We start from the raw sequence: 576,716 nt of genomic DNA, 5'->3' as shown, positions 1-576,716 counted from the left end.
GCAGTTCGGGCTGGACTGTTCCCATTGGGCACAGGGTCAAGACTGATTTGCATATGGCTGGGTCCAAACTGGAATGGCATGGTGAGCAAAAAAATTATGGATTTAGGCCCAGATCTCTGTACTGGGGTGAATGTATGACATTGTTCTGCATTCTGTCCATCAATTGTTCTTTTTGCATTTGTCACCCCGAGTGGGACGGGTATGCTCAGACGTGAGTCCCATGCTCTCCATGCCACTGGAATCAAGCTATCCTGGCTGAAGAGGGGTGAAACCCCGAAACCGGTCCTAGGATGCTTGTTTCCAGTCCAGGGAGGATCTGGCCTGCCAGTTCGGGCTGGACTGTTCCCATTGGGCACAGGGTCAATACTGATTTGCATATTGCTGGGTCCAAACTGGAATGGCCCAGTGAGCAAAAAAATGATGGATTTAGGCCCAGATCGCTGTACTGGGGTGAATGTATGACATTGTTCTGCATTCTGTCCATCAATTGTTCTTTTTGCATTTGTCACCCGAGTGGGACGGGTATGCTCAGACGTGAGTCCCATGCTCTCCATGCCACTGGAATCAAGCTATCCTGGCTGAAGAGGGGTGAAACCCCGTAACCGGTCTTAGGATGCTTGTTTCCAGTCCAGGTAGGACCTGGCCTGGGAGTTCGGGCTGGACTGTTCCCATTGGGCACAGGGTCAAGACTGATTTGCATATGGCTGGGTCCAAACTGGCATGGCATGGTGAGCAAAAACATGATGGATTTAGGCCCAGATCTCTATACTGGGGTAAATGTATGACATTGTTCTGCATTCTGTCCATCAATTGTTCTTTTTGCACCTCCATGACTAACAACAACAAAACGATTCTGTAACATATCTCCCCAACCCCCACCCACGGACGATGAATGTGCAACTCGTGCCAGGACGTACACAGCTTCTCCAAATGCCCAACAGGGGCTTTTAAATTCCTCGGTGCAATGAGTCTCCCTACCGGGCCAGACCAACCACATAACCAGTAATTACCTGCCAAGAAGTGAATGCAGTGTAAATTCAATAGTACCTTGATTCCACCCATAATCGTCCCCCAAAATCCCCCTCCCAGCCTCCCCATCCAGCAGTTCTGCATATCGGCTCAGCTTGCAGTCATGCCCGGAGCCACTTCGCATTCACTGCCTCTCAAGCCAACCCCTCTTGCGCATCACACTCTCCAATAGAAAGTATGAAAAGTGACCAGAAGTTCAGTTATTCCAGCTGTCACCATCCACTGCTGAGACCACATCCAGCAAGGTCTTAGGGACAACATCTGCCATTGGGCCCAGTGTCTGCGGCAGTTCTTCCAGGTCCGGCATCATTGATGCAGCTGGCAATAGCGATTCCCCAATGTCCATCATCCCCAGTTGCATGGTTCCATCCTCAGCCACGGTGACCGTCCGTTCCTAAAGCAGGTCCATGCCCAGTGCCACCACTGGATGTTCTTTTTGCTGCGTCCCTGTGTTTGAGTGAGTGCCCCATCTTCGAATCTGACCGCGCTCTTCACACGGGGGGTGCGTCTCCATGTATCTCCAGTGATTACCACACCTCCTCTGGGATCTCTAAGAAGTGGGCCTTGCCTTGTGCCAGTACTTTCAGTTTTGTCGGGTAGAATAGCATGTATTGGAGTTGTAGGTTCCGCAGCTTTTGCTTAACCCCCAAGAAGGTCTTCCATTGATCTTGCACCTGGTTGGTGTTGTCCGGATATATGGTGACTTTATTGTTCTCATAACTGAGGTCCTGCCATTCCCTGGCTGCACGCAGGTTGCAATCCCTGTCGCAATAATTGAGCACTTTAGCTATGATAGCCTATGGCGATGCACCCGGGGGAGGGGCCGCACCAGGCCCCTATGCGCCCTCTCGATGACAGAGTTCAGACAGTCCCTTGTGCTCTATTGAAAGCCTATCCATTGCTCCAAAAATTGCTCTGCCGCCCCTCCTCTACACACTTCGGGAACCCCAGAACTTGTATATTACTGCACCGGGCATGCCCTTCTGCATCCTCAGCCCAGCACTCAAGGGCCTTTGTGGGTGTGGGCGTCTGGGCCAACTGCTGCTTGAGCGTCACCATCTCAGCCTTCAGGTGCACAATGTTACACTCGGCCACAGACACTTTATCTACAACTTCACACAGATCTGCTCTCAGGAGTTTCACATACATGCATACTGCCTCATTTTGATTTTCCACGGCTTTCCTTGACCCCTGGATAGCAGCCAACAGCTCTGCACAGGAGTTCTCAACTCTGTCATCATCTTCTCCCCCTTCTGCATCACTCATTTGCCTTGTTATGCACTGTAATGGGTGGTGTGGTATATTGTGTTGGCGTCTGCTGCTTGTGCTGTTTTATCTTTGCCCATCGGGCAGGTCCTGTGACGCCTCTGTGCCATGAGAGGCCACGGCAGTCCCGTCCCACGCAGCACCGAGTGATCCCCGGACCAGGCCCACCAGGCACCTCCTAACCTGCCTCTCTCACGGGGCTTATCCTTGCCTGGGTATTTCTTCAGCTCAGTTGTTAGACAGCACAGTACTATGCACCAGTAACCTCCACAGACAGTCTGCTGACAGTGTGGGGCGCGTACTCCATGTTCTTCAGTTGCCCACTCCACTGTCTTGGTTTACCTCCCGGCATCCATGCGCACAGGCCACCATTCTTCCCCTGCAGCTTACTGCTTCCTCATAGCCGGCCCACCTCATCATTTACCTGGCACACTGTGTGCATGATCGGGGGTCACCCCATGAGACTTCCACCAAAGGTGCACCACAATACCTGGGGTTTGCCTGATCCCCTAAAATGTCAGTGTGCCAGGGCTCTCCCTCATGACTATTGGGCCTCCTGAAACTTTATGGCAGGACCCTCTCCAATCCGTGTGGTCTGCAAGTAACTAAGTGGATGGCCATGGGGTACCCTATCGTGGTGTCTGTTTAACAAGAATACTCCCTAGACACCAGCCCATTCCCTTGGTCCAACCACTGCTAGAATTAGATAGGCAATTTGGAACTGGTCATATAGTTGCATCAAATAATAGATTTGCTGCCTTAACAGGCATGGAGGAATGCGATTGACTGCGGGATCCCATATTTATTGGGTCTTAGCCGGTCGTACCTCTTCAGGCTTTAGGGGAGGTAGTCGTGGAGCTCCCAGTGCCGAGTTCGAATAATTTCCTATCCTGGAATATAGCAGGGTTGGCAACTAAGCTTCAGGATCCACGGTGGGTGTCTTATGTTAAGCAATTTATGGTAATTAGCCTCCAGGAAACGTGGTCGGTGGATTGCGACCTGTTCCTGGAGGGCTACAAGGCCTTTTTCGTTCCAGCTAGACCCTCTGTGAGTGGGAGACCAAAGGGCGGACTAGTCACATACATTTCCGTGGCTATTAATTGTAAGCTGCAGGTGATGGCCACAACACATCCAGGAATATTGGCATTATCGGCCCGAAGGGGGGACATCAGTTGGGGAATTGTTAACTTTAACAATTCTTTCTCTTCTACGCATGAGGCTAGTAATATAGTTGCCCTGGGAGTAACCATAAAACAATCCCTAGGCCCAAGTCTTCATAACCTTTTGGTCTCTGGCGATTTTAATATACATCCTTGTGGTGAGCCAACAACTACGTGTATTTCTGAGTTGGGTTGTCCCCGTATGAAGGGTTTTCACTTTGAGCATATCGCTCAAGTTGAGTTGTTGAATACCATGACAAATGAACTAGATTTTGGTGGCTACTATGATCCTAACTGACCCGCGCACCAACTTTACTGTGCCCACTTTCAAAGAACATGGGAGGGGATCTTTTATTGATTTTATTTTAATTTCACCCTCTTTACAATTTTTTATTAACAATTTTAACATTGCAGAAAGTGAATTTAGTGATCATAACCCCTTAACTCTTCACATGACAGGCCCACTCTCAGCAAAATGTAGGGATGCCCCAAGTAAGGGCGTACTGAGATCAACAGATGGGAAGCGCAGATTAAAATGGTCTCAGGTATCCAAAGAAATATTGTATAACAAGGTTAAAATAGTATGTGCTGATGAACTGTCGCTATGTACAATGGAGTGGTCTCTTGCAAAAGTTATCCTTGGTGCATTCGACTCTATTTCACAAAAAGTGGCTGAACTATTATGCGCCACAGCCAGAGGTCAAACCTTGTCTGGTCCTAGATGGTTTGACTCTCATTGCTCTAAAGCAGCCAAGAGGCTGAGGGAAGTCCTGTCATCAAAACCTAGAATTCAATCGGAAGTCTCCAACTGTCGCAGGGAATACAAGGTAGCCCTTGCCAAGAGGAGGGGAGCACTGAAGGAAGAAGCGTGGAAGGAATTGATTGATTCCAGCACCCTCCGAAATAGCTCGAGGTTTTGGAGTGTTGTGAACAGGCCCCTGTTTGACCATGAAGGGGGGGGGCCTTGGCTCAACATCACTGAGGAGGAGTGGGTACTTCATTTTAAAACTATGTTTGATTGCCCGTCTGAACTTAGCTGCAGGAACTCCCAGGATAGGAAGGACCCAGAATTAACATTTGAGAAGGGTGAGATCCTGGAAGGTATCACAGGATTATCTGCTGGCAAAGCGCCTGGTCCTGACGGGATCCCCCAGGCCTATTTAAGTCAGACCCCTCCTTCTGGGCGCCGATACTGGTGGCAGTTTTTAATGCTGCAGCAAAGAATGGCTGTCCCCAGTCTTGGGCAACCTCTACCATAGTTCCTGTTTTTAAAAAGGGCGATAGAAATAGTACCCACTGCTATAGACCAATTTTGCTTATTGACTCAGTGGTTAAAGTGGTGGGACGAGTCCTTTTACAGAGACTTTCAACTTGGGCGGAGGACAATAAGATTTTGTCGGAAGTCCAGTATGGTTTTCGATCGGGTCGTTCCACCGTTGCTCAGTGTCTTAATTTATTTATGATACTGAGTAAATATACTGTTGCTCGTACTGGGACAATTCACCTTGCCTTCATGGACTTGTCATCTGCGTTTGACTGTGTCAACAGGAACAAGATATGGCAGTCCATGAGGATAATGGGAGTGGAGAACAGTATTGTCAATTTTCTGGAGGACCTGCACATGTCAACGAAAGCTAATGTCAGGTTCTCACAGGATCTGCAGGTCACAAGGGATTTTAATATCAAAAAGGGTGTCCGGCAGGGCTGTATTCTGGCCCCTTTTTTATTTAATTTTTATATTAATGAACTGGACAGTGTACTTAGGGCAACGGGAGTTGATTACCCAAGTGTAGGACGGCGAGGGATTCCCGTCCTGTTATATGCGGACGACGCCGTCCTCATATCCAGGACTGAATTGGGTCTGCAATCGCTTTTAACTGCCTTTTCCAGATTCATGACTGACCGGGATTTGGCAATTAACAATTCCAAGTCGTATGTCATGCAAGTGGGGCAACTGGGGAAAAAGAACTTCCAGTTTAGTGTAGGTGATTCCAAGATCCCCCGCACAAATGTATTTTCCTATTTAGGGGTCCTCTTTGATGACCAGCTCAAATGGGGCCCCCTATTACAGAAGAAAAAAGGGGATCTGGCCAGGGTTAATTCAGCAATTTTTAATTTTGCATCCGAAATAGGGAAGAAGCCAACAGGAGCTATGTTGCAAGTGTATCAGGCCAAAAGTCTGGCCATAGCTACTTATGGCAGTGAAATTTGGGGATACACTATTGCAGAAACCTTACAGATAGCGGAGAATGATTTTTTGAAACGCTTACTATGTGTTCCCCGTGGCACATCTAATTTAGCGGTTCACGAGGAACTGGGGGTTCCCTATTTAAGTGATGCACTTGCCCTGCGACCTCTGATTTTCTGGCTCAAATGTTGGTTAAACAAAGATCTTCCTCTCACCCACCTGATCCTAAGACAATGCACGACTCTGGACAACTCGGCTCGTATTTCTTGGCTGAGATATATTTAAAAAAGTCTTGATGAGGGCGGGGGGACTTATTTGCCAACACTAATGTCATTACAAAGAAAGATGTGGAATCAACCAAATTAGCCTTTTTGTCACTGAGGAAAATGGAAAGGGAAGCTAAGAAGGTGCTAAAACCTAGTGTGCGGACATATATAATGCTCAAAACAACCCCCATGACGGAACCCTATCTCATGGGGTCTCTGTCCACACATGAAAAATTTTTGTTAACCAGGTTCCGGTTGAACTTTTTTCATCTTTTGCTCGCCAGACCCAAGGGTTTTAATAGAGGTCAAGATATAGTGCCCTGCGGCTGCGATGGACAATCTCTGCAGGATACGTTGCACTTCCTGTTTTTATGTAAAATATATGAAATTCCGCGTAAACGCTTTCTGGTTCCTATTTTAGAAAGAATGAATTTTAGACAGGCTTGACCGGCCCTGGTGTACCTTCAATTATTGAAAGAGGACTGTATATTTTTTATAGTAGGGTTTTTAAAAGCCACTGTTAAATCTAGGAGTTATATGGTTGTGTAAAGAGTATCTCCTCTTTTTCTATCTATTCATTACATGTAATTTTATTGTTGTATTGGTTGTTATCTTAATTGGTCCACTTTTTGAAACTGTTTTATGTCAATGCAACTTTTATGGTTTAAAAGCAAAAACCGAATAAAGTTTTTCTGACTGACTGACTGAAGTGACTAAGTGTTCCCCTGCTCAAGGCTTTCTTAGTTAGACCGCAGGATGAAGCAGGGTACCTTGCTACGGAGGCATGTCCCTCCAGGGACTGCTACTGCGGGCGCTGGGTGGATCCGGTCACTGAGTGGGCGCACAGGGCCTCCCCAATGACAATGGATCTCATGCTCAACCCCCGCCAGGTACCTGCCAACTCCGGCCAGCTGTCCGCAGGTCCTCCACTACCCCAGTGGGGCCAACCGCGGCTGTCATCCACAGGCACTCTCTTAACTGATTCCAGTTGGTCTCCGACTGACTTCACCCAGCGCAACCGAACCTCCAACGGTGCCTCTCTTGGGTCCCAGGCACGTGACCACAGTCTGCTATGGTCGTCTCAGCAGTACCTGCTGGGACGCAGGTTGCAGACCCCACATCCGCAGGCAGGGCTCCTCATCTTTGACGTCTCCACCATGGCATAGGCCGCAGCCCCAGGCAGTGCCCCAGGGCAGCGTGGCCCTCTCACCCTAACTCACCAGCTCTCAAGTGGTCATCCTGTATATGGGCTCCACAGCCTCCCCCTCGCCCAAGCAGTGTTCTGGTCCAATAAAGCCCCACCGCAGGCCCCACAGACAGGTGCTCGGCCGCCTCCTTCCACGGCCTCCTTACGCTCGGCCAGCTGTCCGCCACCCACCAGCGCGGCCCATGCGTCAGTCGCCGATTCTCTCGCTCCCTGGTGACCGCAGCCTGACTAGGTTGTTGCTGCGCATGCAGCTCTGCTGTCAAACACTGACAGGATGAATTTAAGCTGATCTTAGGATAAGTGATGCACGATGGAGCAGGATTACTGGTCAGGACAGCCTGGAGCTCTGAGGCTCATCTCCTGTCGGACATGTTGCTTGCCACGCTCCCAGATCTACACTATGTTGAATGGGAATCAAGACTGTCAAAAAGACTATGGTTTATTTATCCTTTTCATTTGTATTTTTGGTTTGTTCTTCACAAACATAGGCCAACTGAACCAAAGAAACCTTGAACGGTCAAATGTATACCTTAATTGATTTCAACAAATACTATTTCATTCAGTTAGGGTGAAAAAGCTACATAAATCACTGGTCGTACTCATCACATTCAATAAGGTTGGATTACTTTTAATATACATTCATGATGAAACCATCTTGGTCTTGTGCCCAATATATATTCTATTGCAATGGAGATGTCTGAAGGCAAGATGTTTTCCTCTAATCATTATACCTCTTCTGTTGCTTACATATTAAAATATTAGAAATGCTTCACACGTCACTATGTTGCTATAATACAATATTATTTATTTACCTTAATAAATGAATTTTAGTAATTTTCTCTTTCTAGCCTGTGTCAAGCATTCCTTCTTTAAGACTATTTTTGAGTTAAAAACATATTTCCAGATATTATAGCTGTGATTGAAAACACTTTAAAAAACTCAAAATGCACAGATTTGTTTCTTAAACTGAATATTAAAACCACATGTATTATTATGTAGACTATGATCATAAAATAGCTATTTAAAACATTTAAAGGAAAGAATGTACAAATTATTTCAATGTATAATGAAGTCATCATAGATACCTATCAATCATGAGTCAACATATTTGGTAAAAGGCAGAGTTATACAATCAATACACTCTTCCATACAAAAATGGTTCCTATAGTAATTCAGAGTTCAGCCTCCGCTTGTGCGGGAAACCAGGCTAATTTTGAAATGCAACTTTGGATCAGATGTATCACCTTGCTGGATAGCTACATGTGGTGCATTTACAGTGTCTGCATTGTGACCATTGCGGATCTTTGTGCTTACAATCCAGAACAGTGCAAGGAGACTGTTTACAAGGAGTCGCAGGAACTGATACCTCATTAGTATTCATGAGGAAGGACTTTGTGTCACTTCTCGCAAACAACTGTGAATGCAGGGGATGTATGTCCACAAGGGAGACTAGATATCCAATACCTGCATTTGCCTTTGAAACCTGCTAGCACTGGTACCCCTACCCCTTAAAAATACAAGGATCACAATGCCAATATAAATGATACACTGGTAAAGGGAATTTTGGGAAGCATGCAGTTGACCTGCTCTCATTATGCTGACAGTTGTCCCTCACAACGTTGAACCTATACCAAGTGGAAAGCTTAAAGTTTGTCTATGCTCATCTCAGCAGCGGTAAACTATTGATGCAGACCGCAAGAACGGGTGCTGACCTCTGTTTCAAGGACTCACGATGTTAATAATTCAATCTGCAAATACATTTGTGAATTGAAATGTCATTATTAGATTTCATCTACCAGACAGCCTAAGCTGTTTAGTTGCAAAACACCCTTTGTGGGCTGTCCAAAACATACAGTGGGTTACAGCCCACCCACTGCTTACCATTGGTTTGCTTTATTGACTCTTTCATTTCCTTACTTCTTATTCAATGGCATGCCTTCCACTTCTTCTGTTTGTCTCTCCCTGGAGCCTACCCTATTTACCATCCTTTTGAATGGTTGACCTGTATACTTCCACTGCTCATGTTTACAGAACTACTATGTTTTTCATTTACGTTGAAAACATCAATAGAGTGTGTGTGTTTCTTGGCTCTTGCCCTTATGTGCTGCTCCAGCCCAGCAATCTGTCGCTCTCTCCCTCTTGTGTCTCTCTCGTTCTCTTGTGTGCTTCTCCCCATCCCCAATGTTGCTCATTGGTGCTTTCTTTGAGGGGCCTAACACTCGCCCACTGCACCGTTGTTCCCTTCTACCCATTACTTTGTAATTTATTTCAATTTGTTGCAGAGCCACTCCTTTCTAGGAGAAGGGAAAGGCTTACTTCTGTTTTAGTGCCACGCCTTGTGCACAATTGAAGTCTCCCATGTTTTTTGGAGTAAGGTTCTATGTTTCTCTTCCGGATGCAAAGCTTAGAGTTGTCTTTCTTAAGCCAAAAATAACAGTGGCAGCTGATATCAGGGCAGGGGGGGGGGGTCACAGCATGAGAGCAGCATCAGGATTGGTCTGAGCGCCCTCGATTTGCACTCCCATTGAGACTGGGGGCCTGCTGTCTCCAACCCGGTAACGCAGCTCGGGTTGGACACAGCTTCAGTGCGCATGTGAGTTTGGCCATCCTGAGATGGCTGGCCAAACCCACATGAGCACTGAAAGCAGTACACTTACCACTCCCCCTCAGTGCTTGTCATCCCCTGTCCCCGCCCCAAACTCGCCATACTTAGAAGAAAAATAAAACTATAATAAAACGGGTCTAAAACCCATTTTATTATCATTTTATTTTTCAAGTGAGAGTGCTGGCAAGGGGGGGATGATGCTCCTCAACCATAGTGGAGGAGCCGCTGCTGAAAAAATCATGTACCCCATCCTTCCCTCCAACCTCGACCCATCTCGCAGATACTCATTACATTCTCCGCATGCCACTGACAACTCTCAAGCAAAGCACTACTCTCTCAAGACAAATAACTCTTCAGAACCAAAAACTTCAGAACTGCGGTGAAGTTCAGCTTTTTGTGAAACACTACACTGCACCACTGAGTTTCCCGAAGACAAATAGCATTAAACCTTGTTATGACAGGCTTTACAGTGGGATGGTATTTCTTCTGACAACTACAAGCATCCCTGCATGTCATGTTCTGGGGAGTTGGTGATACAGTCAGCGTGTTGTGATTAACCTATGCTTGTTTAGGGTCGCATGTGGAATCTCTTTGTCTCTGGGTTCCACATGACGGCCATGGTTCAAAGTAAGGTTCCATTCTGGTCAGTTGACTGCTGGCCAGGAAGGGACCGGGATGTTTCAGATGGTAGATCAATAAATACCTTACCTTGGAATGGTATGCTGCTGTCTGCTGAGTTATTTGCAACATTTTATGGCGAAGATTTGGCTAGTCATCACCATCTGAGGAGCCGTCCCAGAGTGAATCCACGTGCGGAGTCAAGAATAATTCAAGCCACTTTCTTTGGTGTTGTAGAGCCATTGGCGCTGTCCCTCCTGTAATTGAAGATGTCGGCTTCATTTCACGTTGACTACAAGCTTATTCACACCTTTTGTGGCAGTTTAGTGTTCCACTGTATCCAGTGCATCCCTGCGGTCCACCTGCATCACACACCAACGTACCACCATCTTGGCCCTACCAGGACAAACGTTTCAGTGAGGTATACACTCCAGCACTCCGCTGACGTAACACGTCAACGTGCCACTATCTTGGGAGTGTCTGACCGAACATCGTTTGTGTCGGAGTGTGGTAACATCATCAATCAGCGTGGTCAAAAGTATCTCACCACATGACAGACCACAGGTGATTTTCTCTCTTGGTGATACGCACACTTTATGCATGTCATTGTTTCTTCGGTGATATGCTCACCCTTTTCCATTCTCACTTTGCCTCGCGGTGATACACAGACCCACGTAAAGGAAAAAAGTAGCAAAAAGAGTTTCTCATGACCCTTCGCATGCTTTTCGCCCGTATTATTTTGAAGTTGCACATCTTTCAGTTGCTCGCACACTGTTTGCATGTCATCCCTTCACAGTGATACGCACACCAATATGGGTTTTCTTTTGTATTGTATTAACAGTGTACTTTTCATGAGTAAGTGACTTATAATCAATACCAATCTCGCCTTATAGGATATCGTTACATTTATCGTTGCTCTTTTTCTGGTTTTTTTTTGGGGGGGGTGTTTGGCGGTGTGCTCACACTTTCCCCTAGTCCCTCAAAGGTAACATTTCTAAACTGGTTTTGGTTAGAGTGACAATGGGTGAAGCTTCAGAAAGCCTGCTTACTGCCAGCGCGTCAGCAGTTAAAGTGGCACACGTGTCTGTAGCACCACCTCCGTTCTTTTACCTCACCCAGGTTCCCCAGTAGTCCCATGGGAGGATTGGATCATAATGTTTGATAATTACTTGGAGGTTTTAGATGGACAGGATTTCCCATCTAGGAAAATAGCGTTGTTGTTAAGTATTTTAGGTAGTGAAGGACCACGAGTTTTTCGCCTCGGGCTACAGATCCAAGTGGTCAACCATTTCTAGATTTTTTGATGAAGCTAAACATAGATTGGAGGTCAGGTTTGCGAAAGAAGAAAATTTAGTCACGACACACTACAAATTTTATACTCAACCACAGAGAGCAGATGAGTCAATTGATGAGTTTGTTTCAAGATTACTTTAGCTGTCCATGAAGCGACTTTTGGCCTTTCATCGGCTGCAAGTGTGTTTCAAAGAATGTTCACTGACGTCTTCAAAGGTCTAGAAAATGTCATATTCTTTCAAAATGACATACTCATTTTTGGCAAATTCGTTCATGAACATAATACTGTATTGAAACTTGCATTGGAAAGTATTGCTGATGTGGGCCTAACCTTGAGAAAAGAAAAGTGTTCCTTTCTGAAAGAAGAAATTGAGTACTTAGGTTACACTTTGTCAGCTGGTGGAGTAAGCCAAAAAAAAAGACCTTTTAGAAGCCATACATTTAGCTCCCACTCCACATGACAAAGATCAACTTAGGTCGTTTATTGGCCTAGTTGAATATTATTTAAAATTTGTACATAACTTTTCAAATAAGACTGAGTCCTCAAGAGTTATACTGAAGAAAGGAAAAAGTTTTTAATGATCTTCAGCACAGGAAATATGTTTTGCAGATACAAAAAAAGAACTTTGTGAGGCGGACATATTGGTACCTTTTGACAGCAAACTCAAATCCATTGTGACTGTTGATGCCAGTGCTAAAGGGTTGGATGCCTTACTTTTCCAAAAACATTGTGATGGTGAAAAAACAGTAGACTTTGCTTCCCGCACGTTGACAGAAACTGAAAGAAATTATTCTGTCATTGAAAGGGACGCTTTGGCTGCTGCTTGGGGTGTCGAATACTTTTGCACGTATTTGTGAGGCACTCGCTTTGTTTTAGGATCTGACCATAAGCCTCTCATCAAAATCCTTCTCCCTGGTAGTGCTGGCAAGGGTTCCGCGAGGCTGGCGAGTATCATTTTGAAACTGAGCATATCTAGGAATGGAAGAATGTGCAGGCAGATTGTCTGTCTCGTCTTTCTCTGAATTGGCAGGTGGTTCAAGGCCCTGCAGTGAATGAACGTGAAAACGAAGATTCAGTTGCGTCTGTGCAGGATGTAGTTGTGGGGTGTGTAGAGGCTATCACAAAGGAGGATTGGTGCCAAGCTATGGATGAAGACCTTACGCTTAACGATGTCATGAGCATGGAGATTTCAGGCAAACAGAGGGAGAGTTGTGTAACCAGTTCACTGCAACTTTTTGCTAAGCTGGTGGATGAGTTGGCTACATGTGGGAGCCATATTATAATGAGGGGTGAGAAGTTTGTGCCGCCTGTGAGTCTGAGGCAAAAGTTGATAGCAATGGCTCATTCAGGACATTTGGGACAAAGTCTGCCCAGGGACGTCTTAAAGCACAATTCTGGTGGCCTGGTATGGATGCTCAGGTAGTGGATTGGCTTGTTACGTGCGTTGTGTGTAAGGAAAGTGATAAACGTCTCCGAGTTGGTGACCAATCCATCATGGGTCACATTAACAACCCAGGTTTACCTTGGCACACTGTTTGCTTGGATTTCATTGGTCCTATGTCTAAGGTACTCAGTGATCTTAAATTCGCTATGGTTTGCGTAGATTCTTATTCCAAGTGGTTGCGTGTAAAATTCATGACTGACATCACTACAAATACCACCATTCGTGCATTGACAAAAGTGTTTCATGGAGAAAGTGCTCCTTCTGTTCTGGTGACGGACAATTGTACACAACTCACCTCCAAGGCCATGGAAGAATTTTTGGTTCATAGGGGTATCAGACATAGGTGTACTTCATTGTACAATACTCAGGGTAATAGCACAGTGGAAAGGGCCAACAGGCTTGTCAACGGGGTCATTCAGATGTCTTGTGTCGCCAATCAGGATGACAAAGTAGCTGTTGAGGAGATGGTTTGAGCATTTTGAACCACTGTACAGGACTCGTTGGGTAAGTCCCCTTTTGAAGTGAAGAGAAGACGTGTCCCTGGTGATATTTTGGTGCTGGCTGGTTGAAGGAGGGCTTCATTAACAATGGAGTAACGGTTGATGAAATTGCCAAGAAAACAAGGATTGTGGCGGGAGATTGTGTGAAAGTCAAGGCAGGAAGAGTATCAGGAGGGCTTACTAAATTCAGGGGTCCTTTCAAAGTTAAGCGATCTTGTGTTTTTTACGTGGTTCTGGAGAATGGAGAACATTGGAACAAGCATAGAGTTGCCTTGTGTCAGAAAGGTGGTGTGTGTTCGTGTGGGTATGAGGAAGCTGTGCATGGTTCCTTGTTTATAAAAGATATAGACTTTGCCAGTAGCCTAGTTCCTTCCTCCCGTCATGACCAGGGTGAAGGGGAACCACCTCTGATGCTGTAGTTCTCCCAAGGGAACGACCAACAATTGCATGGGAGCTAAAGGGAGACAAACCAGTGAACGTAAAACCCCAGTGTATCTTGATGACTAGGTATGGTGACCTCTTGCCTTTCTCAGGTATCCTGTTTCATCATTCTTTCTTTCAGGTTCCTTATAGTATTTTATTCAGTGCCCAGTGTATCTTGATCAATATGTATGGTGACCTCTTGCCCGTCTTATGTATCCTATTCCATTGTTTTTGGTTGTTTCAGGTTCCTTACAATCTTTTATTCCATGCCCAGTTTTCTCTTACCTCTTTCCCTTTTTGTTTATTATAGTTTGTTTTTTGATTGTGAAGAAAAGGAGATGTGTTGTGATTAACCTATGCTTGTTTAGGGTTGCATGTGGAATCCCTTTCTCTCTGGGTTCCACATGACGGCCGAGGTTCAAATTAATGTTCCATTCTGGTCAGTTGACTTCTGGCCAGGAAGTGAATCAGATGGTAAATCAATAAATACCTTACCTTGGAATGGTATGCTGTCTGCTGAGTTATTTGCAACACAACACTAATGGATCTATCTCTCCTTTATTTACACAGTATATTGACAATATGTGTACGGGTCTGCTGGAATCCAGATATTACCCCTGTTCCCCTTCCCCAGACTGCCTGAGATGCCTTTCCATGGCCCCCGCTGCTTTCTCACACCTGACCATTGTCTCTGGTGTCCTATTCCTAACTGATCAGCTCACCATTTACACTTAATGTTTGGCCCTCATGTGTCGGGATGACACTGTGAACTCCTTGATGTACATGTATAAAGTTCTGGGTTTTTTTTAAATTGAAGTAATCATCAGCATCATACTTTTGTCCCGAGAAAGCAGCTTCACGGTACTATGGTTTTTCATAACAATAGGTCCAGAACTTTATTACAACTAACATGTTACTTATTGCAATGAGAAACAAAGAACCCTGCAAAATTATGTACTATGTAAAAGTAGGTTATTAGAGATGAAAGAAATTATGTCATTTGTTGAAGGGATGAGGATACACTTCAAGAAATAATCACAATCCTTGTCAGGGCGAATCACTAAAAACTCACTAACTAAACCTGTGCTTAGCCCTTTGATAGCCTGGCACAAAGGCCTAACTTTGAGGCAATGCGCAAAGTATTTGTGCAGTACTCAAACAGTAATAAAGTGAAAACGCAACACAAGAAGAATCCCATACCAATTTAGACAATAGAGAATATTTTAATAAATAAAATGACACCAACTAGTAGAACCAGAGTTATGAGTTTTGAAAGTTCAAAGTATAAATAGCTCCAAGAGGCGTGAAGTGCAAAATGTGAGCACCTGATCATGCTCGATCAGGACAAGGTCAAAAGTTCAAACAGACTGCATTGGAGCATCAGCTGGGTACGGTATCATGTTGGGCCTACTAGGAGTTGTACCTTATGTCCTTGGTGTTGCAATGCAAGGCTCACCACTGCTCTGTATCAGGGCCTTTGAAACCAATGATCAGGAGCTGCATAATGATGCAATGCGAGGTTCTGCACTGCTCTGATTTGGATCCGGTGAAGCCATCGATCAGCAGCTGTGCAGTGCTGTGATGCAGGGCTCTGTCTCCGAAGAGCCACTAATTAGGAGCTGCATGGTGCTGTGATGCAAGGCTCTGTCTGGGTCACTGTTTCGAATTCTGTGAAGTTGCTGATCAGGAGATGTGCTGTGCAGAGATGAGAGTCCCTACATCACTTGTTCTGGGTTGCTTCGAGATGATACGGAGAACGAATGAGACACTGATGCTGGTCGGAGAGGGGTTCTGTGTACTGAGGTGAGTTTTTTGGTACACCACAATTCACTGAGGTCCTGGTTTCCTGTGCATAGTTCTGTGCATGAGCAGAATCCCCGCAACAGTTAATGCTTGCCTGTGGGTGAAGGACACCCCTTTGTCTAACTCTACTGGTCATGGTCAGTTCTTCCCTTTCCCCTGGTTATGGCTCCAATCTGGCTAGTGTAGCACAGGGCAGGCAGGCCCAGATGTTTTCTGCGTCTGCCAGTGTAAGGGTAGCCTTCTTCTGAAGTCAAAAAGTGATGGATACAAACCCAGGCTACCCTTTGAAGTGTAATCAGGACAGGGGCACAGCTTCTCCCCATCCAGCGTGTGTGGAAGACTCTCACCTCTCCACACCCAGGTCCTTTGTACACTGTCCGAGAGCAATACACATCACACCACAGGAGAGTCAATCAAAGTCAGGTGACTCCGGATACTGGGTGAAAGGCATATTTGACTTAGGCAGTAAAATGCCAATTTTCTAAAAGGCCAATTGATGGACGGAATGCTGAACAATGTCAAACATTCACCCCAGTACAGACATTTGGGACAAATCCATTGTTTTTCTGCTCACCACGCCTGGCATGCATGTGCCATAGCTGCCAAGTGGTCAGATATTATGTTTGAGGCTTTAAGTCTAGTCTTTTAGCAGCACTTTAAATGCTAGGATTTATAGTTAATGTTTACTATTAAACAGTAAAACATAAAGTCCCAGAATGCAATTTGCTGATGGCTGACAAACCAGGACTGTTCGAAAGTAACACTTGAGATGCGTGTTATTTGGATGGTGTGCTTTCTGTGTGCTTTTTCGACTGCATTTTTAGACAAGAACTTTTACTTTAGATTTTCATTTTTTACACAACATTGCAGCTATGTACGTTTGTGCTATCGTAACCTTTCCTTTGAGTGGTTCTCTATAAGGGTACATTCATGACAAAATGGTCCATGCAACTTTGTGTTTTTTTGTGCTCATCCAGCAGAGTACACTTTTTATGTCTCCACTACAGACAGCGTTTTGCTGTCTGTTGTGAAAGACCTCTTGTGAACAATATCATTACTAGCAGTGGTCTTTGAGCTAGCCTGTTTGGCTTTCTTGTTTTATGCTAATGCTGCACAGCATCGGCAATAAGCACTGGAAAAACCAACAGGTCAAAAAAGCTAGGTCTATTGGTTTTGCCAAAGCTTGCTACACGCTGCAAGTAAGGATTGTGCATTTCCAAACCATATAATTTTGCACAGCACAGACTTTACACACCCGGAATCTAATTGTGCATTCGCCTCTATGCTCTCACTTTCGGAAAGGTTACTTTGGATGCTTAAGGTAGGAGGGAACGTATTCCCATTCAGTCACTGGCTCATACCTGAGAGTGTTCGAGGTGCCTGAGCTGTGCTTTTAGAATAGTAGCCATTCTAAAGAGTGTTGGTATTGAGGTATTTGCGGAACATTATGCCAAGAATACGATTCCAGAATTGTCAAGCAGAGTAAAATAGCAATTGCAAATGTATTTCAAAAGGTTACAATTTTAAATTTATTTTAGGTGTTTCTTAATGTGATATATTATTACACAGAATTAAGCATAACCCTACTTGGTTCTAGTTTTCCCTCCTTGTTCTATTTTTATTTTTTTATTACAGTACATCACTGAGTTACCTGAAAAGATTTTGCAGCACATTTCCTGGGCAAATGTATTTTACAGAAATATATTTCCTTACCTTTGCAAGCTGATTAGATAGGTTGAAATGATTACAATGTAATTTGAACAACTCGTTCCCATTCAGTGTTAAATAGCTGCTTGAAAATAAGAGCTTGCAACGCAGCTTCTTGGTTTAACACACTTTAGGCTGCTATGACCTTCTCGAATGCAGGACTGTGAATATTAGCAGCGCTTTTGCTGGCACCCCCCGCCCCGTCGCTTTATTTGCTACCCTCGGAGAGTGGGCGTGAAAAGGGCAGCTGCACTGTATAAACAGACACAGCCCAGGGAAACCCCCCAGGAGGCCTCGTGTCACCGGGGACCTTCAGCTCGCTGACAGCCTGGTAACGCGTGTCTGCCCCGCAGCTTATCTCTGGGAGAGAAATGGCAGCATTGCAAGCCGTTTAAGATGTGATTGATGGGTTCTGTCAGACCTTACCTGTCAGCCTGGAGTACTGACAAGAGCAAGCCACCCTCCTGGGAAGCAGCCACAAACAACCCACAATAGCCCCAACAGCCTGCAGCCCTTTCTGAGAAGGGTATTGAGCTGGGTTCTAGCGCCCTCTGTCTGCGGTCAGCAGCAGTACGCAGTATGCTCTTCGATTCTCTCCTGATTCTTGAAAAACACACATTCTTTAGACACACTGATACCTAGCTATCTGAAAAGTGCCGTATACGGATAAGGAGCGGCGAGCTATGCACTTTAAATGGCTACCGATTTACAAGCTATGCCCAAGTTACAGAAAAGCTGAAATCGGAGCAATGCAATGAATGGACAGTAATGTGTGTGTTCCCTTAAGTGTGCCCTTAGATGCCATCATGATAGCCCCGTGGCTCAATGCAGCATGGGTTTCAGTGACGTGGGTATTACTGCCCAACTAAGCCTTACATTTGTGGTCGCGAAACTAAAGTCCATAGAATTGGATAAAGGAACACCTCTGCTTTGTAGTGCTTCAACACTATAGGAATGTGTGGATAAACTCTATTGTGTTATACTAATACATGTATGCAGCACGGATGTGCCAAATTCCATTCTGTGCTCCGTTACTGGCAGGAAATGCACAGGCAGACACCCACAGGGTCTTATAATTATTTCAAACCCTTACGCCAAGATTTAAAGTTTGGCGGAGGGGCTGCTCCGTCACACGCGCAACGCACAGCCTGTCGGGCTTTTCAGAAGTGCATTATGTTCTAATGCACTTTTAATAAGGCGGACGGGACATCCGTTTATGACGGAGTACCAGTCCGGCAGACTTTAAATCAGGCCCTAAGTGGATGCTTTTTTATTTGTATTTATTTATATAATTGTCAATAGCGCTGTAGAGGCCTTTTGGGCCACGAAGCGCTGCACCTATGATATCTATATTTTACGTATTGAAGGTAGCATTATCTTTCAACATGCAATTCATATATGAGTCACTGTGATTTTAGAAATATATAACTCAAGGGCTAGTTTTATATAGGTCGGCTCGCGACTAGCTTCCAACATCGGCCTGTCCCCAGTGATTCTCGTGAAGTGCCATGCTCCAGAGAAACAATGCTATTCCTGGGGTTATGAAAAGAGGGGGTCTGGAAGAATGAGCCCATATGTGGCGCTGACAATAATCACATTATTCTAGATAAATTGTGATTAACTTTGCTCCAGAGGGTAGGAGGAGGGCAATTTTCCTGCTTCACTGTAAATAATTTGCATTCACACCCAGTTCAGGTAGATGTATCTCTCATGAGTATCCTGAAAACCAGCCAGATGTCCAGCACTCCTAGACAACTACTGGGCGACACTGTGTGCTATATTGCTCAACAGTGATTGGTACGTTTGTAAGGCTAGCATAAACCTAGCATCCAGGTGTTTACAGATTGAGAATGCTATCTTCTTAACAACAGAAAAAAATCAGATTTCCCTCTTCGAAAAATATCACTACATCACTGATGAGTATGATTTGCTAAATAGTTAACAACATAATTCCTGGTGATTGTAAATACGAAGGCTTCGCAAAATTCTTAGTAAAATGGATCAGAATTTTTAAAAGAATGGTAATCCTGTGCATTTCAGTTAAAGTGTTTCAGTGCAGAAAGTATTGTCCTTTCTATTTAAGCAACAAAACTGTTGGAGTTCAAGACCCAGTGTGAGATGTACAAAGCCATTTAGTGGTCGCAAAGCTTGCCGTTCGCTAAATCACAGGTTTGTCGGCTGCTGAATGTCTTTTTATTATGTACTAAACCCACTTTCTAATTCTGTAACTGCTTCCCAGAAAACAGAATGGGTTTATCTCTCTTGATAACTTTATTTCGGTCACAAGACCATAAAAGTACAATAAAATATATACAAGTACAAGAATAAGACCATAAATACAAAGAGAATTTTTAAAAGATTATTAAACAGTAAGTTATCGTGATTATTTAGCAAAGAAAAAGGATAAAAGCTGAAAAAAGCCATTACTTTAAATTAATAAAACTCATCCTTCTCCGCCACATGCCATATAAAAAGCGGGAAACTGCATAAACAATGAGTGGATCAGTATCATAAGTTAAGACTCTACAAGCTTCTACACATTGTCTGAGACCCACATTTTTGCACAGAGGAATAAGCCAACATTTTCGAATCACGCTATATGCTGGACAAAAGAACATAATGTGGGTAATATCTTCATTACAAATTTTGCAAGCTGGACAATTGCCCTCCATCAATTTTTCCCATCTAGATGTAAACGCCCCAATTGGGAGAGAGCCATGTCTCAGCTGAATATATAATTTTCTTGCCAGTGGAGGCTGTACTAAATCCAAGAATACCTCCAACTTAGAATCAGTTTTCACCAATAAGAACTCAGAGGTCAGCCTGCCCAGGGAAGTTGAACAGCATAGTATTTTAGAGTTATAAAATCTAACAGCAGCCAGTATCTCAGACCTTTGAGTCCTCACACAGCTAGTATCCGGAGTATTCCAGAGTTGGGGCAGACCGACTTGATAGAGAAAAGTCTTTATATGGAGTAGCCAAGGTATTTTCTTGTACTTTAACTGCCCCCAGATTGCATTAAATTCCACTCTAAAAAATGCAAGCTCAGGGACAGACCAGAGCCTTCTCCAATAAAGTAATGGTCGTGCAGCTGCCAATTCATTGACGGGTTCCAGATCCATATCCAGGCGCAGTGGTATAAGAGGCGTGCTCTGGGGGAGACCAACCAGACCACGCATAAAGGCTTGTTCTACCTTCCGTAAATTGGATGTATTTGTGTGACCCCCAAGTTCCGCAGCATACAAGGCTGCTGACCTCACCTGTGTTTTATAGATCTCTAATACAGGAGTGACAGGTTTAAATATAGAAGTTCTATGAAATCTACCGATACCCCCCGTTATCTGAGATAGCCTCAGGGAAGATTTTGCTACTTGAGCATCCCATACAAAGTGCTCAGTCAGCGTGACCCCCAGATATATGAAGGTCTTAACTCTTTCTAGGGGAACACCACGTAATGCAGGGTTCGGGCGTGTGTGCCTCGGGGGATTGAAGATCATGAACTTAGTTTTCCTCAGATTGATCTCCAATCCCCTCGAGGCACAAAAAGTCATAAACCCATCCAGGACCCGCTGGATGCCCGATGATGTCCGCGACAACAACAATGTGTCGTCCGCGAACATCAGAGCGGGCACCCGACCAGAGGCCAGATGCGGGGCATCATTATCCCTGAGATTATTTAATTCATCAATCAGTCCATTTACATATAAGCTGAACAGTGTAGGGGCCAGTACACAACCCTGGCGTACCCCCCGAGTTACAGGGAAGCGAGCTGATAGTTCCCCATTCTTCCCACACCTCACCTGCGCAAAGTTCCCTGTATGGAGACGAATCAGCACATCAAGTAGGTAGGTTGGGAGACCGAGTTCTTTCAACACCATCCATAGTTTCTCCCTGGTGACCAGATCAAATGCGGCCCGCAGGTCCACAAAAACAAGGTAGAGGCTGCCACCCTCCACTCTTGCAGTTTTCCAATACAGGACCTGGAGCCAAAAGATCTGGTCCAGGTAGAAATACCCGTTCTAAAACCGGCTTGTAGGGGAGTCAATATTTTGTTCACCTCCATCCAGTCTAATAGTCTGTTCAGTAGAATTCGGCCCAACAGTTTTTGAGTGGTGTCCAGTAAACTGATGAGTCTATAGTTGAATGGGGCTAGTGGGCAGCCCTTCTTAAAAATCGGAACAATCTCGGCTCCAAGCCATGTGTCCGGCAATGCGGAGCCTTGCAGAACCGCGTTAAACAGAACAACCAGGTATGGAGCCCAGATTTTAGGTTGAGAACAGAAAAGGTCCCCCGGGAGCTTATCAAGTCCTGGTGCTTTATTTAGGGGCAGTCCCTCAATTGCGGATTCTACTTCCTTAAAAGAAATTGAATCTGGGTAATTAACCTCGATCCTATCCTGAGGGTCCTGTAAGCTTGTCCCTATCCGAGTGCCCAAAAGTCCCAGCTGACTATATTCGAGGGGGGAGTCTGGGGACGCCGAAGTCCCATGAGATGGTATATTAACCTGTTCCTGGCACACAAATGCCCTCAACTCAGGACTTGAATAAAGTTCTTTAAATGCGCCTCCCACACTAGGGGAGCAATATTTGGGACCCCTTCCTCTCGCTCGCCTCTCAATGTTGAAGTGGCAATGGCCAAAAGGTCTTAGAATCCTTAGAGAGAAGTGCTTGTCTCAGATCATTCCATCTGAATTCCTCCCACTCTCTCTTGGCCCTGGTCAATTCCTTCTTATGCAGCATTCTAGATGCTCTAATTTTAAGGGTATCTTTAGATTTAATTGCTGCAAGCATATCTCTCTTTGCTATTTTACAAGTATGGTCATACCAGGGATGTGTTCTGGGCCTGGACTGCCTAGTCCCGGTAACTGGATAGAATATCTCCCCTAGGCTCGTAGTCAACTTCCTATGTATCTCTGTAGCCTGCCCAAAAGAGACAAGACCCCCCCATTTCACTTATGAGCGGAATGGCAATCTGATAAATTTCTGCAAGACGAGTCGGTGATTCCAAACATGTTGGCCATTTAACCCTTCTCCTATTATTAGATATAATGAAAGGTAGTGCAGCCAGATTTGTGCTTGATTCTGGGTTGGTTAAGCCAAATGCATCAGGCTTAAGCGTCAGGACCAGGGCATTATGGTCGCTATCATGTCTTAATACAACCCAAAAGTCTTTGAGCTTATCCCAGTTCTTAGCTTCCAGTAAAATATAGTCTATAATAGAAGTACTATTAAACCTATTATATGTGGGTAGACCAGAGTTAGCATTATCAGACCTTCCATTGCACGCCCATAAGGACATTGCAAGTGTGAAGGATTTAATTTGCAATACCAGCTTGGTCCAAGCCCTTACTGGGGTAATCGTGGGAGCTGGAATGCACCAAAGCGAGTCGACTTCATCTTGGTTGCCCTGTTCAGGAATGCTCAGAGGTTCATACTGGCAATTGAAATCGCCACCCACAATTATCGTTGTTAAGGGATCCAGTGACTGAATGAAAAGATCAAGTGCGCTAATAGGACTTGATTCCTTTCCATTCGTAGTAGGCCTAGAATAAATATTTATGATGGCCACTCGTGACTTATCAGGTAAGATTAATAGAACACATTGGATGTCTGGGGTGTTTGTTCCGAGCTGAATAGCCCGTATTCCTAAGTGTGTTCCTACCCAAATGGATAGCCCACCCGAAGGGCGGCCCTTGCCCCTGGATACTGCGGGAGTATCAAAGGTCGCAAAACCGTGACATGCACTCCCTTCCAGGGCCCAGGTCTCTTGCATCAAGCAAATATCATAGTTTGCCATAAAAGCGAACCACTCCGGTACAAGTAATTTATTCTTTAGTCCCGCTATGTTCCATGAAAGAATCTTTATACACCCTTCCACCACTTTTTCAGAGCCTTGCTCAGACCCCTGTTCTTTTAGGGGGCCCTGATCTCGGATACCTTCTACTCTCTTATCCACCCTCCTAGTGTCAGTAGGGCAAGGATCATCGCCAGAGGGTAGGGACAGAATATTCTCCACTAATCCAGAACCATCCGTGCGTTCACTATTACTCACTTCTGGGATGGGGATTTCAGTCTGAATCAGTCAGTCAACCTCCTCTAGAACACTAAACCTGTTCCAATGGGCATACGACTGAAAAGGCGGAATAGGGTTTAAGGGGCACTCCACAGGTGACTTCCAATGTCGAGTCCCACTAGGTGGCAAATAGTGGTTCCTATCATATTGGGGCCTCTGAATACAATTCAAATTATAATTGGGGGTAGGGTAAAAATAAGACAGGTGCAGTGGAAATATCTGAGAATTCCGCCAATAAGGGGTTTTACAGATATAGTCCACTGAGGAAGGGTCCCTAAAATTTATTGTTATAACATCTCCTGCCACTGTTTTGGGACTCCTTCCAATCCAATCTATTCTTCTCACCGCCAGAATTTCCCCTGAAATATTAGGAGGGAGAGGTCTGTTTATACTCAACCACTGGATAAATTTATTTTTGAGATCAGTCTCATATTCTTTTTTCCCCTCTCTAAGAGCCGGAACACCTACTAGAACTACCACATAAGATTGGGCTTCTGGGGGCACGTTTATTGAAGGCAACTGACAAGAAACTGCCCTAGACTGAGCAGATCTCGTTGGCAAAAGTGTATCAGTTTTTTGCAAGATTTCATCCTCCTTAGAATGTAGTCTAGAATTATCGACTAGAACCCTTGTAGACTGGGAGGAAAGACCTAGTACATTTGAAGTAGGAGGGGGTGGTGGCACAGAACTTTTAGGCTTGGGGATACTTGTTGTAGTCCCTAAGTTTGTGTTCTGTACTACTGGGATATCGACTATAGCTACCCCCGAACTACCAGATGCAGAGGATGCTATCTTATCATGGGTAATTATGGACTTTGTTGTTCCCACCACCCTATTATTTAAAATGGAAACAATTCTATCTAGTTTTGAAACTAAAGGTTTAATATGGGTGGCAATGGTCTGTTCCAAGCATGCCTGAAGATCAGCCACCATATTGGTGACCCAACATGGCACCCCTAACTGGGGATGCAATGTGCTATCAGATGGGGTCACCAAATTGTGGTTGGCCAGCGTTTTTTTGCCTAGTTTTCTTGTTTTTTTGGGGAGACTATTTTTCCTCAACTTAGGTCCTGACTTCCTAGATTTCACAATTGATGCAGGGGAGGAAGGAGACAGGGTAAGGTGTAGGTCTTCAACATTACTAGGAAACTCCACTAGGGCCTGCCCTAGTTCCTCATCACTTAAAGATTCAGAGGGCATCTGTGAGCATGGCAGCTCAACATAAGTGGGTACAAGGTAAGAGTCGGAGACCGTAGGATCAATGGTAATTACTGAGCAATCCCCTCCATGATCTTGTAAGCATACTGTGGGAGTAAGAGATAGTCTCCTTTCAGTATTTTCGATTGCAGTAGCCACAACTCCGATTGTTTGTTGTAACATTTTGTCAATGGCCGTGAGTGTTGGTAAAGGCTGAGGCAGTGCTGCATGTAATCTAGTATTTGGGCGGGGCACAGCAAGCTTTGATATCTTGCCCGATTTACTCATTTTCTTTTAACAATGGTATATAAAGTACGAATAATCGGGTAAAATAGCGATGTCAGAGGAAGTCCTGGACAGTCAAATGTAACAAAAGGGATAAATAGGACTATAACCGACAAATCATATTGGCAGCAACTTTAAATGTCCCAAACGAAGTACCTCTATGTGATCCGTCCAATCAAGCCCATTCCCAGGGTTTTCTAGAGCATGTTGTTAATGAGGTGGCCCAGCCCGGCCTCCACCGGCCCCGGACGGCCACAGACGGCCCGCCCTTTGCCCGGGCTTAGCCCGGCGCTGTCCCGCGCGCGGACCCGCGAGGCGGTGGCTCTGCTTGGTTTTAAGCGCCTTCGGACTCGAGATTACGTGCGGCGGCTTCCGGGTCTGGCGCTGTGAATGCTGGCCAATTTAGTCCGCCTCCTCACAGCGGTCGTATTTAGGTAACGGTAGCGGCAGCGGGAGGGAGGGAGACAAGCTGCAGGCTGCAGGCGTGGTGCAGGACACAAACAATTCAGGTGAGGGTTGGCCTCTATCCAAAATGAACCTTCGTAGAAAGAACTCGCCCGCTCTGCCAGTGGCTCTGCTTGGTTTTAAGCACCTCCGGGCGCGAGATTACGTGCGGCGGCTTCCGGGTCTGGCGCTGTGAATGCTGGCCAATGTAGTCCGCCTCCTCACAGCGGCCGTATTTAGGTAACGGTAGCAGCAGCGGGAGGGAGACAAGCTGCAGGCGTGGTGCAGGACACAAACAATTCAGGTGAGGGTTGGCCTCTATCCAAAATGAACCTTCGTAGAAAGAACTGCAAAGGTTGCTGAAAACACTAGCGTGGAACACCGCTCTTGCCCCTGAGTTATATTTGAAGCAAACAACTGAAAATGTCATAATAGCGCCAGCGCGAATCACCGCTTCTGCCTCGGAGCTCTTAGTGAAACATATAAACGAAATGTCAGGCCCTCCTCCTCTTTGTGAATATATTTAAAAAAAAGTTTGCGAGTGGGCAGTGGTCCAGGGGATCACTGCTAACTGTTAAACAAACATTAAAAAAAGTTTTATTTTTTTATAATGCAGCATCATTTCCATTACAGGATGCATTTAAAAGTAAAACTATACTTTAAGTAAATGCACTCATAGGCTTGGTTGCCTGCTGATCCCAGCAGCCCACTGTCCCGGTGCTAAGCATCCAATCAGAGTGAGGCGCAATTTGCGACCTACACCATGAATAGTATGAGGTACGTCAAACTGTCACCCACTCCAAATGTTCATTTTGGGAACTGACCTTATAGTACATAAGTTGATTTGCAAAAGGTTGGTGCGCAATCTGCAAATTGATTCTTAGTACATCTGGCCCCTAGTGCTAGGGAGGCCAATCCCACATGAACTTTGATCAGTTATGTTTTAAAAATATATAGATTTCATTGTCAGGGTCTATAGTGTGTGCTGCATTTGCACAAGTAAACTCCTTTTGGGTTGGGTCTGAGACATTGAAGGTTATTTATCAGCTTTTAAAGTGGTTGTGTGAAGATGTTTCTAGAATCAGCATGGGGGTTCTGGCTGCCTTCACTGAGGAGTCACCAACATCTATCACCTTGGCTGAACTCCTTACAACTGGGAATGGTTGTTTACCTGCCTCCTCTGGCGCTGAAGAACATGCATACAAGTGACCTGTAGCATGCTCCCAACGTCAGGAAGGAGGGTGTCCACATGCCTGTTAGCACCCCGGTACCCGAGCGAGCACCGTCAACCTCATGCATCGCATTCATCAGTGCATTCTAAGCTGGCAAAGAGTATATGAACTACATCATGAGCATGGGGCTCCTTCTTGATCTGACATGGAACTGCGGTTGCTTCCTGCTGGGTTGACGTTTGACTTGTATTTTGCTAAAGCCATGTCGACCCACTCTGACTTTGCTGCCTTCTGCCCTTCTATATCAGTCTCACTTGTTCAAATCTCCTTCCCACCCAGAGCTGCAGCTAATGAATGTGCTTGCCTTGAGCTTCTAGCATGAGTCCTGTGCCTCCTCTTCAAACTAAAGCCTCTATTCCGAAGGGCACACTATTCTCTAGCTCTCACTTTTAATTCCCAGCAGTCACGTTTCCCAGAATAAGAATCTATAAAAAGAGATGTTCTAATTGCCTCCCTTTGGGTGATATTGGCTTAGCTGAGTGTATGAACCCTGGCATGACCAAATCTGGCATTAAGAGAGAATTGATATTGTGCCCTTCCTAACGAAGTTCCTTTCTTTGAATGTATAGTCAAAGTTGGCTGTGTTATATTTTTTTCTACAAACTGAGCCGCTGCGAATGGTCCATTTGGCCTTCCCTATAAACTCTTAAGTTTTGAAGTGACCGTGATGATGAGGGTGTCAGAGTATTTCTTTTTGGCCTGCAATAACAATTTGTGAATCCAGCTAAAATCAGGAAAACAGCTAATGTGCCAGAACTCAAATTAAGCACACTTATATGTCAACTTTAGATTTTTTTAATCACAAAATATGTTTCTTTCGTAAATCAACTGTTTATTATGCTTTTTACCATTAATAGTCTCATATAACAGATTTTTTTTTGGTTTTAAATTCCTGATAATTACTCAACTAACCTTGAAACAATTTGTTTGAGCCTCGCCAAGGTTGATAATAAACCTAGAGCTCAGCCTTAGGCCATACCATGAAATTTGTGCATAAGTTTCATAGGGACGAGAGACCAGAAGAAATTCGCTGGAGTTAATTGATTCTGAATTGAAAAGGGGTTGCCTATGGATGGCTAGGCTACTTATTAAAATAGGTATAAGGCAATCCTCCTGGATGAAGTCCAAAACTTATTAGAAGAAGGCCATGGGAGTGCTTCTAAAAGTCAGCCTATCTGCATATGAAGCCTTTACCTGTTAAATGGGCATATAAGGACATAACTGTAGGCGGTGACATCACAAAGGCTACAGAAGTCTTCCAGCTGTACGTATATCTAATAACAAATTGGATAGAGACAAAAGGCAAAGTAGCAAAAGAGAAAAACGTCTTCTGCTCCAAAAAGAAAGGTCCCACATAAAATGTGGGGCTCTAGTCCAGCCTAAAATAGGTCTGCAGAGGCCTGAAGCATGACAGATTTTCAGGATAACTACTATGGAAATGTGTTTCATTTTAATTTAACACATGTAAATGAACCTTATGTGAATGTTCTGAGAATTTGCCATGGATCATGCCCTCCTGCATCTAAGCTACACCCATTCAGGGATCTTAAGAATATGATATGTAAAGCTTCATTTTGTGCATAGAGATACATAATAAAAGGGAGAAACAGGCAAATTCTGAAAAAAATAAACTCCATACTGACAAATTGTATGATATATTCACAGTCACAGCATGGACACAGTTATTATAAGAACATGAGGATAAATGGCTCTTTATTGAAACCATTACCATAGTTTTAATTATTAAATAGAAAATAATAATTCCGTGCGTCGCATGTTGAAAATGTAAGCTACATCTGTATTACACTCCCCATCTATAGTTTGTGTTACGAAGTGTTCAGATGGCATGATGTCGCTTTTTATTGTAGCAGCGTTGGAATATAAGACATTTAGGACATTACAGACACATCCACGGTATTGTCTTTGTTGCACAGCGGTTGTCCTTGCTCTTTGTTTTGTGAGCGGGTGCAGCCATGACTTGGCAGTGACGCTGCGTGCTGCGGCACAGGGATCCTCGCTCAGCGACCTGCGTGTCGGTGCCACTTGAGCCCAGGTGTGCTGGAGAAGAGGAAGGTGCCCCGGGGGAACATCTTAGCGCTGCATGCAGCTAGCACATCACCAGCTGGTGCTCGATAATGTTGATGAGTCTGGCCTCGGAGGAGGCCTCTCATAACCCGCAGCTGGGGACCGGGAAATGACTTTGTGTGGAACTACCAGAGGAATGGACTATCTGTAGGGAGAAAACGGCCCTAATGAGGCTCAGAGCCCAATGACACGGGAGGGTCGGGACAGCAGAGGAGGGACCTGGCCTAGCACGAGACAGCAGCACCTGTACTTTGACAATGGCACGTTTGTTGACGCTCCTAAATAAAATAATACCAGACTGCCTCTAATTTCAGATGAGCAGCGGATTCCTTCAACTTTGAGGAGTAGTTTCATATGCGATATCACAGGAGTGCATTTTATGCCCGAGGACATTTTCCTCATACCCTTTAAATGAAAGCAGATATGTGTCTTCTGAGAACATTCCCCAATTGAAACAGCGGCCCAGACACTTGAAGTTAAAAATTGAAGTTCTATACATCTACGCTTCAAAGTGTAGCCATTGACGCGCAGATTCATAGATATGTGTATGTTTTATTCGCATGTCAAGTCTCTATTCACAGTGTGCATGTTGCAGGCACTGACTTAATGGGCCCGCCTGCAAGTGCCCGAGTAAACTGACCCTCCCCGCGCAGGCGCAGTTTGCGCAGAGATCACAAGTAGAAGCGGTTCCGTGTTAATTACCACCTACTCTTCGCAGGCACCCATTATCAGGCCTGAGGTGGGATTTCAATGGAAAAGCGCGCCATGTTCAGGTAAACTGCCCGTGCCAGACTCCTGTAACATTCTTTGGGTGACGGTTTAACGGAGTTTCACGAATCTCTACTTACTGAAACCTAGAGCCCCGAGAATACCCACCAACGATGATTATACTGCATGACTCGTCATAGATGGCAGCTTTCTTCTTTCCTTCAACCTTTCACCTTTGCACGTGCTGCCTGGGACTGCCTCGTGAATCCCGAGCTCAGTGAGGTGATGATGGCAGTGGGGCTTTGTCCCTATAAAAAAGTGCGAGTCGGACTACAATTAAGAAAACAAATACTGATTTGCGAGAAGGCCGGTTTATCCACGACTTTAAATGTTCGAATAACGCATTGTAATTTGGCAAATCAATAATTGTGACAGCAAATTGTTTTTTTCAATACAGTGCTTTTTTAATAAATCATTTATTTTCACATCAGATTCTTTTCATATTAAATTCATGGTTATCTTTTAAGTACTAATTTGTTTTAGAAAGAAGAACATAGCTTCATTGAACACATTTAACTTCACACGGTGCAAGATCAAAGATGAATGCGCGAAGAAAAACGCTTGGGAATTAAATAGTGAGCAACGTTTTTGTGTTTAAAGCAATTTGGTTTAAGAATAGCATAATTTAATTACCAAAATAATACATTTCAAAGATGGTTCTTGGGCCCCCCCATAGTTAATCGAAAGTGCTTTTTTATAATGGCTCAAGCAAGCAACTGATTTAATTTGTTAGCAAAATATATGTCAGCGCGGCAATAAAACGTCCCCAACATATTGCTGCGTCTAGCACTAACTTGTTTTCATTTCGCCTTCAGCAAGAAGGCACTTTACAAGGCTAGGGAGAGAGGAGCTAAGGATGCTGGTGAAATTACTGGAGAGCAGTGTGAGTTCATAAACTCTGTTTATAGCAGGGCGCTGGAAGGCATGAACTGGCACCATGCCAAGGCCCAATGGGGCACAGTCCCAGACTGTTCATCAAGGGCAAGGAAGAAGTAATAGGACCCAATGGGCGAACATAGGTTGCTGTGTGACTGCTGTGCCAGTCTGCTGGCATCTGCCATTCACAGGGAGGCCTTTCGACTGTGCTCGCTTTGCCTGTTTTGTAGATCACATGGGGTGGGCAGGACCATGTGCAGCTGACCAGCCCCACCCCCCACAGCAGCAAAATGAGAGAAAGCCTCTTTTCTATTTTTACTCTTCTGGATACACCAAAGGATTGTCTTGTGCTAATCTCTTTTCTTGTTTATTCATAGAAGCACATTTATTCAATTCAAAGTATGCTTTATTCGAATATCATTCATAAAAGCAAAAATACAATTACAATAACAATTTCTTACATGATTAAGAATAAGATTAAATTATGATCAGAAGATCAAATACAAAGCATACATGTACAATTTTTGTCTTATATAAGACCCTATAAACGTACTGTTCTTTTGTCGGTAAGTGGTTTGAGTTTTTTTTTTTTAAAAGCACAAGATAAATAGTTGAATAAAAATACTTTAAAACCATAATAGAAATGCAGAAATAGTGACATAGAACATAGGAGAGAATAATCAAAAGACTAGCAGTCTCTCCCTAATCATGAAAATAATCAAACGACTAGCAGTCTCTGTCTAATTGACCACGCCCAGCCTAGATATTTTGCAGTGGCTACTGAAATCCATGGCAGAGCACTGGTACGTATAATACGCAAGGCCACGCTACCACTGGTTGTTCCTAAATTTTTACACATCGGGGACAACCAGTTACGCCTTGGGACCGCGTAACACTTACAGGCAAATAGAAAATGACCAATAGTTTCTTTGCTGAAGCCACAAGCGGGACATCCGTCACAAGAACCCCCTTCCCACTTGGATGTCAAGAATTTGAGGGGAAGTGCGCCTGCTCTCAATTGGAAAAGAAGCTTTCTTTCCATGGGCCTTGTTATAATATCCCAATATGGTTCTAGACAAGGATACATCTTGGCCTCTATGAGGTCTGCAGTCATAGAGCCAGCACTCGAACTATTCCAATGTCTGCGAGCAACCATCTCCCAATAAATATTCTTTAAAGTGCTTTTGGATGGGAAACAGGCTCTCGCCGGATCATCCCAGAGTGAGCACAGACCAAGCTCAGACAGGGATGTACTAAGTGCTTTTAGCCATCCTATTTTATGATAAACATCCGACCTTATAATGTCTAGAAAACCATCTGCATAATGAGAAAGGGCCGGAGTCGTCCATAGCCTGTGCCAGTACAGAATAGGGCGAAGCTGAACCAAGTCTGAGATTGCTTTTCTACCAAAGTCATATTTAAGGGGCAACAATGGAGTACTTTTAGGGACGCCTGTTATAGCCCTTAAAAATTTGTTTTCTGAGGTTTGGAGAGCAGCAATCTTCTCAAAGCCCCAGAGCTCAGCACCGTAAAGAGCGGAGCCTAGAGCCTTTGCTTCATACACCTGTAGAGCGGGTTTTACAGGTTTTGTCAATGATTTTCTATGCTCTGTACAAATAGCACCTGCCAATTGCCTATGTCTAAGCGTAGCAATATCAACATGATGCCGCCAGTTCTTCACGCTAGATACTTGCATGCCCAAATATGTGAAAGTATTCACTACTTCTAGCGGGCGGTCATTTAGAATGATTTTAGATTTGAAGCTACGGTGGGGGTTGAATATCATAAGCTTTGTTTTGGCGGTGTTAACTTCTAATCCATACTCCCCACAAAATTGATCAAAGATAGACAAGGCACACTGCAATCCACTAGGGGTTTTAGATAGGATGAGCGTGTCATCTGCGAACATTAAAATAGGGATTTTAGTCCCAGCTAAAAAAGGAGCATCCACTTGTGCAGAGGTCATGCGAGCAACAACATCGTTTATATATAAAGTAAAAAGGACAGGAGCCATCGAACATCCCTGCCGGACTCCCCTCTCTACAGGGAAGTCTGTGGTTACCGAGCCGAGTCCTCCCCACTGTATTCTGGCATAGCTAGAATCGTGTAGCCTCATTATCAAAGATAATAAATCGCTAGGAAGACCCTGCCTGTTTAGGGCCGTCCAAAGCTTAGATCGGGGGACAAGGTCGAAAGCGGCACGTAAATCGACAAAGGCCGCATACAAGCTTCCTTTGCCCAGCGCCACCGTCTTCCATTGTAACAGGGTGAAACGGAAAACCTGATCCATCGTGCTTGTGGATCGTCGAAAGCCTGCCTGGAATGGTGAAAGAGCATTAGTCTCATCCACCCAATCCAGGAGCCTATTGACGATCACACGTCCCACGACCTTTTGAATGGTATCTATGAGGCTTATTGGCCTGTAATTACCCGGAAGGGATCGATCGCCCTTCTTAAAAATAGGAATGATGACTGCACCCTTCCAAGATTTTGGTATCGCAGCACCCAAGGCAATAGCATTGATGAGAAGATGAATATACTGACACCAGCGATCCTTGTCATTTACAAATAGATCAGCTGGCACACCATCAAGACCAGGGGCACGTCCGCAGGCAACTGTGTTCAAGGCCAACATAATCTCAGCTGCACCAAAAAGATTCACTTTGGGAAGGTCTACACTAAATTCTTGGGCCATGTTATCATTATTTTGAGCAGCATACTGGTTTTTAAAGAATTTTATCCATTCTTCTTCAGGCACATTGTTATGTGGGGACTCGGGTAAGCCAGATTTTCCCCATCTGACAATGTGCCAAAATAACCGGGAATCCCTACTGTCACTGGCTGCCTTTAACTCGATCCAGTGGTGCTCATCCCAAGCTTTTTTAGCCTTACTTATACTAGTTTTATAATTCTTTCTAGCGGCTTGAATTAAAGTAGATTGCCCCCCCTTGATAGCTTCACCTAGGGCTAGTCGTGTTTCCCTACATTGTTCATTATACCACTTGGCAGGCTTAGGGGCTCTATTACCTTTGTTTTTCACAGGTTTAAGGAAATGCTCCTTGATTGCACAAAAGAGAGAATTATGTATTCCTTCAACCTTATCTAAGCCAGTACCAAGTGGATTAAGGTGCTCTATAGCTGATATTGCTGTATCCACCTGACCATTGATCTCAGCAATCGCCTGATGGTTAATTGCTACATTTTCCCACCTTAGTCTCCGCATATCGTTTGTGGGGGCAATCCGTGGAGGAGCAGTCACAGAAGAACATGGAGGTAAGATGGTATAGGACCACCATTTGTGAGTAGTGCACAAGGGATTATGGTCGCTCTTGATCCTTTCTACAACCTCCATGTCACCAATCATAGGCCATAATTTTAAACTACATAACACATAATCAATTCTACTGTTATGTCGACCATTGTCAAATGTACTTGACCCATTCCTGTCGCCACTAGTCCTACCATTTAGGGCTCTTAAGCCCTTTTCATAGCATAAAGTATTTAAGCCAATAACATCAACAGTCCACCGCGGAACCGGTGGAAGCTCTAGTTTAGGAACACCCCATTGTCGATCCTCCTCATCACCGAATAAGTCATCATCGTTAATTAAGGGTTCAAATGTTCTATTAAAATCACCCGCGATGACAATATTGTTGTTTAAGGAACAGGTGTCGAGAAGACTAGTTAAAGCAACTAAGACATCAGACCTCCCCCCCTTGTTGCTCCGGACATAAATGTTATAGATATCCAATCTACCTAATTTTTCTAAATCCAATCTGATTAATTGGATATCTTGATTTTTGGTGTCAACGACTTTAATGACCAGCTTTAAACACTGGCGAACCCATATTGTTAGGCCTCCCATGGGTCTACCCCTAGGGCCTTTTATAGCCGGCATGGAATAATTCAGATATCCCTGAACAAAACAAGGTTGGCATGACCAAGTCTCCTGGAATATGCATAGATCATAGTTATTAATAAAACAGATCCAGTCTACGGATTCCAGTTTGGAAGTCAGCCCGGCAATATTCCAGTACATAAGCTCCCCGTAGTTCCCTGAGAGTTGTTAGGGCAATTAGCTATTGATGGAGTATCGGGGACTTGCTTTGAACAGATATCTGTGGTTATTTCCTTTTGTTGATTTCTTATCTTATTAACAAAAGGAAATGAATCAAACGATGGCTCAACAGGACTCACTAACATAACCTGATTATTATTAAGTCAATCTACATCTTCAAGGTTGGCTAACACCTCAAAACGATTTCTCGTCGAAATCGAAACATTAGATTGAATGCAAGGTGAAGCCCCAAGATTAAAGGTAGAGACTGGCCTGGGTCTAGGAAAAAAATAAGTTAATTCCCAGGTTGTAATAAAAGACCTTGTGTGGTTTGTATGCCAGTTTAAGATGTGATTGACGGCTCTGGGGTCCTTGAAGTTAATCAAGATAATGTCTCCATTTATGTTTTTTGGTATGTTACCCAGCCATGGTAAGCGCCTAACATGTAATATTTCCCCATTGATGTACGAAGGGAGGGGGCGGTTTTGTCCTAACCAATGAATGACCTTATTTTTTAGTTGTGAGTATCCCTCTATAGCATCATCCTTCAAAATGGGGACACCCGCAAGCACCACTACAAGAGGCACAGCTTCTGGTGGAAGATTGATAGAAAGAGATCCATGCATCTTGGCCATAGGAACCAAGCGGCTACTCTTTGTATCGAGCTTTGCAACCTCATGTGATAGAATGTTTCCTCCTCGGCAAGCTATATCCTTTTTTAACTGAATTGACTTAGGAATGTTAGAACTTCCTGCGTGGTTATTCATTGTATTATTAGTACTACAATCTCCCAGTCTAGCTGTCTGATGTAAAGGTAGAGTAGAAGATGATACCGCAGGAACAGTAACAGTGGAGAGCGGCATTACTGGCTTTACAGGATTCATACATAAATCTCCTTTGCTACCCATTAAAGATTCTACTCTCGCCAGCCTTTTTTCAATGCTTTTTAAACTGTCGACAATGGGTAGCATTTGCATTTTAAATAGTTTGTCGATTTTGTCCATTAATTCCGCAATCGTAATGTCGTTTACAGAACAAGATACCGAGGTACCAGGGATGGGTATATCATTGGTGCCATGGATAGGGCCATTGTCAGTGTGAGCCGGAATAGATTTATAGCTGGATTTATTTTTGCTTTTATTTTTATGGGCCTCAAAATCCAGCTTCCTCCTCTTTCTAGGTAATGGACCTGATGGTTTAGGTGCCCCAGGAGAGATAGTATTTTGGGATGAGGTTACCATTACTTGTAATTCATCCAGTACAACTGGTTCAGTAATTACCTCAGTAGGAGAAGATAAAATAGAAGAGGACACATCTTTGGGTAAATCGGCCATAGTTGGATTACCAGGGAGTGTTAAGACATCGTTATTGTCCGAGAGATGTAAAATATCATGGTGAGAAAGAGCACTTATGTCAGGTGGAGTTACTTCATAAAGAGGATTTGAAGTTAAAGACATATTTTTTATATGCTCTAAGGAACTACGCCGCCTCGCCCTTAGTTCAGCAAGGGTAGTTTCTCGGTCTGACCCAGAGTTAACTTTCCGAAAATAACCATCAAGGGTACCCACATTGGAATTGCTGGTCATGATAGTAACAGTAGTATTACACAACCCCTGTAAATCAAATCTAAAAATACTTGGACGCAACAATAAGATAACAGTAAAATACACAAAGCATATACAGAACCACTAATGCCAGTGATAATAGCAGCCGCACAAACGAGCAGTACCACCAAGAGTCAAGGGGGTGAGCCCGGCCCGGCCTCCATCGGCTCCTGAGGGCTACAGAGGGCCCGCCCTTTACCCGGGCTTAGCCCGGCGCCGCCCGCGCGCGGTCCCGCGACGCGGGGAATGACACTGATTTTGAGCGCCTCCGGGCGCTGAGCTGATGACGCTGTGGCCAGTGCAAGCCTGGGGAGTCTGGGCGCTGTAGTCACACTCACCTTCCCTCCGCACTGCGACCGAGAAATCCAAAAAGCGGCGGCGGGAGTGGGGAGGTGCCTGCAGTGGCTGAGTAATGGCGCGGGACAGAATCAGCAGGTATGTCCAGGGGCAGCCTAGGGCAGCAGCAGTGAAACACCCGCTCCGTCGGGAATGACGCTGATTTCATGCGCCTCCCGGCGCTGAGCTGATGACGCTGTGGCCAGTGCAAGCCTGGGGAGTCTGGGCGCTGTAGTCACACTCACCTTCCCTCCGCACTGCGACCGCGAAATCCAAAAAGCGGCGGCGGGAGGGGGGAGGTGCTTGCAGAGGCTGAGTAATGGCGCGGGACAGAATCAGCAGGTATGTCCAGGGGCAGCCTAGGGCAGCAGCAGTGAAAACTTATTGAAGAAGCCTCTTAGAAAATTAGCAACTAAAAGCTCGGCACTGGACAACCATTGACTTTGTTGCAGTCAATGCACTGCAGCCAGCGAGTCCTTTTTAGGTCTGGCTATACATAGCTTTAGATTTTGCACACCTTTGACTATCTGCACAAAGAAAAGGGCAAAAGCTCAGATCTTTCCAGCCATTCACTTATTGATCAGCCTACACTATTTAGTGATTACGTGATTTTATCTGTTAGTCGTAATGGATGGGGAATAGCTCTTTACAGATAGAAGGCTACTTCACTGGAACGTCAGAGGAAGGGGCGGCTCTTTTTCCCACATTCCACTGGCCAGACCATTGAGTGAGAGCACTGCGAATCCCAATGTGTTTGCAGGTGCATAGCTTACTCCAGAGGCACATTCGAGTTGCATGACTATCCAAAGCCAGAGTTCACACTACTTCAGCTATTTACCGTGGCAAGCACCCGTCCAACCATAGGCACGGGATGCTTCTCAAAGCACTTTCCATCCCTAGGAGTTAGGTGCATATGTTGACCAAATTGTCATAAGCAAATACTGAGACGGATGGACACAGACATTGGATAGATGTTGGGCTACAATCGGGCACGTACCCTGGAGATGGAAGAAGTACAATAACAGCACCCATAGACAAAGAATTGGAACCACAGTGGCACAATGAAGAAACATAGACCAAGATCACTATTCTGGTGGGAAAAAGCATGAAACATGTACATTTAATAAATACCAGTTCCACAGGGTACTATAAATAATGTGTACAGTAAATACTGCTGCTTCTGAGTTTCTTTGTGCCCTCTGCAATTAGTATTTACCTCATGCCATAAGAACCAACCATCCAACATCACCTGTGTGAAATACTGAACGTGTGCTGTTTATTGGGTGAAGTAAATACCACACCTGATAAATTGTACACGAGCACAAGACCACAAAGTCAACGTTTCGGTCTTTGGAACTGCCTTCAGTAAGACATTAGTTGCTTGCTAGAGAGCAGAAGCAGCCAGAGAAGCACACAGAAGGCCCCAGGGACATCCCCAATGCACACCAACACCCACTTCCGGGTTGGAGTGTACAAACAGCCATTCTGTTTGGCCAAGTACCTTAAAAATGAACACATGGAATCCAATGATATCCTCTGACATTACACAGCCATGTAAAGCAGAAACCTGCCAACATTTTCCATCATGAACTTCAGCAGGGTCAGGAAGTACAAGTTTATGGATCTTGACATTGAGGTCCTCCCGGTGGAGGTGCTTAGATCATCTAATCGGGCATCTCATGCTGAAGACCGGACTGAAAACCAGAACACCCTTTGGAAGGCGCAAACAGATAAAATACATGCTGAATCCACATAGAGATATGATGTGGGAAGAGGTGTGGCGCCGCGGCCAGGGCGACTGACTCTGGAATCTGGGGATCACAGTTCGATCCCCGGCGCCGGCGGCAGATTAGCCCAGCATCATGTGACTCTGGGGAATCTATGTCGCATTCCCGCTGTCTTTTTCCCCGCAGGGAATCACAACGCGGTCGTTACAACAACCGCGTTGTGATTCCGCATACCATTACTCCGCAAGTCGAAACAATGACTTGCGGAGGGGGGCGCTGGATGTTGGAATAGTATAATTTGCTATTCCAACTCCAGTCTGTGCAGACACTAGGGAAGGTGTTGGATTTTAAATCCAACACCTCCCCCCGACCCCCTCAGTCGTTGTTCCGACTTGCGGAGTAATGGTATGCAGAATCACAACGTGGTCGTTGTAACAACTGCGTTGTGATTCCATGCGGGGAAAAAGTTTTGTGGTAAACGTTGTTTACCGACTCTGGGCAATAGCTTGCTTAATCTTCCCGACCGCCCCCAGCGCCAAGAGACCCTTACGGGTGATTGTTCGCGCTTTACAAATGTGGATTATTATTATTATTATGTTGGGGGAAATCAAAAAGAGGTACATTACCTTGAAAAGCGATGCTCCGTTCCCAATGCCCATTGAGTGGTGTGTGTTGCAAAGAACTCTAGTAGAACTGCTAGCGTTTCCAGGAGCAGTGAATGGCACAGTGGATGCCTAGTTTGGGCTTCAGGGTATCCCTATTGATGCAAATATGTTTTGTATGGTGCCCATATTGAAATTGCATGCAAACAGAATGTCAGTCGGACTCATGTTTAGGGAATCTATCCTTTTAGGTCAACCCTGGTTCTGCATCGCTGCACCCTTTGAGGGCATGGCAGGAAAGTCTAAGTTCCACCTCATGCTGTGTGGCTTGTTGCAGCAAAATATTAATCTGGCCTAGAATGATGCAGTGGCCTGGCAATGCTGCATCTATGGTGGTGTACGACAGAGTACAAGTATGAGCAGCTGTAATCAGCCTGTGAGTGTTTCAGATGTGCATGGCTACTTAGGTAGTTCTGACTCCGCACATGTGTGTGTAATTTTTTGCAGGTCAAAGTATTTTATTTTTGTGCGTTGTTTTGTTCCTATTGTTTTTTAGTGTTCTTTTCCAGGATTTCCTTTGTTCGATGTATTTTAGAGAACACAGACCACCTGCTTTTGACGGGGTAATATTTAGGTATTAGTTAACAGAGACTAATATCTGCATATCTATTTTAATAAGTTCACTGCATCCAAAGCACATGTTTATCTCGATTCTCTTATAATGAAATGCCTTTTGAAGGAAACCGTGTTATTGAGGTTGGTGAGTGTCGTGTCGTCAGGCAGTAAGCACGCAGAGACAGGTATGCGGCTTACAATGCTTCATTGCTCTTCTTTGTTCCTGTGCCCACATGCACATCTGTCCCTGTGCACTCGTGTCTGTAGAATGCCCTCGCCACTCTCTGACCGGAAGTGGTGTCCAGTTGCTGATCCCTCACAACATTCGGGTGCAGGGTCCTAGTGCCCTCTGACCCAGGTCACTACATCGAGTACGGAAACAGCTTGGATAGGACCTGTAACTGAGCTCCATCAAGTAACCTCACTCCCAAAATGAACACTGTTTCTGTGAGGAATCTCTGTCCCACAGGTGGTGACGTGGCTCACCAGCAAGGCATTCCTCAGAGAAATCCATGTGCTATACACGAAATTACTAAGCAAACGACAATCACTTAAGAAATGACATTTCTAAACCCTGCTACATAAAATGCAAAACATCACGAGCAAAATATTACCAAAGCCAAGAAAATTGGACACAAGGATCAATGCAAAAGTCAAGCAGTTTTATAGCATCTAAACCATAACGAGGCGCTATGGCATGACTCCTAATAATATTTCTAAGTAAATGTACAAGCTGACCTCTCAACCACTTTTTAAAAGGCTGTACGTCATGGTAGTCCTTGATGTCATGTGGAAACTAGGTCGAGATGTAAACCAATAGCACATGGAGGCACGGACCTCCCAAAGTACTGCTGTTAAATCGAGGGACCACCAAAGGTTTTGCGTCACTCGGTCTAAGATTTCTTCCCAGTGCATACCACGGAAGAAAAGCTTTACTAGTTCTGAACTAGGAGTTACAGTGGCGGCTGGTTATAACGGGCGAAAGGGGCGTTGCCCTCCCTAGCATCCGAGAGAAAAGAGAGATTAATGTACAACACGAAGCAGCTTTAAATAAAGTGCTCTCTGCTTCGTGTTAACTAACTCTGCAACACAGATTCTGTTGCTTACTTGCTTATTTGCTTTAATAATGAAAATGAAAGTACTGAGGAGCGAGCCGAGAATGACGTCCTCGTCCACATGTGCTGGCTGGGGCGACGGCTTTCGCTCGCCCTTGAGGCACACACGAGGAGAGAGTGATGTAGCATGGTAGGAGTGGCCGGTAGAAGCGGAATGGTTAACCTTTGTATGGGGCGCTTATGCTGTGGCCCAGGCATTTTCAGCAGAGTGCCATTGAAATAAATGGTTAGGGGCAGGGCTAGCCTACATCGAGGAAGCGAAGTGGGTGGCAACAACTGAAGGAATCCCTTCATGTTTGTACTGCCGTTTAACATCCTGATTGGATGTTGGAAGCTGGGGGAGTGGGCTGTGGAGGAGTTCGTCTAGGCAGCTCCGATTTCATTTTCGGGATAATCATTGGCTGCTTTAGCGTCTATAGTCAGTGAACGCAGAGCCAGAGGAAATGGGCATGTCCACGGGACTCGTGCATATTCACCAATCACTGCACGGCTTTATTGTGAAACCGTGCAGTGACTGGTTATCTGAGCCTTTCTCTCTCCCCCTCCCCTGTGCGTGCGTAGGTATACGCCATTACACATGACAACAGGGAGTGTGGAGAGAGAGAGAGCCGAGGGGCCTGAGCTCGCCGTCGTGATGACCCCTTCCCTGATTCAATGCCAGGCCTAGCACACAACCAGGCCTCACACACAACTTCATTAAGTTGCCGTTGGCTGGACAATGTGCGTTGAAGATTCGGATCAGGATCGAGAAACGTGACGTCACGTGAGTAGATGTCGCATCATGTTGGGTCGCTACGGGGCTCTCCATTTTTTTACCCTCCGTGTGTAATAGACCAAACCTTAGATCCGCAATAGTACCAGTCACAATCTCTTTGAAATTAAATCAAAGGCAGTGACTGGTTGTGTACAGTACAACCCGTCACTTCATTTAACATAACTTCAATGAGACTCTCTTTTCGTGGAGCGCTTTACAGGCGCGCCAGTTACCAGGACACACCAGCAGTGACGGGTTGTACTGTACAACCCGTCATCACTGCCTTTGCTGTAACTTCAGAGACTCGTTTTTCTTGGAGCGCTTTACATGAGTACCAGTTACCAGGACATTTTACATTTTCTGGTAACTGGTGCTCATGTAAAGCGATGCAAATTTGCGCCATAATAAAACCGAAAAACTAGTCTCTTTAAAGTTACATCAACGGCAGTGATGACAGATTATACAGTACAACGTGTCACTGCATTTAATTTAACTTAAAAGAGACTCGTTTTTCAGTTCCAATATAGCGTGAACTTGGAGTGTTTTACATGAGCGCCAGTTACCAGGACCTATTATATGTTCTGGTAACTGGTGCTCATGTAAAACACTCCAAGTTTGCGCTATATAAACCTGAAAAACGAGTCTCTGAAGTTACATCAAAGGCAGTGACCGGTTGTTCTATTGCAGACTTAAGGTTTTGGACATATTTGAATCACAGGATGTTGAGCCGACTTGAGGCTCGAACCTGCTTTCTCAGCTCTAAAGTCAGTAGCTCTAGCCTTACTACACAACCTCGCCCACAAGAATGGAAGCATTTGCAATATATCATATGAAAAAAGTCATAGTAGTTGTTTATTTATCTTATGCAATTGATAGCCATTGACAAAGCCAATAGTCCTGTCTTGGTGTATGTAGGTGTAATGTTACTTGTGTTATAGATCTGGACGAATGGACAGAAGCAGCAAAATACCAGTGGGGCACACACTATGCTAAGCACAGAGTTTTAACTTAACTGTCTTAAGCCATGCCCTTCATTACAGCGGCAATGCCCCTATGCTCTCATACCCACTGTTTTTTCATCCCACTTAAAGCCCTGTGTGTCACTGAAAGAAAATGAAAGTGGGCACTCTCAGGGAGGCAGAGAGGGGAACCAATAAAAAAACTAATTTTTCAACATGTAACCAGGTCATTCGGACTCGCTCGCTGTGGTGCACGCAAACACAAATTTTACGCCTCACTGCTTTCAAATTTCACCAGCCGCCACTGATATACACATATTGTCATGATCATACAAAACATTTTAGTGGGTTTATTTTTTAAGAGATGCTATGGCACATAGGCTAGTGCTACTGATTAAAAGGGGGTAACATGATAATGTAGGGGTTAAACCCATCTTGTATGAATTCAGAAACATTTAATAATTTGATTTACAATTTCTAAATACATTAATATATAGTCAAATGTATTTTGCATCCCGTTAAATATATCTTCACATAAGGCCAAAAAACGATGACACCTGTCCTAATACTGGAAATATATATTTCATAAGGAACATATACTTAGCAAAGTTTGTAGCAGAGCAATAGTGTAGAAAAAGTACAAACCACTGATCACAGTAATACCATGTCAGAAACGTGACAATGTGACAAGTGAGAACACTTTTTTTTTCTCTGAAGGGCCTCTATTGGTTGAGCTTTAGAAGATGAGATCATAAAGTAGATACAAACCACAGAATACAACATCAAATGCCACAAACACCAAGCAGTAGTGGCCATTTGTAACCAAGGAAAACCTACTAATTTAATTTTAGAAGACCAAATTATAGAGTAGATACAAACTTGAGCAGTGCAAACTGCTCAAACTCGACTTTGCCCTCACCATGTGTGGCAAGGTCAATGCACTATTTCTAATATATGCCAGTCACCCACTATGGAAGGCCTCGTGAGCCCAGGAGGCAGGGTGCATTATATCAAGGGTGTGGACATATAAGTGCCAGCTTATATGTCTCTATAGTAGCCTTTTCCATTAAAGGCTACAAGTGATCAGCGGTCCAAAGGATAACATGGGCTGGCAACCAGGCACCCCAAGGTTGGCAGCTCCATTATGGTACCACAGAAGTATGTCATGTTAGGTACCAAACAACATGCCTCATCACCCACATGATTACAATGTCAGGGTCTATGTGCCATGCACCCAGGCGGCTACCTTAGAGGTTTTCTCACCTGGTTGCCCCAGCTTTTCCTGTGCTCTGGCTGTCAGCCTGCAGCTACTGCCGCCAAGACATGAATCTGACCCCCTGCCAGGAGGTGTGAACTCTCCCAAGAGTCAGAAAAAATGGTCTGGACGGGACGGTCACACCTCCCTCCCTGACAGGATGGCTAGTGAAGTGGCACATCAAGGCAGTGAGCTTCAAAGCTTACACCGACTGTAATAGGCTGCCTCCCAAAGGAGGGAACAACCCTCTCCCTGTCTTCAGGCACATTTGTATCCAAGCAGGTGGGAAAATTATGTAGTCAGGAGGTGTACACCCCCAAAAGGCTAGCCATACATCTTGGGTGAGCTGCCTTGTCTGTACAGCTAAGGAAGGTTTCTGACATTTTTAAAGACAACTCCAGACTCCTCTGGACTAGTGGAACTAGGGAACTAGTCCTCTGCAGTTTGCAGGTAAAAACAATGTAGCAGAACCAAAGAATAACTGACCATCAGGCCCTTCGAGGGAGCGTTCAAAAGTAGATGGTGCAGTGCCTTGTGGGAAATGTAGTCCTGACCTCCATCAAGTTTCAGGTGGCTACCATTTACCCCAGGACGTTTAGACGTCTAAATAACTTATTGCTGGTGTCAAGGCTTGTTGGTGGCCAGCCCGGCGACCACCACCTTTACTGGATTCTGCAACAACAGGGAACTCCACAACACCATCACACAATGACAGCAGTGGCCATGTTTCAACTTTTTGCACCTGTTTCCTCACCAGCACTGTGTAAGCGATAAAACCAGCTCCCCCGCGGCTCTTGCTTCAGTACCAAGGACAGCCAGGACAACTCTGCACCCGGGCATCTCGAGCCAGATGAAATCGAACTGACTGTAGTGACCTGGTCCTGTCACCCACACCACCGTAACCCTCCTTGAGTTTCACGCAGCTCGACCTGCAAGTGACTGAAAGTCACTAGTGGTTTTTCCCATTGACAACAATGCTAAAGTTTTGTAGTATTGAATTGCAATGATTTATTTTTGCTCCTATAATCCATAACTCTGGTTATGTTTATCCGATTGACTTCATTGTCATGTCCAACTTCATATAAAAATCTGCTTTATATTTATAAATAGGTGTCTGATTTCTTTCGAGTAGTGTCAATTACTTATCGTCTATGTTGGTATTCTGAAATGTTTAACACATGTTTCTCTAGTATAGCCTGACTGCTCTTTGCCACTCTACAAGGAATGAGCTAAGGATTTATTATTGTGAATCTGGGCTATTGTGAGAGTATATATGCATTGTGCAGCCTAATTAGCATCACTACATAATACTATACATTCCTACGCAAACCATAGAGCAGCAAAACACATGCCACAACCATGTGGTGGAAGACATTTGAAAATGAGCAATATACAAATGTCTACCATTTCATAACTTCACTTCCATGGATTGTCCTTGTAGCTAATCATGCCTATTATCACTGGCAAGCTGAATATAGTATATTATAGCTTGTTATAACATCATATCATTTTACAATTGCTACTGGGTTCTATTTTTCAATTAGAGTAACAACATTTTACCAGACTGTCCATTTGTTAATTTCACGTGTGCCCTGATCTCCAGAGAGGCCAACACGGTACAAATTCTTGAAAAATACTGTAGGTGAAAAACCCCAACACATGCAAACATCTATAGAACATTAGCTGAGGTATGCAATTAGGAAGTACAATTGACATGATCCTGTATTCATGCTTATGAAATAGTTTTTTCCAAAATATAAAATGAGAAAGTAAACTTAATTAAATTGACCCGATTTACAAAAATGTTTAGCAATACAAATATTACAGGAATTGAGTGGTATTACTGATCTCATAAAGTGATAGCTTTTATGATATATTTGCAACAAATGAAATTAAAATTCCAGATGCATGCTGCCAAGATCATGGTTAAGCAAAAGTAAATGAGGTTTGCAATCCGCTGCTTGATGACACCCGCTGCTCGATACACGATGAGTTAATGGAGGACTCTTAATTGGGTAAGAGACTGTAACAGTAGATGTTGGAACTTGACTTAGGGCTTTATTACAAGTCTGGTGGTCTACGGACCACCAGACTTGTGGGAGCACAGTGGTGGCCGTATTTCAACCATCAAATAATGACCAGGGAGGTTAGGCCGCCTTGGTACCACCACAGCTGCCAGGGTGGCGGTCTTGAGGCTACAATATGCTTGGCAGTGTCGCTGCAGCCCTGCCGAGCATACTACGAGTTTCCTAACCGCCACACTATTCATGGCAGTGCGACCGCCATCAAAAGTGTGGCTGCGAGGAAACAAAGGGGCCCTACAGCCCCTCCTTGTGCCTCATGTCATGTGGATGCACACAAGGGTGCACTCTGTGTATGCACACCGGTACCTGCACAGAATGGATTGCAGCAGTCCATGACGTGCAGCTTCTACTTTTGACGTTTCCATTGCGGTGCCTATCTCATAGGCACTGCCCTGGGAACGCCAAAGAATCGCCCACCAGACAGGAAAAAGACTCCCGATGTGGCGGGTGGTTTGCACATAGATTTGACAGTGTGGGAGCAGGGCAGTCACGCTCCCGCCCCACCAAACTTATGATGAAGCCCTCAGACTGTACTTTTAAATATCTAGAACTATATTGGTCTCACAAACTGTTTTGGGTTTAACCATTGTGTTCTAAGACATTGGGCCATATGCATACAGCAAAAAAACGATCGCAAAGGGGCCGAGTCTGCGAATCGGCCCCTTTGCGACTGGTATTTTGCCATTTGGGATGCACCAAGCCCAAAGCAAATAACAAAATAGGGAATCACAATTTTTGCGATTACCTATTTTGCAAATGCATTTAGGGAATCGCAATTAGCGATTCCCTAAATGCAATCAGAAAGCATGAAAAAATTGCGAGCATGCATTAAGGAACCGCAATTTACCACCAACTTCAAGTTGGTGGTAAGTTGCAAATCCTTAGAAAAATGCACTTTTTTGCATTTTTCAAAGTGCCATGTGGCGCACACACATGCCCTTAGGGCATGTATGTGCACACTTACATGTTTTGGGGGTTCATCAGGGTGGCCTTTTGGCCCCCTATCACCTTTGAAATTGCATTCGCAATTTGCAATTACCTATTTGGTACTCGCAAATTGCGAATGCCTTCCTATTCATTCCTATAGGCCTTTGGGCCCATAGGAATGAATGAGAAGGCATTCCTTTAACAGCCAATCACAATTTGCGATGTCGCTATTAAGGAATATGTAAGAATCACATTTTTTTTGGTGCAACCTACATACATAGGTAATTGCGACTCCCTAATAGTGATTTGTCAATAATCGGTATTAAGTATTCGCAATTCCTTACTTTGATGCATGTGGCCCTTAATTATTTATTGCATAGGAGGAGAGAATTTGTACTTTAACGCATAAGTGATGAACCTCTGTAGAATGAAAATATATGTAATATTATACCATGATCTAAACCTTGAGAATACATAACATTATTTAAATTTAAATGACTAATGTTAAAATGAAGGTACCAAATAATTTAAAATACTCATGAATTTTTTAATTGAGGTTCTTACAAACCCATTGAATGATTAAATTATAATGCCCCAAAAAATCACTAAAATTAACATTTGCAGGAACTGAAATAACTCATCAAGGAAGCTGTGCTTTCATGTCAATCACAAGTAATAATAAATGAGACTATCATCACGTATTTAAATACATTGGACTGGAGTCTTGAATGCTTTATCAGTCTATATATACACCAATTCAATAATCGTACGGCGTGGGGCAAGAGGCTGATACATTTTGGATGGCATGGCACTATTCATTCTCACAGTTGCTGGTAGCAACACATATTCTTATGTATGTTCCAGGTATCACTCTCCAATGTCAGACTGTTGTAGCAATACTTAGACAGATAGCAATCAATTGTTATTAACAAGGTTTAGATCCTAAAGTGGACTGAGAGTGTAGTGCACTGGCCCTTAAGAGATAACTGTACCTTGTTCCAATAGCAAGGGTGTCCCTATAAAGACAGAGGCATTCACTTTTTTCAAAAGCAAGTGAGACACATAAAAAACATCCACTAAATTACATGTTTAGAGAATACCGGAATGACCTCAGGCAATGAATACAATAAAGCCAACCTGCCCTGGTGAGGCTGTGGTACTCGCTCTCCATCTTTTCCTGTTTTTGTCTATTTCCACCTGCCTTGTCCCCTTAGCTGTGCTCATACCTGCCCACCATTGTCCTAGGTTGCACAACGTGCAATGTTGACAAGTCAGAGACGTCACGCTGATAAGCTGACACGCTGACATTTGGTAGAATTACTTGTTACAGTATTTTGACTGTTTCAAGCACTTTCGTTCATTACAGTGAGAAAAGACAGTGTTGATGGTTTTAAAGGGGTTTGAATTCTCTGCCCTCTACTGCATTTCAAACAACTGCAGGTAACTGATGGAAAGCAGTTGTTTTTTTGGCTGTCGCCAGTAGCTTTGCAATCAACATAGTAGTGCTACTACTTCAGTACTGCTGATCTGGGTTAAGAAACAACATCACTGTGCTCTCCTCTCTCGGGGAGCCTGTGTAGGGGAAGAAAGACATACATCAGGGTGCAGGAGGACAAATCACTTTGAGGCTGCTCTGCATTCTCACTGTACTGGAATTTGGCAATCAATTGTCATGCCATAGTGGAGTTATGTTGTTACATAATTTCTCAAGACGCGGTGGCTGTCCTCAAATTGGACTTTGTGGAAGGGGAAGCATTCAAGCAATTTACAATAATATGTAATTTGATATTTGCCCTTCATATTAAAACACCTCAAATGTGTTTACTATCCATATTACATTAAAGTTGGATGAAAGATCAGAAGGCTATCTGACAACATTTGTTTAGGTTATAGCTTATATTCTTGTGAAACGGAGTAGATTTAAGTTTCTTCTCCATTGGCTTTATAAGGTGCAAGGTGTACCGCATCTGCTTAAAGATACCGAAAAAAATCTCTTCTGGATATTGAGATCCAAAATCATGCAGGCCCACACAACTTTAGTTTTTACCCCACTAGTTGTGAACTGACAAGGTGTGTAAATTGGAGAAACAGAGAAGGGATGTTTATAAAGAACCCCAAAACATGCTGTAAGGATGGAAAGCTAGGGATGTCACCAAAAGCTGACTGGGATAGAACAATTCCTTTTATATCACCTTTGCCAAAATTGATCGGTAATTTTGTAACAAACTTGATTGAACCCATCAGTTACCCAATCTCAGGGTTAGATAAAGTGGTTAATAACACTGTTATGTGTGATGATATAGGGGAACCAAAAGTGAGTACTATCAGAGAGATTCCCTCATATCCCTTACTAGATTTAAATAGGAGTCCAAGACTATTATCTTGCCCTGTATACTTCAACAATGTTACTTAAGCAAAGCACAAGTTCAAATTCTGACACATAATTCAGCCAATGCTGCTCCCTTCTCAATTTCACAGCAAGTAGAATCTTCAATGAACAATCCAAGAGATGCATTTACATCTTGACAACCTGCAGTATAAATTGCAATCCAACACCATTGTCATCATTGTTAGATGTCCTTCTTTCACAGTACACAGCTACTAGCAACAGTGCTAGTCAATAACAATCAACACAATCAAACAGAAGTATTCAAAAACCAAACCATTGCAATGTAAACAGTGGACATTTGTCTGCATGCTCTGACAAGACCTGTGGAGGGTTAAAATACCTGTGAGATAAATATTAAAGATTTCTTTGTTTTCGTCTTGTTCAAAGAATGCTAAATATAAGGCCTCTCAAGTAATGTTTGCTGTAGGTTTAGAAATAAAATACAAAATACATGTACACGGAAGGTTAATAATCTAAATTATTTACTGAATTGTCATGTTTACCTTGTTCCAAATCAAGTTACTCTCAAGTGGAATTACTGCTCACAGGACTTTTCATATTACATGTTTGGGGTCACTAGAATAATCACAATCAAAATAATCTTTGTTACCAGCAACAATCCATTCATGACCATTTCCGAATTGTATTAACAAATGAGCATGTTGATTATTCAGGAAGAAGTAGGCCTTTACCTATGTAAAATTATGAATATGCATTGCATATCTTGCTTAGAGAGCTGGAACATAAACCAGTTTGAATGTATAATGAAGGAGGGATTTCTTGAAATACCAGTGAAAGAAAGTCATATCATTTTGTTCCAAAATACCCGGTTCGAGAGATTCCCAACATTGCAGATTCTGCCCCCATTAACGACAATGGTTCTACCAAAAAATGGAGAGCGTGCCTTCTGGGCCACTTCCTATCCTTATCTGATTGAAGGTGAGTAAGGATATTGAGAAGATTAAATTATCTGGTTGGTCTAAATCTGTACAGCAAAACTATTGATTGAAAAAGCCAAAACAATAATTTTGATTCTGATGAATGCACATTTACATCAAGACATTATACCAATGGTAGTAGAGTTTAGGGAAATGATGAAATAATATCCAGATGCATTTATGTAGGTTCTGCAGATGGAGCCGACACGAAAAACTTCTCGTAGTTCACTAAGAGAAGATTTTCGTGTTGGGGCCGTCGTGTGCATCTCTGCTACACTCTGCACAACCCACATCACCGTCTCTTTTTAAAACCTATCTAGTTAACACCCATGGCTATATATGTCTCAGAAGTATATTTTTAGATCCAAGCTTTGCGTTGTTTTTGTTTTGCAGGTGCATATTGCGCAAACTCGACCTGAAGGTATTTGAGCCCTTCACATGAGCATTAGTTACACTACACAAGGAAACGTTCATGTTTTTAGGGACGGAGAAATTAAGCGACATTACCACGCATTTGTTTAGCATGCAAGTCGTTACAACGACTTGCTCCAGGGGGCGCATTTGTGGAGTGGTGTTGGATTTAAAATTGAGCACCTTTGCTGCTGTAGCGCAGACGAGTTGGAATAGTAAATGATACTGATCCAAAGTCCAGTGCCCCCCTAAGGCAAGTTGTGGTAATGACTTGTGTGCAAAAGTGGCACGTCACAACGAAGCGTTCGTTCTAATGCCGGCATTGAAAAGGTATGCGCGCAGAATGCATGTGCGATTCTGTCATGCAACCACCACAGACATGGTGGTCTGCTGACCCTCGCAGGCCACGTCTGTGATGGCAACCAATCGGAGTGTGCCAGAATTTGCAATTGATCTCATTACTCACTACTATTGATGAGGTAGATCGGATTATAGAACACTCTGAATTGAAGTTTTTATGAACCGATTTATTGGAGTAAAATGGTCAGTTCCTAAAATTCTATATTGGTCGCACAAATACTGGTAATAAATTGCGACAAGTTTTTTTGCAAGCAGTATTTAATACATCAAGCCCATAATGATTTCATGCCAGGGTTAATTTCTGAGCACCACATATATTTGGCATTGATTTGATAGGTGGCCTTTGTTTCTTTGTGAGAGTATCTTGACGTTGGTGCAGATGTTTGGTTGGAAGGAGTGCAGTGCATTTTTCTGAAGTGATGAATACCTAGTACCCTCTTGCTCTACCTAAGGTAAGAGATAAGGAGATGGCACATAAGGGTATGAGAGAAGCGCCGAACCCCTAGTATGAGTTAGAGAGTAGGAGGTTGGAACCTAATGTGCCATTCATGGAAAAGTAGAATTTATCAGTGAAAGGATCTCTTTCGGTGATGGATTTATTTCTGACACGTTTCAATGTCCCAAGGGGATCCTCTTGAAGCAGACAGATCCTGTAATTGAGCAGTTTTTGTCTAGGGTGGAGAATCGGGTCATGGGCTGGTGTAATGCGCAGGCGAAGCGCAATGTCTCGGCTGGTGCCTTTGGCTATCAGGGCCTGGCAGTTGGTTCTTTTATTTGCAATGACTTTGAGGAAACCGGAGCTTTTGCTGTGGAGCAGGATTACCATTAGCAGAATTACCATGTGCCAACTAGTTTAATGAGTGACTGGCACAGGTTTGGCCGACTGCAGAAGGCGGCATTGCTGGTGTGGACTGGCGCAATAATGGTGGTTGTGGCGCTAGGCCATGGGCTACATAGAGATAATTATGCAGGGAGGGTGGGGCACGTTGCTAGGAGAAAACAGGAGCAAAGCCCATTATATAAGGGGGAGGGCTGAGGGCTGAGGAGAGAAAAGGCCATTTCTTCTTCGCCGGTGGCTGTTCTGCCATGCTGTACCCAAGATAAATGTACTTTCCTCTTTATTTTCACGACTCCCTTTTTGGTGGGAGGGATTTTCTTAAAATAAAGACAAGATTAGGATAATATGTAACGCACCCTTATAACAGGACTGCTGAGTGCCGCATGAGTCAGCCCGAAAGGGAAGGCATTTGCAAATCTGTTTTTCACTGTCAAATTTATTTGGCCTCGACTCTCAGCCAAGGCAATTTATAGCTCGTATCTTAATGATTTAAGTGTAAACATAATGAGCAACATGTGCAGAGCACCTGCGACCACTCCTTCGAGATTCAGATTGTCAGGGCCAACAGATGGCATGATGTCATACTATAAAAACTTGCCCGAATAAATCTGCACAACAAACACTGAGCTTGTGTTAACTGCTTAAATATAACACACACTTGTTGAATTGATATGAGTAATTTCTTTTATATTACATTTACACAAGCTATTTCACTACAACACCAGAATTTTATTGTATTATAAGCAACGTATTAAAGGGGCATTGACACGGTCAGAGGACTGTTTTTTTTTATAGCTGAAAGAATGTGTGTGGTGATTGTGAAGTAGTTTGTTCGGAATTCGTTTTACTTATTTAAATGTGTACTTACCTCCGTTCATCCATATTCCGGTGATTACATTTCCCCACCCTGCCCCTCCCCCGCCCGCCTCACTGCCCCACCGTCACTCCCTCCACGGACCGCTACTGGTGGCGGTCTTGAGGCTACAATATGCTTGGCAGTGTCGCTGCGGCCCTGCCAAGCATACTACGAGTTTCCTGACCGCCACACTATTCATGGCAGTGAGACCGCCATCAAAAGTGTGGCTGCGAGGAAAGTAGCAAGATTTACCTACATAACGTTATATTTATTTGTGCATAATGTAATAAGAGTGCACGAAAAGAGACAAGGTTGAAGACTAAAGAGAGCCATTGGTGTGGCAGAAGGGAAAACCAATCAGAAGGGCTGCTTCTGTTTACCTATAATATCATTTCATCTATTTTGGAAAGCTAAATGTGTTGATAGAAGTGTCAAACATTACATCTGCATTAAACAGAGATGCTACAAGACTGAGGGTCCCATGATTAGGTGGCAGGTAACGGGAGTTACAGATTCCGTCCCATATCTGAAGTCCAGTGACCAGCCCTCACAAATTTACAAGTCCAGAATGGGGAATAACACAAAGTACTCACAATTCAAGGGCCCAGATTCTCGTTGCATGAAAGGGAGGGAACAGGAGACTGCCAAATACACATAGAAATAGCTCTCTCCTCCCCTCTCCCTAGCACTTGCGCTGATTTCAGCTGCTGAGCACCATGCACACACCTTAGCGCCCTAGCGCTAGGGTGTGTGCGTGAGTCTAGCATTGGTTTTGTACAAGAAGGATAGTCTTCCTGTACAAAATACTATGCCTATGAAAGTTTAAAATCTATTCCTACTTTGCATGTGGGCTGTACAGTGCAGCACACATGCACACATCTTTGTTAACCACATTTTCCATTCCACTATTGATTGAAAGCCTGTACACATCTCTCATAAAAGGCATGAACTGATTCTTTAAGCTCGTAGGCTGTTCTGACTCTTTGCTGCCAATCATTCTCTTTAGGAGAAACTTAAGTTTCAAGTGATTTATCATATATTGGTATTTCTTTAATACCACTGGACATGGCGCGCCTGGTCTCGGATCTCTCTCTGGTTCTGTTCCAAGTCAATCCAGAGACACCTTACATTCGGCCCATGAATCTCCAGGAACCACAATGTCAAACAAGGTATTCAAATCAACCCACAAAACCTTTGAGATTTCACATATCTTTCTATCTGCCCACAGCACTCCACTGGATTTTCTCTCAATTTTGGAAATTTGTTTGTAAATGACAAAATAGCACATCTTGTCCCAGGCACATGTACTTAACCTTCACCTGGTACTTCTCTCATAGGAAGCATCTGTAATTTCCTACTCCCTACATCAATCACCACTGAAGGTGTCTGCACTCTAACTTTTTTTACTTCCTTCTTCTTTGACTATTTTCCTTCCAATTTCTCTCTTCGATTCCACTTTTTAATCAGTGTAATTAATTCCTTATTCTGCAATTTCTTTTCAGCTGCCCTCATGTTTGCAAAATATTGGTCCTTAAAGTCTAATAGCTAATTCCTCTGTAAAATTTTAGATTTTTGAATGTCAATTTTGTATTTCTGAGCCAATTTGATCAATCTTTCGTGTATCAATCTAGCTCGTCGAGTAATAACTTTACTGAGAAACAATAGTTCCTCTTTCTGGTAAGTATTCAATTGTGATGGACTACAATTTCCCTGAATAATTTCTTCTAATTCTACATTTCAGACTGGAATAGGAACCAGAGCTGAACCTGGTAATGTAACTAAAGCAGGGACTGGATTCGAATTTGGAACTGGAGCTGAAACTGAAACGACTTCTGCACTCTGATTATTCTATGGGGTACTATTTCCTTTAAGCCATTCATCAAATTTTTCAGGAGTAAATCCTGATTGTCATATCTCCATTGGTCAAATCTCTAACATTTCCAGATTGCTCTTTTAACGTGCCAATATCAGGAGCTGTACTTCCCATTGCTACAAACATTTCAGGAAGATAATAACTCATCTCAGGAGTTCCACTCATTCCATGGGGACAAAAAGATGGAAACCTCTGGTTCATTCCATTTGTCTGGTCAGATTGTGTCAGATTCGGAATAGAACTTGTGCTCTTGGTACCAGTAGCAGCACTTTGAGTCGGGACCAGTTCTTGTTGTCAATTCAAGTTGATTACTATGTACAATATTTATTCCAGCAGGTACAGTCAGATTTTGTACAGTATTTACCTGTAACCCAGATTTATAAAGAGGTACAACAGGTCCAATAATAACATGAACAGTCAAGGCCTCTAGAGTATTAGATTCAATTGGGATCACTGGAGCCGCTATTTCTGCTCTCGCTCTTACAGGAGTAACAAGTGTTGACTCTCTTGGCATTTCAGGCATTGCATCAGCATTTGGAGTTTCAGCTGTAATACTACTTGCAAACATCCGCATTCTAAAATTCATTATATGGTGGCGGACAATTCATTAATAAATCATTCAAAAGTTTGTCATCTATGTCACTCTCTTCTCCTTCCTTTCCAGGATCACTCTTTTCTGTCCCTATATGTTTCCTCTTCTCTATACTTTTCCTCTTAAAATCACCGTCCACCAGTAAAATTGTAAAAATTCTAGTTCCCTGTATGACATCTGCTCTCCATGCTTTCTGTTGTGCATCGCATTTAGCTTCTGCATAATTATCTAGTGTTCTCTATATCTTCCCTGGTGTTTTTCTTTCTCCTTTTGATGTCCAATGTGGTACCAAGTATTTAAAGACTCAAATTGAGGAGCTCTAGGAGGTGGACTCATTTAGTAAAATTTCCTCCTCAAGTTCCCATTAATTCATTAATTCTACAGTTTCTACCTATTCAAGCATGCTTGTACGGTGCTGATAACTCAAACTTTTATCTGTTTCTATGATGGTCTTCATCGGTGTGTGTCTTCAGTGTAAAATCTAGTATATATGTTGTGTAATGCTGTTACAATACCATTAGGCAAAAAAAATTCAACAATGCTTCAGTTTTATTTACCTTTATTTAATGAATGAATCTACAGGCTTGTGGTTAACTGTGAGTAAGAGCACTCAAAGAACCTGCTCTGACGACAGAGTGAACCACATCAAGCATGGTCAACTTGAAAATTAAAATAGTGGTATGCTGCTACCCATTCGCAGCAAAACATTTTCCAAAACCTTCTATTGCTGATGGTTTTCCCTTTTTTATCTCTTCAAAAGATTCAAGGGTGCCAAGTAACCCTCAAGCTCCTCCTGATGTAAATTTCACAGAAATTAAACCTAAACCAGAAGCACAATACGTACATAGTAAATGCCCCAGTTAAACATGTACTCATGTAATTTCCAAACAATCTGAAATCCTTGACTGGTATAATGGCATTGTGTAGACCTGGGTGATCTCAGTCACTTCTGTTCTGGCTGTCACCACAGAGAGAAGTGTGCCTTCTCTACTCTTCCCCTGCACTGATCACAGATCCGAGGATTACCCCCTTTTAATTAGTTCAAAAAATTCAAGGATGCCAAATCACGCAAGTTTTGCCTTCTTTTCCAACCGTTTTTGTGGCTTTCACTTGATGCCGGAGAATAGAGGGAAATATCCACCAAAGAAGAAGGGATTGTTTAATTAAGAGAAAGCATCCCTGTTTGGTGGAGAAACTCTGTTTCTGTAGGCACAGCTTCTTCATATGAAGTTCAATATGAAGTCATGAATTCTTGCTAAAAGTTTAAGAAAGCAAAAGATGGCAGAAAATACATATTCATGCAATCATTGGAGACATTTGCTTGTAGACTTTCAAATAGCATAGTGGGGCCTATGCCCTATATATTTATCCAAAAAGAACTATTGATGGACAGAATGCAGAACAATGTCATACATTTACCCCAGTACAGCAATCTGGGCCTAAATCCATCGTTTTTAGCTCACTATGCCATTCCAGTTTGGACCCAGCCATATACAAATCAGTCTTGACCCTGTGCCCAATGGGAACAGTCCAGCCCGAACTGCCAGGCCAGGTCCTCCCTGGACTGGAAACAAGCATCCTAGGGCCGGTTTTGGGGTTTCACCCCTCTTCAGCCAGGATAGCTTGATTCCAGTGGCATGGAGAGCACGGGACTCACGTCTGAGCATACCCGTCCCACTCGGGGTGACAAATGCAAAAAGAACTATTGATGGACAGAATGCAGAACAATGTCATACATTCACCCCAGTACAGAGATCTGGGCCTAAATCCATCCTTTTTTTGCTCACCATGCCATTCCAGTTTAGACCCAGCCATATGCAAATCAGTCTTGACCCTGTGCCCAATGGGAACAGTCCAGCACGAACTGCCATGCCAGATCCTCCCTGGACTGGAAACAAGCATTCAAGGACTGGTTTTGGGGTTTCACCCTCTTCAGCCAGGATAGTTAGATTCCAGTGGCATGGAGAGCACGGGACTCTCATCTGAGCATACCCATCCCACTCGGGGTGACAAATGCAAAAAGAACTATTGATGGACAGAATGCAGAACAATGTCATACATTCACCCCAGTACAGAGATCTGGGCCTAAATCCATCTTTTTTGCTCACCATGCCATTCCAGTTTGGACCCAGCCATATGCAAATCAGTCTTCACCCTGTGCCAATGGGAACAGTCCAGCCCGTACTGTCAGGCCAGGTCCTCCCTGGACTGGAAACAAGCATCCAAGGACCGGTTTCGGCGTTTCACCCCTCTTCAGCCTGGATAGCTTGATTCCAGTGGTATGGAGAGCAGTTCGGGCTGGACTGTTCCCATGAGGCACAGGATCAAGACTGATTTGCATATGGCCAGGTCTAAACTGAGGTGGCATGGTGAGCAAAAGAATGATGGATTTAACCCAGATCTCTTGACTGGGGGTGAATGTTTTGATTTGTTCTGCATTCCGTCCTTCAATTGTGTGTCTTTTGCTTTCTCGCCCTAAGTGCGCCAGGTATGCCCAGACGTGGGTCCTGGGCTCACTGTGCCACTGGAATCAAGCTATCCTGGCTGAAGAGGGGTGAAACCCCAAAACCGGTCCTAGGATGCTTGTTTCTGGTCCAGGGAGGACCTGGCTTGGCAGTTCGGGCTGGACTGTTCTCATGAGGCACAGGGTCAAGACTGATTTGCATATTGGCAGGTCTAAACTGGGGTGGCATGGAGAGAAAAAGAATGATGGATTTAACCCAGATCTCTTGACTGGGGTGAATGTTTTGATTTGTTCTGCATTCCGTCCATCAATTGTGTGTCTTTTGCTTTCTCGCCCTAAGTGTGCCAGGAATGCCCAGACGTGGGTCCTGGGCTCACTGTGCCACTGGAATCAAGCTATCCTGGCTGAAGAGGGGGGAAACCCCGAAACCGGTCCTAGGATGCTTGTTTCCGGTCCAGGGAGGACTTGGCTTGGCAGTTCGGGCTGGACTGTTCTCATGAGGCACAGGGTCAAGACTGATTTGCATATGGCCAGGTCTAAACTGGGGTGGCATGGTGAGCAAAAGAATGATGGATTTAACCCAGGTCCCTTGACTGGGGGTGAATGTTTTGATTTGTTCTGCATTCCGTCCATCAATTGTGTGTCTTTTGCTTTCTTGCCCTAAGTGCGCCAGGTATGCCCAGACGTGGGTCCTGGGCTCACTGTGCCACTGGAATCAAGCTATCCTGGCTGAAGAGGGGTGAAACCCCGAAACCGGTCCTTGGATGCTTGTTTCCGGTCCAGGGAGGCCCAGGCTTGGCAGTTCGGGCTGGACTGTTCTCATGAGGCACAGGGTCAAGACTGATTTGCATATGGCCAGGTCTAAACTGGGGTGGCATGGTGAGCAAAAGAATGATGGATTTAACCCAGATCTCTTGACTGGGGGTGAATATTTTGATTTGTTCTGCGTTCCATCCATCAATTGTGTGTCTGTTGCTTTCTCGCCCTAAGTGCGCCAGGTATGCCCAGACGTGGGTCCTGGGCCCACTGTGCCACTGGAGTCAAGCTATCCTGGCTGATGAGGGGTGAAACCCCGAAACCAGTCCTAGGATGCTTGTTTCCGGTCCAGGGAGAACCTGGCTTGGCAGTTCGGCACTGGACTGTTTCCATGAGGCACAGGGTCAAGACTGATTTGCATATGGCCAGGTCTAAACTTGGGTGGCATGGTGAGCAAAAGAATGATGGATTTAACCCAGATCTCTTGACTGGGGGTGAATGTTTTTATTTGTTCTGCATTCCACCCATCAATTGTGTGTCTTTTGCTATATATTTATCCAACATGGAAGCACTTACTAACGATAGAAAAACATCCTGTTGCATTGATTACATTTGATGCACTATTGTGGATTCTTCTTGGATAAAGATATGTGTAATTTCCCATTTTGGAGAAGATGCTCAATTCACAAAAATTAAACAAATTAATTACAAATAGAATCTAATTACACATAGAAACAGTCATTAATTACATATAGAAAGAAATAATGTACCACAGTTGAAGGACTAATTCTGAAAATTCTTAATCGATCCAAAATTGAGTGCAGTGAAGGCAATACTCTGTATTAAGGGATTTCAATGTCTTTTCTGCTCATTGGCAGGACAATATGAGCATGTCCTTTCTACTTTTCGCCTGCTCTGAGTTCTGAGCCTATGCTTCCTCTTGTAATCACTTCTGAATATTCAAGGGTGCCAAATCAAGTGCATGCAGTGCCATTTTTTCCCTCCATTTCCCAAGAGCAGTAGATATGAGAAAATGCATTCAAAGAGGCCCCACATGGTTTTACACTGCTCTGCAGTACCCATCTTTGAACAGTGTTTCTTCACACATTAAAAAATGTATTCAAAGATGGAGGATTGACGCAGATCTGCGGCAGCCATCTTTTAATGCAAGTTCAAATTTTTGAAGAAAAGCATTGGCTAAGCCAAAAGATCTTATGACACAGACCTAATGGCTTCACCCATGTTTTTTTCTTTTTTAAATGTACTTATCGATCATAGTTCAGATAGAAAATTCCCTTACCACCACCATGTAATGACCAAACTTCCAATGCTGGTTGGAATATCTAACTATTTCCTCTACATTCATTCTAATCTGCAACAAAAGAAAAATGTGGGTCTAATCTTTCACTTTTAATTTTCCCTCTAGTTAGGGCCTTGCTATTGGCACCATTACATCAAAATCTTTGTTCAAAACTGCACAAAGTTAAACACTTTGATTATTTCACTTGCATAAGATCTGCAACTCTGCAGTTAGTAGATAAAAATGAGGTTATATTCAGAATCCCTGTGTTTCATTTTGTCGTGTCCCCTCTCAAGGACGAATATGAAGGCAGATGCACTTCATGCTGATGATCTAGACATACACTTCTCTATTGCTCCTAGTACATTACTGCAGTAGTGTGCAAGCTCAGTGTATACAACAATCCTAAATATAAAAATGAGCCACATTCTAACTAGCCATGTAATCTCCTTGTGCACTCTTGCATGAAACATAATATTTGTTGGGGTAACATACAACTAAGTCAATATATAGAAGTGCTTAACAAGGTTTGCCAATTGCACTATATTATCTACTGTCGGTCGCCAGTAGATAGTTATAGTTAGGACCGTGTTTCCATAGGAAATCTCAAAATTCTATTTTTAATAACTTTGGCGCCGGTTGACGAATCTTCACGAAATTTTCAAAACTAATGGGGCGCTCCGCTCAGCTCCTACCCTGAAAGTCTCGGGGGGATTCGTCAAGCGGGGGCCGAGAAAAAAGGGGGGTGCCAAAATGGGTTTTCCCCATGCATTTTCCCACAGGACCTTTAGTCGAAGGTACAGCCCGAACGGCTGAACAGAATTACTTGAAATTTGGCAGAGAGGTAGTCCTCAGGTCAGGGATGTGCCTTTTGCATATATGGAGTTAATTTGTTCAGTAGTTCCAGAGAAAATTGCATTTAAAAGCACATACATTTCTATAGCCGCGCGCCGTGCGCGCACCGTGCGCGCACCCTGACGTGCGCAAGCGTAATTCTGATTGGTTGTTACATGTCAGTCAACGTTCGAATTGGTCGAAATCAGGAAGTGTCGGCCGCCATTTTGTTTGTTTTCAGTGCGAGAGTGGAAAAGGAAGGTGGCGAACGTGAAAAGGGGGCAGGGTAGAGAGTTCCTGACCCCCTAGCCTTGGACAGGGGGTCCCTGAAGGACCCCGAAGGCAGAAAAAAGCATTGACATTTTTTTTTTTAATCGCGGGGGTGCGCGCACCGTGCGCGCACGGTGAAAAACCATTAAAAAAAAAACAACATTTTTAATACGTAGTTTATTGAAAAATAAATATATATAAAAATAATAATACATACATAACTTAGCATTTAAAAAACCATACAAATTCACTGAAAAAACCATAGGTTTCACACACGTTATAGTTAGGAATTAGCATTTAAAAAACCTTGCAAATTCACTTAAAAAACCATAGGTTTCACACATGTTATAGTTAGGTGGATATTTCACTCGTAAAAAACCAATGAAATTCCCCCGTTATAGTTAGTTGAGATAACTATAACTCGCGCGACCGCCACTCTATCAGAAGGATGATGTCATCAGTGATGTCATGAGTGATGCCACTGACCATGTCATAAATGATGTAATATGTGACGTCATGAGCAGAGGATTGCGGGCGCGCGAGTTATAGTTATCTCAATAACTATAACAGGGGAATTTCATTGTTTTTTTACGAGTGAAATATCCACCTAACTATAACATGTGTGAAACCTATGGTTTTTTAAGTGAATATATAGATGAATACATCTTTGGTCTGCTTTCATCAATTGAGATCCAAATGAATAATTCATGTTTTTACCTTTATGAGACTCATGTGCTGCAGCATGGCTGATAGGGCCAATGCAATTTGTATGATGCATGGCATGCACTTCGATTTGCCAGTATAGATATGGTACTTTACAAAAGCACATGTAACCCCAAAGAAAAACGCAAGGTTTTCTGCACTTTTACTATTGACTTAAAATGGAATACATAAAAATATGGCTTAAAATGGTATAGATAATAATAAACATATATGACTTTTATCCAATGCACTTTAAGTAGGATTTTTTTTATATGAAATTGTCATTGCTCAATCAAAAAATTATGATCACTTTACTGACCATAGAAGGATGGCAGACTGAGTCAACCATCCAAGAATTAAAACCTGCAACATGTAGATCATACACAGATCACATCAGCAAACACTCACCTCTTTGAGCTATCTTGCTGAAATAGATATTAACAAATTATTTTTCAGGTGCAGCCTAGGTCCATAACAGGGCATTTTAAGTGGATCCACTGTAGCAGAGGCTACAAGGAGAGGAGAAAGACGCATCATGATTACAGAACACATGTGGCATGCCTGTTAAACACTCCTCTGTACACGTCAATTGAGAGTCCCAGAACTCCAGATATTAAAACAAAAGGGGAAGACACCTTAAGCAAACTTATTTTTCTAGACATTGTAGTCTACGTTCCTGATTCATGCTTTGCCTCTCTTAATTCCTGATCAGACATGCTCTGAATTGGAAAGGGACCAACATTGTCACTCTCCCTCTAATGCTTTATTGGAAAATCAGTTTACCATTGAATGTAATCAAATCTAAGAACCAATTTGAGACTGAACAATAAATGGAAGTACTTTATTATAACCTGTTTTACCTCACACAAAAAGCACTATCAGATATATGAACAGCAAAAATACCACACAGAAATGCGTCACACTATTCCCCTCATATTGAAATTTCAATCCTCAAAACATTGGGCCTTCTTTTTAGCTCTACGGAGAGTACTCCGTTCTTCAGCGTTGTGGACAACATCACACCTGCCACCCTGAAGGACAACCGTCCGTCAGATTTAGGGATGACCCTCAACACATAATGTTTGGTGGTTTTGACAGCCGCCCACCACACATTTTATATTGTTATGTTATGTTAAGTTAATTTATAGAGCGCACATGCACCGGTTGGTTTCTTGGGACTGGTTTATAGGATCTGCTGAAGCCCTGGTAGTTAATTGTGTGCCCAAATTCAGATGTACGCTTGGGTAAATAGCCATCTCTTAAAGAGCTTTCTAAATCTCAATAGGTCTGTACAAGCTCTGATATCAGGTTGAAGGGAGTTCCAATATCTCTGCGCCAGCACAGCGAACCTGCTGCCACCTTGACGTTTCAATTTGTAAGGGGGTATGGCCAACAGATTCATGTGGGAGGAGCGCAGGTTGCGAGTGGGTACGTGCCTTTGGACGAGGCTGGAGATGAATTTCGGGCTCGTACAATGCAGAGCCTTAAAAATAATGCAGCCGACATCGAATGCCGATCGTTGAGGAATGGGAAGCCAGTGCAGTTCTCTCATAATGGGGGAGACATGCTGCCATCTAGGCTGCTGAAAAATCAATCTTGCTGCCTAGTTCTGTACCAATTGCAGTCTTTTAATAAGGTATGATGGGATGCCAAAATACGTAATCTAAGTGTGATATGTCCAGGACTAGATAAGCCTGTATCAATGCCTCCCTGGTGAGGAGTCTGCTAATCTTCTTTATTTTTCTCAGCTGGAAGAAGCAGGTCTAAGTAACTGACCCAATTTGGGTTTCATGGTCAGGTCTCTGTTAATTATCACCCCAAGGCTCTTGGCCGATGGTGATGGAATAGGGCGGGGAGTCCAACACAACTGGCCAGAAATGGGAACTCCATGGGTTCTGTGGGCCTCCTATCGTGATGAGTTCGGTCTTGTCCGGATTGAGTTTTAGGTGGTTGCTGTTCATCCAATCACGGATGTACAGCATGGTAGCTTGAAACTCAGCCATAGATTCAGGAATGTGATTGATGGTAAACATTAATTGCAGAACGTCGGTATAGTTGTGCGTACACACCTTCCTTTCTTGTAGCGAGCGAATAATGGGTGGATATATAGGTTGAACAGAGGTGACAATGACGAGACCTGGGGTACTCCACAGTTATAGTCATTTTAGGTGCATTGAACAATTGTTTGTCCCAGTGCTATGGGACCTGTGCTCATCCTCCATATGACCAAATAATACTCTTCAAGCTCCCTTTGGCTCATGGTTTTACATGTAAATTGCTATTTCAATAACAGCTAGATATCGTTTTATTCCTGAACGGAATGTGACAAGTGAATGCGAGCATTCACTTGGATAGTGCACCCAATGCATTGAACTGAATTTGGGCACTAATCTTCTAAATCTGGAAGAACCATGGAACTAAATAAAGTATTGTATTGAGGAATTCATATATAACATCAATTGTCCGTTGCTGTGTGAATGAAAGAGGGCAAGAATCATACAATAAAAGGGCTTAGACAGAGTACAATACTTTCCCCTTGCAGCTTAGTTTATTGCAGACCATCATAAGACGTTTTCTTCTATAGATTGCACACTTCAGATCTCTTCTTGAGACATTATTTCATCCAAAATATAGCAACTGCAACTCTGAATAAGACTTTTAGGTACCATATGGGCAAGTTTAAGGTGAATAAGGCATATAATCGCAAGCCAATGAAAGGGTGTTTGAGTGTTTGATGTGTGATATTGCTTGAAACCAGCAATTCTGCTGTGTTTTTCGAAACTTGCAGATTGTGAGGATGACATTGAGGAAGATCACCATAGAGAGCACTGCAGTATTTACTCCTCACATTAGCAAAGACACCTGCTACTATTTTTCTTCCTCTTTTGACTAGGTAAGAGGCTACAGAGACCTCAAATACACAATTATTGAAGGAATATACCTCTAAATTCTTGACTTCTGTCAGTGGACCTATAGATATGCTGAAAAAAAGGGATTATTCTTGGCTGTGAATTGACTAGGTTTCTAAAGGTTACTTCTTGCTCTTGGCACTATTGAGTAGGAGCCAGCTCTCTTTAACCCAAATGGCAATGATGTGCATTGCAAAGACATCTTGAGAATCCGAGACACAGAGAGCCCAATTCTCAAACTGCACTTCATAGAATGTTTTGTCGTACTACAAAGCGTACCACAAAACATACTATAAAAATTCAGTTTTGCCTATACTTATGTTGTTTTGAGTTATCCACCCCTACTGAGGAGTCTACGCACATGAGTATACATTTTAGTAGTAAATATGGGAGGGACACAGGGGAGTTAATGGGAAAAGGAGCAGACTTAATACTGCTGGCACGAAAATACCTTCTATTTAAATCAGTTCAACCTGTGACTTACAAAGATGGTCTCTAACTACGTGCCTTGTTCTTCTTCAGGTCGACTGGATCTTTGCCACCATTTTAGAATGCAGCATAAGCCAACAACATATCAATAAACACAGTTTATTATGTTCAATCAATAATGGGATTTTTTATTTAGTTCTAAAACCTTTATTCACCCATTTTGAGTTTAGTATTTTGCTTACAAATCAAAAATTAAATAAATCAGTTTACAGAAATAGCAAGAAAAATATGGTTAGAGACAATCAAGAAAATTACAGCATGTTGCAGAAAGGAAATATTAGCTACATCCGTATTCTACTCTTGCAGATCCAAACCTACCAGAAGCCAGAAAGAGTCCCTTCAGAACAGAGTGATATTTAATTGAGCATTGAAATACAATCAGATTGTAGTTGAACTATTCATGAAGAGTAGTTCTGGATACTCGTTCGAGTCTCCTCTCTCAAACAACATCAGCAAACAGTTGCAATAACAAATGGTCACAGTTAAGCTCAGAAAGTAGTCACAGTAGCAGCAACAACCATTAAAGAAATTCGAAATCACTATCAGCAGTAGCTCACAGCAAATAAGACAAACGGCTAAGGAAAAGGATGGTCACAAAACAAATAGCCTGGACCAGTCTGGGCAGCTTAAAGAAGTGGTATATAGATTTTGTGTAAATCTACCTAGGAACACATATATTAAGCACAAAAACACATGTATCCATCCATGCCGGTGTTAGGTCATCTCGTTAGGTCAACTCGAACCAGTGGAAAAGTAATGTCCAATGGTCTGCTGCTTCTTTCTCCATTCCCACGGTTAACATACCAGGTTGGGAAGGTATTATCTTCAGAACATCTTCTTAGTTGCTAACATTCATGTGTGTTGGATTTACTCCAAGTTCATATGAGAACCCTGTTATCTAAACTATTACCAATTCAGAACTTCACTGCATGACAATGGACTATTCTAAAGCAGAAACATTTTAGGTGTAACTGAATTAACTCATGAGCTTTGTTTTAATATACTGCTTAGTATTCATTATTGTGTATGGTGTGTGGTAGCTAAAATCTAACCAAATACAATGAGAACATGTAGCTTAGGAAGGAAAGGAATACATTCTTTAAAGTCAGCAATTCTACAAAGATGACGTCTGATGAAGTCGAACGGGAATTATTTATTTAATACAGCACAGTTCAGCATCTGCCAAAGCACTTATTTATTAAGAAGAACGTTAAAGAAAAAGTAAGAGTTAGAGAAATAAATGAGGCCTAGTCTGACTTGACAATGTAATTATGATAGAAATGGGGAAAAAAAGAAACCAGCATGCTACATGTTAATTTGCACGTTTAAGAAAAGGTGTGTTTTCTTTCATTTAATTCCTTAAGCATTTTCATGTTAATATGTTGCACAATTTAAGACATGTATTTTAAGCTAAATTATTCTGGTCTTTCACTAGTAAAGGGTATGGGATTAGGGCAGAGTAAGAAGGCTTTAAGGAGCAATGCCACCCACCCACACAAGAGTAAGCAGATTGCTTTACTCTGGGTGTAGACATATATCTCACACTTTTGTAGAAAGTTTACACTCAGAGTTTGTGTATATCGAAAGTAGTAAACTTGCTATAAAGTGTAAATGTACTCAATCAATCAATTAATCTTTATTTGGTTTCATATATTAAACCATAAAGGCGCAAAATAAAAATATAAATATAATACATGCAATCCACCCAGGGACATACTCGGTTTAACCATAATTTGTGCCAAATGAGATATTTGTGATTACAAAAGCTCCGCAAACACACGGATGGTACCTGATAAACAAATCACTCTAGAGAATACAATAGGACCATGGCGAATGATCAGATTGTTAATTATACAGGTAGGTGGAGCAAAATAAAGTGCACAGTGACAGGGGTTGTATCGGGGGTCAGGCTAGCTAGTCACAGCTCACCATAAGCCTGATCGCGGATTTCAAAAAGTTAGGCACATAAAAGACAGTGTTAACCGTCAACATTTGTAAAAAATATAAATGCAGGCCGTGCTTGCCTAAAATAGGCCTTTTTGTCAAAATAGGAATTCAAAAAGATTTTCTGTGGTGTCATAAAAAGGGCAAAACATCATCAAATGAACCATATCCTGTGGAGATTTTCCATCGCAACTACAGGTCGACAGAATTTGTACCTTGTTCTGACCCCTAGGATGGGAAAGGAGGAGGTGAAAAAGATCGAACCGGAACCTAGTCAGAAGAAAACAGTCAGAGTTTATGAACCCCAGTAAGTATGGCTCCACCATTAGGGTGGTCTTTATCATGATAAAACGGCGTACACTGAGCTTCGCTAGTTCCTTTTCCTCCCTTGCCAAAGAGTGGTACTCAAAGAAGGCTTTCTTGATAAGGGGAAAATCGGTCTTATTTGTCGCGTCGGGGTTAGAAAAGAGATCTCCTCTTCCCAGTGCACTCGATTCATAATTGAGAGCCAGGCAATCTTTAATGATCGCTTTATTTAAGGAGGTCCCCTTCTCAACCCAAATTTTAAGCCAAAGAGACACAGGGCAAAATGCTATCAGGTCAGAAATATAAGATATGCCTAGCTCCTCATGAGCAGTGAAGGAGGGAGTACCCTGAGGGATGGATAAAAGCAATTTGTTTTCCACAATTTGAAGATCATCTATATCGGTTTACCCCCAAATGTTACTGCCGTAGAGGGCCTTTGAGATGCACTTAGCTCTGTAGAGCTTTAAAAGTGCCCCCACTGGTCTTTTCCCCAAACTAGTGGCAAAGTTAAAAATGGCTGCAGTTTCCCGGGTGAGGTCATTTTTCTTGCGGGTGAGTCGGGGCCTCCAATTCATTTTGTCATCTAATAATACCCCCAGATACGAGAACACACTAGACTTTGGAATCGGGGTGAGTCCTACCCTAAAAGTGTATGACCTGCTGGACCAGACCCCATCTTGCATGATATACAACTTGGAGTTATTAACCCTCAAGTCCAGGTCCCCCCTAAACTGGGCAAAGGAGTTTATAAGCGTTTGAGGCCCCGTTCGGTTCTGGCCATCAGGACAGCATCATCAGCATATAACAAGACCGGGAAACCCGCCATCTCGCCCGAGGGAAGTTGGCCTCGGTTTCCAAAAGGGTTTTATCCAAATTAATAATGTAGAGATTAAATAAAAAAGGGGCCAAGATACAACCCTGACGAACTCCACCCCAGACAGGAAACAAGCGTGTTACGCTCAGGCTGGCTGAATATCTCATGGCCATCTCAGTGTCTTGGCGGAGGTCTTACAAAAAGAAGACTGTATCCCTGTCCACCCCCACGGAAACAAGGATCTTCCACAGCTTCACACAATCAAAAGTGGAGAAAGGTGAACGAAGGCCAAAAAGATGGTACCAGAACGGGCTATCGTATACTTATTCAATAAAAAGGTTTAGACTTTGGTCTATAGTGGAGCGGCCAGTACAGAAACCCTATTGGGCATCTGATAGGATGTTATTGTCTAGAGCCCAGGAGGATAACCTGCCCAGCAGGATCCATCGACCACTTTAACCACCGAGTCCAACAGGGATGTAGGCCTGTACAATAAGTACTATCCCTGTTCCCCTTTTTAAAAACCGGGACAATAATGGATGTAGCCCAAGAAGTCGGAGAGCTGGACCTCGCAGCCGCATTTATTACAGAGGTAAGTAAGGGAGCCCAAAACTCTAAATCGTACAGGTAAAGGTCAGGAGGAATGCCATCAGGTCCCGGGGCCTTGCTGCACGTCATACTGACAATTCCTCACATCACTTCTTCCTCAGTAACTGTCAGGACTGTATTTTCTGTTCCCCCCTCTGGCGGTAAAAACTGGGCCGAAGATCCCTCAAACATACCCTCAAAATGGCTAACCCACTTATTCTCCACAATATGTGCATCCAAGACATTTGCAGTCTCTACTCCCAAGAAAGGGCTGTTGATAATGGTCCAAAACTTGGCACTACACTTAATGGTTGAGGCTACCATGAGCCTACCCTAAGCTTCCTCCTTCAGTGCCTCCTTGCGCTTGCTATGAGCTAGCTTATAATCCTTTCTTCGTGATTTAACTAAAGCGCTATCCCTGGGGGTGGCATGCAGCGCTTTCCTGAGCCTCCTAGCTGCCAGCAAGCATTCTTGATTAAACCATCTGGGTGCCCTTACTTGTTGCCTTTTGGGGCGGGAACCGTTAATAGCTCAGTGACAGAAAGAGCAATAGATTTGAAGGTGCAGATGATAGTCTTGTTGTCCTGCTGCGACTCAACGCCCCGACAAATCTGAATCTCGTTCGGGCACTTGTCCAGGAGGATCTCAAGCAAAAAGCTAGGAATAATCTGTGCCCAATTAGGCCTTCTTCCTCCATCTGTAGGCCGTAGTATGCCTCCTCCATCACTCATCCTCTTCAGACCCAATATAGCCCAACTAGCTTTAATACAAAGTAGATTGTGATCGCTGTTGTTAGTGGATATAATAGAAAGGTCAGAAATCAGGTAAAATAAAGTCGAAGACACTAAAATAAAATCAATAATTCTTTAAAGGTGAGGATTAAGTTCCTCAGAACGGGATCCGATTTACCCATAGCTGATTGAAGGTCCAGATCACATACTATGGAATTTAGTTTGTCCCCCTGTCCACTTTGTTTGAAGTGCAAGTCAGCCACGCGAGGACGGGGGAACCCGCAATACTCCCAAAACCCTGCAACCTTCAATACACACAAGGATAGACATTAAAATCACCCAGTAAAACTACGTTACAATTGAAATGAGATGAAACATTAAATTTTGTCAAAAAAGTGCCCAATTGTGTGATGTTACAAACCTCGGGGGAGGGATGATTTGTCATTGTAAAAGTTTAAAAGCAATAAACTGCAAGGCCCTAGGGAAAATAGCAAGGCCTGCAGGCATGGATTGTCAGTGTTCAGGTCCACAATACCACCTCTTATCTTGAGTGAGACAAAAACTTCAAGACCCCCCTTGGGTCATCCAGACCTCGAGGGGTTGGGGGTACGTTGAACGACTTGTACCCTTCCAGAAAAAAAGAACTGTCAATGGCCCAGGTCTCCTGCAGGCAAATGATGTCATACTTCTGAATAAAACAATGCCACTCCGTATCTGTGAACTTACTGGCCAAGCCGGCTATATTCCAAGAAATAAGAATCAATGTCCTTGGTGTGGCTACTGGGATTGTGTTGGACTAGCTGATGCGAGGTGTCCGGTTGTAAGGAAGGGGCCTTGGGGATTATAAACACTGGCCCTTTGAGTCAATCACAATTGTCGAGGAACCCCAGCAGTGCAAATGTGTTAAATAATGGACCAGGTGAAGAAACCTGGAGCCACTCGTGAAGAGCCGGGCTGAATGGTCGCCTGGTGTGCCGAGGATTAAGTTGTGGGGCCAAGGGTGGAGGTCTGTAAAAATACCCCAGGGGTAGGGCCATAAAGGAGGAGACAGGGCCCATGCTGTTACGACGGCTGGCTGCATGAAGAATTCTCTCTGCCAAATGTGGCAGGTTGAAATTGAGAATTACGCAGTCACCGCTGCTACTCTTTTTAAATCCTTCTATCCAGGCCACCCTCCGAACCAACATGATGTTCTTCTCCGCTCTAAAGCCACAGGTTGTATTACTATTAAGCCAATGAAGGACTTATTTTTTAACTGGTGGAAATCCTCAGTAACGCCGGGTACGTTTCTCAGAATAACAACATATGGTGTTGCTTCTGGCGGTAGGTGAATGATTATGTTTGGGCCCTGGAGCAGTGATCCCGGTCCGCTGTTAGCAGGGATGGAGGCTTCCTGCCTCCTAACCCCGTCCTGGGGGTTAAGTCACTTGGACGACTAGCCTCTGGCCTGAAGGAATCTAGAGGACGAGCCCCAACATGCGGTTTATCTGTAGGGAATAGGTGCGTGCCAGTGCGAGGTGAGGGTACAGTTGGTGGAATGATGCTTCTAGGATGCATAATTTGGGCCTTGTAGGCTTCCCCTATTATTGTTGATGAAGTAGGCTGGCTTTGTCCCATGAGGGTGTTACTAGCAAATGGAACACAATCACGAAACCTGGTTGTGAAGTTGGTAGTCTTAATAAATCGGGACCAGTTGGAAAATTCCCTCTCGATAGATAACAGGAGTTGCTTAAAAGGTTCTAGTTTAGAGTCCAAACCATTGAGCAGGGAGCTCACATAGGCTTCCAGCATGACAGCTAGCTTGTCTTTTGATGGGGGTACTGCTCCCTGAGTAATGGAAGTAGAAGTGTCCACTCGAATGCATTTGCCTTGTTCCCGGGGTGGGACACTTACGCTTGACCCCAGGTCCAGTCCCGCCACGGGACTGCCCTTCCTGGGTATCTGCTTGGGTTTCTGCTTGATTGAGGATGGACACCCCACAGCCTGACACAGGCGCTAGGATTGACTGTACCCTGCCTGTCCTCCCCACGGCAGTCTGGAATTCATCTCTCCTGATTTTGCTTGGATCTTGAGCAGGGTGGTGGAGGGGGTATAGGGTAGGGTCACCAGCTCCACCAACTCTGTGGTACACCATGAGAGAACCTGTCCACTTGTAGGGCTAGAGGCATGCGGGTGCAGTTGGTGTACCAGGGAACGTAAAAGCCGTCGTGCCACCAGCTCAATTTCCTTTTCAAGGACCCCCGCTGCTCACTGTAAAAACAGTCCATAGTCGTGATAGCGGGAGCGGCATGGATTACAGCAGCTGTCTTTCATTTCCCCATGAGGTCCCACTATATCAGGGATGCACCACTATAAGGGCCCTCAGGTCAGTGTCCCTGGGCTTATCTGAATGCCCAGATTAAGATAGATTGAGAAGAAAAAAGCAGGGTTAAACAAAGAGGGTTAAACCAGTTTGCGAGGAATATGCGCTGGCGTGCCTGATGTAAAAAAGGGAAGAGTACCAGGGACCTCTTTGATCCTCTACCCCACAAGCTACCCAGGGCTGTCCAAGAACCACACTGAAGGAAGTAACAGTGGTGCCCCTGTGGGCCTTACCTTGTAATGAAGCAGTATGTGAGCTCAGGACCAAATGAAGACCGATCGTAAAAACATCAAGGACCTTTCTTGCTGCTCGCTGCTAGTCTTTACGGCTGCTCCAGGATTTAGGCAGGTAGAGGTGGATGGGGCCCCCAGAAAGCAGATCCAAGGCCCGGCCTTCTTCGGGACCTGACGGGTGCGGGTGGCCCTGCCCTTGGCCCGCGCGCGTCCCGAGCAGCAGGAGCCCAGCTGCACTTAAGTGTGCGAGCACTGTGTGCGTGTCTGCAGGCTCCTCCTGTGGCCCACTGTAGTTCTGGGACACCGAGCCCTCAACGTCAAGAAGACAGACAAGACAGCGGTAGTTATCACACATACTCAAAAGTGTAACTGACCTTTGTGAATGATTTGTGAATCATCACTGTATTCATGGAAATCTAGTCCAGACATCTAAATAAAGAAAGAGCAACGATGTGTGCTATTTTGTGTGCTAAGGATAGAAGGTCTTCAGGGCTTGGTTGCTGCAGGTCATAGAGATGCAGTCTAGGAACTTCAGAATTGCCACATCAAAACCCCAACTGATTCCATGGCATAACTGTGGAGGGCCCACTGATGTAGTGCACAGACAAGGTCTTATAGGAGTGTGTTTCCTTGCAAACACAAACCTGTACAGCTGCTCGGTAAAGAATGCATAAGCAAACCGACAGTGCTGTACATGGAAATGAGAATGCACAGTAGGAGGCTGCATACATGATACAATTACAAACAATCTCTGTACGTGCAGAGCTCCAGCTGGACCCACAGAGACAGTTTGCTGAGTGAACAGGTCCATGTGTTAAATATTGTGAGTTTGAAGGAGGGAAATGTTGCATGTGTTGACTCACTGTTAACATCTGCTTTGAAACATCTTCCTTACATATGTGATCAGGGCCTCAATCTCTCACAACTAAGGCACACGCAGACAATGTATGTTCAAGCGAGAATCATCTTCATTGTTACATCATGCATTGTACCACTTCGAATACCATATGAACAGCATGGCTCCTCCCATGAGAACTTCAAAATGTAGGAATGCCATGCACATCTCATTCTCATCACAGTGTTTTCCAATGATGGCATGACAGAGACAGCAGCAAGATATCCTGCTTCTTGTGCGGCCCTAAACACCTGAATTGTGTGGCTCTGTATGAAGAAAAAACAGCTTCGGATGTAGAAAATATGTTGTGAAGAATTCCCAGTAACATGTCCAGATAGATTTATAGGCCAATGTCTTTGTAAAGTACATTGCACGTATATGACGTTTTGCATAATTTTCTCACCGGGCATATACATCCTACTGAAGCTCACTTTTTCCCTATATGTGTGGTAGCCGAAGAGCTGGACTCATTTTTATGGTTTGGCTGCACAGTTGGTGATAAAGATTAAAAAAAAGGCTCTGTACATATGCAAATTTGTCTCCTCTATCATCTTCCTCTTGCAGCCACATCCTGTGGGTGCTGGTATTACTTGACCTATTTTGAGGTCTTCCGTTTTTGTTGAAGGTGTGCATTTTGTTTCACAGCGTTGGAAATGGCCCTTTTTGCAGGGTTATCCCCAAACTTTTTGCATTCCTCGGCCTTCTTTTGGTTGGCTTTAGGACTCTGGGCACATTACCACTGCTAATCAGAGCTAAAGTGCATGTGCTGTCTCCCTAAAACATGGTATGATTGATTTACACCTGTTTGGCGTATTTGATTTACTTATAAGTCCCTTGTAAAGTGGCATTCAATATACCTTGGACCTGTAAATTAAATGCTACTAGTGGACCTGCAGCACTGTTTGTGCCACCCACAGAAGTAGCCTTTCAAACCTGTCGCAGGCCTGTCACCGCAGGGCCTGTGTGCACAGGTTACTGCCACTTAGACTTGGCATTTAAAACCACTTGTCAAGCCTTCAAAATCTCTTTTATTATACATAAGTCACCCCTAAGGTAGGTCCTATGTGACCCTAGTGGAAGGGTGCAGTATAATTAAAGGCAGAACATGTACTCTTAAGTTTTATGTAACCTGGCAGTGACAAACAGCTAAATGTGTTTCTCACTGCTGTGAGGCCTACTCCTTCCAAAGGTCACGATTGAGAATTCCCTTATATACTTGTAAGTGGTAATTCCTAATCAGAGAGGAGTGGCTTTATTATGTTTGTTATGGTTGGAATAGTAATGATAAATTCTCTTTAATGGTAAATTTGTATTTAGCACTACTACTTTTTGAGAAATGCCACTTTTAGAAAGTAGCCATTATAAACAATGGGGTATTCCCAAATGGTCCCAGGACCTGGGTATCGGTTATTATAAAGAAACAATGGGCCTGGACCAGTTATTCAAAGAAGAGTTAGTTTAGCAGAATTATCAACTTATTTGCACTTACATTAATCAGCTCACAAACGTCTGTAAATCGTGAAAATAATTAAAACAAACAAATGTGCAGAAAAACCACTAGGTATTATTACAATATATTTATTTAGTCATTTATAGGAACAATCACTAGAGGGTCAAGAAGGTAAGAGAATGTTCTAGGAATCGTGTAAGAAAGAGTGCTCAAGTGTATATAAAGGAGTCAAGAGAGCTCAAAGTGTGTAGAAAAGTAAAGGGCATATATTTACAAGACTGTACAGAACTGATATCCAATACACAGTTAGATGCAACCTGGTCACATGCAAATTATTCATTTGAATTATATTTTTTAAAGTTGTAAGGAGAGTTCCCTTAACCCCTTCGCTGCTAGGCCTTTTCCCCTCCTGTGCTAAGCCTTTTTTGGGCTATTTGGGGTAGTGCGCGCTTAGGCCCCTGTAACTTTTTGACCACATTAGGTATCCTCGCCAAATTTGCGTCCTTTTCTTCCAACATCATGGGGATTCTAAAGGTACCCAGGGTTTGTGGATTCTCCTAGAGGGTTCCCAGAAATTAGTCAAAATACAGCAACATTTTGGTTTTTTTGTGAAAAATGGGCTGTAAATGAAAGCTTCTGGGTTTTTCTCTGCAAATGGTATCAAAAAAGGGTTTGTGGGGCTGAAATCACCATTTCTCCAGCTTTTAGGGAATGACAGAATTTTGTCAGAAAACCAACATTTTTTACACAGTTTTGGCATTTTTCTGGGACATACCCTCTTTTTGCTATTTTTTGTGCTTTCAACCTCCTTCCAGTTAATGGTAGAAATGGGTACAGAAACAATAATGGACCCTGGAAAGCTATACATTTTTGAAAAGTAGACAAAATACTGAATTCAGCAAGGGGTCATTTGTGTAGATCCATCAAGGTTTCTTTATAGAAACTAACAGTTAAATATAAGAAAAATTAAAAATTAGTTGAAAAAAGCAGCCTTTTGAGTCAACGTTTTCACCTGTAACTTCTTCTAATTATCACATCTCTTAGAAAGCAATGTACCGTTACATCCACTGGACCTTCCTGGTTGTGGGGATATATAGGACTTGCAGGTTCACCAAGAGGCCAACGAACCCAGAGTAAAAAACTGAGCAGCATTTTGTAATGTTTTTTTTTTTTGTTCCGGGTCTATAGCAATTATTGTGGGAAAATGTATACATGGAAAAATCGGTATGAAAGACACCTATGTATTTCTGAAATGGGAACAAACTACAGAGTTTAGAAACAGTGCATATTTGCACATTTTCGAAATTGGGAATACTCATACTTGCATGACAATTATTGGTCATTTTTCAAAATGACTTTTTTTTTACACAATGTCTTTCATTTGGAAGGGAGAAATGCATCCAAAATCAATAGGTAATAACAGTTGCTTTACAAATCTGAACTACCCTAAGTCTCCCGATAAAAATGGTACCTCACTTGTGTGGGTAGGCATAGTGCCCACGACAGGAAGTGGCTCAAAACCTAAGCTGAACACACCACATTTTCACACTGAAAATGTACACTTTTTTTGCGAAGAGTCTAGCTGTAGTTTTTGAACCCTAGCCCTGCCGGCACCTAGGGAAACCTAGCAAACCTATACATTTTTGAAAACTAGACACCCAGGGGAATCCAGGATGGGGTGACTTGACTGCCTCCCACCATGGTCTATTACCCAGAATCCCTTGTAAACGTAAAAAAATGACCAAAAAAACACATTTTCCCCACATTTCTGGGATGGAAAGTTCTGGAATCTGCGTGGATCCACAAATTTCCACCCACCCCGCGTTCCCCAAAGTCCTACGAGAAAAATGGTACCTCACTTGTGCAGGTCGGCCTAGTGCCCGCGACAGGAAACGGCGCAAAACGCAATGTGGTCACACCTCAATTTTGCAGTGAAAAATGACCCCTTTTTTGCGAAGAGTCTAGCTGTAGTTTTTGAACCCTAGCCCTGCCGGCACTTAGGGAAGCCTAGCAAACCTATACATTTTTGAAAACTAGACACCCAGGGGAATCCAGGATGGGGTGACTTGACTGCCTCCCACCATGGTCTGTTACCCAGAATCCCTTGCAAACGTAAAAAAATGACAAAAAAAACACATTTCCCCCACATTTCTGGGATGGAAAGTTCTGGAATCTGCGTGGATCCACAAATTTCCACCCACCCCACGTTCCCCAAAGTCCTACGAGAAAAATGGTACCTCACTTGTGTGGGTCGGCCTAGTGCCCGCGACAGGAAACGGTGCAAAACGCAAGGTGGTCACACCTCAATTTTGCAGTGAAAAATGACCCCTTTTTGGCAAAGTGACTAGCTGTAGTTTTTGAACCCTAGCCCTGCCGGCACCTAGGGAAACCTAGCAAACCTATACATTTTTTAAAACTAGACACTCAGGGGAATCCAGGATGGGGTGACTTGACTGCCTCCCACCATGGTCTGTTACCCAGAATCCCTTGCAAACGTAAAAAAATGACAAAAAAAACACATTTTCCCCACATTTCTGGGATGGAAAGTTCTGGAATCTGCATGGATCCACAAATTTCCACCCACCCCGCGTTCCCCAAAGTCCTACGAGAAAAATGGTACCTCACTTGTGCGGGTCGGCCTAGTGCCCGCGACAGGAAACGGCGCAAAACGCAACGTGGTCACACCTCAATTTTGCAGTGAAAAATTACCCTTTTTTGGCAAAGTGACTAGCTGTAGTTTTTGAACCCTAGCCCTGCCGGCACTTAGGGAAACCTAGCAAACCTATACATTTTTGAAAACTAGACACCCAGGGATATCCAGGATGGGGTGACTTGACTGCCTCCCACCATGGTCTGTTACCCAGAATCCCTTGCAAACGTAAAAAAATGACAAAAAAAACACATTTTCCCCACATTTCTGGGATGGAAAGTTCTGGAATCTGTGTGGATCCACAAATTTCCACCCACCCCGCGTTCCCCAAAGTCCTACGAGAAAAATGGTACCTCACTTGTGCGGGTCGGCCTAGTGCCCGCGACAGGAAATGGCGCAAAACGCAACGTGGTCACACCTCAATTTTGCAGTGAAAAATGACCCTTTTTTGGCAAAGTGACTAGCTGTAGTTTTTGAACCCTAGCCCTGCCGGCACCTAGGGAAACCTAGCAAACCTATACATTTTTTAAAACTAGACACCCAGGGGAATCAAGGATGGGGTGACTTGACTGCCTCCCACCATGGTCTGTTACCCAGAATCCCTTGCAAACCTAAAAAAATGACAAAAAAAAATCATTTTCCCCACATTTCTGGGATGGAAAGTTCTGGAATCTGCGTGGATCCACAAATTTCCACCCACCCCGCGTTCCCCAAAGTTCTACGAGAAAAATGGTACCTCACTTGTGCGGGTCGGCCTAGTGCCCGCGACAGGAAACGGCGCAAAACGCAACGTGGTCACACCTCAATTTTGCAGTGAAAAATGACCCTTTTTTGGCAAAGTGACTAGCTGTAGTTTTTGAACCCTAGCCCTGCCGGCACTTAGGGAAACCTAGCAAACCTATCCATTTTTAAAAACTAGACACCCGGGGGAATCCAGGATGGGGTGACTTGACTGCCTCCCACCATGGTCTGTTACCCAGAATCCCTTGCAAACGTAAAAAAATGACAAAAAAACACATTTTCCCCACATTTCTGGGATGGAAAGTTCTGGAATCTGCGTGGATCCACAAATTTCCACCCACCCTGCCTTCCCCAAAGTCCTACGAGAAAAATGGTACCTCACTTGTGCGGGTCGGCCTAGAGCCCGCGACAGGAAACGGCGCAAAACGCAACGTGGTCACACCTCAATTTTGCAGTGAAAAATGACCCTTTTTTGGCAAAGTGACTAGCTGTAGTTTTTGAACCCTAGCCCTGCCGGCACCTAGGGAAACCTAGCAAACTTATACATTTTTGAAAACTAGACACCCAGGGGAATCCAGGATGGGGTGACTTGACTACCTCCCACCATGGTCTGTTACCCAGAATCCCTTGCAAACGTAAAAAAAATGACAAAAAAAACACATTTTCCCCACATTTCTGGGATGGAAAGTTCTGGAATCTGCGTGGATCCACAAATTTCCACCCACCCCGCGTTCCCCAAAGTCCTACGAGAAAAATGGTACCTCACTTGTGCAGGTCGGCCTAGTGCCCGCGACAGGAAACGGCGCAAAACGCAACGTGGTCACACCTCAATTTTGCAGTGAAAAATGACCTCTTTTTGGCAAAGTGACTAGCTGCAGTTTTTGAACCCTAGCCCTGCCAGAACCTAGGGAAACCTAGCAAACCTATACAGTTTTGAAAACTAGACACCCAGGGGAATCCAGGATGGGGTGACTTGACTGCCTCCCACCATGGTCTGTTACCCAGAATCCCTTGCAAACGTAAAAAAATGACAAAAAAAACACATTTTCCCCACATTTCTGGGATGGAAAGTTCTGGAATCTGCGTGGATCCACAAATTTCCACCCACCCCGCGTTCCCCAAAGTCCTACGAGAAAAATGGTACCTCACTTGTGCGGGTCGGCCTAGTGCCCGCGACAGGAAACGGCGCAAAACGCAACGTGGTCACACCTCAATTTTGCAGTGAAAAATGACCCTTTTTTGGCAAAGTGACTAGCTGTAGTTTTTTAACCCTAGCCCTGCCCGCACCTAGGGAAACCTAGTAAACCTATACATTTTTGAAAACTAGACACCCAGGGGAATCCAGGATGGGGTGACTTGACTGCCTCCCACCATGGTCTGTTACCCAGAATCCCTTTTAAACGTAAAAAAATGACAAAAAAACCACATTTTCCCCACATTTCTGGGATGGAAAGTTCTGGTATCTGCGTGGATCCACAAATTTCCACCCACCCCGCGTTCCCCAAAGTCATATGAGAAAAATGGTACCTCACTTGTGCGGGTCGGCCTGGTGCCTGCGACAGGAAACGGCGAAAAACGCAAGGTGGTCACACCTCAATTTTGCAGTGAAAAATGACCCTTTTTTGGCTAAGTGACTAGCTGTAGTTTTTTAACTCTAGCCCTGCCGGCACCTACGGAAACCTACCAAACCCAGACATTTCTGAAAACTAGACACCCGGCGGCTTCCAAGGAAGTATGGCTTGCGTGGATCCCCCAACGTTTCCTTACCCAGAATCCCCTGCAAACCTCAGTTTTTGCTAAAAAAATCACTTTTTTCACACATTTTGGGGTGGGAAAGTAGTGGCATCACCGGGCTCACACAAATTTACCACCACCCAGCGTTCCCCCAGGTCTCCCGGTAAAAATGGTGCCTCACTTGTGTGGGAGGCCCAAGTACCCGCGGCAGGCAAGGGCCCAAAACGTAGTGAGGCGACATCAAAATGGCCTATGGCAAAACCACCTGGTTTTGCAAGGGGGGTCACTTTGGTTTTTGGCCCGGTGCTCGGCGGCCATCTAGGGAAACCTACCAAACCCACGCATTTCTGAAAATAGACACCCGGCGGCTTCCAGGGAGGTATGGCTTGCGTGGATCCTCCAACGTTTCCTTACCCAGAATCCCCTGCAAACCTCAATTTTTGCTGAAAAAATCACTTTTTTCACACATTTTGGGGTGGGAAAGTAGTGGCATCACCGGGCTCACACAAATTTACCACCACCCAGCGTTCCCCCAGGTCTCCCGGTAAAAATGGTGCCTCACTTGTGTGGGAGGCCCAAGTACCCGCGGCAGGCAAGGGCCCAAAACGTAGTGAGGCGACATCAAAATGGCCTATGGCAAAACCCCCTGGTTTTGCAAGGGGGGTCACTTTGGTTTTTGGCCCGGTGCTCGGCGGCCATCTAGGGAAACCTACAAAACCCATGCATTTCTGAAAACTAGAAACCCGGTGGCTTCCAGGGAGCTATGGCTTGCGTGGATCCCCCAACGTTTCCTTACCCAGAATCCCCTGCAAACCTCAATTTTAGCTGAAAAAATCACTATTTTCACACATTTTGGGGTGGGAAAGTAGTGGCATCACCGGGCTCATACATATTTACCATCACCCAGCGTTCCCCCAGGTCTCCCGGTAAAAATGGTGCCTCACTTGTGTGGGAGGCCCAAGTACCCGCGGCAGGCAAGGGCCCAAAACGTAGTGAGGCGACATCAAAATGGCCTATCGCAAAACCACCTGGTTTTGCAAGGGGGGTCACTTTGGTTTTTGGCCCGGTGCTCGGCGGCCATCTAGGGAAACCTACCAAACCCACGCATTTCTGAAAACTAGACACCCGGCGGCTTCCAGGGAGGTATGGCTTGCGTGGATCCCCCAACGTTTCCTTACCCAGAATCCCCTGCAAACCTCAATTTTTGCTGAAAAAATCACTTTTTTCACACATTTTGGGGTGGGAAAGTAGTGGTATCACCGGGCTCACACAAATTTACCATCACCCAGCGTTCCCCCAGGTCTCCCGGTAAAAATGGTGCCTCACTTGTGTGGGAGGCCCAAGTACCCGCGGCAGGCAAGGGCCCAAAACGTAGTGAGGCGACATCAAAATGGCCTATCGCAAAACCACCTGGTTTTGCAAGGGGGGTCACTTTGGTTTTTTGGCCCGGTGCTCGGCGGCCATCTAGGGAAACCAACCAAACCCACGCATTTCTGAAAACTAGACACCCGGCGGCTTCCAGGGAGGTATGGCTTGCGTGGATCCCCCAACGTTTCCTTACCCAGAATCCCCTGCAAACCTCAATTTTTGCTCAAAAAATCACTTTTTTCACACATTTTGGGGTGGGAAAGTAGTGGCATCACCGGGCTCACACAAATTTACCACCACCCAGCGTTCCCCCAGGTCTCCCGGTAAAAATGGTGCCTCACTTGTGTGGGAGGCCCAAGTACCCGCGGCAGGCAAGGGCCCAAAACGTAGTGAGGCGACATCAACATTGCCTATCCCAAATGTCCCATCACTACGTTTTGGGACCTTGCCTGCCGCGGGTACTTGGGCAGATTATCTATTGTTCCTACAGCGTGAGAATTTTGGAATAATATAAGAAAATGTGGCAGACATTTTGAGGTTTGCAGGACATTGGGGATAAAAATTTTTTTGTAATTCACAATAGAGACATCACCATGAACTCCCATGGGTTTCCGACAATATCTACAGTTGGTGGGTTATTCTTGCATGGAAAGTGTAACTTGGCAGAGAAACTAAAGACAAAGATTCCTGCACAACCATCTATTCCTCAAACACACACACATACTGGTTGGATTTGGCACGAGGGCGAGTCATGGTTCAGTGTATTAAATTTTATTAACAAGAGATTTCACAAAAATGAAATGCACTGTCAATAATTAAATTCACAAAAAACCAAACCAATGACTCGCAGCTCGTGAGCTGTAAAGCCACGTCAAGGCACCAACCACTTTACAGGCCATTCACACACCTTTCATACGTGATACAAACAAGACCATTCGCACCACTAGGCACAAAAGCAACACATTACAAAATTCCCCAAAAAGGGACAAGGTACACCCTGCTTCAGAAAGACAAATATTACTGCACAGCCATCTAATCCGCAAGCACACACACATACTGGTTGGATTTGGCACGAGGGTGAGTGATGGTTCAGTAGATACAATTGTATTAGCAAGTGATTTCACAGAAATGAAATGCACTGGTAATAATTGAAAGGGCGAGAAACTGAACCATTGACTCACAGCTCGTGAGCTGTAAAGCCACGACAAGGCACCAACCTCTTTACAGGCCATTCATACACCTTTCATACGTGTGAGACATACAAAACCATTCACACCGCCAGCCGCGGGCCCGTCACATAACAAAACTCACACCAGCACACAGCGCCATTCAAGGGCCCATCACTTTCACACGCCCACAATCCAGACACAGCAACTACACAGGCTGATGGATTGCGTGGAGTGGCACTCAGCTAGCAGTGAGTGTAGTGACCAGCAGAAAGTCACTACTCACACACAGCCAGCAGAGCACCAGTCCACACACACCGCTAGCCAAACACCAGTCCACGCACACCGCTAGCCAAGCGCCAGTCCACGGACACCACCAGCCAAGCACCAGTCCGCACACACCACCAGTCCACGCACACCGCCAGCCAAGTACCAGTCCACGCACACCGCCTGCCAAGTACCATTCCACGCACACTGCCAGCCAAGCTCCAGTCCACGCACACCACCAGCCACGCACCAGTCCACGCACACCGCCAGTCCATGCACACCGCCAGCCAAGCACCATTCCACGCACACCACCAACCAAGTGCCAGTCCACACACACCAACAGCCAAGCGCAAGCCTACACACACCGCCATCACATTTAGGATTTTTTTTAGAAAAAAATAAAAACACAAACAAATTGCAAATAGATACAAATCTTCTAACAGAAAATCAGCAACTAAATACATTGCACTAACACCAACCTTGAAACAGAATCAAATTATCCAAAGAATACAGACCAGGCAGTTCACTTTACCACTCAAGAATCCTCCCAAAAATTCTTTCGTGTGTGGTACGCTCTAAAACAAGCAGAGAGACACTGTGCAGGATGAGAAGGACAGTCGGGGCAGTACATACGACTCTCCTTCCGCAAACCTTTTCGCCAACAGACTCTACATCTCCTACTGGGAAAATCTTTTGCGGGTGTGGGAGGAATGTGATCTGGAAAGTGGCGTTCTTTCAATCTAGCAACATCCTCCACCAGTCCAACTCTAGGAACACTTGCCTGTTCCACTACAACAAGGCTGCCTATTACAGACTCCTGAAACTTAGCAAAAGTCATCTTTGACTCAGGGCAAGAATCCTGGAACACAACAAAAGCATTAAACATTGCCATGTGGAAAAGATGGATAGCCAACTTCTTGTACCAAATGTAAGCCTTACGAAGAGCATTGTAAGGTTCCAACCTCTGATCTACTCTGTCAACACCACCCATGTGCCTATTATAGTCTAAAATGCACACAGGTTTGTGCACTTCAGCGACCTGACCCCAAACAGTCACAGGTGCAGTGCTTTCATCATGGATGGTAGTCAGCATGTAGACATCTCTCCTGTCTGTAAACTTCACAGCAAGAAGCTCCTGGCAACGCAACGCACTGCACTGTCCCCGCACAAGCTTTTGACAAACAAGTTCTTTCGGGAAACCTTTACGGTTAGAGCGGATTGTGCCACAAGCAAGAGTGTCCACTTTGGCCAATTCCCTGAACAACCGCACACCATTGTAGAAGTTATCTACATATAAATGGTGGCCTTTGTTAAAAAATCCTCTTCCAAGTTCCCAAACAATTTTCTCAGTCACTCCAAAAGTGGACGGACAACCAGGGAGGTTAAACCTAGATTCCTTACCGGTGAACACCCTGAAATTAGAGACATATCCAGTCCTACTGTCACACAGCATATACAGCTTTATTCCATAGTGTGCCCTCTTACTAGGAATGTATTGCCTAAAAACCAAGCGGCCCTTGAACAACACCAAAGACTCATCCACTGCAATTTGTTTCCCAGGAGCATAGATCTCAGGAAATCGATCAACAAAGTGATCAAGGACAGGCCTAATCTTAAAAAGACGGTCACAGTCAGGGTGATCTCATGGCAACGCTAAACCATTATCAACAAAATGCATCATCCGAAGCAGTAGCAAATACCTGTCACGACTCATGACTGCCGGAAAAATAGACGTTACCATCAAGGGACTGCTAGACCAATATGAAGACATTGATGGCTTCCTTAGCAAGCCCGTCAAAAAAGTTAAACCCAAGAACTTCTTCATCTCTTCAACATTTGTGGGAGTCCACCGGGTAGCTCTAGAGTGTGGCTTAAGACTGGCACAGTTGTCCCTCAAAAACTGTTCGGCATACAAATTAGTCTGCTCAACAATCTCTGCAAAAAACACATCGTCCATAAACAACTGAAAAAAATTGACCGGCAAAAAGTTTTCAGTATTCACTCTAGACCCTGGAACACCAGTTAACTCTGGCAATGCCGGCTGCACCATGCCAGGGGCAACCCAGAGGTCATCACTTTCAAAGGGAAGCCTTGCAGCCCCAGCCTGCAGCCCAGAAGCCTCTTGCCGCACTACACCAACGGGAAGCCTTGCAGCCCCAGCCTGCAACCCAGATGCCTCTTGCCGCACTACACCAATGGGAAGCCTTGCAGCCCCAGGCTGCAGCCCAGATGCCTCTTGCCGCACTATCGGCACATCAGTCTCCTCCTTTAACACAGGCACTTCATCCGCACTAAGAGTATCTTCATCATCCGATGACTCCATACGGAGAGACAACTCACTGCCAGAATCGTCCCCTGCCTCCTCTCCCTCAGATGCAGAGTCAGTCTCTGAACCAATATCAGAGGAAGACTCAAACAGCAAACCAACAACCTGCTGAGCAGTCATCCTGCGGCTAGCCATTATACTTACTACGATAGAAGACTGCACAAACAAGTCAACAACAACCAACAATGTGCAAACCAAGTAAGTAAAGAAATGTGTACCTTTATCACAAAGATCAATACTCAAAAACTATACAATCCAATTACAAGAGACAGCTGCACTCACCAGAAACCAACTCTGCAGTGACACAGCAAAAACCAACGATATCAAACTAGAAAGAAGAAAAAAAAACAAATTACTCACAAGACAACAAAATACACATCGAGCACCAATGCAAAAAGTTTTTGACACTCCAAAAACAAACATACTGCTATTATTACACCATTTGCAAAAAAAATTCATGCAGAGAAATGAAACACATTTACATTGTACAAAAAAGAGTCTCTTACCAAACTACACAAACAGCAGAACCGCCAGAAACAACACGGCTAACTGAAAAGAGCAAAAGCCTTCACCTAGAACAAAAAAGTAAAAAAAAAAAAAACATTACTATTGCGATTCACAAAAAATAAAACAATAAACATTACAACATGCTATATTACTACCCAAATGGTCAATCGGGTTATGTTCCAGGTGGGGCAGAAAACAGCAGGGAAAAAACAGAAGGGAAAAAAAAGGCTACTCTGTCCCGGTGCGGGTGGGCCAAATACATATTATAAAAATTGCCCCCTGGAAGCGACACAAAGGGGTTTTCTGCCCCCCCCTGGGGCCAGAAAAGTCTGTGGAGTAATTATCCCCCAGGGAAGCGACCCTTGCCCAAGGGGTCGCTTCCCATAACAATATTACGAAATTCCCTGGTGTCTAGTGGGCTTTTCTGCCCCCCCTGGGGGCAGAAATGGACCGAAAGTGGACTGATCTGCCCCCAGGGGGGGCAGAAAAGCCTGTGCACAAATTCTCCCCCAGGGAAGCGACCCTTGCCCAAGGGGTCGCTTCCCATAACAAAATGACGAAATTCCCTGGTGTCTAGTGGGCTTTTCTGCCCCCCCAGGGGGCAGAAACGGACCGAAAGTGGACCGATCTGCCCCCAGGGGGGGCAGAAAAGTCTGTGCTCAAATTCTCCCCCAGGGAAGCGACCCTTGCCCAAGGGGTCGCTTCCCATAACGATATTACAAAATTCCCTGGTGTCTAGTAGGCTTTTCTGCCCCCCTGGGGGCAGAAACGGACCGAGAGTGGACCGATCTGCCCCCAGGGGGGGCAGAAAAGTCTGTGCTCAAATTCTCCCCCAGGGAAGCGACCCTTGCCCAAGGGGTCGCTTCCCATAACGATATAACAAAATTCCCTGGTGTCTAGTGGGCTTTTCTGCCCCCCCAGGGGCAGAAACGGACCGAAAGTGGACCGATCTGCCCCCAGGGGGGGGCAGAAAAGTCTGTGCTCAAATTCTCCCCCAGGGAAGCGACCCTTACCCAAGGGGTCGCTTCCCATAACGATATAACAAAATTCCCTGGTGTCTAGTGGGCTTTTCCGAAAGTGGACCGATCTGCCCCCAGGGGGGGCAGAAAAGTCTTCCACAAATTCTCCCCCAGGGAAGCGACCCTTGCCCAAGGGGTCGCTTCCAAAATGGCCAAAAACAACATCCCTGGGGTCTAGTGGGGGCATTCCTGTCCCACGATCGCGACGCTGTGCGCGATCGTGGGACAGGAATGCCCAGCATTGAGACATCAGGGGAGAGGAAATACTCTTTCCTCTCCCCCGATGCCTCAAGGCCCTGGAATTCCGCCCCCCCGCAACACAGCACCAAAACACTTACCCTTCCCGTTGGACGCGCTGGAAGAAATGAATTCCAGCGCGTCCAACGCTTCCTGATGACGCCGGCGCGCGCTGTGCGCGCTGACGTCATCAGGAAGCGTGGGGGGGCTCGGGGGTGGCAGCGGAAACTCTTCCGCTGCCATCCCCCTCTGTGGGGGCACGATCGATGCCCCAGGGGGGGAGCGCCAGCGCTTCCCCCAGGGGCTGTGCTCATGACGGAGCGGTTCCGTCATGAGCACAGCTCAACCGATGCTCATGACGGAACCGTTCCGTCATGAGCATCGAAGGGGTTAAGGCTCTAAACAGGGGTAATGGGGAAGGGGAAATTGGTCCAGGTGCAGTGGGGGATAGCATCGACATTTCGATCCGGCTTATCGGCAACCGATGGACTTTAAAACCTCAGCCATGCGGATCTTCCTCAGGACAAGGGGACAGGTAAAGTGACTGTAATCAATCTTGCAATGCTCTATTGGAGTCCAAAAACTGGTTACACCAATGCCCGTAAAGTGGCAAGGACCAACTAAGGACAAATCTTGTTATTCAGTAGATATAAACCATGACGGTGGTGCCCAGACCATCCATGGAACGTAATATTCAGGCCCGTATGCATGGCAAGAGTTGGCTGAATGAATCAGGCAATCCAGGGCACAGCGTAATTTATACAACTGGAGACGATCTGATCGACGTCCTTACTCCATCACGGGGCTGCTACCGCGATGGAGTAAGGACGTCGATTAGATCGTTACATTACTGTGGCGGCAGTCTTGATTTAGCCCCAGCACCAGAGACCAGAACACCCCTATCCTACTGTTTGCCGGGGCAACAAGATTACAAAGGGCAACACCAACGTAATCTCCGCCCCAGCTGAGCTGAACAACTGATTGGGATTCCAGCCCCACGGCAGGAGTGCCATACCAGAGACTACGCTCCCTGCCACCCTGAAGGTACTTTATGTTAAGAGCGGTCGGCCCACACAGACCAGAGTGGCCTTCATGACTGTGTTGCATTCCTTCTCCCTGCTAGGTGCCCGGGCGAGCCTTGTGTGGCAGCGGGGCCTACTAGTCCTTGTTGATTTGCGACCACAGCTGATTGTGCTGGTCTTTTGTAAGAGCAGACCTAAGCAGTCTTAAGGAATTTGCTGCGCTCCTAGCAGCTGTTTACGTCTCTGCTTTATCGTCGCCGATAACCAGACCAGGGTGATCCCTGTGTCACAGTGCTGCGCCCAACACAGCTGTTTTGCGCATACCTTGTTTGGCTTATTTGGGCAGTTCTATACCGCGCTTCGAAGCTATGGACTATTAGGTGACTACAAAGCAATCCACAGTGGAGCCTTATCTGTCCTAAGAGAAGTGCATCGGCTTCTGGGGCTACAATAGTTAAGGTATCTTTCAAATTACTGTACAATCTTTAATAAGAGCCCAGTTGATTTTCTAAAGCACCGTTATGATGTATGTAAACTCGAATAACTCATGGCCTACTTATTGGATTTCTGTTGTTTTGATTATTCGATTTGTTGGTTTCTCCATATTATAAGCCCTTACAAAAGCGACGCAAAAGTGTTTAGTGCCATTATTTGCTAGAGGCCCTATGGTTCTTCCCGTTGACCTTATGTGTGTCGATGGCTCACCAATGAAGAAGGCCTCCAAGCCACAGTCTTAGCTTCACTTCTTTTGTCAGCAGCATCCTTGGTGCTTGTTTACTCTTACATTCAGCCCAAGAGGTATTCAATGTCATAGTCCTACTTACAACAAACCACTTTTCAAGCAGCAAAATAGTGGGGTCCACTGTCTTCCTATATACAAACTGATCCATTTCATTTGTCCCAGAGGTGTGCCTGCCATGGCAGGACGGCTGATCCAATATGACCTGCCTCTGGCTGTACCTTTATTGATGGATGTGGAGTAAGTAAAATATGTAAGGTAACTGGGTAAGGAAGAGTTGCTGGGGAAAGAATCTGAATCCACAGAGAAATCTGTTTCAGTTTTTATGTACGATATTATGTACTACGTAAGTTTGTGTCTTACCTGAGCCAACAGTTATTCTATCTTAGCAGTTAGCATTTTGGTTTCCTTATTGCTTATTTGTTTGATGGATGTTTATCACTGGCTATATGGCAAAAGTGTGGTTTTACCATGGCTTTATTGCAAAAGCTTGAGTAGGTTTTGACTGTAATCAATTGTTATTTCCATCTGATGCTGTAGAAATCAAAACCTTCTCTGGGGCTTCACTGATACACCTGGTCCTTTTAACCCCTTGTGTGCCACGCCCTTTCCCCGCCCTGTGCCGGCCGTTACATTAGCGGGCGGGGTTTATGACGAGCTGGACTCGTCATGGGCACAGCGCAACCGCAGCCCATGACGAGTCCAGCTCGTCATGGGCACACAAGGGGTTAAACCAACAAAGAAGAGATTGGCACAGAAGCTGTAATATAAAAGACATCTTTTTATTTAACCTCTAAAGAGGGAAAAAATGTGTCACACAGTATTCTCAAGTCACTGTATGAGACATTTTCTAAGGAGTACAGAGAACAGGGGCATTATATACCCACACAGGGGCTGAAAAAAGGCGGTACAAGTACACATGAGAAGAGTTATGCACATAGATGGTCATACAGAAACTGCACAGTCAACAAGTAGGAGGAGTAATAAGTTGCTGACATCAGTTTGAACAGCCTGACAGTTCTATATTAGGAACAGGTGCACTCTACTCGCTAAGCACATCTGAGCATGTGCAAGACTCTGGGAGAGGGAAACAGCAAATGGCCAGCACATAGCTAACTAAAATGGCTGCCAAGACAAAATGGCTTTCAGCTCATGCTAAGAGATTAATGCAATCTTCAACAATGCTTCTCTTTTGAGCAGTCTTGATAATTATAGAGAGTTTAGTTTTCAAACGGATTGATTTAGACCAACAGATAGCAGTTGCTCAAGTTGACTCACCCACACCCAACCATCTTTCATATGGAAAGTTCACACATAATTATTAGCCTTTTTTGCTTAGCCCTATTTTGCCGGCTATAGAACTCTGTGCACTTTACCCCTGCTAAACACAGGTAAAAAGCTTGTGCTGATTCCTTTCAACACGGTAAAACTGGTAAACTCCTGGTTTGCATATTTAACTTTTCTGTAAGTCCCTACTATGTGGTGTCAAGGTGTATATAGGGCCTGAAAGTTAAATGTATGGACTTTAGCACCCATTGTGACAACCACTACAGTGACAATGGACACATAACGGCAGGCCCAGTAGCCTGGCTGTGCATGTTTTAACTGAAACTTCGACCAGTCAAAAACCTAAAGTACGCCTTATTGCCCATAAGGTTGAGTGCATGGCATTTAAAAGAAGGCCATGTAAAAATGTAATGTTAAACATGTCCTTACAGTGGAAAAAACACCCTATAGGCTATTTTCACAGTAACAGGGTTTTATTACTGTTTTAGTACTGCATAAATACTTTTCACATAACCTCTAAGTTAAGCCTGTCTGCTCTGGGCCTTAGCTAAAAGGGGGATGAGCTCAGGTTAATTTAGTGACTTTGAGTTCACCCCGACAAGGACTGTTGGTATTACCATAGGTGGATACCTACTCTCCTCAACTAATAACCAAATTTCTTACATTTAGTATGCCTTTTAGCTAAAGATTGTAGTTATATGTCCTTCTAAAGTTCTTGTGACGTAACAGGGCTGAATCTGAAAGGACATTTCATAAGTATAAAAATGTTAATGCAGAAGTTCGTAAGGTATTAGAATTCCAATATGTGTATTTGCTGCTATGCATGGGAATCATAAAATGTTTGTAATGTTCCTATTTTCGCAGTTTTCAGCAATCATGGAGAAACTAGATTTATCTTGCACAAAAGGGCTTATAATGACACAGGCTGAGGGGGTTATTCTAAAATAAGGAAGGATGTATGTACATGTGTGTCTACCATGATATACGTCTCTATGTTTAGATTTTAGAAATTTGCAGTATCCTGTCAAAGCACAGATAGTGGTTATACCATGATATTACCAAGGTATACTATTTCAAACTATGATTAGTGTTCCAGTAACATGTTATTTAAAGTACTTTGTCATACTAACAATTTATAAATTGTTTATTTGAGATCCAGAATAAATAGTTACCATATACAGACCAAGACTAAAAAGAGTAACCAATTAATTTCATACAGGTTTCATACAATTCCTTGCAATATCATGCAATTTCCTGCAACCCTTCAACATTGAAATAATTTTATACAAGATTATTCAATTATAATTCTGAATTCATCTGTACGAAACGTATAAGAATGGTCTAACTACACTTGCCTAAGCAGGGCCCATATTTTGTTAAATCCCTCCACATCATGTAGCATATATTAATTTTCTTGCCCTTACCTACCTAATTTCCCCCACTTATTCTCCAAAAGAGGGGATTCGTTTTGTTTTCCATCTCTGCAACAACAAAGCTCTGGCCACCAGCATCAAAACACAGAGCAGCTTTTGATATCTGGGGGTTAATGTCAAAGTGAAATCGTAGCCTAAGAGTACCAATGGAGCGCTGGGCACCTGATGTATTGCCACACTTGGTCCAGATATTGAAATATTGCTTTCCAAAAATCACGAATGGCTGCACATTGCCAAATAACATGTGACCAGTTTGCCACTTCTATCGATTCTCGACTGAAACAGCTGCAGAAAGTGACCAATTGATCTCATGGAAAAATGGTGGGGTTCTATATAGAAACCATTTGGTGTAAAACTGCATTCTGCGCCAATTGGCTCCTCTCAACACCGTAAAGTTCAGTTTATTCACTTTCCCCAACTGTTCTCTTGTCAGTGCAATATTTCCCTTTTACTAACAACCTTTTTGAAAAATATAAACCCCTTTGCATGATGCAAGAAGCATTTTCCACGCACCCGGCCACTTTCAAACTGGAGACACAAATAAATTAGTGACCAAGTCTTGACCACTCAATGTTAGACTCATATCCATTGTCTTTAATTTTGAAACTAGAATGCTGAAAGAACACTACAGCCAGTAGTTCTACCCCGTTAGTGCTTGTTTTGCAGGATTTTATTACTAAGTTTCATGGGGGATTTAGTCAACTTTAAAACATCACTTGTGATGTGCTACCTTAAAATCAAGGTCATCAGGTAATGATTAAAAAATCTGAAAAGATCAAAGGGAACACAGCTGGGCAATTTCCATAAGAAGTTTATTGTAAACTGAAGAGAGCCGCTCCAACACCCGAGCAAGGCAACCAGCAACCTCCAACTGCCTTTCCAGCCCAGGCGCAGCTAGGCAACTATCAAACATTCTACATGACACAGAACCATTCCGCTGATAGCTCTAAATGACATCACCACACACCTCCCTTCTTTTAATAAAATGACATTTGTAACATAGATTAAAAACGATAAACAGAACAAAAAGATACAAAATCTACAGCTGAAATGAAAAGACAATAAATATCTCCATTTACACATAACCCTGTAACCAGCTTGGCTTGACATGATCTCTTGAGCTTCTCCTAACACCACCATCCCCTCCTACAACATTTTTATCATTCGATACCTTCCTTTGTGAAAAGCCAGGATCTTTAGCCACTCGAGATGTATTCCACCAATTACCATTGCTCAACATAACCGCATTCCTTCTGACTTCGACAACTTGTTGAGGATCCAAAAACTTTGAAAAACCTTTCCTGACAGACACAGGATTCTTTATTCTTACCCAGTCCCCAATACTAATTTTGTGATCTTCACTCTTGGCCATCAAATCACTCTTCTTTTTACTGATCTCATAAGATTTCCTATTTGCAGAGTCCCAAATACTCCTCATGTCACAACCCTGGTGAAAGGATTTCACCATCCAAAAAGGATAAACTTGTGAAGAAGCTTTTCTTCCTCTCATGAGTTCAAATGGACTGAAATTGGTAGTTACATGAGGAGTAGTGCGGTAAGACCACACAAGATCCATAACTGCCTGAAAAACACACGTATTGGACTTGTAAGCAATTTGAACACATTCCACAATAACCCTATTGAAACTCTCTGTTTTGCCATTGCTCTGTGGATGATAAAGAGGAGTCCTTGTGTGTTTAATACCACAAGAACGCAAAAAGGAATTCATTTCTTGCGAAACAAATTGGACACCATTGTCCGTGAGAATTTCCTCTGGAAAACCCTCTCTAAGAAAAATCTTACTAAGACAACTGATGACACTTTTCGAATTCGGTACACCAATGGATTCAACTTCAACCCATCTAGATAGATGGTCTACAAGAACTAGAAAATACTTTGAATTCGCAGGAAGAACATGAAATGGCCCTAGAAAATCCATTCCTAACTTTTGCCAAGCCCTTACAGGAGGAGATACAGGATGTTCAACAGAACCCTCTAGTACAAGAACCTTGTCACTAGTACTACATCGTGCACATCGTCTAACTAGATCATCTACTTGGATGTCCATTCTGGGCCACCAGAAATCAGATCTAACCTTTCTTTTCGTAATAGTTGAACCTAGATGGCCAGAATGAGCATCCAATATAATTTTTTCTCGATAACAAGTGGGGGGGTACCAATTTGTTACCTCTGACAACCTTACCACTCTCAAGAGAGAGTTCACTGTTTACCTTCCAGAACATTTGAAGGTCTGGAGAAAGACATTTTTCCTTTGGCCAACCTTTTTTTATCAATGAAACCACTTCACTAAGAATGATATCTTTTCCAGTTTCAGTAATCCATTCATCCTCCGCAAAAGAGACAGTCTCACGACTAATGCAAGCCACAAAACATTCTTCTACATCATTCTCCCAATCTTGTTCCTCTATATCTTTGATTGGTAACCTAGAAAGACAGTCCGCTCTGCTATTCTTTCCTCCTGCAATGTACTCCACAGAGAATGAAAATTCTAACAATTTTGTTGCAAACCTTGCCAAACGAGCAGTAGTGCTTTTAGGATTCTTCCCAGACAAGATATCAACTAATGGCCGGTGATCAGTTCTTAAAATAAAAGATCTTCCCCACAAATACGATTTGAATTTCTCGACACTCCAAGTGCAAGCTAATAACTCTTTTTCAATTACGGAATACTTCCGTTCAACTGGACGAAGAGTCCTGGAAGCAAACCCTACTGTGTACTCTCTGCCTCCATCAAATTGCGAAAGTACAGCACCCAAACCGTACTCACAAGCATCAACCGTAACCACAGTCTGTCTGCCTTCTACAAAGGCTTGTAGAGCAGGAGCTTGAATAATGTGATTCTTAATACATTGAAATCCTTTCTCACACTCGTCTGACCAAATGAACGTTGCCCCCTTTTTGAGTAATGCTCTGAAACACTCAGTTGTTTTTGCAAAGTCCTTCATAAATTTTGCATAAAACTCGCAGAGACCTAAAAAGGACATGAGTTGTTCCTTATTCTGTGGAGCCGGTGCCTCTACAATGCTTTTAACCAAACCTGCTCTAGGCTTGATGCCTTGTTCAGAAATTATGTGACCTAAGTATTCAATCTCCCTCACCTTAAAAGAACATTTGCCTTTTTGTAGAGTCACACTTCTACTTTCTAATATTTTAAAAACTCGTTCAAGGACTAAATCATGTTCAGCCTCTTTCTTAGTGAAAATAAGGATGTCATCTTGAAAAACTACAACGTTGGAAATACCTTTGAACATTTCTGTCATGAGTCGCTGAAAAACCGCAGCCGCAGAAGCTAGACCAAAAGGTAGCCTGCAGAATTGGAAAACACCATCAGGGGTGACAAACGCTGTGAGATGTCGGGACTGAGGATGTAGCTCGACCTGATGATAAGCCGCTTTGAGATCAAGTTTAGTGAAAAATGAAGAAGACCCAACTCTAGCAATGAGATCCTCAATACGCGGAAGGGGAAAACCATCAACCCAGATAGCCTCGTTGAGACTTCTCAAGTCCACACACATTCTCAAGTCCCCAGACCTCTTCTTCGCCAAAACAATGGGAGAAAGCCAGAGAGTAGACTCAACTTTCTCAATTATACCCTGTTCACATAAGGTTTGAAGATGTTGAGAAAGCTCACTTCTAATACTTAGTGGGACATTACGTAACTTGTGTTTGACAGGAATTACATTTTCTTTCAGTTTAATAAAATGTTGAAAATCGGTAATTCTTCCTAATCGATTTTCAAAAACTTTACTAAATTTGATATCCAAATTATCATTCGATAGAGTGCTGGAAAGTGAAAGAATGTCATGAGTTGAATGAATTTGATTATGATCCTTCTTTTGTTTATCAATGAAAACAGGAATCTTCGACCCAGGTTTAATCGTTAAACCAATTTCAGCTTGATGAACCAGACCAAGAACATTAATACCTCTCTTGGCCACATAAACTTTGCCTTTGATGCTCTCGCCTAAAACACTAATAGTAGCCCAAAAATATCCCAACAATTCAATGCGACTGCCTTCAAAAGCTATCGTGAAAATATCAGGAGGTAGCAAACTGTTTCTAAACCATAACTTTTGATACTTGTCTTGCGAAACAATTGTGATTCTAGTACCTGTGTCAACTAGCAGTTGAATTTTGTTGTTCTCTATAGTAACATCAACCTCAGGATCAGGGATATGTTGTAACTCTTCCTCATGACAATTCTTTACCACCACAACATATTCTTGATTGATAACATTCTCATCATATATGTCGTCAAACTCATTAATTACACATCTTACATTCCTTCTTCTACCACTCAAACAAACTTTTGCAAAATGCCCCATTTTCCCACATTGCTGGTTGACAGCTGGACAATTTCTAAAAGATGAGACATGCATTGATGAACCACATCTATAACAATACATTCTATAATTCAATTGTCTATTTTGCATAGATGTTCTTCCCCCTCTAAAAGTACCAAATCTTCTTGTATTGTCTTGGGATCTTCTTGTGTTGTCATGAAAAGTATTACCCCTGAAAACATTTTCCTGTGATTTCCCAGGAAATGACTCAGAATATTTTGTTGAACCAGTCACTGAAGTTGATTCAAGATTTTTTGTCGAAACAGCGCCTGAAATTGAGGAATTCGCTAATGCTGATTCGAGCTGTTTTGCGTCATCAATAGAATTTTCTATACTTTTAGCAATGTCGACCGCTTTGTCTAACGTAGGATCTTTACATGTAAGTAGCCTTTCTTGAACTTTTTTGCAGTGACAACGTGCAACTAGTTGATCCCTTATTAATTGAGAAGTAAAGTTCTCAAATTCACACTTGGAGGCTAACACTTTTAATGCTGTGATAAAAGTGTCAATGCTTTCATCGGACTTTTGCACTCTTGTAAAGAATTTATATCTGTGCACCACAATGTTTTTCGTTTTAGTGAAATGCTTATCCAATTGAGCTATTGCTATTTCAAATTCATCCAGATTTTCACCTTCAAGTGGTACATACGGGGGTAGATGATCAAACACGTTCTGTCCCTCGACCCCCAGATGGTAGTACATTAAATTTTTTTTTCTATCTGGTCTGTATCTCTGACCATCTATTGCTCCTAAATACGCTTTAAACGACCTGAACCATAGTTTCCACTCTAAAACTGGATCTCCTGGATCTTGTAAAAAAGGTGCTGGTGGAGTAACACTTTGCATGTTGGCGCTTACTTTTCGTTAAAAGTATTCAGCAATGAGAAACAAAGAAAAAAAAAAAAAGTATATACTAAAGATAAAAATAATTTTAAAAAAATAAGAGAGAAAAGAAGAAAAATAAGATAAGAATAAACCCAAAAGTGAAAATTTTTCACACGACAATAGTTATTTGCAAAATACTACACTGGAAACTGTAGTGTAATATTTGCTTGAGTCACAAGGTGGCAGCATTGATCTGAACTGTAGACTTGAAAAATATACAACTGTGCGTGTCAGTGTTACTTCGAATGCCAACAAGAAGCAAAAACTTTTGACACGCAATTGCTGTGCGTGTCAGCGTTGAACTATTGTTAAAAATACAACACTGTGTTTTTTTCTTGAAAACTGATGCTCCCCAAACGCGACGTTGCGTCGATGTCCCAGCCGTGCAGACTGACGCGTTCCAGGTACAATGTAGCGTCGTGCGTATGCGTTCCAAAAACAAATACAGGAAGTCAAAGCAGGACGTATGACGTGACAATAATAAGTATTCTGTGGCAGTGCGCGCAGAACACCCAGCTCGTGAAGTGAAGCTCGTGAGTAGAAGCGCGAGCAAGGCCAACAGTTTTTAACACGGTGAGACTCTTTTATCTAGTGATTTATGCCCATTTTTAAATCACAGATTTCATCGCTGCCCATTAGTAGTTTATCACAGAAACGGTTACAGTCGTACTTGGTCAAACAGTATATTGCGTGGCAAACGTCAAAGTAGTGGACAGGATGCGGCTCTCTTATATCTCATTAATTGGTAATTGTATGCCTTGATGCTCGGTTAAACGATGCTTTGACGTTCTGCTAAATAAATAGAAAAAGTACTCACAGAAGTTTTGAGGGCTCAGACACGTTGCGAAAAGAAATACCTTGAGTTCCTTTCTTCTTAAAAAAAAAAAAAAACTCGAACCACAGTTTCGCCGGGTCAAATGAAATCCGATCCTCTGTCGCCAGTGAAAAGATCAAAGGGAACACAGCTGGGCAATTTCCATAAGAAGTTTATTGTAAACTGAAGAGAGCCGCTCCAACACCCGAGCAAGGCAACCAGCAACCTCCAACTGCCTTTCCAGCCCAGGCGCAGCTAGGCAACTATCAAACATTCTACATGACACAGAACCATTCCGCTGATAGCTCTAAATGACATCACCACAAAATCCTTCTAACTCACTTTTTGTATGAAATCTAAACATATATTGTGTGAAATAGACAAAATATTATTCCTGTAAATTGTTGAGGGCTATACCACCTTCCTTCACATCTCTATACAAAGTGCTGAGAGCTAATCCAGCAGTTCTATTCTGCCAAATAAAAGAAGGGAACAAAGTTTCTACATTTAAAAAAAAAAAATAGCAATAAGTACTTATGGTATTGCAGCAAAGAGAAAATTAATCAAGGGTAAAAAAAATTTTTTTTAATTAATGCCACCCTACTAAAAGGGTAAGAGGGAGTGAGTTCCATTGTGCAAACAACACTTTAACCTTCAACAAAAATGGCACAATGTTGAGTTCAAACAAATCTTAAATTTTGACTGTGTATCTGATACCCAAATAACGCTTCGGTTGATCATGCCCAAAGGCACTAATATCCAAGAGCAAAACATCACTGTCACTATTACATAAAATAATAACAGTTTTGTATAGCCCCACCCCCCAGCCCCAGAAGCATAGTAAACATCTCAAACACTCTTTCCTGCATGACCTTCCTAATATCTAACAGTAACTTTATATTGTCCGCATAGAGTTTTATTCTGTCCATCTGCGGTACTGGAGGTCAAACCTCAGCATCTTTCAGCACTATAATTGCCAATGCAAAATAATATGGTAACCAGGTGATAGAGCGAAAAAGGGCGCACTGCAATCTAATTACGGGGAAGTAAACAACACATATAGTATATGGGTGGTGCTCCAAGTAAAAGGGGTTGGTTACCAAAAATAACTCTAATATGCCCTCCAGATGGGGAGCAAGCCTTATCAACATACAAATCCGAGCACTCGGGTATTTGCAAACATAGTCACAAGTACAGCAATCTCAAAGTAATAGTCCACTTTAATCCAAGTTTTCAGTTCAGGCTAAATAGATATAGTCCAAGTCTTCACATTAGGCGTGTAGTGACCATCACTGCTAGGTCGTATTCCAGAGAACAAGTACTTCAATACAATTTCCCAAACTGAAGGCAGGTAATGAAATTGACCTGAAGCTAATCAGCCAACACGTGTTTCGTCAATTGGTCATTAACACCTCGACTTCTTCAGGGCTGGTACATTGATGTGGTAGTATGCATCCATATAATCGAAGATGTATTATTGTTTGGCAGGATCATACAGAAATCCAGTATAGGTTAAAACCATGCCAGAGTACTAGATCAAATTTACCGGCAAAGCGTCCCGACTGGGAGAGTACTCCTCATGTGCTGATAGCGTGGGCAAAACATCACTGTCACTATTACATAAAATAACATCAGTTTTTTAATAGCCCCCCGTAGCCCCAGGAAGCATAGTAAACATCTCAAACACTCTTTCCTGCATGGCCTTCCTAATATCCACTCTGGCCCAGGTGGCAACCCACCCTCTTGCGACAAGCTTGCTGCTTTCTCCACTGAGAAAGCTAGACTCATCTCCATTGACCTCGCCTCTAAGAAGGCCCTACTACCTTCCCCCAGGGCAGTATCTCCCCTTGACCTCTCAGAAAAGCGCAGATCTACCAGCCTGATCACCAAGAACAATGCATCATGGGGCACCTTTACCCCATTCAGTGAAAAAGACATCAACAAGATCCTTCAGAATATCAACCCATCCAACCACCTCAGTGAACCATTGCCCCCGGCCAACTTAAAAAAATCAAGAATGTACTCATCCCCTCCTGGACAAGGATTGTAAATGCTTCTCTTTCATAAGGCACGATCCCGGATTGCCTAAAAGCAGCCCAGGTATCTCCTATTCTAAAAAAAAAAAGAACGCACACAAAGCTGATCTCAATACCTTCTGCCCAATCTCCAACATCCCCACCCTAGCGAAACTCATAGAAAAATGCGTACAATCTCCACTTTGTGCTCCCATAGAAAATTACCAACTCCTTGACCAGCATCAATCCGGCTTTCGAAAGGGGCACAGCACTGAATTGGCACTCACTCACGTCATAGACGACATCTTAAAAATGCTTGAACAAAACGAATTCTGCCTCCTGATCCTCCTCGACCTTTCCTCCACATTCGACACGGTTAATCATGACAACCTCCTTGCCATTTTGAAAAAAGGATGGACTTCTCTGGTCAGGTGCTACAATGGTTCTCGTCCTACCTTCACCACAGATCTCAAAGAGTCAAGGCAAATCACTCTCTCTCCTTCAGCCCTCTCCAGTTCTCATGGGGGTTCCCCAAGGGTCCACCCTATCTCCTATTCTCTTCAACCTGTTCTTGGAACCTTTAGCTAACTTATTAAACTCCACTAACATTCTCTTCCATATGTATGCGAACGATACGCAACTCTATTTGAAAATCCCTTCCCCGAAAAACATCATCTCACTCAATACTACCCTAACATCTACCCAAAACTGGTTAACTGAGACCCATCTCCTGCTCAACACCTCCAAAACGGAAGTCCTACTCATCTCCCCTCCCAACCACATCCCCAAGCTAGACATGTGGCTGAGTCACCTCGCTGCCTTCAACTGCACTCCTCTCATCATAGACTCAGCCAAATCGCCAAGTCACCATGGACAAGCACCTAAATATGAAAAATCATATCAGCAAGGTGTGTAAGGGAGCAAACCACTTGATGAGGACACTCATAAATATCAAACCTTTCCTTCCACAAAATGATTTCAAGCAGGTGGTCCAAGCGCTTATCCTGCCGAGGCTGGACTACGGCAGAGCTAACCACTGTAGCCTTCCAAAATACACCCTGGCTCCACTAAGGGCATCACTGAACACAGCGGCTAGACTGGTTACAGGCATCAAACGAAATGACCACATATCCTCAGTCCTAAAATCTCTTAAATGGTTGCCCTATGATGCAGGAATTCAGTTAAAGATTGCTTTTCTGGCGCACAAAGCCCTTCACTTCAATACTCCCAGGTACCTTGCGCAAAAACTTGAGCTATCTTATGGTGCAAGAGCCTCAAGAAGCGCCAATACTTTCCTCTTGAAACCACTCATCCTTAGCAAAAAGAGAACTTGTCAGAGAGCCTTTTCCGGCCCTGCCCCAAAGATATGGAACTCTCTTCCACCGGAAGTACGCAGAATCTCCTCAACGACGGCGTTCAAATTGGAAGCCAAAAGATTCCTTATGAATAAATTCTTACCCTAATTGGGCTAGGCTCATCTGCTCGAAGACACTGTTTTCCTACGTCCATTGTACCATCTTTTATTACTGCTCCTCGTTACCGCTTACTGTGACCCCCTTCATTGCCCGCTCATACCTGTTTTATTGTATTACCTTTCATGTTGCAATTGTCCTGGAATCGTTGATTAATCCGTTTTTTTTGTCTTTTTTACCCCTACTTGATGACATTTGTTTATTTATGTCCTTCCTTCCATTCTATTGTAAAGCGCTCTGATATCCCTCGGGATCTTGTTCGCACTATATAAAACTTTATCAATCAAATAATATCTAACAGTAACTTTATATTTGCCGCATAGAGTTTTATTCGGTCCATCTGCAGTTCAAGAGGTCGAACCTTAGCATATTTCAGTACTGTAATTGCCAATGGTTAGATAAAAAATAGGTGAAAAGAACTGAAGACCGGGGGCAAACCTGCCTAGCTCCTCACAATACTCGCACCTTCCCAGCCTTCGATGCATTAATAGTAATCACTGGGGCAGATTTTCACAGAAGTCATGCAATGCAGCAGCCACAAATGCTGCACTGCATTGTGTGACAAGGAAGGGAGCAGGACAGCACCTTATCTACAGAGATAGCCTCTCTGCTCCCCTCTCCCTAGCGCTGGCATTGATTTCATCTGCCGTGCGCCAGGCACACACCTTTGTGCCGTAGCGCTAAGGTGCGTGCCAGAGTCTAGCATAGGTTTTGTACAGGAAGGGTAGCCTTGCCTAGACAAGTTGAAACACCTTTCTCACTTTGTATAAGTGCTGCACAAATACAAAGTAGGAAAAGAATGGAGAAATGAAACCATTTCTCCTCTTAATGCTTCCTTTCAGATGGCGTTACATGGCACTAAACCACGTCTTCAATTGTTAGTAGATAGGGTTTTGCGTCACAAAGCATGGGTGGTTGCATGCACCGGCCACTTGGCGCCAAGTAACGCAAAACAATGCCTCATGCTGCTTTGTATTACTTGTAGGGTACTTTCCAACACAAAACAAGTTTTGCGCCGAAAAGTAAATTGACAAAAACATTTTGCGCTGTTTAGTGTCACTTTTGCGATGCTTACCCACCACAAAATGTTTGAAGAGCTACCCCTTTGCCTCTGCACTATCATATGTCTTCTGTATCATGCGAGGGTATCTTAAATCTCTCCAATATACTAAAAAGAGTCTCAGAAACACGAGATCAAAAGCTTTCTTAGTGTCCAGTAGAAGGATCACAGCAGGGATTTGATTAACAAATAAACAATCAAGCACTTCTGCTAAATAAAGGGTGTTTGTTCCTAACTGGTGCCCTGCGAAAAAGCCATTCAGATCATGGTGTATCAGTTTAGCAGCTCCCCCATTAAATCTATAATTTAATGATTGACTTGTAATTGGAATTCAGAAATGTTATCAGTTGATAGGAGTTTGGTTCCTCAGCAACCTTCCTTTTTTTTAAAAACGGACCACATTACCTAGATTAAAAGAGGGTGGGATACGGCCTCCAAATTTAGAATTTGCACTTAAAAGCAGATACTCCATTAAACAACTAAACATTCCTTATAAAACTTTGATGAGCCATCGGGGCCACAGACCTTAAGCTCCTCCCCACCTTAACCAACTCTTCCAAAAGTGCAGGCATATCTACTCCCCCTCCCCCAAAGTGTCTCCAGCACCTCCGTATCCACTACCTGGGTGTAGCTGTAGATCTGGTTATACTTTTCAAAAAAGATTTCATTTATCTTTCCCTATTCCTTACTACATAGCACCATTACAGGACATTTTAAAGTGGGAATGGTATTCTTATCAGCTTTTTTTCAGGCATGCTAAGTCATGAATTTCCTGGCTCATAGATCTTCTGCTGATACTCCCTGTTATTTACATAGCACGTAGTATAGTAATAATAACTCTGTGCATGATTAACTTTCTCAAGCCCCTTTCTATTCGCTTCCGTATACTGCCTGGAAAGCTTATCGTGTGCTTCTTTCACACACTTTTTCAGGGCCAAATGTTGCTCTCTCACATTCCTGTTAGCAGCTACATCTTTAGCTATCAACTGCCCCCACAGATAACCTTTTAAAGCATCCCAAACCATGTTTGGTGGAGTGGATCCATGGTTCTTTGACAAAAACTCTTGAATCTCATCCTTACGTACACTAACTCATCCCTCCTCCTGCAGATATTGCTTACTGAAAACCCAACTCTTAATTTGGGGATTTCGCCTCTCACCTAGAATATCCAACTCTAAAGCTGAGCGATCCGAGATTCCATTGGGAACTGTCTGGAGACATTTAAAACCCAGGCTCTTTGAGACGAGAAAGAAATGAATCCAAGAGGCAGTTCTAAATCTGCCCGAGAAAGTATCTCTTTGTCTTGTAGAGCTCCACTACAACCTGAAGCCTTTTGTGACCCTACGATTGTGAGACAAAGTGTGGAATCCTGGGTCTCTGCTTTCTCTCCTGTCCAATTACCCTTTACCGCTTCTACCACTGGGTCTCATGTCTTAGTATACGTGATTATTGGTGGGGACAGTGACAGACAGGAAAAATATTGCGGCTATTGGATCTTATGCATAAGGTTAGTGCAAAACCTGGCTAATTACCCCTTGACAAAAGATGACAGCAATCATCATGGTAGTGGCCTTTACCACCAAATAAGGCCAATTTATATAAAATAAGATCTTATGTTCAGCCATGACATTTGCATTTCTTTTCCACATTCAAATGTATTGATTCCATGGCCAACCTATTCAGGTTGTATTGGACCGAGATACACAATTCACTTCCAAACTCTGGAAAGAAATCTCTAGTCTAGTTTTGACCTGCTCTTCTGTATATCATCCGGAGATCAAAGGTGAGACAAGACGGGTTAACCAGATTCTCAAACAATACATACGCTGATATAGGCATGGCCAATTTGCTAAATTATATAAATTCCATTCTGTGTACGAATATGCATGTAACAGCACAGACCACTTGTCCTCTGGAGCAAGTCCTGTTTATTCCTCCTATGCTGATTATCCAAGAAGTTTGTCGCTGTAAGACATCACAATCCACACCCATGCTGTAACCTCCTAAATAAAACGGATACAAGATCAGTGCAATAAACATGTACACCTTGGAGCTCAACAAAATAACACCAGAAGGGCAAATAAACAGAGACATATTCATATAAAGTGGGTAGTAGGTGATCATGTTTGGTTAGCAGCTCGAAACCTGAGTTTCTTAAAATGCCAAGGCAAATTTTGCTCTACTTACACTGGACCTTAGAAGGTTACACACATCATGAATGCAATAGCCCTGGAATTAGCTTTTCCACTACACTGGAAGATGGAGAGTCATCTATATCGCCTAAATAAAAACAGTGCATTATCTTACTTGGAATTTACTGCAACGTCCTCCACAATGCAGGAACATGAAGTCTCTAGGACTTGCGATTCTTGTTTGATCAAAGCCAGATTACAACACCAAGTCCATTGGAAAAGTTGTGGGCCTGAGAATCGCTCTTGGGAACCAGCATTTAGCATTCACACTCCTCACCTTATTTGTCTTTTCATTGATGCAATCTATTGAAACCTAGCCTTGCTATACACTTCCCAGGAGAAGGGAGGCTCTGATGACAGTTTTTTTTCCTTGTATGATTTGACTGTTTAAGCACCTTTATTTTAGTTTAGTTTCTGTTACCCATACTGGTGCAGGTCAGAGGAGCTTGTCCTGCATGGAGGAGGTTGCTGGACCCCAGTTTGTATTCTTGTTCTATTACCCATTACTATATTTTTAATTGAAGCGCTTTAGCGTGCTCCTCCTGCTTGGTCTCACCCACAGCCATGCCTCCTCACCACGGCCCTCTTGAGGGACTGGGAAGCACTTCAGTGCAGTGTCTCCAATGGTACCCACCCAAAAGCGACTGAGCTGATTTCCTTGTAGGCCCGTAGTGGCCATCTTTGGGAGGTGCCTGGCTCCTACAACTTAAGGCTCTGATGCTGGTTTTACTCATTGTAAGATTTGACGGTTTAAGCACCTTTTGGGATAGTTTAGTTTCTGTTACCAGTACCCGTGCAGCTCAGGGGAGCCTGTGTTGCACGAAGGAGGTTGATGGATCCCAGTTTGTATTCTTGCTCTTCTGCCCATTAATATATTTTGTAATCAAAGTGCCCTAGCGTGCTCCTACTGCTTGGTCCTGCCCCCGGCCATGCTTCCTTGCCACAGCCCTCTTAAGGGACCAGGAAGCACATCTGCACACAGTAGGTGTGCCAAAGGCATACCTGCTACCGGACTATGCCATGCGCCAGGATCCCTGGTCCCCACAGCCCCCATACCTACACCAGGTCTGAATTAATGTCATTTAGAAATAAAGGTAAGTCTCTGCTTTGTACTTTGTAAAATCTTTAACTACCTGACCATAGATATGCTTGACCTAGTTGTAACTTTGCTTTCAAACCCAGCACTCAAGCCAGATATATGAGCAGCATCACTATATGCCCAGCACGCTTAGCACTGAACTTAGTGCACTACAACTCACTTTCCTGCCTGCTCCTAAATACAAGATCTTTAATTAAATATTGTCAGACATTTGCGGACCTTTTGGATCTTGAGAAACCAGATGCCCCCTTTCTCACTGAAACCTGGGAAGACACCACGTCTGACCCCGACTTTAATATAGCCATCCCAGAGGGCTATGATGTGATTAGAGTCGACAGAGAAAATATGCGAGGAGGGATAGCAATTTTTTTATCAGAATCACCTTAAGACCACCTTTAATTCCCTCTCACTTCATAGTTGTGAGGCTCTTGCGTTCAACTTAAAAAGCAATAGCAACACTTTTAACGGCCTCCTGGTCTACCGCCAACATGTCCTAAGGGAACATTTCATTCAATCCCTACTGAACCTCATTGAATCACGCATACTCCTCTCTAATGTCATGTTCTTGGGGTATTTTTATTTTTATTTAGAAGAATCAGAGGATAAGGACACAAAATATTTAATTGACACTTTGATGAACTTTGACATGACACAACTGGTAAAATCATCGACTCACCAGGCAAATCACATGCTAGGTGGTATTTTTACCAATGACCCCAACCTGTTGATCGAGGTCTGCCTTAGACTGACCATAGAGCTATCATTTTCAAACTAAGAATCTCAATAACAAACCTTTCAACTTCCAAAATACCAACAATACTAAAATAGTGGCAGTGTAATAACATTGACAGTATGGAATTAAACAACCTACTGATGAAATCCTATCCCATATTTGGAGATAACGCCAACGTTGATCTAGCGGCAACTAAATTTTTCGGCTGGATTGATATGGCTGTCTCACGGCTTGCACCTCTAAAAACAAGGACTAGTCAAAGATCCCTGCAGTCTGCTCCATGGTATTCCAAAGAACTTATGACGTATAGGCAGAAATGCAGATGCCAGGAACAACTATGGAGATCAAGTTATAGCCCTGATGAAAAAATAAAATACAAATCCCTGATCAAAGTCTATAAAAGACTCATAAATATGGCTAAGACGCTATTTTTCTCAAATAAAGTTAATACTGCAAAGAATTCATCGAAGGAGCTATTCAATACAGTTAATACCCTGTCTAAGATCACTAATAAAAATCCAGTGATGCCAGACCAGTCACTATTTAATAAAATAGCAGACTTCTTTCTGTCTAAAGTTCACAATATATTCCAGGAGTTTACCGCCCTGTTGGGAAAAACTGAGATTTCATCGAGAGATAAGGAAACTACTACCTCTAACAATGAGAAAGGGACAATTAAACAACATATGCTTACCACGTTCTCTCCTCTTACAGAAGATAAAGTGGATAAATTAATAGAAAGCTCCAAATCTGGTGCCCCATCAAATGCCTGCCCTCCGCAGGATTTTTATCCGGTAACTAATACAATTTCGATTCACCTTGCAACACTCCTAAAAAAAAATGTATCTTCTGGAAAGAAACTATACTGCCACTTCTGAAAAAACACTTCACTGAATCCCTTTGAAGTTAAAAACTATAGGCTGATCTTCCGGCTCCCACTCTCGGTCAAGATTCTAGACAAACGCTTGACCTGGAAACCATGGCCTTTCTGGAATCAACTTACATCCTTGATCCTTCACAACATGGGTTTAGATCCAAACATTGTACAGAGTCAGCTCTTATAGAAGAAACAGAAGAAATTGGAGCCATTGTCGACAATGGAGAAAAGGCGGCCTTGGTATTGTTTGAACTGTCGTCTGTGTTCACTACGGATGATCACTCTTTTTTTATCACACTTCCGAACACATAGGCATCAGGGATAGAGTAGTAGATCTGCTTGGCTCCTTTCTATCCAATCGCGAGCAAGTCATCACCTCAGGAAACGTCACTTTTGATCCCTTTACACTTCCTTGCAGGGTCTCTCAGCGATACTTGCTTAGTCCCAATCTAATGTGTATATTTCCCCCCCTCATTGTGCTCATTAGATCACAACTTCTCAGTACTTTCTTATGCAGACGACACCCACATAGAGGTGTCAGTCTCTTCAAACACTGAAAAAGTTGGCAACCTATTTAACACCTGTATGATCAATATTGGTGAGTGGAGGCAGAAAAATATCTTAAAACTTAACTCAGAAAATGGAGGTGTTGTCCCTGTGCTTGGCCCATACAGCACTACACAAGGTTGGCCTTCTCTACTTCCAAAAGATTCTCAAGTGGTATGTTCCCACTCACAATCATCGATCTACCACTGCTAATAAGGTAGTTGCCGCTAGAAACCGGAAAGCCCACTGGGGAGGAAGAAGTTTCTCCCATTCCATCTGTAAATGGTGGAAGGCTCTGCCTGACCATCTCAGTCTAATCTAGTATAATTCAGAAAGTAACTAAAATCTTAGGTTTTTCCCTTGACCACTAATTAGGTCCCAGTCACGTTTTCTACTTCAAATTAGAGTACAGACACTAGCGACGAGACGCCTATTTGTTGGTATTCGCGCACTGTACAAGTATATTAACATAACATATATTAACATAACAAGGAGTTATTTCCAGGAATCAGAAAGGCACTGGTGCCAGGACTTATCCAGTGGTTCTGGTGGGGGCGAGAGGCCGATGATCAATCCCTGTGGAAGGAGCAGCAGTCTCTGCCTTGAAAGCCGAAAAGAGTTGTGGCCAGCATGACATGCAGGATCGTTCTTCATCAGATGCCGTCTTCGCCACCAGCTAAAATGATGTTAATCATAGTGCATATGCACTACATCAGTGTCTCGGCCCTAAGCATTCTCCAGGCAAACACTCCTCAGCAGCCATCTGCTGAAAAGTGCTATTCTTACAAAATGACCACTATGCATGCGCAAGCTCCTAGTGACAATAAATTGGAGTTAACCCCATTTTAATTTGCTTTATACTGTTCTGTCTCATTTCCAGTAAGAAGCACCAGTCTTCAGTGCCTGTACCTTGTTATTTTCTCCATGCCGTAGTTTCTTTAGTCCTCTGTTTTATCCTGCATCTGTTTGATTAATGCGTACTTCCCTTCCTCTTTCTGCCGGACCCTTTCATCATTCAGTTGCTTATCCCTTGCCCTTTACCTTAGTCAAGATTCCAATGCCCACCATTTTGTTGTTTTTCTTTGTCGTTTCTGAACCAGTAGATTCATCATCTCCCCTGTTCAGCCATTTAGACCAACTGATGCTCCATCTTCAATGTGATTACTGACTGATGGTAATTTTATGCCAAAGCTTATTTCTCTAGCAATATGACTATCCTTCAAATGTAGGAGTTGTTCATGTGCTGTTCTAGCTGTTATACAACTATCTTCATCTGAACCTCATTCCTCATTGAGAAAGCAAAATATGACTTAAATGATTCTGCTGAGAAATGTTAATGATGGACCACCACTCGAATTTCACCTTAATGGAAGTTTTACTTTATCGAGCTGAAATAAAATTATTGAACGCTAAACGGAGGATTAAAACACAGCCAGTGCGTTACAGCAGCTTACCCGTCTTCAACTCGGCGCACTTCCACCTCTCGGCGCACCCGCTTCGCGGGTGCCCCTTCGCCTGTGTTGAGGAGGGGAACACACCTGGCATTTGTGAGGAGCACTGAGGCAGTGGGGAGGAGGAGCGGCACCAGGCGTGTGGCTGCAGCGGGGCTGCGAGTGTGCGGGGACTTCAATTACCAGAAGCCCCTGCTAGACCGACGGAGAGCTTCCGGTCCGCTCTCCCTGCTGGCCCGCCCCCCGCCCTCCTGAGGCTTCATAGCATCAGTTTGCAGCCAAGCGTGTGGGACACTTTTATAAATTATTGAACGCTAAACGGAGGATTAAAACACAGCCAGTGCGTTACAGCAGCTTACCCGTCTTCAACTCGGCGCACTTCCACCTCTCGGCGCACCCGCTTCGCGGGTGCCCCTTCGCCTGTGTTGAGGAGGGGAACACACCTGGCATTTGTGAGGAGCACTGAGGCAGTGGGGAGGAGGAGCGGCACCAGGCGTGTGGCTGCAGCGGGGCTGCGAGTGTGCGGGGACTTCAATTACCAGAAGCCCCTGCTAGACCGACGGAGAGCTTCCGGTCCGCTCTCCCTGCTGGCCCGCCCCCCGCCCTCCTGAGGCTTCATAGCATCAGTTTGCAGCCAAGCGTGTGGGACACTTTTATAAATTATTGAACGCTAAACGGAGGATTAAAACACAGCCAGTGCGTTACAGCAGCTTACCCGTCTTCAACTCGGCGCACTTCCACCTCTCGGCGCACCCGCTTCGCGGGTGCCCCTTCGCCTGTGTTGAGGAGGGGAACACACCTGGCATTTGTGAGGAGCACTGAGGCAGTGGGGAGGAGGAGCGGCACCAGGCGTGTGGCTGCAGCGGGGCTGCGAGTGTGCGGGGACTTCAATTACCAGAAGCCCCTGCTAGACCGACGGAGAGCTTCCGGTCCGCTCTCCCTGCTGGCCCGCCCCCGCCCTCCTGAGGCTTCATAACAACATCCTACTCCCGCAGCGCGGGTCTTACACGGTCTCTAAGACGGGCAAAGACAGGGCCGTTTTAGGCCGTTAGAGACCGTGTAAGACCGGACCGGGCCATTCCTCTTGGCTTTTAATTTTTGTGTTACATTAGCTGGCCTTCCTGCACTACTTACATATAATCGTAAAATCCCTCTCACACAATGTTCTCGCGTGAAACTAGGAGTAAGGCTACTAAGATCTCCAAAAAGGCTACAGGCACCCTAGATGATTTTATCACCAGGACCAATCTCTCAATTGATAATGAAATAACCAAACTTCAGCACAAAGTCTCAATAGAACTTGAGAGTGCTAGGAGGCTCTCATCTGAATTTGCACTTGGAAAAAAATCTTCTCTAGGCAGTATTGCAACCTCCAAAACGCCTGATCGCATTACTGGCACAAAACCAATTATAATCTCGGCTGAGGTTCACTCAACAGCAGATGAAACAACTCCTCTTAATTATCAGGAACCTCCTGGGCCTTCTGTTAGAGCCGAAACTAGAAGTCTATCACTGCTGAATTTTCCAAAGGAGAGTGCTGAGGATATCGCAAATGAGGAGCCCTGTCAGCTACTAGCTGAGATAGAGTCTAAAAAAGGCAAGTCATCTGCCAAGGCTGCATCAAAGCACAAAAGAAAACGCAAACACCTAACCGCTTTCGCTAGGAAAAAAGCAAAAGTAGCCCTTAGCCATAATATCACGGGGGGAACTCCAAGTATGCCTATTGCAACAACTGACATTGTACACGATGTAGCCCCAGCAATTGTAGAAAATACTAATGCTATCATAGATGAACAAATCTCTATCAGCATGTCTGATCACTCAGCTAGTGAGGGGCAAAGAGTCTCGTCTGATATGGCAGAACAAGATGGTGGAAGAGAAGAATTTTTAAAAATAGTGTGGGAGACGCTAAAGAGACTACTCAAACCACTAGAAGTCAGGCTTACTGACATTGAGAACCAACTACTTGAAGTTGAGAAAAGTGTTATCACTTTGTCAAGTTTAAGCCTTAACTGTACTGATGTGCCTAGAGCCATCCAACAAACTCCAGTTCCCGCCCCGGCCTTAACAATAAACACATATTCATCGATTGTGCAGCAAAAAAAGGAGGGGATAGTAGGGAATACTAATGTCAAACAACCAATTAGAAGTACTAAAGATAAACCTAATCCAACTCCCTCAACTTCTACTGCTGTAAATGCTACCAGTAAACCTTTACAGAAAAAGCAGGTACATAGTAAGACTTCTCAATTGCCAATTGTTCCCTCTACCCACTCCTCCAACCAGAGCGTATTAGTCCCAAATAAATCTCGATCTAATCCGCCTGCATTTTCCCATATTACTTCTGTAAGCAATCAATCCCTGCCAGATAAATCTTCTATAAATACCACTCATAAGTCAAACCACCAGTCTAGCCATATGTACAGTAACTTTAGAGGAGGGTATATAGATCTGCCCCCAGACGCTAGTCCATTTGTAGTCGTCCTCACAGGGGTACCAGAATTGGATAGCCAATATGAAGAAAATTTCCAATCTTTAAAAAATAAAGTGATTTTTTGGCTAGACAAATATAAACCCATTCCTAACCAGATGAAAAGTAAGATTCTTATGGTTAGGAGGGTACCATGGGTAGGGCCAACGGCCAAATCAACCACGGGTGACTGTATTGTCATATCCTTCGAAGAACCCCAAAGTGCTGAACTAATATGCAATTGGAAATCGTACGGTGTGAATCCTCCCATCGAAGCTAGACCCCTATCATTTTTTTACTCTTTACCTAGACCCATTCATCATGTCCCCAAGTGGAACTATGTCAACCATTATTATGGCAGTGCTCCCAATTTGGCTAGACATGGTGATTATAATATGTGGTCTGGCATTACCACCTCCAATAGATTCAGTTGCCTTGATGCTGTCGATTGACTTGCCACTATGCCTGACTGTATCTCTAATTTATATGACACATTCTGTAGCATGGACAAAGGTAATAACAAACTAAAAAATGTCCTACATTTGCATGATGAAGATCAGACCATTAAGGTTAGGATGCATAGGACGATCTCAAATCCCCAGAACGTGGAATTATCTTACAAAGCCGGAAATGTATGCTATAGTAAAGCTAAGGGTGGTCCGGCTGGGGGATCTAATACCGTAGTGAAAGAAAGAGTCAGGGATGCAGAGAAAGACATGCTAAATCCACAGCTAGGCATTTTATCTAAACAGTGTGTAGTCAATCCCTCCCATGTCACTCAGAGTCTATCACCTCGTCTACTTATTCTATCTTGGAACATCGCAGGTGTTTGTAAGAACTTAAAAGACCCTGACTGGGCAGACTATATTGACATCTGTGATATTTGTCTGCTACAAGAAACTTGGGCGACAGAAGTTCCACATCGGGTAGGATATAAAACTTATGGTATTGAGGCAGTACAGTCCGATCGAGGAAGACCATCGGGGGGCCTATTAATTTGGCTAAAAATCACCTTGGCCATGCAGGTTGATCTTGTTGACACAGGCTCTCCCGATATCTTGGCCCTAAGGGTTACTCCACCCTGTGGAAACAAATGTTACATCATTAATGTTTACAACAGACCGATCGGCCACTCCAAGGTTTCACCAACACTTGAAGCCCTGGATCTCCTCTTGAAAAACGTAGTTGGAGACATCCCGGTTATCTTGGGAGGAGACTTAAATTGTAATTACGAACCTGTTCTGGGCATCTCTGATGTGTTCGAAGATGAGGACCAAGCGTATAATATCCCCCAGCTTGGTACCTCAAAATCTGTTAAATACTCCACATTGGCCAGCCAATTATTAAGACTCACCGCAGACAACGGCCTTAGAGCAGGAAATGGCCGTCTCCCATCGGACTTGCAAAAACAACCAACCTTCTCTAAAGCTAAAAGCAACCTAGATTTTGTACTTGTTTCTCTTAGCATCTGGCATTTTTTGATCGATCTGAAAGTAGTAAGCAGGGGGGAAAGCGATCACTATCCTTTGGAACTTTACATCAATATGAATTTGGTTAGTGATACTACCACAACATTAACTGTAAGCACGTGTGAGGACGTCCATATAAACAACAACAGACGTGCAGTAAGATGGTCACGTGTTCTGGCGGATGGTAAGGCCTTAGCGTTGGTATACTCTCTTTTTGAGCAAACGTTTGCACACACAGTTGACCATGCCTTCTTACCTGAACATTTTGATCATTTTGTTGATCTCCACAAAATCTTCTTTTCAGAACTAAAAACGTATCTATCAGATATGCTGAGAAAAAAACAACAAATTATAAGAGTGGCTAATCACGGAAAGTTATGGTATGACCACTCGTGTAGGATTGCTAAAAGAAACTTATTGCTTGCCATTAAAAACAAGGCAAAAGAAGAAGTTAATCTTGCAAGGGTTGAATACAAACGTATACTTAAAACATCTAAAAGACTATGGGAAGAATCAATTTGGGCTGAAATGTTAGCTGCAGCAAAAATTAATGATAATGTTGGCTTCTGGAGGCTGGTGGCTAATGGGGGGCATGCTGGGAGAGTTGTGAAAGATGTATTCCTGGATGAGATGACCTGGGTAACTCACTTTACAAATCTTTATAAACAATACGATGGCGACAGTAAAGGGAGTTTAAGGTGCCCCCCCTTTATTGATTCTCCCATTATTGAACCCCTCAATTTTACACTGGATGAGACAGTAAGGGCGATCAACGAACTTAAAAACATCAAAGCCCCTGGTCCTGATAAAATACCGGGGGATCTTTACAAACATGAAGTTGACGTCTGGGCCCCATATGTGAACCGCCTTTTTAATGTTTTATCATCAAACTGCAACTTTCCTGATAGTTGGCGTGCAGCGGAGGTTGTGTTAATTTTTAAAAAGGGGGATAGATTGACACCCTCTAACTACAGACCCATTAGTCTGATGGACACGCTCCAAAAATTATATGCTAAACACTTGCTATTCAGGATCAACGACTGGCTGGAAGACTCGAACATAATTTCCAAATTTCAAGCTGGTTTTAGGAGTAGGACCAGCACTATTGACCAAATTTTTCGATTTTGTTGTCTGATTTGGAAGTATGTGCACATTAAAAAAGGTCACCTGTATGTTGCCTTCGTTGACCTGAGGGCTGCATTCGATCTTGTCCCACGCAGTCTACTTTGGAAAACTCTAAGAGAAATGGGTCTACCGGGATGCCTCCTAGCCCAAATAGTTGAGCTGCATGCTGATAACTTTGCAAACATCAGGTGGGGCCCTAATGGCGAGTTGACACGCAATATTCCCATTGAACGCGGGGTTCGCCAGGGATGTGTCCTGGCCCCTACCTTGTTTTCGCTGTTTATTAATGATGCCCCTGCTTATTTGAATGTGTGTGTCAACGATTCGCCGCAGCTCAATGGTGAAAGGGTGCCTGCGTTGCTTTTCGCAGATGATACATTACCTATATCTCAAACAAAAAAGGGCCTCCAGGCACTCCTTAATTCCTTCAGTCGCTATTGTCAGATAAAGGGCCTGGAAATCAATGCTGACAAAACAAAATGCATGTCATTAAATCCCAGTATGCCAGATAGAGGGTCTTTAACCCTGAATAGCCAAAAACTAGATATTGTGGAAAACTTCTCCTATCTGGGTGTTGTGCTCGATTCCAAACTAAGTTGGAAAGCCCAAATCGAGAAAAGCAAGATAACATATGCCCAAAATGCTAAGCCAATTTTATGTAAAATGAATACTAGCACGAGTAAAAGTGTAACCCCGGTTTTAGAACTTTTTAAATTTAAAATACAATCTGCTGTGCTATATGGAGCAGAGATATGGGGCGCATGGGCCAAGAATAGCTTTCAAAATCTGGACAACAAATTCATGCGTGCTTCTGTAAGGGTCCCTAATAGTACACCTCTTTTATCTCTCCAACTGGACCTGAACTTTAAGAGAACAGACCATCTAGCTATCTTAAGACCATTAATATTCTGGGTTAGGCTTTGGTCCACCCCGGAATTGATAGAATATAGAAATGGTCTACATGAACTGATGACTCTTGATTCTTTTAATTCCATCCAATGGCTAGTGCATATTAAAAAATGGTTTACACTCCTGGGCTTATATTTCATGTGGGAGGCTCCCGACAAATTGCCCACCTCTTCTAAACTAATAGTTAAGCGAGCTTTTTGGACCCACATGAACAGAAATTTAGTGGATGGAATTAGTGTAGGCTCCGCAGTCCAGTTCTTTTTGTCAGTTAAGGATGAGTTCCGTTTTGAACCATTCCTGGACGAGATAGAGCCTCCCATTGCAAAAACCCTTTATTTAAAGTTCAGATATGGGATACTTATGCTTAATCACAACACCGAAAGATGGGCACAAAAAAGATTGGGAGAAGTGAATGTTAAAAAGGGGTGTTGCCCTATGTGTTCCAATGTCTGTTCTGAGAATGAGGCTCATATGTTTTTTGTTTGTAGCGCCTACATGAATGCTAGAAAGAAATGGCTAAAACCAATGTGTAACCTTTTGGGAACCAGGTCCTGTGCTATAGCCTTTAGGATCATGAAAAGTAACTCAACCCAGTACATTGTATTTAGCATAAGTAAATTTCTATACTCTGCCTACATAACTCGTAAGAAACAAGGACAGGTACTTTGAGTTGGAAATGTGTATATGTTTACAAATCTCTTACATTTTTAATATTTTTATATATTTTTAAAAATTGAAATGAAATGAATTGTAAAAGGTATTCATTTTTTGTGCACTATTCTCTTAAATTGCTGCTATGTTTACAGTTTGATTTTTTTAATGTATGCGACTTTTATGGCCAAAATGGCCGAAATAAAGTAATAATAATAATAATAATAATAATAAAAATGTTATTACAGCATTAAAAGTACATTTTTGATTACTACGAGCACCCTAAGAAAATAAATCAATGGAAAGCAGGAAGAAGTGGAGAGTGTTCCTGATGTGTGGTGGGTGTTGCAAACAGAACCCTAATGGTTACCGAATATTCAGTATTGCGGGCTTAATGGGGCAGATAGTTAAATGTGTCTAATATGTTGGGTACAAATGTAACTCTAAATAGTGCTACAATAATTCTGCGACCTACCCCACCAATAGTGACCTAGTAACATTTTATTCATTCATTGTTTCTAGAATAATGACTGCAAGGAATTATCGCAACAAAGATTTTCCAACTACTTTGCATGGCGATCTGATTTTTACTGTTGTTCTAAATTCTGTCACAGGATTTTAGTTAATGATCAATGAACTTGTAATAAGTGATGGTTTTCCTATATATTAGAATACAGAAATACTCTCCATTTTCCTGATTGAGAACCAGCTGATTCCCTGTCTACAATGTACCTAACCTCTTGTGGAAACATAGACAATCTACTGTTTCTTGTGTCCTCTGGAAAGACGTTAGCTGTGTAACATGAAAGCTGCCATACCACATCGGTGTCGCCCTGACACCCCACTACCTATGCCTGAAGATGCTTCTCAGCAGGAGTTACTATGTTCAAGATGGATGGTTTACTTCACTTGACTTTCAGCAGTACCGAAAATTGCAGGTTTGTGAATTTTTCATTTGATTTCAGACGTCAGAGGTTAAAGGAACTGTTACAAGTGTATTTTTATCATCCCTGGGATTGAAGGTATCTGATGTTATAGAAAGGGAAATCCCTGGTTAAATAATATAATAACGTTCACCAGGATCTTCCTAGGGTTAATTGTATGATTGGTTAATGAGAGTATTATCAAGCAATATGATTTCCATGCACCAATTTAAGGATTGAAGCCCCCGCCAACCTAATGACCAATTTATTTGCAGCTCCACCCATCATGGCTCCCTTCAACACCCTTATCCAATACAGATTATTCATGTTCATTCAATTTTCTAATTGCTGCAATTTTTCATAGTTTTACAGATAATCGCGAAACTCTACAGAGCAGCGCTTCAAAGTGTTTTCCAGTTTCTGAATGGATTTGTTACATGCATCTCCATTACTATCCGATTTTTCCGTAAGGTTTCACATTTTTGTCTCGCTTACAGGCAGCTTTAAAATCTCAATTGTCAAAGTCCTGGTGTGTACAATAACAATACTTCGAGTGGTTTTGGGGCAATTTGCTGCTTGCCTTCGTTTGTCTTTCTTGTCAATCACATTTATGTGCTTTTTAATTCTATAGCTTCCTTGTGCTTGGCCTTCAACTGGAAATAGCTTCTTTACATTCTTATGATTGGATGACTTGGATAGTTTCACAGTTCCACATCTCTGAGCTACTTATTCCTTTTTCTGTCACTACTCCATGCTTGATCAGCATCAACCAGCTCCTACCCTCACCCTTGTGTGGTCCACTATTTCTCAAATGTCCTCCCTATTATTTTTATTTTTTTTAATGATTATTTCCTATTTTGGAGGGCCCAGCAGCTGCAAACAGCTGCAATCAGCCACCGGGCCACTCTTTTCTAAGAGGACGCTTTCACACTAAGATGGGCATCTGCCATCTTGGAACCTTAAATAATAAAAAAAAAATGGCCCCCATAATGTCCTTATATGAATATGTGAGCACGAATGTTGATGCATTCATGCATTTAATCAATTTTTTGCCAATGCTGTTGAGCACAGGTAATGACAATTCTTTTTCTTTTTACTGATGTATCAGCAAAAACAAATGTCAAAGCTAAAAGGTGAGACCTATTGGCTTTGCCAATACTTGAGCAATGTGTGTAACATTAATCAGTTTCATAAGCACTGCCCTTTTAGAGCCATGTTTACCAGATTTTTCAGAATATTTTCATTAACAACGGTTTCCATCATTGTTCTTGTAAACCTTGAATCGCAGAACTACAACTAGATTCAATAGCTTTGACTGTAAATGCAGTAAAATCCTGAGAAATCAGATTTCTAATATTCGAGAAATAGAAGATATATCTAGGTTTCATAAAGACTTTACAGTCAAAATGCCCAACCTTCTTATGATCTTAAAGTGACATCAAGGACGACAGTTTTGAGGATTGTTAAGACGGTCTTCCATGTGCAATCTTGTATGATCCTGAGTGTGTTTTCACTCGTCTGCGGTGGATAATAAATTGCCCCAAATGGGACAAACTACTCAAGCACCGAAACTGATTGAGGATGAAGCTCTAATTGAGAGAGACAGATTGCCTCAACTGACAAAGATACAACTCGGATTTCTCAGTAAATAAATTATAGTTCTTACATCCGAAGAACTATCCTAGTGAGAATAGACACCTGAATTGCAATATACCATGGCATGATGAGCTATTTTGAATATACACTGCTGGCTAACGACCTTGTGTTGCCTATACATGCATGTTTTAAATTAGAAAATACGTGCAGTGATGTACAGGCAAAACTCAGCCTACCTACTCATATGACAACAAACTGCTTTAAACCAACCCATAGAAACTTTAAAAAACAACTGCCTACCAGAACCTTGAAAGACAATGACAGAAGAGGCAAGGGTTTCTATTTCTGGAAAAAGCAACCCCTAAAATGGTAGCTGCCCAATATAAATTTTAATGGCAACAGATAAATTATAGTAGAGTATAGCTTACTGTTTCAGAGTTAATATGATATATGAAAGGCGCTTTGTCTTCAACAAGTACTCCGTGAGACACAAGATTGTTAAAGTGTTCTGCTGCACCAATACAGGAAGAAAGTCAAAGTTCCCACTAGATCCAGGTCTGAGAACAGCCTCCTTCGACTATAGGTGCTCTTTACAAACACAGAACCAATAACATTTTTCTCTCCTTCACTTTTCACAGAGAAAGAGTAGACAAAAATTCTCGGTTGGAGGAGATACTTTTTTCTGCAAGCCAATGGGCGACCAAAGGAATTATCAAATGCAGGAGGGATTACTGCAATTTAAGCCCTAATCTCAAACCGTATTCAGGATGGTGCAAATCTTGAGACCAGCAAAAAACAACCCCTCTCGAAGTGCAGTTCATCAGCTGCAGTAAGACTGCCGCTGATCACAGAGATCAGCCAAGAACCAGTGAGGTGCTTTCCATATAACATTGACAATCAGACAGGCATACAGTAGAATGTAACAAATGCAAGCCCAAAACAGGAAAACCAGGTGCACAATGACCAGTATCGTATGCCTAAATATATGTACAGCTAAACATCACTACGTAATGCACACTTCGTCTGTGTACTGTAAAGATAAAATCCTCAGCGCTCCTAGTAGAATAGAGATCATTTAGCTTCTGACCAGCATGTTTTAACAGTGAACATCTACCCCCACAGAAGTTCCAAGTGACCTTAGATTTACGACCTGAAGTGAGAGCTGAGAGGACCAGTGCTAGGTGGCTGTTGATTCAGTTTGATGTGTCTTCACCCCAGTCACTCTCAGTTCATTCTGCTGGCTTTTTATACTTGAAAAGGTCAAAAGATAATTCTTTATTATAACATTCCATAAAATTAGAATTCTTTTAGCTTTCCATTGGAAATAAAAACCTTTTGTCAATTTGTGTACAAACCTCTTATGAGGGAAAAACAAACAACTCAAATTGCTTCAATCGAATATTTGAAAAGCCAAACTATAGAAGAAACGCGTTCAAAACTCACCATTTGATTAAGGTGCACTTTTATTGCATAGGTTAAAGATAAAACACTAAAATAATTGTAAAAAAGAACAAGAATATATATGAAAATTTAGGGAATGCCATCTGTGTCCATACTGCATTTTCCCTAAAGCAATCTCTTAATGAATCAAGAACATCGCTGTCATCTTGTCCTTTTAAAAGTCACAATCCCGTAAATTCTTTCTACTTTCCTGCGGAAATCATTGCCAATAAACTTACTTTTCATTTTAATGTGATTCGAGAGCAATGTATGTATACATATATGCTGGAGTACAGGCTCAGTGTATTATGGAATGCATACTGCAGTTGAACGTACAATTTCAGACTAATTTGGCTTCTTCATCTTTCATGGGGTAATAACTGCCATCGAGTATGGTTGTCCAAGGCTGTTCATGTTCAGGAATGGTGAAATAGGTCTCCTAGTTCTCATTTGGATCAAGCTCGAGGTCACCTTCAACTTCACTTGTCATGTTGAGATAAAAGACAGCGTAGACAACCACCAAAATCAACAATAGTGCCAGCAAAGCAAGAGCAACCTCCTGTATAAACGAAAAAAAGCAAATGGAGCCATGTTAAAATTGTATGCACACAGTTTTCTGTAATCTGTGATACTTCGCTGCACATAGGCTGTATATTTTCCAAAATCGTATATATTTCAGAAACAAAATTCGCTGACACTTTCCAAAGTCATAATTGTTCAAGCATGTCACTCCTAGTACAAATAGTACATTAATACCAATTTCTTAATGTGTAGGAGTTTATACACTGGCGAAACATGACAAACATTTTATAGATCATGCATAACTGTTTAGAGCAAAGGCTCTTAATTCTGGGAAGTCAGGCGGTACTTCCCACCTTATAGCACCGTCAAACTACTTAGCAAGAAAACAGATAACGTATGTGAAGTTTCCCTGTGGCGCCTTTACCTAAACCCAAAACCCCAGTGACAGCATTTCATTTTATAGATCATACTGAAATTGCTAATTGTAGGTTACACAATGCCAGAGAGGTCAACGTCTTCAGCATGATTAACAAAGTGAATGCAAAAGAAGCACTTTTAATAAAACATACATATTATGATATCTACAGTTGTCCACGATGGCTAAACAAGTGGTCTACAGCAACTACAATGCATCATATGAGTATAGGTGTTACCCTGAAGTACAGAGAAGAAACATAGAAACTACATTCAAGACAGGTGCAATAAATAACAAGGTTTGGCAAAATCAATATATCACATATTTTCAACCGATTTGATTTGCCAGTGCTGTTTAGGTAACAGGGTGGTGGTAGTCTGGGGGAAAATATACAAGGGCGAGAGTGACAGAATGAGAGGGTTTTTTTAAGGAGGAGAAGCTCACGAGGGAGAGAGACACACTGAGCACAAGGGAAGTTTGCAGAGGAAAGAACAAGAACTTGAAGGGTGAGTACAACATGGAGATTCGGGGTAAGCACTTTCATGCAGTGCTTAACCAAAAAGTAGAAAGTGTTTCCCTACAAGTGAGAAGTAAAACGTTAACAATTCAGCCAAGCAAAAGTATGGCAGGAAACCAAACCTCTCCCCAGAGGCCAATTGGCTGTGTACATTGGGCTCTCAGGGACGAGTCTAGTCCAGCTCTTGAACAGCACTCCTTTATGTTTTTTACTTTTAACTGGTAATGGAATTTTCCGGAATTCCGGTGTGGGATCTGTGCTGTTCTGTCAGCCCCATCAATCCCGTTGATTCTATCTGTTCTCCTTTTCCTTAAATGGCCACAATGATTATTTTTCAGAATAAGATTCTAGAATTTTTGGGGTTTGTTTTTGACCAATCATATAGGAGGCTTTATCTGAAATTCAAAATGGTTGAAAGGAGTTCTACGGGACTGGCCAAACAGATTTGATTTTAATTCAAATCTTGGTCCTTGACCTAGTGGGATGGCCAGGCCATTACATTGTTTATATGCTTAAATTAAATATTAATTATCAGAAACATTAAAAATAAGTAGTACATTAAAGTTTTACACACATCCGTAAAGGATTTGTAGCCTGACCAAGACCGGGCTTCCTGGTTGATACAACTTAGTAAAAGAAAGTCTAAGGTGGCTACCTGCTTTTTTGGCAATGCTAGCTCAGATTTTCCAAATGGGACACAAAAAATCTGATTATTGTCCATACAAAATCTTTTTTCTCAGGCATAGAAAACTGAATTTTACCTATAAAATAGCTATCACTGACTCAATGTTTTCTATCTCACTAGATAGCCGGTGTTGTGTGGAAAATGTGGTTGCTTACTCACATCACAATATGGTTACGATCCAAAGGGCACAAATCAATAGAATTTATCATGTGTGGAGAGAGCTTCGCAAACATGAGCTACCTGTGTTCTGCTAATGACATTAGTAGTGTTCTCACCAGTGACAAAGCATCTGCTTTCACCAGTGCTTAATTTGAGCCGGTGGCTTCCGGTGCTCGACACCAGCACTTAATCATCTACACTGCCGCTTTTAATTTGCACCAGTTAAGGACAACTCATGTTCCCCAGCTCCGAGGTTGGCAGCTCTGGCCATTACGCTCCACACCATCCCCCACACACTTTCATGGTCAGTAGTTCTTACCGCTAACAGGAGAAATTGGCTGGTGCAAGCTGCCGCCTGACAAAAGCCCAGACGCTTATTTTTTTACAAATTAACCACTGGCTATCACCACTGACATCGCTGAAGGCCCTCCACACCCAGACATTCACTGGGATCAATCTTTAGCCATACCCCGCAGACTCTGTTCGCGAAGCATGAGATTCATCTTACTAGATATGCACAAGAGCACTGGCCAGTGCGCTCTGATGGCTGTGGTCATATGGGTCCCTCATACGCCTGTATTTGTGCATGCAAAAAATCTCTATCGTTGTGGATTTTCTGTGTTTGTAAGTGTAATTTATGACTACGTGTAATGAAAGTGAAAAAACGTTGGTGAATGAAGCCCATTGTGTGCATGGCAGTGCTCTCTTGAATTTTTCAAACGTTTTTTCTTGGTCAATAATTACAACATTAGTGAACAGTAAGTAGGGCACTATTGGGCAACATGTTTTGGATGAGTGCACTCATGTAAAGGAGACCAAATTCTCCTCTACCCCCGCCCCCGTCACTTGCTGACGATGAAATGGGAATGGCCAGGAATTCCAACAAACTAGGCAATTAACTCCCAGTTCTGTCTTTGTGTCACACACTTTTCACAGTGAAAGACTAACCTAGCTCAATAGTAGTTTTAAACGTTCTCCTTTTATTGTCACTGAAATGAATGTGCAAGTACAAATAAATCATTGTAATACAATACATACACTCTATGAAAATATTCACGACCTTTGGGAACTCTTATCTTGTGACCAGGAGGCGGTCTGGTGCACTACAAATCGGCTGCAGCAATGCAATCCTGTTGGGGCAAAGTGAAGTGTGATTAAATAGGCCAGTTCGCTTGCCTCGATCCTGAAAACTAGTCGGATTGCCTCTTATGAGAAGTGGACTACTAAAAGCAATATAACATTTCCACTTCTAAACAAGCTAAGCTTAGCACTGTAAGCTGAGATGTCAGAGGTTATCTTGTGATATAAAATATTTGATTAAACTTATAAAAACAACTCTGGCAGAGGACGTAGTCCTACCTTCCTCATCTCAATACAGACGAGTGGACGCCACCATACTTTCACATCAGTCACCAGACCGTCCTGAATACTTACATTCAATGGGATGGTTTGCTGGTCACTGTCAAAAGAGAAAGGGCTGTACTAGAACATCTGCCATAAATGGCAGATGTCCTGTACAGAAAATTTTGTGTGTACTGATGTCTACACGCTCCAAAAATAGGGCTGATGGGGCATCCACAACTTTTTGGAAGATTTCCAGCACCCTCCGAACTCTAAATTATCTACAGACAATCTTAGTTTTTAAAGTTCTCCAAGTGAAATGTATAAATACTTGCAAAACAACAGCTCCTTTGCCCAGTTAAAAGATGCGAGTGATTGCAGAGTTTTGGAGTACGTACACCTTTTGGTCTGCTGGTGACTTCTGAAAATTGCCTTTTATTGTTGTGGTAATTCAAATGAGAAGTAGAAAAATAACCGCCCAATAAATGGATACACATGATTCACTAGACCTTTCTAAAAGGAGAATATTAATTATCATTACCTTTCATTTTTTGTGCAACTTTTGCTTGTTAGGGATTCTAATGTATGAACAATGTGCAGATATATAGGCACATATAGAGGGGCAGAAAACTCGCCTGAACATTACATAGGCATCTGCAAGGTCGATAGGATGACAACATTTCCTAGTCAATAAGGACTAAGCTACGGTATAACAAGTCGAGGGAGTACCTAAAACTCATCAGTTTCATAATGGTAAGAGAATGGGGAAGGAGGGAGTGAGAGGGATGGGTAAACAGGGCAATAGAGGGGGGAGGATGGAACAACAGAAGAATGGAGAATTATTCTTTGGTGGGCAAATTCCCATTGGCAGTCCCTCAACAAAATTACATGAGTACCATAGCAATAACCACATGGTATCCTTGCAGACAACATTCCATGGTGAGACACACGCTGTTGCAGGCTGAAGTACCTCTCCAGCCCGCCGATAATCAACAGGAGTTGCAGAGGTTAGTGGTGGGTGACCCGGTTTAGCAATAGGGATAAACAGCCTGCAGAGGCACCCCTATTAGCAGTAAAATGTGCCACCTCACTGCCCTCTGGGTGGTTCAAGTGCCTCATGCAGGCAAGTCTAGTTTGTGGGAGGTAGGCCACGATCATAACTGAGCCCAGGATATCTCTGTGCAGGATAGAAAATGTTACAAAGTAGGAGAGGGGCACTGGAGAGAGACTAGCTGGGACTACAGACCCCTCACAAGGGCATCAGCTATTGAAAGAGAAGGGGAGGGTACGAAATGTTAGTCCGCCCTCCCGGCATAATAGCCCATGACGTGTCTTTAAGTTCAGAGAGTGGGGCAATAGTAGTGAGGCAATAAGCCAATTAATAGCGTTACCATCAGTCAGTTGGAAAAAGGGAAAATTCTTCTCTGAGTGCTGGAAAGGTTTTGAGGGTGCACTCATCAAACATCTGAGCAACATATTTCACCACCTTTGCATTTCAAGAGTACCAGTAAAAAGGTAACTTGGCTATACATAAGTCCTTCCTACAATGGGTCCCTGTTATGGAGAAGTGGACTGAAGCATAGTAGTTTGTGTGAGGATCACCACGCTGCAGCAGTTACACTGATAATCAGGATCCCAGCTATGAAAAGCAAGTTACTTACCTGTACACTGTGGTTATCCAGTATATATCTTTTATATAATCAAATGCTTGAATCTTCCCTGTGGTCATGGTGGGAGTCCCACGGTAATTATAATGAGCAGTGCTGAACATACACATTAACATCCCTGGGGAAGCAATAACATAGTTAAATAATTCACATTGTTTTAATAGATCCAAACTTCAACCAATCAGAGACCAGACCCTGAAGCACTCTTCCCCTGCAGGGCCACGGTACTTCAGATTTCGAGCACAAGTGTAAAAAGGTAATAGTATCAGATGTATACAGAGTGGTGAAACCAAGGGGAGATGGGAGGGTCGAATGTGAATCTATGAAGGAAATCAGTACTGGAGAAACACTGTGTACAGGTAAGTAATTTGTGTTTTCTCCAGTATTGAATCTTTCATAGATTCACATGCTTAAACCAGACTAGTAAGCAGTACCACAGAAAGGAGAGGCGGTGGGTTTGTTAAATAACCACTCTTCCACAATGAAATAAACATAATATAAACAGTCAACATATATATGCAACAATACATGAAAGAATCTCGGTAAAACCTTGCAACATGCGATATGACAGCAATAATAAGATTTTAGTACCTTACTGGAAGAGGAGTTGTAATACTGCCTGACCAACGGCAGCATCTGCCTTCCATGCCGAGTCCACACAGTAATGCTTGGTGGATATATGGACATTAGTACATGTTGCCGCGCTGCAAATGTCTAGTAGAGACACAGCAGCAAACAAGATCGTAGATGCCAATTCCCTCGTAGAATGTGCCCCAAATTTTGATGGCAGTGGCCTTCCTGCTTTCCCATGGCACAGGGTAATTGCTGACGACACCCACCAAGCTATACTGATCCTTGACAGAGCATAGCCCTTCTTAGGCAGAGCAAAAGATATAAGAAGCTGGCCGGACTTTCCAAAAATCTTCGGTCTGTCTATATATATTTTTAAACATCATCTGACATCCAAAGAGTGTAAGGCTTTTTCTGCCATAGCAAAAGGATTTTTTTTAAAATGCTGACAGCACAACTGGTTCATTCAAATGAAACGAGACCTTCGGAATTAAATTGGGATTAGTTCTCAATATCACTCCAGCATCTTTGAAGTGCAAGAAAAGGTCTGCAACAGTAAAGGCTTGGATTTCACTTATTCATCTTGCAGAAAAGAGGGACAAGGGAAGAGTCAGTTTCCATGATACATATTTAGATTTGACTTATGAATAGGTTCTAATGGGTCTTCATTAGCTGTGCTAGGACTGTATTTCACTGCCAGGATACTGGGGGACAATTGACAGGAGGAAAAAATATAACAGCCCATTCATAAATTCCTTAATTGTTCTACTAGTCCAAAAAGAGACTTCGCATGTCTTTCTCCTAAATCTCGAAATTGCAGCTAAATGCACTTTAAATAAAGTATGTGCTAGACCTGATTTGCCTAGTTGAAGAAGGTAAGGGAGTTACTGTTCCTTAGAAGTTGCAAAGTGATGTAGGTTGCAATTGATACTCCAACAGCAGACTTTTTTCCATTTCACGCTGTGCGATTTACTAGTGGCCATGGCACGTGATTGCTCAAAACTGGTCTAAATTCCTGAGAAATAGTCATTAATCCAAACTCATTGTCCTGAGGTTCCAAGCTGATACGTTGAGAGACTTTATTTGCGGATTGAAAATGTGTCCTTTGTTCAAAGAAATTAGATTCTCCACAGGTTTGAACTGGATGTTTGGGCACAGTGATAGAAGAAGCTCTGTGTACCAATATTGAAGTGGCCACGCTGGGGCTATCAAAATAAGGCTACACGGATTCTGCTAATTTGGAAATGAGAGGGAAGGGTGGAAAGGCATATGCAAACATTTCTGTCCAGGCTATTGTTATGTTAGGAACATTTGTAGTGCGCACAGCTGCCCCAGCTAAGGGGCGTCCTGGCGCATGACAAGGTAAAACACAACTAACACTGAGCATAGAAACAGAGAAAAGGGCGCAGCTAGTAAGAGGGAGAAAAGTAAAACAGGAAGGTTTTTATGGCTTTACGGAACAAAAGAAGGTCTTCCATCGAGCGAATCTCAACCGGAAGAGAGTTCCAAAGCACTGCTGCTTTTACCCGGAAGGACCGGCCACCAGCTCGGCTGAGCTTAAACCTCGGGACCACAGCGAGCGCTTGGCCCAGTGATCTCAAAGAGCGGGTCGGAACATAGCAAGACAAGAGATTCGAGAGGATCTGGGGGGTTGATCCCTTCAAGATCTTAAAAGCCAGACATAAAACTTTAAAATGAATTCTTGTCTTAACCGGCAGCCAATGCAAAGATCGAAGGGTACTAGAAACAGAGCAGGACCCGGGCAAGCCAACTATGGCTCTAGCTGCGGCGTTTTGGACACGTTGAAGGCGGGTGATTTCTGCCTGGTTTGCCCCTACCAGGAGAGAGCTGGCATAATCCAGACGAGATATTACTGTTGCCTGAACCACCAGCTGCCTGGTAGGGGGGTCAAAAAACTTCAGGACAGGTCTTAAGCCCCGAAGGACCCCAAAACAGCAGGCCGCGGTTTTCTTACAAATGCATTCCACCAAGATCTTCTCTGAGGAAATCAATTTGTGCTTGAATTATTAATGGCACCCTGCCACCTCGAATCTCAGAAACCTGCGATGTTTACCATATATGGGGATGTGGAAGTAGGCGTCTAGGAGGTCGAGGGACGTCATGTAATTCCCCTTGTTTATCAGCAGTAAAATCTCCTGTAGAGACAGCATTTGAAAAGGTTGTTTCTTGATGTATTTGTTCAAAAACCCTCAGATCTATAACTTGCCTCCATTTTCTGGACATTTTCTTGATTAGGAAGAAGCTGGAATAACATCCCTTGTTGCGATATAGGAAGGGAACATCCTCGATAGCACTCTTGGAAAGAAGTCAGCGTATTTCCTGCTTCAACAGGGCAACATTTTGATGATTCTTCTTGCAAGGAGGATGACTGGGAGGCATTTGAGCAAAATCTAAGTTGTGACCATGTTGTATTATGTTTAACACCTACTTGTCTGAAGAGATTCTTTTCCAATAATCGTAAAATTTGGAGATGTTCTGGTTTATGAATTGTTGATGAAAGCACAAGGTTGCTGGTGCCCTGACATATCACAGCCTTCTAGTCGCATGCTCGACTTGTCCGCTCGATGGTGGGCGTCGACACATCAGCTGTTGTGAGTAAGAGGAAGCTGAGGAGGCTCTGTACTGCTTTTGAGCAGTGCACTGAGGCCGATATCCCTGCTGCGAATTGGGTTGGTACCTATAAGACTGGTAGGAAGGTCTTGAAGCACATTGGCATAACCCGCCACGAAAGGGCTGAAAACGTCTTTGATGCAACGTCTCTAATGAACGTGCAGTGTCGGTATCCGCTTTTATTGATTGTAAAGCATCATCAACATGCTTGCCAAATAGATTTACACCAGCAAAAGACATTTTTAACATTTTTGACTGAACTTCCAGGTGAAGGATGTCACCTTTAACCATCCATGTTGGCGTAGCACAGCTGCACCCGCCATTTGTGTGAAGGCTGTGGATGATATATCCATGGCCATGTCGATGATTTCGGAAGAAGTTCTGTCACCTTCCTGCAGTATTTCTTTAGCTTCTTTCTTCTTGTCTTCTGGTAAGTAGTCAATGAAAGACGATAAATCCAACCACATCTGCCTATTATATCGCCCTAAAATGGCTAGTGCATTAGAGGCTCTAACAGATGTGGCTGCCATAGCTGAAAACAGTATGCTAATGTTATCTAGTCTTCTGCCCTCCTTGTTCGGTGGTGCTAAACACGGGGCAGAAGGGGTAATGGAGCATCTTTGGACTGCTTGCATGACCACAGAGTCAGTGCGAAGATGTCCTATTAGACAGGTAGGTGAATTTTCAGGTGCTTTATATTTCTTATTCAGCCGAGGAATGACCACTGTGATAGAAGTTGGAGGCTTCATCAGCTTCAAGCCCTCCTCCCAAATATAATCCACAACGGGGATGGATCTAACAGACTTTCTCACTGAATCCTTGAAATCATAAAGGAACAATTCTGTTTGCTTTACTGGCAGGGGCAAGTCAAAGCCCTTGGAAGCATGTTCAACGAGTGAGTTAATGGAAACCTCCTATATCCTACTAGCCGGTGAAGGCAACAGAGATAGAGATTAAGGAGCGATCTAGTTGTCCCATTCTTACCAAGGCCATCTGGATCCTAAAGAAGTTCCCCTTCCTCTGACTGGTTGTCCCATTCACAGTCAAGGTAATCATACCTGATGTTTCTGTCGACACAGTTGCCATCAACTACGGATCCGGCGACAAGCGGTGTTTTGCCAATACCATTCCTTCGGAGGGGTCACAGGCATTGATGATGAAGATGAAGACTTCCTGTGAGAAGAATACGGACTTACCTCCTTTCTGACCGTTTTCACAGACCCAGAGTCCTTTGAAACACACTTTAATTTCTTAGGGTCCTTGGCGTATGATGTAGAGCCCTAATTTTTACGCTGCTGAGGAAAGACTCTGTCCCTCATCATCAGATCCGGAATCAGAGTGGGTCTTTTTCTTCTGGAACCACAGGAGTAGTCTGGACTCCCGATCTTTCAAAGTCTTAGCAGAAAAGGTTCTGCAATGTTTACACTCTTCAGGCTTATGATGTGGATATCAGCGGTATAAACATTCCTTATGGTAATCTTCAGGAAAAAGCCTTGGCTTTCCACAAGACTTACGAGGCCTGAACAGCTTGTTTTTAGATCCCTCTGACATGATGTCAAGGAGAATACGAAAATTGTAGCTCAGAGTTTGTAGGTTTACATGTTTCACTTCTGGAAGGTAAGAGGTCAAAAGGAGACTGAGCACAGGAACTGAGCAGAGCTTAGGGAGACTCCCTCACACACGACATGCGGTTAGAAATCTGAGGTTTGGTAACCCCACATATAGCAAGGATTTTATCTCCTCATCACCTATCTGGATGCCCTGGTGAGAGACGGATTGTTGCGGATAAAGGCTCTAGGGCCAGGAGGAAGAGAAGCGGAGAGAAGGGACAGCCCTGCCGGATGCCTCAGTGTGTCTTTGATGTGTCAGATGAAAGGCCCCTGTAATTGAGTGAGGGGAGTCAGACAGAAGGCGGATATTGCCTATGAATTGGTCACTCAAGCCCATTTTTTACATCACTCAGAACAGATAGGACCACTCTAGATGGTCGAATGCCTTCTCGGTGTCCAAAGACAGGGAAAGGTTATCATGAGTCATCCTTTACTATTCAGAGAATATGCATCAAAGTTCAAAGACAGTCAGAGAAACAGCGGCCCGGCACAAACTCTACCTGTGACTTATGAATTAATTGGAGAATTACCTTACTCAGCCAGGTCATCAGGATTCTGGCGATGATTGTGAAGTCTACATTGAATAACGAGATAAGGCGATAGCTAACACTGTCTAGGGGGTCCTTATTATCATTAGGGAGGATGGTGAAGGTAGCTTTGTAGTAATGGGTTCCAGGAAGCCCGCCTTCGTCATTTCTTGATATGCCCACATGAGAAGAGGGATCAGAAGCGGTTTGCATGTCTTACAAAATTCACTGAGTTAGCCATCCTCTCCAAGTGATTTGCATGTGGGTAACACTGATATGGCCTCAGCCACTTCCTCCTCACTAAATGCCAACTCTAGATATGCCCAGCCTTCCTTTGTAATGGTGAGGAGATTCAGGGGCACCAAGAAGGCATCGATTTGGTCTGGTGTGGCCAGAGACTCTGATGTATAGAGCAAGGAATAGTATAAAGCAAAGTGACCTGTAATATAACATCATTGTGTTAGTAAGTTGCTATGCACATCACTAATGGCTGGGATGGCCAATTGGGATTCCCGCTGGTTTAACTGTGTGCATATGAATCGGCCAACCTTTTCTCCAGCGTCGTATTTGCACCACTGTAGTGCCACAAGGACCTTTTCAGCTGTTTCAGTGAAGAATGTGTTGAGATCTAGCCTAGCCAACCCTAGTTCTTTCTGGAGGTTGGTAGTGGAGGAGAGGACATGCCGGTCATTTAGTTCATGGCCTGCACATCTATCTGTTTTAAATCCGCTTGCGCCTTATGTTTTACTATGGTGGAGTCCCTCATCATAATTTCTTTCAGCGTTCCCTTCCATGCAGCCCACAATGTCCTATGAGAACACGCTCAGCCCTCATTTTCTGTCAGGTAACAACGAGTGTGATGTCAGGAATGCTCTTTCTGCTTGGGCTGTTTATAAGCAAAAGCTTTTATTTACCACATGATCAGCAGTGCTGATGATAGTCCTAAGTCTAGATCCAGATGAAATGGGATGTGGTAGTAGAGACCAGCCTCAAGGATTTCCCAGAGGGTCACGTTGGGCAATAGTCACCCCTCGAGGAGAAATTAGTGGATACAGAACTGGGTACCAAGGGTGCATGAAAGGAAGGAACAATCTCTGTCCATGGGCTGTAAGATATGCCACACAGCTAGTAATGTGTGATCTGCCAGTAGGTTCTGAAAGATAGCAATCCTGTCTATGACCGGGTCGGGAGTCAGGTTCCAGTCCCCACCCAAAAAGAGAGGAGTCAATTAAAATGCAGTGATGCGATCCTACCACAATGGCCTTATTGGATATGCTTAGTTTCGCTAACGCCCATCAGCCCTGGTCATCTGTCCAGGTTTTAAGGATATTACAAGGGAGTCTGTTTCTGATGAGTATGACCACCCTACATTTCTTAGATGAGCCATGGAGAGGGGGATGGTACGCCATTTGTCCCTACCACTCTACTGCTACTTATGACAGTACCCACTCAGTCCCTTTTAAGATTCAGAGACTTCTCTAGGGATAGCTGTGTTCCATAAATGAGTGTGATTTCAACATGTTTCCAGTGCAGATGGGGTAGGATCTTCTTGCGTTTTACATAGTGTAACAGACCACTGATGTTTATGGTTATAATGACAAAGGTTTGGACATCACTGCTGTATGTATTGAAGAGTCTCCAAGGACAGCGCAAATCTCCGAGAGCTTTTTGAGAGCCGGGGGATCAGTAGTCCTCTCTCTAGAGATGGAACTTTATTGTTCCAGAGGGAGTGTGATAGAGGGAAGGTTCCCCTTATGAAAATTAGGGAGAGAGTGCAAATTCTGTTAGGATGGAGGGAGGGTCAACAATCGAGGGAAACAAAAAACACTGAGTTTTGCACTAACTACTGTGCCGGTTGATGTTGACTAACATTCCATGCCCAAGTAGGGCAAAGGAAAATCCTGTGTGAATTGAACCAAGTCTGTTACTTAAGTCACGGCCAGCAGTGGGTAGTGACAGGGTATGGTGAGGGTGCTAGTGATGAAGACTAAAGTCTATCTATGGTATGAGGCATTTAAGTCAATGGCGTGAAGCCAAACTACAGTGGTGGGTCCCAGAAAATCAGCTATATCATGTAAGACCAGATGACCTTGTTTGATGGAGACCATGACCTCATTGGGTATCCGCAAGTCCAGAGAGGTGGGGAGGCATGGTCGGGAAGTATGAAAAGTTGAGGGGGGGCTCAGTGTGATACATCGTAATAAAATAAGAAAATATTATTATATATATATATATGATATGAATCCAAAGGACGGTCCTTCTAGTCCTTCTCTCTCTTTTTCAGTGTTTCTTTCTGTTTAAAGGCCAATCTGGACTGGTCTCTGTCTTTGTAGAGGGCTTCCACCACCTGATGGTGGCCCACTGGGTCAGATTCATGGCAAGCCTGCTACTCGCTGGAATTTTGAGTGATGGTAAGACGGTGTCCAGACAGTGGAAGTTGTACATGTGGAAGAGGATTCTGAAAGTCTAAGGGAGGCAGCTGTATCCATGTTGGATTTGTAATCTCCAGGATCAAAGAAATATTTAGTCTTATCATCAATGGTTATAATCATACTTGAATGAGGTAGCTACCCATACTTTTTTAAAAAACTTTATTTATACTCTTTGTATTCAAAACAGCCAGCCAAGCAGTACATAATAAACATTTTCATCTGTGCAGGTGCAATTCCTGAAATCTAAAGCTCAAACACATTTGAATCAATTTTAAGCATGCAAAATGATGTTGTCATGGCTACATCCCCTCTCTGGACGTATCTCAGGTGTATGTTTGGGCCCCCACTCCAGCTACATGCATCTCTGTTCGTGTTATAGGTGTATTTCCTAGTGAGGTTCCATTGCCTGCGCCTACTATCTTCCATATATACTCTATTCAATTCCTGTTCTATTTTGACCTGTGTGTCCCTCAGCTTCCGCTGTCTTTCACACTAAGTATGCCTGATATGGTCCCCAAATATCTTTTGGTCTACAACGGACTGGGATAAGAGCATTATAATTGTCTGACGGTGTTGAGCAGTAGGCTAGATCTGTGTGCTGTTCCATCAAAGTGGGTAATAGACCAGCATCCAGCGCATTGTAATTCTTCGTTTAGCTAGTAGTAGTAGTAGTAGTAAAGCTTTATTTCGATATAGAAACATATCATAAAAGCAAAACATGACAGCATAAAAACAATGGTCGAAACAAAGCAATTTACAATTCGTATTACCATTAAAAACATTTCATATTTACACGAGATAATCTTAAAATTTATGAAAAATGAAAAAGGGACACTTTACTGTATCGTCAGTTGTTTAGCAGATCTTATGCGCCAAGCCCAGCCTAGGAATTTAGCCAAACAAATGGCAAAAAAGGGTCTTGTATCTGAGAGCAGTATTCTTATAGCTTCCAGATGTGAGCGAGTTCCCAGGCTCCTACAAAGAGGCTTCAACCACCTCCGTCTAGGGGCCATATAGACTCGACACTCAAATAGAAAGTGTGCGACAGATTCGATTTTTAGCTCGCAGAATGGGCAATAGGGTACAGTTTGCAGTGGTGGTTTCCAGGTAGAGGTAAACTGACATAAAGGTAAGACCCCAACCCTGAATTTAAAATATAATGCCCTATCATGTGAACTGTGAATCAAGTCCAAATATGGTTCTCTGGAGGGGATATCTTTAACCATCAAGAAGTTGGCAACAGATCTTGGGTGATTTGATTTACCAAGTCTCTCGTTATCCACCCAAGACCAGTAAGCCTTCTTCAGTTCTTGTTTAGGAGGTGCTGTTTTATTTTCCCACGCAGCTCCCAGACCGAGCTTGTATAATGCCCTCTTGACCTCTCTAAGCCAGGCGATCTTATGCCAGCCAGGTAAGGACAGTACATCTTTTAGGGCGTCTGCATAGCTGTGGAGTTCGGGGACGTTCCAAATTCTAGACCATAGTAGTAAGGGGCGTAATTTAGCTTGCTCGCAGATTGGACGAGTACCTGCGTCCAGCAAGAGGGGGATTGTGGGGGTGCTCTGGGGTAGCCTCATCAGATCTTTGTGAAATTTATTTTCTAGGTGGGCCAAAGTATCCACTCTCTGGGTACCCCAAAGTTCTGCGCCATACAGTGCTGCACTCACAACCCTACCCCTATAAATATCAAGAAGTGCCCCAATAGGTTTTATGGAGGAAGCACGCTGCTCTTTAAGTAAAGCACCAACAACCCTCTTATGGGTTAGAAACACTTTTTGGTGATGGGCCTTCCAGCTCATACTATCACAAAGACGTATGCCTAGATAGTCAAATTCTTTGACCCGTTCTAATGTGACAGAGTCTAGAGTGGGGGGTTTAACAGATTTCTTAGGGGGGTTGAGGACAAGAAATTTAGTCTTGCCAATATTTATGGCCAGTCCCTTGGTGTCACAGAAGGCCTTGAAGCTGGAAAGTAGTAACTGTATGCCTGCAGGTGATTTCGAAATCAGGAGGGTGTCGTCCGCAAACAGGAGCGTCGGGATTTTCCTTCCAGCCAGGGATGGTGCATCTGCAGGATGTTGAAGAAGGTGCTCCACCACTCCATTGACGTAAAGCGAAAACAGAGTGGGGGCAAGCACACACCCCTGGCGGACGCCCCTGTCTACTGGAATACACGGGGTTTTTTCTCCCTGGGCACCCCATCTGATTTGGGCAAAGTTGTTTTCATGGAATTTTATCAGCAAGGCCAACAAATAGGGAGGTAGACCTAACTCGTCAAGGACCTTCCACAATAATGCTCTTGGAACCAGGTCGAAGGCTGTTTTTAAGTCTATGAAGACTAAGTATAAGCTGCCCCCTCCTAGCACCACTACCTTCCAATAGAGCATTAAAAGGCGGAATGTCTGCTCGACGGTGCCTGTCCCTGATCTAAAACCCGCTTGGAAGTCAATTCGTTTAGCTAGTAAAATTCCAATTGCCGCCAATTTGCGGCCTGACTTATGTATTTCCTTATCATACCCAAGCAGCGCAACCAGTGGGGTCTCTGGTACTTGAATACTTAGAATATCTCTCAGCACAGTGAACACTTCCTTCCAGAACACTCCAATACCCAGACACCCCCAAGCCAGGTGAGTGAAGTTCGTGTCACTGGCCCTACATCTCATGCACCTGTCATCTTCACTCAAGCCATATTTGTGCAGTCGGGCCAGGGTGTAGGACACTCTATTGAGGTACTTATAATGTATTAACCTGTGTCTCCTGTTCTGTGATGTTGACCTTGTACCCGCTAAACAGTGGGCCCATTGCGCCCCTGTGATTTCGATGTCTAACTCTTCTTGCCACTCTTGTTGGGTCTTAGTAAGTGCATGAGTGTTGTGCTCTTTTGAGAGTGCGTATAATGCTGTGATACCAAGTAGTGGGGATTTAGCCTGTAGGAGGTATATCAGTGACTAACTCCTTCGGTTCGGTCATATCTTCCCCAAATAGGGCCCGCAGTGATTGCCTTTCCCGATAGTCTTGATAAATGTTGAGCGTGGATACCTGAGGTGCATGTGTTTGTGTTTGTTCCCACGTCTTTACTGCACCATCGAGAAAGAGATCCCCCATGTATTCTATTTTTAACGTGCAAAGTATTTGTGTAACTATCCTGTCCCCGCTCAAAGGAAACCAATCACACCATACGATTGGCAGCTTGGGGGAGTATATGAGTGCGATCTGCTGAGTGTCTGCTATCTGCCTCAGTTGAGTCCTTGTGCACCCGACCGGATCTATTGTTCGGAGTCTGCATTGCTGCTTACTCAGTAGAGATTGTAGTAGTGGGTCAGGGCTAACCTCAACTCTTTCAATGTAAAGTTGTGGGAGGGTATGAGGTCCGTGTATCCAGTAGTGTGCGTGCAACAACTGTGCGGTTCTATAATATGTTTCAAGATCTGGGGCATTCAGGCCTCCTTCAGGTTATGTCTTTGTTTGTGTATCCCATTTGACCCGCGGCTGTGTCCCAGACCAAGTGAGTAGTATTTGGAGAGTTCGGAGTCTCTAGAAGAATGATTTCGGTAATGAAATTGGAATGTTCGCAAAAAGGAACCGCGGGAGAACGATCATTTTCATTAATGCAATGCAGCCTATGAGGGATAGAGGGAGCCTAATCCATTTGTTGATAGATTCTGAAAGACAGTGTATGGCGCGCCCATAATTTTCCAGCATTACTACTTCTGGATCGGTATGTATTTGTACTCTCAAGTAACACACTGGGACTGTGGTCCATTCTATGAGGTATTCAGATGAGATGGGGTCAGTGTCAGGTGTGAGGGGAATTATCGTTGATTTATGCCAGATGATGTGCAGGCCTGAATGTTGGCAGAATCGCTCTACTTCTTGCATCATTGGCTTTAGATTATGCTCTGGGTTGTGTATATACAATAAAGTGTTGTCTGCATATATTGCAAATTATATTGTGGAAACCTTATGCCTCTATGTGCATGATATTCTCGCATGGCGCAAGCCAAGGGGTTCGCAACCAGCACATACAGTAACGGAGAGAGTGGATAGCACTGTCTAATGCCTCTAGTGATTGCTATCGGTTTAGAGAGCAACCCGTTGATGCGCACTCGTGCTGTGGGCTGTGTATACAGGACCTCGACTAACTTTAGGAATACCTCCCCAACTCCAGCCCCCTTTTGGACTGCATATAAGAATTTCCATTCGACTGAGTCGAATGCCTTCTCTGCGTCTATGAAGAGAGCTGCAGCTCGAACACTTGGATCGATATGCGTAATAGTACCAAAGAGGGTGCCCAAGTTGCACATGATGGAGCGTCCAGGAATGTATCCAATTTGCTCCAGTCCCACTAGTCTAGTCAGCAAGGGCGCTATTCTATTCACCAAGATTTTGGCGAATAGTTTGGCATCTGTATTAAGTAAAGATAAGGGTCTGTATGAGGAGCACTGCTCTGGTTGTTTACCTGGTTTTAGTAGCGTAATCAAGGTGGCCTCTCGCATCGAAGGTGGCATTATTCACTCCTGTGCCATTTCTTTGAAGAGGTTCATCAGGTGCGGTGTAAGCCATTCTTGATAAGTTTTATAAAAGGCCATGGCCAGGCCATCCGACCCTGGTGCTGTCGTGTAGATCCTAGGACCCCCCCCCAGGACCTGCATGTTTTGTATGACCTAAACTGAGGGCTTGGTGTGCAGACAGGCTCTGGAGTCAGCCGTTAGACCTGCTAGCTCGTCAGTGGCACTACCACCCCTCTGTACTATACATTGTGGTAGGTAGTTTCTGGGAACCACTGAACATGACCACCCTGATTCCTCAGGTATCGTGGAAACAATACGGCATCTTTTGCTCAATCACTCGGGCTTACTTTTCTCAGAATACATAGAAAGATGACTGGAACCGTTTCAATAATTATTTATTGGTCAAGCATCAGTCTAGCATGAAACATGTTAGCTGCGACAATCAACAGACAGGAGCAGACAAATGTAATTGCTAGTACCAATATCATAAAAAGTAGATCCATTTCTACCATAGTGCTAATAAGATGATAAAAAGCATATTACATAAAACAATAGCAGTGGTGTACTCCTATGATGCGTAGCCTACTTAACCGTGCCTAGCCTAGAGGTGTAGGTGAAGCATGTATGTGCAAGTGCTAGGATATGTCCTAATGGAACCTAATGGAGCCAAATATCCCCGGGAAGTGCTAACCCCTCACCTGATGGTTCTGAATGAAGGACCCAGTCTCTGTGTCGAGGATGGCACCCCGCAAGGGATGTCAGATGTCTGCTTGTTGAAGGATCAGCTGGCAGAGCCTCATCTCAGCTAGGAAGGAATTCTCCTCTGCTTGTCTAAGGGGGAGTGAGGGTCTTTTTATACTAAAGTGGCCACTCTGGGGTTTTTCTAGAATCTATATGTTTTTAAAACATTTGCTAATCCCCTGCTAATCCTTTTCTAAACAAATATGATCATGCAAATCTGGCTGTTGGTCATGGATGAAAAGTGGTGACCCTTGCACAGAATAAATCTACCATGCCTGGGGACATGTTTACGTACGTCAGGTACAGGGATTAAGATATGGTACCAAGAGCCTGATGTCGGAGAGAAAGTAGTAAGCTGCTAGGTAAAAGGTCACTTGTGTAAGACCGTTATGTCGTGTGGATGGGACACGATGTATACAATCGGTTCGTACATGATGGGACTAACCTAAAGGACATGACACCCACTCCTCATAAAAGGTCAACAAGGTCAGCTAGGTAAGGTGCTAAAAAGGCACAACATCCTTTATATTAAAAGCATTCTAAAAAGCACTTAAAGGGTCTTAAAAGCAAAGTCCGTATTGAAAGGCATTCTTCCCTACAAAGCATTCATAAAAGTGTCCTCTATATATTTTGGAACAAACTATATATTGTTCTTGTTTTTCTGAGCACCTTGAAAGTCACTATGTTCAAATAGAGCAGAGAAGAAAAAAAAAGTCAGTTCAACCTTCAATTTGGTACATGTTTAAAAATTGCCCAAACGGTTCCCAACTCAGAAAAGGCCAGATTGTTTAAGAATCCTGTGCTGAAGGCTCAACATCACTGTACATGGCATCCGCAGGAGGCAGTCCCTTCAGTACTTCCAGTATGATATCAAGTGAGCAGAGGTGGTCATCATCCTTGTTTCCCACGGCAGCCGTCAGGGAATAAGTAGATGCTTGTGTGCCTGAGACTGATGCTTGCACATCCGTTGCAGAGCCGTTCTCCGGTCCAACAGGAGCTGAAGCATCCGGTGGAGGCTCTAGGACACCATCACCAACATGGGAATACGCTGTGGACAACTGTGCGCATGGGCCCGTAAAGGCGCCAGGAGCATGTCTATGTCCAGCAGCGCAACCGATGGAAGTGTCAGACAGCGGACCAACCTGCGTCTGAATCCGCAAAAGAGGCAGCAGAAGACTGGTAGGATGCAGTCAAGCCAGGCTAGTCTGAAAGACAGGAACCAATGCTCACTCAGCTATTGAAGGAGAGGTAACCTCATCAAGAACACCAATCGCTCACGACAACATCGCACCAGTAGTGCTGCTGACATCCATTGTAAAGCAATAGAAGTAAAATCAGGATGACCGCTACCAAAAGCAGGACAAAAGGAAGCCTTCCATAAACTCTTCCAAGTACGGAGTGTATAAATGATGGTATCACTCCGAAAATGGTTTGAAAGGTGGTTAACAGACCTGATCCAATGCTCTTAAATAAGTGTACAATACCACTCGTATCAGACATGTTAAAGATATGATGGACCATTTCCCCGAAATGGAGAGGGAAGTTCGTATGGGCCAACGCCTGTATCTCTGCCGAAGACCTTACCACTTGGAGATTAAAAGTCTCTTGGGCTGAAGTTAAGGCCACATTATGCTGAACCAGCATGGCTTTCAGTCTGCTCAGAGAATCAAACCCTATGTTGCATACATTTAGTGAAGGCCACAGTGTTGCCTCCCTAACTGCGCGATCTGAGGGAAACAATACTTGCTTAAAACAAATAACCCTGGAGTTGACGTCACTAGATAAGCAATGCCGGGTGTCATACCACAGCAGCCTTGGTCATGCAGCATCAAATGACTCCCATTTGAAAGTAACTCGAAAACCAGATAAATTGTGGCAGCTGGAGAACTCTTCAGGAAGCAGGACAAGTTCACTATTGAAGCATTACATGCCCCGTGCAGCGATATTTCTTTACACACTAAAGACCCACTTAAGGCATTTTTGCAGTTTGAACCACTCAGAAAAACTTCCTTGTCTTTGTTCCTGCACCTATATGTGTACAGTAACTCCCAGGTTTCTTGTATGTACCCTTCTTCCAACACTTCATACCTGCTTACTGGGTAATATTTCAGGCAGTATTGAACTGGAATGTTGTGATTGGCAGCGTGATATAGCCATGGATTAACCAGTCCGTAGATGGTGATTCTGCTACAGTAAAAGGTAACTTCTCTAGTTTTTCAATGAGCTGCATGGTGTACTTCGCATCTCTACGAGCCATGGTTAATTGTCTTTCAGTCAGATTGTAAGGCGAAAACAGATTTGTGTCTTTAATGTATCGCCATGGAACATGGCCAGAACGTAATGATTGAAGCGTCCAGCTTCGAAGCATAATATCGTGTAGCTGTGATTGCCCATGTTGTAAAACAGACAAATCGTGTTCCATTATATCGATAGCTGAGGGCACAATGTTGCCCAGTGAATATATACGAGACAAAAGTGTGGTCAGGTAGTCTGTTGCACTGTTCTGTTCAGGAAAATCATCTGCAATGGGGCAAGCTCTAAATAATGCCTGAGTTCCCTGAACCTGCCACTCTCTTGTCACCCAGATGGATTTGGTGTCTATGGTGTCTCCCCAGTAGTCGAAACCCTGTATAGACAGTTGGGAGATAAAAGGTCCTGAATATATCAGCTTTGTGTTTGTGAGCATAATTTTCTTCGCCGTTGCATTAGTCTGTACACGTTTATAGTAAAATGATTCTGGGTCGGATGTATTGAACCCTGAAAATTATGCGAACTTCTGTGCAAATGTAACAGAACTACCTTCTGGTGGTGTCGGGCAATGTTTCCATTGATGGTACACATTAGTAGTGCGTGGTACACTTGCTCTATGCAAAAAAGTATGACCATAATGTTGGTAACAAAACATGGTTTTGTAGTCAGTTATACCTTCCTACAATTCCCTGTAAGAACACGCAGCAGATTGAGACTGTAAATGCTATGCTTACAGATTTAGAACAATGTACCAGTCATCAGATAGTGTACTGGGGGTAATGAAATCATTTACATTTTAAACAAATGTGGATTTTTCAAATGTTCAGTGGGGCCATATACATCGTAAGAAACCTTATCCCAAACTATACCATCCGGTATTGAAATTGCCGTAATGTTCACCAGGGACAAGTGTCTTTGTTCACGGTGTGATGACATTTGTGCTTTTAGTACCAAGTTCACAGATTGTACTGCAGAGCATTCTGGGAAATAATGTCCGTTCAGAAGCAGAAAAAAGACAGTCACTGTGCCAATCCAAATAACAGGTATTCTAACCCTACTGCAAACCAAGGGTCATATGTATCAAATACTGTTTTTGCGATTCTCAAATAGCGATTTTTAGAGTATCGCTATTTGAGAATCGCAAAACGGGATGTAATAAAAAATTCGCAAATATTTTGCAATTCATTGGCATTCCTTAATTGCAACTCGCAAATTGCGAATCGCAATTAAGGAATACCTTCCCATTCGGCCCATATGAATGAATGGGAACACAAATTTTGCGATTCCCTATTTTGCGAGGGCCTTTTGGGATGATACATCCCAAAAGGCTTTTTCCTGTTCGCAAATGGACCGATTCTGAGAATCGGCCCGTTTGCGAACGGGAAATGGGCTTCATACATATATATGCCCCCAAATATGCAACCAAGGTGGCACCAAGTAAGTCTTTTTGAGCAAAATATAGAATTGGCGACATTTTTCTTTCTTTGAAATTGGTGGCGTTTGATCAGGTTCACTTGGATCTGCAGAGAAATCATTGACATTGATGAAGTAGACAGACACAGTTCGATCTATCTTTGGTAGCACCGCAGGTTTTGTAGAACTGGCAGATGTGTTGTTTGAAGGCATATTAATGTGGACATCATTGTTGGGCTGAATTGCAACTTGCATTGTTGTTTCTTCTTGATGTTTATAATTTGCAACTGGTGTGATTTGTACTCCATTATTCGTTACTCCTTCACATTGTGTAGGTGAGTCTTGAAAGGTTATTAGTCTTTTCATCTGAACTTCCTGTTTAGTAGCAAGAGCAGGTCTGCGGCTACTCAGGACCCCACGGGGCCTACTGTTGAGGATCGGCCACATGATGCGGTTTGGTCAGATCAATGGAGGCAAATCTTTTTTCTTTTTTGCTGGCAAGAGGCAGAAGAAGTACTGATCTTGTTCCCACTACCGCTAGGACAGGTACCGCTGTTTTGTAAGATGGCCCAAACTCTCTTCTGTCCACGATCTTTTCCCTGACCAGGTACCCAATATGTGGGACTCAGGCAGGTCTTGCCAGAACTGGTTTCACTTACCCAGTGGCGGTGTGTTTGACTTGCATGTTGCTTTGTAGTGCTCAGAATTCATCGAGTTCCTATAAAACAGCAAACGGTCATTCAGTTTAAATTGTTTTGCATCTTTCACTGTGCTGGCACAATCGAGATCAGGTACCCACATTCTTATCCCAAACAGGATTTCATAAGAGGTACGGCCTCCCAAGGACTTTGTTTGCATGTTAAGTGCCCTCTGGACCCCATATAGGTGATTGACCCATGTACCACCCGCGCCTAATACCCTTGCTGTTAAGGATTGCTTTAGGTCCCGGTTTTCCTCTCCACCACCGAAGTTCCCTCAGTATGGTAGGGGAAGAAGTACTGCAAGGCCATGCCCATACCTTCCATGACTTCCTAGTAAGCCCTAGAGCTAAACGCAGGACCACGGACGGAATGTAACGTGCCAATTGCGTCTGTCCCTATGAAAGACTCATAAATCCTTTATAACAGCTTGAGCGTCAGCCGAGCACTGGGGCCAAACCCAGAGGAATCTAGAGCATGAATCCACTGCTACCAAGATTTACTTGTAAGTCCCGTCAGAATTGAAGGGGCCGCAGTGGTCCAAATAGACACATGAAAGAGGTCTGTCTAAAATCAGTAATGGTGTTTGTGGTGGCTTGTGAATGGTGGAACCCTTCATCTGCTGGCAAATATCACACTTCAGGACATACTCCTTTGTTTGTTTTGTCAGCCCCGACCACCAGTAACGCTGTTTCAATAATGAAATTGTTGCAGTGACTCCTGCGTGTGCTGAGCCCAGACCCTCGTGTGCAGCTAGTATTAAACCTAATATGTGATCTTTGTTAAGTATTACTCTGTCTCCCCACTCTTGGAATTTGAGCATACGGTGTGTAATGCGCATCTAACTTGTAGGAGTACTTGAGTGGAAAGCCTTTTGGCAGTACCGGTGAGTCGTTCTTTGTGGTACTGATAGCTACTAGTATATCTCCCTCTATTCTTGTGTACGAACAAGTGATTGCGGCAAGGGCAGCAGTTTGCACAGTCGCCTTAGCAGCTTCATCAGCCAGTGAATTCCCTTCAACGTGTATGCCAACATGCTGATGACTCACGGTGTGAATAACTTGAGCCCGTGGCAGGCATGCTTACAGCTTTGCCACTTGTTCCCATAACAATTTAAGTTTTATCGTGCCACCCGTGGCATCTCCAAATCCATTCTGGTCCCAGTAGTGAAGATATTCATTGCAAGATTGCACACAGTAAAACAAATCGCACACAATCAGTGTGGGGAATTCACGATCCGTATACTGTAGTGCTAGCATCAGGGCTTTTAGTTCTGCCAGCTTCACAGAACAATCTCCTAGAGATTGTGTAGTCGTATTGCTGGGGTGGAATTTAATGTCCCGCATCCGATCTTTCACTATAACGCATGCAGTGCTATACTGCTGTTTACTTCCTATGGCAGGTTGCGCAGAACCATCAGTATAAATGGTGTGTTCATACTGATCAAGAGGAAAGATTTCATTCAGGAGAGGGTATTCTTGTTCGTACTGCAGGAATGCTTTTGTTCTAATTCTTGGATCGTATCTATATTCTACATCTGTTGCAGTAAGAGAATTAGCCCATTGTATCCATCGTGGATGCAATGCCTTTGCATTTCAAATGCTGGCTTTAGTTACCGCTTCTAAAGTAGGTATCGGAGTTACAACAATGATGTGTTTCCCCTGTGCTAGTGCTCTTTCTCTCACTACCAAAGAACAAAAATGTTCAAATCCTTCAACAACAATGATTTTCAAACAGTGTAAATGGTTGACCATTTCTGGACAGTTTAGAAACAAGGACATTGAATCACTTTATTATTCTTTGACTATTTTTTTTGTTTTTCTATCTTTCTTCTGATTATCTTACAGATATCTTTCACCATTGATTATTGGAATCAGTCATATGATATAAGAGGTAAACAGACGGATACTGGTGGTGCATTGTATGTGATTTAAGGTGGATGAGTTTTTGTACATAGCGATTAAGATTTGGTTTTCTTCTTTTTATTGTTGCAGCTATTTTTGGTCCTGAGGAGAACCCCTAAAGGAGAGGGTTCGAAACGCGTCGACCTTGCATTTGTTATACCAAACAAACTTGGTTAAAATAGTGATGGCTTACGTGCACTGTTAATTGGTTGTAGATTTAAAGCATTGTTGATGTGACGTATTAGTGCACTTGAAAGACTTGTTGTCTAAAATCCTTTGTTGTTTGGGTGTTACCCCTGGCTTTCCTAATTGATTGTACAGTTATTTTTTTGCCAGGTTGAGATTTTTGTGTATGGTTGTTATGTAGTGTGGGTGTAAATGTTGTGAATTAGGTATGCTAGTAGTGTTTAGGAATGTTTAAGAGAGTGTGGTTAGTTTGCATTATGGATGATTTGATTGGATGGATTATGAATGTTTTTATTATTATTCTTATTGCTCTATGAAGTGTTGAAATATTTTCAATATATTTTCTATGAATTTAAAAAAAAAAAAAAGAATGTTTAAATAAAGGTAAAATAATCTAAACATGTATAAGGGTGTCATAGATTTTATTTCTGTGCACCTTTAAATTGAATATTTGATATAACATCAGTACTGGCAATTTGCTGTTCTGTTGTATTTGAGGCTCAGCCTTACTGATTGGAGCCAAGACCCATTTTTGTTCCTTGATATTTTTGCAGGGAACCACCTGCGAGGTCTTCTATTGGGTAATAGAAAGTTGACAGTAAGTTTGGTTAATAGGTTGTTAGACGGGATCTGTTAGGAACCGTCGTTCTTTTTGAAAAACTTTCTCTTCTTTTTTCCTTTTTCTAATTCTTTCATTTAATTTTTTGACTTTTTTGCACAAGGATTTGTTGTTTTGAATAATGACAGAGAGATACCTTCGCTTACAGCGAAGAACACATTCAAAGGTTAATAAATGCACCTCCAGTGTTTGCCTCTGCCTCTTTAAGTGCTTCGGCAAAAACTCAGAATGAATCTGATAAACTCATCCGTTTAAGGAAGAAACAAATCTGTACTGATCTTCATGGTCACTTCCTTTTAGAGCATCTTAAAGCTGGCACAATCCCAGGAGGTCTTCAAATACGTAAACATCCTGTCATCTTTATTGACGACCCTGTATATAAGAAAGGCTACAGTTGTATTGAAACGAAATGCAGTAGGGACCTAATGGTCCTGACTGTAGAAACCGCCCATAGAATATCACAAAAGCAATTGGAGGAAATAGTTTTATTCGAGACTGAGATCAAAAATAATCAATTAATATCTGATTCAAAAACTTTATTGGAGAAAGTTGAAAAAGAAATATTGGAATTTAAGGATTTTACTGTAAACCAAAAAGGAAGCAAGTTCAAAAAGGATAAAAAGAATTTTTCACTGGACAACGTATATCCTTTTTTACAGATTGATTTCTATACATGGGCAGATTCCTGCAGGTGTCTCCCTGAATTTCAGGGACGATCTAGGAACAAATTCATCACATTTACGGATACATCATCATCTTCAGGCGGTGAAACTGATAGCAACGAATGTCCTACTATTACTAATAGAAGAGGTAATAATTATCAACAACAGCCCACACCTTTTTTAGGTAGGGGCCAACAGAGACAACAACAATCTGTTCCTTTTTTAGGGAGAGAACAACAGAGGCAAAGAGGACGAAATCAGTTCACCAATCAGCCATGGGAAATGACGACGCGGAGACAGTACTACAAAAACTAAAGCCGTCTCCTATTTTTAATCTGTCTGAACGTTCTCTTACCCAAGCCGAAAAAAGTATTCTGGAAAAAGGGTTGACATTTGTCCCTTAAAGACCTACTGATTTTATCAAACTACAGACAGAGGCAATTGAATTCTGCCGTAAAATCCGTTTAAGAACTTTATTTTCGGAAGATACGAATTTCAACAATTCAGAAGTAACAGGACTTCGAAAAAAATCTTTGTTTTGTCCTCCTTCAAATAAAATACCAAAAGAAGTTTTGACCTTTGAAAAAGTGGTGTTATCTGCTATCTCTGATATGGAGAAAAAGAAAAAGTATGTAAAATACAATACTTCGAAAGAGCAAAAGGAAGCTATCCTATCTTTGAAAAATGATACAACAATTGTGGTTAAACAAGCAGACAAGGGTGGCTCTTTGGTAGTCTAGGGCACCACCAATTATACACAGGAAGTGATGAGACAATTGGAGACACCGAAAGTTACAAAAAGATCGCTCGTAATCCAACAGCTGAGCTTCAGGGCCAACTATTTGAAATCTTAAAAGCTGGGTGCGATTCAAGATTTTTAGGCCCAAAGGAATACCAATTTTTGCAAAACAAACATCCATGAGTACCTGTGTTCTATGTCCTCCCAAAGGTTCATAAAAATGAGACAAATCCACCTGGGAGGCCCATAGTTTCAGGCTGCGACTCCCTGATTGAACCTATTTCAAAATATGTGGACTTTTTTCTAAAACCATTTTTGGATGATGTTCCAGCTCATCTTCAAGACACAACAGTCTTTATCAATAGGCTTTCTTCCATCAATTTTGAAATAAATAAAGACATCATGGTGACACTTGATGTTGTATCTTTGTATACACAGATCCCACAGGATGATGGTATAGCAGTATTGACCCATTTTTTTGGAAACAAGACCTAAACCAGTAAGGGTCCCTACAGATGTCATTGTGCAGCTGGCCAGTTTTGCACTTAAAAAGAATATTTTCATGTTTGGTAATGACTTCTTGTACCAAATTCAAGGAGTCGCAATGAGCTGTCCTTTTGCCCCAGAGCTAGCCGTACTTTTTATGGCAATGTTTGAAGAAAGATTCGTCTATAGCAATAATCCTTTCCAACAGTTCATTTCGGACTGGATGTGTTATATTGACAATGTCTTTTTGGTTTGGTCAGGAACACAAGAACAACTCATCGAATTTCACAATTGGCTTAATGCAAGAACAGAGGACATTAAGTTTAGTCTTAATCATTCAAGCCAGAGAATGACTTTCTTGGACGTAGAAGTGTATCCTTCGGATGGGGAGCTTGTCACAACCTTATTCAAAAAACCATCAGAGAGGAACAAGGCCCTCCTTTATACAAGCAATCATCCTAGAAGCTTGAAGCAAAATTTACCTTTTGAGCAATTTTTTAAAATCCGTCGGAATTGTCACTTTAAAGAGGAGTATTTCCTACATGCCAGCAATTTGTGTGACAAATTGGTTGATTGAGGTTATCCTAAGAAACTGTTAAAGAATGCCATGAGGAGGCCGTGGTGGACACCACGGAAGTCACTTTTACAAAATAAACAACAAACACCAATTGACAAGATGGTATGTGTCTCCACATTCTGCCCCAATTCAAACATTTAAAAAAAAGCAGTTGTTCAAAATTGACATTTGATCAAAAATTTGGATCAATCCTTCGCTAACGGACCTCTTTTCGCTTTTAAGAAAGATAAAAGCATTGCTAATCAGGTGGTTCGAGCCATGTTGCGTAAAGTGATTCAACCAACACTTAGAGACTATGTGGGTTTGGCTCCGGTCAGTGGACATCACAAATGTGGTTCATGCTCCTGTTGTGAGCAGACAATCGAGGGAGCGCTTTTCTCCCATAGTGGTATCCATTGGAAACACAACACTTTTACTAATTGTAAATCTAAATTTGTCGTTTATGGTATACTTTGCCCATGTTCAAAACTATATGTGGGCAAGACTAACCAAGAAGTCCATCAAAGAATCACTCAACATAAATCTAGGATTCGAAAAAATGTGGAAACTGCACCTCTGGTCAACCATTGGAAAGAAAAGGGACATACCGAAAAAGATCTCAAATGGACTGTGATCTCTAAGGTGGTTTCTGATCCAAGGGGTGGCCACCTGGATCAAAAACTAATTCAGCGAGAGGCAATGTTGATTGTCAAATTTAATACTACAACTAATGGACTCAATGAATTTTCTGAATTATATAAATTGTGAGCACTCCTTTTGAGGGTTCATTAAAGGTCAGGATTTATAAGGTCTAGAATCTGATTATTTTTAATAATATTTTTGATAATCTTTTTTGTTTGGGGTACTAAGGTGTTAATATAAGGCTGAGGTGTGGGTTTCAATTGATCTATCCACGATCTAGCTGCGGTATATTAGATGCCTAAACGGTCGCTCTAATGCTGACACTACAATTCCCATGATGACTTGCAAATTCTCCCATGAGGCGGTGGGATTTACCATTTAACCATCGAGTTCTGCCCATAGCGTACGATATCGGTGTTAAGCGTACGTCACGAGCGCAACGCGGAAGTAAAACCGGAGAGCGAAGACTGCTGCTGATTAGGTAAGCAGTGTTTCTAGCTTTTTAAAATCATTGTTGTTGAAGGATTATTGTCCTTCTACAGGGGCACGCTCCAAATATGCGGCCCATATTATACATCTTAATTTGACCGCTTTATCAAAAAAACGCTCATACACAACCTTTTTTGAAGATTCACAGCTCATGAAAAACGTAACACAGAGTGTTTCCCTTGATGGAGGGCAGTGATATATTGACGGGATGTTAAGCTACGCCGAAGGTATTTTTTCGAGTCAGCCATTCAGCGTTTTTTGTTAAATTATAAAATACAGCAAAGCAGTAATGGAGGCATGTTTTTCTTTACAGTTCCTTCATGAAGCCCATTTTGTTACCTACCACATGCAATTTAATTTCTGAGTACCTTCAAACAGTGTAAGTGGTTGACCATTTCTGGACAGTTTAGAAACAATGACATTGAATCACTATTATTCTTTGACTATTTTTTTCGTTTTTCTGTCTGTCTTCTGATTATCTTACAGATATCTTTCCCATTGAATATTGGAATCAGTCATATGATATAAGAGGTAAATAGACGGATACTGGTGGTGCATTGTATGTGATTTAAGGTGGATGAGTTTTTGTACATAGCGATTGAGATTTGGTTTTCTTATTTTTATTGTTGCAGCTATTTTTGGTCCTGAGGAGAACCCCTAAAGGAGAAGGTTCGAAACGCGTCGACCTTACGTTTGTTATACCAAACAAACTTGGTTAAAATAGTGATGGCTTTCGTGCACTGTTAATTGGTTGTAGATTTAAAGCATTGTTGATGTGACGTATTAGTGCACTTGAAAGACTTGTTGTCTAAAATCCTTTGTTGTTTGGGTGTTACCCCAGGCTTTCCTAATTGATTGTACAGTTATTTTTTTGCCAGGTTGAGATTTTTTTTTTGGTTGTTATGTAGTGTGGGTGTAAATGTTGTGAATCAGGTATGCTAGTAGTGTTTAACCCCTTCCCCGCTCATGACGGAGCCGCTCCGTCATGAGCCACGGTTGCCGTGTGCTCATGACGGAACAGTTCCGTCATGTCACGGCCGTTGGCGGCCGCTCCGCCTACGCGGCGCTGTTTCCCCGCCTGTGCGGGGGGACAACGCAAATGGGCGGAGTCATGACGGAACCGTTCCGTCATGAGCACAGCTCAACCGTGGCTCATGACGGAGCGGCTCCGTCATGAGCACAGCGCCACCGCGCTGCCCCCCCGCACCCCCCAGCGCTGCGGCGGAATTCCCGCCGCAGCGAAAGGGTTAAGAATGTTTAAGAGAGTGTGGTTAGTTTGCATTATGGATGATTTTGATTGGATGTATTATGAATGTTTTTTATAATTATTATTGCTCTCAAAAAAACAAAAGAATGTTTAAATAAAGTTAAAATAATCTAAACATGTATAAGGGTGTCATAGATTTTCTTTCTTTCTCTCACTACAGCAGTCTGTACTGCGGTCAGATTTTTTTCTGCCCATGCAAATCGATTTTCAGCATTTGTGTACAAATGGGATTTGTATGCAATAGGAACTGTCTCACCTTCGTTAAACGTGATGTAGGTATACCCTGATAACCCGGGGACGACCTGTATTACCAGGCTGCGGATGTTTACCCGTGTCTGCAAGTGTTTTGTTTATTTATTTATTTACGCAACTTTTATAGCGCGACAAATACCCGAAGGTGTCTCGGCGCTGTGGAGCAACTAAAGTTCATCATCCTACCGTCTTCTCACTGGTTAAACAACCATGTTTTCAAAAGCCTACGGAAACTAATCAGATTCGGAGCGGCTTTAATGGCAATTGGCAAGAGGTTCCAAAGTTTTGGAGTGGCCACGAGAAAGCGCCTGTCACCCCAGGAGACTGATCTTGTACGTGGCACCGGCAAAAGGCTGGTATTGGCCGATCTTAATTGCCTTCTGGGGGTATAGAACTGAAAAGCTTCGATCAGGAATCTGGGTCCAGTGCCATGTATGGCCTTATAAGCAATACAGAGCCAGCGGCTCTCAACTCTCAGCCAATGAAGCTGACGAATACCAAGGGTGGTAGATTTGCGGCGAGGGATGTTGAGGAGAATCCTAGCAGCCGCGTTCTGAATAGATTGCAGCTTCGTTATGACACGCTTCTGAGTATGGAGGAAGAGAGCGTTCCCATAATCTATTTTTGAGAAGACTAAGGTAGAGACCAGAGTCTTCCCAGCTGACGGAGGGAGATATGGTAGCAGCTTCTTAATCTTTTTCAAGATGTAAAATGAAGATGACACAACCTTATTGATATGGAGGTCAAAGACCAGCTTGTTGTCAAAAATCACTCCCAGATTTCTGGCTTTTTCCACTGGGACAGGTGGATGGCCGAGCTTTTCTGGCCACCAACCGAGGGACCATTCAGGGGAAAGTTTTCCAAAGGTCATGATCTCGGTCTTGTCCGAGTTAAGCCTGAGGCAATTCAAGGCCATCCAAGTACTGACCTCGAGCATAGCTTTCTGGAAGTTGGCTGCTACAGTAAGGCCATCCTTATGGATACCCAGCACCAGCTGGGTATCGTCTGCGTACGATGTTAACTGTATCCCATAGGCCTTTATTATCCTCGCTAAGTCCGCTACATAGATGTTGAAAAGCATAGGACTTAGCGAGGAGCCTTGTGGGACTCCACAAGGGAGTGCAGAGATGGGAGAATAAAAGTCTCCGAGCCTTACTGTCTGGGTACGGTTTGCCAAGAAGGATGAAATAAGATCCTTGGCCCGACCATTTATCCCCAGAGCTATGACACGGTCGACAAGAGTGACATGGTCGACCGTGTCAAAGGCTGCTGACAGATCCAAAAGGATAAGAACAGCCGCCCCTCCCTGATCCATGATCGTCCTGATCTCATCAGAGGCCTTTATCAAGGCAGTCTCTGTTCCATGCCCTTTCCTGAACCCAAACTGCGTTTCGTCGAGAAGTTGGTGGGTCTCGACGAACTCTGAGAGCTGCTGATTCATCAGATATTCGCATACTTTGGCAGGAAAGGGCAGGCACGCAATCGGTCTGTAACTTGCGACAGCAGTAGGATCTAAGGAAGGTTTTTTTAAGAGGGGTTTAATAACAGCCTTCTTCCATATACTAGGAAATTGCCTTGTTAGGAATATATTATTGCAGATTTCCATCAAAGGGAGGGAGATCACTTCTGTGAGTTTCTGCATCACGGACGGAGGACAGGGGTCCAAGGGGGAGCCTGATTTAATAGTGGAGATAATTTTAATCACGTCCTGATGTGAAACAGGTGAGAAACAAGGGAAGGAGTCAGGATTAGGGTGCGACAGTACTTCTTTCCTGCTGTCACCTCTATGTTCAGTTCTGATGTCATTTTCAAATGAAGCGTAAATCTCTGCAACCTTAGTGGTAAAAAAGATGGCCAATTCATTGCAGAAAGTCTGTGAGGGCTCCACTCCAGGCCCAATGGAGGGGGTGGACAAGGTGGTGACGACGGAGAAAAGTTCTCTGGCAGAGTTGGCAGCAGTCTCGATTTGTGCTGAGTAAAAAACTGTTTTTCGGGCCAAGATCGCCTTTTTATAAATCATAAGAGCGTCTTTATAAGTTTGTCTAGCTGTGGGACAGTAAGCTTTCCTCCAGCGCCTTTCTAAATTCCTACAATGTTGGCGATGTAGACGGAGATCTTCATTATACCAGGGGGCCGAAGGAGATACTCTATTGGGTTGCGTGAATTTCTCTGGGGCCATTAGATCAGCGGCACTTCGGATCCAGTCCTGAAACTCTGAAGCTGACGGTGACAAGCTATTTCCTCCCTGAGGACAGGAGGAGGCCAAGGAATGCAACATCTGAGGGAGATCTGCAGTTTTCCAGGCCCGGGTACCTATCTTAGTGCGAGGTCTGGGGTGCGGCAAGGCAGAAAATCGTGTGTCTAGTTGAAAAATAATAGCCCTATGATCTGACCATGTAATTGGAATAATGTCTGATACAGTAATGTCAGGATCATTAGTAAATAGCCCGTCAAGGGAGTGTCCAGCTTGGTGTGTGATACCCTTGACTAATTGGTGCAGTCCAAAATTGGAAAAATCAGTCGTGAGTTGGGCGGTGTCTGGGTTGTCCTGATCTTCCAAAAAGAAGTTGAAGTCTCCCAATATAGTAAATTTATCTGAACAGATGACATTGTCACTCAGGTCAGAGAGGGTAGAGAGAAAAGAGTTACGGGGGCCAGGGGGTCGATAGAGTATTATACCCTTTAGTGCCCGCTTGGGATTAATACTGATAGCAAAAACCGCTGATTCACAGTTAACCGAGTTTATAGGATCGAGTGTGGTGCGATATTTATCCTTGTAAATAATTGCAAGGCCCCCACCTCGTCCTATAGGCCTGTCATGTCTGGCGACACTATATCCAGCCGGAGTAGCGTTGCAGAAATCCGGGCCTGACCCGGCATCTGCCCAGGTCTCAGTGACAAATAATAAATCCACGTCATGGGTGACAATAAACTCACTAATGTAAAAACTGTGACATGGGAGCGAGCGCGCATTGATAAGCGCAGCTCGACAACCATGTGGAGTTGTATTCTCTCTGACATATGGTATGCCATGGTTTGGATCCGAGTAGGCTGGTAGACAAGTTAGGGAAAATTGATAGCTACAGCCTGGGCACATAAAAGGGCGAGTGGGTATCGCAGCGGTCAGGACGGCACTCGTACAGGCCTGACATGGCTTACCGGGATTTAGCTCTAGTAGATGCCGGGGAGTGTACAGCAGTCGGGAACCAGGGGTGGTGGCCCTGGGCCGGGTCCGGCCGCGGACGGACGCAGACGGGCTTGGCTTTGGCGCGGCTTCGGCGCGCGCCCGCTGCGCCAGCCCGCTGCGCCGTCTGGCCATGGTTCCAATATATGGGGCGTGAGGAGGGTGGGAGGCCGGCGCGACTGGAGCGCAGCCCCAGCCCACACCCAAGATGGCGCCCGCCGCCGCCTTTCACGCAAACAAGCGGCTAGGCGAGGCAGAAAGAAAGTAGGTCAAGCGTGAAAGGTGTCAGTGTGCCTAACCTCAATTCCCGCTACAGAACAATCTAATTAGAAGCCCCCAAGGATATTTCACAACATAAAAATTCACACATTTAAAATCGATATTTCAGTTTCTAAAAACAAGCAGAAATGATGGCTGAACACAGTTTGCTCGCAGCCCTAGTACTCCCGACTAGGGAGAGCTCTAAAGGCAGCGAGCGACGAGTGCTTCCCAACTAAATAGTCAGGGAGGGCGGGAGGCCGGCGCGACTGGAGCGCAGCCCCAGCCCACACCCAAGATGGCGCCCGCCGCCGCCTTTCACGCAAACAAGCGGCTAGGCGAGGCAGAAAGAAAGTAGGTCAAGCGTGAAAGGTGTCAGTGTGCCTAACCTCAATTCCCGCTACAGAACAATCTAATTCGAAGCCCCCAAGGATATTTCACAACATAAAAATTCACACATTTAAAATCGATATTTCAGTTTCTAAAAACAAGCAGAAATGATGGCTGAACACAGTTTGCTCGCAGCCCTAGTACTCCCGACTAGGGAGAGCTCTAAAGGCAGCGAGCGACGAGTGCTTCCCAACTAAATAGTCAGGGAGGGCGGGAGGCCGGCGCGACTGGAGCGCAGCCCCAGCCCACACCTAAGATGGCGCCCGCCGCCGCCTTTCACGCAAACAAGCGGCTAGGCGAGGCAGAAAGAAAGTAGGTCAAGCGTGAAAGGTGTCAGTGTGCCTAACCTCAATTCCCGCTACAGAACAATCTAATTAGAAGCCCCCAAGGATATTTCACAACATAAAAATTCACACATTTAAAATCGATATTTCAGTTTCTAAAAACAAGCAGAAATGATGGCTGAACACAGTTTGCTCGCAGCCCTAGTACTCCCGACTAGGGAGAGCTCTAAAGGCCTATCATGTCAGCTATCATGTCAGCCTGAACTGAACGTAGAGTGTCTGAATGTTTCTGAGTCCACTTGCTTGCTGTGAAATCAGGTCTGATTAGATCATAGAAAGGTTTTACTCTTTCTGCGTAGTCTGGAATGTATGTTCTGTCAGAATTTAAAAATCCTAAAATGGATTGTAAACCCTTCAGAGTTTTCGGAGGCTGGATTAGCGTGCACTTTTCTAAAACGTTTTCGGGCAGGCTTTTGCCTTCACTCGACAGCTCATATCCCAAAAATAGGACGCTGAGATGGGCAATGTTGATTTTTTTAAATTAAATTTGCAGCCCAAATTGGCAAAACCAACAATTATGTTGTTTACCCTGCACAAGTGGATCAGGTAGTTCATCGTCCGTCAGATAAATATCATCTACATAGGACACTGCCTCTTCATCATAAGTTTGTAATAGCTCTGACACTCTTGCCTGAGAATAACCCGGGACTGTTCTTATAGCCTTGGGGAAGGAGGCAAAACTGAGCTGAGTGCCATAGGCAGACAATCCAGTCAAATATCAGCTTTCAGGAGGTATATTTTGGCAGAAGAATCCATTTGAGATATTTAGTGTTGTTTTGTATTTCTTCTACACAATGTTATTCATCAATGCGGAGCTGTGAGCGTTCTGAACTGCAAATGTTTTTGTGCATGTGTTCAAGTGTCTGTAATCTAAAACCAAACGATATGTTTTGTCAGGTTTCACGATGGGAAACACAGGGTTGTTGATTGACGAGGTGCAAGTTTCAATCACACCTTGGTATTCAAGTTGGTCTAAGATTTCTTTGACCTGTTTGTGAAGCATAGTTGTCTTCGATACATTTTGGTAATGCACAGTCCTGATTTGCAGGAGTTGTTTCCCTTAGGCGTTGGCGTATAGCCACCGCTGCTGCCTCTCCCTTGATGTTGCTCAGCATAATTGCCAAGACTTGGTCAAAATTACCCATCAGTTTCATCCCCAAGTCCAGGGCAGGGCCTGCCCCATACTCATTCTGTATCTGTTTTAATACTTCAGGAATAACTGATATGGTTGGGGTACCATGTATCCTACTGTATACTGCAGTAAAGATTGTTCCTCATGTGGTACAATCATCAATTGGGGGAACCATTCCCATTGGCAAGCAAATTGTTAACATTCTGTGTTTTTCCTGCCGACCCGTACGGGGAAATACTGCTTCCAACTGCGCTATTTTTTAGCAATCCAGCATGGTACTTGATCCCTTCTTGACAGGAACGCACCCATTATTGCCTTTAGTGTTTGTGGACTAATTATTGGTGTGGGCTGGGTCTGTACTAATGTAGGAGGAGCAGCTCTTACAGGTTGTAATGGGAGTGTACGCATGACGAACTGGACTATATGTCTGTATAGCCTGACTACTTTTTTGTAAAGTGTACACACTTCCCCTATTGGGAGAGTGTCTATCTCAGGATGTGGAGTGTAAGCTGTTAAGACTGGCCACGTCGCTCCGGAACTTCAATGTCTTTGTATGGGATGTATTCTTCTGGTGACTCCACTTCAATGTATTCGTGGAATATATGTGTGTGTGGATCTGCAGGTGGGAATAACCTAAAGGACATCACAGTGCTCTGTCATTAGGCATATCTTTTAATGTTGTCGCAATTTCTGTTGGGCGGAGCTGGGCTATGAGCTGCTCTCTAACCGTGTCATCCATCCATTGCATCGCTATATGGGCAAGGTAATCATCATCTGAATCGTCTGCACTGGTTTTGCGCGTGGTGTACAGTTTTACATAATAGTTACTGAATGTCTCTACTATCTTAGGAGCACTACTGACTAAATATCCATGCTCCTTATATATTAGTAGAATGTCGTCTCTTCTATTAAGACATGTCAGTGTTGCTAGTGTGGCGCTGGGCCTATCCCCCTCTGTATATACCCTAGCAGTGGCATATTTTCCTAGGTGTTTAATCTCTGTATTTTGCCAGCTCATGAAATTTGTCTATTTGTTTCCTAATCTGAAGTACGAGGCTTGGTTCTGCCCTCTCCTGGACTTGACTTTCTAGTCCCTTCAGCTCCTTCTCCATTTTGTGCAATTGTGTTCTGATGATCGTAGCACGCCAAAATTGTTATTCCCCCAATATATACCTTGAATGTCTCCCATATGGTGCTCATCTTGGGGACGCTTCCTAGAGTAATGAAAAACTCATCGATTACCTTCGCTAGGTTGTCGCAAAAAACTGGGTCTAGTAATAGTTGGAGTCGCCACATGGTCGCTCTGTGATGCATGTTACTAACTTACATACTCGGCATGACGGGTGAGTGGTTCGAGTACGTGCATGACATGTGTTCATATTCTCAGATGAAGGGCAACAGCTCCCGTGATGCAAACCAATAATCTATTTGAGTATGTGTATCGTATATAGAGGAATAGTGTGTAGATCCTCTGCCTAGGGGTGACCGGTGACGCCAAATATCTGTTAGCCCCTCTGCTTATGCCATTCCAGCTATGGCTCTTGCAGCCATTGAGGATCATCTGGGGGGACCCTTTGACCTGTCCAGTTCTGGGTTCTGTATGCAATTAAAGTCGTCCTCCCCAGAGTAGAGGGCTATGTGAGTGTTTCATGATTTTGCCATGCAGTAAATACCACAGAATTGTGGATCATCATTGTTAGGTCAGTAAATTCCAACCAAGATTATATTGAAGCTGTCTTTATGGCATGTGGCGAACAGGTATCTTCCCCCTGGGCTAATGTCTACCTCCCGCACCTGTAGCGTTCCTACGTACCCAGATCAGTACCCCTCTGGAATGAGTGGTAAACCCTGATGCAATACATATGCCTTTCATTCTTTTCTGTGTTAACAGGCCAGTATTGGGAGCCAGATGGGTCTCCTGCAATATGGCCACATCTACGCGATGTCTTTGTAGATATGCCAGTACCTTACGGATTTTACGATGGCCGTTTATACCCCTCATGTTCCATGTTATGAATTTTAACTGGATGTTAGTGCTGGAAGTTGGTGTCTCGTTAACCTTACCCATATTTGTAACAGTTCACAGTGTGTTCATTGTGTGACAACGTGACTTAGCCTACACAGCTATACACCATTTGACTACAACTGACTTCTAACAGTTTAACTAGAGTTCCCATGTCTCCCCTCCCATGCCACATCCCCAAACATTTGACATGCCTTAACTGAACCATCCCTGTAGCCCGCCTCCCCACTAAACTTTATTATACCCTTCAAGGATGTGTCTTACACATAGAGGCAGTGGTTGCCCAGGCTCCGATACTTCCCTGGATGTCTATTCCTGCCCTGCTTCATAGGTCTGGCATCCGCGGTGTCTATTATTGCAGCCAACTAATGAAGATGACAGTTCTTAGACATTTCAGACTCTTATAGTTTAGTTTAGTAGGCGCTACGATTGAAAGCGAAGGTAAGTGTGCTGCTGGACTTTCACGCTTCTGATTAGGCAATAGTCTAATATATTCCAATTGAGCGACTTTTCGCTTATGTTCGTTATATCCATCTTAAAATCCTCATTTTAGTGTAGTGGTCTGTCAATCCTGTTGCTCTAGACCATTGTGATTGGTGTCCCCATCCTCTTCAGGCCCACGACGTTGCTTGCTGGCCTAATCTTTGCTGTATCTTTTGAATTCTTGTTGCAGGTGTTTGGGGTAAACCTTAGGCTTACCGACAATGGTCATTTTCAATCTTGCAGAATATAACACTGCGTGCACCTGTGGAGTGAGGTCAGGGAAGAGCGACAGTTCAGATCCCTCATACTGGAGCATGCGCAGCTCTTTCGCCCGTCTCAGTGTGGCATCCCTGTCCCTATAATTTAATAATTGTGCTATCAGAGGTCGGGGGGGTGCACCCGGGGGTGGTTTTGGGGCCAGCAAATGGTGTGCATGCTCAACAATAAACACTGATGAGAATGTTTCCTGACCCAACCAAGTCACAAGTAAATAACTCCATATTCCCCATCTCTATAAATTCTGGTAAACCTATGTTGCGCCTTGAGTGAGCTTCCAAGCCCTCAGCTTTGTCACGCAATTATGTTATTAGCTGTCCCCTTCGTTTCTGGGGGGTAATAGTTGAGTATCTTCGGCTTCTGACACCCTAAGCTCTACCATATCTAGTCTTTCTGTATGTTTGTCTATGCGCTTTGACATACGATCCATTCTGTATGAGAGGGAGTCAATTTTACCGCCTATGGTAGCAAGGCTTTGTTGCATTGCTGTCAGGATTTGGCGTATATCCCCTCCTGTTTCGGTAGCCAAGGCCCCCTGTTCTGATGCTATGGAGTCTGTTTCCTCCTCCCTGACCCTTGTTGATTTGCGTTGCTCAAAGTGTAGTGTGGGTTGAGTCCTGTCAACTTTCCCCATGATAAGCTGGCGTGCCGATGTTAATTGTCACCCGCTTGATCTCAGGCAACACCAAGATTATCACACTTCTATTTAAGGCGTCTTGAGTGGTGCTTATGACTAGTAGCTCTCGCCCGGCGATTATTTCTGTGTAGGGCTGGGTTCTGTCTCACGGCGCAGGTTAAGGCCAGTCACAGTGCCCGCTCACTGCACGGCTCCGGGGTTCGCCGTTGCCCCGCGGCGGTTCCGCGCAGTCTGCGTGCCGCGATGAATCTGGTTCGCTCGCCTGCTACTGAGGGGCCGGGTCACTACTGCTGGGCCCCCAGCATCTCGCCAATTTTTAGTTTGCGGTGCCAGGGCAGGGTCACGCACAGCATCCACTCAACGCACATCTCCGGGGTGCGCTAATGCCTTGCAGCGGTGCCGTGCAGTCTCCGTGCCACGTTACCTCTGTCTTGCTCGCCTGCATCAGGGGGCCTGGCCGCAACTCCAAGACCCCAGAGTTGCACCGGCAGCAGGCGCGACCCGGCAGCCCCACCCAGGCGAGTCACGTATTGCCACAGAGATCTCACCTGGGTCTGAGCATGTGGTGTGTGTTCCGCTACAGCTGCATATGGATCAGGGCCCCTTTCAGCAGCCTCTGCACCTCTGCAGTTTGGGTCACCATGCTTCTGGTCTGCTAGGCCGCACTTTTGACTTCAACTGAGCTGGTCAGAGCAAGAGCGTACAGCAGCGAAAAGAACACCTCAGATTTGCTCTACTTGAGCTCCACCTCCTGTGCTGTTTTTCATGCGTTTTCGGGTGGTTATCGGAGCTTTCTTAGGCTGTGACCATCTTGGAATCAAGCAAGCTCCGCCTCACATGTAGCAAGCGATACTTAAGGTCCCAACTTTTAAGCAGAGGTTGAATCGCAAGTATTTTTTTTCCTTTGGCCATCCAATAGTCTGCCGAGTAGGATATACGCTGGCATCCATGGTATGCTGGTGTTATAAGGCACAAACTGTAACAGGGCTGAAGAGTGCACTTGGGTTGTGCAGCATGCACAGACATGAAATGCTCTCTGGAATTCCAATGGCTCACTTCCATGACTCCATAGTTATGAAAATTGCCAAACTATACCCCGTCTTCTAGGTTAGGAACCTTGCACTGTGGAAAGTCAATGTCTCTGCCCTAGTCTGGCATGGCCTCGTATTGGGATTCAATCCAATCCAGTCTCTGATCTACTGAGTGGAGGTGTGTCTGGAAGGTGGAGAACTCATTGATTTCACCTCTGCAATGAGATCTGCCATCTTGCTATCAATGGCAGATAAGATCCTGCCTATGACTGATCTCCTTTAGTAAGGTATCCATGCCCAGGGCTGAGGGGTTTACGGTGTCTGTCTTACGAGTGTGCTTGGGACGAGTCAGTGCCTCAGGGAATAGCAGTTATTGGGCCAATGGTTTACAGACGGCATGAGGAAAAAAGGATGGAATGAGGCCTTACATGGGGCAATGTCTGGGAAGCCACAGAATCCCCACGTGGGCATACAGTGTGAGGCCCTCAGGACACTGCGATGGTCGGTCCTGGTCACTCAGTTGTGCGTCTAGTTGTATGTTTACCCCTCCTCCACAGCTTGAGGGGGGTCATTCTGTATGTACGGGCTGGTGGTAAGCACAGCAGGTACTCACGTGGCCTAGGTCAGTGGTTCTTAACGTGTGGTCTGCAGACCCCTGGGGGTCCGTGCCGCACGTCCGCAATTCTTGAGTGCCTAGCCAAGCGGCCTCTCACCAATGAAGCCATCACGAAGGTATTGGCTGGGTAAAAGAAAGCCCCTACACATTAACATCACACAAGTACTGTGAATCACAGCAGAGGGGTGGCAGGACTAAAATAAATTCAGACTAATCACTATTCAGCTTTGTGTAAGCTGTACAGTGATCGGCCTTGTTCTGTTATCCTTCTCGGCTTGAACCGCAGTGCTCATGTAATTGACTTTTCTGTGAAATGGGCAAATTAAAATAATTTTAGGGGCAGTTCACTCCGAACGTCTGTTCCCTATCCCACATCTGGCCCACATGCAAAAAAGCTGTGCCTCGTATGCATTATTTTGAGGCTGAACATCAAGCACACAGGCAGCTCAGGGCCTGGGCCGGCAGGAAGGCACTTCTCTAATACACTGGAAGCCTGATTCACAAAGGGCCTTCACACTCATGGGAGAAGCCCCACAGTCGTGGGGGAGCCTCTGCACTCGGGCGGTATCTCAACAATGAGAATTTTTATTGGGGAGATTATACCCCAAGTGCGGAGACTCCCCCATGACTGCGGGCCTCTGGCCTGAGTGCGGGGGCCCTTTGTGAATCAGGCCCATGGTGTGCTACAGTAATCCTCTGGCGTCCTCTCACTGTACACATGTAAGTGACTGGATATCAGTGTAAATTGTTGGGGTGCGGCTAAACTATACTGCAACAAAGAAATATTTGTGTTATACAATGCAAACACTTAACTTAGCGGTTTGTGTACTGAACCACTAAAGGTGAGAGAGGAACACCTAAGGTAGTCTGTATCTTCTGTGAAGCATCGTTATGTCCTTGGGTAAATTTTACACTACGTAAAACTGCATAAAATAAAAATTTGGATTCTGCCTGTCACTCAAAGTGTAATCTCATACTCCAAGAATTGAGAACGAAGGAATAACCTTGGATGACAGAAAGAGAATACCAATATGGTGGTTGAATTGCAAAGTGTGACACTGGAAAATCTGGGATAAATCCCTGCTTGGCCAAACTGTGTGATCTTAGGCAAATACTTTATTTCACCGAGCATCCTGTTTTTTGGATTTTCACATAGGAGCGCACCTTCAAATTCTTGAGTTCAGCATTTGCACTTTACAAAAAAAACTGTTGTGGGTTTGATTTAATGACCTGAGATTTAGCTGTGAAATAACAAATTGTTTTGCAATTTGAGTATCTGTTTGCTATGTACTTGTTTGTGTATTTTTTGTGAATGACTCTTAAGTTTCAAATCGTACAAATTGGTTGGGGATCCCCGATGTCCAATAGTGATTCAGTGGGGGGTGTTTGGAAATAAAACGTTCAAGAACCGCTGGTTTTGGCCAAGGAAGGTGGTAAGTTTCTTGGTCTCTTTAGTTTGGCCCAGCTAAGGGCATGCCCCCGCCCCCCAGCATTGTCTTGCAGCCCTTAACAATGAAGGATTCGTGCTGTGGAGGTATGGGCAGAGATTGCAGATCTGGAGGCCAAACTCAAAAAGAACAATTGATGGACAGAATGTTGAACATTGTCAAACCTTCACCTCAGTACAGATATCTGGGCCTAAATGCATTGTTTTTTTGCTCCCCATGCCATTTCAGTTTAAACCCTGCCATATGCAAATCAGTCTTGACCCTATTCCCCTTGGGAACAGTCCAGTCCAAACTGCCAGGCCAGGTCTTCCCTGAACTGGAAATAAGCATCCTGGCACAGGTTTCGGGGTTTCACCCCTCATAAGCTGGGCTAGCTTGACTCCAGTGGCATGGAGAGCACGAGACCCACGTCTGGGTATACCCATCCCACTCGGGGTGACAAATGCAAAAGAGCAATTGATCGACAGAATGTTGAACAATGTCAAACATTTACCTCAGTACAGAGATCTGGGCCTAAATCCATTGTTGTTTTGCTCCCCGTGCCATTCCAGTTTGAACCCAGCTATATGCAATTTAGTCTTGACCCTGTTCCCCATGAAAACAATGCAGCCCGAACTGCCAGGCCAGGTCCTCCCTGAACCGGAAACAAGCATCCTGGGACCGGTTTCAGAGGCCCAATGGACACTCCGTGTCACAGGTGACGGTGAGCAAGGGCAGTCACTTTGATCAGAAGCTCCACAAGGCGGCGGACATTCTACCATGCATCTCTTCTTTGGGATATTGGCACAGTGAAACTTTATAGGAGCCGATATTACCTCAATTTCTCCAAGATTTGTCATAGCATACAACTCATCTATTGGAACATCATGAACTGTATAAACGTCCTCTAATGATTCTTACTCATTATTATTGAGTGATATACTAAACAGGACAAAGTATAGGACAAAGATGTTGTATGCAAGTCACACCTTCTGAAACAAGTGTAAGGAAATGTGTATAAATATACCATCAGCAACATTCATGATTTCTCCATAATTCACTAACAATACTATGTAGGTATTTTCTAAATACACATTATTTCCAGAATATAATCATAATGTTTAGTATTATTCTCACTTAAAGTGTTTGAGATACTCTAGAAAAGGAAATACATACATTAGCAGCCCAATAACAGCCAAAATTAAAATTACTAAAAATACTTTGGAAGCCACGGAAATCTTCTCTTTTCTTGTGGATATTTTCTCTGCCGGTCTGACTTTCAAAAACAGTCTTTCAATAATCAGTTCAAGGAATGAACATTTTTCAACAATAAGCAGTTTACTTATTTTTAGAGAAAGGTATTTCACAATTGAGGATTTCTCTGTGTCTTTTTCACCTTAAGGTAGCGCTTTAAAACATTCAAACGAAAATGAAAACCTTTCAGCTTACAGCACTATTTAAGTCATATTGAATTAAAACTTTAAATATCGGAAACATTAAATTCCATTAACATTATTTTTTCTGCACTTTAAATTAAAAATCCCTCCTTACAGATAAAATAATGTGCAGTCATATGAATTCAAAGTGATATATAGAACTAATTAAAATAAATGTAATTATTTTGAATAACATTTATTTTTACATTATTTTTTAAATTCAAAATAGGTACCTAAAAAATATAAACATGAAATATTAAATACATACTATACTTATATATTTCTAAACAATATTTTATATTTAAATATGTTAAATAAGCTAATTTCAAACTATTTCCTATGGGCTTATATTTAAAGTCCCTGCTACATTATTTTCTACAGGAGGGTGTTGCAGAACCAGCGGTTGGCCTCACGTAGTGATGAACTTACTACTGTTTCCTTTTTTTAGTTGTGGACTAAACTTGGCGTTTGTGAATACTGAAAAGTAGTAAACTTAGCCAAAAGTGTAAACTTACTTAAAAGTGTAACTTACCTTTTTGAATCAGGGCCAATCAGTGTAACTTGTAACATATTGTGTGCGAGCAATAGAAGAGCCTTTAGGAAGAGGAATCAGTTCAGCATGCTATGCAGAATACAAACTGCACATATATGATGGTTGAATCATGTACTTTAATGTGCAAACAGCATATGCTGCACACAAATGTCTTTATATGTCTCTTAAACAAGAGCCATCGAAAAATAGGACCAAATCAGCAGAATTCAATGGCACATATTGTTTGTCAGGTATTGATATGGTTCATAATTCTGTTACTTCCAAACAACAATGATCTTCGTCATCATGGTCTACACCATTCTCTACTTCTGGAAGTGGCAAAAAAGTAGCAGGGTTTAAAATGTCACATCTTCTGATTGACACATTTGGTGCTACAAGAATTACTAACACATATTTAGTTAATCTTTTATTCGTTAGATATTGGGCCCTGCTCTACTGAGTGTGGCACAAAGACAACTAACGTATGACAAAAAAACACTAAATCACTTTGGATAAGGACATAGCAGCAGCAGCAGCAACTGATCTCTGACATCAAGGAAGAGCTAAGGCAATTGTATCTAGGGGGATCCAGAAAAACATGCAACAGGTCTTTTTCAATTTTTGTGCTGTTAAGTGGGCACAGAGAGAGAGGACCCTTCTCTAGAGTGACAATACAAAAAGAACTCCTGATAATCCGACATTCACAGAGTGGGTGTTATACACAATACACGTCTCAGCTCAACAAGACTTCCCTATCCCTGGTCTCTTAATCAGATATATCATTATGTGTCAGTCACTGTAATGGCTGAGAAGTCAGGGAAAATTTGGATTCTACTGATGACAGTAACCCACCACTCCCAAGAATATTCTTACATATCTATGTGTCTGAGGTGGATTAATTCCCAAAATTGCAGAAATGAGTACTTTAGACACCTTCCTCACTCCTTTCATAACCTAATGTCCCAAACAACTACTTTCTGTCAATATTGTATGCTTGTGTCCCTCATCAGCCAAATGATCCAACAATGAAATGGTACTCAATTTACAGGCTTCTCTTGTTTCTGCAGCAACCATAAGATCATCAATATACTGGACCTGGAATGACTCACAGGGTAATCTCAGTGCCCCTGGATCTTTCTTGAGAACTTGTGTGACGTTGGATGATGACTCTGCACACCCCTTGGTAATCTTACCCACACCATTACTTTATTTTTTAATTTGAGAGCAAAAATATACTGGTTATTCTCATGAAAAGGAACAGAAAAGAAATCTGAACAATGATCAATTGCTGTGAACCACTTTCCACATACTGGAATTTGATACAATATAACTGCTGGATTTGAGACTCCTGGACCACATAGGACCACTATATTAATTCCTCTTATCCTCCAATTTTATTGGTTTTGTGTATACTTATTAAAAATGTCAAGAACTATTTTAATTTGGCAATTAGCCTGCTCACCAGTGTAGATCTGTATGCACTGACAGGAAGATCTGCAACTGAGCCAAGATACTCCCTTCATGATGAAGCCGCTGTGTTCCTAGGCATCATAGAAAGACCCTCAGCTGCCATCTGGCACAAGGCATAAACAGAAAGGAGGAGGCCATAAGATGAAGGAGATGTAAGATGAGTTGAACTGGGAGCCATGGGAAAGATACATGCATATGTGCAGTGGTATGTTGAGAGCTCCATTGATGACATCAAAGTGGCTCTGAACTAATAGTAGCTAGTATTAACTTTCTGACTTAATATACCATTGCTTGTCCTGCACTTTCTCCATTCATTTTAGAAAATTCTACCCACAGTGGGTGGAATGTTCTAACAGCACAATATCCCTTGTGCCTTTGGCTATTGCCATTCCTAAACACCCTCTTCCTTGGTAGAACTCAGGTAACAACTGTTTTAGTTCTATTGCAGATATACTATTAAAGTGCAGAAGGAGGAAGCAATAAAGTGTCTGTGATGAGATAATCTGGATCAGAAGAGTTGCTTTCAGATTAACATGAAAGTCAGGGGGTCACTGTAATTATTTAAAGATCAGCTAATATATTACTGAGGTTTGGTGGAAAATGTGGAGGACGAAGGAAGCTGCCTCCATACAATTGCAGCTATAGAAGGCTGACATCTATGGCCAGCAGAAATGTGTTTCCTGCCCAGTCACTTACTTATAAGCCTGGTCGAGCTATCTAGCAAGGTTGCTCTAAAGTCTATAGAAAAAAAAGCAGATCTACTCGCTTTGTCAATGTTATTTTTAGACATGTTGCACATCAGTACAAGCTGCTGTGCAACATGGCTTGAAATCAAGAAAAAAAGCACTATGACGCGGCCAGTGTTGAGTGCGTCATAATGTTTTTTAAAAAAGCCATGTTGCTCAGCAGCCTGCGCTGCTATGCAATATGTCAAGAAAACGTGTGGGTGGGAAGCAACACAAAGGAGAGGAGGGTGGGAGTAGCAACAACAGGAGAGGGGAAAAGCAGCATGAGGGAGGTGCTGAGGAGGAATGGGTGGGATGGGATGGGTAAGAAGAAATAGTACCTCAATCACAGCGCGAGCAGTGAACAGACATCAATTAATTTTAATCAATCTGTGCTTGCTCCATGTTCCACAGAAAGGAACAGAAGGGATGCTTGGCCTACACTGGCCAATTTGGAGGCAGCAAAGAAGAGTGACACTGAAGTGAACAAATGGTAAGCAATGGGCAGGCTCCATGCCCTTAATTGTAAATAGCACATCTAGCAAGCGAGAGCAAATACAGCGCATATACCATTTCAGGCTCGACCTAGAAATACTTACATTGAACTTTTGAGGGTGAATGGGCAAAAACCAAGCTGATTATAAAAGTATAAGTTTAAGGGTCAAGGGGCAGAAGCTAATCTAACCGGGGTCAGGTCAATTTATATTGGATGAAGTTTGGTTATAATGTATGGTTTGAGTTATGCGGCCATCCTGTTCCCTAAAACTTATTCCACAAAGACAAATGTAAAACTGAATGATACCTCCCCAAACTTTCTGTGTCTAGATTTTGTCATCAATATTTGAAGGCCTGGGTACTTTGTCTTCGAAGAGTCACAAGTTATAAATTCGTTGACAATCCTAAAAACGCACTCTGACTCACACAGAATGGAAATTGTGATTTTCAGCAAATGAACATAACATGGTACATTAAATATCGTTCAAACTGAGACAATCTGCTTCAAACAGAAGTTAACTTACACTTTATGGCCTCATTACAATGTCGGCCAAAAAGGCTCCAAACGGCAGTCGGATTCTCTGAAACTGTGTCAGAACTTATGTTTCCGACTGACTCGGAAATATTTCCAACCAACCAATTACGATGGAAAGGTAACCGTTCGGTCATTCCGAATCGGTTCGGACCGGCATTCGGAGACTCCGAGTCCGAGCCAAATCGTACAGCTCTACAGACCGCGTTACTGACCGACCGATTATGATGTTGGATTCAGACAGCCTTTCCGAATCAGTCTGTCCGACACTAAACGGCTGTCCGAAACTGACTTTGGGGGCCAATAGCACACCCCCCTTGATTCTGAGGCCTCCGGTTGGGGGCTGTGGGGGTACCCATGGGACCCCTCTTTCTAACCATGCACAGTATGGCAGGCACCTTGGGGTGCCCGCCAAAGGGTGCACGGTTTTCCGCAACCACCCCTTTTTTCCAATGGAAACCTGTGTTGTCGGTGGGAACACAGGTTCCCATTGAAGTCAATGGGAGACTTTCCAAATGGTGTTCGGAACCATCGTAATCGGTTAGTCCGACTCGCCGAAACCGAGTCGGTCAGAAACATTCTGACAAGGAGTCGATCAGATTGCTTTCTGACCGACATCGTAATGAGGCCCTAAATGTTTATTTTCCTTGAAAATTTAAGACAACATTTTCACTAAAAAGACAATCAATGGAAAAATGTATATACACTCCAATATCTTTCTTTTTCAAGGTTTGAAACGGACTTAATTGCGCAATATCCTTTGTATTAAAAAAAATCAATTGATAGTACATATGTATATTTAATTCCAATTAAGTTCGTTTATTGGGAACCCTTAGAAATACAAAATACTAGAAACACGGTGGATGTCTGTGTTTTACAATAATGTATTTCGTTAAAATAAGAATGTATGAAACAATACGGCTCAATCTTATTTGGCTTTGTTTCCACAAATTACACGTCTTTCAGTCACTTCTTACAGTCTCAAATAGCAGTCTTGAAGAGGATTTTAAAACCGCGTCAGCTTAAACGGTGATGTATTGATTTTGCCGCCATGGTCATTTAGGCAAAGGCTACATTTCAATAGATGCAATTAATGGACTCTTATGCAGCAGAATTGCTATTCTACCACTAAGTACACTGTAATCATGAGCAATAAACTAAAAAAAAAAAAATCACATTTTCCAACATTTGAAATGAAGGCGCATTTAATTTTTCTTTGTTGTGTGCACTTTGACATCTCAAAAGGGCATAGCACCATCAGACAGGTTTCATTTATTTCCTTGAATCAAGCAGCTGTGCTCTCAGACCCATCTGGCAGTAAAGCTACTAATCTTATGAGCATGTAATAAACAACTGACACACAACTGCAAGCCCCATCTGTTCAGGGAAGTGGACAAAAAAATTGTACAGTAGCTATTTGTGCTGACAGTGCAGCTAATGACCCCTGTGCCTCCTCCTGTGATGACAGTGGAATTTTTACACGGCCTTCAGATGGTGGTCCAGTCGTCTGAGTGATATAACAGATTCTTTTTTTGAAGATATCACTACACCATCTTCAGGGAGTGGTGCTAAACACACCATGACGCGGTAATTATTACTTTCCTAAATTAGAACTGCAATAAAGTCTCTCACTGCTAGGCGTTTGTAAAAAAAAAAAAAATGTAAATCAAAAACCACAGGTTTACATCTATGACTCCATTCCTTGGGATTCTAAACGGTTTCCAGGAGTACTTCAGGGAAGCTATGACAGCTAGGACTTACACGTGTAAGCAGTGACAAGCGTGTAGTTGTATATTTGGTACAACGTGTACATTCTAATTAAATGTGCATTTAAACATGCTAACTTACTCTCCACTATTCTCCACTAGGAAAAAGTGTAGTCCTGTGCAAACATTTCTGGTTGTAATGTAGCCCTGTACATTTGCCTACATCCCACAACTTTGGGGCTATTCCTGCCCCATTTTTCCACAGGATTCTGACAGCTGAAAACGCTGATAGTAATTGGGTGTCTATGCGTGGTCACCAAATTTCCACTGCACCCGCCACCCTGTAACGCCTGCACTCCTGTAATATTATGTGGAGGTAAATTGATTTACATGTGCAAACCCCCAGTTGCTGTACTGAAAAAGTGAATTTTTAAGCTGAACTTAAGTATGCAAATGGTTTTGCGAATCAGGCTACACTATCTAATTTGTGAAACCATAGAGGTTCAGTCGATGCAAAGGATTCGACAGAAAGACAGTTTAGACATGCAGGCTACATTTTATTGCTCAGTTCGGTAGAGTGCATCCTAATTTTGAAGTGCCCAGCTTTGAGCAGAAATGGAAGAACCCTTCATTATCTACTATCTCAACATTTCTCCCTACATACATTTGTTGCAGACATATGACTTATGTCCAAGAGGTTAGACAAAATGAAGCATTCTCCCCATCACCTTTTGTGCATTTGGTTTAATGCCCCAAGTGGCCCAGGGTATGCCCAGACGTCAGGGACGGCTGGCAATAGCAGGCACCGGGTGTTTACCTGGTGGGCCGGAGGCTGGTTTTGTCAATGGTGGCCGGTTTTGCAGCAGTGTTGCAATATCGGCCCCAAGTAACAAAAGCGGGAGGGGTGCTTTACTAGCACCCTGCCCTTCCAGGGTTGGTTGAGCAGCAATCTGCCAGGGCTGGTTGCTGTTCCAGGCCAGCCCTGCCCAGACATGCTCAGTGTACCAATGGAACAAACTGCACACGACTGAAGAGTCACAACAGCCATAACATGTCTGGGGTTGCTTGTGTTACTGTTCAGAAAGGACCTGGCTTGGCAGTTCAGGCCTCACTACTCCTATTGAAGCAAGACCAAAGCTGATTTGAATATGGCCAAGTCTAATCTGAGGTGGTATGGTGGGCAAAAAAGGATGGGTTGGTAGAATGCTACCCAAGCGATCGCCAGTGGATAGACAAATTGCAAACATTCACCCCATCATCTGTTGAATGTTTGTTGTTACTACCAAAAGTATCAGTTAAACTTTGACCACATATGACATTGCGCTGTATACATTCCCATTTAATTATGTATTTTAGGTCTCACTACAGACAGCTTCTGAAAGCTCTTATCAATATATCAAAAAGAAGCATAAAGAAGTATACAAAATGAACTTTGGTCAGCCCTCTCAAGCTGTTGGCTTCAATTCTTTTTTTTTTTATGTCTGCCATTTGCTAAATTCACACTGAGTGACTGCAGACTTCTCTCCCACAAGGAGCACACCCACACGCATAGTAGTTTCCATTAGTGTCAGGGACAATATGGCAATGTGTGCTTTTTGAGCCCAAAAATATTTTTGCTTTTGCCAATGTTTTCTTTTTTATACCAAGAGGGCCCAGCAGCACCCTCAACAATGAAGCTAAAAAAACACAACAGAACAAGCTTTGGCAAAGCCAAAAGGCTTGTAGCCAGCACCAGACCAACGGACTTTGCCAAGGCTTATCATGGTTTGCCATTGTTTTGATGGGCTGTCCGTAAAGGCCATGGAATTTTGAGGAAGGTTAGAGTACCCCATTTGTGTTTCGATTAGATTTTGGCAATGGTATCACCTAGTCATTTTGTTCATCTGTAGTAAACATGAAATGCAGCCTGAAATTTTACTTTGCTGGTAGACCAACGTTTTCACTGCCCATCTATGGCTTTACTACTTGCGCGTACAGTCTAAACCTGCTTACGCAGCATGCTCAGCAATGTGGCACTTTTTAAATCATCATTAATATATATCAATAAGTAAAATCACCTATATGCAATTGTTTTATTTAACCATTTGTTTCTCCACATACAGGGCTGGACTTTTGTTTTATTTTTTCGTGCCATGAAATGTAAGCAAATAAGCTTTAACAATTTATTGTACCAATAACAATAAACCATTTGTCTATAGGCAAAAAAGCATTTATCAATAAAATGACATGTCCATGCCTAAGCAAGAAGGCTAGAAAATGCTTTAATACTGCAAACATTTCTATTTCAGTCAAAATGTTATTTGTTATGATTGCCTATCGTAACTATCTACCATACCTAACTTACTAGACCAATCTAGCATACATGCAATGTCTATCTACTATATCTAACCTCCATCTACCATACCTACCTCGGCTACCCACAATACCTACCTACACCATCATCTTTATACTTCGCCTCCTTCACCTAACTTACCTTACCTACATTACCTAACCTACCTTACATTTCATACCAACCATGCTTAGTCAATAATACCTAGCCTACCTACCATACCTAACCTGATATACCTACGTACAATACATACAAAACCTACCTACATACTAATTTAACTACCATCTATACCCACTTACAAAACCTACCATACCTACCAACCATACCTAACCTATTATAACTAATCTACCTACCATACCTAACCTATCATACCCAACAACCATACTTAACCCATCGTACCTAACCTATTATACCACACCTCATATCCATACCTACAATACCCATCAAACATACCTACAATACCTATATACCAACAAATCCCATCAAACCTACCTACAATACGTATATAAATACTATATCTACCCACTTACCACACCTACAATACCTACCAACCATAGCTAACCTAATTTACCTTTTTACATTTACCATCAAACCTACCTACAGTATCTTTTTAACTACCACATCTACCCATTTACCAAACCTACCGTACCAACCAAGTATACCTAACCTAATATAAATAGTCTACATAACAGGCCTAATTTATCATACCTATCTACCATACCTACTTCCCAACTTAACTACATACCTTACCAAGCACATATACCACACCCAACGTATTATATTTGAACTACATACGTAGCAAACCTATCACACCTACCTACCATACCTAATGAACCCACCCCACCTCACCACTTACCTACAATGCTTACCTACCTACTATATCTAAACTCACACTTCGAAATCTACTATACCTACTGATCATGAATAAACTGCTAACAGAGGAAGAGGAAGAGGAACCGAGAACCATCATTGCGCCCTGGACAAAACCGACAAGCAGGAAAAAAGCAGAATAAAATCCATAGAATGTATGTAGGTCTCATAGAAAACTGAGAAAAGTTGGAAGGAGACACAGTGTAGGGCAAGGTAGAGATAGGAGGTAAAGGAAGTTTTCAGATTTTTGGATTCAAGCCTGCTTATGTGCTTCTTGTCTCCAAGGCTCTCTATGGCAGAGAGCAAATAGTTTTGGTGAGGAGAGAGGTTGGCTTTAAAAGATATAGAAGTTTATGTGAACCTAACTCTGGTTGGTGTCGATGGGCAGCCAGGTGAATTGTGGACAATTTTAAGAAGGGCAAGAGAAGACATTTTGGGACTGTGATGAGAGGTGCGTTCCCACAAAAATTTCAGGAGATTACCAGTGATTGGCTGGGAAGGCAGACGTCAGATTTACTCTAAGTTCTGTATGGTTCTGTGCATTTTTCTAAGACAAATACAACACCTATCCATTGTACTGTGAACAAAGTGAGTAGCAATTGATTACATAAATTAAATGCTTCCCTATTAGTTCTTTTTAGAGTAAAATCTGTGATGCCATCCCAGAATACAACAAGCACTGGCAAAGTCAACAGTTCTCACCTTTGAGCCTTGCCATTGTTGTTCAGGAATTACAGGTGCCAAGTCCTACTAAAAAGCTTTAAAAAACAAGATGGAGAGGGGTAAGGGAGCAACAGAGGAACTGAGGTTTGGGGGAAGCAAGTAAATGCTGATGACGAACAGTAGTGATGAGCAACGAAGGACAGGGCAGCAATGGAGAAGGGGTTTTAAAAAAGACAAGTGGGAAAGGTCGACCTAAACAATGGCTGAGCTGGGGTAAGAGAGCAACAATGAGAACAAAGGCGAGCAAGGGTGTGAAGGCGAAAAGCAACACACATGAGAGAGCAAGAAAACACATGAATGAACTCTCATGTTGTTCTAAAAGCAAAAGGAAAAAAAGTAGTTCCTTGAACGCAAGTGGTGGAAAGATGCAAATTATCCAATAAAAAGGATCATCAATACGTTTATGCTCGAAGGGAGGGGGAAAACACAAGTAGAGGAAGGAAAGTCATCAAATAAGAAGCAAGTAATTTAGAATGACCCGAAAGCCAACCAAAGATAAACAAGGGGCTAATCCAAAGCCCACTGTTAGTATTGGTATTGTCCGCAATGCATCTTTCGACACCAGAAAGCTAAAGGTGTCTCTAGATGGGCCCTACAAAATTACCAAGAACTTCAAAATGCTTTAAATTAAATTTGCTCTTTTTGGAAAATATAGAACAAAAACATCATTCAACACGAATGTTTAACCCCTTGGGTGCTAAGGATGTGCTGGAGCCCCCTCAGCACTCATGTTCAGGTGATGAGGATGGCTCCAGCATGTCCTGGAACCCGCCCACGGGGGTAGTGCTGGCGCCAGAGATGCGCTAGAAGCCAATTGCTTTCAGTGCTACGGGGAAGAGGACCTCTTCGCAATAAGTCCTCTCTCCTGGGAGGGATAGGGAGGTAGGAGAGACAACAGGGAAAATGAAAGATTTTCCTTTTCCCATTACTGCTGCCGAATTACTGGTGGGATCGCTCCCCTACACCAGGGATTTTGTATTTATAGATGTTAAGTAAGAATATGTGATGCTACAACGCGATCAAAATGATCGCGGTATGTAACATCGCAGTTTTTACAACGGAAGTCGTTACAACGACTTGCGTTGGAGGGCGCTGGACTTAGGAGTAGTAAGATTTACTATTCCAACACCAGTCTACGTACAGTAGGGAAGGTGTTGGAATACTAAATCTTACTATTCCTTAGGTTATAGCGCCCTCCAGTGCAAATCGATGTAATGCTTGCGTTGTAATGGCAGCGTTCTAAATGCATTGCGGTGTAATCACCGCGATGTAAACGATGTTTCCCTTAAGTAAGCAGTACTGCCCCCATATAACATCTGCTTTCAGCTTCCAGCATATCTGATTTTTTTGTAGGCCTATCTGTACACGGGGTGACGGAAAACCCCTTACCACCAGGGAACGCGTTATTGTGTAGCGAACTGGCGTCTGGCCGGCGTATGTGTGAACTGACATTTGGCTGGCGGCAGGGCTTTAAGTGGGCCAGGTCGCACCGTGTCTGAGCAACGGCAGTTTTTTAAAGGGGGCTTGAAACAGGTCTCTATCTGGCTCTGTTTTGTGCCCTGGCTCAGGCGGTCCGTTTTTTTGGGACTGCAGTGACAGCAGGCACATCCATGTGCGCGTGCTCACACTGCTCACTTCTCACTAGTGGAGAAGTTACGGCATAACGTCATGACAGGTGAGGTTTGTAAGGAAAGGGAAATCCTTTCAAGAGAGTCATTTTCTCTCATTTTGAAACTCAGGAGCAGCAACATTGTCGTGGGGTCACCAGGGCTTTAAGTGGAAACTTTTTCAATATTATATACCAGCCATAGTTGCTGCTTATTTTTCTTATGCAACTAAGAACCATTGACAAAGCCAATAGTCCTTACTTGTTGTAGGTGTAATGTTACTTGCTGTATCATATATCTGGATGCAATGACAGAAACAGTAAAATAACAGTGGGGCGGCACGCTATGCTAAGCACAGAATTTTAGTGTTTTTAAGCCACGCCCCATTAAGAGACCCCCTAGTTTTTTCATCCCACTTAAAGCCCTGGCTGGTGGTATGTGTGGACTGGCTTGAGAGAGTCAATGGGGGTGTGACAGTGGAGTCTGTAAAAGCTACGGCCCCTAGGAAGCTGGCAGCAAGCTGGCAGTAGCGTGGCCGTGCAGTCAGCATGCCAAAGTCACTATGGCCAAATTCTGACATAATCCTATAACACTCTCAGATCTCTACGCAGAAGCCACCATCCAGAATGTTATTGTCATGTCACAAATTGATTAAGCCAATGCTCTCTACTTGGGTCATCCCAAGGGACTGAGTCACAGACTGCCGCTAATCAAAAACCAAACAGCCAAACTGGTCTGGCGTTCCAAGACACTGCCATTCCAAACCTTTGCTGACGAAACTACATTGGCTCCCCGGTAGCTAAGAGAGCCCTTTTTAAAATTGGAAGTATTATTTTCAAAATCCACCACGGCAAATCCCCCCCTACCTTTGCGTCCACCAGGATTCTCCAAGCACAATCTCAGATCAGCACACCACAATCTCTTAGAGGTCCCCAATTTTCACAGGAAGAGAATGGGTGGAACCAGGTTTGCTGTGCTCACTTCTGATGTTTGTAACTCTCTCCCCCTCAACTTAAGAACTGCAACCTCCTACGTGCATTTCAGAACCCTCTTAAAACCTGGCCCTTGAGACAAGCCCATGATTGAAGCCTCTACACTTTTCCTCTTGTGCTCTCAGCCCCATGAAGCATCTTTGGCAAACGTACGCTTTAGAAGCTCCCTGTAACATAACGTCACATAACAAGTGAGGTACTATTTTTATCGGCAGACATGGGAATACAGAATATTAGAAAATGTGTTATTAACAACTGTATTTTTCTGTGTTTGTGCTTTCAAAATGTAAGCCAGGGTGTAAGAAAGAAATCATTTTTAAAAATGCTTTCTGAATCACGTGCTAGTATGGGGACCCACAAAGTCTGAGATGTACAAATAACGACTGCCCTTACACTTCGTATCTGGCTCCTATTTCAGAAATACATCGGTTTCCTTGATAACCATTTTTCATTATTTATATTTTACCATGAGAATTGCTGTATACACGGTACACAATGAAAAACCATTGTAAGGTTCAGTTGTTGGATCTGGGTACCTCAGGTTATTGGAAGACCTACAAACCCTGTATATCCCCACAACCAGAAGAGTCTAGCGGAAATAATGGTATTCTGCTTTTGTAAATTGGCCATTGTCACAAGAAGTTACAAATCAAAACATTGTAACAAATAGACTTTTTTTCTACTCATTTTCCATAACAGCACCAGAGGAGAGCATCTAAAAGACACTGGTCACTAAAAAAGACTGACCTGGTGTAGGTGAAAGAAAATCACAAGAGGAGGGCAGTCAAGTCACTAGAGCCAACGGAGAATACCATTGCAGATGGATTAAATGGGAGATGATGAAAGGCAAAGAACAGCAAATAGTTATAGTCCTCTTAGGAGCAGCATTTGCTACATGCATAATAGGACTAGTCTTGGCTCTGCCTAGGCTAATGATTTATTCTTTAGGACTTTGTAAGTCCTTCACCCCAGCAATGATCAGCAGGATAAAGGAATCTGAGGCAAAACAGGTGAGCATGCACCACCAGAACAAATATCAAGCTAATAATTATTATGCTCAGGTTCAGTCAGACTCATTCAAAAAAGGACAGTTGGATTTGTTGGCTGTGTACTCATATGCCTGCATCATTGATAGAAAGGGTTACATATCCACAGACATTTCTCTCTCTTTTCTTTGATTTGCACCATTTATCTTTCAGTACTGATTTACAGGCAACCAGTGCTTACTTCAAGAGATTTAGTTTAGAAATTTAGAAGTGAAAAGTAGGGAATATAACTTTGACATTTTGCTCCTCCTCCCTTTTGTTTTCCTATAGAGTTCACCAAAGATAAGCACCTAAAGTGTTATATCAGTACACACTACTGTGACCACTTTCACTCCCTTCCTTAAAGATCTTGATGGACAAAAGCTGTTCAACATTAACGCAAAAACATGTCTGACATGTTGCAACTATGAAATGGCTTGTCATTTTGCACCAAGGTTTCAAAAGGTTTACACATTTCCATAGTGACTACAGCATATATAAATATCCAACATTAGAAAAATGTTCACTGTGGGATTGTACAGGAAGTCGAGAGGCGAGAACTTGGGAAGCGGGTAGGGCAATGGAGAACAAGGCTTTGAACCCCTAGGGCTGCACTACTAGCCACATCTCCGATGTACAATGAGAGTTTTCAATTTAAGCCCAGCTGAGCAGAGTGTGCAGACTGGAGGTGGAAACCTATTATGTGCAAGGGCTTCCAGCTCACCATGTAATAGTGGCTCTTCACTGGTTGGCTGTGTGATGCGTGAAGAAACTGTCACACGGCAGCACTGCGTGAGTTGGGAGGCATACATTTATGCGCCATGGTGGGATAACTCAACATCATAGCCTACACTGGCTGAAAACTGTACTTATCAATCCATATCTGTGTAAATCATAACATTCCTGGTCATATGAATCCATTTACATTATTGCACATTCACCCTTCCATGTCTGACAGAATATTTACAAGTCTCAAATCAATACTGCACAGAATGTTAAGCACGTAGAGAAAGATCATTGCCCAATCCCCTCGCAATTGCATTCATTTTTTACAAGCTTGTCATACCATTTGACATGTGACACATAGTAAGTGGCAAAGACAGGAGCTTTGGCTAACAAATGACAATGTGTTCCACTTTAAATAGGGGCACGTGATAACTCTTTCATGCAAAATCTTTCAAAAAAGCGTTAATTTACTACAAACTCATTTGGAAGTAAAATAGCGAAGTGAGCTCTCAATGTCAAGAAGCAATGAGCGGTGCAATTCGACTATGACAGGTACCGCAGCGGCTTTCTGTGGGCCACCATTGTGAAAATTGCTTTGCAGCTTTTCAGTAGCTAAATCAAATAAGCGTATTCCATACTTCTAAAATAGAGCGCAGTTATTTTTGTAAAGATGCTAAACATAAAGAAACAGTTTTGTACACTGTTCAACAAAAACCTACTAGATGTGGAGTAAACAAAGAATTCATTCATTCATATAGGGGTGTGCACTATGAAGGATTTGCTACCATATCCGATAACATCGATAGCTAAAGAAATGTGTAGTTTAACATATGATCCCTAACATTAAAACTATTTGTGTTATGGTCTCCACACACCTGGGAATTCTAAAGTTTGATAATGCTCGCAAAGCATACCCAACATTTGGTTGGTATCAAACACAACATTTATGCAACTTCAATACTTAAAAGGGCCTTAACCTTTTCTCTGCCTCTGTGTAAGCTTTTTTTGAAAAATCAGCTTAAGGTAGTTCAAGCACATGTACTTCTTTGATTTCTTTCTGCGCCGATACAAACCTTGTTTTTTGACAGGTACAGGGCTATGTGCACATCTCATATCAATACCTTGTTCCTGCCTGAAGATTTAATGAAAAATGTGGAGATATTTTCACTTTTAACAAATCTGCTCAATGTTTTGTTGCATTTCTCAAAGGGAAAAACATAAATCCAGGAAAGCTAAGGAAATGTTGCTCTGAATGCCTGGAGTCTGGTAAACCCAAATGTGTGGGTTTTCCTAGGGAATGCCATCTGCACATTCAGCTATGCAATTGTAGCGCATATCACAACATTGGGGCAGAATTACTGTTCAATTTATACCATGTATCAAACTCAGGACAGTATAAAAAGTGTATTTGTTCTGTACAACCTGAGCAATCTATTAGTGCAAGTCAGAACCAAACACGGTAATTCTCTCCAGTCTCTCTCCCTATCCCTGACAAGTCTGAACACCAACTTAGTCCCCCTGGGTCCCCCTGGGTCTCCAGAGCATAGGATCCCAATACATGGGAAAATGGAAATCTGGAAAGCAAGCACAAGCGAAATGCCATGCTAGGCTATTTGATGTTTGGCCATAGATATCACCCTGGGCACAAAAGAAAACCTACTAAAACCATAGTTTTATCATCTACACATCCTAAGGTTTCTGATGCTGGGAGCCCAACTTTCCTTACACCGATGTTATGTTTGGGAGATCGCGCTGAACAAGAAGTGTGACAGATTCTTTTAACCTTTTTTAGAATAATCATGTTTATTCCTTCCAGTCTCCCTATGCAACAAACACATATCCCTGCCAAAGCTTGACCTAGACCTTTGTTCCTCTGGGTCTCCTGAGAAAGGGGGTAACAGACTTGCATCGGTTTTCTATGAATAAAGGGTGTCCACCGAAAATAAACTGGGTGCAGTACATTTGGAAAGCAGCTTCACATGAAATGACAGTTTACAGAGTTTGTTATTGAGTTACAGATATCACCCCTGGCATGTTTAGAAACACAGCACAGCCAAATATTTTAAGCATTTAGATTTCTCTTGGGTGTCAGACCTTCCTCATCCTTATTGGCTAGCCGGGAGATTTCGCAGATGACGTTTCTCTGATTTATTTCTATTTTTCTCCCGAAGCACAGTAGATTAATTCAGCTTTCCTCACACAGGTGCACATCCCTCTCCAAAGGCTTAAACTAAGGGCCTGATGACGAGTATAACGGTATTACTGCTATGGCGGCGGTCCCACGAAGACCTCTAAGTCGGCATTCTCCCGCCCACCGTATTACGATGTCACCGATGGCCCCGCTGCGGTGTTTGAGGTGGTGAATAGTTTTTCATGTGTGTCAATACAGCCAAATACACTGCAACTGCACAAGTGTCAAATATACACATATGCATGACGTGATGAAATACCTGGTACGAGCACTTTTCAATTGCTGGAGTCCGGACCATATGTGCCCAGTCCAGTCAATGGGCGAAAAGTGCGAAACAGAGTCACTTGGATTTCAGCACCGACAGGATCGTTTTCTTTTGGGTAAAGTCACTGCTGTGAAGGGGGGGGGGGTCCTGGAGGAAGTGGTCCACATGAGAGACTGGAGGTAAAATAAGGAAATGGGTGAGTTTACACTCCAAATACTTAGATTCCGTCGACTCGAAGCAGGCGGTCTCACTGCCGCGGCTGCCTTGACGGAACGGCAACTAGTAATCCCGACGGAGGTCCACTTGTTCAAACCATCCTTTGACTGCTGCTTTCCCCCTACTGCCATTGCGGCGGTCTGCGAATGGCTGGCAACGTAGGGGTTACTCCAGCGGACTTTCCTTCAACAGACCACCAACATCGTTATTCGACGGGTGGACTGCCAACTGTCCAGCGGGGAATCTGACGCCATTTCTGCAGCGGTTCTCTTACCGCCAAACTCATAATCAAGCCCTTAATATGTGCTACACAGAATGTTTTGATGGGAGAGATTCAAGGGGGATGACTGCAGTATTTTCCAGCCCAGGGTTAGCCATTACCCAAGGGAACCTACCAAACCCAGACATTTCTGAGAACTAGAGATAGGAAGTCAACTGTGATGTGGCTTGCATAAATCCCAGCATGTTTTATTACAAAGAATCCCCTGAGAATATCAAACTAGTGGTAAACTAGTTGTAAAAATCATCTGTTCAAGATCTGGCAGAAAGTAGGAAGGATTCGTTTTTTATTTGTATGTCAACATTTGTGCCAAACATAATGGAGGGGTAGGAAGCATTTTCATATGCTTATAAATTTGCAGCCATTTGATCAAACTGTGTTAAACTGTGTCAATACAGCAAGTAGCTAGCATTTGATTCCCCTATGCAGGTATACCAGATTTCGTGACAATTAAATGTGGAAGAAGTAAATTTAAAGGGGGGAGGCAAAAATATTTTTGATTTACTAATGAGTTTGGCACCATTTGATTTTAGTACTTTTAGGTCTCCCTAAGCAGCGCGGATGCACTGCATAGGCAAAAAGACCTTTAGCAATCACTTCGGCTTTTCAGGCAAAAACGTGCACACGTTCCATTGCCTTCAATGGCAACGCGTGCACGTCTGGCGATTCACTTGCGGGAGGGAGCGGCGCCATATGGTAGCAATTCTCGCTCCTGGCGCTGCTCGCTCCCGCAAGTAAAACGCTTTCACTTTTGGCGAAACTTTTTTTTTTTACTTTTAGCGCGCGCGCGCTTGTTATATATAGCGTCAACTCAAACTGAAGGTATTGGAGATCTTTATATGTTTGAGGACCAGTTATTACACAATGATACATACATTTTTGTTAGGGGTTTTGTTGTCTTAATTAGGGACGGCACATTCCTGAAGCGATCATGCGATCTCAGTGGTCTGCTCTGCGCACCCGGCCTACATCACTATAAAACCAGGATGCCTGCGGTGTGCGATCTAAACACTGAGACCTAGGACTTTTTGGAAAGGTCACCACAAGATTTCGGAAAGCACTGCACGCATATCAAAAACACATTGTCGCTTTGCAATGGTGTAATTTACAATTGTACACACACACACACACACACAGAGTCAATTTAGTGCATGCTCTTGGCGAGAAAAAAGTCAGGCTAAGTGGCATTCGGCAAGATGGACTCGTAACCTTTTATGTAATTGTTAATTTGAAAACTCAATTAACATGAATAAATAAAACTTTTTATGCAATGCTTCTCACCACATGTCTTCTGTCTCTAAGCGCAAATAACAGCTGTTAGCATTGTCCAATTTATGGTACTTAATTTACCGACCTCAGAAGGATGGAAGGCTTAACGAGCCCTGTATATCAAATACCGTCAGTCATTGATGAGCATTGAAGAAACTCAGAAATACTGTCAGTAGTGAACTTCCTCTCAATCTGGATTGATGGCAGTGTACAATTTACAGTGCGCGCCTCAAGATGATGCTGCACGCATGGCACTAGCAGCAGTGTATGCAGAGGAGCCGAGATACTGCTGCAATCTCATCAGAGTGTATTTGGATGCAGTTAAAATGAGACATTGTTTGGATTCATCTGTGGAGTGGCGGCCCCCAGGCAGTGAACAACTGCTAATATTGGATCCTGATATTTGCTGGCAGGTGTGAGAATTACTCATGAGGACAGTCACTGGAGGGAGTGACGAACAGGAACTGTGGACCGGATGGATGGGAAAGTGGAGACTGTGGAGTGGCAGTGTAGAGGTGGAAAGAGGGTTCAGATGGCATCAGCAATCCGATTCCATCATCTCCACCGCCCTGTTCTGAGCTGGCCCACTTGCGTCTGTGGGAGAAAAGGTCTGCACTCCTCCAGCGGCAGTTCGTTCCTCTGGCTCAGCACAGACACAACGTTGAATGTGGATGTCCATCATTTAAACAGTCATCTTACAACAAATGTCTTTACCGATTCACAGAAGAATAATGTACACAAGTGAATTGAAAATTGTTATCCATGAACCATCTTTTGCGTTTGTAATCATGTTACTGAGTTATTTCAAAAGCAAAACACTTCATTATACCGTGCCTCACCAAGCAGTACACGGATTGCAAAGCTAGTTTTCGATGGAAAGAGTTCCCCCCACAGCCAGCGGCTTATCTTCTTGAGCATCTTGGTCCTAAATTAAGTTATGGTGGTGGAGAGACAGGGATGTGGGAGTCAGAGGAGATGATTAAACAAGCATTGGCAAAGCCAATAGGTTTCAACTTTGGGAGCTTATAAGTGTTTAGCCATGCAACACTTGATGTTATTGCACCAAGGATATTGTGCTGGATAACTAAACACTTATAAGGTCCCAAAGGCAAGACCTATTGGCTATGACAATGCTTGTTAAGTTTGTGAAAAGGGGAGATTCACAAGTGTATGTGTTCATTTGCTAATACACTGTCACTCTGTGACAAATCTGCACAAAATTTGGAAGAAGCTTGTAAGGTTTGTTTTTTGATTGGTATGTCACATTTTGTGCCAATCCATCAAAGGAGGGGGCAAAGTTACAGGCGGAAGTGGGTCAATAAAATGCTCAATTACTTATACCATTAACACGGTTTGATGAATCTACATCAAACGTGGCAGCCAGGTAGCAAGTTATAGCCAGTGCAGGTATTTCAGGTTGTGTGCAGATCCAATGGGGGAGGAGGGGGTGGGGTAGAAAGGGCTTAAGGTATTTTTGAGTTACTTATAACTTTTACACCACCTGCATAAAATATGTCAGAGACTTGGGGGCTGATTTCGATGTCCTGTTGGTCAGACTGCCATCGACAGGCCCTCGGGGGATGTCCGACCAATCGACAGCCCTTCGGTCCAACCGCCAGATTACAATACCGGCAGTTGGACCACAAGCTGATGGAGGGAATACCGCTGACTATGCCAGGATCTAAGATCGTGACGGGGCGGTGGTCGGAATCATAGTCCAGACAAGGGGCGGTGCAGAGGTAGGCACCGCCTTCAGGGTTATGAAACCCCTTTCCAATAGCCCTTTCATCCCGGATGAACAGCTATGATAAGGCTGTCGAAAACTGGTTAGGGGGCCCCACACAGGGCCCTGGTCCCTCATGGGCCAAAGCCAAGTGGTCCTGAAGGCACATTTCGTGCCCCGAACATACCTCTATGCACCATGTGCCATGCTCCACTGAGATGCAGGAGCTGCTCCACACCACAGCGGCTTGTACTGCAGCCCTTTTATTTTAATATTTTATCAGTATTCCATTTTTCTGCAGGCCCATTATGAGGGAGGAGATTTCTGGGGACGAGGGTGAAAGAACAGTGCATTGGCTAATACATTTACCCCAGTTTGATAAATACACACAAAATTTGGCAGACTTTTAATGAGTTTAGCTTACTGTTGATTATGTCACGTTTTGGACTGAGCCATAACGGGTACTTGTACAAAATATCGAGTAAAAAATATTGAGATGCAGAAATATCAAGTTTTTATTATCATAATCCACAAATATCGTGATGGAGAAATATCATTGAGCAGAATATCAATTTTCTATGGTAAGTAATATCTATGTCAAAAATATATGTTGTTAATTTCGTTTACAAAAATATCTATGTTGTTAATATCGATGTTAAAACTATCTGTTAATATCGTTAACAAAAATATAATTTGTATGTATTTTAGTATATGTTGTAATTGTATATGTTACACATTGTATAACCATTGTTAATGTTTTTAATATAGTTTGCACATTTTTTGTTGTTTTTTAATGTCATTGTTTATTGTAATTTTTAGTGATGTAGCAGGTAGTAGGTTTGTAGGGGTATAGGTTGGGAAGTAATTTAATTAGAATTAATGAATAATTAATGAATAAATATTCATTATTTAATTGATAATGATGTAAATTGTGTAATTAATGTATTTTTTAAGTTAGGTTTCAGCTGCAGGTTGCGTGTTCTTTAGGGGTATACGGTGGGAAAGTAAATTATAATGAATAATTAAGTTTTTAATTAATATTTAATTGATCATTAATTATGTAACTTGTGTAATTAATTATTTTTTTAAGTTATACTTTAGCTGTGGGTTGTGTGGTTTATAGGGGGACAGGTTGGGAAGTAAATCAATTTTAAATAATTCATAATTAATTTAATTTATTGTATTGATAACTAATTATGTAACTTGTGTAATGAAAATATTTTGTAAAGTATATGTCAGGTGCACGTTGTTTTTCATTTAGGGTTACAGGGAGGGAAGTTAGTTAAGGAAATACTTTTTGGATACTTTATAACTTTAATATTAATTATTGAATTGATACTTATGATCACCTGAGATGGCATGTGATTAGCTTCTGATAATAGGCCTTAATCTGATACTGGGAAGTAAAAACGAATTATTATGTTCAAGAATGAACGCTTATCAGAAATTGATCAATTGGTGTATGCAAAGGTGTAGGTCCTCTTTACTTGACAGGAGCCAGTTAGTGTCCTGATGCCACAACTTACATTAGGTAGGACCCACATAATGTATCAGAACAAAAGAGCAAAATGAGGACTAGAACACTGTACTGACCATTTGCGAGGAGGTGAAATAAAGTGTTGTCTTTTTATCTGTGGAAGGATTTTCTACCAGCGTTCGCTCACCTCTCCTGATGTTTCATAACTTGGACTTCTTCAGAGTGGCCAATAAGTGGATATCTGATCATGCCTGGATAAGGAGGAGTCTTCAGTAAGATAGAAGTGGTGGGTGGACGTGTATTAAGATCAATAGAAAGAAAAATAAGAAAGATGGAGTGCAAGGAAGAGAGCTACAGGCATACAAAGGGAGTGAAAGGATTAGAGAAGATCAGATAGTGACTGACAGCCTAAAAGAGAAGGAGACAATATTGAGAAGAAATAAGAGAAAGTAGAGATGGTAAGATAAAGTAGGGGGACAAGAATATGCGAGAGGAGTGTGGACAAGCAGAGTGAGACAGAAAGGGGTAAAGCAGTAGCTATCCGGACAAGGGGGTCGAAAGGGAGGTTAAAGAGGTTTAAATCAAGAATATGGAGAGAATGAATAGAGAACGGGGCAAAGTATGAAAGGGACAGGAGATAACAATTTATATTGTCTCTCAGCTTTGAAAAACTGCCAACTTGAAGATATTTTGAACAAAACAAGTCATCTAATCTGAGATTTTGGTGTCAAGAAAGTAAACCTCTCCGTAACTATAAAACAAGTTTGGTTCTGAGGCAATTCTGATGCGAAGGAAAATACAGAATTATTTGGAAACATCTGATTGGTTTGGGGAAAGAAGGGTCTCATTTGAAGATGGAGGTAGAGGTAAATGGTCCCCTCTTAAATACGAATCTTCATATTTTATAGATTGTTTTTATTAACTGTTATTTAGTTTATTTCTTTTTTTCTGGTTTGACAGCACAGCTAGCTTTTGAGACCTACTGTTGATAATTCTTTAAACAAGGATTTAAAAGACAGATTGAGCCGGAGAAACCTATTGCTTTTGTCAATGGTTGTATTTTTCATAAATGGTTTCCATGCATACAGACTTGTGGCAGACATCTGTAAAAACATTTTCTTATTCTTTAAGAAAATCCATTGAAAGAATGCCACTGCAGAGGGGTGTGCTACGGCAGTGTACTTCTTTAAATGGAAATTTCATTGAAAGATATACACACGTGAGCGACCATCTTGGAATGGTCAAAATAATTTAGGATTTTATTCTATTCTTCAGAATTTATATAGCACATGGCTACCCAACGGGCCTCCTAGCACTGGTAATAAACCTCTGCTAACGGTACTTCTTGCATTCCTTGAGATTAGAATAGGTACATTTTCACCCGTTTTCTGAAACTGATTTCTGATTTGTCCAGTCTGATCTGTGTCGGAAGAGCATTCCAGAACATAGGTGCCAGATATGCAAAGGAACTTCCTCCGCATCTTGTTCTCCTGATTCTTGGGGCAAGTAAAGGAGTGGGACCCTCACAGCATAATGATCTTCTCCGCCTATAAGGAGACACCAGGGGTTGAATAAGCTGGGGGACCTTTTTTGTTAATAGTGCAGTGGACCAAACAGAGAAATTTAGATTTTCTTTGGTAAATCACTAATACAGTGGCCTGCTGCTCTCACAGTGCAAGTTGGCTGGTGCTGGCAAGTGGGTAGTGGGGTGGGTAATTTTTAATGAAGAGAGTGAAGGAGGTGGAGAATGAGAAAGTTAGAGAGAAAGAGAGGCATGAAAGATCAAGTCCCTCATATGCACTCAATGTAAGATATTACATGACCACCAGAATAAAACATACAATTCAATCAAAACACATTGGAACAAAAATGCTCTTTATTTACTGCCCCTGTTTGACAACTAGAAGGGTGTGCACCTGTGTAACCCAGCGTTCACCTACTATGGTCATAGATATATTGAATGTTCTGCCACCTGTACTGTATCCGTCCTACCCTAATTGTGATACATTCTGATCTTGTTCGTGTTATGCATAGTCGAGTAATGCTTTCCTTCCCACTTCTATACCGCACCTATCCTAATTGTGAAGCGCTCTGATACTCGCCTGGGACAAGTTCGCTCTATACAAAACTTTATAAATAAATAAAAATAAGGTGGGACAAATACAAAAATAGGAACGAAAGCATTATAATTTTGTATTTTATACAACAGGTATTTGACAAAATACAGATAAAGGTATTTGCATGCAAGACCTAAATGATATACATAGAGAATGCCTTGGCCCCAAACAAGATGCAAATTAAGATGCAGTACATCTATCCACTGAAGACAGTCTGCCTTACATAGTATGATTTTCGGATCCCATGTGTCCAGGGGAACAGGTAATTCTTAAATACCCTTCAGAGATATGAATCAGTACAGGTAGATATTTAGATTGCAGGGATTGCGACCCAAGGTATTGCGGTTACTCATAACCCAGTGTCATCTTCAGGGTAGGTATCATTTTACTCGGGGATGGAGGGAAAACTGTGGGGTAGGACATTTGTGCCGGCACGGTGATCCTACGCAAAAATATGTGGAAAATGTGTTCTTTTCAATAAACTTTGAGGTTTGCAGGGGATTCTGGGTAGGAAAATGTTGGGGGACCAACGCAAGCCATACCTACCTGGACTCCCCCCGGTGTCTAGTTTTCAGAAATGTGTGGGTTTGGTAGGTTTGCCCAGATGGCCGCCGAGCCTGGGGCCAAAACCCCAGATGGCCCCCTTGCAAAACCAGGTCGCTTTGTGATAAATAATTTTGAAGTCTCCACAATACATTTTGGGCCCTTGCCTGTCACAGGTACTTGGGCCCAGTGATCCCACAACTCTCCCAAACAGAACTTTTAGAAAAATTTGATTTTATCAGCTAAATTTGAGGTTTGCAGGGGTTTGCCTGGCCGTAAACTCCGGTCCGCCGAGAGCTGTCTGCTGACAGTTCCTCGGTTTATCACAAAATCCAAAGGAGGTAGAGCCCTCTTTGTCCTGCTCCCGCAACTCTGGAATACTCTACCCGATGACCTTCGTAAGGAATGTGCTCTCCTCCCTTTCAGGAAACGCCTCAAAACGCTCCTGTTCAGGGAGGCGTTAGATTCTATCTAACCTTCTGTAACACATGCTCCTGCGGACGGCAGTGGGTTCTGGGCATCAGCCTCCTCTCTCAAAGCGCTAAGAGACCTGATGGGGATTATGCGCTATAGAAGCAGCAGTTAACATAACATAACATAACATAACATAACATAACATAACATAACATAACATAACATAACATAACATTTATTGGTAAGAAAACACTGGGGGGGTCCACGCAAGCCATACATCACTAGACTCCCCCGGGTGTCTAGTTTTCAGTAATGGGTGGGCTTAGTAGTTTCGCAAGATGGCCGCCGAGCCCAAGGCCAAAAACCAAGGTGACCCCTCCCTTGCAAAACCAGGTTGGTTTGTGATAGCTAATTTGGATGGCTCCTCAATACGTTTTGGGCCGTACTTGGCCCACCCACATGAGTGAGTTATCATTTTTATCGGGAGCCCCTGGGGAAACGCATGGTGGTATGAAATTTTTGTCAGCCCTGTGATCCCGCAACTTTCCTACACAGAAATTGAGAAAAAAGTGATTTTTTTCCTTCTAAATATGAGGTTTGCAGGTAATTCTGAGTAGGAAAACTTTGGGGTGGTCCCCACAAGCAATAACTCCCAGGACTCCAATGGGTGTCTAGTTTTCGTAAGTGTGAGGGTTTGGTAGGTTTCCCTAGATGACCGCTGAGCCCATGGCTAAAAATCCTTGTAAAACCAGGTCGTTTTGTGATAGGTAATTTTAATGTCTCCTCAATACGGTTTGGGCCCTTGCCTGTTGCGGGTACTTGGACCGTCCACTCTAGTGAGGTACCATTTTTATCGTAAGACCTGGGGGAACGCTGGGTGGTAGGAAATTTGTGTCAGCCTAGTGATCCCACACAGAAATTTGAGAAAAATTTGATGTGATAAGCTAAATTTGAGATTTGCAGGGGATTCTGGGTAGGAAACTGTCGGGGGGTCCACGCATGCCATACTTTGCTGGACTCCCCTGGGTGTCTAGTTTTCAGTAAAGTGTGGGCTTAGTAGTTTCCCATGATGGCCGGCGAGCCCGGGGCCAAAAACCAAGGTGACCCCCCCCTTACAAAACCAGGTTGTTTTGTGATAGGTAATTTGGATGTCTCCTCAATATGGGCCCTTGCCTGTCGCGGGTACTTAGCCCATGCACACGAGTGAGGTACTATTTTTATCGGAAGACTTTGAGGAATGCGGGGAGGGTGGAATTTTTTAGATTCAATCCACGCAGCTTCCAGAACTTTCCATCACAGAAATGTGAGGAAAATGTGTGTGTGTTTTTTTTTTTTTTACAAAGTTTGAGGTTTGCGAGGGATTCTGGGTAACAACCTGGTGAGAGCCACAAAAGTCACCCCTCCTGGATTCCTCTGGGTGCCTAGTTTTAAAAAATGTATAGGTTTGCTAGGTTTCCCTAGGTCCCGGCAGAACTAGGGTTCAAAATCCACAGCTAGGCACTTTGCAAAAAAAAAGGGCCAGTTTTCACTGTAAAAATGTGGTGTATCTACGTTGTGTTTTGGGCCGTTTCCTGTTGCTGGCATTAGGCCTACCCACACAGTGAGGTACCATTTTTGTCTGGAGTCTTAGAGCAACTGTTAATACCTATTGAAATTCTACCAATTTCTGCCTTCCTAATGTAAGACAATGTGTAAAAAATAAGTCACTATGAAAAATGTCCTACAATTCACAGGCTTGTATGGGTAACCATAATTTCGGAGATGTGCAAATAGCTACTGTTTCTAAACTCTATGCTTTGTTCCCATTTCGGAAATACATAGGTGTCTTAGATACCTAAGTTTCACACTTTATATTTTACCAAATGAATTGCGATATACCCGGTACACAATAAAAAACCACTGCAAGATGTTGCTCAGTTATTGGTTCTGGGTTCCTCAGGTTCTTGGTGAACCTACAAGTCCTATATATCCCCACAACCAGAAGGGTCCAGCGGACGTAACGGTATATTGCTTTCAAACATCTGTCATACTTAGACTCATTTTCAATTCTTTTGATTTTCAACTGTTAGTTTCTATAAAAAGAAACATTGAAGGAGCTACACAAATGACCCCTTGCTGAATTCAGATTTTTGAATGCTTTTCAGAAATGTATAGCTTTCCGGGATCTATTATTGCTTTCACACCCATTTCTACCACTAACTGGAAGGAGGTTGAAAGCACAAAAAGAAGCAAAAATAGGCTATACCTCAGTAAAATGACAAAACTGTGTAAAAAAAGTTTGGTTTTCTGACAAAAGTCTGCTTGTCAATAAAAGCTGGGAAGATGATGATTTCAGCACCACAAACCCTTTTTTGATGCCATTTACAGGGGAAAAAACAGACAATTTCTTCTGCAGCACTTTTATCCCAACAAAAAAAAATGAAAAAAACTGCTGTATTTTGGCTATTTTCCGGGTCCCTTCCAGGGGAATTCACAAGCCCTGTGTACCTTTAAAATCCCTATGATGTTGGAAGAAAATTGCACACATTTGGCGGGGATACCTTATGTGGACAAAATGTTACAGGGACCTAAGCGCGAACAACCCCAAATAGCCAAAAAAAGGCTTAGCACAGGGGGAAAAGGCCTAGCAATGAAAGGGTTAAATAGTATGATTTTGGGAACTCATGTTTCCAGGGCAACAGGTAATTCTTAAATACCCTTCAGCTATATAAAATCAGTACAGGTAATTATTTAGATTGATGACAATTCGCCCAGGTATTGCAGTTACTCAGCACCCAGTTTAATCTTCATGGTTCAAAAATCAAATGTCTATCTCCTTAAGAATTGTCTTTGTGCTATGAAAGACTTCATGTCATATTGCTCTCTCAAATTCAAATTCTCTGCCTCACAGTAATCTCTCCCGATTCAGTCCTGGCTGCTGCAACTTTGTAAGGTACTGTTAACTCACTGACATCAGTTGAATGCTCTCTTGACTATTACTGTGCTCATCTTTGAACTTTCATGCACATAACTCTGATCATTGTCCATGAAAGTTCTTCTAAACATTTTCTATTGATAGGCATCAAACCATTCCTTCTGCTTTTAGCTTTGTGTTAGCATTCGAAGAATTGCCTTTTCTGGGATTGTCAGTACAAACACCCTGCAAGGCTTTAAAGTCACTCTCAGGGGTCGATTAAAATGCTGTTCGCAAGGGCTCCGAATCAGATTGGGGTTTGCCGAATCCGATTTGGGATTCTTGTTTCGGACCGAATCGTCCACAGTTCCCAATGTCGATTACGATGCCCGGAAACCATTAGGGCTGTCCGTATCGGTTCCGAAAGGCATTCGGACAGGTCGTGTCTTTCGGAGCCAAATCGTACAGCTCTATGGACTCTGTTTCCGAGCGAATGATTATGATGACCAATTCGGACAACTGTTCCGATTTGGTTTGCCCAAAACAAAAAGGCTGTTGAAATCTGTCTTTGGGGGCCCGTAGCAGGCTCCCCTTCACCCGGGGCCTTCCGAATGGTGCCCGTGGGGCTAAACAAAGGACCCCCCTTTCCAGCCATGCACAGTGTGGCAGGCACCAAGGGGTGCATGCGACAGGGTGCACACATTTCCCCAATCACCCCTTTCTTCAATGGGAGCCTGTGTATTCGTTCGGAACACAGGCTCCCATTGAAGTCAATAAGAGTCCGACCGAACCGTATCCGGATGCTCGGTCGGACTACCCCGATCCGAGACATTCGGAAAGCATTCCGGAACCGATTCGTCGGAATGCTTTCCGGACAAAATCGGAATCAGCCCCTAAGCCTTCTATAAGCTATATTCCATTTGACAGATTGCTTCACTTTATGGGTGCTCACCAGCAACCCAAGTCCACAGTGTAAGTCCACTGGTTTCCTTTTGAATATAAAATTAATTTAAAGCTCGGCTAAATCACATTCAAGGTGCTTTTCCCGTCACAACCAGTGAATTTGGAGAAGAAATTAAACATTACCTTTGAATCCAGAAACACTGGCTCAATATCCAGGTTTTCATCCAACTAAATTCTTTTAATCAGGTGATCTCTACTGATGCTAGATGGTTATGAAACTCTTGCGAATCAAAACTCACTCGTCTCTTACACTGCTATCCCTCTGCAAAACGTTAAGAATGCATTTCTCCAAAGAAGAATTTAACAAAACCTTTTTCTTCGCTTTATACTCTATTTTAACACTGAAACACACACTCTCTTTCTATTACAATCTTATATATTTTTGCAAAAATGTCTTTGATATTCAGGTTTTCTACTTCTGGAATTTGTACTAAACATACCTATCCCTCTTTGGGTAAGGGAGGCACTTTATAAATTATTATTTAAATTAAATAGGAGCAGTAACTGGGTGAAGGGAAGCAAGAAAGAAAAAAGAATGTGATAGATAAGAAACACATGAAAATGGTCGGGAGAACTGTGAATATTTTACAAAGTTCTGGATATCGTTCACTATTCACATTTTAGGTTTAATTATAGTTGCTCTTCAATTCCGATTCAGCCAATATCTCTTACATCATTGAAATTACAATGCACTTTGGTTTACAGAAGACCCTGAACATTTCTCCCTGATACTCCACCTCCTCCAAGATAGTGAAATCTCGTGGAGAAAAAACAAATAGGAAAAAAGGAGAAATTACAAGGGGAAACTGGTTGTGAACTTACTGATTCATACTAGAATTACAGATTTCTAAGTAAAGTGCTGAAAAAGTTATAGATACCCTTGGTATTTGCAACACCTGGGACAGATTTACTGGCCACTCGCAATCAGGCCCTATGCTCAATTCAGTTCAATGTATTAATATGTACTTTACGTCATAGCCTCGTGTCCAAAAACAAGTCTTTAAAATACACCACAGTTTCACTTAGACATATAAAGTTAGATTATTAAAAATATCCTTGAACATAAAAATAACACAATTTTCACCTAAATTGACAGAGGATCAAAGGGGCACTTCTATCTGAGAAACATGCATCTTATTAATATACTCAGGAGGGGGAAAGGGTGGTCAATACAGACTCAGACAACACAGTTTTGATGTTAGTCAGATCTCACTCCTGCTCCGTCAGCAAAATACTTACTTTCCAAGCTCTTTAAAAACAAAATTATTACCTTCCTAGATAGCTCTCCTTTCTCTTCTTGTTGGACACAAAGTAAAACCTAAGCATAGTATTTCTCTTCCAAGGATTGGAATCGAGCATAATGTAGAATAAATAGCTTTTTCTTTCTATTTGATATCAAGGCAGAGAAAAAGTAACTGTTTCCTTCACCCTTACGTGGCAGTGGCACCAACCTTGTTAGGGTAGCCTTGCACTCGAAAAACTTTTAGGGCAAGACTTATATGGAGCTCTCAAGACTGTTTGCTATTGCACATACTTCGTAAGTAGATGAAATTTACTATGCTTATCAATTTTTTTATGTTTTCAAGAGAGGTGTTCTATTTCTGCGTCTGATGTAATGTGTCAGTGACCACCTCTTCTATTTGAAGTTTTTGTGTTTGAATTTAATTACTTTTGAAAACGTTTCCACCTCTGACAACCTATAATACGAGCAACATCTGTCAACTCAAGCAAGTATGAATGGAGGTTGTTCGTACACAGACTGAGCAGATATCCTTGTTTAACATCCTTGTTTTTGAGTATCTTCCCAGACTACTGTTCAGAGACGCCAATCATGAATTTCATTGGAGTGTAAACTTACTGTAGTCATTAACAGATGACATGTTCAGAAATGGTAACACCTGCGATAGTATTCCTCTAGCTAAAGTATTAAAAGATTTGCTGAAATCTAGAAAAGTGATACAGAAGGGAGGATTTTTCATAGCTAGATATAGAGGTCAGGTGTCTCAGTATTAAAACTCTGTCAAAATTTGAGATGACTGCCCTAACATTTCCCTGCACTGGGACTACTAAGCTGTTTTACTTGATTCAGGTTTGGATTGTAATAAATGTACATTTATTATAATGTTAATAACAATATCTAGAATTCTGATGGGAGTGCTTGCTTTGGAGATCTTTTTAAATTGGAATAAAGAGGCTGGTTTTCGAGGGCCTGGATATTTCAGACTAGCAAAAACTTAAAAATGATATTTTAATATTAGAATCTGCCATTTTTTAAATTGACATATCCTTCCGGGCAGGACCATATTTGGGCCAGAAACCTTGGTTCTACCAAGTTTGCAGATTGCTTTTAAAGAACAGTAAGGATTACAAATTAAAATAGAAAAGCCTTTCAAGTTCTTCCTTATGGTTAGCTCTGCACACCACAGCTTGCCCACAAGCCACACAAACCTTAACTCACACACTAAATGCAATGCTCATGGCTTCCCACTTGATGTAACAAATGATGCAATTTCACTAGTGACATGGCATATTATCTTACAATTCACATTCTGAATGATGTGACTATGGGTGCAGTATGATTTCTTTGTTTGGGTAATGACGTTGCCCTTAGTATAAATAATGTAAAATCATAAGCATTACATTTGGTGCACAAGCTATGGTTTTTAAGGATGGTGTGTGAGCCATTATTTGAAAAGTTATCCATAGCTAGGGAATTATTTTCAGGGACATTTCCACTTTAATTTGTGACCATAACTATAATTAAACTGACTTTTTAAACATACAGTAATATTTCAAAAGTAGAAGAAATGACAGCTTACCCTTTAAATGTTTGAGTTAATTTTTTATACTATTCTCCCTTTCTCTCTATTGTACCTAACCTGAGCTTGGCCACAAAACCTGCCCATTGACCAGGCTCTGTGACTGACCCCCGCCAGGTTAGACTAGTTTCTTTTTATATGCATGCGTATGTGATGGAGAGTGGGAGTGGGCCTCGAGTACACTTTAGTTGTATAACCAATTCCAGTTAGTAGGTAAAGAGGATTGGACCCATCAAATAAATTCAGAGAATCAATTGGAATATGCAACATCATCATGAGAGTACAGAGAGGGGGTGGGCTATTTCTGAGACGAGTCGGGTGGTGGCCGACATAGTCTTCATGAATTGGCTGGTCAGACCTTTCCGTCAATATAAGAAGGGTGTGGCATTTTATGAGTTTACTGGCAAGGTTACGGTCTCTTCTGAGGAGACCTTACTGACAGGAGGGCCTTCTACTTGGCTGAAATTCTAGGGCTAGTTTTTGTTTAGTCTTTTACTTTCCCTATGATGGAGGGGTACTGATAAAGGAGTTTCTCACCCATATCCTCATCCGTTCTCACCCTATTCAACTTGAGCGGCCATTGATCGGGGTGTCTTCACAATCCAGCCTGCATCTCACCAAGCTACCCTCCAGCTACTCCTTAATTTCTGAGAGATACCACCATATCTCAGAGGACCTGTGGATTGTAAGGAAAGACCCAAGGGGTGAAGAGCTATATAGGATACTGTCCCTAAGCACAGGGCTAGGGGTGCTGTGAAAGGAGGACTTTGCCTCACAAGATATTTGCAAATTTGCTAGCCATTTACTTCCTGAACCATTTCAGTATTCATTCCTGATTTCGGATTTCTGGTTATGGGGACAGTGTCATCTGCCTCTCCAGTTAGAGAGTGATGTTCCTTCTGGCACTCGCTTCCTAGTCACACAATCACTCAATGAGGTTTGAGTAGTGTGCTCAAGACTTTTTATTTGCTTCTGTGGTGTTTTACATTAATGGCTGTGACACAGTTTCTCCTTGCTCCATTTCTTTTCATGCTATATATAAATGGATTAGACTCTGCCCTGACATCTTTGCACACAGATATAACAAGAATAGGAAGGAGACTAGTGCCAGTTTTGTTGTACGCGGATGACGCCGTTCTTTTAGCGTACACCACGGGGGTTGCAAGTCCTAATAGACGGGTTTGTCTCCTTTATGAATGGGTTGGACTTGTCCCCTAATTTTACTAAATCATTTGAGATGGGGATAGGCAATAGAGTGTCCAGATCAATAATGTACAAGGCAGGCTCACATAGACTAGCCAAGGTTCCATCATTTTCTTACCTGGGCATTGTGTTTGATGATAAATTTAATTGAAAAACTCTTAAAGAGGGGAAGTTAAGGAATATGAAAACATCTCTGGGGGCGAATTTCTAATTACACACACAGAATAGGTATATGGTCCCCAGGGGTGATTTTAAAATTGTATCAGTCCTTTTGTACCTTTAGGGTATTGTATGGAGGAGAGGTCTGTGGGTATATGGGGGTTGAAAAAATTTAGATGGTGCAAAACAATTTTTTTAAGTGAATGCTGAGAGTCCCTCAGGGCACTCCGTCCTACACTGTACATGATGAACTAGCCATTAAGTATATATCTGACCTAGTTGCTGTTAATCCCTGTTGTGCTGGGTGAATGTATGGTCTAACGAAGAGGCATCCTTTAATCAGGCTTCAATTCGGGATTGCCTTTCACTTAACAATGCTCTTAAAATTCTGTGGTTAAGGTATATAAAGGAAACTTAAACGGAAATGGGAAGAGATGATATTTTTATAAAATATGATCAACTGAGGAAACAGGAAAAAAATCTGGTATAAGACCTGTTTCTCAAAAGAGCCATGGTAGATGGTGAGAGCATAGAGTTTAGAGGATTCGAAATCTTACCTAAAAGAAATGGGGTTTAAGATGGCACGTGTTGCACTTTTACACTTGAAATTAATGTGAAATGTTCAAACTCTTTATTATTACAAATTTCTTAAGAGCAGTATTTAAATCAAGGAATTCAAGATATGATTGATTTTGAAAGGGACTTCTGCGTCTTTGCACATTTGATTTTAATGAATTTGTAACAATTTTTATTTTTTGCATGTGTATTTTTATGGACCCATTTTAACAGAATTGTACTGAGGCCAAAGACAATCTAAGATTCTGTACACCTGGATGACTTTCTGCTAACAAATGTACTTGATGCTGTTTTAAAATGTGGTTTCTTTTATGGCTGTGATTACTGCCGAATAAAGATTATTATTATTATTACTACTTGGCTGAAATTCTAGGGCTAGTTTTTGTTTACTCTTTTACTTTCCCTGTGATGGACAGGGTACTGAGGAAGGAGTTTCTCATTCTTTGCCTGCTATATGATTCCTTCCATTGCTTCCCCCATTCAACTTGAGCGGCCATTAATTGTGGTGCCATCACAATCTATCCTGCATCTCACCAAGCTACCCTCCAGCTACTCCCTAATTTCTGAGAGATACCACCATATCTCAGAGGTCCTGTGGACTGTAGGGAAAGACCCAAGGGGTGAAGAGCTGTATTGGAGACTGGCCCGAAGCACAGGGCTAGGGGTTCTGAGAAAGGAGAACCTTGCTTCAAAAGATATTTGCCAATTTGTTAGCTGTTTACTTCCTGAACCACTTCCGTATTTATTCCTGATTTGGGATTTCTGGTTATGTGGACAGTGTAATCTGCCTCTCCAGTTAGAGAGAGGTGTTCCTTTTGACCCTAGCTTCCTAGTCACACTATCACTCAATGAGGTTTGAGTAGTGTGCTCAAGTTGTTTTTTTTTTCTTTGCTTCTGTGGTGTTTTACATTAATGGCTGTGACGCAGTTTCTCAGGTTTGCAGCCCAGAGAGAATCTGCATCAATGGTGTTCAGTCCTGGGGGGGGTGCAGGTGTATATCCTTGCTGCACCTTATCCTGATTCACTGGCACTTTTTGCCAAGGACCGTAAATACTTACACAGCTTACTCCACCAACTTCTAGAAGTGCATCAATGGGCCCCACTTTTCAGTTCTACCAGTGTGCATGCAGGTTTGGGATTCAAAACAATCAGAAACTGGGTTTTATTTCTACCTGGCTCCATGCACTGATAAGCAGGAATATATCTAGTTGATGTCATAGAGATTGCAGTACACTCCACCTTGTACATATTAATCCTGCTTTTGCTCCCTGAAGATTGAGTGGTAAATGCTAACTATTCATGAGATACTTCAGGGAGTGGTATTACTTGCAGGTTATTGGGGCTGCTCTTATTTGCCGCATTACAAGTTGCTTATTGTCTTGGGATCAAGAAAGTTTCATCCTGCCCACAGCTGCTGCCCATTCTTTTCATTTGCAGGCATGTCCTTCTGGAGACCTCTAGAGGTACCCGGTTATTCATTATAAAACTTATGAAATTCATTAATGGACTCACAGCCCTACTTTGGCCAACCAATCCCAGGAAGGCCTGGCATAGGGGATCCTGCTATCAAACAGACCACTTACAGCACCAACTGTCTCCATAACATGCCAACCAATCCAGCCTTTTAGATCTGAGTGACACAAACTGCATGTGTTATTGATATTAATGTTCTAATGCCAAATATTAGTAAATAGGCTACAATGGTGCATACATTTATCAGTCTTTATCTATGATGGGAGCAATGAAAAGTTACTAGCGACTATAAATTAGGTACATGTTTTCTTTTAATGGAGGTTTTATGATAAAGCCTACACACATCCTTAGTTCAGATAAAACATTTCTTACATTTACTATTCAGTGAAGTTTCACGTAGTCTCTCCTGCACTCTAGCAGTCTTCAGATGACTATTGCTGCATCTTTTGAAACATGGGGCCTGGGTTCTAATCCTGGTTCTGCACTTAACGAATGATAGCATTAAAAAACAAAAAGAACTAACTGAAAAAAAGTCTGTTAAAAGTAAATTATGATTCTTTATTAGAAAATGTTGTATATCATTAAATAAGGGAAATTTAAAAAAAGAAAACTTAGTCTGCACCCTTCACTAGTTTTAAGTGCAACCGTGTATAAATAGGCCCAGCAGTCTTGGTAGGAGAAGAGTTGGCCCAGTTCTTGTGACTGAAGAATGGACCGATTTGGAGGAAGCAGCAAAAATAAAAGATGAAGGCCTGATGTTAATTTTCGATCTTCAGTGTTATATTCCATATAGGTACCTTATATAGGCGCAGGTAACATCACAAACTTTCACCTATATTCTTCCCTACATTACATACATAACGGTTCTTAGGCACTGACCTTTTACCTAGATACAACACTGCATTCAGAATGCAGGTTTTTCCCTAGTTTGAAACTCATACATTATGCATGAGGCTTCTTGAAAGCACAGCAGGACGAACATCTCCTGTATAATATCTCTGTATAAAGTTCAGGCCCAACGTTATCCCTTAGGCTGACACAGTAACACAGCAAGGTAGGACCCCTGGGGAATCCTGTGGGGTATATACACCATGTCTTGCTTTAGAAAGACAGAGGAGACCGTGACTTCCCGGCTGACACACTGACCAGAGACGCTGAGGTTCCTGCATGCAGACGCTCCAGCTAGGAGTGGTCTAACATCCCTTGAGGGGTGTTCAACTCGAGACCAGGATGGGGTCTCACATTCTCAAATTCTCAGGTAATGGGGTGGACCAGACCTTAGAGGGATTCTTGGCATGACACCTACACAGATTCTAGGGACATTTAAGTACATCTAGTTAGGGAGGCATCGTAGGAGTACACACTTATTGTCATGTATTTTATGTACTTGTATGCAGGATTACTGCAAAATAGAAGAACTCTACCATCCCTTTACTTTGGTAGTACTGCTAATCATATATCTCTGCTACTGTCTAATCGTTGTTGCAGCTCATCTATTCTACACTAGAATAACAACTGTTCAATAAATTCTTATTGAAACGCCCAGTATGTTTATTCTGTGTATCTCTGAGACAAACTAAGTAAGCACGAGTGGTGAGCGAAACGTAGTATATTGTTTCCACGATCCCGGGGGATCAGGGAAGCACTGTGAGCTCGCTGATACAGACAGGCTAACGTATCTGGTGGGGGTGCACGGAATCAGTCCTCCACCAATCTCTCAGTTTATGTTATCCAAACGCGCAGATCCTGTATAGGTAATATAGGAACTACACAACACCAGATGAATTTTCAATGACTGTAGCTTGGCCACTAGGCTACATAGGCTCCTTCAAATAATTGTGCTGGTGTTTTTCACCATACTATCCACCTCCGAACGGTCTGAAAAATGTAAAAATATATAAGCAAAAAAAAAAAAACACCAATTTACTGAAGGAACTTATGTAAGATATGAAACAGCTGAGAAATTAAAAGTGGAAACATATGAAACAGATTAGTTATGCTTACCTAACAAAAGCAAGGATACCTATAAAGCTACTTTATTGGAGTTTATTAAGACATGCTACTGTGTAATCAACAGCAGTATATGTGAATTAACGACTAGGCAGGCACTAATTAAAAAAAATTGCCAATTTATTTATAGGCTTGTCTTTTTTTCCCCGACAGCCTATTCACAAAGATAAGCATACATGTGTATATTTATTCATGAGTACATATAATACTACACCTGGGTGTAACTATACACTTGTGACTCACCATTTAAAGTATAGATGTACACCTAGGTTTTAACTCTACAATGTTTGCTATTTACTCATGTCTGTATATAATAGTATGCCTAGGTATAAATCTACACTTTTCTGCTCAAATTAGGGAATAGGGACTGCTACAGGAGGATTTACAAATGTAAAAACAAGGCTAATAACTTTTCACACGTAGGTGATAATCTCCGCTACAGAGACAGGGAACGCCATATGGGAAAGTATAGGAGAAATTAATAATGCTTGTTAGTTATTAAAAAATATTTCAAATATTTTAATTAAAAATATAAATAAAAAAATTGAACTTTAAAGATTTAATTTCAACCTAGAACCAATAAAATTCTTTTTGCAGCACAATAGCTCATCAAATTAAATGTGCATCTGATACGTGATTCATTCAAATATATCAATTTAATTCCTAAATAATGTTTAAATAACTAAATCACAATTGTAATTATGTTTAACTTTTAGAACAATAAAGTATTTAATAGTCATAGATCATTTTTTGACATTAAAATAAATATATAGGTATATATATTTAAAATAATGTAATTATTTTAATATTCGTTCTTCTGGGGCCGTAGTACTCTTAGGGGGCCATTATGATATCGGGCGGATCGCCACCGCCCGACCATAGGTGGCGATCCGCCCGACATCTTTCCCCACCCGCCCTCCATTTACCCCCCGCCATATTACAATGGCGAGGGTGACAGCGGCGGACAGAAAGACCGTCCGCCGCATTTCCGCTGGCAGGCAATCGTTCCGCTTGCCTGCCGGGCGGAACTCGAGCCTTATATGCCATCCATATCAGGATGCCTGGCGGAGAAGGCCTTTCCATGGTGGCGATGCCGCCATGGAAAGGCATGCGGAAATTACTTTGGGGGCCCGTTGCGGGCCCCTGAGGTGAGTGGGGGGCAGCACTTGCATGCACAAGGTGGCAGGCACCGTGCAGTGCCTGTCACGTTGTGCATGCCAATGCACAACATGCACATTTAACATTGTGGCAGGTGCTGCTTACAGCACCGCCCGCCACAATGTTACATGTGCGAGATGCGACCGCCGCACCTCTGGCGGTTGGTCCTGTTCACCGTTACGGTGGCGGACGGACATCGTAATGGGCCCCATAGTACGGCTCGCGGACCGCCAGAGACCCGGCAGGCCTTCATTGGCGGCTCACGGACCTTGCCTTGCCGTTTCTACGTTTCCAGTAAGTAAACACAGAAGATGGTCACAGGAGCATACATAGTGAATACCTATTCAATAAGTATTCACTACGTATGCTCCTGCAGCCATCTTCTGTGTTTACTGCCGGCCTCTGTGCCCATTACTGTGACGTCACACATGGCACCGGCAGGAAGCTTCCCAAAAGGCCCTTTGAAAGTCAGCTGTAAGTGCTTTCACAGCTGACTTTTATGGTTTAAATCTCTTTATTGATTTCAAGCAAACATTGAACAACAACCACCCTCGATTCTAGAGGCACAATACCATTGAGGCAACTGGGTTGGCAGACGTAGCTAAACTACGGGTGGTAAACATAAACAGAGGACAGAAAATTATAAAAGTAATAATAAAATCATACAAAACCTCAATGCTACCTCCCCCCTCCCTTTCCCTCGTCCGCTACAACTGGTCAAGTGAGGGGCAGCCTCTAAAGGATCAACGCCGCCGCTTGCGGCGATTCCGGGAAGTATCCTTCGGAATCTGGGTGTCTGCTAGGCGTAGTAACCGCAGATAGCGGGGACAGGTCAGCTCACGGAATTCAGACACCAGTAGGGTGAGGAAGGGCCTCCACAACTCTGGGAATTCGGCTCCTCTGCCCGCTAAGGTGAGTGTTAGTTTCTCCATACCCAGCACCCCCCAGAGTCTCTGGAGCCATCCAGAGTGTGTCGGGAGCTGGGCTGAGCGCCAGTGTATCAATATGTTTTGTGTCGCTGCGCCTAAGGCGATGGCCATCAGCCTACCCCTCCGGGATTTGAGTGGGTACGTCAATGGGTTGGGTAAGCCCAAAAGGATGTACGCGGGGAAGCGCGGTAGCTCTGTCTCAAAGTGCAGGTCAATGTCATCCAGAACCTGGGACCAGTATGGTTGTATACAGGCACAGCTCCATAGAACGTGGACTAGGGTGCCCACCTCTCCACAGTTCCTCCAACACAGCGCGCTCCGGCGAGGGTCAAAGCGATGCAAGCGTTCTGGCGTATAATACCAGTAAGTGGCAATTTTGGTTAGAGTCTCCGTGAGACCCATGTGGTAGGCAGAGTGCCGCGCCCTATGGTAGATACCGTCCCATTCCTTGTGGCTTAAGGATCTGCCCAGGTCCCTTTCCCACCGAGCCCGGCCTGCGTTATATGTGTGTGCGGTGGAGTCCAGAAGCATTTTGTAGAGGTCAGAGATTATTTTCTTATTGGACGTACGCGTCATCAGCCATTTTTCATAAGGGGTCAGGAGACGCTGCGCCTGGGGCCTAACCTGTTGGTGGAGTGCCCAGTGTCGGACTTGTAGATAAGGCATGCGCTCTGATTCCGGGAGGCCATAATGCTCCTTGAGTTGCTGGAACGTGATTATGCCTTCAAAATCGAAAAGATAGCCCAGGGACCTACAAGAGGAGGAGCGCCAGGCGCGAAAGGCCTGGGCATCCGCACCAGGGCGGAACTCTGGATTGTCGAATATTGGGGTAAGCGGTGACGGAAAGGAGGTCAGTCGGTGGGCAAGGTTAGTGCGATCCCAGGATTCCAGCACTGTGCCCGTGATGTAGGAGGCATAGAGATTGGGCGGCCTATGCTGCTTGCGGAGGAAGGGGATGCCCTGCAGCGGTCTGGCCGCTACCGCTTGATCTTGAAACAGCCAGTGTTTCTCTGATTCCAATTGGTGCCATTCCACCAAGTATCTAAGCTGAGCAGCATGGTAGTATAGTTGGAGGTCGGGCACCCCCACCTCCCCCCGTTCCGGCGGGAGAGTCGCCACTGCATGTCGGAATCGGGGCTTACGGCCATGCCAGATAAAGCGCGCCAGGTCCGTCTGGGTCTGTTGGAGCCAGCCGGTCGGTGGGCGGAGGGGAAGAGTCTGGAAGAGGTACAATACCTGCGGGAGGACCGTCATCTTGATGGCCGCAATCCTGCCTAGCCAGGAGAGCGTATAAGTTTTCCATCTGCGCAGTTCCGATCGAATACGGGAGCGGAGATCAGAGTAGTTAAGGTCCGCGGTGGCCTGAAGGGTCGGAGCCAGGTGAATGCCTAAATAGGGGATCGAGGCGGCTGCCCAGCTCAGAGTATGCTCTGCCTGAATATGGGCCAGGGTGTGGGAGGAGAGCGAAACGTCAAGTGCCATGGATTTCTCCAAGTTGATTTTGAACCCTGATCCCCGCGCAAAGCCGTACAGTTCGATGAAAAGAGCGCGAAGAGCTGAGATTGGATTGGATAGGGAAAGCAGTATATCATCCGCGTAGAGACTAATGGTATGGGTGTCGCCTCCAAATTTAATCCCGGTGATGAGGGGGTGCCTCCGCACCCTTGAAGCCAGAGGTTCCATATAGAGCGCGAACAGGAGGGGTGACAAGGGGCACCCCTGCCTGGTACCCCTCCCAATGGGGAAGCGGGAGGAGGTATAGCCATTCACCCGGACCGTCGCCATAGGGGAGCGGTAGCAGTTTAAAATCCTGGTGCGTAGCTTCTCCCCAAGCCCGGCGCTCTCCAGAACCATCTCGAGGTATGGCCAGTGCACCCTGTCGAAGGCCTTCTCCGCGTCAATGGCCAAGAGCATGTATTCCCCTTGCGTACGGGACGCCTTCTCGATCAGATGCAGGATGCGCTTAGTGTTGTCGCTTGTCTGCCGTGGGGAATGAAGCCCGCCTGATCCGGTTCAACCAGGTAGGCCATGTGCGGTGCCAGCCGGGCCGCGAGAATGCCAGTGTACAGTTTAATGTCTATGTTCAACAGGGAGATGGGCCTGTAGGCGCTGCAAGCCGTCCGATCCTTCCCAGGTTTGGGGATAACGACTATTGCGGCCTCTAGCATTTCGCTCGGGATGGCTCCCGCTTGGTCGAAGGTGTTGAATAAACTCGTCAGGAGAGGGGCTACTTGATTGCAAAAGGTCTTATAAAAGGCAGCTGTGTAGCCGTCTGGGCCCGGCGATTTACCCAGCTTAAGGCGGGAGATCGCCGAGACAACCTCCTCCACTCGAATATCCTTCTCCAAGAGATCCACCTGCACAGAAGGCAGGGAAGGTATGTGGGCCCCCGCAATATATTCAGCGCAGGCCTGAGTCTCGAGGGGCTCTCCTGAATAGAGGCCCGCGTAGAAGTCGCGGAATGCCTCCGCATTATCGGCGTCGTCAGTTACGGGTTCCCCCCCTAATGTCCGGATCTCGCGGACTCCCTGCCTTTGTCTGGTCTCCCGCAGTTTGTTTGCCAGCAGGCGGCCGCACCTATCCCCTCCCGTGTAGTATGCGTGTCGAAGCCTGATCGCGGCGAACTCAGCCCTGTCCTGATCCAAGGCAGCGAGTTGCTTTCTTTGTATGCAGAGCTGCCGCCAGGCCCGGGAAGCACCGGTCCTCTGATGCATTTGTTCAAGCTCTGAGACGCGCTGGGAAAGTTCCGCCCGCTTGCGGCTGCGCTCGCGGTTCTGGGCAGAGGCGATGGCTATAAATTCCCCCCTCAGGACAGCCTTCAGCGCCAACCACTGTGTCGCTAGAGTCGTATCCGGGTTAGCATTGAGAGTGAGGAAGTTTGAGATGGCTTTCTGGAGCTGTTCAATGGTCGAGGGGTGGTGTAGCAGTGTATCGCGCAGGCGCCAATGTCGGAGAGGTTGCAGGGATGGCGGGAGCTGGAAGGTGGCCAGAACAGGGGAGTGATCGGAGAGGGAGGCCGGTAGGATGTCAGTGCTCAGTGCGTGGGCCTGAAGTGATGAGGAGCTGAGGAAGTAGTCTAAGCGTGCATATGTTTTGTGTGCCCCCGAGTAGAAGGAGTAGCCCCGACTAGATGGATGAAAGTGGCGCCACAGGTCCGACAGTCCCAGATCACGGAGACGAGCGCGCCCGGCCGCCGAGAGGACACCCGCCTGACCAGTTCTCTGACCGGACCGGTCCAATGCGTTGTCAAAGACAATATTAAGATCCCCGCCCAGCAGCAGACAGCGGCCCGAAGCGGCGGCCGCTTCGTCAAGAGCATTGAGGAGGAATGCAATCTGCCCTTCATTAGGTGCATAGATGGAGCCAACATCCAGAGTCACCCCCCCCAGTGAGAATTGATAGGTGAGGAGTCGACCCCTGACCTCCGCCCCCTTGTGTAGGACCCTGCCTGTGAAGGAGCGGGAAACCAAAATGGCCACCCCAGCTGTCTTGGAGTTGGCAGAGGAGAACATCTGTGTTGGGAAGGCTCGGGATTTCAATCTGTGGTGGTCCTTTGCCAGTAGATGAGTTTCCTGTAGAAGGCAGATGTCCGCTTTCGAGTGTTCCAGGTAACTAAGGACTGCCTTTCGTTTGACGGGATTATTCAGCCCCCGCACGTTGAGCGTAAGAACCTTAAGGGGGGTGTGTGGCATCTACGGTCCGGTGAGCAAGGCGGAATCGCTGAAGGGCGCTAACTATCCTAAGCAAGTGTGGGGGGCCACTCAAACCCTCTAAGACCTTGTGCAGCATCTGGAGGGGTGCAACAGGGGAGAGCGGACGAGGGATCCCATATCGAAAGAAAAACCCCAAAACCCCTTGCAGAACAAATATATCAATAATAACAACAAAAACAAAACCCAACAACAAAGTCATCATCTGGTAAGATTGTTCGTCACCTAGGCAGAGCCAGGAGGGCGTCAATGTGGGGACCATAGTGTGACCAAGAGGGGGAGTATCGGTGACCCCCGCAGCCCGCCTCCGGTCGGAGACCCCTGGGTCAAGTGCATGTAGCTACAAGTGGCTAGAGCTCACTCAGCCCCCGCCGGCAGCCCGGCCAGCGCGTCCGTCGCCGAGGCCAGAGCGTCCCGCTGATTCTTAGCTATGTCTGTTTTGTTAGGCTTCCAGCCCCGTCTGCGCCCTCCTTGCCGCCGCCATCCCGACGCCGAGGGCCCCGGCTCCGGGTCCGCAGCTCGACTGACCTCCTCCACGTCCGGTGGCACCAAGTCCAGCACTCCGCAGGCCTCGGAGAGCGAACGTAGCTGGTGAAGTTTGCCATCGAGACGGAAGATGATGCGGAATGGGTGTCCCCACGAGTATGGAATGCCCCGCTGCCGGAGATGATCCGTGACAGGGCGGAACTGCCGTCGGCGTTGCAGAGTGATCAGGGCTAGGTCCTGGTAGAGCACCGGAGAGTGCCCCTTGTAGGAGACGGGGTGGAGGGTCCTTGCTTTCGCGAGGATAGCTTCTTTGGTTCTAAAGTCTTGGACGCACACCAGTATGTCCGCTGGGGGGCTGTTGGGCGCTCGGGGCGGACCGACCCTGTGTGCCCTGTCCAGGACGATCTCCGTATCATCCGGCACTGCCAGGATGTGGCGGAAGAGGCCCACGACGAAGTCATGGAGGTCCGCGTTGTCGTCCGTGGGTTTCACTCCGCGAATTCGGATGTTATGCCTGCGGGACCTATTCTCCAGGTCCTCGAGGTGGGTCTGAACATCAAGCTGCTGGTCTCGCAGGCGGAGGAGTTCTTGTTGGATCGTGCTCATGTCTGACACAGTGGCGTCGCTCCTCTCCTCCAACGCCGCCACTCGCTCCCCCACCTCCTCCACATCCCTGCGAATGTCTTTTATCTCTGCAGTGAGGTCAGCCTTCACTGTCTGTAAATCAGCCCGCAGAGTCTGGAAGAGGGATTCCATGAACGCCTTGGTGACCGGCTCCTCCCCAGCGCCGGGAGAACGCTGCAGGGTCGCCATCTGGGAATCCGCGCTTTGAGTGCTGGGGACAGGCTGAGGGCGCCCAAATATGTCCTTTAGAGGCTTTGATTTCCTCGCCTTGGAGACTGGCATAGCGTAGTGTCCCACAAAGTGACCAGCGCCGAGGGGGCGCGTCGGTGTCGCCGCCGGGGATCAGGGAGCGCAGGGAGGCGGAGACCAGTAACGGCAGGTAGGTTCCCAAACCAGTCGCAGGCTATCTCCCGCTGTCGCCCCTCGGGTCTGGTGGCAGTGTCTCGGAGGGGGCGTCGACCAGGTAGGCACGTCTCCCAGCAAGGGCCACGGGGGGGGGAGGGGAGCCACGTGCGCCCGCAGGCCAGTGCCCGAACGGGGCCCGCTGTCTATGCCACTGGCCAATCCCGGCGGGACCCTCAGCCCCCGGGGCGCACCTCCGCCGTCACCCCCAAAGTTCCAAGTCCGGGCACCCACCGGGCCCCCTGGCTCTCACCTTGCTCCTGCCGTGACGCTCCCGTGACTCACCGCCCTCCGAGCTGCCTCCGCAAGCCCACGCGCACAGGGCGAACAGTCAGGCCTCCACACTCCCCGGGCGTCGCAGCCAGTCTCTCCATGCAGGTCCAGGAAGGGGAACAGATACTCGGGTCCGGATCCCGCAGAGCACCCCAGCCGGTCCCGGTCCGCGTCCAGCCGCCGGCGCTCCAGTCGAAGCTCTCCCCAGCGCCGGGCAGCCCCCAGCACCGGTCCGCCCGTCGACCCCTCGGGACAGAGAGGGGTCCCGCTCCAGCGCCAGCAAGATTCCGGGCACAGGCCTCGGTGAGTCTCAGAAGCCGCTCCACCGTCCAGGGCCACCCCTCCTCGCCATCCGGGCCTCCGCAGTCTCCGACGCTCGGTGGGGGCGGCCCGCGATCAGGCCCCCAGGCAAAGGCCGGGATCGGGGTAGCTGGCCTCGGCAGGCCTCACTCGGGCCTCCGCGTTGGTGAAGCCTCCGCCGGGGACCGACCACCGCAGGCCGCGTCGCCTCTCCGGGCTCCTCCTCCCGCCGTCGCCAACTGTGGTCGCCTCCCGCTCTAGTCGGAGCCAGCGGGCCCCCTGGGCAGCCCCTCGCCGTGATCTGCAGACGGCTACGGGTCTCCCTGAAGCTCTCAGATGCTAGTTTCGGCGGGCGGCGGGCAGGAGCTCCGAATCCTGCGTCCTACCTCGCCGCCATCTTGGCCACGCCCCCACAGCTGACTTTTAAAGGGCCTTTTGGGAAGCTTCCCATTTCCGTGTTGCCGAGGACGTCCTATTAGCCGACAGCCTCTTTTCCACCCGCTATCGCTTCATCTCAATATTCAGCTCCCATCTCTCTCTAGGGTTGCTTCAGCATTTTTTTTAAATAATTTATAATATTCGTCCCGACCAAAATCATGGCGGAGAAGTGGGGAAGTCAATGGTGATTATAATTAGACTTCTGATCCGAATCTCGTTGTTGCACATTTCGGCCTCTCATTGACATCCTTTGGTGTCATTGGTGACTTTGGCGAGGCAAGTAATGTTCCTGTGAGTTGATAAAGAGGGGTATAAACTCTCTTTAGCTAGTATGAGTGATAATACTTGAACTTATACTTAGGCCTGAAAAATCTTTTATGCTTTTCTATGCCAATTCCCTTGTAGTTACATCTGCTTTGGAAATACAGCATTGTCTAAAGTTTTGAAACTGTAGTGATTTTTCTTTTACTCTAGCCCCACCCCTACTGACCCCGCCCCCACCGGCGTGACCCTCTGCCACAAACCACACTGTAAATTTGGCCCCTGGGAGAAAGTTTGTGAGTACCCATGCTCTGGGGTATCATTTTATTTCCCTGTCTACATTGTTTTCGATGGAGTGTGTTGCAGTAGCTATGAGCAACCGTGTGTGGCGCTTGACTTAATCCAAGGCTGGGTTGGAATAGGTTTACAAATATTTTGATATCTTTCGAGCTGCAATAACTTTAGAAGTTTAGTTTGTGAAAAGAAATGGTCTTTCTCTCCTGTAAGTGTGTGTTTGTATTGGCATGTTCCTCCCAAAACCCCTCCTTCAATTTCCTTATGGAGTAAATGGGGAATACTTACCCTTCCCATATGAGAGCAAGTATTCCCCATTTGCTAGCGACTCTCTCTTCTTTCTCCCATATTTACTATTGAACCATAAGCCTACTTGAACTTGACTACCATGAAAGAAATACCTGTGCAGAAACGATTGGAGAGGAGAATGTCTTCGCCTGTGGGTTTGAGAATAGCATTTTGTAGTATGTCAACAGTACTGCTATTATACTACTTTGTGTGTTACAAAATAAGGTTTGTCAATGGGCCCCACAGAGTTTACAAAGAATGTTGACAACAATACTGACAGTCTTTAATTTATAATGAACTAGATTGCTTTCATGCATATTTACTACTCACACTACCGCTGGCCACTGCCCCACCTGTGTTATTTATTGACCTCACTGATTGTCACCATTATCTTTGTAATGTACTGATATCCTCAAAAATCGATAGTCTTTGTAGAAACAAACGACATGATACACTCAAATGAAGCAGCTTTACCAGGAGCCTCGTCTTTGTTATGCTTATATTCAGGGCTTTAAGTGGGATGAAAAACCTGGAGGGTCTCTCAAAGGGGCGTGGCCAATGTAATTAAGGGTGTGGCTTAATAACACAAAAGCTAAAAATCTGTGCTTAGCATAGTGTGCCGCCCGACTTGTATTTTGCCGTTTCTGTCATTGCATCTAGATATATGATACAACAAGTAACATCATACCTACAACAAGTCAGGACTAATGGCTTTGTCAATGTTTGTTATTATGACAATGTCGCTGCTCTTGAGTTTCAAAAAGAGAAGGGAAATCCAGAGAGAAAATGGCTCTCTTTAAAGGATTGCCCTTCCCCTACAACGCTCACCTGGCATGACATCATGCCGTCACTTCTCCACTAGTGAGAAGTGAGCATGCGCACATCGATGTGTCTGCTGTTACTGCAGTCCGGAAAAAAACGTCCCGTCTGTGCCAGGGCACAAAAAAGAGCACGATAGAGACCCGTTTTAAGGCCTCCTTTAAACAAGCATTGGCATAACCAATAGGTCTCGCTTTTGGGACCTTATAAGTATATAGTTATGCAGCACAATATCCTTGGTGCAACAAAATCAACGGTTGTATGGCTAAACACTTATAAGGTCCTAAAGGCGAGACCTATTGGCTATGCAAATGCTTGTTATGATTTACAACAGCAAAGTGAGAGTGTGATTGGTGTAGGGATCACTTTAAAATCAAACGTAAATTGATATAGCTTGAGTGACTGGCAGAACTCCTGAAACAATGTGGCAATTAGTTGGTTGAAATAGGAGGTATGGAAAATGCAAATAATGCAGCTTATTAAACGCTACTTATGCAGTACATTGTCGCATTATTGTCTAGCTATAATGACATTCTAATAAGCTGAACAGAACCCAGTAGATTATAAAATGCATTGGTTAATTAATAAAACACTGGCAATTCAGAAAATACTATTTGCGATCAGTGAATGTTTTTGTTTACTTGAAAACAAAGCAATTTGTTTTGTGACACAAGTCTATGCAACCTCTCAAAATAAATGTCAGTGTTCACACAAGATGTAACCCCAACATTCTGTACATATTTATTATGTGAGTGTATTGTTAGGAATCAATATAAGATTCAATATATTAGGCCTTATATCCAGGCCCCCACTAAGGAGTATATGTTTTAGGAACATGCCCCCACCCCAACAACAATGCAAAAGGGATTTTAGGGTAGGAAAGTATGGGGTCACTCAATGAATTTTGTTGATAAGAAATTACAAATTATTGTGAAATTTTGAAGTGCTCATTACTTTTAATGGTGTTTTGCAATTATGGTTTTCTATCTCAAAATTTATCTGGAAAAAGTAGTAGAAGATTGTGTATTTTAAAGCTCATTGTGCTAAGAACATAAGTGAAAAGAGAATATAATATGAAAGACGGTTCCCCTACAAGTTTCTCTAAATATGTAGCAAATCATTCTAAAGCACTTTAAGCCAAGAACATTGGTGAAAGCTGGAAGAAAAACAAATACAGTTTAAAAAATACCAACAGGCTTACTCGTATATAAAGACGAGCGCAGACACACAAACAAAAATGCATTGAGGCCGTGCAAACGCAGGCACACATATAGGTAACTACACACATATAGAAAAGAAACACACACACACATACATGATTTCAAAGACACTAATATGCATTGATGAGTGCAGCGCGCATACAAATAAACAACGCATTCACTCTGGCAAACACACACAAATGAATAGGCACACACACCACAGACAAATACACACCCTCGTGTGAATAGGCACATAAACCACACACAAACACACACACACACACACACAGACATAAAATACACACATCCTTACAACGACGCTAATATGCATAGATGAGTGCCCACGCAAACACAATGCACGTTAACAAGCATGTCCATGCAGTACAATATGCATGTGCCTCCAATTCTAATTCGTGAATTATTTATTTCCAGCCTGTATTTGATGCTGCTCGTGATATTTGGAACTTCAGAATAATGGAGTTTGCTCTTTTGTGCAACCCCTCTAAGCTTGAACTAATGCTGCTAACAGTTTGAGTTTGGGATTTTCGTAAATGGTTCAAAAGGCCTTCGAGCGATGCATTTTCTCACGCAGGCAAAACATAGGAGCAAAGCCTCGGTGAATTGAGTTCAGAGGTAATGGTCTAGCAGGCGTTGGGCCTATTCAACGTAGATTCTTTACACTGGGAAAATAATTACTGAATAGTGGCAGAGCCAAAAGGAGGGTAACAATTATTTTTTCAACTGGCAACTGACTGAATGGTTTGTCACAGGCTAGGGAGCCTTTCACCTCAAGGTCATCAATTCAAATCAAGCACAAACCGGTAGTTTTCAAAAGCTCCAGCCATCTGATGCCAATTTCGTGTCTTGTGAAGCGAGGGAGTGATATGAATTGCTTTCCGAGGTGGGAACCATGCAGTGTTTGAGCACGAACTCCCGGCACCTTATGGGAATTTCACCGGGGGTAGGGCAGATTTCTGTCAAACATTGATCAAGAAGTAACCGCAAATAAAAAAAGCATTGGCCACGCGGCCGTGAAAGTGACACGGCCGCGCGGCCCGCGAAAGTGATCGCGATCAAAGACAGATGGTGGCTGCGCGCGTGCATGCTCGCGTGAACGCAAGTACTAGGCCACCAAAAGCCTGTGGCAGCACTTTGAAAACCCACACACTGAATTTCTCGCAGAGCAGCGCATGCGCTGGCTCAGCGAGACCTAAAAACTGCTGGTGCTCAGACCCGGTGAGACAGGGCCCACTTAAAGCCTTGCTTATATCCAGTTCCTTCTAAGCAATACTGGATCTCTGTCTTTTCCAAGACAGTTGGCACCACCAAAACAATAAAACCATATCACACCCACTGGCAAATTATATCCGAACAATGCATATGTTTGGTGTGAACTAGGGTAGAATGGTCCCAATATCCATAACTGACCGATTTTAGAGTTACCCTACGTATCTCAACCATAACATCACAATTTAAAGTGTTCCTAGGGAGCTGTTATGGGACCAGGAAGGTTTTAAGTCGCGCTTTACTTAAAAAAGGCACTTTTGTTTCCGCTAATAGCATAGGTGCAGTTAGAGGGATATGCGCGTGATTTGGCAGATGCTTAATCCAGGAGCTGAGCTTTTTCTTTAGAAATTCTGGACAGATTAGTGAAAGGGACGGGGAAAACGTAACGAATGTTATGCAAATGCAGCATTTCCAATTTCACACCCCATAATTATTTTTACTCTCAACTGCACAGAAACTGATAAACGTGATTACACCAAATATTACATTCCATTGCACCTTTATCCTTCATCAACTGTCAACTACCCAAAATTAAACAAAGGAACGGGATGTAGAACTTCTACACAGATAATGAAAGCCACTGCACGTAGGTATGTATATGGTTTTTCTATAGCACAACCGTAGCCAATAGGCAGTGTTCCTAAAACGTCATTATGCCTTTTGGAAGAAGGGCCACATGGAAAGCTACGACAAAAGCATTGCACGTTCCTTGCAAGCTTCAAATTTGCTCTCATCTTCTATATTTATGGATCGCAGGCCCGACATGCTTTAATTCCCTATGCCATATGTCAGAAGTATGCGATGTATGCACTTGATATGCATGTCAGTATGGGCATCATCCTCACACAGTGACTGTTAAAGTTACTAATTTATGAATGCAAAGATTATATAAAATGTACCCAACAGATCCAGCCGTTTCTAGGCTGGCAATGACTTAGAGGCACTCAGAAGATCTAAATGGGCAGGGATCTCAGAAAGCTATGGAAAGTATAAAAGTTGGAATTTGTCACAAATACAATGCCAAATACCAGTCTCAACTTCCAAGAGCACTGAGATAAGTAAGAATAGACATCAGCACCAAGAAACCCCGGATCAGCCTACGTTTTACAAATGCATCTTGTGTTGTCACGGTATGTTAATTATTTGTCTGCAAGAGATAATTCTGAAGTCAAGAAGTCGAACATGCGGCGGGGAAGACTCCCAACAGATGTTTGAGTCCTGCACATATACTGAGATATCATTCCAAATGGCTGCCTCTCAAAAAAAGAAGCCGGGAGTAAAGAAACCATAAATATATTGACAATCACTCCATGATGAACACAAACAGTCATAAAAACAGACTTCAGAAATTTAGAAAAGAACAATTAATGTATTCAGATGAAAAAATGTATCTGTGGGTCTACTGTCACTTGAGCGTGGGAGCGCTGTCAAGGGCCTTTGATGCCATGTGAAATTCTCGTATTAGTCGACACACAATGTTTTTTGTGGAACTTCTTTCTTATGTTATTGTCCCCTCCCCAAAACGTGCTGTGGGGTGCGTGTAATAAACTTCCTTTCGCCTTCAGAACACCCAGGCCCTTGTCTTCAGAGCACTCTTTGCGTCACTTGGTTTTACTTATCACACAAAATAAACCAAGAGTCGAAAAATATTTTAAAATATATTTGTTTACGTTTCTGAAGAATGGTGCCCTGTTATGTATATGAAGGCAGACATCACGTAAGCACACTCACTCCGCTCGAGGTAAAAATCTTCATGACCGTATAACTCCATCCAGTCAAGCTGGCATTATTGTGGCTGGGTGCATATGTTTACAGATAGATGTGTACCACGGACTTCCTTTCCGAAATGTAGGCTATTGTTAAGAAAACTATATCATTTGGGGCCAGCCTTCAGTCTTACAAATAACGAAACCATTTATCGAACCTACATTTAGACTCTAAGTGGCCTTCTTTGTCCAGGTGCATTTCAACGTGTTGTGTTTTCCCTTTAACAGCAAGCACTCTCTACAATGACAATCGCAGCAGTAGTGCCTTGCAATAATTTATAATTATGGGCGAAGGCACCGTGAATGCACACCGGTATGTCGTTCTTTATTTATTCTTGTTGCAGCTGCATCATTTGAGTTAACATCATCTATTAACAGAAACATTATGCGGGTTATTATCTCCCAGAAGTGTTTCAAACGTGAGTCTAAACAGAGGCTCTGGGCTCGAATTTAAAAACGATTTATTCTAGAAGTAGAAAGTATCCTTGTTTATTTCCGAAGGACAACGGATTCGTTTCTACTGGCCAGACCTTGAGGCCGACGTATTTTAGTCAAGCGTGACATCTGTTCCAGCTACCGGGTTTAGCAGTTTGTCTTTTAAAAGTTTCTATCTCTGTCTGGCGACAGTGACCTCCGACCCCGTTTGCTGATCGCATCGCGTACTGCATTCATGATGCAATTCCTATTACCAAGTTGTTCTTTGTTTTGGATTTGTAAAGACATGGCATGAGCTGCTAAAGCATCGTCGTGAAGTACTCCATAGAATTATTAATGGGCAAGTGCCCTTTTTGTGACGCGTTTAAGTGAGGTAATACGGTAATACATTTGCTGCTAAAAGGCATACTATCAAATTACCGCCCTGCGCGATATGCGCGGCATTTGAAAGTCCAGCGATCCTGTGTTTGCTAAACACATTAAATATGCTTGTTATTTTTATGAGTGCAACATATTTGGACTTTGTGCGTTACTTTTCTATTTCAGTTCTCTTTCTTCCCCATGTTCTAGTCGTTGGCATTGCACTGCTGTACTATATAGAATAGTCGTGCTTCTAAATTGGGATGCAGAGTGACTGTAATATCGAGACGCGTGGCACTCGCGACTGGTTTATTCATACTGTATTTTAATTAGACCGAGCACTATGAAAACTAGCCTACTTTTTATTCTAGAACAGCATTTAAGATAAAGTTGCTTTCAGAATTGCTATTTAAAACTTATATTTTAATTTCCCTAGCGAGTGATTTTATCCAGCTTGATAATGTCAGGAAACAACAGAGGGCTAATAAAATACCGAAGAGCACGCGCGGAATCAGTCCCTCCTATTCTTACAGTACATTATTTTTGGTTTTTCGTACTAAACATGTATACATACATATTTTTCATTAGTGCGAAAAATTAAAGCATTATTTCTCTAAACGGCCACCTACTGTAATATCTGCAGCTTGACTGAATAGTAATTAACCTCCTGACATCAGCACAAGGCACTTTTGACAAAGAATGTACCGGTGACCCCCTGGGGTAATAAACTGGAAATTGCAATCACGGTGCCTTCGCCCATAATTATAAATTATTGCAAGGCACTACTGCTGCGATTGTCATTGTAGAGAGTGCTTGCTGTTAAAGGGAAAACACAACACATTGAAATGCACCTGGACAAAGAAGGCCACTTAGAGTCTAAATGTAGGTTCGATAAATGGTTTCGTTATTTGTAAGTCTGAAGGCTGGCCCCAAATGATATATTTTTCTTAACAATAGCCTACATTTCGGAAAGGAAGTCCGTGGTACACATCTATCTGTAAACATATGCACCCAGCCACAATAATGCCAGCTTGACTGGATGGAGTTATACGGTCATGAAGATTTTTACCTCAAGCGGAGTGAGTGTGCTTACGTGATGTCTGCCTTCATATACATAACAGGGCACCATTCTTCAGAAACGTAAAAAAATATATTTTTAAATATTTTTCGACTCTTGGTTTATTTTGTGTGATAAGTAAAACCAAGTGACGCAAAGAGTGCTCTGAAGACAAGGGCCTGGGTGTTCTGAAGGCGAAAGGAAGTTTATTACACGCACTCCACAGCACGTTTTGGGGAGGGGACAATAACATAAGAAAGAAGTTCCACAAAAAACATTGTGTGTCGACTAATACGAGAATTTCACATGGCATCAAAGGCCCTTGACAGCGCTCCCACGCTCAAGTGACAGTAGACTCACAGATACATTTTTTCTTCTGAACCCCCTCCTTTTACTGTGCAAGTTGGGTTCAAAGTAACAGTTTGTTTTTTTCAGCCAGTTTTTTCTTCTTTTTATTGTACTCCCATTAAACAATGAGAAGAAATGCCACCAACTCCCTAGTTTTGTGCTCACATTTTCCTCCAGGTCTTACCTGGAAGAAATTTGTGGGCAAAAGTATGTGGTGGTACTGTACGAAAACAAATTGCAAAAGCAACCTTTTTACTGGCTATGTTTCATGATTTTCCAGAAAAGTTATAATTGCCACATTCACGCACCCGATACTGCACGCCAATGCAATTTTAAATGCAGCTTGCCGATAGCTCGACTCTCCAAGAAACATCTCAATGTGGTATATCAACCATTTCAAAAGATAGTTTCCCTCCCATAGCAAAGCAGCCTCACCTCATGCGTCTCTACTTCAGTTATTTTCCTTGCCACATCTTCCTATTTTGCAACTCTACCTATCCGACTGCCTCGTTTCTGCCTCTGTGGTCATGGCCACTAACCCAGTAGCCTCCAAACATGGAACCCCCTTAGCCCAAACAAAATTCCATTGGCAGCATCCCTTTGCTCACCAACCCCAACCCTCCTCTTCTATACCCGCAGCATGCCCAGAGCCCTCTTATACAACAAGGATACATATCCCATACTATATAGCACAGACTTTCTGTACAGCGAGCTTTTGTTACAAATTCCCCATAAAGAAACTCAAGTCCCTATTTTTGGCCAAGGCTGACTATGTAAGGAAGGAGATACATCAAACAAAAACAGTAGCAACATTTAATTACCAGATCCCTCCCATAACTGAAGGTGAATACTCGTTCTTGGAGGGTGTAAAAAATGTACAGCATAGATTTATTCTTTTAAGATTTCGCACTAACTTAATACTATTGATGTTGGGCTTTCCAGCTAAAAAGTACTCTTTCAGCAACTTGGCACAATGTCCCTGTGATAATTTGTAAATACAATATTATCATCGCCTCTTTTTCTTCTGTCAATATTACAAGGATCAGAGAACTAGATATCTTTTATCTCTTTTAAGGCGGCACAATTTTAAACATTGTCGAATTGCTTTATTTTTTATGAAGAAGCTCTGTAACCCTTATGTCTGTCTCTGCATAGCATCTTTTTTTGTGGGCATGCCTTCGTAGAAGACGTCTTTTATGAGGGAGAAATGTGTACATTTTAAGTTATCCCCTTTTTTGAGTTTTTATTATTAAGTAACTTATAATGGGCTGGGCAAGGTCTGTTGCATGATCAATTAATGCTTTTTACTATATTTTGAAATCGACTGTTTTGGAGCAGTCATGGTTTGTCTCAATTTCTAGCTTGTATTAATTTTACAAAAGGATGTCTAAATTGCCTTTTTAAACTTGTATACTTTTATGATCTACGGCATTCAACTAGATCGAATAAAGTTTATTGAATTGAATTGATACATATACCATACTATATAGCACTGACTTTCTTTACAACTATGTGTGTGCTAAACCTATCAGATGTACTTCTAACCAACGTACCCAATGACTGAGCCAATAGAGGTTGTTGTATTATTCTTGTACATCAGATGGATGTTACGTCTTTGTGTACTAACACTTACTAGGGCATAGTAAATGAAAATGGTACATATAAACAATTAATAGCAGACGTAGAAAAGGAATTATAAAAATAGAGTCATAGAAAAAATCTAGGAATGAAATGACGGATTGAGAGGTTAGGCGAGAAAGAGAAAAGGAAATCTGCTAGTCTTATTATGTGGAATACGTTTATTAAATCAATTATTTTAATTGAATCCGCCAAAGGAATGTGTAGTACAGTGTTGCTATATTGAAAAAAAAGCATGTTGAGCGTTCTCCTTGAGGCTGAATGAAAAGCACACTGCATTAAATATAAGAAACATTTACACGCCTTTGCATTAGGGCTGCGGTCACTTAAGGGTTAATGGAGGTTTTAAATAAAAGCAATCCGTGATGAATATTTTATATTCTGGTGCTCCACTTAGATCTTGAAGTGTCATGTGCAATATCGCTCAGAAATCAATATTCACACGGAGTTCTTCAGGGAAAAGAAAGGAGACATGAATAGAAAGTCAATGTATGCTAGCATCCAAATAGCTGCCTACCTTTATTCCAATCGCAGTTTTCTTGGCTTCTGCTTTTAATCGTGTGGCTCTTAACACAGGCTTGCTTTTCTTGTAATCTTGTTTTCCTAGAAGTGTAAAACAAACATGAATGGAAAATTCAAGCGACGCGTAGGATGTAGCAATTTTTTTCTCGGGAATAGGAGAATTGCTTTAGAAGGTCTCAGAATAAAGCAACATTTTACACATAAGTACATACCCATACCCAGTGAAACCATAGAGGAACTGACTTAAAAGTTTGTGGTTCAAAAAGATATACAGTTATACACAGCAAAAATGTAATATCAAAGTTCTGGATAATGTCTACGCACAGATCACCATTGAGCCCCCAGTCTTCTCTGATGACATCTTCTATAGCAATGAGCTAATATTATATTTCCCGCCCTGTGGAGCAATCAGGGTTTTCCAAAAATAGAAATTCTTTTGACTTTGTAGTATTTTTGGGAGCAGCAAAAACATATTGTGGGGTTTATTATGAGAAAGCGAGTTTGCAGTAATGAAGCTGGAGAGAGACAGGTACGGGCTTAAACTTAAGCATGTTGGCAAAACATGTCAGCAGCATGTCACCCAATGTATCAGTAGCACCTGCAGCGGGTCAGGCACCAGCCGCAGCCAGTGTAGGTAAGAGCGGTGAGGCCGCGTGGGGGGTATTTTGACGAATGATGATGTGGGAAAATTAGCTATTTATATAATTTAACCTCCTCATCGTCCGCTGAAATGCCCCCCCCCGACCCGGCCCCACCGCCCCTTCGCTCTTACCTGCAAGGGCCACAGCTGTCAGGCACTCAGAAGGGGCAGCCGGAGCAGATCAAGAGACGGTGCTCATGGTAGAAGAATGTCACCTGGATGTGGAGAGCTTCTCACAACTGCAGTGGCTCTCAAACGGTTTCTTCAACATGCTGAATGGTCCAATGCATACACTGCTAAAAGTGACGTCACTATTACTGACCTGCCTGATTATGTTGCAGGCTGACCTGCTGCTACCTGCCCGTGCCTAAGTACCTCTGCCTGCTATTGCACAATGCAAGAGATTTAAACACACACTGACTTGGGTTCAGACTCTGCTCTGCAATCCATGCCAAGCAGATCCCTTTTATTATCACGTGCAAGGGCTATGCCCAGCCACGGGGTGCGTTCTGCAACTGTCGGCTGATGCAAGGTGAGCATGGCCCGACATAGCAGGTCTGTTACCATCAGACTCTTTCAGACATGCATGGAAGCAGCAGACATACTGCATTCCGTCCATCATCTATGTGTCTTTTGCTTTCTCGTCCTAAGTGCAACGGGTATGCTCAGACGTAGGTCCTGGTATCACTGTGCCACTGGATTCAAGCTAGCCTGGCTGATGAGGGGTGATGCCCTGAAAACAGTCCCAGGATGCTCGTTTCCGGCCCAGGGAGGACCTGGCTTGGCAGTTCGGGCTGGACTGTTCCCATGAGGCACAGGGTTAAGAAAGGCTGATTTGCATATGATTGGGGTCTAAACTGGGGTGGCATGGTGAGCAGAAGAACCATGGATCTAACCCAGATCTATTGACTGGGGTTTATTGTTGGATTTGCTCTGCATTCTGTCCATCATCTGTGTCTTTTGCTTTCTAGCCCTAATTGCAGCAGTTATGCCCAGACGTGGGTACCGGGATCAATGTGCCACTGGATTTAAGCTAGCCTGGCTGATGAGGGGTGATGCCCCGAAATCGGTCCCAGGATGCTTGTTTCCGTTCCAGGAAGGACCTTCCCATGAGGCACAGGGTTAAGACTGATTTGCATATGGCTGGGTCTAAACTGGGGTGGCATGGTGAGCAAAAGAATGATGGATTTAACCCAGATCTCTTGATTGGCGGTAAATGTTTGATTTGCTCTACATTCTGTCCATCATCTGTTTGTCTTTTGCCCATGAAAATGCAGGCACAAGCAGATTGGCATCTCCAAGGTGGCACTCAATACCAAGATGTGGTGTATGAGCCAGAAAAGTTGCATGGGGAGCCGGTATTGCAAGCTGGGGTTGCAGTATGTGAGCTGGCAGTTGATGGATGTCTTTGTGAATTAGACATTGTGAAATACTAAGCTGCCATTACATAGTGGCAAAAGAGTGAACACTTTTAAACAGAAGAGAATTCATACTCCCTCACACAGGCCTTCTTTCTGGAACATATGCTGCCCCTGAGGTTGACCATGCTGCAGGCAAACATGTGTCATTGCCCCCTGCAGAACAGAAAAGTTCAATTTCTTCATTGATCACCACTGATCAGAACACATCCATGTGAAATTTTCCCCCAAGAGCTGGAGAGTAAGAGGAAATGTAAGAGCCACATGGGGAATCAAAATAATCAATCTTAGTGGCATGCTTCCGTTGGAAGCCAAGGGCAAAGAGAAAGAGGTGAAGCGTATGAAGATCCCAGAGCAAGTCATATACTGGAGTACTAATCTCAAATTTGAATAACTACCATTTTATACTTCAAAGGAAGCATTCTTGACAAAGATCAAGATCTCCCTTGGATCAGGCAAGGAATGCATATGCAGCAGAGCCAGACAGGAATCAGGAAGTGAAGGAAGGAGAATACAAGAAGCCAAGCCTGTTCTCCAAGGTTGAGTAATTTCATTCCATCCTTATCCACCAGGATCCATGTTTTCTGCACTTCTGGAAAACAGCTGAAAACTACCCCACATTGCAATCACCATGATGCCGGACCCATGTCAAGATGTACTTCTCTCCTCCTCTCCCTCCACCTGGTCTCCAACTATACTTCCAGTGCCTCCTCCACCTCACTATTCTCACCTTCATCCATGTCTCATTGTGTTTCCTGCTAGCCACTCTCTCCTTGCTAAAGCATGAATACCTCAATCCTTATGAAGATCCCTTTCACTAAATCAGTTTCTTTGTTTTTTCTTAACTCTCTACTTTCTCTTCCCAACATTGCCCTTCACCTTACACACACTGCATGGACATACTTATTGTGAACCCCTCTCTGGCAAAGCCTGTTGTGTTGCAGCTAGGTCTACGTTTTATCACTTTATCAATCACATACATACATATACATACATAAATCAAATACACCATCCTTCACAAAGCCATCAACTCTGCACAACCTTTTCCAATAGTATGAATTTGTGTAGTAGTCCTGCAGGAACTGATCATCTTCTGTACTGAATGTAAGAAACATAAGAAGAGGTGAAAGAAATACTTGTGTGGGCACATTCCGCCAATAATCACACAAGACAATCACAACACTAAATAGTGGCTAGAAACCAGACAGGGGATGAGGTGAAATCCAATTTTGAAATGATGAGGCAAGGCTGCTGTGGCACTTCCGGTATGGCCGAAGGAGTATAGACGTATCAGAAGACACTTAGTGTGCCAGTGGTTCAGATGACAGTATAAACAGACGAGCAGATATAATGCGGGAACCAATTGTAACAAAAGTAATTACACTGTAAGAACTTAAATTAATCACTGGTGATGTATTTGAATTTACACAGCAACATTTATTGTGACTTATTATCAAGTAGACTAATCGTCACTCTTGGTTTATGTACCTGGAGTTTGCGTAGTTGTTAAGAACGAACATTCTAGATAAAGGTACACAAATTGGAAACAGGAAAAATTAAAGAACATACATCTGACTACGTTTACAAAACAAAATATTGAATGAAAACAATAAATGTGCCAACTAGAAACTTTACTTCAGTTTCCCAGTTGTTTAGACAATTATGGCTGTACTTTTCATTTGTTGCACAGTCCATTGGAGAGGTAGTCCATATAGAGTAGACACACGAGGGAGAATCTTGCCCTCTGAGTCCTAGTGTGTTCCCACAGATTCTTAAGGGTATTTGAAGTTTAGAAGGACTACTCCAGTTAGAAGTGTCGACGCAATTTCGGCCATGTTATTAAAGGCCTCTTCAGGATGATGGCAGAGTGCAAATACTATCATCTGCACTGCAGGGAGAGCAGAAGGGGACCCCTCGGGGCTCTTTGGTGGTCAATCCGCCAGGACTGGCTAATCGCAAACCACGAAGGAATGCCCGGACTGGGGTAACTTAGTTTGTGTCTGTTGTAGTACAGATAGCCACTATAAGGCGTCTGGAGGATATCGGACAGATTGGAGGGTGGACACCATGGTACGGAGTAAAAGAATTGTAAGCAAAGTTGGGAGAATTTCTGATGAGTGTGCCGTAGTGCGGGCGGCATTGAACACTCCAAAGGAGCAGTTAAAATCGCTTACTGGTGCGGCAGAAAAGTCTGGTTTCTAAAAGACGGGCAAGTCGGCAGGAACTTACTAGTATATGCTTTACAGTTTAGATGACAGCATCAGCACGATGGTCCTCCCAGTGACAGCCACGGTAGCTACTAGGGCAGGGAGTCTGGCTGCTAATTGCACCAGACAACATTGAAGAAATCTTTGAAGAGCCAAGGGAAGAACCATGAAACGATATACAGTTGTATGAGCGGAGGGTCCTGTTTCAAAGTATGTTAGCAGAGTGAAATTATGTTAGCAGATATGTTAAATGGAGCACTAACTCAATGGAGGGTCAATAGTTAATTATATTTCTTCTACACTGCAGTGCCAGAAATGTAGAAGTTGAGCTGTCAGGTGCATAGGTGCACCAGATGAGACAAAAGTTAAACTGGTAATAGAATAGATGAAGAATGGGCATAATATAGACTCTTCCTCTGCCAGTAAGTACTGTGTTTACGTAAGGTCTTCCAGGACCGATTTCAGCAAATAGACTACAAAAAAATCACTAAGTGTCAGTCTATATGCAACACCCTACAAGCAGAGCTTTGAGAAATAGTGCACATAGCTCTGATTTTTGAGTGGTGACATTAATATCAATTAGCTCTCATCAACATTCATGTTGAGTGTAGGAGCCAGCTGTACTTCTGCAGTACCCCTAACATTTGCTTTCATGGTATCACACACACAAGCCAAAAATGTTGTCTGCAGTCATGCCTGAAACCGTATTTCCTTGCAGTAGATGTGTCAGACCTATCCCCTCTAACAGTAATGGGCTGCATCATTGTATAGGTCAGGAACAGTGATGATCCAGGGACATGGTAGCAGCCAATCCAGCTTTAAAACTAAAAGTGCACAGCTGAACAATTCCGATTAAAACCTATATTAATCAAGTGTCCCAGTCGCAGTTTGGGGTAAAATTTCCCTTGCAAGGAGAGACAAAATGTAGAAATTAGCTGAACAATAAAATCAATCATTTCGTTCCAGCCAGAGAAGGGTGATCTCTCAGAGCTAGTTGAAAGAAAATCCTATTCAGCTGTCGGAGGATTCAACCACTCTTTTTTGCTCAGTGGAGCCACAGACATCATTCACAATGAGTTGGCAATCATCTTCATAGAACTAGAGAATTCCTTTCTTAAGCTGGAAATCTATGTCTCACTGAATGCTTCACAGCAGCCACTAAAGTGTGCCAAGAACTAAGTGAGAAAACAAGGCATTATGTGTTTTTGGACAGTGGTTCGTAGGAAATATTATTTTATCCTTCCATGCCCACCACACAAGTCTCCAGATATGGGCAAAAAGATTTTTAGTTCTCTTTTCAGGCCGAGAATTCCTCACAGGTCTGAAGCTCCAATATCTCACATATACCAACTCGGGGGATCACAATTTGGATTTTCTTTGAGAATTATCACCTCTTTCCCAAATGAGAATGTCATCATCTATTAGGACGTTATATGCAAACAAGGGGACCCAAATCAGATTGGCCAGGGACCTTTGGGTGTAGCTATTTTATTTGCACAGTGGTCCCTAACAGCAGAAATGGAAGTAGGGATTAATATAGAAATACAATGAGATCTATATACGCTTGTCTATCCGGACAAAGAAACTTTCATATATTTGTCTAGACTGGTAAAACAAAGCAACCAACATTCAAGAGGGGACACGTGTCATGAAAAATAAAAAAGGAGAAAGAAGGCTCAGGCATTTACATGGGCTTGGATTTAAATATGCAGTATTACAAGCAGGTACAGAAAACAATACCGTAGCACATTACAATAAATAATATGTTGTTAGGTGTGCAGAGTCGACGGCGTTTCGATCCCATAGAACTCAGTACCGGGATCATCATCAGGACATAAGAATATATGCCTGAGACTAATGCCTGTTGAACAATCACGCCAGTAGTCCCATATCCTGGATGGGACTGGGAGCAACTGACAAGGCAAGCGCCTGGGCGCATGCTGTAAGAAACCCCTTACGAGGACCTGTGGGTCCTATAAAGATGTATTTTTCAGTATCCGTGATGCAGGAAACAGAAGTAAATAGTAGCGATCCACTTATGAGCTTCGGTGGGCCCTAGAGTGACAGTGTTCGTGGTAAGTTCCCAAGGGTACAGGAACCAAAAACGATCCGCATGGCAGTGCTAAACGATCCGAGACGGGACCTGAATGAGCCCAGCGGTGAGGTGTGTGCACCGGAACATCCGGAGGAGCTCTTTCCAGTTACAGCACCTATCGAACTTTCTGTAACCCAGTCCTGATGATGACCTGAACTGCTTACAGGTTGAAACGCCGTCTACCACTCAGCACATCCTTCATCATTTTTATGGTTCCTTAAATTAGTGGAGTATTTCTTGAATTACCACTATACTATTTTGTAACCATTCTTCAAATCATATTCTTTACGCAATTTTATTACTGTCCCCCAAATTATTTCACGTGTCACTTGTGCCGTTCACCTTTTGCATGAGCACTTATATGCACATGAATGTTTTGGTTACATCAGCATATAATGCAACAGTGCTGATATAATTACTGCTGTTCATATACTGTTTTAATACAGAACGCTCTGCATGGATCATACACATTTTTGTCGTCTCCCTTTCTTTCCTTGCAATTGAAGTTTTACACTTTATGAAATTGCCTACTAAATATGACCTGTTGAGTCATTGTTGATTGCTATACTCGATCTACCCAGGTCTCAACTAGGTCTATGGGTTATCTCCTGTGGGGTTTTCTGTTGTAAATATATGAAGCATGATTGAATATCATGTTTCATGGTAAGCCCTTGTATCCTAACTATACCAGTGGCTGTGGATACAGTAGTTCTTCTCAAACTGATGGCAAACCTCTGCCAACAGCTAGTCTGTATACTGTACTTGCTTTAACTGCACATAGATGAGTAGATAACAGGGCTTTGTAGGCCCCTAGCTCAAACTTCAAAAGGTGACCTTTGGGTTTATTCATCAAAGAGCAAAGTTTCCTATGAGACTTAACATGGGAAATCAAAGTTTTGTGTCTTCTATTTCTTGACTACTGCTTGATGGATGGGTGTGAAACGTTCGGACACACTCAGATTCTATAGAGCACTATTTTCCTTCTAAGCAAATATAGAAATAAGAAATCACCATAATTAATTCATAGTGGTTTCCCAGAAACCCAGCAGGAAGGAGCGGGATCTGGAAGAAAAAAGACATTGATGGTTCATACATATCATCGCATATTCATCCTTTCTCATCAGAGGGATCAAGCAAATGATGCACAGGCAAAAAAGGTATCTGTGAGCCCTTGTGGGTGGTGTCCAGCAACAATCAAATATCACTAAACTCTTCTCAAATTTACAGCCCCAATTAGACTCTTCTATGCTACTCAGAATACCTTTTGCTGCCTCAACCTGGCTACAAACAGATTATAAAGAAGCTTTCTAGACAAGCACAATGGAGTATGCCATCAGGGTCGGAGACTGATCTGGTACTCTTTGGGTAGTTGATTGGGATACTTACAGCGACAAAACCATTAGTTGCAGAGATGTTAATGTAGAAGTACATTATGTTAACCTCTTACAGTACAGTACATTAATAACATTTAGTGTTTATGACGTCTTTCTTCATCAGATGGGTAACTGTCAACCTTACTGTTGGGCGCACATACACTCGTTTTGCCCTTGTCACATTCATCTTAGTAACAAGCGCTACTTTTTTCTGGGCAAGAGTTTCAGGACAAAGACCAGTAAAGAGAAGGAGACAACTACCCTCAAACAACTTTTGCATAAGGCTTAAAGAACTCAATCGAATGAATCAACTGAGAACTTCTCCAAACAGATGAATCAGACAAAACCTTATGTCTGCTACCTAAAGGTAAATGCAGGGATGTGGAGTTTAATAAAATATCTACTTGTGCATGGGACAGGTTGCTTCTTAAATCTGCCTGTCCTATAACAAAATCCACGTGTCCTTTTGGTGCCATGTAGTACAGTGCCAAATTGTGTCAGCAATCTCATTATATAAGAGCACTGGAAATAGCCTCTCTGATTATGCCAAGGCTAATACTATAGTAAGGTCTGAATACTAGCAATTCCCTTATTTTGCCGCCTTTCCACAGATCTGCATGCTGGGTTTGGAGGTAGCGGTAAGCAATAGTTCCAGGGTTGGAATGCCATTTTGAGTCTGTGCAGACCTAGTAACATGCATGTTTTAGGGGGCTTCACCAGCTCTTCTCTAATCTTCTCCCATACTGAGAAAGTTTGGAAATGTACTCCTTAACAAGGGCAGAAGTAACACTTCTTTGAGGGTTGTAAAAAAAATGGTGGATGGAGGGAAAGTGAACTTGTAAACGCTCAAAATATTTCTCATGAGCAAATCTACACATGCATATTAGCTAGTGCTAAAATGGAGTATGCAAATATTTTCCAGGAGTATGATTCCAGGCCTACTTCTGTAAAATTTGTATGACTTCAATAAAACCGTCAATTTGCACTGATGCAAGGGCATATACCATGGATGCACCTTTGTGACGTTCTTTAAGAATTGGGCATCTAATTAGGTCTGGTGCTAGCCAAACTAGTTTGTTTTTATTGAAAGTGTATCTCTTTCTCCATCAGCTGGCATTACTGTGACAGCATACTGCTCTTTCACAAGAAGCATATCAGCACACAAAGTTTTGTTCACTGCCAGGAAAAGCTGTCACAATGTGTGCTTTTTAAGACCCAAAAATATTGTTGAACTTTGTCAATGTTTGTTATAATGGCGAGGGCCTGGCAGCTCCCACAACAATGAAGTTTCACAAAAAACATGTCAAAACAAGACATGCATTCACAAAACCAAAAGGCTGACTACCAACATCAGATTCATGTTCCTCATAATCTTGTTGAAACTGGTAACACTGATTTTCGATTATGAATATTTTTGGGGAAATACTAGCATGTGTCAACACATTTTACACTGATGCTTCAAAGAAATGGTACCTAAAATTTCACAGTAATTTAGCAAAACATTTTTTTCCTAGTTGCATTTGTTTGTGAATATTTAATTTGGAAAGCAAAGACCAATCATTCTTGCTTTCAAGCTGCTGCAAATATTTGCATCTTATCAGAGAGCATTCTGAGAGCATTCTATGTAGCTTCATGTTAAACTTTGCAAACGTGTGTACAAATGTTTATACAGGAACAAATGTCAGCACTGCAGTCCGAGCTTATACATTTTCTTCTAAGCACTCACCCTAATAATAAAGGCTTTGTATTAATGAGCCATAAATACAAGTTCAAATAGCATTACATGGAGACACAAATATTACCTAAGCAGCAGACAATTCCTGTCCCTGATCCATAATGTGTTTCTGTAAACTGGCAGCCAAAGGGATTGCTGCAGGGGGTTGAGCCCATTTGTCCCAAGGACAAAATAAACATAAAAACCTGTTGTCCTTGACCCCAAACAATATGTCCTGGGCCTTGGGCTATAGCAATTCCACACCCCTGTAAATGTAAAACTATTATCAAATGCTATACACATTCCTCCTTTATACCTAGTTAGTCACATATTATTTTGTCCATCGCACCTGTGGTGGACTGGTGAGGAACCCTATAGGAACAGAGAGGGATACCACTAAGGACTGTTTAATGGGTGCTATGCCACAGTTTAGTCATTATCCCCTCTTGAGAGTAAATTTTCAGAATATTTGCATTAGTATGGTTCATAAATGTAAGGTATGCATTCAAATCCATTCTGGAGTTTTGATCCTTGTATTCCACTGCATGGATCTTCTTAGCCAAATCAGCTTTATATCTCTAAATTAGAATGACAGCAGTGGTCTTTCACCTTGCTCACAAGTGACTTGTTTCTGCATTAATTTGTCATGCAAACTCTCATCTTTTCTTAAGTCAACCTTATCCATGGAATCAATTACTGAATCTTTTTGGCTTTGATTATATCCCAACAATTATGCTTAAAAAATAAATCCTTTTGCTGTTTTTCTTTACCTACATAGTGGTTCTCTCTGTTACACAACTCCAGTATTATCAGATGCACAGATACTGTGAGAGGCTGCCCTGGATAGGCTGGAGAACAGCATATCACCAGTCAGACCCCATCCCTCTGACTCTCTGTTGTGTAGACAATCCAAGAGTGGCAGTGGTCCTGGCTAAATAGTGGTTACCATATGCACGTATAGAAAACTACAAGCATCCCCTTAAGCACTACATTAGGTACTGCAAGAAGTCTCAACTCTTAATTAATATTATCGTAGTTTCATTCTGTATGTCTTAATAACCAAAAAGTTCCAATTTTCATGAATCATTTATTTTATTAGTATTTCATTTCCACAGTATGACAAACTATCAGGTGTGTAAGACTTCGTTCCTTGAATTCCATCATTAACAAACAGCTGTACAATACTGGGCTCCCCAGATCCCCAATGCATTTCAGACCTGGGAGGCCCTTCATCAGGGGTAAAAAAGTGTACTAAAATCAGATGAAAACAATGACGCAATTTAACATCTTGTATGTGGTGCATTTCAGCTATAATTTCAATCATAAGTTCAGGTTAGCACATAACAAATTAAAATAATCAAAATCCACACCTTACATCAAAAGCATACGCTTATTTCTTGCATATCAGCACTATTTCTAATCATCAACTTAAATCAATCCAACACAAATCAATATGTACTTAAATCAAGTGCTATCCTGCAACCTATGTGTCCATAAAGGTCGCCTGATATCCAAACTACAGTATGAATATATGCTCATTTTTATATTGGTAACTGCATAATATTCAGTAATGAAGCATTCTTAATACACAGTACTCATTAAACATTGTGTTAGCACCCCGGTCCGTCCTTCCAGACTAACCAAGAGATGGAAACCCAAAGTGGAATCAACCTGGCTTACGAAGCACAGCCACTGATAATCATAACTTGCAAAATAACACTGCGAACAGAAGAGCTGTCACCAGGCAGAGATCAACCAGGTGTTACAAAATGCAAATTGACATTTAGATGAAAAGAAATATGTGACTCACTAAATGCATTAATGACATCATCCTACAGCACTCGATGATGTTAAACGGTAAACATTGTATTCTGTTAACTTAGCCTCTGCGCTCAGCCATTTTTGTCTGCCAGCCCCATTTTGTGTTTCTACGGGGACTTTCTAAGTTAGAAATTGCGTGTTCACTGAAAGCTTGTCCTACTGATGACGTTCACGTGTCAGAGTAAGCTGCCCTGCCGAAGGGCCTATGTGCACAGATGTCTAAACTGTTAGCCCACCAACGCCTGTAACCTCCCTTGCTTATCTATGAGAGTGACGTGGGTAGGGGTTTATCAGGATTATACAGTACAGCATGTAGGGGTTGTGTAAGAGTTATGTAAAAATGCCACAAGAGGGTTATGTAAAGTGTGATGTAACCATGACTAAGGGGTTTTCTAAAGACATCCTATGGTACCCAGGCTGTATAAAAGGCAGACCACAAGCTGTTTGTTGGACTTGGCCCTTTCCCTGGAATTGTTTCGCTTTTTATGGGAAACCACATGTTATGTGAATGCATGTTAAAGGCAAATGTTGAATGCTGTGCAATGATGTACGCAGACTGAGCTTCCCTATTTAAACATTTAACTTTTAAAATGGATGCCATGGCTGTGTGGTTGTGCCACCTGACTGAGCTGGGTTACCAGCCTAGTTGTTATTTCCCAGCAACCCCAGCTTTTGGAGGGTAGCCTGGCACCCAGGATGCTGGACACCTCCCCCGGTGCCAGTTAGAACCAGTTTGGCTAGACGCTTCTAGAAGCTTCTGGCACTGTCTGGTAGGTGGGGTGAGGGGCGTATAAAAAGCGGAGCTGGGCAGCCATGTGTTCAGTCAGAGCGTGGACATGAGAGAGAGGGGACCTGCTGCCAGGGGGTACCGCCACATGGGCCTGTGTGCTGGGCCCCGAGCTTATCTGCACCCCTCTGCTGTCCATAGGGCCAGGTAGAGCCATAGCTAGGGCACCACTGGACCAGGGGAACCTCTATTGGAGTATAGGTGGTTGGAGTAGGAAGGGCACTACACTACTGAGGCTGACTGAGCTGAGGCTCTGCTGTCCCCAAGCTAGCTGAGTAATCCTGCCTGTCTGACCTTGCCCATGGGAGGGGAACCAGGGAGACCAACTCCTGAGTGCCTTGGCTCTGCTAACTAGCGCCTGGAGAAGAGGAGCGCCAACCTTACCACCCAGGAGGGGAGGGGCGGGGACGCTACACCTAAATGACTGAACTCCCTGCCTGCACCCTAGCGCCTCGTGGGACCCTGACTGCATTCCCTGCGGAAGGAGAGCACTATATTCAAGTTGACAGGGGTAGGAGAGCGCTATATTCGGTGGGCGCTATATTTTAATTGACTGTGCTCTGCTGGTGAGTGCTGCAATCCCAGCTGTCTGCTCCCTAGCGCCTGGTGGGCGCTGCATTTAGATTCCCCCGTGCTGTAGCGGTATTTTTGGCATATTGAGACCGCGGGAGGCCACCCCGAGTCTCTGCCGCTGGTGTACTTAATCTTTACAGCGGGTGCCCACCCAGCGTCATTGCGGCGCTGTACGCATTTTTTAAATTAGGCGGATGCCCACCCCACGTATTGCCGTCAAGAAATAAGTCACCGCCGCCGCCCGGGGCCAGGAGAAGAGGAGGGCCGCCACGCTGCCCGCGGCGACCCGGAAGACCTGCAAGCTGCCTGGCGTGGGCGGAGTCAAGGCAGGAAGTGTTAGCGAGCCCGAGCAGGGCTCCCATGTGCGGTGGGAACCCCGTGCTGGAAGGGGAGACGCCGGCGCAGCGACCGTCCGGCGGGAGCCCACCCCGCCGACTGGCACTCAGAGGATGCCAGCAGGAGCCTACTCCGCATTGAGGAAGCCGCGTCTGCAGAGGCGCCAGGCGGGAGCCCACCCCGCGCTGGCGAAGACCCGAGGAGGAGGAAGGGAGCCTACCCCGCCTCCCCCAAGTCGTGGACGTCCCATTAAAGTCCCGGGTCCCAGGAGGGGGCCTGGGTGAAGCTAGGAAGCCGGAGGCAGCGGAAGTGCTGCTGGTCGTCAGCGGGGCTCCCGTGGTGGAGGGAGAACCCCGCGAGCTGTGCTTAAAAGTCCCGGGTATCAGGAGGGGGCCCGGGTGAAGTCCGGCAAGGTGCTGACGTTGGCGGGGCTCCCCGTGAGCAGAGCAGAGCCCCGCGTGAAGCCTGTGCCGCCCAGAGCCTGCCCCAAGAGTCTGGTGAGTGAGGGCCTCAGTGGGGGACTGTTGGTGGAGGAGGGGGGGTTGCGGGGCACAGTGTCGGTGCCCGCGCCCGTAGGGCCTTCCCCAGAGACACTGAGAGTGTCCGTGCTGGCCCGGTTTCTTCAGCTGCCCCGACTGGCAGTGGGCAGCTGCAACGCGCCGCCATAATTGCCCGGAAGCCCCGTGGGGCTCCCCCACGGACAGGACCACAGGGCCACAGGGGCTACACAGCGACGCCGCAGTGGTGGGTCGCTGCAACGATTGAGGCATTTTTGAGCCTCGGGCCCAGAAGAGGGACTACACCGTCCCAGTGTTGTTTTGGGGAGCTCCCACGTGACTGTACTGACTGGCTTGTACACCACTGCCCCGCTGGACAGTGGGCAGTGGCAACGATTGGGGCACACATTGTTTATGATTGCGAGGCCTCATATGATTGACAGCAGACCTCATATGATTGACAGCATAAGGTGGTTGAATGCAAATTTCATGCCGGATATAGCTTCCCTGCTGGTCCTAGGCGTAAGAGGTTTCCTACCTCATGATTTAGGCCTAATACTAATGTCCCGCAATGCTGTTGTTATTCTATGCCTAATGCTTTTATCCTAATGATGATGCCCCTGCTCATGGTTTATGCCTCTCAGGATGCCTCATGTTCCCCCAAGTGCTTACATCATTGGTGTTTTGCATAACCTGTTTATCATGTGAGTATGCCTAAAGTCAGGTGGTAATGCCAATGCTAATGTGCCGGGGTAAGATGATGTTCCAGGTCCCTACCGGATTACGTTGTTATGGATTATGAACGAGAGGCCATATGTTAATGTATTTACATGACTGACACTACTGTGATGAGACTTTATTTGTATGCCTAATGTTTTCCCCCCTAAGGTGGACGCTGCAGAGTTGTTCATAAGGTGATTCCTGCCTGCGGGGGAGCCCTCAAAGAGCTGATCATCCAAACGAAAGTCCTTCGTTCTGTCCAAATAAAAGCTCACAGCTCTTTTTGGGTCCAATCGGTGAAGTCTTTCCTCCTCCTGGGAAGGATGAGGAGGTGGATAAAACACAGGGAGAGTAACGGACTGCCCCAGATGAAAGGGAGTAACTACCTTAGGTAGGAAAGCAGCCCTGGTCCTAAGAACCATCCTTTCAGCATGTAAGGTTAAAAACGGGGGTTTTGAACTAAGAGCTGGAAGCTCACTCACCGTCCTTGCAGAGGTTATGGCTACAAGAAAGACTCAAAGGACAACTATGAAGGGGCTCAAAAGGAGACCCCATCAAAAAAGTCAGGACAAGATTAAGGTCCCACTGCGGCATTACAAAAGGAGTAGGTGGAAACCTGTTAGTAAGGCCTTTGATAAACCTTAGTACAATAGGAGATTTAAATAAAGACAGCTGATATGGGAGACATAGAAAAGCCGATAACGCAGATAAATAGCCCTTGACCGTGGCCACAGCACAGCCCTGCTGAGCGAAGGAAAGAGAAAACTGAAGCACATTAGAAAGATGGGCTTTTAAAGGGTCAATGGATCTCTCTCCACACCATTTAACAAACTTAGACCACCTATATGAGTAAATTAACTTAGTGGAGTGTCGCCTGGCTGATAAAATAACATCCACCACATCAGGCGGGAGAGAGAAGGAACTCAGGTTGCCCCGTTCAATCTCCAGGCATGAAGGTGCAGGCTTTGGAGGTGGGGGTGAAGAACCTGCCCCTCCGATTGCGAGAGGAGGTCTGCCCTGAGAGGGAGACGGAGCGGAGGGTGTGATGAAAGGTGAAGTACATCTGTGTACCACACCCTTCTTGGCCAATCCGGAGCGACCAAAATAACTTGGGCCCGGTCTTGGCAAATTTTCCTCAGAACCCGAGGAATCAAGGGTATGGGAGGAAACGCGTAAAGGAGATGTGAGCTCCAACTCAACTGAAACGCGTCCCCCGACGCCCCCTGCAACGGAAACTGGAGACTGCAGAATGATGGGCAATACGTGTACTTGCGGGTGGCAAATAGGTCTATCTGAGGAGTCCTCCACGTCCGAAAGACGTGACGAACCACCTCCGGATGAAGCCTCCACTCGTCGTCGGCAGAGAACTGCCGACTGAGACTGTTTGCACGTACGTTCAGCACCCCGGCCAGATGATTCGCCATCAAGCAAATTCGATGATCCTGAGCCCAGGACCAGAGCCGTAACGCTTCTCTGCAGAGACGATACGACCCAACGCCTCCCTGCTTGTTGACATACCACATCGCGGTAGTGTTGTCTGTCAGGACTTGAACGGACTGACCGCGAAGGGAAGGGAGAAAGGCCTTGAGCGCCAAACGTATCGCCCACAATTCCAGAAGATTGATATGAGACAATCTTTCCTCTGGAGACCAAAGACCCTTGATCTCCAGATCCCCCAGATGAGCACCCCACCCTAGGGTGGAGGCATCCGTTATCACTGTGGCCACCGATGGAGGAAGATGAAAGGGCTTTCCTTGAGACAGATTGCCCCCCACGCTCCACCAAGACAGACCCGCTGCAGCTTCTCTGGAGATCCTGATCGACTCCCTGAGATCTCCGTTGTGCTGATACCACTGCCTGCGGAGCCACCACTGGAGTGCCCTCATGTGCCAGCGTGCATGGTTGACCAACAGAATGCAGGAGGTGAACAGACCGAGCAGACGAAGGACCTTCAGAACTGGAACAACCGCTCCATTGTGGAATAAAGGGACCATTTCCTGAATGTCGAGAATTCTTTGAGGAGGAGGAAATGCTCGACACACAGTAGTGTTCAGTAATGCCCCTATGAACAGGTTGCGCTGAGAGGGCACCAGGTGAGATTTGGGCACATTGATCGAAAAACCCAAGTCGAATAACAGTTCAGATGTTACATGCAGATGATGTTGCACCATCTCTGGGGACTCTGCTTTCAGAAGCCAGTCGTCCAGGTAGGGGAAAACCGGAATCCCCGAACTCCTGAGATGAGCAGCCACCACTGCCATCACCTTCGTGAAGACTCGAGGTGCGGTAGTAAGACCAAACGGGAGGGCCGCAAACTGGTAGTGTTACGACCCAACCGTAAAACGGAGATACTTCCTGTGAGACTTCAGGATTGGGATGTGAAAATACGCATCCTGCAAGTCGATCGACACCATCCAGTCTCCTTGCTGCAACGCTTGAAGAACCTGTGCAAGGGTCAGCATCTTGAATTTCTCCTGCTTCAGGTAAAAATTCAAGACTCTGAGGTCCAGGATTGGATGCAATCTGCCGTCCTTTTTGGGAATCAGGAAATACCGGGAGTAGCATCCCTGACCCCTTTCCTGCTCTGGAACCACCTCTATCGCACCTTTTTGTAGCAATGCGAGAACCTCCTTTTGCAGAAGAAGCAGATGGTCCTTTGAGCAAAAACCTTGGCAAGGAGGGTAAGGGAGAGGAAACTCCCAAAAGGGAAGGGCGTACCCATTCTCTACGAGGTTTAAAACCCAAAGGTCCGTCGTGACCGATTTCCAACCTCGCAGAAAGTGGGACACCCGAACCCCCACAGGTCTCACATGATCTAGGATGGGGGATCTAGGCCTGCTTCCCTGAAGCTTCATTGGGAGCAGTGGAGGCAGATGATGAAGATGGGTTGTGGCCAGAACCCCTCCGGCCCCTTTGTCTTCCTCTAGATGACCTATAGAGAGGCTGCTGTTGCTGCTAATCCAAAGACTTCGCAGTAACCCTGCTATCTTTAAACCTCTGTAAGGCGGAATCGGCTTTTTCCCCAAACAGCTTTTCTCCATCAAAAGGCAAGTCAACTAACGTGGCCTGAACATCAGCAGAGAAGCCGGAAGAACGAAGCCAAGCTTGCCTCCTAGTGGCTATCGAAGACCCCATAATTCTAGCCACAGAATCATCCGTGTCTAGGCCCGACTGAAGCAGCCTTGCAGCAGCTTGAGTGTCCGTAATAACCTCCATAAAAGAGGCGTCCTCTTCAAGCAGCTTAGGGGCTAACAGCTTCATCGAGTCCATCAGGGCATGAACGTAGCGCCCCAATAAACAAGTGGCATTATTCGATTTAAGAGCCATGCTTCCAGATGAAAAAACCTTTTTGGCTGATTGTTCGATCTTTTTAGAATCCCTATCAGCTGGTGCTTGAGGGAAGGCACCGGAAGACTGCTTCGAGCAGGAAGCTTGTACCACTAAGCTCTCTGGTGAGGGGTGAGAAGAAAGGAAGCTCTGAACCCCGGAGCCACTCTATACCTCCTTGCCACTTGTCTGGATACTGCAGGCGAAGAAAGTGGCTTGCGCCAAACGCCCATCACTGGCTCTAAAATAGCCTCATTAAAGGGCAACAAGGGCTCAACAATTGACGATGGTGAATGTAGGACTTCAGTTAAAAAGTTTGGCTTATACTCTGCAGAGGGCAACTGTAAGTCCAACAACTCTGCAGCCTTTCTGATGACCGAATGATAAGGGGCCAACTCTTGTGGAGGAGAAGACCTAGCAGAAGAATGCTCCCATTCTGGAGTAGTATCAAGTCCACTAGCATCCTGAATACCTTCAAACTCATCAGTTGATTCACCAACCTCACCTTCCTCCCCTTCCTCCCTATATCGCTCCTCCTCCAAAATCCTCTGTGCCTCTCTCCGAGAACGGATCCGAGGACCCGGCATCGGCGACACCGTACGCGGAGTCAGCGGCACCGAACGTGGAGTCGGCGGCACCGGACGCGGTGCAGATGGAGTCGGCATCGGCATCGAGGGAGGCTCCGAAGGCAAACAATCCAGACGAAGCCGGGATGGATCTCCAGACGGCACCGGGAACTGCCATGAAGGAGCCATCGGCAAGAAGGGCATAAAAGGAGCCTGCGCATAATGCTGCGGCACTCCCAAAGTGTATGACATTGGACCCACGGGACCAGAAGGTGCGCCGGATGGGAAGGCAGCCCTTTGAAAAACCCCATACATAGCATTGAGGAAATGCGTTGAATCCGCACCCGGAGTCGGGAATTGGGGGTATGGGTTTGACCCTGGATCCGGTCAAGGAGTATCAGGAACCGGACCCGAAGTGTCCTCCACTGGCGCCGCAGGTTCATCTGGTTTCGGAGAAAGATCCTCCACCTGATCCGGCTCGGCGTCAGAAGCTGGAGACTCCACTGGCGCCGGTGACTGCGCCGGGGACCGCACCGGAGTCAACTTCGGCAAAGGTGTCTTCTCTGGAGACATACAAGAAGGGGAAGGAGAAGGAGAAATAACTTCCTTGCTTCGACGCCGAGGCGACGGAGACCTCGAAGCCTTACTCCTCGACCATCGGCGCCGAGAGCTATGCTTCCTCTTCTTTCTGTGTTTCTTCGACTTCGATCAGTGTGAAGTTGACGACTCCGGCCTCGACTTCTCCTTCCTACCTCTCCTTTCCTTCTTCGCCTTGGCCATGAAGAGTTTCGCCTCCCTCTCCTTCAGGCCCTTGGGGTTCATCTTTCTACAGCAGGAGCAGTCATCCACATCATGGTCTGAAGAAAGGCACCACAAACAATCTTCGTGGGAGTCAGTAATTGACATGTGGCCTCCACATTCCCTACAAAGCTTAAAACCTGACTTTCTTGTCGAAGACATGGCAAATCCAGAAACAGTATCCCACTGCAAGACAACAAAGTAGCAGGAGAGTGCTGGAAAACCGTTACGCGTCGACGACGCGGAAAAAAGGGAACTGACGTCATCACGCCGACGTGGCTCTCTTATGACTCCAGTGACTTCATACGGAGTCGCAGTATTATGACGTCCACGTCGGCGTAGAGAGCTGGGAAAGAAATTCCATGGAATGCTGGCGCAGGGGATATTCACAAGGTGAGGAATCCACTGGCAGATGTATCCATCAGAATATTATGTTCTGAGGTTGCAAAAACTAATCTCTCTGATAACAGGAGATTCTAGTAGCACTAAGACCTAGCTAATGCGAAAACAGGCTAACATATTCGGCGGGGGTGTACAGAGTTAGTCTGCCACCAGACCCACAGTTTATGTTATCTGCAAATGCGTAGGTCCTGCATAAAGGGTACTATTGGAACTACACTACAACAATTTGTGGATGATCTGCTGATAGCAGCCGACACCACTGAACTTTGTATTGAGGCTAACTTTCTCTTATTGACTCACCTTGCGAAATTGGGCCACAAAGTATCGAGAAATAAGTTGCAGTTTTGTCGACCAGAGGTTACCTATTTAGGTCGCCTCTTGTCGAAGGAGGGAAGAACGCTGACCAAAGACAGAATTTAAGCTATCATACACACACCTATTCCTCAGACACAAAAGGACGATAGGGCATTGATTGGCATGGCGTCCTATTGTCGTCATTGGATTCCGAATTTTTCACTCATTATTAAACCTCTCCTTGCCCTTACAACAAAAGATCCCCATTTCCTTTGCCCTGGTCCTTTGAGTGTCAGGGTGCATATCAACAACTTTGAGCAGCGTTGTGCTCTGCACCTGTATTGGGAACACCTGATTACACTAAACCATTTTCTCTTTATGTACACAAACGTAAAGGTTGCGCATTGTCTGTCCTAACACAGCCACACGGGGACAAACAACATCCATGTGCATACTTTTCTGCAGTTCTGGACCCTGTGGCCAGGGCACTCCTTGGTAGTCTGAAAGCTGTGGCATCAACTGCCATTTCTATCAGACAATTAGCAAGCAAGACCAGTACTGGACCACAAACTGCTGGTTTTTGTTCCCCATTCAGTTGATGTATTATTGAATCAAACTAAGACACAACATTTGATGAGTGCTCGTCTTACGGGGTACGAACTCACTTTGTTAGCACCACACATAACTCTTAAACTATGTCTGACCCTAAATCCAGCTACCTTGTTGCCCTTGCCTTCTGAACAGTCTAGTGATACACACGATTTTATTTTCACCACTGAAGAACAAACTAAAGGTCGAGTAGACCTTACCGATACTCCTTTGTCTGATGCCCAGGGTGAATTATAGGTAGATGGGTCCTGCTTTAAGTTGCCTGATGGCACTATGACTGCAGCTTACGCTATCACTACGCTGCACACAATTGTGGCGACGGCTCGAATCCCCTATAAGTCCGCATAGGCCGCCGAACTTATTGCACTCTTGAGAGCTTGTGAGCTTAGTCAAGGACCATCTGTAAATATCTATATAGATAGTCAGTACGCCTTTGAAGTTGCACATAATTTCGGACGCTTGTGGCAGGAAAGGGGGTTCCTGACGTCACACAGAACAAGAAATCAACATGGAGAATTGATTCAGAATGTATTAACTGCATTAACACTACCAAAGCAGGTGGCTATTGTTAAGTGTAGTGCCCACCAGAAAGTGGTAGATGATGTGGGAAGAGGCAATGCTTTCGCAGAGAGTACTGCAAAAGAAACAGCACATAGCCAACAAGAGAAAATGTATGTAATGTACTCCTCTTCAGTAAACATCTATGATGTCAATAATGAAATCAGGGAGATTCAACAGATGGCAACAAAAGAGGAAAAAGAACAATGGGAAAGGACAGGAATATTGGATAGCGAAAATTGTTGGAGAAGAGGGCCAGATGGGCACATGGCCTAGCACATGTTAGTGCAAAAAGTATGGGAGCATCCAGATATAAGGTAAACAGCTGACATCTTGTTAAACACTGTATGATATGTTTGCAACACAATCCGGGGAAGGGAGTGGCTACCCCAAAAGGAGAGTTTTCTCCGCCTAGTGCACCATTCGTAGTCCTGCAGATGGATTTCATAGAACTGGAAAGGTGCAATAACCTTAGGTATGCCTTGGTTATAGTATGTGCCTTTAGTAGGTGGGTGGAGTCGTACCCAACGAAAGATAATACTGCACTCACTACAGCTAAGATCCTTTTGATGGAGTATTTCCCCCGGTTCAGAATTTGTAAAATTTTATGGAGTGATAATGGACCTCATTTTATTGCACACGTTATAAAATTAATATCTAAAAGTCTGGGCGTATACGTCAGAAATGTCATGCTGCCAATCACCCACAATCTGCTGGTTTGGTGGAACGCTATAATGAGATTTTGAAACTTAAACTAGCTAAGGTGCAGGCCTCAACAGGGCTTAAATGGCCTGATGCTTTGCCATTAGCCCTTTTGTCCACACGAGCAGTGGCACATAGGAAGTCCGGCCTTACATTGTATGAAGTGGTATTTGGAAGGCCAATGAATGTATGGGGTCTCCCACGTCCTAAGAAAATGAGAGAACTTGAGTACCCTATTTTGAAAGGTTACATGAAGGAACTTACAGACAATCTCTCTTTGATTCATCAACAGGTGCGAGATTCACTTCCTGACAATTCTGATGGTCCTGGGCATTCATTACAACCCATAACGACTGGGTCCTGACAAAGAATTTCCAGTGCGCGAAGAACTTGGAAGATCGTTGGAAGGGGCCAGAACAAGTCCTCTTGGCGACACGAACAGCAGTCCGAGTTACGAACAGAAGGAATTGGGTCCACGGCTCGCACTGCAAGAAAGTGCCAGCCGATTTGACTCAAATTACAGAATCTGAGAACGCAGGAATTGCACACAATATTCTCAGCAACGAAGAAAAGACGGATCAATATTTTACCACACCTGAAGAATTACTTTTTACTGATCAAACGACAGCTGGAAGAGAGGGGTACAATCTGAGACCTCGTGTCATCCACTGAGCGAATATTTTCAATAGAGGGTGCGGCGAGTCTAGTCCGGTTAGAGGGCCTACTTGGCAGGAGACTCTGTTCTGCAGAAGCGGCCGAACTAGGTTTGGTGCGGTTTGTGGCGTGGATATCCTGAATCCGTGGAAGAACCCACATTTTTGAACTACTAATTGATTTGTGGTAATTCAAGGGTTTTTTGGTACAGAGAACCCCTGACACTATCCGAGTGCTTATTAATTTACTTTGCCCAGGACTGGAAGTAGAGTCAGAACTTTCCACCTCTTGGTCCAGGAACCCGGTCAGAAGCAAGATTGTAATTGTTTGTCTTGGCCGGGAGCTTCAGTTCCCTGACTTTTCCCCGACAGGATTTTATAGGGGACCGAATTGCATCCTTTGAAAGAGGCAGTATATCTAACAATTCGTGAAGCCATAGGGGACAAACTGGTGGACGACTTTTCTTGAGTACTTGTTATATTGATTTCCTTTTTCATTGCTATCATTGAACTACAAGCCTTCAATGAGTTTTTTTTTCAGTTTGAACTTTGTTGAGGTGAACAAGTGTTGTTTGATTTAAATATTTGCTTTTTCTTAGAAAATTCCACATTGACGGATATATGCATTGGACACAAATTATAGACTCTTTTGAAAAAGAACATTTTAAGAGACAATACAATTAAGAAAATTGTTGGGTTTTTGGTTGTTAAATATGGAGAAAGAACATCAAGATATTCAACACCTCACGTCAAGAAAGAAGGAACGAAAACAATTGTCTATTTATTTAGCAGCAAGTTTAATTAGTGTTATAGGAATTTGTGTTATAGCTTGTTTTTTACATGTAAAATATCCTGTGCACAAGTTTGTATCTCAAACACCCACACTGTCCGAACATTACCATTTTACACTGTCACCGTTAGATGAAAGGCATAGACTCTCTTACAAGAATAATTCATTTATTCTAATGTTACATTACACCCACAGCATTACTAATATTTCTAATTGTTGGGTTTGCGGATTGTTACCAGCACACCAGGGTGTGGGGGGAACTCCTCTCATTCCGCTCCAATTCTCTCACAATGGTTCTTGTCGTGCTTGGTTTGCACTTTTGTGGGCTTCACTATTAGGGATGTTTCTAGTGTAAAAAATTGAATAAGTTATCCAAACGATGATGGTTATCCGCAAGGAAAGGGAATGGAATGGGAAATGCTAGAGGTACCTCTGGCACGAGATATGTCTTTGCAAGGACACGGACTAAATTAGAGAAAGTATTCCCCATTTTAACAGTAACAGACACACAAGCTCCCCTATGTGTAAAACGTTTTGGTCCCATTTTTGTAGGTAATATCGATTGTAACACTGTATTGACTATAACAGGTCAGACCCTTAGTAGTTTTCTAGCATCCCATAATACATATTTTATTTGCGGAAATAAGGGTTATTTCTATCGACCTCCAGGATGGTCAGGGCGATGTTATGTACCTTTCCTCCTCCCCTCTGTTTATTTTGCTCCAGCTTCTTATCATAAGACTGGACTATCGTCACTCAATCCTTTATTAGCCCGGACCAAGAGAATGATCAATATTAAAGCAGTGGATCAGACTGATACCTCATTGCAAGAATATGTTGACGTAAATTTGGGTATGTTTTTCTTTGTTGGGCCACCGCTCAACAGTAGGAACATACGAAGACTCACTAGAGTAGTTGAGGCAGTAGTTAATCAGACTATGACAGCTGTAGGTAACATCACTGAGGAACTCCAGGTGGCAAGACTCGTAGTTTTGTAGAACCGTATGGTTCTAGATGTAATTCTTGCAGATCGTGGAGGTGCATGCCGAATTATCGGTGCCAGTTGTTGTGTTTATATACCAGACAACGCGCCTACCATTAATAAAGCCATTTCTAAATTACATAAGATAGCGGCTGAGATACACCAATACACTGGAACATGGACCTGGTCTGGTTGGTTCTGGAACATTGTTATGTCATGGGGATGGAAATTACTTTTAATAGCAGCTTGTATACTAGGCGCTATTCTAGGATGTTGTCTTTGTATTCAATGTATGCCTATTATATGCCCCCTTTGTACTTCTTTATGCATGTCCCGTATCCCTAAGAAAGTGGATATTTGTGATGCTAATAAGCAGCTTATGTTTCAGCAACAAATAGATGAATTTATGAAAATAGATACAGAAAGCTTGACCAATGCAAATAGAGTACCTTCGATTGTTGCAGTATGATGATGATTTTTTCATGTATTCAGTAATTGAAATGTTTTTTGATATATCTAACATATACTCTCGATTGGGCAAAATGTATTTAGCAGAGGCTAAAAGGAGGGACTGTTAAACGGTAAAAATTGTATTCTGTTAACTTAGACTCTGCTCTCAGCCATTTTGCCTGCCAGACCCATTTTGTGTTTCTACGGGGACTTTCTAAGTTAGAAATTGCGTGTTCACTGAAGCTGGTCATACTGATAACGTTCACGTGTCAGAGTAAGCTGCCCTGCCCTGCCGAAGGGCCTAAGTGCACAGATGTCTAAACTGTTAGCCCACCAACACCTGTAACCTCCCTTGCTTATCTATGAAAGTGACGTCGGTAGGGGTTTATCAGGATTGTACAGTACAGCATGTAGGCGTTGTGTAAGGGGGTTGTGTAGGAGCTATGTAAAAATGCCACAAGAGGTTTATGTAAAGTGTGATGTAACCATGACTAAGGGGTTTTCTAATGAACTCCTATGGTACCCAGACTGTATAAAAGGCAGACCACAAGCTGTTCTAGTTTGTTCCCTCTCAGGCACTTGTAGTGTCTGTATGACGGAGCCATCTCATGAGGTATAATACATTTGTGTTTATTACCACTCCAGTGTCGATCCTCATTTATTGAACCCGTAGACAGAAGGGTGTCCCTGCACCGGTGAGACTGATAAGAATCTCATTTCTACAACGAAGGTGGCTCAAGGAGAAGTGTTTGGGGTTGTGCTTATGGAGCCGTCAATACCCGAAGAGGCTCCTTCACAAAGCTGCCGAGTGGGATTCAGAACAACTTCACTGGTCTTTGGAAAATAAGGAGCTGAGAGCGACCCTTGGAATAGTGAAATTTTTCAGATGGCAGAGAAGAAACTCATGTTTCCAACTATCATTAAAGATGAGGCAGAGGCCAGCATATCGCAAGATCTCACAGATGAGTTGCATAAACCAAGCCACAAGGATCCACCCACGGGGTCATTAAGTTACACACTAGTCTACAATTCTGCTGCGCTCCTGAAACCATCACCACCTTTCGATAGTGCCAAAAAGCAAAATGTTGGTGACAGATGGACTGCTTGGATAGTGACATTGATGCTCTTGAAGCGACTGATAACAAAAAGATTATCAAGTATCTCAAAAATCTTGCTGATAATTGTATGGAATAAATTGTTCAAATAATGCTGCAAACCAACAAAGAAATTACATATGGTCAGATTTAAAAAATCCAGTACCAAATGTTGATTACAAAAGATAGATTTTCAGTTAAGAACACCAAAAAGTGAGTGAAACCATTGATGAATTTGTGGAGAGACTCGATATGTTAATCAAAGACTGTAAGTTCAATGAATTTAATGATGAGGAAACTATGCGACTTATTGTTATTGATGGATGCTTGTTAGATTCATTCAGATGATGAATGCTCAGTCTGAAGCGAGTGTTGATGGCTGCCAGAGCTGAGGAGCGTGCTCAAAGACTAGTTACTGACATGGAGGCCATAGGTGCCTACAGTGAATCAGTCAGGAGTATAAAAGGAAAGCAAAAGCAAAAGACTGAAGGACACAAAGTGATGTCTATACGGAAAAAGAAGTTATGTTTATGTTTTAGATGGGGATTTTTTTTATTTTCCACACGAAGGTAAATGTCTAGCAATTGCACAGATATGTAAAGGCTGTGGGAAAGAGAACCATTTTGTAATGGTTTATAAAGCGAAGGAAAAAGTAAGTACGTCATGGGGCATAGACAAAATGGCCGCCAGAACATTCCAGTAACAACGTCCAACGCACACCCGCAAGGCCAAGCGGCGGCATCAACTGAGGCAAATCGACACTGAACAAAGTTGATAGTCATCTAAATCATCGTCAAACAGTTTGTCTGCCTCAATATAGAGTGAAAGTGAGGATGATGTTTGCCCCATGTTTATGTTTACCTCAGAGAAACGGTAGTATGTTGGACTGGCTGTATGGAAGGAAAACTTTCAGTCAAAGAAAAGTCAACATGCCAAATCACCAAAGTCATACAAACTTTGTTCAAAACAGACATTGAAAATAAATGACAGCTTGATACCTTTTATCATAGATGGTGGTGCATCGATAAACATAATGCCTGAAGAGAAACACAATGAATTAACTCCATTGCCCAAACTTAACGCCATCAAAACACTAAAGTGTACACATCTGCTGCATCACCTCCCATAAAAACTCAAGGTTCATTAGTAGTGACACTGAATTACAAGAAAACTAAGGTGCAAGCACCCATTATTGTGCTTCAAGATACAGCAGCAAGTGCTTGTTTGCTCAGTTGCAGTAGCGCTGCTGCTATGGGACTGATTTCTATGAATTACAACATGAATGCTCACAACGAAATAGTAAGTCAATTTACTTAATTGTTTCATGGTTTGGGAAAACTTAAGACTATGAAAGTAAAATTGCAAATTAATGATGCTGTTTGTCCTGTTTTTCAGAGACATAGACGAATTTCTTTTCATTTACAAGAAGCTGTTAAAAAGAAATTGAATTGTTACTTAAGCATGACATTATTGAGCATTCAACTGCTCTGAGACCATGGGTTTTTCCCACAGTGGTAGTACCCAAAAAGGACAGTGAAGGAGCTGTGTTGACAAACGTCAAGCTAGCAAAGCCACTGAGCGAGAACGACATCCAGCTCCACACATCGCTGATCTGATAACCGATAAAATGGTGCAAAGGTCTTCTTTCGCCTTGATATAAATGAAAGTTATCATTTGGAACTCGAATTACAGGTATATTACAACCTTTTCTACACATGTCGGTCTGTTTTGATATGAGACTCAGTTTTAGTGTGTCACTGGCTGTAGAACGTTTCCAAGACATCATTCAATGTGTCATACAGCCTGCTGTGAATGCATTCAATTATAGCAATGACATATTGATTTTCGGAGCAACACAGAACAAACATGATAAAGCTCTCACCCAAGTATGTAATTTACTTACTGATGCAGGCCTGACTTTGAATGCAGACAAGTGTGAGTTGCACTAGACAAAGTTAAAATTCTTTGGTCATATCTTTCTAGATGGAGGTATGACACCTGATCTTGCCAAAGTACAAGCCCTGTCAAATGCTGATCCCCAATAAGATGTTTCTATAATACGTTTGTTTCCTGGCATGGCCAGTTACTGTTCAAGATACTTACAAGACTTTGCTACTGTAAGTGCTCCCTTACGAAAGTTAAACAATGTAAAAGGTTTCATTCAAATGGTCACCAGATGTGAGAGAAGTTTCAAACAAATAAAAAAGCCATTGTAACTGCTGCTCAAATGGCCTACTTTAATCGAAAGCTTCATACAGAGGTTGTTGTTGACGCTAGCCCAGTCAGGTTAGGAGCTATCCTCAGACAGCACAGCGGACACCCCCATGCTAGAAGGCATTTTGTGGCATATGCCATTAGAAGTTTGTCTCAGACAGAACGCCTTTACTCACAGCCTGATAAAGAAAGTTTGCTCGTGGTACCGGCTAGTGAACATTTCCATGAATTTGTGCATTGAAAGACTGTTATGCTGGTAACTGATTATCAAGCTTTACTGACTATCTTTGGCAATCCAAAAGCTAAGCTGCCTCTTTGCACTGAATGGTGAGGACTACAATTACAAGACTATCACTATACCATTGTGCATCATCCAAGGAAGGATCAAAGCCTTGCTGACTACTTTTCCATAGTACCTATACCAGGCCAGGATACTCCATCCAAGACGGCTGAAGCATACATTAATTTCCTAATAAAATCAAATACGCCAGCTGCCATATCGTTAGCAAGATCATCACTGCAACAAGCCATGATAGTGAAACATTGAAGTTTCCACAAATATCACTCAACATATTCTTACCATGTCAGAACTCCCTAAGCATGCATGGGAGAGAATATCCATCAAATTCTTTGGTCCACTCAAAAATGGACATCATCTGATGGCAATTGTGGACGAGTACTTACGTTTTACATTAATAGAGGATCTATTATCCACAACTCATGAGCGAGTCATTGATAGGCTAGATGGCATATCTGCTACATGGAGCGTTCCAGCCATTTTGAAGTCTAATAACGGCCCGTTGTTTAACAGTCAAGAATTCAAGTATTTCCTGGAGCATCTGAACATAAAGCATCAGAAGAGTACACCTTTGTGGCTGCAGGCCAACTGACTCGTTGAGCATTTTATGAACACACTAAAGAAAGCAGTACAGCGTGCAACTCTTGAGAGGCTCAATTTAAAAACTGTATTGAATTCCACCCTACGAGCCTGTACCTCAACACCTACTCGACCTCAGGTGAAAGTACTATGACTTTGATGTTCGGGAGAGTAATGCCAACCAAGTTACCTCAATGGGCCAACAAAAGAAAAGGAAATGAGATTACAACTCAAACAAAGGACTTGTTCAACAAGTAAAAATGAAAATCTATGCAGACAAGAGGCGGCAACAAAGAACATTGTGTTTATGACAGGAGATCTAGAGATTGTCCGACAAATGCAAAGAAGGAAATCTGATGCTCCATATGATGCTGAACCTTTCCACGTTATATCCACCAAGGGACATATGGTGACTGCCCAGCATCCAGGAACGTCTGTTACCAGAGAGTCTTATCACTTTCGGCATGTGATTCATCAGTCTTCTGATTGAGATTGTGAAGGAAAGACTGAACCTGAAAACTCAGTGAATGCTGTTACTTCTTCACTGTCTTCAAAAATATCGGACACTGAAAATGACCGCGCCCAGCTTCCAGTAACCACATCAGGTTAAATGATTGAAGCACCAATGAGGTTGATTGAGAAATGTAGTAATTGGCGGGTACTCAGGCTGGGGAGGATGTTACAGGGTTGACCTTGTTCTAGACATTACTCGAGACGCTGTTCTCATATCACCATGTTTTTTTATATGGGTTTACATCTCTTGGTTAGTTTGGTACTTGTGAAAGACGGACCGGGGTGCTAACACAATGTTTAACTAGTTCCATGTTTTAAGAATGCTTCATTATTGATTATTACACAGTCACCGATATGAAAATGAGCATTTATTTTTACGGCTGTTTGGATATTAGGCGACCTGTATGGACACATACCTTAGGTTGTCGGATAGCACATTATTTAAGTACATTTTGATTTGTGCCGGATTGGTTTAAATTGATGAGTAGAAATAATGCAGATATGCAAGAAATAAGCATATGATTTTGATATAAAGCGTGGATTTTGATTATTTAATTTATGTACTAATGTAAATATAGGATTGAGATTATTGCTGATATGTACCACATACAAGATATTAAATTGTATGATTGTATTCTTCTGATTTTAGTACGCTTTCCCCCCGAATAAAAACCTCCAAGGCCTGAAATAAATTGGGAATCGGGGGAAGCACAGGATTGTAAATCCATTTGTTAATGATGGAACTTAAGGAAGTGGTTACACACCTAGAAGTTTACTGTGGAAACGAAATGCTAATAAAATAAATGATTCATGGAAGTTGGAACTTTTTGGTTATTAAGACATATGGAATGAAACTATATTAATATTGATTAAGCGTGGAGACTTATCACAGTATTTAAAGTAGTGCTTAAGGGGACGTGTGTTGTTTTCGATCTGTGCATATAGTGTTTGACTTTGTATCATCAATAAGTGGAGGGGGACACCTATGAGCACACTAACTAGAAGAATTTTGGTCAACTATTTATAATTTGGAGTACATTGATGAGTGCCCAGGTTTTCTTTTAATTAATAGTGGTTACACCACAGTACTGATGACTGTTCCGATCCACAAAGTCAAAAGTGTGGTCAACACATTTGCTGGTTAGTCACTGCTGACTTTGGCAGATGTTGTGTCCAAATGTGCTCTCTCCATAATCCAGGATGTTGGTGAAGCAGTTATTGAACGCATTTGTTTAAAACAACGAGGCCACCTCAAAACTGTACTTATTGTGCAGCTCAAAAAGACATTGCGTCATTTCCGCCACTTAACAAATGGCACTCTTGCTCACCAGGTAGCTCGGCCCTGGCCAGTGATTAAAAAGAAAGGGAACAGTATGGGAGCTCAGAAACATCGCAGCAATCTTCATTGCCTGCCTGCCTGCCGGGCCCAATGATACTCTTCGTTTTAATGTTTCTGTAGTCATCAACAAATAGTCTCTGGATAAAATCATAGTAGGATTTTTATACCTTTTCTTGGCGTTTTAGGATAGTGTGGCTGACATACAGAGAAGCTTTCAAGACAAGCACATTAGGGTATGCCATCAGGGACCCAGGCTGATCTGGTACTCTTTGGGTAGTGAATTAACATACTTACAGTGACATAAATATGAGTGGCAAAGATGTTAATTGTTGAAGTACATTATGTTAACCTCTTACAATATATTAATAACATATGGAGTTTATGATTTGTTTCTAATTCACAATGCTAAGCTCCCCCCAGGGCATCCATTCTTCTAAAAAAAAAAGTACATTCCTTGGCATGTGAAAAGAATCAGTTGCGACTGCCCAAATATATATGGCATGACCCAGTTTTGATTTGACTAGGATCTCTACTGTTTGAAATTAAGCATTATAACAAATTTGTTATAGTTTTTAACTGCTTAGAATGTTTCAAGTTAGTGCAATAAAAAAGTGTTACCTGCAAATTATGTAGGCATTTATCCAGGCTGTAAGCAACACTCTCAATATTATGGTTGCATATGTCGATGTTTTCCTATCTTTTTCAAACAGACACACGTGGAGAAACAATATTTACTGGCAGAACGGAGGTACGCTAAGGGGCGGGTTATCTTCCCCCCATTTCCAGATCTATCTCCCTTCTCTTTCTCCATCAGATCAGATATTTCGCACATAGCGACTGAAAGACAGTGGGAACTGGGGAAAAGACTGGCAGAGCGAAATAGTTTAGGGGCAAAAGCCCAATTGAGGTTCCCCGCTACACTGCGAATGATGTGGAACAACCACATGTATATGATCCGCTCTATAGAAGAAGTAGACTCCATCGCAAAGATACAGCATGGAAACAGGGTGGGGAAGTAAAGGAAGAATGAAGAGGTTTCTTGAGAGCTTGGTTTCCTGCCTTTGTACTTAGTAGATGTAATGTAACTGTATTACAGCCCGGGGGAGAAGCGCCCGAATAGGCGTAAGCCTATTGGAAGAGAGGGTTCCTCAGGGTGTAGGGAGATTCAGGGGACACGGGGGGTTTCGAAGGGAGGGGTGTGGGAGGGGGGGGAGCACTGGGTGGGGTGCAAAGTGGGAGAAAAATAGCTAAAAAAATATTCCTCATCACATCTGGTAATAAGAGATATCCATTCAGCTCCAGCAAAAGGTCTCCGGGCCGTGGAAGGGTAAAATGAAAGGGGGTCGTAACATTCAGTTTATTTCCTGGAATTTAAATGGCCTGAGATGCCCGAGGAGACAGAGACTGATTTTTAAATATCTAGAGCTGTTACCAGCACGGGTCTGCTTGTTGCAAGAAACCCACTTAAATCAAACAGAGTCACAGACTATCTTCTCTAAAATTCCTTGGATACAATGTTTCTGCCATTCTAAACAATCAATAAATTGCCGTGGGGTTGCAATCCTGGTAAAGAAAGGGGTCCCCTGCATGATCAAATCAGTTCAGACAGATCAAACAGGCAGATGGATCATCGCCCAGTTGGATTTCGAGGGGGAAGAAATGACTTGTTCATCTTTCTACGGCCCCAATGCAGATGACCCAACTTCTTTGGCCAAACTACAAGATAATCTGTTTAGGATGAATCCTCCTCTGGTAATAGGTGGGGATTTTAACATCCGGCTTGATCCTGTAAAGGATAGATCCAATCTGAGTCATGTTAAAGGGAACCCGCGTTCTCGCAGGGTCATGAAAAACTTATTACTAAACATAAATCTGGTAGATCTCTGGAGAGCTAAGATGGGGAGTGCCCAGGGCTTTACTTTTTACTGTAAAAAATATCATCATTCCTCCAGAATAGATTATGTTCTGATCAATAGAGAGATCTTAGATAACGTCCTTAGTATATCTGTACTGCCGTGCCATTTATCTGATCACCCCCCCTTCTGTTTTTATATTCTATTAACAATAACTGTCCACAATCAAGATGGACACTGAACAGAACAATGTTAACAGACTCAGGAATTATCCAGTCAATTAGAGAGTTTTCTCTTGAATTTTTTAACATCAATGTAGGCTCCACTTCAATAGAACTTGTGTGGGACGCCTATAAGGCCAGTTTGAGAGGTTCATTACACAGCTTAATAAGCTTCAAGAACAGAACTAAGGTCTTGGAAATGCAGACCTTGGAGAACAGAATATCTGAACTTGAAGCGGAAAGGAGCCTTATCAATCAGGAGGATATAGGAAAATTGACTTTGATAGGGAAGAGATTGGAGGAGGCCGGGCAGGATCTCAGGACTTTCTTGGATTTGAAATGTAAGGCCCAGTGGCAAGTCCGCAACATGGAAGATTTTGAATATGGGGAAAGAGCTGGGTCCTTACTGGCTTGGAAGACGAGGATAGACCGGGCAAAAATATAAACAAACTTATTATAGATAGTGGTGGGAACAAATCCAGTAAGCCCAAAGAGATGCAGAAATGCCTTCTGTCTCTCTTTTCGAATATGTATAGGGAGAACATAGATCCCTCTCGCAACTTGATATTGTCATGGTTAAGGGATAAGTCTTTGTCTGTTCTCACTGAATCCTCTAGAGATGCCCTAGATGTGCCCATATCTACTGAGGAGATTAGGGACCAAATAAAGAGGTCAAAAAACAAAAAAGCAGCTGGCCTCGATGCCCTCCCCAACGAAGTGTATAAACTGTTACTCAACGAACTTCTACCTATACTCCACACTTTATTTAACTCAGTTTATAGCTCCACTGGGGCAATCCCCAGATCTTGGAAGGAGGCCACGATCGTTTTAATATTGAAGCCAGGCAAGGATTCCCCGATGGCTGACTCCTACCGCCCGAGCTCCCTGCTGAATGCAGACTATAAGATCTTTATGGGCATTCTGGCAGGGAGACTGGCAAAATTGGCACCAAGCCTATTCAATACTGATCAGAAAGGCTTTATGGTAGGGAGAATAATTCAGGAACAAACCCAATTACTGATCGGAAATATCGATTTGGCTGAGACAAGGGTGGACCCCCCGGGCAGTAGTGGCTTTGGATGCCGCCAAGGCCTTTGATCGTGTGTGCTGGAGATAACTTTGGGGGGTCATGGAAGCCATGGGTATTGGCCCTATCTTTGTGCAGACTTTAAAGAATTTTAATATTGGGGCTTCGGCGAAGATCTTATTGAATGGTTCTCTGACCCCATGTTTCGACATCCAGAGAGGGACAAGACAGGGGTGTCCCCTATCCCCCCTTTTATTTAATATATACATTGAACCTCTAGCGCAGACAATCAAATTGGATAACACCATCAGCCCATTTAGTTCACAAAATTATCAGTGCAAAATAGCACTGTACGCTGATGATGTTATAGTTTACACTAGCGACCCAGATTTTATCATTCCACGGCTTGAAGACACGTTGAAGGAGTTTGACTCGATCTCAGGATATCTCGCTAACTCGGCTAAAACCGAAGTTATGTGTTGGAACACAGTTTACAGAGGTGGTCCTACTAGCAAAGAATTCCGGTATTTAGGGGTTAAAATTGTTAAGGACCTGAATAAAATCCCCCTGATAAATCTGGCAAAAATTGAAAAGGAAATTGATTACCTCTTCGCCAGATGGAAAAACCTCCCTTTGACAATCTACAGGAGAGTTAACCTGGTGAAGATGTCCGTCTTGCCTAAGCTGACGTACCTTTTCAATGCAGTTCCCCTAACTTTCCCCCAGAAAAATATTAGTAAGATCCAGGGTAAAATTGGAAGTTTCATATGGGGACAAAAAAACTCAAGGATGTCGTGGAAAAAATTAAGAAGAAAACTCTTTAAAGGTGGGTTGGCTCTCCCAGACATTACCTGGTATCTAATGGCTTTTCAATTTAAGGGCATTAGGATGTTGTTGACCACCCCAGAGGAAACCACGTGGGGTAGGTTACTGGGCAAATTGGCATTAACAGAGGGAGGCAGTGGACGAGGAGGGTTCTTATACAAATTTGGGGCACCCAGATTTTTCAAGCGTGTACGTCTTAAGGTTCTGAAGGCTGCCTTGATGACCTGGTACAAACTGAGATGTATTTGGGGCATAGGTTACTTCTCCGACTTTGCCCCCATTTGGGACTCCCCGGGGGCCCCCTCTTGCCTGCACGACAGCTTTGCGGCCCCGATAAAAAGAGCTGGTTTGTTGAGGTGGTCGGACCTGGTGGATCTAGATGGGGTCCTCCCCTGGGAGGTTTTACAAGCCAAGATCGGCCCCACTTTCTCCAGGTTTAAGTTTCCTCAGTTAAAATCATGGTATGAGGCTGAAGCGAGAGAAATTACAGGGAGTTGGGAACTCGAACAGATACTACAAGATCCACAGCCTAAAAAGAAAGAAATTTCTTTGTGATACACAAGGCTTCTTGAAGTAGAGGACCGCAAGGTTCCTCTTCAAACATCGGTACGGAACTCAACTCCACTTGCCCAAGGTATAGAAGATTTTTTTTTAAGCTTCCTTTAAGTTACTTTATAGATATATCAAGCCCGCTAGCTTAAAGAAGAACCACTTTTTTGTGCTTAATAGGCTATATTATACACCGGACAAAATCGACAAATTTGCTCTGGTACCTGCTCCAACCTGCCCCAGGTGTAAACTAGATAATGCAGACGACATTCATATCTTCATCGAATGTTCAGAGTTAAGCTTTTTTTCGAAAAATGTGGAGGAATCTTTAACAGCTATCTTCGAAATCGACATAGAGATCGATCTCCACCTTGTGATCTTTGGTAAAAATGATCTAGTAAATGGGCCGCTCCAGCAGACCCATAAGGGTTTATTGTTATATCTTATTATTCTGGCCAGGAGGGAGATCTGCATTAGGTGGAAAGATCCGACCCCTCCGGACAGAGAAAGTTGGTTAAAAGCTGCACTGACGATGGCACGGCTAGAGCAAAATGGTAGGGGGGATATGCATGATAACATCTGGCTCCCATTATTAACCTGGGGACGGCGCCTCCGATTGATCATTTGTTGAATTTTGGTGCCTTAAGTGGGTCTAATGATTACACCAGACCTCAAACACGTGGGGAAGGCTATGTCGGCCTAGACAAAAGCAGTTAGCCGAAGGGCGCTCAGGTTTAAAATAGTCGGCTTGTAAAACCTGCTAACGTCTTTGGTGAGATGAGGACAAAGAAAAAAAAGAACGGAGATACGCAGTGCTCTGCCACTAATACGTCAGATTTCACAGCCATACAGTAAGCTCTGAAAGACAGGACGTGATTCCTTGATGTGTGCACCCCTTTTGGAGTCCTTATGGTTGGCTATACTTCTTCCTTCACTATGCATCTGAATTTCAGCACGTACACGAGGCTAGAGCAGGACAGAAAGCGCCCATGCCCAAAATGGACCAAAATCATAGAATTTTTATGTACATGGCTACACTGGACATGCGGGAGCGGAGGACTCCGATATGGTAAAAACATATAGCCCTGATCTAGGGACAATTAATATTCGCACTACGAATAGAAGTGGTTATACTACTCATCTGTTGGGACATATAATATAAAATAGTCACTCAAAACAGTGTTCCGATAGAGTAGATTCGTTTTTTTTTTCCCACAAGATCTTGAAGAAATGCCACTGAACTCTCTTGGGCAAAAAGGCATGAAAAATGATGAGCACATAATGGACTCACTTACAACTTAAGTTCTAGGTGTCCATCTCATCTTTTAACCTCGTCATGGCTAACGGTCATCATTAAAAAGATTTAAATTATCCTTAGACAATTATATCATCACTAAAAAAACACATCCCTAAACTATCACCTCTTTGCCACTCAAGTGGAATAAGAGCAAGCATTGAAGTCCTATATGGACCCGAGTACACAAAAGAGAAGATCTCCATCAAAGCGCCACTGTTAAGGGACCTGTAGGGTACTGCAGTGCCTACCCAATGTGGAGCAGATGATGCAACATGCAACCTCGGTGGGTGAGGGTCTGCACATCCTGAACAGGATACTCCTTGGGGCCTAGATACAAAGATCTAGGTAAGCAATTTCTCACTGTTGATTTTTATATTAAAAAAAAAAATAAACATAACAAATGTCACATTATTTGTTTTATACGTGGTTACATTTTCTCATTTTTGTTACCGTTAGGCTTTGGTGATCCAGCATCAAGTAGTCTTTTTGTTGGGAAAGAGCCAGTGTGTGCTCATTGGTGTATTTACTTTGATGATACTGACATTTTCATTGCTGGGTTATGGCTTTCTTTGATTAAGGAAGCATTTGCGGTTTAAATGCCTTAGCCTTTTATAACCGCTCACTACTATGCATTAATCACCCATGCACATTCATATGTTTAATTGCTTTTTACAGTAACATGTTTTCAGATTTACAGCTTTTATCACAACTTAAGGACATTTTTGTAAATAAGTTTTGCTTAAAGATGCAATGAAAATAATTTATCGTCATCAAAACTATCTACTAGGGAGCACTTTAAAGTTTATGACTTTTAAATTAACCACTTACAAAACAAACTTGATCTCTTTCTTAAAAACCACTCTCTGTTAGGGTACAACATAGCTCTGCAAATGCAGTCTGATCTGGAAGGAGGCCTTAGTTCTAGTAGCCATATTATTGTGGCCTAAGATGTTGTTTCACTGTGGGCTTTTCTTTCTAGGACAGCTGAGTGGCCACACACTGAAAGCTACACAAAGGTTCTCAACTTTACACTGTTAGATTTAAGATGACTCTTTCGCTAGTAAAACAAAACCACACCAATTGTTAATGTTGGTTCTAACAGATGAAACTGCTTCCAACCCTTCCACCTCTGCCCTCTTCAATGGCCATCTTTTTCGGGCAAAAATTGCTTTCTACATTCTTGCTCACCAGCATCTCTTTTTTCATTTTTATTACAATGTCTCAGCCTTTCCTGCTTCTTTCCTGGGGCCGCATTATGTAACGGGCAGTTTGTGCCGGATGCAAACAGGGACAGTGATCCCTATTACAGCTAGTGCGCTGCCCACAGGGCAGCAGCAAACTGGCTCTGCCCTGGAGGCAGTGCATTGGTATAAGACACACCGGCTATTTAAAGCAGCTGCTTTATCGTTCACAGTGCAGACAGTACCCGGCCTACTTTACAAAGGGGGGTCAGCGTTCCCCTACAAACGGGTGCAGTGAGTGACTGCCTCGCCTAGAGGAGGATGCCTGTGGAGGGGGTCTAAGAGATCCCCATTTCCGCCTTCAGAGGGGGCCCTCCAAGGCTCTGTGATTGTGGGCCTACTCTTTGCGGCGCACTGTCAGTGTGTCCTCTGACAGCTTCTTTGCCTGGCACAAGTGTCCATGCGAATGAGGAAATTCATCTTTAAAATAGCCCCGTCACTATACAAGATGGCGCCATCTGTATTATAGAAGGGACTGCCTAAGGCTCTGCGACCTCTTCCGTAATAGCAAAGTGCTTCGGGGCACCGAAAATGAGCGCACATGCCCAGTGTGCCCCCAGGACTTTTCGTGTAATAAATCCCTGTGCACAGCATTAATACTGCTGAATTAGACTGTCAATGGCAAGGCAACTTCAATTAACAACCACATTGAGGTATTTCATTTTTTTTTTACATTCAAATGCATTTTTTTCAACTCTAATGTGAGTGGGTGTTGCACTCCTTACTACCATATTATTAGGGTTTGTAGATTGTGACAATTGCCCATAACGGCATTCTGGTACTAATTCTTGTTTCTCTGGGACAGCCACGTTTTAAGCTTTTCCCTAAACTTAAGGTGAATAGGAATCATCCTAATGCTAGCGGGCACGGTGTTTCTGAGTTTAGCTACCAAAAGGAAAATGAACAGCCACCCACACGATATCAGAGGATGCAGGGGACCAATATACGATTGGCAGATGAGGTATGGCTCAGGTTTCTAGGTAGTAATTTTTTCTGAGCTAGGCCTGAGTTGGCTAAGCTATGATGGGTGATGCAAAGAACTTTAAAGATGGAAAGGATCCGTAAGGGCAACCAGTGCAATTCTTGCACGTGAGCGCTAATGGAGGTGTGGGGAGGAAGGTTCAGGTTGAGATGGACCCCTATATTCTAAACGAGCTGCTGTTGTGAGATAAGTAGGTAGGATCAACTATATACAAAGTGGTGCCATAGACAAGGCAGGATGAAATCAAGGGCTGTACTATGAACAGAGGATGAAAAGTTAAGATTTTCCTTAGCATCTTAAGAATAGGATAAACAAGTAGCAACAACCTGGCTAACTTGGCAGAAAAAGAAAGATTGCTCTCAAATATGAAACTGAAGTTGTGTGTTGTCTCTGTGAAGATAAGGGTGGGCCCTAACTCAGAAGACCATCAAGAGGGATACGAGAAAAAGGGGTTGTTACCTAATATGAGGACCTTAGTCTTGTATCCATTACGTTTAAGGCAATTATGCTTCTTCCAAGAGGCAATGTTGGAGATGTGTTCTCAGGAAGTTTCATGGGTTAAGGCCAATGGCATAATCACGAATCCATAAGAGCGAACAAGAGATGCCAGTTTCCAGTTAAACACCTAAACTGTTGAACATGTATAAGCAGCTTAAGAATGTAAAAAAATGATGATAGCAAAATACAATGCTTTGTTTCGTATGACTTAACTCCAGGAATGTTAACATTTGCGATTTACCTTCTTAAGGCTTTCTGTGGTAAAATGCAGCATACTTTTTTTTACATTCCATTTCCTCCATCACTTTACACATATTGAATGTGATATGTTTTAATTAAATTAACAAATACATTGCATTATGATTACACATGTTGTGTTACAGTGCTTTGCTATTAGGTATCTGAGTTCAGAGCATATTTTTGTTGAAATTGTGCCAAAAAGGTAGGCACAGTGTGTGATGCTCACTCCCAAAGTGGAGCAGAAGTGCAATCTTCCTTCCGACAACTAAAGTAAATAATAAAAATGTAGCCATTCATACCAAAGGACGGCCACTCCTGGATAGTCGGGCCATATGGACCAACCATTTAATCTAAAGTAGTCATTCATACCGAAGGACGGACACTCATCGATAGTCGGGCCATAGTGACCAACCACTTAGTCTGAAGTAGTCATTCATACCGAAGGATGGACACTTCTCGATAGTCGGGCCATAGTGACCAACCACTCAGTCTAAAAGTAGCCATTCATACTGAAGGGCGGCCACTCCTCGATAGTCGGGCCATAGTGACCAATCCCTTAGTCTGAAGAAGCCATTCATACCGAAGGGCGGCCACTCCTCGATAGCCGGGCCATAGTGATCAACACTTAGTCTAAAGTAGCAATTCATACCGAAGGACGGCCCTCCTCGATAGTCCGGCCATAGTGACCAACCACTTAGTCTAAAGTAGCAATTCATACCGAAGGACGGCCCTCCTCGATAGTCCGGCCATAGTGACCAACCACTCAGTCTAAAGTAGCCATTCATACTGAAGGGCGGCCACTCCTCGATAGTTGGGCCATAGTGACCAATCCCTTAGTCTGAAGAAGCTATTCATACCGAAGGGCGGCCACTCCTCGATAGTCCGGCCATAGTGACCAACCACTCAGTCTAAAGTAGCAATTCATACCGAAGGACGGCCCTCCTCGATAGTCCGGCCATAGTGACCAACCCCTTAGTCTACTCCAACTCCTCTATCAACTCGCCCAAATCAACAGACTGGGCAAACCCAAGACATTACCCAGCGTCGCATAAGTCAACACTTGCTGACAGTGAAAGAGGGAGTCTCTTTCAAAACTCTGTACCTCATATTTAAATGCTTTAAAAAAGCTCAGTGCCTAAATAACTACAGAACAACACCAACAAATACACCCATTCCAGGCCCCTGTGCTCTAATCTAACCTGACAGTTTCAATGACAAGCTCATCGCTGTCCCTAAAACAAACTACAAGCCCTGTGGTGATAGGATTCTCAGTTTCTGGACCTAATCTCTCAACATCTACGCAACATCACTACATACAGAAAACAACCAAATACATACTACTTCTGAATCTCTCAGACTTTCCTCTTCAGATCTCCTCAAATTCTGTATTTTCCTTAGCAGAGAGAAGCAATTTAGTTATGGAGTGCATGCTATAGAAATTGTATACATAAATGAATGTATACAAAATGTATCAAATAGGTCTTTGGTACCTCGTGGAGCTCAATGGCTCCTTGCACTAAACTGCAGGATATTCCAGCAAGTGAATTTTGTACATTAGATTTAAAATAGACAACAGAATGTTAGTGTGCAACATCCACATGGACCTCTCTACTGCGCCACCAAAGACACGGCAGTTCACGTTTGTAGTCATTTTACAGAAATGTACTACCTCTCAAAGCAAATATCAAAAATAGGCCTGCATTTTAGCAAAGGTAACGACTGGCTAGTGTGACGTAAATAGATCACAAACAATGCAGATATATTATACAGAAATCAATGTTCTGATAAATTCAAAAGCAGTCTTTTTTCAAACATTCCCTAAGTGCGGATAATTATCTACTGTTTACAGCAAATGCCTCTATTAAGCTACAAAATTGAAATTAATCCCCCTCTACATACACATGTATTAATACATATATTAGAAAACAAGGGCACAGGCTCTTACTCCACAACTTCCAGTATGAAAAAACTCAGAAATTATATCGCGAGGGTGGGAGATAGAACCATTAAATTAATTATGTTACGCATGAAACAAGACTCCAAAGATTATTTTACCAAAGCTACTTACTTAGCACCTTCAAAATATCACCCACAAATGTTTAAAAAAATATACTGCTACTGCTGCTCAGGTGAAAAAGAAAAAATTGCACACAGCTGAATAAGTCAAACACTTGGAAACTGATATTTTCCACAACTATTTCATATTTAAAGCTTTCTAAAGACAGCAACGCTCTCTCTTTTCAGCGTGCATATGCGTTTACCTTTTGTCCCAGCCCCTTCCTATTGAAAGAAAGGCCACAATAAACATGGCGTGGGCATGAAATCAATAATCAATCTTTTTTTAATAAATGTGTGCATCAGGAGAAATCACAGATCCGTCTGCGCGCGCGCACTGTTCGTCATGGCTGTTGGCGGCAGTATTCACCCGTCAGGATAGCACATTTACCTTTTGTCGCTGCTGCTCGCCAGTCTCAGGGTGCACTGGCGCTCTGTTTTTTTTGTTTTAGGTCTCTTCATATTCATGAAGCTCCCGAGTTCCTCTCTCTTCACAATGCGCCCCTCATTATCATCCTGTGGCAGCGCTGCGTCCGTTCTGCATCTCTTGCTTAAAACCGGATGCGCCGCTATTTTCTGAAAGGCGCGTGAGCTTCTTACAGCGACATGAATGCTATCGAGGAGGCGCACGCGGAGGCGCTTCCTGCTCGCGCAGATTGTCAGTGGTCTTCTTACAGATGGATTTCTTTCAAAGCCACGTTTCCACCTGCAAGCGGATTTACTCCTTCCATCAATTCGGAATTTGGATCCGTTACTTGTCATTCTTTAATGATCTTCTACTACAATCCCATTTGTATTCTGAGCAGTTTATCTTGGAAAAACACTCCCGATAATAGAAATATGATATTAACCCCTGCCGGATAATTATAACTCATATCATCACTCCAACAGGCGCTAGACAACGTTAACAAAAATGTGAATGGAAAAATACGCATTTTGTGCTGGAAAAATTAACAAAAATGTTCGAATGTGATTATTAAAAATCGAAGGATGATGATGACTTCACGAAAATCAGACATGTATAATTGTATCACCCCCTACGAATCTTTTAAATGCAAAAATAAAACATCTAGCAAAAAGCATTATACGCGAATAATCGTCGAAATAATCCTATATAAACGTTAAAGGCCGGGAATGTTCTAATGGCAAAGCAAGTTCCTACGGTAGTTCACTCCATGGACTAAATCTCAGTCCACAAAAACCTTAGATGAGAACAGTATATTACAGCAGTGAAAAACGTAGATCAAATGTTCTTCGGTGTAAAAAATAAACAGGCTAATTACCTTAGTTGAGACGAACAATACCTCAGTAAAAGCAAGTATTTGAAACCCTTCACAAGAACGAAAGCAGCTCATACTTCCATAGAACAGCAACAACATGAAATAGTCAAAAGTAAGGAGATCACAACTAAATTAATCAAAGTAAAATGCTACCAGTGAAAGAACACTCCAGATATTATTTTAGCAAAGCTTTACAGGATGATATACAAATGCAGAGTCACTCAGACAAATTGATATATTTATCACTGCCTAAGTGGCACACTCGCGAATTCCAAGCAGCACTATCCAGAGAAGAGACCGGAACAAATATTGTTTTGGCAAATTGAAAATCTGCCAAAGGGCTATGAATAAATATGTTTTTGGGACTTGTGAAATACACTGACTCACATACTGCAGACTTTCAGAGAAAAAAAAGGCCCCGTTTTTTTTTTATTCATGTATAATAGCGCCTGAAATCACTGGGCATTTTTCAATCGCAGGAGACGGATCAGCTTGACACTAATAACACATTTGCAAAGGACACATCATCATTTAACAACATTAAGTGCTCGGGAACAAATGTTTTTTTTTTCTAGGAGACAGAACGAGTTCTAAGCTGAGAGTTGACATATCATTACATTTAATACTAGAAAGATAATCCACCCAGTCACTCAAGGGAGGCAAATTAGCTTTTCAAACAAGCACAAGCCAGCTTCCAGCCAAGCTCGAGAAGGATGCATTAAAGTGAATAAGTTTCTTTTATGCTGCAAGAGTGCTTGAAGTTTAAACAGAAGGTGTATCGTGAGATTATGTCAATATTTACGAACTAAGAAGAAATAAAATCTTGTTGAAGATTAAAACTATTTAGTTTTGATGTGCACTTCTAGTTTATCGAAAATGTATTTTTTCCATTAGACCCCATATTCTCTACAAAAAAAGAATGTAACAATACTATTATTTCCCTGTTTCTTTGGCCTATTCCTCCGGAAGCATTTTCTGTTATGCATTGGCCTCCATTGCCTTCCTTTATGTAAGCTTCTAGCACTAAGAGCAGCAGTCACCAGGGACATAAGGCTGAGGAACTCTGAGAAAAATTAAAAGTGCCCAGGATTAGACAACTGGACAGTGTGCCCTTTTATGCCTCGAACAAGACGATTATTATTAATGTCTGTTTTATTATGTGCTAAAGGCCAACAAACTTAGTCTAGCACCTATCTGCAAACATTCAAAACAAGTAGGTGTACTGCTACTTTAGACACAGTCATGCAGATTCTTGGTCTTGTTCTTATGGCGTTCAGATTGTTTCTAAAGATGTTCAATCTTTTCCTTGTGATGTTCTACTTCTTCTTGCTGATGTTTCCTCAAAAGGCCTTTTTTCCCCTTGAATTATCTTTCCTCTTGGGCAGCTTGTGTTTTTCCAAAAGAGCCACCCGCCTCTCAGCTTGCTCCACCACCACCACCTACTTCCTTTCCAGCAACTTTACCAAGCTCTCCATCTGGTCTGCGTATGACTGACTCTGCATAGTCAAGACAGTGCACAGCACTGTCCTTATAAGATTCCGTGCCGCTGCCATGCTGTCTATGTTTCAGAGACAACTGTCAATGGGGAGACAAGTTTCTAGGAAGAGGCTGGGCTTCTGGAAAGGGTTGGCCTTGTGAAAAAGGAGGGCTGAAAAAGGGAGGGGTTTATGAACAAACAGACAAGTTTCTAGGAAGAGGCTGGGCTTCTGGAAAGGGTTGGCCTTGTGAAAAAGGAGGGCTGAAAAAGGGAGGGGGTTATGAACAAACAGATCTACTATTTTGAAACACCTGTAAGGTGATGTAGGGGAAACTGTAGTGAAAATGCAAATAAAAAGCTAAAAGCAGTGTGCCTTTAATCATTTTATTGATCATTTATGCAAACTGTCAACATGCAAAAACAATTCTTGTTATCCTGAGGACCCGAAGGGCCTGGTATGTAGGAGGCTGATCTTGTTAACAGACTAGCCACAAACTAGAATACATTTGAACTTCGATAATTTAGTCTCTGTGTGAGGTCCTCTGTCAATTTGTGGTATTATACATTTTTCTTGATTTATGCATAGATTAGTAATATAATAAATGTGAGATTTTTGTACAATAGGAAATGTATTGGTATTGTAGCAGTTAATACTTGTGGTGTTAAGATTGTGAATGTACATTCAGTCTATTGTTGTTCTGTACGACTGAGCCATGAGTTAATGTTCCTTTGGGATGCTGCAATATTAGATAACAATTTTATCTTGTTAAATGATTTAAGGCAATGGGTGTATTTGTAAGTTTATTCACATCCCGGATGAAAGTCCTGTTGGTTAGGACAAAGAGGGTTGGCTAGGCTGAGAATTTTTTGGGGGAGAATAAAATTGGATATAACGTGTATATATATTTGCTCCTGTGAATCAATGTACTGAATGGAGAATTAATATATATTTGGGCTCTTAATGTACTATTTCACCAATTGTTACTGTGAACTTTAGGGTGTCTCTATGACTCTTTGAGTGCTCCCCTTGTCAGTGTGCTAACATTTGAAAAGGACTGGGCAGTTTAAAGGTAGGAGGGAATAAAAAAGGTAGACTTACAGGTAAAAAATTAAACAATCACAATTCTGGACTATGCAGAGTAGCTCGCAGTGTGTTACACAAGAATCACATGCAAGACCAAAGATCTACACGGCGGTCAGCAATTGAAACAGACCTGCTCTAGTAAATGTCAAAATGTGTCTAGTGTTGGAGAGAGATTCTGTCAAAAATCGTGCATAAATGGTCAGAAACACTTCAAAAATGATTCCCCACACACTAAACTACTAAAAACAAATCTGTCATATACAATATATATATTTTAAATCTGTGTGCAAATCTCTCACGGCAAACAGTGTTCCCCAAGACTGCCTACTGCTTTGACCATATTAAACTACGACAAATAAAGGTGCTTCGCTTACATGGCGTAAGTAGTTCACAAAGTCTTTAGTCATTATGGGGAGCTCAAATCTGCAGTAAAAAATAAAGTTCTTATAGTGGAATTTTATGGCGTTTTGTAGCTCCACAGAAAGTTGCCTTCCCACCAGCAGATTTAGTCTACAGATGTGAGAGAGGAGTAAGTATTAATTCATTTGCTGTCTTTCAGTCATCAATGAAAATTCAAGTTTCATTATAAACTGCTAATGCAAACTCTTTTCGCATTCTCTTTTAAAAGAGATGAACTCTTTTTTGTGCAATGGCTACAGACAGCTTCATTTTCAGTCGCAAACAACCTCTCATACAATACTCCATAGAGTGGGGCTCTGAGCAGCCTCCAGAACATGACTGGATGACTCATTTGCCCATTAAAATTACAGGAATCTCATTTTTTTTCAATTTTTTGTCATTTGTAACTTAGTAGTCCATGGGACAGTGTGTCCTTCTTCCTCTCGTTCTATGAGCGCACTCTTGCACTATTTCCCTTGTTACGGACCTATTGGTCTCTTTACTTTTCTCCAACGCCAACTCTGCAGGCATTGGCAAACCCAATAGAGATGGCTTCCAATCTTCAGTCTATTTTCTACACTTTCAAAATTGTTGTTATGTAGTATGAAGCAATATTCCGTGACTCAACATGGTGGCCATCTTGTAATCATGTAAACAGAATTTTTTTATACTTTCAAGATGGCCACCACATTGCATCACACAACACTGTCACACAACATCATGGCCACCTTAGCAGTATAGAAAAAAACACTTTCAAGATGGGTAGTCATGACAAATCTGCAGTTAGACAGAGTCTCCACCCAAAAAAGCTCAATTGAAGGTAAGCAACTTGTTCTTTTGATGGATACTTTTAACCAAAAACTTGTCACCGTTTGAACTGATCCCCAAGCAGTAACACCTAAAGGCAGAGGGCTTGGTGAAGGTATGCTTGGATACCCAGAGAGCAGACTGGCAGATGTTCAGTACCAGAACACCCCTCACCATTGCCTTCAAAGCAGCCTAGGTAATGCTGGAATGAGCCCGTAGGCCTTCAGGGGGCTCCTTCGTGGCTAGGGCATAGCACTTTTTTATACAAATAAGGATCCCTCTGGACAGGGTTCACCTTTGTACTGCCTCTCCATTCTTAGCACTTGCAAAGTCCACAAAACGCTAGTTGTTGATTTGATACTCCATACATTTGATCCTTCTTAGTGTTAATGTTACAATGCATCTTGTTTGTACCTTGCTCTTTGGTGGGCCCTCACCAGCAGGACACATACATAGAGAGCAAGAGCTGCGCTGCACTTGCAGCTTTTGGGTTGACAGACAAGGGCAAATGGAGAGATAGAAGAGTTCTGAATTATATAGGACAAGTTTTGAATCACTACCACTAAGGGTGATGTCCCGGGTGACATTAACTAACCCATAAACGTCTCTCCCTGTGCTGACAGAAGAATTGGTTAGATAGAAGAAAGGTACTGGGTTCAAAACTGTTCTGAGCAAGCCCAAAGCCCTGACCCTTTCCCTTGCATGAACATTTGGTGGAACACAGAGTTCATCCTTTGTCTTTAAGCATGCTAGAATCACAGTAGAGTACCTGAGCGAACCTATCAGCCCCACTACACAGGGCATCTGTGCAGCTAAATACCCAGCACTGACCAACGTTACTCTCCTGTCACTGAAACTGACTTGTAGAGATGCCATAGTCTGTTCCTGTTGTGAACAACAATCCATGAACAGTTTTGTTTGTATGGTGGCTGTAGGCTAGAATCGCACAATAAGTTGAAGCTTCATTCATTGATGTCCTCCTGAGGCTAAGCCGGGAGCGACCAACGAATTGCCATTCCTACCTTGCGGTTATTTTAAAATTTCATTGAATTTGCCTGACTCTTTTTAAAATAGTTTTACTTGTGATATTGCGTTTTTGCACATTGCACACGGCATCTAAGCTTCATTCCCGGGGTCCGCAGTAGCAACGCGAGACCTCCATTTTGGGAGGAGGAAGCAAGGTAGCGGACTAGTCTTTCGCTCCAATTCCCTATTTGACCAGAAGCTGGCACGAGCGCGCAGATTGATGTCCTCCATAGGCTAAGCCGGGAGCGTCCAACAAATTTCCAATCTTACCTTGTGGTTATTTTAAAATTTCATTGAATTTGCCTGGCTCTTTTTAAAATTGTTTTACTTGCGATATTGCGTTTTGCACATTGCACACGTCATCTAAGCCTCACTACAGGGTCCGCATAAGCAACGCGAGACTGCCATTTTGGGAGGAGGAAGCAGGGTAGCGGGCTAGTCTTTCGCCCCAATTCCCTATTTAACCAGAAGCTGGTATGTGCGCAGCGGGCGCGCCGCTGGCACGTCGAAGGCGCGCCTAAGGTAAGCCCGTCTGCGCCCGTCCGTGCACGGCCCACACACAGTGCCAGCCCCCCTGTCCATTTGGAAACAGAGGACCCCAGGTGCTATATTTACTCCAGCAGAACACTGCAAAGCTTAAATGTCATCAAGCCTAACCCAATGTGTATATCTATTCAACCTGGCTGGAAATCCCCTTACGTTCACAAAATCTGCCCTGGGCGAAGGACAAACTTACCAGCTTTTATGGCCCAGCTGGAGAAAGACACACATAATACATTTACAAATAGGATAGGATATGTGGTGAAAAATGACTAAGTGTGTACTACTGAATGCAAGAACCTTAGTTAAACACAGTATCAACTGTGCCTCTTTAATTGAGGAAGAAAAAAATCAACATCTCTTTCATTACCGAGTCATGGACGGACGAAGCCTTCAGTCCGGATTTGGTTAAAGCCACACCCCTGGACTATCTTTGCTATACTTTGAATAGGCCGGTTAAGAAAGGGGGTGTCTTAGCAGTAATATATCAAAGCTCATTAAACGTATCCTTTAATTGTTCATCTAATGTTTAATGCGAAGCACTGGATTTCTGTTTTTATCTTTCACCTCACTATTCTTTTAGAGGCACCCTTGTCTATAGGCCATCTGGCCTTAGAAACCGGTTTTTAATACAAGCTGGCAGCTGGTTGAAAAATGAGCTAACTACTGGCTCATACACGATATTAGGAGATTTGAACTTCCATTTAGAAGTGGACAATGATCCAGACACTTCAAGCTTGTTAGACCTAATGAGTAGCGTCGATTTAAAGCAACTTGTCACGGGTGCTACACATAATGCAGGACACACATTGGATGGCATATTTTCCAATAATGGGCAGCTAGTATTCACCGACACTCTACAAGTGGTCTGGTCGGACCACAAGGCGGTGTTATTTAAGCTGACTCTGCCTGACTGAGGTACCAAGAAACCAGTAAAGAAACACATGGTCAGTAGAGCATGTAATAAGGTAAAGGCTGATGAACTACAGGACCTGCTAATTTCCACCTCATCTGTTCCTCCTACTGATCTAGATGAGGCAACATCCGTCTATACTGACTGGCTGGAAGCAGCAAGTAACAAGCTAGCTCCTAAAAAACTCCTTCGTCACAATAGGGAACGACCCTTGTCACCATGGTATACCCAAGAGCTTAGAGATAAAAAAACTGATTTGCAAGCACTTGGAAAGAATTTGGAGGAGGGAGTACAATGAGTGGGAAAAAAATGAATACAAACAAAGCCTAGTACAATATAAGCAGGTACTTAAAAAAACTAAACAAGAGTTTTTAACTAATAAAATCAACTCTGCAAAGAACTCAACCAAAGAATTATTCAAAAAAGTTACTGCCCTTGCACATCCTGCCCCCCTCCCATTACAGCTAGTCAAGAACTGTGTGATAAGATAGCTAATTTTTTCTTCAATAAAGTCGATGCTATTTTTTCTACATTCATAGGCTCAACAACGAAGACACCTCTAGCAGATACGGCAGTTCCTAAGATAGGAAAAAGCACAGTGCCACATTTTTATAATTTTACCCTAGTCTCAGTCTCAGACATTTGTAAACTTCTGATGAAAGCAAAACCAGGGTCACCATTTGATCCGTGCCCTCCCTCTGTATTAAAACTAGCACCTGAACCAGTCACACTAACTTTGATGGCCATAATTAATGCTATGTTTGCGGAAGTGTACTTCCCCAAAGCATGGAAAAGGGCATCCATACTACCTCTGCTAAAAAAACTAATTTAGATCCTAAAGACTCCAATAACTTCAGACCCATATCTAGACTCCCACTCTCTGCTAACATTTCTGAAAAAATAATGAATACCCAACTCAGTCAGTTTTTGGAGGAAGGTCAGGTGCTGGATCCCACCCAGTATGGTTTTCGGGGGGGACACAGCACAGAGTCCGCACTACTTAAATCCACTGAAGAAATCAGGACTACATTGGACCAGGGAGGAAAAGCTGCCATGATTATGCTAGACCTCTCTGCGGACTTTGATACGGTCCATCATGTTTTACTGATAGACCGGCTGCAAGAGATCGGAGTAAAGGGCACCGCCTGGAAATTAGTCAAATCTTTCCTATCCAATAGAGTACAGACAGTCTCCCTTGGAGACTTTACTGCCAAACCCTTCTCACTACCTTGTGGAGTCCCTCAAGGGTCATCCATGAGTCCGACTCTTTTCAATGTTTATGTGTTGCAGTTGGCTCCCCTGATTGAATCCTTCGGGTTCAACTTGACTTCTTACGCTGATGACACCCAAATTGTTGTGTCACTGCTACCAGATGGAGTACAGGAAATGTCATCCTGCTTCCATGACTGCATCACAGCTGTGGGCAACTTGATGGCCCAAAATTGCCTTAAACTTTACTCCAGTAAAACGGAGTTGGTACTATTCGGTAATGATCCAAATTTCTAGACTCCAGCATGGTGGCCGGACTCACTTGGTCCTCTTCCAACTCCTACTAGGAAGGTAAAAAAATTAGGAGTCTATATAGACAACAAACTCAGTTTTAAGGATCAAGTAAATGCAGTGGTCTCAGCTACATCCTACACTCTGAGATCCTGCAAAATATTTTTGCCATTCCTGCCCAATGACAGTCAACAAACAGTCATCACTGCCTTAGCCATGTCCAGACTGGATTATTGTAACAGCTTATATCTAAATATCCAGGAGGGCCTCATGAAGAAACTTCAACTCCTGCAGAACGCTGCGGCAAGACTACTCACTGGCATCCCAAAATATGCTTCAATTTCAGGGGAGATTAAAAGGCTCCACTGGTTGCCCGTCAAAAAGCGTGTTTTGTTTAAAGCTCTGTGTGTGGTCTACAAATCCCTTCAAGGAAATTGTCTCCTTCACTTGAAACAACGCTTCCGCTGGTATGTACCTAGAAGATCATTGCACTCCTCAGAAGTAAAATTAGTCTCAGTACCCTTTATAAAAAAAGCTAACTGGGATGGCAGAAGTTTTTTGGTTGCTGCAGCCAAAGCATGGAATGCCCTTTGCCTCTCAGATGCATGACAAATCTCTTGGACTTTAGGAAGGCCTTGAAAACATGGCTTTTCACTGCCTAATTGACTATCCTCTACTCCATCCGCGTTTAGGCCACTGCAGAACATCAAGTATAGCGCCAGGACACCTTCAGGTAGCAGTCCCGCTCTAGAAATGTCAAGAACATTACCATTCACAGTCTGGGGACTCTGGCATACCAGATCGGATTGGGCACTACCAAGATGCACATGTCTGTTTCATTTTTTAAATCAAAAGAGAGAAAATAGTAATTTTTAAACCATCTTCTGACTGGAACGCATCCTTGAGCGATGCCCTGTTTCATGCCAACAGCATACCATAGGGAGTTAAATCTCGCTGTTGAGATATGCAGTCGCCTGCAAGCCACAAGCCTGAATTCCGTCAAGTTCTACTGAGCAACTGAGACCTTCCTTCCTTCCTTCTGAGATCTGTAAAATAGTCGAGTATTAATGTAGGTAACAGTGACGATTTACAGCGCCTAGAATTGGCAAAAGGTTGGCGTGAAGCACTACATAAAACAAATTAATATTATTAGGTCCGTAGAGCACCAAGAGCCGTATTAAACATTTCAGAACCGTTAGCTTGTATGTTGTGGGTACTTAGTTTTGTTTATTCATTTTCAAAACGTCTTTATTAAATTTCAAGCACGACAACAAATATATATCCACATCCATACCCATCGTGATAAGCTAAAGTAATTGAGTGCGGTATGTGAGTGTAGAGATATAAATGCACCAACGTAACATTAATAAACAATGCATAGTGTGAAAGTGCCATGCATGGATTTCCTAACACGGTAAGAAAGGGAGGTAGAGACAACTAAACAAGTCATCCTTTCTCACAATAATTAGTTGTTTAGTGTAGCATTTATCACATTATCTTCAATCATGTAACCCACGCCTCTAGAATGCTTTATGTTAGGTAAATAAAATAGGAGTGTTGGCTTTCCCTAATCCGTGCACGCATCTTGTAGCCCTAGGTCGCCTTACTCCATACAATCATTAAAACTTAGGTTTCGATGTGTTCACAGTTACCGACTTTGTAATGAAATTGGCAGTTTAAGGTTTCCCTGCCCGCAATGGTTAATCCAGGGCTGCAAGACTGCAATAATGGTGAGGTTTTAATATGAAAAGAGAATTATATTCTTCGTGTGAAATCCAAGTTTCTAAGTGAAACCTCTAGAATACTGTGGCCATGTTTCCTGCTGATTATAATCAGCCGCAGAATGTAGTTATCATAATTACATTCTGTTGCAGATACTAATCAGCAGGAGACACAGCAACATTATTTAATCAGGTGATAAATGGACATGTTTTTCATCCTTGGCTACTGAACTCTTTGTTCCGGTTGCCTAATGTCACTTTCCTAGATGAAAGGCAGGGTGGCAGCGATTGACTGAGTGATGTCAAGCACTAGGAGGCGCTGATGTCAGGCACCTGGAAATCAACCCTCTTCAAAGGGACGCTAACATGGTCTAAGCTGCAATCTTCACCAGTCCTCTCCAATAGAGAAAAATAAGGGATTTTGATAATTTTCCAGTTTCTTTTAGTGGCTTTGACATAAAAATACCAGTCATGCTGTAAAACACTGGACACATGGAACTCTTAGGACCAACCCTGTCAAATGGTGAACAGGAGCGAACATCCTGCCAGGAGGAGCAGGAGAGGGAGGTGGGATGGCAGAGAGGAGAGCGAGAGAGGTGGGGTGGCAGACAGGAGAGTGAGAGAGGTGGTATGGCAGAGAGGAGAGTGAGAGGGGTGGGATGGCAGACAGGAGAGTGAGAGAGGTAGGATGGCAGACAGGAGAGTGAGAGAGGTGGTATGGCAGAGAGGAGAGTGAGAGGGGTGGGATGGCAGAGAGAAGAGTGAGAGGGGTGTAATGGCAGATGGGAGAGTAAGAGAGGTATAATGGCAGAGAGGCGGGATGGCAGACAGGAGAATGAGAAGTGGGATGGCAGAGAAGAACGAGAGAGGTGGGATGGCAGAGAGGAGAGCGAGAGAGGTGGGATAGCACTGAGGAGAGTGAGAGGAGGGATGGCAGAGAGGAGAGATAGAGGTGGAATGGGAGACAGGAGAACGAGAGAGGAGGGATGGCAGACAGGAGAGTGAGAGGTGGTATGGCAGAGAGGAAAGTGAGAGAGGTGGAATGGCAGACAGGAGAGTGAGAGAGGTGGAATGGCAGGCAGGAGAGTGAGAGAGGTGGAATGGCAGACAGGAGAGGGAGAGAGGTGGAATGGCAGGCAGGAGAGTGAGAGAGGTGGGATGGCAGACAAGAGAGAGGTGGGATGGCAGAGAGTGAGAGAGGTGAGATGGCAGACAGGAGAGGGAGTGAGGTGGGATGGCAGAGAAGCGAGCAAGAGAGGTGGGATATCAGAGAGGAGAACAAGAGAGGTGGGATGGCAGAGAGGAGAACGAGAGAGGTGGGATGGCAGGAGAGTTTGAGAGGTGGGATGGCAGACAGGAGAGTGAGAGAGGTGGGATGGCAGATAGGAGAGTGAGTGAGGTGGGATGGCAGAGAAGAGAGCGAGAGAGGTGGGATGGCAGATAGGAGGGTGAGAGAGGTGGGATGGCAGAGAGGAGAGTGGGAGAGGTGGGCTGGCAGAGAGGAGAGCAAGAGAGGTGGGATGGCAGACAGGAGTGTGAGAGAGGTGAGATGGCAGAGAGGAGCGCGAGAGAGGTGGGATGGCAGAGAGGAGCGCGAGAGAGGTGGGATGGCAGACAGAAGAATGAGAGAGGTGGGGTGGCAGAAAGAAGAGTGAGAGAGATGGGATGGCAGACAGGAGTGCGAGAGGTGGGATAGCAGAGAGGAGAGTGAGAGAGGTGGGATGGCACAGGCGAGAACGAGAGAAGTGGGATGACAGAGAGGAGCGTGAGACAGGTGGGATGGCAGACAGGAGAGTGAGAGGGGAGGGATGGCAGACAGGAGAGTGAGAGGTTGGATGGCAGAGAGGAGAGTGAGAGAGATGGGATAGCAAACAGGATAACGAGAGTGGTTGGATGGCAGAGAGGAGAATGAGAGGTGGGATAGCAGAGAGGAGAGCGAGAGAGGTGGGATGGCAGACAGGAGCGCGAGAGAGGTGGGATGGCAGAGAAGAGCGAGAGAGGTGGGATGGCAGAGAGGAAAACGAGAGAGGTGGGATGGCAGAGAGAAGAGCCAGAGAGGTGGGATAGCACAGAGGAGAGTGAGAGAGGAGGGATGGCAGAAAGGAGTGATAGAGAGGTGGAATGGGAGACAGGAGAACGAGAGAGGAGGGATGGCAGACAGGAGAGTGAGAGGTGGTATGACAGAGAGGAGAGTGAGAGAGATGGGATGGCAGAGAGAAGTGAGATAGGTGGGTAGGCAGACAGGAGAGTGAGATAGGTGGAATGGCAGACAGGAGAGAGAGAGGTGGGATGGCAGACAGGAGAGTGAGAGAGATGAGATGGCAGAGAGGAGAGAGGTGGGATGGCAGAGAGGAGAGTGAGAGAGGTGGGATGACAGACAGGAGAGGGAGTGAGATGGGATGGCAGAGAAGAGAGCGAGAGAGGTGGGATAGCGGAGAGGAGAACAAGAGAGTTGGGATGGCAGAGAGGAGAACAAGAGAGGTGGAATGGGAGACAGGAGAACGAGAGAGGAGAGATGGCAGACAGGAGAGTGAGAGGTGAGATTGCAGAGAAGAGAGCAAGAGAGGTGGGATAGCAGAGAGGAGAACAAGAGAGGTGGGATGGCAGAGAGGAGAACGAGAGAGGTGGGATGGCAGGAGAATTTGAGAGGTGGGATGGCAGAGAGGAGAACGAGAGAGGTGGGATGGCAGAGAGGAGAGAGGTGGGATAGCAGAGAGGAGCGCAAGAGAGGTGGGATAGCAGAGAGGAGAACACGAGAGGCGGGATGGCAGAGAGGAGAACGAGAGAGGTGGGATGGCAGAGAGGAGAGCGAGAGAGGTGGGATAGCACCGAGGCGAGTGAGAGAGGAGGGATGGCAGAGAGGAGAGAGAGAGGTGGGATGGCAGACAGGAGAGTGAGAGAGGTGGGATGGCTGACAGGAGAGTGAGAGAGGTGGGATGGCAGACAGGAGAGTGAGAGAGGTGGGATGGCAGACAGGAGAGTGAGAGGGGTGGTATGGCAGACAGGAAAGTGAGAGAGGTGGAATGGCAGAGCAGAGAGTGAGAGAGGTGTGATGCCAGGAAGGTTTGAGAGGTGGGATGGCAGACAGGAGAGTGAGAGGTGGGATGGCAGAGAGGAGAACGAGAGAGGTGGGATGGCAGAGAGGAGAACGAGAGAGGTGGGTAGGCAGCCTGGAGAGTGAGAGAGGTAGAATGGCAGACAGGAGAGAGAGAGAGGTGGGATGGCAGACAGGAGAGTGAGAGAGGTGGGATGCCAAAGAGGAGAGAGATGGGATAGCAAAGAGGAGCGCGAGAGAGGTGGGATAGCAGAGAGGAGAACAAGAGAGGTGGGATGGCAGGAGAGTTTGAGAGGTGGGATGGCAGAGAGGAGAACGAGAGAGGTGGGATGGCAGAGAGGAGAACAAGAGAGGTGGGATGGCAGGAGAGTTTGAGAGGTGGGATGGCAGAGAGGAGAGCGAAAGAGGTGTGATAGCACCGAGGCGAGTGAGAGAGGAGGGATGGCAGAGAGGAGAGAGTGGGTGGGATGGCAGACAGGAGAGTGAGAGAGGTGGGATGGCTGACAGGAGAGTGAGAGAGGTGGGATGGCAGACAGGAGAGTGAGAGGGGTGGGATGGCAGACAGGAGAGTGAGAGTGAGCCAGGTGGAATGGCAGAGAGGAGAGTGAGAGAGGTGGGATGACAGGAAAGTTTGAGAGGTGGGATGGCAGACAGGAGAGTGAGAGGTGGGATGGCAGAGAGGTGAGCGAGAGAGGTGGGATAGCAGAGAGGAGAACAAGAGAGGTTGGATGGCAGAGAGGAGACCGAGAGGTGGCATGGCAGGAGAGTTTGATAGGTGGGATGGCAGACAGGTGAGTGAGTGAGGTGGGATGGCAGAGAAGAGAGCGAGAGAGGTGGGATAGCAGAGAGGAGAACAAGAGAGGTGAGACGGCAGATAGGAGAACGAGAGAGGTGGGATGGCAGGAGAGTTTGAGAGGTGGGATGGCAGACAGGAGAGTGAGAGAGGTGGGATGGCAGACAAGAGAGTGAGAGAGGTGGGATGGCAGAGAGGAGAGGTGAGTTGGCAGAGAGGAGAGAGAGGTGGTATGGCAGAGAGGAGAACGAGAGAGGTGGGATGACCGAGAGGAGGGTGAGAGGTGGGATGGCAGACATGAGCGTGAGAGAGGTGGGATGGCAGAGAGGTGAGCGAGAGAGGCGGGATTGCAAAGAGGAGCGTGAGAGAGGTGGGATGGCAGACAGAAGAATGAGAGAGGTGGGGTGGCAGAAAGGAGAGTGAGAGAGGTGGGATGGCAGACAGTAGTGTGAGAGGTGGGATAGCAGAGAGGAAAGTGAGATAGGTGGGATGGCAGACAGGAGAGTGAGAGAGGATGGATGGCAGACAGGAAAGTGAGAGGTTTATGGCAGAGAGGAGAGTGAGAGAGATGGGATGGCAAACAGGATAACGAGAGAGGTTGGATGGCAGAGAGAAGAACGAGAGAGGAGGGATGGCAGAGAGGAGAGTGAGAGAGGTGGGTTGGCATACAGGAGAGTGAGCGGGGTGGGATGGTAGAGAGGAGAGTGAGGGAGGTGGGATAGAAGGTGAGTTTGAGAGGTGGGATGGCAGATAGGAGAGAGGTGGGATGGCAGATAGGAGAGTGAGAGAGGTGGGATGGCAGACAGGACAGTGAGAGGTGGGATGGCAGAGAAGAGAGCGAGTGAAGTGGGATGGCAGAGAAGAGAGCGAGAGAGTGGTGGGATGGCAGAGAGGAGGGTGAGAGAGGTGGGATAGCAAGAGAGGCTGAGAGGTGAGATGGCAGACAGGAGTTTGAGAGGGGTGAGATGGCAGAGAGAAGAGCGAGAGAGGTGGGATAGCACAGAGGAGAGTGAGAGAGGAGGGATAGCAGGAGAGGCTGAGAGGTGGGATGGCAGACAGGAGTTTGAGAGAGGTGAGATGGCAGACAGGAGAGTGTGAGAAGTGGAAAGGCAGAGAAGAGAGTGAGTGAAGTGGGATGGCAGAATAGAGAGCAAGAGAGACGTGGGATGGCAGAGGAGGGTGCGAGCGGTGGGATGGCAGACAGGAGAACGAGAGAGGTTGGACGGCAGAGAGGAGAACGAGAGAGGTGGGACAACAGGGAGTGAGAAATGGGGGGACCAAGATATGAAAAGAAGCAGTGGGACACAACACCAAAAAACGACTAACACTCAGTGGCGGCTCTTCCGCTGAGGACAGGAGAGGTGGGTTGGGAGACAGGAGAGTGAGAGAGGTGGGATAGCAGAGAGGAGAGTGAGGGAGGTGAGATGGCAGACAAGAGAGTGAGAGAGGTGGGATGGCAGACAGGAGAGTGAGAGAGGTGAGATGGTAGAGGAGAATGAGAGAGGCGGGACGAAGGGGAGTGTGAAAGGCGGGGGGCAAGATATGAAAAGAAGCAGAGGGACACAACAACAAAAAACTACTGAGACTCAGTGGCGGCTCCTCTGCTAAGGTGGAGGAGAGTCACCTCACAGTTTTTTTGCAGTGAAAACAAAATGATGTCAACTCACGTTATTATCATTTTATGTTCTACTTCCGCCCACAGCTTTGTGTGAGGGGGCGGGGCAGGGGAGGAGTGGTAGCACCTCCGATCAGTGCGGCCGCACCTGCTAAGACTAATTGTACCCGCAGCACCAAAACCTAATGAGAACAGTAACTGAATAATGTAACCTACCATGAAATGGCATGGTTTTGTGGGACAGCAAACAACTTCCAGGACTACTTGAATCCACATCAACAAAACCTAATGGAAACAGTAATAGGACAGCGTAGTTTGCCACAAAATACCATGACCTTGTAGGACAGGGCATTCAATCAATAGCAAACCTTAATAAGCATTGGCAAAGCCAATAGGTCTCGCCTATGCAAGAGTTATTGGCTTTGCCTATATGTTTTAGGCATGTTGTACACCAGAATGGGTGTTGCTCAGCATTGCTAAAAGTAAGGGGGGCAAAGGAGAGTGGTGTGGAGTAGAGTGAGTGGCATGGAGTGGCGTTGGGAGTCATGGAGTGATGAAGAGTACAGTTAAGTAGAGTGAAGTGGAGTTGCATAGACTGGAGAGGTATAGTGGTGTGGAGGGAGAAGAGTGTCATAGAGTTGAGTGTGTAGAGTGGAATACAATGTCAGATTGGAGTAGTGTGTTAGAGTGGATGGCACAGAGTGTTGTGAAGTGGTGTAGAGTGGAGTGACATGGAGGGTGCAGCGTAGAGCAGAGTGTTGTAGAGTGGAGTAGATTGTTGTAGAGTGGCGTTGCATAGAGGGGAGTAGTGTAGTGAAGTGGAATGACAGAGTGGTGTAGACTGGAGTAGTGTCAGAGTGGAGTGTCATGGAGTGCAGTGGCGTAGGATGAAGTACTGAAGTGGAGGACAGCGTCACAGAATAGAGTGGAGTAAAGTGGCATGGAGTTGTATAGAGGGAGTTGAGTAGAGCATTGTAGAGTGGAGTGGCATAGAGTGGAGTAGACTGCACTATACTTTAATGAAGCAGAGTGTCAGTGGTGTGTGCAGTACAGTAGTCTAGAGTGAAGTGGCATAAAGTACAGTGGTGCAGAGTAGATTGGCATAGAGTGCAGAGGCTTATAGTGCTTTGGTTTAGAGTAAAGTGATGTAGAGTGCAGTGGTGTAGGTTTGAGTGGTGCAGATTAGAGTAGAGTGGAGTGGCACAGTGTAGACTGCAGCGGTGTGGTGTGCAAAGGAGTAGAGTGGTGCAGGGTGTAGTAGCATCGGGAAGAGAAGAGTGGCCTAGAGTGCAGTGGCATAGAGTAGATTCTTTCAGAGTGGAGTGAAGTGGTGCAGGGTAAAGTGGAGTGGTGCAGGTTAGAGTACGGAGGTGTAGAGTGGCATAGAAGGCAGTGGCATGGAGTGCAGTGGTGCAGAGTAGATTACAGTGGCATAAGGTGTAGTGGCATGGAGTGCATTGGTGTAGAGTTGAGTGCTATGGTGCAGAATAGCGTAGATTTCAGTGGCGGAGCAAATCTCACAGAGGAGAGTATCTTAGAGTGCAGTGTTTTAGAATGCATTGGCAAAGAGTGCAGTAGAGTAGAGTGTTGCAAAGTAGAGTGTTGAAGAGAGCAGAGGTGAACAGTACAATGGTGCAAAGTAGAATAGAGCGGCATAGAGTGCAGTGATGTAGTGCACATTGCTGTAGAGTGGCGTAGCGTGCAGTGGCAAAGAGTGCAGTCTTGCAGAGTAGAGTGTCTTAGAGTGCATTGGTGCAGACTTCAGTGGGGCAGAGTGTTGCAGAGTAGAGTGCTGTAGAGAGCAGTGGCATACAGTACAGTGGTGCAGAGTAGAATAGAGTGGCATAGAGGTAATTGATGTAGAACGCAATGGTGTAAAGTGGCATAGTGTGCAATGGCTTAGAGCACAGCGGTGTAGAGTAGTTGATAGAGTGAAGTTGCATAAAGTGCATATGTTTTGAGTGACGTGGTGTAGACTATATTGGGTAGAGTGCAGTGTCTTAGAATAGAGTGGCGTACAGTGCATGTCATACAGTAGTGTGTGTAGTGTGTGGCAGCATAGGGTAGAGGGGCTTAGAGAGCAGTGGAGTAGAGTACATTGTTTCAGAGTAGAGTGGAGGGGTGCAGAGTGTAGCGGAGTGACCTGGACTTGACTGGTGTAAATCACAGGGGCTTAAACTGTAGTGGTGCATAGTAAAGTAGAGTACATTGGCATACAGTACAGTGGTGCAGAGAACAGTACAGAGGTGCAGAGTCCAGTGGCATAGAGTGCAGTGGTGCACAGTAGATAAGAGTAGCGTAGAGTGCAGTGGCATACAGTAGAGTGGTGAAGTGGCTGGGAGTGCAGTGGCATAGAGTGTAGAGTGGCACATAGTTAAGTGGCGGAGGGTGCAGTGTTGCAGAGTAGAGTACAGTGGTGTAGAGTACAGTGGTGTAGAGTGGTGCAAAGTAAAGAGGTGCAGAGAGCAGTGGCATAGAGTATAGTGGTGCAGAGTATAACACAGCAGTGTTGAGCTTAGTGGCATAGAGTGCAGTGGTATAGAGTGCAATGGGGTAGAGTGCTGCAGAATAGTGTTTAGGGGCATTCAGTGCAATGACAGTGTATATTGGTTTTGAGTAAAGTGGTGCAGAGTGCATTGGCACAGAGTGCAGTAGAGTTGAGAGGAGTGGCATAAAGTGGAATAGTGCAGGTGGAATAAAGTGGCATGGAGTAAATTATTTCAGAGTAGAGTGAAGCAGTGTAAAGTGCGAGTGGCATAGAGTAGAGTGCCGTATAGTGCAGTATCATAGACTGCAGTGGTGCAGAGAAGATTAAAGTGGCTTATAGTGTACTGGCATAGAGTGCAGTAGAGTGGAGCAGTGCAGAGTGGAGTGCTTTGGTTTGCAGTGCAGTGGCATAGAGTAGACTGATGCAGAGTAGAGTGGTTAAGAGTGCAGTGGCGTAGAGTGCATTGGCAGAGTGGCGTAGAGAAGAGTGGTGCAGAGTAGATTGCAGTGTCATAGTGCAGTGGCATAAACAGAGTGGCGTAGAGTTCAGTGGCAGAAAGTGCAGTGTTGCAGAGTAGACGGTTGTAGAGTGCAGTGGTGTATAGCAGAGTGGCGTAGAGTGCAGTGGAGTTGAGTGGTGCAGGCAGAGTAGGTGCAGAGTACAGTTGTGCAAAGTAGAGTGGCGTAGAGAAAGAATAACACAAGGTAGAGGGGATGAAAGGAAGACGAGATCAAAAACTACCCGAAAGACAACAGATGAGGTAGCTATAAATGTGACCTCCTAGTAATGTGTTTATCACTTAATTGTTGAAATTATAACATTGAGGACAACTTATCTGTTTTGCCATGAGACCAAGTAGCCCATATGAAATATGAACCAGAAAGATATTTCAAGGAAACATTAGATCTCCCTATACTATGATATATACACACAGGGATTGTCCCTGGTTTGACTGATGGACATGGATATGGAATATGTCTCTCTACAATGGTTTATAAATGCATTGGATAAATACTAAGTGATGTTTTTAATGTGTGTTTATGAAATTGTTTATATTCCAATTTTCACATTAATGTTTGACAGTACTCTATGAGTTTCCCATACTGTCATATGTTATGACTTTCAATGAAATACGAGTTATTACTGTTGTTAGTCATGTGCCTGGTGTGGTACACTTATGAGGTATTGAAAATAGAATTATACTAAATTGCTATATCAATCATGTATATGAACTTAAATTATTTAATACGTTTTGTTTCAAAATGATTTTAATATTGGTTATTGTTTGTGTTTATAGCCCTGAAGAAGTCCTTAAATAGGACGAAACGCGTTGGCTACTAGGAAGAAAGAAATGATAACTCAAAGAATAAAAGAATAAAGGAATATACAAAATACGATTATTGGATGGAACTGTTCTTTTTATATGTTACTGAGTGCGGATCAAATCTTTCATGTAATTGTTTGTTGTGAAAGTTTCTTTCACTTCCTTAGGAAACTAAGGGGTCTTGTTTCCTTGATCTTCGCACCATAGAACTGATAATGCTCCCGAGACAAAGATAAGTGCTGTACTATATGTTAGACTTCATTGGTAAATCTTTTTGAGTAGAGAGGGGTAATGTAGAGAATGCATGGTGGGATAGCACGCTGCCACCACAGACAACACAACTTCAATTGAAATGAACTCTACATTTGCACAGACATTCAGTTTTACTGATAAAACTATACAGCTCAAAAACGATTATGTGTGAAAATGTCATCACCTAGTGTATTGATTTTTCTGGTATTAAAATATTTGTTTCCACCAACTTCAGAATTACCCCCAGTAGTCAGCAAGATTGTCACATAAATCCTCTCACTTTGAAGTCAAAGAAAGTAAACGAAATATCATGCTCCCTATGAAGACTAAGCCTGACAGTTGATCCCTGTCTTTGAATGCACAGCAAATGTGACAAGATAAGAACATGATTTAAAGGCCTGTTTACAGAAAAGGAGCACTGGAAAGGATATTGTAAATTAGGTTTGGGCAAGAGATGGGACAAACTCAAGATGGACAGCCTAAAATAAACAAAGCCAACAGATAGAAAGCAAGAAAATGTGAGTTACAAACCAAAAAGCTACTGGTAAGCAATGGGCAATATGCATTCACAGGGAAGCCTTCCGAATGCCCTCCAGATGTCGTTAGCAAACCAGACAGCATACCAGACAGCTATGCTGTCTGGTAGGCTTAGACCTAAAAATGATGGGAGCACCAATAGATGAAGACGCGCACTACCTCTGTACTACTTTTTATATGCATTTTTTAAAGTACTGACAGCACTAGGTCTTCCAGCATCTACACCTGTCTGTAGTAATACCTAAGAAGTGTCTAAGTGATGATTGGGGCTTTTTTGGATCACTCAGTGAGTCATACTACAGATTTATCATTTATGACAAAAGGTTACTTACCTATTTGCTTACGGTATTGCTCAACAGGAGCTCTTGCTGTGTACACATCCTTTCTACCCATACTGGCAACTGCGAGGAAATAAAAAGGATTATTAAAGTACAATAACTGCTAAAGACTATGACTTGTGTTCTTTCCATATTCATTTATAGGGAAACACATATGGCCTGCTGCATTCCTGTACTTTCATTCTGGAATACAGAACTAACATTTATTTATTATCTAGGTCATTTTGCTCTGTAGGCTTTCTATATTTTAGATCCCAAGGCTTAATGAAACATGCCTTTCAAGAGTATGTCACACGTCATAGTAAGCACATCAGTAACATAAGTCACTAAAAGCAATGGTGTCTCCTAAAGCAGATGGCTTGCCCTCATCTCCTCTGGGCGTCATAGCACAGCCACTCAGCACCTGCCAATCTCTGGGCCTGAGTTAGAGTTCAGCAGACACGTACTCCGTCACAAATGTGACAGATATCCTGTCCATCTTATTACAAGAGCACTTGTAATAAGACCCTGTGATAAGAGAATCTATCTACCAAACTTTAAATCAGGTCTGCGATCTATTGCAGCCATGCGCTTCAGTTGGGACACAGGAGAAAAGCAAAAGAGTGATGTTGGATTGCTTCTGGTAATTATTTTGGTCTAAATTCTAGTTCAATATTATTTCACACACATTGTCACTTCAGTCAGGTTACAACTCTAAGCAAACTAGCCATGCTCCATTTCTAATTAAAACAATGGCAGTCCAAACTGCTGGGCCATGTCTCCTCTGAACCGGAACACAAGCAACCCCCGACTCCTTGCAGAGGTAAGATATATATATCTTTTCAGGTGTGGTCAAGGAGTTGTTACTCGAATGGGCGAGGAGGCACCTTACATCTTTACAAACGGTTTTTAATAAAACCATTAAAATCAGAGGAGTTTTATCATGCAAATCATGTATTGTAGTTTATATTCTAAGATGGCCGTGTAGAAAAATGTATGTGGCAGCACTACCCTACCAGTTCACAAGAGAATTTTACAACATAGACGGGCTATCCTCAACAAAGATAGTAGTTACCCAATAGCGAGACACTATGAAAAATAGCAGCGTGACCCTACATCCATGGTATATAGCTGCATAGCACAAGTGCCTAAGAAAAGGAGAGGTGGGGATAGAGAGCTAGAGCTGAGGAAACTTGATACTTTTTATATCCTTGAATTAGATGCTATAGAACTGAATGGTTTTAATCTGGACGAGGAATTATACACATGCCTATATTAATTATGAATTGTGAAGATTTGCCGCATAACTTATTATCATCTTAAGAGTTACATATGAAATTTTACAATTTTGTATAGGAGAAATAGATTTTTTTGAATCATGCAACTACAAGTATTCATATGAGCACTAATTGAATAATTAGCACTTTATAGAAAAGGAAGTTTTATAATTCATCTTTATAGAATAGGACATATCAACTAGTTCCTATTGTCTAAGGAGTGTTGGACTCGTTTATTAATATGAAACTGTTTTATAAGGAACGACTATGCACTTTAGTTAGGGAATCAGTATTGCACTTTAAAGATTGGTGGATTGTAGCACTAGTACTTTACAATGATTGAGCACTAGCACTCTAGAGAGAAAAATATTTTTGATGAAAGAGAATTGGATACTTGTAGTAATGGAATATATGAGGCCTGAGGAGTTACAAGAAAGAATTATGGTGGCAAAAGAAGTTTTTCATAAAATGTACGTAATGCACTTTAAATAAAAGATACAATAAGAAATTATGTAAAAATAATTAAAGAAGTGGAAGTAGGTTGGAATTGAATAGGAACTGTCTGTCCTTTTAACTGAAAATGCATTTAGAGAAACTATAAGTAACATGCTTTAAAATGGCCACCATGTTTGCAATGTAAACCTGGATCCTACATTGGTGTGAATGTAATTGTTCTTTGTCAATGTTGATGCCCATGTACTGTTGTTCTTTTGCATTTAAATTGAACTTTATATGTGGCTCAGACATCGCGAAAAAGGCTGTGAGTTAACGGCCGATAGGCGTTGATGTTTGTTTGAAAATAAAAACTTGCCAGATAACTAACCTACGGAGTGCTGATTCCGCTTTCATTCAGAGGGAGAACATTTTTAATATATATACACATACATATATATATATATATATATATACATACATATATATATACATACATACATACATATATACATACATACATGCATATATACATACATACATTTATACATACATACATACATATATACATACATACATATATATACATACATATATATATATACATACATATATATACATATATATACATACATACATATATATATATATATTACCTACTGGCGGTCGCCAGTAGGTAGTTATAGTTAGGACCCTGTTTCCATAGGAAAACCGCAACATTCTATTTGGAATAACTTTGGCGCCGGTCGACGAATCCTCGCGAAATTTTCAAAACTAATGGGGCGCTACGCTCCGCTCCTACCCTGAAAGTCTCTGGGGGATTCGTCAAGCGGGGGCTGAGAAAAAAGGGGGGTCCCAAAACGCGTTTTTCCCATGCATTTTTCCATAGGACCTTTAGACACAGCTACAGCCCGAACGGCTGAACAGAGTTACTTGAAATTTGGCAGAGAGGTAGTCTACAGGTCAAGGAAGTGCCTTTTGTAGGTCTGGTGTAAATCTGTTCAGTAGTTCCTGAGAAAATAGCATTTAAATCAATATATATATCTGTGGCAGCTTACGGTGCGCTTACCGTAAGCTTACCGTACGCGTACGGTGCCGTGCGCGAGCGCAATTCTGATTGGCTGTTAGATCTTAGTAAACATTCGAATCGGTCGAAACCAGGAAGTGGCGGCCGCCATTTTCTCTCTCGCATTCTGAGGGGGGGAGGAAAAACAAAGTTTGATAACATGTAAAGGGGCAGGCTAGACAGATCCTAACCACCTAGCCTTGGTTAAGGTGTCCCAAAAGAACCCCCAAGGCCCCAAATTTTTTTTTTTTTTTTGAAAAAACGCCGATTGCGCTTAAAAATTAATTTAAAAAAAAAACGATCCCAATTACCCCCCCCCGTGAGCAAAAGGTGCCCGCAGGGCACCTTTTGTGCATGTCTTATCAATAATTAGAACATTTAATAGATTACCTTTCACAACGAAGCGCATAATATGTCCTCCGTGTGCGGACGGTGCGCGAAGCGCATCGTGCGTACATGGCCCATCCAGCGTAACGTGGGCACGCGGTGCGCGTAGCGCACCGCGTGCCCACCGTGCGTGCACGGCACTAACTGCGTAAAGTGGGCGCGCGGTGCGCGAAGCGCACCGCGTGCTCACTGTGCGCGCACGGTGCGCGAAGCGCACCGTTCGCGCACGGAACGAACTGCGTTAAGTGGGCGCGCACGCCACGAACGGCGTAAAGTAACTCCGCATTTAAAAAAACGTACAAATTCACTGAAAAAAACATAGGTTTCACACACGTTATAGTTAGGAATTAGCATTTAAAAAACCTTGCAAATTCACTGAAAAAACCATAGGTTTCACACATGTTATAGTTAGCTGGACATTTTACTCATAAAAAACCAATGAAATTCCCCCGTTATAGTTAGTGCTCACGCGACCGCAATCCTCTGCTGATGACATATGTGTCTTTATGAAAAAAAAATATTTGTAATATATGTATAGCTAAAATTTCATGGAAGAAGACATGGGCAAATAAGTGTCTAAATACAGTATTAGCATCAGCAGAGGATTGCGGTCGCGTGAGTTATAGTTGCCTGCACTAACTAGAACGGGGGAATTTCATTGGTTTTTTATGAGTAAAATGTCCAGCTAACTATAACATGTGTGAAACCTATGGTTTTTTCAGTGAATTTGCAAGGTTTTTTAAATGCTAATTCCTAACTATAACGTGTGTGAAACCTATGGTTTTTTCAGTGAATATATATATATATATATATGTATCACTGCGAGTATCCTGGTTTCCCAGAAGAACGGGCCGCACTCTTCACGGGTCACATTTAAGTTTTTTATCTTCCTTATACGTCTAGCATCAAGTAGAATCTTTCGGCATTACAGACGATGAATACGGGAATACATCATCTGTAATGCCGAAAGATTCTACTTGATGCTAGACGTATAAGGAAAATAAAAAAACTTTAAAAACGTAAATGTGACCCGTGAAGAGTGCGGCCCGTTCTTCCGGGAAACCAGGATACTCGCAGTGATTATTAGCAGTTTGGGTTTCAACCGCGGGAGCAACGTACCGCATACGAGCGCCACATATGCTGATGAAAAGTAAAACGCGTGGTGGGATAAATATTTTTTTTTAATTATTTATTTATTAAAGTTTTATATAGCGCGAACATGACCCACGGGGGTATCAGAGTGCTTTACAGTACACTGTTATCACACACTTTTTTTTTTTCATACAATCGGAAATCGCATACAGTACAAAAGAGGTAGACAATGGTGTTTGGATACAATCCGTGGCAAAAGACATCAGAAAGTTAAAGTTTTAGGATGTTAATTTGTTCATTAGAAACATTTTCGCTTCTTTTTTGAAGGCGGCAAAGGAAGAGATTCTGCGTACATCTGGGGGAAGGGTGTTCCAGATCCTCGGTGCGATACCTGAGAAGGCTCTGCACCCAGTTCTCTTTTTGTGGAAGGATTGGGGTTTTAGTAGTAGTGAGCTCGCGTTACGCAAATGTCTGCATCCGCCCGACCGTTCCAGCTTTTGTGCTAAATAGCTGGGGGTGTTGGTATGTAGGGCTTTATGTGTCATGCAGGCGATCTTTAGTTGTATTCTCGCCTCGTAGAGTAGCCAGTTCACAGCCTTCAAGGCCGGGGTGATGTGGTTATTTCTTTTTATTCCGGTGACCAGCCTGGCCGCAGCGTTAAGTGATGCCCTGAGCGGTGCTAGCTTACATTTAGGAAGACCGCATAGAGTCGTGCTTCCATAGTCCAGTCTCGGTAGTACTAGTGCTTGTACCGCCATTTTTAGATCATCCTGTGGGAGGAAGGGCTTAAGATTCCTTAGGATACTCAACTGATAATTGGCTCCCTTGGTGGCATTGTAGATTTGCGCCTGCATTTTTAAATGCTTGTCCAGGGTGACTCCCAGGGATTTTGCAGAGTCAATGATGTGTGGGGTGCAATTGAAGGAAGTTAGATGCTTCAGCCATAAGTCTATCTTGGGTGTTTGATTGGATGGGGAGATGAGGAGGAATTCAGTTTTCTTGGCATTGAGAATGAGGTGGTTGCCATTGAGCCATCTTTGGGTATTATGAAGAATGGCGTTGAGGGAGATGAAGTCATCTGGTGAGGAGACCTTCATATATAGTTGTGTGTTGTCCGCATATGGGTGATATAGAATGTTTGCAGAATTCAGAGCATTGGCGAGGGGCTCCATGAGTAGATTAAAAAGGATTGGCGATAGTGCTGATCCCTGTGGAACTCCTAGGGTGACCATGGATGGTTGAGATAATGACTGCTTCATCTTGATTCTTTGGGTTCTGTTGCTTAGGAAGGAGGTGAACCATTGTAACACTGGACCGGTTAGGCCCATCCTTCGTTCAAGTAGGGACAGTAGATTGCCGTGTTTAACCATGTCGAAAGCGGACGTTAGGTCCAGGAGTATCAATAGGCACGATTCATTATGATCTAACATTTTTAAAATGTCATCCATTATGTGGGTGAGTGCTGATTCGGTACTGTGGCCTTGACGGATGCCGGATTGGTGTTTGTTTAGCAGGTTGAAGTTCTCTATGTGGTTGCAGAGTTGAATCTTCATACACAAATTAAGCGAAGAAATGTCCCCACTTGGTGAGGGGCCGAGAGGAATTCTAGAGGGGAGTGCATCCTCCCGTGTTATAACACCAATTCACCAATAAGTACTCCCCCTGATTGCTTGACCTCTGTTAAGTGGTCAAGCTTATCGGGACAATCCCTGAACTAACAATAGGTGGAAAACCCTAGGTGAAGCAACTAATAGAGCACCACTATTGAGTGGGAAAGGAGGCACGTCCTTTTGTTTTATATTCCCTCACACACCCTAGTGGTGTCATGCTTCATCATTGGGACACCATGACGCCTAGAAGTCAGAGTGGGCTCGACCAGCTTTCAGGGAGCGCTTAGTGAGATGTTTGTTTTGCCAGAGGGATAAAGATTAAAAGTCCGCAGATAGATCCCGGTTTCCCTTTATTCTTGGATCGGTCAGGGATAATAAAAACAAAGAAAATGGGTCGGCAGGGATATTATGGTCCGAGGACCCTATTGCCAACATGTTTCATGTGGACATATACATATATATATATATATATATATACATATATATACACATACATATTTATATACACATATACATATATATATCACCACAACAACTCCATTTACCGGGGGCCCCCGATCCTGCAGGGCGGGCTCTGACGCCAGGAATGGAGATCCTGGTAACCTCGATACTGCCGCCGCACACAAAGAGCCCAACACCGACTTCTTGACAAGCAGACTTTATTGGTCAAAATGCGGAGGAAAAACTAACACACTGATATACCTTACGCGTTTCAGTCAGTAGCCTTGATCACAGGTGAGTGTGTTTAGAATTGTAGTCCAAGTGGTCATGTGGCTTGCTGAGTTAACCACAAGCCCCAGAATGCAGTGTTCTTTTAAATTCATTGCGACATGGCACATTTCTTAGTTCTGCTGTGTAGCGTTTTTTTAGCAATGTCCCAATGTTAAAATTCATGCAATTTCATTTCACATAGTGCAGGTTCCTCCGCATTACCTTAATAATTGCATGTCATGCGGTGCCTTCAGAGAGAGAAACATCCCTCTCTTATCCCTTTCTCAATCAGAAAACTGCCAAATTGCTGCGGAAGTCCTCTATGCTGGCACTTCTGAGAGCGGATCATGCCCACTCAATTAATATCACCACAAGAACTCCATTTACCGGGGGCCCCAGATCCTGAAGGGTGGGCTCTGACGCCAGAAATGGAGATCCTGGTAACCTCGATACTGCCACTGCACACAAAGAGCCCAACACCGACTTCTTGACAAGCAGACTTTATTCGTCAAAATGCGGAGGGAAACCGAACACACTGATATACCTTACGCGTTTCAGCCAATAGCCTTGATCACAGGTGAGTGTGTTTAGAATTGTAGTCCAATACATATATATACATACACACACATATATATATATATAAACACACACATACACATATATATATATACACATACATATATATACACATATACACATACATATAATCTGAATAAATGAATTGTTCCGAACTCACCTGCGTCTTTCATGTTAATGCCAGTGAACAAGAGCATTTCCATTGCTCGAAACGTGTATGGCTTGCTTGAAAAGGCTAGGGGCAAGCAGACACCTTGCTACCCGTGGCATCTTGAGCGGTAACCCCTTCGTGTGTGGTGACTCCATATGGGCAACCTTGGTGATGGATTAAATGCGGCCATTCCGGTCGCGGAGTTGCCCCGCTGCTTTACGAGCGGATCCTGAGTGTTCGCTAACTTGGACACTCGTTGGAACGGAGTGGGCCTGAGCCACGGGCATATATTGGGAAGTGGTTAGCATTGCCATAACAGACCTCTCGCCCAACCGCGATTTATATTTTAATTTGGATGAATGCAGCAGCGCACTTGCTTTAAGGAACTGTTAAGTCTTCCGGCATACCAGGGAACTACTACATCCAGAATGCCGGTCTGAATGACGCCCACATGGGCGGGACTTGCATCTGAATAAATGAATTGTTCTGAACTCACCTGCGTCTTTCATCTTAATGCCAGTGAACAAGAGCATTTCCATTGCTCGAAACGCGTATGGCTTGCTTGAAAAGGCTGGGAGCATGCAGACACCTTGCTACCTGTGGCATCTTGAGCGGTAACCCCTTCGTGTGTGGTGACTCCATATGGGCAACCTTGGTGATGGACACATACATATATATACACATACATACATATACACATACATATACACATGCATACATATACACATACATATATATACACATACATATATATATTACCTACTGGCAGTCGCCAGTAGGTAGTTATAGTTAGGACCTATTTTCTATAGGAAATCCGCAACATTCTATTTGGAATAATGTTGGCGCCGATTGACGAATCTTCGCGAAATTTTCCAAACTTTTTGCCAGCTCCGGTCCGCTCCTATCCTGAAAATTTCATGGTGATTCGTCAAGCGGGGGCCGAGAAAAAAGGGGGGTCCCAAAACGCATTTTCCCCATGCATTTTCCCATAGGACCTGTTGACGTAGCTACAGCCTGAACTGCTGAACGGAATTACACCAAATTTGGCAAAGAGGTAGTCCTCAGTTCAGACTCGTCCCTTTTGCTTAAATGGTGTAAATCCGTTCAGTAGTTCCTGAGAAAATTAGAGTTAAAAATATAGATATATCTGGGCGGAGCCTAACCACACATCTCATCGTGAGATCTGATTGGCTGTCAGTACTTCATCCAAGAAGTGTTGGCAGCCATCTTGGGACCAATATACATGGAAGCACCTCATTAAAAAGCATTGCAGTTAATAGAAGGTTTTAAGACTTTAGTTACATTATAAATCATTTGTTGATGGTACCATACTGATTTTAGGAATTTTGGTGTGTTCTAAGGTGATTTTACCATGTGAAAAAGCCTTCTGCTGTGATATCACGAATCATGTTTGAGAGAAAACTATTTTCTCATGCTTTTCCCACAGAGGTTTGGAAGGCGATCTATAAGCTAAACTGAGAGCATATTTTCTGTAAATTCACATTATCTTTCTCAGTCTTGTGAGAATGAAGTCTGAAATTCTCAGTAAAACATGTACATCCAATAAGGGCAGAGACTGTCAGTTGATTCCTTTGTGTTCTACTGCAGCTTCCCAGAGTGTTCTAAAGAACAACTAGAGCACTAACAGTCCTACTTATGACAAACGTATTGCACACCTGAAGCCATCTTGATTGGAATAAAGTGGTAACTCTTAAAACATTTAATTTAAAAAGGAACAACATGAGGGGGTTCATTTTGCCATAGAAAGTATGATTAGTGCTGCAGAAAGAAAAATTAGGGCACATTTTGCGTGACTTCTCAAATCCTCTTCTATTTCATTAAAATATTCTGACATGCAGACTGAAACATGCACTTTCAATACCAGCAGCAGACTTCCCTGTTGAGCAGTAGCTTTACTAAAGTGATCTAATGAGCAACTAGAGTGCTAACATTCAGAATTTATGGCAAATGTGTGACACATCTGAATGCCTTCTTGATGGAACCAAAATAAAAAACTGAAAGTATTTCCTACTGAGGAGACTGCAGTAAATGAGGAAATTAGGAAACGTCATAACAAAAAAATCTCCCAAGATGGCCACCAGAGACAAAAGAGCCCAAATGTAGCCCAAATATCACCCAGATGTAGCCCAAGTATAGCCCAATGACAGAATGTCCCAGAGTGTTCTTAAGAACAACTAGAGCGCTTACTGTCTTACTTATGATAAATGTATGGCACACCTGAAGCCATCTTGATTGGAATAAACTGGTAACACTTAAAACATTTAATTTAAAAAGGAACACAATGAGGGGGTTCATTTTGCCATAGAAATTATGATTAGTGCTGAAGAAAGAAAAATTAGGGCACATTTTTAGTGACTTCTCAAAACCTCTTCTATTTCATTAAAAAATTATGATATGCAGACTGAAACATGCACTTTTAATACCAGCAGCAGACTTCCGTGGTGAGCAGTAGCTTTACTACAGTGATCTAATGAGCAACTAGAGTGCTAACATTCAGAATTTATGGCAAATGTGTGACATGTCTGAATACCTTCTTGATGGAATCAAAGTAAAAAAACTGAAAGCATTTCCTACTGAGGAGACTGCAGTAAATGAGGAAATTAGGAAACTTCATAACAAATAAATCTCCCAAGATGGCCACCAGAGACAAAAGAGCCCAAATGCAGCACAAATATCACCCAGATGTAGCCCACATGTAGCCCAATGACAGAAGTGTGCAAAACACTTATTTTTTGTGTATTTGCAGTTTTATATAGTGCAGACTTGTCAGGTATTGGAGTGCTTTACATGAGCATTGGTTACGTCACACAAGATCAAATTCGTTTTGGTAGTAGACATGGGGAGATTAAGTGATTAGACCAGAATCACAGAATGTTGAGCTGAAGCAGAAACTCCAACCTGGTTCCCCAGTTGCAAAGTCTGCAGCTCTGGAATTAAAACCACATCCTCTCCCCTAGGTGCAACATTTAATCAAGTGGTCAACTGGATAAAAAACATAAAGATTACAAATAATTTAAAAGTTCTTTGTCGCTATTTGAAAACTCAGAAAATATGTCCTCATTTTTGTTTTTTAGAGCACTAACCATAATTTTGATGCAAATAAGTCCCTCTCATATATGTAATTTCTAAAGGAAATTCTCTAGGTATTACAGTTTTGATTACATCAAGATGACGTCAGGCGTTCCACACTTTTGTAATAAATATATAGAATGTTAGCAATCTAGTTGTTCATTGGGATACTGTTGAGAGGCAGAGGCCAGGGGCACGGACTCTGAAAATTGAAGGCAGGTAGGAGAGTGCAGAGGCAACAATTTGACCACACTGGGCAGGCAGGAATGGCAGTGGCAGCTCAACAGACTATGGAGGGCAGTGGAAAGGGGGCAGGGCCAACAAACCAACAATACAGGACTGGCAAGAGAGGCTGTGGCAATATAATAGACCATTGTGGGCAGAAGAAAGAGGCAGTGGTAGTACAACCATACATGCCAACAGACCCGTTTCTGCCAGGAAACATCCAATGTTTTTAAGCTCAAATGGGCTTTATTTCATCTGTCTCCTGTCTACAATCTCCTCTTTTTCAATGTAACTCAAAGGGGAAAATCAATACCCCAGTTTTTTTTTCAAAATCTCCCTCTTACCAAGTTCAAAATGTTCGCAAGTATGGTACATTGGATCATGGTTGGCAGGAGGAATTGGGCTAGGGACATGGACTTGGATAACAGAGGACAGGAGGGACATGGAGAGGTGCACCAAACTGACCCTACAGGGCAGGCATCAGGGTTTGCAGCAGCACAATACACCACACAGGGCATGTGGGACAGGAGTGCAGCACAACAATCCATAGAAAGCAATAGGGAGGGGACAGGACCATGCACATGGACAACAGAGAACAGAGGGGAAAGAGGCAATGGTAGCTAGCTGACCATAATGGACAGACAGGAGAGTAAGCTGCAGCATAACAGACCATAAAGGGCAGGAGGGACGGATCAGGGGAATTACAATGGAACAGACAAGCCAGGAGGGAGGGAATAGGGGTCTGCACATGGAAACAGAGGGCTGGGGGCAAGGGGGCAGGGCAGGAGCAGCAAGATGACCATGGAGGTCAGGCAGAATGGGAACTAGAAACAAGACACACCATGGAGAGCAACAATGAGACTATGATGGCATACACACAGATCATGGAGGGAAGGTGGGAGTGGGTCAGGGGCAGCTAGCTGACCACACAGGGAAGGTGGGAGGGGCCATGGCAGCACAGAAGACCATGCATGGCAAGCGGGAGGGTTAGTGGCAGCACAATGGCTATGATGGGCAAGAAGGATGGTGCAGGGGCATGCAAAAAGGAACATGAAGGATAGAAGGGAGGGTCAGGACCTGGGCACAGACAGAGTTCAGGGGAAGGGGCCTCACAACAGACCGCACGGGGCAGGCAGGAGGAGCAGTTGCAGCACAACAGACCAGGGAGGGCCGAAGGGTGTGGCAGTAAAATGGACCATGGAGGACAGGAGGAAGGGGATAGGGGCATGGCATGTGGATAGGCAGGGTGGAGTGGCAGGGACAGGTTACAGTCATCTGACAATGCTAGGCAGGTGGGAGGGGAGTGGCAGCTCAACAGAACACTCAAGAGTAGAAAGGAGTGGCAGGTCCATGGAAGATGGTGGGCAAAAAGGATGGAGCAGGGGCATGCACAAAGACATCGGAGGGCAGGGGGAAGGAGAATAGGGGCAGCAAGCTAAGCACAGAGGCTAAGCAGGAGGTCAATGATGGGCCATAGAATTGGGCAATGGAGGGCAGGAGGAGTAAACTGGTACATCATGCTAAATGGAGGGCAGTGGCAATACATCAGACCATGCATGGCAGGAGGGAGGAGGCTAGTCCATGGATTCAGACAACAGAGGATAGGGAGGAGGTGGATGGGGCAGCAAGCTAACTGTTCAGAGAAGGTGGGTATTAGGAACTTTATTGTTTTTAAAATGTGTGTCTGTGCGAACTACTTAAAATATGAACAAGTATGCAGCATAATCTCACTTTTATTCTGGACGCAGAGGACGTTTGTGACTGTGACTCCGGGCTCACTTGGCAGAAACACCCCCTGACCCTCCACCCCCCATCGCAAAATGTAATGCCAGTGAAAAGGGTAGGTGAACGCAGTGTTATATAGAACATAGTCCTGGGAGCACGATTGAAAATGAAAACTAGATATAGTATATGGTATAAACTATACACCAAAAAGTGTGATATAAGATGAACCGGGGTGTGAAATATAATATGCAATACATTGTGCGCAATGACAGATTCATTGGAGAGCGCGAGATAGCACAGGCACTAGCGCATGCTATGCGATATGCGCCTTGGAGTGTAATATGCTCAGGGCAGTGTTGTGTAACCTAACTAGTCTCTAAAGTTGTAATATAAAATATGTGCTGGGGAGTGTAACGTTGCATATGCACTGTGACAAAGATATGGATCCCAGATTGTAATATGTATGGCATAGCGCTGTGCGTTATAACATAGGCATCGAGGAAGGCACGTTAGATGGGGCAATATAACCTGTGCGAAGGCAAGTGTGGCATGACACATTCACGGGGTGGTGTTACAGTGCACCAGGGCTAGAGAGTGTCATAGCATACGCACTAGGTGGTGGAATACAACACAGAGGTGTGTGACACTCGGCGGGCACTGGTGGGTGTAACACAGCATTGGGCTCAGCCAGGAGCATGCTGTGACTCTCAAGTGAGGTTCGTCTCCTTTCCAGAGAGTAAAATAAAAAGTATTACACATCCGGCGGTGGATGTGTGTTTTATTAACCGTGAGGGGGGATTCTTGCATAGTTTGGTCGAATTTTTGTTGAATCCCCTTTGAATGGCTTGGTGTGCGTGTGTATCACATGTGCCCGTCAATAGCTACCCATGTATGTGTAAATAAACGACAAGGATGTCTACTTGGAGAGTACCCACCGGCGGGGGCGCCGGGATTAGGCACGGTAGGGCGTCAGACACGTCAGAGCTTCACTAGCGGTGTAAATACATTCCACGTGGATTCATTGTATGCATAGTCACCTTTTAATGAATATCACGCAAATCGTCATGGTGATAGGTACATACGGTTTGTCCAGCATGTCCTAGGTGTTTCTATAAATATATATTTTTTTAAAACAATAAAAAACAAAGGCAGGCCCCGGGGGTTGGGGTCCCCTGGGCCGATTTAGGCCTTGGGAGGGCCAAATTTATTTTTTTCAACAAAAAAAATGAGGGTGCAGGCCCTGGGGGATGGGGTCCCCAGGGCCAATAAATTAGAAAAAGAAGGGGGGCCACACAGCCCTCCTTCTTAAAAAAATTTAATAAATAAAAGACCGGCATCGCGCCGGAGGCCACGCCCCCTCCTTGCAGCACTCTGCAAACGCACCCCCTGGCCAGTTGTAAGTTGGGGAATTAATTCCCCTTCAATACTGAGGGTCCCTGAGGGCCAACTAGCCCAACAGGTATCTCCAGTATGCGGCAGGGAGCTGCGTTGCAGACAGGTGTTCTGAGGCCATGCCCCTTTTTACACCTCTATGCAACACAGCTCTGTGGCGCTTACTGGAGGTACCTAGTGGGCTAGTTTGACCCTAGGGACCCTTAGGATTCAAGGGAACTTAATCTCTCAACTTAGAACGGCTACAGGGTGCGTTTACACAGTGGTGAAGGGAGGGGACGGGGCCTAAGGTGACGTGTGCAAACACACCCTGTGGCGGGTTTTAAGTTGGGAAAATAATTCCCTTTCAATCCTGAGGGACCTTGGGGGCCAACTAGCCCTCCAGGTGCTTCCAGTAAGCGCCACTGCTCTGCGTTGCAGAAAGGTGGTGCAGACCGTGCTCCTTTTTACACCTCTCTGCAATGGCGCTTACTGGGCGTACTAGTGGGCTATTTTTCCCCTAGGGACCCTCAGGATTCAAGGGGACTTAATCTCTCAACTTAAAAAACGGCCACAGGGTGTGTTTACACAGTGGGGAAGGGAGGGGACAGGCCCTGAGGTGACATGTGCAAACACGCCCTATGGGGCGTTTTAAGTTGGGGAAATAATTCCCCTTCAATCCTGAGGGCCCCTGGGGGCTAACTAGCCCACCAGGTGCTTCCAGTAAGCGCCACTGAGCTGCGTTGCAGAGAGGTGGTCCAGGCCATGCCACTTTTTACACCTCTCTGCAACGCAGCTCTGTGGCACTTACTGGAGGTACCTAGTGGGATAGTTCGACCCTAGGGACCCTCAGGATTCAAATGAACTTAATCTCCCAACTAAAAACGGTCACAGGGCGTGTTTACACAGTGGTGAAGGGTGGGGACGGGGCCAGAGTTAACGTGTGCAAACAAGCCCTGTGGCGTGTTTTAAGTTGGGGAAATAATTCCCCTTCAATCCTGAGGGACCCTAGGGGCCAACTAGCCCACCAGGTGCTTCCAGTAAGCGCCACTGTGCTGCGTTGCAGAGAGGTGGTCTAGGCCGTGCCCCTTTTTACATCTCTCTGCAACGCAGCTCTGTGGCGCTTGCAGGAGGTACCTAGTGGTCTAGTTGGACCCTAGGGACCCTCAGGATTCAAGGGGACTTAATCTCCCAACTTAAAACGGCCACAGGGCGTGTTTACACAGTGGGGAAGGGAGGGGACGGGGCCTGAGGTGACGTGTGCAAACACGCCCAGTGGCGCGTTTTAAGAGGTAGTTTTAATCCCCTGCCCTACTATATACTAGGGGCTTACAGAGGAGGTCATGCTAATCACAGGGGGACCCCAACGCATAGTGTTCCCTAGTGTATGTAGGTGTTTTCACTGTATTCGGAGTGTCTTTTAGCATAGCACTGGCTCTAGGACTGGTTAGTCAGACTCAGTTACCACCAGTATCCGTCTGAAAAAGTTGAGGGTACAGGATGATTTTGCAACAAGGCTTCTTTCTATTCTTCTGTTTGTTCTTTCTGCACGTTATCCTTCTTCCTGCACTTTTCTTCGTCTTTGAGGACTTCTGTTGCTTCTTTCTGCATTTCTTTTTTTTTCTTTCTATGCGTGTATTCTTCTTTCTTCACATGTCCTATCTCTGTAGGCATATTTAGAAATTAGCATTTAAAAAACCTTTGAAATTCACTGAAAAAAACATAGGTTTCTGGCACGTTATAGTTAGGAATTAACAATTAAAAAACCTTAGAAATTCACTGAAAAAACCATAGGTTTCAGGGGCGTTCTAGTTAGCTGGACTTTTCACTCGTACAAAACCATTGAAATTCCCCCGTTACAGTTAGTTCAGCTAACTATAACTCGCGCGCCCGCAATGCACTGCTGATGACGTCACAGATTACATCACTCATGACATGATCAGTGACATCACTGATGACATCAGTGTCCTGGGGGTGGGCACCCCGGGACACTGCAGGAGCCGGCCCTGGGGGCCTATTCAAGGCTCCAGGAGGGGGGCCGCAAGCCCCCCCACTCATTTTCGAAAAGCCCTGGGGCTGCGGGGGGGCCGTGAGCCCCCCTGCATATACTAAGATCGGGCCCCGGGGGGTGGCGGTCCCCGGGGCAGTGCGGGGGGGAATGGGACCTTTTAATTCTGCCCCCGCAATTACCAAAGAAGCACAGGAGCCCCACGCTTCTTTTTTTATTTTCGGCTGAAATTGGCACTGGGTGCGCGAATCTCGACGTTTTTTTTTTTTAAAAGGCTTTCTTTGGCCCTGGGGGTCTAGGGGGTCAGGGTGTTTCTACCCTGCCCCCTTTTTGTGTTTTTCGTGTTTGTTTTTTTAGGTTTCTTGGGGGTCCTTGTGGGACCCCCTGAGCAGGCCTAGGGGGTCAGGGTGTTTCCACCATGCCCCCTTTTTACGTTTTTCGCGTTTGCTTTTTTAGGTTTCTTGTGCCTCGGTTCTACCGAGGCAAAAGATGGCTGCCAACACTTCCTGATTTGGAGTGTGGACAGCCAATTAGAATACAGCTCGTGCTCGGGAGGGTGCGCGGATCCTCCGAGGCCATAGATATATATGTACTTTTACCTCTAATTTTCTCAGTAACTACTGAACGGATTTACACCATTTAAGCAAAAAGCACGCGTCTGAGCTGAGGACTACCTCTTTGCCAAATTTGGTGTAATTCCGTTCAGCAGTTCGGGCTGTAGCTGCGTCAAAATGTCGTATGGGAAAATGCATGGGGAAAACGCGTTTTGGGACTCCCCTTTTTTCTCGGCCCCCGCTTGACGAATCACCGTGAAATTTTCAGGATAGGAGCAAACCGGAGCTGGCCAAAAGTTTGGAAAATTTTGTGCAGATTCGTCAATCGGCGCCAACGTTATTCCAAATAGAATGTTGCGGATTTCCTATGGAAAATAGGTTCTAACTATGGTCAGTGATGTCACTGACCATGTCATGAATGAGGTAATATGTGACATCATCAGCAGTGGATTGCGGGCGCGCGAGATGTAGTTAGTACAACTAACTATATCGGAGGAATTTCAATGGTTTTGTTCGAGTGAAATGTCCAGCTAACTATAAACACCCCTAAAACCTATTGTTTTTTCAGTGAATTTATAAGGTTTTTTAAATGCTAATTCCTAACTATATCAGGCCTGAAACCTATATTTTTTTCAGTGAATATATATATATATAATATATATATATATATTACCTACTGGCGGTCGCCAGTAGGTAGTTATAGTTAGGACCACGTTTCCATAGGAAAACCTCAACATTCTATTTTGAATAACTTTGGCGCCGGTCGACGAATCCTCGCGAATTTCTCAAAATAGGTGGGGCGCTACGCTCCGCTCCTACCCTGAAAGTCTCGGGGGGATCCGTCAAGCGGGGGCTGAGATAAAAGGGGGGTCCCAAAACGCGTTTTTCCCATGCATTTTTCCATAGGACCTTTAGAACGAGCTACAGCCCGAACGGCTGAACAGAATTACTCAAAATTTGGCAGAGAGGTAGTCCCTAGGTCAAGGAAGTGCCTTTTGTAGGTTTGGTGTAAATCTGTTCAGTAGATTCTGAGAAAATAGCCTTTAAATCAATATATATATCTGAGCCCGCTTACGGTACGCTTACCGTACGCTTACGGTAAGCGTACGGTGGCGTGCGCGAGCGCGATTCTGATTGGCTCTTAGATCTTAGTAAACATTTGAATCGGCCGAAACCAGGAAGCGGCGGCCGCCATTTTGTGTATTTCACTCTGAAAAAAAAGAGTGAAAACAAGGAAAGGGGGCAATGAGGAGAGTTACAGACCCCCTAACATTTGTAAGGGGGTCAAAGAAGGACAGAAAAGTACAAAAAAAACATTTATTGATTTTAAAAAAAATCACGGGGTACGCGTACGGTAAGCTTACGGTAAGCGTACGGTAGAAAAAAAAAAAAAAAAAATGAAAATCAGATTTAAGTGTTTAGATATTAGGGGGCTCTAAAAAGAGCCGTTGTGTTTATGAAATGATTTTTTAGTGGTACCTACAAGTAAGTACCGATGCAGAGTCTAAGGTTCAAGAGGAAGACTCTGTTCCCTTCATCATTGAAGTGCACACCATCTCCTCTATAAATGTCTTGCATGTCATAACGCAAGTTGTTGTGGTAAATGGCACCCATACCATAGTCACGGAGGAAAGCAGAAACAGATTTGTTGACGTGCTTTCTTGCTTTGTCATCGCACCGCGTGCCCACCGTGCGTGCACGGCACTAACTGCGTAAAGTGGGCGCGCGGTGCGCGAAGCGCACCGCGTGCTCACTGTGCGCGCACGGTGCGCGAAGCGCACCGTGCGCGCACGGAACGAACTGCGTTAAGTGGGCGCGCACGCCACGAATGGCGTAAAGTAACTTAGCATTTAAAAAACCGTACAAATTCACTGAAAAAACCATAGGTTTCACACATGTTATAGTTAGCGGAAATTTTACTGATAAAAAACCAATGAAATTCCCCCGTTATAGTTAGTGCAGGCAACTATAACTCACACGACCGCAATCTTCTGCTGATGACATATGTGTCTTTATGAAAAAAAAATATTTGTAATATATGTATAGCTAAAAATGTATGGAAGAAGACATGGGCAAATAAGTGTCTAAATACAGTATTAGCATCAGCAGAGGATTGCGGTCGCGTGAGTTATAGTTGCCTGCACTAACTATAACGGGGGAATTTCATTGGTTTTTTATCAGTAAAATTTCCGCTAACTATAACATGTGTGAAACCTATGGTTTTTTCAGTGAATATATATATATATACACACACACACACATATACATGTATTACCTACTAGCGGTCGCCAATAGGTAGTTATAGTTAGGACCTAGTTACTATAGGAAAATAGCAACATTCTATTCGCAATAACTTTGGTGCCGATTGAAGAATCTTCGCGAAATTTTCAAAACTAATTCTTTGTTGAGATCAGCTCCCATGTTGAAAGTTTGGGGGTGATTCGTCAAGGGGGGGGGGCGAGAAAAAAGGGGGGTCCCAAAACGTGTTTTCTCCATGTTAATTTCCATAGGAAACTTTAGACAAGGCTACAGGTTGAACGGAATTACCCCAAATTTGGCAGTGAGAAGGGTATTGGTCTAGAAAGCACGGTTTTGTTTATTTGGTGTAAATTCGTTCAGTAGTTTTTGAGAAATATATCGAAATTTACAGATATCGATATTTGGGAATTCTGCCATCTGATTGGCTGAGGCACTACGAGCACGAGCTTGTTGCTGATTGGCTGCGTGCGGTGCGAGCGATTGCAACTAGGAAGTGTTGGCCGCCATTTTCTGATTCCGCTGAAGCGAGTAAGGTGAAAAAAGAGGGAAAAAAGGGGGGGGAGTGGGAAATAGGAGGGTAGGAGCACTGTAACATCTGTGGGGTGTTTAGGGTGTGCTATAGAGGGGGTGCGAAGTGATGTATTTACCCCTATTGGTGTGTAAGTGGTGGGCTACGGAAATTAAGTGAGGTATTGGGTAGAGTCTGATGCGGGTAAGGTGAGCTGGTGCAGGACTCGGGGATTAAAGCGTGAGCCCAAATTGTGTGTCGTATGCTGTGAAGTCATGTGCCGTGACCGCTGCACTACAGTTGTAGAAGTAGTGTCCGGATGTGTTTGTAACTACTAGGATGGACTACTGACCCGTACTGGTATGAAAGTCCTGGGGTACGGAATATATGCGAGGTATTGTCTAGAGTCTCATTTTGCTAAGCTGAACTGCTGCCGGAGTCGGGGATTAAAGCGTGAGCCCAAACTGTGTGTCATATGCTGTGAAATCATGTGCTCTGGCCGCTGTGCCACATCTGTGTAAGTAGTGTCAGCATGTAGTTATAGGTACTTGGATGAACTTTTGTTTAGAACATTGTTGCTTGTGTATGGTGCTTAGGTGGTGTTGTATAGGGAGTGCGAAGGTAAATCAATATGGTATTTGTAGAGCGCAAACTACTCACCCCTATGGGTGAGTAGAGCTGGGGATCAAAGCGAGAGGTCTGTGATGCAAAGTGAGATGGTCTGGCCGCTGCGCCACAGCTGTGTGGAGAATACATTTTGGCGAGGGTAATGAAGCTGGCGTTATATGGCCCTAAAATAGGGGGCCTAAGTTGTAAGTTATAGGGTGGCTCTAAAAAGAGCCCTTGTGTTCATTAGTTGGAGCTACATATAAGTGCAGATGCACAGCTTCAAGTTATTCAGGAAAACTCGGTTTCCCTGATCTGTGAAGTGTACTCCATCACTTCTGTATATATCCGCCATATCAAAAGGTATGTTGTTGTTGTATATGGACCCCGTTTTGAGGACAAAATTGTTTGGACCATTTCCACTTCTGTCTTTGGCATATATTGGAATATACAGAGACAGTTTGAGGCAAAAGTAACATCAATTGTTCAAAGGTGTCCTTCATAAGCATTTCCAAATCTACCCCAGTCAATGTGCCTAGGTCGTTTCCACCACAGTGCACAATCATGAGGTCAGGGTGTTGGAGATGCAAACAGGTTTTAACCAAAGGCAACAATTGGTGCCACTTCAATCCTCTCTGTCCAAACCATTTAATGTCCACATTTTGTAAACCTAGGTCTAAGTCAATACGTCTCTTTTCTGCATACCTCTTGCACCAGAAAACATAGCTATGCCCTATGATCCGCACTAGCGTTTTGAAGGTATGGCTGGAAGGTATGTAAAGACGTCTGTAGCTCATGCAGTTCCTTCGTAGAATAAGAGATATGTTTAAAGATGGGGAACTAGTTTCTTTTCGTATACACAACGGTACATGACTGGGAGATGAAAAGCATGGTTTTTTAAAAGTAGGGTGCACATTCGTTTTGTGGAAAAGTATGTTTGTGATTGGTTAAGAAAAAGCAGTTTGCACGTACATATTATAGTACATATTATAGGATAAAATTTGCTCAACTCAACCACACCTGCTACTTGCATTTGGAAGGCACTGTTCGAACTTAAAACAATCGTGAACTTTTAACCTGCACGTGCAGTTAAATGTTCGAGAAAATGTTGCAAAAAAATATCGTTTGGTTTAAAAAAATTGATGAACTTTTAACCTCCACGTGTTGTAGAATGTTCTAGAAAGTGTGTTGATAGAATACGTTGCATTTCTGACTTCGATGTGTACTTGAATATTAAAAAAAAATATTTATATGGAAAAGTAGAAAGACAGTAATAGAGAGAATTTTTTAAAGCTAAAAGAATCAAGGAACTATTGTAATTTGTTCTTGATTACCTACTGGCCGTTGCCAGTAGGTAGTTATCACTGTTAACGGTCTGAAAGTGCGGTGTTGCTCAGAGTGGCATGGTGGTGATATGATATGGTGCTACACTCCATGGGTTCATTGCTGTAAAGTGATGTGGTCTGGTGTTTGTAGCATACGTGTGCAAGTAGAGTTAGTAGGCGTTTATAACATACAGGGAGTGGGAAGCGAGCTACTGACCGCTACTGTGAGTTGATAGTATACCGGAAGCGGGAAGCGAAGTAGTTACGCCTACCAGTGTGAAGACTTGGGGATGAAACCGAGCTGATTGCTGTAAAGTGATGGGCTCTGGGCAGTGTAGGATACTAGCCGCTGTAGTAGAAGTGTGTAAGTAGTGTTAGTATGCGTTTATAGTATATAGGGAGTGGGAAGCGAACTACTCATCCCTACTGGTGTGAAGACTCAGGGATTAAACAGTGAGCCTAAATTGTGAGCTCATTGCTGTAAAGTGATGTGCTCTGGGAGCTGTAGCATACTTGTGGAAGAAGTGTTATTTTACGTTTATACAATATAGGGAGTGGGAAGCGAAAGTCTTACCCCTACCGGTGTCAAGACTTGTGGATGAAACTATGAGCTCATTGCTGTAAAGTCATGTGCTCTGTGTAGTATTCCATTGTAAGTCATAGAAGAATGTTAGTATGTAATTCTACTAGAATCTAAGGGGCATATTATCAAGGAACGGCGTTAAAATTATCGCCGCTTTAGCGGCAGAAAACTGCCGCTAAAACTGCGATAATGGGCTGGATAATATGCCGTAGAGAATTCTAATAGAAGCCCATGTTAACACGAGAACATGGGCTTCTATTGGAATTCTCTACAGCATATTATCAAGCCCATTATAGCCATTTTAGTGGCAGTTTCTTGCCGCTAAAGCGGCGATAATTTTAATGCCGTTCCTTGATAATATGGCCCTCAGTATGTAATGTTAGAATGTAGGGTTGTCATGAGGGGAACCTTGCGGAGTCTGTACACGGTGCTGGATTAGACGGTTGCTTTGCTGACTGCTCCTGTTGGTGGTTGTTTCAGGTGTCTTGTTTTATTGTAATAAGTCTACTTATTGGATTCACTGCTGTCTGCCTCTTCACTATATACATTTGGCGACGAGTGGGAGAAGGCAAAAAGAAGGCACCACTCAGCAATATTTCAAAATTGCTTGCGTTGTGCTGAAGACCCGTTTTGTTCGTGCAGCTGTTTCTACTCATGCCAGGGTCGTTGGCTCATTGAACTATGTCATCCAACTTCTGGTAGGATTTATATTTCTAGATTTTGCGCTTCCTCTGCTTCTTCACTACATTCTGGTCGCTGTACTACACATGTGTAAGTAGTGTTAGTATGCGTTTATACTAACAAATGCATCATGGTAGTAGGGAGGGCGACCTCTCAGGCGCAGCTCATACAATGTCCCGGGGTGGGCATTCGCTGGACATTTGTGTTTGCTATTAGAGGGTGGTGCATGGCTTCCACCCTGTGATAGCAAATACTTGTTCGACTACTTGAAGCGAGAGGCGGAAAACCTCGTACCGCTGTAATAGAGGGGATGCGGATGGTAAAAATGGAGAGAAAAGAACAAAAAAAAAAGCGGGGTCTCACCCGTTCTTTTAAATGAGGCCCCTGGTGGGTGGGTAATGTTCCGTGGCCAATCCAATTATTATATTGCGGGGTCTCTGTAGGACTGTGGATCTTAATGTCACATGTAAATTAGGCGCGAAAGGGCACAGAGACGTTTTACAGCCTAGGGGAGCGCCACCTTCCCAGGTATTGTTTACTAATTGTTCGGGGGGTTCGAGGCCAACTGAAGTCCGGGGATCGACACACTCCAGGTCTTTATTTAAATATGCAGGGTGGGCCTCTGCAGTCCCTGAATCCTCGTGGTCCTAGGCAGTGCCTTATTTGTTCTGTAATCACACGGGCAGTACTTATGGTGTTATAAAGTGATACACTCATAGAACTCTTGCAGTTGTACAATTACCCAGGCTTCATTTGTCTAATAGTCAGTTAGATTATGTTTGGTAGGTGCACTCTAATATCAAATAATGTAGTCCTTAAAATCTCCTATAAACAGATGATTTTCACAATAAATAATAGACAAGTGTCGTCAGAAAAAGAAGACCTATACACTCAGTTATTTATTTGAAAAAATAAGTAATCTTTATTAAAACAGAAATAAATAGAAATGTGACTTTAATAGAACAGTATAACAAAAAAAAGTGGGTTGGACTCCAGTGGAAGCAGCGTAGGAAACCTGCAAGACAAAAATGAAACATAAGTATGTGTGCTATGTGGAAGAGGCAAAGAAAGGTAGTTCGAATGAAAGGACCATAGTGAGAATGTAAGGGAGGGGGAGTGGGTAGAAGGGAGAAGGGGAGGAAGAGTCAAAAGAAGAGAGGGAGGAGTAGACAGAGCGTCGGCCTATTGCACCCAGCCCTTAGTTTTTACCCTCCGTCAACCATTTGTCTAGGTCGCTGGGGTCTGCGAGAAAGAGTGTGGTTCAGCAAGTCCTTAAAATTAAATACATGAGGCCTGAGATTATGGGCCATATTATGAAGGAAGGGCGATAACATTATCGCCTCTTTAGCGGCAGGAAACTGCCGCTAAAGTGGCGATAAGGGGTTGATGATATCCCTTGTGAATACCCTTAGAAGCCCAGGTTCTGGTATGAACCTGGGCTTCTATGGGAATGTACAAGGGCATTTGTTTGATAATATAGTTCTACATTATTAGCTACGGGAAAATCGCTTGCATGCACCTGTGCACCCAGGGTGCTGCACCCCAACCCCTTCCCCCGCACTGTGCTCAATTGTAGGTCTTGCACACCGAGGCTTCACTGCTCACCTGCCACCACTGCTGTGTCCTACGACGTGTTGGTGCAAGCTCCTAGTCCGGGGTATGTTTGTACGACAGACCAGGTCTCCGGTCGGGGACAGTGTCTTGATAACACGATGAAAGGTATCAGAATGCCAGGGCATCATTGCGGGGTCAGCTCCCAACCCGCCCTTCTTATGGCAATCAATGAAATGTCTGAAAAGGGAGAAATAATTTAATGGTGGAAACGTCTGGAGGTAAATGAAGGTTTATTTCAAGCTTGATAGAAAATAGGAGTTGAGTGCATCCTTCGTTTTTGAAGTACGATCTACCAACTGTTAGTAGTAATCGTGGTTCAAAGAGGAGTTGGAGTGCACGAGAAAACACAAGGTTAAATAATAATATGTTATGCCAACGTTCACATACAAAGGAACAGAGCGCATGCATCCCAACCCTCCAGCAGAACCGCCCTCAACAGGTGTCTGTAGGGCAGCGCTGCCCATAGGTTCAGCCTACCTTATGGTATAGCAGGTCTTTAAAATGAGACAGAGATGTGACTGAATGAGGTCAAAGATCACATCATAACACATGGCAATATCGCTTATTCGCATGTGCGCAGTCTGACTGATGCATCCCATCTCTCCCGCAGCACCACGCTGAAGAGGTGTCTGTAGGGCAGCGCTGCCCGCTGGCTCAGGCCTACAGTACAGTCCAGCAGGTCTTTAAAATGAGACAGAGATGTGACTGAATGAGGTCAAAGATCACATCGTTTGTTCGGACCCGCGAAGCTAGGCTGAAGCACCCCATCCCTCTTGCCGCAGTGCGCTCAATTGGAGGCCCTGTGCACCCAGGCCGCTCTGCTTACCTGCTGTCATTGTTGTGTGAGCAAACACTACGGGCAGCAGTGCTCACAATTCAGATGGAGTGCGGATTGCAGGAGAGTGTACACCTCATGGATCCCTTTCGTAGACGACGGGCAGTAGGGCTCACAATTTAGAGCCCGTGTTGATTGCCAGGATGGAGTACACCTCAAGGATCCATTTATTTTTTTTATTGCGCATTGTGATATGCGAGGTGGATGCGGCAAATCATTTGAGGTAGTGTGGAAGAAGAGGGACGTGTGGCATTGTGGTTATCCTGTTTATACGTAAACAAAGTGGGCTGGGCTTGTGTACGCCAGGCCAGCATAGGGGTGTGAATAATTATTCCGGGGACTTGGGCGTTGTTCAGTTCCTGCCTGGCCAGGAAGTGTACTTATGTGTGTTTCTTTTGTAGTTTTGACCTTGCAGAGTGTGCAATTTAGATTAGTGTACCATGTGTCGGGAGGGCGGAAACTATCGTTAATGAGATGGCATGTGATCTAGGATGTGCAGTCTGCCCGTGGCTGATGATGCTCCTTAGAGCCAGCAATACCCAGGCCGAAAGGCAGCACAATAATGTGCAGACACACACACCAGGGGCATCGTGTAACACATATTTGTTTTTTGACGGAACGTTTGAGATGCATTGCAATCACACGTGGAAGGCTTATGTACAGAGCATGAATATTGATCAAGATGATCGTTGCATGTGGTGTGTAGTATAAGATATGTGTATACAGTAAAACACTTTTCAAAAAAGCTTTCTAAGCAGAAGAGGTGTCTCTCATCAAACGCTGTAGAGAGAATGAGTAAAATGGGTGGGGTCGTACAATTGTTACAATGGGAAATGTTATGAACCAATCAAATGCTTTTTTTTAAGGTCACATGGCAATCGCGCACCGAGCGCGCAAGGAGGCCGCACCCGACGCGATTTTGACAAAATATATTTATCATAATATACGTTTATTACAGTTAGAAATATATAAATATTTAAAATAATTTCGATTTTTGCGTGCTCTCATATACTGTTTAAAGTTATTTAAATAGACTTTTGAGACAAAAAAAGGGAATGGCGTACCCGGCGCGATACTATACGTCTGTGACGTAGCACAGGGCCTGGCAGCGTGTACTCGTCGAATACGCAACGCGCAGCAGGCGCGACCCCATGCGTACATGACTTAACACGTGGCTTGGTACTGAGTACCCGTCGGATACCAAAGTAGTACCTGGGGTGACTTCATGCGTATATGATGTTACGCGGGACGCGGTGCCACGAACTCGTCGGATATGAAATGCGCATCATTTACGAGTTTAGCAATATGGCGGATAGGATTTGTGTGGTGATGGAGCTTGGTACGCTACCGGTATGGGAGTGCAGTTTTCTCGCCCCCCCCAAAAAAATTTTACATATTTTTAGGGAAAGATATAAAACATTACATGATTTTTAAAGTTAAAAACAAGAAGTATAATGGAGTTCCAAAATATTTAAAAATATAACAGAAATAAATATATGTTTTATAAACATTCAAATATGAAATTAACATTTAAAAAACCTTCGAAATTCACTGAAAAAACCATAGGTTTTACAGACGTTATAGTTAGGAATTAGCATTTAAAAAACCTTAGAAATTCACTAAAACAACCATAGGTTTCAGGGACGTTATAGTTAGTTGAACATTTGACTCATAAAACCAGAGAAATTTGCCTGTTATAGTTAGTTGAGCTAACTATAACTCGCGCTCCCGCAATGCACTGCTGATGATATCACATATTACATCACTCATGACATGGTCAGTGACATCACTGATGACATCTCAAATGACATCACTGATGACATCATCCATGTGACAATCTGATGCACATACTGATGCTCTAATATAAACTTTGATACACCCATTCTAAAATGCTGACTACTATTTTTGAAACCATACACAGAAGAATGCCATATACTACATAGCACTCACTATTTCCTAGGTCTACACACACATCCAGTCACTTATACATGTAGTTACTCATCAATAGAGGACTATAATATGCACTTATACATCTTTACATGCAGTCACACGCTGCCACTCATCCATAGTTACTTACACGCCTAGTCAGTAATGCAAAGAATGAATAACATACCCATTTAATCATGTATACAGTTATACACACCAACTTCGTTATTTTTAGGCATACCACGTCACTTATTTATACAGATACTAACACATATTTACTGTCTTATTCAATCACTGATAGAAGCAGACACTTCTTTATACACCCACTCTTGAAATAACTTAGTCTCACGTATACTGATTTATATACTCCAACACTCACATATAGCGGCTTAAAACATATGTAGTTAGTCACAGATATACCACTGAGACATTTATTCACTCACCAACACACCCATAGACACACCAACTCACCCATACAGCCCTTTCCAGATGCACTTTTTAATCCATACAACCACTGAATCACCCACTCAGACATCTATGCACAGGCTCATACACCCACCCACCCACACAGACACTCAGGGACCCATACAGATACTCAGACAACAAATCAATAACCTATATAGACAATCATGTATGTATTCAGCAACCCATGCAGTTGCTTACAAACCAATGGAGAGACTAATACAGACTTTTACATAGTTTAGTCATTAACCCATGCATTCAGAAAGACATGTTCAATCACTCACTTATACAGTCAGTCACATACATACGAAATAATTCCTTTAGGCACTTGTAAATGCATTCATTCTTCAATACACCTTGGCATATATATATAAAACATATTTACATTTTATAGAAACACACATTCACTGGATGATGTCATGAGTGATGTCATCAGTGATGTCATTTGAGACGTCATCAGTGATGTCATCAGTGATGTCACTGACCATGTCATGAGTGATGTAATATGTGAGATCATCAGCAGTGCATTGCGGGTGCGTGAGTTATAGTTAGCTCAACTAATTAGAACAGGCGAATTTCTCTGGTTTTATATAAGTCAAATGTTCAACGAACTATAACGTCCCTGAAACCTAGGGTTTTTTTAGTGAATATATATATATATATATATATATATATACATATACATATACATATACATATATATATATATATACACACACACACACACATACATAATGAAATGCTATTGGAGATGTTGGAGCACTGCCTTAGGAATAACAACTTCATGTACAATAATCTCCTATACCAACAACAGAGGGGTGTAGCCATGGGGGCCAGTTTCTCCCCTAGTTACGCCTGTCTGCACATGGGGAGTTGGGAGGAACTCGTCCTCAAAAACCTGTTTAGTAAAATCTTTGAGGACAGTGTGGTTGTCTGGCTACTTTATATTGATGACCTTTTAATATTATGGAATGGTACCAGGGAACAGGCTGAGAAATGTGTTGCTGAGATCAATGAAAATGACCTGAACCTCCATTTTATGGCCACTATGAGTCAATCATCTATAACATTTTTAGACACTGAGGTCTATACACACAAAAACAGTATTGAAACTAGATTGTTTAGAAAGAAAACCTCAGGCAATTCGACATTACATGCGAGCAGTGCACACCCGCCACATCTTATCAGTAGCATCCCCTACGGGGAGATGCTATGTCTCAGAAGGATTTGCAGTAATAACACCAATCTGAAACTAGCACAACAATTGAGTAAACAGATTCCGGGAGAGGGGATATTCTGAACACACCATTGATAGCGCCATTATGAAATCCATGAGACACAGTAGAGATGAGCTGCTTGTTTGCAACAAGGCAGTGGAACATAACATAGAACAGCAAGGTGCCATGGATGAAAGGGGAGGGGGCAATACATCCAACCCCTTCAGAATCATCATGGGTTACAGTAGATAACTCTCTAGCCTCCATAGGATCATAAATCTAAACTGGCCCACAGTACTCAGTGACCCTGTTATGGGACCAACGCTTCCGTTGAGGGTGTCCATTACACACAGTAGGGCACCCTCAATGTGGGATTCTCTGGTAAATACAAATCCTGAAATTATTGATAAAACAAACTAATAGTGGGTTCTACAAGTGTAAAACATGCAAGGCCTGCCTACATGGGATAAACACTAAAACATACACAGACCCTTTTAGTTGCAGGGAGCATAAGATTAACAAGCTTTTAACCTGCAAGACTGAATATGCAGTTTATGTTCTTATTGCCCCTGCGGACTCAGGTATGTTGGCAGCACAAAATTAGCTGCACACAAACGCATATTGCAGCACCTCCGTGTAATTTCATATCAGGACAATACTTATCCTGTGGCGAGACATTTTAAGGAGGCACACAAAAGTAACAACAGTGGCCTCAAACACTATGTCATAGATACCATCGCACCAAGTAGAAGGGGTGGAGACAGGGAGTCTAGATTATGGAGACTGGAAACAAGCTATATCCTTCAACTAGGCTCCAAGTCCCCGGGAGGCCTCAATATCACAGAGGACCTTCACACATGATTGGGTAAGGCAATATGTGTTATCTAATCTGTTTGGTAGCATACTGGGTAGCATTTTACCACAGATTTTACCTCTTTCCCCATTAACCATGGCCAGTTACACAGTCTCAAATCAGATTTAACTGTGTCTTTATGGTACTGGTCTTAAATTACTGAAATATAATGAATAGATAAATGTTATAATTAATATATTTTGTACTTATTCATGCATTTATATAGGATATTTATATGCTACTGTATTGATTGCTTTTCATACAACCTATTTATCTATCTATATATTATATATTTATTATGCTAGTACTGTATGCGAAGATTTGCACATTAGGCCATGACTACCATCCTATTTTACCTATGATCTTAGCTTGGCCAATACCAATCAGGAAACATTTGAGATAATTCAGCCACCGTAAAAACCTTTTGAATCAGCCGTAAATAATCTAGTGTATCAGTTTAACTTGTTTCAATTTGGAACTGTCTATGAATAAGTGAAAAACTTTTTTAACAGTCACTATTTGAATTTTTTCATCACTAAATCACTTTTCATTTCTTCATGTATGGGAGACAGCTACTTTTGTTATTTCCTTACAATTCCTGACATCCGTACTCTATCAATTATGTTGATACTAGGTTGAGGGTGCAGGGAATTGACATCAGGCTTATGATAGTTATAGCATTTCGGCTTCCTAAGTCAGCCCTGCATACCTTGCTAGGATCATGTCCATTATGCATTTAAGCATTGACTGAAGCCATATGGGCATTATTTTGCACATTACAATTGACACTGGCATTGTTTGGACATTTTTATATGTAATGCTGCTAAATTCTAAACGGTCGCTTTGGATGTAGAACATGTATTTTATTGTTTCTTTTGAAAATTGACATTTTATATAGCTTACCTAGTATTAGTATCAAATGGTACATGTGATGTCATTACCATGCCTTTTCTGTAATGAAGGATAGTATTTTTTCAGTGTCCTTGAACATGCCTCCCATGTGATCACCGTTATTATACACTGTCACTTTAAATTGCGTTCTCTTGAGTGGTACATTGTCATGTGAGCAAGGCTCGGAGGAGCCGAAACGTTATGGCAGCATACTTGGAATAAACTAATTTGCACAAATCCATGGTCCGTGTCCGTTATTCGTAGAAACGAGGAGGGCTCCTGCGGTCTCGACATGGTGGCAGTGATGATATACATATATATACACACATATACACACATATACATACATACACATATACATATATATATACATAAACATATATATATACACACATATATATACACACACATATATACACACATATATATATATTTACACACACATATATATGTATATATATATATATTACCTACTGGCGGTCGCCAGTAGGTAGTTATAGTTAGGACCACGTTTCCATAGGAAAACCTCAACATTCTATTTTGAATAACTTTGGCGCCGGTCGACGAATCCTCGCGAATTTCTCAAAATAGGTGGGGCGCTACGCTCCGCTCCTACCCTGAAAGTCTCGGGGGGATCCGTCAAGCGGGGGCTGAGATAAAAGGGGGGTCCCAAAACGCGTTTTTCCCATGCATTTTTCCATAGGACCTTTAGAACGAGCTACAGCCCGAACGGCTGAACAGAATTACTCAAAATTTGGCAGAGAGGTAGTCCCTAGGTCAAGGAAGTGCCTTTTGTAGGTTTGGTGTAAATCTGTTCAGTAGATTCTGAGAAAATAGCCTTTAAATCAATATATATATCTGAGCCCGCTTACGGTACGCTTACCGTACGCTTACGGTAAGCGTACGGTGGCGTGCGCGAGCGCGATTCTGATTGGCTCTTAGATCTTAGTAAACATTCGAATCGGCCGAAACCAGGAAGCGGCGGCCGCCATTTTCTGTGTTTCACTCTAAGAAAAAAAAAAGAGTGAAAACAAGAAAAGGGGCAATGAGGAGAGTTACAGACCCCCTTACATTTGTGAGGGGGTCAAAGAAGGACTGTAAAGTACAAAACAAACATTTATTGATTTTTAAAAAAAATCACGGGGTACGCGTACGGTAAGCTTACGGTAAGCGTACGGAAGAAACATGGCGTGCGCGAGCGCGATTCTGATTGGCTCTTAGATCTTAGTAAACATTCGAATCGGCCGAAACCAGGAAGCGGCGGCCGCCATTTTGTGTGTTTCACTCAGAAAAAAAACAGAGAAAACAAGGAAAGGGGGCAATGAGGAGAGTTACAGACCCCCTAACATTTGTAAGGGGGTCAAAGAAGGACAGAAAAGTACAAAAAAAACATTTATTGATTTTAAAAAAAATCACGGGGTACGCGTACCGTAAGCTTACGGTAAGCGTACGGTAAAAAAAATAAAAAAAAATAAATGAAAAGCAGATTTAAGAGTTTGCTCATCATATGTCCTCCATGTGCGCACGGTGCGCGAAGCGCATCGTGCGTTCATGGCCCATCTAGCGTAATGTGGGCACGCGGTGCGCGAAGCGCACCGCGTGCTCACTGTGCGCGCACGGTGCGCGAAGCGCACCGTGCGCGCATGGAACGAATGGAACGAACTGCGTTAAGTGGGCGCGCACGCCACAAATGGCGTAAAGTAACTTAGCATTTAAAAAACCGTACAAATTCACTGAAAAAACCATAGGTTTCACACATGTTATAGTTAGCTGGAAATTTTACTGATAAAAAACCAATGAAATTCCCCCGTTATAGTTACTGTAGGCAACTATAACTCACGCGACCGTAATCCTCTGCTGATGACATATGTGTCTTTATGAAAAAAAAATATTTGTAATATATGTATAGCTAAAATTTAATGGAAGAAGACATGGGCAAATAAGTGTCTAAATACAGTATTAGCATCAGCAGAGGATTACGGTCGCGTGAGTTATAGTTGCCTACAGTAACTATAACGGGGGAATTTCATTGGTTTTTTATCAGTAAAATTTCCAGCTAACTATAACATGTGTGAAACCTATGGTTTTTTCAGTGAATATATATATATATATATATATATACACACACATATATATATTCACTGAAAAAACCATAGGTTTCACACACGTTATAGTTAGGAATTAGCATTTAAAAAACCTTGCTAATTCAATGAAAAAACCATAGGTTTCACACATGTTATAGTTAGCTGGAAATTTTACTGATAAAAAACCAATGAAATTCCCCCGTTATAGTTACTGTAGGCAACTATAACTCACGCGACCGCAATCCTCTGCTGATGCTAATACTGTATTTAGACACTTATTTGCCCATGTCTTCTTCCATTAAATTTTAGCTATACATATTTTACAAAATTTTTTTTTTCATAAAGACACATATGTCATCAGCAGAGGATTACGGTCGCGTGAGTTATAGTTGCCTACAGTAACTATAACGGGGGAATTTCATTGGTTTTTTATCAGTAAAATTTCCAGCTAACTATAACATGTGTGAAACCTATGGTTTTTTCATTGAATTAGCAAGGTTTTTTAAATGCTAATTCCTAACTATAACGTGTGTGAAACCTATGGTTTTTTCAGTGAATTTGTACGGTTTTTTAAATGCTAAGTTACTTTACGCCATTCGTGGCGTGCACGCCCACTTAACGCAGTTCGTTCCGTGCGCGCACAGTGCGCTTCGCGCACCGTGCGCGCACAGTGAGCACGCGGTGCGCTTCGCGCACCGCGCGCCCACTTTACGCAGTTAGTGCCGTACACGCAAGGTGGGCACGCAGTGCGCTACGCGCACCGCGTGCCCACGTTACGCACCGTGCGCACATGGAGGACATATTATGCGAACATGGAGGACATATTATGCGCTTCCTTGTGATAGGTAATCTGTTAAATTTAATTTGTAAGTGATGACAATAATATGCCATGCACAGAGAGTGTTTTTTTTTTTTTATTAAAATTTTTAGCGTAAGCGCACCGTACGCGTACGGTAAGCGTAATCGGTGAAATTTTCAAAAAATAAAAATTTCCCGTTTTTGGCCTTGGGGGATCTTTGAGGGCTCAACTAACATGGCTATGTGCATGGGCGCTGTCTAAACAGCCCCTTTATATGTTTTTTGCCTTTGTTTACAGCCCCCCCCTCAGAGTGCGAGAGAGAAAATGGCGGCCGCCGCTTCCTGGTTTCGACCGATTCGAATGTTTACTTAGATGTAACAGCCAATCAGAATCGCGCTCGCGCACGCCACCGTACGCGTACGGTAAGCGTACCGTAAGCGCACCGTAAGCTGGCTCAGATATATATATTGATTTAAAGGCTATTTTCTCAGAATCTACTGAACAGATTTACACCAAACCTACAAAAGGCACTTCCTTGACCTGAGGACTACCTCTCTGCCAAATTTCTAGTAATTCTGTTCAGCCGTTCGGGCTGTAGCCCTGTCTAAAGGTCCTATGGAAAAATGCATGGGAAAAACGCGTTTTGGGACCCCCCTTTTATCTCAGCCCCCGCTTGACGAATCACCCCGAGACTTTCAGGGTAGGAGCGGAGCGTAGCGCCCCACCTATTTTGAAAAATTCGCGAGGATTCGTCGACCGGCGCCAAAGTTATTCAAAATAGAATGTTGCGGATTTCCTATGGAAACGTGGTCCTAACTATAACTACCTACTGGCGACCGCCAGTAGGTAATATACACACACACACACACACACATATATATATATATATATCTGTGACTGGGGGTGAGTACCTGAAATATCCTGTGTTTGCTTTCTTCGCCCTAAGTTGACAGGGTATGCCCAGACGTGGGTCCCTTGCTCACTTTGCCACTTGATTTAAGCTAGCCTGGCTGATGAGGGATGCTACCCTGAAACCCGTCCCAGGATGCTTGTTTCCGGTCCAGGTAGGACCTGGCCTGGCAGTTCGGGCTGGACTGTTTCCATGAGGAACAGGGTCAAGACTGATTTGCATATACTGGGTCTGAACTGGGGTGGCGAAGCAAGCTAAAGAAAGATGATTGTTTCAACCCAGATCTGTGACTGGGGGTGAGTATCTGAAAAGTTTCAGTGCTCTGGCCATCGTCTCCTTGTGTTTGAGAGATATTATATATATATATATATATATATATGTCACAAACGAAGGAGCCCACACAGGTATGGGAAGCTTTGCAATTTTAATAGAAGCTGCAGCAGAGGTAAGCAGGATGCCTCACAACAGTTGTAATCAAGCCGACGCGTTTCGGGCCCCGCCCTTTATCATAGGCTTTTAGTTCATCAGAAGTACATGGCACTAAGCACCAACAATTTATTCCGATACCCGCCCCCAGTGGCTGTGGCCACTCGCACGGCCTCCTGGTATCTGTAGTGCATATACATATATACACACACACACACATATATATATATATATATATATATATACGCACACACATATATATACACACACACACACACACACATATATATATGTATATATATATATACACACACATATATATATATATACACACACATACACACACACATATAGTGTTTAACTGGTTTTGTCAAGGTTAACCCACACTATGAGGACCGAGCCGGTCCCCATAGTGTGGGTTATACATGCCCATATATATATATATATACACACACACACACACATATATATATATATATATATACACACACACACACACACATATAACATTTTCTGTGAATATATATATATATATATATATATATATATATATATATATATATATATATATATATTCACTGAAAAAAACCAAAGGTTACACAGACGTTATAGTTAGGTTCAGATATATATAATATATATATTTTTTTAATCACCTCCGATAGCCTCAAAGAGTACGGAAAGTGCACTCCTATAAGGAAGGCGTGGAATACGCCAAAACATGTTGGGTTTATTTTACTTCCGCATTTGAGTAATAAACTCGTTACGAAGTAAATTGGAGCAAGAAATAATTTTTGCTGAAGGCGACTGCGTGTTCCACGCTCTTTGAGGCTATCGGAGGTGATTCGAATTAACAGGGTTCCTGAACCCTGACACACACCGTTCCTGGGTCCCAACCCTTTGAGGATTTTCGTGGGTTTGCGACACATATATATAATAATTTGCAGGCATTTAATAGAAAGGGCTAATCAGAACTCAAATAAGAGTTGTTTGGGGGAAGAGTAAGAGGGGTGTTTACATTTATCACCCTGATATTCCCATTTAGCTTGAATGAGAATCATAATTGGTAGTGAGTTTTATATAAACCGCGAAGACACTCGAATTTGCCACCGCTATTGAGTTTAACACCCGATAGGATTCAGCCAACAGAGCTTTCATTTCCCTCACTTAATTGTTTTTAGAAAAAAATACAAAAACCTCCAGTATATGTTTAGGAACACAATTTTAAATGGTAACAAGAAGATTAAAGAAGCAGCTTTTAACAAAATACTAACGGGTATATTTCATGCAACCATGTAATTAACCCTCTTTCAAAATTTTACACCACGAGTAAAATGATCCACTGTTGTGAATAATAAAGGTAAGAAAAGCGAGCAGTAGGATTTTAGAAAGTCTGTTAAAACCTTAATAACCCAATTGAAATTGCAGGAATCATCGATTCCCATAGCCTCAGGGAATCCAACTACACAGAGCACTTGGGACTCAGGTTGAAAATGGAGCGTTTCATTATCCCTCTGTATGATCGCAAGACATATTCACACACCTCTAGCCTTCATTTACTTTCAGAGTAAAGGAGCAATTTATACCAGGGTCAACCCATCGAAACCAGCTGAGCAGCACTTCATGTTTTAAAAGCAGCTGGGCCCTTTCAAATCGATGGCATGATGATGCCTTACAGATTTTTTTTCAATCTCTAAAAGTAAATAGACCCATTTATGGTGCCACTCCCACACACGCAATCTCGCGCTCTCTGTTTCCTCTTGAAAAAACTTACAAATTATTAAATTACATCAAAGGACCATTACTAGTGATGCACAAGTTAAACTAATAGAGTATAGATTTAGCCATGGATGACTAACTTGAATTGGTTTGGCTTTAGAATTGTTCGCGCAGATTAATTAAAGGAGAAGAAATGCGTTCATCACTTGTCAGAGAAACCTTAGAATAGTGCATATTTTGACTAGTTAAATTACCCGTGGGCGAGGAGGAATACGGACAGAGGGAGCACTAGCTGAGAGCTCCCAGCCCCGAAAATGAAAGATTAATAATAATACGTAATGCCATATTGACAAGGAAATCGCGACTGCAAGCTAGCTACCAGAACCTGCATACGAAAAAGGATGCCAAGTGCTCCCAGAATGGAAAGAATTAAGACGCTGTGGGCGGCCAACTATAGGTGGAACTCCCTGATTTCTCGGGAAGAACAAGCACGTATCCCCCCACCCCCGAGGCCAGATACATAACCTAATAAACTCGTAATGCAAAGGGAATTACAATGGAAGGGAGTGGAAGCAATCCACCAGTTCAATAACTCACTCTACTGTTGCAGATCAAGAAATGAGAGCAAACCCAGGCATCAGAATAGTGCGTTTCCCACCCTTGGAGGGGGGGTGAATGCAAAATCAACAAGATAAGAAGTGGCCCTCCCTGGACCCGGGAGATCCTAATAGCTTTAGACCCATCTCCCTGCTACCGTTCCCTATAAAAATTCTTGAAAAGGTAGTAAGTAGATCTCTGTTGGACAGGCCACACGAAGGGCTTGCTCCCTCCCCGCACGACAGGGCCCGAGCTCCGGCCCACCAGGCATAATCCACGAAAAGCACCTGTACCCCGTCTCCCGACGGATCTTCTGCCCTCGGACCTCTACTCATCACGGGGCCCAGCCCCACCGGCTCCCCCGGCCAGTTCAAGCCGCCATCTTGGGCCCTGCACCACGAGGCCGCATGGCCTCGCCCCGACCCTAACCCCGGGCCTGGCCGGCCCCGACATCCCGGCACCACCATCCACCCGGGAGGTGAGCGGACCACTTGGCAGGTCAATAGGAGGACGAAGTGTCAAGAGCTCTTCCCCCGCCAGGTGCCGATCGCCTCCAGCCCCCCCAGGCGCTGGCTCCACCCCCTGCTGGGTGTCTGGACACCTTCATCCCGGGCCCTCCGACCTCCAAGTGCGAGGGTCCGGACATCAAAGGGCGCCTGCCCTATAACTGGAGCAACTCCGGAGCAGGAAGGCAGTTGTATCCTGGAGTCGAGAGACACCGAGAGAACTCAGCCTTGACGGACTACTGGCGCTGCCGTAGCCCGCTCTTGTGAACCATCGTCCTGCCTGCTGGCGCTGCCGCGGCCTTCTACAACATCCATCCTCGTCGGGACCTGCTCGCGCTGCCGCGGCCCGTTGTAACGATCATCCTCACCGGGACCTGCTGGCGCTGCCGCGGACCGTACATCGACCATCTTTCCGGGACCTGCTGGCGCTGCCGCGGCCCGTACCAACTAAGCTCGAGGATTGTGAGCTAATCATCCTCTCATCCAACCTACCTGACTGGTAGACAGACTGTCCCGCTACCCCTTACCCTGCTTTGAGAGACTTGAATCGAGGGGACCCCGGAGTCCAGACCTCCTTGTACCATTCAACCGTACCTTAAGAAGTGCTTATAAAGAACACTGAACCTTATCAGTGTGTGGTATCTGTCTGTGGGGGGGAAGTTACTTGTCTGTACGATCGCTGGAGACGGCTCTCCCCGGAGACCTCTCCTCCTGACCCCGGCCGACCCTCCCGGTCCGTCTATCCTTTCTAACATTGGTGGCCAGCGGCGCGATCCGAATCAACGCGTAATCGTACAGAGAGTAGCTCACCCCACGACAACAACACGATGTCAGCCAAAGATAGCAACTCCACCGAGAAATTCCAAATGGATAAATTAGAAGAATACAACCACTGCGAACTGAGACAATTCTGCATAGAACTTGGCATTGCTACCACCGGCCTGAGTACCAAAGATGATCTAAAGCACGCCCTAGAGTCGTGGACAGAAACTGGGGTCGCCGGACCCTCCGACCAAAGCAGCATCACACCAGAGGGGAACGCCACGGCTCCCGAGGAGCGGGGAACGGGCCTCTCGCAGGAGGAGATCCGAGAAAGAGAAAGAACCAGATTGCACGAGTTGGAAATGGCACGACTCAAGATGGATGGGGAACTCAAGTTAGCTGAACAGAAACTCAACCTCGAGCACATGCGGCTCCGAGATGAACGAGAAGAGAAGCAGAGACAGAGAGAGCTGGAGGAAAAAAAAATAACGCTCGAGCACGAGCGCAAACTGGCGGAAATAGAACTTCGGAAACAGAATAAAGAACTGGGGGTGCCTGAGCGACCACGCACCCCGGGGCCGATCGAGAAAAAAGTCCACATCCCCAAGGATGTTGTCCGCGAGTATGTCCGAGAAGACGACATACAACAGTGGTTTAAAGCCTACGAGATCGCCATGACCTCCCACCGGATCGACCGGAGTGATTGGGGAGCCGGACTCTGGGGGAGGTTTATCAACGAGGGGCGCGATGCCCTACTGCAGCTCTCAGATCACCAAATGTCGTCCTACGACCACATGAAGGCTGCCCTCCTCACCCGCTACGGCCTCACACCCGAGATGTACCGCCAGAGGTTCAGAGATTGCACCCGGATCCCAGGTACAACTTGGGTAGAATACGTGAACTATTTCAGCCGTGCCTTCGAGGGGTGGATAAAGGGGAGCCAGGTCACCACCTACGAACAACTCTTTAACCTGATGGTATGGGAGCACCTGTCGAACAACTGCTTCGTCGAGCTCAGGCAGCACCTCCTCGACAGTAAGCTGACTGACCCCCGGCAGCTCGCCGCCGAAGCTGACCGATGGGAAAGCACCCGAGTGGGCCGGAGGGGGCCACACGAACAGAACAGAAACAACCAAGGCCAGCACCGTCCTCGGGGAGGAGGAGGGGGCCAGGGGCGAGGGAGAGACGCCTTGCCCGCAACACCCGTGGCCAGCACCCCGGCTCCGGCCGGTCGGGGCAACCCCCCGTGGCGTCCTGGGGTCCGAGCCAACGTCACGTGCCACCGATGCCAACGAGTCGGCCACTACGCCAATGACCCGAGCTGCCCGCAGAACCAAACACCCAAGCCCCGCCAGGTAGCTGCCGCCGCCCTGGGGGAAGAGCGATCATTGGAGGAACCAGAGGAGTATGAGCCGGCCCAGCAAGAGTGGGAACCGGCCGCCATGGTCCTGGCGTGCTTAGGGGGAAGAGACATGGTCCCGCGGGCTCCCCTACCCGCTAACACCAGGAAATACGGTCAGTGGGTGACCATTAATGGACAGCGAGCCGAGGCCTTGCGTGACACAGGCGCCAGTGTGACGGCCGTCCGCTGTCACCTGGTGAAGCCCGAGCAGATCCTGCCGAACATTCTCTGCCCCGTCCGCTCGGCAGACAACTCTGAAAGTATGTGTCAAATGGCCTGCGTTCCATTCGAATGGGGAGGGGTCTCCGGCCTGTTGAAGGTGACGGTCCGGGACGATGCCCCCGTGGACTGCCTCCTGGGGAATGACCTCGAGAGTTCCCCGTGGGCCACCGTTGAGAGAAGAGAGCACCTGGGGATGCTGGGCCTCCCGGACTGGGCCTGCATAACCACCCGGTCCATGGCCGCCCGTGCCGTCCCTCGATCAGAAGAACCAGAGTGGCCAGCACCTCCGCCCCCAGTCGCCCCAGTAGAAGACAACGACGAGGCCAGCCTCCCAGACCCGACGGCCGAAGGGGACGCGCAACCCCAGGACCTTCCTGACCTGGCTCAGTGGCGTCAAGAGGGGGGGCCCACCCAAGCACAGTTCCGCCAGGAACAAAAGACCTGTCCCTCCCTCGAGGGACTCCGCCAACAAGCCAGCGCCCAGAACGCAGGGGACTCCACCGGAACTCACTGGGTCTACTGGGATAACGACCTGCTATACAGCGAGCAAAGAATCGCCGAGCTGGGGGCCGGTCGAGTACTGGTGGTACCTCTCCGCTTCAGAGACTTTCTGCTCAACCTGGCCCACGATGTCCCCCTGGCTGGACACCTGGGCCAAGATAAAACGTACAGCCGCCTAGTGACCCACTTTTTCTGGCCGAAGATGAGGAACGACGTCCTGCACCACTGCCGATCTTGCCCCACATGCCAAGCCAGCGGGAAGAGTGGTCGGAAGCTGAAAGCCCCTCTGCAACCCTTCCCGGTGGTCACCACCCTGTTCGAGAGGGTGGGGATAGACATCGTGGGGCCTCTGGACCCCCGCACGGCACAAGGACACAGGTTCATCTTAGTACTGGTGGACCATGCCACCCGCTACCCCGAGGCGGTGCCCCTACGGACCGTGACAGCTCCGGTGGTTGGCCGGGCCCTAATGGGGATCTTCTCCCGGGTAGGCTTCCCCCGAGAAGTCGTCAGCGACCGAGGCACGAACTTTATATCCAAATACATGAAGTCCCTCTGGCAACAATGCGGGGTCACCTACAGATTCACGACCCCCTATCACCCCCAAGGGAACGGACTAGTGGAGCGTTTTAACCGCACCCTCAAGGGGATGATTGGGGGATTGGAAGAGCCCCTCCGTCGCCAGTGGGATGTACTACTCCCGTGCCTCCTCTTCGCCTACCGCGAAGTTCCCCAGAAGTCCCTCGGTTTTAGCCCTTTCGAACTCCTGTACGGGCACCCTGTGCGAGGGCCCCTCAGCCTAGTAAAAGAAGGTTGGGAGATGGCCCCCCTAAAGACCCCTCCAGACGTCTTCAAATACCTCCTGGCCCTACGCAACCAGACCCGGCGCTTCAGAGAGATGGCCAAGGCGAACCTCGAGGCCAGCCAGGAGGACATGAAGAAGTGGTATGATCACAATGCCTCCTCCGTTGAGTTCGAGCCTGGACAACAAGTATGGGTGATGTCCCCCACCGAACCATGTGCCTTGCAAGATAAGTGGACGGGGCCCTTCAAAGTGGTCGAGCGCAAAAGCCCCGTCACTTACCTCATAGACCTGGGGACCTCCCGGAACCCCCTTCGGGTCCTCCACACCAACCGACTCAAACCACACTTTGTGCGCTCAGAACTCAGCCTCCTGATGGCTACGGACAGTGGGGCAGAGGAAGACTCCGAACCCCTCCCGGATCTTCTGAAGACTCGGGAGAATGACGGCTCCGTGGACGGGGTCCGGCTCTCTGACGCCCTCACTTCGGAGCAACGCCAGGGCTGCCGGAACCTCCTGCTGCAGTTCGCTACCCTGTTCTCCCTCACCCCCGGGGTCACCCCTTGGTGTTTGCACGACGTGGACACCGGGGACAGTCCCCCTGTCCGACACCGGGCCTACCGCGTACCAGATCGGGTACGGGCCTGCATACAGGAGGAGGTGGCCAAGATGCTCACAATCGGGGTCATCGAGCCCTCGGACAGTCCCTGGGCCAGTCCGGTTGTATTGGTCCCCAAAGCCGCTGCCCCCGGCACCGCACCTGAACTGAGATTCTGCGTCGACTACCGGGGCTTGAACGCTGTCACCCGGACCGACGCTCATCCGATCCCCCGAGCAGACGAGCTGATCGACCGGCTGGGGGCCGCCCGCTACCTCAGTATCTTCGACCTAACAGCGGGCTACTGGCAGATCGGCCTCACACCCAGGGCTCAGGAACGGTCAGCCTTCTCTACCCCCGATGGCCACTACCAATTCAAGGTCATGCCCTTCGGCATGAAGAATGCCCCCGCCACGTTTCAACGCCTCGTGAACCAGGTCTTGGCGGGGCTCGAAGAGTTCAGCGCTGCCTACCTGGACGATATCGCTGTATACAGCCGCCACTGGCCCGACCACCTCCGTCACCTCCACGAGGTCCTGCAGGCCCTCCAGCGGGCCGGCCTCACAATTAAGGCCGGCAAGTGCCAAATTGGCCAAGGGTCTGTGACCTACCTTGGGCACCAAGTGGGAAGCGGGCTGGTGGCCCCGCTACAACTTAAGATTGCTGCCATCCAGTCCTGGCAGCCCCCCGTCACCCAGACCGAGGTCCGAGCCTTCTTGGGGCTCACCGGCTACTACCGGCGGTTCGTGAAGGACTACGGCAGCATCGTGGGGCCCCTCACGGGTCTCACGTCCAAGAACCAACCGAAGCGGATTAACTGGACCCCCGATTGTCAAGCGGCCTTCGAGAAGCTGAAGGCCGCCCTGTGCACCGCCCCTGTGCTCCAGGCCCCCGATTACGGTCGGGAATTCGTGGTACAGACCGATGCCTCCGACCACGGCATCGGAGCCGTCCTTTCTCAGTTAAACCCCGAAGGTCATGACCAGCCGGTGGCCTTCATCAGTCGACGTCTCCTGGCCCGAGAACAGCGCTGGAGCACCATCGAGAGGGAGGCCTTCGCAGTGGTGTGGGCCCTCAAAAAGCTCCGGCCCTATCTCTTCGGTACCCACTTCCGGGTACAGACCGACCATCGACCCCTGCAGTGGCTGATGCAGATGCGGGGGGAGAACCCAAAACTCTTGCGCTGGTCCATTTCCCTGCAGGGAATGGACTTCACTGTAGAGCACCGACCAGGCCAAGACCACGCCAACGCGGATGGCCTGTCCCGCTTTTTCCGCCTCGACGAAGAGAGTCCCCAAGGAGGTGGGTGACTCTCCCCGCCTTCAGCTGGGGGGGACGCATGTTGGACAGGCCACACGAAGGGCTTGCTCCCTCCCCGCACGACAGGGCCCGAGCTCCGGCCCACCAGGCATAATCCACGAAAAGCACCTGTACCCCGTCTCCCGACGGATCTTCTGCCCTCGGACCTCTACTCATCACGGGGCCCAGCCCCACCGGCTCCCCCGGCCAGTTCAAGCCGCCATCTTGGGCCCTGCACCACGAGGCCGCATGGCCTCGCCCCGACCCTAACCCCGGGCCTGGCCGGCCCCGACATCCCGGCACCACCATCCACCCGGGAGGTGAGCGGACCACTTGGCAGGTCAATAGGAGGACGAAGTGTCAAGAGCTCTTCCCCCGCCAGGTGCCGATCGCCTCCAGCCCCCCCAGGCGCTGGCTCCACCCCCTGCTGGGTGTCTGGACACCTTCATCCCGGGCCCTCCGACCTCCAAGTGCGAGGGTCCGGACATCAAAGGGCGCCTGCCCTATAACTGGAGCAACTCCGGAGCAGGAAGGCAGTTGTATCCTGGAGTCGAGAGACACCGAGAGAACTCAGCCTTGACGGACTACTGGCGCTGCCGTAGCCCGCTCTTGTGAACCATCGTCCTGCCTGCTGGCGCTGCCGCGGCCTTCTACAACATGCATCCTCGTCGGGAACTGCTGGCGCTGCCGCGGCCCGTTGTAACGACCATCCTCACCGGGACCTGCTGGCGCTGCCGCGGACCGTACATCGACCATCTTTCCGGGACCTGCTGGCGCTGCCGCGGCCCGTACCAACTAAGCTCGAGGATTGTGAGCTAATCATCCTCTCATCCAACCTACCTGACTGGTAGACAGACTGTCCCGCTACCCCTTACCCTGCTTTGAGAGACTTGAATCGAGGGGACCCCGGAGTCCAGACCTCCTTGTACCATTCAACCGTACCTTAAGAAGTGCTTATAAAGAACACTGAACCTTATCCGTGTGTGGTATCTGTCTGTGGGGGGAAAGTTACTTGTCTGTACGATCGCTGGAGACGGCTCTCCCCGGAGACCTCTCCTCCTGACCCCGGCCGACCCTCCCGGTCCGTCTATCCTTTCTAACAATCTCTCTCTGGGTATTTGGAAGAGTTCCATCTCCTGGACAAGAACCAGTTTGGTTTTCGTCCAGGCCATGGGACGGAGACAGCTTTGATCACCGTATTGGACAATCTGCGGATGCGGGCTGACAGAGGTCTCTCGTCGGTATTGGTCCTCTTAGATATGTCAGCCGCGTTCGATACGGTTAACCACTGAATCCTGTTGAGTAGGCTGGAGCACTTGGGAGTTGGTGGCCGTGCCCTGAGATGGATGCAATCATACCTCACAGGGAGACAACAGGTGGTTGCTCTGCCCCCGTTCACCTCTGGCAGGACTTTGGTGGAGCATGGGGTCACTCTGGGATCGGCCATCAGTTCCATCCTTTTTAATAACTACTTGCAGCCACTAATGTCTATCATCAAGTCGCATGGGATTGATTTGGTCAACTATGCTGATGACACCCAACTGGTGTTTTCTCTGGAGGGGAAGGGCGCACTGACGGTGGACAGCTTTCAGGAATGTATGCGACAGACCTCAGAATGGCTAAGGGATAACTCCCTGCAATTTAATGGAGGAAAGACAGAGGTGATCTACTGTCCCTCGGCGGGAGTGAGAGACATGCCTTTTGACTTTAGACTGACCCCAGAGGCGGATCCCATCGCCCCTGTGACAACGGTATGGAATCTGGGGGTCATGTTTGATGGCAATCTTCAAATGGCCTCCCAAGCCAAAAAAAACACTGGGGTGTGTTTTGCTCTTCTGAAGGCTTTACGACAGATCCTGCCTCTTTTGCCTATAGAGGACAGACCGTTGGTAGTACACAGTATTATCTTGAGTAGGCTGGACTACTGCAATTCTCTATATTTGGGAGCTCCTGTTTACATCTATCAGAGCTTGCAGAGGGTCCAGTCTATGGCAGCCAAACTAGCACTGAACAGGAAACGCTGCTCTTCAACCACGTTGGCACTACAAGAGCTCCACTGGCTCCCCATAAAAAAGAGTCATGTTTAAGTCTCTATGCATTGCCTTTAGAGCGGCACATGGCCTGGGCCCTATCTCCCTGCAGGAGAAACTGTCCTGGTATAAGCCTCAAAGAACCTTACGCTCCTCGCATGCCTCTCTGCTAAATACTGGCAGAGTTAAAAAGGCTAGGATGGGGGGTAGGGCCTTTAGCACAGTGGCTACGCGCTGCTGGAATGACCTCCCTCTGAATATCAGACAAGCCAACTCCTTGATGGATTTTAGGCGGAGTCTTAAAACCTGGCTCTTTCCGAGGGAGGGACCTATGTCCTCCTAGTCCTGTACCTCTGGTTTAGCTGTCCTCTTCCTCTGTTCTCCTCTTCTTTCCTGCTCTAAGGATGCGAACACTGGATTGGTTAAAGTTTTTCTTCCTCCATCTTAGTCCTAGCGCCAAGATACCCGTAGGGTGATAGATGCGCTCTACAAGACTGTTTTACATTACATTTACAAGCAATCCACCAGTTCAATAACCCACTCTACTGTTGCAGATCAAGAAATGAGAGCAAACCCAGGCCTCAGAATAGTGCGTTTCCCACCCTTGGAGGGGGGGTGAATGCAAAATCAACAAGATAAGAAGTGCAATGAAAGAAAGCAATGAGAGTAAATTTGAGGTTGAACTGGGGCAATCACAGACTAATCCAATACTGAACCTCAACATGGTGACGAAAAAAACAACCCACATTATTCTGAAGGACTTAAATACTCAGGCATACACCAACTTTGGGGAGTGGGAAAAGGTCATGCGGTTATCTGCACGAGTGATACAGGCCTGGGATATCCATTTTAAAAAACAACAGCCTGGACTGAAGATGGGCGAGAAGTTGCTTTCTCCAGAAAGCATGTATAATGCTGGCATTTCCTAGATGGGAGGAGGGGACATCAGATGCTATATTGAGGAAAGAGGAGACAGGCTTTCTTTAGGAATCCCAGGGTCCTTCTTGATATACTAAGCTGTAAATTACTTTGACTGCAGATGCCTTTAGGTAGATGACAGGTGGTTCAGGGGGAGGCTGAGTATCTGATGTCAGGGAAAGGAGTTCTTTGAAGGAGCACAATTCCCGCCTCTGCTCCTGAACTCTGTGAGGAGGGGGCGAAAATAGTTGGGTGCAGCCTGATCACACTTCTGTTTGCTTCTGTGGTGTGCACTCTACATGGAGACCATATGCTTGGCAGAACGGCATCCCAGACACAGGCCATAACTTGACAACAGCGGAAGTGTTTTTGCTTTTTAAATGAAATTACAAACTTTACAACTGTGCTTTTTTCAAAAATAATTATTTTGTTAATAGTCACTTATCTATTCAGTAGGCGCTGCAGACAAAGGAGTTCTACAACTTAAAATAATAAAATGTGATAAAAGCAATTCATGATTAAACAAATCATAAATGTGCTGCAATCTATTTTACTGTCAACAACTGTCTTCGTTACATAATAACGACATCCAATAAATGTTCACCAAGTAACCACTTGCTTTCAATTTGTTAAACTCAAACGTCTGAATTGAATAATTGACGGTATTTTAATATAAATCAACGCCCCGTGAACATTAGTTTTAATTCATCTTCTGATAGGTAAGTAAAAGAGCATTGAGTGAAGCCAAACACCTAACATTTCGGCCGATCCTGAGCCAAAATAATACCTTTAGTGAGCCAACATTCAGTGCAAACAGAGTTGTGAAGGAAGTAGAATATTTACATAACCCATATTTACTTTTGTTTTGCGAAAGCAAATAAAACATTTTCCACTGGCTGCTTCCACAAAACAACTACTGTAACCGCCTCCCAATAAAAACTAAAGGTCACAACTTGAGGAATAACTAACACCCCTTCACCCCCACCCTGCTGGCACCAATGCGGCCCTGGGTCAAACCACAGACCACACTTCTTGGCCCACCCAAGGGAAAATGTTTGAGTATGTTGAAGCAGTGACCCTCTACTGCAGCCATAGGCGGGTCGGGGAATCGGGCTGATTTTGAGAACACTGTTGAAGGCCCCGATTAAGAGGATACCAGAGGGAGAGGGGGGGAACACACGGCAGGCACTCTCAGTCGCATTGTAGATCACTCTGCTAATAGGAGGGGTTCAAGCCGTGATCACGTGACCTTCCTTACTACGTGATGGGCAAACTAATAAAAACACGGAATGATGCCTCCTATCTGAAACTAATAAAAACACGGAACGATGCCTCCTTTTTGAACCTGCTTCGATGTACACAGTCGCCATTTCCAAAATATAAAGGCTCATTACCTCCTGCGGCTAACTTGATAAAAATGTAATTATTAAACATTTCATAAATGTAACGGAGCGCAGCTTTCCTGTGGGCTGAAGGAGCTTTGTCACAGAGAGCCCATTTTGGATCTTTAAAAACAAACGAACCTGTACATTTTATTTCTTGCAGGTAAATGCTAACCGAGGCTGGCTCAGGCATGAATCCCTCACTCTCACTCGAGAACGCTGGCAAACTTGATAAATACGTACTTTAGAAATAAAAGTTCGAGTCCCAGCTTCGGCTCAAACCCCTGGGCTTCCGGACAAATCACGTTATCTACATATGCCAGTTCGCGCTACATAAAACATGCACAAAGTTACCCAATGTACAGAGATATAGCCCTCTGTGCTGTGGCTTACAGCTCGTTCATAGATGACCAGTGAGATTCATGCAAGCAGAAAGTCTATTATTTCCCTGTTAAGCACTCGCCTGACAAGTGGACTAGGTGTTTTATGTCTAGGGTAAACAGAACAGTGTTTCGCCAGCACTCACTCCCAGTGATGAGGAAGTAGGACACGACCACCAGAACGTATACTGTCATGGCAGAGGGCATATGTAACCAGGACGGCTTTTTAGGTCTCGCAAGAGACATTTTATATGTGGGATTTTCAAAGTGCTACCCACTGTTTTGGCTGGCCTAAACCTTGAGTGCACGATCACATGCACGTGCACAGCTGCTTCCACTCCCCCCTCCCTTCTCTATAGCTTTGGCTCCTTTGAAGCACTTCAAAGGGTCCGCTCCCCCGCCCCAAGCGCTCGCGCCCACGCTCCGCCGGGCTTGTTGACATTGTTGTGCACTCGTGCTTTCAGTTTTCCCTTTCTCCTCCCACCCTGCAAGTCTCTGTCTTGCTGCCCCCGCCCGACACCCCTCCCCACCGTCACCGCTGGTTTAAAAGGTAGGCTCCTTTCAGAGTTTTATTTTATTTATTGACATTGTTGTGCTTGTACGTTTGAAACCCAAGTATGGAGTTTCCCCAATCCATCTTGCCAGAACGCATGCCTTCATTTATATGTTCACAGTGTGATTTACGATTTTTTTAATTTACTTGAAATGTTTTGTTTGTGGCGCTGCCTTTCTGCCCTCTGTGCCACTCGTTTTCCATCTTTTTTTGTTCCTTTCTGCCCTCTGCTCCTCTCGTTTTTGTGCCCGTCTGCCCTCTGTTCCACTCTCGTTTTTGTGCCCTTCTGTCCTCTGTTCCACTCGCAAAGGGTCCGCTCCCCCGCCCCAAGCGCTCGCACCCACGCTCCGCCGGGCTTGTTGACATTGTTCAATCCATCTTGCCAGAACGCATGCCTTCATTTATATGTTCACAGTGTGATTTACGATTTTTTTAATTTACTTGAAATGTTTTGTTTGTGGCGCTGCCTTTCTGCCCTCTGTGCCACTCGTTTTCCATCTTTTTTTGTTCCTTTCTGCCCTCTGCTCCTCTCGTTTTTGTGCCCGTCTGCCCTCTGTTCCACTCTCGTTTTTGTGCCCTTCTGCCCTCTGTTCCACTCGCAAAGGGTCCGCTCCCCCGCCCCAAGCGCTCGCGCCCACGCTCCGCCGGGCTTGTTGACATTGTTGTGCACTCGTGCTTTCAGTTTTCCCTTTCTCCTCCCACCCTGCAAGTCTCTGTCTTGCTGCCCCCGCCCGACACCCCTCCCCACCGTCACCGCTGGTTTAAAAGGTAGGCTCCTTTCAGAGTTTTATTTTATTTATTGACATTGTTGTGCTTGTACGTTTGAAACCCAAGTATGGAGTTTCCCCAATCCATCTTGCCAGAACGCATGCCTTCATTTATATGTTCACAGTGTGATTTACGATTTTTTTAATTTACTTGAAATGTTTTGTTTGTGGCGCTGCCTTTCTGCCCTCTGTGCCACTCGTTTTCCATCTTTTTTTGTTCCTTTCTGCCCTCTGCTCCTCTCGTTTTTGTGCCCGTCTGCCCTCTGTTCCACTCTCGTTTTTGTGCCCTTCTGCCCTCTGTTCCACTCGTTTCCCTCTTTTTTGTTCCTTTCTGCCCTCTGCAACTCTCGTTTTTGTGCCCTTCTGCCCTCTGTCCCACTCTCGTTTTTGTGCCCTTCTGCCCTCTGTTCCACTCGTTTTTTTTGTGCCTTTCTGCCCTCTGCTCTTCTCGTCTTTTGTGCCCTTCTGCCCTCTGTGCCACTCGTTTTTGTGCCTTTCTGCCCTCTGTGCCTCTCGTTTTCCACTCTTTTTTTGTGACTTTCTGTCCTCTGTTCCACTCGTTTCCCTCTTTTTTTTGTGCCTTTCTGCCCCTCTCGTTGTTTGTGCCCTCTGTTCTACTCGTTTTTTTGTGCCCTTCTGCCCTCTGTGCCACTCGTTTTTCCTCGTTTTTTGTGCCTTTCTGCCCTCTGTTCCACTCGTTTTCCCTCTTTTTGTGCCTTTCTGTCCTCTGTTACACTCGTTTTCCCTCTTTTTTTGTTCCTTTCTGCCCTCTGCTCCTCTCGTTTTTGTGCCCTTCTGCCCTCTGTTCCACTCGTTTTTGTGCCCTTCTGCCCTCTGTTCCACTCGTTTTTTTGTGCCTTTCTGCCCTCTGCTTCTCTCGTCTTTTGTGCCCTTCTGCCCTCTGTGCCACTCTTTTTTGTGCCTTTCTGCCCTCTGTGCCACTCGTTTTCCACTCTTTTTTTTGTGCCTTTCTGTCCTCTGTTCCACTCGTTTCCCTCTTTTTTTTTTTGTGACTTTCTGCCCTCTGGTCCTCTCGTTGTTTGTGCCCTCTGTTCCACTCGTTTTTTTGTGCCCTTCTGCCCTCTGTGCCACTCGTTTTTCCTCGTTTTTTGTGCCTTTCTGCCGTCTGTTCCTTTCGTTTTTCTGTGCCCTTCTGCGCCACTCGTTTTTTTCCCTTTTTTGCCCCTTTTGCCCTCTGTCCCACTCGTTTCCCCACCGCTGTGCCCCCTGTGGACCCCTTCCAACACTACATATTCACCAAAGGATTGTGTGTGTGGGGCTCGGTGTGTGTGCGTGTGTGTGTGTGTGTGTGCGCGCGCGCGTGTGCGTGTGTGGGTGTGTGTGTGTGTGTGTGTGTGTGTGTGTATAGATGCAATAGGTCTCGCCTTTGCTAAAGCTATTGGCATTGTAAATGACTATGCCATTTATTTATCTGTTTTAAAAACCAACCCATAAATAAAAAAGTTTGTCGTTTACAATACCAATAGCCCCAATTTATGCAAAAGGCGAGACCATTGCATTGTAAATGCTTTTTTTGATAATTCAGTAACTTATCAATGGTTTGCAACACCAACTGGTGTTACAAACCAAGCCATTGATACATCGTGTTTCACAATTGCGAGGGAAGCCCCTTTGATGCCCATTGCTATCGGCAATTCAGAAAGAGTCAGTAAAACCATTTTACAGTCTGGAAATGCTTTAATGAATTGTTGGCATAAACTCTGCGATTCTGAAAAAAAATGCAAAATGGCTTTGTACATCAGGCCCTTAGTTCTCTTCTAATGAGACTCTGAAAGACCGTTGAAATAAAGCCTCTCAGAAGTGCCTCTTTGATATCAAGCCGACACCCTTATAATATGTTCTGTCTATGCTAAACCCAGACCACACCCAGAAACTACTGGATTCATCATAACACACCTGGACTGAGGCTCTTCTTTCTAATCTAAAGCGGGGCGCAAATTGAACTCTTATTTAGATTCTGGCATGCAGTACAACATGAATGCAATAGATTGCAAAATCTCATCTTTCACCACAAAAATGGTTTGCATGTGCAGACGTCGGACACGGTCTACTTGAAGACTAGCTTTAGAAAAAAGCTGGTGTGCTGTACCATTCTCTCAGGGCAGCAGGGACATTAATCCACCCTGGGTAATACCTTAGTAGTGGGAATCCAAGCCAGCCTGCTGCTTCTAAAGTGTTAACAGAGGCAGATGCTCCTCTCGCCCACATGAAAGTACAACATGAGTACTCCTGCCAAATTCACAGCACTGTCTCCTTTTCAATTTTTAATAAATGGCAGTAGGTACAGATTGACATTAACAAAGATAAATACTGAATGGGCCTAATCTGTTTATTTACATAAACCCGAAATATCACAGGTACAAACCCACCACTCAAAGATTTTCTAGTTAACGACCGATGCACGTGATTGTCAAGAGTACTTATACATCAAGAAGTGCAAAAATGCTCTTAGTCAGAGGAGGAAAGAGAAAGCAGCATTCTGGTACTTTACGTTTCTAGCCTTATTTTACAAATGCCAACACCGAAGAGTCTTTATGTATCAAGGTCCAAAGGTGGTGAAAGCATTGTGCTTTGCCAACCAACAGGGAAAGGACAATCAGAATATCATTGATGCTAGAATGGTAAGCTGCATCTGTCAAAGTGATTGAAGAGCTGTAGCTGAAGAAAAGTAGGGTTTGACCCCCCTTATCATTTGGTTTCTGCACATTTTACACTCAGATTCCATGAGTAGATGGAAAGCTGCAGACAAATTTATCACCACCATCGGGACCGTGCCCAAATAACAGTGACCTGTAATAATGCCTACACATATACGCTATCATATGAATGTTCCAGGGAAGCTAAAAGCAGTAGCGGTTGCTTGGATATATTTAGGACAACCAGGGTATTTGAAACAGATGATGCAACCTGGGTCTGTTAAGATAGCACACCTTTTTTAACCACACCTTTAAACTACATCAGAAGGTCAAACATGTCCACCAAGGCCACCTTGACAACTACAATTCCTGGTGGCATCTAAGCTATCTGTGAACCTGGAGACCCTGTGTACAAGTCTAAGCCACGATACAGCGTAGAGGAAGTTAAATCAAGAAAGAAAGGCAGATGTAAACCAGCATTTGCAATGCAATAGGTCTCGCATTATAAAAGTGTGAGCATCTGGCATTGCTAAGAATAATGCAACACTAGCTATTGGCTTTTTAAATGATAAATAAATGCCATTATGTGTTTTTTTATAAAATAGATTAAAAAAGGCATTGTCATGAACAATGCCAATAGCTTAAACTTTTGCAAATGCGAGACCTATTGCATTGCAAATGCTTGTTGAGCTTGATGTTGGGTATTCCAGCACCGCGAACGGGATTTGGTAAAGCGACTCCATACCGCTCAATTCCAGAGGCTCACGGAACCGGGAACATGAGAGAGGCGCCGTGCCACCTACCAGCACACACACCCCTGCCTCTGATATAGAGAGAAAAGAGACCACAGATTTCTCCTTCGCGGACACACGTTTACCACCAATATAATGTAAAACGCGGCTTTTGTTTTTTGTAATAGAAGAAAAACACGAATATTACGTATCTCTATGACGAGTTTCTTGATTAAAACAACTACCATATTGTCTTCCAGCAAATCAGTATTCAAAATTCTACAACGCAGTCTAGAATGTGTTGAACGTAATAACAATAAACAATTACAAAAACGACCAAAACGAGAGATCGTTCTCTGCCCTTCAATAGGCGCCGTACAAACACTGGTTATTCTAAGATGGTCGGTGCATCGCTCATTGGACATGTTCATCCTTTTCTAGCCTCTGTATACCAAAATAGACAAGCAACAGACGAGCAGAAGATCCAGTCCGGGCGGGCGGGACCTAAAGGAGACGGGGCCGTCACCAAAAAGCCTCACTGTCAATTGGAGGCTAGCGCTCAGCATAAAGGATGACGGCAGCCAATGAGAATCATGGGCGGAGCTTCTACCCCACGTCCGAAGGCAACCAATGACAATAGATCTCACAGAGCGAGCAGCGCATGCGCTGCGATGCTAGAAGAGACCTAAAAATGGAGGTGCTGCCAGTGGATGGTGCGTCAGCAGCAGACAGCACCAACCTGTATGAGTCAAATTTAGAGCTAGCTAAAGTAGCTACAGGGACCATAGCTACATTACTTTCTAGTATCTACCAACTCATAGAAGCTTTTTGTTAGGTTTGATGTGTTATGGCGATGCGCCAATCACAGTGAACTTACTTTGTTCTATGCTTACTTTAATTAAGTCAGTCCGAATCTCCCTAGTTATTGGGAGTGCGCACTGACATGGCCACCTTAAAAATGGATGTTAAAGTGGTAAAGCATTTGTGAGCTGATTTGTGGCAGTAGAACGGGGAGGTGGGGGGAAGAGTAATGAGTGGTGCAGTAATGAGGATCGGAGATGAATAGTCAAAGTATGCATTTATTTTATAAAAACTCTACTCCCCGAAAAACAGGATCAAATGTTTCAGTACATTTTGTCTGACATGCTTAATTGGTCAGAATAAGACTGCACTTTATTTTATTTATTATTTATTTATTTACGGATTTATACAGCGCATAGCTGCCCCAGTGACGGGGCGTCCCAGCGCTTCCCAAAGAACAGGTGCAAAAAGACTACTCCAACTAACTTTTGCATGTTTCCATGTTGCAGGCAAAGATGCCGAAGACAGCGATAAATTAATCAGTTCCCTAACCGCTGGTAGCACTGACGTGAAAACTGAACACAGTTGGTCAGGTCTCAAAGGATCGGCTGGGGAGCCTGATTTAATATTGCGGCATAATGATTCCGTCACAGAGAGCGTCAGAGGAGGAAAAATGCCCAACGTTAATACAGGAGTAACCAACCTATCCTCACCCTTAGTCACTTGATCAGTGTTGACACTAACAACATGCAGACTGGCAGTTTGAAGATTATTATAAATAATCTCCACTTACGCACAAAGAAATCTGCAAATTTGTCGCACTGAGCTTTGGAAGAGCCTGGGGGATCCGCTTTCACGTTAGAGTGTTGCATCTGTCTAAGAAGAGAAAAAATCATTTTGGGAGGGTTTTTACTCTCCAAAATTTTGTCAGCAATATACTTAACTCTTGCTTTCCGGATCAACCTATGGTATGACTTAATTGCATCACGATATTTATTTTTAGCTTCTAAATCATAAGCACGCCTCCAGGTTCGCTCCAATTGCTTACAAACCTTTTTAGCTTTCCCTAAGGTTTCAGTAAACCACAGATTAGGTGGCCCTTGTTTCTTCTTTGAGCTAAGTTTTGCAGGAATGCTGGTATCTAATGCTAGAGTCAGCCAATCTTGAAAGAGAAGATCAGCAACCTCTATATTAGAAGGGAACGGAGGTTTTGAACTTGACATGAAATCAGAAAATTGACTAACATTTAATGTATGCCAAGTGTGGAAATTTAGCTTGCAAACTGAACATTATCTGCGCCATCTTGCCTCTCCCCAGCGCCACGCACAGCGAATGCACGGCCGCCATTTTAGGCACCCCACTCTCTCCCCGCTCATTCTCGATCACCAGCGCTTTCCCCTGGCGCTGCGAACATCCCCCGCGCGCCGGCCACCCCCGCTCTCTCATACACGGGCCATAGACCCTCCCCTTCAGCGCGACCCTGCTATGGAACCACATCCGACCGACATCCCATACATGGTCATGCCGCTCCTTTGATAACCCCCTTCCTCTGCGCCCCATTGTCCGAACTGGTCCCAGGCCATCACCTAGCCCTGCGGATGCAGTTTATTGCCCCTACTGTAAGGGAAACACCCCACATCAAAGGGATTACAGTGGATCAAAGCCCCTACCCCCTGAGACCCGGCCGGTCGCACACACCCCCGGGAATTGGCGGAATTCCCTGCTGCGCGATAGCCATCTCCCACTGCGGGTAAGGTGGGAACCTCTACTGTAACTATGTGTGGGATCGGATCTGAGCCGGGGCTTCAGGGGATGTTCTCTCATGCATCAAGAGAATCTCAAGAATGTACTATGTGTAATAAAGCAATAAACCGGTGTATAAGAGACCAGGTCTCAGAGATGCGGTTAGAGCACCTTGTGACGATACCTTGCTGTCTGATCTGATGTGTTCTGCTCCGACGGAATAAAACTTTGTTTCCTGCCTTCCAGTCTCCGGCTCCTGCCTCTTTCATTGGTAAATTATCGAGTGGTATGAGAGGCGATTACCGCCGGGCAAATACTTGAAAGGTTATCGACTGAAACTGCCGCTACCATTTAACAATTGGCGTCCCAAACGTGGGGCCCATCAGCGACACGTGGATCCAGTGGGAGAGGTCCCGACGACAGAGTGAACGACTGCAACGATCGGGAGAGCTCCTGCCCAATAGACCCTCGTCTGGCAGCCGATCATCCGAACTTCACTGGTTCCGAGCAGACCTCTCTCGAGTGATCTACGGTCCTGACTGGGAACCATCAGGAGTGCCGCGGCAAATACGGAGAGTAGAGGACGATCGGGCGCTGGAGGCGGAAGACGAGAAACTGTCCACGCGGTCCGGGTAAGGTCGTGATACACGACAAATTGCGAAATAATTGATTGATTGTCCGAAGCTTTTGAATACTAGTATTGCTCATTGATTGTGCTCATTGATTGTTCTCTTTGAGATATTCGCTGTCTACAAACGGGGAGGAGTAGAAATACTCTCTCTCTCTCCCTTTGCAGATAGTGAAGGGTAGGTAACGCAGACTTTTGTCCCCGTTGAAACCCGTGGTGCCTATCTTTATCTCCCCACTGATTGATTGTCCGAACATTGATTGTTTTGAAGAATAGTGCTCTTTGAGATATTCTCTGTTTGCAAATAACGTAGAATAGAAATATTCTGTCTAGTCTTTGCAAATAGTGAAGGGTAGGTAATGCTGACTTTTGTCCCCGTTGAAACCCGTCATGCATATCTTTATCTCCCATTGATTGATTGATTGATTGATTGTCCGAACACTAGTTGTTCGATATTGGTTGTTTGGAGGTATTCTCTGCTTACAAATAACGAAGAATAGAGATATTCTGTCTAGTCTTTGCAAGCAGTGAAAAGATAGGTAGTGCTGACTTTTGTCCCCGTTGAAACCCGTCATGCCTATCTTCTCCCCACTGATTGGTAGTTGGTTCTGCCCGGACCGCTTATTAGAGGTGAACCATCCGGCTCCACTGGAGGGCACCCCTAATAAGGACATGTTCACTAAATATGGACTAGTCGCCGTAGCTTATACCAAGCTATGGCATAAATATACAAAGAAGGACCCCGAGAGTCAGTGGCCACTGATGGGATCCTTCGACGACCATAAGATAGAAGTGCTAGAAATAGCCCTGCGTAGCAATAAGACAACGCCTACTATGCTTGACAGTATTGGCATGTGGCGCAAAGAAGCAACGCAACGTAAAAAGAGGGAAGAAGTAAAAGCAGAAAAGGAATTACGAAAGGCAGCTCACCTTGCCGCTAGAAAGTTAGAGGAAGAAATAAAGGAGAGAAGGGAAACTAAACTAAGACAGGAGCCCGAAACATCAGGCCAGTACGCTGTTAGGACCCCTTCTTTGCTCTACCCTGAGTTGTCCTCCAAGCAGCGAACGAATGACGAATTACTGTTAGGTCCCCCGATCATTTACATGCCCCCTCCATATGCACCCTCCCAGTCAGTAGTGCAACACCCACAACCCCCGAACACGAGCGAAAGCAGTACAGGGGCCTCGGTCCTCACGGCCTCCGCGCCGGCCGAGCCTCCTGTGCTGAACACAACGTCGGCTATAACGTTAGACGACCCAGAGATGAGAAAGAAAGAGTCCACCAGAATGAATCGACTAGCGAAGGATGAACAAACAGGAATCGACAAGATAGTAAAGGCACTGGTAGGATCCTTTTTGACCTTACAAAAACTAAAGTAACGCTAGGAGTTAGCCCTTTGTGGGACATATGAAACCAAGGGAAGGAGCCAAGCTCACGGTCGAGACGGCCACGAGGTAGCCCGACTCCATTACTCTCGCCTACCTAAACATGTCTGCCCTACTGCCCACCCCGCCCAATAAGTATGACAAAATCCTGCACAAACGGAAGCCTGCTGGCACCCACCATCGACGTCACCAAACTAGGGCTAGATCGCGCGCAATTGGTCTATGTTATTTTTCCGATTGCACAGTAACCTCCTTGTGCTCGACATCAAATTGCAAATAGGTACAAACACTCCAACGAAGTAGTATAGTTATAACATTTTAATAACTTATAAGATATAACGAACACACCAACAGGGTAAACAGGTTAAAACACAATTTAAAACAACTATTTACATGACAGTCTGCTGCAACCTCCATCCCAAAGCCTTAACGTCCACGTGACACCGTCCTCGCCTCTCCTTCCTCGAAACATTGGCCTGTTTTGGGCGGTTCTTTTAGTCGGCTTTGGGCTATAAAAGCCATGCAAAATCCATTGACATCAGTGGCGGACGACTGTGCGAATAGGCCGGAGGCTATACGAAGCGCCGAAGTTCTGGCAACACCAAGGCGGAGTCCGCCACGCTGTGCGGATCTTCCCGCTTTCTTTCTTCTTTCTTCAATAAGGGCTGATGCCCTGGCGGGGGGAGGCGACGCGGACGGGCCTCCCCCACCTCCCCAAGTGGAGGCTCACCAGCAGATGAGGGCACCCCAGCCATCTTTTTCATCGGCCTGCTGAATTTCACCCTGGCACGCTGTGCGGATCTTCCCATTCTCTTCTTCCTTCAATAACGGAGGGTGCCCTGGCGGGGGGAAGCGACGCGGACGGGCCTCCCCCACCTCCCCAGGTGGAGGCTCGCCAGCAGATGAGGGCACCCCAACCGTCTTTGACTCACCGGCCAGCTGAGCTGCACCCTGCCGCTGCACGCGACCACCGGACAACCGCCCAAGCACGGGTTCACCAGGATCGCCACTAGCTCCCGACGCGAGGAGTGGGCCCCCGCAGCCAAGAAATCGGGGACCCACCCCGGTGGTGATACCATCCAAACTGCTGTCGTCACTGCTACTGGAATCACCCCGGTGGCAGTACCATCCGAACTGCCGCTGTTACTGCTGCTGGCTCCTCTCCGGTGACTGTACCGAAGAGCTGCTGCTACTGCTGCCCTTGAACTCCGGCGGTCGACTCCTCCGGATCCAGGCCTAAAGCCCACCGTGAGACAATTCTGGACTCGAAAGCTTGTCTGCTTGGGCGTGGGCCCCACCCTTGACAAAATGCTCCCCTCAGCCTTGCAGAATCGGCTGGAGTCATTTGACACTCGACTCCCGCGGACTTCCGGTAAGGACAAAACCGCCGCCATTGCTCTTTGCCCCGGACGGCAGCCACCTTGCCTCGGCTTGGTGCAGTGAGAAAGACTGGTTCGAAGCGTCGGCGGAAGAACCCGCCTCCTGCCCCGCCCCAAGAACGAACCATGGCATTTCTACGGGGTCGCAGTGACGCCATGCTGACGCAAAATTGACGCTAACGAAAGTTCTCGAACTACTGAAAGGGATTCTGGTCCAACAGCTAATTCATGGAAAGACTTAGACTGTACTCTGGCCCGACCTCGCCCCAAGATGGCACCGATGTAGGAGAGGCCTACAAACCCTTGTGGCGTCCCAGTCACGTGACATTTGTGTTAAAAAGATATATATATATATATATATATGCGATGCTTCCACACATGATGGTCGGGGAGGGGCAGGAAGGGAACCGATTTTATGCCGTAGTAGCGTTGCTCATGACACTCGACGCCTCCCACCACGTGGCCGGCCTGAACGGTTGTAGGCCCGTATCTTGTATGCTGACATTGTTTTAAATAAAGGGTCTCTTGAAAGAATTACGGAATCAGTGCCATGACTAATCACATAGGTTGATAAAGATTTCTTCATTTGAATAAACGATTGTTACTCCCAAGCAATAGAAAACAGATAATGCAGTCCCCATTTGCCTGAATCTTTTTGATTAACGGAATTTGTACCCATCACATCTAACTTTTCCAAGAGTTGTTAAACAATGGTCAACCATAGCTCAGGGTATATACCGAACGCAAGGTATGGTATCTTGCACCTTAATACACGACCGATTGAGAAATGCATGTATGACAAGGGAACGCGAATTTAGGAAATGAAATAAATTAGAGCATCTTTGTCTCGAAAAAAAAAAAAATAATAATAATAGGTCTGTGGTATCACCCATTCCTGCGACTAGCCTGGTACGTGGTAAGTAGAACTTTTTCGTGTCTGCGCGCGCTGGGGTACTTTGAATGCTGCCCATCCCCTCCCCTCTTTTTCCCCTCTATAGGTCACGGCGAAGCTCCGACTGAAGAATGAAGTGGACATGGACCGTACCGAGTTCAATATCAGGGAAAATTTAGACAAACGTTGTGAGATAGTGCGTGAAGGGCAGACCACCATTGAGAACATGAGAAACTGTATGGCATGATTGTGCGTGTGTGCTATGATTACACGGTATGAATGTGTGTGCATCTCATGCTTAGGTCACTTGAAGAAGGCGTCACTGTATGATTGAAGTGCTCGCCCGTCGATCAAAGGGAGGAGAATAAAAGGGTCCGACACCCCCTAGGACAAACTACAAAATACTGAAAGTACGCAGCATGCATAGGAAAGGAGGACAGGAAAGGAGAGGTCCCGATGCTCAACGTAGCCCTGAGTCTCCATCTTAAGTTTCTGCGCTTGATGCATGTACTGTCACACCCTATCTGGCATTTGTGTGTACGTGATCACCGAATTTATGTCTTTTCCCCGCTTGTGTTTTCTTGCATGGAACAGACCCATGCTACTCCATGTTGTGTGTGCACCAAGTGGCCTATTATCTTCATATGTATGCCAAATAGCCTACTTGATGCACATCCATATATATATATATATATATATATATATATATATATATCTCTCTCTCTCTCTCTCTCTCTCTCTCTCTCTCTCTCTCTCTCTCTCTCTCTCTCTCTCTCTCTCTCTCTCTCTCTCTCTCTCTCTCTCTCTCTCTCTCTCTCTCTCTCTCTCTCTCTCTCTCTCTCTCTCTCTCTCTCTCTCTCTCTCTCTCTCTCTCTCTCCCTCCCTCCCTCCCTCCCTCCCTCCCTCCCTCCCTCCCTCCCTCCCTCCCTCCCTCCCTCCCTCCCTCCCTCCCTCCCTCCCTCCCTCCCTCCCTCTCCCTCTCCCTCTCCCTCTCCCTCTCCCTCTCCCTCTCCCTCTCCCTCTCCCCCTCCCTCTCCCCCTCCCTCCCTCACTAAAAAGCCTTCTTACCCTCTTTTCTGTTTGAATAAATTAACGACACATACCTCCTCGGTAAGTGTATAATTGGCTTGGAGCACGGTGGTGTTCGAACAAACTGACTGAAACAAAACGACCGTACTTTGCCACGTTACTACCTCTCCTTTCTACAAATATTGAGCTTAATTGGCTGAGAAAAGAAAGGACAGGTAAGACGACTGATGTCTCCCAATTTGGCCCTCATCACGGGGACTATATGTCAGTGGTTTCCGTCTTTCAGAGCTTTAACAACACCATCTCCACCGCCCAGAATTACCCCCGCCCAATTACCCTGAAATAGAATGTCTAAAACACCCCGTTCTCCCAAGATAACCCCAGCCCTATACTAGCCGCCTCAGAGTATTTCGAACGAAACAGCAGATGACCTCATTCACTAATAATGCATCGCCTAAACTGATAAAGGGTTATCTATTGTCGCCAGCAAAAATAATGCTTAGCTTATGTTCCTCCCCGAAATGGATACTCGTGAACACGTGACAGTAGCACCTCGCACTTTCTTTTTATAAACTTAGCAGTCCTCGGAAGGAAATATGTAATAACAAAACTTGTGTTGAGATGAACGAGCCTCTGCCGGAGAAGCCGGTTCGAATTTTTAATAGACTAGAAGGTTGACAGATGTCAGGCTTCCTGCAACCAGTATCGGGCACAGGAATCGGCACCTAGGGGGCCAGACGATGGACAGGGACACCCACAGAAACTTGCACCACAACAATAATTAATAGATTAGTAACGCACACACTAACATCAGACTTAAAAGACACCAATCATGCAGCAACCGATAAAAACATGTCCGCAACTACTCGGTGGTTGGGAGAGAGGATGAAGTATGAGGGGTCGGACGTGACGCACAGCCTGGCTGCAGACCATGGAACATCTATGACATCGACCAAGGGGGAGGCTACGAAGCAAAAAGGGCGTGAGACGAGACACCATTTTCAGGATGATAAGCGTGAAGGGCTACATCGAGGCCCCCTGCTCACCGACCAGCGTGCCTGAAGTCTCAACCCATCGGGCCCGATTGATGGGCCCAGTGCTGGAAGATTCTGCTCCCCTTGGTCCACATTTTTGATCTGATCCCACTCCACCCCCTCTTCCCTCGGCGTCCCGAAGCACGTCACACCCCTCTCTCTCCCACCATCTTTTATATGGATTATGAATCTGACCTACCCACAGAAGAACAAAAAGCAGGTACCCTGTCTCAAAGTACCTATGGTGAACTGTGTTAAGGAACAGGGCTGTGATCGGAGAACAGTGAATGATCACACCCTGCAACGTGAGAAATTGGATTTGAGCTGGACCTTAGCTCCACCGCCGGTGCTCAACAGTGCCAACGAAAGAAGAACAACAATGAGAGCTTACCAGTGATAGCTCTTTATAAAAAAGGACACTGGAAAGAAGAACCCATGTCAAAGTTGAAAATCCTCTCCCAACCACCTTTTTATATTAACTATCTTCTTATCAAGTTTTCATGATGTTGCATCAATCACTTCCGACTGTACACTGAGAAGTTAAGAAAATGTAACTTTGTATAGTAACATTCATACAACACCAGCCATGTACACGACTATACTGTAACTCTGTATGTACTACCTCCTCGCCTACTTTATCACCTGTAAGTAACTATAAGCAAATGTGTCAGATTACTCCTGCCTGCCCTAAATACTCTGTATCTTTAAGGAATGTACGAAAGACATTAACGATATTATAGCTGAAGGTTAACGAAGATAAATGACGGCCAGGCAAGCTGGCGAGATATGTTAAAAGGGAGGACTGTGGAAATTTAGCTTGCAAACTGAACCTGAACATTATCTGCGCCATCTTGCCTCTCCCCAGCGCCACGCACAGCGAATGCACGGCCGCCATTTTAGGCACCCCACTCTCTCCCCGCTCATTCTCGATCACCAGCGCTTTGCCCTGGCGCTGCGAACATCCCCCGCGCGCCGGCCACCCCCGCTCTCTCATACACGGGCCATAGACCCTCCCCTTCAGAGCGACCCTGCTACGGAACCACATCCGACCGACATCCCATACATGGTCATGCCGCTCCTTTGATAACCCCCTTCCTCTGCGCCCCATTGTCCGAACTGGTCCCAGGCCATCACCTAGCCCTGCGGATGCAGTTTATTGCCCCTACTGTAAGGGAAACACCCCACATCAAAGGGATTACAGTGGATCAAAGCCCCTACCCCCTGAGACCCGGCCGGTCGCACACACCCCCGGGAATTGGCGGAATTCCCTGCTGCGCGATAGCCATCTCCCACTGCGGGTAAGGTGGGAACCTCTACTGTAACTATGTGTGGGATCGGATCTGAGCCGGGGCTTCAGGGGATGTTCTCTCATGCATCAAGAGAATCTCAAGAATGTACTATGTGTAATAAAGCAATAAACCGGTGTATAAGAGACCAGGTCTCAGAGATGCGGTTAGAGCACCTCGTGACGATACCTTGCTGTCTGATCTGATGTGTTCTGCTCCGACGGAATAAAACTTTGTTTCCTGCCTTCCAGTCTCCGGCGCCTGCCTCTTTCATTGGTAAATTATCGAGTGGTATGGGTATGAGAGGCGATTACCGCCGGGCAAATACTTGAAAGGTTATCGACTGAAACTGCCGCTACCATTTAACACAAGGACGTTTCATTACAGGGCGAAAACAGTTCAGGACCAGTTTCCCTGGCAGCTGAACAGAAAAGGAAACCAGAAAGTGGTCGGACACATTGAATCAATTGACAAGCCTCTAAGTCTGCTAGGAAACAGGCGATATCTGTTTTGCCGCTATCTTCCGGTTGAAGATTTAAATCACCCAGAATGGTGAAGTTTGCTGCTTTACTGGCTAATACGGTGACTCTATTCACTAGAGCCTCCCTAAATATATTGGATGGCCCAGGAGGACGATAAATAAGCAACCCCGAAACCGTGAAATTGAAGTTAAAAGTGATTTGAAAAAAAGCACTTTCACAGTCCGGTATATCCTCCTTCTTAAAGCTGCATAAGAAAGGCTCTTTAAGAATTAGCGCAATACCTCCACCACATTTGATAGATCGATTAAATTGATACATACTATAACCGGGGGGTGTGCCAACCAGCCTTCTGCACCAGAGTCCTGGGTTATCCAGGTCTCCGTCAGGAAGATTCCGGCAGTTGATTCATCTGCGAGTAGGTCAAATATCTCAGCGTGGTGTTTAGTGAGGGAGCGACAGTTTAAACTGAAAAACCTTAGTTCAGTTGAACCCAGGAGAGAAATACCCCTCCCCGCACTCCTCAGGATGAGAGAACATTGTTCACACTGAAATGAATCCGACAAAGGTGACCAGATATGCTTCAAACAACTTAGGCAATTTATATTAAGGGACAAAAGCTCAGAACGTGTATAAGTTAACCTGTCGTTAGAAGTTTGAGCAAAGTTGCTGGCAGCGTCCCGGCGCGGACGGGCGCAGACGGGTATGCCTCAGGCGCGCCTTCGGCGTGCCAGCGGCGCGCCCGCTGCGCGCGTCCGCATCTGGTGCGATTTTAAAGGATGGTGGGCAGGACCAAGCACCTCCCGTAGCATCTGATTGGCCCTAACAGCCAATCAGCGCTCCGCACTATCTGAGATGCGGAAGCAAGACTTTAGCAGCAAACAGTAGATTCAATTCTATATATGCGGGCAAGTTTGTTATTTTAAAACGAAGTCAAGTAACACCATCAATTTTAAAAAGCAAAACACATTCAAGTTTTAAAATAGAAATTAGCAGCAGCACTCAGCAGAGTATTTAAGGGACTTTGAAATATCTCACACAGTTAAGGCATCTGCAGCACCTCTCTTACATACAGCGGTTGGAAAAGGCAAAAAACCTGCCTCAAAACCATTGTTAGCTTGAAAAGCTTTTGTGAATACTATAATCTGAGTATGTTTAATTCCCTTAATGCCATTGGCATCAAGGTGTTAGGCTCTGGCTAGCCTCCAGGAATGAAGGGCTTGGAAAAGTGCAGTTCTGATGCCCCTTTAGGCTAGGCATTGACAGCAGGAAGTGAAAAGAAGAAACCTCATACACACCATGAAGCTTCTGCTCTGAACACGAAGCAGACAAAGTTCAGGCTCTGCAGAATGTGTCCTGGGGTGCTGTTGAAATTACACCAGGAGAAGACCAATATATTTATCTAGGTCTGGCCCAGATCCCGGATCTGGCGCAAAAATAGCTGCAGGATTAAGATTTCACTGGTTTCCCTCATTGCCTGCACTGATGCTACAGAAAAGGAAACAACTGCCCTGCCCAGAAGGCCACATCCTTAGCCCACCCCTCTCTCTGCATTTCTCATTTTGTCATTTTGCAGATGCGTGGGGTCTCTGCCAGGGTGCGCTCAGCGGAGCGGAGGTTCCCTTTGGGTACGTGGAAGGAGACTCTTTCGTTGACGTCAGAAACTGTTCCCTCATCTGAATCTCTTACTTTTATGTGTGGGCAGGTTACATGGCGCCTCCATTTAAGGAGAGGGGGGAACTTCAATATGTAGTCCAAATTAGTTTTCATTTAATTTGCGTTGTTATCGTTATTCTTCATCTTGCTCTTGTTTGAGGTACTATTTTGTTCCGTTTAACTTTGAGTGCTCTGCAAACAGACGGTATGTGACTGGCAAAAACGTGCCCAAAAGGGCAAACAAAATTGCAAAGATTTTTTTTTTTTAGTTAACTCTCTTTTATTTTGCCAAGTCATCTTTACTCATTTACACTCTTTTGCTCGTGGGCACTGATCTCAAACGTTGAGGATTATTTTACTGCAAAGTGACTTTGTTTCTTTCTTATGTGTAATTTCTGAAATGATCCTTTAACACATAATCGTGCAGTACACCCCTATCCACCCGACTCCAATCCGCCCTACTCAATCCAATCCACCCCAGACCAATCCACCCCACTCCACACCACTCACTAACTAACCCAATCAAATCCGCTCCAATACAAACACTTGGGCCAATCAACCCACTCCACCTCAATCCACCCTACCACGGTCCAATCCACCCCACACCAATCCAATCCACCCCATCTAATCCACCCCATTAATGCCACCCCACTTCAATCCACCCCACTCCACCCCAAACAAATCCAATCCAATCCACCATAACCCCGCTCAGCCCACTCCACTCTATCCAATTCATCCAGCCCACCACACTCCAGTCCTCCCCACTTCAGTCCAATCCACCCTAAATCACCCTACCCCAAACCACCTCACTCCAACACAATCTACCCCCTCCAGTTCAGTCCAATCCACCCTCCACTCTAATTTACCCCACTCCAAACAACCCTACTCTAATACAGTCTACCCCACCTGAAACCAATGTAATCTACCCCACCCCAATCCACCTCACCCAATGTCAATCCACCACACTCCAATTCAATCCACCCCTTACAGTCCACCCACTCCAATCTACCCTACTCAATCCACCCCACTCTAGCCCAATAAAATTCACCCCAATCTACTTGAATCCAATCCACCCCACTACCTCAGTCCACTCCACCTCATTTCACCCCACTCTACGGCATTCCATTCAGTGGATTGCACAGCTATTTTTTTCTTTATTTTCAAGCACTCCATAGGAGTACTTGTGTTTTCAGGCCGTCTCCCTTGTACACATACACACATACCACTAAAATGCATGCGCATGTACATTAAACAAATGTACTTCTTAAAAAGTTGTTAAAACACAAACAGCACCTGTTTATTTTTATTTTTCATGATCCAATGGTATTGGAGTGTACGCTCTGCCTTCCCATAGAGCAAACATGAGCCGATGGTATAGGAGCACTTTAAGTGATCACCAGTTACATTCCATGACACATGAATTTTTGTCGCTGATCCTGCTTTAATGAAAGCATTTTTCCCCTTTCATTGTTGCTTCCTCATGCCCTCCCTTGTCATTGCTTGCCCATCCCCTTCTGCTCCCCTGCTTGACTCTTCCCCTTACTACCTCCCTCATCGTTGCTTCTTTTATTTATTTTTTGTACAGTCCAATGGTATTGAGGCGTTTGCTCACACCTTGTTCCGTCCTCCGTCTTGCCATAGTCTGTATTGTACACATACCACTAAAATGTCTGCATGTGTACATAAACAAATGCATTCCTTAAAAAGTTGTTAAAACATGAACAACACTTGTTTTTCTTGTTGCACGATCCAATGGTATAAGAGCACTCGCTCCATCCTCAGTCTTGCCATAGCACGAACACGAACCAATGGCAGTGGAGCATTTTAAGAGCTCCCCTGTTACATTCTACAATAACACATTCATTTTTGTTGCTGATCCTTCTTCATAGTTGCTTCATAGTTGCTTTCTCCCGCCATCTCCTGTCGTTGCTTGCCCATCTCCCCAACCCCTCCTGCTTCCCTGCTTGACCCATCCTCCCACTACCTCTCTTGTTGCTGCTGCTTTTATTTATTTTGCACGATCCAATGGTATTGGAGAGCCTGTTCCAGCCTCCATCTTGCCATAGTGCTAACACCAGCCAATGGTATCGGAGCGCTTTAAGTGCTCACCAGTTACATTACCCAATGGCACATTCATTGTCATACGCAGAGGGAGGCCTAAGTGATTTGTCCAGAAACACAAACTGTTCAGCCGACCCGAGCTTCGAACCGGATTCCCTAGTTACCCTGTCGGCAGTTCTGGCCGTTTTATTCCACATTCTTGCTTCACTTTAAAGCTCCTCAGAGTTTCTCACTATCACCTCCACATTTGTTCAGCGAGACCTCGTCCACAGCAAACAAGCATTGGCAATGAACAATAGATAGCAGCAATGCCCAAGCTACTGGCCTTGTCAACAGGAATCCCTTTTAGCCATGTTGTCTAGCAGTACTTTCTGCTGTTCAGCATGGATGAAAGTCACTGGAAAAAGTGCTATGATGCAGCCAGGGGAGGCAACATCATAGCGCTTTTTTGTGTTAGAAGGGGCAAGACAAACTCAACATGGGGGGGGGCGGAGGAACTCGGAGTCGGCTCAACATCCTGTGATTCTGGGCTTTTAGTGACATTCAGCCATGCTGAACAGCAGATGTACTACTAGAGAACATGGCTAAAAGACATTCACATTGAAAAGGCCAATAGCTTGCCGAGACCTATTGTCTTTGCCAATGCTTGTTTTTTTTCTTCTTTTAGCAGATAGTGCACAGCATCGGCAAACGGCACTATCATAGCTAATAGGTCCAAAAGGCGAGACCTATTGACCCGTTTGAGCTTGGGATCATCACCCTGGTTACATGCTGTAAGGCATACAGGCAGGAATGAAGCTTTTACCATATACTCTGGGAACACACAAAGGTTCGTATTTTAAGGGGGTTGATGGGGATCTCACTGATTCATCAACCAAACTGATAGTGCTTAGAATTAGGGAGGAGCACACCATACTGAAGTACCACAACCATTGCTGATGTAGCTTTTGTGGTAGCACACCATCAGCTGTGCACAAGAGTGAGACAGCCAGGTAACCCCAGACGTAGACTGCTGGTGTATAAGCATGAACTGGTGCATGGAAAAATTATATATATTAGCTATGGCTGCCGAAAAATGTGATAAAGTGCAGAGATCACACACTTGACTGAGTACAACGGAACCAATCTGATGCTGTAAATATGCAGGCTATGCATGATGGGGGAAGGTCTAAGGAACACATCTCATGACTAAAACTCTTGTTTGTTAGACTATAAAACCTTTTGTGAACTAAGTGCGGGGATGTTTGGGGACACGCCCAGTTTTTACTGCTTCATAGTTTTGTTATTTTATATGAACAGTTAAAATAATTAAAATTGATTTAAATTGAAGTTTGAGGTTTTTTATTGTTAAAAAAAAAAAAACCACAAAACGACCTTTAGTGATTTAAAAATAGACTGAACGCTTACATATAGAAAACAGTATATGAAGGCGAAGACTGATATTTATACATGTTACATGATGTACCTGAATCATGGTTTAGCTTATAATGATACCCTGCCTTACCCATTTATTCTGTATTTGAGTATGCATTTAGAAATATTACAAAATAAAATCATACCTTTCCATGCAACCAATTAGATTGCGCGTAGCTTAGTACCTTCACTGAATTTTCTGCAAACCTGCCAGTCTAAGAGTACACTCATACACGCAACCATGAACTCAAACAAAGGTGCAATGGGTAAACATGCACAGCATATTAAACTTCTGGTTTCATACATTAGGAATCATTAACATTGAATGCAAAATTGTGGAGCTGTCTCTTCTGCAAACGGGCAGTCGAGTGATATACAAACACGCAGTGCTGTTCTGAAAAATGTTTTTTTTTTACTAAGTGTTTCTGAACCACATCTATTTAGAAATACCAATTAAAATTTTAAGACAATTAGATGTCAGGTAAAGAAAAAGTAATTAAGGAATCTCTACAGGAGACGGTGTTGAACAGGCTTCTTGGAAAAGGACCCCCTTCAGAATTGTATAATTTGCCGACACCCTTTGTCCTAGACAATATATTCTTGGTAGCGTGCACCTGTCTGGAATCACCTCGGATCTCAGTGACAGCAGATAAAAGCCTCGGGCTTTTTCAGATGCAGAGCACATACTTATGTGCATGACTAGAATTCTCAAGCAATTCGGCAAAACATCTTTGTTTTTCATGAATAATAGCAAAAAAAATATTTTTACAAGCCACGGTTTACAATAGCACTCTAGCTGGCAAAGAAAATTCAATTTCCTGACAAATTCCTTAACCACCCAATGTGAAATGCCTGAAAAGGATTAGGAGGTTGGCGTCTTGACATCAGAATGCTGAAATAAAAGACTATACATGGAGTTAGAACAGCCTTTAAAAACTTCTAGCGGGACATGAGCCAAGCGTAAAAGCACAACAAAGTGAATCATATGGTTATTGCTAAAAAACATTGATTGAATTTTAAGACCAGAACCTCAATCCTGTCTCAAAAGTTCAATACCTTGGCACAATCTTTTGAAAACATTTTATAAAGCCTGCCTTGAGACTGTTACTTTTGACCTGGTACAGTCTCGCTTTTGAGCCCTTCTTCACTCTACCTCTTCGGCGCCCCTCTTTAAAATACATTCAGTCCACTACGCTTTATGTGGAGGGACATCACATCTCCTTTTCTGATCGCATAAACCAAGTGATATTTTAAATGGCTGGAGGACAGGTACGCTAAAGCAGATTACTGTGTAGTGACCACGCATCAAGGATGTTATCTTAAGTAAGTTTACAAGGCATACAATGAGAAAAACACAAGAAGCATAACTATTTGAAGTATGTCGGTAGTGATCCGGGAGGTCATGTATTGTAATTCGCCATATGTTGAATATAATTCCACTGTAGAGTAACTGAATAACGAAACACCAAATGGGAATATGATAAAAAGTATGGATTGTTCAAATGCCATTATTGTGATGGGTCCTTTCAGAAAATATACTGTTTCGAGACCAGCAAGGAAGGCAAACTGATCTCCATGTGACGAATACTACAAGATAACAAGAAAGAAGATAACCATCAACCGAAATGGGACACCAAAGACTTGTATGATCATAAAAGATGTACATCAAATATGATGCTTAAATTTTTTCTTGTGTCTTCTTCCGTTTTGTGTGCGTTTTATAGCAACCCACATGCGGTAGTAACATCTGACAATGGTTATTTATGGTTATTGACAATGGTAAAAAACAAATTTGTCAAAAATAATGTCAAAGGCTCGGAAACGTTACAATGGGTGCCTCCCCTGTTTTCCCCAAATCCCCTCGGTCTCGATATACCCAAGAGTAGGACTGGAATGGCAGATGTTAAGATGCTCCCACCTCCGCAGTCTCCATAGACACAGGAAAGTAGTGGATGAAAGATGATATCATGGGCACTACTACCTTCCTTTCGAGTGTCTGTGAAGACCTGCAGAAAGCAGCAGATCTCTGTTGTACTTAGCAGTAGTTGTGTCTGGCTTCTGAGCATGTGTTGGATTCCCCTTCATCAGGAACACTGCACTTGAGGAAGGACGAGGAAAGAAGGCCATTGGGAGGCATTGGAGGTTCGCAGGACACCAAGTATTTTAAAAATTGCCACTGAGAAGAGGGAAGGTACACACGAGGGAAATGGGGAAAGAAGGCAGGACATCAGGCATATTTTTTAGTGAATTTGAGCGAAGAAGCCTAGGAATAACTAATCATGGTTGGAGTAGAGGGGAGCAGGCGGGGGCTAGGAAAGCGAAACAAACTCCTAAACGTTTTGTGCAAAGGATGCATTTTGCATTGTCCATCATGACTCCTGCAAAGGCGGTCCATGACATCAATGTATGTCGAGGAGCAGAGGGAACACTACATATAAGGCAAGTTTGCTTCTCAGTGTCTACATCGCTTTTGAGCCCCTTTGTAGAAAACAAATTAGTGGTTGATACCTACTCAACTACAATTCTCCGTTTTTGCAACACAGTAAATATACTTGATGGATGAAGATTAATACAGACTCCATAGAGAAGGAGCTCCTCAAACACTTTGTGAGGGTATATCAGTCATGATTCAAACAAACGAGGACAGCGTTACAGATCGTAAGGTAAGTAAATGAGTTAGGCTCTAGTGAGCATTATATCGTTGATACAAAACAGTATTAAAGGTAAAGAAAAGACTAGCGATGCAAAGCAAAAGCAAAACAAGAATAAACAGCATTTTTAGACGTTGAAATCTCTAAAATAAATGGAAGGAGTAATTCAAATTACTGTAGAACACAAGTGAGCTGGTAGAATTAGTGAGGGCAAGAGGGCAATTTAGCCATCTCGTTCCCTATCTCCTTGCTATATTCCTTTATGCCACCATTAGCACTAATAACTTGGTATATTTTGGTGGATCGTCGTCACCTCATTTGTAAAGTACCAGTGCTTTGACTTGATTTCTCCACCTGAGCCTCTGTTGCTGCATAATTACAATCCCTCACCGCATTGCAATAATGTTGCAGCCTTCACACGACCTAACTGGAGGCCAAAAATAGATTAGAAGTTGTCAAACAAGGAACACATGGGAAAATACCACCAAACTGCTCCTCCACCTCAAAGCAGAAAGTAAATCTTGCACAGTAAAAACATATAATAAACATTTTTTTTTATTTTTTATTGTGGAATGTCATCATACTCTATGGTATGACCAAATCTGTCATTAATCAAAAGTGAAAAGGCAGGCGCGGCTACCACACCAAAGATGGCAGATGCATGAGCCTGTTGCTCCGCACCGGCCCTTTCTTTATGCAACGCCATCAAGTACCAGGCAACAACCCACACCAGGCGGACCCCAAACAATTAATTGTGCCTGCCCCCACCAGTCAGCTCTGGAGTGGCGACTGATGCCTATGTTGCTGCAAATTAGAAAGCTCAGAACACTGTAGCCCCCGAGGCCTGAAACCCAAGATGGCGGCTGGGGCCTGATGCCGCTATGGACACTATGTTCAGCAAACAGGCTGTGGGCGACTGCAGCCCAGCTGGCAGGAGAGGAGTGGAACAGGAGTGAGGCTCATTGAGGACACTGAGGCAGATGGACCGTGTTGGAGAACGGATGAAGGAGACCGGCCAGATCAGCACTGCCCCCCAGGTGGGTTAAATGACTCCGCAGCCCCGGTCAAAGCCTGCCTGACAGTGAAGGACTTCGACGAGGAGCTTGGCTGGCCTGAGGCTGAAGATCAGACACTGGAGGTAGAGGAGCTGCTACACGTTGAACAGAGAACCTGAGAGAGTGGCCCCACTGCGGGGGGCCATGACCCGAGGAAGCTCCCAGGGAGGAGGTAGGCCTGCCCCCACGTGGGTATTACACTACGAGCACGGACTGGGTAAGTGGCGGGCCCCAGGAGAAAAATAACTATGAAGGACAATACGCTCTTTTCCAGATTGAACAACTAAAAGTAACAGTCCCCTTACAACAAACAGCAATAACCACCAGTGCGCGTGTGAGTGCGACACCCAGGATGGCTCAGGGCCTGGATCGGGCCCAGCACAGATTGATGAAAACAAGGTGAGTTTGGATCTCTCAAAGCAGGAATACAGGGTGTGTAACTGGCCCACACAGAAGCTGCAGATTGTGATTAACTCAGAAAAAGGCTCTCAGGAGGGAGTGACCTGCGAACGTTTAAGAACTGCGAGTATGGGAGAGCCCTAGAAGGACACTTACTGAAACCCTGGGCCCAATAGTGATGAAATGTGTTCCCCCTGGAAGGAGAGTCAGCATTGAATGAGTGACCTGCGATAGGCCAGACTTTTTTGACCTCAGACCCCTCACCAGAACTACTCAGGAGTGACAGGCAGCGCAGGCACAAGCTGAGCCAGTGGGACCACCCCTTGGCAGCCAAAGGGACCCGAAGCACACTTAACTGACTGGGGGTGAACCCAGTGAACTGGAATTGCTCTGGAGTTGGGCTGCCCTCACAGAGGAATTGTACGCGGGACCCATGGCAAGGAGATGCCTTTTCTTCTTTCTTCCCCAGGTGCCGAGACCCCTGACGCACTGCCGGGGTAGAATTGCCCACCCAGAGGGCTTACAGGTCCATACTTCTTAGGGGACTGGACACAAGCATGCAAAGTGGAAACCAAGGACTACAGCAGTGGGTGCAAGCCAGGACCAGAGGAACCCCCAACTCCCCACCATGGCTAATGAGATCTCTGACCCTCCTCCTGCCTCTATACATCTATAATTAGATAAGATCCTTGCAGCAATAACAGACATGGACACCCTCCAACAAGACATTAGTGCAGTGTCAGTATGACTTGGTCTCTTGCAAGCTGAACACAGTAAACTGTCCGACAGAGTAAAGGTGGGGGAAACTACCACGGGGGAGCTGCAACCTACCCAGCATGCATTAGCTTGTAAACTGGATAAACTGACTGGTAGGGTTTGCACCTTAGAACGGAGAGCAAAAGATACAGAAGGCCGCAACTGCCAGAATAACATTAGAGTGATCGGACTGCCTGAAGGGTAAGAGGGGGCTGATATGGTAGCATTTCTTGAATGAAGGCTTCAGACTGAAGTTGCCCCGAATAACCTTACCTACTTCTTTGCCTTGGAGTGTGCCCATAGAGTATCGTCCAGCAGCACCAGGCCGACTACTGAGACCAGTGGTGGGGCAGCGATTGCATTACCGTGACAGAGACATCATACTCCAGAAGGCACAAACCAAAGGTCCCTAACAAAGTGATCTGTGTTCCCAGACTACACTTGTGAGTAAATTGCTTCCCTTGTCGCACAACTCCACCTGGTAGCTATTGCTCCCTGACCCCTACAGGTCCTTCGTTTGAGGCCATTATCCCTGGTGGTCCAGTGGGGTGCATCTCTGCTCTGCTATTGATCTCGGTCTTTTTACTTTCTGTCTTTTTTGCTCCTCTGATCTTTTTTCACCTTCATTTTATCTATTACTGCTTTCTTTACACTGTCTCTCTTTTCTCTATCTTTGTGCCTTTTTTCCCATTCCCATGCTGCTGCCCATTCCCCACAGCCCCGCTCCCCTCTAGTGCCGTTTTCTCGCCTCCCAGCTGTCCAGCCCTTCCCAGACCCTGATTAATGGCAACCGTGCTGCTGGCGCACCAGAGGCAAGCCCATCCGCGCCTAGACTGTGACCAGCGCCATGGACCCTGGTTCCCGGACCATCCACCACTACGACTCCAGCACCCTTCATGCCCTCAACACCAGACATTCCACCGCCTGCCACCTTGCATCACTGAAGAACACCTACTTCAACTTCACCAGCCTCAGCACACCAGACCCACCAACCACACGACCCTTAAGAACTGGACCCAACCACCTTAGATGCATCGTAATCAACACCCACTCCCTCAAATGACATGCCGTGGAGATCTGAGACCTGCTCGACTCTACCCTCACCCCCCCACATCTACTTTTTTACGAAAACCTGGATGAACCCCACTTCAGCCACCGACATCGCAACTGTCAACAATGATGGCTACAAAATCATCCACAAGGACCGCGTCAACCGAACGGGAGGAGGCAGGGCCAGCGTACACAAAAACACCCTCTGCCTCACAACCAGCTCCGAAGACATCTCACCCGACATGGATCACCTCCTTTTCCAGATTCAGACCAACCAGAATGCCACCCTCGTCTACAGACCTCTCGGACCCCGCACCCCCTTCAGCGATATCATAGCCTACTTCATCGCTCACCACGCGATTGTCTCAACCGACTACATCCTACTCCATGACCTCAATTTCCACCTGGACAACCTCGACGACCACAACATCTTATTCCTACTGGAAATCCTTGCCACCATCAGACTCAAACAACTAGTCACAACGTCAACCCACTGAGCAGTACACATGCTCAAACCCATCTTCTTTGCAAGCAACATCATCTCTGTCAGCCGCACCTCCAAGCAACACTGGACCAACCACCACTGTGTTCACTTCTCCTTCACCAAACCCACCTTACACCACCATGGCCACCACAATCCTCACAGAAGCAGGAACAAGGTCACAGAAGACCAGCTCAGCAAAACCCCACCACCGACATCCACAGATGCCAACACTTCATCATGCAACCTCCACCACTGGATCTCCGACTGCGCCAAAACTCTAGCTGCCCTCAGGAAACCCTCAGGCAAGCAGCCCTCCAAGAAAGCCTGCTGGTTCGCCTCCACCCCTCCAGTATAGGCGCACCTGCAGACAGCTCGAGAAAAGATGGAGCAGCAAGATCATGTTAGGCCACGCAGCCTTCAAATCCACCATCACCTCACACCACCACCTCATCCATCAGCCATCCAGGAATGCATCAACGCCATTACACACAACAGCAAAGAACTCTTTGCCGTGGTCAAAAAATTGTCTAAACCTAGCACAGAGACAGCAGACATGTCCCTGCTTAAGACCTCTGTGGCAATCTCACTGCCTTCTTCCACCGCAACATGAAAGATCTACCACAGCTCCACAACCCTAGACCTACCCACCCCACCCACAACCACTGCACCCAATGGCTCCAGACCCCAGCAAACCTCGCCCAACTAGATCTCCCTCACCTCTGACAACACCCTCAGGATCATGAGGAGCATCCACTCTGGAGCCCCCAAGGATCCCTGCCCTCACCACATCTTCAACAGAGCCGACACCTCCATCACACCTGAACTTTGCTGCACCATCAACTTCTCCATCAAATCCGCCATCTTCCCAGAAGACTGGAAGCATGCACAGATGAACCCCCTGCCAAAGAAACCCTCTGCATACCAGACAGACCTCAAGACCTACACACCCATCTCTCTTGTCCCCTTCCCAGCCAAAGTAATTGAGAAAGCCATCAACACCCAACTCTTCGAGAGCATCAAAACAAACCATATCTTAGATCTCTCCCATTTGGGTTTCAGAAGCAACCACAGCACCAACACTGCTCTCCTTACTGCCACAGACGACATCCGCACCCTCCTCGAGGCAAAACTGCTGCCCTCATCCTCCTGAACCTCTCAGCCAACTTCGACACAGTCTCTCACCCACCACACCCTACGCAAAACTCCACGACGCTGGCATCCATGACAAAGCCCTGGAATGGATCCGCTCCTTCCACGGCAGCCAAACACAGAGTCAGACTTCCACGGTTCAACTCAGAACCCACAGAGATCAGCTGCGGATTGCCTCAGGAATCCTCCCTGAGCCCAACCCTCTTCAACATCTACATGGCCTGCTTGCAGCCATTATCAGAAGCCAAGGACTCAACATAGTCTCCTTCACCGAAAACACCTAGCTGATTTGGTCCCTCACAGATGAGCCCACAGCTGCTAAGAGCAACTTCCACAATGGGATGAAGGCAGTCGCCACCAGAATGAAGGGCAGCTGCCTCAAGCTTAACTCAGTACATTGGAACAGTGGTCCCTGTAAACAGATTAATGCACATAAAAGAACAAACTAGTTAAATACAATTAGAAAAAGAAATGAAAGAGCCGTGGTATGCTTGATGTACAGTGTTATTTAATCACACTGAACAAACAGTAGTTCATAATATTTGCTAACACAGTTTAAAGTAGTGCCCCAGGGGAAAGGGAAGAGGGGTAAGGGTATAGTGATTGAAGTGAGGATGAGGGAGTGAGTAAAACAGCGTACGATTCACAAAAATCAGTTGTTTACAAAACAAGAGGGCAAATATTTAGAGCCGGTGTGAACGAACAACAGTGAGTTAATTTCAGCGACTAATATGTCTAAAGCAATATGGTGTTGCAAAACCATCGACCTTATAGCAGTTAATTCAGTGTTAATTAGGAGTTAGGCTCCAGAAGTGCTTGTCACCATTTTATCAACAACATTAGCTATCTTTCTTATCTTTTAATCGTTTAGTATAATCCCTATGGGTGGTATCACTGCTCCATATATGTCTCCTAGTAAAGCAGCTCCTGTCTCTGTGTTGCGATTCTGTCTGGTGATGGTGCTAATGCTTCTATGCTTGTAATTTGGTACATCTTCGGCATTAGTGTGCCTAAATAACAGACTCCTTCCCGATCAGCAGGTAATCAGAAGTAAGCTTCTGTCCGCAAATGCTGTAAATCCCTGAATTGCATTTTTGTCTCCCTGTAAAATTTGTCATGATCCTACCATTAATTCAAATGCGTGTTCAACTACTGATCCCTACATGTCTAGTCTTTTTAGTGTTCTCCTTTTATAAAAGCAAATTTTTCATTTGTGTCGGCTGTCTAGTCAATCTGTTTGGGGAAACCATTTTCTTGCTAAATTCATTTCCCTCCTTTTTCCATGTGGTCTCTAAAGCAGCTCCCTTTCTGTTTGTTGCTTTTGTCATGTTCATGTATCTCTCTTCCAAAGCCATATTGTAAGCTTTGTCTGCGGGTCAAATTAAGCATGTTAAATTGTTTTTGTAAGCCTTTACACTATCTATAGGTGTGTGTGGAAAGAAATAATGACAAGCAGTATCCATTTCTGCTTGCGGTTGCAAATTCATGCTCTATACCAAAGGCTATTTTAAAAAAAAAAATGTTTTCGTTACACTTTCTTATGGGTTACAATTCTAGAACCACAGTCATTTATTTTTTATTTTTCATTTTTTACAGAATTTTATACAGCGCAAACTTGACCTGAGGATACTGGGTATCGGAGCCCTTTACACGCGCACCTGTTGCGTTACATGCGGACACATTCATTTTTGTTAGGCACGGGGAGATTATGTGATTTGCCCAGAACTACAGGATGTTGCGCATCCTTGCCGAGACTCGAACCTGGTTTCCCAGATTTGAGGTCGACCGTCCTAGCCGTTAGGCCAACTCCTCTCCCTATTGATATCACTGATATCATAAGCAACAGTACATGAAGGCGGTAGTAGACACTGTTAAAATCTGTTAGCAGATCAGATAAGGCAGGTATGTTGGACCAGACAGTTTCGCCTTGTGGCTAGGGATCATCGGGGCCTCACAATACTTTGCATGTGCGTTGTTTTGGGGTAATGTGTTACCTTCCCCGAACGTGAATCCATAATGACGCATCCAGAGGCCCCATATCTTAGCAAACGTCTTCGGGCACCCACATGCCTATATGTCACTTTTCGGCAAATCCATCCCCCCTCTCCATTCCTTTAGTGTGGTTGGTTACGATGCCTCCCAGTGCTTCACCACGTCTAGCTTTGCCACTACTAAACCCAGGTTCGCAAAGAGTAGTTGTTGCAAAGTCATCCTGTGCCCTGGGCACCCCCCCCCCCAACTTTTTGCTGAATGGTACTGGTGGTAACTGACTCTGACTGACCTTGGACTCTGCCTAACCAGGCCCAGGGCCAGTGCTATGCTGAAAGAGACACATTTAGACTACAGTGAAAACAGCTGCATACACTAAGGTACACTATGATATGGTGTACCGCTGTGATTGGCATGACCTACCCTATCAGACCCCATTAAATAATAGGGCAGAGGGATTAAAACTACCTAGAAGTCCCTAGTCCACAATAGGGCATGGCAGTTTAGAGGCCAGCAGCTTTTTCTGCTCTTGCATGTGTGCACTGCTGAAGCCCGAGGTCAGTTTAAAAGCAGCCCTGGGTGGCAAGACTGCTTTTAAAAAGTAAATTGTGCCCAAACTCGACTTTTGTGTTTGGGGTACTTAAAATGGATAACCTACCATGTTTTGGCATATTAGGAACACCCAGGGTCTTCCCTAGGTGTCCTAGGGGTGGGGGCTCAAGTATTTATAAGGTAGACCCTTATAAAAGGACTTATATATGCCCTGGGTTAAGTGACATTTCACATTTCACTCCCCACATTGTGATAACGTGCTGCCCAAATTCAACTTTGATGCTTAGAGTACTGTGGAGGGAGGATCTGCAATATTTCTACAGATTCATAGCCCCTAAAATTTCCCCTAGTTGTCCCATGGGGTGGGGGTCCTGTAGATGTAAGCGAAGTACTTATAAAATATGTTTTTATAAGCCATAGTGCTGGAAAAATGGCCCAAGTCATTTTTCCCATTGCAAATCCCATGCCACATAGGTTAACATGGCAAGAAGTTAATAACTAATAACTCCTGATAGAAGAATGGTAGAACTTCCATTCAAAGACTTCCCAGAATGGTAGTGATGAATCCAACAATATCATATTGTTGAATTTATCCTTAAATGTACAGACAAGAAGTTATAAGACTTACTTGTTTGTAAGTCCAGATTCAGCCTTCCAGTGGTCTGTCCTGATTGGTCAGAGTTAAGTGGATTAGCCAGGCAGCTTTGACGAGGTGATAAAGAGCCCCTGGGGTTAACCAGCTCTGCTGGGAGGGCTACACAGGAATGCCAGAGCAGGGGGAGGAGTCGTAAACCATGGTCTTCAAAGGGAAGGGGAGGCCTCAGTGTCATTTACAGCTTCACTCTTTTGACCCAAAGCCAAAGCTAGGCTTATGGAAGGAATGAGCAGATGCAGGGGGGAAAGGCTGTAGAAAGTAGCCATCCTAGGGGATGTTTAGCCAGTTTTTACCTCCATGCTGGAAAATCAGCCATTATGAATTTGGAGGATGTGTTGCACTCTGGGACAAAATAATGCCACACTCTACAGGATGTGTGGTCATATCCTTGGGGAGTTGCCCTGCTCCCATTGGTCAGGAGTGACCTCCTGCTTGACCCAGATAACTTGGAATAAGTATCTGAGAGGGGCAGAGTCTCTCAGATCTGCTGTTTGAAATGTAAGAAAGCAAGACGTTGCCATTCTGAGAAGTTTGGGTGCAAATTCTAAGGCCTGCCCACTGAAGACTGCACCAGCTGAAACTACAGCCCTGTGGATTACCTTGCTGTAAAATAATTAAAGAGTGGACTCCCTGCAAGTTACAGGTTAACTGAGCTCACCTGGAACATCACGACCAAGGATCCTCAACCTGGAGAGCTACCAGTGGATTTGTAAGGGTTTTGTCCAAGTGGATTGTGGGAACTGAAGTCCTCAAATTTCAAGGACCATCTTGGAGCTTCCAGACCCTTGGAGTGAGTTTGAGACACTTTTGGACCCTTTGGGGAACATCAGGAAGAAGTTCCAGACGTTTAGAGAACTTTGGAACAAATTTGGAAAAAAGCTCCATTGGGGGACCAACTCAACCTGGCCAGCCAAGCCGCCTGCCTTCAACCGCGAGCCGGCCGAGCCATCCAGGTTCGTCCCACTAAAAACTCCATAGGTCCGACTTCCAGAGTTTGACCGGCAGTAGAAGAAATCAGGGGCCGGCGAACCCTCACCGAATCTGGCCTGGTGAAGAGCATCAGTGTCTTGATAAAATACACGTTACTGTATTCTCATGGGAGCACTAATTGGCCAGTCTTTTAACGGTGTGCAGCCAGAACACGTTACATAATAATTCTACGTTGCCAGAACACTTTGCTTATTATGATTTCTTTGATAGGACACGGTCCACGTACTTCTGGGGTCTCAATTAGACCTTGTCAGTCACCCACCCTTGGACATGGGTTCCATTGAGTATCTATGTTTTACTGTTATGTCTCATGTGCTCTCTGTTTTTCTATGTAACTATTATACACACAACTGTGGTAGACCCTGTAGCATCAAGTTGTTACTGATGCTCATTTCTGTGACTTATTATGTTTTCTTTTCCTAGGCATCAACCAGGAGCGGTATACATCATGCAGATGCAGCCAGTTCATAGGTACACAGGCTCACTGCCCGCCCTGTCTTATTTAGAGGGCATTTTAACTATTTCACGTGCACCTTACAGTTTTGGTCCTGAGGAAGCGCCAACGACCACTAAGGCAACAAAGGCGCGAAACATGTTGACCTACGACCTTGCTCACACCCAGGCATAATGCGCTGCAGGGGCAAGATTTTACACAGTAGTCTAGTCTGTGAAGGGTATACAATCCCAACAATTGCTGCACGTTTACCCTTTACACACCGACTCATCACTATGCACGCACTACCTTGACCCTCATTAGACCCCCACCCCACACACCCGCATGCACCATCCGGCAGTCCTAAAAGATCTCCGACAAAGAGACCCTTCGGGGGACCCGTGGGGAATTGCAGCGCCGGCCCCACGAGGAGCAAACGCCCGATGATGAAGCATGACACTCCTTGGGGTGTGTGAGGGCAACAGAGGACTACATGTGTCCTTTCACTTCACTGGTGGGTCCCTCTCACCTAGGATTTCTTTCCCTTTTCTTCTTTCAATTTTCCTTTTTAATCAATAGGTGACTTTTTGCACCTTGATGCAATGGTGACTATTTGCACCTTGCTATAGGAACAGTATCCCCCCTTTGGTTTTGATATTGGCATATGGAGCATGGATACTGGACCTTTATTAGCTCCTGGGTCCCCCTCTTTGTTTATATTGATAATGTACGGCGGTTCAGCCGAGGACCCTTCTATAGTCGCTTTTTACTTGCTTTTCCTTTCCATGAGCACTTGAGGTACCAATTTATGTATAGTGGGGTCACTATCTGTTCAATGACTCCTTTAAGACAGGAGGCAATAGGGATGCGGAGTTCGCAACTCCAGTGACATTTCTACTGTTACAATGATAATATCCCCGCCTTGAACTATCTCGTACTGGCACCCCCATCACAGCCTCCTTTATTACATGGATAGGCTGAGGTACAATATGTCCTATTGGACGGGTGTTATGTACACAGTGAGCAGTCTAAAAGTGATTAACCATGGGGCGCCCACCACCTCTAGAACACCATTCTTTTAATTTGGGTATTTGCTGTTAATTTATTGAAGTGTACTTTTCGTCCACACCGGCATGTAACTATTTAATTCCTCAGCTAGGTTCTGCGCAAGACGTGGAAAGTAGTCTCCCACATTACAGCACATGGCCATTGTATTCCTCCCCTTACGCATGCGCACCTCTCCCCACCCCCTCAGGATATCCCGGAAATGGTAACCGCCCATACTCCTCCTTATCAGTACCGCGTCCCACTACCTGTTGGCTCACAAACTGGCAGTCGCAGGGACGGGGTAGGAGGATAGGAGTCAACATCCCGAAAAAATTGTAAGTTCTTTAACCTAGTAGGGAGTAGCGTTGGCTCGCTAGCATGGATTCTACATCTTTTCATCCTTATTTCCTAATTGCTTTCCAGCCCGACATTGTGCGGGCGTCCACAGCTCGAGCCAGAGAAGAATTACTTCTGTCAGTGGGAGGTATGTGCCCGTGGAGACCCAACCGTTTCCACCAGTGTCTTGATAAAATACACGTTACTGTATTCTCATGGGAGCACTAATTGGCCAGTCTTTTAACGGTGTGCAGCCAGAACACGTTACATAATAATTCTACGTTGCCAGAACACTTTGCTTATTATGATATCTTTGATAGGACACGGTCCACGTACTTCTGGGGTCTCAATTAGACCTTGTCAGTCACCCACCCTTGGACATGGGTTCCATTGAGTATCTATGTTTTACTGTTATGTCTCATGTGCTCTCTGTTTTTCTATGTAACTATTATACACACAACTGTGGTAGACCCTGTAGCATCAAGTTGTTACTGATGCTCATTTCTGTGACTTATTATGTTTTCTTTTCCTAGGCATCAACCAGGAGCGGTATACATCATGCAGATGCAGCCAGTTCATAGGTACACAGGCTCACTGCCCGCCCTGTCTTATTTAGAGGGCATTTTAACTATTTCACGTGCACCTTACAGTTTTGGTCCTGAGGAAGCGCCAACGACCACTAAGGCAACAAAGGCGCGAAACATGTTGACCTACGACCTTGCTCACACCCAGGCATAATGCGCTGCAGGGGCAAGATTTTACACAGTAGTCTAGTCTGTGAAGGGTATACAATCCCAACAATTGCTGCACGTTTACCCTTTACACACCGACTCATCACTATGCACGCACTACCTTGACCCTCATTAGACCCCCACCCCACACACCCGCATGCACCATCCGGCAGTCCTAAAAGATCTCCGACAAAGAGACCCTTCGGGGGACCCGTGGGGAATTGCAGCGCCGGCCCCACGAGGAGCAAACGCCCGATGATGAAGCATGACACTCCTTGGGGTGTGTGAGGGCAACAGAGGACTACATGTGTCCTTTCACTTCACTGGTGGGTCCCTCTCACCTAGGATTTCTTTCCCTTTTCTTCTTTCAATTTTCCTTTTTAATCAATAGGTGACTTTTTGCACCTTGATGCAATGGTGACTATTTGCACCTTGCTATAGGAACAGTATCCCCCCTTTGGTTTTGATATGAGCATCGAGGGACCCCATGAGAAAAAGCTCCAGAAAAGTTTCTAAGTCCGAAGGTAAAAACGGTGACCTGGACCTACCGCGAGTGGTAGCCGCTCAGGGCTCCATCGCGGTCGGCCTGAAACTTTTACTTTGAGCCGGTCTATCGCGACCAGATATCCCAATATGGTGGTATAAGTTTCTAAGCGCTATATAATGCTAAATCTTTGAAAATTCATATCTCCGGTTCCCTACATTGGATTTTTGTCGTTTTGGTGTCATTTTAAAAATAAGAATATTTCCTATTTTGGGAGCGCCCAGGGGCGCCGGACCGACATGGCCTCCTAACGGAGCGGCTCCGAGCGCCCGGCCCCGTCTTCTCCTGCATGGTCTGCTCCTAGCTGCCCTGGCCGGGAGCCGACGGGCGCATCAGGACACGGAACAGTCCCGCATCCTGGGGGTGACGTTTGAATAGCTCTGGTCCTCCCCGGGTGCGGCCAGCCGTGTTTGAAGCGGGCCCGGGGTGCGGACGCGGAGCCCGGCGGCGAAGACTACCGGAGCCCGCAGCGCCCACGAGGTATCCGGACCCCGGGTCTCCGGTGGCACAGAGGGGGCAATTTGATTGCGGCGATCGCGGGGGCCCTTCCCGCCCCCCCAGTGCCCACCTACATTCGGCAGACCCTGCTTGCCGGTGGGGGAGTGGAGCTGCTCCCGAGGGACGGCTTGGCGCCAGGTGGAGGCCGGTGAGTGCGATGACGTCGGCGCGGCCAGCGGAGCCATAGGGGCGGCGTTCCAGGGGGGGAACCGGCGATCCCTCGGCTACCTTACCCCCCTCCCACCCTCAATTGCTGCAGCCCCTCCGGGGGCGTCCGCCTTGACCCGCGAAGGGGCGCTGTGGGACCTGAGGCAGTCCCCGAGTATCGGGCCGCGGCCGGCAGTCAGGACGCCTGGCTCCCTCTTCTTTTCCCCTTCCGTCCTCGTTTGCTCACCAGTGAGGAGTGAAGGGATACGGGGCCCCACAGGCGGCGGCAGCATCGGCTGAGAGCAGAGAGAGGTGGCGGCGTACCACCCTGGACCCTGAAGGGCTGTGGCAAGGCGGCGGTCCCTGGGGAGGGCTCGGCTGTCATATCGGGCAGCGCCCCAGGAGGCGATTTACGGGGCTTGTGTCTGCAGACTGCCCGGGTGAGTGGAAGCCCTGACTGCACGTTCCTCCTCCTACCACCTGGATCCCCGGTCCTCGTGGGCTTGCCGTGATCCTCTGCGGGGCCCACCGGTGGGTGCGGCTGTCCCCCACGGACTGCGGTGAGGCCATCATGGGCAAGGACAGGGCCTCCAGACCGGCACCTGCGGCCACCCAAACCAGGATCGACCAATTTACGACCTCCGAGAGGGGAACTGGTCCGACCGGGGAGGCAACACCGGCCCCCGCCACGGATCTGGCGGCCATCTTGCAGGCCATTTATGCATCCCGTTCCTCCCTGGAGGGCATGGTAGGTGAGGTCAAAGTGGATGTTGCCCTTCACCGACAGGACTTGCGCAATGCTACTGCCCGTATCTCTGAGGCCGAATCGCGAATCTCGACAGCAGAGGACGCCCTCCATCAGCTGCAGGATCAAGTACGGGAGCTCACCACTCATTCTAAGGAACTGCACCGCCGGGCTGAGGATGCGGAAAACCGGGCGCGTTGCAGTAACCTCCGCTTGGTGGGGTTTCCGGAGGGGGCTGAGTCGGGCCGGGCTGACGACTTTTTGGAGCGCTGGTTCCGATCCTGGATGCCAGCGGACAGCCTATCGGCCTGGTTTGTTGTTGAGAGGGCCCACCGCTCTTTGGCCCCGAGGCCTCCGGGGGCACCCCCCCGCCCATTCATTCTTAAGATCCTTAACTTCAGAGACAGGGATGCCATTCTCCGTGAGGCCAGGCGTGCTGAATCTCTCAATTATCAGAATCATAATATCATGATCTTCCCGGACTACACTCGGGAGGTTCAGGAGCAGCGGCAATCCTACACGGAGGTGAAACAGAAGATGCGGTCCCTGGGCCTTCAGTACCAGCTGCAGTTCCCGGCCCGCCTCCGGGTCATCTTTCAACACAAAGCCATCTTCTTTGAGACGCCTCGGGCCGCTTGGTCTTGGTTGACGGAGGAACATCCGCTGCTTCGACCTGGGCAAGGCTCACCGACGAGGAGCCGCAGGGGACCGACTACATCCAGGCCATCCAGGACCCGTCGTAGGAGGCGCACCGTGCCCCGGGGACACACCGAGGGGGAGGTGGTGGTCACACGTTCCATGGGACGGCCGCGTCGGGCCTCTGGAGCTTCCCCTGCCTTCTCGGTCGCCCCTGCCAGCCCTGTTGCCACTGACTGCTGGGCCGGGTCCCTCGGTGCGGTCAGGCTCTGCGGCCCCGCCCGCTGCACAAATGGACACCTCGGACCTCTCCTGCAGTCCAATTATTTGACTCTCTCTTGATGAAGGTGGTTTACTTGATTGCTGGGGGACTGGGGTGGTCTACCGGGCCGCCAGTGTTAGTATTTGGACTTCCGTGCTCCTTTTCAGAGATAGCTCTCGGCCAGGGCGGGCGATTTGGTCATTATCCGGTTGATTGGGGGTCCACTAGGTGCTCAAGCCCGAGCGTTTTAGCTTGGTCGTTGTTCTTCACAGTTAGGGCGACAGATGCTTCCGTTCTCGAAGTATAGGGTGGGGTGGTTTTGGGGTTGTTTCTTTCTCCTAGGGAGGATTCTGTTGGCTAGAGAGATCCTCCTCAGGGTTACTGTTCTACGGCATCATTGCATTCCTGACCTTCCCACTGGCCTGCGAGCCCGTGCTCTCTCCCCTTGGGGAGCCCCTGTGCCTGCGTCCCCCCTGGTCGCGCTCCAGGGACACCCCCCTTCTGCGTACACTAGATGCTCCGGCCTGGTGTGATGACTGAAACTAACATTCCTAGGGCCGCCATGCGTATTCTGTCATGGAATGTCAACGGTCTTCTGGATCATTTCAAGCGCATGGCAGTCCTTAAATACGTGCAGAGTCTGGGGATCGATGTCCTTCTTTTGCAGGAGACCCATCTTCTTAGCAACAACTGTTCTTTTCTTGCTCGTTACGGGTACGATAGGGTGTGGCACTCTGGCTTCGTTAGGGGTTCCCGGGGAGTGGCTATCCTGCTTCGGCGGACTTTTCCCTTCGTTCTTGCCCAGGTGCATTTCGACTCCCAGGGTACGGCGGTTGCGGTTTGTGGTGCTCTTGAGGGGCGTCCCCTAACCCTCGTCTCCCTGTATGCGTCACCGTCCCAGTTGCAGCCCGTCCTCTCATACACTGCAAACTTACTTCCAACACTCCCAGCGGGTGCGCTTGTCTTGGGGGGGGGGGGGGGAATTTCAATGCGGTCTATACACCTAGCATAGATGTGACGGGCCCGGTCTCCCTTGCCAGGGCTACCCGCTCAAAGCTGTTATTGGGCTGGGCCAAGGCCCAGGGTCTGTGTGATGTGTGGAGGGTCTGGCACCCGCAGGCCCGCCAGTACACCCACACCTCGGCGGCGCACCATTCGCACGCCCGGATTGATTTAATTTTGGTCCCCTCCACTGAATGCGCGGGGGTACAAGATGCCCGCATTCTTCCCAGGGGCCTCTCGGACCACTCTCCGCTGCTTCTGGCCCTCGGCCCGCCTCCTTCTCCGCCCGTCCTGTGTGGCGCCTGAACGCTTGGTTCCTTCAGGATAAGGACTTCCGGAAGTTGGTGGGAACTGAGATTTCTAATTATTACCACCATAATGTGGGATCAGTCTCTTCCGCGGCCGTCCTCTGGGAGGCTGGGAAGGCGACTATTAGGGGAGCGGGTAAAGGTCTTGTACAGCAGCAGCGCCGGAAACATCTCCAGCGGCTTACAGAGTGTGAAGCGCAGGCCCTAGAGCTTGAGCGCGACCCGGAGCTTTTGGGTGACGCCGGTCGGGCGCGACGACTGGCCTTTCTACGGGATGAAATTCGCCTGCACTCCATGGAGGCGGCGAAAACTTTATGGCGCTCCTCGGTGGCGGTGCTCTTCTCCACCGGCTGGCCACGTACCCCCGGTTAAGCAGGATTATCCCCGCTATTGTGGGCCCTACCGGTGAGACTCACACGGCCTCCGTGGCGGTGGCTCAATCCTTTGCCGATTATTACTCCATGCTGTACCGTGCTCGGGAGCCCGGGATCCCCCTTAAGGAGTTGTTGGGAACAGGTGGTGCGGAGCTGAAGTGCTTGGGGCGTGAGGTTAGGGAGTCCCTTGACTCGCCCGTTACTTTACAAGAAATTGATGACGCCATCAGCCACATGACCCCCGGGAAAACCCCGGGTCCGGACGGCTTCCAACAAGAGTACTATGCCCACTACCGTGGAACCCTCGCTCCACAGCTGTTGGACCTTTATTCAGAGGTGATAGTGAAGGGTTTGTTCCCACTGGAGACGGACACGGCTACGATAGTCGTTCTCCCTAAGACGCAACCTCCGTCGCAGTCCTGCTCGGACTACCGACCGATATCTCTTATTAATACTGAGATCAAAATATACGCCACCATCCTGGCACAACGGCTGCGTCCATGCCTCAACTCCCTGGTCCACCCGGACCAATGTGGGTTCATGCCGAACCGAGGAACTCTGCACTGCCTGCGGCGCCTGCATCTCGCCATGGCTCACCGAGAGCGCCTCTCTCCTTATCTAGCTTTGTTGTTGGTCGACTTTGAAAAAGCCTCTGATTCGGTGGGATGGGTCTACCTTGACGAGGTATTGGAGAGGATGGAGTTCGGCCCTCAATTCCGCGCCATGGTCCGGATCTTGTACGCGGCTCCGTGGGCTAGGGTGTTGGTGAATGGGGCTCTATCTCGCCCGTTTTTTATCGGGAGGGGGACGAGTCAGGGCTGCCCGCTCTCGCCCCTCCTCTTTGCCTTGGCAATGGAACCTCTGGCGGTTCTGGTGCGCTCAGACCCTGCTCTCCGTGGGTGGGACTGGCCGGGCATGGTCCCCGATAAAATAGCTGTGTATGCGGACGATGTCCCCCTTTACCTCTCAGACCCGGCTACCTCTGGTCCTGTTGTGCGTGGTATTCTTCACCGGTTTGGCCGGGCGTCGGGTCTCCGTCTCAACCCCAGGAAATCGGTCTTGGTTACGCTGCACCCGGCTAGAGATTGCTTCGATTGGCAGTCCGATATTCCCCTCCGGAGGCTTTCTTTTAAGTATCTGGGAATCTGGATCACCCTTCTGCCGGAGCTCTGCTGGGCTCTTAACGTGGCTCCCGTGGTCAACAAAGCCCGATTAGACCTGGCGAGATGGCAATCGCTCCCATTGAATCCACTGGGGAGGATTGCTCTCTACAAGATGATGATCCTTCCCAAATTCCTGTACATGCTGCAAAACACGCCCTGCTCTTTCTCTCGTCTGTGGTTCCGGGACTTGGATAGTATGGCGACCAAGTTTCTATGGGGTCCGTCAGATCCTGGGCCGGTGCCAGATTCCGTCGCACGATGGAGGTATGAGCATGACCAACCTATATTTATACTACCTTGTGACTCGGCTCCTGGTGGTCCATGACTGGTTCTCGGGCGGGTGGGACGATCCGGCCTACAGGCTGGAGGTACAGCTAATGGGGTTCCCCTCTATTCAAAATATGCTCTACGGGGCGACGCTTCCTTGGTCGCTTCCGGATGTTGTACGGGCCCCCTTCTTGGCTTGGCTTGGCGTGCCGCTCTACGGCATACCCGATGGTCGGGGAAATTGACCCGCGTTACACCACTGGCATGGCACTTGGCTGCGGGAGGTCACGGGCTTGGAAGGATTTAGGGCGTGGGATCTCCTTGGGATCTCCGGTTTAGGCGATCTGTGGCGAGGGAGTCACATGTGCTCCTTCCGGGAGCTTCAGGCTCGCTTCTCGTTGTGCCCCTCACAGTTTTACAAGTATCTCCAGCTGCGCCACGCGATTCGGTCTCATGTCCCTTTAGATTCACGGATCCCTGACCATAGCCCACCAGAAGCGCAGGTGATGATGGGGTTTCTGGGAAGGGGGGGTATCTCCCGTATTTACCGGACCCTGGTCAATAACACCCCAATGGCCTGGGAGGACACGAAATTGCGCTGGGAGGCCTGGGTGGGACCACTGGATGAGGCTGATTGGAGGGACGCCCTTATGGCACCCAGGACGATCACCTCCTCGGCCAGGCTGCGGCTCATCCAGCTGTATTATTTGCATACTGCCTATCTGACCCCGGAGCGCCTCCACCGTGCGGGTCTCTCTCCAGATGCTTCCTGTGCACGTTGTGGGGCGGACCCGGTGGATTTTTTCCACATGGTGTGGACCTGCCCGCGTCTCGGAACCTACTGGGGCGAGATTGAGGCCGAGCTAACTGAGACACTGGGGTGGGAGGTTCCCAGAATGGCTCTGCTGGGGATAACGGACGGTCTGGACGGTTCCCGTCATGAGAAATTCTTCCTAACTACAGCTTTGATAGTAGCGAAACGAGATATTGCCGCCGCATGGAAGCGGTCTGACCCACCCAAATGTGCTACGTGGAGGAGGGGGGTGGACTGGTGCGCAGCACGGGAGCGCATGATGTATTCGGTGCGGGGCTGTCCTAAGAAGTTTCACAGAGGAAAGTGGCTAGGGGGTATAATTTAGGGGTGTCAATGCGGGTGGAGGGAGTGAGGTGGTCGGGATGGGGGTGGGAGGTATTGCTGTTGAAGGTCAATGAACGTAGAAGATATCTTTTGATGCCAGTTCGCTTTGACGGTTGTCCATGTATTTTTGTATGTTTATTTGCAAAAATAAAAATTTGCTTATCAAAAAAAATAAAGAATATTTCCTATTTTTATAAATTGGTGTTGGATTTTGATTATGTGTAGTGTCTTAATTATTTACTGAATTGGTGTTTGTTTTTAAATGCTTTACATACCTGTCTTTGAAGTTAATCCTGCCTGCTCACAGCCAAGCTACCAAGGGTTGAGCATGGGAATAATTTTCTAAGATCTATTCTGATCCCTATACTGTGTTAGTGGCCTTATTGCCAGTGGCAGACCTACATTTGCCCCTACTAATAATCCACTTTCCAACAGTAGTTTATCTCTAGGGATGTCTATCTTTGTGGGTATACCCAATAGTCCATCGGTATTGTCACCTCCAGGATCTCACTGAGTTCGTAATTAGTGCATTCCAATATGTGTGGATGGTAGACCATTCTCATAGCGTGTGCAAATAAAGTCTCCCCCATCCGATTTGCATGGAAGGCACTAGGGTGTCATTGCTCTTTTAAAGCTATGTAAGAAGACTTTGTGGTAGTACACCCTGTGTGGGAATTTTAACTGTATTAGGCGGAGGCGCGATTTGATAGCAACTTTTCTAGGGTGCATCAATGCTGACTCCCAATCCAGATCATCTAGAGTCCCCAGTACTGAGCACCACATCGCATTCGGTTTCCGTAGGGAATCAGGTTTGTTATCAATGAGTGTTCTATATGTCCATCATACTGCTTTCTCCCCGATTTTCACCATGAGGAGCCTTCCCTCCAACCTTTATGCCTTCGACGCGTGTGTTACCTGACGATACTTGTAGTATTGCCTTGCTTGTAGGTCATATTCTCTTTGTAAGGAGTTGAGCGAAATGAGAGCCTGCCTCTCCATTGTTCCCCAATTTTGAGATACCCAGCATGTCCCTGGCCTTAAAGCCTTGCAGTGTTATCAATTCCTTCAGATGTGGTCCTACCCACAAAGGTGTTTTCACGTTACTCGGTCATCCACTTCATCCACTTTTCTGCCCCTTTCCATGCAGCCATGGTCACCTGTGTTGCTGGCAGTAGCTTCCTCACTTCCTTCCCCCCAATATAGGTAATGTGTGTGTGGGTGAGGGCAAATTATGTACACTCTAGGGCCTATGTAGGATGGTCGATGGACATGTGTTCCCAGTCATTAATTACGATTTAATGTGCCACCCAATAATAGTCTCTAATGTCTCGGAGGGATATGCCCCCATTATATTGGTTCCCTTGTAAAGTTTGGAGTGCCACTCTGGGTGTGCTGCCATTCCAAAGGAATGTTCAGACTGTCCCTTCTATCTTCGTAAAGACATCCTCATGCAGCCGATGGTATGTATTTTGGAGCACATATAATAATTTTAGCAGGGTTATAATTTTGTACATTACGGCTTTGCCTAAGAGTGTTGTTAGAAATGGGGGTCTCTAGTTGGCAATGGCTGGCCACTGTCCAAGTAGGGACCCTTCTTCCTAAGTCAGAGTAAGAGGGCTACACCCTTTGATAACCCCTGCTCAACCCTGTGGTAACGTAGCACGAGCAGCTAGGCAGAGGCAGTGTGTGAAGCATTTATGACCATACACAGTAACACAGTGAAGAACACTACAAAGGGACACCACACAAGTAATTATAAAAAATAAGTATCTTTATATATAGGCTTAACACAAGACCAATAACGGTAAAAAGCCACAATACTGTAAAATAGGATTACTCTTGAAATGCTGCAAAAATAGTTCAAAGTGTGCAAAGAGGAGTTCAGTTCAAAGCAGTGGTCTCTGCGACCCTTTTACGTACAAAATACCTGGATTTCGTAGCAAATTAACCAAAATGTCACAAAGGAGCTGTAGCAATGATATTCTGCACGCGAGACCGGCGATGCGTTGAATCCTTGCCGCTAGGGAGGATGAGCGCCGATCTGCTGATGCGTGCGGAGACGATGCAACAAACTTCTGCACGCTAGGCCGTTGATGCGATGACTCCTTGCCGCGAAGGAGGAGATGATGCGACGATCCTGTTGCGTGTGCGATCAGGTTGCGATGCGAAGAAAGGGCGCTCCGCGAGGGAGCGACGATCCTGATGCGATGAGATGAAAATGGCGGACGCCCGGCGTCCGCGCTGCGATGTCATAAAGCGACTATTTCAATGCGATGATTTTGGTTAGCGAGCACATGGCAGCCCGCAAACGTGCGATGCGATGATCTTTGGGTTTAGCGAGCACTCAGCGGCAGCAGCGAGATGATTTTTCGAGCGCTTTCAGCTGCGGCGGCTCGCAAGCGGGCGTTAGCGACAATTTCAGCACTCTCTTCTCTGTAGAGGCCCTGGAACTCACAGGAGCCTCACCTGCAGATAGAAATCCTCAATGGGATGAAACAGGAGGCTGGTGGTTACGTCTGATGTGCCTGAGACTTCAACAGGAGGCTAGCTCTCTTCTAGCCCTTGGGTGATTGCTGTAGCAAGATAAATAAAAGTTCCCTCAAAGTCCTTTTCCCTCTTCTTCCAAGTCCAATGGTAACCACTGCAGGCCAATCCAAGAAACAGCACACAAGCACAAGGATAGTCACCTCCTGCAGATTCCTTCAGTTACACGGACAGAGGTTTGTCTTGTTGTTCAGGAGCAATACAAATTGTAGGGGTTTCAGCACAGATATTTATACCCCAAAAGTCTTTGTTCTCAGAAGCTACAAGTCACTGAACCCAGCCAGAACCAGTTCTGCCTAGTCCTGGAGCACTTTGTTTACCAGGCTGCATCCTTCTTTTCAGAAAGAGGGGGTCTGCCATCAGACGCACAGTAGGAGGTGGAGCCAGCAGTCACCTAGCCAGGCACAGCCCTATTCAGGTCAAGGAGCTACCCCTTCCCATACTCCAAGTGCAGATCTCTCTATTCAACCCAAGTCTGACTCAGCCTGCCCTGTCCCTCCAAAACCAGACAGCCAATACACATAACAGCAGAGCACACTGGAAGGCTTAGACAAGAAAATACCTACTTTCTAAAAGTGGTATTTTCAAACACAGAATATAAAAATAAACTTCACTAAAAGATTTATTTTAATATTCCGAGCTCAGGCATACTAAATTAGTTTTTCTACCATGTTCCTTGGGTCAGTTAGGACTATAGAATGTAATAGTCAAACTGGCCATTCTGGCCTATGGAGAACAGGTAGCCTTACAGTAGTGAAAAACGAAATTGGGTGTAATTCACTACCAAGACATGCTACACACACCAAGGCATGTCCTACCTTACACATACAATGCACCCTACCATAGGGGTGGCTTACATGCTGCCAAGGGAAGGTTCAGGGGCTGGGAAATGGGTGCACTTCACAGCCAAGATGGTAGTTCTGGACTGCACACAGACTCTGCAGTGGCAGGTCTGAGACACACTTTACAAGCTGCTTCTGTGGGTGGCGCAAACCAGCGCTGCAGGCCCACCAGCAGCATTTGGTTTACCAGCTCTGGGCACACACAGGCCACTCTACTAGGGACTAACAGGTCAACCAAATAAGCCAATCATGGATATACCAATTCACATGTCATGTTTACACAGGGAGCATTCGCGCTGTGGCACTGAATGGCAGTGGCACAGCGCCCAGAGCATCTAATACCAGCAAAAACAGAGGAGACAACAGCGAAAAATGGAAGGGAGATTCACACCAATGGTGCCAGTTCTAACAAGTGTCAATAGTAGCCTTTTCCACCTTTCCACATCGTCTTGGAACTCCGAGATGACCCTACGAATGTTAGAATTGAGGCTGTCTTCCCTATTGATGGTGATGTACATTCCCAAGTATCTTATGTCATCATTGTCTACTTTCAGTTGTCCGGGAATGTCCGACAGGTCTAGGATGTGGCCTGCTAGGTACAACCTGGATTTCTCCCAATTTTATACCCGCTTGCGCTCCATACACCTCAAATTTACTAATTAGACAGGAAAGGGTCGGGCGTGGGTTTGTCACATACAAAAAGATGTAGTCTGCATATAGGGATATCCGTTCGTCTTCTGACCCCGGTCCTCTTTCCTGGAAGCCAGTGATATTGGGATGTGTGCATATGATACACACTAGGGGTTCTAATATTAGAGCAAATAGATTGGACACAATGGGCACCCCTGCCTCATTCCTCTTACAATGGGGAATATACTCAACAATCCGCCATTCACATGCACCCAGGCGACCGGGTCTTCCTAGAGCAAGTCCATCCATGGCCGGTAATTTGGTCCAAACCCATATCTCAGGAGTACTTGTCTCAGAAACGGCCAGTGCACAGTGTTGAATGCTTTTTCTGCATCCAGGGATAGTATCAGATGGGGTTCATCTCTAAACTTCATGGCGTCCAACCAACTGTTTAGGCGACGAAGGTTAAATCTGGTCGATCTTTTGAGCATAAAGCCGGATTGGCCATAATGAATAAGGGTGGTTATGACTTGTATCATCCTGCTGGCAAGAATGGTTGCCAGTATTTTGGTTTCAGTATTCAGGAGGGATATTGGGCAATAGGAACTACAGGCTGTGGGTGACTTGTCTGGTTTGTGGATTTTCACAGTCGTGGCGCTTCCTAGGTCATGGGTGAGAGTAGCTGTCTTCTTTGCTTCTATGAATAAGTTTAGCAGACATGGACCCAGCAAACCTTGTTTCATTAAACAAAATTTTGCCGGTATGCCATTAGGGCCTGGAATTTTCCCAGGTTTCAGGTTACCTATCGCTGCCTGTATTTCAGCAAGTCTGATATCCTCCTCTAACAACTGGGCGGTGTCCGCACTCAAGTTCGGGGTAGGGATCTCTGCGAGGTAGTTTTCTATTTGGTGGGAGCTCACCAGTGGGCACATCTCGTAAAAGGTTGTGTAGTAACGGGCAGATTTGTTTGTTATGTCTTTGGGGTATCGTATGTGTGGCATTCCCCGGATTCTGTAGTGGTCACCCAGCGTACCTCAACCATGCCAGCAGTCTCCCTGTCTCCCTGCTTTATCTCTGGCGTTGTGTAGTCGCTGGTATGTGTCCTGGATCGCAGCCTTTGCCTCTTGCCATCCCAGAGCCAGATATTCCTTACTGAGGACCGCCACAGCACGTATCTGAGTGGGGTCCTCTGGTGTCCTATCTGACTCTCCAACCAGATCAGGAGAGCCTCCACTTCTACTATCTCCCTAGTTTCCTGTCGTTTCTTAAATGCTATTCTGTTTTGCGCCCTGTCATGGTGAACAGTCTTGTAAGCCTCCCAGAATGTGACAGCCTTTAAGACGGAGTCTGTGTTTTCTTTAAAGTATAGCTTTGTGTCTATTCTGATGTCACAGACTACCCTTTTGTCTCAGAACTTCTATCCATTTTGTTTCCAACCTGTCCCAGAACTGAGGATGTAGTTCAGCCGCGAGAAGACTCTATCTGCTCCTGAATATTATGCTCAGGCTTGCGGGTTGTGTCGGCACCACAGGGTTGCAAATCACATTGTGGTGATGAAGCGTTTGAACAGTGAGTCTCTATGTGGGTCCATATCTGGATTAGTGCGGTCAAGTTTAGGGTGTACCACATCATTGAAGTCACCCCTCAGTATGTGTGTGTTCGATCCCGCTTCCAGCGGAATCCCTTTTACCATGTCTAGTGTTTGCGACTGTAGTTGTTGGGAAGCATAGATGCTTATCAGGGTTATGTCTCGTCTATCCCACCTTCCCTTAACCGCTACATTGGTCATTCTGGGGTCCATCCATGTGCGTTCTGCTTTGAATGGGCAGATTTCTGGCCTAGATTGCCACTCCACCGGTGCCCGATATGAAGCCCGCATGCACCCGTGTTTTGTATTCCCTCTGCCCAGGAATCAACATTATGTACCTGTCAAGTGCGTCTCTTGGAGGAGTATTACGTCAGGTTTCAGTCATTTGAGATATGCTGCAACCAGGCCACGTTTGACCTTATGTCCCAGTCCGTTAAAGTTCCAGGATAATATTGAGTATTTGCCTCGGTCAGGTATCACCACTCCATTCATCAAAATAGTTTAGAGTGGTTGTTAATTTCATCTGGTCTCGCCCTGTCTATAGAATAAACCATGTGCCTATGTGTCTGCCCATGTGTGTCCCCTTGGTTCTTGTGTGTCTCCCTCTACCCCAACCCCCCGATCCCGCCCCACTCTCACCCCTCCTCGCACGCACTTTTCCCCAGATGTCAACATGACCACTTTGTCGCAGGGGGTTCGGAGAGGTCTGTCGCCCACCCTATCACTTAATCTACCAAACTGTCCCTCCCCTATTTCCTAGTAGCAGGACGTGTAGTGGTGTAGCATAAAGAAAATATAGCAAAAGTGAATTGGGGTCAGCAATCTCTCACAATTGCCTCGCTGGACTGTTGAAAGGTCCCTCTGTCTCTAGTTCTTCTGCCAGGCTCCGCCTGCCCTGGATGCAATCAAGTTTCCTCTTCTCTGCCTCTAGGTCCCTCGTTCAGCCCTGACTGTGTAAGTGAAGAGTGTTCCAAGTTTATGATTGACGTCAACAGCGCGTGGTCTGGCTCTGAATCAGTCGAGTGAGCACTGGCTGAGACATCCATGCCATTGCCCCCCTTGTCCTAGGTATTCAGTTTTTTGCTACGCTAGTGTGGATACCTCTTTCTATGTCTGAGGAGAGCCCGGTGCACAGAGTGCTATTCCCAGGCAGCGATGAGGACCGGTGTCATTGGTAAGTGTCTGTAGTCCCTTGCGTCTTCTCTTGGTCGTTGTGGTTTGGATCTCTACTTCAGCTGTCATTCATCGGAGGCGTTGTCCGTTTCCTTCCTGTCCGGCCTTGGCAAAGGGCGCTCTTCTACCCATGTCCATGCTTCCTCAGGGGTATGGAAGAAGAGTTTATTTTGTTCTTAGATGATCTTGAGCATGGAGGGAAACGAGCATTATTGAATGTGCATTAATATGAGTTTCATCTTCACGGAGTCAAAGTTACCTCTTTGCTTTTGCACTTCCCTGGACTTGTCGGGGAAGATGATTATTTTTGCCTAAACGTGACAACGTTCCATCAGCATTTCACCTCCCTCAAGATTAAGTCTCGGTCTTGACAGTTGAGAAATGGGGCCAGGGGGAGCTCCCACCGGTGGCTTGGCGTTGAGTGACCTGTGTGCCCGTTCTATCACAAAGCAGAACGGGAAGCGGGCTGTCGGGAAAGAATCTTGCAGCCATTTGTTCAGGAACTCTCCCGTATCCAGCCCTTCTGCCCCTTCAGGGAAGCCAACAAAATGGACGTTGTTCCTCCTCTCACGGTTTTCAAATAACTAATCAGGGGTTTATAAGTGCGCTACTCACCCGTGAGGGTCTCAAGGCACGGGGGGCGCAGCTCTGGATCAGTCGAAGAGCCAGGCCTTGAGGTCCTTCCTGAATGTGTGCAGGGTCGGGGAACGTCTGAAGTTCACCGGGAGCTCGTTCCAGGTCAGACCGCGATGTAGGAGAAGGCTCTCCCGCCAGTTCTGTTCCTGCGGATGCGGGGGGACCTCAGTCAGGGTGAGGTCGGCGGAACGGAGGTTCCTCTTGGGTACGTTGAGGTATTTGGGTCCGATGTTGTTGAGGGATTTGTAGGCGTGGGTGAGGAGTTTGAAGGTGACCCTCTTCTCGACGGGGAGCCAGTGGAGGTCTCGTAGGTGTTGGGTCATGTGTTTGTGTTCCGAGGACGAGTCTTGCTGCGGCGTTCTGGATGGTCTGGAGCCTGTGTAGGAGAGTCCTGTTGATTCCGGCGTATAGGGCGTTGGTTGCCGTAGTCCAGTTAATGTTAATGTTAATGTTCATGGGAATTTGTAAAGCGCTCGTACGCCGATTGGCTTCATGGCGCTAGGGTTCAAAGTTAACATTTGAGGCAGAAGCTAAACCTGATTAAACAGCCAAGTTTTCAGGAGTTTCCTAAATTGGAGAAGGTTAGTACAAGATCGAATTTCAAGTGGAAGAGTATTCCACACTTTAGGAGCAAGAATGGTAAATCTGCGTCCTCCTAGGCGTACCCTTTTAAAGTCCGGGATGGTAAGAAGACATTGGTGAGCGGACCTTAGGGCACGTGTAGGGGAGTACCTGAGTATCAGATTATTGATGAACTCAGGACTGATGCCATACAAGGATTTAAAAATAAGGCAGCCCGTCTTAAAAACGCACCGCTGAGCAATTGGAAGCCAATGTAGTTTCCTTAGCAGTGGGGAGGCAGAGTGCCATTTCGGTTGATGGAAAATCAGTCGCGCTGCCTGATTCTGAACCAGCTGGAGACGTTTAAACAGATAGTGAGGCATTCCCAGGTAGACAGAGTTGGAGTAGTCAAGATGAGAAAGAACCGTGCAAATCATAGCTTGGATCAAAGCGTCGTGGGTAAGGAAACGATGGATTTTCCTGATTTTCCGCATTTGAAAGAAGCATTTAGACACCACGGCTCCGACCTGGATTTTTAGTGACAGATCACTGTCCAGCGTTACTCCTAGCGTTTTAGCTGAGATGGAAGGGGCAGGTGGAGGGCAGAGTTCTAGGGGCCAATATTGGGGGCCCCAGTGCTTATGGCTGTCCCCAGTAAGAACTATTTCCGTTTTCCCAGGATTCAGCTTCAGATGATTAAAGTCCATCCAAGTTTGGATGAAAAGCATAGTATCCTGGAATCCCGTAACAGCGCTGTTGGAACTATCAACCCTGAGAAGGAGCTGAAGATCGTCAGCATAGTTAAAGACTGTCACGTTTCTATCTTTAAGTGACTTGATCAGGGGTGCCATGTAGATATTAAAAAGGTGAGGAGAAAGGGCTGAGCCCTGGGGTACACCACAGGTGGTTGTATGAGGATGTGAAGAAAACTGACCCAGATGAACAGCTTGTGAGCGGTTCTCCAAAAAGGAGGTGAGCCAGCGAGCCGCCGTCCCCCGGACTCCCGCCCCCCTCACACGGTCGACCAAAATGCTATGGTCGACCGTGTCAAAGGCCGCAGACAGATCCAGCAGAACCAAGGCTCGAGGGCAGCCTATATCAGCAAAGTTCCGCAAACTATCCACCGCCGATAGAATCACCGATTCGGTGGAGTGGGCGGGTCGGAAGCCGGCCTGATGTGGGTCCAAGTATTTGGACAACTCCAAAAAATTAGAGAGACATTTTGCTATATAGTCCAGTCTGCTGGTTATGAGTGCTTGGGTGACTGTCCATCTGCAGTCGGAGGGGATCCATTTGAAGGTATTGCGGAGGATGCGTAGGCAGTTGAAGCTAGTGGAAGCGAGGGCGTTGATCTGACGATTCATGGAGAGGGAGGAGTCGGGGATGATGCCGAGGTTTCGTGCATGGTCTGTAGGAGTGGGTGGGTTCCCGAGGGCAGAAGGCCACCAGGTGTTGTCTCAAGCAGAGGATGAGGACCTTGATCTTTTCTGAGTTGAGTTTCAGTCTTTCATCCAGGCTGCCACATTCTTCATTCCTTCCTGCAGAGTCTGGTGTCATCTGGATTCTTCATGAGTGAGAGGATAAGCAGGGTATCGTCGGCGTAGGACACGGTGCTGAGCCCATGTTGTCTGACGATGACGGCAAGGGGGGGCCATGTAGATGTTGAAGAGCGTGGGGCTGCGCGATGATCCTTGGGGTACTCCGCAGTAGGTATCGGTGGGTTTGGAGAGGGGGGGGGGGGGGGAGGGGAGTCTGATCCTCTGGGTTCTGCTGGAGAGAAAGTATTGGATCCAGTCAAGAGTGGCTCCTTGTATCCCTGCATTGTGAAGTCTGGTTGCGAGAGTGCGATGTGAGATGGTGTCGAAGGCTGCAGAGAGTCTAGAAAAATGAGGGCCGCAGTGTGTCCCTGGTCAAGTAGCATGCAGAGGTCGTCGGTGGCGGCGAGGAGGGCGGTCTCGGTGCTGTGGTTGTGGCGGAATCCGGACTGGGAGGAGTCTAGGATGGAGTTCTCTTCGAAGAAGGTGGTCAGCTGGGCGTTTACGAGTCTCTCTGTGACTTTGGCCGCGAAGGGGAGGAGAGAGATGGGCCTGTCGTTTATCAGGTCTGTTGGGTCGGCTGTAGGTTTCTTGAGGAGTGGTTTAACCTCCGCCTGTTTCCAGTCATCTGGGAAGATGCCGGACATGAAGGAGGAGTTGATGGTCCGTCCTAGCTCGGGTGCGATGGCGGCGGCAGCCCTATGGAATATGTGTGGAGGGCAGGGGTCCATAGGAGCTCCTATATATATATATATATATATTATCACCAAATGCTCAGATATGAGGCCGCAACTCGCCAGTAGGTGGTTCACAAAACCTTTTATTCAAAACAATGCAGCTTCCCTTCACGGTAATTCGTCCCTTGGCCTGACGCGTTTCAAAGCATTTTCGCTTCTCCTCAGAGGCCACACGCAGGAAACCAAAATCCATTTACGCTGTAACATCCCAGCATGCTTTCACAGAGACTCCCAATAGTCTCAGGTGCAATCTCTTTAAGTAGAGTTCATTAACCACAATGCATGTTGGGACATATAGTTTCCATGCTCAATTTCATTACCCTCAAGTGGGTTCACTTCCTGCATGCCATTCCGGGACCCATTTCAAGCCCTCCATTAGGCTCCCTGACGCGATTTTGCATTGTTAATTTATGTACCTGCTGGCGCCAGTCAAAGAGGAACGTTACCTCTCTGTGGTCCTGTCACATATTCAGGCAGCGCGATCCCTCCACGGCCGGAGCCGCTGCGATGTGTATTATCACCAAATGCTCAGATATGAGGCCGCATAGTTAGGACCCTGTTTCCATAGGAAATCCGCAACATTCTATTTGGAATAACTTTGGCGCCGGTCGACGAATCCTCGCGAAATTTTCAAAACTAATGGGGCGCTCCGCTCCGCTCCTACCCTGAAAGTCTCGGGGGGATTCGTCAAGCGGGGGATGAGAAAAAAGGGGGGTCCCAAAACGCGTTTTCCCCATGCATTTTTCCATAGGACCTTTAGACACAGCTACAGCCCGAACGGCTGAACAGAATTACTTGTAATTTGGCAGAGAGGTAGTCCTCAGGTCAAGGAAGTGCCTTTTGTTGGTCTGGTGTAAATCTGTTCAGTAGTTCCTGAGAAAATAGCATTTAAATCAATATATATATCTGTAAGCGCGCTCCGAGCGCGCACCGTAAGCTTACCGTACGCGTACGGTGCCGTGCGCGAGCGCGATTCTGATTGGCTGTTAGATCTTAGTAAACATTCGAATCGGTCGAAACCAGGAAGTGTCGGCCGCCATTTTCTCTCTCGCACTCGGAGGGGTGGAGGAAAAACCAAGTTGGATATCATAAAAAGGGGGCAGGCTAGACAGCTCCTAACCACCTAGCCTTGGTTATGGTGTGCCAGAAGGCCATCCAAGGGCAAAAAATATATATTTTTTTTTTATTGAAAAAACGCCGAATACGCTTACCGTACGCGTACGGTAAAAAATTAATTTAAAAAAACCAAAATCCATATTCCCCCCCCCCCCGTGTGCAAAAGGTGCCCGCAGTGCAGCTTTTGTGCATGGCATATAAATTCTCAGTGAACATTTAATATAAAACCTTTCAGAACGAAGCGCATAATATGTCCTCCGTGTGCGGACGGTGCGCGAAGGGCATCGTGCGTACATGGCCCATCCAGCCTAACGTGGGCACGCGGTGCACGTAGCGCACCGCGTGCCCACCGTGCATGCACGGCACTAACTGCGTTAAGTGGGCGCGCGGTGCGCGAAGCGCACCGCGTGCTCACTGTGAAGTGGGCGCGCACGGCACGAACGGCGTAAAGTAACTTAGCATTTAAAAAAACGTACAAATTCACTGAAAAAACCATAGGTTTCACACACGTTATAGTTAGGAATTAGCATTTAAAAAACCTTGCAAATTCACTGAAAAAACCATAGGTTTCACACAAGTTATAGTTAGCTGTACATTTCACTCGTAAAAAACCAATGAAATTCCACGTTATAGTTAGTGCAGGCAACTATAACTCACGCGACCGCAATCCTCTGCTAATGACATATGTGACTTTATGAAAAAAAAATATGTATAGCTAAAATTTAATGGAAGAAGACATGGGCAAATAAGTGTCTAAATACAGTATTAGCATCAGCAGAGGATTGCGGTCGCGTGAGTTATAGTTGCCTGCACTAACTATAACGTGGAATTTCATTGGTTTTTTACGAGTGAAATGTACAGCTAACTATAACTTGTGTGAAACCTATGTTTTTTTCAGTGAATTTGCAAGGTTTTTTAAATGCTAATTCCTAACTATAACGTGTGTGAAACCTATGGTTTTTTCAGTGAATATATATATATATATATTCACTGAAAAAAAACATAGGTTTTAGGCACGTTATAGTTCGGACTTAGCATTTAAAAAACCTTAGAAATTCACTGAAAAAACCATAGGTTTCAGGGGCGTTATAGTTAGCTGGACTTTTCACTCATACAAAACCATTGAAATTCCCCCGTTATAGTTAGTTCAGCTAACTATAACTCGCGCGCCCGCAATGCACTGCTGATGACGTCACATATTACATCACTCATGACATGGTCAGTGACATCACTCATGACATCATCCAGTGAATGTGTGTTTTTCTGAAAATTACATATGTTTTATTTATGTATATCTCAAGGTCGATGGAAGAATAAATGGAGATATAAGTGTCTAAATGGATGATTTGTTTTTGAAAGATTGATTGTATAACTGACTGATTAAGTGTATCTTAGTGAATACATGGCTTAGTGAGTAATGTTTAAATATGTAAATATCTGTATCAGTCTCTCACTTTGTGTATAAGTGGCTGCATGGGTTGGTGAGTAGCTACATGAGTGTCTATATAGGTTATTAGTTGGTTTTTGAGTATCAGTATGAGTGTCTGCATGGTTTGGTGGGGGGTATTACGTAGTGCATAGGTGCATGAATGAGTGACTCACTGTTTGTATGTGTTGAAGACAGCATGTGTGCAGGACTGTATGGGTGGATGAGTGTGTGCATGGGTGTGTTAGTGAGTGAATGACTGTCTCAATAGTGTCTCTATGAGTAACTACATATGTTTTAAACTGGTATATGTGACTATTGGTGTATATAAGTGAGTATATGTGAGAGTGAGAGATTGAAAGAGTTCCTGTATTAATAAGTATGTGTTTCTATAAGTGATTGTTTAAAAGACTAAGTATGTGCAAGTTTCTGTAGAAGTAAGTGTGGTGGTGTGTGTATAACTGTATATGCAAGTAAATGGATGTTTGATTCTATATTAGCATGAGTGACTGTGTGTGAGTAACTTTATGGATGAGTGGCGTTGTGTAACAGGATGTATAGGTGTATGAGTACATATGATGAGTGAGTACATGTATGAGTGACTGTATAGGACTGTTGGTGAATGAGTGGATGTGTATGTGGATCTTAGAATTACTGAATAGGTTGTTGTAACTGATATTGGTATGTCAATTGTTTTGAAAATTTGAGTTTCTATTTTTGAATGTGTGTATTAAAGGTTATATTAGGGGGAGAGGAGGTCTGCCACAATATCACAAGGATGATGTCATCAGTGATGTCATTTGAGATGTCATCAGTGATGTCATGAGTGATGTCACTGACCATGTCATGAGTGATGTAATATGTGACGTCATCAGCAGTGCATTGCGGGCGCGCGAGTTATAGTTAGCTGAACTAACTATAACGGGGGAATTTCAATGGTTTTGTACGAGTGAAAAGTCCAGCTAACTATAACGCCCCTGAAACCTATGGTTTTTTCAGTGAATTTATAAGGTTTTTTAAATGCTAATTCCTAACTATAACGTGCCTAAAACCTATGGTTTTTTTCAGTGAATTTCAAAGGTTTTTTAAATGCTAATTTCTAACTATGCCTACAGAGATAGGACATGTGAAGAAAGAAGAAAAAACGCACAGAAAGAAAAAAAAGAAATGCAGAAAGAAGCAACAGAAGTCCTCAAAGACGAAGAAAAGTGCAGAAAGAACAAACAGAAGAGCAGAAAGAAGCCTGGTTGCAAAATCATCCTGTACCCTCAACTTTTTCAGACGGATACTGGTGGTAACTTAGTCTGACTAACCAGTCCTAGAGCCAGTGCTATGTTAAAAGACACTCAGAATACAGTGAAACCACCTACATACACTAGGGAACACTATGCGTTGGGATCACCGTGTGATCAGCATGACCTCCTCTGTAAGCCCCTAGTATATAATAGGGCAGGGGATTAAAACTACCTCTTAAAACGCGCCACATGGCGTGTTTGCACACGTCACCTCAGGCCCGTCCCCTCACTTCCCCACTGTGTAAACACGGCCTGTGGCTGTTTTAAGTTGGGAGATTAAGTCCCCTTGAATCCTGAGAGTCCCTAGGGTCCAACTAGACCACAAGGTACCTCCAGTAAGGGCCACAGAGCTGCGTTGCAGAGAGATGTAAAAAGGGGCACGGCCTAGACCACCTCTCTGCAACGCAGCGGCGCTTACTGGAAGCACCTGGTGGGCTAGTTGGCCCCCAGGGTCTCTCAGGATTGAAAGGGAATTATTTCCCCAACTTAAAATCGCGCCACAGGGCGTGTTTGCACACGTCACCTCAGGCCCCGCCCCGTCCCCTCCCTTCACCACTGTGTAAACGCGCCCTGTGGCCGTTCTAAGTTGAGAGATTAAGTCCCCTTGAATCCTAAGGGTCCCTAGGGTCAAACTAGCCCACTAGGTACCTCCAGTAAGCGCCACAGAGGTGCGTTGCATAGAGGTGTAAAAAGGGGCATGGCCTCAGAACACCTGTCTGCAACGCAGCTCCCTGGCGCATACTGGAGATACCTGTTGGGCTAGTTGGCCCTCAGGGACCCTCAGTATTGAAGGGGAATTAATTCCTCAACTTACAACTGGCCAGGGGGCGCGTTTGCAGAGTGCTACACGGAGGGGGCGTGGCCTCCGGCGCGATGCCGGTCTTTTATTCATTTTATTTTTTAAGAAGGAGGGCTGTGTGGCCCCCCTTCTTTTTCTAATTTACTGGCCCTGGGGACACCATCCCCCAGGGTCTGCACCCTAATTTTCTGTTGTTGAAAAAAATGAATTTGGCCCTCCCAAGGTATTAATCGGCCCCGGGGACCCCAACCCCCGGGTCATGGCCTTTTTGTTTTTTTATTCTTTAGGAGGGGGCTGCGTGGCCCCCCTCCTCAGGCCACTTATGGCCCCGGGGACCCCATCCCCCGGGGCCAGCCTTTGTTTTTTATTATTTTTAAAAAATATATATTTATAGAAACACCTAGGACATGCTGGACAAACCATATGTACCTATCACCATGACTATTTGCGGGATATTCATTAAAAGGCAACTATGCATAGAAAGAATCCACGTGGAATGTATTTACACCGCTAGTGAAGCTCTGACGTGTCTGACGACTCACCGTGCCTAATCCCGGAGTCCCCGCCAGTGGGTACTCTCCAAGTAGACACCCTTGTCGTTTATTTATACAAACATGGATAGCTATTGACGGGCACATTTAATATACACGCACACCAAGCCATTCAAAGGGGATTCGACAAATTCGACCAAACTATGCAAGAAACCCCCCTCACGGTTAATAAAATACACATCCACCACCGGATGTGTAATACTTTTTATTTTACTCTCTGGAAAGGAGATGAATCTCACTTGAGAGTCACAGTGTGCTCCGGGCTGAGCCCAATGCTGTTACACCCACCAGTGCCCGCCGAGTGCCTCACACCTCTGTGTTGTATTCCACCAGCTAGTGCGTATGCTATGACACTCTCTAGCCCATGTGCACTGTAACACCACCCCGTGAATATGTCATGCCACACTTGCCTTCGCACGGGTTATATTGCCCCATCTAACGTGCCTTCCTCGATGCCTATGTTATAACGCACAGCGCTATGCCATACATATTACAATCTGGGATCCATATCTTTGTCACAGTGCATATGCAACGTTACACTCCCCAGCACATATTTTATATTAAAACTTTAGAGACTAGTTAGGTTACACAACACTGCCCTGTGCATATTACACTCCAAGGCGCATATTGCATAGCACACGCTAGTGCCTGTGCTATCTCGCGCTCTCCAATGAATCTGTCACTGCGCACAATGTATTGCATATTATATTTCAAGCCCCGGTTCATCTTATATCACACTTGTTGGTGCATAGTTTATACCATATACTATATCTAGTTTTCATTTTCAATCGTGCTCTCAGGACTATGTTCTATATAACACTGCGTCCACCTACCCTTTTCACGGGCATTACATTTTGCGATGGGGGGGTGGAGGGTCAGGGGCTGTTTCTGCCAAGTGAGACAGGAGTCACAGTCACAAATGTCCTCTTCTTCCTGAATAAAAGTGAGATTATGCTGCATACTTGTTCAGATTTTAAGTAGTTCGCACAGACACACATTTTAAAAACAATAAAGTTCCTAATACCCACCTTCTCTGAACAGTTAGCTTGCTGCCCCATCCACCTCCTCCCTATCCTCTGTTGTCTGAATCCATGGACTAGCCTCCTCCCTCCTGCCATGCATGGTCTGATGTGCTGCCACTGCCCTCCATTTAGCATGATGTACCAGTCCACTCCACCTGCCCTCCATTGCCCAATTATATGGCCCGTCATTGACCTCCTGCTTAGCCTCTGTGCTTAGCTTGCCGCCCCTATTCTCCTTCCTCCTGCCCTCCGATGTCTTTGTGCATGCCCCTGCTCCATCCTTTTTGCCCACCATGTACCATGGACCTGCCACTCCTATCAACTCTGAGTGTTCTGTTGAGCTGCCACTCCCCTCCCACCTGCCTAGCATTGTCAGATGACTGTAACCTGTCCCTGCCACCTCCACCCTGCCTGTCCACATGCCATGCCCCTATCCCCTTCCTCCTGTCCTCCATGGTCCATTTTACTGCCACACCCTTCTGCCCTCCCTGGTCTGTTGTGCTGCAACTGCTCCTCCTGCCTGCCCCGTGCGGTCTGTTGAGAAGCCCCTTCCCCTGAACTCTCTTGTCTGTGCCAGGTCCTGACCCTCCCTTCTATCCTCCATGGTCCTTTGTGCATGCCCCTGCACCCTCCTTCCTGCCCATCATAGCCATTGTGCTGCCACTAACCCTCCTGCTTGCCATGCATGGTCTTCTGTGCTGCCATGGCCCCTCCCACCTTCCCTGTGTGGTCAGCTAGCTGCCCCTGACCCCCTCCCACCTTCCCTCCATGGTCTGTGTGTATGCCATCATAGTCTCATTGTTCCTCTCCGTGGTGTGTCTTGTTTCTAGTGCCCATCCTGCCTGACCTCCATGGTCATCTTGCTGCTCCTGCCCTGCCCCCTTGCCCGCAGCCCTATGTTTCCATGTGCAGACCCCTACTCCCTCCCTCCTGGCTTGTCTGTTCCATTGTAATGCCTCTGATCCGTCCCTCCTGCCCTTTATGGTCTGTTATGCTGCAGCTTTCTTCTCCTGTCTGTGGTCAGCTAGCTACCATTGCCTCTTGCCCCTCTGTTCTCTGTTGTCCATGTGCAGGGTCCTGTCCCCTCCCTCTTGCTTTCTATGGATTGTTGTGCTGCACCCCCGTCCCGCATGCCCTGTGTGGTGTATTGTGCTGCTGCAAACCCTGATGCCTGCCCTGCAGGGTCAGTTTGGTGCACCTCTCCATGTCCCTCCTGTCTTCTGTTATCCAAGTCCATGTCCCTACCCCATTTCCTTCCATGATCCAATGTAACATACTTGCGAGCATTTTGAACTTGGTAAGAGGGGGATTTTGAAAAAAAACTGGGGTATTGATTTTCCCCTTTGAGTTACATTGAAAAAGAGGAGATTGTAGATAGAGGACAGATCAAATAAAGCCCATTTGAGCTTAAAAACATTGGACGTTTCCTGGCTGAATCAGGTCTGTTGGCATGTATGGTTGTACTACCATTGCCTCTTCCTTCTGCCCACAATGGTCTATTACATTGCCACAGCCTCTCTTGCAAGTCCTGTATTGTCGGTTTGTTGCCCCTGCCCCCCTTTCCACTGCCCTCCATAGTCTGTTGTGCTGCCACGGCCCTTCCTGCCTGCTCAGTGTGGTTAAATTGTTGCCTTTGCACCCTCCTACCTGCCTTCAATTTTCAGAGTCCGTGCCCCTGGCCTCTGCCTCTCAACAGTATCCTAATGAACAACTAGATTGCTAACATTCTATATTTATTACAAAAGTGTGGAACGCCTGAAGTCATCTTGATGTAATCAAAACTGTAATACCTAGACCATTTCCTTTAGAAATGACATATATGAGAGGGTCTTATTGGCATCAAAATTATGGTTAGTGCTCTAAAAGACTAAAATAAGGACATATTTTCTGAGTTTTCAAATAGCGACAAAGCCCTTTTAAATTATTTGTTATCTTTGTTTTTTTATCCAGTTGACCACTTGATTAAATGTTGCACTTAGGGGAGAGGATGTGGTGTTACTTCCAGAACTGCAGACTTTGCAACTGGGGAACCAGGTTGGAGTTTCTGCTTCAGCTCGACATTCTGTGATTCTGGTCAAATCACTTAGTCTCCCCATGTCTACAACCAAAATGAATTTGTTCTTGTGTGATGTAACCAATGCTCATGTAAAGCACTCCAATACCTGACAAGTCTGCACTATATAACACTGCAAAAACACAAAATAATAAGTGTTTTGCACACTTCTGGAATTGGGCTATATTTGGGATACATCTGGGTGATGTTGGGCTACATTTGGGCTCTTTTGTCTCCGGTGGCCATCTTGGGAGATTTATTTGTTATGAACTTTCCTAATTTCCTCATTTACTGCAGTCTCCTCAGTAGGAAATACTTTCAGTTTTTTACTTTGATTCCATCAAGAAGGCATTCAGATGTGTCACACATTTGCCATAAATTCAGAATGTTAGCACTCATTTTGCTCATTAGATCACTGTAGTAAAGCTACTGCTCACCAGGGAAAACTGCTGCTGGTATTGAAAGTGCATGTTTCAGTCTGCATGTCAGAATTTTTTAATGAAATAGAAGAGGATTTGAGAAGTCACTCAAAATGTGCCCTCATTTTTCTTTCTGCAGCACTAATCATACTTTTTATGGAAAAATGAACCCCCTCATTTTGTTCCTTTTTAAATTAAATGTTTTAAGATTTACCACTTTAATCCAAGCAAGATGCCTTCAGGTGTGTCATACGTTTATCATAAGTAGGACTGTTAGCGCTCTAGTTGTTCTTTGGAACACTCTGGGAAGCTGCAGTAGAACACAAAGGAATCAACTGACAGTCTCTGCCCTTGTTGGATGTACATGTTTTACTGAGAATGTCAGACTTCATTCTCACATGACTGAGAAAGATAATGTGAATTTACAGAAAATAAGCTCTCAGTTTAGCTTATAGATCACCTTCCAAACCTCTGTGGGAAAAGCATGAGAAAATATTTTTCTCTCAATCATGATATCCCAGCAGAAGTCTTTTTCACATGGTGAAATCACCTTAGAACATACCACAATTCCTAAAATGAGTATGGTACCATCAACAAATGATTTATAATGTAACTAAAGTCTTAAAACCTTCTATTAACTGCAATGCTTTTTAATGAGGTGCTATCATGTATATTTGTCCCAAGATGGCTGCCAACACTTCTTGGATGAAGTGCTGACAGCCAATCAGATCTCAGGATGAGATGTGTGGTTAGGCTCCGCCCACATATATATATGATTTTACTTTTGATTTTCTCAGGAACTACTGAACAGATTGACTCCATATATGCAAAAGGCACATCCCTGAGCTGAGGACTACCTCTCTGCCAAATTTCAAGTAATTCTGTTCAGCCGTTCGGGCTGTACCTTGGACTAAAGGTCCCTGAGGAAAATTGCATGGGGAAAACACGTTTTGGGACCCCCCTTCTTTCTCAGCCCCCACTTGACGAATCCCCCCGAGACTTTCAGGGTAGGAGCGGAGCCGAGCGCCCCACCTATTTTGAAAATTTCACGAGGATTCGTCAACCGGCGCCAAAGTTATTCCAAATAGAATGTTGCGGATTTCCTATGGAAACACGGTCCTAACTATAACTATCTACTGGCGACCGCCAGTAGATAATATATATATATATATATATATATATATATATATATATATATATATATATATATGATGTAAGACCATATATTTTGGATCAATCTGTCAGCCATTGGTCTCTCCGGGGTACAACTCCATTCAGGTGCCACTAATTGGGGTCCCCCGTGGGGGTCAAAGATGTGTGTCCCGTTTAATGTGGTGGTATTATTTGCCCGACAATGGTGGGACTAACCGGAGTGTGTTAGTCTGGGGTGTCTCTAGCGGGGCCAACCCCGCTCAGCCCAGATTCTGGCGTCTCCTTGTGCCCCAGGCCTCTGCAAGATTGACCTGAGTATGTGATTGGGGGGGGGGGGCTGAGAAATGGACAAGGTTTCTATCAGTCTCTCTCTCTCCCTCGTTCCGCAGGGCCCTCCTTATGCGGGTGGGACAGCTCAGACCAGGGATGTCCCGTAGAGGCCTTAGCAGCGTGCTGGCCACCCGGGCTGCAGGAGGGCTGGATGTCTCACGGCCAGGTCTACTGCCGCTCACAGGTCCTGTAGGGAAAGAGTGGACCTGCCTTATTCTCGGCCACCGGTCTCCCTCGCTGCATTCCTCCTCACCTGGTCTCGGGTGACTCCCAGGTCCAAGGCCGGTCTCCCAAGGCCTCGAATGCTCCCCATGGGGCCTTCCCTGATGTCTCGTAACCTCCGCTGTGTTGGGTTTTTCTGCAGCTCGTCAGGGCTCCTCCTCTTTCTCAGCACTCCCGGGGTCATCCCCCAGGCTCTTCGGGTCCATACTCGGCAGCTGCTACTTTGAGCTCCAGGTCTGCCCCAGGGCTGTCTTGGGCCTCCTGTCTGGACTTCCCCAGCGGCCGGGGGAGGTAGGTGCAGGCCGCCTGTCTCAGCTGCACCCTTCGCTGGCACAGGAGCCCCACATGGGTCGGTCTACTCCCCACCAGCGGCGATGCTCGGGAGCCACCCCCGGGACTCAAGGGTCACCAAACCGGCTCCCCACCTCCGGCAGGCTCAGGAATGCCAGCCTTCCGTCTCCGCACAAACTTACCCTCAGGGTGGGTCAGTTTTCACAGCTGAGCGGGCCCGGCCACCAACACGCCAGTCACCGCAGGCCTGTCATGTGCTGCGCATCTACTCGGGCCCACCAACAGGTCACGGATTGGTCCAGGTTCCGTTAGCGATCGCCGTGGGTGGCAGGTAAAGCTGTGAGGCACTGGTATTAGTCAGATTAGTTATTTGGAGCAGGATTAATGTTGGATTATTATGTGGACCGACAGAGCCGATATTAGAGCTACTAGTCGGCCATCTTGCAGGCTACGCCCCCTACCAAAGACACTCATAATAACACTAGATCATAGTTTGAATTCAAATATATTCAAAGTGTTCTCGCCTATAAACTAGTGAAAGCAGAATGCTACAAGAGACTGCGTTATACAAAGGGATGTGATAATATGTGACTTCCTCAGAAACAGAAGTTGGCAAGTGTGCGCAAACATAGCAATCCTTAACTTTCAAGGCATTAGTGTATTCTTGTACTAGTCTGTAGTACACATTAGTTGAGTAATCTTCTTTCTTGTTATTCAAAAATATTTTAGTAAGAATAATGTACATAAAATTTTGTGTACGTGTATTAGTGACATTGGTACAAGGGAGCTCTAAATTAGGGGTTAGGTAAAACCCTACTAGGACTATTATGATTATTATTACTGCTATTACGAAAACCACACAGGCTTCCAAAAATCCACTTGCTCACTCGCTATGGCGAGCCAGATTTAATCCGGACGAGCTCAATTTAGGGTCTACTCGCCCTTTCTGGCAATCTGACAACAGGTGTTTTGCTTGCTCACAAAGTGAATGAGCAATAAAGATTCCTTTAAATCTTGTCACATTTGCTCAGTGTTCTGAGACAGAGGTCAAAAGTCAGTTTGCCACAATCACATTGAGACCAGTTCACAGGTCAAGTATATTATTGGTAGGTTGAGTAGATTATTAAAGTTACTAGACCTGCAGGTCTAGTAACATTTTTATAATTTTTCGAGCCCTGACACATATGATACATTTACACTTATTTCTAATGCAACACATCATTTTGAGTTGGTGATTAATTTGATTTGCTTCAGAGGATTAGCAGACCAACGTCTTCAAATTGTTAATAATTTTTTTACCTTCTACTTTTGCAGTTCCCTAATATACAATTCTTAACCAAACTCTGTTCTTCTAAATGGCTATCTGTATTTTGCTGTAACTTTATTCTCGTACCTAGGTGAGTCTTCTGTAAAACAAATAACTTAAACAATAAACATGCATTTCACAGTTCTACTTTATGCATTCATGGTTCGATTTTGCTTTTCAATTTATTTTTTCAAATAATAAAGCCTCTGAATTTCAAGAGGATTCATACAGTTCAGGATTTACATTGCATAAATCTTCCAGAGTAACATTTAGTGCTCCATTTACGTAGTAAGACAATTCAGGTGCTAAATATCTTTAGCAAGGTACTTGAGTTCTGCTAGATCTCTTTAGAACTTGATGATTTGGGTAAAGAGAGTTTCATCTGTCATCTAACTCTCTTCTGGCACTGTCTCCTAAATACGTGCTATAGACAAACTTGTTTTCAGTCTTTCCTTTCTGTTATTTCTTGGCCACTCTGCTTGACAACGGATTTGTCTTATCCCAGAGCTTGTTCATTCGCGAGGATCTTGTTCTTCTTGTTCAATTTCGCAGGTGTTTTCAATGTGCTTTGCAGTTTCTGCTACGTTTCCATCTGAGACCTCAATGCCACTTTGCTTCATTTTAGGCACTTGTACTTGCCTTTCAACTTGCTGATCGTCACCCCTTTCTTTCCTTGTGCTTCTATCTGCACTTCAGCAGGCGCTGGTGCTGAAGGACTAGGTGGTCTATCGACTGGTGGTCCTCCCTCCGGATGTTAGACCAAAGACACTTTCTCTGATTTACTCACTCTCTTGGTGGGCAAGACATGTATCCAATTTGGAATTTCAGCACATTTAACAGCAGAGTTCGTAGTCTGTATGACATGGAAGGGACTGTTCCATCTGGGTTCAAGACAAGTCTTCCGAGCGTGCTTCTTGATGATGACCCAGTCACCAGGGATGAGGTTGGGGCACGGTTCTTGATGAGGGTCTCGTGTAGAAGTGGATACCTGGTGAGAAACAGGAGGAACCACATCAGCAAGTGTCTTCAGCTAGTCCAAAATCATATAATCTTTGATGTTCACAAGGGTATTAACAGGCACATCTGGTAGTCGCATTGCCCTTCCCATCAGAATCTCGTTCAGGGAAAATCCTATCTTTCCATCTGGAATACTTCGGACATTCAATAGTACCAATGGTAAAGCATCTGGCCATTTCAGTGAATTTGATGCACAAACCTATGCCAATCTGGATTTTATTGTTCCGTTAATCTGGTCAGCCATGCCTGACGCTTCTGGTCTCTAACTGCAGTGTAATTTCTATTTAATCTGTAGAGCAGTATATAACATGTTCATCACTTCGTTGTTGAAGTGTGTTCCTCTACCTGACTCAAGAAGGACCGGCATCCCAAATCTTGGTATTATCTTACGTAATAACAGTTAAGCTAAAGTGAGACTGTCATTTTTCCTCGATGAGTAGGCTTCCACCCAACTCAAGACTCCACAAATGATCACCAAGATATATCTCACCACGGTATACACAGGCATCGCAATAAAATCTATCTGTTAAAGGGGCAGTGTGTTTTCTTCCCTACATTTAGCTGTTGACATGTAACATGTAACCAGTCCTAGGATGCTTGTTTCCGGTCCAGGGAAGACCTGGCTTGGCAGTTCGGGCTGGACTGTTCCCATGAGGCACAGGGTCAAGACTGATTTGCATATGGCCAGGTCTAAACTGGGGTGGCACGGTGAGCAAAAGAATGATGGATTTAACCCAGATCTCTTGACTGGAGGTGAATGTTTTGATTTGTTCTGCATTCCGTCCATCAATTGTGTGTCTTTTGCCTTCATTTCCTCTTAGGCATTAACCTTCAAGAAAAAAAGACATAGTCTGGCTCATTTACTGGTTTATCCTGAATATCAGGTTTTGGTTTTGCGCATAGTTTAGTGACACTGAAGCAAACATTATCCAACTCTTCAAATTTAGCATTTTATTGAGTTACAGGCATGAAGTATCAAGGAGTGGCATGGCTATGGTACGATGAAGGATTCAGGGAAAAGATGCAGACCTGGCCAGTGTTAGAGTGGGACCACCGAGAAAGAGGGCTTCACGAATCACATGGTGGCAGCAGGGGGAAGGGCTAGGCACACAGGACCACAATTTGCGTCCCTCAGGGTTTAAAGGAGGTATGAAGGTCAAGAACAAGGTTTCGGATGCAAAGGCCAGACAGGCTGGGGAACGGAAAAAACACTCATGGTAATATGTTGGAAATACAACAAGGATGACTGTAAATGGGGGAACGCCTGTAGGTTTATAAACAGCTGTGGGACCTGCGGTGGTAGCCATCCCGCCGTACAATGCAAGGTACAGGTAACAACAGAGACAAGGGCAGCACAAAGAAATAGCGGGGAGGGCGAGACAGCGCAGGTGGTGAAAGGGGGATTGGGCAAAGAGTTACCACTGCCTTCTCCCATAAATAAAAGGAGACTGATAACATTGCTAAGTAACTACCCAAGAGTAGCGGACAGAAAACAGTTGGCCGAAGAGTTCACATATGGGTTCCCCATCTCTTACAAGGGATATGTGGCCCCGCGGCTTAGCTGCAACCTAAAATCCATATGGGACAACCCAGAGTCAGCTAGACAGAAAGTGGACAAGGAGGTGCAGCTAGAAAGTGTGGCTGGCCCCTTTACTTCACCACCACTATCAAACCTGATAGTTTTGCCGCTAGGGGTGGTACCAAAGAAAGACACAGGAAAATACTGGCTCATACACCACCTTTCGCACCCGCACGGGGATTCCATCAATGACTGGTTGGAACAGGGCAGCTGCTCGTTAGCCTATGCCTTCCTGGACAATGTGGTAGAACTGATCAAACAGGCAGGGAAGGGGGCTCTTGGCCAAAACAGATATCGAATCGGCGTTCAGCTTACTGCCAGTGCACCCAGACGGTTTTCACCTCCTAGGTTTCCAACTGGAAGGAAGCTATTATTATGACAAATTTCTACCCATAGGCTGTGCCATATCCTGCGCCTACTTTGTCATTTAGTAGTTTTCTGGAATGGGAGCTGGGAACGCGCCACCCGTAGGTGGGGCGGGTCCATTACTTGGATGACTTCCTGTTCATTGGGAAGTCAAGAACAGGGGAGGGTGCAAACCTCCTCCGCCTCTTTGTAGGTTTGGCAGAGGAGCTAGGAGTCCCGCTAGCACCAGACAAAACAGAGGGTCCGACCACCAAACTATGTTTCCTCGTTATCGAGCTAGACTCAGTAGGCGGGACATGCAAATTACCAACAGTCAGGGTAACTGAGCTGCACCAAAACATATTGCAATTACGGCAGCAGAAAAAAAGCGACACTAGGCGAGATACAGCAGCTCCTGTGTAAACTGAATTTCGCCAACAGAGTAATCCCTGCAGGGCGCTCCTTCGCCAGGCTCCTGGCCTGGCTGACTAGGGGTATGTCCAAAAACACCACACGGTGCACCTTACACTAGGGGTGAAGGAGGACCTAGGGCAATGGGACACTTTCTTGGCCAATTTCAACAGTCCCATCATGTGGCGGGAACCCTGGGTGTGGACAGAACAACTAGAACTATACACTGATGCAGCAGGCGGCCACGTTTTTGGGTCCATCATAGGGACGGCATGGGCAGCAGCAAAGTGGCCAGACAGCTGGCACCAAAGCTGAATCACAGGCAACATCACATTGTTGGAGCTCTTCCCCATCGTAGTGGCCTTTACTGTATGGGGCCACAGACTAGCCAATAGGCAGATAATACTCTGGTCAGACAACCATGCTGTGATCCAGGCGATCAACTTAGGAACAGCAAAGTGCCCGGCAGTGGTCAGACTACTGCGGAAATTAGTCATTCTCCAGCTGAATGCGAACATAGCCATTAGGGTGAAACACATTGCGGGTCTGGACAACTCAATAGCTGACTCAATTTATCGTTTTCTGTGGGGCAGGTTCAGGGAGTGGGCACCGAATGCGGACCAGACCATGACACCAGTGCTTGAGGACCTATGGGAGTTGGTGGACACAGGATAAAGACATTGGTGGACAACCCACTGACCCGCAAGAAAGACAAACAATATCGTAAGTGCTGGGCTACCTTCACTGAGATAAAAGGCTCAAAGGAGGTGCGGGATGTAAGTCAGGATAAGGTGACAACATTCATCGAATGGGCGTTCCGGAGCGGAAAACGCAGGTCATGGGATCAAGCACACCTGAGCTTGGTCACCTATTATGCCAAGCTAGCCACAGGGAGGGATCCCACGATGACATTTTTCTGCACAATGGCAATGAAAGGCTGGGGTAGATTGCAGCCCAAAACAAGGGATAGGAGGAAGCCCATTGAGTTTGCAGTCCTACAAAAGTCAATCTGCATATTAACGGCTTTCTTCGGGGCGTACAGGATCAGCGAGCTAGTTGCCCCAGCAAGAGGGAACACGGGGACGGCATGCATACGGAAGACAGACCTTCACATGGGGGTAGGGCACATAGTAATCCACTTGTGCCAATCAAAAACAGACCAGGCAGGCGAAGGGAATTACACCAGGATTGAATGTATCGAAGAAAAGTCCTGTTGCCCAATATACCTTATCCAGGACTATATGCTGCCCGGAGGGCCTGCGAGGGGGCCGTTATTCACACATAGGGACGGGTTTCAGTTCGTAGCAGTTATGTGGTGGGCCCTGGAGAGGGCAGGTTTTTCACCAGGGGAATTCGGGTCACATTCCTTCTGCATAGGGGCAGCGACCACTATGGGGAACCTGGGGTTTGGCTCAGAACAAATCAAGGCTGTGGGGCGATGGGTATCGAAAGCCTTCAAAATAAACATACGCCCCATGTGGTACTGAGTTTTGGTTCCCCCACCTCCCTTTTTGGGTCAGTTGGAGGATCGCAAGAAAGTATGGAACGTGAGGCACTCATACATAACCCGGGCACAGAAGTGGGTGGCGGCACGACACGAATTCAGAGGGATCTGGCTCCGTAACACGGAGGTGACCTGGAAGGGAGAATCTGGGATGAAATGGGACCAGTTACTCCCCGTGGTGCAAAGGGCGCTTCAGCACGGCGACGGGCCAGATGCTGTAGTGGGTCACCTGGGGGAAGGGGGGGGGGGGGGGAAATGGCTTAACCATTGGGAGGAGAGGACTGCTTGAAAAAATGGTCGCTGGTCTGGCATCGCTAGCCAAGTTAACCCGTCTGGCGCATGTAGTATGGTCAGAACTAATGATGTGCAGGGCGTAGAGGGGAGCCATAGACCAGGGGGTAGTTGAAAAGTCCAGATGCAAACTGAACATCACCATGGCGAAAATATGCAGGGACAACAGCAGGGTTTTGTAAGACCGGTTCTGATTAACCTTAGGTCCCGAGGCTACCACTTAAGAGGATGGGGTGCACCTGACCGGAGTAGGCATGGACATATTCATACTCAACATAGTGGGGATTCTGGAACAACTGAGCTTCTCATGAGCAAGGGCAGGGGAGGTGGCAAAGGGGCGAGCTGCCTCCGATTGTTGAACCATCGGCAGCATGGCGGAAGAAACCCAGAGAAAGATCCAAAGGGGAAAGTATCATAGGTAGAAGAGCTGCTCACACAGTGTCCTTGGGATGTCTCACGGCAAGGACACAGGGTGAGCAAAAGACAGCACACAGCCACAAGCAGAGTAGAAGAGGTGCTTGCACAGTGTCCTTGGGATGCCACAGGGCAGGGGCACTGAGGAGCAAGCGAGTGGCCAGCAAGGGTCCAGGGCAAGCGGAACGGCACTTGCAGCCCGTGCCGATCCTAACGGATGCCTACAAAATTAGTGGCAAGGTAAGCCTGGAACTGCAAACACTGAGGAACTTGCATAGAGGCACCTCGAGCAAAGATAGTGCTGTCATACAAGGACAATGCCGAGCAAGGGAAACAATACATGACATACAGTAACATGGATGTTTATGAATGACCACCCAATACGTTGCGAGATGTATAATCCCTGTTTTTAAATAAACTGCAGCTTTTCTATGCACCATATCATGTTGTCACTGGAATGATTCATGGGGGGGGGGAATGGACGCAAGTGGTTAGGGCACTGAGAAGAAGAGGATGAAATCGCCCCGAGAGGGGTTTATGAATTGTCAGTATTTTATTTTGTAACAATGACAAAGTTCATAACTGCTTGTTATTCTGGAACCCTTTCTGCTAAGTACTCGCACATAACTTTTAAAACACACAGGCAAGCACCAAAACCTAATTTCCATAAGTCAGGAAAAGTCCAAGGGGTGTACTGTGTAAATATTTAGAATTTGCTTTTTTTTTAGTTTGTCTTGGCTACTTGATACATGATGTAAACAGATTTGTATTCACAACATAGCTGTGATACCTTATGGCTGTATTTTAATTTGCTTCACAAAATGCTATATACCTCAGGCAAAATTATGTTATAGTTTAATATTGTGCTATCATCAAGACCTGCACAATTTACCTATGACAAAATAAAGAGCCCCGAGATACTTTTGTTTCGGGCATTTAAATAACCACAAATACGCAGAACAAGGCCTGTACAGCTAAGAAATTCAAGTGCTGCCAACACAATGCTGTTCATGTGATATGACCATGCCAGTGTAAGCAGCTCACGTGGCCATTGGTAAAGTGTATTTCAGACACGATCCCTCATGTCTTATTGACTTTATTTTGAAATGAGGATCCGTTGTGTAGGGTTGTGCTATCTGTAGCTAAAAATGGTTGGGTTTAAATCCTCATTTTAATTGCTTTGCCATCCCACCAATGTACAGGTAAAACATTTCAATAACTTTAACATCCATGCTCTAGTTAGAAACTCTTCAAAAGGCGAGTAAGATGTAAAAGCTAAATAAAACTGAATGCTATTTGAAGGAACATAACCTAGTATATAGCAAGTGGGCCTGTTCGTTTCTGGGAAACAAATATATGCTATATCATATCCTTTTCACTTTTTAAAAGGGTTGTACGTATTGAATTGGCGATGAACAAAAGAGTTGCACCTGAAATCTTTCCACAAAGACCTAATTTGTGTTTCTGTATATATATATATTCACTTAAAAAACCATAGATTTCACACGCGTTATAGTTAGGAATTAGCATTTAAAAAACCTTGCAAATTCACTGAAAAAACCATAGGTTTCACACATGTTATAGTTAGCTGGACATTTCCCTCGTAAAAAACCATTGAAATTCCCCCGTTATAGTTAGTTCAGCTAACTATTAACTCGCGCGACCGCAATCCACTGCTGATGACGTCACATATTACTTCACTGTATTCACTAAGATACTGTTAATAAGTCAGTTATACAATTAATTTTACCAAAAAAAACATCCATTTAGACACTTATTTACCCATTTATTCTTCCATTAACCTTTAGATATACATATATAACAAGCATTTACAATGCAACGGTCTCGGCAATATTATAGGTAGAGCTATTGGTATTGCTCATTATTTTTTTTATCATTTTTGTATCCCTAAATAGATGGCATTGTCATTTCTATTGGCATTAGCTTTTTTTTTTTGCATATGTGATACCTATTGCATTAGCAGAGAGAGAGTGAGGTAGTGAGATAGAGAGAGAGAGAGGTATTGAAATAGAGAGTGAGGTAGTGAGAGAGAGTGAGGTAGATAGAGAGTGAGGTAGTGAGATAGAGAGTGAGGTAGTGAGATAGAGAGCCGCCAGTGCTGTACCTGTTATTTAGGTTAAGGAAGCTTGCACTGATGCTGTGGGTGTGTGTGTGTGTGTGTGTGTGTGTGTGTGTGTGTGTGTGTCCCGCCTGCGCCCCCCCCGCACCCCCCTCCCCTGGTCTGGTAGAGCTGCTGTACTATTCTCTATGTGAGGGAAGCTTGCACTGCTGCTGACTATAGTGTCTGTTCTGTCTGAGAGGGAAGCTTGCGGTGCTGTGCCTGCGCTGTATATATAACGTGGCGATGGAAGCTTGCACTGCCTACTCTCCACCTCTTTGTACTCACATCGAAGCACTGTTCTTGTTCTTTCTGCTTCTGCCAGGTCTAAAGTACAGAGTTCTTTGCCATCAGTTCACAGCATATGCTGTACTCTGAATAAAGACCTCATATTCTCCCGCCCAGCAAAAAAGTCTGTTTCCTCTTCTCCAGCATCTAGCACCAGTACCTTGTCTTTCCCGTCCGCCACCCCAGTCGGGCCCCCACCACTTCAAGCTCCTCCTCCATGCTCCCCAAGATGTGAGGTGTCAGAGCTCCTGGCCTCATTACTGGCGACTTCAAAGCTCTCCCCAAGAAAATAGAAAACAAGCAAGAGATACCAACCCTGTTAATTAGACGAGATAGAAAATGCCGACATTTTGCTAAATATTGTTTTCTGCGTGTTTGAAGTACATATGTCCAGACTTGATGTCTGGATAGACAGACTTGGGGGAGGGGGACATGCCCCCCTCTCAGGCGCCTTACATCCTTCACCCTTTAACAGAGAGAGGGCTTTTGCATATGTACCCTGATTCCAAAGGAGTGTGTGTGGGGGGGGGGGTGCTCTGGCTCATGACCGGGGTCTCTGTTCATCTCATTCCCAACACACGTTTAACAGACAGCCCTCCGTCGTTTGCTGGGGGATACGCCCCCTGTGCAGAGCATTCTATGGGGGGTATGGGGCTATGCTCCAAGTGAACAAAGATACATAACAAGTTATCAAACACCATTTTAAATAAAACCTTGTTTACATGTATGTAGCAATAAGGATGAAAATGCCCCCGTTTCTGTTATTTTAACGTTTGTAAATAAAAAAGAGTTCTCTCAACCATTTCAAATGGAATTTTGCGCCGCACGTCTGGATTACCTCTTCAGCTGGGGCATGGGTAGGTGTTACTTTTTGCAGGTCGTTTCCCTGCAAGAACTGTTTGTTTCCCAGCTGCTGTGAGTATGCAGATCGGCTGCTTTCCCTCAAGTAGGGAGAGTGAAAAAAGCTGCTTTTCTTCTCAGAGCCAGGCCGGGCAATGTCAGTGAGAGCCGTTGAGCATGAGATGGCATGACCCAGCCCACCCGTTCACTACCTCAACTTTTCTGCTCCAGAGACTTAAGCAGGGCAGGCTGGGTAGGAGCTGGACAGGACGGGTCCCAGAGGCATCACGTCGATGCTGCTCCTTTGTCTTTAGTCGGGTCTGTTCTGGGGAGCAGAAAGGGTGCCATGCCAGTGGCAAGGGTTGGAATGCAGGGAGCTGATCACGTGTGACGGAAGCAGTTCAGTCCCACGTAAGACAAGCGCAGGCACGATGATTAACAAGTAAAGTTGTAAAGAAAGAGAGAACGGAGTCAAGGTGAGAAAGACGGCAAGAGTAGGAGATGAATTAGGTCAGCTATTGGAAAGAAGAAAATAATGAAGAGGGGAGTTTGAGAGAGATTCGTTTAAGAGAGTGAGGGCGAGAAAGAAACAACCGGACGTGGGTAGATACCGAAGAAACGAAGAGGGGAGAGACAGAGTCCTGCGCACTCCTCCCCTGCCGCTAGGAGGGAGGGAGGAAGGAACACCCACAGCCCGTTGCCAGCAGCCGCACGGCTAAACCGGGAGAGCCCGGGGCGAAATAGGGAGGACTATTCAATGCTGCACCTTGTACGAGATGCATGCGGGGGGGGAGGGGGTCTTTGGTGCCCAAAAGAAACTACACTCACCGCAAACAAAAGGCACGGCGTGAAAACCCGGTGTGCAGGGCAGCGAGGAGGACGCAGCGCTGGGGCGACACACGAGTAGTAGATGGAAATGTGAAACGTGGTTACTAATTAAGATACAGGGCCTAACTAGGCGGGCAGCGCGAGAGAGCAACAGCAAGAAGATCCTCACGGCCAGACGATCCGTGAAAAAATGGCGGATGGGAGCTTCCAAACTTTTTCGGATTCGGGGGCGTGTTCCTGCTGTTCGAAAAAGGGCGTGGCTAAAAAGTGGAAAGAACAGCAAGGAACACGCCCCCGAATCTGAAAAAGACGGAGCCTATTTGGAGGGACGGCTCTCTCCTCCAATGGCGGGCCTCCGTTTAGGAAGCCAGCCAATGGAGGAGAAGCAAAAAGAGAGGCGGGCTAAATAGCCACTCTAGAAAACATAAAATCTCCGACTTCCGGTTCTGCCTTCGGCAGACCGGTAGTCCTCGACCTAAAAAATATTTATTTTTCAGAAAGACACATATTCACTGGATGATGTCATCAGTGATGTCATCAGTGATGTCATTTGAGATGTCATCAGTGATGTCACTGACCATGTCATGAGTGATGTAATATGTGACGTCATCAGCAGTGGATTGCGGTCGCGCGAGTTATAGTTAGCTGAACTAACTATAACGGGGGAATTTCGATGGTTTTTAACGAGTGGAATGTCCAGCTAACTATAACATGTGTGAAACCTATGGTTTTTTCAGTGAATTTGCAAGGTTTTTTAAATGCTAATTCCTAACTATAACGTGTGTGAAACCTATGGTTTTTTTTAGTGAATTTGTAAGGTTTTTTAAATGCTAATTTATGTATGTATTATTATATTTTTTATATATTTATTTTACAATAAACTACCTATGTATATAGTTATAGATTGACTGTATCCTGTAATATGGAATGGCTCAGCTTTTTTTTTTTTTATTTGGATAAAGTTGAACAGCATAGTTAATATCTTTTATAAACTTATAAACAGTTTAAAATGTTGTTTTTTTTTTTAAGGGTTTTTCACCGTGCGCGCACCGTGCGCGCACCCCGCGATTTTTTGAAAAAAAAATAAAAAAAATTTCACCCTTCGGGGTCCCTCAGGGACCCCCTGACAAAGGCTAGGGGGTCAGGAACTCTCTACCCTGCCCCCTTTTCACGTTCTCCACCTTTCTTTTTCACTGCCACACACAAAATGGCATCCGACACTTCCTGATTTCGACCGATTCGAATGTTGACTGACATCTAACCACTAATCAGAATTACGCTCGCGCACATTTGGTGCGCGCACCGTGCGCACATATAGATATTTATGTACTTTTAACTGCAATTTTCTCAGGAACTACTGAACCGATTGACACCATATATGCAAAAGGCACATGCCTGACCTGAGGACTACCTCTTTGCCAAATTTCAAGTAATTCTGTTCAGCCGTTCGGGCTGTACCTTCGACTAAAGGTCCTATGGGAAACTGCATGGGGAAAACGCGTTTTGGGACCTCCCTTTTTTCTCAGCCCCCGCTTGATGATTCACCCAAAGACTTACAGGGTAGGAGCTGAGCAGAGCGCCCCATTAGTTTTGAAAATTTCGCAAAGATAAGTCAACCGGCGCCAAAGTTATTCAAAATAGAATTTTCAGATTTCCTATGGGAACTCGGTCCTAACTATAACTATCTACTGGCGACCGCCAGTAGATATATATATATATACTATATATACTAAAGATTTTAAAAATCTGTACAGTAAGCTGGCTGGAACCCGAAATAAGAGAAGAAAAGGAGGCATTTCCCGGAAAGCAGAAATACATAGAACAATGGAGAGGATACAGAAAGATGGGGGTGTAATAGTAAAACCGTCAGACAAAGGCGGAAATGTTGTTTTGTGGGGGCGAGATTTGTATAAAAAAGCGGCCCTAAATCAACTAAACAACATTGAATGCTATAAAAGGATTGAAATGACAGACTTTAATTTGGTAAAAGAACATTATCATGAAAGTTTGGATGAATGGAAACAGGAAGAATTAATTAACTGGGACGAATATAAATTCTTAAAGCAACATAACCCTGTCTTACCTGTGTTTTATATGTTGCCTAAAGTACATAAAAACGCCATCACACCACCAGGGAGACCTATTATCTCCTCATGTGGGAGTTTATTTGAGAATACCTCGAAATATGTAGACTATTTTTTAAACCCAATTGTCAGGACCCTAACCTCATATATCAAGGATTCAACTGATTTTTTTAAATGTATATATGATGTTAGATGGGAAGAAAATAGTATGTTGTTATTAACACTAGACATAACAACTCTGTACACGAGCATACGACACAAGGATGGTCTCAACGCTATTGAATTTTATTTGAATCAGAGACCGCTGAGATTTGCAAGGCATAATTGTATGCTGCTGGAAATGATGAAATGGTGTCTAACTAAAAATATGTTTTTGTTTGGTGATGAATTGTTTCAACAAGAGAGAGGAACGGCGATGGGTACCTGCTTCGCCCCCAGCTACGCCAATTTACATCTGGGCTGGTGGGAGGAGCAGGTACTCAAAGGGCCAACCTTGGAACATTGGCTGGAACATGTCTTGCTGTGGGTACGATTCATAGACGACGTCTTCGTGCTGTGGCAGGGCACGGAGACTGAGGTCAAGCAATTCATGATAGATTTGAATGATAATAATCTTAATCTAGCATTCACTGGTAATTATAGCAAAACTTGTATAGACTTTTTAGATGTCAGGGTGAAGGTAAATGAAAGAAAATTAGAGACAACAATTTTCCGTAAGCCTACTGCAGGGAATACAATTCTTCATGCAGATAGTGCTCACCCAGCCCCACTTATCAGGAGTATTCCTTTCGGAGAATTTTACAGAGCCCGTCGAGCTTGTAGTAGTGAGGATGAATATTGAAGGTGAGATGACAGAAAGGTTCGTACAAAGAGGGTATTCATCTAATGTAATCAAGAGGGCTGCTTTAAAAGCCAGAAAAATAGATAGGAAAAAAGCATTATTTGAAGCCTCCAAAACAAGTAAGAAGAAGGAATTCTCTAATAGTGGTGTAAATAACTGTAGGTTTATAACCACTTTTAATACAAGCCATCTTGAGGTTAGAAAAATCTTGAACAAACACTGGCACTTGATTAAGTGTGATACTGTATTAGGCCCAAAGATGAAAAAATACCCAGACATTACATTTCGAAAATCTAAGTCATTAAAGGACAGAATAGTCAGCAGTGAGTTTACTGAACAGAGGAAATCGGGACAATCAAGCTGGTTAAGCAAAATGGGATTTTTCAATTTTTTTTAAATGTAAGGCGTGTCAACATGGAGTGAATTACACGCAGTTTATTACTAATTTTGATAAAACCATTAAGATTAAAGGACACCTAACCTGTAGATCCAGTTTTGTGGTATATTGGCTACAGTGTCCCTGTAAGAAGGTCTATATAGGCAGTACCACTTTACCGGTTTTTAAACGTGTTCTACAACATAGAAGAGCCATAGTGAATAAGGATAGAACGTATCCTATTGCTAGACACTTCGAGAAATATCATCAGAGCAACCCTGAAGATCTACAGTATAGTTGTATAGCAGAAATCCCAAAGAAAAAAAAGAGGAGGGGATAGGGAGAAAGAACTCCGTAAATTGGAGACCTACTATATACTAGAATTTGACTGTAAAGAGCCACATGGATTGAATGTAGATGAGGATCTGTTCACTTGCCTATAAGAGAAGCAAGTAAAGGTGTAAATAAGAATTGAGGGTTCCTGAAGATAAGAATAAATCATTGTCGAATTAATGAAGTGCTGATAACACAGGGTTTTTTTCCATTTTTTGTTTTAAGAGTGAAATTCCTTTTTTGGAAATTAAGGATAAAGAGTATACCTTACCTTTCTTTCCCAAATATATTTTAAGAGAAAATTGAAAGAGGGACACAAACAGAGGAGTAATACAATCAGTTTTTCCAGGTTTCTAATAAAAGAAAAAATAAGGCGAACATGTACATTAGTATAAGCACGTTATGATGAAGTACTTTTTTATCTTGTACTGAAGAATAGTTTCCCAAATTTTATGAGAATGTTAAAATGGGTTTACTTGAAGCACTAGCACTTTACGAATTCGAAGATTGTTTACATAAGCACTTGCACTTTGTAACAATTTTAGATTGGTTTACATAAGCACTTGCACTTTGTAAACAGAGGTAAAACGGTTACGTGAAGGAAACGTAGGCTGTAGTACAATGGAACATGGATGTCGCTTTATTTATACTGTTTTGGATTTCCCTTGAATATTGTAATATGCATTTGCACTTTATAAGAAGTAATTAAGATTTAATTACTTACAAGGGTTTGCTGAACAAAGATAATCCTATGTGAAATGGTTGTTTTAAAGCACTTGCTTGAGATAACAAACATTGGAATAACCACTCCAAGATGGCACCACCGTTTGGTGTAAAAAAAGAAAGGTGGGACGCAATCTGAGTAGTCCCTTCTTGCTATCTAAAATGTTTTTAAACCATTGTGAATGAAAAAACTACGTCGTGGGCAAGGTAGCGTCAAGCTATCGAAACGCGTAGATAGGTGTCTCGTCAGAATAAAGGAGACCCGTTTGGAAGAATGCCTTGGTGTGCTGCGTTATTATTTGGAAAAAATAATCGGATAACTGACATATATATATATAAAGAAATGCGACGTGCAGGATGATCAAGTATGTAAACATTCCCTTATATGCTAAACTGTACAGCAATCCGCTGAAAGTGATGTGTGCGCTGAAAACGCTCTGAATTAACGGCTGGGTAAACCATTTTTGACCATAGTAGGATCCACATAGGGTGCACTTTCCCCGTTTTCGCCATGGTGCAGCTTAACGCAGTGGCGGCCGGTACAGAATGTGGATGGCGGGGGAGGATGGAGAAAAAAATATTTTTAAAAAATTAAAATTTACTGACCTCAGCACGCTGTCTCTCCCCTGTCCTATTCCTAGCTTCTGTGAAAACAGGAAGTACCCAGGGCTTCCCAAAGCCAATCACAACACTGCAATGCAGCATTGTGATTGGTCTGAGTGACGAATGACGGTCACAGGGAGACTGTGCATTATCCCCACCAGGCTGTGCATTCCAGTCTGGTGGAGAACATGCAAAGTGTGTATGACTGGCTGGGCCAAGACGGCCGGCCAAACCGTCATGCAGACTTTAAAAGAGTGCAGCAGCCACTCCTCTTCCCCAACGACACGGGAGCCCAGCCTGCTATGCCCTAACCTGGCTGATACTAAAAATAAAATGATAACTTCAATTTTTATCATATTTTTTTTCCTAGTACACTGCTCCTACATCGGTGGGGCAATGCTCCTCGGCCTAAACGAAGGAATTGCCACTGCCTTAAAACAGGTGTGGTGGGCGCAAGCAGAGAAAGTGTGCCCTATTACATTGAATGCGCATCCCTGGGGCAGCTGCGAAGGTCATGCTGCCCTGGGGGCAGCGCATTCAAGTGAAAAATGGATCAGCTTTGAAGCAGATTAGAGAGCCCCTTGCAGGTGAGTGCATCAGACCCCCTTTCCCACCCCTCCAAAGGGTTGCCATCAGGGACGCACTGACAGTTCACCACCTTATAGGTGATCAGTGCGCCTCCTGGCAGCTTCTTTGCCTAGGCGTCAGAGTACAAGCAGCTGCGGCCCCTTCTCTGCGCCCATTGCACCCTTGTGGCACGTTCTATAATATGGCCCCAGATTAGTATTTCTTGCAATTTTAGTATAGGTGCCTCAAGTTTGAGTCATGGAGTGGACGGGATAGGGATATATTATACCTTGAAGCACTACTGAGAAAGCCCTCTGAAATTATGATATTTCTATTGTTTGGTCTGTTTCAGTAAGTTGTGCTGCATAACAAAAAGCTATCTATCCATTTACAGTCTTACTGCTACGTAATACTGGTAACACACTGGCACATCTTATGAAGTGATACAGTGCTACAAAACAGAACCAAAAAACAGCTGTAATTTATAACCGTAGTAAGAATTAAAAAGATGTTAGTCTGTGACAGATTACCTTTCATGAGAAGCAAAATAGCAGTGTAAAATTGCTGTGTTAATATGGAAAAAGTCAATGCTTGTATGAAGAATGATAAATTCATGTATAAGAATAAAATCCCATCTTTAGAATTGAATTTGCTTGTTGTGAACTCCACATCTCACAAATATGTAGTCGGGCAAGAACTCAGACCTAGGCCTGAGGTCACTGATTGATAGCTCACAAGTGGAGTGGCAGGTAGCCAGCCGGCAGACAAACGCACAAACAGGAAACTTTAAATCAATCCCACAAATAGGCACAGTGGCACTAAAATGGTCAAGGGAGATTGACCCCAATAAAGCGCACATTGCCGGAGGGGATACGTGCGCTCCTAAAACACCATAGAGTCAGATGCCATATGAGTTAGGAACACATAGTCAGGCAGGACACAGCACATGCAGTGATACCACACTCCCCATGCTGGACATCTGGTCACATTATCCAGTGGCCACATTGTGTCCATGCAAGGTCGAGGCCTACTTGTATTCTCCATTATTAGACAATTAACTTATGAATTCAAATGTAGCAACATACATTGCTTACCATACATGGATCGCTGAAAATACTTTATTATCTATGATGAACTGTATAAAAAGAGGCCGCAGACCGAATGTAAATTGAGACTGTCCTCAGGCCCCTGCGCCTATAACTATTTTCGTGCCCACTCTGTTTAATTAAACTAACTGTTTTTGTTTTGTCAAATGCCTCTTGTCTTTTGTTTTTTTTCAAGGTATTTCATGTTCAAGCAACAGCATTTTTAATAGACTGTATAAATAGAATTTTGCAATGCCACAATTTAAATTGGGAGCATCTAAGGAGCATTAATAGTAAGGAAAAAGGAGTACTCAAGCGCCGGGAAACTTTATTTGCCATCTCCTTCAGTGTACCATTCTAAGGTTCGTCTTTTGAAGCCAACTGATTTCACGCCTCATACTGATCATCACCCATTTCTTCTTTAAAACGCAGTGATAGTGGATATTGCTGCCACAAAGAAAGCGAGTGGGATGTAAAACTATGAGAAGTACAGGAGTGTATGAATAACAGTTCCTAAATGGTAAGATTGCTTTGCCTGATATCATTAAAATAAAAAATGTAAACCACCGGAATACCACTAGATAAAGCAAATAGCTGCACTGAACGATTTTTAAGAAATCTACTATAGATCTTAATGCTTCTACTATAAGTCCCAGAAATATTGAATTCCAACTTTATTCAGCAAATTCTAGAACTAAGTGTTTATCCAATGTCTATTGTAGGTTTTCATGCTTATAGTTGTTGACTTGCTGTAATCTGTGTCTTTTCCATGAGAATATGAATTGGTAAATTTAAGGTAAGATGATTGACTAAAAGCCTATAACAGAAAGCCGCCATCAGCACATGTAATATTGGCACTTGAGCTGATTCAATAAGTTAATAAAATCCTCTATATAGGTTTGTAGAGGTATTTTGAACATTTTGTTTCAGAAAATGGTCAGTATACACAAATAAGGATTCTGAAATTGAGTTTATCGGACATCGGGATGGCATCCTGAACTCTTCATGTATGTTGGAAAGCCAGTAACTCACTGGGATGAATGGGCCTTCAATGGCCCAGGAGTGGCAGTGCCCTTTGGTGCTGGGTAATATGCTTCTGTAGTGGCGTATGGACTTCCAGGTTTGTATGGCTTATGTCAGGGTAGGCATAGTCAGTATTTATTGGAATCACCTGCAAGTTACTATGTTGCCTGTTATTCGATTTCAGATAGTGGTGTGTGTAGAGCAGTTAGAACTTAAAAAAAACATTTCGAAACATTTTTCACTACTTTTTTTTTTTTTTTACTCTTTATTTTTGGCATTTTATTTAAGCACTACAGAACAAACTCACGTGGCAGTCATAAGACATTTCTTGGCATCTGATACATCAGTTGCGCTTAACAATCTTGTTAATCACTATATATGCAGCAATCCCAGGATCACTTTCACCATCCTTATTCAACTTGTTCATGGAACCGCTCACTGAAATCTTGCAAACATCCAATGTTTTATTTCCTATGTATGCGGACGACACACAACTATACCTCAAGATCAACTCCATAGAAGACATTAATATGCTCAACTCCACACTGAAGATCACCCAGTCTTGGTTATCAGAAAACCACCTCAAACTGAACGCATTAAAAACTGAATTCCTCCTCATAGCACCCCCGGCCAAGATCCCTTTAATGCATGATTTGATCAAACAGCTCACCGCGTTCAACGTACAACCAACTATCGTGGACTCAGCAAAATCCTTGGGGATCACTCTCGACAACAACCTCATGATGCAAAAACACATCAGTAACGCTACTAAGATGCTAACTTCCAGATAAGTACCCTAAGGAAACTGAAACCCTTCCTGCCAGTCGAGGACCTCAAGTGGGCAGTACAAGCACTAGTTATCCCTTGTGTTGATTACGGAAGTGTCTCCCTGTGTGGCCTACCAAAAGCTGCAACAGCACCCTTAAGAGCGTCCATCAACGCTGCAGTTAGACTCATCACTGGCTCGAAAAGAACTGCACACATTACCCCAGACTTAAAATCCTTGAACTGGCTTCCTTTTGAAGCTAGAATCCACCTAATAGTGGCGTGCATGAGTCATAAAGCCTTACACCACAGCTCTCCCAGCTACCTTGCGCAGAAACTGACAATCTCTGGGGGTCTAAGGTCTTCCAGGAGTGCTGAAAACCTTCTACTGAAACCCCAAAGATTCAACAAAAAGAAAACCTATAATCGATCCTTCTCAGGGATGGCGCCCAAAATTTGGAACACTCTGCCCTCCGAAACCAGACGGAACACCTCCTCCGCCTCTTTCAAAAAAGAAGTCAAAGCGTTTCTCATGGCAAAATTTACATGAGCTCTTTCTCCTCAGACCTGAGTTCTCTTGTTTCCTGTTATAATAGACAGCACCATGCTTTAATCCTCCTACTATATTTGTACTAATTATGCTTTTATATGATTGTTTACCTGCATATTTTGTTTTGTTCTACTTACATCCAGTTGTTATGTAAAGCGCTCTGATATCCGCAAGGATCTTGTTCGCGCTCTATAAAACTTTCTAAATAATTTTTTTTTTTTAAATCAACAAACCAATGTCAGGCGTCGGCGTGGTCTGCATGTATGAATCTGTTTGTATGGGCCAGCTATACAATGAAGTACCTGTTTTACGAGTCACAGTGCTTTTTTCCCCTCAGTTGCTCAGGCCTAGATTGGAGGTTCCCTTGGATGTGCCCTCGCATACCAATTAATCCTTACATGCATGTATATACTGGACGGGAGTGTGGGTGGGGAGGATCACTAAGGCCAAATTAAGAAGAAAGAGTAATAAAACCAATAACCAACTGAAACCAAACCCAATCTAAGCGTCTCAGAGGTCATACCACCCCGCACAGCAGGGTGGGGTTTGCCACTCCAGTGGGGGGGGTTGACATTGCAGTGTACATCAATCCCACATCTATCTACAGCTCTTCCCTAGTCCCCCGCCGCCTCCGCCCAGTCGGTTTGTCTAAATCACCATCTATGACGCCCTCAGGATTTTCCCATGCCTCGATCACCTCTGCCCACAACTCAGCTATCGGGCGTCTTCACACCACTCAGGCATCCTCCCTCCGCAGCATCCCCTCCTCAACCCCTGCCCAAATAGGGACATCTTTCACCCATGTGGCCACCTCCAGGCCCGTCTTTGCTTTCCAGACCATTGCTATTCTTCTTTTGGACAGTGCCAGGTCCCACAATATAGAACCTACTGTCTTCTTAGGTCTAGGGAATAATCCCAAAAGACAGGTCTCCGGAGTGCCAGCTATTGTGCGTTGCAGTGCAATGTTTATCATGTGGATCACTGCATCCCACAAGAATCGTAAATGGGGGCAGCTCCAGTTCATATGGCAGAAGTCTGCGTCTAGGAGGCTACACTTAGGATAGTCTCTTGGTTCCCTGGCGTATATCATTTGGAGTCTGTGGGTTGTGAGATAAGTCATATGTACATAGTTAAATCGGGTATATTTCAACCACATATTTCTGGAGCCCCGGGGATATGCCAAGACTTTGCACCACTTGAGGTCTGTAGGGTCTCCCCCCAGTATCTCCATACACCTGCACCTGAGGGTCAGCAAAAGTTTGCAGGCCATCTTAGAAAGGGACTGTAAGAACCATTTCACCAAGTGTCACACCAAGCCCACAGACAGTAATAATTGTTGCACCCAGTGTAGCGGCAGCTTGGCTTGCCCCCTGGCCCACAAGTCTAGAAATGTCCTCATCAAGGCTTCATTGGTTAAATATTGTCTGGGAGGTAGGTCGAATTGGGTCACAAAATTCTCTAGGGGTAGCAGGGCTATCAGCTGGTATCAGTCACCCACCGTTACCAAGTCTGCTTCTGTCCAGGCACATAAGCTCCCTTTCGAGAAGACTATAAGAGGGAAGACCCACCAGCGGCAGAGCAGGGGCGTAAAGCGGTGTCTTCGCTGTCCTCAGGACACAGCGAATCCAGCATTTCAATGCGAGTGCCAGTAAGACTCCTGGACTCAGGTTAGGCATCACGAGACTGATTAACTTAGCCAGTAACGTGCTTTGGTTTGGTGCTGTGCCCATCAGCCCCAGCTCCTCCTCACTGGTCCAATCCAGCCACTGGTTAACCCTCTGGAGCTGCACCGCCAGGAAAATACAATTCGAAAACTCAAGTGCCTAGGCCTCCCTCATCAATTGTACGCTGGAGAATCTTCAGTGACACCATATTAGGTCCTCAATACTAAATGAGTTTTCTAAGTAAGGTGTCCAATTGTCTAACCAAGAGTTCCATACTCCCACTGGGGGATTACAGAAATAATACATTAGCCTAGGGAGTATTACCATTTTTCACATGGATATCCTGGACATAAGAAGCAACTTTATGCACCTCCAAAAGGGGACACGTCTTTACCGATCTTAAGGCCTTCCCCAGATTTCCTTTCTGTAGGTCATTCTGAGAGTGAAAAACATGGAGGCCCAAATATTTAAACGTAGAAAACCAGGACATGTCCTGCAGAATGTCCAAGGGCTGCCAGGTGTTCGGGCGATGGGGAACAAGCAGGTTTGTGATTTATTATCCCTCAGAACTGAGTCTCTTAAAAATCATCCTGTAGACGTAGTGCCGTCAGCCCCCCCACCCCTCTCCCGAGCCATTGAGCAGATATAACAAGAGATCGTAAGCATATAGAGAGATAATATGTTCTCTGGCATCTATGACCATTCCGGAACCTGCCTCCTCTCCCCGGAAGAACTCTGCCAATGTCTCAATGGACAGCACAAAGAGGAGGGGGGCAGCAGGCACCCCTGTCTGGTACCTCTATGTACATGATATTGTGATGAGATGATCATGCCTCTCCTAACTGCTGTAGGAGAAGCTTAACCCAGTTTATCCACCGGGTTCCAAGACCCACCCGCCTCATCTCCTCAAACAGTAAGTCCTATCTCACTGGATCAAAGGCCTTTGTGAGGTCCATGGCCATCAATAATGACTCCTGCTGGGTCTGTACCTCGGGGTGGTAGAGGATATGGTATAATCGTCACAGGTTGAGGGAAGTGCTGCAGGCCGGGATGAAGACATCTTGGTCTTAATAAAATCAGTCTGCATATGAGGGAGTAAGCGAAGGACTAGGACCTTGCTGAGGACTTTAGCATGGATAAAGGGTGCAAGCCATAACAGACTATTCTTACAGCGTAGTCTTAAGAAGTGGGATTACTGTCCCTTCACAGTAGAGTCTGGTAGGGCTCCTCTCTTCAGTGCGTCGGCAAACAGTGTCTCCAGCCTCGGAGCCAGTGTCCCTGCGTAAGCAGAGTAGAAGGGAGTTCATCAGGGCATGGGGTTTTCCCCGTGGCCATTTCTCTGATTGCTGCCTTGATCTTGTGTGTAGTGATCGGGCCACCTAACGGCTCCCGTGCCTCCAGGGGGAGCACTGTCAATGGTAACCGCTGCAGAAAGGCAGCCTGCGCCACTGACAGAAGATCAGCAGGTCTTGCACATAAAATGTTTTATAATATACCCGAAACGAGGGTTTAATAGCCCTGGAGGAGTTTAGCGACTGTCCATCCTCCGTGGGGATCAGTGTGATACGTGTCCCTCTAGATTCCAGCCTAATGGGCCAGGGTTTAATAGCCCTGGACGAGTTTAGCGACTGTCCATCCTCCGTGGGGATCAGTGTGATACGTGTCCCTCTAGATTCCAGCCTAATGAGCCAGGTTAAGAGCCTACCTGGGCGGCCCTCTTCCTCGTACAGCCTGGCGATATATTGTTTATGGTTGTGGTAGCAGAAGCATTCTCCTATCATGTCTAATTGCTCCCTGGCCTCCCGAAGGTGGACCCTAGAGGTCTCGTCCCCTTCCTGGGCATTATCCAGCTTGGGCATTTTGCCATCCAGAGACTGGAGTGTGGAGAAGCTCGAAGGGTGTGCCTGCCCTGGTCCAGATAAGTGAGGGTCCCTCATGTGAAAACTGAGCAGGATGGAGCATGCAATTGGCCCCACCACCTACGTCGCAAGCGCTTCACCTACCCTGCGAGAGTTGGGTTTCCTGCAACATGGCATTCTGAACTCTCCTACGCCACAAGTATCTGTGAATATTGTGGTGCTTAGAGGCTGAATCATCCCTGGGATATTCCACATCAGGACCTTTATCATGGGTCTACATTTAGCCCAACATGGAGGTTCCCCATTTGTGCCCCCCCCGGGCCTCTACCAGTGACGTCTCTCCCCGCTGCATGCAACATTGTGGCCCCCAAAATAAACAATAAAACCCTAAATTAAGAACTCCCGTGCCCCAGAGCAGTCCACAATGTCTGGCCACCCAAACCTGTAATCAGAAAAACTTTGTCAGTAGGACTTCTCCAGTTTCCTGGCAGGGGCCAATCTGTGAGGGGCAGGCCATATAGGTAATGACTGTGCCTACACCAGTCTCACACTCACAAATAACAATCAGCCCAGGGCGTCAGTAGGATATCCACTCAAGTGGGATGATGTCCCTGGCCCAAAGTCCTGTGGAAATTTAGCTTGCAAACTGAACATTATCTGCGCCATCTTGCCTCTCCCCAGCGCCACGCACAGCGAATGCACGGCCGCCATTTTAGGCACCCCACTCTCTCCCCGCTCATTCTCGATCACCAGCGCTTCCCCCTGGCGCTGCGAACATCCCCCCGCGCGCCGGCCACCCCCGCTCTCTCATACACGGGCCATAAACCCTCTCCTTCAGCGCGACCCTGCTACGGAACCACATCCGACCGACATCCCATACATGGTCATGCCGCACCTTTGATAACCCCCTTCCTCTGCGCCCCATTGTCCGAACTGGTCCCAGGCCATCACCTAGCCCTGCGGATGCAGTTTATTGCCCCTACTGTAAGGGAATCACCCCACATCAAAGGGATTACAGTGGATCAAAGCCCCTACCCCCTGAGACCCAGCCGGTCGCACACACCCCCGGGAATTGGCGGAATTCCCTGCTGCGCGATAGCCATCTCCCACTGCGGGTAGGGTGGGAACCTCTACTGTAACTATGTGTGGGATCGGATCTGAGCCGGGGCTTCAGGGGATGTTCTTTCATGCATCAAGAGAATCTCAAGAATGTACTATGTGTAATAAAGCAATAAACCGGTGTATAAGAGACCAGGTCTCAGAGATGCGGTTAGAGCACCTTGTGACGATACCTTGCTGTCTGATCTGATGTGTTCTGCTCCGACGGAATAAAACTTGGTTTCCTGCCTTCCAGTCTCCGGCGCCTGCCTCTGTCATTGGTAAATTATCGAGTGGTATGAGAGGCGATTACCGCCGGGCAAATACTTGAAAGGTTATCGACTGAAACTGCCGCTACCATTTAACAATTGGCGTCCCAAACGTGGAGCCCATCAGCGACACGTGGATCCAGTGGGAGAGGTCCTGACGACAGAGTGAACGACTGCAACGATCGGGAGAGCTCCTGCCCAATAGACCCTCGTCTGGCAGCCGATCATCCGAACTTCACTGGTTCCGAGCAGACCTCTCTCGAGTGATCTAAGGTCCTGACTGGGAACCATCAGGAGTGCCGCGGCAAATACGGAGAGTAGAGGACGATCGGGCGCTGGAGGCGGAAGACGAGAAACTGTCCACGCGGTCCGGGTAAGGTCGTGATACACGACAAATTGCGAAATAATTGATTGATTGTCCGAAGCTTTTTGAATACTAGTATTGCTCATTGATTGTGCTCATTGATTGTTCTCTTTGAGATATTCGCTGTCTACAAACGGGGAGGAGTAGAAATACTCTCTCTCTCTCTCCCTTTGCAGATAGTGAAGGGTAGGTAACGCAGACTTTTGTCCCCGTTGAAACCCGTCGTGCCTATCTTCTCCCCACTGATTGGTAGTTGGTTCTGCCCGGACCGCTTATTAGAGGTGAACCATCCGGCTCCACTGGAGGGCACCCCTAATAAGGACATGTTCACTAAATATGGACTAGTCGCCGTAGCTTATACCCAGCTATGGCATAAATATACAAAGAAGGACCCCGAGAGTCAGTGGCCACTGATGGGATCCTTCGACGACCATAAGATAGAAGTGCTAGAAATAGCCCTGCGTAGCAATAAGACCACGCCTACTATGCTTGACAGTATTGGCATGTGGCGCAAAGAAGCAACGCAACGGAAAAAGAGGGAAGAAGTAAAAGCAGAAAAGGAATTACGAAAGGCAGCTCACCTTGCCGCTAGAAAGTTAGAAGAAGAAATAAAGGAGAGAAGGGAAACTAAACTAAGACAGGAGCCCGAAACATCAGGACAGTACGCTGTTAGGACCCCTTCTTTGCTCTACCCTGAGTTGTCCTCCAAGCAGCGAACGAATGACGAATTACTGTTAGGTCCCCCAATCATTTACATGCCCCCTCCATATGCACCCTCCCAGTCAGTAGTGCAACACCCACAACCCCCGAACACGAGCGAAAGCAGTACAGGGGCCTCGGTCCTCACGGCCTCCGCGCCGGCCGAGCCTCCTGTGCTGAACACAACGTCGGCTATAACGTTAGACGACCCAGAGATGAGAAAGAAAGAGTCCACCAGAATGAATCGGCTAGCGAAGGATGAACGAACAGGAATCGACAAGATAGTAAAGGCACTGGTAGGATCCTTTTTGACCTTACAAAAACTAAAGTAACGCTAGGAGTTAGCCCTTTGTGGGACATATGAAACCAAGGGAAGGAGCCAAGCTCACGGTCGAAACGGCCACGAGGTAGCCCGACTCCATTACTCTCGCCTACCTAAACATGTCTGCCCTACTGCCCACCCCGCCCAATAAGTATGACAAAATCCTGCACAAACGGAAGCCTGCTGGCACCCCACCATCGACGTCACCAAACTAGGGCTAGATCGCGCGCAATTGGTCTATGTTATTTTTCCGATTGCACAGTAACCTCCTTGTGCTCGTCATCAAATTGCAAATAGGTACAAACACTCCAACGAAGTAGTATAGTTATAACATTTTAATAACTTATAAGATATAACGAACACACCAACAGGGTAACCAGGTTAAAACACGTTTTAAAACAACTATTTACATGACAGTCTGCTGCAACCTCCATCCCAAAGCCTTAACGTCCACGTGACACCGTCCTCGCCTCTCCTTCCTCGAAATTGCAACATTGGCCTGTTTTGGGCGGTTCTTTTAGTCGGCTTTGGGCTATAAAAGCCATGCAAAAATCCATTGACATCAGTGGCGGACGACTGTGCGAATAGGCCGGAGGCTATACGAAGCGCCGAAGTTCTGGCAACACCAAGGCGGAGTCCGCCACGCTGTGCGGACCTTCCCGCTTTCTTTCTTCTTTCTTCAATAAGGGCTGATGCCCTGGCGGGGGGAGGCGACGCGGACGGGCCTCCCCCACCTCCCCAAGTGGAGGCTCACCAGCAGATGAGGGCACCCCAGCCATCTTTTTCATCGGCCTGCTGAATTTCACCCTGGCACGCTGTGCGGATCTTCCCATTCTCTTCTTCCTTCAATAACGGAGGGTGCCCTGGCGGGGGGAAGCGACGCGGACGGGCCTCCCCCACCTCCCCAGGTGGAGGCTCGCCAGCAGATGAGGGCACCCCAACCGTCTTTGACTCACCGGCCAGCTGAGCTGCACCCTGCCGCTGCACGCGACCACCGGACAACCGCCCAAGCACGGGTTCACCAGGATCGCCACCAGCTCCCGACGCGAGGAGTGGGCCCCCGCAGCCAAGAAATCGGGGACCCACCCCGGTGGTGATACCATCCAAACTGCTGTCGTCACTGCTACTGGAATCACCCCGGTGGCAGTACCATCCGAACTGCCGCTGTTACTGCTGCTGGCTCCTCTCCGGTGACTGTACCGAAGAGCTGCTGCTACTGCTGCCCTTGAACTCCGGCGGTCGACTCCTCCGGATCCAGGCCTAAAGCCCACCGTGAGACAATTCTGGACTCGAAAGCTTGTCTGCTTGGGCGTGGGCCCCACCCTTGACAAAATGCTCCCCTCAGCCTTGCAGAATAGGCTGGAGCCATTTGACACTCGACTCCCGCGGACTTCCGGTAAGGACAAAACAGCCGCCATTGCTCTTTGCACCGGACGGCAGCCACCTTGCCTCCGCTTGGTGCAGTGAGAAAGACTGGTTCGAAGCGTCGGCGGAAGAACCCGCCTCCTGCCCCGCCCCAAGAACGAACCATGGCATTTCTACGGGGTCGCAGTGACGCCATGCTGACGCAAAATTGACGCTGAGAGTTCTCGAACTACTGAAAGGGATTCTGGTCCAACAGCTAATTCGTGGAAAGACTTAGACTGTACTCTGGCCCGACCTCGCCCCAAGATGGCGCCGATGTAGGAGAGGCCTACACACCCTTGTGGCGTCCCAGTCACGTGACATTTGTGTTAAAAAGATATATATATATATGCGATGCTTCCACACATGATGGTCGGGGAGGGGCAGGAAGGGAACCGAATCTATGCCGTAGTAGCGTTGCTCATGACACTCGACGCCTCCCACCACGTGGCCGGCCTGAACGGTTGTAGGCCCGTATCTTGTATGCTGACATTGTTTTAAATAAAGGGTCTCTTGAAAGAATTACGGAATCAGTGCCATGACTAATCACATAGGTTGATAAAGATTTCTTGATTTGAATAAACGATTGTTACTCCCAAGCAATAGAAAAACAGATAATCAAAAACATTCAGGCAAGTGGGGACTGCATTAACGGAATTTGTACCCACCACATCTAACTTTTCCAAGAGTTGTTAAACAATGGTCAACCATAGCTCAGGGTATATGCCGAACGCAAGGTATGGTATCTTGCACCTTAATACACGACCGATTGAGAAATGCATGTATGACAAGGGAATGCGAATTTAGGAAATGAAATAAATTAGAGCATCTTTGTCTCAAAAAAAAAAAAAAAAAGAATATAATAAAAAATAATAGGTCTGTGGTATCACCCATTCCTGCGACTAGCCTGGTACGCGGTAAGTAGAACTTTTTCGTGTCTGCACGCGCTGGGGTACTTTTAATGCTGCACATCCCCTCCCCTCTTTTTCCCCTCTATAGGTCACGGCAAAGATCCGACTGAAGAATGAAGCGGACATGGACCGTACCGAGTTCAATATCAGGGAAAATTTAGACAAACGTTGTGAGATAGTGCGTGAAGGGCAGACCACCATTGAGAACATGAGAAACTGTATGGCATGATTGTGCGTGTGTGCTATGATTACACGGTATGAATATGTGTGCATCTCATGCTTAGGTCACTTGAAGAAAGCGTCACTGTATGATTGAAGTGCTCGCCCGTCGATCAAAGGGAGGAGAATAAAAGGGTCCGACACCCCCTAGGACAAACTACAAAATACTGAAAGTGCGCAGCATGCATAGGAAAGGAGGACAGGAAAGGAGAGGTCCCGATGCTCAACGTAGCCCTGAGTCTCCATCTTAAGTTTCTGCGCTTGATGCATGTACTGTCACACCCAATCTAGCATTTGTGTGTACGTGATCACCGAATTTATGTCTTTTCCCCGCTTGTGTTTTCTTGCATGGAACAGACCCATACTACTCCATGTTGTGTGTGCACCAAGTGGCCTATTATCTTCATATGTATGCCAAATAGCCTACTTGATGCACACCTATCTCTCTCTCTCTCTCTCTCTGTCTCTCTCTCTCTCTCTCTCTCACTCCCTCACTCCCTCCCTCACTAAAAAGCCTTCTTACCCTCTTTTCTGTTTGAATAAATTAACGACACATACCTCCTCGGTAAGTGTATAATTGGCTTGGAGCACGGTGGTGTTCGAACAAACTGACTGAAACAAAACGACCGTACTTTGCCACGTTACTACCTCTCCTTTCTACAAATATTGAGCTTAATTGGCTGAGAAAAGAAAGGACAGGTAAGACGACTGATGTCTCCCAATTTGGCCCTCATCACGGGGACTATATGTCAGTGGTTTCCGTCTTTCAGAGCTTTAACAACACCATTACCCCCGCCCAATTATCCCGGAATAGAATGTCTAAAACACCCCGTTCTCCCAAGATAACCCCAGCCCTATACTAGCCGCCTCAGAGTATTTCGAACGAAACAGCAGATGACCTCATTCACTAATAATGCATCGCCTAAACTGATAAAGGGTTATCTATTGTCGCCCGCAAAAATAATGCTTAGCTTATGTTCCTCCCCGAAATGGATACTCGTGAACACGTGACAGTAGCACCTCGCACTTTCTTTTTATAGACTTAGCAGTCCTCGGAAGGAAATATGTAATAACAAAACTTGTGTTGAGATGAACGAGCCTCTGCCGGAGAAGCCGGTTCGAAATTTGAATAGACTAGAAGGTTGACAGATGTCAGGCTTCCTGCAACCAGTGTCGGGCACAGGAATCGGCACCTAGGGGGCCAGACGATGGACAGGGACACCCACAGAAACTTGCACAACAACAATAATTAATAGATTAGTAACGCACACACTAACATCAGAGTTAAAAGACACCAATCATGCAGCAACCGATAAAAACATGTCCGCAACTACTCGGTGGTTGGGAGAGAGGATGAAGTATGTAAATGTCTTCCCTGCCAACTCTCTAAGACTTTTGTTTCTTGTACCCATTTAAAGATAACGTGCTGCCATCGGAAGGGAGGGGTCGGACGTGACGCGCAGCCTGGCTGCAGACCATGGAACATCTATGACATCGACCAAGGGGGAAGCTACGAAGCAAAAAGGGCGTGAGACGAGACACCATTTTCAGGATGATAAGCGCGAAGGGCTACATCGAGGCCCCCTGCTCACCGACCAGCGTGCCTGAAGTCTCAACCCGTCGGGCCCGATTGATGGGCCCAGTGCTGGAAGATTCTGCTCCCCTTGGTCCACATTTTTTTTATCTGATCCCACTCCACCCCCTCTTCCCTCGGCGTCCCGAAGCACGTCACACCCTTCTCTCTCTCACCATCTTTTATATGGATTATGAATCTGACCTACCCACAGAAGAACAAAAAGCAGGTACCCTGTCTCAAAGTACCTATGGTGAACTGTGTTAAGGAACAGGGCTGTGATCGGAGAACAATGAATGATCACACCCTGCACCGTGAGAAATTGGATTTGAGGTGGACATTAGCTCCACCGCCGGTGCTCAACAGTGCCAACGAAAGAAGAACAACAATGGACAACTCTCAGGTTCTGTTCTTTCACGACTATGCCTCGGGCATTCAAAAGCAGAGAAATACATTTCTCGTGGTGAAGAAGCGTATGCGGGAACTGCAGATAAAGTATTCTCTTATATACCCAGCTCAACTGCGGGTGGTTGAAAATGGATCCACTCATTTTTTCAGTGACGCCAGCGAAGCGTGGGATTGGCTTGAGTCTGTGGGCCACCACACTTCTCTGAGCCAGAGAGGAAACAATGCGGATTTGCGGCCAAAAAATCGTAGAGGACGCAGAAGACACCAAGGACTGCACTCAGGAGGGCCATCTGGCCAACTGTCGACTGCTCCCAACCCAGAGCAGGTGATGCAGGAACGACAGGGCATCTTGAGAGCAGTGGCAAGCATGAGGGTTCGGTGCCCCAGCAAAGACGCTGATGCTTCCTCTGAACATTCATCTAGCGAGGGTGGCTCTCTAGCGATGTGGCCGATGGGCGAGGATTCCCAACCGCAGCCCGTGGTGATTACGCAGACTGCTGATGACATGATGTGATGAACTACCTGGACACTAGACATCCTCTACGTCTGTAAAAGGGGCAGCATGCGCAGGCGCAAGGGGGCGGCATGCACATGATACACGGGTGCAATGGCCTCTTTGGCTGTACACTGCGTAGACACATGCCTGCCCATCTGTGCCCAGTAGTGTTCACCAGTCACCCACTCTAATGTGGGCACCGGGCCATAGCGTGTGATTGCACCTATGCACAATGAGTCCATACCATTGTAGCACCCACTGCGCGCAAGGCACTGCTACCCATAACCCCACCCCCCTTCTATGTTTAACTCGGTGTACTTTGCCGTTAGTTGCCACATGGCATGGTTCTTAGTTTGGGAAGACACCCGTTGTCCCTCTGCTCTATCCCAGTTTAGCAGCACATGGCTTCCCGTTTTCACAGTTCCTCGACAGGCAATAAACACGAATACCCAAGCACTGACGATAAATCATTCACCCGCCGCAGACATGACAGGTGACTATCCATGGTCCAGTTGCCACAATATGCACACCCAGCGCCATTCTGTTTCCACTATGTATGTTGCACACTCATATAATCACTTGGAACGTCAGGGGGTTGCACACACCGCCCCATCGGTACGAAGTCTACGCTTATTTCCACTTGCGGGGTGCTGGGATGTGATCCTAATGGACTTTCATGCAATATGGCAGAGCCGGCATGTTGAGCCTGCCCCTTCACCTGACCGTATTGTGAGCCAAACCCAGTAGGCATGGCTGGGTCGCGGGACCCGCGTTGGTGGCCTGCCCAGAAGCGAGCATACGGAGTCAGATGCAAAAAACCCTCACTGACTATTGTCCAAGACAGCGCAGTGAATGAACTGTAATCATGACATAGTAGACATATGGCAAGACGAAGAATAATAAGATTAAAAAAAGCCCAAGCGCTGTGTGCAAGCGAGCAGAGTTTGCAGTTATAGTATATGGGAAGTGCATCGTGGTATAATGTTTAATGAAATATCATTTCAAGCTCAGGAGCTAATGTGAGGTTACAGTTGGTTATATTAATGTTATGTTGCAAATAGTTTAACTTTATATTTCCTAGATTGAAATATCTGCACCAAGGAGGAACACCAGTTACGCTCATGATGTAAAGATATCTGAACTAAATGTGTGTTATTTTTTTTTGGAACACTGATACAGCTGTAAAACTGGTGTCAACTCATAAATGTTTGGAATAGTATTGCCAGAAGTGTAAAGATATAATTCAAAATTGAAAAACAATAAAAACACATTTAAACAAAAAAAAAAAAAAAAAAAAAAAAAAAAAAAAAAGAGAGCTTACCAGTGATAGCTCTTTATAAAAAGGACACTGGAAAGAAGAACACATGTCAAAGTCGAAAATCCTCTCCCAACCACCTTTTTATACTAACTATCTTCTTATCAAATTTTCATGATGTTGCATCAATCACTTCCGACTGTACACTGAGAAGTTAAGAAAATGTAACTTTGTATAGTAACATCCATACAACACCAGCCATGTACACGACTATACTGTAACTCTGTATGTACTACCTCCTCGCCTACTTTATCACCTGTAAGTAACTATAAGCAAATGTGTCAGATTACTCCTGCATGCCCTAAAAACTCTGTATCTTTAAGGACTGTACGAAAGACATTAACGATATTATAGCTGAAGGTTAACGAAGATAAATGACGGCCAGGCAAGCTGGCGAGATATGTTAAAAGGGAGGACTGTGGAAATTTAGCTTGCAAACTGAACATTATCTGCGCCATCTTGCCTCTCCCCAGCGCCACGCACAGCGAATGCACGGCCGCCATTTTAGGCACCCCACTCTCTCACCGCTCATTCTCGATCACCAGCGCTTCCCCCTGGCGCTGCGAACATCCCCCCGCGCGCCGGCCACCCCCGCTCTCTCATACACGGGCCATAAACCCTCTCCTTCAGCGCGACCCTGCTACGGAACCACATCCGACCGACATCCCATACATGGTCATGCCGCACCTTTGATAACCCCCTTCCTCTGCGCCCCATTGTCCGAACTGGTCCCAGGCCATCACCTAGCCCTGCGGATGCAGTTTATTGCCCCTACTGTAAGGGAATCACCCCACATCAAAGGGATTACAGTGGATCAAAGCCCCTACCCCCTGAGACCCAGCCGGTCGCACACACCCCCGGGAATTGGCGGAATTCCCTGCTGCGCGATAGCCATCTCCCACTGCGGGTAGGGTGGGAACCTCTACTGTAACTATGTGTGGGATCGGATCTGAGCCGGGGCTTCAGGGGATGTTCTTTCATGCATCAAGAGAATCTCAAGAATGTACTATGTGTAATAAAGCAATAAACCGGTGTATAAGAGACCAGGTCTCAGAGATGCGGTTAGAGCACCTCGTGACGATACCTTGCTGTCTGATCTGATGTGTTCTGCTCCGACGGAATAAAACTTTGTTTCCTGCCTTCCAGTCTCCGGCGCCTGCCTCTGTCATTGGTAAATTATCGAGTGGTATGAGAGGCGATTACCGCCGGGCAAATACTTGAAAGGTTATCGACTGAAACTGCCGCTACCATTTAACAGTCCCAGAATGGGCAGAAGGAGTAATAACAAGTGACCTCCCTGGGTCTAGTCAGTCTCGGGCTACCTCACCCCAGCACCAGGGACAGACCTCACAGTTCTCCATTAGAAAGTTGTTGTTTCAGGTGTGGCAAGGCATTTCAGATCAAATCATCGACCAGTTGTGGAGTCACCAAGGGTAGTGCGGCTCCGTATTCCAGGGACGGGCCAGACTCGTAAGAGCAGAGTTTGTCAGTTCGAGGGTGTGCCAGTGTCAGAATTGGGTCCCTGAATTGCCACAGTCTCAGAAATTGGCTTGAGGGCAGCTGTTCTTTCATGCTCATTTTGGGAAGAGGAAGGCTTTTTGAAGGGCTGACTGCCTGCTATCCTCTGTGACCTCTATAAAGTTTTGCGTCTGAGTGTCCCAGCCCTCAGCCGAACCACCGGCATGGTGGATCCTGCTCTATATGCTTCCAGCCATTCCCAGACCTGGCCCGCATCCTCACAGAAATGTGTCTTATCATCCTGGATAATTCTAAGTTTAGCAGGAAACATCAGGCAATATTGCAAGCCCTCCTTCCTGAGGGCTTTCTTCACTTCCTGGAAGGAGCCCGTTTGGCCTACACTGCTGTTGTGGCAATTAATTAGTCAATCAATCAAGTTTCTTATAAAGTGCAACTACTCACCTGTGAGGGTCTCAAGGTGCAGAGCGGTGGTGGTGGGGGTGGGTGGATCAGTAGTTCAGTTGAAGAGCGAGGTCTTGAGGTTCTTCCTGAATTGCGGCAGCAATGATGATTGCCTGAGGTGCTGAGGCAGGGATTTCCAGGTCTTCGTGGCGAGGTACGAGAAGGATAGTCCTCTAGCTGTGGTCTTGTGAATCTGTGGGATGGGCAGGGCAGAGATGTCTGGTGAGAGTGTAGAAGAAGAGGCGGTGGTTGAGGTATGCAGGTCAGGCAGTGTGGAGGTTTTTGTTGGAGTGCGTTAGGAGCTTGATGGTAATTTTATTGTTTGATGTTCAGGATGAGTCTGGCAGAGGCATTCTGGAAGTTCTGCAGTTTCTTGGAGTTTCTCGGTGGTGCCGGCTTTGAGTGTGTTTCCGTAGTCGAGTCTGCTACCGACGAGTGCTTGGGCGACCATTTTCCTGAAGTTGGTGGACAACCAATTGAAGACCTTACAAAGGAGGCTGAGCACGTGAAAGCAGGAAGACGGAACTGCGTTGATTTAGCGGTTCATTGAGTGCGAGGAGTCCAGGATGAACCCCAGGTTTTGTGCGTGATCAGTGAGTGTGGTGGGAAGGGGGCCATCCGACGCATGGAAGAGGTTAAGAATGTGCTGACTTCAAATTAGTGTTTCTTTAGCTTCCTCGCACCATATTAGAGCACCTTCCTAAATACAATAAGCTTTGCTGTGACTTCTTGAATAAATAATGCTTTAGATATATTTTATTGATGATTAACAGAATAATAGTGCCAGTTTGCCCCATCATATGCGACTTGGTTTGTATTCACAATGGACATAGAACGCATCTTTTAGCTTAGGTAAGAAGGTCCTCATGAGAGCTTTCCTCTATGTAATGAAGTCCAGAAACAATGTTTTACACTAGATCGGCATGAACGTTTACCGTGAGAATCGAGAGAAGCAGCATCAGAAGATGACAACACCATCGGATGAGCGGTTTCCATTGGATGAGAGGAGCCAACATCTAATAAGTGTTGATACATTATTGTGCGATTTTAGATTAACGAGTGTTCCAAGCTAGTTAGAAAAGACTCTCTCAGACTCTGATCCAGATCTCTTTTTCTCTGCCTTGCGACTCTTCTACTGGAGAGTTGGTCTTTAACTTCTGTTGCCAAAAACTACTGCTTAAGTTTACTTTTTTCTTCTTTACTCAAAGACCCTTTTCTGATCAATGCTACTGCAAAGATCATTCTAATATTGACGGTTGGTATTGCAACTGTACGGAACTCGGCTGAGTTGCCAGAATGATTCTTTATGGGTAACTCACCTTATATTCTGAGTCTTGTTCTTTTCTAAAAAAAACCTCTTCATGGGTTCCATTTATACTAGGCTAGGTTCCTTAGCTAGGTTGGGTCCAATGTTCCTTTATGGAACACTTTGTATTCATTTATGCTGTCACAAATCAATCTTTTATTGATATTTCTGTAAATTGACTTATCTCTTAAAATAAATAAAGGTTTCTAAACCTCATCAACCTCTCATCATTGACTGAACATTAATTATCTGATCGTTTATGATATATACATAGTTTATGTCTTGGTTCTCGCTCCATTTTAATACGGTGGCAAAGGTCTATTGACCTTTCAAGCGCTATCAGGATTTCCCAAAGGATGAAATTTGAAAATTGGGTGTTTAGTCTTAAATACCATTCTTGGCTAATCCTCAGGCTCCTTAAAGCGTTAAAGGGAAAACTATAAGCCCCACATGCAACATGCACTTGGCTGAAAAGCTAGGAATGGCTGATGGTATTATAAATCATAGCAACACTTGGCAGACAAGTGAAATGCAAACGAAAACTTAGCACCTGGCCTTCTGACTCATTTTCTTATAGGTATTCAAGGGTTAAAAAGTCCAGTTGGTGGGACGGCAGAGATAGCCTTTAAAATAAAGACGTGCAGCTCCCTGCTTATGGGCTGGGCCATTGGAACTACACAATTATGCGGCCGTGCTTTCCTTATAATTATGGACTTGCCACATAATTCATCATCTTACGCATAATTTGCAGATTTTACACACAAAAAATTAGGGGTTAGTTCCAGAGGATCTACAGATACTAAAAACATGTTGACACGTAAAAGTCGAATGGTCACCTTTCAATTGTTCTGAGTGTTAAACTGTTACTAGCAGTGCTTTAAATGGGCCGGTACTCACCGGTACTGAGTACCGGCACTTCTTATTTTTATCACCCTGAGTACCGGCACTTCTCCACGGCCGTGGAGAGTACCGGTACTCATGGAGGGTAGGCGCATTGGCCTCTAGTGATAGTAGCCTGTCTCTTTGTTTAGCCAAATCACTTTTATAGCCCTCAGCTAAGCCCCCGCTGAACTATTCATCGTGGCGTGGGCTCATTTGCATGATATCCGGGCGTTCGCCCTCATGCTGTGTTACAAGGAATAGAGGCAGCCCAGTGACAGCACAATGAGAAAAGCCATGGGAGGTTAAAAGGGCTTTAATCCCACCTGATTGTTTTGTGTGTCTGCTTATGTGTATCTGTTTGCCTGCTTGTGTGTGCATGTTTTTGTGAGAGAAATATTACAAAATATGTTTGACTTTCATTTTGTATAACAAATTAACCTGATTTGTTTATAGAAAGACATTTCTTGTGTGTGCTGCAACTAGTTATACAAGCCAATAAAATTCGCATGTCTTACCTTTAGCACCGCCCCTAGCCCCGCCCACTCGCCACATTTAAATGACTACCGGCACTTCTTTTTCCCATTTAAAGCACTGGTTACTAGTGAGGCTGAAACTTTGCTGAGAGGGTGTAAAAGGAGACAAAACAATGCAGTAACAGCCACAAATTGCGCCGCACTACGCCACATAATTTGCCTTTTCTTGCCGCATAATAGAATCAGCGCTGCCACATAATTCCGTGGGCTAACGTCATTTCTTGAATAAACATATCCACATGGACAAAGCATTATTTGCCAGAACAAAGCAGTTGCCGAATCTGACGAGAGTGACACGGAGAAAAGAAAAAACACAACGTGCCGTCCCTTTTCCTGACCCTATCCTCAACCTACAGGTTAGTGCTATTTAAATAAACTGCCAGTGCCTGCAACACCAATGCGATTCGCCCGGCTTTAAAAGGGTGCTGCCCTGCGCGGGCACAATTGCAACCACATATACCAACATTCCTGGACCAATACACATAAGCCAGGCATTCACTAAAATGCTGCAGAATTAGCAGAAACAATCTATAAGCACCCTCTCCTCTCGCGCATTCATCGACATGAACGCTAGACAACTATCAGCAGCACATACGAAAGTGATATTCACTCAGAGAGCCAGGCGAAGGGAAGAGATTGACGTAACGCGTGGCCAATCTCGGCTGTAGTTTCTCTTCGAGCCTCTGTATATTAGGGCGGGCAAAGGCGGTGCTTCGCTGTGACAAGTTGCACGAACACCAGGCGCTGGCAGCGCCGTAGAAACAGAAATATTTACTAGCACAATCCTTTGGGACGCCGTCCCAACACATCACCTTCGCACAATCCAGAGATGCGCCATATTTTGATAGCTTACCTTATCTGAGATGAGACCCCTTCACAGAATGCATCGACTACTCGAGGGCGCCCAACTTCCTGTTTATTCTTTTTCTCCTCCTACCCTGGAAGGCCGACGTGGCCAGTGTGTCCCGCCTTCTCCTCCCACACTGCCTAAACCTTTGGGTTCTCTAAGGGACACGTCAACTGGCAGCGGTCGGCTTTGTTTGGACTAATTGGCATAAGTTTACGCCAGCGTACGTGACAACAACTGGACTGCTGAGTCATGAACATTCGACTGAGTGCAGTTAAGGGAAGGCGGTAGACTGACGTAATGTTGTACTTTAGAGAGGATGTGGCGTTACGTCTTTGAATCTGGGGAACGAGGTTCGAGTCTCAGCGTCGGCACAACATCATGTGATTCTAGGCAAATCCCTTAATCTATCCTTTCTTAAAGATGAATGTAATCCAGTGGTCAAAGTTGGGGAATTCTATGTCAGGACTGCAGGCTCCGATTATGCTTCTCATTTCTTTACTAAGAAAAACAGCAGCCAATCAGATTACAGTAAAAGAAATAAACACTACAATACCCATGAACATACATTGTATCACCTGACAGCTTTTTTTTTTTTGTGCATATTTATATAGCGCAAACTCGACCCGAAGGTATTGGAGTGCTTTACATAGCACCGTATCTACATTACACATTCAGGCACGGAGAGATTAAGTGATTTGCCCAGAATCACAGGATGTGGACGCGACCTTGAGGCTCAAACCCTGGTTTCCTGCACCAGAGGCGGCAGCGCAGCCGACGGACCACATCCCCTATAGAGAATCCCCTATAAAAGGTCCATAAGAGAATACCATATCCTCGTTCTTTGCTGCTCTGCAGCCAGTTAAGTGCTTTCACATTTTCCTTATATTGTTGCGTGATTTAAATGCATTGTACTGCTGTCGCATTCATACCTGCTTTGTCTGCTTTGAGTTTTCTTTTTTAAGTTTAAAAAGCTTTATTTCAAATAAAGGTAGTACAGAGAACAAGAAACCAATGATACAAATTATTTCATTATAAGAGAAAAAAAATATCAAATGAGGGGTTTATGTACAGAAGAAAAGAAAGCTATTTTACATTTTTAAGAGCATAAGGGAGAGGAAAGAAAGGGGGGAAAGAGGGAAGGAAGGAAGGTAAACATTCTAAAACTAATAAATTAAGAAATTGCTTCTTCATCGGAATAAGAAAGATAACAACTAACATATATAGTAATCAAAAAGAACAGTAAAAAGTAAGGACTGAGGAAAATAAACGTTCAAGGAGGTTTGAAATTTTCAGCATTTAAACAAGCGTTATCAGTTAATACTAAATGATCTAAATAAGTGGTAAGGGGTAACCAAAAGAGATCTCTATTAAGCAAAGGTTTACAAGAGGAGGCAAAAGCAATATCAAGTTGATGCATATGACAGAGGCTATTCCACCAGTGTTGAATGAAGAGTTTTGTTAGTGTTTTCCAATTTAGAGTGATGTGTTGGAAAGCCAAAGCGAGCAGGAGGTCAAAAAGACCCTTTTTATCAGGGACAAGGTCTATGGAATCAGAGAGACTTCCAGAGAAAAGTAGGGGGATAGAATAGAGAATAGAAATGTTAAATAGGCGAGACACATAGGGCCAAACTTTCTCCCAAAAAGAGGAGACTGAAGGGCAGAGGAAAAGAAGGTGAAGAAGACCGGTATTAGGGGAACCACAGGTCCAACAGTTTGTAGTAGTAGAGTGAGAGAATTTAGAGAAGATCCATTGCATTGAAAGTGAGTGGCAGGGGTTAGCCCTGATGCTGGTAAACCGTGTCTTTTAATCCCAGTTTTACGCTTTAACAGAGGTAAGAGTGCAGGTTGAGTGTGTACTCAGTGAGTGTGCTGGGCGGCGTAGAACCCTTGCAAGTGCACATACAAACACTCACACTTACTCTCAGCCTGCTGGAAAGCCTATATTCAATATTCACTGCAAAGAAGGCCGCGTTTCAACAGCTAATTATAGACAACAAAAGGTCCCTAGGAGCAAGTAAAAATAGAGAAGGGAATCAATAAGGACCCAATCAGTGCTTATTTTTAAAGACTTGTCCAGCCGGACAGTGGTCATAAATTTTTACTGATATAGTAATTAAGCAGCAGTTACAAAGAGAATTCGCAAAGTTGGACACAAGCCTGTGTCCCGTACAATAAAATAGGGAGAAAACATAAACAACAAACAAGGTTCAGGCAAAAGAATGTTTGTTACAATTGGCAGGGAATGGAAAGTGAACTTAACAAACATTACATAGGACACCCTTATGTATAAAACATAGTATAGTTAGGAACATATAGGGTGTGTACAAGTGTCGACGGCGTTTCGATCCTACACACGCAATATTAGGATCATCATCAGGACAACATTAGTAAGGCCTGTACAATTTAACCTGAGTAACTTAAAAGAAGAAGGGAGAAAAGGGGAAAAAAGAGAGAACACAATAAATGTACATGATTAAAATCAGTAACCAATTAATATAAAGAGAAGTCTGACTAAACACACTGTAAGTCTCCTTGTGTCAAGGGACAGAATTATAAGTCAGCAGAATCCTGCTGTCGAGGAGCAAAGGAATAAGTGAGTGAGAATAAACGTAAGTGAGACTAAAAAGTAATACGGGGATATTAACATAAGAAGGACAGTGCCGGTTGTTGAAAACTAAAACAGCGATATGATTAAGCATTCACTGAAGACATGAATTCTCTACAGTCTTGTAATCTGCCTAGTAACAGTCTATAAATAGCCCCTTTGTCCGTCTGGCGCATGCCCAGACTTGACCACATCTGTTATCAGTTAGTCCTTGTTTGACCATGTTTTCGCGGGCTCAGGAAATTGTTAACTCCGCCCATATATTGATCCTGTATCGAAAATGTCCATAAATGGTAATGAATTTTGCTCTATGTTGTATCCACCCACTTATGAGCCCCTCTGGTGTGTATAAAAGGGGACTGTGTACGCAAGTTCTTTGTGCTACTCTATGCAATACTGAAGAGTGTTGTGTAGGTTGTAGGACCACCCTTAAGGGTTAATAAACTCTGTCTTTGTATTTGCAGTTTCCGTGCCAACTTCCTTCTAGTTTTCGTACATAGGAGGGCGAACCCTTGTATTTGCGGGCCTAGCTGGGGCCTGTATTCATCAATTGGCGCCCGTCACGTGGGGCTCATCGGCGACTCAGATGCTCGAAGGACTGGTCGTGACGAAGGTGAGGAATTTGGCCGGGGATGTGATCACTGCCAGCGGCGTCTTAGTCCTGGCATCCCAAGGTTTTTCTTCCTCCCCTTCCGAGCTGACCATCTGGGTGGCGCCGGTCCTCGACTGAGACCTCTTCTGTCGGTTTGCTGCGTGATAGCCGTTTGGGCGAATTTTGGAACTTGGCAGTTGGAATCTGGACGCTCTTGATTGGTAAGAACCGTTGTACGGTACTTGCTCCGAGTTTTGAAGCCTGGGTTGGCTATTTGAGTTTGATTTGTGATGACCGGTCATATTTTGCATTGATTACTGTGGGAATATATGCGTTGCAACACATATAGGCAGGTAATGTGGAGATATTTCTCCGGAGTTGTTTAAATTTGAACGGCGCAACGTTTAAGTGCCATTTTTGATAATACTGCATATTTTGCATTATTTTTGAGCATGCCTGCTTTTAGCGCACTCCGTAAGTGGTGCTGCTGCTTTGGAAACCGGTTAAATCTTGAGGAACCTGCTCCAGCCCCACCAGAGGGGACTCCTAATAGGGATATGTATGTGAAGCATGGTCTTTCCTCTATAATGTACAGCACAGTGTGGAGGAAATACACCAAAAAGGATCCTGAGTTACGATGGCCTTTGTATGGATCGTTTGATATGCGTAAGATTGAGTATGTGGAACAGTGTATGTGTAAACGGCGTGCTAGGCAAGACATGTTTGAATGTGTACGGTTATGGGTGAAGGAAGTGCGTGAGCGGGAGAAACGTGAGAAAGCGCTGATTGATAAAGAGCAACGGAAAAATGATCATGTGAGAGCGCAGGAAGCGAAGCGTCGGGAGGAAAGAGAACTGGCGGAGAGACAAGAGAAAGAGCGTAGGTTGCAAGTATCGGGTCAATATGCTGTCCGCCAGCCACTTTATCCTGTCCTTACTAATCTTGAAGATGATTTTTATTTATTAGATCGCTCTCCGCCCCATTATGTTGGCGCGTCTGCCCCGAGGTCACAGGATTCTGGATCGGTTTCGGATAAGGTAGACACGCGGTCCATGTTATCAACTGATCGTATGGGTGAGCTTCGGAAAATTTCTTTTCGTGCGCTTAAAGGCAAGCTATCTCTTACTGAATTATTGGCATCTTTGGAAAGTTGGCAGGATAGGGAAAAGTTATATTTTGCTGAAACTTTTTCTGACGAAGTGGTTACTGCCTTTCGGAAATATTCTGATGTTTTTGAGCCTGATGATATAGTATTAGATTCTAAAGCATTACGTAACGGTGTCTTTTCTCCCTCTAAGGTACCCGATGCGGTTCGACGGCTGTTTGCATTGCGGGACGCGACGTTTGAACTCAAAGAGAAAGCGCGCCAAAAGATAGGGGAGGAGGAGCAATCGAATCCACATGTCGGCGGGAAACAGTCGGCTATCCTTCAGTCAGATAAGATTGAACTGGTGCATGCTAAACCGATGCGAGAGGCGGCACCTTTGTATGTTCCTCCTAAAGGAGCGGGAACTAGTTCAGACACGTCTTCCCCCGATGCTAGGGGATATTTCGTGTATAATTGGGTTTATACTCCCTGGCATAGGACTGATGTTATGGCATTGAAGAATGCATTGCCTGACCCCCGCAAGAATCCAGCGGCCTTTTATGAAGAGGTCGAGGGGGCCTTGAATTCTTGTACTATGACTTTAGCAGATATAGATTTGTTCTTTGGGCTCATTTTACCACCGGATATGTGGCGATCTGTGCGGAAGGTGGATGATCAAGCCGTTTTTAAGGCCAAATGGTCTGAGATTGAGGATGAGGATAGGGAGAGAAAGCCCGCGCAAAAACCGCCCCAGCTTATTTTAGATCTTCCTGCTGCTATCTTGACTAAGTTGAAAACGATTATTCCCCCTAAAAAGATTGACTGGAATATGTTAGCCTCGTGTAAACAGAAGGTTGATGAATCAGTTTCAGACTTCTTTACGCGCTTTGAGGAAACATTTCATGATTTCAGTGGTCAGTCATTTACGGATGATACGGGTCGACATCTTTTTGTTGATAAATATGTGGCGAATTTATTACCGGGAATAGCAGCTCGATTAAAAGCGAGTGAAAGCTCTTGGTCCACCTCGTCTCCGGCATCCCTCCTGACTATGGCTCAGTATTATGAGCGTCAGGAACAAGAAGCGAAGGGTCATGAGGAGAAGAAATCGAAAGATTTGAAAACTAAGGTGATGTTAGCGCAAGTGTATGGTCCGCCTCGTCGGGGTGTTGAGAGAGGTAGAGGGGGATTTTATGGTTCCCCTTCGGGTCGGTCGGATGTTAATAGAAATCAATGTGCGTATTGCAAACAGTTGGGTCATTGGGCCAGGGATTGTCCGGTATTATATGCATCTCGTCAGGGACGTGGTCAGGGACCGCCGAGAGGTAGAGGGGGCTTTTCGAATTTCAGAGGGAATTCCAATGATCGTGCTCGATTTGAGCCTAACGTGCAGCAACGAGATAGACCTAACGTATTTGATCGGCAAAATCAGTATCAAATGTCTGGGAATGACCGCCCTGGGTACCATGATTCGCAGCATGCATAGGATTGCGTTGGGTGGGGGTTGGAATCAGTTGAAGTGCCAGTTGATCAGAGGGGTCCTTATGTTACAGCAAATTTTCTGGGTTCTACTGATCGGTTCCTAGTTGATACAGGAGCTACTCGCAGTGCGCTGTCCAAACAATTGGTTCCGAGGGCTCCCCCATCTGGCTTAATGGTTACATCGGTAGGATTTGATGGTACACTCTCTCGAAGCCCTCTATCCCAACCCCTTGCATTTCATGTTGACCAACTTTCTGCACCCTGTCCGTTTTTGCTTGCTCCGAACACGCCTGACAACATTATGGGTCTTGATATGCTTAAGCACTTCAGAGCTACGATCCGCTGCTCCCCTACTGGAGTACGTGTGATATTAAATGATAATCACCCCATGGCAGAACGGATGTGTGTGGTTGCAGAGGATACTGTATTAGCTTCTCTCCCTCGTACTTTGTGGGCCACTTCGGATACTGATGTGGGACAGATGGTGATTCCGCCTGTACACATTAGTGTCAAGGAGGGTGCTGTGTTACCACGCCTTCCTCAATATCGTATTTCCCAGGAGGGCGAGGAGGCACTCATACAGATTGTGCAGGATTTGATTAAGGTGGGAGTAGTGGAGGAAGTTCCATACAATGTCTGCAACAGTCCTATTCTACCCATTTTGAAGAAAGATACTGATACTAGGGTTTATCGTTTCATTATTGACTTAAGGGAGGTGAATAAGATAGTGATACCTCAGTATCCAGTGGTTTCTGATATTACGACGTTGCTTACTTTGGTCCCGCCAACGGCGACCACATTCTCGGTTATCGACTTGAAAAATGCTTTCTTTTCGATTCCTATTCATCCTGATAGCCGGTACCTTTTCGGCTTCACTTTGAATAATCGGTCTTACAGATTTTGTAGAGTCCCTCAGGATTATACAGAGAGTCCTAGCATTTACAGTCAAGCATTGAAAAGACAATTGGATTCCTTTGTTCTGCCTGATGGTGTAGCCCTTATACAATATGTCGACGACATCTTGTTGGCGGCCGACACTCCTGAGCTATGTGAGAAGTGCACGTTATCCTTGCTTTCCTTTTTGGCATCTCACAATCACAAAGTGTCGAAGAAGAAATTGCAATTCTGTAGACCAAAGGTGACTTACTTGGGTCACCTTTTGTCTAAGGAGGGGCGTGCACTCACACCAGATCGTATTCAAGCAATTTTGGACACGCCAGTACCTTCCACACAGAAGGACGTGCGTGCATTTTTGGGTCTTGCTTCTTTTTGTAGGCAATGGCTATTGGGGTTTTCATATATAGTTAAACCATTGTTAGCACTTTTGACAAAAGATACCCAAATTCCCCTTCCCTGGTCAAATGAGTGTGAAATTGCCTTTCAGCAATTGCGACAAGCCCTTTGTTCAGCACCAGTGTTAGGTACCCCTGATTATACGAAGCCCTTTACATTGTATGTACATGAGAGAGATGGATGTGCATTATCAGTTTTAGTGCAGATGCACGGTGACAAGCAGCGCCCTTGTGCATATTTTTCGGCCGTACTTGATCCTGTTGCCCGAGCATTGCCTAGTTGTTTTCGCTCGGTTGCGGCGACAGCTGTGTCAATACGCCAAAGTGAGGGAATTGTGTTATCTCATAAGCTGTTGGTATTAGTTCCCCATGCTGTTGATGCCCTGCTTAATCAGACAAAGACGCAGCATTTGACCAGTGCTCAGTTAACGGGATATGAATTGACGCTTTTGGCTCCTCATATTACGTTGAAGAGGTGTGCAACGTTAAATCCAGCCACATTGTTGCCGTTCCCGGAAACTCAGTCTGAAGCACAAAAAGCACATGACTGTATTCTTGTGACTGAGGAACAGACAAAGGGTCGTATCGATCTCCAGGATACGCCCTTTACAGATGTAGATAGAGAACTATGGGTGGACGGATCATGCCTGAAGCTACCAGATGGTACGACTTCAGCAGCGTATGCAATTACCACATTACAAACAATAGTGGAGACAGCACGCATACCACAGAAATCAGCTCAAGCAGCGGAACTGATAGCATTAACACGAGCATGTGAGCTCAGTACAGGATTGTGTGTGAATGTTTATACAGATAGCCGCTATGCCTTCGGAGTAGCGCACGATTTTGGCCTACTCTGGAAGGAGAGAGGGTTTCTAACGTCACATGGAGCACAGATAATGTATGGAGAGTTAGTTCACAACCTTTTGACTGCATTAACATATCCAAAGAAGATTGCTATAGTTAAATGTAGTGCCCACAAAAAGGTGGTTGATAAAGTTGGGGAAGGGAATGCTTTGGCAGACCGGGTGGCACGAGAGACTGCGATGCAGCCTGACTCTACTGCAATGTATGTTGTGAAGTCACAGGCAGAAAGAAGGCACGACGCTAGGAGAGAAGTGCTAGAGATACAGAGGACCGTTTCCGATAAGGAACGGGAGCAATGGTCCAATGATGGAGAATTGGATGATGAAGGGTGTTGGAGAAATAAGCAGATGGATAAATGGAAGTTACCCACAGCTTTCGTACAACCTATGGTTCAGATGGCACATGGACTAGCACATGTCGGAGCTTCCGCAATTGTAAAATTACTCACACGAGTTTGGGAGCATCCGGAGATCGCTAGCACGGCAAAGAGGGTAGTGCAGACTTGCATGATTTGCCTGAAGTATAACCCAGGAAAGGGTACACGGACTCCAGCAGGAGGATTTGCAACACCTACTGCACCCTTTGAGGTTTTGCAGATGGATTACATTCAGCTTGAGCGCTGTAACAATCTGAAGTATGTTCTAGTAGTGGTTTGTGCCTTCAGTAAGTGGGTTGAGCCATACCCTACGAAAGACAATACTGCAATGACTACAGCCAAGATGCTATTGAAGGAGTTCTTCCCTCGATATGGTGTTTGTAGATTGTTGTGGAGTGATAACGGACCTCATTGTATAGCAGACGTTATCAAGTATGTCCTGAAAGGACTGGGAATCACCCAGAAATTTCATGCAGTGTTTCACCCTCAGTCTGCGGGATTGGTTGAGAAATATAACGGTACTTTGAAGCTTAAGATCGCTAAGATCCAAGCTTCAACTTCTTTGACTTGGCCAGACGCTTTACCGCTCGCATTATTGTCAATTAGATCGATACCGCATTCTCGGACTGGCTTCACGCCATATGAGATCGTGTTCGGACGCCCAATGAATATTTGGGGTCCACCGAAACCGAAGTCAGTGTATGATGTACCTTGTGTAATGATGAATGATTATCTGGCACAGTTAACTGATAATTTGGTTTCTATTCATCAACAGGTTCGAGAAGCGCTCCCTGATCGGTCCACAGGTGAAGGACATAATCTCCGGCCTGGAGACTATGTTATGCTCAAGGTGTTTGAAAGGACGAACAGTCTGGAGCCGAGATGGGTTGGTCCTGAGCAAGTCTTGCTCGCAACGAGGACAGCTGTGCGAGTCTCCAATCGGAAGAACTGGATCCACTCCCTGCACTGTCGTAAAGTGCCACCTGGATTAGTGGAGCCTGCTGTATTGACCGACCATCGAGAAATCCTGACTGCAGAGAAAGGCCGTGCTGTGGAACCGAACGACACTGAGGAGCTCTTCCCGGACCAAGTGATTCCTGGAGGAAGAAGATATCATCTCAGACCGAGGAAGTGATTTTTTTTTCCCTATCAGGACACGTTGTCAGAACGGCCATTAGGTTAGTGAAACGGAGAGCCAATGAGGCAAGGGGGGGGATCAGCCCTGCATTAGTGTAGTGATACCCGTCTTGGCCCGCTGGTGAAGAAATCAACGGCTGCCTAAGGGGAAGAGTTCTGACAACCTTTTAGTTTCAGGAAGGTATCGACTTTTACTACAAAATGGAGAAGAAGAAGATTTTTTGTGCGGCAAGTTTTATTATCGTTGTAGCTATTGTTGGTATAACCACGTGATTTGTTGAGGATGTGACTCCTGCCCGTGAGTTGCTTGTTTTGACTACTCCAGTGCCTGAGGAGCACTACTTTTACACCCTTCCGTATCAAGAATTGAAGCATCGTCAGTCTTATTTGAATAATACTTTTATCCAGATATTGCATCATACCCATGTTGCTACAAATGCTACGAACTGTTGGATATGTGGTATGATGCCAGCTCATCAGAAGAAAGGAGGAACGCCGTTTATACCTCTTCCTTTCTCTCATAATGGCTATTGTAGAGCATGGTACACCTTGCTTTTTGCCACACGGAAACCTACAGTGGGATGACTACTTTTTAGACTTAATAAGGAATGTCATCAAGATAAAGAAGGCTATCGACAAGCTAATGGGACAATATGGGAGTGGGAAGAATATCGACCAGATAATGAATCAACCCCCTACATCTTCACGAACACCAGAGACATTGTTGGAAATGAGAAATTTGTAATTCAAGTGGCGCAAGCTCAAGCGGACCTGTGTGTCCAGAGTGTCGGTCATATTCCTGTTGGTGTTAGTGATTGTATTATTGTTTTGAATATAGATGGATTAAATAATAGTACTTTCTTAGCTTCCCATAATACCGACTTCATATGTGGGAATAAAGGTTATTACCGCTTACCCGCTGGCTGGTCCGGAGTATGTTATGTAGCGTTCCTATTACCCCCTGTATTCTTAGCACCTGCATCCTATCATAAAGACTTGAAGTTATTGAACAATGTAACTGTAAATAGGTATAAACGTACTCTATCTATTGATGATGTTGTCCAAACCGACACAAGTTTACAGCAGTATGTTGATTTTAACTTAGGATTGTTTTTCTTTGTTGGAGCTGCCCTAAATAGTAGGAAGGTTCGACGATTAACGAGTTGTAGAGGCTGTAACGAATCAAGCTGCTGCTGCTCTTGGGAATCTTACGGAAGAATTGCAAATCACTAGAATTGTTGTGTTACAGAATCGTATGGTATTGGATGTTATGTTAGCAGACAGAGGTGGAGCATGTAGGATTATCGGAAGTAGTTGTTGTGTATTTATTCCTGACCACACGCCATCAGTCTATAACGCTATTAATAAATTGCATAAAATCGCAGCTGAGATTCATACAGAAAATGGCACTTGGACCTTTTCTGGATGGTTTTGGGCATTGATCACTACATGGGGATGGAAAGTCTTAACTGGTCTCTGTATTATTGTAGCAGTTCTGTTTTCCTGCTGCATCTGTGTTCAGTGTGGTCCCTTAGTCTGTTCTTCATGTGTGTCATTTTGTATTCCTGATAAGAAAGCTATTGCCAATGTCACCTATCAGAAAAACTTAAACAAGGAGGTGGAAGAGATGATGAAAATTGACATATATGATGATTATCCTAATAAGCCCAATGTCTTCAGTAAATGCTGAAAGGGTCGTCTGTTGAAAACTAAAACAGCGATATGATTAAGCATTCACTGAAGACATGAATTCTCTACAGTCAAACGTGTTTCTTGTCTTATGTTGACTAATATCCGGACTCCATTTTGTATTGCCATGTCTCCACGTGCTTTGCACGAGAAGAGTCCTACCTCTTCGCTAGTTGCTCTTGTAATCTGCCTAGTAACAGTCTATAAATAGCCCCTTTGTCCGTCTGGCGCATGCCCAGACTTGACCACATCTGTTATCAGTTAGTCCTTGTTTGACCATGTTTTCGCGGGCTCAGGAAATTGTTAACTCCGCCCATATATTGATCCTGTATCGAAAATGTCCATAAATGGTAATGAATTTTGCTCTATGTTGTATCCACCCACTTATGAGCCCCTCTGTTGTGTATAAAAGGGGACTGGGTACGCAAGTTCTTTGTGCTACTCTATGCAATACTGAAGAGTGTTGTGTAGGTTGTAGGACCACCCTTAAGGGTTAATAAACTCTGTCTTTGTATTTGCAGTTTCCGTGCCAACTTCCTTCTAGTTTTCGTACATAGGAGGGCGAACCCTTGTATTTGCGGGCCTAGCTGGGGCCTGTATTCATCACGGTGGTTAATTTATAGTTCTGTCAATGTGATAATCATGCGAGTTGACAGAGGTGGGTAAAAATACCTTAAAAAGGGGTATTTAATGTACCTTGGCGGATGGCCGGTCAAGGCGAACAGGGAGGCGTAAATAAGCATGCCAAGTAGGGAGAGTGCAGTAGAATATATGCTGAAGGTAAACTTAGAAGGGAACTGCTACAGGCAACTAGATGAATTTCATACGGGTGAACGAAGGGGAAGGTGAGGCGGTGAAACGGCGAATGCGAGATCGGTAACGGAGTGAGAACAGAAGAAATGGCAATAAGTGCGTGCTGAAGAAGCGTTAAGGGGCCGACGTGAACGGAACAGCCATAGTAGGGTGAGTAAGGAAACTAACCGGGATCAAGAAGGAGAATGCGTTGACCGCGGTCCTGGTCATAGAGGCTTGCTGGAAATAGGAGTACAATGGAGGGAGAGCGGCAATCACACGACTTGAGAAGCGGTGTGGAAGGGGCTCGCTGCAAACCGCGTCAATACACTGCAGAGGGGAAGGTATGGGTTAGAAGGAGGGCAAGGGGGTTGGGGGAATCGTGAGGGTGTGCAGGGCGGTCGGACTCACCGTGGACAGGATAATTTCTGAAAATCAGAAATAATTAGCGATGAATGGATCAATTAACGGCAGTCAGCAAGGTCCGCGACTGGGGAAGCAGCTTCAAAGAGGCTTAACACGATCCGCGGCAATGCGCTGCAGGAGGGAACGGAGAGGTTAGGAAGGGAGGTACGGGAGTGAGGGAATCACGGGCTTGAGAATGCGCGGTAGGACTCACCGTTCACGGGGTGATTTTAGGAGTCCGGCAATGCGGGGAGCAAGGTCCGGTGATACGGCTGCTGCCGTTGGTGCAGACAGGTGCATGTGATAAAGGCGAAGAGGGGGTTGCTGATTGGATAGCCTCGGCAGAGGGGTGAGAATAGAGAAAGGACCAAAAGACAGAAGGAAGGGCGCCATCTTAGGTAGGGTGAATAGGAGAAGGAAGGGAAAGCGGTGGTTTAAGGTGGTGAATTAATATAAGGGTCATTTTGCAGAAGTGCTAGGTGATATTTAGAAGTAAAGGATAGGGAATAGTAGAACAACAAAGTAACACAACATAGAACAAGAAGCATGGAATTGGTTGTTACTCAGAAGAGTTATGCAGAAGTTTTCAAGGCACTCGGTGAAGACTGATATGCAAATCAGATACTTGTGGACCAATCCTCATGTCTATTTAATCCGGAATTGAAACAGTCAGTCTTCAAAATCCATTTTAATTCTTCTCTGTTTAGTGTCTTTATCATATCTCCTCCTCTTGGGGGCAATTTGACAACAGAAATGACGGTCCATCGAATTTCATCTTCAGAGTGTTTCTTTTCCAGGAAATGCTCAACCAATGGCGCTGTGAGGATTTTGCATCTAATTCTACTGCGATGCTGGGAGATGCGTAGACGAATCTTTTGTGTAGTCTGGCCAATGTAAATCTTATTACACGGACAGAAGATTGCATAGATAACATTTGTGAAATTACAGATGGTGAATGTTTTTAGTTCATTTCTGATGTTGCCAAAAACAAAGACTTTACACTCAATGGTCAATGCAAAAACCACACAATTACCACATTTGGCATGACCTTTCAATGGTGGGAGGGACCAGATATCATTCAGAGTGGTGGCACTTGTTTTGTTGGTAGTAATGGGTAAGGCTGCACGAACAAGGTGGTCCTTAATATTCTTATTTTTCTTGAATGCGAATAGCGGGCGTTCCAGGTGGAGGTTGCCAGCATTCAAAACTGACCAGTTATTCAGGATACTTTTACGTATAGAGTTAGACACTGTGGAGAAGGTAGTGATGCAAACCAGTCTGTTTGTTTCAGACTTGGGTTTGGGTTCAAGGAGAGTTTCGCGCGGGCAGTACCAAGCACGTTTCATGGAGTTTCGTATTAATCTTTTTGGGTAGCCTCTTGTGGATAGTTTGGCAGAAAGTATTTTGGCTTCATAAAAGTAGTCCTCTTTTAAGGAACAATTTCTACGAATTCTCAGAAACTGCGAGAAGGGGAGAGAGTCTTTTAAGGCACGGGGGTGACTACTCTTATAGCTTAACAGGGTGTTCCTTTCCATGGGTTTGCGGAAAAGACCTGTGACAAGATAGCCATCGATATGCTTAATCGTGAGGTCAAGAAAAGGGATGGATTCCCTTTGGTGACTCAATGTAAATTTAAGGCCACCACAGTTGTTATTGAGCCAATGGAGGAACGAGGTGAGTAGACTTTCATTGGCCTGCCATATCATAAAGATATCATCAATGTATCTTTTCCACTTACAAATACATGATGAGAAAGGATTAGTAGTGGTAATAATACAGTTAATTTCTAATGCATCCATGTATAAAATGGCCAAATTTGGGGCAAAAATTGCGCCCATGGATGTGCCTTTAACTTGTTGGTAAAAATGGTCTTCAAACATGAAAAAATTCCTGGTAAGACAGACTTCTAGTAGTTGTAATATGAAGTTAGTGGGTACTGTGTGGGGTCGCGGCCTTCGATCTAGGACACTTTCCATCACCAACAGTGAATCCCTTTGTGGTATATTGGTATAAAGGGATTCTACATCCAAAGTGCAAAGAATGTTAAGTTTAGGGTCATAGGGGTGGTTCTCAATCAGGTTAATCATAGACATACTATCACGAATATAGCAGTCAGTAAGAGGAACAAAATCCTTAATGAAGTGATTGACATAATGGCCTAATGGCTCAAGAATAAGGTAAGAGTGCAGGTTGAGTGTGTACTCAGTGAGTGTGCTGGGCGGCGTAGACCCCTTGCAAGTGCACATACAAACACTCACACTTACTCTCAGCCTGCTGTAAAGCCTATATTCAATATTCACTGCAAAGAAGGCCGCGTTTCAACAGCTGACATGTTGGTAGATCCAAATTTGTATGTGTGCAGAGGACAGTGAGAGTTGAAGAGCTGAAGGACAAGGGCGTTCTGAGGGCACTTTAGAATCACCAGCAGCTATGCCTATTGGTCTTAGCACACTGACATAGCAAGGGTGGACGGAGTTGCGTTCCGCTCTGGCCGGCTCGAGTTTTTAGGATGGCTGCCTCCACCTCCCGCTGTTACCTGCGGACACGCAGGAATCGCCACTCATTCCTACATGCGGCAGCCGCGGGTGGGAGATGCAGGGACCACCATGGGCTGCAAAAGGTCTAGCTACGCTACTGTCCTAGCCCCTGTGACTGACAGGTGGAGAGCATCCTGGGACAGAGAAAAAGCCAAACAAAAGTGGTGGGAGGGCGGCACAGAAAGAGTGTGTGAGGCAAAGGAGAGTAAATAAGTGGGTAAGAGAATGGTGTTAAATGCAGAGAGAAACAATGATGAGAAAAGAAAGTCCGAAGATGGGAATGGTGAAAGTGAACAAGGAAAGAAGAGAAGAACGAGTGAGGCTTTGGCCAGGTTTTGGTTGACAAAACTCTGCTTTCAGCATAGTGAGTTCCCAACTCTTAGAAGCTCAGCAGGCACTGTCAGGACAGTAGACTACCCACTCCTAAAAAGAAGTCCAATTACCCCAGGTAGATAAAATCTATATCCAGTGATATTATTGCATAGGGATTAGGCAACAAAACCCTGGTAAAATCATAGAATTACCCCACCAGTGCCATTAACCCATCCAGCAGAACATATTTGAAGTTTGTAGGGAATGATAAAACAATTATCCTCTTTTCCCCTAAATAGTTATCTTAAGCACCAGAAGACATTCTGAAAGGTAAAATTTGCTGAAATTGCTGTTTCAATTTTCCTGAAAGGTATGCTGTAACTACCTTCTAGGTATAGAGTCTTTAATATTAGGATTGGGCATTTTTGTTCAAGACAACATATAGGTCCCCATCAGTCTTAAAAATCCATTGTTGCCCTCTCATCAATCTTTAAAAATAGGGAAATAAAATTAGCCAACCCCAACATGGTTTGTACCCATCTATCTTACAGCTCCTTGTAATCTCAAAACAAGGGAATTGTAAAAACAAAATAAATCAAAGTTCAATAATCAATCATGTTCTGGGCCTACAGGCTCCCGTGGGCCATCCAGTCATAAAAGTAAATGTGACTCAGTTCTCCAAAGTGTACTAGACCAGGCCTCTCCAACAAGTAGCTTGTGAGCTACTTGTAGCTCTCCATATACCTGTAAGTAGCTCTCCTCTGTGCCCCTCAGCCTACTAAATTGGAACCTTCTGCTTAGTTGAATAGATAGATAGATAGATAGATAGATAGATAGATAGATAGATAGATAGATAGATAGATAGATAGATAGATAGATAGATAGATAGATAGATAGATAGATGCTAAAATTGTGTATTCAAGACACAAGTGTGTGTATTTTCAGAACTCATAAGCGGATGTAGAGCAAATGACTGAATTTCCAGAATATATTTAAAGCAGACTTTTGAGTGATAAATCATGTGGGGAGACTTAATACTGATATTATTACTTTCATGCCAGGTGAACTGCAGCTGTGTCTGGCATGTATTACCTACATAGATGCATTCCAAATTGACAAAGCCTTTATGACATTGTTGCTGGCAATGATGCCTGATGCACTGAGATGATCACAGCTGGTAATCTTGCATATGGTGGCAACTAATGTAAACTTTTCTGATGTGGCCACTATTTCAACACTAATAATATTAGTAGCTCACAATCTTTTCAAATGAACATAAATAGCTCTTATTACAAAAAAAGGTTGGAGACCCCTAGGATTGGATTGTCTCTGCCTTGGCTGAAGGATCAGAGCTCTAGTTTTGGGTTTGGTGGATGCCAGCATCCCAATTGGGGAATTACTCCACTATCAATGTTGTAGTGCAACCAGATGCTAGAGAATTTGTCTTTGGTATACTGTATTTTGCATGCGGGAATTATCATTCTGAAAGACAGTTTTTACTCCAGCAGTGAAAATTGAAAAAAGGAAGACCATTAGGTCTTATATGGATCTCAGTTAGAACCTGAATGCCTCACCATTGCTTGAATTGTTGACAGATGTGAAATTCATTAATTATGATGTTTGCCCAGTAGTGCATAAATGGAAAGATCCTGTGAATTATTCACTTTCTATCATCGATAATCATTTTTGTTATGAAAAAATGGTACGAAAGAGAACAGTGATAAATACATTATTTAATCTTGTAGCACAATAAATGTCATACATGACTACAATTCATGTAATTCATAAAAAGCAGAATGATTAGAAGGCCCATTAATTGTCACCCAATCTGTCAATTAGCGTAAAAGTAAAAAAACGTTATGTTTGTGTGTCAATTCAGTTGAATATGGGCCACCTTCACTAAAGATATTGCTTCATTACTTCCGTACCTTGCTATAAGTAACAAACAAGATCTGCCTTCATCATCTCCAGATCTAAAACCGTAAGACTCTTGTCAACAGCCAAAAACTTCTAAAATCCCATACAAGTGATGAGATAAGTCATTTTGACTCTCCAAAAAGATAATAGTTTTCTGTTTTTATTGAACAACCCTAATTCAGAAGCTCTGTTTCCTATCAAATGAGTCTATAAGAATCCCTAAAACTATCAGGGAGGGTGACATCTTCCCAGAGTAATATTGTTTTGAGGGGAATCCCCCACCTGCATGATAAATGATGCCCGGCTGCATGTGAAACCTGCCTCAATCTCGACTTTTCATTTACCTTATCTAGTATGTGTGCAGAAGGCTAGGCCTGTCTTTGGTATTGAGAGGTCCAGGACCTGCTCTATGATTTGGAGGGGTGCACCAGTTGCGACCTCATAGTGGGCATTGGACTAGTATCCATACCCTGTTTCTAGAAGAGGCATTCATACTGGTTCCTCTCATGTAAGGTTTCGCTGATATGTGAAACATGGAACCTTGTGTTGACATTCTGTGTGTGTGTTGAGTGCTTGTATGTGCAATGAGTGTAGAGCACATGTATGGTAGTAGGACTCTATGTTATGAAAGGCTGAGTAAGAGGCCCGGTTAAATCCATTTTGGATGTTGCTGGTTCAGCATGGTACCGGATGCAGGATGGACATTGCTTCCACAGATGGTGGAAGTTTCTTATGTATTCCTGTGGCTTGATGGTGGACTTTCAGTTCTGATTGAGGAGAATGGAGACAGGGATACCTTCATAAATTCATTGAGGACACTGTTAGGAACGGACGGCTGATTAGTTCTTCCTGAGAACTGTCATTTGGTAAATGGTTGGGTCTGAAGGGTGGAGCTGTATTTTTGTTGTTCAAGGTGAGGACGTTTCTAGCAAGGATCTACCCTATTGTCTGTCTCTGATTACTGTTTAAGGAAGGCTGAGTTACAGATGCAAAGATCTCAAACTTCATTGTGCCCTTGTTTAGTATACTCCTGCTTGGAACCAGTCCCATTAATTCCTGCTTAGAGGGCCATCTTCTTGCACAAAGGCTTTGTCATAGGAACATACAGCAAATTACATTTGAAAGAGTATCAGCTCTGAAACCTTAGAGAGTGTCTCCTGTGTGAATGACAACAATACTCTCCAAGTGCAAGCACCAACATGCCATCTGGTAGCCAACCAAGGGTCGAGAACTGGTGCTGCTGCTGAATAAGAGGAGTTGTGACACTACTGAAGCATGAGCTCAATATCGGCCTGGAAGGTTGCACCTGCTGAAGACATATCACTGCTGATGAATAGGTTTGGAGGTACTTCTGTGCCTGGGTACTCTTCTGCACTCAGCCAGGAGGGCTGCAATTGCCAAAGATACCACTGCACAGACACTGCTGCACTGACTCTGTCATGTGAGTTCTGTTCCAATACAAGGGACACTGCTGATGCCACTGCTGTGGGAAGCGCCCCCTGTGAAGAATGGGGATGCTAGCAAAGCTTGTCATATCACAACATCTTAAACAAACACTGAGAAGATGAAGCAGGGCTTAGCATCTGAATAGAACAATGGAGTAAAAATACAAAGAGGAATCTGCCAAAAGAACTTTTTATGCAAGTGAATATCTGAAGTGATGTTGCACTGAGTTGTGAATCTAACCAGTGTAGTAAATCAAAGTGATCTGCACTTGTGCCTAATTAATGCCTATGCTTGCATTATCCCGGGAGGACAGTTTACACTGGCAATCTCCTAGAATGGGGAGAAGGGGTGTGATTGTGATTCCTATTGAATTGTACCGTATTTAATTTTCCTTTAAGGTTAAATGTAAAGAAGATAAGCACTGTGCTGAACAGCACATTATGCAGTGGTTCCCAAACTTTTTGACCCACCGGCTCCCTTGACCTATTGGCCACGGCCACCCATTATGTCACTTTTTTGGGAGGGGGTGTAGGCCCAGCCCCGGGAATACTTCCATTTTTCTCCCTGAAAATAATTAGGATGACGCCAATGAAGGTAGTATAGTCATAGATGTAATAAAATCAAAATATATCAGTTGTTTAATAAAAAAAGTCAGAAACAATACACTATTATTTGCCAAAAATGTTTCCATGACTTAACCTTTTTTAACACATGTAAGATTAACCACAAAACAAAAGTGAAGAAATGTCTATAGAAAATATGTTTTTTAATTAACAGGAAAAACTAAATAGTCTGACTTTGAAAAAAAGTAGAAAAAGGCCTAACTTTATTTAAAAACTCCTAGTGAGATGGTTGGGCTTATATGTCTTTACATAGCTCATCAAATCTTGGTGTTATTTTTGAGATCGAAACATGCATTTGTTTTTCTAGGTAAATCTTTGCCCTACACTGTGACTTTATCGCTGTAACTACTGAGAAAAGATCTTTACAAGAAGTAGGGAACTGGATCAAAACATGCAGGGGTCTCTTGCTTATCACTGGGTTTCCCTCTTCAGTTTGGCACCATAACTCAAGCAGTCACTGGAACCATACTTTCAATGTTGAGTCATTTGAAATGTCAATAAGCTGTTCTGCTTCCTCATTGATGAAATGCTGAGGCATCTCATCATTGAAGGCGTTTCTCAACCATTTTATTGGCTTCACTTCATCCTCTGGGAAATATCTGTCACAGTAAAGAAGCAGTTGTGACAAATACAGAATAAAAACGGTCCTCATTTCCTTCTTTAACGGCATTTCATTGTCTTGCAGAAATTGGTTCAATGAAGGAAAACATTAATAATCACCATTGTTTACAATGCTTTTCAGGATCACTTTCTTCTTAAAGCCTGAAACTTTGTCTGACAGCTACAAGATATTAGTATTATTGCCCTGCAAGAACTTAATCAGCGCATTCAGGTTTTATAAAAGAACAGAAAGAAAATACATTTTTATTAGAAAGTGTGCATCAATAAATGTTCATCATCGTGTAGATACCAGTATATTTCATTCCTCAGCTTATACACTCTAAACAGGGAGTTACTGAGAGGCAGCCATAGAGAACTGCTGTAGAGCAAGAGGCATGTGCGTTCGGCACCCATGTCACCCATATCATCACAAGGCTTAGCAAAAAATCTCTCTTTCATTGGTCTTGTTTTAATAACATTTACCACTTTGATTCCCTGTTTATTATACAGTGTGTCCAAACAGCATTAGGTGCTTTAGACCATATGCAAGCTTGAATTTCTTGGTAGCAACCTGCATTTGAACGATCCCCGTCTGTATAAACTCCAACACCTTTCTCAGTCAATCTGATTCTGTACCATAAAATCAACCGCAACAACTCTTCACCTGTAGTTCTATCTTTCATTTCTTTACCAAACAACAAATCCTCAACAATTTTCTTTTCGTTAACAAACCTGACATAACAAATAAGATGAGTTTCTTTTTGGTTGTCTGTTGCCTCGTACATCTGGAGTGCAAAGTCTTTGCCCTTTTACAGATGAGCTGATCGTTAATATCTTCAGCCATATCATTCATTCTCTGGCTGATAGTATTATTTGAAAGAGGCACTTTGAGCAGCTTTTTACCCGCATCTTCGCCGTGCATGATTGTTACCATATCAACAGCTGAAGGCACAATCAGTTCTTTTGCAATTGTGTGTTTTTTTATTCTGTGCAACACGATATGCCAATTTATAAGAAGGCAGGAGGACGTTACTATTAACTTTGGCTTGTTTTGTAGTTTGGCTTCTGTAAGTTTTCTTATAACAAATTGCTCTTCGCTTTCCGACCACATTCGGGTGAAGACTTTTAAGATGACGCTTTAGTTTACTTGGAAGCATGGATTCTACAGCCAAAACTTTTAAACAGATTTTAAGCAGATTACACTTTGAGGACACTCCTCAGTATTAACCTGTACACAGGTGATACCATAATTGAGATACCTGTTGTTGTACTTGGTTTCATTTCCCGTCCTTTTTTTTGTCAGAAGAACTTGACACTTTACTAGGCTCAGTTGAGCTTGAACTCAGTTTTAAATACCTCTTCATTGTCAATCATAAAAATGCCAATCAGTTCAACTCGTCTTAATGATTCAGAGAAGAGAAGAAAGGGAGGGAATGAATCAACAAAAATATATAATAAACGTCTTTCTGTCTGTTAACTTCCTTGTCTTCTTTTCTTTTCCTGAGCTCAGGGTATCTTCAGGCTTCGTATGGGACCTGTCCACAGTCCCCTTGGAATAATAAGCCTTAAGGACAAAGCATCCAGGTAAGTATAAGGAGTACTAAAGTTATTCTCTTTCTAGTCTACTGTTTCACAATAGTTGCACATGATGATGCTGACGATTGCGGCATCATTGGTACCCCACAGACGGAAAGAATATTCCTTTTTTTTCAATAAAATTTGTTCAAAGGATGAAGAAAGGTAAATTGGAGCCAATGTATACATCAGACTGTCATTTGAAACAGCAAATAATACACTTCAACCATTCTTGGGTTCCATCCAAAGACATAATATCTTTTTATCTTTTTTTTTCAAAATCAACAATTGTCATGGCCAAAGTTTTGCCTATCCCTATTCCCTGACATAATCAACTGATATCTGTTGCGTCTTTTTAATCAAGATGAACAAAAAATGTAGGATGGCATGACATTTGCTGTTCCAATTGTTTTGGGTAGATTTTCTGGCATAAACGTGACAACAATGAAAAGTAGTGCATAAGAGATACAGAAAAAGGAGCAGGCCCATTTTAGCACTCTCCAGAGGACTAAGCATAGAAATACAGAACTATAAAATGACAAATGGAAACTTTGCTGAATATAAGCGCTGCAGTTGCAACCAACAGTTATACCAAACAAGAGTGACTCCGAATCAGTTCATATAAAAGCCTAGTAGGAACCACTTCACTATCTGCTTGTACTTCAATGAAGCGCCGTGCTTGCACAAAGGTGTTCTTTTAATGATGGATCCAGCTTTAGCAACAGCAAGCTATATGCTGGACTGCCTGGAAGAACTGATTCACAGGGTTCAGCTGGCGGGATCAGCTTTTCCACAGCAGATTGCTTCTTCCCTATAAGGATTTAAAAGCAATGAGACAAAATATGACTCTTTTTTTTTTTTTTACCAACCAAAGGTATCCATTTTAATGCAGCATGTCATCCAAAAGGGCTGTTTGCAATGAAAGACCATCAGTTCCCAAAGCTATGATCCTTCCTTCATTCTACACAACCAACATTTGTATTACCTTTTCAAGACCATATTTATCAGCTATGATAGGGAATCCATGTGATTAACATAGTTAACCTCACAGGTTTAGAGACATGACCCATAGTACCTTTGCAGTCAGTGGTTAGAAAGTGACAACGAGCTGTGCGATTGTATCTGCACAATACTTTGTCTAAAGTTCTAACCCTCAGAGACCAATGTCGGCCCACAGATCTATACACATCTTTTAAGAAAAGAACAGAAAATCAAACCCATAGCTCTCAAATACACATAGGAACTGAATACCAGCCAAAGGGACATCCAGAAACTGAAAATCAATAGCCAGTCTAGATGTCAGCACCAAAGGACTCCCATTGTCTTTGCTATCGTAGGCTGTTGAAGAAATCCTGTCCACATCTCCACAGAATCTGTTGTCAAATTGGAGAAAACCCAAATTGTTTCACTTTGTACTCCATACTGGATCTGCACTGCTCAAATTGTATGAATCTACTTGCTTCAATATTAGCGTCCCATGTCAGAGCATCCGCCTTGTATTCATCGTGCTACTCTTTCCTCTCCCCTTAGGACATGAAGTTAGGACAGTCTAACACAGAGGTGCCCGTAGGTGAAATGTGTGAAGCGAGCATTCATGAGGAATCTTCCCTTATTTTGCAAGAGGTGTCCTTGACATTCAGGCTTTTTCCCTGAACGACCTCAAAAAAGGACTTAAACAAATCTGCCAATTTGATTACTGGCTAAAATCTTTACATTTGCACCAACCTTGTATAGCAGTCTGCCACATACCTGTCATCACTTTCATTCAGTGTCAAAATAACTGTCCCAAAAAGTTGATTGTAAGCTTAGTAAAAACAGATATATTTCGGGAATCCCGCATAAACCAGTTATGGTAGTGAAATACATTAGCTGTCATTGTCATTTTACATATACGTTACATTGTAGAGGATAGTACCATGAGCCCACCTGAGCCTGCCAGCCTCAGAAAGGGAAGAAATTTGACACGCTCTTTCCATTAACGTATTGCCGGACACTGTGCTCGAACTGATTCTCGAACATGCTCGCTGCCTGTGTTGTTTCAGTGCTTCATCGCTTGTGGAGAACGGGAAGGGGTTTTCCACGAATAGTGCCAAGGAAACTTAAAAACTGTGAGCACCTGGCAGGATTTCAAATTTGAGCTTCTACAAAGTAAAAAAAAATGCCATGAGCTTTTGGAAAGGGGGTGATGCAAACTTCTAAAAAGTTAATTCCAGCATGGTGGGCAATTCCAATCCAAGATGTTGGAGAGTTTAATCTTGGGATGACACATATAAAGAAGGCACGATAATAGGAAAATGTGTTGCAGTGCATTTAATTTCTTGCTTTTTCATTGCAATCTTTATCCCTGGTTATGTTTCTTTGTCCCTGAATTTTCCTTCAAGCAGGTTGAATCCTTTTTCATCTGGATCTTTTCTTAGCATCACTTAACTCTTTGTTCCTCCCTGATGTTAGGGGGAATTTCAAGCCTTGCTGTTTTCTTCAGTGCTACCTTCATCTTCAATTAAGAAATACAAAGATTGCCAAAGGCAGTTTTAGTCCTTTGTAGGGTTTTCCTCATAAATGTGTCCTTCTGAAGGAGACCCTTGGCACCTTTTCAATATATTAATCAGAGCAGGGTGGTACTATAGCTATCTTCGGTCAATCTAGAATGGTTTTCAATAGACCTTTGTTTTGTCCAGGTCTGTCAGTACACTATGCACAAAGTTTTTCTCTCAGTGATAGGAAGCGTAATGTAGATTCAGTCTCCTAAGATTTATTTGCTTTTCTAGCATGCTGATAGTGGGCCATGGTATGGCACCAAATGAAACTCACTCAGCATGTCACTCAGATTTGTCCTATCTTATGGTAGTAGTAAACATTTTATACCTCCCATCACACTCAAAAAGGATGGGGGTTGCATAATGTTGTTGTGAACACTATAATAATTCCTATCTTGTGTCATTTGTTTCCTAACGTTTGCTGTGTTCTCAATTGAAGTAGTATCTGTATTAGGATGTGTGAGATTCCTTCTCTGAGTAAACTACTGATAAAATCTGGAAGCCTTCAGTGTGGGCATTGATTTTGTAACATGGCTTTTATTTTCATACTGAATTACTCCACAGTAAGCTGACACTGTTCTTGATTATACACCTGTCATCATTGCAGCCCTCTATGGATGTTCATAGCCAACATGGCACTGCCCAATAATGGAAGTATGCAGAGTTAAGTTTATGTAATTTAAACTTTGATAGTTCAGTCTACGAAGATAACAATGTCTCAAACCCTGATTTGTTTGTTATTAGTGACTGGAATTCTATCGAAAACCTGTTTTTTGATCATTAATCAAGAGAGATTGCTCAAGTAATTAGCGCCAGAGGGTGTGCTAGTTTGTCGATTCCCAATCTTTAACCTACATTTGATCTGCACAAGATTAAGACTTTTCAAATAAACTTTAAAAAAAAAAACAATACAAGTCTCTGTGCAACATTTGAGTGTGTTGTCTGTAAGACAAACACATTGTTTTGATTACCAATGTGCCCCTGAACTGGCTTAAAGGGACTGCTGGTAAGTAACCTGAAAGCACTGGCGCACAAAAAATGGCAAGGTGGGTTTGTGTTACTGCTGCAGTCCACAAGGCCTCACTCCTACAGTTCTGTTGGAAATCTCCAGAATTTGTCAGTGTTACAGGTTGTGATGTCCCAAAAGTCATGAAACAGAACTGATATCACTTCCTCGTTTCGCAGACCAGAAGGGAAATCACTGACTGCCTTTGACTCGTAACCTGAAAGTAACATCACTATGCTCTTTGACCCAGGAGTGACCTTGAAATGATGGTCCAAGCAATCATGTCACTACTGGACCTTGACACTGATGTCCTAACCTGGAAGCAATTAAACTACGGCCCCTGAACTTAGTGTTGAACAAGAATGAAGTGTGAGTGCCAGTAAATGACACACAAGAGTACCAATACCTTGACCCTGAGTTGGCTTGTTCAGAATACAGTAACGAAACACACACTGGTTGTATTTCTAACATGATTTGTGTGACCAAAAGAAAACACCTTGAGCAATAAATATGACTAAAAAGATGATTGATATTGGGGAGTGAGGAAGGTGTGGGTATGGTGAGTTGTGCATAGCTATAACCTTTTTAAAGGGATTCAACATTATTTACTGTACGTGGCCCAAACTCATATTGGAAAAAGGCTTTTTGCAATGAACATGTGCAATGTAAGAAAAGTCAAGCTATATGTAAGAGATGGGAATAATTTCAAATGAATATGTTCTCTTTGTTGAATAATCTTCATTTGCAAGCATTGGTAAATAAGTTTTATGCTTCACTAGTAGTTTTCAATGCAAAATTGTGTCCATGCATATTATATGTATACATTATACAGTTTAATATGTAGTAGAAAATGAGAAAATATAACATAACCACATCACTCATAATCAAGTCACATTGTACAAAGCATATCAATGTTATGTGCTATTTGTGAAGAAAGCTTCTGAACAGCAGATAAATGTGTTTCAAAACGGTGTTTAAAATTGCATGTTCTTACATGTCTTTCTGGTTCCATGTCATACATCAGTCTACTTGTTCTTAAGACATTATAGGTAGATTAAATTAGCCATTTATTCTGATTCATAATACTTAGTAATGGAATGAGGATTTCCAAAATGGAAGTAGGTCATGTGTGGGTGTCTAAGCAGTTTCCATAAGAGGACTAAAGTGCTCATGCATTGTAAGTTTGGAATGCCAGTAGTTTGTTTCAGCAATTCTTTGTCGCATTCCATAACCAATCAAAATAGGTTGCTGTGGTTAGTGCATGTTGTCTGGATACTGGAACAACATTCGAATTGGAGCTGAGACTGTCCACTTGTTCTGTCATGGGCTGCCCATGACAAGAAGGGTGGACTGGCAATCTAGGAATGACCTAACAGAGGCAGATTGGATGACAGCCCATGGGTCTCCTGGCGCGCGACATTGAAAAACGTCAACCAGTGGACTACCAACTGCACTGACACCCTAGTCTCCAAGAAACAAAGTCACACAGCAAAAACTGGAACACAAGCCAGCTAGTACCAAGAAGACCCCAGCATGACCATGCAAAAGTGCAAACAACTGGAACAGTAATGGAGAACCACCAAAAATGAAGTAAAAAACAATGCTTTCATAGCCCTCCAGAGAAGGTACCATCAGCTAATCCGATAAACTAAGCGGAATGCCCTAGTCAAACAAATAAACACCAGCTCCAACAGCAGCAAAAAAATCTTCACAATTTTCAATGAGTTTACCACAACCACAGCTGCCACTGGGAAAATCAGCCCATCAATAGATCTGTGTAACAACCTCTCAAACTAATTTTCCCGCAAGATCATATACAGCAACTTTGCCCCCACAAACAGACCCTCTGACTCTCCAGAATTCTCACAGTGACGAACAAAAACAACACAATCACCACATGGAACATCATTAGCTCAGAAGAAACCACAACAATCAAGAAGACCTTAATCTCCAGGCCCTACAGACTTCTGCTTCATCACACCCCTGACAAAGAAGTGTTCCCTATCAGTGAGGTCCTCAGCCCAACTTCAATACCTCTGTCAGTACAACCATCTTTCCAGACCATGGAAGCAGATAGCAGACCACACCCTCCTAAAGAAATATTCGACAGACCCGACCAAACTCGGCAACTCATGGCCAATATCCCTTCTTCCCTACCCAGCCAATGTCTTAGAAAAAGATGTCAACAAGATTCACTTCGACCACCTCACCAAACACCAGCTTAACACCGCTAAACAATTAGGATTTCGACCCCACTGCAGCATGGAAATCGCGTAATAGCAGCAATGGATGACATCTGGAGGATCCTCCACAGGGGGAAAACCATAGCCCTCATCCTTTTAGACCTATCAGCAGCATTCAACACCATCTTCCATCCCATTTTAATCTGACAACACCGCGAAACAAGCATCCAGGAACACGCCCTCAAATGGATCTGCTCCTTCCTCACTGGAAGAACCCAAATTGTCAACATGCCCTCCAACTCCTCAGAAGCACGAGAACTAATCTGTGGAGTCCCACAGGTCTCCTAGCTCAGCCTAGCGCTATTCAACATCTACTTGAGTCCTCTTGTCAATGTTGTAAGGGCTCACAACATAAAACAACCTCACATATTCTGACAACACTCAACAAGTACTGTCCCTCTCGGACAAAACACCAAACACCAGGAACAAGTTCACCAGATGCCTGATCGAAGTGGCCAGCTGTTTGACTACTGCCTCAAACTGAACTTGGACAAGACTGAAAGGATGGTTTCAGAAAACATACCTCGCAATGGAACTTCACCTGGTCGCCCACAGACCTTTGACTCATGCATTGCTCACATGCAAGAAACCTCAGACTCACCATGGACAAAAAACTGGACATTGTCGTCTAAGTCAATGAAGTAGTCTTGTCCTGCTTCAAAACCCTAGGGATACTGAAGGAAATCTTCAAGTGGCTACCAGACATCACCAGGAAAATGATCACCCAAGCCCTCAACACCAGCAGACTTGACAATGGGAACATGCAGTAGAGAGACCAGCACTCGCTGTCATTAATTTTCTCTGGCTAAATGTCTTGATTAAGGCAGTATTTACAAATACCAGTTTCAAAACACAAAACTATTTGTTCAAAGTGGTTCATGTCCACATCACACAGGTTCCAATCAAATGCATAGAGGCGCGTTGTCAGTTGCAAAATTCTTTATTCATATTAGTACAAAAATGCTAAGACAATGTAGCCAACGCGTTTCGTCCCTTTCTCAAGACTTCTTCAGGGCTTAGTCCTTGTCTACTTGTTTTCTCATGTCACTTGTATATACACGGATTGCCAAGATAGATATTGACCTTAGGTATTTGGTTGGTGGCCGCTGTTCTTAAGGAGCAGCCAAATTCACCAAGGGTACATTTTGGCCCATGTTGGCAGCCGAACCTGGCAGTAGGCTGGCATGTGTGCACAATCTCTCGACTTGAAGACTATGGGAACACCCTGCACTCAGAGATAACAAACCAGCTTGCAAGAAGCCTCACTCAGGATTGCTCAACAAAGAGCTGTTTGGTTTCTGCATACGACTTGTCATGTGGCTAATCCTAGATACCAATCGAAGATGGAAAATTCCTAGATACCAATGGAAGATGGAAAATTGGAGGAGGACTGCATCAGCTCCCCACCAGGTTTCTGTGTATCCTAGTGTATGCTGCAACATCTGACTGGAACATGAGTCACTTTCTAGAAATATTAATAAAGTGCCAGGGAGCCAGGTGTGATGGATTCATTGGCAATCCCGATTTGTTTCTCTTCGTTACACATGCTCACAATTATCTGTTGCTTCGAATGACTTCTCTCTCTTTATCAATCAATCAATCAATCAAAGCATTTATAAAGCACACTACATACCCGTGAGGGTCTCAAGGCACTAGGGGACGGAGGGCGCTGCTACTGTTCGAAGAGCCAGGTCTTGAGGAGTCTCCTGAAGGTAAGTAGGTCTTCGGTCTGCCGCAGGCAGATGGGGAGGGTGTTCCATGTCTTGGCGGTGAGGTGGGAGAATGATCTGCCGGCGGTGGTCACTCTTCGGATGCGGGGGACGGTGGCGAGGGTGCGGTCTGCAGAGCGGAGCTGGCGGGTGGGGGTGTAGAGGCTGAGTCGGCTGTTGAGGTACGCTGGTCTGGTGTCATGAAGTGCCTTGTGTGCGTGGGTGAGGAGCTTGAAGGTTATCCTCTTGTTGATGGGGAGCCAGTGCAGGTCTCTCAGGTGGGGTGTGATGTGGCTGCGGCGAGGGATGTCGAGGATCAGGGGTGCGGAGGCGTTCTGGATGCGTTGGAGCCGTTTCAAGAGTTTGTCCGGGGCTCCTGCGTAGAGTGTGTTGCCGTAGTCCAGTCTACTGCTGATGAGGGCCTGGGTGACCATCCTTCTAGTTTTGTTGGGGAGCCACTTGAAGATCCTGCAAAGCATGCGGAGGGTGTTGAAGCAGGAGGAGGAGACAGCGTTGACCTGCTTCATCATGGAGAGGGTGGAATTGAGGATGACCCCTAGGTTGCTTGCTTGGTCGGTGGGTGTTTGGGGTGCTCCTAGTGCAGTCGGCCACCAGGAGTCTTCCCAGGCCGAGGGGGAGGATCCGAGGATGAGGACCTCTGTCTTGTCTGAGTTCAGCTTCAGTCGGCTGTTTCTCATCCAGTCGGCGACGGCCTTCATTCCTTCGTGGAGGTTGGTTTTGGCGGTGTGGGGGTCTTTGGTGAGGGAGAGGATCAGCTGGGTGTCGTCAGCGTAGGAGATGATGTTGAGATCGTGCCGTCATGCGACGTGGGCGAGTGGTGTCATGTAGAAGTTGAACAACGTAGGGCTGAGGGATGAGCCTTGGGGTACGCCGCAGATGATCTTGGTGGCTTCGGAGCAGAAGGGGGGGAGGCAGACGCTCTGAGTTCTGCCGGAGAGGAAGGAGGTGGTCCAGTCCAGGGCCTTCTCTTGGATTCCGGCGTCGTGGAGGTGCGTTCATAGTGTGCGGTGGCGACTGACAGGTCCAGGAGGATGAGGGCCGTGGTTTCTCCGTTGTCAAGCAGGGTCCTGATGTATTCGGTGGTGGCGATGAGGGCAGTTTCGGTGCTGTGGTTGCTGCGGAAGCCAGACTGGGACGGGTCCAGGATGCTGTTCTCCTCGAGGAAGCTGGTCAGTTGTTTGTTGACTGCCTTTTCGATGACCTTCGCCGGGAACGGGAGCAGGGAGATGGGTCGGAAGTTCTTGAGGTCCTTGGGGTCTGCCTTGGGTTTCTTGAGTAAGGCGTTGATCTCTGCGTGCTTCCAGCTCTCCGGGAAGGTCGCTGTCTCGCAGGAGATGTTGATGGTTTTCTGGAGATGGGGTGCAATGGTGCTGCTGGCTTTGTTGAAGATGTGGTGTGGGCAGGGGTCTTCCGGGGATCCGGAGTGGATGGTGTTCATGATCTTGAGGGTGTCATCGTCGTTGATGTTGGTCCAGGTGAGTAGGCGGTTGGTGCGGGTGGTGGTCGTGGGAGCGGGGGTCTCAGCGGTTGCCGGGGTGGTGACGACGTCAAAGCTGTCTTGGATGTCGGCGATCTTGCAGTGGAAGAAGGTGGCCAGCGAGTCGCACAGGTCTTGTGACGGTGGGATGTCGTTGGTGTTGGAGCTGGGGTTGGAGAGTTCCTTCATGATGCTGAAGAGCTCTTTGCTGTTGTGTTCGTTGTTGTCTAGGCGGTCTTTGAAGGAGGTCCTTTTGGCGGATCTGATTAGGTGGTGGTGTCTGCGGGTGGCGTTCTTGTGGGGTGTGTAGCTTTCCGGTGTTTGTTCGCGGATCCAGTTTTTTAAAAGTTTTCGTCAGGTTCGCATGGAGGCCTGGAGGTCTTCGGTGAACCAACTGTCTCTCTTGCTGGTGTGGGTGTTGGAGGGCTTCTTGAACGGGGAGAGGGTGTTGGCGCAGTCATCGATCCATTGTCTGAGGCTGCGGCATCGGGGTCGGTTGCGGCATCGGGGTCGGTTGGGTCTGCGGGAGGGCTCTGGGCGAAGGCGGTGGTTATCTGGTCCTCAGTGACCTTGATCCATCGGTGGCGAGGCATCTGCTGGGTGCGGTGGTGTGTGGTGGGTTTCTGGAAGGTGAAGTGGATGCAGCGGTGGTCGGTCCAGTGGAGTTCGGTGGTGTGGTTGAAGAAGACGTGGGAGCTTGCTGAGAAGATGGGGTCAAGCGTGTGGCCGGCGGACTGGGTGGGTGTTGTGACGAGTTGTCTGAGTCCGAGGTTGGCGAGGTTGTCGATCAGGGTGGAAGAGTTAAAGTCGTTGTTGTTCTCAAGGTGGAAGTTCAGGTCCCCGAGGAGGATGTAGTCCGTCGAGGTGAGGGCGTGTGTGCTGATGAAGTCGGCGATGGAGTCGCTGAACTGCAGTCGGCGTCCGGGGGGTCTGTAGACGAGGGTACCTCTGAGGGTGGTGTTGGGGTCGGTGTGGATCTGGAAGTGCAGGTGTTCGGCGGTGCTGAGGGTGTCGTCGGTGTCTGTCGAGATTTTGAGAGTGTTTCTGTGGACGATGGCGATTCCTCCTCCTACTCCATTGGTGCGGTCCTTGCGGGGGATCTTGTAGCCTTCCGGGATGGCTATGGCGATGTCGGGTGCTGAGGAGGGGTTTAGCCAGGTCTCTGTCAGGAAGGCGACGTCTGGGGCATTGGTGTCGAGTAGGTCCCAGAGTTCGACGACGTGTTTGCAGGCGGAGCGGGTGTTCAGCAGGATGCATCTGAGGAAGTTGGGTTCGTTGGTGGATGGGCTGGAGGGCCGGATACTGGTGAAGCTGCAGTTCCGGCAGGAGAAGGGTCCTTGGGTGTGCTTCGGGGCGGCCAGGCAGCAGGTGTGTGATCGTCCGGTGTTGAGTGCGTGGAGGGTGCTGGAGTCGTAGCGGAGGTGGGTGTTGTGGCGCTTGCGGGGGCCAGGGGTCCTGGTGCTGGCGCCGTCCAGTCACGGACGGGCGCAGACGGGCTTGCCCTAGGCATGCCTTCGGCGCGCAAGCGGCACGCCCGCTGCACGCGGCCGCTGCGCGGCCTCCATATGAGGAGCTGTGGGAGGGAGGAGCAGCTGGGAGGCGGGAACGGGGCTGCGAATGGGAGTGCAGCGGGGCGGGGCCGCAGGGACGCAGCAGCAGGAAAACGGGCGGGGAGCGGCAAGAGGCACAAAAATCAACAGTATGGGCTCAGAGGAAGAAAACAAGAACAACAAGAAAACAAGTTATGCACATAAGCAATGGGGCACAGAGGGGAAGCAAAAACAGAAAAACAAGTTGGTACAAAGTCAGAGGCAGTTAAGGCACAGACAGCAATAATAGCACAGGAGTACCAGTGTCACGGACCAATGCGGGTTCAGGCGGCGAGACCGGCAAGGCAGACATAGCAGTGCAGCAGCGTGGGGAGCGACCTGCCTGCGAGCAGGCATGTTTGCTCAAATGTGCAGTGTTTAAAGATTCATGTCTCCCAAAAGATGCATGGGATCTTTACTTCGAGTATCATAGTTTAAATGTCCATAGGATGAGTTCTCCGTTATGAGTTTAAAGTTTGCATATACTTTGTTAGTATATGTCAAACATTATCTGCAGTGCTTTCAGCAGGAAGTAATTCTCTTTTTCTCTTCTGCAGCTATGTGGGTGTCACAGTTTTGAGGACACTCCACAATGAATAGATGCTACCAGAACTGAGCCCATGATCTTTGCTAGGCTTCATTGTTTTTACATGAGTTCACAAGAAGACTGCAAATTATCCACAGCAGAGCAGCCAGATTAGTCATCAACCTTCCACACCAAGCCCACATCACACCACACCTTAGGAAATTTCACTGGCCCTAGACACACAAGTGCACACACTTCAAACTCCTCACCCAAACCTACCAAGCATCCGCAGCACAGGCCCTGCCTACCTGTTTCTTTCCACCAACCTTCTAGACACCGCCAAACTGATGGTCTCTCACTAGCAACATCCCCATGCGTACACAAAAGCAGAGAAGGGGGCTGCACATTCTCGTAACTGGCTCCTATAGCCTGCAATGACCTCCCTCAACAGCCTCCCCCTCTCTTCATGACTTTCACAAGAAGCTGAAGACCTGGCTTTTCGAGTAAGCACTCCAGGGCTGGCCTGACAAACCGGCTACAGAGTGCCTGGATAACCTCATGGGTGATTAGTGCACTATTAGAACTCTGATAGCATAACATAACAGGGCCAATTGCAAGAGTGCAGGTTCGCTTTTTATTATTTTTTCGGCTAAATGTTTGTGCTCTAGTCATGATTTCAACTAGTTATACATCTGTTATTTGTCATTAAGGTATGGGAGACTACACTCTACTCCACTGATTTTGTTCTGCTCCCCAAAGGCTCAGCCCCCATCCTAAATACTACTTTTGCACAGGTGTTTTTTTCTTATTCTTTACAGACACTCGGAAAATTCCTGCATTGGCTCTGATGGTCAGGCAAATGTTTGCCCTACTTATTTATTTATTGCAGTTTTATATAGCATGATTAATGGGTATCAGAGCGCTTTACATAAGAACAGTTCAAGTTCCATGCAAGTAGTTAACTTAAGCACAGTTTCAAAGTTAAAATACCGATGGTAATATTTTATTAGATACTTGTTAATGTAAAGATTACTTTCAACTACAAAAATAAACTAGCCGAATTGTTCTGAGGGACATTGAAGGAATTTGTAACAGTTTTCTTCACCCACTCCTGAAAGTCTGACAATCATCAATAGCAGGCTTTCAAGATGTGCGCCCATTGCCACCGCCTTTCAGGCTCAACTTGCATTGCTTTAGCCTTGTTGTGGGATTCCCAGTTCCCACCATAGTGCAACAAAGTCTGATAAAGTGCCTACGGTATGAGCTACTAAATAAGAAAAACACTTCGCTCTAAAAATGGTTACAAATCTATAAATCGAATTTCAGACATACTTATCAGATGGAAGCATATGCTTTAAAATATAATATAAAAAATGCAAAACTTGCTGCCTGCCGCTTGTGCAATTGGCTCATAAAGTGCTAAAGCAGGGACTTGTAGAAATAAACAAAAGCTTGAACCTTCCCCACCAAGATCCACAGGTGGAAATCTGCAAGAGACACATGGAGCACTTGTAGTAGGTGCAATGTAATAGCAGGGTGGAGACACAGTCCCTTCCGGATCTAAAACATTGAGATTAAACTGAAGACAGGCACAGCACCCCTTCCATATTCCATCGTTGATAGTGCCTAGTACGGTTCCAGGTGGCCCATTTCATTAGTAAACATGCAGCGTGATACTAGGAGCGTCATTGTCAGCCTTATTACTACCCGTGGAATAATTTGTGGTGACTAGTATGTTTATTAGCGAGAAGTGCTCTAGTGGCCTTGCAAGCAGCATACATATATATCAGGATGCCTGGTTAAAAATGGATTTGCTCTCAGTGCGCATGCGGGGTCAGTGCATCCTTGCAGTGTTTAATCAATGCCAAAATCTGTTCAGTGTCTAATGTTGCTGCTGTTAAATAGAGGGTGGAGGTATTGCCTCCTAACCTGCAGCGAGATGGTACAGAGTACCATCCAATGGGAAATAGATTCTTCATCTACAACTCACAGCTGAAAGCGGCTGTGCTCCTAGGTTAATCTAAACAATTGCTAGTGTATGTCCTTACTGGCAATGTACCTAACCTGAACGTTATATACAGTGATCTTTTTATTTCTGGGTATGACTGTTCCAAGTCATGTTCATAAGGAGGAAAAGGTTTGAAAACTTTGTAACACGTTGCTAGTTTACCACTTAAATGTGCAATATTAAGATCCTGGAACTTCTCTCGTATTAACTTCACACTCCTGAGGACATACTCTCAGGATTGGACCAGAACTCAGAGCAGCCTATAGGTTAAAAAGTAGCAACAAAATGATAAAAGCAATGTCGTTAGGATGACTTAACACTTGACCAAAGCTCACACAAGATTTTCAAGGACTCCAAGGGCTTGTAGGCTTGCCTCCTGATTAAAATCTTAGTGACATAAAAGACTTTCAACTCACCTGATACAGCACCTGGACTCGGCCATCTTTGAGTCTTGCCCTGCCAAGTGGTGCCAATCGAGTCCTGGGCCCTTGGAAGTGGGTATAAAATGCTTCCCCAGGAAGGAATCCATGCAATGACACAGTTGCACCACTCAGAACTGGCGCATCTCCATCGACTCCAACTCACGGCTGCTACTGCGAGGAACGAGTGCATCGCATCACCGACTGCACGGCACATTGCCTCCATTCCCGACGCATGTTCGACTATGCGCGGCTCAGAGCTGAAGCGTCGCCTTCATTCTGCAGTTTGATGCCTACGCATCACCTTTATCCTGCAATTCTATGACAACGCATCGCCTCTTTTCTTCTTGCATGTCTGCTCCGACAATGATGTATCGCCTCTTTGCTTCACGCATCTTGGCTCCGTCGACGACTCAACTAAGGGACTGTGTAACGGGCCAGTGCTGGTCCCTGTATCTGACCCACTCTCCATTGTGGTTGGCCAGAGCTTTTGGATTTGACCCGCTCTAGCACGACTAGATAGCCCTGGTTGGCGCTTTATTCTTTTAAATACTATAATTCAGTATTAGTTGTTAAAATTCATAACTCCCTTCAAGTTATTGTATTTTTGTCATTTTCATCTTGCTTTATTTATTAAATTAAGCTCTATTGTTCTAAACCGGTGTGTTTTTGTGTGGTGTTTTCATTGTTTTACTGTTTGAAGTGTTACACAAATACTTTACACATTTCTTCTAAAGTTAAGCCTGCCTGCGCTGTGCCAAGCTACCTGGAGGTGAGCACAGGTTAATTTAGGATGTGTTGGTGACTTACCCTGACTAGGATTGTGGGTCCTGCTTGGACAGGATGCATACCTCTGTCAACCATCGCCGACTTCATCAGCCCGCACGCCCTCCCCTCCGCTGACTACATCCTCCTCGGGGACCTCAACTTCCACCTGGAGAACAACAACGACCGCAACACCACCACCCTGCTGGACAACCTCGCCAACCTCGGTCTCAAGCAGCTGGTGACCACCCCCACCCATTACGCCGGACACACACTCGACCCCGTGTTCTCATCCAGCAAGGACATCGCCTTCAGCCACGCCACTGGACTCCACTGGACGGACCACAGCTGCGTCCACTTCAGCTTCAGAAGGACCACGATCCACCACCACCAGCAACAGGCTGCACGCAGAAGCTGGAACAAGATCACAGCCGACCAACTCGCGACTTCCCTGAGCATGAACCCTCCCACCAGCGCAACAAACCCAAGCCAGGCGGCCACCAACCTCGCGAAGTGGATCAGCAACTGCGCAGACGACCTCGCCCCTCTGAAGACCCTGCCTAGCAGACCCGGCAGCAAGAAAGCCCCATGGTTCACCGACGAACTCAAGAGCTCCAAGAAGAACTGCCGAGCCCTCGAGAAAGCCTGGCGCAGAGACCCAACACCGAACAACATGACTGCCCTCAAGCTCGCCACCCGACAACATCACCAACTGATCCACGCCACCAAGAAAACTGCATTCAAGGAACGACTGGACAACAACGCCCACAACAGCAAGGAACTCTTCAACATCGTTAAAGAGCTCTCCAACCCCAACGCCGGAAACAACGACATCGCCCCCTCACAAGACCTCTGCAACTCCCTCGCCTCCTACTTCCACAACAAGATTGCGGACATACACAACAGCTTCAGCACTTAACTGACGCACGCCACGACGGAACCACCGCTCCCCTCCACCACCCTCCGCGCCTGGACCCCGATCAGCACCGAAGACACCATCCGCACGATGAACTCCATCCACTCCGGATCTCCGACCGACCCCTGCCCTCACCACGTCTTCAACAAGGCCGACGCTGACATTGCACCCCACCTGCGGGACATCATCAACACCTCCTTCGACACCGCTACCTTCCCGGAGAGCTGGAAGCACGCCGAACTCAGCGCTCTACTAAAGAAGCCATCAGCCGACCCCACCGACCTCAAGAACTACCGCCCCATCTCGCTACTCCCGTTTCCTGCAAAAGTCATCGAGAAGACCGTCAACAAGCAGCTGGCCGCCTTCCTCGAGACGAACGGATCCCCCGACCCCTCGCAGTCTGGCTTCCGGGCCAACCACAGCACCGAGACCGCCCTGATCGCAGCCACCGATGACATCCGACAACGGAGAAACAGCGACCCTCATCCTCCTTGACCTCTCCGCGGCCTTCGACACTGTCTGCCACCGTACCCTAGTGCAGCGCCTCAGCTACGTCGGAATCCAGGAGAAGGCACAGGAATGGATCATCTCGTTCCTCGCCGGAAGGACACAGAGAGTCCGCCTCCCCCCGTTCAGATCAGAAGCCACCGAAGTCATCTGCGGCGTTCCTCAAGGCTCCTCGCTCAGTCCTACCCTCTTCAACGTCTACATGAGCCCCCTCGCAGCCATCGCACGCCAACACAACCTCAACATCATCTCCTACGCCGACGATACCCAGCTGATCCTCTCCCTCACCAACGACCCCGCCACCGCCAGAGCCAACCTACACGAAGGGATGACAGACGTAGCCAAGTGGATGACGAACAGCCGCCTGAAACTGAACTCGGACAAGACGGAAGTCCTCATCCTGGGATCTTCACCCTCCGCCTGGGACGACTCCTGGTGGCTCCCCGCCCTGGGCAGCGCACCCAAACCAACAGACCACGCACGCAACCTGGGCTTCATCCTGGACTCCTCCCTCTCCATGACCAGACAAGTCAACGCCAACTCCTCGTCGTGCTTCAACATCCTGCTCATGCTACGTAAGATCTTCTGGTGGATCCCCACCGAGACCAGGAAGACGGTCACCCAGGCCCTCGTCACCAGCCGTCTGGACTACGGCAACTCCCTCTACGCCGGAACCGCCGCCAAACTCCAGAAGAGACTCCAGCGGATTCAGAACGCCTCAGCACGACTCATCCTGGACATCCCCCGTCGCAGCCACATCTCCAGACACGTGAGAGCTCTGCACTGGCTCCTGGTCAACAAAAGAATCAGCTTCCGTCTTCTCACCCACGCACACAAAGCCCTACCCAACCAAGGCCCAGGATACCTCAACAGCCGCTTCAACTTCTACGCTCCCACACGCCAGCTTCGATCAACCGGCCACGCCCTCGCCACCGTCCCCCGCATCCGAAGAGCCACCACAGGAGGAAGGTCCTTCTCCTACCTGGCCGCCAAGACTTGGAACTCCCTCCTGACCCACCTCCGCCTGACCCAGGACCACCTTGCCTTCAGGAAGCAGCTCAAGACCTGGCTGTTCGAGCAGTAGCGGACCCCCCCCTCCCCTAGCGCCTTGAGACCCTCCGGGTGAGTAGTGCGCTATATAAATGATGATGATTGATTGATTGATTGATTGATTGAACCAGAAACCCAAATTCTAGCAATTAGCATATCAAGATAACATTCTGATTTTTGCCAATGTTGAAGAGCATTTGTGTGTTGCGGGTAGTGTGCTGAGTGTGTGGGAAAACATGGCGTTACAGTAAAAAAAAGAATAGTGTACATTTTTAGTTGACAATTTGAAGTACCTAGGTCACCACATGTAAGGATGTGGTAAAAACCTCATATAGATTAAGTTGATGCAATCAAAAGTAGTCCTGCCCTTGTTGACAAGGATAGGTTAAGGTCCTTCCTAGGACTGTGTGTGTACTATTCACATTTTATGGACAGTGTTGCACTCCAAACTGAGCCTCATAGGAAGTCATTACGTAGGGGTGTGCAGTATGTTTGGGAGGAAGCGGAAAAGAGTACTTTTGAGAATTTGGAAAATCCTATTGCCAAGGCTCCAACTCTTCATGCTTTCAGAGATGATGTTTAGTTTTTGTAACTGTTCAAGCAAGTGGTGTTAATCTAGGAGCTGTCCTCACTTAATTAGTGAATGTGAAAGAGCACACAATAGCTTTTGCTTCCAGATGTCTCTCTAAAGCTGAGAGTAATTATAGTGCTATAGAAAGAGAAGCTTTAGATTGCATTTGAGCAACAAGATCTTTTTGTGGGGAATACATTATTTCTTGTGGCTGATCACAGCCTTTTGTTTATTTGTTGTCAGAGAATTTGCACAATAGGGTGACTCCAAGATTGGTGCGGTTACTATACAAAATATATAAATTCAACTTCGTTGTCAAACTCATTCTGTGAGGAAAAAAATCTCATACAGATTTCCTCTTCATGTGTTCTCTTGATAAGCAGGTTTCTATTTGTGAGGGGCAGTACGTGGAGTATGTGGTGGGCTTGATTGATGGTTTAGTTATGGTGGATGGGGCAATTAGCATGCAGGAATGCATACAGTGTTCTGAACAAGATGTGTGTCAGAGAATGTTGTAGAATTGTATTGTTCAAGGGTGGCCTAAAGAAAGAACATGGAAAGTGTTATTATATTTTAAGAGGAGGTTGTTTGGTCCCACCGTTGGAGGTTAGATCACGGTTGTTAGAGTTTGCCTCAACTAAGAAAAGGCTTTCTATGTATTTCTGATGGCCAGGAATGTATTCTGAAGTGGAAGCATTTGTGGGTAGCTGTATAAGCTGTCAGGTAGCAGAACAGTCAGTTCCCACAAGTACCACTCCTCTTTGCCCGGTGGAGTTTCACAACAGTCCATGGGAAAGGTTTGTTATGGATTTTATCAGCCCCATGTATAATCTGTGTGCTGGAATGAGGTTGCTTTTGTGGTAGTAGATAATTATTCTAAACCGGTCGATTGCAGTTTTCGGAAGTAACCTACCACAAGTGTAGTTTTGATTGTTTAGGAGCTTTGTTTCTTTTTTTTGTTGTTGCTTTTTTATTACCATTTTTTATTTCATTTACATCAGAACATGATTAATCACCAGAAATCCATCTTCCCCAACACCCACTCGCCCCCCACCGGATCACCCAGCCCCACACAGGTCACAGGTAGTAACTAACAATCCGGAGAAACTCTTTTGATTTAGATTTCACCATCTTATAAATACCATTGAGTTAGCACAAAACTGAAGAAAGTGGGAAAAATTTGTCTAGAACGGTACATAAAACACGCAGGGCCATATTCTCAAGGAGCCATCGCCGACTTAACGGCACTTTATCGCAGCCAAACTCGCGATAAATTCATCACCCCATTCACAAGCTGGTGCTAACAGCCCATAGCACCAGTTTACCTGTGATAGCAGCCGCAAAAAACATTGTCACAGATGACCCCGGCAACTATCACTAATGAGATGCAGAATAGGCGTTCCCGTGCAAAAAGCCGCGACAACACCACTCCACAACATTCTCAACGACCAGCCACATCGGCAAAAAGACCACGAAACATGCGATAAGGTGCGTTAGCAGCAGAAAACGAACACCTGCTCTGACCTGGTGCATGGTCGGGCGGCAGCCTGCAACAGAAAAGGGAGCCCAGCCCAGAGACACACCTGAAGAACAACAGATGCCATGGAGCCACTGAGCATGCTTGCCGGACACCCAAGAGGGCAGCACCACCCACCGCCACCACACCCAGGACCACAGCCCCCCCCCAGAACCCCGCCCGGACCACCACAGAGGCAGCACGGACAAAGACAGTGGACCCACAGGCAACGCACCAGCCTCACAGACCTAACACCAGAGGATGTCATTGCCCACCACAGGCTCAAAAGGACAACCATCCTACGCATCCTGAACCTCAACGCCCAACAGGCTGACAGCACCAACACAGCGGACAACCAACATACCACCCCACACAAAGCTGCTGGCTGTGCCGCACCTGTTGGCCTCTGGTACGCCCAACCAACAACCGCCAGAGTCTGAAGAGTCTCACAGCCAGCCACATCCAAGCCCCCCAACTGTCTTGGGGGCAATCCACAGCACACATGTCCTACTTGTGCCCCCTGGTGACACAGCACACAATATCTGCAACTGAAAGCACATGCATACCATCACTGTGCAGGCAATAGTGGACCAGCTGGGAATCTCCACCAACCTTGACGCCAACCACCCATTCCGAGTGCATAAGTCCTACATCTTCCGACAGCCCATCATCACCCGGCGCTTCCTGGCTGGCACCTACGGAAATGCTCTGCTCGTTGGCAAGTACCAAATGAACACACCACACACCTCAAACCCACAACCAAGCAACTCACAACACTGGGAATGCACATGTCACAAACTCACATACAACATGCCAAACAACATGCCCACCCACCAGACACGACAGCACAACTCACTCTGGCAACCTGGGCCAGCCATGCACATAAGCCATCAACTGCATGGCACCTCATCCACACGATAGCAGATTGTGGGAAGAGGTGGGGACCAGGCATGTGCAAAGGAGGCAACTGACTTATGAATGACAATGTACAGAATGCCAAGTGTGGCGTCGAAACAATGGCCAGACTGCAGTATGCAGACCACACACATATCCATTTCGACATGGAGTGCAGGGGACAGTGGACGCAACCATGTCACTCCAGCCAGTGGGGAAGATCCCGGGAGTGTAGCTGGTTACGTCCCCCCCCTGTAAGCATGAGTGGAGTGGGCTTGCCTGGCGTACGCCAGTCACGCGTAGGGGTTTGAATAAAAAGCACCTAGCCCTGGGCGTGGTCCTCTTCTGGCATGCCCAACGACTCTGCCAGGGCAGTGCCCATCACCCCCCACGAGGCCATCGCCGTGAGCGGTGTTTCCTGCGTTACTGTGCGCCTGCTGCACCCCGGGCCGCAGGGCCCTGTACCAGTCCTGCCAGGCCCTGCTCACCCAGGCCTCAATGCACACCTGCCGACACCAGCGTGTGTCGATGAGTGCCCACCACGTGCCAGTGCAAGCTCCAAGCTAGAGTGCCGCGAATCTGGCAGCCTCCTCAAACCATCACGGCCTCCGCTACACCGGCACGCTGTACTCCCTTATCGTTGAAGCAAAAAAGTAGGTCACACATTTGGAACTGAGTCTTGATTACACTATGACAGAGAACATCAATTATGGCATACTTTATCTCACTATACTCCCATCGATGTGGTGCCACCAAGTCTGTGCCTGGCATCCCAACCACACATGTCTGTGGGCCCTTGATGACTACGCCATCGGCCTACACCGAGGAACAGCAGGGCCTCACGCCAATCCAATCCAGTCTGTACCAGTCAGGACACGTCATCATCCCTGACTGAACACCCACTCGGCTCTGGTGCTTTTGCCTCCGTCAACCACAAGTCACCCCCAAATGTCATGTCTACATCGAGTGTTAAAGTTCCAGTTCCTGAACCGCGCTGTCCACTGCCTCAGGCCTCCACTGCGGTCGAGTAGGTCACACACTATTCGAATTCAGCCTTTCAGCCTCTGTACCACTAAGTCTGTTCCCCGAGACCCATGGACACTTTCTGGTTGAACTTTGGTGGCGACTGAGTCCATGGACTTGGGGCTGTTGTCGCCATCATGTCAGTGATACTGACTTTGTGGCGAAAACGATGCCGTGGCATTCCACTCCTCCATTTGCTGCTTCCGGACAGCTTCCACCCTCTACATCATGCCCTGCAGGACACCTTCCACTGTCCCCCGCAAGCCTCTGCCACGTCCACCTTGGACATCGACGAGGACCCGCTCAGCACTTCATGTGCCCCTATCTCACTGCACCACAAGTCACCGTCCCGTGGATGTGTGCCTGTGCCAGCCACAGTGCATCCGGGGCCACTAACTCTGTGCTGGTCAGGGACCCCTTCTTCTGAGATGTTGGATGGCCTCTGAGGCGATGGCCTTGGGGGCATCAACACCATGTGTACTCCAGGTAGCACTAGTTCTGTGCGCCATGAATCATCGTCCATTGCTGTTTTGGTTATGTGCTGTGGAGAGCTCACGCAGCAATGTCACCTCAGGCAGTGTGGGAGATCTGGGACAGCAATCAGCAAGATGATGCAGGTGTGACACCCCCCCCCCCCACTGCAGCTGCATCAGGAATGTCCAGAAGGGACACAATCCTAGGCATTTTCTTCACATGAGCACGCTCAGCTCTGGGGACCCAACCGCAGCGCACTAAAACTCACTGACACTTCTGTTTGTATGTTGGGTGAACTCTGTACTTGCTCCGGCTTCCTCCATGTTGCTCAGCAGTTGACTCTGTTATGCAGGTGTTTTCTGTTTCCATTGCACTGGTGTCCACTGTTCAAGTTGTTGCCAGCACCAAGCACTATGTGCGGGCTGCCTTATACGCACCCCAACACATCCAGCACAGGCGTCACTGTGCATGTGGCCCTGCCAATAAAGGGGCCGGGCGCACGTGCCCGTAGCCAGTTCAACATGATATCTGCGTGTGTCTCTGTCGTCTTGTTGTATGCATGAGGGCCCTGGGACATTACATTGTGCTGTGTACAACGGATGCAGACATGTGACCGCAGGCAGCGGGTTAGAGCTTGGACATGTAGCTTTGTCGTCACCCACACAATTCGTAAGGGCAGTGGACTGTGCTGTCGTATGCAGAGCCAACGTGGGTGTATGACTGATATGTGTGTGCCCCTGGGCGTGGTTCTCTACTGGGAATGTGCATCTGCATGTGTCTCTATGGCAGTGTGGGTCTCCTTTGTGGGGTGTAGGTGATCCCTGAAGGGCAATAGACACCCACGTATGTGCTCTAGTTCACCTTCCATGGGTTCGGATCACACCCTTACCTGTTGGGCCACCTCCTTTTGGCGTTCTGACACCTGGCATTGGGGTGCCATGTGTGGTTCGGTGAAGTGTTGTGAGCCTGCCGTGCTTGTGGGTGCTTCATGCTGTGTGGTCTGTTTCAGGGGCTGGGTTCTCCTCTAAGTAGCCTGGCTGCCCTGGTTCTGGTTGTGGGTTGCGCGGGATGTCAATGGGCTGTTGTAGGGCATCGGTGTCGAAGGTGTGGTGGTCCTCTCCGACATCACTGATGTGTGGTCTTCTGTGCTCTGCTGGAGGTGTTGTGTGTCCCTCTGCAAAGTGGAGGGGAGATGCATGTTGATATTGTGTTGACATGTGTGTTGGCGCATTGTTCTTGTTTACATGCAGACTGTATGACAGTGTGCATTGTGACTGTTTTGGAGGTGCACGATTTAGATGTGGGACAGTGTACATTTCGACTACATGATAGGTGTGAGGTTTTACGCATACATTTCCATTTCACAGTTTCCAGCTCTGTCAGATGTGGTGGGCCTGTTTCTGTGCTTGTGCGGAGCCAGATGTGTCCTCTGTTCTGCTGTGTCGGGGTTGCACATTGTAACACATTGTCATCAATGTGGGTGTGCTGTTATTGCTATTTGTGTGTGCTGCAGTGTGCCACAGGGATAAGGGACATGATCCAGGGTCATTGTAGGTGTGCAGTGTGCTCTGCTTATTTGTGCATGTGTGCCATTGTGCCCATCTCCCCCCGTCCCCCCAGTCCCTCGTCTTTACTCACCCTGTTGATGTTGTGTCAGGTCCTTCCGAGCTGTGTCCGCACTCCCGACTTCTTGCACTGTCTCCGCACTGGCACTGTTGACTGTGGCCTCCGTTTCCTCCAGCTCCTCCTGTGGCGCAGGACTCCTACCTTCTGTCGCCGTTGCTGCCTTCCTGTTGGCAGCGTCTTTGCGCCTGGTTTCGATTTTCACGTCATGCCAGCGCCTCTTGGCTTCCTCCATTGGCCTCCTCGACACTCCGGCTGCTTTCAAGGTAGTCTGATTGTGGGTCAGTTGCTGGTTGTGTTCTGTCACCTCCGTGACGCTCGTCTTGTTTTCCTGCGGACTAAATCCCGTCTTCCTCTTCTCCTTGGCCTTCCCTGACCCAGTTGTTCCTTGATGGTGGTCTGTGGGGCTTGTGGGGTTCGCGTTGGCCTCTGCGCTCGGTCAGGGTGCATCCATGTTACTACGCACTTTGGCTTCTTTCTAGTGTGTTGTTTTTGTTGCTTTTATAGTGCATTTTCCCGCCAGACGCGTGAGATTTGCAGGGCTGCCGCTGGTTTTCGCTGATTTTTGTATCACACGATTGGCCTCATCGCAGCTTTTTTTGGCGCTCGTGTTTCGCATTTTGGCGGCGTGGCATTGATTTTAACGCGGTCCGTTGACGCGTTATCTGGTGACTATTGCATGGTACCGCCGTGTTTCCCGCGATAGACTGCGATGTTGGAGGTTGCGTTAAGTCTTTTTTGAGATGGTTATCACACGTTCTTGAGAATATGCCCCGCAGAGTCCTAAAGTGCAAAGTGCCAGTACCAGCTACAACAACATCTAACGGTATATGAAGTGCCTTGTTCAAAAATACAAAGTGCAGAGTGCAAAAACAATACCTAGGAGGCAAACATCGAGTATTAAATCTCACAAATACAAAGCAGACTAGAGTGCACAGATATGAATAATCTTTTCTTACTGTATACAGTACTTATGGGTTTGTTTGTCAGGACTCCTGGTTTAGAGGAGAAGATTCCCCACCCCCTCCCTTATTGCGATTACGGCTGCCGAGAACATTTAGACAGTGGTCACCAGATTATCAATCCCGTCTTTTTAGCGCGAATGCCCTTCTTGGCGTATATTGCTTTTTCAAGATTATGAATTGAAAGTAGACTGGCTGGCCACTGCTGAGAAGAAGGGGGATTAGGATCCAGCCATGCCGAAGCAATCCGTGAGCAATATATGGCCATAGCGATAAAAATCAGGGCCCCTCCCTTATCTCTTTCTTTAGAATCCTGTACTTCCAATAAAATACTAGAGGGTGTTAACAGGACGTCTCGAGATAAAACTATCTTGAGGAAGCCCGAGATATCTGCAACCAGGGGGCCACGTTTTACACAGGTTGTGAACATATGTATTGAATCGACACCCTGCTTGAAACATCGGGGGCACCGAGTGCCTTTACTGGACAGAAAAAAACAAGTTTTATAAAACTGGGCTTGCAAATTAGCCAAAAGTGAATCACCTTGTGCATAGCGGAGGGCTTTCTGAAAGGCGTTATCCATAATGCCTAATTTCAACTGCCATTTCCCAGAGATCCTGTTCAGGTCATCGGTAAATAAACTATTAAGAATGCCATAGATTGTCCCGATTTGCTGTGCATTTGGCTCAGAGAGTGTCTCCATAAGCTCACATTTGACAAACCCCGCACGCCCCCTGCCTTTCGTCGTAAGAAGTTCCTGATTGATAGATATTTAAAAAGCTCTTTATGGCTAAGGCCTAATTTCATTCTAAGGTCTTCGAAAGCCATGACCCCATCAGAGGCGTAGAGAGCCCCCAATTTATTCACTCCTGCTTTAACCATATTGCGAAGTAGTTTCCCCCAAATATGTCGGGCAGCTTCTCGTTATTTTTGGTGGAAGTATAATAGTTCAATCTGCCAATCCCTAATTATTTGCTGATGGCGGTGAAAACCTGATAGGTCCCCATGAGGGTCTTGAACCTTACTCTCTTAAAATATCCATAGTCTAATTGTCGCCACGAACAACCCCATGCTTTTGGTCCAAATAAAAGCTCAAACGGGGAAGGAAGTTCCCTTGTTCGTGTTTGGGGGTGATCATGCAACAATAGGGGGTATTTCTGCAAGATGGTGGACCAATAATATAATTTTAAATTCAGGAGCGCCCATCCACCTCTCTCCCTAAGGACTGTCAAATACTTTAAGGACCTTCTAGGCTGGGAGCAGGCCCATAAAAACTGTGAAAAAAGATTATCAATTTTTTTTTAGCATTGAATTTGTAAATGCGAGGGGGATGGCTCTAAAAAATTATAAAACCTTTGGGGTAAAAATAATTTTTAAAACATTGCACTGGCAAACTAAAGATATATGTAGGTTATTTAACCAATGGAAAGACTTCTTCATCGCTGATGCTAAAGGGGCCAGATTTTCCTCAACAATGGTTTTAGTGTCAGCCATAATATTCACCCCAAGATATCTAGCCTTGTTTACCACTCTGTAGTCTGTCCATTTAATTTTTCTTGTTCACAATTATCTGTGTTTTCCCCCTGTTTAATGCATAACCCGAGACCTCCCCGAAGTTTTGAGCCTCACATTTAATTACCTTGATTGCCTTAGCAGGATCTGGTGTCACAAATGCTAAGTCGTCGGCATAAGCCATGATTTTGGTGTCAAATCCAAATCGATGTATTGAAGGAATCCCTTGGTTCATTTCAAGCTTCTCGATGAAAGTATCGATATACATTGCAAAAAGCAACGGAGAACAGGGGCAGCCTTGGCGCGTCCCCCGTGTGAAGGTATACTGGTCTGTCTGCACCCCGTTTATCATGACCCTAGCTGTGGGATTTATATATAAGGCTTTAATAGCCTGAATAAAACCGGGCCCTAACCCCATTCTCTGCATGATGGTCGACAAGAAAAGGCAGGAGACCCGGTTGAAGGCCTTTTCGGCATCAAGAAGGGTTAGAGCCATCAGGTCTCCTGTAACCTGTGTAGCATCAAACAATGTGATGGCTCGCCTTACATGGTCAGTAGTGCTTTTTTGGGGAATGAATCCATGCTGCCATCTTGAGACTAATCTTTCAATAACTACCGATAGTCGGGAAGCTAGAATTTTAGAATAGATCTTGGAGTCTCTGTTAATAAGGGTTATTGGACGATATGAGACCATTTCAATGGGCAGTTTATCCTTTTTGGGGGAAAGTATGATTTTTGCAAATGACCCCGAAGAGGGAGGGGCGAGCCGTTAAATATTTGTTCCAGCAGGGTTTTAAACATATCTTTAATTTGATCGATGAATACTTTGTAAAATTCCACTGGAATGAGATCAGTACCCGCAGCATTACCATTAGGTAAGGAAGTTATAGCAGAGGCAATCTCCTCCCAAGAAGGGGTGCTTTCTAAAAATGTGTGATCCTCCTGGCTCAGCCTTGATATCAAGATTAAATCCCAAACATTATCGATGGCTTTTTATCTAGAAGCATCTGTGCTGACGCTTTCCTCAATATACAAGACTTGGTATAACTGACGGAAAGCTGTTTTAATTTTATCCGGCTCGGTGGTCACGCCACCAGCAGGGTCTCTGATGGAATGTATCTTGTTGTTCGTAGTGTGCTGTCTAGTTCTCAAGGCTAATTGATGCCCAATTTGCTCGCTGAATTCATAGACCTTTTCTCGAGCGGCAGCCCACTTGGAAGCGGCTTTTTCGGCTAAGATTTTGCCTATTGATGCTCTAACTGCCACAACCTCTAATTGTGCCGGCTCGATTTCCCTCTTTTGCTGTACTGCCCCAATAAGTTTTTCTTCTGCACTTTCTAGCTTCTTTTGGAGCTCTTGTTTTTCCTTTTTATTCTTCCATGATGGAAACTGGAGCGTTCCCCTCCGTATACACGCCTTAAGGGCATCCCAGACCACGCCAATTTGAATGGAGCAATTGTTTTTTTTCCAGGAAGTTTCGGATCCAGCCTTTCATATGGTCACAATATTCCTGGTTGTATAATAAGGCACTCTTAAAGCTCCAGACCGAGCTTTCTTTACTAAAAGATAACCCCTTGACCCCTACAATTAAGGGGTTATGAGCTGACAAAAATCGGGGGATTAGCTCGATGTCAGCAGCCTGGATCAGTGAGGTGGAGACTAGAAAGTAGTCTAGACGGGCATGTAATTCATGAGGGGCAGAATAATAAGTATACCCCGGGTGGTTACGTCTCAAATGAGACCAAACGTCAATCAGCCTGTGAAATAGATTCCTCAAAGCCTGTAAGACTTTAGGTTTTTGACATCTATAGGGTCGTTGGTCATTCATATCCTAGTCACTGGGTAAATTAATATTCAGGTCCCCACATATTATAATGGGAAGAGGCCAATGAGCCGACTCCCAGAGATCCAATTAGTTACCCCGGGATCATCTTCTGTGCTACCATATATCGAGCATAAGGTGAAAGAAGGCTTGGAAGAAGGTCTACACTCTGTAAGAACCCATCTCCTATGAGGGTCTACCTCATGGGAGAAGGGAGCACCCTGTGAAGTCCCTCCAATCAAAGTATATCCCAGTTTATTTAAAAGATGAGCCTGTGTCCCTTTGATATGTGTTTCTAGGAGGCAGACGAGATCTGCACCCAGCAGTCGTAAACCTTGGGAAAACTTTTGCATCTTTCGTGAGTTATTTAGCCCACATACAGTAAGAGTGACAATTCTAAATTAAACTAAATTTGATATTATAGTTTGAGTAGTTTTCCCATTGTGCTGCAGCAGATAGAATACCAGATACAACAGAGGGAGAAACAGAAAGAAGAACAGAAAAATAAAGAAAGAGAGAAAAAAAGGAAACAATCCCCCAAAACGAAGATCCGAAGACCGCAAACCACAAGCCAGAGGCTCACAATGAACCCCCAAGACACTCTGCAATAGAAATGAAGCAACATGTTTGCCCATTTACAATCATGTTTCAAGATGTAGGACCCTGAGCCTACCCCTTTCCCCCCGACCTCCCTGCCCACCTGGATCCCTCTGCCACCTCCCACCCTGCCCCCACCTCAAAAAGCTGAGCATTCAGGACTAGCCTCAGTGATGGACACCTAGAATAGGACCCCTCCACTCGGCCCCACTGTGTTGCGAAGAAACATGGTGGAAACAACAGCCCAAACACTTCCAAGCCCTGATTAAATTGAGTGATTCCTGTATATGGCGCAAACCACCTCTCTCTCCCCCCCAAAAAAATAGTATCAACTACTGTTTTTGAAAAAAGAAGTAAAAGGCTAGCTGTGCCCAGATTTTGCCTTAATTTCATTTAGGTATTCCTGAGCCTTGATTTCTGAAGTGAAACTGCGAGAGGAACCATTTAGATTGAAGTGTGGCTGGTTTCATTAAAAAGACTTGGGCACCCAACTGTTTGAAAGGAACGAATAGCTGGTGGAGACGCCATCTTTGTTCAACTGTAGCATGGCTGAAATCTGATTTAGCAAAAAAATACCCCTTCAGACATATTTTTTGAGCTCGGGTGAGCTCAGGCAAGCATGTTCGTAAACCAATTGTCTTTGTAAAAAGTTCCCTAAGAACACCAAGAAGACTCTGGGTTTCTCTTCCTCGTTAAGTTGCTGTTTTTTCCTTGTGAAAGGGAAGCGATGGGCCCTTTGTATCTCCAAGTACCAGTTCCTGTTGCAATGTTCGGGAAAAGTGCGTTTCAAAAGCTTCACGATAAACCCTCGATGTAATTCCCTTCCACGCCTTCGGGGATCCCCAGAAGACGGAGGTTGTTCCGGCGCTGCCTGTTCTCCTGGTCCTCCAGCTTCCACATGACATCAGTAATGCAAGCGCCTTGGGAGATACTCTGCGTTTTAAGAGAGGTAACTTCTGCTTCCAGACTCTCAGTGCAATTTTCGATCATCGTGACGCGTTCCATGATATCTGAGCATGTCTTGCTCAGTTTTCTTATCCCCCCTTACAGCTTTTAGGCCATGCTCTTCACTTATCTGCTGTTCATCCGAGCTTCTTCTTGAGATTGTTTGATTGACAGCAGGATGGCCGACAAAGAGGGTTCTTCTCCTACCTCTAAGCTTGTTTGGGTTCTATCCAGGCCAGAAGCCCCAGGTAGTTCTTCTCCGCTGGGGAAGGCAAGCTGTGAGCCAGAATAATCCCACTTTAATTGACTGTGGCTTTCATGCAGTTTTCCTTTCCGTTTGTTAGAAGTGGTCCTGCGGCGCTGCGAGTTGCCTACTTCCTTCGAGGTGCGGCTGCAGTTTGAGTCTGACTTTGCCTCATCGCTTGAGGTAGATTTCCCACCTGCAGAGGAGTCTGATCCGTCAGTAACGGCAAAGAAGTGCTCCCCCCCATCTCTGGGGAGGGAATCGGGCAAGCAAACAGCCCTCTGGCGGACATACACTTTCCTGTGACCGCTACAATAGGAGTACTTTCTCCCAGTTCTGGTTCTACTGGGGGCCTCGCAGCTAGGGCCAAGGGGGCAGTTGTTACATCCAATAGCTGCAGCATTCGAGCTGTTGGTTCCCTTGGGGTCGCCTGAGACAAAAGGGGCAGCGGTTACATCGGGTCGGACCACCTGATTATCCAGACCAGTACATGGGGGTGGTTCTTGGCCAACCTCAGCATTAGACTGGGGTGGAGCAAAACAAACAGCTGCCCCAAGACTGCTGGCTCAGAAGCTGCCTCCATGGCTCCCCCGCATCATCTGGATCGACAGTTCTCTTCCCCTTAGCGTTCAAAGTACAGGAGGGGGAAACAGGTTTGCAATGAAGGGTTGAGAGCACACCCCTTCTTTAAGTATAGCCCCCTCGGTCACCCGTGAAGCCGCTTTTTTGCTTCATCCACCAGTGTCTTTTTTACCTCTGGCGTTGTGTGCAGGGTCCGGGGCACAGGCGACCGTTCCGGTGGCTCCAGTACCCGCATGAATAATTTTCGTCTTGGTCCCCCTCAAGCCGTGAGCTGCTATGCTGCACCTCTGTGTTAGTCTCAGTATTAAACCTTTTGGTGGAGGCTGCCTAGGCTCGGTAGGAACCGCAAAGTGAAGGAGAAAAACTGTGGCGGCAGTCAGGAAGCAGTCAAGCAAGAGCGGGCTGCTGCGCATGACCAATCTGGGACCGTGGGAGAGGCGCCGGCGTCTGCCCAGCGCGAGAAGAAGCGGCTTCCGAGTCAGCAGCCAGAATCCAGAGCACATAGCTGATGGCCGAGCTACTGAGGAACACGGTGCGGGCGACGGGGAGCGCAGTGAACTATTCAAGCACCATCTTGCTCCACCTACTCTGTATAAGAGCTTTGTTTCATAGGGAGGGTGTTCCCAAGGTTCTAGTTTTGTATGTTTGATATATTGTATTTTTGGGACATTTATCTGATGTGTTTTATTTATTACTTTTCACATGTTTAATGAATTGTATTTTTTTTTATTTTCTACCTTGCATTTTATAATATAACTTTCTATTTTCTGAAGGTTTGTAAGAGGGAAGGTGTGTTGTGTTATGTTGTTGTCATTGTGGCTTCAAGGATGCAATCCCCAGCCTTGGTGGATCATTGTGAAGGTTCCTGGCTCGAGTCAATACTGGTTGGATCTACGAGCAGTTATGAGGGGATGTTGTGTGCTGTCCTTAGTTTCTCCACAAATAAACTTGCATCAAACCCCACATTTGTGGATTGTCTATTCTACATTTACTCTGCTGGGCGTCCACACGACCAAAAGCCCTCATTTGTATAACCTATTTTGCTTGAGAATATATTTGCCTTTTTTTCTCCCTAGTGATAATTGAGTTATGTTTATGTTAATTGGCACTTGAGTAGTGCACGATCTGCCATTAGTATATCATCGTATTGCTCTTCTATATTCTAGCATCTGACTGTGCAAACATGTAAATCCGGATTTAGTCTGACTTTACAACACCCTGATGTCCTGGTGCTGATGTTGGCATAAGTGTCTAAATAACAATACGTGAATAAATGCCAACATTATGTTTTTGTCTGCTTGAAAAGAATCCCGGATTCTTCAGATTTACGCAGAAGTTTGTGTCTGCTTTCTATACACAGAAAAAATTGCCAATCCCTAATCTAATATGCAAAAGGTGATGAAAGGGATGCTTGTAAGTGGTCTAAACCTACCAGCAGTCGCTCTGGGTAGCATTCCAGCCGACTGATCTTTAGCCACTGGGTCATTCTGGAGATTGGTTCTCGTCATCCTCCCCAGGGGAACATCCCCAGCCGAGATGTCAAGAGAGGCTTCCTCCAGAAGGGAACACAAGCAATCCCAGGGGGGGTTATGCCTTGCTAGACCTCAGTACGGTATAGCTTAGTTCTTCCATCAGGGCGAGCATTATTTTTTCATTCTTTGTAGATCATAATTAGGGCTCCCGGTTTTATGGTATTTTTTTTTTTTGCCATTTCCGTCTGTATTTATCCATATTTATTTTTTGGCCATTTTTTCTGTATTTATCCACATTTATTTTTGCCACAAGCAAAAGACGACGCTACAGCTAGTATTTTTCCACATTTATTTAAATTGACAATGCACACATGCGCTCAGTTAAACTAGTGATTTGTTGTGGCTTTAGCAGTGCTTTAAATGGTCCGGTACTGAGTAATTTGAAAAGGAGAGGACCTGTGCTTCTCAAATTTGCTATAAAACACTTTAGGATAGAGTACAAGCACTTATCAGGAGCAAACATGTGCCAGCGCTTCTGTATTTCCATCCAAAGCCCTGGGGTGGAGGTTGGTTGAGATGCGTGGAATCCAGGGCGCCTGCCTTGAGCCGAAGCTGCCGGGATCTGCAGGCTGTGGCATTACACGTCATTATGTCATGAACATGCGGAGTGGTAACACAGAAAAGGTGGGTGAGCAACCAAGGGCACCAGGTGGGAGTGGGCGATAGTGATGGACACTCGAGGCAGAGACAACACATCTGTCTGGGGGGTGGGTGGGCTAAAGGCATCAGTGGGCAGAGCTGGGCAACTGTATGGGGCCTGGAACAGGAGGAGTCAGGGGCATTGGGGAAGGCTACGGCATGATGTTGGCGCACCTAGTTGCAAGAAGGGGCAGGTGAGAGCCCCGACAGCACCGATGTGGGAGTGCGAATTTTGGGGACTAGTTGCCGTAATAGGGTAGTACTGGAGAGGAAGTATCGATCTGCCGGGCCCCGAGAAGGCCCTATGTGTACATATGTACAGTATGATACAGGTACTTCATGCAGGCGTGCCAAAGGTATGTACATGACTTTGCGGCAGTTAACATGGGGAGTTATTTACGGGAACAATGTTTCTGCTCATTTATTTTATTCCTCATTTTAGCATTCTCCTCTGCTTCTCTGCCACCAGCCTTGTGCTATCAGTTGGCAAAGACTGGAATTAGCCATGTGGTGTGTATGTAAAGATTCTGGAGTGCGCATTGAAATATGGGAGTGTACATTTAAATTTTGTGAAGAATCGCTGTATTTTTATGCGTTCCAGAGCCCAGATATTGTTCTCTTCATATAGAGAATAAAACAAGACAGTACTGGCTTCTGAGCAGCTCAGTGGCTCATTCTGGAAACATGGTGGCCCGGTGCTGGTCATAGTCAGAGGCACAACTAGAGTGAAATTTCAGGGGAGGGGGGGGCCTAATGAAAATTTCTAATTCTTCCAGCAATCGGCAGAGTGAAGAAGCAGGGACTTTAAGAAGGGGTGAAAGAACAATAAAGCCTCGTTAACAAGTAAATGATCTTTCAAACGACCTGTGAAGTACTCGGGTGCGGCTGTGTGTGTGCCCGGGAAGCTGTCTCAGCCCGGGCTGACACACGCTAGGGGATGTGGGAGGGGGGCTGAAGCCCTTTGATCCCAATGGGCTTTGCGTGCATGGTATTAACCATTGTGCAAGATACAGGTCCCACGTTCAATCTCTGTGCTGACTCGGTTTTTAACCCTTCCAAAGCTTGGCACATTATCCCATTTGCAGTGCTATGACTCCTTAAGAATCTTGCAGCAAGCAGTACACAAAAAACTGTAGTTTTCTGTTTTAACTTCCTTTTATTCTTCCAATGTCAAGGTGGAAGGAGTTGCCTGAAAATCGGTTTTGTTCCCGAGTAGCGCTATAGGGCATATGGATGAAATCCATGCGCTATGTAATTATTATGTGCACCATTGTTGCCCTTAATCAGATCTTCAGCAGAGGTGTGTGTATGTGTGCGTCTGTGTGTGTGTCGCCACCAGTTTGTCCTGAAAAGCTGGTGATTTCTGTTGCCTTTCACACTCTAAATCCAAGACTAGAAAGCTGAGTAAAAACGCAGTCAGAGTGATGCGTTTCCTTTTTTTTATTAAATAAAATGATTTTATCCGGGACCTTCTGTTGATAAGGAGTTTGTATGAAGAATAGAAGGTCACAAATCCTTGTTATAAAATGTTCAGCCATGTAGGGTTGTTTAATATGGGGGTGCAAGCCTCGGGCAGCGACCCAGTGCTGCTCAGAGCCCACTCAGTGACGCTTCAATCAGGATTGGTTCAGGGGCACGGCAGCAGGTCACTAAAAGACCCTGGTTGGAACCATTAGAAGAAATTTCCAGCAGCAGGAAAGGGGGCGTGGCGAGATAACTCTGGATTCGAGCGCGCAGCGCCGCAAACTTTTCTAGTATTTTGCCGTTTTTACATATAAATACAGACAAAGGAAATATTGTTTTCCATCTGTATTTGTATGTAAAAATCCGTTTAAACGGAAAACCGGGAGCCCTAATCATAATTCTAAAGCGCAAAATCTCTCAATGACCTTACCTGTGTGAATTATTTGTGTTTGTAAATGGAATTAAAATCCAGTAAAAGTGCTAAACCCTTGTTTAAAAGTGTTGTGTATTGGAGAATATTCGGTGGGTAATGTGCCCTATGTGAGTACCTAGCTTCTGAATGCTTCCATCATCAAGGTATTGGGTAAGTCATTCTTGTCTTATCTGGAGTACTGTGCAAACAATAGTAGAGAGGCAACTTCAAAGAATATATATGCGCGGAATTGCTATCTTATGGTCAAGAAGACTTTGAATCAAAGAACCATAAAAAGGAAGAAACAGACCTCTCGATCCATCTTTTTATTTATTAATATGGCAATGTGCTTTTACATAGATCTTCTTTGAAGTTGCCTCTCTACTATTATTTGCACAATTTGAATCATGAATGGCTTATGTTGGTGGCTAGCCATATGAGGTGGGCAATTATCAAATGTATTTCGAATAAATTGATAACACACATGATGGTGCGGTAAACAGATCTCCTTGCTGCCTATACTTGTTCAGTCTTATCTGGAGTACTATGTAATCTTTCTCCAATATGTGAGAGTGGATCATTCAATTTTAGGGTTTTGAACCATTGTAGTATATGTGGAGGAGCAATATTTTTAGCAACACAGCTTTGTATCCCTCCTCAAATTGCATTCTTCATTGCACTTGAGTGTGTGCACAATGAGATATCACTGACCTTTTCACAGAATCATGGTTCCGCTACGAAGTTATAGAACTGGAAAACTGGAAAAATTGAAATGACAGAATGAACTTATACTGAGACCTTAAATGTGTCCTCAAAATGTATCTCATGTATTTAAACGGAGTTCAGGGCAGAGCTGAGATGCAATATCTCTTTCACCCAAGGCAACTTTCTCTCTCTTCATCTGTTTCCCCCTTGCAACTTTCGCTCTGCTGTCAGACTATTTGTCATTACCGCTCTGGACTTTTCTCCCTATGCCGCCTTTAAAATCTCCACTTCAACGCGTTATTTCTCATTGTTTCTGAAACCAAACTCCACCCCCAATGCCTCGCCTCAGGTTAATTGATCTGTTCCATATCTCCTCCTGAAACGTATCCTTCTTCTTTCGGTTTGTCGACCACAAACCACATAATACACCATTTATCTACTTGCAGAGGGGATGTGAGAAAGGAAGAGTCGGTCTCCAATCAGTAGAATGAACATGTATGGAAATATATTTTCTCACAGCTGATTAAACATAGAGAAGAAGAGGAGGGATCCAAACGAAATCAGGAAATGAAACTTGGAGTAGAGACTCGCTGTTCATGCATGTTCTTCCACATTTCTTAAATTCCTTTAAAGAGTACTGGCAGGTGTGTGCTTTATCAGTTTGATATATCGGGTCTTTCCATAAGAGAGACTTCAGTCCTCATTTTGACTTCCCTCTCATTTCTGCAGTGAAATACCGGAGCTGAATTTAATTATACTGGCCCGTATCCCCCCATGAAATAAGTGTACTTTTTTCTCTCAAATGGGGGGATACGTGTAGACTGTTCAATGCCCAAATCCTCAAGCATTTACCATCTGGGGCCGTATTACACAATGTGCCCCGGGAGCGCAATGGAAATCCGCGCTCGCTCTGCACGCCTCCAGGGCATGTTGTTATTACAGAAGGAGCCGCAGACACTTGTGCAGCCCTCTCTGTAATACCGATAGCACGGGTGCACAAAGTGCCAGTGCCATCATCAGAGGGCATTCCCTCATTTGCATGGGGGCGTGGCCCCATGCAAATAAGGAAATCCCTCTGCCTCTGCGCCTGCGTCGCTTTATAGACGCAGGTGCAGAGGCAAAGAAGCTGTCAGGAGGAGTATTGACAGGCGGCACACTGACAGTGCGCTTCCTGATGGCAGCCCTCTGGAGGGGGAAACGATGTCCCATGAACTTCCCTAGCTAGCCCCTTGCAGGTGGGTGCAGTCACTGCAACTTCCTGGTTGCCCTGGGTGCAGCGCATTCTATGTAATAGAGCGCGCTTTTCCTATTTGCGCCCGGTGCACCTGTTTTGAGGTGCAGCAGGAGCAAACAGGGAAAGTGTGCCCTAAACATAATAGGCCCCGTGGTTGGAATTAGTGGTAAAAGTTGCAGGGCTTTTTATCATGTGATGGGTGATGGGGTGGAGGTAGGGGCTGGGTGAAGCAGCTGCTTCAAGCCCCTGCAGCTCCTCAGAGATCTACAAGTCTGTTGACTCTGGGGCTGAAATGATCATGTCTAGTGTTGCAGGACCCGATAATTTCAGCCTCGAAGACACTGGAAAATATGTAATCGCCTGGATTGTTCCACCTCCCAGATAGACCGATAATCCGACATCCCACCTGCTATGGCCTAAATGACCCTTGGCTATTTAACTAGGCTTCCTTACACTATTTGTCCACTAGTTGTCTCTAGATCTATATTTGCAAGGTCCATAAGATCTTTCAAAATGCACAAGTGCGTTGGTGATCAGTGTTCCTTCTCCGGACATTTACAGTTTTTTTACAGTCACAGCCTATCATGATATGGTCTTTTCAGGAAAGCAAACCCTCCCTACAAACTTCAGGTTCTGGGTCCGCACCTGGCTACAACTTATTTAACCCGTAAACCAGACTTTATTTTCTGAGCACTTCCCAAGATTTCCTCATGGCCCTTTTGGTCACTTCTATCTGAAATGCATAGCAATGAGTTTACAGATTATATTTGCTGGCAACCTTTCTCTAATGAGTTTAACCCTTTGCCTTACCAGCTTCGTAACCCTTTGCTTTACCAGCTTCATAAGGCTTCCTAGTCATATGCCGGCCTCTTTCTGTGAAAAATGTATGTTCATATGATGCTACCTGGCTCAGGTCAAGCAACAATCAGATGTGGGGTTATATGCTTCTGCCTATATCTGTTATGTTGTCAGGTCAGGTCCTCCCTGAACCAGAGCCCTAGCAATTCAGTCTAGACTGTTATTACTGGAGAAGGGTCAAGCCTGGTTTACATATGGCTGGTTCCAAACTGAGGTGGCATGGAAAGCAAAGGAATGTTGGGTTGGAATGCTACCATGAGCTATTGGCAGCGGTTAGACTTATTGCAAGCATCATCCCATTACCTTTCATGTGCTCGATCTAACTTTCTAAGTGGCTAAGGGTATTCCCAGGCATGGGTCCGTTGCTCACTGTGCCCCTGGAACCAAGTTGCACCAGATAGAAGATCCCCACACAAGGCTAAACCGGTTCGGGGTTCCTTATGTACCACTTAAGGGAGGACCTGGCCGGGCAGTTTGGCCTGGACTTGTATTAACTGAGCAGGATCATGGCTGATTTGCATATGACTGGGTCTGATCTAAGGTGGCATGGTGTGCAAACCAGCAGTGTGTTGATCTGGCACTAAGGCATATAGTAGAAAGAAATGTGAGGGTTCAGAATGGTTTGATTTGCCATGTATCAGAAAGAAGGCCTCTAAAGAGAGGCAATGAATGTAACCCTTCATAAAGGTGTTTGTGAATGTTATATTGAACATATCTGTAAGAAATTGAGTGGAAGATCCACTCAGGCAACAACCACAATCCTTATCAGGGTGAATCACAAAAGTCACTAAATCAGCCTCTAGTAGCTTGTACAAAAAGCAGTCAGGCTGAACTTACAGAAAGACACCCAATGATTGATATGTTGGCAAACGTTTCCTTTAATCCATAGCTTCCTGTTTGAATAGGGCTTTACAGATGTACTGTTTTAGTGGTTGCATTAGAACGTCAGATGCATGTGAGCTGCATGCACCTAGAGGTCTGCTGTGATCTCCTGGATAAATAAAGGGACGTCCGACCGCTCGAGGCGTAGTTTATATGCAAGCTGTGTGTACAGCATCCACCTTTTACTCCCCTTGACTCTAGGACCCACAGCTATTCGAGCCCCAGCACACTGTTGACAGGAGTCAGCCTGCATGTGTGTGCCCCTTCTCACCTTCTTCTACGTCAGTGGCTCCCGAGTCCAGCAGCACCAACCTGAGAAATTCCCTGCATGGGGCTGCTGCAGTTTTTGCTGCTGCCCCGCACCGAGTGCCTGAGTATGTTACCAACGCTTGCCAGGCCCCTCGTGACCCACACCCAGAAGCAACGGTGCCTTCCTTTGGGTATCACCACGTCTCTGTGTAGCCACAGGACAGAGTCACACAATCTTTTTTTTTGTGTTTAATAAGCTTTATTAAGTAAATACCGATTACATAAGAATAGGCCATGAAAAAACAATATATCTATAATATATTAGAATTGGAGAAACAGACAATAAAGAAGAGTAGAAAGCTGTTTACATTTTAGCAATAATATAGGAAGAAAGGGGAGGGAAGGAAGGAGAAAGGGGGGAATATAATACAATTCTATAATTGGAGATAGTGAGGACAAATTATAAACGTATTAAACCTATTAAACCTATTAAACTTATTAAAGAGGCAAGCAAACACTCAAAACTTCAGAAATGCAATATAAGAAGAGGGAGAAGTAGTGTAGAGAAGAAAGTAGAGACTATAATGATTTATGGAGGCTGGAAATTCTCAGAACAATTACGTAATACATGCATTGAAATCTTAGATAAATAATTGGTTAATGATAACCAAAATAAATCCCTATTTACATATGGTTTGACAGAGGAGACAAAAGCAATATCTAATCTATGATAATGACAAATGTTGTTCCACCAGGATTTCACTGAAAGTTTAGTTGACCATTTCCAATTAAGTGAGATTTGCTGGAAAGCTAAGGCCAACATCAAATCAAATAAACCTTTTTCATGTAAAGACAATCCCAATGACTCTGATAAACTTCCTCTAAAAAGAATAGTGTTTGCTAAAGGAGTATGCAGATTAAAAATAGCTGAGAGGTGCTTCCAAACATCCTTCCAAAAGGAAGAGACAGCAGGGCAATAAAATGAAAGGTGTATCAAATCAGCCATAGGAGACTGACAGGTCCAATAAGCCTTATCATTAGTATATGTAAAATTAGCTATGGACGAGGGTGTAAAGTATAATCTATGATAGAGAAAGAACATGGACTGAGTAGTGGAGGCAGATCTGGAAATCTTTAAAGACATACCCCATAGTTTGTCCAGTCGCAGCCCAGATCCATCTCCCAAGAAACCTCTATCTTGGATTTAGAGCAAACAACATCAGGGGAAAGAAGAAGTTTATAGATCAAGGAAACTTGGGGAAATATAGTTAATACTCTGAGCAGTGTATCTGCTATGGGAGGAGGTTCAATAGAAGGTAGAGAATAAAAAACATCTAGGATTATTCCCATAAGGATTGAACATTTGTGCCAGAACGAGAGCGGGCATTTAAAGGTGTTTTGAAATTGAGGAAAGGAGCATGGAGATAAACCATCAAATATATCCTGGGGGGGCGTGGCTTGGTCAGCCAATATGGCAGACGCGGCTTCAGAGAGCTCCGTGCGTCCATGCCAATAATCCTACTGAATCCTGCCTAAATCTGCCTCAATGAACCACATTGGGCATCAGAGGGACGCTAATTAGCCCGGGGCACCATGTGTGGAACTGCAGAGCGGGGTGCCGACCGCTGGCCGTGATTTGGCACCGAGGCTCCCCGAGATGTGGCCCAGGCCAGACCTGATGCTGCCGGCCTACTATCCTGCCCCTGGTGGGACACCGCGATGGCTGCATGGGGTCTGGGTCGGGCCCCAAGGTGAGGAGTACAGCTGGTGTGGGGGGGCCGAGTTTGGGCAGCTGGCAGTGCTCGCTCCCTGGGCCTCCTCACGGGCTCGTTGCGGTGGTGGCTGCCCCGTTCACCGGCTGCGGGCCTGGTCGCAGGGGGGCCCCCCAGCCTGAGTCGGCCTTTCTGCTCAGGTGGTGGGGATGCCTGGGTTCAGGTGCTGACCGGCGGGGGGCGGCCCCACTGGTCCTCCAGAGGGGGGGCAGGTGGGGCAGTGTACGTTGGTTCTACGGGGTCTTCTCTTCATATCTCCGCACCGGGGCCTCCTCGCTAGCGTGGCGCGCCCTGCCTGTAGGGTGCAGTGGTGCGGTTGTCCCGATTTGGAGCGGTGCTGCGCTACATGTGCCCTGGGCACCGGGGCGTTCTTGGTTGCTCCTTGGCCTGATCAGTGTTCAGTAGGCCCTGAGGCATATCCTTGGTCACGGCGCTGGAGCGCTAGCGGCGGCCTCCCTTTTTCCCCTTGGGAACTTGCCGTACCTGCCAAGGGCTGCATCAGCCCCCTGTGCCCGCCACTACTGGGCCTGGACAGTCCTGTTGGAGATGGGGTCGCCATGAATCACTTCAAGTGGTGCTTCCTTAAACCGTGGATCGCAGCCTCGCACCGCACCCTGGTGACCCATAGGCCACGAAGTGCCATCAATTACTATCTAGAACCGGGTGATTGACCTGGACGGGTAGAGTCAGCAGGAGTGCGCCGCAGGCTGGTGGTCCAGCGAGTTAAGTCCCAGTAGGTGGGGCCTTCTTGGCTGGCTGTTACGGGCTGCGGAAGCGGCTGGGCTAGGCCCAGTGTGGCTTGTGGCTCGGGATTGGCTAGTTTCCGTGAGGGCCGGCTTGTGGTACCACCCTTTGGTGGGTCCCCTGGTGCGGTGGACCCGTGTCATCATGACCCTGCACGACTCCTCGAGCTCCTAGCTGTAGACCGCTGAGATCCTTGGAGTGGTCAACCTGTGGCTCCAATATAGGGAAAGACAAGCCTGGCAGCGCGAGTTCAGAACAAGGCACCTTAGACCAGTATACCACGACAACGGGATAAGGGGTCACGAGTGGACCTATACCAGGCAATGCGGCCCTTTTGGCAGCCATTTCAGAGGTAAGGGAAACACTGGATGCCAAAATTAGCACAGTGGAGTCAAAAGTCTAATTTCTACACCAGTATCTGAGAAAAGCAGTGGACCGCATTACCGAAGCAGAGGCACGGTGACATCCTTTGAAGATATGGTGACCAGACACAACAATCTTCGTTTTGTGGGCTTCCCGGAAGGTTGCAAGGGTAACTCCATGAACCACTTCCTCACCCAGTGGCTCAACGATCTCCTACCGGATGATATTTTATCCACGTGCTTTGTAGTTGAGAGAGCCCACCGGGCCCTGACGAGAAACCCGCCCCCCAGGGGAAAGTCCACGGCAAGTTAACACCAAGTTACTGAACTATGCAGACCGAGATGCGGTTGTTGCAATTCGCTTGATCACACAAGGACAAACTCATCTTTGAATCCCGGTCGATAATGATATTCCCGGACTACACTCACAACCGCAACAACAGTCCTTCACAGCAGCAAAACCGCGACTGCGAGATCTTAAGATCTCATATGTGCTGCTCTATCCTGCTAGGTTATGTGCTGTGTATAACTCTAAGTCTTATTTTTTTGACACGCCTATAGCTGTCTTCACTTGGACTGACGAACGAGCCTACCTGAAGCCTCACTCTCCGCAGCCACTGGAGATTGACTCCTCTAGAGGCTCGCAGCAAAATCGATCTCGAAGGACAAAATCGAAGCGGAGACAATGATCTGGATCAGACTGTAGCTCCTCCAGCCCTGAGCGGGCGTCTTGAATACTCCAGTGGCTAAAATATCATAGTTTGGTCCCTGCTGACTGTCAGTCATTTGGAAATGCTCCGTTTATTCTGCGCCCAATAGGCGTGGACAATAGGCAACGTGGCTGACCGTCCCTGGACACTTGTACCCCAATGTTGATGTTTAAGGAGAAGGTTGGGAACCATTGGAGGAGGGACCATGGGCTCCCTGGTTAGGGTTCTAGGGTGCCCTTCATTACGACAGATGCTCCTTGTTCTTGGCAGTATTGGGGAGGGGGAAGGAGGGATGAGGTTGTTTTTTGGGTTCATGATTACATTAAGTATAGTTTTTACACATGCGCAGGCACAATATACTTTTTTCGCTAAGCTTGATGCCAACGATACCTCTACAAGCAATACATGGCTACTCAGGCAACTGTTTCCCCATTGGGTGAACTGATTGTGGTAACTTGGAATGTCCGGGGGTTACTCAACAAAATCAAGCAGGGTACCATCCTTTGAAATCCAAGCGGTATGGAGCTGCCATTTTTCTCCTGCAGGAGACCCATCTATTGGGTAATAAGGCTCCCTGCATGGCCTTGTTTGGGTATCATTTGATATAGCATGCTGGATTTACGAGGGGTTCCCGAGGGACAGCTATTCTCATCCACTGCCGTGTTCCCTTCATCCATGCAAAACATTGGGTGGATCCTGGGGGTAGGTATGTTCTCCTATCAGGTACAATTTATGGAGAACAAATTAACTTTAGCAGCATTTACGCTCCCCCGCCTCTGGGGACTACTTTCGTTGACAACATCACCCGCCTGTGGAGTGATCTTCCGGACGGTATAACTCTTTTGGGAGGGGACTGGAATGATATCATGTCGCCACTTGATAGAAGGCGCGGGTCCGGTTTGGACCCTTCCACAGCTGTATCTAAATTGTCCCTCCTCGCCGGCACACTGGGTGGACAGATATTTGGCATGAATATCACTCCGCTGAGATAGGCTATACATATATGTCCATGGATCTCTGTCCCGGCTAGATTATATGTTCATGCCACGGAGCTATATCCACAAATTTTCCCAGGTCTTCCATCTCCCCAGGGGGCTGTCAGATCATTCTACGGTCATGGTAAAACTTCTTCTACACTTTCAAAAACCTACCTTTAGGTGGCGAATGTCTCCATGGCACCTTCGGGACCCCGACTATCACTAGTCACTTGCCACGGCCATCCAGGATTATCTGGATATGAACGCTGGCTCAGCCCCGTCCAAAGAAACCCTTTGGGAAGCATTAAAACCCACAATCCGGGTGGGGTGGGCATTAGCTACTGTGCAAATTAGAATGAGATGGAGGCCCAGTATACATCTCTAGAGACACAATAAACACATAATTCCAGCCCCTTCCTCCAGCGTAATTTACTTCTTACACAACAGCAGATACAACAACATCTCATGGACGAGGCAAAGGAAATCTGGCTAACGTCACAACACCAAATATACCAGTGGTGGGACAAATCAAGCAGAATGTTACATAGACTGTGTCAAGCTGAGGGGTCCCCAGCCACCATTCCAACTATCCAAGGGATGGGTGGTGTCTTACATACCTCTCCAGGGGAGGTTGTCACAGAATTTGCATGTTACTTCTCCACATTATATACACAGAAGGAACAGCTCTCAGAGGCCCTTATTGCAGAGTTCCTTCGAGATATTCCACCCCCCGAGACTAACAGATCAGATGAGAGACCAACTCGATTCTTCCATTACAAGTGATGACTTAACGGCGGCGCTGGCAGCAATGCGTCCGGAGCAGGCTCCTGGTCCCAATGGGTTTCCCATGGAGTTCTTCCGATCATATATGTCCACACTGGACCCACCTTTGTTAGAGGCAATGCAAGATGCCCTTGAACGGAAATACTCCCCTGGGACTGGCAACAGGTTGATATTGTCCTTTTCCTAAAGCCCGGCCGCCCACCAGAAGACCCATCCTCATACCGTCCTATCTCCCTAATTAATTTTTAGCCTAAATTATTCGGTATGGTGCTAGCTCATTGCCTGCGGAACTGTATACAGGATCTGATCCACTTAGACCAATCTTGCTTTATGCCACACCGAGCCACCCTCCATAACATTTGCCGGGTTCATAACGCCATGGCATTGGCCCTGGAATTAGGACTCCCCGCAGCCATACTTCTTTCCGATATTGATAAGGCATTTGATTCTCTGAGTTGGGAACATCTCTTCCAGCTCTTGGAAGTGGTTAATTTTGGCCCGCGCTTCCTGGCATACATTTGCCTACTTTATACTGAACCAATTGCCTCAGTGTGTATCGCTGGTCATCCTTTGGCTCCTTTTCCCATCAGTCGCAACACAAGGCAGGGCTGCCCCCTGTCCCCACTCTTATTTGCCTAGTAGTGGAGCCCCTGGTGCTATGGGTTCGCTGGGACCCATTGCTCCGGGGATTTGAATGGCCACGGTCGCAACCCAACTGCATTGCGCTATATGCGGACGATATCCTGTTCTTCATGACGGACCCATGGATTTCAGGACCACCTATCCTACAGATCCTCCGAGTCTTCGGCCAGACCACCGGGCTCCATACCAACTCCTCGAAGTCTGTGTTGTTTTCAGTATGTGGTCATCAGGGTAGAGGTACTTGGGCGGCCCAGCTAACTCACGCAACTGAGGGATTCCAGTATTTGGGTATCTTTATGTCTCCTTGTCCAAAGATTTCATGGACGCGCAACATTAACCCACTTTTTGCCGGCCTCCGAGATGGGACAACAATATGGTCATCTGTACCCCTCTCACTGTATGGGCGTTCAGCGATCTTTACGATGGTCTCTCTCCCCAGAATGCTTTATCGGCTACAAAATTTCCCATACCACATACCGCGATCATGGTTCGCGCAAATAAATGCCATACATAATAAATTCCTGTGGGGTGAGGGGTGGTTCGGGTGACACTACAGACCTGTGCACAATCTACTTATTGTGGTGGCATCGTGGTGGCAGACGTGTACTCATTCTATGCAGCCTCTCGCTTATTGGTCATTAATGAATGGTGGTATAATACACCAATGGATCCGGCGTTCGCACTGGAATGTGCAATGATGGAAGGGATCCCCCTCCTTCGGGTATTGTGCAGTGCACAGAGCCTTGATTTCTTACCTCATGCTAGTAAAACAACGATTCGGCTTTGGTGGTATACCGTTCAGCGAATGGGGTGGCATGGGCGCCTGACCCAGGCAACCCCCTTATGGCATGGTACCTACCTTCGCCAGGTGACGACTTTAAAGGGGTTCCGCCAGTGGGACCTGATCGGCATATCCACACTTGGGGACGTTATGAGGGGCACTACCTTAAAGTCCTTCCAACAGCTGCAGAAAGAATTCCAACTCCATAAAATGCAATTCTACAAATACCTCCAGCTGCGTCATGCTCTCACCTCCATGCTTCTCACCTTCGACAGTCTTCCAGAGTTTCACCCCCTGTAAGGCCGCCTCCTCATAGGTGACTTAGGAGCCCATAAAATCCAACAGATCTACCAGACGTTGACAACACACTCCATTACGACCTTACACAAGACCAGAAGGGCGTGGCAAGAGGCTAACCCAGACTTAACTGATGATGACTGGGCTGAGGCCATAGCTAGTCCTTTTGGGCACGGCAGTGTCCTCTAGATACCGTCTCATTCAATTCAAATACGTCCATTGAGTTTATTATACACGTCTCCGTCTCTGGAGGATGGGGGTTATTCCATTCCCCAGTGCCTACGTTGTGAAAAAGAGGAGGGGACGTTTATCACACAGTATGGAGTTGTACAGCTATACAGCCCTTCTGGCATAAATTCTCAGCTTGTCTAAAAGAGGTGTTGTCCTGGGATCTCCCACACAACCCTAGGTTGTTCCTACTCCACAGCACTGATGGCATAAGGGGAAATTGATATAAGCAACATCTGCTTTTCCTGGCCCTCATTATTGCTAAGCGTGATATCGCTCAGCTGTGGAAATGGACCTCCCCCCTACGTTAGGTAAATGGTGAAAATAATTGGACAGATGCATGGGTGCAGAGATTGTGGTCTTCCAGGCGCGGGGCTGCCCTCAGAAACATAGAAAAATGTGGTCTTGATGGGCTACATATCGAGGTATCGACCTTCCCCCCTTCCCTCTCAGACCCCTTGATGAGTAGTTTTCCTCATATGTCCCTGGCCACAACAAGCTGCACACTGTATTTTTCATTGTTACTAACACAGGTACTCAAATATACCCTTAAATACATGTGGAATGGAAATGTCTGCGCAAAGTTAGCGTTGTTGTTTATATGCAAACTTTAGATAATGTTGTTTACAAGCTTGGTACTCTGGCATTATCCTGTCTTCAATTCGCATATGTCAGGTCGCAGCCCATATGGTACCATAAAAAGTCAATAAAATATGTTTTTAAAAAAACATATCCTGAACCTATATAATTCCTTTAAGTCTCCAGGATTTCCAAAAAAGAGGTCTATTATTAATGGAAATGAGACAATTGTACCAAAGGGGAGAGTGAAGGAAAGCATTTCTAGAGGATATTTCCAATTGATAGCGAGGTTTTAATATTGAACAAGTGTGTTTAAATAACGGAAGAAAGGTAACATTGACCTTTGTTGAGCAGGCAAGGACTTCCTTAACAGAAAAGGGTGCAAGTAAGGATCGTTCAATTGTGACCCATAAAGGTGTAAAAGGGGAGACTTCAGAAAGAAGCCATTTAGAGGCTAGTCGAAGACAAAAGGCTTTGTGATATAGTCAAAAATCAGGAAAATTCACTCCTCCCATAGATTTAGGTTTACAAAGATGTGACAAGGAAAATCTAGATTTTTTATTGTTCCATAAGAATTTAGAGAGGAGGGAGTCATTTGTTATAAAATAGATATTCGGGATGTGGATGGGAATCATAGAGATAATATATAATAAAATACGAGTAATCATCATTTTAATAGAATCAAGACATCCCCACCAAGAGAGAAAGAGAGGGTTCCAGAAGGAGAGAAGTTTAGGGATACGATCTAGCACATCTTTCATGTTAATTTTAACTGAATCTAATATGGAGTTGCCTAAGTATTTTGCTTTAGAACTGTTCCAATGGCATCAAAATGTTGTTTAAAGCTAAATCTGGTCATGGGGAGAATTTCTGTCTTGTCAGAATTAATTTTATAGCCTGAAACAAGGGCGAAATCTGAATTTTCTTGCAAAAGAGGAGTGATAGAAGTTTCGGGATGAGATATAAAGAGTAAGATATCATCCGCATAGGCAGATAATTTCAAATGCTGATCACCATAAATAAAACCAGAAATGGACGAATTCTGGTGGATAGGAAATAAAAAAGGGTTCGAGTGATACAATAAAAAGGAGGGGCGAAGGGGGCAACCTTGATGAACACCGTGTTGTAAATTAAAAGTTTGAGAAACAAGACCATTAATTACGATGGAAGCTTTAGGAGTTGAATATAACAGAGATATCAAAGAATTTAATTTAGGACCAAAACCATGCCAATGAAGGACTTTAAATAAAAAAAGACCAATTCACTCTGTCACAAGCCATTTCTGCATCAATAGAGACTGCAGCAAGAGGCTATGAAAGAGATGGGGCCTTGTTTAAAACATTTAGGTGCCGATTCCGATCCGTTAAAAAAAATAACCGTACGACTCGTATCCATATTTTTTACGTACGAGTCGCACAAGTACCGTACAAACGGCCAAGTACGATTCGTATGTGAAAAACATCTACAAGTAGCGTCGGGAAAAGTCTACGAGAGTGCGTCGGAAATTTTGTACGTCCGAATATCGTCAGGAAAAGTGTATGAGAGTGAGCCGGACATTTTTACGTGCAAATCGTAAAACACAAGTCCGAGCGCGCAAGTACGATCCCGACCGTCCGTCCGAATACACAATCGCACGGAAAATGTCCCATACGGAGCTAACGCAGTAGCACACATGCACACGGGTGAACCCATGTACATGCCGTACCCCAGGGCCGCATGTGTACGCACCGTGCCCCCACCGCATGTATGCGCCGCACTCCAACACCGTACCCCAACACCCTCACCCAGCATCGCGTATGTACGGATCGTACCTACGCGAAAAAGACTCATACAGAACCAGGACACTGTAGAACAGTACAAGGAGGGTCAATTCAACTCGCACAACACCACAAAACATGTCTACACGACAAAATACATCTCAATGACTGACCTGGCACATCCAAACAGGCAAACAGAGGCCCCAAATCACAACCACCTCTTATAACACACCCACCAAAATTCAAACACAGCCACACCCAAAAATGGACCAATAAAAAGGGCCCACACACACAACCCATGAGCCTTTGCAACAGACCCAGTGCTGCCAGACCCCACACACAAACAACTCCACATTACTCATGCCTTCACTACACCTTCACTCACACACCTTCACACAACCTCCTCCACAAACATCCCCTTCTTCACATTCACACACACACACTCACATTCACACCCACACACCCACAACCATCCACACCCACACCCACACCCACACCCCACACCATGCCCACAGACAAGAATCCAAAGTTCACTACGGCGGAGCTGGACCTCCTTCTCAACAAAGTCATCAGAGTCGAGCCACAGCTGTTTGGAACATTGGTCAGACAGACCAGCATATCTGAAAAATCTGCCATGTGGCAGAGGATTGTCGATAAGGTAAATGCTGTTGCGCCCATCCGAAGGACCCGGCATGAATGCCAAGCCAGGTGGTACGATATGCCCAGACTAACATCACTGGAGGTGGGCCGCCCCGCAGACCCGTACACTACCATCCCTGGGAGGAGAACGTGATGGCCCTGCTACCGCCGGTGGGAGTACACGGAGTTGAAGGAGTCACAGAGCCTGGTGAGTACACAAACAACTTACGTAACATGGGGGCAATGGGGTCCACACCACATATACACCAAATGCAAGCAACTTCCCCCAAGCACTCACCGCACACAACCACACTCAAAAACCACGCTCATGCCACTAACGTCTCCATGCACCCTTCACAAATCAAGGCAAGGCCATGTCCAAGGCTACAACACCCACAAACACAAGACTGGATGTCCGGGAGGCTGGGAGGGTGGGCCCCACACAATACATTGTGGAAATGAGATGCAGACAACAATGCCCTCAGCCCATATGGCATAGGTACATACCCATGCACAATGCACAGGGACTGGCAAACTACTGACAAGGTAGCTGACACTGGGCCCTGCTGTATGCAGCACAAGGCCCTCCTGGGACCACTGTACACTCAAACACCAACTCCACAAGCACAGGTATCTAGGACAGGAACTCACACTCACTGTCATGCCAGCATGCACCATGAGGGGACAGACACATCACCTGGGCGACCCAACGACAACTCACACTACACACAACAGCACGCCCGATCACACCCCCCCCTAACACAAGCACACACCCCCGGGGCAGGCTACGGATTTACACACTCCCACAATGGACATGTGACACAACAAGACCAATCCAGAGCCAAATAAGCATCAGAGCCAACAATCTACAGGTCAAACACTCAGGAGAACATCCCAATCTGTCCCCCGCAACATACCCATCCCCAAGTGGACATTGAGAGGAATGCTAGGGACATCCAACTACCTGGAGGAACTGTGTCAACTTGAATATGTATGAAACATAGATGTGGCATGAAACACCATTAACATTGTCTCTCTCTCACACACAGGGCAACATCGTCGATCTCCCCCCAACACTGGGGGGGAAGAATCACAGTCCCAGGCTCCGCGTGAAGATGATCCCACCGGCAGCAACGACTCTCACCACTCCGTGGTTGACCCCGACCAACCTGGACCCTCTGGTGCCCAAGCCCCTGCAGCACCTGCGTCAGGTACATCTGTGCCAACCACCACCCCCATTCCTGCCACATCCCAGGACACACCCAGGAGCCCTGCTCACACTGAACAACAGAGCCAGTCTGACCAGGAGGGACAAGGTTCTCCGGGCACCCAGGAGGAGGCAGGCAACCCTGCAAATGCCATCCCTCAGGGGTCCCGTAGACCCGATGTGCCCACAAGGGCAGGCCAGGCTCAAGTGGGCAGGGGTGGTGGGAGTGGAGGCAGGCGGAGGTGCGAACCTGACCAGCCAGCTCAGGACACCGGTATGTCACACATACGCAACATCATGGACTCATACCGGCGTGACACCAGAGGCATCAACGAGGTTGTGTCAAGACTCTCCGAGATGCAGGGGACCCTCGATGAGATTAAGAACCTGCAGGTCGAGCATCATGCCAGTCATCAACAACACCAAGGACGGATGGAGGCAAGACTGGCTGAGCTCCTGGCGGTGCACAGAGATGTGAGCCAATCACTCCGTCAGATCGCCCAAAGCATGGGCAACCCTCCCTGTGCCACCAGGCGTAGACCAGCACCAGACACAGGGAGGGAGGAGGATTCATCTGACGGAGCGTCCCAAGCATCGTCAAGGCCTGCATCTGAGGGTCCCCGGAGGAAGGTGGGTCGTCCACGGAAAAGACCGTGAGAGTCAGCGGACCATCCACATCTCCCAGGTCCTCTGGCGCAACAGCAGCACCTCACCCAATGCCATTCTCTGCCACATGGACTTGCTGGTCACAGTCTGACCAATGATGACAACACTGTGCCCTGGACTCTGATAACTTCCAATGCCAAGGATGCCATCTCCCCCTGTGAACTTTGGATTCTATTCCCCCGGTAGAGCACCTATTTGCATCTACCAAACCACTTACCCCACCGTTAATAAATATATCACTTTGGACATGAGCCGTTCCTGTCATTTTGCATTATTCAACCACATATGTTTGTGGAAATGTCAAACTATGCCTGAGTGTTTAACTAACTCCAGCCATCCATACCCTGGGATCAGAGTCTGGTACAGGACACACATGGGTCACAAAGTATCATACAATGTAGGCATGGAGCAAAACATTCACCTGTGATGGCCTCTGGCTGCTGAGGGGGTGCTTGCTAAACTGTGCGGAGAGACCTATTTGGGAGATCATCATCAAGGCGTAGAGGTCATGGCTCATGTGGAGGTACCCGGGGAGGGAGTCCCAGGTATGTGTGGCCAGGTGGGAAAACAATGTCCTGTATGCTGGAGTACGGTGGATGTGAAGAACGATGGCCACGGCAAGGTTGGATGCACGGAGATGGCCCAACGGGATCTAGGATGACAGACGTACAAGGTTGGTGTGGGGTTGGGTTTGTGGACTGCCCCCTGAGTATGGGTGGGGAGTGTGGAGGTCATCCTGCAGCAGACAGTGATCCATTGCAGCTATCTATGGTGGACGGTGAGGTGGCTGGGGCGCAGGGTGTTGAAGCTGAGGTGTGCAGATGCCCCCTGGAAGTGGACCAGTTTCCTGGGAGTTTGGATGTACTTGCTCCGTAGAGGGCAGGGCAGTATTTGAGACGGATGTTGTCATGGACCTGGGGGATGGTCTGTCTTTACTTGGAGTGGATCTATCTGTGGCTCATGTGCATAATGCAGAGGGCGTTGCAGCATGAGGTACAGATGCTGTGGACTAGCATGGCATATGTGAGCGAGCCAAACATGATGCACACCATCTTGTGTGTGTGGCCACTGGGTGCTTGTGCAGGGCTCTTGCGGGTGGGACACAGGCACTTGACCCAGCTGAAAGGGGACAATTCTCAGATGCTCACCTCAGCCCTGTCCAAGTCCAGCCTCAGGTGGCTCGTGTTCAGCCATTCATCAATGGATCTCATGCATACTTGAATGATGGAACTGCCAATGTCTGTGTCTTTGTTGAGGGTGAGGAGCACCTGGCTGTCAATGGCATACGAGCTGATGATGAGGTGCTGTGCGCATGTGATGGTGGAGAGGGGGGTCCTGGACACTCTGTAGATTGACATGCTGAGAGATGATACCTGGGCCATGTCCCAGACGATGACACCATACTACATGCTGAAGCCTTGAGTCCCACTCCCATGCACTTGCTGGGGTACAGAGCCTGTGGGGAGTGTCAGGGACGTGACCTGGTTGGTGTGACAGGGCCTTAAAGGCGGGGCAGCGCAGTGTAGGCAGTTGGAGTTGCACACTCAGCATGCAAAGGTGTCGTGTGTGTGCCCAGGGTATGTCTGACAGCAGGCGCTAGATGTGCGGATGGACATAGCTCGGAGTGTGGCTGATACATCAGACTGTAGTGTGATGTGGGTTATGCAAGGACAGGATGGTGGTGTAATGTGCACCTTGCATGTGCTGATGGTTCAGCCTTTTGCACCGCGTGGCGGCAACAGTGGCATAGACAAGCTGAGGACAGCCAAATGAATGGGTGGAGGGAGGAAGTGAGGAGCATCTTGGAGGCGTGTCTGTTGCCAAATCTGGATACTCCGTGGGCCCTTGCTGCAGGGGCCGCAGCAGCAGGCGCCATCTCCTTGCTAAATGACAGAATTTGCACACAAAGTCTAGGATGTCAGAAGGACAACTGCAACAGGCGCGTGTGGAAAGTAAGGAGTGTCCATTGTCACATGGCACACCCAGAGACAATGCATGCACAATCACCAAAGAAGCATGACACCGGATCATGAAACAGAAGGCCGACCTGCGCACCGGAGACACACCCTCAGCAGCTGTTGATGGCCCATTGTGTGGACCAACATGCCAAAATACATACACGACCATGTACTTCATGCCCAATAGGGAGCCTAATCCATGAGCTACTGCATGCATGTTGCTAAACTACACATGGACTCCTATGCATTATCTTCCACAACTATGCCAGATATGCCACATGCAAAGTGGCAAGAGACCTGCATTGGCAGAGATGAGGCACCTTGGAGTGTGACTAACACCTTTATTACACAGCCTCACACTAATGCAAATGCAACCATTGGAACAGACTCACAGGTCATTTGGCTGACCATGTGTGACCTACATTGGACACCCCCTTCAACACACATATGTGGTAAATCCTGCTGAGCTGCCACACAAGTGAAGGGGTTGAGCCTAACACCCCTTGCTGCACACGGAGAGTCTGCAATTCCCCATTGAGCCTCATATGGGGATGACCCACACTATGTCCACCATTAGCATCCCGTATGTGCCTGAGGGACGTTATACACACATTGATGCCTTCATCAGAATCCACTAACCATGACAGATGACTGTCAGGAAGGGTGACTATCAATTCATGGGAGCCATGCAACACGTCATGTGGCCCATGGTGAGTCGACATGTATGCATGGTAACACTACATGCACAGGAGCAGTTCCCACATACCACAAACACGTAGCACCCACAAAATGCCTTGCTGCACTCCGCACCCCAAATGACTTTTCACCATGTCTGTGCATATAACTCCGATCCAGCACACGTTGCAATACTCATGAGGAATAGCAGGAGGGCAATGATGACATGAGCAGACGACAGCCGCAAGAACCTGGGGAGGACAGACACACAACAAGTCAGCGAAGAGCTAGTAATCCGCAGACATGTACATGTACTCTACAGGAATGCTGTTGTCACCATGCTCTTAATAAATTTAGTGTCCTAGCTAAAATGTGTGGAATGACATCATCACTTGAATGACACATCAGAACACACCTCCAAGTCACTTAGCACACAGTCAGCTCGACACACACATTGCAACACATGCCACACAAGGCTCAAAGCGTGCACACTCAGACACAGGGACTCACCATCATGAGAAGAAGTTGCGGATAAGCTGACTCCGGATGTCCTCATCCTCATCCTCATCCTCACTTGCCCCGTGCCCGAGTCCTTTATCCTCCACGGGTGGATGATCCTGCTCATCCGGATCAAGGATGAGTGGCACGGCCTTCTCCACTGCCATGTTGTGCAGCATGCAGCACACAATGAAGATTTTGCAGACCTTCACCGGGGCATATGGGAGGGCACCGCCGGTCTTGTGAAGGCACCGGAATCTGCTCTTCAGGAGTCCAAACGTCCTCTTAATCACGCGCCTCGTCTGCCCATGTGTGTCATTGTACCGGTGTTCTGCGGCTGTTCTGGGGTTGCGGAGAGGCGTCATCAGCCATGGCATGTTGGGATAGCCAGAGTCCCCTACATGGAAACATCATGTGAAGAAGTGGGTCAGGAGATGCCGTCAGATACAAAGATAGCACAGGACCAACAGAGTATACCCACCAACAAGACATGCTCGTTCCCCGTGCAGCTGCAGCATCATTTCTGGCACCCTGCTACGCCTCATGATGTATGCATCGTGTGCGGACCCTGGAAAACGGGCACAGACATGGGAAATCAGCATGTTAGCAAGACACACCACAAGGGCATTAATAGAGTGGTAATGTTTTCTGTTTCTATAGGCTACCTCCTGTACCTGTGGTGGTACCAAAGCCACATGTGTCCCATCAATGGCCCCAATTACATGAGGCATCCCTCCCAAGGCATAGAACTCACCCTTGACACCTGTCAACTGCTCACGAGTGGGGAAATGGATGAAGTCATCCAGGTGCACCAACATGGCTTCTAAAACATCATGCAGGACACGGCTGAACATTGTCGGGACATGCCACCGACATCAGCTATGGTCAATTGAAACGTGCCGGTGGCAAAAAAATGTAGGGCTGCCATCACCTTCATCTTGGGGGTCAGACCTGTAGGATACCTGTGTAGTGGTTGGAGGTGTGGTGCAAGCCGGTGGGTCAAATCCTCTATCAACTCTTGGGAGAAGTGGTATCTGCGAATGCAGTCATGTTCACGCATGGCATCCAGGTCTGGCATTCGTCTGGGGAGAGGCGGTGCCGTGCAGAGATTTGGAAGGAATAACGAAGAGTGAGTACATTACCACACCAATGTCACTGAGGTGAGCACATGTTCAACAGCTAATACACATCTGCTTAATACAGAGTCTGTGCTGTGCAATACATCCAGGACACGTAGGCCAGCAGGTGATACTCCTACAAAGAGCCAGCCACAATAGTTGCATGGCAATGTTGACGTGACATGCCATTAAAAGAGCTGTGGGCCAGTGTAAGTGAAAAGCCAGACACATTACATGAGTGACAGACATCCACATATCAGCATTTGAAGGATGTCATCTCATGCAGACAGCTGGCGGGAGTCTAGACGCACAGGTCACATGTAATCTTGAAAAGGACAGATAACACACATTTCCATGAAGCGGGACATGTCAAACACTGATGACACAGACATTGAGAGAATGCAGATATTGCCTCATGTCAAGAAGTCATCTTCGAACCATCATGACACATGTAACGTGTAAGTCCACATGTGGCATGGTGTGCATAGATGTGTGTCATGCACATATGCACACAGACACATGTTGGATGCTGCTACAGCAGATGGATTTGACGGAACACCAACGGAAAGCTCATGGGAACACATGACACACACTTGACATAGTCACATCGTGGCACGCTAGGAGTCACATGTCAGGTGTAATTATCCGTGTACCTGGCATCAGGGGACAGTTGCGGGTATTGCTGACTGTGCCATACCAGTGATGCAGTGCTTGACACGTGTATCGTACATGCACACATGTGCAAGGTGTGAATGGGAAGTGTGCCACATAGTGCCCCATCACACATGACATGTGTAAACAGCTCATCACACATCTATTGTGCCACAACATGAGGAGACATGTGCCACATCACTGCCTGACACACCTAGGCCCTGCACATGAAGGACTGTACTGACAATGACTTGATGTACAGCCAGTGTAAGCTGTGAAAGGCAGTACACACGCTCTGAGGGCGTGTGTAGGGCCCGTACCCACGCGTGAGTACGGGCCGTATCACTAGGACCTACGGTACCCCCAACTATAGTGAAAGGCACGTACTCACGCGTGTACGGCCCATACATGCGTGAGTACGGCCCGTATCACTAGGACCTACGGTACCCCCAACTATAGTGATAGGCACGTACTCACACGTGTACGGCCCGTACATGTGTGAGTACGGCCCGTATCACTAGAACCTACGGTAACCCCAACTATAGTGATATGGGCCGTACTCACGCGTGTACGGCCTGTACACGCGTGAGTACGGGCCTATCACTATAGTTGGGGGTACCGTAGGTCCTAGTGATACGGGCCGTATTCACGCATGTACGGCCCGTACACGCGTGAGTATGGCCCGTATCACTAGGACCTACGGTACCCCCAACTATAGTTATACAGGCCATACTCACGCGAGTACGGCCCGTACACGCGTGAGAACGTGCCTATCACTATAGTTGGGGGTACCGTAGGTCCTAGTGATACGGCCGTACTCACGCGTGTACGGGCCGTACATGCGTGAGTACGGCCCGTATCACTAGGACCTACGGTACTACCAACTATAGTGATACGGGCCGTACTCACGCGTGTACGGCTCGTACACGCGTGAGTACGGCCCGTATCACTGTAGTGATGGTGCCCTAGGGGTATGTGTGAAACGCGCCGTACCTGTGTGGGGATTTAAGAATTACAATGGGGACACATGAGGGACAAGTATTAGGGCCTAAATGCATGCTGGTTGTCATGGATACCGAGTTTCAGGTTCAAAATTTGACATAATGTGACCTGGAAAATCAGTTGGCCACATTTAACATTGTTGCAAAGTGGTTGTTGACTTGACATGATGCTGCAAAATCGAAAGATGCAAAGGCTGTCACTGGTGTATGTTTAAAGGGATTGGAGGAAACATAGGATGCAAATGAGTCTGACCAATCACTCTGTCCTCCTGTAAATGAAATAGGCCAGCAAGGCAGATATAAGGCAGCCAGAACCCATGAGAGGGCACTTGCCTGCACAACATGTCAGTCGATACCACTGCTGCTGTATTGTCTCCCTCTGGCACCATGTCAAGGACTGTGGAGAGGGCCCAGCCTTTCACTCAGGAGGAGAACCAGGCCCTGCTGGATGTGATCCTCCCACAGTACCCCATGCTGTATGGTCGACCAGGGGAGCAGGTGAGTGCTGACTCCACTACCTTTGCCTGTGCACCTTTCTTGTGTCTGTCACTTCTGGCATTGTGGCCAGGTGTGACAGACATGCAATGTTGGTTGGAGTGGGTCCCGGGGGGGGGGATGGCTTATGTCTCTCATGCAGGGCTTGATGTAGTTCATGTGTGCACTCCTCACTTGCATTGTGCTTACTGTGACATTCACTGCATAGTGCATGGCACATTCCGCCAGCCTAATCCTCTTGGGCATTCTTGTTCTATTTTCCTGCCGTGAATCAGTGGTCACCCCGGTGTGACAGGTGACTGCACCCACAGATGTGTGTGAGAGTTGAGTGGAGCTGTGGTGAGAGTGGTGAGAGTGTCCAAATGATGTGTACGCCCCCTGGACATTGATGTGTGTGAATGTTTTTTGTCATGTGGGTGAGTGTCTATGTGGAGTGTTGCACCACAGCTGCATGGAGGAGGCAACTGCTATATCCATCGGATGTGTGAAGTAAGCCATGCTGTGTCTCTGACTTGCTGAGCTAGCCCCACACCTGTGACCCCCTCCTGACAAGTGGCACATGTGCAGAGTTAGGTGTACATCCGCAGTTGGCAATGGCAGGTGATTGATGTGTGCCAGTGTGTGTCTGTGTACTCTGCTGAGGTTCAGTCAGTGGCCTGGGGCATGTGACTGATTTTCGGTGCTGTCCATCAGCCTTGTGTTGCTTGGGATGCACAGTGTGTGCCATGATCAGGGATTTTTTCACACCCCTCATGCCACCTTTGCACTTACTATGCCATGTTGTGCATTGGTGCGCCCACAGTGGAAAAAGTCCCCATGACTAAGGTGTTATTACTTGCCAGCATACTATGCCCTGTTCAACAGATCAAAGATGTTCAAATGTGTGTCTCTGTGACATGGTGCAGCTGTAGTGATGTTGTCCCACTTTGTCATACACACAGGTATCCCCCTACCAAAAGGGAAAGATCTGTAAGGATGCCGTCAAGGCCGTGCAATCGGTGGAGGGTCACAGGCGGCGCCTGCCACAAGTGAGGAAGAGATGGCAGGACATCCGGTGCTGGACCCGGAGGATCGCCCGGGTCATGCTGAAGGAGGAGGAGCCTCGCAAGCATGGCGGGCGCCGGCACCTGACCCACCAGATGCGGCGTGTCCTGGCGGTGGTCTTCCCTGACCTGGATGGGCGGATACAGGAGTTACAGCAGCAGGAAGGGGGTAGGTACATGTGTGTTTGTTGTGTGTCGCCAGCTTTTGGATCTGCTCAGTCGCCTGGATACACTGCCAGGCTATATATGTGCAGTGCATATCCTGTTCCCCCAAGTCAACCTGTGCTGTTCTTCCTCCCTTTTACATTTGTCCACTGGACAGGGATACACCAGTTTGCTTGTGCATACTCAAACTGGGCAGTGCCTGTGTTGCTATTCACAACAATCTGTTGATGTTTGTTTCTGACCAATATGTTTTGCCAGCCCTACAAGGTGATGTCGTGTTAATGAAGCTAGTTTTCAAGCACAGTTATTGTAACCCTGAATAAGAGGTTTAACTTCTTGATCGGTATCAGTCACATTGACTCAGGTATGGGTGGGTGTGTGCGGGAGGGGCGTATATGTTCAACCCTGATGTTTCATTGCCAGTTCTGACTTGTGTGTGATGAGTCGCAGTACAGAAAGTCATCGTGCAGTGCCCCCGTGATGTTGGCCAGTGCTTAATGTTCGTGCGTCATTGCCAGTGTCAGTTTTTGACAATCATGTATCCTGGTTGTACATTTTTGCCACCTGTGTGTGGTTCAGATGCTACACAGTTGTGACTTTGTGTGCTGACATCTGTGGGTACTTTCTGGCTTGCCATGAGGGTGTCCCCACAGTACAGCTAGGCTTTTTTACAAAACAATTGCAGGCCCATTAGCTTCTTCGTTGTCCTGGGTGTGGACATGTGTGCCACTCCAGATGACAGTCAGTAGGTCATATGTGTAGCCAAATGTGTAATGAGGTGACGGATAGCCATGTGACAAATGACATTATTCAAGTTGTTACTCAGAGAAAATGTCCATTGGCACTCACTGCACCTGTCAACATGTCTCAATGTTTCATATGCGTGACCTTGTTGTTTTGTTGTGAAGGACAATGATGTGCCTACATTACAGATGTCTCCCAAGGAAGTGCACAAGACACCCCCTTTACACTTTCCAGGGACACGCTGGCACATTTAAAGTAAGGCACAGTTTGAACAAAACTTGTTTGGAGTTCATACATATACATCTTCCCACAGTGTGCTAGCAATTGGGTTAGTCCTTGGTTGTTGCTGATGCCAACTTACGAATGTCAAGTCATCCAGACCACCCTGGTGCCATGTATATGTACTTACTGATACGCCATTTCGGCCTAACAGTGGCTGATTCGAATGAGTCTGGCAGCTCAGACAATGACTGTGTACATGTAGTTTGGTGTGCACCTCCTTGTGTGACTTCTGCTATGCAGACACATGTGTGTTGTGTTCACAGAGTGCCACATTCACACATGCTAGACATGTCCATTATGTAAAGGGTTGTGATTCTCCAGGAGTCACAATGTATTGCTTTGGGGTGTCAAAAGTACTCACAGGTCTCTGAGTGTGGGGACACCTTCTGCATTGGCATGTGGTATTTGGCCTTGGTTGCGACAATACTGTTTGTTTCACAGTGAACAAGAGGTGGCATGCCTTCATAGTCTCGCTGTGCTTAACTGATCCCAGACACTAGCTTCTCATGAGCTTGTGATTTCAAGTTATTTGCTGTTGTGTCCTAATTTTCTTTTTATCCAAGTGGCATGGTGGGTCAACCGACTGGGGAGTGCAGGGCGTACATATGTGGGGAGTATTCTAGATGTTACTCATGATGCCTTTCCCGATATGCAGTGTGGCCTATTTTGTTTGGACTCATGTGTCAGATGTATACAGGTGACTGATTTTTTCCTGTCTCTTCACCTTGCCCACAGCATCATCGGAGCACACCGAGGGAGACACCGGCACGGACGTGGAGGAGGGATCGAGCAGTGGTGCCACCACTACTGAGGAGTCGGTGGAATCTAGTGGCACGGAGGGCGAGGGGAGTGAGGCGGAGGACCTGCCCAGTACCAACACTGACTACGAGGCAGACGGGTCCGAGGCTGAGCTCCCAGAGGGGGCGGAGGCTGCTCCCAGAGCTGAAAGCAGCAGTACATCTCTCGCCGCCCCCTCCATTCCCATCACCGCCCTCTCACTTGCTTGGGTCCCTTCTGTCCATGCTAGGCGACCACATGTCTCCTTCGTGCCAGGCGCCGCACCCCCTACCCCTGTCCCCCCTACTGCCCTCGCTGCCGAGTCTGTGGACATTCAGCGGCAGTTGCAAGTTGGGCAGACATCGATCCTGACTGTCCTCCATGGCCACACCAGACTGCTGACCCAGATGGTGTCGTACATGGAGGGCATGTCATTTGCGATGTCTGACCAACGGAGGTTGCTGAGGTCCCTGGACTCGACACTGACGGCAGTAGCGAATCACCTGCAGCGCTGCGTCCCCCCCTACCCCTGCCCCATCCACAAGTCCCACAACCATGCCTGTCCCAGGCACACCAAGACATCCACACACATGCACCCCACCAGACAGTACCAGCACACCACCACATAAGGGCAAGCGCACACCTCCTGACACGCACACTCAGGGGGAAGCAGGCACACCCACTGGGTCTGGGGCACACAGACAGGCACGCAGCCACAGTCCTCGTCCACATGACTCACTCCCCAGTCCCTCCGATCTCACTCCCCTTGGCTCCCCTGCCCCAGATTTGGAGAAAAAGGCCCACTTTGCTGGGCTGGGCCTAAGCCCCACTAGTTCACCTGGACGCAAACGGTCAAGGCACTCCACGGGTAGGGGAGTTAAGTCCCCCAGCCTGTCCACCACCTCCCCCAGTAGTGCTGCCACCCATCCTTCCGACCCCCCCCCCCCTTGGGGCATGTTGATTCTCCGGGTGCAGGGGAGACGCTTGAAGAACTGGCAGAAGTGTGCAGCGCTGAGCTCACCTCCACCTTTGGCGCTGCCCCACCCCCTGTGGTGGAGTCGTCCGTCCCTGCACCCACCACACCTACCCTTCCCCCTCCTGTCCCTGCGGTGCCTGGTCCTTCCCCACATGATGCCCCCCCCCCAGTCGACAACACAGTCTTGTGATGTGCAGGCAAGCTAGGGGAGACGCATGGCCATGTGTCCCCCCCCAAAGACTGATGATATGGACAGGCCATTGGCCTTTGTGAATAGTCTCGGTTACACATTCTTATTTTCATGCTGAATAAAGCATTTTCTTTTTCGTTTGTAAAGTCTTGCATTTCAGGTATTGATGTTGATGCTGATGCTACAGGAGTTGGGGTTGTGGGCATGTGTTATGTTTCAGGGACATGTTGTACTCTGCTGCTCATGGGGTGGAACCTGGTATCTGCGTGCCATCACAAGGTCTCTGCAAAGATTCTTTGTCGTGTATGCTCTTTGTGTTTGGAGACATTGTCCCAAGGAGTGTTCTTTCCTCTGTGTCACCTGACATCTCCCCTGCAGAGAGTTGCACAATTGTTGTGTTGCCCTGTGTCTACATTTCCTTTGCTGGTGATGGATCCCTTCAACTCTGGCCATGCCAGCTCAGCAATGTGTCTGGCTGCATAGTCTGTGCCATCCTTGGTACTTACTGTACTTGTGTATAGAGTGTTTTGCCATGCCTTCATGGAGACATTGTCCCTTTTCCACACAATGCATGTGTGTAATCCCACAATTGTGGCCTTTGTATCTGTGGGAACTCCACCCGATTCCTTCCGTGACAGACAACATCTTGGTGGCTAGCCCAGCACCTGAACATTCCTATCAGTCCTGGGATGTGCGTGTCAGTGTGTGTTCTCTTTGGCTCTCTTAGTTTATTAGGCAGTGGCATGCCTATACAGTCCTGTGGCATGATCTCAGTGTGTGTATTGTGCTGCATCTGCCAGGGGTGGTTATGCATGTGTTAATTGTCCTCACACCTACATGTGGCGTGTCATGCAGTGGGGGAAAGACATCCATCCTCCTGGGAGTGGGACACTGCTGTCAGTGATGTGTTGTTATGGCACTATCATCATTGTCCTAAGTTAGGGATACGTACATTCACCCATGGAGCTGTGGTCATCTGATAATGATGTACACCCCCCATATCTCTGTCCACTGCTGGGAGTACTCTGCACCCACACCCATGTCTCTGTCCACTGCTGGGAGTCCTCTTCACCCACCCCTCATATGTCTGGGCACTGCTGGGGGTCCTCTGCACCCACCCCTCAGATGTCTGGGCACTGCTGGGAGTGATAGGCACCCACCCCTCATATGTCTGGGCACTGCTGGGGGTGATAGGCACCCACCCCTCATATGTCTGGGCACTGCTGGGAGTGATAGGCACCCACCCCTCATATGTCTGGGCACTGCTGGGGGTCCTCTGCACCCACCCCTCATATGTCTGGGCACTGCTGGGAGTGATAGGCACCCACCCCTCATATGTCTGGGCACTGCTGGGAGTGATAGGCACCCACCCCTCATATGTCTGGGTACTGCTGGGGGTCCTCTGCACCCACCCCTCATATGTCTGGGCACTGCTGGGAGTGATAGGCACCCACCCCTCATATGTTTGGGCACTGCTGGGAGTGATGGGCATCCACCCCTCATATGTCTGGGCACTGCTGGGAGTGATGGGCACCCACCCCTCATATGTCTGGGCACTGCTGGGAGTGATAGGCACCCACCCCTAATATGTCTGGGCACTGCTGGGAGTGATAGGCACCCACCCCTCATATGTCTGGGCACTGCTGGGGGTCCTCTGCACCCACCCCTCATATGCCTGGACACTGCTGGGAGTGATAGGCACCCACCCCTCATATGTCTGGGCACTGCTGGGAGTGATAGGCACCCACCCCTCATGTCTGGGCACTGCTGGAGGTCCTCTGCACCCATCCCTCATATGTCTAGGCACTGCTGGGAGTGATCGGCATGCCCCCTCATATGTCTGGGCACTGCTGGGGGTGATAGGCACCCGCCCCTCATATGTCTGGGCACTGCTGGGGGTTCTCTGCACCCACCCCTCATATGTCTGGGCACTGCTGAGAGTGATAGGCACCCACCCCTCATATGTCTTGGCACTGCTGGGGGTGATAGGCACCCACCTCTCCTATGTCTGGGCATTGCTGGGAGTGATAGGCACCCACCCCTCATATGTCTGGGCACTGCTGGGAGTGATAGGCACCCACCCCTCATATGTCTGGGCACTGCTGGGAGTGATAGGCACCCACCCCTCATATATCTGGGCACTGCTGGTATTCCTCTGCACCCACCCACCCACTTGCGCCCTTGCTGTGGTACACTGCTGTCCTGGCCATACACCACCCCCAATTTACAGCTGATGTGCTGCACCAAGCCATACACCTGCATCCGTGGCGTGTGTACGCCTTGTATCCATCATGTAATGGGGCTGTAGGGGTATGTGTGGTACGGCTTTTACCCACGCTCTGGGGGCGTGGGGACGGTCCGTACACGCGTACCCCTACATCACCACTTCAATGGTGGTACGGACCGTACCCAAGCTCTGGGGGGCGTGTGTACGGTCCGTACCACCATTGCAGTGGTGATGTAGGGGTACGCGTGTATGGACCGTACCCACGCTCTGGGGGCGTGTGTACGGTCCATACCACCATTGTCGTGGTGATGTAGGGGTACGCGTGTACGGCCCGTACCCACGCCCCCAGAGTGTGGGTACGGTCCGTACACGCATACCCCTACATCACCACCACAATGGTGGTACAGACCGTACCCACGCTCTGGGGGGCTTGTGTACGGTCCATACCACCATTGTAGTTGTGATGTAGGGGTACGCGTGTACGGACCGTACCCACGCTCTGTGGGCGTGGGTACGGTCCGTACCACCATTGTGGTGGTGATGTAGGGGTACGCATGTACGGACCGTACCCACGCTCTGGGGGCGTGTGTACGGGCCATACACGCATACCCCTACATCACCACGACCATGGTGGTACGGACCATACCCACGCTCTGGGGGGGCGTGTGTACGGTCCGTACCACCATTGTAGTGGTGATGTAGGGGTACGCGTGTACGGACCGTACCCACGCTCTGGGGGCTTGGGTACGGTCCGTACCACCATTGTGGTGGTGATGTAGGGGTACGCGTGTACAGACCGTACCCACGCTCTGGGGGCGTGTGTACGGGCCGTACACGCGTACCCCTACGTCACCACTACAATGGTGGTACGGACCGTACCCACGCTCTGAGGGGCATGGGTACATCCCGTACCACCATTATGGTGGTGACGGGTACGCGTCCACATCCACTTCCGTTGTGGCGGGACGTGGGATTGGTGGACACGCCCCCCGAAGTGACCAGACCATGGAGGTAATTAATGTGCAGGTTGTATTTGTATTTTGTGGGGTGTGGGTTATGTTTCCTGCCCCTTGCACCCCCCCTTCCTTTGCCCCTGGGGGTTGTTCTGACCTTCTGCGGCGTCTGCGTCGGTTTCTGAACACAAGGTCGTAGGCTATGAGGGCCGGGATGACGCGTAGGTTGGGGTCCATCGCTGTCCGTCGTGTACCCGTGCTCCTTGTTCGCGTCGTCCTCAATTTCCCGGCAGTTTTTGGCTCCCGTAAAAAATGCTAGGTGCGGAGTGACGTAGGCACGAATCATACTTGCTGGTCCGTAAAACGCTGCCTGACTCCGTCCGGACGTCGCGTATGCGCCGTCCAGATTCAGATTTGTATGTATTTTTTTGCCGGTCGGTCTTTTGTACGACTCGTACGGAAATGGTATTTCTGTGCGAATCGTACTTGCCAGTTTGTAAGGTGTTTTTCCTGGGTACGAGTCAGACGGAGAAAACGCTCCGTACGACGATTCGTACACGGGTTTTACCGGATCGGAATCGGCACCTAAATAATAAACAAGAGTTGTCAGATGTTAATCTACCTTTAACGAAACCACATTGCTCTAAACCAATTAGTTTCGGTAAAAGAGGCTCAAGACGCAACACGAGCAATTTGGCAAAGATTTTATAATCTACATTTACAAGTGAAATAGGACAATCATTTTTACACTGTTTGGGATCAAGACCATCTTTATGGATTAAACGGATTTTAGCATCTAAAAAAGTGCCCTGTGCCTTACCAGTAGTGTGAAAATATTGAAAGAGTTGTAAAAGGTTTGGGAAAAGAAGATTTGAGAAGTGTAAATAAAATTCTACAGTAAAGGCATCTGGGCCTGGTGTTTTATTTTTCTTAAGAAGATTTAAGGATTGAGATTTTTCCTAGATAGATAAATCAGATTCTAAAGGAACAAAGTCTAGGTCCACATGAGATGAAGGTGGAACATGATTAAGATATGTATCAATAGAAGAGGGAAGTGACGAGGACTCTGGGGTATATAAAGTTTTATAAAATTCCATTAATTCATTTAAGATGTCCTGGTCTTTAAAAAGGAGTTTTCCATCTGATGAATAAATAGAATCTATCAAAACACGTTCCTTCTGTGATTTAAGATAATTAGCCAGGAGCTCGCCAACTTTAATAGATCCGCCATATTACCGAGCGCTTGTTCGAAGGAGAACAGATGAGGCGTTATCAGTAGTTGTTTTATTATAATCGAGTTTAGCACGAACAAGGTCTTGTAAGGTAGAGTTAGATGAGGATGTATAGAATTGATGTTCTAAACGTTTAAAATTTGCTATCAAAAGTTTTTGCTGATCAAGTAAGTGTTTCTTTTTCCTGGAAATATAGTCTATAATAAAGTCATGTGCTGTAGCTTTAAAAATATCCCAAAGCTGTGAAGGAAGAGTGTAAGAGGAGATGAGTAAAAAATAATAATTCTTCTGTAAAGGAAATAAAAGAGGAAGAAAAAAGTGGATCCTGCAAAAGAGAATTATTAAACCTCCATCTAGAAGATTTGGGGTGCGACCGGAGCAAATCGAAATCAGCAACAACCAGGGCATGTTTAGAAATGACAATGGGTTCAATTGAGGAGTAAATACGGTTCTGTGTTAAGGCAGGACAAATAAACATATAGTCCAATTGTGTCAGAGTGTCATGTGGGGAAGAGAAAAAAGAGAATTCTGAGTTGTCCGGGTTATAGAGCCTCCAAGCATCTACAAGGTGAGTCTGAGATATTGTGTTTGGAAATTGTTTGTGGGACTTGTGGGGGATGAAACAAACTTGGGATTGTCGATCAATTAAAGGATCCATAACTTGGTTACAGTCACCTCCTAAAATAAACAAATTGTTTTTATGTTGAATGCATTTTTTAGTGATATTATGCCAAAAGGAATAATCCGGTTGAGTTGGACCATAAATATAATAACTGTAAGAGAAATATTATTAATGAGCAACTTAACTAATAGCAATCTACCTTTTGAATCAATTTCCTTAGATATAACAGAACATTTCAAATGTTTATGAACTAGAATAATTACCCCATTTTTCTTAGTGGTCGTAGGAGACACTAAGGCTAAGCCCACCCACTGTCTTTTAAGTTTCAGAGCTCCTGAGTCTGTCAAATGAGTCTCTTGCAATAAAACTAAGTCAGGATGATATGTGGCTAAATGGGATAGTATTCTCTGCCTCTTTATGGGGTTAATAAAACATTTCACATTCCATGAGACAACTTTGAATGTAAAGAGAACAAATTAAATATAAAACTGCACAATCGACATTGATGCAGAGAAAGAGGAAGAGTATTGAAAAAAAAAAGTTATAGAAAAAAGTATCCAATTAGATCAATAAGAAAAAGGAAAGGAAAAAGGAGGGGAAGAAAAAGAAGGAGTAAGTGCGCAAATAAGAGAAGACAGTACATGTCATACAAAAAATGACGACTGTAATACTTAACTGAAGGGGAAACAGACAAACAACTTGGACTGGTGACAGACAACAAACACGGCACATTCAACAGGGGAGACGGACCACGTTGGAAGATCAAAAACGAGTCAAGGTTATGGAAATGGGTATGTAATAATGAACAAAAAAACAGAAGGTTACATACTAGACGATCATAAACAGATAAGCTACCAAAACATAACCTGGAAAGGAAATGATTAATGAGGGTTAGAATGAACGTTACTAGAGCCTTTAAAAAAGAGAGACTTTCATATAAGAGTCATGTTATGGAAGGAGGACCAGCTGTATCCATAGTGGGTGTAGAGTGTGTATGAAGAAATTTCCGAAGATATGCAGGGTCTTCAAAAGTACAGGTGTTGTTTTAAAAAGTTACTTTGAACAAGCATGGATGGAATAAACCGTAACGATCACCAATGGAACGTAAAGCTGGTCTGAGATCCAGAAATTCCTTCCGTCGTTTAGCTGTTGCTGTCTTGGGATAAAAACACTTTAGAACCTGACCATATTAATTGTTTCTTAAGTTTGGCCGCATTTGGGAATTGCAAAAGGTCCGTGAATTTAAAAAAAAGAAGAATCACACCACGGGGTCTTGAGGGAGCAGATGCAGAACAAAGGCAAGGGCCCAAAGTGTGGGCATGCGGGATATGTTATGTTATGTTAACTTCGGTTTATATAGCGCCAACTCACCTACAGGTCTCTAGGCGCTTGGACCGATGACCAACAGCTATGCTTCAAGCATAAAAGAAGTGAAGGAGAAACCTTGTAAGGCAGCTATTTAAGTAAGCCAAAAGCCTCCTTAAAAAGAAGTGTTTTTAACTGCTTCCTAAAGCATAGGAAATTTCCTTCTCTCCGAAGTGGTTCTGGTAGCCTGTTCCATAACTGTGGAGCCAAAACCGAAAAGGATCTTCCTCCTTTAGTTGACAGCTTATATCGAGGACAAACCAACAACTGAGCGTCGCAAGATCTAAGAATTCGTTTAGGCTTATAAAGCTCCAAGCGTTCTTTAATATAGGCAGGAGCCTGTCCATAAATTGCCTTATGGGCCGTACATAGGCTCTTGAACTCCACTCTCTGCTCAATAGGGAGCCAATCTAACTTGAGCAGTAAAGACGAGGCGTGCATTCTTCTGGGGAGCCTAAAAATCAGTCGCGCCGCATCATTCAAAACAACCTGCCATCTATTGGTCAAAAACTTAGGCAAACCTAAGTAGAGGGCATTCCCATAATCCAACCTCGAGATAATTGTAGCAGAGACAACTGTACGAAGCATAGAGAAAGAGAGGAAGGGAACTAACCTGCGCAACTGTCTAATCAAACCAGTACAAATCCCTACAACGGAAGAAATCTGACTGGCCATTGACAACTCATTGTCAATCTTGATACCAAGACGTTTTACTTTACCGCTTGGTATCGGCGTGGGACCTAATTCCTGGGGCCAATATAGGTCACTCCAGGGTGAGACTACGGTCGAAACCACCAGTATCTCTGTTTTGTCTGGATTTATTTTCAACCGATTTGCCGTCATCCAGCTGACCGTGTGTCTAAGAATATTTTGAGCGTTGGTTTGTGCTAGAGCCGAGTTATCAATACTCAGTAATAACTGGGTATCATCGGCGTAGTTAAACACACGACAACCCATATTAGCTAGAGAGTTAATCAGAGGTTGCAGGTAGAGGTTAAACAGTAGTGGGGACAGGGCAGAGCCCTGAGGGACTCCGCACTCCAGAAAACCTACCTCTGAGATACATTCCCCCAGTTGAATCCTCTGCGACCTTCCCTTCAGAAAAGACTGTAACCATTTATCCGCCAGGCCCCTTATCCCACAGAGGGCCAGTCTGTCCAATAACAGGGAATGGCTGACAGTATCAAACGCCGCTGATAGATCTAAAAGTATCAGGGCGCTTGGTTTTTTCAGAGAGGTCGAAGCAAGAAGGTCCAAGAGCTTTGGAAGAAAGGAGTTGAAATAGAACATAGGATCATCCCCGTCAATACCTTCAGGAAGACCATACAGATGAAGATTATTGTGCCTGTTTCTATTCTCAAGATCCTCAGCAGATTTCTTCAAGAGAATCACCTCCCTCACCAGAGATGACACTTTTGTAGACGTATCTTGGAGGTCACTGACGTGCTGTTCGACTGTGGATAGCATGGAGTCAAGTGTAAACCATTTAGTGTCCAATACCCGTAGGCGGTTTCCTTTATACATGGACGTAAAGTACGCATTTCCTCTAGAACAGTGTTTAAAGACACAGGTGAAGCAGGTTTCGGTGGAGAAGGAGGATCTTGTTTGAGTCTTTTATTAGTAGATGAGGGTGAGTTTAATTTTGAAGGCACAATGGATGAAGAAGCTGCCCTGGAGGAATTAGAGTGAGCCATACTGACATGTGTTAGAAGGCGACCTCAGAGGGGCCCGGAAGGGGCCCTGACTGTCCTGAGACCCACCCTCGAGGTATCGTAGCCGGGCACTGGCGGGAGACTCCTCAGGGGAGGAACCTCGTATCTAGGATCGCACACTCGGCACCACACGACAGAGAGACACCACACGAGAAGTTCTTAAGAGCAAATCTTTATCAGATCGGAGTGGTAGGATCTTTATGATCAGCAAGGCAAAATATATACAAGTAGAGCGCGGCCTCGCAAAGTCCTGGAGAGGGGTTAGGAGGTAGCGGGACAGTCTTTTGGGGATATGGATCAAATGCAGGAGCGTACCCGGCGCGCAGCTCACAATCCTCGAGCTGGGGGATACGCTGTCGTCGTGGGGTCCGGCGGGACCAAGAGAGTCTGTGGGAGCCGCGAGTCACTCAGCAGGCTCGAGTACAAGTTCGGAGGTCTTACGATCTTCAGAGAGCCGCGAGTCACTCAGCAGGGCTCAAGCACAAGTTCGGAGGTCTTACGATCTTCAGGGAGCCGCGAGTCACTCAGCAGGGCTCAAGCACAAGTTCGGAGGTCTTACGATCTTCAGGGAGCCGCGAGTCACTCAGCAGGGCTCAAGCACAAGTTCGGAGGTCTTACGATCTTCAGGGAGCCGCGAGTCACTCAGCAGGGCTCAAGCACAAGGCGAATCTGCCGGACAGTCCCAGAGCACCCCTTGTTATAGAGCGACTCCTCTTTGATGTTCGGAGTCTGTGCAGGCAGGGGTCTTGTCACCTGGGGGTCGCTTGCTGGGGGTTTCCTGCCATTGTCCTTTGATCCTGTACGGGCCGGGTCGGGAGGAGTCCCAGACACCCAGCAGGCGTGGAGCCAGCCCTCGGGGAGGCCGGCGGGTCGATCGAAACCCACCTTCCCAGGGAAGCGCAGAGGTGTGATGGAAACTGCTCCTCCCTCTCTCATCCCAAGGGGGGGCGCGATGTCCTCCAGCCGGAGTGGCGCCTATAGGCTAGGGTCGCGCTGGGGCCGGGCGGCCATCTTGGTGCATGAAGTGGGCACGCGGGCCCGGGATGGCCGAAGGAGGAAGGCCACGGACGGGGGAAGTCCGGGTCGGGGGTGTGTGTTCTGGGGGAAGGATCGGCTAGGCCGTGGGCTCGGGCTGGTGTGAGGTGCAGGGGTCAGGTCTGACAACGTTACGAGGGCCGGGTCTAACAACATGGTTGTGCAAGTCATCCATAAGGGGTGCCAAGGAAGCTGAGTGCATCACAGGCAGACCAGTAATAGACATTTTGGTAGAGTGCAACAGATGTTTGGATCTGCCCATTAAATAAAAAAGTTTCAGTCAATCCAGCGTGAGAGAAATAGATAAATAAGTTTGTTCTCTCTTTAATAAAAGATTTTTAAAAAAGACCGTGGAGATAAAAATGCCCCTTAAAAACACCTGGAGCAGGATATTAAAGATGCAGACACAAAAGTCAATGTGTAAACACAGTACCTTATGCAGTGAGTAGAGCTTGGAGAGGACAAATTCCAGTCAGGAGAAAAAACAAAATGGCGGCCAGCAAGCAGGAAAATGTGTCCCACGACGTTTTACATCACCGGAGTTAGGAAAAAGTGTCCAAAACACAGCCTTATGATCAGGGGACGTTTCGCTGCAGAGAACTCCCCATGTAATCCAAAAAGCGGCACTGGAACTGCCAAAATACCCTGAAGATCTTCCTGCGCAGTGCGGGCTTCAAGCTCAGGCAGCCATCTTGAAAAGGCAACCCGTGCGCGTCCCCCGAGTCACACAATCTTAAGTGCCGTGCATTGTCATGGCGCACATCATCATCCACCTCATGACTCCTCATGGTGACTAGGACTGTTTTCATTCCAACCCTCCCTTTGAGGCACAATAAGGGAGCCAGCCAAGAAAGAGAGTGCTCTGCTGTTCACACTAGTGAGTTCTCCTGTGCAGAGACCTGCTGCCCCTTGCACACAACCAGTATTCTGTGCTCAGTAACTATCTACAGCGACAACGCCCCTGTAGCACCACAAGACATCCGGGTAGCATCCGGCACAGCATCCCGCAGCACACGCCCCCTCACCAGTTATGTCCTGATGCTACAGCACCAGCCAATGGAGGTGACCCTCAAGTCGCAACTGCATACGCTGCAGGCATGCCTGTACACCTGTTGACTAGTGTGCTCCCCCCATTTAGTGAACTAATTGATCGGGCTACAGCAGCGGGCAATTAGAAGACGTGGCTCAGCATACTCACAAACTACTTTTGAGCAGCTTGTGAAATGGACCCAGTAATTAAACACACTCTGCTGCTTCACTATGCCAGAGAAGAAGGATGCAAATTATTTCCGAACCTCTCAAACACTGGCAATGAAGATAACTTGGACAGTGCAGTAGTGGCTCTCAATGCGCACTTTGATCATAAAATCAACCTCAACTATGCAGGCTTCAAGCTTTAACAGGCACGGCAGAGAGACAACGACTCAGTCTATGGATAGTTTCTAAGCGCAGCAGTGCAAAATTGCAAAGCTCGTGTACTGACGATGACTCAGAGAATGAGGTACCAGCCCAAATAATACAAGACTGCAAATTGAGAGTACCCCAATGGCTCATACTGTGGAAGTCTGCTATGAAGTAGTAAAAAAATACTTATGCTAGGCTGAGTACATAAACTGTCACACAGCAGAGTAGAACGAACAGGAGAGGGCTTGGCAAAAATGGGCGTAACACCTCCACATGAGCTGGAAGTCCGGGTGAAGACCTAGACAATTGATCAAGTGTGTAGAGCGTGGCCACCAAGCGTGCCACAATGGTCGGCCACACCCATGACGATTGTGATTATTGCGCTGAGATCTGCATTCATCTGCAGAATGTCCAGCACAAAAAACAGTCATGCATGAAATATGGGAAATATAACCATTTTGTGCAAGTATGATGTAGCAGCGGCAAAAGAAGGCAAGGAAGCACCCAAATATTGACCCATGCCCTTCTACGGGCAAATGATGCAAACACTCCTGGCAAAGACAGGCACCGGTAAACTGACTATGACCAACAAAATCACAGCAAGGAAAGAATGTGTGGGGGGGTTCTTCCACCATGCAAAAGACTGCAACCAGTGTGTAAGATCCACATAAGTGGGAATCTCATCACCACTCTAATTCTAAATGTAATGGCATGGGACACATATCGAGGTGTGAGAAAAAAACAACCCAGCTGAAACCAAGGCCGAAATCTTTGGAAATGAGAGCAAGAATCCCCTCTACAGCCTTATCCACCACAAGGATAAAAAGACAAGTTTATGTTGCCATGAAAGCCGGTGACATATTGATTAGTCTCCAAAAAGACAAAATGGCTAGAACTCATCGTACATGTCTTCAAGCTCATATTCACAGGACTTGGGTGTCTGAAGAACCATTGTATCAAAGTGCACATGTGTGAGGCTGTTAAACCAGTGGTTCTGAGGCACCACTGTGCCCCATTTCATCTTTGCCCATAGGTCAAAGAAGAACTCACACGACTTGAGAAACTAAGAGTGATAGAAAAAGTGACAGGTCCGACCTCATGGGTCTCCTCAATGGTCATCCATCCAAAGGCCAAACAGACTGGGGCAATCAGGATCTGCATAGACATGAAAATTCCAAATTAAGTGATCAGGCTTGAATGCCATATCACACCCATGTTGGACAATATAATTGCTACCCTTATAGGAGATTAATGGTTCTTCAAAATTGACCTCAAATTGGGTTACCATCAACTAGTCCTGAAGAGCCAATACTATACAGCTTTTCTATGCACCTCGGGACGTGGTGATACAAGCGGCTGCACTTTGGGATCTTTTCTACAGCAGCCGTATTTCAAAATGCAATCCAAGAAACCATAACTGGAGTCCATGGAGTCATCTACTTCAGTGATGAAATCCTTATATATTTTAAGACAAAGGATGAACACTACTGGCAAATTCATGCTTCCCTCCAAAGAATATGGAACAGCGACCTCACACTAAACAGATCCAAATGCTCGTTCTTTGTGCAATGAGTTGACTTCTACAGCTTTGTCTTTTCAGCAGAAGATATCAGTCAATCAATCAATCAATCAATCAGGAGTTTGTATAGCGCAGCTATTTACCCGTTAGGGTCTCAGTATAAACCCCAAATCTGTAATTCCCCATCCCATCATCTGCTTTGGAAATACCAGCTGCGGCTCCTCCGCAATGGTGGAGGAGCGTCGCCCCACTGCCTGGCTCAGAGACAGCAAATGTAAATTAAAATGATGTTCTGGCATCGTTTTAATTTGCATTTGCCGGCTCTTAGCCAGCGGTGTTGGGAGGGGTGGGTTGAGGTATGGGAAGTGGGGAGGAGGAGTGCTAGTGCACTCCACTGCCTAAGTGCGCATATGTGTTTGGCTGGCCGTCTCAGGATGACCAAAACACACATGCGCACTTAGGTTTTCTGCAGCCCAGCTGCATTGAGCAGTCGGGCTGGAGAAGCCCCACCGACTCCCTGATCTGAGCAGGGCATCATTCCTGCTGCTCAGACCAATCCCGATCTGCTCTGCACTGTGGGGATTGGACAGGGAGTATGTCCCAGGGGCTGCTGGGACCAGCAGGCTGGAAGTTTAGAGGTGGTGCGATGGGAAGCTTGAGCAGCTGGCGGGAAAGGGTAAGTTTAAAAGAAATTATTTTTTAATCCCCCCCGCACGATGCCTCCCCCGTGACCCCACCCGCACAACCACTCTTCGTTTATGGCGCCCCCCCTGGGAAATACAGAGCTTCATGGGCATGGCGAACTATTGCAGCCAGTTTATCCTGAACCTGGCCACTTTCGGTTACCCTCTCTAAGCACTAATGAAGGAACACGCATGATGGGCATGGGGAGAGAGCCAGCAGGTGGCATTGCACTCCCCCATGTGAGGTAGATGAGGTGATGAGGCATAAATGGATCCCTGGAACTAAAGGTGTTTTTGCGTAGTACCTTCTTGTCGCTTTTTCAACACTTCAAATGCATAAAATTCACTGTGTCAAGGGGGCAAGTCATACGAATGTTTTGCCTGCAGGGAATCACACATCAGGAGCAACTCACGGACGTTTACAGAGATACGAGTGCTGCTGTGAGCAGGCGATAAATAAAATTGTCTCGGCCTTATGGCAATCGTTGACATTTTGTGGTCTGCAAAGTGCCACTTATAATCTGTTCAAATGGAAAGTGACAGGGCAAAAAACAGGCACACAGTGCAGCTTTGGACCGTTGCTTGCTATGTAGTAATACATGTGTACCTTGTCTTTGCTACTCTCTTAGTCATTGATTCTATTGTGAGCAGAAACGCACAGGTGCAGCCATGTAAAGTACCCTTAATAAGTTTCAATCACATATATTTCAAAGCAAATAGAATGTGCATTTGACATGTTTCGAAAATCCTATTACACCGTGAAGCAGCCTGTGTTGAAGAGATGCCACATTTATTTCAAGAGAGAAGGAAATCTGTATTTCATTTGTTGCTCTGCTAGCCTCACTTTAGATAATTGCATTCAGCTTTAGTATTGCCCAGAGCCATAACAATTGTTGGTTATTGAAGGCTGAAATGATTTTCTCATTCTCCTGGGGGATTTTCAGATTTACATGGTGCACAGCGGTAACTAATAGATATAATCTGTTCATAATGTAGCTATATAATGTTTTATTTACTTGGTAGGACCATGGGTGTTAAATATTTTTTTAATTTACCCTGGAAAAAATGCAATTTTAATTTATGATGTTCGAACACTAAAATGCACATTGCTCCAAATACAGTGAAGGACAAGTTAGTATTAAGCGTATCATACAATATACACATACAAATCTGTATTTGGGCCCCGTTACCAAAAAGATGTATGTTATGCTCTACTAGCGTGTATGTCTTTAGGAAGATGGTGGCCCTGCTCTCCTATCTATGAGTGGGTAGTCGGCCCAAGCCCTTTATCAATAACTAATCATGCCACAAATGTTAGGTAAGTAAGTGCTGCTACATAATTCAGTCCTTCAGTTTCTGCTTTTTGGGCACCGCACTATACCAAAGCTCAGGATTAACCCAAGAATGAATCCAAAATTATATCGCCCTATTGCCTGGAATAAAACACAGCGCCATAAGGGTATTTGGACAAAATATTGAGTTGTAAATATCAGGAGACAGAAAATTGGGATGCTGAAATATAGTAAGTAAGATCGTTCTTAAGAATATTATTGTTGTTAGTATTGTTTTCAAGAATAAAGTTGTAAAAAAATATTGTTTTTTAATTATCTTAATGTGTTTTAGTTCATATATTTATATTGTTTCTATAATTGTTATCAATATTTCTAAATACAGTTTGTAATTTTAAGTGATTTTTTATGTTATTTATTTGCTAATAGTAATTTATAATGTTTTAGTGGGTTGCTATGTTTCTAGGGGTATACGGTGGGAAGTTAATCAAGTAATGGTTAATTAACAATTTATTATTAAGAATTTAATCGATAAATAATTATGTAAATTGTTTAATAATTATTTTTTCATTTATATTTTTGATGCTGGCTGCTGTGTTTGTAGGGGCACAGGAAGGGAAGGGAAGTAATGATTCATTAACAATGAATTATTAATTTATTATTTAATTTAGCATTAATTATGTAAATTGTATAATATTTATATTTCTTATTTATATTTTAGGTGCGGGCTGCTGGGTATGTGGGGGTATAGGGTGGGAAGTTAATTGAGTTATAATTAACTAAAACTGCATTAATAATTTATAGTTAATCATTGAATTGGTTATTAATTATTTAAATTGTGTAATAACTTCATATTATAATTATAGTTCAGATGTGGGCTGTAGGGTTTGTAGGTATATAGGGTGGGAAGTTAAGTAATAAATAATAGAAGTTAAGTCCTAATAAACAATTAGTTATTTATTTATTTATGAATTATTGTATTGATAATATACCATATGTACGTAATGTAATACTGGTTTATTATGGTTATATTTTAACTGCGAGTTGCTTGGTTTGTAGGGGTATGGGGTGGGATGTTAATTAAGTAATAATGAATTAACAAATAATTATTAATTAATTGGTAAATTGATTACCAATTATGTAAATTTAGTTATACCTATTTATTTTAGTTATATTTTAAGTGTGGGCTGCTAGGTTGCTAGTAGTATAGTGCGGGTAGTAAATTATGTAATGAATAAATCATTTGGTAGCTTGATAATTAATTATTGTATTGCTTAATAATCATGTATAATGATTAATTTTTTTTTTTTACTGAAAAACCAAAGGTTACAGGGACATTATAGTTAGACTCAGGTTTCACTCGTACAAAACCAGTGAAATTCAGCAGTTATAGATAGCTGAGCTAACTACAACTCGCGCTCCCGCAATGCACTGCTTATGACCTCACATATTTCATCACTCATGACATGGTCCCCCAGGAGGTGGGTTTGCAGAGTGGTAGAGAAAGGGGGTGGGGCCACGAAGACCTCTCAGCAATCCTGCATTCTTTGACTTACTGAAGGTAACAGGAGGGGTAATTGCCCCCCAATGACATCCTTGAGGGCCAACAACTCCTCTTACCTCCAGTAAGTCCCACACAGCATGATTGCTGAGAGGTCTTCAGAGGCCACGCCCTCTTTCTCCACTGCTCTGCAAACACGGCTCCTGGCACACTGCTGGTTGGAGAATGAAGTCCACTTAGCTGCTGAGGGTCCTTGGTGGCCAACACGCCCTCCTATTACCTTCAGTAAGTCCCACACAACAAGATTGCTGAGCGGTCTTCGGAGGCCCGCCAATTTTTCCACCACTCTGCAAATGTACCTCCTGGGGCACTACTGGTTGGGGGATGAAGTCCATTTTACTCCTAAGGGTCCTTGAGGGCCAACTACTCCACCTGTTGTCTCCAATAAATCTGACACTGTTGGATTGCCGGGAGGTTGTTGGAAGCCATGCCCCTTTTCTCCACCACTCTGCAAACGCACCTCCTGGCACACTGCTGGTTGGGGGAGGAGGTCCACCTTAGTCCTGAGGCCCTGAGTAGTAAGGTGGAAGTCATCCCTCAACCAGCAGCGCACAGGAGGCACAATTGCAGAGTGGTGCAGAAAGGGGGCAGGGCCTCCGGCATCGTGCCGGTAGCTTTTTATTTTTTCTTAATGTTTCTTAAGTTACAAGGCTCCCCGGGCCAGGCCTTTACTGTGGGTGCCTTAGTCCCACCCAGGGCACACACTCTCATCTGTTGGGGACCATGGGGGAGCCACAAGGCACCTGTGGTCCCTGCCAGCTCCCCGCTTCCTGCGGGAGCCAGCCTTGCTTTTGGACAGAGTGAGCTGCTAAACATGCAGCTCCCTCTGCCCAAAATCAATTCTGCTCTTGCTTACTCTAACCACAGCAGAGTTTGCTATGACTTGGCAGTATCTGTAATGCTCCTGCCAAGCCATAGCGAACAGTAATGTCCCGGGGGTGGTCACCCCGGGACATTGCTGGTCCCGACCCTAGGGGGAGGCAGTCCCTAGACCTATGTATGGCTCCAGGAGAGGGTCCGCACGGCCCCTCTCCATTACAGGATACAGCTCGGGGAGGTGGTGGTCCCTGGCACCGGGGCTCAGCAACGGTCCTTGGGGCTGTGGGGGGGCCACACGGGCCCCCTCATTTCATTGAGAGGAGTTGGCCTAACGGCTAGGGCGGTCGACCTCGAATCTGGGGAACCGGGTTCGAGTCTCGGCAATGACGCTGAACATCCTGTGATTCTGGACAAATCACTTAATCTCCCCGTGCCTAAAAATGAATGTGTCCACATGTAATACCACTGTTGCTATGTAAAGTGCTCTGATACCCGATTCAGGTCAAGTTTGCGCTATATAAAACTCTGTAAAAAATAAAAAGAAATTGTCAATCACCCCAAGGAGGTGGCGGTCCTTCAGGCTGCAGTGGAGGGAGCTACGCGGCTCCCATATTTATTTTGGATAAAGTCCCGGGAAGGTGGCATCCCCGGGACTGCAAGGGGGTCCACATGGCCCCCACATTATTGAAATTTAAAGCTTCAGGGAGGTGGTTGCCCCCTGGGGCTGCAGGGGGACGCAAGCCTCCTTGCTTTCTTTATCACACAAAGCCCCAGGATGGTGGGGGTCCCGGGGCTGCAGGGGAGGCCTTATGGCACCCTCCCACATTACTATAATAACTGCCCCAGGATTTTGGCGCACCCAGGGGGTTAATTAAAAAGACATGTGCCTTTTAAAAAACATTTGCCGTGGGTCCGCCGGTAAATCCCCGAAAAAATTCAATTAAAAAAAATGTTTTAACCTTAAGCGGGGTTCCCCTGTGACCTCCCCCCCACCATACCTGGGGAGTCATGGTATTCCTACCCTGACCCCTTTTCTTTTTTATCAAACTTTTTTTGGGGGACACGTGTACAAGCCGAGTCCCAATATGGCTGCCATCACTTCCTGGTTGAAGTGTTGGCAGCCAATCAAATTTTAGTAGGATCCGCAAGGCCACTGCAAGTACTCGCGTCCCCAGATATCTATATCTTTTTGAAAGTTAAATATCTCTGAAACTACTTAATAGGTTTTCACCAAAGCACAAAAAGCACACTTTCTGGACCAACATCTAGCTTTCTACCATATTTGGTGTAATTCCATTCACCGGTTTAAGCTGTAGTCATGTTCAAATAATGAAAAATCACCATAGACATAACATGGGGAAAACACGTTTTGGGCCTCCTTTTGTTCTGGCTCCTGGTTGACGGACCACCCTGAAACTTTCAACACAGCAGCTGAACCAAAAAGGGGAAGTTTTTTAAACTTCCGTGAAGATTCGTCAAGCGGCGCCAAAGTTTTTGGCAAAACAAAAATACCTTTCCTATGGAAACTTTGGTCCTAACTATAACTATGAATATATGTACATGCATTCCTGACTGTTACACAGACTGGAGTGAGAATAGTAAATCTTTCCCCTCCAAAGTCTAACGCTTTCCCGACTGTTGCACAGATTGGAGTGGGAATAGTAAATGTAACCCTTCCAAAATCCAACACTTTGTCTACTGTTGCACATACTGGAGGTGAAATCGTAAATCTAACCCCTCCTAAATCCAAACCTTTCCCTACAGTTGACCTGCTTGGTGTGGAAATAGTAAAACTAACCCATCAGAAAGCCTGTGCTTTCCCTACTGTTGCATAAACTGTAGTTGAAATATTATATTTATTACTCTTAGACTCCAGTACTTTTCCTAATATTGTTCAAATATATCTATCACTATTGTTTATTTTTTTAATTTTATATTATTTTCTTTTTTAATTTTTATAATCTTTCTAGTAAATTTTTTGTATTGGATTTTTTTATTTTTTGTTTATTGGGTAATGTGTTCTACAATTGATTTGTTCATATTTTTCATGTTTTATATATATATAAATAATATATATGTTTTTATAGTAATACATAAAATTTATTTTTATATCATTCAAAATATATATTTTTAATAATTGTGTTACATTATGGTGCCGATTCCGATCCGTTAAAAATAATTTGCGTACGACCCGTATCCGTATTTTTTTACGTACGAGTCGTACAAGTACCGTACAAACGGCCAAGTACGATTCGTACGTGAAAAATAACTACGAATAGCGTCGGGAAAAGTGTACGAGAGGGCGTCGGAAAGTTTTTACGTCCGAATATCGTCAGGAAAAGTGTACGAGAGTGAGCCGGACATTTTTACGTGCAAATCGTAAAACACAAGTCCGAGCGCGCAAGTACGATCCCGACCGTCCGTCCGAATACACAATCGCACGTAAAATGGCCCGTACGGAGCCAACGCAGTAGCACACACGTACACGGGTAAACTTATGCCCGTGTACAAGCCGTACAGCCCCCCCACCCCCCAATATGTCAGCACCGTACACCACCCTGTCTGCACTGCACCCCAGACCCGCACCTGTATGCGCTGTACCCCCATGTACGCGCCATACCCCCATGTACGCGCCTTACCCCCGTCCATACTGTACCCCAGCCCCGCACCTGTATGCGCCGTACCCCCCATGTATGCGCCATACCCCCATGTACGCGCCTTCCCCCATATACGTGCCGTACCCATGCATGTACACGCCATACCTCCGCATGTACGTGCCGTACCCCAGGCCCGCACCTGTACGCGCCGTACCCCCCATGTACGCGCCTTACCCCCGCATGAACGCACCGTACCTCCGCATGTATGTGCCGTACCCCAGGCCCGCACCTGTATGCGCCGTACCCCCCCATGTACGCGCCTTACCCCCACATGTACGCACCGTACCTCCGCATGTACGCACCGTACTCCAGGCCCGCACCTGTATGCGCCGTACCCCCCCTATGTACGCGCCTTACCCCCGCATGTATGCGCCGTAACTCCGCATGTACGTGCCGTACCCCAGGCCCACACGTGTACGAACTGTACCCCCACCGCATGTACGCGCCACACTCCAACACCATACCCCAGCACCCTCACCCAGCATCGCGTATGTACGGACCGTACCTACGTGAAAAAGACTCTTACAGAACCAGGATACTGTCAAACAGCACAAGGAGGGTCAATTCGATTCGCAAAACACCACAAAGCACGTCTACATGACAAAATACATCTCAATGACTGACCTGGCACATCCAAACAGGCAAACAGAGGCCCTAAATCACAACCACCTCTTGTAACACACCCATCAAAATTCAAACACAGTCACACCCAAAAATGGACCAATAAAAAGGGCCCACACACACAACCCATGAGCCTTTGCAACAGACCCACTGCTGCCAGACCCCACAGAGAAACAACTCTACATTACTGATACCTTCACTACACCTTCACTCACACACCTTCACACAACCTCCTTCACAAACATCCCCCTCTTCACATTCACACACACACCGTCACATTCACACCCACATACCCACAACCATCCACACCCACACCCCACACCATGCCCACAGACAAGAATCCACAGTTCACAACGGCGGAGCTGGACCTCCTTGTCAACGAAGTCATCAGAGCTGAGCCACAGCTGCTTGGAACATTGGTCAGACAGACCAGCATAGCTGAAAAATCTGCCATGTGGCAGAGTATTGTCGATAAGGTGAATGCTGTTGCGCCCATCCGAAGGACCAGGCATGAATGCCAAGCCAGGTGGTACGATCTGCGCAGGGCGGTCAAGAGGAAAATGAACGAAAAATATGCTCAGAGTAACATCACTGGAAGTGGGCCGCCCCGCAGACCCGTACACTACCATCCCTGGGAGGAGAAGGTGATGGCCCTGCTACCGCCGGTGGGAGTACACGGAGTCGAAGGAGTCGCAGAGCCTGGTGAGTACAAAAACAACTTACGTAACATGGGGGCAATGGGGTCCACACCACATATACACCAAATGCACGCAACTTCCCCCAAGCACTCACCGCACACAACCACACTCAAAAACCACGCTCATGCCACTAACGTCTCCATGCACCCTTCACAAATCAAGGCAAGGCCATGTCCAAGGCTACAACAACCACAAACACAAGACTGGATGTCCGGGAGGCTGGGAGGGTGGGCCACACACAACACATTGTGAAAATGAGACGCAGACACCAATGCCCTCAGCCCATATGGCATAGGTACATACCCATGCACAATGCACAGGGACAGGCAAAGTACTGACAAGGTAGCTGACACTTGGCCCTGCTGTATGCAGCACAAGGCCCTCCTGGGACCACTGTACACTCAAACACCAACTCCACAAGCACAGCTATCTAGCACAGGAACTCACACTCACTGTCATGCCAGCATGCACCATGAGGGGACAGACACATCACCTGGGAGACCCAATGACAACTCACACTACACACAACAGCAGGCCCGGTCACACCCCCCGCCCCCCTAACACAAGCACACACCCCCGGGGCAGGCAACGGATTTACACACTCCCACAATGGACACGTGACACAACAAGACCAATCCATAGCCAAATAAGCATCATAGCCAACTATCTACAGGTCAAACACTCAGGAGAACATCCCAATCTGTCCCCCGCAACATACCCATCCCCAAGTGGACATTGAGAGGAATGCTAGGCACATCCAACTACCTGGAGGAACTGTGTCAACTTGAATATGTATGAAACATAGATGTCGCATGAAACACCATTAACATTGTCTCTCTCTCACACACAGGGCAACGTCGTCGATCTCCCCCCAACACTGGGGGGGAAGAATCACAGTCCCAGGCTCCGCGTGAAGATGATCCCACCGGCAGCGACGACTCTCACCACTCCGTGGATGACCCCGACCAACCTGGACCCTCTGGTGCCCAAGCCCCTGCAGCACCTGCGTCAGGTACATCTGTGCCAACCACCCCCCCCATTCCTGCCACATCCCAGGACACACCCAGGAGCCCTGCTCGCACTGAACAACAAAGCCAGTCTGACCAGGAGGGACAAGGTTCTCCGGGCACCCAGGAGGAGGCAGGCAACCCTGCAAATGCCATCCCTCAGGGGTCCCGTAGACCCGTTGTGCCCACAAGGGCAGGCCAGGCTCAAGTGGGCAGGGGTGGTGGGAGTGGAGGCAGGCGGAGGCGCAAACCTGACCAGCCAGCTCAGGACACCGGTATGTCACACATACGCAACATCCTGGACACATACCGGCGTGACACCAGAGGCATCAACCAGGTCGTGTCGAGACTCTCAGAGATGCAGGGGACCCTCGATGAGATCAAGAACCTGCAGGTCGAGCATCATGCCAGTCATCAACAACACCAAGGACGGATGGAGGCAAGACTGGCAGAGCTCCTGGCGGTGCACAGGGACATGAGCCAATCACTCCGTCAGATCGCCCAAAGCATGGGCAACCCTCCCTGTGCCACCAGGCGTAGACCAGACACAGGGAGGGAGGAGGAGGAGGAGGATTCGTCTGATGGAGCGTCCCAAACATCATCAAGGCCTGCATCTGAGGGTCCCCGGAGGAAGGTGGGTCGTCCACGGAAAAGACCGTGAGAGTCAGCGGACCATCCACATCTCCCAGGTCACCTGGCCTGGCACCTGGCCCTCTGGCGCAACAGCAGTACCTCATCCAATGACATTCTCTGCCACATGGACTTGCTGGTCACAGTCTGACCAATGATGACCAACACTGTGCTCTGGACTCTGATGACTTCCAATGCCAAGGATACCATCTCCCCCTGTGAACTTTGGATTCTATTCCCCCGGTAAAGCACCTAATTCTATCAACCAAAACACGTGCCCCACCGCAAATAAATATATTACTTTGGTCATGAGACGTTCCTGTCATTTTGCATTATTCAACAACATATGTGTGTGGAAATGTCAAACTATGCCTGAGTGTTGAACTAACTCCAGCCATCCATACCCTGGGATCAGAGTCTGGTACAGGACACACATGGGTCACAAGGTATCATTCAATGTAGGCATGGAGCACAACACTCACCTGTGATGGCCTATGGCTTCTGAGGGGGGGGGCTTGCTAAACTGTGTGGACAGACCTATTTGGGAGATTATCATCAAGGCGTAGAGGTCATGGCTCATGTGGAGGTTCCTGGGGAGGGAGTCCGAGGTATGTGTGGCCAGGTGGGAGAACAATGTCCTGTATGCTGGAGTACGGTGGATGTGAAGAACGGTGGCCAGGGCAAGGTTGGATGCACGGAGATGGCCCAACGGGATCTAGGAGGACAGATGTACAAGGTTGGTTTGGGTTCGGGGTTGTGGACTGCCTCCTGAGTGTGGGTGGGGAGTGTGGAGGTCATCCTGCAGCAGACAGTGATCCATTGCAGCTATCTATGGTGGACGGTGAGGTGGCTGGGGCGCAATGTGTTGAAGCTGAGGTGTGCAGATGCACCCTGGATGTGGACAAGTTTCCTGGGAGTTTGGATGTACTTGCTCCGTAGAGGGCAGGACAGTATTTGACACGGATGTTGTCATGGACCTGGGAGATGGTCTGTCTTTTCTTGGAGTGGATCTATCTGTGGATCATGTGCATAATGCAGAGGGCGTTGCAGCATGAGGTACAGATGCTGTGGACTAGCATGGCAAATGTGAGCGAGCCAAACATGATGCACACCATTTTGTGTGTGTGGCCACTGGGTGCTTGTGCAGGGCTCTTGCGGGTGGGACACAAGCACTTGACCCAGCTGGAAGGGGACAATCCTCAGATGATCACCTCAGTCCTGTATAAGTCCAGCCTCAGGTGGCTCGTGTTCAGCCATTCATCAATGGATCTCATGCATACTTGAATGATGGAACTGCCAATGTCTGTGTCTTTGTTGAGGGTGAGGAGCACCTGGCTGTCAATGGCATACGAGCTGATGATGAGGTGCTGTGCGCATGTGATGGTGGAGAGGGGGTCCTGGACACTCTGTAGATTGACATGCTGAGAAATGATACCTGTGCCATGTCCCAGACGATGATACCATACTACATGCTGAAGCCTTGAGTCCCACTCCCATGCCCTTGCTGGGCTTCAGAGCCGGTGGGGAGTATTAGGGACGTGACCTGGTTGGTGTGACAGGGCCTGGAAGGCGGGGCAGCGCAGTGTAGGCAGTTGGAGTTGCACACTCAGCATGCAAAGGTTTCGTGTGTGTGCCCAGGGTATGTCTGACAGCAGGCGTTAGATGTGCGGATGGACATAGCTCGGAGTGTGGCTGCTACATCAGACTGTAGTGTGATGTGGGTTATGCAAGGACAGGATGGTGGTGCAATGTGCACCTTGCATGTGCTGATGGTACAGCCTTTGGCACCGCGTGGCGGCAACAGTGGCATAGACAAGCTGAGGACAGCCAAATGAATGGGTGGAGAGAGGAAGTGAGGAGCATCTTGGAGGCGTGTGTGTTGCCAAATCTGGATACTCTGTGGGCCCTTGCTGCAGGGGCCGCAGCAGCAGGCGGCATCTCCTTGCAAAATGCCAGAATTTGCACACCGAGACTAGGATGTCAGAAGGACAACTGCAACAGGCGCGTGTGTAAAGTAAGGAGTGTCCAGTGTCACATGGCACACCCAGAGACAATGCATGCACAATCAACAAAGAAGCATGACACCGGATAAGGAAACTGAAGGCCGACCTGCGCACAGGAGACACACCCCTCAGCAGGTGTTGATGGCCCATTGTGTGGACCAACATGCCAAAAAACATACACGACCATGTACTTCATGCCCAATAGGGAGCCTAATCCATGAGCAACTGCATGCATGTTGCTAAACTACACATGGACTCCTATGCATAATCTTCCACAACTATGCCAGATATGCCGCATGCAACGTGGCAAAAGACCTGCATTGACAGAGATGAGGCAGCTTGAAGTGTGACGAACACCTTTATTACTCAGCCTCACACTAAGGGAAATGCATCAATTGGAACAGACTCACAGGTCATTTGGCTGACCATGTGTGACCTACACTGGACACCCCCTTCAACACACAGATGTGGTAAATCCTACTGAACTGGCACACAAGTGAAGGGGTTGAGCCTAACACCCCGTGCTGCACACGGAGAGTCTGCAATTCCCCATTGAGCCTCATATGGGGATGTCCCACACTATGTCCCCCATTAGCATCCCGTATGTTCCTGAGGGACGTTATACACACATTGATGCCTTCATCAGAATCCACAAACCATTACAGATGACTGTCAGGAAGGGTGACTATCAATTCATGGGAGTCATGCAACACGTCATGTGCCTCATGGTGAGTCGACATGTATGCATGGTAACACATGCACAGGAGCAGTCCCCACATATCACAAACACGTACCACCCACAAAATGCCTTGCTGCACTCCTTACCCAAAATGACTTTTCACCATGTCTGTGCATGTAACTCTGATCAAGCACACGTTGCAATACTCATGAGGAATAGCAGGAGGGCAATGATGACATGAGCAGACGACAGCCACAAGAACCTGGGGAGGACAGACACACAACAAGTCAGCGAAGAGCTAGTAATCCGCAGACATGTACATGTACTCTACAGGAATGATGTTGTCACCATGCTCTTCAAAAATGTAGTGTCCCAGCTAAAATGTGTGGAATGACATCATCACTTGAATGACACATCAGAACACACCTCCAAGTCACTTAGCACACAGTCAGCTGGACACACACATTGCAACACATGCCACACAAGGCTCAAAGCGTGCACACTCAGACACAGGGACTCACCATTATGAGAAGAAGTTGCGGATAAGCTGACTCCGGATGTCCTCATTCTCATCCTCATCCTCATCCTCACTTGCCCCGTGCCCAAGCCCTTCATCCTCCACGGGTGGATGATCCTGCTCATCCGGATCAAGGATGAGTGGCACGGCCTTCTCCACTGCCATGTTGTGCAGCATGCAGCACACAATGAAGATTTTGCAGACCTTCACCGGGGCATATGGGAGGGCGCCGCCGGTCTTGTGGAGGCACCGGAATCTGCTCTTCAGGAGTCCAAACGTCCTCTCAATCACGCGCCTCGTCTGCCCATGGGTGTCGTTGTACCGGTGTTCTGCGGCTGTTCTGGGGTTGCGGAGAGGCGTCGTCAGCCATGGCATGTTGGGATAGCCAGCGTCCCCTACATGGAAACATCATGTGAAGAAGTGGGTCAGGAGATGCCGTAAGATACAAAGATAGCACTAAACACAGGACTAACGGAGTATACCCACCAACAAGACATGCTCGTTCCGCGTGCAGCTGCAGCATCAATTCTGGCACCCTGCTACGCCTCATGATGTAGGCATCGTGTGCAGACCCTGGAAAACGGGCACAGACATGGGAAATGGACATGTTAGGCAGACACACCACAAGGGCATTGATAGAGTGATAATGTTTGCGGTTCCGAAAGGCTACCTCCTGTGCCTGTGGTGGTACCAAAGCCACATGTGTCCCATCAATGGCCCCAATTACGTGAGGCATCCCTCCCAGGGCATAGAACTCACCCTTGACACGTGTCAACTGCTCACGAGTGGGAAAATGGATGAATTCATCCAGGTGCACCAACATGGCTTCTAAAACATCATGCAGGACACGGCTGAACATTGTCTGGGACATGCCACCAACATCAGCTATGGTCAATTGAAACGTACCGGTGGCAAAAAAATGTAGGGCTTCCATCACCTTCATCTTGGGGGTCAGAGCTGTAGGATACCTGTGTTGTGGTTGGAGGTGTGGTTCAAGCTGGCGGGTCAAGTTCTCTATCAACTCTTGCGAGAAGCGGTATCTGCGTATGCAGTCATGTTCACGCATGACATCCAGGTCTGGCATTCGTCTGGGGAGAGGCGGTGCCCTGCAGAGATTTGGAAGGATGACGAAGAGTGAGTACATTACCACACCAATGTCACTGAGGTGAGCACATGTTCAACAGCTAATACACATCTGCTTAATACAGAGTCTGGTCTGTGCAATACATCCAGGACACGTAGGCCAGCCAGGTGATACTCCTACAAAGAGCCAGCCACAATAGTTGCATGGCAATGTTGACGTGACATGCCATTAAAATAGCTGTGGGCCAGTGTAAGTGACCAGCCAGACACATTACATGAGTGACAGACATCCACATATCAGAATTTGAAGGATGTTATCTTATCAGTCAGTTGGCGGGAGTCTAGACGCACAGGTCACATGTCATCTGAAAAAGGACAGATAACACACATTTCCATGAAGGGGTACATGTCAAAACCTGATGACACAGACATTGACACAACGCAGATATTGCCTCATGTCAGGAAGTCATCTTCGAACCATCATGACACATGTAACGTGTGAGTCCACATGTGGCATGGTGTGCGTATATGTGTTTCATGCACATATGCACACAGACACATGTTGGATGCTGCAACAGCAGATGGAGTTGACGGAACACCAACGGCAAGCTCATGGGAACACATGACACACACATGACATAGTCACATCGTGGCACGCTGGTAGTCACATGTCAGGTGTAATTATCCGTGTACCTGGCATCAGGGGACAGTTGCGGGTGTTGGTGACTGTGCCATACCAGTGATGCAGTGCTTGACACATGTGTCCTAAATGCACACATGTGCAAAGTGTGAAGGGGAAGTGTGCCACGCAGTGCCCCATCACACATGATATGTGTAAACAGCTCATCACACATCTATTGTGCCACAACATGAGGAGACATGTGACACATCACTGCCTGACACACCTAGTGCCTGCACATGAAGGACTGCACTGACAATGACTTGATGACCAGCCTTGTACGAGTCTGACACCTCCATTCCTTTCGTGTGCGCCTCCTATCACCAGTGTAAGCTGTGAAACGCAGTACACACGCTCTGAGGGCGTGTGAACGGGCCGTACTCACGCGTGTACGGGCCGCACACGTGTGAGTACGTGCCTATCACTATAGTTGTGTTACCGTAGGCCCTAGTGATATGGCACGTACTCACGCGTGTATGGCACGTACACGCGTGCGTACGTGCCAATCACTATAGTTGTGTTACCTTAGGCCCTAGTGATACTGCACATACTCACGTGTGTACGGCACGTACTCACGCGTGTACGGGCCGTACACGCGTGAGTACGTGCCCATCATTATAGTTGGGGTACTGTAGGCCCTAGTGATACTGCACATACTCACGCGTGTACGGCACGTACTCACGCGTTTACGGGCCGTACACGCGTGAGTATGTGCCGTATCACTCGGACCTACAGTAACACAACTATAGTGATAGGCACGTACTCACGCGTGTATGGCCCGTACACGCGTGAGTATGTGCCTATCACTATCGTTGTGTTACTGTAGGTCCGAGTGATACGGCACGTACTCACGCGTGTACGGCCCGTACACACGTGAGTACGTGCCTATCACTATAGTTGTGTTACTGTAGGTCCGAGTGATACGGCACGTACTCACGCGTGTACGGCCCGTACACGCGTGAGTACGTGCCTATCACTATAGTTGTGTTACCGTAGGCACTAGTGATACGGCACGTACTCACGCGTGTACGGCACGTACACGCGTGAGTACGTGCCTATCACTATAGTTGTGTTACCGTAGGCCCTAGTGATACGGCACGTACTCACGTGTGTACGGCACATACATGCGTGAGTAGGTGCCTATCACTATAGTTGGGGTACCGTAGGCCCTAGTGATACTGCACGTACTTACGCGTGTACGGCACGTACTCACGCGTGTACGGGCCGTACACGCATGAGTATGTGCCGTATCACTCGGACCTACAGTAACACAACTATAGTGATAGGCACGTTCTCACGCGTGTACGGCCCGTACACGCGTGAGTACGTGCCTATCACTATAGTTGTGTTACTGTAGGTCCGAGTGATACGGCACGTACTCACGCGTGTATGGCCCGTACACGCGTGAGTACGTGCCTATCACTATAGTTGTGTTACTGTAGGTCCGAGTGATACGGCACGTACTCACGCGTGTACGGGCCGTACACGCGTGAGTACGGCCCGTATCACTGTAGTGATGGTGCCCTAGGGGTACGTGTGAAACGTGCCGTACCTGTGTGGGGATTTAAGAATTACAATGGGGACACATGAGGGACAAGTATTAGGGCCTAAATGCATGCTGGTTGTCATGGATACCGAGTTTCAAGTTCAAAATTTAACATCATGTGGTCTGGAAAAAGCAGTTGGCCACATTATACATTGTTGCAAAGTGGTTGTTGACTTGACATGATGCTGCAAATTCGAAAGATGCTAAGGCTGTCACTGGTGTATGTTTAAAGGGATTGGAGGAAACGTAGGATGCAAATGAGTCTGACCAATCACTCTGTACTCCTGTAAATGAAATAGGCCAGCAAGGCAGATATAAGGCAGGCAGAACCCATGGGAGGGCACTTGCCTGCACAACATGTCAGTCGATACCACTGCTGCTGTATTGTCTCCCTCTGGCACCATGTCAAGGACTGTGGAGAGGGCCCAGCCTTTCACCCAGGAGGAGAATGAGGCCCTGCTGGATGTGATCCTCCCACGGTACCCCATGCTGTATGGTCGACCAGGGGAGCAGGTGAGTGCTGACTCCACTACCTTTGCCTGTGCACCTTTTTTGTGTCTGTCACTTCTGGCATTGTGTCCAGGTGTGACAGACATGCAATGTTGGTTGGAGTGGGTCCCAGGGGAGGGTGGATGGCTTATGTCTCTCATGCAGGGCTTGATGTAGTTCATGTGTGCACTCCTCACTTGCATTGTGCTTACTGTGACATTCACTGCATAGTGCATGGCACATTCAGCCAGCCTAATCCTCTTGGGCATTCTTGTTCTATTGTCCTGCGGTGATTCAGTGGTCACCCCGGTGTGACAGGTGACTGCACCCACAGATGTGTGTGAGAGTTGAGTGGAGCTGTGGTGAGAGTGGTGAGAGTGTCCAAATGATGTGTACGCCCCCTGGACATTGATGTGTGTGAATGTTCCTTGTAATGTGGGTGAGTGTCTATGTGGAGTGTTGCACCACAGCTTCATGGAGGAGGCAACTGCTCAAGCCATCTGATGTGAGAAGTAAGCCGTGCTGTGTGTCTGACTTGCTGAGCTAGCCCCACACCTGTGACCCCCCGGCAAGTGGTACATCTGCAGAGTGAGGTTTGCATCCGCTGTTGCCAATGGCAGGTGATTGATGTGTGCCTGTGTGTGTCTGTGTAGTCTGCTGAGGTTTCGTCAGTGGCCTGGGGCATGTGACTGCTTTGCGGTGCTGTCCATCAGCCTTGTGTTGCTTGGGATGCACAGTGTGTGCCATGATCAGGGATTATTTCGCAGCCCTCATGCCACCTGTGTACTTACTATGCCATGTAGTGCATTGGTGCGTCCACAGTGGAAAAAGTCCCTATGACTAAGGTGCTATTACTTGCCAGCATACTATGCCCTGTTCAACAAATCAAAGATGTTCAAATGTGTGTCTCTGTGACATGGTGCAGGTGTAGTGATGTTGTCCCACTTTGTCATCCACACAGGTAACCGCCTACCACAAGGGGAAGATCTGGAAGGATGCCGTCAAGGCCGTGCAATCGGTGGAGGGTCGCAGTCGGCGCCTGCCACAAGTGAGGAAGAGATGGCAGGACATCCGGTGCTGGCCCCGGAGGATCGCCCGGGTCATGCTGAAGGAGGAGGCTCCTCGCAAGCATGGCGGGCGCCGGCACCTGACCCACCAGATGAAGCGTGTCCTGGCGGTGGTCTTCCCTGACCTGGATAGGCGGATACAGGAGTTACAGCAGCAGGAAGGGGGTAGGTACATGTGTGTTTGTTGTGTGTCGCCAGCTTTTGTAGCTGCTCAGTCGCCTGGATACACTGCCAGGGTATATATGTGCAGTGCATATCCTGTTCCCCCAAGTCAACCTGTGCTGTTCTTCCTCCCTTCCTCTCCTTGACATGTGTTACCTGGTCTGTGTGTTATCACTATTGCACATGGTCATCTAGGCTGCCAGTTAATCAAGGTGCACACTGCTTTTAGCATCATGTGTGGGGGTGGTCTTCCTGTGTCCTGTCCTGTTCAGTCATTTGGGGGTGCATAATTGTTGCCACTGATGCTGAGTCTCAACATAGGAGTGTGAGGTTTCAAATTAACAGACTTGCAGCATGCATTACCAATGTTGTGGCCTCAGACATGATGTGCATGAGTGGGATATATGCATAGTTCCGGGACGGTTGCTCCTGTTACAGTCAGCTCATTCCAGGACCATGGAGCAGTGTGCCCACTACAGTCCCCTGACACAGCCTGCCCTCCTACTCATGTGTGTCATTCAACACTGTGCACATTCACTGTGGGTTCAGCATGGCTCTGCCTCTGTGGCATTGTTCCCTGGCCTAGGTAGTATTTTTCACATGTGTGATACATTTGTCCACTGGACAGGGATACACCAGTTTGCTTGTGCATACTCACACTGGGCAGTGCCTGTGTAGCTATTCACAACAATCTGTTGATGTTTGTTTGTGACCAATATGTTTTGGCAGCCCTACAAGGTGATGTCGTGTTAATGAAGCAAGTTTTCAAGCACAGTTATTGTAATCCTGAATAAGAGGTGTCACATTGACTCAGGTATGGGTGGGTGTGTGCGGGAGGGGCGTACATGTTCAACCCTGATGTTTCATTGCCAGTTCTGACTTGTGTGTGATGGTTCGCAGTACAAAAAGTCATCGTGCAGTGCCCCCGTGATGTTGGCCAGTGCTTAATGTTCGTGCTTCGTAGCCTGTGTCAGTTTTTGACAATCATGTATCCTGCTTGTACATTTTTGGCACCTGTGTGTGGTTCAGATGCTACACAGTTGTGACTTTGTGTGCTGACATCTGTGGGTACATTCTGGCTTGCCATGAGGGGGAACCCACAGTACAGCTAGGCTTTTTTGCTAAACAATTGCAGGCCCATTAGCTTATGCATTGTCCTAGGTGTGGACATGTGTGCCACTCCAGATGACAGTCAGTAGGTCATATGTGTAGCCAACTGTGTGATCAGGTGACGGATAGCCATGTGACAAATGACATTATTCAAGTTGTTACTCAGAGAAAATGTCCATTGGCACTCACTACACCTGTCAAAATGTCTCAATGTTTCATATGCTTGACCTTGTTGTTTTGTTATGAAGGACAATGATGTGCCTGCATGACAGATGTCTCCCAAGGAAGTGCACAAGACACCACCTTTACACTTTCCAGGGACACGCTGGCACATTTTAAAGTAAGGCACAGTTTGAACAAAACTTGTTTGGAGTTCATACATATACATGTTCCCACAGTGTGGTAGCATTTGGGTTAGTCCTTGGTTGTTGCTGATACCAACTTACGAGTGTCAAGTCATCCAGACCACCGTGGTGCCATGTATATGTACTTACTGATACGCCATTTCTGCCTAACAGTGGCTGATTTGAATGAGTCTGGCAGCTCAGACAATGACTGTGTACATGTAGTTTGGTGTGCACCTCCTTATGTGACTTCTGCTATACAGACACATGTGTGTTGTGTTCACAGAGTGCCACATTCACACATTCTAGACATGTCCATTGTGTAAAGGGTTGTGATTCTCCAGGAGTCACAATGTATTTCTTTGGGGTTTCAAAAGTACTCACAGGTCTCTGAGTGTGGGGACACCTTCTGCATTGGCATGTGGTATTTGGCCTTGGGTGCGACATTACTCTTTGGTTCACAGTGAACAAGAGGTGGCATGCCTTCATAGTCTTGCTGTGCTCAACTGATCCCAGACACTAGCTTCTCATGATCTTGTGATTTCAAGTTATTTGCTCTTGTGTCCTAATTTTCATTGTTTCCAAGTGGCATGGTGGGTCAACCAACTGGGGAGTGCAGGGCTAACATATGTGGGGAGTATTCTAGATGTTACTCATGATGCCTTTCCTGATATGCACTGTTGCCTATTTTGTTTGGACTCATGTGTCAGATGTATACAGGTGACTGATTTTTTCCTGTCTCTTCACCTTGCCCACAGCATCATCGGAGGACACCGAGGGAGACACCGGCACGGACATGGAGGAGGGATCGAGCAGTGGTGCCACCACTGCTGAGGAGTCGGCAGACTCAAGTGGCACCGAGGGCGAGGGGAATGAGGCGGAGGACCTGCCCAGTACCAACACTGACTATGAGCTTGACGGGTCTGAGGCTGAACTCCCTGAGGGGGCGGAGGCTGTTCCAACAGCTGGCAGCAGCACTCCATCCGTCACCGCCCCCTCCATTCCCATCACCGCCCTCCCACTTGCTCGGGTCCCTTCTGTCCATGCTAGGCGACCACATGCCTCCTTCGTGCCAGGCACCGCACCCCCTGCCCCTGTCCCCCCTGCTGCCCTCACTGCCGAGTCTGTGGACATTCAGCAGCAGTTGCAGGTTGGGCAGACATCGATCCTGACTGTCCTCCATGGCCACACCAGACTGCTGACCCAGATGGTGTCGTACATGGAGGGCATGTCATCAGCGATGTCTGACCAACGCATGTTGCTGAGGTGCCTGGACTCGTCACTGATGGCAGTAGTGAGTCACCTGCAGCGCTGCGTCCCCCCCTACCCTTGCCCCATCCACAAGTCCCACACCCATGCCTGTCCCAAGCACACCAAAACATCCACACACACACACGCACCCCACCAGACACAAGCAGCACACCACCACGTAAGGGCAAGCGCACACCTCCTGACACTCACACTCAGGGGGAAGCAGGCACACCCACTGGGTCTGGGGCACACAGGCAGGCACGCAGCCACAGTCCTCGTCCACATGACTCACTCCCCAGTCCCTCCGATGTCACTCCCCTTGGCTCCCCTGCCCCAGATTCGGAGAAGAAGGCCTACTTTGCTGGGCTGGGCCTCAGCCCCACTAGTTCACCTGGCCGGAAACGGTCAAGGCACTCCACGGGTAGGGGAGTTAAGTCCCCCAGCCTGTCCACCACCTCCCCCAGTAGCGCTGCAACCCATCCCTCCGACCCTCCCCCTCCTTGGGGCCTGTTGTTTCTCCGGGTGCAGGGGAGACGCTTGAAGAACTGGCAGAAGTGTGCAGCGCCGAGCTCACCTCCACCTTTGGCGCTGCCCCACCCCCTGTGGTGGAGTCGTCCGTCCCTGCAACCACCACACCTACCCTTCCCCCTCCTGTCCCTGCGGTGCCTGGTCCTTCCCTACATGATGCCCCCCCCCCCCAGTCGATGACACAGAGTCTTCTGATGTGCAGACAAGCTAGGGGAGACGCATGGCCATGTGTCCCCCCCAAGGACTGATGATATAGACTAGCCATTGGCCTTTGTGAATAGTCTCGTTTACACATTATTATTTTCATGCTGAATAAAGCATTTTCTATTTTCGTTAGAAAAGTCTTGCATTTCAGGTATTGATGTTGATGCTGATGCTACAGGAGTTGGGGTTGTGGGCATGTGTTATGTTTCAGGGAAATGTTGTAGTCTGCTGCTCATGGGGTGGAACCTGGTATCTGTGTGTCATCACAAGATCTCTGCAAAGATTGTTTGTCGTGTATGCTCTTTGTGTTTGGAGATATTGTCCCAAGGAGTGTTCCTTCCTCTGTAGCACCTGACATCTTCCCTGCAGAGAGTTGCACAATTGTTGTGTTGACCTGTGTCTACATTTCCTTTGTTGGTGATGGATCCCTTCAACTCTGGCCATGCCTGCTCAGCAATGTCTCCGGCTGCATCGTCTGTGCCATCCTTGCTACTCACTGTACGTGTGTATTGAGTATGTTGAAATGCCTTAATGGAGACATTCTCCCTTTTCCGCACAATGCATGTGTGTAATCCCAGCCTAGCACACATATGGTACTTGTTCTGCAGGGTATTTGGGCACCTGACTCACAATTGTGGGCATTGTATCTGTGGGAACTCCACCCTATTCCTTCCATGAGAAACAACATCTTGGTGGCTGTACCAGCACCTGTAGATTCCTATCAGTCCTGGGATGTGCGTGACAGTGTGTGTTCCCTTTAGCTCTCTTAGTTTGGTAGGCATTGACATGACCATACAGTCTTGTGGAATGATCTCTGTGTGTGTATTGTGCTGCATCTGCCAGGGGTGGGTATGCATGTGTGATTTGTCCTCACACCCACATGTGGTGTGTCATGCAGTGGGGGAAAGACATCCCTCCTCATGGGAGTGGGACACTGCTGTCAGTGATGTGTTGTTATGGCACTATCGACATAGTCCAAATGTCGGGATGCGTACATACACCCATGGAGTTGGGATCATCTGATAATGATGTACACACCCCCATGTCTGTGTCCACTGCTGGTATTCCTCTGCACCCACCCCCATGTCTGTGTCCACTGCTGGGAGTGATGGGCACCCACCCCTCACATGTCCCTGTCCACTGCTGGTATTCCTCTGCACCCACCCCCATGTCTGTGTCCACTGCTGGTATTCATCTGCACCCACCCCCATGTCTGTGTCCACTGCTGGGAGTGATGGGTACCAACCCCTCACATGTCCCTGTCCACTGCTGGTATTCCTCTGCACCCACCCCCATGTCTGTGTCCACTGCTGGTATTCCTCTGCACCCACCCCCATGTCCCTGTCCACTGCTGGTATTCCTCTGCACCCACCCCCATGTCTCTGTCCACTGCTGGGAGTGATGGGCACCCACCCCTCACATGTCCCTAGACACTGCTGGTATTCCTCTGCACCCACCCCCATGTATGTGTCCACTGCTGGGAGTGATGGGCACCCACCCCTCACATGTCCATGTCCACTGCTGGTATTCCTCTGCCCCCACCCCCATGTCTGTGTCCACTGCTGGTATTCCTCTGCACCCACCCCCATGTCTGTGTCCACTGCTGGGAGTGATGGGCACCCACCCCTCACATGTCCCTGTCCACTGCTGGTATTCCTCTGCACCCACCCCGATGTCTGTGTCCACTGCTGGGAGTGATGGGCACCCACCCCTCACATGTCCCTGTCCACTGCTGGTATTCCTCTGCACCCACCCCCATGTCTGTGTCCACTGCTGGTATTCCTCTGCACCCACCCCCATATCCCTTTCCACTGCTGGTATTCCTCTGCACCCACCCCCATGTCTCTGTCCACTGCTGGGAGTGATGGGCACCCACCCCTCACATGTCCCTGTCCACTGCTGGTATTCCTCTGCACCCACCCCCATGTCTGTGTCCACTGCTGGGAGTGATGGGCACCCACCCCTCACATGTCCCTGTCCACTGCTGGTATTCCTCTGCACCCACCCCCATGTCTGTGTCCACTGCTGGTATTCCTATGCACCCACCCCCATGTCTGTGTCCACTGCTGGGAGTGATGGGCACCCACCCCTCACATGTCCCTGTCCACTGCTGGTATTCCTCTGCACCCACCCCCATGTCCCTGTCCACTGCTGGTATTCCTCTGCACCCACCCCCATGTCTCTGTCCACTGCTGGGAGTGATGGGCACCCACCCCTCACATGTCCCTGTCCACTGCTGGTATTCCTCTGCACCCACCCCCATGTCTGTGTCCACTGCTGGTATTCCTCTGCACCCATCCCCATGTCTGTGTCCACTGCTGGGGGGATGGGAACCCGCCCCTCACATGTCCCTGTCTACTGTTGGTATTCCTCTGCACCCACCCCCATGTCTGTGTCCACTGCTGGTATTCCTCTGCACCCACCCCCATGTCTCTGTCCACTGCTGGGAGAGATGGGCACCCACCCCTCACATGTCCCTGTCCACTGCTGGTATTCCTCTGCACCCACCCCCATGTCTGTGTCCACTGCTGGTATTCCTCTGCACACACCCTCATGTCCCTGTCCACTGCTGGGAGTGATGGGCACCCACCCCTCACATGTCCCTGTCCACTGTAAATGTATGTGTCTTGTAAAGCGCACTGCTGCCCTGAGGCGTCCTGGCGCTGTAGACCGCTGGGGAACCCGTCCTGGCTATCCCTGTGAGATGGTCCCTCCAGGGTATCTCCAAGGTGAAACCAGGCATCCCCGGCGAATGTGGGGGGCCGTTGTGGAGATGAGGCAAGCTAATGCCCAGAGTCACCGAGTGTGATCCCTGCTTAGAGTAGGCACCGAAGCGAGAATTATCGAGTCCGCTGGCCCTGGTCCATGACCCTGCCGCGTCAGGGATTGAACCCTGGTCCCGGGCCGTCCTCTGCTTCTGGGTCTGCTTCCTCTAACCAGTGAGCCACACCTCTCCACAGTGAGCCACACCTCTCCACTGCTGGTATTCCTCTGCTGGTATTCCTCTGCACCCACCCCCATGTCTGTGTCCACTGCTGGTATTCCTCTGCACCCACCCCCATGTCTCTGTCCACTGCTGGGAGTGATGTGCACCCACCCCTCACATGTCCCTGTCCACTGCTGGTATTCCTCTGCACCCACCCCCATGTCTGTGTCCACTGCTGGGAGTTATGGGCACCCACCCCTCACATGTCCCTGTCCACTGCTGGTATTCCTCTGCACCCACCCCCATGTCTGTGTCCACTGCTGTTATTCCTCTGCACCCATCCACATGTCTGTGTCCACTGCTGGGAGTGATGGGCACCCACCCCTCATATGTCCCTGTCCACTGCTGGTATTCCTCTGCACCCATCCCCATGTCTGTGTCCACTGCTGGTATTCCTCTGCACCAAATCCCCATGTCTGTGTCCACTGCTGGTATTCCTCTGCACCCACCCCCATGTCTGTGTCCACTGCTGGTATTCCTCTGCACCCACCCCCATGTCTCTGTCCACTGCTGGGAGTGATGGGCACCCACCCCTCACATGTCCCTGTCCACTGCTGGTATTCCTCTGCACCCACCCCCATGCCTGTGTCCACTGCTGGTATTCCTCTGCACCCACCCCCATGTCCCTGTCCACTGCTGGGAGTGATGGGCACCCACCCCTCACATGTCCCTGTCCACTGCTGGTATTCCTCTGCACCCACCCCCATGTCCCTGTGCACTGCTGGTATTCCTCTGCACCCACCCCCATGTCTCTGTCCACTGCTGGGAGTGATGGGCACCCACCCCTCACATGTCCCTGTCCACTGCTGGTATTCCTCTGCACCCACCCCCATGTCTCTGTCCACTGCTGGGAGTGATGGGCACCCACCCCTCACAGGTCCCTGTCCACTGCTGGTATTCCTCTGCACCCACCCCCATGTCTGTGTCCACTGCTGGTATTCCTCTGCACCCTCCCCCATGTCCCTGTCCACTGCTGGGAGTGATGGGCACCCACCCCTCACATGTCCCTGTCCACTGCTGGTATTCCTCTGCACCCACCCCCATGTCCCTGTCCACTGCTGGTATTCCTCTGCACCCACCCCCATGCCTCTGTCCACTGCTGGGAGTGATGGGCACCCACCCCTCACATGTCCCTGTCCACTGCTGGTATTCCTCTGCACCCACCCCCATGTCTGTGTCCACTGCTGGGAGTGATGGGCAGCCACCCCTCACATGTCCCTGTCCACTGCTGGTATTCCTCTGCACCCACCCCCATGTCTGTGTCCACTGCTGGTATTCCTCTGCACCCATCCCCATGTCTGTGTCCACTGCTGGTAGTGATGGGCACCCACCCCTCACATGTCCCTTTCCACTGCTGGTATTCCTCTGCACCCACCCCCATGTCTGTGTCCACTGCTGGTATTCCTCTGCACCCACCCCCATGTCTCTGTCCACTTCTGGGAGTGATGGGCACCCACCCCTCACATGTCCCTGTCCACTGCTGATATTCCTCTGCACACACCCCCATGTCTGTGTCCACTGCTGGTATTCCTCTGCACCCACCCCCATGTCCCTGTCCACTGCTGGGAGTGATGGGCACCCATCCCTCACATGTCCCTGTCCACTGCTGGTATTCCTCTGCACCCACCCCCATGTCTGTGTCCACTGCTGGTATTCCTCTGCACCCACCCCCATGTCTGTGTCCACTGCTGGTATTCCTCTACACATACCCCCATGTCTCTGTCCACTGCTGGGAGTGATGGGCACCCACCCCTCACATGTCCCTGTCTACTGCTGGTATTCCTCTGCACCCACCCCCATGTCTGTGTCCACTGCTGGGAGTGATGGGCACCCACCCCTCACATGTCCCTGTCCACTGCTGGTATTCCTCTGCACCCACCCCCATGTCTGTGTCCACTGCTGGTATTCCTCTGCACCCACCCCCATTTCTCTGTCCACTGCTGGGAGTGATGGGCACCCACCCCTCACATGTCCCTGTCCACTGCTGGTATTACTCTGCACCCACCCCCATGTCTGTGTCCACTGCTGGTATTCCTCTGCACCCACCCCCATGTCCCTGTCCACTGCTGGTATTCCTCTGCACCCACCCACCCACCCACCCACCCACTTGCGCCCTTGCTGTTGTACACTGCTGTCCTGGGCATACACCACCCCCAATTTACAGCTGATGTGCTGCACCAAGCCGTACACCTACATCCGTGGCGTGTGTATGCCTTGTATCCATCATGTAATGGGGCTGTAGGGGTACGGGTGGTACGGCCCTTACCCATGCTCTGGGGGCGTGGATACGGGCCGTACCACCATAGTGGCGGTGACGTAGGGGTACGTGTGGTACGGCCCGTACCCACGCTCTGGGGGCGTGGGTACGGGCCATACCACGCGTACCCCTATGTCACTGCCACAATGGTGGTACGGCCCGTACCCACGCTCTGGGGGGCGTGAGTACGGGCCGTACCACGCGTACCCCTACATCACCGCCACAATGGTGGTACGGCCCGTACCCACGCTCTGGGGGCGTGGGTATGGGCCGTACCACCATAGTGGCAGTGACGTAGGGGTACGCGTGATACGGCCCGTACCCACGCTCTGGGTGGCGTGGGTACGGGCCATACCACGCGTACCCCTACGTCACCGCCACTATGGTGGTAAGGCCCGTACCCATGCCCCAGAGCGTGGGTACGGGCCGTACCACCATTGTGGCGGTGACGTAGGGGTACGCGTGGTACGGCCCGTACCCACGCTCTGGGGGCGTGGGTACGGGCCGTTCCACCATTGTGGCGGTGACGTAGGGGTATGCGTGGTATGGCCCGTACCCACGCCCCCCAGAGCGTGGGTACGGGCCGTACCACCATTGTGGCGGTGACGTATGGGTACGCGTGGTACGGCCCGTACCCACGCCCCCCAGAGTGTGGGTACGGGCCGTAGCACCATTGTGGCGGTGACGTAGGGGTACGCGTGGTACGGCCCGTATCCATGCAGGACATATGTATATTTGTAATTGGGTGGGGGAAATGTTTCCTGCCCCAGCCCCCCTACCCCCCTTTGCCCCTGGGTGTTGTTCTGACCTTCTGCGGCGTCTGCGGCGGTTTCTGAACATGAGGTCGTAGGCTTTGAGGGCCGGGATGACGCGTAGGTTGGGGTCCATGGCTGTCCGTCGCGTACCGGTGCTCCTTCTTCGCGTCGTCCCCAATTTCCTGGGAGTTTTTGGCTGCCGTAAAAAAATAGCGGTGCGGAGTGACGTAGGCATGGATCGTACTTGCTGGTCTGTAAAACGCTGCCTGACTCCGTCCGGACGTCGCGTACGCGCTGTCCAGAATCAGATTTGTATGTTTTTTTTTGCCGGTCGGTCTTTTGTACGACTCGTATGGAAATGGTATTTCTGTGCGAATCGTACTTGCGAGTTTGTAAGGTGTTTTTCCCGGGTACGAGTCGGACAGAGAAAACGCTCCTTACGACTATTCGTACCCGGGTTTTACAGGATCGGAATCGGTACCTATATGTATGCATCTATAAACATACACACATAGATATGTATGTGTTTATATAAGTATATATTTATACATAGTATTACATATTTTTTATGTAGTTAATTTGCATTATATCAATGTTATATTTTACAATATTTAGGATTTACTATTTTAACTATATATATTAAAAATTGATATTTTTGTATGTTTTATAATGATATTAGTGTGAAACGATATTTTGTTTTAGATATTTCTGTACTTACCCTGTGGTAAATTTAAATTACCTAGACTTAATTTATGCGGTAAAGTTCAATAAGAATAACTCAGTAAAAATAAGAGGCAGAATCCGTGGTATTTGAGGTTTTAAAAGGGGATTTATTCCTTACAAAGGAATTGGTTCGAACCAGGCAATCGGATTCCGTCACCACGAAGGTTCGGGAAGGGATAGAGCAATACTTTATTGACAGGTTGTCATATATATAGTCAATGCATTACAGTAAAGGCAGATGCAGAAGGCGTAACAGCTGAGAAGAGAGATAAGAATACACATACGTAATGAAAAAAGGCGTTACACTAGGCGTGCATAAGGGCGTGTACTAGAAACGTCATTCTGAGGATGTCACAGGTGGGTGGATCCATAAGAGAATCCTGCAAAGTCAGCAGAAATATATGGCAGAGGTGCGTGCACGGCAGCATGACGTGTGATTGACGTGTAACTGGAGGGTGAAGGGGACTTGACATTTAGCCCTATGTGAGGAGACAGAAGTCTGGGATGTCAGAACAACCTAATCCCAAATCGTATCTAATATCTTGTGTTTAAGGAACGGTATTATCTGGAAGGGAAGGTCTCTCAGGCAGAGGCTATCCTATACTGACTTCTAGTGCGTGTATAAGTGTCTACGTGTCTACATGAGATGCGAGGGGGCATGGGCCTACCATGGTAACAGGAGCTATGAATTACTTGCACGGAGACAGTAAGGCCGGGCCCTTTGCTCTGTAGCTGGGAGGATGTTTACCTAAACTACTAGACAGGAATGTATTTCTCGAGGAGCGGAGCAGATAACTTGAAGGCTGAATACAGTCTTGGCAGGCAACAGGCCGGGCCAGGCACCGTTAGCCGCGCAGGAAGTAAGACAAAGGTCATGGATACAGATGCAGGTCCAGGCTGGAGCATTCAGAGGCAGAAAGCAGGAAAAGCTCGATGGCAGAATTCAGGGCCTAACTTGCCAGAGCTGAAAAACGTGAAAGGTACTCTATATAAAGACGGTGGCAAGGCATACTTAGGAACGGAATATTCGACCCATTCATGGTGGATCTGAAAGAGGACATGTTAACGTTGGACGCATATGTATTTGCGTCTTCATAGCTGGAAGTGGAGGGAACATACATGTACTTGTAGCATGCACATGGAGCCGTTGGGGTCTAAGATAGGGGACACAATTGATCATAAAAATTCATATTTCCTCATTCCCTCCTTGTCCCCTACGGACCCTTCATGAGATATCGATCCTCAGGAATCCATCAATCTGTTCATGTAACATCATTTGTTCTTCTTTCTTCTTCCGGGATTTTGAATGAGAACTTGAATGTGGAATACATGATGTGGCACACAGGCCGCAAATCGCTGGTCCACATTGTAGACACAGGCAGCAACTGAATACTATGAGAAGGGCAATACCTAGGAAGGATAGGACCTTCCATCCCCAGGCTGACAACACGCTCCAGAACCAACCGGACCACGTCCAGGTGCCTGGATTCTGGTGTATCTGACTTGCAATCTTATGAAGACGAGTTATGGCTTTATATACTGATGGCGCGTTTTCTGGAATGAAAACACAGCAACTCGATCCGATGACTCTACAGGCTCCGCCCCTATCGGCCAGGATGACGTCAAGGACAAGACGATTTTGGAGAACAACAATCCGCATCGCAGACTGCTCCTCTGTTAAGTTGCCTAGGGCAGAGGTAGTTTCATTCACTACTGCTTCAAGGGTTCTGGTTAATCTGCGTATCAGTTTACTATTAGAGACAACACCTATGTAGGGGAAGAGACCTTTATTGAAGTCTGTATATTGTTCCCATGCCGTTTCAGTGTAGTCGACAATCGGGAGATCTCTCTGGGGTCTATTGTGTACTAGATGGGTGTTTCTATGATAATCAGGAGGGGCTAGGAAAACAGGTGGCAGAAGGAATGCAATGTAACAGGTACCATCCCAATCTAGAGGTAAACGTATATATGCGGTATGACCACAAATGAAGTAGGAATGACGGGAAGCTCTAAATGTAGACTTGCCTTGATCACTGAATTCGATCACAGTAGTACATTTACTATGACCCAGGTGTACTGAACCATTCTTTCTTACACATAATTCACCTTTGACTGGTAATACGGACATAGCAGGCAAGACTGGTGCGGCTTCGGATTCAACATTCAGAATCATGAGGTTAAGTGTAAAATTACCTAATCCATATACTTCATTTTCTAGATCAGTTCCTGTCCTTTTGGGAAGTCCCTCCTTGTTAGGGTAGCAGGCTTTAAGCAAAACTAAGTTCAGGTTTCCCCATACCCAGTTGCTCTGGTAAACTACGGTATTTGAATCTAAAGAATTAATCAAACTAAACCATGCACCACAGGAACCATTGTGTGTGAATGGATATGGAAAGAGGGGCAGAACTCCCTTGTATTTCTGGTAGGGAGGGAGTCGGCCACATATCCAACAATTTGTAGCGTTGTTGGCCTGATGGGAGTGATGTAACATACTAATGAATGTGTTATTGCGCAGCGCAAGTCTGTAGGGCAACTCATGTGGAGGTAATTCGCTAAAAGAGTGTTCGGCAGTAACATCGGAAGCAGAATGTGCACGCTTGAAAATAGGGTAGTATATGTGCAACAGTATACTTGCAGCAATAATCAGAAGATTTAGAAAAAACATAATCAATAATGTCACTATACAGTGACTACGAAGTAATTTACAATATGCACGTTTCTTGAGCTGTTTCTGTCTATCTTTCTCTCTGTTTCGGTCTAGAGGATACATGTCAGAGACTAATTTAACCGATTCACCTAGGAGAGGACTTAAACAATCAAATTGTCTGACTTGCTAGACCTTAGTTTCAGTTTATATTCCTGGGAAGCAGTTTTCTCGACCAGGGGGAGTTTTGAGTCAGTCTGTGGAGGAGGGTAGGGCTGAGAGTTCAAATCAGAAGGCAGTCCATGAAATTTCTTGATATGGCTCGAATGTAGCCAACCCTTGCGACCCTCAATCTTCACTGCTGTCCTCGTGGTCAGGAGTACTAATTTCGGCGTTTGCCAGCGAGGCTCCAGCGGGCTCCTCCTGTCGAAATTTCTTATAAATACGTAGTCTCCGGGAACCACTTCATGGGGCTTCACCTCGGTGTTGTCGGGAAAGGCTGCAGCTACCTGTGAACGGCAAGATTGTAGTGCAGACATCAAGGAAGCAAGGTAATCTGTCAGCATATTACAATCAACATCAGTGATTTTACGAGGTATAGGCGTCCCCCACATATTTGGTGGCCTACCGAAGACCACCTCGTACGGGGATAGCCCTGTTCGAGAATGTGCTATCATTCTCATGTAAAAGAGCGCAACTGGTAAAGCTACTATCCAGTCGACGCCTTTCTCTCGGCAGATTTTAGAAAGTCGTATTTTCAGAGTCTGATTATGACGCTCCACGAGACCTGCTGCCTCGGGATGCCGGACACAGTGGAATTTCCATTGATAGCCTAACAGGAGTGAAATGTGTTTCATTAGCTCGGATGAGAATGGTTGACCGTTATCTGAGTACACGATACGGGGCAAACCATACCGTGGGAAGAATTCACGAACCAGCTGCTTGGCAGTGGTCGGGGCAGTGTAATCTGAGACTGGATATGCTTCTGTCCAACGGGAAAGTGCGCATACAACTACGAGGACATATTTGAATCCTCGACAACGTTCCATCTGGATATAATCCATCTGGAGGACTTCAAAAGGGTGATCGGGAGGTTGAAATCCACCTTGCTCTACAGGAACGCCTTTACCTGGGTTGAACTGACAACAAATCATGCAAGTACGCACTTTCTGTTTGGCTGCAGCTCGTAAGTGTTTATTAAACCAAATGTTTTGAATACTGTCTAACATAGCTTTCTCTCCTAGATGCGCTGGACTATGTATTGTGTTAATGATAACTTGAACCATGGAGTCGGGAAGAAACCATGTAGATTTTCCCTTCGTCATCCATCCCTGATCTGTTTGGATCCCTCCTAGTTCAGTCCATTTCTTGATTTCCTCTGGTGTAGCATGTGTCTGTATGTCAATTACATCAAGGGCGGGATCCCTAACTGTCATGCAGTGTGTCGATGTTGGAACTATTGTCTTTGTCAAGTCAGTTGCATGAGTCCGATTCTGTGCTGTTTGCTTAGCTGTTCGGTCTGCTAGGTCGTTACCCTGGGAAATGATATCGGTAATTTTTGTATGGGCCTTGCACTTCATGATGGATATTGAAGTAGGCAGATGTATTGCATCTAACAGAGCTTGAATGAGGGGACCGTGTTGAATGTTGGCACCGTGAGAAGTTAAATAACCTCTCTCTCACCAAAGGACTCCGAAGTCGTGTACAACTCCGAATGCATAACGTGAATCTGTGTATATGTTGACTCTTTTATTTTTGGCTTGAATACAGGCTTGTGTCAGAGCGATGAGCTCTGCTGCTTGAGCTGACAATGTGTCAATACAATTCGTTTCAATAACTTCGGTGTCTGTCGTGACTGCGTAAGCGGCCACTAACTCTCCTGTACTTGTTCTCATGCATGAACCATCCACATAAAGTGTCAGGTCTGGATCTGGTAATGGAATGTCTGTCAAGTCTTGTCTGGGTTTCGTCGTAATAGTAATGACTTCAATACAATCATGTGCCAATGGGTCTGTTCCACTTAATGGCAAAAGTGTGGCAGGATTTAATGTACTACAGCGTCTGATTTCTATGTGTGGCTGGAACAATGTTAATTCATAACCTGTCAGTCGTGCTACAGTCAAGTGCTGAGTCTGAGTTCGGTTTAAAAGAACTTCCACGGAGTGTGGAACTTGCACTATCAATTGATGTCCTAATACTATGGAATCGCTTTGTCTGATCGCTAAAGCTGTCGCTGCGACTGATTTCAGGCACGTAGGCAGAGCCTGGGCTACTGGATCTAATGTGCTAGAAAAGTAAGCACACGGCTTGTGTGAACTTGCTTGTTCCTGAGTGAGTACTGACAAGGCAGTACCTTCGCGTTCTGTAACAAAAAGTGTAAAAGGCTTACTGTAACATGGTGTCGCTAAAACAGGTGCTTGACATAAGGCTTTCTTTAAGTCTTCAAAAGCTTGTGCATGTTCCTGAGTCCAAGGGAGGACAGTCGAAGTCGCTGCCTCCTGGGTTGTCAACTGAATGAGTGGCTTTACTAGAAATGCATATTGGGGAATCCATTGCCTACAGTATGAAGTGAGACCTATGAAGGCCCGCACCTCCTTTTGTGTCTTGGGTGGTGGCATGTTTACAATTAACTGGATGCGGTCAGGTGTGAGCTGTCTCCCCCCTTTGGACAGCAAGTGCCCAAGGTACACAACTTGCTGAACACAGAATTGCAGCTTCGAAGGGGACACCTTGTGCCCCTTGTCGGCCAGGAAATGTAAAACCGTCAGTGATGCTTTTTCACATTCGGGCTCGCTTCGGGCGGTGATCAGCAGATCATCGACATACTGAAGCAGGGTAGTGTTAACAGGCATGTGGATACTGTCAAGTTGTCTTTTCAGTGCTTGCCTGTAGATGCTGGGGCTTTCTGTGAATCCTTGAGGTGCGCGTGCAAATTTGAAGCTTCGTCCATTTAAACAGAATCCGAACAAATATTGGCTTTCCGGATCGATTGGGACGCTAAAGAAGGCGTTCTTGAGGTCAATCACAGTAAAGAACGTTGCTTCTGAATCAATAGCTGTTAATAATGAAGAGATATCTGGAACCACGGGATACTGTGGTACAATGCATTTATTCAATTCGCGCAGATCAATAATTAATCGATAAACGGGGGGTGCATTTGGATCAGTTCGTTTAAGAATTGGAATAATAGGAGAATTACATACATTGGAGTCGGTTTCCACAACCACTCCTTGTGCAATGAGCTCGTCAATGATTTGCAGCAAAGCCACTACAGCATCTGGAGGTAACTTGTATTGTCGAATTCGTGGTAATACCACTCCTGCTTTGAGTGTAACTCGATATGGTGTAATATGCATACAACCTACATCAGTGGGGCCTTGTGCCCATAAATGTGCAGGGACATTCTGTAACCGGTGATCCATGTCTCTAAATACATAGTGACCTTTAAAGTCACGCAAAAATAGTCGTATCCCTTCCGGGGAACAACATATTACAGCTCCTAGAGCTTTCAATGTCTTTATACCTAACAAGTTTTCTGGGCATGATTTCGTAAGCAATAAATCTGTAGTCCGTGTCAATGGACCAACTGCAAGAGGAAGAGGTTGCGATACTTCGTTAACAATAGGCTTTCCTGAAAATCCAAGGGAAACATTCTGTGAGCCTGAGAGGGGTGCCCCTGGAACCTCGTCGTGACTTATTGTAGTTCTGCTTGCCCCTGTATCAATTAAAAACTTTCTGTCTTTCCCTAATACCTGACTATGTACGTAAGGACCCTCTTGATCTACAGGAACCTCAATAAGAGGCAAGCCAACCTCCCTCTCTAGGCTGTTTCATGTGTATCGCTGATAATCGGGATAGTCATTTTGTGCATACTGGTACATCTGTTGTGTCGTGTTTTGTGTTGCGGCACTAGGCTGTGGCTGTGGTACCGCTACGGTCTGTTGTGAAGCTGGCATAGGCTGTACATTGGTGTGCTAAATCCCTATAAGTCAATCGACGCACTGATGGCGGCGTATGAAAACTTCCTGTCGCACCTCCTGAGGTGCTAGGTCCAAAAGGATTCGTTGGGTGTAAGGTAGGAAGAATAGATGCAGATTATCTCGGGGTCGAGCGCCGTTAGCAGGTGGTGTGCGTGGCGGCGGAGCATTAACATATTCGGGGGCTACATCGTCTAAATAGGAAGAAAGGAAAATGTCCTTTGCGGTCTTGGGGAGCAATTTAGTCGGAAGCAATGGAGGTGGCAGATCTTTCGGTACTTCCAGGGTGGCCTTAGGTAAACCCTCGGCCAGAAGAGGATACATACCATTCATAAGAGTGTTTCGTTGTCTGTCTACTTGTTCTGCTTTTGCTCGGATACCTTCCTCAATTAATCCGTTTTCTCGGGCTTTGTCTGAATCCTCCCTACTTTTCTCTTCTTTTCTGAGTGCTTTCTCTGTGCGTCTATGCGATTCTTTACGCCATAATTCAATGGCATCTTTCTGTGACTGTCTGGCTTTCTTTTTCCATAATGCTTCTTCTACTCTCATGATGCAATCTGCATCCCATGTCCCAGCGGCGGGCCATCTCTGATTCTCTGCTAAATCCTTGGTGTAGTCCACCCACAAATCGAGATATAATACGGCATCTAGGCCATGTTTATGGTACATAAAGTACCCTGGAGTGTCCCTAGGTGGAATGGGAACGGCTTCCTCGAGTATCCCTTTTCTAGTTCTAATCTGTCTTAATTTTGAGAATAACGGCATCTTAAACCTTGCTACTTGATTCTTTCTCGGACTTGAACTCAATTAATACAATAAACACAGTAATGAAGATCGAACAATCACTCATACCACGACATTTAAAACATATTAAAACATTTTAAAACGAACAATAATAATTAGAATAAAATTAGCTAACTGCATAATACTAGATGTACTGCTAAACAGTACAGATACACTGCTAAAACAGTGCAGACCGGATCTGTGTACCCAAACCTGTCTTGACCGGCACAAACCAATGCGCACGTCTAGATGCGTCCCCAGCAACGGTACTCACCGGGAAGCACGGAACGGAACAGAAGGCCTCGGAAACTCTGGTCTGGACTAGACCAGACTGGACTCGACTCGACTCGTGACGTGGATACTTCGGAACTTCGGAACCTGGTGGGCCTCTGTATACCTCGGATCTTGCTCTCTCAGCTAGGCTCTGGTCGGGATCCTCCGCACTCCTCACCGCCTCGTCTGGGTGTTGATCGCAGCCTCAGTCACCTCCGTTGGCCTGAGGGAGGTACAGGAAATCCTGCAGGTACGCGTAGTTGTCCGTCCGGCTGTGGCAGGAGACCGGGTCTGCAATGCACCTCCGGCGCGTGGGGTGGGGGAGGTGTCCCTATTCGGGCGCCAATTATGTGGTAAATTTAAATTACCTAGACTTAATTTATGCGGTAAAGTTCAATAAGAATAACTCAGTAAAAATAAGAGGCAGAATCCGTGGTATTTGAGGTTTTAAAAGGGGATTTATTCCTTACAAAGGAATTGGTTCGAACCAGGCAATCGGATTCCGTCACCACGAAGGTTCGGGAAGGGATAGAGCAATACTTTATTGACAGGTTGTCATATATATAGTCAATGCATTACAGTAAAGGCAGATGCAGAAGGCGTAACAGCTGAGAAGAGAGATAAGAATACACATACGTAATGAAAAAAGGCGTTACACTAGGCGTGCATAAGGGCGTGTACTAGAAACGTCATTCTGAGGATGTCACAGGTGGGTGGATCCATAAGAGAATCCTGCAAAGTCAGCAGAAATATATGGCAGAGGTGCGCGCACGGCAGCATGACGTGTGATTGACGTGTAACTGGAGGGTGAAGGGGACTTGACATTTAGCCCTACGTGAGGAGACAGAAGTCTGGGATGTCAGAACAACCTAATCCCAAATCGTATCTAATATCTTGTGTTTAAGGAACGGTATTATCTGGAAGGGAAGGTCTCTCAGGCAGAGGCTATCCTATACTGACTTCTAGTGCGTGTATAAGTGTCTACGTGTCTACATGAGATGCGAGGGGGCATGGGCCTACCATGGTAACAGGAGCTATGAATTACTTGCACGGAGACAGTAAGGCCGGGCCCTTTGCTCTGTAGCTGGGAGGATGTTTACCTAAACTACTAGACAGGAATGTATTTCTCGAGGAGCGGAGCAGATAACTTGAAGGCTGAATACAGTCTTGGCAGGCAACAGGCCGGGCCAGGCACCGTTAGCCGCGCAGGAAGTAAGACAAAGGTCATGGATACAGATGCAGGTCCAGGCTGGAGCATTCAGAGGCAGAAAGCAGGAAAAGCTCGATGGCAGAATTCAGGGCCTAACTTGCCAGAGCTGAAAAACGTGAAAGGTACTCTATATAAAGACGGTGGCAAGGCATACTTAGGAACGGAATATTCGACCCATTCATGGTGGATCTGAAAGAGGACATGTTAACGTTGGACGCATATGTATTTGCGTCTTCATAGCTGGAAGTGGAGGGAACATGCATGTACTTGTAGCATGTACATGGAGCCGTTGGGGTCTAAGATAGGGGACACAATTGATCATAAAAATTAATATTTCCTCAACCCTTTATAAGTATAGGGAGCCGATATTTTTGTAAAGGATAGTTTTGACATCATTTTTTTGTTACATAATATTATTGTTGCTATTGTGTCAGTGATCCACAAAAGTGACAGCTTTACCTGCTCTTTATTCGATGAACTGTGTTCCGCGTTTACGACTTATTATCAAATGTGATATATAGTTAATATGCAGATGCACAGAGTGTAATATATTTATTATATCTGTTGAGTGTGGGGTGGTGCCATGACTCACAGGAGGCAAAGCCTCTAATTTGTCAAGTTGCCCATCTCCTCGGTCATCAGTGGGAAAAAATAACATATTACTCTTTGTGGATCTGCATATATTGTTTATGCCATGTGTAGTTTGTCGATTAGAATTATTATATACACAAGTGTTTAACAAGACCAGAATATATGATGTTAACTTCATGCATTCAGAGAAAATCAATATGAATATAAACTCATGACTATTAACATATTTGTTTCCCTGCATCATATCATTTTAACGTGCATTGTATGAAGCAGGAAGCAGTATTTTCTGCTAATGTGCATGACTCTAATTAACATGCAAATGGGCCACTTTTTATTTTTACTGGCATTGCATAAGTGTGTTTATGCCATGGCAGTGAAAATATATGTTGCTCATTAGAGAAATATGTAGAGCAACTGTAGTAATCCATTTGCATGCATACATATATTACTGCAGTGTAGAGGGTAATATTTTTTTTGTTAAATCTGTTGATGGAGGTGAGCAGCATCATACCACTCTTGTGAGTCATGGCCCCTCCACAAACTCAAAGTGGTAATAAATAGAATATTCTACTCATCATTCATTAGATAAAGTTAACTCAAGTAACTATAGTCTGTGCCCTCACAATGCACTTCTTATGACCTCACATACTACATCACTCATGACATGTTCTATGATATCATTAATAACATCACTGATCACATCTGAAAGTACATCATTGATGACAACACTGTGTATGGCAATGGTGTGAGTTATATTTACCTGAGTTAAATATAACTGGCCAATCCTCTGCTTCAAATCTTTGATAGAAAGGCAGACATTTAAGGTGAGCAAATTCAGTGTCGCTGGTGTTGTAGGGAGCTCTATACAGGAGCTGGTCTCTACCTAAACTTGTAAACTTGGTAACTACTCAGAGTCCTCTGCTTCATACATACATATATATATATATATATATATATATATATATATATATATATATATATATATGTATATATATATATATATCACTTTTTCCGCAATCTATTCAAATTAGCCTCGCCGCACACGGACAAGGACCAAAGAATAGATGCAATTATCAATTGTTTCTTTTTGATGCCGCCATTATATATAATCAGTGATATCATAAATGATGTCATAGAACATGTCATGAGTGATGTAATATGTGAGGTCGTAAGCAGTGCATGGCAGGGCGCAAATTATAGTTAGTTCTGCTAACTATAACTGGTGAATTTCTGCAGTTTTTTTAGTTCAAAACATTAATGTGAGAGCAAACACAGGTTGGTGCAAGCAGGAAAACATCTATATCCCGGGGTGGGCTCGCCAGGACATAGCATGTGAGTTGGCCCCAGCTGATTGGGTCCCCTGGGCAATTAATGGCTCAGGAAGTGTGCAGCCCCCTCCCCATTTTGAATTTTGGCGCCCCGGTGGGCTCCCCAGGGCCTTTAGAGGCTCGTGGAGCGGGGCTTGGCGGCCCCCTGTCTATTTTGAAAATGTTTCACCCTGGCAGTGGGCTCCCTGGAGCCTCTCATGGCTCAGGGAGAGGGACTACGCATCCCTCCTCCCCATAAAGAAGGTTCTTGACCCAGGAGTGGGCTAATGGGGGCCTCTGATGACTTGGGGAGAGAGGCCACGTGTCCCTGCTGCCCAACTACCCAGATATTCAGTTATGTTTTAACCTTAATTTCTCAAAAACTACTGAGTGAATTTACATCAAATCACAAAACATATTGGCTGATGAGAGTGCCCCGGTCGAACACCGGGGCACCCATATTCAGAAGTTTACAAAAAAAGGCAGGCTCTCCCCACAGTGGTGGCTAGGAAGCTGGCCAGAACAGCAAGAGCCTCGGGGCTCCCCCTGTGGCCCCCAATTGTTAACATGTTGTGGGTGCCCTAGTAGTCCACTGTGGCACCCACAGTAAAAAAAAAAAAAAACGGCTCCTGCTGGCAGGGGCCACTGTGGTCATGGGGCTCCCCCACAGCCCCCAACATGAAAAAAGGTGTGGGTACCCAATGTGGGCACCAGGGCACCCAAACACAATTAAAAAAACAAAAGGAATTATAAATGAATGTCAGGAACTTCTCATATAATGATTCAGTCGTTCAGAGAAGGAGAGCGCCGCAATTCCCTGTGAGGGTTTTTTGATTGTATGTTTGGAGCCTAGTGGTGTCCTGGAAGGGGCAGGAGAACCACCAAACATTTTTTTAATGTTGTGGATGGCTGCACGGAGTGCAGCAGCCCCTCAACAACATAAAATAAAACAATAAGGGCCTGATTACGAATTGTGGTGTTGCGAGAGCAGGCGGCACGCCACTGCCAAACTCCTGCATTGCCAAAACTCACTGCCACCTGCCTGCCAGATTACAAGTATTGTTGTGGTCTGGCACTCAGCGAGGCAGCCTTGCGGCGTTACAGTTTAAAGGCTCATAGTGAGCTGTGAACTACACTGCCGCGGAACCGCCAGTGCACGTTCCTGCACAGGAAGGAATGCACCATGTCGTGCACTCCTTCCTGTGCAGGAACTGGGGGTGCAAACCTACAGGGGGCACATTATGCGCCAACGTGCATGCACCCCTGTGCACACAACATGTGCCCCCCTGCATGCACCCCTGTGCACAGGGGCAAGAGGGCCCCCTTCCTCTCCACCAGTAATTTCAAGGATTGAGAACCTCCAAGAGACAGCTGGCGATGAGGAAAGTCATAATATGCTTGGTGGTGCCTCAGGGCGCCACCAAGCGTATTGTGCCCTCAGATCGCTGTGCCATTGCCAGGGATCTCGGCTGCGGTGGTGCAATGGCGGTCCGACTGCCCTAGTTGTAATAGGGCAGTCCAGAGACCGCTGAGCCACCCTGAGTCTGCTGGTCCATTGATCGTCAGACTCATAATCAGGCCCTTAGTCTCCTTGGTCATTGAATACATGACCCCAAAAGAGTTAACCATACTTTTTTAAGCTGTCCAAGCTGGAGCTGTATGCTGTTCAGCTGTAGTGCTTGACCCAATTGTTGTGGGTTGTATGGCTGCATTTTATGGCCTAATGAATGTTAAAAGAAAGGCTCAAAGATATGTTGAGTTTTAAAAATAATTATATCAATTTTACAAAAAGTCACATGGGACACATTTGTCATTCGACTACCACACCACCTTGGTGTAGATACTGCCAACAACCTGTCCATCCTATGCATTGGCTGTGCGAGTGGAATGCTTGAACAAGGAGCACGGAGGTCTCCCGTGCTTATGACTCAAACTGTGACACTTATGTGACAGTGCTCCATTGGCTATGCAACACCCCCCCAATTGATTGACAGCTATAATTAACATGAAGGGCTTACTAATTTTATGATTTTATTGAACTTGGAAGACAACACAATCATTGGGGATTGTACAGAGTCCTTATGTTTTGAATGTTGTTCATTTGATCACCATGGGAGCACTGCATCGTCTGCACTATTTATTCACATGTTTGTATATATATGCATACAACACAAGTATGGCGGAAATTCTCACTTTGTCCAGCACTTTATTCATTATTCATCATTGTCTACAGTAATGTTCCTATAGAATTAATTTTATATTGAATGTGATTACTTGTATTACTGAGCCCTCATACCTTTGGATGAGTCCTCTGGAACAAAATGAGTCCCACATGACTTTGTGTACAAATTGATATACATATTATCCATGTCCCATGGGCATTATGAGTTGTCCTTGTTACAGGTATTGAGTTTTTTAATAAGGCTTTCTTAAAAACATATGATAATCACTTGTATTAATCCTTGCAATGTGTGGATGTATATAATGTACATCGATTATAGATATTGGTAACATTTTGACAAACATACCCTCCATAAAGCCAATAGGCCCACTATTTATAGTTTGGTGTTCTGACCCTATATACACACACATATTTAATATCTAAAGTGGAAAATATTAATTCAGCTAATTGTGCCATTTGTCATAAGAACAGAGCAGCAGGAAGGTACGTTAAACATCAAACATTAACATTTTATCTGCTGAAATCAAATCTTAATGATGTGCAAACATATTTCAATTTATGCACATCGCTGATTTGGGGTGGGAATGAAATGCTGGAAATAGGGTTTTTAGTGCTAGGATATTAGAAAGGTGGGGAGGCGAGATATATAATGAAAAATACTTAAAATAACTAATTCAATCAAAGGGTACAAACAAGGGAGCTGGGATTAGGAAAGTAAATAATAATAATTAAGAGTAGGAATGGATGAGGGGAGGAGGGAAATAAAAGCAAATTTCTTTGACTAGTGGAACAACACTATCCCATGATATTGTACAGAGCCAAGAAAAAGAGTACATACTGATAACCACAGAATTTTACAATTTTAAAAACTTTGGAAAACAATAAACAAAATCCTAACGGAATTTACAACAAGTAGAAACTGAAAGCAGGAAAGCTGATTTATAGAATTGATATATAATGGTGGGTGTTTTAGCATATGAAGTTGTGTATTGAGTAGAGAAATTTATGCTGGAGATGGAAGTTAAGGTTGACGTATAACAAGATTGAAGGCACCCCCTTAACTTGTGGATTTCCTGACATTAATATTTATTTCTAAGTATTTTTGTTTTTATTTTTTTAATAAATGTATATTTTAAAAATATTTGGCAGTTTGAAGAAATGTAATGTTTATTGAAAGCGTGTGTATAGTCATAAATATGGAGTTGTGATCAGTGTGCTGGGTGAGCGCCTGTATTCCATGATCATGTATGAGTTGGCGTGTGTAGTAAGTGTATTGGCTGTGTGAATGACTTCCATTGTATATAAAGTCTCAGTTATGTGTCCTGAGCATGTGCATTAGTCTGAAAATATATCAGTCCTGGGTTGCTTGTGTTTCAGTTCAGGGAATGATTCAATGATCTAGAAGCAAAAGCCAATGCCCTTTCTTCACCACCTTTCATTTGTGACAAAACCTCTCCCACACCATATGCACTCCCATCAACAGTCAATACATTTTTTGCTTTAGAGTTAAAAACAGTTAACCTTTTCTCATTGGCAATCTAATTATTGATCCTTCTGAAATCACATTCATCTCTCTCATTCCATTTCAACTCTTTACCTTTCCTTAATAATTCCCTGAAGGATTCCACACAATTCTGAACAAATCCCATAAGTTAACGCAATTAATCTTTTCCAATGTTTCATAACCTAATGGGACTTGCTAGGTATTTTTTTAGCATAACACTTCACTTTGAGGTCGTATCACCAAGATGATCAATTTGTCTCAACAAAAGTTGATGCTTTTCTTTCTGAAGTGTCAATGCAGCCTCCCTCAACACTCCTAACACCTCTTGTAGAACTCAATTATACTCTTATTCAGTTGGCCCAAAAATCAGAATGTCATCAAAAACAAGCATTCTCCGTGTTCCTACATAATTTATCCATCATGCACTAGAAGAAATATACTAGTAGCTAACTTCAGCCCAACAGGAAGCCTGGTAAAATGAAATACACCATCCATTGTTACAAAGGCAGTAAAAGGTTTCAGTTTTAAGTGTAACTTAATCTGGTGGTGACCAGATTTTAAGTCCAGTCTTGCAAAATACTTGGCATGATTGAGAAGCAAAACCACTTTGTAATATTTGGAAGCAGAAAACTATCTATGACAATATTTTAATTTAAGTTTTCTAAATCAACACATAATTTAAAATGGCCATCTCCTATTTCAGCGATCATGTCAGGGAAAGCAATTTCAAAGCTTCTACTGTTTCTATGAATACAATACCCTGCAAATCCCTTTCACTACATCTCATACTGGTATGGGAAAAGGCCTTAAATTGTGACTTACTGGCAAGAAACCATTGTTAAATTTAATTCAATGTATGTAACCCTTTAATGAATCTATTTTTTTCTTGAAATACATGACTAAATTTGTTCAATATGGTGTTTTGCATTCCCGTATCCTGCACAACCAGCATCTGTGGATCTTGGAACTAAGATAATGTGCAAATCATATTGCTGCACCAATCCCAGTATTGCTGGACTACTTTGTGCTACACACATTTTACCAATGGCAGATCACCCATTGAATGAAAATGTGTGGGGCTATTCACAAAGGTAACTTATACTTATGAGTTAGTTTCACATGTAAGATTACACTTACACTTTTGGGTGGCTTTACTACTGTTGGCTTTACTTTTGAAGCCTTCTAAGTGACCACTCTAAGACTCTAAGATGGCTAATGAAAAACCTGGTGCATATTCGACTGTACTTCAGCACCTCACACAAGAATGGCATGCCAACACTCCAGTGTGACACAGTGGAGGCGCTTGAGACTACATGCAGACGAGTCTTGAGATTCTGGGTGAAAAGGTGTCAAAGAAAAGGACTCATTTTAAGCTGCTCAGTAAAGGGACAGCCAGCATAAATTTACAGATATCCCACCTGACAGCCGCCTTGTGCGTGATTATGTATGTGTATTTGTAATTGTTGTGTTTTAACTGTGACTCGTGAATGGAGTGAACACTGGCAGGGGTTGGAATAGCAAGGGTCAGTTGTGGTTCAAACTCGGGTCCAGTAGGACTCTACATGACTTGGGTAGTGTAGAAGATGATTATACTTAACTCCTAAAGTGACATTCCTCGTAGAGCCTTTATTTCATTTGGCGATGATTGGGAGACATCACCCACTGGCACTTACCACACAGCTTGATTTTACTGGCACCTCAGAGGCAGTTCGGTGGGCAGCAGAATACAGCGGAGGCACAGTCGAATCACACATTTGGAAGGGTCTGATGCCTAAGAAATGTTCTACGGAACTTCGAAGTTACAAAGACAGGGCAGGCTGTGCCGTAGGCGGTGAGCAAGAATGGTGGTGTGGTCCAAAGCAGTCTGAGGTTGGAGGCAACGCGAGTGCCAACATGCACATTTGACTCCGCTGTGCGCGTAAGCGTCCTGAAGCGGGATACAGCCTGAGCTTCGGCACAGGCGTGTGATTCCTTAAGGCAGACTTGTTTTGGGCAAGCGGCATCAGTGCATGCAACATGACTGACATATTGGTTATGGTTGGAATCAGCAGCAATACTGCTCAGAGGCAACATTTATTTTTAAGCCTGATTAGTATTGGCAACCTGTCAGAGCTTATCAAAGGACATTGGTTGCACAGCTGAGGTAATTTAATGATATATATATATATATATATATATATATATATATATATCACCCAAATTTGCCCAGCAAGATGAGGCCGCACTCCCAGTCAGGTAAGGAACATCCTTTATTTTATTTAACAGGCAGTTTCGCATCCCGTTTTTTGGTCCTTCCAGCCGACGCGTTTCGGGGACTTTCTTTCCCCTTCTTCTTGGGCTAGATGCGAGCATTCAGTCAATGAGTTTGCTGCCGTTACCAACCCTGCATGCTTCTCCAAGTTTTAATTGGCCTCTGATGTACCGTTAACCAATCGTCTTAGTCCCATTGCATGCTGGTCAATGTAGTGTGCCATTTTGAATAATTTTTACCCTCCAGTGGGCCTGAGTGCTCGCATAGCGTTCCGGACCCATTTACAGCCCTCCATTGAGCCCCCGGATGGGACTCTGCCTGTTAGTTTTCAATACGCCTAACACGCCATCAATCAAAGCAGTTTGTGCCCCGTCAGGACCCCTGTTGGATGAGGGGTGGTGCGTCGCCTCTGCGGACTGGAACCTCCGCATATGTATATCACCCAAATTTGCCCAGCAAGATGAGGCCGCACTCCCAGTCAGGTAAGGAACATCCTTTATTTTATTTAACAGGCAGTTTCGCATCCCGTTTTTTGGTGCTTCCAGCCGACGCGTTTCGGGGACTTTCTTTCCCCTTCTTCTTGGGCTAGATGCGAGCATTCAGTCAATGAGTTCGCTGCCGTTACCAACCCTGCATGCTTCTCCAAGTTTTAATTGGCCTCTGATGTACCGTTAACCAATCGTCTTAGTCCCATTGCATGCTGGTCAATGTAGTTTGCCATTTTGAATAATTTTTACCCTCCAGTGGGCCTGAGTGCTCGCATAGCGTTCCGGACCCATTTACAGCCCTCCATTGAGCCCCCGGATGGGACTCTGCCTGTTAGTTTTCAATAAGCCTAATACGCCATCAATCGAAGCAGTTTGTGCCCCGTCAGGACCCCTGTTGGATGAGGGGTGGTGCGTCGCCTCTGCGGACTGGAACCTCCGCATATGTATATCACCCAAATTTGCCCAGCAAGATGAGGCCGCACTCCCAGTCAGGTAAGGAACATCCTTTATTTTATTTAACAGGCAGTTTCGCATCCCGTTTTTTGGTCCTTCCAGCCGACGCGTTTCGGGGACTTTCTTTCCCCTTCTTCTTGGGCTAGATGCGAGCATTCAGTCAATGAGTTTGCTGCCGTTACCAACCCTGCATGCTTCTTCAAGTTTTAATTGGCCTCTGATGTACCGTTAACCAATCGTCTTAGTCCCATTGCATGCTGGTCAATGTAGTTTGCCATTTTGAATAATTGTTACCCTCCAGTGGGCCTGAGTGCTCGCATAGCGTTCCGGACCCATTTACAGCCCTCCATTGAGCCCCTGGATGGGACTCTGCCTGTTAGTTTTCAATACGCCTAACACGCCATCAATCGAAGCAGTTTGTGCCCCGTCAGGACCCCTGTTGGATGAGGGGTGGTGCGTCGCCTCTGCGGACTGGAACCTCCGCATATGTATATCACCCAAATTTGCCCAGCAAGATGAGGCCGCACTCCCAGTCAGGTAAGGAACATCCTTTATTTTATTTAAGAGGCAGTTTTGCATCCCGTTTTTTGGTGCTTCCAGCCGACGCGTTTCGGGGACTTTCTTTCCCCTTCTTCTTGGGCTAGATGCGAGCATTCAGTCAATGAGTTTGCTGCCGTTACCAACCCTGCATGCTTCTCCAAGTTTTAATTGGCCTCTGATGTACCGTTAACCAATCGTCTTAGTCCCATTGCATGCTGGTCAATGTAGTGTGCCATTTTGAATAATTTTTACCCTCCAGTGGGCCTGAGTGCTCGCATAGCGTTCCGGACCCATTTACAGCCCTCCATTGAGCCCCCGGATGGGACTCTGCCTGTTAGTTTTCAATACGCCTAACACGCCATCAATCAAAGCAGTTTGTGCCCCGTCAGGACCCCTGTTGGATGAGGGGTGGTGCGTCGCCTCTGCGGACTGGAACCTCCGCATATGTATTTCACCCAAATTTGCCCAGCAAGATGAGGCCGCACTCCGAGTCAGGTAAGGAACATCCTTTATTTTATTTAACAGGCAGTTTCGCATCCCTTTTTGGTCCTTCCAGCCGACGTGTTTCGGGGACTTTCTTTCCCCTTCTTCTTGGGCTAGATGCGAGCATTCAGTCAATGAGTTCGCTGCCGTTACCAACCCTGCATGCTTCTCCAAGTTTTAATTGGCCTCTGATGTACCGTTAACCAATCGTCTTAGTCCCATTGCATGCTGGTCAATGTAGTTTGCCATTTTGAATAATTGTTACCCTCCAGTGGGCCTGAGTGCTCGCATAGCGTTCCGGACCCATTTACAGCCCTCCATTGAGCCCCTGGATGGGACTCTGCCTGTTAGTTTTCAATACGCCTAACACGCCATCAATCGAAGCAGTTTGTGCCCCGTCAGGACCTCTGTTGGATGAGGGGTGGTGCGTCGCCTCTGCGGACTGGAACCTCCGCATATGTATATCACCCAAATTTGCCCAGCAAGATGAGGCCGCACTCCCAGTCAGGTAAGGAACATCCTTTATTTTATTTAACAGGCAGTTTCGCATCCCGTTTTTTGGTCCTTCCAGCCGACGCGTTTCGGGGACTTTCTTTCCCCTTCTTCTTGGGCTAGATGCGAGCATTCAGTCAATGAGTTTGCTGCCGTTACCAACCCTGCATGCTTCTCCAAGTTTTAATTGGCCTCTGATGTACCGTTAACCAATCGTCTTAGTCCCATTGCATGCTGGTCAATGTAGTGTGCCATTTTGAATAATTTTTACCCTCCAGTGGGCCTGAGTGCTCGCATAGCGTTCCAGACCCATTTACAGCCCTCCATTGAGCCCCCGGATGGGACTCTGCCTGTTAGTTTTCAATACGCCTAACACGCCATCAATCAAAGCAGTTTGTGCCCCGTCAGGACCCCTGTTGGATCAGGGGTGGTGCGTCGCCTCTGCGGACTGGAACCTCCGCATATGTATATCACCCAAATTTGCCCAGCAAGATGAGGCCGCACTCCCAGTCAGGTAAGGAACATCCTTTATTTTATTTAACAGGCAGTTTCGCATCCCGTTTTTTGGTCCTTCCAGCCGACGCGTTTCGGGGACTTTCTTTCCCCTTCTTCTTGGGCTAGATGCGAGCATTCAGTCAATGAGTTCGCTGCCGTTACCAACCCTGCATGCTTCTCCAAGTTTTAATTGGCCTCTGATGTACCGTTAACCAATCGTCTTAGTCCCATTGCATGCTGGTCAGTGTAGTTTGCCATTTTGAATAATTTTTACCCTCCAGTGGGCCTGAGTGCTCGCATAGCGTTCCGGACCCATTTACAGCCCTCCATTGAGCCCCCGGATGGGACTCTGCCTGTTAGTTTTCAATACGCCTAACACGCCATCAATCGAAGCAGTTTGTGCCCCGTCAGGACCCCTGTTGGATGAGGGGTGGTGCGTCGCCTCTGCGGACTGGAACCTCCGCATATGTATATCACCCAAATTTGCCCAGCAAGATGAGGCCGCACTCCCAGTCAGGTAAGGAACATCCTTTATTTTATTTAACAGGCAGTTTCGCATCCCGTTTTTTGGTCCTTCCAGCTGACGCGTTTCGGGGACTTTCTTTCCCCTTCTTCCTGGGCTAGATGCGAGCATTCAGTCAATGAGTTTGCTGCCGTTACCAACCCTGCATGCTTCTCCAAGTTTTAATTGGCCTCTGATGTACCGTTAACCAATCGTCTTAGTCCCATTGCATGCTGGTCAATGTAGTTTGCCATTTTGAATAATTTTTACCCTCCAGTGGGCCTGAGTGCTCGCATAGCGTTTCGGACCCATTTACAGCCCTCCATTGAGCCCCCGGATGGGACTCTGCCTGTTAGTTTTCAATACGCCTAACACGCCATCAATCAAAGCAGTTTGTGCCCCGTCAGGACCCCTGTTGGATGAGGGGTGGTGCGTCGCCTCTGCGGACTGGAACCTCCGCATATGTATATCACCCAAATTTGCCCAGCAAGATGAGGCCGCACTCCCAGTCAGGTAAGGAACATCCTTTATTTTATTTAACAGGCAGTTTCGCATCCCGTTTTTTGGTCCTTCCAGCCGACGCGTTTCGGGGACTTTCTTTCCCCTTCTTCTTGGGCTAGATGCGAGCATTCAGTCAATGAGTTCGCTGCCGTTACCAACCCTGCATGCTTCTCCAAGTTTTAATTGGCCTCTGATGTACCGTTAACCAATCGTCTTAGTCCCATTGCATGCTGGTCAATGTAGTTTGCCATTTTGAATAATTTTTACCCTCCAGTGGGCCTGAGTGCTCGCATAGCGTTCCGGACCCATTTACAGCCCTCCATTGAGCCCCCGGATGGGACTCTGCCTGTTAGTTTTCAATACGCCTAACACGCCATCAATCGAAGCAGTTTGTGCCCTGTCAGGACCCCTGTTGGATGAGGGGTGGTGCGTCGCCTCTGCGGACTGGAACCTCCGCATATGTATATCACCCAAATTTGACCAGCAAGATGAGGCCGCACTCCCAGTCAGGTAAGGAACATCCTTTATTTTATTTAACAGGCAGTTTCGCATCCCGTTTTTTGGTCCTTCCAGCCGACGCGTTTCGGGGACTTTCTTTCCCCTTCTTCTTGGGCTAGATGCGAGCATTCAGTCAATGAGTTTGCTGCCGTTACCAACCCTGCATGCTTCTCCAAGTTTTAATTGGCCTCTGATGTACCGTTAACCAATCGTCTTAGTCCCATTGCATGCTGGTCAATGTAGTTTGCCATTTTGAATAATTGTTACCCTCCAGTGGGCCTGAGTGCTCGCATAGCGTTCCGGACCCATTTACAGCCCTCCATTGAGCCCCTGGATGGGACTCTGCCTGTTAGTTTTCAATACGCCTAACACGCCATCAATCGAAGCAGTTTGTGCCCCGTCAGGACCCCTGTTGGATGAGGGGTGGTGCGTCGCCTCTGCGGACTGGAACCTCCGCATATGTATATCACCCAAATTTGCCCAGCAAGATGAGGCCGCACTCCCAGTCAGGTAAGGAACATCCTTTATTTTATTTAACAGGCAGTTTCGCATCCCGTTTTTTGGTGCTTCCAGCCGACGCGTTTCGGGGACTTTCTTTCCCCTTCTTCTTGGGCTAGATGCGAGCATTCAGTCAATGAGTTTGCTGCCGTTACCAACCCTGCATGCTTCTCCAAGTTTTAATTGGCCTCTGATGTACCGTTAACCAATCGTCTTAGTCCCATTGCATGCTGGTCAATGTAGTGTGCCATTTTGAATAATTTTTACCCTCCAGTGGGCCTGAGTGCTCGCATAGCGTTCCGGACCCATTTACAGCCCTCCATTGAGCCCCCGGATGGGACTCTGCCTGTTAGTTTTCAATACGCCTAACACGCCATCAATCAAAGCAGTTTGTGCCCCGTCAGGACCCCTGTTGGATGAGGGGTGGTGCGTCGCCTCTGCGGACTGGAACCTCCGCATATGTATATCACCCAAATTTGCCCAGCAAGATGAGGCCGCACTCCGAGTCAGGTAAGGAACATCCTTTATTTTATTTAACAGGCAGTTTCGCATCCCTTTTTGGTCCTTCCAGCCGACGTGTTTCGGGGACTTTCTTTCCCCTTCTTCTTGGGCTAGATGCGAGCATTCAGTCAATGAGTTCGCTGCCGTTACCAACCCTGCATGCTTCTCCAAGTTTTAATTGGCCTCTGATGTACCGTTAACCAATCGTCTTAGTCCCATTGCATGGTGGTCAATGTAGTTTGCCATTTTGAATAATTGTTACCCTCCAGTGGGCCTGAGTGCTCGCATAGCGTTCCGGACCCATTTACAGCCCTCCATTGAGCCCCTGGATGGGACTCTGCCTGTTAGTTTTCAATACGCCTAACACGCCATCAATCGAAGCAGTTTGTGCCCCGTCAGGACCCCTGTTGGATGAGGGGTGGTGCGTCGCCTCTGCGGACTGGAACCTCCGCATATGTATATCACCCAAATTTGCCCAGCAAGATGAGGCCGCACTCCCAGTCAGGTAAGGAACATCCTTTATTTTATTTAACAGGCAGTTTCGCATCCCGTTTTTTGGTCCTTCCAGCCGACGCGTTTCGGGGACTTTCTTTCCCCTTCTTCTTGGGCTAGATGCGAGCATTCAGTCAATGAGTTTGCTGCCGTTACCAACCCTGCATGCTTCTCCAAGTTTTAATTGGCCTCTGATGTACCGTTAACCAATCGTCTTAGTCCCATTGCATGCTGGTCAATGTAGTGTGCCATTTTGAATAATTTTTACCCTCCAGTGGGCCTGAGTGCTCGCATAGCGTTCCAGACCCATTTACAGCCCTCCATTGAGCCCCCGGATGGGACTCTGCCTGTTAGTTTTCAATACGCCTAACACGCCATCAATCAAAGCAGTTTGTGCCCCGTCAGGACCCCTGTTGGATCAGGGGTGGTGCGTCGCCTCTGCGGACTGGAACCTCCGCATATGTATATCACCCAAATTTGCCCAGCAAGATGAGGCCGCACTCCCAGTCAGGTAAGGAACATCCTTTATTTTATTTAACAGGCAGTTTCGCATCCCGTTTTTTGGTCCTTCCAGCCGACGCGTTTCGGGGACTTTCTTTCCCCTTCTTCTTGGGCTAGATGCGAGCATTCAGTCAATGAGTTCGCTGCCGTTACCAACCCTGCATGCTTCTCCAAGTTTTAATTGGCCTCTGATGTACCGTTAACCAATCGTCTTAGTCCCATTGCATGCTGGTCAGTGTAGTTTGCCATTTTGAATAATTTTTACCCTCCAGTGGGCCTGAGTGCTCGCATAGCGTTCCGGACCCATTTACAGCCCTCCCTTGAGCCCCCGGATGGGACTCTGCCTGTTAGTTTTCAATACGCCTAACACGCCATCAATCGAAGCAGTTTGTGCCCCGTCAGGACCCCTGTTGGATGAGGGGTGGTGCGTCGCCTCTGCGGACTGGAACCTCCGCATATGTATATCACCCAAATTTGCCCAGCAAGATGAGGCCGCACTCCCAGTCAGGTAAGGAACATCCTTTATTTTATTTAACAGGCAGTTTCGCATCCCGTTTTTTGGTCCTTCCAGCTGACGCGTTTCGGGGACTTTCTTTCCCCTTCTTCCTGGGCTAGATGCGAGCATTCAGTCAATGAGTTTGCTGCCGTTACCAACCCTGCATGCTTCTCCAAGTTTTAATTGGCCTCTGATGTACCGTTAACCAATCGTCTTAGTCCCATTGCATGCTGGTCAATGTAGTTTGCCATTTTGAATAATTTTTACCCTCCAGTGGGCCTGAGTGCTCGCATAGCGTTCCGGACCCATTTACAGCCCTCCATTGAGCCCCCGGATGGGACTCTGCCTGTTAGTTTTCAATACGCCTAACACGCCATCAATCAAAGCAGTTTGTGTCCCGTCAGGACCCCTGTTGGATGAGGGGTGGTGCGTCGCCTCTGCGGACTGGAACCTCCGCATATGTATATCACCCAAATTTGCCCAGCAAGATGAGGCCGCACTCCCAGTCAGGTAAGGAACATCCTTTATTTTATTTAACAGGCAGTTTCGCATCCCGTTTTTTGGTCCTTCCAGCCGACGCGTTTCGGGGACTTTCTTTCCCCTTCTTCTTGGGCTAGATGCGAGCATTCAGTCAATGAGTGCGCTGCCGTTACCAACCCTGCATGCTTCTCCAAGTTTTAATTGGCCTCTGATGTACCGTTAACCAATCGTCTTAGTCCCATTGCATGCTGGTCAATGTAGTTTGCCATTTTGAATAATTTTTACCCTCCAGTGGGCCTGAGTGCTCGCATAGCGTTCCGGACCCATTTACAGCCCTCCATTGCGCCCCCGGATGGGACTCTGCCTGTTAGTTTTCAATACGCCTAACACGCCATCAATCAATGCAGTTTGTGCCCCGTCAGGACCCCTGTTGGATGAGGGGTGGTGCGTCGCCTCTGCGGACTGGAACCTCCGCATATGTATATCACCCAAATTTGACCAGCAAGATGAGGCCGCACTCCCAGTCAGGTAAGGAACATCCTTTATTTTATTTAACAGGCAGTTTCGCATCCCGTTTTTTGGTCCTTCCAGCTGACGCGTTTCGGGGACTTTCTTTCCCCTTCTTCTTGGGCTAGATGCGAGCATTCAGTCAATGAGTTCGCTGCCGTTACCAACCCTGCATGCTTCTCCAAGTTTTAATTGGCCTCTGATGTACCGTTAACCAATCGTCTTAGTCCCATTGCATGCTGGTCAATGTAGTTTGCCATTTTGAATAATTTTTACACTCCAGTGGGCCTGAGTGCTCGCATAGCGTTCCAGACCCATTTACAGCCCTCCATTGAGCCCCCGGATGGGACTCTGCCTGTTAGTTTTCAATACGCCTAACACGCCATCAATCGAAGCAGTTTGTGCCCCGTCAGGACCCCTGTTGGATGAGGGGTGGTGAGTCGCCTCTGTGGACTGGAACCTCCGCATATGTATATCACCCAAATTTGCCCAGCAAGATGAGGCCGCACTCCCAGTCAGGTAAGGAACATCCTTTATTTTATTTAACAGGCAGTTTTGCATCCCGTTTTTTGGTCCTTCCAGCCGACGCGTTTCGGGGACTTTCTTTCCCCTTCTTCTTGGGCTAGATGCGAGCATTCAGTCAATGAGTTCGCTGCCGTTACCAACCCTGCATGCTTCTCCAAGTTTTAATTGGCCTCTGATGTACCGTTAACCAATCGTCTTAGTCCCATTGCATGCTGGTCAATGTAGTTTGCCATTTTGAATAATTTTTACCCTCCAGTGGGCCTGAGTGCTCGCATAGCGTTCCGGACCCATTTACAGCCCTCCATTGAGCCCCCGGATGGGACTCTGCCTGTTAGTTTTCAATAAGCCTAACACGCCATCAATCGAAGCAGTTTGTGCCCCGTCAGGACCCCTGTTGGATGAGGGGTGGTGCGTCGCCTCTGCGGACTGGAACCTCCGCATATGTATATCACCCAAATTTGCCCAGCAAGATGAGGCCGCACTCCCAGTCAGGTAAGGAACATCCTTTATTTTATTTAACAGGCAGTTTCGCATCCCGTTTTTTGGTCCTTCCAGCCGACGCGTTTCGGGGACTTTCTTTCCCCTTCTTCTTGGGCTAGATGCGAGCATTCAGTCAATGAGTTTGCTGCCGTTACCAACCCTGCATTCTTTTTCAAGTTTTAATTGGCCTCTGATGTACCGTTAACCAATCGTCTTAGTCCCATTGCATGCTGGTCAATGTAGTTTGCCATTTTGAATAATTGTTACCCTCCAGTGGGCCTGAGTGCTCGCATAGCGTTCCGGACCCATTTACAGCCCTCCATTGAGCCCCGGGATGGGACTCTGCCTGTTAGTTTTCAATACGCCTAACACGCCATCAATCGAAGCAGTTTGTGCCCCGTCAGGACCCCTGTTGGATGAGGGGTGGTGCGTCGCCTCTGCGGACTGGAACCTCCGCATATGTATATCACCCAAATTTGCCCAGCAAGATGAGGCCACACTCCCAGTCAGGTAAGGAACATCCTTTATTTTATTTAACAGGCAGTTTCACATCCCGTTTTTTGGTGCTTCCAGCCGACGCGTTTCGGGGACTTTCTTTCCCCTTCTTCTTGGGCTAGATGCGAGCATTCAGTCAATGAGTTTGCTGCCGTTACCAACCCTGCATGCTTCTCCAAGTTTTAATTGGCCTCTGATGTACCGTTAACCAATCGTCTTAGTCCCATTGCATGCTGGTCAATGTAGTGTGCCATTTTGAATAATTTTTACCCTCCAGTGGGCCTGAGTGCTCGCATAGCGTTCCGGACCCATTTACAGCCCTCCATTGAGCCCCCGGATGGGACTCTGCCTGTTAGTTTTCAATACGCCTAACACGCCATCAATCAAAGCAGTTTGTGCCCCGTCAGGACCCCTGTTGGATGAGGGGTGGTGCGTCGCCTCTGCGGACTGGAACCTCCGCATATGTATATCACCCAAATTTGCCCAGCAAGATGAGGCCGCACTCCGAGTCAGGTAAGGAACATCCTTTATTTTATTTAACAGGCAGTTTCGCATCCCTTTTTGGTCCTTTCAGCCGACGTGTTTCGGGGACTTTCTTTCCCCTTCTTCTTGGGCTAGATGCGAGCATTCAGTCAATGAGTTCGCTGCCGTTACCAACCCTGCATGCTTCTCCAAGTTTTAATTGGCCTCTGATGTACCGTTAACCAATCGTCTTAGTCCCATTGCATGCTGGTCAATGTAGTTTGCCATTTTGAATAATTGTTACCCTCCAGTGGGCCTGAGTGCTCGCATAGCGTTCCGGACCCATTTACAGCCCTCCATTGAGCCCCTGGATGGGACTCTGCCTGTTAGTTTTCAATACACCTAACACGCCATCAATCGAAGCAGTTTGTGCCCCGTCAGGACCCCTGTTGGATGAGGGGTGGTGCGTCGCCTCTGCGGACTGGAACCTCCGCATATGTATATCACCCAAATTTGCCCAGCAAGATGAGGCCGCACTCCCAGTCAGGTAAGGAACATCCTTTATTTTATTTAACAGGCAGTTTCGCATCCCGTTTTTTGGTCCTTCCAGCCGACGCGTTTCGGGGACTTTCTTTCCCCTTCTTCTTGGGCTAGATGCGAGCATTCAGTCAATGAGTTTGCTGCCGTT

The 576,716-nt window shown here is 45.5% G+C and overlaps 1 protein-coding gene across 2 annotated transcripts; it reads right to left on the bottom strand.

Moving 5' to 3' along the window:
• Window positions 1-118,400: 118,400 nt before the first annotated feature.
• Window positions 118,401-427,952, bottom strand: TRIQK (triple QxxK/R motif containing). Of its 2 annotated transcripts, XM_085605283.1 has the most exons (4): window positions 427,440-427,952; window positions 279,321-279,389; window positions 217,036-217,121; window positions 118,401-118,954 (listed from the first exon to the last, which is right to left on the bottom strand). In XM_085605283.1, exons 2-4 carry the CDS (start codon window positions 279,379-279,381, stop codon window positions 118,835-118,837), a joined length of 267 nt encoding a protein of 88 aa, XP_085461409.1. In that variant the 5' UTR covers window positions 279,382-279,389; window positions 427,440-427,952; the 3' UTR covers window positions 118,401-118,834. The 2 variants fall into 2 exon arrangements, with proteins under 2 accessions (XP_085461409.1, XP_085461410.1); XM_085605284.1 differs by lacking the exons at window positions 279,321-279,389; window positions 427,440-427,952 and adding an exon at window positions 243,445-243,479.
• Window positions 427,953-576,716: the final 148,764 nt, after the last annotated feature.

The sequence above is a fragment of the Triturus cristatus genome, chromosome 5_1 (assembly GCF_964204655.1).
Source record: "Triturus cristatus chromosome 5_1, aTriCri1.1, whole genome shotgun sequence".
Lineage (NCBI taxonomy): Eukaryota > Metazoa > Chordata > Amphibia > Caudata > Salamandridae > Triturus > Triturus cristatus.
Note: the sequence above shows the minus strand (reverse complement) of the source record. Positions and strands in the feature narration are given on the sequence as shown.

Coding starts and splice junctions, on each gene's coding strand:
- TRIQK (XM_085605283.1), bottom strand. CDS start 279,381: ATGGGTAGAAAGGATGTGTACACAGCAAGAGCTCCTGTTGAGCAATAC. Junction 217,122..279,320: donor GCAATACCGTAAGCAAATAG/GTAAGTAACCTT, acceptor TTACACTTCTAG/GAAAACAAGATTACAAGAAA. Junction 118,955..217,035: donor AAACTGCGATTGGAATAAAG/GTAGGCAGCTAT, acceptor TCGTTTATACAG/GAGGTTGCTCTTGCTTTGCT.